At 38.1% G+C, this 576,716-nt stretch overlaps 4 protein-coding genes, 1 non-coding gene and 7 pseudogenes across 14 annotated transcripts; 5 read left to right on the forward strand and 7 right to left on the reverse strand.

The window, feature by feature from the left end:
* Positions 1-18,912: 18,912 nt before the first annotated feature.
* Positions 18,913-303,117, reverse strand: NCOA2 (nuclear receptor coactivator 2). Of its 10 annotated transcripts, XM_045860744.1 has the most exons (25): positions 302,852-303,117; positions 287,855-287,958; positions 200,910-200,966; positions 159,536-159,592; positions 115,290-115,394; positions 112,227-112,399; positions 78,554-78,657; positions 74,520-74,697; positions 71,290-71,478; positions 68,529-68,630; positions 68,095-68,238; positions 64,536-64,683; positions 61,551-62,820; positions 54,687-54,897; positions 52,421-52,627; positions 49,913-50,125; positions 47,304-47,433; positions 40,260-40,425; positions 36,905-37,183; positions 36,044-36,121; positions 34,454-34,688; positions 32,648-32,825; positions 31,891-32,089; positions 29,876-29,965; positions 18,913-22,745 (listed from the first exon to the last, which is right to left on the reverse strand). In XM_045860744.1, exons 5-25 carry the CDS (start codon positions 115,373-115,375, stop codon positions 22,734-22,736), a joined length of 4,392 nt encoding a protein of 1,463 aa, XP_045716700.1. In that variant the 5' UTR covers positions 115,376-115,394; positions 159,536-159,592; positions 200,910-200,966; positions 287,855-287,958; positions 302,852-303,117; the 3' UTR covers positions 18,913-22,733. The 10 variants fall into 10 exon arrangements, with proteins under 10 accessions (XP_045716700.1, XP_045716699.1, XP_045716692.1 ...); XM_045860743.1 differs by lacking the exons at positions 159,536-159,592; positions 287,855-287,958 and adding an exon at positions 255,981-256,014; XM_045860736.1 differs by lacking the exon at positions 159,536-159,592.
* Positions 38,096-39,548, forward strand: LOC123833212 (annotated as a pseudogene).
* Positions 179,928-189,990, forward strand: LOC123833251 (annotated as a pseudogene).
* Positions 258,231-258,686, forward strand: LOC123832899 (annotated as a pseudogene).
* A 10,957-nt stretch (positions 303,118-314,074) lies between the features above and the next one.
* Positions 314,075-315,742, reverse strand: LOC123833252 (annotated as a pseudogene).
* An 82,584-nt stretch (positions 315,743-398,326) lies between these two features.
* Positions 398,327-398,449, forward strand: LOC123833423 (annotated as a pseudogene).
* Positions 398,450-400,323: 1,874 nt separating this feature from the next.
* Positions 400,324-400,839, reverse strand: LOC123833308 (annotated as a pseudogene).
* A 17,694-nt stretch (positions 400,840-418,533) lies between these two features.
* On the reverse strand, positions 418,534-446,971 carry TRAM1 (translocation associated membrane protein 1). Its single transcript, XM_045861374.1, has 11 exons — positions 446,687-446,971; positions 438,522-438,585; positions 436,576-436,697; positions 436,345-436,461; positions 435,013-435,071; positions 433,245-433,329; positions 427,681-427,751; positions 427,470-427,574; positions 426,241-426,384; positions 425,776-425,936; positions 418,534-420,118 (listed from the first exon to the last, which is right to left on the reverse strand). Exons 1-11 carry the CDS (start codon positions 446,807-446,809, stop codon positions 420,045-420,047), a joined length of 1,125 nt encoding a protein of 374 aa, XP_045717330.1. The 5' UTR covers positions 446,810-446,971; the 3' UTR covers positions 418,534-420,044.
* An 8,731-nt stretch (positions 446,972-455,702) lies between these two features.
* LOC123833391 lies at positions 455,703-455,807 on the reverse strand. The gene has a single exon (XR_006788231.1). It is a non-coding gene; the product is annotated as a small nucleolar RNA U13 (small nucleolar RNA).
* Positions 455,808-464,946: 9,139 nt separating this feature from the next.
* On the reverse strand, positions 464,947-491,334 carry LACTB2 (lactamase beta 2). The gene is made up of 7 exons (XM_045861183.1): positions 491,069-491,334; positions 479,727-479,890; positions 476,562-476,688; positions 470,048-470,226; positions 468,004-468,152; positions 466,217-466,298; positions 464,947-465,574 (listed from the first exon to the last, which is right to left on the reverse strand). The coding sequence occupies exons 1-7, from the start codon at positions 491,188-491,190 to the stop codon at positions 465,531-465,533; spliced, it is 867 nt and encodes a 288-aa protein (XP_045717139.1). The 5' UTR covers positions 491,191-491,334; the 3' UTR covers positions 464,947-465,530.
* Positions 491,335-491,608: 274 nt separating this feature from the next.
* Positions 491,609-520,219, forward strand: XKR9 (XK related 9). Its single transcript, XM_045861232.1, has 5 exons — positions 491,609-491,722; positions 494,350-494,483; positions 497,880-498,405; positions 514,771-514,991; positions 518,342-520,219. Exons 3-5 carry the CDS (start codon positions 498,134-498,136, stop codon positions 518,968-518,970), a joined length of 1,122 nt encoding a protein of 373 aa, XP_045717188.1. The 5' UTR covers positions 491,609-491,722; positions 494,350-494,483; positions 497,880-498,133; the 3' UTR covers positions 518,971-520,219.
* Positions 511,817-512,270, reverse strand: LOC123833136 (annotated as a pseudogene).
* Positions 520,220-576,716: the final 56,497 nt, after the last annotated feature.

The raw sequence follows: 576,716 nt of genomic DNA on the forward strand, positions 1-576,716 counted from the left end.
AAAGTAAAAATGGAAGTCCCTGCCCAGCGCTCATCCCTACTCTCCAGAGGTAGTATTGATTAATGGTTTGGTTTCCCCATCCCGTTCTATATTTTTATATATACATAAAGATCTAGTGCTCTTAAATTGTTCATATTCATAGATTTTTTTTAACAAAATGGGATTATACTTCAAACTTTTATACAATTTTCCTCACTATCTCTTAGTTATTATTCTTGTCAGTATATTAAGGTTAACATTATTTCTAATAATGGCTGCATGGTACAGAAATCCATCTTATGGGTGGACCCTAGGTTTTACAGCCTCCTCTTGAAAGTTGTTTAAGTTGTTGCCAGCTTGTAAACACTTCAAGCAGCTTATGGGAACATTGTTATATAGATACTTATTTGCGCACTGTGGTTGTAGAATGAATAGCTAGATGTGAATCTGCTGGAGCAACAGGTATCAGCACTGAACGTTTTGATAAGTAGTTCAAGCCATCCCGATATGTACCTCTAACACCCGGGAGTGCAAATGCCGTTTCTCCACGTCCTCACCTAACACTGACTAGTGTCCATCCTTTAAAGCTGCCTTTCACGTGAGAAGTGAGATCATATTCTAATACGCCTTTCAGTCATTTACCCAACAAAGTTCCTGAACACTTAGGTATTGATTGCTGGACACCAAGCCAGACACTGGGGATCCAACTGTGAGCAAAGCAGCCCTGTCCTGCCCTGGGCCCCATAACAGTCTTATGAGGAAGATAAATATTTGTGGGAATACTTGATGAATGTGTGACTATGCACTGTGGTGGGGACAGTGAAAGGGAACAGGGCCATGTCCTGACCTAAGCGGGGAGGACAGGGAGGTTCCCTTGCCCTGAAGGATTTGAAAGGTCTGTCTGAAATTAACTAGTTGATGAGCACAAGTGTTGTCCCGGTCCAGAGGCCCCGTGACCTGGAGGGAGCACTCCTGAGTCACAGCACAGAAGGGTGCTGGGTGTAGGAGAGACAGCTGGGGAGGCGGGAGAACCAGCAGAGGCCAGCGTGTGCAAGGGACAGCTGTGAAGATGTAATTAAGCAGACTTACGTTCCTGCAAGTCTTTCCTGAGGGAGTGCTAGGAAGTTTTTGATGAGAATAGGAAGCTACTGCAGCCATCCAGTATACTTCATTCCTAAATAATTTCAGCGTGCCCTTCATTAACTCAAGGTTGGTATTTGTTTTTTTAATATATTTTATTGATTATGCTATTACAGTTGTCCCATTTCCCTCGCTTCATTCCCCTCCACCCTGCACACCCCCTCCCACCCACATGTCCCCACTTTAGTTCATGTCCATGTGTCATAAGTTCTTTGGTTTCTACATTTCCCATACTATTCTTGCCTTCCCCCTGTCTATTTTCTACCTACCATCTATGCTACTTATTCTCCACAACTTTTCCCCTCTCTCCGTCTCCCAGTCCCCTGTTGCTAACCCTCCATGTGATCTCCATTTCTGTAATTCTGTTCCTGTTCTAGTTGTTTGCTTAGTTTGTTTTTGTTTTTGTTTTAGGTGTGGTTGTTAATAATTGTGAGTTTTCTGTCATTTTACTATACATGTTTTTTAATCTTCTTTTTCTTAGATAAGTCCCTTTAACACTTCATAAAATAAAGGCTTGGCGATGATGAACTCCTTTAACTTGACCTTATCTGAGAAGCACTTTATCTGTTCTAAATGAAAGCTTTGCTGGATAGAGCAATCTTGGATGTAAGTCCTTGCCTTTCATGACTTGGAATACTTCTTTCCAGCCTCTTCTTGCCTGGAAGGTCTCTTTTGAGAAATCAGCTGACAATCTGATGGGAATTCCTTTGTAGGTGACTGTCCTCTTTTCTCTTGCTGCTTCTAGGATTCTCTCCTTCATTTTCACCTTGACTAATGTAATTATGATGTGCCTTGGTGTGTTCCTCCTTGGGTCCAACTTCTTTGGGACTCTCTGAGCTTCCTGGACTTCCTGGAAGTCTATTTCCTTTGCCAGAATGGGGAAGTTCTCCTTTATTATTTGTTCAAATAAGTTTTCCACTGGTTGCTCTTCTTCTCCTTCTGGTACCCCTATAATTCGGATGTTGGATCGGTTAAAGATGTTCTGGAGGTTCCTAAGCCTCTCCTCATTTTTTTGAATTCTTATTTCTTCATTCTTTTCTGGTTGTATGTTTTTTTCTTCCTTCTGGTCCACTCCATTGATGTGAGACCCAGCTTCCATTCCATCACTATTGGTTCCCTGTGCATTTTCCTTCATTTCACTTATTGTAGCCTCATTTTCTCATCTAATTTGTGATCAAAATCAACCAGTTCTGTGAGCATCCTGATCACAAGTGCTTTGAACTGTGCATCTGATAGGTTGGCTATCTCTCAGTTACTTAAAAGTACTGATTCTGGGGCCCTGGCTGGTGTAGCTCAGTGGATTGAGCACGGGCTGTGAACCAAAGTATCACAGGTTCGATTCCCAGCCAGGGCACATGCCAGGGTTGCAGGCCATGGCCCCCAGCAACCGCACATTCATGTTTCTCTCTCTCTCTCTCTTTCTCCCTCTTTTCCCTCTCTAAAAATAAATAAATCTTAAAAAAAGAAGAAGGAAAAAAAAGTACTGATTCTGGAGCTTTAACTTTTGTTTGAACCATCTTTCCCCTCCCCCCTTTGGTCTGGTCACACCTGTTATGTTAAGGGGTGGAGCCTTAGGTGTTCACCAGGGCGGGGCACCCCAGTCGCTGGGTTGTGATGTTGTATGTAGGGGCGGGGTCCGAGGGGGAACAATGGTGCTTGCTCTGCTCTCCGCTGGACCTCAGTCCCTTCTGCTGCTTCCCCTGAGCAAACTGGGCCCCTCTGGTGCCGATTCCGTGTGGGTGGGCTTGTGCATTCTGTGGGACTTTCCAAGGACCTCTCCTGTGAGGCTAGGAGTCTCTCCCTGTGCCTCAACCCCCATAGGTGTTTTCAATCAGTGCCCCAAGGCTCTATTTCCCAGTGCTGGGATTCTGGGTTGCACGCAGTGCTTTGCTTTACAATCGCCACCTTGCTGAGTCTGCCGATTGCCACCCCTCAGCCGGGGTCTGCCAGCCGTTGCTTGTGCGCCCAGGGTTTGCTCGCTGCGGTCTTGTGTGCCCCAGATTCCTTATGCACCCGGTCCCAATGCTCTCTGCTCTCCATGCTGAACCTGCACCTGATTGCCTAACTGCGCCCCTCCTACTGGTCTGGATGAACGGGTCTATTTTAACTTCTTGGGTGTCTAACTTCCATTTAGATAAATTTCCTGTCAGTTCTGGTTGTCATTCTGTTTCTAAATTGTTGTTGTCCCTATCTTAGTTGTGTGAGGAGGCACAGTGTGTCTACTTATGCCTCCATCTTGGCTAGAAGTGGTCGGTATTTGTTTATTGTTCTTTTGTAAGTTAAAATTTATATATGAGGAAAATGCATACATCTTAATTGAACCATGAGTTTTAACGGTTGCATAAATCTGTGAGTCTGCACTCCCTGTCAAAATAGGGAACATATCGTTCCAGATAGCCTTCCAAGCCCCCTCCAGGTGAATCCCCGTATCTGACTGCCTTGGAGACAACTGCTCTGCCTTTTCCTTCCCTGCAGGTGAGTTTTGCCTGTTCAGTAACGTTGTGTGAGTGGAGCCATACAGAATGAATTGTTCAGCGTACTGTCAGAGCCTTTGCTCTTTGACCATGAAAAATGTTGGTGCACCCTGAGAAAAAGCTTACAGCAAAGAGAACAATCCATATCCCACTGCAGGGGGCAATTATCTGAAGCCCAGCTAGGAGGGTTCAATGGGCCTTGAGGTTCCAGTCTGCTCATGCTCCACCTTCATCCCTTTGCTTTTTCCAGGAGTATATTGGTGGCAGATTCAACATCCTCAACAACATCAGCATTGTTTAGAATGGCAGCCAGCGTGTCCTGGCGATGGATGGTGGGTGGTCTCACCTGGGGTCTCAGAGGCTCTGGTGCTTCCAAGAAGCTGCTCTGAGAACACTGGAAGGTATTTTCACATAGTTTACATCCAGATCTGACTCGGTAATTTGGTATTGGCCTACTTTCAGCATTCTATAATGGCTGCTTTGAACCCATCCCAGGTCATGGGTTTTGGTTATCTTGCTGGGCCAGTGCTTGCAGAAAGGCTGCCTGATGGGGGTAAATGATTGAGTAGTGCATGCCATTTCTCTTAACAACTAGATCACCCTAAACACTACTTACTTTGAAAGCATTAGGGTGTTTTGAGGTTCTTTGACCTTGACAGGGATTCCCGCTGAGGTTACAAAGCCTCACTGTATCTTTTTTTTTTCTTTTTAAGTATATTTCACTCATTATGCTGTTACAGTTGTCCCGGCTTTCCCCCTCTGCCACCCTCTGCCCGGCACCCTTCTTCCCTCTGACAATCTCCCTCGCCCCCTTAGTTCATGTCCATGGGTCATGCATATAAATTCTTTGGCTTCTCCATTTTTTTATACTCTTTTTAACCTCCTCCTATCTATTTTGTGCCTACCAATAATGCTTCTTATTCCCTTTACCTTTTCCCCCATTCTCCTCCTTCCCCCTCCCAACTGTTAACTCTCCAAATTATCTCCATGTCTATGATTTTGCTCCTGTTCTAGTTGTTTGCTTTGTCTTTGATTGTTTGATTCCATTGTTGATAGTTGTGAGTTTGTTGTCATTTTAATGTTCATAGTTTTGATCTTTTTCTGAGATAAGTTCTTTAACATTTCATGTATAATGGCTTAGTGATGATGAACTCCTTTAGTTTTACCTTGTCTGGGAAGCACTTTACCTGCCCTTCCATTCTAAATGATAGTTTTGCTAGATAGAGTAATCTTGGATGTAGGTCCTTGCCTTTCATCACTTTGAATACTTCTTGCCAGTCCCTTCTAGCCTACAAAGTTTCTTTTGAGAAATCAGCTGACAGTCTTATGGGAACTCCTTTGTAGGTAATTCTGTTTTTCTCTTGCTGCTTTTAAGATTCTCTCTTTATCTTTAACCTTTGGCATTTTAATTATGATGTGCCTTGTTGTGTTCCTCTTTGCATCCAACTTGTCTGGGACTCTCTGTGCTTCCAGGTCTTGTATTTCTATTTCCTTTGCCAAATTAAGGAAGTTCTCTTTCATTATTTTTTTCAAATAAATTTTCAATATTTTGCTCTTCCTCTTGTCATTCTGGCACCCCTATGATTTGGATGTTAGCATGTTTGTGGATGTCCCAGAGGCTTCTTATACTCTTCTCATTTTTTTTTTGAATTCTTCTTTCTTCATTCTGTTGTGGTTGAATGTTTATTTCTTCTTTATATTCCAAATTGTTGATTTGAATCCCAGCTTCCTTCCCTTCACTATTGGTTCCCTGTAGATTTTTTTTTTAATTTCACTTAGTGTAACCTTCATTTCTTCCCTTATGTCTTTGCCATACTCAATGATTTCTCTGAGCATTCTTATCACCAGTGTTTTGAACTCTGCATCTGATAAGTTGGCTATCTCCATTTTGCTCAGGTGTTTCTGGGTTTTCTGTTCTGTTCTTTCACTGGGGCCATATTTCTTTATCTCCTCAATTTGGCAGCCTCCCTGTGTTTGTCTGTGTGTATTAGGTAGAGCTGCTATGACTCCTTGTCTTAGTGCACTAGTTAAGTTGTAGGGGGCAGAACCTTAGGTATTTGCAAGGGAGAGGCAACCCACTTCACCGCTTTGTGGTGCTTTGTGGGGGGAAGAGGTTGGAGAGGGGACAATGCCACTGCCCGGCCTCTGGAGACTTGCCCAGCACTGGCCCCATTTCCAGTTTTTGCACCTATTTTCTATATGCCAACTGGCGCCCTTCTAGGGGCCGCCCTGGCAATGATTCCCAGTGTGGGTGGGTTTGTGTATGTTCTAGGACAGTGCAGACCCTTTAAGTGGGCTCTCCTGAGAAACTGGCAGTTTCTTCCACCAGCCCCACTGGTTTTTACAGCCAGAAGTTGTGAGGCTTTATTTTTCTGGCACTGGAACCCTAGGCTGTGCGGTCTGGCCTGGTACTGGGATCACTTGCTCCCAAACCATCCTTCCCAATTTTTATCCACCACAGGTGAATGTGGGACTGCCCGTTCTGCCGCCTCTCCACCCTGACTCCTCATTTCCGCCCATCCTACCCATCTGGATGCATGTGGCTTTTTCAAATCGTTGGTTGTCAGACTTTCACAGTTTGATTTTCTGGCCGTTCTGGGCTGTTTTTTTAAAAGATTTTATTTATTTATTTTTAGAGAGGGAAGGGAGGGAGATAGAGAGAGAAACATCAATGTGCGGTTGCTGGGGGTCACGGCCTGCAACCCATACATGTATCCTGGCTTGGAATCTAACCTGCGACACTCTCAGTGGTTTTTGTTTTGAGGTTAGTTGTGATTCTTCTTGTGGTTGTGTGAGGAGGTGAAGTGTGTCTACCTACACCTCCATCCTGACTGGAAGTTGGCTATTTCTAAAGTACCCAGACCTCATATATGAGCTCAGTACATATCCTCCGTATATATACTGCCTCTCTTCTCTAGCTAGTTGGCAGGCTTTAGGGAAGGCAATCAGTTCTGCCATCTGGGCTGTAAGGAATCTTATTCTAAGAGTAACTTGAGATCCACTATGGCCTAGTCAGCATGCCCATTTCTCATTTCTGTCTATAGATCTGACCAATCAACAATCAGGGTCAAGTATGGGCCATCCAAAGGCATTTCTAGTAAGTGTGCACGGACTGGGGATGATTCTTGCACAAATGTCAGGAAAAGTGCATTTTCCCTTCTTTTGATTTGGAAGGAGCACAGCAGAGTTCAAAGAATGATGGATAGAAATGTGTATAAGAGAAACCTATGATATTTCATAGGAACATAATGTTATTTCTAGCTGGCTCAGCTAGAAATGTTGTGCATTTTATTAAGTGACAAAGGCTGCATAGCTTGGGGGACCATTGGGTTCAAGGAAGATACTAAAACTTATGAGTTCTTGAGGAGTCACCTCTAGTCTGCAAAATGTGCACTCAGGCTCGTGTTCCCCGGGGGGTGGGCTGTCACCAAGGATCAGTTTGGTCCTAAAGAAGAAACAGATTTAGAGAAGTTAGCAACCCTCCTCCATCTGCAATACCTTGTGAGACATAGAAATCACTTTTCAGCAGCGGGTCTGGGGCATTCTCAGAAGGCCTGTAGTCAGTCAACCAGAGGGAAGTGCTTGCCTGAGTTGAGTCATGCTGTATATAATGAACCTCTTGCTGAAAAAAATTTACATTTTTTGGACAGTATTTTTTGGTGCTAAAAGTCAGAAGATAGGTGGGGGTTTTCTAATCTTTAGAGCTTAGCAAAAACTCATCCTACAGAAAGCTTCGAGGTCCTGATTAAGAAGTTGTAAAAAGCAAAAAACCACAGTGGCACATTTCTGAGACATAACGCTGCACATATGCTGGCTTTTGCCAAGGCCGGGTGAACAGGCACTGGTGATGGAATTGAAGAGAACAGGCTCTAAGGAAGGCGCAACATGGAGTGCGGGGTATAATTACTTTAATACTTGCTCTGAGATGGTGAATAAATCTGTAAGCTCCATTCACTGAGTTACTTAATAGTCAGGATAAGAGCATTATAGATAGTAGTGCAAGGTGAAATGAGTCTTTTGTCTACTAGGCCTTTTCCTATGGCCCCTAGCTCTTCCTTTCCCTCTCTCTTCAAGGGTGTTATGCAAGCCTGGGTGAAGTTGGGACGGGTCAGTCTGAACCTCGATGTGTTCACCCCCAGCAATCCTGAAAATGATGGCAAATCTTTGGCTCATTAGGACTCTGGTACCTCCCAGAGATCTTCACATTGTGCCAGATACATGTATTTGTATCCACATTAGCAATGGTCTGATTACGAATAGGAACCACCTCAGGAATTTCATGGAAACGACCTTTGTAGGAGATCTTAATCTGGCCATGCCATTTCCACAAGAAATCTCTCTCCTCATTATGTTTAGGCTGGTGTGATCTCACAGTGGAAGAGCATGTTTTTAGTAAAGACTCAGAATAGCCGCAGCTAGGACGCTGAGGATGTACTTAGGCTGTTGGAGACACGCCCACGCCTTGGCTTTTCACGGACTCCAGCGGAGCGGGATGAGCTCGGCGGCCGCTGGTTGTTTTTTAAAGCTGGCGTCTGCATCTCTAAGGAAACAGTGACGTGGCCCCGAATTGTTCATGATCATTCTGCTTGTGAGTTTTAAGGAAAACTTTGAAGTCAGGTGTTACCTTCTCCCTTGGAACCCTCTTACTATCTCTAGAGTTTTCCTTGCCCAAAGTGGGACAGTTGGTATTCCAGCATCCTTTTTGTTCGTTGTAGCATCAAGTACCCTTAGCAAAGGGCGCTTTTGGGGGAGGCGTAAGGAGTGTCTGCGGTCACTCAGTTTAATATCATAAGTGATTAACTCGTTTAGGGTCTAATTCTATTTTTGTTCTTGATCCATCTGAATGTGTTTGGGCAGATGTTGTAATATACTATCAGGGGAGTTATTTCCTGTTCTGGCCTTTGAATACCAATTCCCTGGTTTCTGGCTTGAGGCCATTTGTAAAAGTTGAGGATAGCATGGCAAAAGCATCTGTTTATAGATCTACCTCAGATGGTAGTTGAAGGTAATTGCTAAAATCTTCAATGAATTCACCAAAAATAAATAAATAAATAAATAAAAGAATATTTAGTCAATCTTATCTCAAACTATTGCTTTTGGTAAGGATTGTACCACACTTCCTGCTTTTTTCAGCCCCTGTTCTGCTCAGTGAACCCCACGAAGGTGTGGATTGTTCCCCAGATCCTCCCACTGGGCTCTCTCAAGCTAGGGACCTGTTAATACATGTGCTCGCTGATGTAGGTAAGGGAGGTGGCGATCATTGCTTCCTTGCAGCATCTTAAATTTTAAGGTTGCTCATGTTAGTTAGTCATAAAGGCTGACCATTACATACTAAAGTAAGCAATTAGTCTACGGCTATACCACCCTGAATGTGCCCGATCTCATCTAAATTAAGCAATTAAATTTGCCATCCTTCCCTTTTGCTCCTGGTTTTATTTTTTGGGGGGGATCATATTGACAGTTCCTCAAAATGAAAATTGAAAGGTCCTTAAATGGGAAGCTCCACAATTGGTAAATCATTTCATATGCACAAGAATTTGAATTATAATGAGACTATACGCAGCACACAGGTGTTCGGTCTGCTGGAGGCCCGGGTCTGGGCTGGGCTGGCCCCCGGAAGTGGAACACGAGTCAGCTGAGTTGTGCGTGCGCCCCTGAGTTCAGGCCCAGCCAGGGGCTGCCAGTCTCTGACCCTGTGGTGTCTGACCCCTAGTAAACCTAACGACTGCAGCCCTGGTGATTGGAGGTTTTGGAGATCTTTTCCTCCCAGACCCATTCTTAGGGACAGAAAGATAGGGTGGAGAAATATAGACTTTGAAAGGTTTTTTGGTGGTTAGCCAAGGCAAACTTCGCCTGCTGAGAAACACCAGCATGGCAACACCTTACCTGCCAAGCCTCGCCTCATGCCCCCGCGGGGCTCCTGCTCGTTGACCATCCTTTGCTCTTTCCCCTCTTTTAGCCAGTGACACACAGCAAGATAGGAAAAGCTAAAGGAAGTTTAGATGGAAAACAATTTCACTGAGAATTTTTAGAAATAGAGGTTTAATCAGGAACACGGAGATTTCAGTGGGTGACATCTGGTTTTCCTGAGAAAAATCAGGGATATCAAAGAAATTGGAGTTCAGACCTAGTGTGCCATTCACCTCTCTGTCATGGGCCAGGAGCTTCAAGTGGAGAAATGCCAGGTGGCTCATGAGGTACTAAAATTAAGGGTCCTGGTGCATGATGGGGGGGTCACAGCTAAGTCTCCCGAAACTTCTAAATTCTGGAAAGCCTCCTCCTCAAACAAAACAACTTGTGAGTACAGCCCACATACAATTCTGAGATGGCTTCTCATTAGGGAACTTGAGTGTACAATTTTTGTTTCTAATAGTTGAGTTTGGAAGTTCCTAGGGTGGGCTGTCAGAAGGTGGAAGTACTCTTTGATTGGCTGATTTCTCAAGGCCATGCTTGATGTAAACAAGATGAGGTTCTGACTGAAAAAAGAATACTCAAAGCACAAAACATCGCACAGTTGTAAGTGAGTTGTTCTGGTTCTATTTTACACAAGTAATGGGGGTTATTATTCACAATTGTAGCACTCAAAGCTATATAGACAATATAGCCATAAATGCTTTTAATATTTATTTTCTTATTTTTTAATGTTGAGGAAGAAACTGAATAGATCATTTCTAAAGGAGCTTCCAGATGGAATAAAAAAATTTTATTTATTTTTATAGAGAAGGGAAGGGAGGGAGAAAGAGAGGGAAACACTCATTGGTTGCCTCTTGCATGCCCCCAACTGGGGACTGAACCAGCAAACCAGGCCCTTGTCCTGGCCAGGAATTGAACTGGTGACCTTTTGGTTCATAGGTCGGCGTTCAGTATATTTGGCCACATCAGCCAGGCCCTGCTTATAATATTTAAATAGAATAGAAAATAAACAAAATAAGAGAAAGAACAACTAAAGGAAATTGGGAGGAAAGGATTCATAAAAAATAAAAACCAAACTTGATGTATCGAAAACTAAAATATGCCCTAAGTGGGTAGCTCAGTTGTGTAGAGCATCATGTCCCTAAATGCTAAGGTTGCAGGTTAGATCCCTGATCAGGGCACAGGCAAGAATCAACCAGCAAGTGCATCAATAAGGGGAACAACAAACTGATGCTTCCCTCTCTCTTCCTTTCTCTAAAAGCAATGAAAAAATTATATATATGCACACACACACATATATAAAGAAAAGCTAAAAATAATGGCATTGATTAATAAAACCTTAGCTGCTTCTTCGGAAAGATCATTAAAATAGACAAACTTCTGGCAAGCAGGACCAAGGCAGGGTGGGGAATGAACAGTAATGGTGATAAGAAAGAAAACGTGACCATAGATAAGGATTAAAATAACTATTGGAGACATCTTTGTAAACCTTTATGTTCAGTAAAAACACATAAAGATAGAGAAATCTAAAAGCCAGTCTCACATATCAGCAGGGGTAAAAATTGCAAATAAAGTGAGACACTGAAATCTAATAATATATTAAAAATTTGTCATACAGGATTCTCCTTTGGTATTCCCAGATTTCAGCCCAGGAAGGATTAATGGCTGTGGGAATTGCCCTACAACTGTAAACAGAACAGGACAAAGTACACGAATCAACAGTCTGGCATCGTTGGGCAACAGGCAGTGCGGGACTGATCCCCAAAAAGGGAATGAATAAGTGTTACAACACTTGAGCATTTTACCGTATTGAGGCAGTTCCCCTGATGTAGAACAGGAAAGGGGATCCCAAATCAGGAAGAGGGATCCCAAACCAAGCCCAGTGTTGAAGAGTTGAAGATACACACACGAGACAGGCCATTAAGCTGGTGTAGCTGCTGAACCAGAACACGTGGCCCTGGCAACGAGGGTGACGCCCTGCCCACGCAGGGAATTCTAGGGGAGCCTTTCAAAGGAGAGCCTGGAACCCTTGCTCTCTTGGATTCTCTCCTCGTTCTCAATCAACTGATCAACCCGGGCTGGAATTCCTGGGACCCGGGCCTTGGGAACCTCAAGGCCTCTCCCTGAGCGCTCCAGGGCTGGCCTAGAGCAAAGCAAACTCTGGTAAGAGGGGAGGGGAGGCAGAGCGCAACCGGAGAGACAGGCCCTGCACCTCCCCCCTGCCCCCCCCCCCCCACTTGCCGGTGGCGCATACCTCCAGTCTGGGCCTGGCAGGCCCGGGGCGCATGCCCTTCCTGATGGGAGGTCACAGGGGCCTGTTGGTGATGGCTCCAGCACAGCAGGGGAGCATACCTGCTGCCCACGCATTGCCCACGCATTGCCTACGCATTCCTCCAGCGGGAGTCTGGCTACTGGCGGTTCCTGCCACCGCTACCGATCTGTGGGTAGACCGGCCGCTGGGAGCTTAGGCCCACACGGCTGGAAGCCAGCTCCCTGGAGGCAGGGTCCCACACTGGGATCCGTGTCTGACGGGACTGTAGCCTTTGGGGGTCTGTGACCCAGTGCAGGGCAGCCCACGGCCCTGGACGGCTTCCTCTCTCCGGCCCGGAGACTGAAAGCAGCACGAGCTGGGCAAGTTCCTCCAAACGGGCTTCCCTTGCATGATCAATCGTCTGGAGGATCTGGCGGCTCACCCCAGCCCCTGAGAGAGAGCTGCTGCGAGATGATGGAGACCCCGAAACCCAGGATTGCCTACCGCAGAGAGGGCAGAGACCTGTTTGCGGGGCTGGCTTAAGCTCCAAAAGGACAGAAAAGCAATAATGGGAACTTCTGGGTTTGATTTTGGACTTCAATCTTCCTGGGGGTCACTGGTTTACAGTGCTTTGCGTGCTTTACAAATGAGGTTGGCTCGGAATGTTTCCAGCCCACTCAAATTGGGTTTCTTGTTAATAAAAACCTGTTTCCTTCCTCACAAATCTTTGTAGTATGTGTACACAGTGACAAGTGGCCTGACCCCATGCAGTCCAGTCACAACAGGACAACTGTAATAGGGAAAGTGAGATAGATACAGGGCTAAGCAGTTTACAGCCACCGGAGCAAATCTCCAAATTCTTTTCTTCCCTAACCAAGGACACTTAAGGGTAAATAGTTTACACTCCTCCTCCCCTAACCAGAGGGTAAATAGCTTCTAGATACCAGAAATCCAATTAGTATCATTTGTGCCAACCACACCCCTAGGGTGGATGAACGGAATTTCATTATGATGTATCAGCATAAAACTGATGAATATTCTATTGACACCTGCTCCCAAGACCTCCCCTAAATTCCCAGCCTTTAAAACTCTAAAGACAAATGCCCCAGGGTGTGCTCTGCCTCCCAAAGAATTCCGTACCTTTCCCTCTCCCTCTTCTTTCCCTGCAGGTGTACATCTCCTAAACTTTAAGCGACCTAAGGAGACTTGCAACCAGGTGAGCAATGGGCAGTGGCAGCTCACCCCAGGTTAAGCCCTTGAACTCCTCTCCATGACCCCTTTTCTCTGACTTCCTGATGAGCGAGCGAGCAGCAGCCCCGCCTTGGCTCACTCCTGTCAGTGTTACTTTTAATTCCCAGTGAACCAAAGCAGCTTCACTTATGCACTCTGTCCTAAGCCCTTCCTTTTGACACTGTCCTCAGCTTTAATAAACATACTCTCAAAATCACCTGGACTCGTATTGTAAAGTCTTTCCTGCACAAAGTCAAGAACCCACAAACTAAGGCTGGCCCTAGGCAGACACGCCAGGGGCCCAGTCACTTTCTGGTAACACACAGGCCAGCGATGTGGTTGGAATTTGTGGGGCAGGATACTAGTGAGGAGGGATCTGGAAATTGGCAAAGGGTCCTCCTTGAATCTGTTACTGAGTACTGGCCAGTGCATGTATGAGCAGAAACGACATGAAGCCAGAGAAAGAACTGCTAGAAAGCAGTAGGTGACAATTCTAGGATTATACAGAACTGAGAATACTTTACATTCCAGCCAGAGCATCAGTGTTTGTGGACCAGTTCTCCAAGCCCCGATCCCACAGGGCAATGCGCGGAGGGTCAGAGGGCTCCAGAGCACATGGCAGGCTGTATCAAGGGGGTGTAGGGTACTGGAGTCTTATAATGGGCAGTGATTATGCCTCCGCTTTGCTATTATTTTCAAAGACAGTTTGCCGTCCTAATGTACTTGAAAACATAGTCCAGAGCAGTGGGTAGTCTGCTTTGCTGGCAAGATGTGCAGAGAGACCAATGGAGAGCTGTCCCCCAACACCATTTCGGGAGACTGCTGCTTCAAAGGAGCATGTGAGGTCTTCTCTGGTCTCCAGTGGAGGGATAAAATGATTGAAAGAAAGAGTAAGTCCACATACTTAGGTAGCATCTGTCCAAGAACTTACTTCAGTAACTTAAAAAAAAAAACACATTTATTTATTTTTAGAGAGAGGGGAAGGGAGGGAGAGGGAGAGAGAAACATCAATGTGTGATTACCTCACACACACCCCCTAGTGGGGACTTGGCCCACAACCCAGGCATGTGCCCTGACTGGGAATTGAACCAGTGACCCTTTGGTTCCCAGGCTGGTGCTGTTCAATCCACTGAGCCTCACCAGCCAGGGTCCTACTTTACTAATATTTTTAAAATGTCCTTTTAAAAATTTGCAATCTTTCCTATAAGGTAGGTAAGGAAAATAAACTGTGTTCTCACAGTTTATGACTTTCTTGATTTTCTTATTTCTGATTAGTTGCCTGTTCTGTTTCCTCAGTGCTTGCATCCTGCTTTTATCTTCTTAAAAATATCTATTTTAATAAGAAAATGTATATAATGTCTTCACTTCTGAACACAGTTCTCTTCTCCCTTCTAGTCTAATACTCCATTTCTACATCTGCTTAGTACTGGACACTCTTAATTTGGCCTTAGTTCAGCATTTGTTTTGGGGAATTCAAGACATGCTAATTTTTCTTAGACTAAGTACGTAAGAAAATTTGAAATTGTACCATTTTTCTGGTTTTCATTAGTTTTTAGAGTTTCATTAGTTTTAGGAGTATCCATTACTCCTATGTACAACATAGTTTACCTTTGAAGAGCAGGCTTCCCCCTCCTCCAGCACAGCCATAACAAGGAGCCACCTTTGCTTAAAATTCTGCTTATCAGTCTGAGACCAATCAGAAGAGAGAAACCATACAGTAATTTGAACCAGGAAGGCTTAATATAAAGAATGGTTACCTACAGCAGGGATAGGCTGGTAAGAAGTAAAGCAAACTCAGAACACAGGAAGAATGAACAGAGCATATCACAAAATACTGTATCTATTAGCCACCCTGACCCAATGGGCCGGGAGGCAGATTTGTTGAAAGCTCAGCTGTGACTACTGAATGGCAGGTTGCTGTGGTGCCACACTGGTGGGACTTGCCAGAACGCAGCCCTCTAGTGTGCTGGAGAGAGCTGCTCCCAGGGAGATGTCTCAGTGGGACAGCAGACACACTCTGCTACTAAACCACCTGCTGGAGCTGCTGGCTACTGAGGGGTGCTGGTTGCCGTGCAGGCGGCAGGCGGCTTTGGGGAGCCACGCACCCTGCAGGATCCTGCTGAGATAGCACCTGAACCAGAGAGTGAGACTCCTCCCTCCTGTAATGTCTCTCCAGCGCCCTCTGCTGACAAAACTTCAGTGCCAGCTGACAACTTAAAGGACTGGAGATTCGTTTTCCTAAAACACTCTGAATGAATTTGGGGCTGAGAGAAAAGTCAATAACCAACATAAAGTCCATCTGGTAAAGAATCCAGGACTTTCACTCTTGAAAACCTAGGCTTGGTTTCCTGGTTTTAAAATGGTGGTTTTGGAGTAACGTAAACTTGAAATTCCTTTTAATTCTAATATTCCAGTTATTTTTAAATCAAATAAGTGCTGAACTCCTCATCCACTCTTCCCTTTTATTGCTTTAGTTGTGCTGTTTCAAGAGTATTTGTCAGTATTTGGAAAGAGTATAGTAAAATTTTGTTCACTCAGTTCATTTGTTCAAGCCTATTAGAAATTGTTCTAAAAAGTGGGTGCGTGCATGTGGTGTTAAACATGGTTGGCCTATTGCCATTTGTGGCTCACCTTATGGGTCCCGAATGAAGTAAAGTGCCAGTCTGTTCAGGCTGCTGTGAAAGAATACCGTATCTTTATTTCTCAGTTCTGGAGGCTGAGAAGTCCAAGGTCAAGTGCAGCAGATTTGATGTTGCACTAGGAAGAATGCACTTCCTAGTTCTTAAGACAGTGGTCTTCTCCCGTGCCCTCACATGGTGCCGGGGGCAGCAAGGGAGCTCTCTGGGTCTCTTAAAAGGGCACAAACCCCATTCATGAATGTGCTGCTCTTATGACGTAATGACCCACAAATGCCCACCTCCAAATACCATCACACTGCAGGTTAGGTTTTAACCTATACATTTTAGGGAGGCACAGACATTCAGTTTTTAACCCAAAGTAAAACTAAGTCTTCCCAGGTGTTCCCATTATGTTCCTTTAAGGATCCATACTTTGTCTCCAAATTCCTTGCCTTGGCCTGTAAGGTCTGGCATGATCTGGCGTGATCTGGCCCCTGACTACTTCTTAGGCTTCATCTGGCCCTGTCACTGGCCCTCTGCAGCCCGGACACCACACTGGTTTGTTTCACCACCTTCGTGCTGTTCCTCCTACCGAAGCATTCTCACCCCCACCCCGACTCTTACATGTCACACTGCCCTCAGTTTCTGATCTCTGATCAAATGTGTAAGGGATAAATTAATCAAAAGCTCTTATAACTTTATATATCTATGTGCCTAATAACAATGGCCCAAGATGCATAAGCAAAGATGATATAGTTAAAGATGAGCCAAATACACAACCCTCACTGGAGACCTTAACACCTGTTATCAACAGAAAACTAGATAAAAAATTAGTAGTTACTCATTACATACATATATGCTGTTTCTAAGGTTGAAAAAATAAAAGGGTGAATAAATGTTAAAAAAGGGTTACCAGAGTTAAATGGGGCAGTATATAATGAAAGGGTCAGTTTGCCTTGGAGAAATGTATATGCTCCTAATAACAGCATTTTTGAATACCATAAGCAAAAATTGCCAGGACTAAGAGGAAAAAAACCCAAAGCCATAATTGGAGATTTTACTTAATAAGAGAAGTAGGCAAAATGTGTGGGTTGCTGCTAAAAGCAGTAAACAGATACATTTATAAGCTTGAAATGCACGTATTAGAAAAAAATTAAGGTTGAAAGTTGATGAACTATTGATATAATCATCAAGAAGTTAGGAGAGCCCTGGCTGGTGCAGCTCAGTGGACTGAGCACAGGCTTGCGAACCAAAGGGTCGCTGGTTTGATTCCCGGTCAGGGCACATACCTGGGTTGCTGGCCAGGTCCCCAGTTAGGGGAATGTTGAGGGGCAACCACACATTGATGTTCCTCTCCCTCTCTTTCTCCTTCCCTTCCCCTCTCTAAAAAATAAATAAAATCTTAAAAACAATAGAAGAAAAAAGCCACCAAAATAAGTATGAAGTAGTGTCATAGGTTCGATTTCCAGCCAGGGTACATGCCTGGGGTTGCAGGCCAAAACCCCCAGCAACCGCACATTGATGTTTCTCTCTCTATCTCCCTCCCTTCCCTCTCTAAAAATGAAGTAAGCATAAACTAGGAAATAAAAAAAGGTTCAAACATGCGGTAAGTGGGAAAGTACAGGGGACAGCTAAAGGATGCTCAAAACATCTTGTTTGCTGTCTTTGATCCCTTTTGACTTTGTTGGTAGAATACTATTTTTATGAATTTATCCTTTTCTTAATAACTTTTAAAGAATGTGTTCAGCTTTCCAACAATGTAAACATATTCTTCTCATTTTACATGTCATTGCTTATAACCCTGATGCATTTGGCATTTGTTAATATTTGCTGAGACAGGAAGTTAAAGTGGTATTTTCTCCAAATGTGGCCAATCATCTCAACACCATATTTTGGAATAGATTCCTACCGATTAGAAATGCCATCTTTTATCATACATAAACTTACCTACATACAGGCTCTACTCTGTTCTGATATATTACCCATTTCTGTATAAGTATTTTACAATACTAATCAATAGAAGTCCCATAATTTTTTTGCCTCCTTCACAATTTCTGTTACGGTACATTGTATCTTCCAAGTACACTTTACTTTTTGGGTTGATTGGGATTGTAATGATGCAGAGGAAGGAGTTGATGGTTTTATAATAGTAGGTTTTTCTTTTCTAGGTTCGTCTAGGTTCTAGACGTCTAGGAACGTCTCCAATTTTTTCCAAGTTCTGTCTTTTGGCAAAACTTTATAGTTTTCAAATACACAAAGGTCTTTCACACTCTGTGTTAGGTGCAATGCTATTTTGTAAGCACTGTATTGCTTTGTTATTGTAAATGGAGATTTAAAAAAAATTGTGTTTAAGTGTGGACAGAGGTATAGATTTTTTGAATACTCTATCCATTTGAGCTTTTTTATTCATTCCAGGAGCCAATCAATTGATCCATATTCATTTGGTTTTCCCTAAAGACGGTCAAATTGGCTGAAAACGTCTTACCTCTTCCATTCCAGTCTGACACCCCATTTCTTAGCATTGGTAACGGGCTTCCTCGTTTTGTTCTAATTTATACTTCTAAGTAGGATGCATCACAGTGGGATTGCATCTTATCTGATAACTCAAACAATTTCAGGACATTTACTTTTCCTAGAGGTTTCATTTATTTTTTTGAAATTTCCTCATAAATGGGGACTGAAATTTATCCTGTGTAAATGTGTCAAATGGCGTCTATTAAGTTCATCACATTCTTTTTCCTTCCTCTAACTCGTTAATGTAGTTAATAGCACTGGCAGGGTTTTCTAATCACTCATGGTATTTTTGGTATCTTTTAGAAATATAATTCCAGATTGTATTTACTAGTATTTCATATAGTTTATTACCTGGGTTTTAGGTAGCATCTCCACATGGTTTACCAACTATTAAACAAGTCAGTCTATTAAAACTATCCTGAATATCATAATGTGTGAGGTATAAGCTTTTAAGGCAGCTGGGAATCCACATTATTCTCAGAGATGTTCTTAGAGAAACAGGATAAGAGGTAACACAGGCTTGTAAGAGGAGCAGTAACATTACTTAGGGCTCAGTGGACGGACCTAGATTTGGCCTGTGTTTGCCATTAAGTGGTTGGATAATCTTAAACAAACAAAACTCACCCCTCTTGGCTTAAAATTACAAATTTATAAAACGGGTTACTGGGAGAACCAAATGTTAACATGTCGACTCCTGCATAGATGTAAGACATTATTAAATTAGAAGTCAGGTATTTTAAATTTAAATGCACTTAAGGTACAATATAGACACATTACAGTCTCCAAAGCCATGTAAAACCCGAAGGCATTAAAATTTATTAAATGATGCAATAACAACAGAATTCTTTATTTACAATAGCATTATTTAACATCAAATAAGCAAAGAGCATCAGCAAAGCAATATTAACTTGCATAAATGTATTTAAAATTTCTCTGAATATATCTACCTTTGCATAAACTGCTCACACTAGAAATACAAACATCGATGCAGGTGAACAAAGTGATGTTCAGAGTCAACTCCATTTTGAAAATAAATCACAACCTGAAACACTGTAAGCTTTCTCCTGAAGAACCATAGTTAATATATTGCTTAATTTTACCCTTGTATAATCTTTTCATATACACACATCTCAGATGCAACTCAATGAGGAACTGTACAAATAAACCCACAAATGACAAAGGAAAAATAATGACAGTTAAATGTTTGAAGAAATGTATCATCATCACTATTTAACAACATAAAGGTTAAGTGATGATGTACTTATTCAAAAATTGTACACAATTCACTATACAAATATAATACATTGGACAGCTATGTAGGAATATACAAGACTTAAAAACAGATCTAAGGCATTATGCTAGATTTTAGCATATTGAGGTTCTTGCACATAGCTTTTACCTGTAGTAAGAAACTTAAAAGAGTTTGTTTTAGTCTATAAAGAAACACCAGGGAGAAAAGTCTAATTAAAATTGAAGCCACTACAGTAATTTTCTTTTGTGCAGAGAATGCTTTGCTCTTAGGCAGCATACTACCATACAAATACTAGAAAATTTTAAATTCACACCAACAATTAATGGCTTAAGTTGCATTTCAAAACTGATTGTGTATCTTTGGGTTCTACAGTGGGTGTGCGCCGCACATCTCATGTGTTCAGCCCCTATGAACTCCATTGTTAAGCACAGATTAAAAACTGCATTATATAAACTGCAAAAACATCGCTTCCGATCATTACAGGCCACAGGAGACACGTGTGGGCGGGGGCATCGGAATCTTTGAGTCAAACGAATTCATTGTAGTAAAAGAGCTCACTTCACTTTTTCAACTTACCACATTACACGGACACTTAAATGAGTCTCACAGCCAAGTGAACATATGTATACTTTTCACATTATTCGCTTTTTCACATTTAATAATATAAGTAAAACACTGATTCTTTGTCTTATCAAAGAAAAACTGAGGACTCAGTCTAACAAATTTACTGTGTACAGCTTGAGAAATACTGATAACGAAGGGGATTGATTTGGCTTTTGGTTCTACAGTGATCAATATGATCAGAGGATTCCTTCACTTACTTTTCTTCTCTTAATTAGATGTAAAGCAAAATCTATTCCCTGATCTGAGCCATAAGAGAATCTATCATCTCTTTTCCTTCAAAACAGCCATGACCATGAATTATTCGAAATGACCAGCATCACAGGTTTGCAGATTTGCCTGACTGGGGTCAACATTAAGACACAGTGGGCAGATGGATAAATAGTAAAAGAGACACAGATATTTTTTTGGACAGTGTTCTAGCGAAAGGGGACTAAAAACTCAAGACAAAACAAACCCAGCTTTCTCCTTTGTGCTGTGTAAAGTTACAGTCATTCTAAGTCACGTATTTGTAAGAAGCAACTGAAAACTGGTCACACTGGATCGTGCAGGCCAGAGAGCCTCGTCACACTGATGCGGTCATGGAGTTCGGGCGACATCGCTCGTCTTCTCCACCGCAGTGGGGCAACCCAGTGGTTCGGTGGAGGAAAGTAGAGCCTTTCGAAGGAGGCACGTGAGTTGGCGGCCACCGCCCTGTAGTGAGACCCCTCCCAAGTGGAAAAAAGTATCGAAATGCAAATTTCCAGGAAACTTCTTTCACATGGAGCAACACCGTCAGACTGTCTACTTACCGTTTATCTTTGGGCTATATCTCTCTAATCCATAATTTGTACATATAGGGAGAGATATAAATATAAATAGGGGTAGTTTATCCACTTTTCACCCTGCCACAAATAAACAATCAAATTTCAAGGAAAAAAACCTCTCTGTTCCTAAAAAGCCTGGCTAATGAGATATAAAATGCTTTGCTTTTTAGACATCAAAAAGACATCATTCTGAAATTTAGGTAAGAAAGTATGCGTCTTAGGGATTGGGGAGAAATAGCTCTAAAAAGGTAATCAGTTTCTTGATATTGCACTTGTCTGAAACTGACACCAATTAAGAAAAGATTATTCCCCTACCAGAGTGGGCAAGAAAAACAACCATAAAAGTGGCCTGCTAGTAACACATAGTCTTTCTAAGGTTCATTAAGAAAGAATATAAACATATAAAAATCAAGAACTGGTTCCTACAGCGGCTGCATATCATCAGATTAGATAAATGATTTATGAGCAGAATCACAAGGTTTAGAAAATAAAAAGTCTTAAGTCTACAAATTAGGTCTAATCAAGGCATTGATATCCTTTACAAAACACCTTTAGGAGACAATGCTATGAAGATATCTAATTTAATACTGAAGTACCTCATTTTTGAGTCAACTCCACAATATGTATACCTCACAAAAATTATACAATTAAAACACTTAAGTTTTCAACTTAAATTATTGCTTGTTTACATAGAAATTGGATTTTATGTACCTTACAAAACTTCGTATTAGTCAGCACTGCTAAAAACACGAAATAAAAAACACATGGCGGAGGTTAAATCTGTCGTGATATCTGCTGTCGATTCTGAACACACCACGATTTTCTGTGTCATAGGCCTGTGTCGCTGGGAACGGAACCAACGGAACGAACGTGCTTCCAAAGCAGGGGCCCTCGGGTGATTGCCATCAAGTCCTAACTTTGCTCCTCTCCTTGCCAGTAAATGCATTTTTTCTGAAATTTAAGTTAGCAATTGCTAAGTGGCTGGCAAAATATTTAAGGAAATGAAGGGTTTACCTGGTTTCTGTTGCTTTTATTGTTGCTATTGTTTTTTAAATGAATGGAAATGGGGAGGGGGGGAGGGGGAAGGGAAGAGTCAGGATCAGGGAAAAAAGAGGAGATGCTAATTCAAATTGTCTGATCAACCTAAAGGAAACTTAATTTGGAAAATGAAAAAAATTTCTTCTTGATTCATACTGTACCAATTTATATGAACTAGTTTGGTTTCAACAACAACAAAAACAGTACTTGTTAATGTTAACAGCCCTCTCACAGGCTCCTTTTCACCTGTCAGTAACTGGAAACTTCATTGACTTGGCCTTGAGAGCTTTCTGCAGATGCCACTCTGACTTCACCGGTCTTCACGTCTTGGGTGCCTGTCCACACAGCGCTGTCCTTGGTGTCCGCCCTGCTTTTGTCCCAATTGCAGGGTTGAGCATAAAACACCTGTAGTTTGATTTTTTTTTAAAAAGTCCTTTTCTTTCCCCCAGATGAAATCTGTATCTTCTGTACTAGACTGATTAGCCAGGGAAAACAAAGCAAGAAACCAGTGTCTGGAACCAAACAGGAACAGAACAAGAGCGTGGTTGTTTTCCTTAAATACGTACATTTAAATACATTCAATCTGACATGGGTATGAAATTTGCCTGTCAACATTTACTTCGCAGGAGAGATCTAAGTTGCACTAAGGTGAATGCAGTGAACAGACTGAGCAACTGTCTGGATGCAAGCTCCAGGCTGTCTCGGGCAGAGGCGGCTCCCCTGCCACAGCCGCTCCCCGGGGAGCCAGGCCCAGGCCCAGTGCTGAGCCCGTTCGGGCGGAACTGGCCTGCAGGTCAGTGGGGTCAAGACAAGTAGATGCAGCTCTCCAGACTGGTACGTGTTTTGAGCAAGTGAGCCCGGTCAGCTGAAGAAAGAAGTAACCAGTTACCTTCAGTGTCAGCAGTATTTCTGCAGAAAAACAGAGAGAAAGTTGTGAAAGATCTCTCAGTTTCTGGTAAAACCATCATAGAGAGCCCATCACAAAAACATCAAAATACTTGGCTGTTTTAAATAATGCCAGCCACAAAGGCTGCCTCTGAGTGAGTGACACTTGATTTTGATGCAAACAGATAGCACACCCCTAACTGAACACAAACAATGTTTGAGGCTCGCAGATCCCACACACTGTTCTGAAGGACACACTGCAGTGGGTTCCAAAGATTACTGAGGCCCCCAGTAGCTGAACTGCCCCTGCCTTTTGACAGCATCTGACCCAGAGAAGGGGCCACCACTTCAACATCTGCTGGTGCACTTCCTCTAACAGGTCCCTCTTGACCCTCCCTTACCGAGATACTCCCAAGGATCATGGGTGTATTCTTCCTGGCCTTCCTGAGCTAAATCACCCAGGGTTTGTTTGTTTTTTAATTTAAGGGAGGGAGAAAAACATCAATGTCTGCTTGCCACTCATGCGCCCCCTACGGGGGACCTGGCCTGCAACCCAGGCATGTGCCCTCACTGGGAAGCAAACCAATGACCCTTTGGTTCGCAGACTGGCACTCAATCCACTGAGCCACACTAGCCAGGGCTAAATTACCCAGGGTTTTTACTAAACTGGTGTTCTTGCTAGTTTCTGGCTGGTATGCACTGACAGTTTGAATACTGACTGGATACAAAGGGTTTTTTCTTTCTGTAGTGAGCAAGAATCGTGGAGGTGTTTCTGTGGTCGGTGTAAATATGCATGCCAATGCTTTTTCTTTGGCTATTGCCTATCTATCCCCCCAAAAGTTTTTATTCACTTAGCAAATATTAATTTAGCATCTACTCTGTGCCAGGTGGTGGGGATGTAATCATAGCATGGCATTTCCAGTTACAGCTATCAAAACATGCTGCATAGGCCCGGGAGACGACTGAACACCAGTGCGCACTGAGTCGTGTGAGGAGAAATAGCCTTGCTGTGGGAGCATATAACAACTGCTTCTGGGATTTAGATACTTACACAAGGGCTTTTAGCATCAGGTCCATTAAAGATTATCCAGTTTAAGTAAGATTAGGGAGGAAGTCAGCCCAAAACAGTGGGTTTCACCACAGTACCTTGAAAAGAGATCTGGGGAAACTATCGTCAGATTACGAATTCTAGTGGTCAGAGGTGGAGCTACATTCCTGGTTGGCTGGACAACTCTCCTTCCCAAGCTGAAAAAATTAACTTAGGTGACGAGACCTCTGATTATTTCCTGTTAGAGAAGAACATTTAATGGACTTTTCCCTGTACTATATTTATTCCTAATTTGTGTCACTTAAATGATTCTACATGGAAATACTCCCAGGCTCTGACTGAAATATGAAATCAGTCAAATTCCAGTTAGTCCAGAAGCACATTTTATTTATTTTTTAATACTTTATAAAATATATTTTACTGATTATGCTATTACAGTTGTCCCAATTCCCCCCGTCTTGCTCCCCTTCGCCTGGTATACCCTTTCATTCCAGCACCCCCTTAGTTCATGTCCATGAGTCATATATGTAAGTTCTTTGGCTTCTCCATTTCCTATTCTTAATGTTCCCGTCTATTCTGCTCCTACCAATTACACTTCTTCATCCCTGCACCTTTCCCTTCCAAACCCCTGCACCATTCTCTTCCAAACCCCTCCCATCTGATAATCCTCCAAATGATCTCTATATCTATGATTCTGCTCCTGTTCTGGTTGTTTGCTTACTTTAATTTTTATTTTATTTTTTAAAAATATTTTATTTATTTATTTTTAGAGAGGGAAGGGAGGGAGAAAGAGAGAGAGAAACATCAATGTGTGGTTGCTGGGGGTCATGGCCTGCAACCCAGGCATGTACCCTGACTGGGAATCGAACTATTTTTTATTTTATATTACTTATTTTTAGAGAGGGGGAAGGAAGGAGAGAAACATCAATGTGTGGTTGCCTTTCATGCACTACCCGCCCCCACCCCGCCCCGGGACCTGGCCTGCAATCCAGGCACGTGCCCTGCCGGGAACTGAACCGGTGACCCTTTGGTTCTCAGGCCAGCTCTCAAACCACCAAGCCACAGCAGCCAGGGCAGTTTGTTTGTTTGTTTTAGATTCAGTTGTTGACAGTCGTGAATTTGTTGTCATTTTAATGTCCATAGTTTTGATTTTATTCTTTTTCTTAGATAAGTTCCTTTAACATTTCATGTAATAATGGCTTGGTGACAAATTCCTTTAGCTTTACCTTGTCTGGGAAGCACTTTATCTTCCCTTCAATTCTAAATTATAGTTTTGCTGGGTAAAGTAATCTTGGTTGTAAGTCCTTGATTTTCATCACTTTGAATATTTCTTGCTAGTCCCTTCTAGGCTACAGAGTTTCTTTTGAGAAATCAGCTGACAGTCTGATGGGAACTCCTTTGTAGGTAACTCTGCTTTTCTCTTGCTGCTTTTAAGATTCTCTCTTTATCTTTAACCTTTGGCATTTTACTATGATGTTTCTTGACGTGGGTCTCTTTGCATCCATCTTGTTTGGGGCTCTTTGTGCTTCCTGGACTTGTACGTCTATTTCTATCATCAACTAAACAAAGTTTTCTTTCATAATTTTTTCAAATAAATTTTCAATATCTTGCTCTTCCTCTTCTCCTTCTGGCGCCCCTATGATTCAGATGTTGGTACATTTGGAGATGTCCCAGAGGCTTCTTATACTCTTCTCGTTTTTTTTTGAATTCTTCTTTCTTCATTCTGTTGTGGCTGAATGTTTATTTCTTCCTAATGTTCCAAATTGTTGATATGAATTCTGGCTTCCTCCCCACTTCACTGTTGGTTCCCTGTATGTTTCTCTCTACTTGACTCAGTGTTAACCTTCATTTCTTCCTTTATGTTGCTGCCGTTCTCAACGAGTTCTGAGCATCCTGATCACCAGTGCTCTGAATTCTGCATCTGATAGGCTGGTTATCTCCATTTCATTTAGTTCTTTTTCTGGAGTTTTGTTCTGTTCTTTCATTTGAGCCCTATTTCTTGGTCTCCTCAAGCTGGCAGCCTCCCTGTGTTTGCTTCTGTGTATTAGGTAGAGCTACTGTGACTTCCTGTCTTAATAGTGTGGCCTATTGTAGAAAAGGCACCTGTATATTGTGTGGACAGAGCCTTATGTAATCACCAGGGTGGGGCAATCCGCTTCACTGCTTTGTGGCTCTGTGTGGAGGGAGGGCTCGGAGAGGGGACAGTGCTGCTGCCTGGCTTCTGGAGGTTTGCCCAGCACTCATCCCGTTTCCAGTCACTTTGCCCAATGCACATATGCAACTGGCACCCTTCCAGCTGTTGTTCTGGTGTTGAGTCCCAGAGTGGGTGTGTGTTTGCTGTGTTCTAAGACCACATGGACCCTTTAAGAAGAGTCTCCTGAAAATCCGGCAGTTTCCTCCACTCCCCTAGTCTCCACTAATTTTTACAGCCAGAAACTATGGGGATTTATCTTCCCAGTGCTGGAATCCTGTGTTGTGCAGTCTGGCCTAGGGCTGGGCTCCCTTGCTCCCAAGGCATCCCTCTCAATTTTTACCCACACAGGTGAACGTGGGACTGTCCATTCTGCAGCCTCTGCCTCTCTCCATGCCACATCGCATCTCCTTGCCTCTCCACCCATCTCTGCATTTTCACTTCTGCTACCCATCTAGATGAATGTGCCTTCCTTAATCCGTGGTTGCCAGACTTCCACACAGTTCAATTTTCTGACAGTTCTGGGTGTTACTTGTTCTGAGGTTTAGTTGTAATTCTCCCTGTGGTTGTGCAAGGAGGTGAAGCGTGTCTACCTATGCCTCCAGCTTGATCAGAAGTCTGGAGGAACATTTTAATCGAGAAGTGTATACACCCTTAGAAACTTTAAGGCAGTATTCTTTAACATGGACAGATATCAATAAGCATATCTGAGCCAGAATCAGGTCAGTGACAAAATGCTGAGTGTGGCTTGTGTCACTGGGGCAACATTCATGGCGTCCCAGCTGCTCCATGGAATGTGAAGTCATTAACCTTTTTGTACCTAATACGTCTTAGGGCTGTTGTGACGATTAAACAAAATGATGTACACAATGTGTTTAAATAGTTCCTGGGACATACTAAGTGCTCAGTAAATGTTACCATCATCAGCATCACCAACTCAAAGTTGATCCTAGTGTCCACAACATTAGTAAATACAAGTAATTACAATTATACTTTATACAAGAGCCATGAGGCCGAGCAATAAACTCAATTTTAGTATGTTTAAATATTTAAATATAAAGGAATGCTGTAACTCCTATAATGGAAAGAATCTTTTGGTTAAATAAAATACCTGCTTTTATCTACATAGTTTTTTGGTAAGTAAGTCCACAGTTGCAATTAACAGTGAATCATAGTAGGTTCTAGCTCAACAAATAGAACCCAATTACCTATACAGATTCTGAAAAGAGGTCCTTGATTGGCAACAGTGCAGAGCACATCAGAGCGACACGGCGGATGAGGTGCCTGAAGCCCTCTGTGCTCATGTCAGTAGTACAGGGACACGTGCAGCGTGGTGACCCATTATTGCTCATGGATTAGAGGGGATATACTGTCCATACATTCTCTGAATGAAATAAGAGTGTCTGCAACAGACTGTTCCCTGGCCTTAACACCCAGCATAAACAGAGCGCAGACAGATAAGCTAGATTCAAGAGGGGACTGGAAAAAAACCAGAGAAAGTGAGAGGAGTATGAATGGCTGGGGACAGATGATGACCAGAGAACTCTCACCATGGTTCCTGAAAGGTACCTTTGATGAAGACATCCTGTGTTACTGAGGTTGCTTTTCTGTGATCTTAACAATAATCATTCCATTCCAGTTTTACCGGGCACCCATCAGGCAGTTGGACATGCATGAAGGTAAACACCTTGGTTCTCGGGGCGCACCCTGCCTGATGTTCACCTCTCTACCACACCCAGCACCAGCTTTGTGGATTGTTGAGTCTGGGAGGTCCCTGCCTCTCCCTGCCTTCCTTTGGTGCTGCTCAGGGTGGTCCTCCTCTCCTGTGGTATAGTCCACCACTCACTAGCTGGGTGACCTTGGATAGATGACTTAATCCTGAGATTCACTCTTCTCGTCTAAAAATGTTGGGAGAAGTTGGGGGAGGGGAGTGTAAGGGGGCTAAATGGCAATAGAAAAAAATTACAGTAAAAATGTTGGGAGGCCCAGTGTTAGAGACCATAGGCACATCCCCGTCTTCTTTTAGAGGTTCTTCCCTCCCAAGATTAAGCACCCAATGCCTAAGGCCAACGGCTCTTCTACGGGAGCTGAATCATGTGTCTTTCTCTTCCCTTTGGGATCCATAAAAGGAGAGAAGGGAATGGCACCAAAGAAGTAAATATCTGTTCCTTTTCAGCCTTCTCCAATGCTGCCTGTATAAAACCCTTAGGAAAACCTTACAAGGCTGCACTGTCCTGTTGGCAGGACAGTAGAGTGCAGGGGCAAAGAGTGCACCCTGAGCTCAGCCTGCCTGGTCCACTCCTTGCTAGCACAGGACCACGGAGGCAGGGCTTTAAACCCCCAAACGGTACTTCTGCCACACACTTGTGCTGCAGTTTAAATGAGGTAATTTAAATAAAGCCTAGCAGAGAATTAGGGTTGTAGTAAATGCTCAATATACATTGGTGATTTTGTAATTTTTAAAAAAGTCTGTGACCACCCAAGTGTTCTGCTTTCCATGTGGCAAGTCTTTTCCTTTCGATGGTAACATAGCAGCAGGAGGATATAAGGCAAGTGAACTTCTGGGCCAGTGGAAGACAGGAGGGAAAGACCGGGCTGCTGGCCCGGCCCACGAGTAACTCTGAGGGTCCTACCCCACCAAGTGGCTTTCCCAGGGTGCCTGCTTGGCTGGGGCCCTGGTCTGTGCTGGCACACAGCCACACTGAAAGGTGAGGGAGGTCTGGCAGATTCAGAGAGGGAAATTCGATCTGGTCCCCAAACACATCCCCTCCTCCACAGAGAGACGATGTGCTCACAGGTTCAGCTTCCTGGTGCTTTGGGGTTCAACTGGGCTGTCCAACTGTGGAAGCCTCATCATCACTAGTGTTAACATTCCTCTGGGATGTGCCCCCAGGTTCCAAGCTTCTACTTTCTGCACAAAAGCCGTCGCTGGGCCATACGGCCATTACCTGTGGAGACGCTATGGAGGGGAGACCAGGACCAGCATGTGGGGAGGCACCAGCTCCCCTCCAGGGGTCTTGAAACCTCAGGTGAGGGCACATTTAGAGTCTAAACATATGGTCAGTATATAACACATTCCATTTTCTGTTTGACGTTAACCATGTAGATGTGCTGTGCACCTGCATACAGACAGATAACATCTACCAGACTCCTAACCACAGGCTTCTCTGCCGGGTGTGACTGTGCTTCTCTGAACAAGAAACGCTACACAGAGAAAGTTCACACTCTGTTATCAAAATTGATGCTACTGCTCTTTAAACTTGAATGGCAATCTCAACAAAACCATCCAAGATTCACTTTTTTTGTAGGACATTCAACACCAATCCTACATTTTCTCCACTGAGAGACAACTTCTAACATACAGAGTTATCTAGCGCTCATGTATCTACGGTTTTAGGGCCCCACAGCCTCAGGTGTCACAGAGCTTTCCTGCAACGGAGCTCCTGCTGGGCACACAACCTGGCTGGGCTCGAAGTACTAATTATTCTACTATTTCAAGATTTGGTTGAACCAGGTAACATTACTCTCCTTTGAACAAGTGTCTAAGGTAACGAGGAAAGAATATATAAGATTGTTACCTAAAGAAAATGGAATATAGACAAATACTTAAAAAGCAAAAGTAATTTAAATGGTTTGCCCTAACATGACAAATTCATTGCCACTTTATGTTTTGTTTTGCTATAATATCACTCCAGGACATAATTAGTGTTCTTAATTTATACAACACAATCAGCTCAATTAAAATCAGCTTAAACAAATAATTATTCACACAAAACCACTTTTAAGTAGATAAAATTAGAAGATATTTTTAAAAAATCACTGGCATTATAACTATCTTCAAGCTATCTGCCAATTTTGGTCTATAAAATATTCATGCTCACTTAACCCTGTTCACACGTCTCCACTGTTTCTTACCCGTGATGCGTCTGCCTCCTGCTTAATCATATCCATTCCAGGCAGCTGGTTTGGGAAAAGGCTGCCTCCCCTCAGAGCAGGATCATTAACCTGAGGGTCACAGGAAAGGACAGGAGCTATTTTTAGTGGGAAGTCCAAAAGTGCAGTGGGGAACAACCACCCACCTTCCTCTTGTTGGTTTTTGCCAGTAAAATGCAGAGAAAGATGACCCCATAAAAATGGCTATATCCCTCTATCTTTTCTCTCATGTATACATTTTGGGAAAAGTAGGGAGAATCATGAAAATAAATATTTGTAATATACTAGCTGTCTTCAAATTAAATTTTATTTGCATTCTATATAGAAAATCCACAGAGACGATCATGCTAGAAACATTTTCATGTCATATAACATGTTCATTTTGGGGGGCTAAAGTAGACCAATGACTCATATTTGGGACTTTGAAATCATCTGAGAGGCTCTTCATATCCCTGTTACTAGGCAAGTTATTGATTAGCAAGAGCAGTGTGAATACCCAAAACTGGGCTGAATTTGTGAAATTTTCCGTGACTAAGTGAATTATTCATTAGCATTTGTACATCTTTTGCAAGTTTCAATATGAATGTACAAATGCTGATAGAGAATTGATTCTGTCATAAGATACACACTGCAGTGTTTTTTTTGGGTTTCCAAAATAATTGATATTTGAAAGGCTGAAATCCATGCAATAGTCATAAAGCAATCTGAACAATTAAAAATGCACCAATTTACAGGTGTGCAGGTTGATTAAGACCAATGTTAGATTAGACCATCTTAACAGCCCTCACTATGCACACTTTTCCTAGAAAGCCAATCAGGAACCACTAGTGGCCTGTTTTTGTTGAAAATTCAACATCAGCACTACATTTTCTCTGTCAAAAAGATAAAAGCCTGCATTATTGCTACTCGTATACATACAACTTTCTTAAACTGCAAAGGACTTTAAGTTTTCTCATACACCACTTCAGATTTTTATTAACCTCTTGTTACATAACAAAATGCTGAGGCACTGCAAAACTCAGTAAATTTTCAGTAAACTGTAGTTAACCAATATCAGAATTAAATAGACCTAAATCAAACTTCCAGTCTTTCACCATTCTCACACCTGTGACCCAACTGTGCTCTCCATGACATATTGTCTATGCTATTCAAACCTTCTTTGCCTCAGTTTCTCAGTATATGAAATAAGATTCAGGGTCCTTGCCACATCTATACTTTGGATGAACTAGTGAGGTGGTAGAATGCCAAGCCTTTGGTGCCCTTTAAAAATAAGATCTATAAACAGAATTTGAAAATTATCAACCAGTAATAATGGTTTCTTTAACCCTGGATCAGCCCAGCATAGATTTTTGAGTCCTACTCTGGCCATCTGAGATATCAGGTGCTCTGAGTCTCTCTCCCACCAGTGGAGCTAGTGTCTACTTAGGGTGGTAGAATTTTTCAACGTTATTCAACATAAAATAGCATCATTAAAAAAAAATTAACCAAAAAAATCACAGCATCCACATCCAAAGTTGATAAAAAGTAGATTTTGGATCATCTGTGTCAATCTCCGTGCATGAATGAAGTCTTGTTTAAAGCTAATTGGATGGTAGATAGTTTGGCCTGTGATTCATCTGGTTTTACAGTTAGGAGAGAAAAAAATCAATTAAACTATAAATCCAAATAAAGCTATTTAAAAAAGCACATTCACCATTCCATGTTTAGAGATTCATATTAGCTGTTGCTAAATTCCTCAAACAAGAGGAAAATTTAAATGACAAGAAAGTTAAGAAATATTTTGAAAGACTCTCAAACAGCCAGGAATCCCTCCATGCATATTTCGTCATTAACAGGTATTCCTGTACAGTGTACTAACACAGGTGGAAAGACAGTCTTCCAAATTGTGGGAGTTAACAGCAGATGCTGAGTACATGGAAAGACACACTTCCTGCAGCAGTACAGAGAAAGTTATGATTGGAGGAAAGTTCTGATTGGAGGCCCCCTGAGGTGCTCACCTGCTCGGGACCCATGGAGGACAGCCCCGACGTAGGCACGGAGGTCACTGAGGTCATGCTGATCTGTCCTGTCATCTGGTTCATGTTGCTCATCCCACCTGTGTTGGTCGCCATGGATACATTGATGTTCATATTATTATTGTACATGCTGGTGTTTGCTTGCTGCCCAAAGTGTGGTGGGGACTGTTGTGAAAACATGCTAGAATGCAATGAAGACATGTAAATGTTAGTGCCCTCGTGCAAACAGGCAGGCAGTTCTGAGCACTTGTTTCCTAGGCTCTGACTTCAGAAGGAATAAAACTAGGCAGAGAAAGCCTGGGGTGGGACAGCCAGCAGGTGCTGGGGTCAGAAACAACAGGGCTCCAAGTGGTCAATGAAGCTGTAGGGACAACCACAGCCCTGTGAAGGTCTGGAAGTCTGTTTCCCACTTTTGTGTCTGCACCGGACAAGCTTACTGTTTGCTTTTGTTATGCATACCGATAAGTATAGCTTCTAGGGCACTGCCTTCCTCAGTAGTTTCTACCGTAAGTTGGTGGGGTGCTACCTTCTTAGGGAAGGTCCTTTTACTACCAAGGAGAAGATTTTATGCTAAGCTTCTTCAAATTCTGGTGACTTCTGCCCTAGAAAAAGTAAGCTGGCTTACTTAGCAGTTTCCTTGATACTGCTTTCTTGTGTAAAGAAGTTAAAAGAGATTCGTGGTCTGCAGAAAGTTCCCTGGTGATCATTTATATCAAAAAGACACAGAAACACAGCACACCTGTTTCCAGCCATGTTCCCCTGTGCCCATCCATTCATGTCAGAGGAGGCCTGATAGGCTGGGTTGGCCTGGGGCTGCTGCAGCATGGGGCTCTGGGTGTGTGCCATTCTGGGTGACATCAGAGGGCTCTGGGGCGCGGTGGCCCCAGTAAAGCCAGGATCAGGTTGCTGACTTATTCCTTAAACAAAAAACAAAACAGAAGTCCAAAGGAGATTGTTAGTTTTACCATAGAGACTCGGGAAAGAAAGAGAATGTTCAAATTAAATACACACAGAAAATTACTTTGAAATACCTGGTCATGTACTGGTTAATTACATATATTTTAAACATTCCAAGCTGGGATAAAATGCATGCAGAAAAAAATCTCCATGTCTTAATTCTCTACAGTAATTACACTAGACACCACATTAACCACTGTGGCTAGAAACAGAGAGGGAAAATACTATTTTCCCCCATATCCCTTTCCAAATCAACAATGATCAAATACATATTTCTCTGCAACCTAGAATAGTCTTAACATTTTTATATATCACCATAAGGACTATTTAAAACTTAAACAGGATTAAAGTTCAACTATATATAAAAAGTCAACACACTCAGTAATTTTTCACTGCATTAATAACGGATTCATTCTCTACGATCAGACATTCACAGTGAGCTCGCCTGCCTTCACAGAGGGCTCTAGGGCCCTGCAGTGCAATCCAAGTTAGCAAGAATAAGAAAAAAATTCAATGCAAGCTTCTTGTTCAGTTTAGAAGCAAATGGCATTTACACTAAAAGAAAAAAAAGACTTTTAGAAGACTTTTCTAAATCATCAAAAAGGAAATAGAGGAAAAAAAAGGAAATAGAGGAAAGGAGCTTGAAAACAAAGAGGCAACTTAGAAAATTTCAGGATGGTGTTAAGGTAAGCAGATTTTTGCCTAGATGTATAAAACATGCATATTTAATTAATACTTAAATTAGCCATACAGAAAAGTTGAAGATCACATGAGAAAAAGCTGTACATTAACTTTCTGTTTCTTTAAAGAAAATAGGAGACATGAATTTAAGCAACACAAAGACTTGATAGTTATTTATAGATAAAGCTGATAAAACATAGGGAAATTCATTCTGAATATTATCATAAGTGCTTACTTTTATCAATATTTTGACTATTAATTAATTGAACATAACATGCACACAAATATCAACATTTATGAGATTACACACTTGTCTCTTTAGGCTGACATTGAGCAACAAATCAATATGAAGAAAACTAAGAGGCCTTCCTTTGTGGTTTCTATATAGCATTTCTCAAGAATTATCTATTCATTAAAGATTTGGTGTAATCTTCAAAGTCTTTATTTTTCAATGTTGTAGAATGTCTCTAATATTTACATTTATACATGTCTTTCAATATTTTGTGTATATCTATTGATTTGTTGAGTCAGACTCAGAGGTTTTCAACTATAAATATATACACATCCACCTATGTTTATAGACACGGACATAAACACACAAATTCATACACGCTCACACACACAGCTGGTGCACTATACACACGCACACTTACTTCGGTCATTCTTAAAGTAAGACCTGCACTCAGAGAAAAGGTGGTACCTGAGCTGAGAGACTGGAAGGTACTGTGCTGGACCTGGGGACTCCTGACAGGCCCCAACTGTCCTCCCAGGTTTCCTATCATTCCCTGGTTAGCCAGAGTCATCTGGGAGCCATGCAAAGAGCTGTGAGAGAGGAGCTGTGACCCAGGACTGGGGGACACTGGGGAGAAAGGACTGGAGAAAGGTGGTGGGGATGTGAGTCCAGTACCGTAGTTTGGAGGAAATGGAAACTGCTGTGCATTTGCTTGGGGGATCCGGGGGTTGCTCATGGCTGCAGGCATACCACTGGGAGCCACCATGCTTGATGTCATGTTCAACCCTTGGCCTCTCATCATCAAAGTTCTTTGCTGAACTTGCTGTTGCTGATGCATTTGTCTCTGTCGGAGATGCTGGTTCAGGATTTCCCTCTGCCTCTGGGCCAGCATCTGTGCATTAATAGGTGCCTGAAATGGGGGCAATCCAGGACAGAAAACATTGAGGGCAGACACAGAGTGAAAAACAGTGTATTAGAAATAGGAGAACAATGGTAGTCTTGTCCAAAATTATTTGGAAAATAAATTTACATGGAAAGAACATTTTAGAGTTGAACAACTAGTGGATGAGAATGAGAGCCTTTAAGTTCCACAGAGAGGATGATTATTCCGAAACACTGCAATGATGCACATGGGTTAAGTTCAATGTTAATACCAATTAAATTGTGGCTTGTGGTGAGAGGACAGTTAATTGCAGGGCTTCACAATAACTCCAGTCCCATCTATAAGAGGAATCTGATATAAACTTTAAGGATGGCAGTTTAGAGTCTCATTCAAGGGGCATTCAAGTCCAAAGGGAATCTAAATCACTGTGCCAAAAGGTGCTTGAAGCATTTCAGAAAAGGCTGAGCAGAGGCAGGAAGAGAGGGGGGCACACAGGGAGGGACAGGTGAAGTGAAGAGACACATCTGCTGTCAGCAAGAGGTATAAGGGTGCTCATGGGCCCTACCAATACACAGCAGATCCTCATCACTCGTGGATTCCTTAACTGTGAACTCGCTCGCTCACTAAAATGTATTTGTATTCCTAATCAATATTCATAGCACCACTGTCATTTGTGGACAAGTGCAGAGCGGTGGAGAATCTGAGACACTTCCTGTGCACATTCCCTCCCGACTCTGCCTTCTTGTTTCCACCCTCATACTGCAAACAATCATCCTTTTTGTGGACTACTTAGTTCCACATTTCTCACATTGTTGTACTTTTGGTTGGCGATTCTCCAGTTTAAAAGGGCTCCTGGGAGCAGTGTTGAAGGGCTGTGTAGTGATCCCAAGCACAAGAGGCTGGATTTGCCTTATAGAGAAAATATGTTAGATGAGTTACAGGTTAATGAACTGGCTGTGAGTTTAATGTTAATGAATCAACTTAAGTAAGTTGTTTTCATATGGAAACACACCCAAGACAGGGTTATATATTGCTAGATTGCTGAAAATGTTATGACCAGAGGCTTGTAGGAGCTTAACCCCTTATTTCTTCTAGAAGCAGTGAGTGGTTCAGTATCTGCTAATTCTGTGCTTGCAGTGACTGTATGGAACACAATACATGTGAATGATGAGAATCACCTGTACCTGGCCATAACAATGCAGTAGTTAGGAGGAACCTTGAAAGTGACGGACTAGATAGATAACTGAATGACATTACAGATCCACTGTTTTCACTTGGATCTTATGGAGTCTAAGTTACTTTATGGGGGACATCAAGCAAAGAGAAATCACAGGAGATGTCAGTTGGATACAGGGAAAGCTGATGGCTAGTCTGCTCCTTACCTGCGTTGGTACTCCAGGCCTCAGAGTCAAGTTCACATTTGAAACATTGCTGATTTGATTCATAAGGGGCTGGCGATTCTAAATGGACAGACATAGGAATCAGTACACTTTTAAATCACAATGTTTCATTTCAAATCATCTTCCTTAAAAAAAAAATCACCCTCCTAACCCACAATCTGCATACTGGTACATACTGAAACCCCATGGTTTGTAGCTGAATTTCCATAAAAGCTAGTTTTGAATGAGGTATCTCACTGCTTATAACTGGGAAATTATTTTGGACTGTTTAGAAACATGCTGTTTGCAAGGGAGGAGAATGCTCAGAAGAGGGGGCCAAGAGGAAGACTAGAAAGAGGCAGGTGCTCATCACTCACAATAATGAAAGGAGACTTGAAAGCCTGCAACATTATTACTTGCTGTAGTCTGTCCAGGCTTGTTGCTAATAGTGACTGTTTTTGTCCTGAGACAGGACTCACGACAGGAGCAACCAGTATCCTGAGTGCTAGCTTTGGGCTAGAAACTGTGCTAGGTCCTTTAAACGTGTACATATCGCCCCTGTTCTGTACAATAAGCTCATTTTACAGAATGAAAATTAAGGCGCAGAGAGCTTAAGATTAGATCATTAGTAAATAATGGAGTTAGAATATAAAAGGATAGTTACTTGGTACTGGAGTAGGGTTAGTAGAGGAGAAAAAAAAAAAGAAGTAGAAAGGAGTATGAAAATTGTGGGATCACCTTGGAGAAGTTTTCACTCACTTAGAAAGCATGGAATGAGATTTAATCTACACAATTTTTGCACCATCTGGCATTGGTCTTCCCTCCCCTTCCCCTACCTCCAGGTACCCACAGAGAACAACGTACCTGCTGTGCTTGGAGGCGATGCTGCAGTTGAAGTCTCAGCTGATTAGGCTGGTTCTGCACCAGGCCTGTGGGCCTGAGGCCAGGTCTGGGCTGCATGCGGAGTGTGGCATAACTAGGCCGCTGCCCCATGCTGTGGAAGTTGGGGTCTTGCATGGGAGAGTAGCTTCCCTGGGCCATTTGTGCCTGAGACGCATACTGTTGTGGGAAAACAGGTGCCTTCTGCTCCAGCATCATGTTAGAATCCTGACTCGAGAACTGGTCTGGATCTACTGCTTGGCTCTGAAGAAAAAGCCCCCAAGGAACAAAGAAATAAAACACTAAAAACAGCAGAGGAAATATAAGGCTGGCCTCTCTCACTGTCAGAGAGTTGAAGCTTTTCATACTGTACTACTACATAAAGGCACTTTTAGTTTGACTTCACCTTTCTTCCTAGGAAAGCCTCTTTCTTCAATAAATCCAGTTTTGTGAGGAAGGAAGCAGGGGTTGCGCCTGACTCCCAAGGGAAGGGACACAGGGGCCAGGACTACGAATGCCACCTACTCAGTCCACCAGACACTGACCTGGACTTTAAACACACATGTTTAATGTTGTGTGTGTGTGTGACAAATTACTCATACTTGTATAATTCATTTAAATGAAACAACTACCTTGTTATGTATCTGGAATCAGCAGTGTCGGGGTTCCCACCACAATTATTCCCATTTTGCAGATAACAAAACTGAGACTCGGAGAAGTGAAGCAAATTGCAACCAGCCTACCTGGCTAGTGAGTAGTGGGTTCCAAACCAGTCTGCGACTTAGGATCACCAGTATGATACACTGCTTTTATTTAACTGTTTCCTGGGGCTGTCAGAACTTCCTACACACCCCACATTCTGTCACTATCTTATCACCTACTAGACAAATTTCATGTGTTTTGGCATTCTTGACTTCTAAAGGCTCCCCTATCTGGGTCATAATGGGGTAGGGGTAGAAAACCCAGAACTTCTACAAGGGGGAATAGCTCAGACCCATGTGACCTTAAACATCTAAGTGTGAAGTGGAAAAGTGTACCTGGCTAATTCTCCTCCTCCGTCTACTTCTAGGAGTACAAAACCCCGGATCTATTAGAGGGAAGGCCCCAACAGCACAAACATCTAGGAGGTTTTCTTTAGTGTAATAACATCCTAGGCTTCTTCAAACCAGCCTAGCCATGTTGGAGCAGGGGACTGGAGACACCCAGGATTCAGGTCAGTGTGGCTCTGAGGTTGGCCCATGAAGGCTGGGCCCATTATCCCCTCCCCATGACAGTTTTAAAAAATGTGGATGGAGTCTACGTGGGGGAAACCATTCGTTGTTTAATTATTGCTCTAACTAAATTCACAAAACTATCTCAGAACTTCACTTCCCTCGACTCCACCTAATAACCACATTCCCATAATTCAGTTTAATATGATATAAGGACGGATTTGATGAGACAAAACAGAATACAAATAAATGAAAAAAAAAAAAAAAAGAAGACTAAAAATATTCAACAATGAAATGACGCCAGTTTTGATAAAAACAAGGCACCCAGCAACCCCAAGGATCACATTTTTAAATGTCACTTAGATAAAACTCAAGGACAATGACACTGAATGTAAAATTCTAACTACCACCCAAAAGCACAGTAAACCAGCCACACAGGAAATATATTAACTCCATTTTCCTTTCTTGATTTATTTCAGGTTATATCAGGTAGCCTTAACTCATTTCTTTCCATTATGCTGTTCTCAGTATGAATTGACGAGTTTTAATTAACTCCCACTATGTCTGCCAAACGGTGGGGATTATGACAAGACTATCTTTAATGCTTCAGAGAAGTCTCCAATGACTCTGCATCATCATCATCACAGACCCTCCCTCACAACACGTCAGACGTGCAAGAAGTTGACTGGACACTGGGAGGCACTTTTTAGTCATAAGAAACGAAGATGACTCATGCCGAGAACGGAAGATAGGAGCATGACTGTGACAGTTTTTTCTAGGTTACTCCTTATACAGCAAACCAGCAAGGCTGCTTCACACCAGTTTAGCTGGGTGGCCAAATTCAGAAAGCACTATGTTATTTCATGAGACTGTGTTAGGTTATTTCTTGTATTACTGATCTAAATAGCAGAGAATTACTTTAAGTAACTAACTAATGACCAGAAGGAAGGGAGCTAAATAAGTAGTACATTAAGATTGGTTAACTTCTTTATATTCCCATGTACGCTTAATTATCCCCAAAACCACTGTGGGCAAAGGTCAAAATGATATTTGAGTGTTTCCTTTCCATACTGACAGCACTCTCGCAAACCTGGTGAACGTCCCTAAAACCCGCAGGACTTCCTATAAGGAGCGTGGCAAGCATCAGCCCCACAAAGTGACGTGGTGCAAGAAGGACAAGGATGCTCTGTACGTGCAGGGAAAGTGGGGTTAGGACAGGAAGCAGAGTGGCTGTGGTGGGCAGACTAAGCGATTTTTCTGGGGAAAAAAAAAAAAGGCTAAAAGTAAAGAAGATTGTGCTGAGGCATGAATGCGTTGGGCGCAACTGCAGATCTAAGAGAATGCTGGCTGTTAAGAGATGCGAGCATTCTGAACTGGGAGGAGATAAGAAGAGAAAGGGCCAAGTGATCCAGTTCTAAGCTTCATATTTTGTTTTATTATGTGACAATAAAATCTTGAGGATACGTTAAAAAATTGATTTTTGAATGACAGTAAAATGACTTCTGCTAAAGTATGTGCAAAGTATTCTTTTAGAACAAATAACTTCCCATCACTAGCCCACAAATATAAGATTAATACAGTGATCGCAGATACTGGATTTGTGTTTTTGTTTTTTTTTAATCCTCACTCGAGGATATATTTATTGATTTTAGAGTAAGAAAAAGAGAAACGTTGATCAGTTACTTCTAGTATGTGCCCTGACCAGGAATTGAACCTGCAACCTTTGGTGTATGGGATGATGCACCAACCAATGGAGCCACCTGGCCAGAGCACAGATACTGGTTTTTTTGATGACAGCATTCTGGGTCACTGGGGCAGCAATGTTCCATTCTGGGTCTCTCTGCTTCTTGCATGTCCCTTTTTGTCATTATTAGGTGAGCTGGACCTAAGTTTCTGCCTTTCAGCTCAATAACCCAAATTCTATGTAAAGCTCATTTTCATTCTTGGGCCAGAGTTTATGTGGGAGTAACAAGGAGAGGGAGACAAAGAAAATAAAGCTAGCCTGGTATTAGGTAAAAAGAAAAATTCTAAAAAGCAGACTGCAGATTATCTGTCAGCAAAAGGAAACAGAAAACAAACACCCTTGTGCCCCTGAGAATCGTGGCTATACCAACTCCGCCTGTGCGTACCTGGCTGACCAGTTCGGGTATTCCCAAGGCTCTATCGATCTCCTCTAGGCCATCGAAGTTCCGCAAGGCCAAGTAGAGCTGGTCCAGGAGAGCTCCTTCATCACTGGGAGACTCTGCCGCAGGATGTGGACACAGCAAGTCGTCCGGAGAGCTGCCAAACGGCTGCCTGTAGAGAGACAGACTTCACCTTGGGCCCATGGGAGGGCTCATCGGTTGGAGAACAATTTTTTTTCCTTAAAGGACAAAAGTATCGGTTGACTTCTGGGGTCTTTGTAGAAAAATACTGTACCAGCCAGAACAGAACAAAATAACAACCCAAAATAATATACAGAGAGCATCTGAGATCTTGCTCCCTGGCACATGTTGTCAGTTTGTCTCAAATAAACTCTTAAGAAAAACGTAGATAGACTCTAATAGAGACTTATGTGAGTCCAGGGCCCACGTGATTAGCATATTTCCAAAGATCAACACTGACCCCTTAAGCACATATATATTTATTTTGCACTCAAGTAATCAAGGGACTTTCCTGAAGTTTTGTAGGAGACTAATTGAATAGTCGTATTTCGCACGAGGTATGCTGATCACCCCTCACCCAGGGGAGACTAGAGCTTAACAGGCATAAAAGCTATATGAAGTTTTTGAACTCAGCTGTCACTAGACTAAACTTGACTGGACTAATAGGGCATTTTTAGTCACGTATGCTAGACTTGTGAACATTTATGAACGCCCTCAAGAAGTGTAGTGGTTAACCTTCCTGAGTTAGATGAGAAAAGCCAATCATGAATATGCAAATTATGTTCATTATTCTATAAGGTAATAGGTGATAAAACCATAATACTAAACTCCAAATTCTATGGTATATAAAACTCCTATAATTTAAATTAACTGACAAATTGGGAGAGATTTTTAAAAAGAGCTTCTGAATGACTTTAATACCAAAAGTGAAATGATACTTATATTTTGCCAAAATAGTCTAATATTTACCCACAGAGTAGTATAATATATGACTTTTTGGAGGAAATAAATTTACAGGTAAGTAACTTCATTCTTAAGTGAAAACAGACTCATCAAAGGATGAAGTTGCCTGCTTAACCCAGTTTAATATGCCATATTTTCTGAAGATAGCTTAATATGCCACGTTGGCCTACAATCCTGAAATGCTGATTATAAAAGCCTACAATTTCAAACAGTTATAACAACACAGTACAGTAAAAGATAATCTAGACTCTCCATTTATCCCTAGTTACTTGTAAAGAAAAATCACCCAATTAAGTGTCCTTTGATGACACCCTTACCCACTGTCCCTGGCCCCAAGCCTGCAGTCCCACTGCCTCTGAGGCGTTGTAACCAGGCAGTGCAGCCAGAAGCACGAGCCATGTGGGCACACTAAGGGATTCCACCAATACTCTCATGGGCTCTGTTCTCATTCTGGGACTCTTTCTACACCTGCCTCCTCTCTCTACCATTGCCTTGGTTCTCAGTAAACAGCAGGCACTGAACTAGTTCCTCCACTGCCCTGCCACACCCTCCCAAAATTCAAGTGTGATCAGATCACTCCACCATTGCTACTTAGGGAGTAAGAGGCAGGAGCAGACACAGAAAAGTGGCAACAAGGAGAAAACCACAGAACTGCATGTTGTCACTAAAGCAAAGGCAGGAGGAAATGCCCCAAAGAGGAATGACCAACATTTGGATGTCGTAAATTTCATGCAAAAAGAGCTCAAGCCAGCCAAGAGTGGATGTCATCTGCATATCAGGTTCTCTTAGGCTGAGACCCCATTCCCCAAAGATGATATTCAAGTAGTTTCTTTGTGTAGCTTTATTTTAAATTTTCAACATCTGTTTCTTCAGAAGCTTCATTTCTACACAACCATGACTCTGCCTCCAACCTCTCCGCTGGTGACAAGTTCAGGTGAAATGTACTTTTGTTTAACTCCGGCAAGGCTGCACAGGTTCTGCATGAACCCAGACTCCCCAGTCTTGCATCTAGTGAGTCAGAAGGGGAGAAGCTTTCTTCTATCTTTGCAAGCAACTGTACCCTAGTAAAGACACATTCAAATGCTTAAAGAAAAAAACCTGATGCAAATATTAACTTGCATTTAAACAATTTCCTACATAATAAAGCAACCCATTTCTGTTATATGTTTTTCATTTCTTTTTTTTTTTAATCAAAGAAAAGCAAACTAGTATCTCTGGGTCCACTTCTACTCAAGGTGGGACTCTCAAGGTGCTCTCCTGCTTATAGTCCTGGTCCGATTCTCCTGATAAGGTGCTGTCAGGTTCCTTTTCACTAAACACACTTCAATGAGCAGACTCAAGAGTTCTTACTTCAGCTCCCCTGAGGAAAATGTCTAAGTTCCAGGGCCCGAGTGGTGGTGGTGGAATTCAAAAACACACACACACTTTGGTAAAGCCTGAGCTTTCTAAACTTAGTGCCTACAACTTCCCTGTGAGCCCCAGCTATCCCGGGCAAATGATTTTTTCCCACACCAGCATAACACAGCATAACACAGTACCTTTCCCTCCACACTTCTCACTCTCCTCTCCACCTAAGATCCCCACCAGGGCTGGATGTACTCCTCAACAGCCACTCTGGACCACCCCCACTCACCTCCCAACTTTAGCACCATCTACTGTGCTATGCTCTATCGGTATTGGCATCTATGCTAAAAACATCAACCTTAGACTGTGCCTAGTGAGGACATCTGAAATCTCTTTGTTGGTCCAGTACTTGAACTGCATAGGTTCAGTAAGTTTTCAGTTGATTATAATAAAAACTTCCTGATCTAGACAGGAAATCATACCTTATACACAGAAAAATACATCACCCTGTGGCTTAATTTTCTAAATTTGGGCGTACTGCATCAGTCATATCACTTCCCTTAAAGACACAGTATGCTCGGCTTATAGAACAAATATTGATCCAGGCTTCCAATCTGAACTTTATAAATGGTTGCCAACGTAACATAGAAAGTATTTTCCTACAGTTTGGTCAGTAATGCAGTTACAATCCAGATGGTGACTGACAGACATGTAATATTAAGACAAAGGTAAAATTCAGAGGAATAAAGGGAGGAACAAGGCCAATATCAACAGAAATCCCATTTCTTAATATTTTCATTTTATTTATGGTCTAGTAAGGACATCACAGATGGTGATAAGGAGAATAGGGTCAATTCTGAGCTCCTGTTTGAGAACCATTACCCTCACTTTTCACATGTATTTTCAAAATCTTGCAAAAAAGTAGCAGCTACTACATAATGAGAAAGTCATCCCAAGAAACTTTACTCTCAGATACATTTCAAATAAGAGCAAACCAAATTAACTCCAAAATTTTGAACTTAATGTGAAAGCAAGTCTTTCATAAAGGGCAGCTACTATATTTTAAGAGAAAAAATCACTTTGATAAATCAAACAGAAATCTTCAAACAAATCATCTATACATTCTGGACTATATTTTAAACCTTCCTCTTACATACTGGATGAGCGAAGGAAAGAAACCACAATGGAAGTATGGAAAGTGGAAATTCAACTGCAAATCAATGAGTATGGGAATATGTAACAGATTTAAGGGCTAAACCACTGCCTTTTTGAAATGTGTGCAAAAACTAATGCTTGGTTCCTAAAACATTAAAAAATCTATTCCTAAACAGATAGGCTGTAAAAGTATAAAATATTAATGGTGACATGTATGAAGGGGATTTTTTAAAAAGCACTGCTTTTTTCTTTTGGAAAAAAAAAAAGATGTTGTTAGAACCTCTGTTACCCATCACTTCTGAAGTTTTAGGACAATAAGATTAGCGTTGATTTGGTCATAAATTTTCTCCAAACCAAATTATGTAAAGTAAAAGAAGTGGGACAAGTGGCTGGAAAAAGTGAAATAACTTTTGAAGCAGTGCAAATGGTTTGTTTTGTTCACAGTTCTTAGACAGAGACAGCCGACAGTAACCCAGGAAGCTGCAGCGCAGGCTGTGCTGAGTCACAGAGCCGGCAGAGCACACCCGATAGCTTCTTCTGTCCAGACTCAGTAAAATCTGGAATTCTTCCTTTTTAAAACAAACAAACAAAAAACCAGAACTCTCATCTGTTTGGGCAACAGTGATGATCCTAGCTTTGGCCTTAGTTTTCTCTAGAAACTCATCTTTCACATTTTATTCAAAAACAAATGATCAAGTGTTAGATTTACTTATTATTCTAATTTTATTATGTACACATTTCTATGGAAATGGGCGAGTTTTTAATATGTCAAATAAAATAAAGCATAATGCCCCCTGACACCGTGAAATGAGACTGAAAGAGCTGAAGGGAGCTTGAGAAAGCCCAGCCCCCACGTGGGAGTCCCCAGGAAACCCAGAGGAGGCTCCACTGCCCTTGGGAGTGGAGAGCCAGAATGCCATGCCTGACCGTGGTTCTCCCTGTCTGCTCTTCCAGCCTCATTTCTACTCAAGGTGCAATGGGAGGACCAGCGGTGCTCCTGGGTCCCACACAGATGTGCCTTTAAATGAGACCCCAGAGGTGGTTCACGGGCACAGTGGGATTGGAAAACGCTTGTTGCTCCCTCTAAGCAAATGGAATACAGCTGGTGAGTATCCTTCTTTATCTCCCCTACAGCAGTTGTTAAGTAGTTCCCCTAAATCTTTTCTTTCCGTGAAAGAACCACCTCTCTACTTCTCTCATCAATCCTATTGCTGGGCTCATGCTCATCCTCTATTTTTTTTTTTAAACATCATCAAATCCTCTGAATCCTTTATTATTCCTTTAACGCACAGGAAAATGGGCACCACACCACTTCTCTGAGCTGTGCAAACCCAATGGTAACAAAAGCATTAAATCCCAGAGTGGGACTTACTCATATATTTGTATTTTTTAAAAAAGATTTTATTTAGTTTTAGAGGAAAGGGAGGGAGAAAGAAAGGGAGAGGAACATAAATGTGTGGCTGTCTCTGGCATGCACCCCCCACCAGGGACCTGGCCCGCAACCCAGGCATGTGCCCTGCCTGACCAGGAATCAAACCAGCAACCCTTTGGTTCATAGGCTGGAACTCAATCCACTGAGCCACACCAGCCAGGGAAGAAATTTTTATTTTTTTAAAAGATTTTTTAAAAAAGATTTTGTTTCTTTCTTTTTAGAGAGGAGAAAGGAGGGAGAGAAACATCAGCATGTGGTTGCCTCTCATGTGACCCCCACTGGGGACCCAGCCAGCAACCCAGGCATGTGCCCTGACTGGCAGTCGAACTGGGGATGCCTGGGTTCACAGCCTGCACTCAATCCACCGAGCCAGCACAGCACAGAAAGTTTTATTTTTAAGCAGCTCTAAAAATGCATTCTTCTTTTGGGAAAGTTCAGAAACCTGTTGACTTTCACCATTTATGAATCTGATAAGAGTGTTATTGTGTATAGTTTTAGACTAGAATAATCCCAGAAGGATAAAGACCTTCAGTCTGCAGTAAGGTCTTCACTGAGCCTCCAACCCAATTCTTTATATGTGAGCCCCAAGGCCAAATTTCTCCAGTGTAAGTTTACTTCCTGGAAAACAAGGCCTGCATCCTGTGAGTTCCCACGCTACCTATTGCCCAGGCTCCCAGCTATCACCCGGCCCTGGGGCTCTTTGCCTACCAGCCAGCTGCTCAGGGCCAGCACTCAGACCCCCAGGTCCCCGGGGCAACTCCTGCTTCCAGTGCTGTGCTAAAAACAGTGAGACTACACACACAACACAATTGTGATGTTGCCTTTGCAGGGAATAATACAAAACAAAACAAACAAGTACCAGTGAGCTAAAACCTGAGCATCCCCTGAGCCATGGGTAACAGGTGTGTTTTTTTATCTATAAAGCACAGCAAAGTCAAAGAGCTGCCCTGAGACGGGCTAAGCCAAGGGACTGTGGACTAGACCCAAGTAAGTAGAGATCCCAGCCCTGGCACAGACCACCGCAAATTCTCTCTCAAGAAAAATGTCCTCAATTTCAACCCCAGATGTTTCAGTGACTGAGATCAGCTATGAAAGATTATCAATGTACTCTAAGAAACAGATCAATCACTGGATTCAGAATGTCAAGAAATCCAGATATTGAAATTACTGAGTAAAAAAACTTAGAAAATGATTAATATAATGTTTAAAGATATAAACCTAAAATCACAGAAATAAGCTAATAAAAAGAGCCTATGAAAAGAACCAGGCAAATAAAATCTTAGACATGAATAACATATACCAAATACCAAGTAGTATAAATAAATAAATTCACACTTACACACACTGTAGAAAACCTACAATGCAGCAAATGCAAAGAATTACTCAAAAGCAATTAGAAAGAAAAGATCACTGACAAGGAAATGAAAATGATTAGACTGACAATCAAAACCAATTAAAATTCAATAAACTTGATCATACCTCACAACCTTTAAAAACAACAAAAAAATCTGTTTCAATGGCTTAATGCACAAAGTCTGAATTCTTCAGTTTGGTATTTAAGGTCCTCTATAAACCTATTCTACTGGTGATCTACTCTTCCAGCCAAATCTGATAGTGCCTTTTATTTTTTACAACGTGGCAAAATACATGAAATAGAAAGCTAGGTGATTTTCTGTTGCCATAAACACACTGTGCTGCTTCTGGAACATCTAGCCCTCTGACCATGCTGCTTTTGCCAGGTGGACTGGCTTCCTGCCGTCCCTGCCTCCAGAAATGACTCCTTTTCACGGCCTTGAAGCCTTTCCCGGTCACCCGAGTTGACAATCTCTTGAAATACAGTTTATTTCTCTTATGGCATATATCATGCACACTAACTCATATTAGCATTATTAGTGTACATATTTTATTTTCTAACTGTACCATAACTTCTTTAAAGGCACGCTCTAGGTCTGAATTCTGGGTTTCTCCCTCCCCTACATGCCCTGCCCAGCAGATGATACAGCCTTAATGCACGAAAAGTGGTCAGGCACCAACTATTAAAAGGAAAAGACTGACTCCTGGCACCAGTATGCATAAAGTGACTTAGAACTCAGGACGCACTGCTCTGCTGGATCTCCTGGGGGCTCAGCACTCACCTGCTTTGGCTGGCAAAGGAGGCCTGTTCTATGGGCAGGATGCTTTCAGGCCATGGGGCGGTCTGGTTTGGAGGAGCTTGTTGTTGGCTATACTGGGGTCCCCCCATGTTCATCTCTAATTCAGATGGCCCTAAAAAAGGAGAAGACAAAATCCAAAAATCTTACAAGTTGTAATTAGGGAACTATCTATTTCTGCTCTGTAATACAGAGTTGATTATGTGGGCTTTTTAAAGAAAATGAAATAATAATCAGTTGAAAATAATAAGATAATTTTTGTTCTGATACAGAAATAAAGGCAATAAATATCAAAGCTCATTACAGACTATCTAGAGCAGCAGTTCCAAACTTCTTTTTGCACTTAGGACCCTTTCTATTCTGTCAAAATAGATTTGTTTGTGTGGAGTACATCTTACTGATATTTATCAATTGGAAATTAAAACTGGCAAACAGAAAAATAATTATTAATTCATTTAAAAATCATCATAATCCACTATATGTTAACACAATTTTTTTGAATGAAAGAGCATCTTTTACTGGCATTAATTTACATTTTTGAAAATCATTTTAATGACTGGATCGAGAGAAGAGAGCCAGAATCTCCTAACTGCTTCCACGTTTCATGTACTGGTGAGAGAATGATAGTGAGAAAGAAAAACACTGTCTTAGTATTGTAATGAAAATAGTTCTGGCCTAGCCAGACCCCTTTCAAAAGGGTGCTGGGGTCCTGAGCCATCTTTTTGGGAGGTGCTGGTCTGTGCATGCTCCTGAACTCACTGTAATTCCATGAGTTCTTCCACCTAAAGAGGGCAGAGTAGAGAGGAGGCTCAGACAGCTCAGACATGCTCATTCTTAATAGTTCTTTATAGAGGTGTAAGGCTAATTGATGAGATGAGTTTTACATATTTTCTTTTTTTAAAAAATCTTCACCCAAAGACATGCTTACTGATTTTAGAGAGAGAGGACAGGAGGGAGAGAGAGGGAGAGAAACACTGATCAGTTGCTTCTCCCACGTGCCCCAACTGGAGACCAAACCCGCAACCTAGGCATGTGCCCTGACTGGGGAATGAACTTGCGATCTTTTGGTTTAAGGGTAGATGCTCCAGCCAACTGAGCTACACTGGCCAGGGCAATATGAATTTTTAAATAATTTCATTGTTAACATTATCTGTAGACCTGTCTTCCATTATAATAGATTTCCTGTTGAGTTCCTGGCTTTTTTTTTTTTTTTTAGTTTATTAAAAATTGGAGAAATTCAGCTATATGGCACAGCTCATAGAGCTATATTTCAAGTTCAAAAGCCAGGTGAGGTGCTCTTCAGTGAAGAAAGACTAAGAATAAATTAAATTTCTGGATATAAGGTATATATGATGATGATTTTAAAAAGAAGGGATATTTTTAAAATTTCCCATTTAATATTGCATGGAATTCTGGTCATTCCAGCAATTTTCATGCAAGCCTCACATGATATGAATTTGTTTAAGAACCACTCATTAGCTCGAAGTATGTTCTCTGTAGAAGGTGATAGGAATGTCATCTTTCAGAAACAATGAACCCAAATGCACTGAGCAATTAAGTAGCTAGCAAGAAAATGATGCCAGAGGTGGGACGAGAATTCTGAAATATCTCCTCAAAACAATAGTGGTGCCCTTCTGCTAATGATTTAGCTCTTATGGACCAATATCTAAGTATATGAAAAAGTACATGAATATTAACTTATCTGAATTATGCTAATGTATAAGATAAGAGGAAGGTTAATACGTCAATGATTAAGAAAATAATCTTGAGTATGAGCTGCACAGACCATTACTTTTTTTAAAATAATGACTTTACTGAGATAGAATTCACATACGATGCAATGTACTCAGTTAAAATGTGTGACTCAGAGGACTCAGTGTGAGTTGCGAAAGTGCAGAGTTGTACGACAACCACAACAATCACTCTCAGAACATTCCTATTCTCCCCAAAGGAGCCCAAAGGGGGACTGTTACGACTCACTCCCACTCCCCTCCACCCCAGACCCTCAGTCCGAGGTGAATACTAATCTGCTTTCTTTCTCTACAGATTTGCCTATTCTGGACGTTTCATATAAATGGGGTCACACAATGTACCAGACCTTTAATTTTAAATAACATGTGAACTGTATCCAAACAGAATTCTATTGATTCTCACAATTCTTGAGATGTTCTATAAGACCTTGCACCTTCAGAGAGGACCCGGGAGAGTCTGGTTTAATACCGTAGAGTTGTGGCCCAGAAATCTGCGCTGGAAGGTCCTGAGATGACTCCGATATTCACCCAGAGTCAGCAACCACCGCTCTATCACTGAAACACTTTTTCAAAATATAACACTTCTAGTGTGACGCTCTAATTCGCTCCCCCAAAAGATGAAATTAGGTAATTTAATAAAATAAAACATCATAAAGGTAGTTGGTTCTGTTAGGTAACTGAAAGATTCTATATAGAGTTCCAGCAAAATCCCATGTGTGACAGCTTGACACGGGGCAATTAACTAAACTGCAAATTGCAAATTGCTTGTCTTGAAGAAACTCATGGAGCTGTTACTCTAACAAAGCACAAAAGGTAAAAGCCACGAGCACTGAAGTGCCTTACCTAGATTCATGACCTGAGACGGAAGCATCTGCCTCTGGCTAGGCTGGCTGCTGGGTCTCATGGGGATGCTGGTGGTGGGATTCCGAATCATACCTCCTTGGATTGGCCGGTTCATGGCACTGGTGGTAGCAGCACAGGTGACTCTCACAGAACTCTGTGGTGCCCATTCCCCAGATGGCACAGTGGGCCGAGCAGCATTACCACTAATCATCCCTGAAGGCAAACCAAAGAAATGAGAGTTGCAGGAACTGGAAACATCTCAGCACGGATGAACACCAGATGATCTTCCTTACTCTGAACGAGATAATCAGTCTGCAGCAGTTATCCAATAGCTAAGGCCCTCACTGGGACAGACGTGAGCCCCTGGCTCAGAATTAAGAATTGGCAATTACTATGAAGGTTTTTTTTTTTTTTTAAATTACATGGACTTGTCACTCTTTATAGTTCGGAAAAGCTGTTAAAATTGTTCCCATATGTACTTAGAAACAGGTGCTGTGGCGTGTGGATAACCCCAACTTCCTTCCTCAGGAAGTGAATCACATTAGCTGATACACACGTCAGTGCTTTACTTTCCAAAGAGGAGGAGAGGCTAAGAGGAACAAGGTAAAACATTGATAATCAAACCAAAATCACAGAGAATATCCCATGAAACCTATACCTATCCCTTTCAGAGTTTTATCAGTTGTTAAGCTTCAAAATTATACAGGGGAGCCTCTAAAGCACAGGGAAATTACCAGGTCTTTTTACTACAGTTCTTTGTAAGCCAAGGCCAGAGAACTCCTACTACTTCAATATGCCTGAACCACTGTACTCCTGATTATAGATCTAGAATGGGTTAAGACGGGTTTGACAAATCCTTTTATGCTTGAGATATCAGTAGCTATTTTACCACACATAATAATAAGAGCACAACGCTGGCAAGCAGGATCAAGAGTTTACTCTCTCTGGGCTGGTCCCCAGGATGCTGGCAATGGCCAAGGATTTGCTAAGACTTTATATTCTAAAGGTTCCAGAAAAACCCCAAGTGAGGACCCTTCATTTTGAATTGTTTTATGACAGATGTATAAAAGTTTGCTTTCAAATAGATGGTTTGCTGGATTTCATTTACTTTAATTATAATAAACAACTAAAAATAGGGTAGATTTAAGAAATGGAGAAACCATGTATTATGGGTGGTTTTTCACTGGTGAAATGAGAATGTACTTTGTTAGGGTGATTAAGAGTGACAGACATTTAGTTAGGTTGAAAAAATTAGAACAATATTATGGTAATACGTATTTTAAAAACCATTCCAAGATGAGAATTAAACTCTACAAAGATATTATGGGAAAAAAGGCATTTTAGCTTTCCAAAAATCTATTATGTAAATAGCATGACAAGATTATAGAAAGTCTAGAAAGCAGAAGGAAAAATCATCCATAATTCAACAATATTAATGCAATATAACTGGGGTAGTCTCTTTTGGTCTTTTTTACTTTTTCAGCGAAGCACAGGCATTTCAATCTTTTCCCTTTAAATCGAACTCTTATTTTCAGTTAATTATCTAAATGGCAAATATTTACAGGAATTACTAAGCTAAAAACACAAATCCCCAAAATTAAACACCCATCAATATAAGTTCTTTTGATAGTATCTATTCTTTCAATGCCTTTGTCTTTAGAACCTCATTTCAACAAAGGAAGAAAGCTGTAAATTGTGAGCAGTTCTTCATGAGGAAGTCAGTATGCTTGCTATGTCTATGATAAACAGATAGTGTAGGTGAAATGAGAATGTACGCAGTGCTTACATCAACCAGTGCTGCTGCAATGACTTCCAGCCTGAATCGTATGAAAATTTCGGAATATGGCAGCTGCTATCATAGTGACTACCACTTAGGAATGTGCTCTGGTGACCTGGCAGACACCTCAAGATACAGCAGGTCAAGGTCCCAACCAGAGAGATCACAGGCAACTCCAAAACGAAGTCCTGGGCCAGTAACGATCAGACCAGGCATACTATTGTTCAAAGTTTTAAATTTTTAATTAATATTTTTCTGAAGGAGAATTGTATTGTTTACAAGTATGAAAGGTTGGTTGAATTGTAAACTGTCCTTCTGAAAAATTTCCAAACACAAATAATCAATTAATAGGAAGTTTGGGGATTATCAGCAGATTATCACAAACAGCTAACAAGCACCAAATTATTTTACACATACCACCACAACGTTTTGAACAGTAACTGGAACAGAAGTAAAATAAGCCTATGCTGTAACAGGATTAATGATTTGCAACCTCGTGAAAGTACTGATCACAGAATAAAATGGTCAGTTTATTTAAGGTTTTCCAGTGCTTCATTCACCACTCTCATGGTGAAAATCTGTATACTTTTCCTATGTTTAGATGTTAGCTTCTAACATGAAAAATTTCACTTGAAGAATTCTACTAGTTTGTTGAAGAATTCTACTAGTTTGATGTGGATAAATACATCATTAAGTAACCCAGTAAAGTAACAGTGTATTTGAGCCCTTACCTGTGCTACTGTTTCCTAAATTTCCTTGGTTTCCCATCATCCCTTGGTTACCCATCATTCCTGGCTGAGGTATCACTGAGTAGGGACTACTGTTTCTGATTGGTGGGAAGGGTCCAGCACCAGTTGGGCTTTGCAATGTGATGTCAAGTGGTAAATTCTGGTTTGGCAATAACCTGCCCAGTTGCCCTGGTCGTGGGTTATTAAAAGCTAAGGAGAGAACAAATGAAAATTAAAGGTTAATATTAGATAACAGAAAAGAACTATAACAGAATTAGTGTTTAGGGAAAATGTTATCTGTAAAATAACAAAGATATGCACATCAGGGACCAACTGCCTACATAAAAGATAAATTCACAGACAAAAGATGTAGCATGAAAATCTCATAATCTAATCCACAGGTAACTAATTTTAATTACATTCTTGTGGGGAAAAAAAAGAAAAAGAACACCTATCACTTACCATATATTTTTCTCCTCCTAATTTCTAATATTCAATTATATTTGCCAAGTAAACTACTAATATGTTCTTTTTCATGTTATATTATTCAAATTTAGGAGTACTGCTTTATCACAATTATGAAGCTATAAACATCTCCTGTATATAGCGCCAAACCCAGAAACATGGGGTCTTGACTGGACTTTCCTAGGAGTACCATTAGGTCAAAAGTATCTAATTTCATCGAAAGTGAAAATCTTCGAATGTGGACTTTGCTACATGAAGTAATTAGTAAAGCTTTAGGACCGCTATCTTTAATCTTCTAAATATAGCCTTTTAGAATTCCAGATACATGTAGATTTGAAATGACTCTTACAGTTAGTTCCTAAGAACGTATTGTGCAACAGGCAATACACCAGTGCACCGTGCTATTTACACAGACAACCAGTAATTTGACAGAAATGCTATGTAACTTTACAAGTGCAAAGATACTATGAATTACAATTTATAGCATCAGTTTATTAAATAATACCAAATACTTTACTTTCTCTGAATTACATAAACATAGTATGAATAGAACATTTGAAAGGAAAGGTTCTTAATAATCAATAGCAGAAATAAAACATGCAGAAGAATTAGGGCATGGAATTTAAATTATATACATGCTTATTCATGACTTCCTCAGGTGTAGTTGTGTGGTTACCATTCAGCAATATGAATAGTATTAGGGGGTAAAGATGGAGGAAAAACTGTAAGTTCACATGGAGTTTGTCCTTCTTTCATTCCATTGGTTAAGAAGCATTCACTTTCTAATGTGTGTCTTACTCACTTCACAGCTCTTTGACATTGTCATCTCCCACAGTCTGTAAGAAACTCTCCACTGTCTGAGAAATAGGCGGGTTTAAGAGATAACAGCAATACCTCTACTTTGTTTTACCATTTTTGGAATAAGGAATCACTTGAGGAAAGGCCTAATAAATAGAGGTATCCTGTGATTTGGCGATAATTGTCATTTCTGGTTTAAGAACCAATGTTAAGTTTTGGGCCAAACTGTACTGGAAGAGGGAAAAAAAATCATTCTGTTCACCAATGGAACTCTAAGGAGGTTGTCTATCTTTCTATAAATTATGCCCCAGAACAGGAATAATATTCTCTTCCATTCAAACTATTGGGCAACTTTAGGCAACTATCAAATGTTCATAGTGAAGGAAGATTTCATCTTAAACTTATTTAAATAAAGTTTAAAATAAAAATAAATAATATGTACTTTATACGATAATCTAAGGTCTTCAAACTTTATATCAAATTAACCAAACTTAAAATGCACTTAGAACATATTTATAAAATTCCATGTAAAATTGATATTTATATGAGGATTCCTAAGAGATAGGACAAGATATTTTAATGTGTGTAGTCCTTTCACATGATTAAATATTGAGAATTTTTAGTAATATGTTATTCCTAAAAAGTCAGCAGAACTTTCTAATTTTTTTATAATTTCAGCATTCAGTTATTAAAACATATGAAAACCTACTTTAAACTCCATTTCTGAAGGCAGTAACTGACATGCAGGGAAATATGACAGTCATCTAAAGAACGGTATCTATGTAGGTCAGCCAGTCTTGGTCCACGTTGATTAAATTAACTACAAGAGAATGCCGGGAAGCTGTGTTCACACGAATCCACTTTGAATACTGTTTTGAAGGACAAGGACAGTAGATGGTGCTATCTGACCATTAAAAACCTCGAAGGGACTTGGCTGCATCAGATTTTACTAATCCCCCTTTCTGATGGTGATTATATGGCATAACCATCAATATCTCATACTCACTGCTCTGTGAAATTCGCAATGCTGTTTTCTGGGCTCCAACAGGTGTGACTGGGCTGTTTTCAGTTGTGAGTTGCATGAGGTCATTGATGATGGCTTGCTTGTCGACTGATCCAGCAGGGGCGCCAGGCCTCGTGTCTGGGAAAAGCTGTGGTAATTGACTATTCTGCAAATCATCCAAAATCTCCTCCAAGTTGTCCAGCTCACTGCCAGGCTGCAGTTAACAACAGAAGAGTTTATCCAGTCCTACTCTAAGAGTGGGCAACCACAGGCCCCATTGCAATCACAGACCTAGCTGGTATAAGACACCACAGCCAAATAAAAGATGCAGATACATGCCCACATTGGGCCCAACAGTTAACAGATCTTTTTAAAAATTAAATTGACAAAGAGCACATAATTTAATCTCTTGGTCCTCAACTTCCACATCTATAAAAAAGAGAGATGACTGAATTAGAAAGAAAACTCTCTTCCAGCATTGTGATTCACTGGCAATTTATAAATACCCCCTTATGCTAATAAGTTAATTATTCATGAATATGTATATTTCTAATTAACCAAAGACCTACAGTCCAGATCTAAGTTTTGTGATTAATTTTCCCTAAGAAATGACAACAACAGCAAATGCTGGTAGAAAATATGATCCAAATTTACACTATATCAGTACTTAGTAAATGGTGATGCCCTTTTAGGACTTTTTTTTTTTTAAGAGCAGGGGGTAAAATGCAAAATCATGAACAGCTAAGCATTGCCTTTTCAATGTGACTGGTGGTTTCTCCTGCTTGTACTTTCAGTTTCAAATAACACTGGCTTCCTCAGTCACGCACCAGCTTAGGTGACAAAGTGCAGGGAAGCAGGGCGAAACAGGCTACCCCCAGACCAGCACCTACCAACCTAACTTCATAGAAGCCATAAAAATGTTTTTTAAAGGACCTCTCCTTTATGAAAATAATTTCATTTTCAATTACCAACATTAAAATAATAAGGTAAACATCACCTCCATGTTATGTCTACTGCTTTTCTTCCAGAAAGCCTAACTGATTTTCATAGTCTTTTAGGTAGAAAGGACCCACGTGCCAAGTATTTAAAGTCAGTACCAACAACTCAAGGAAATGGGTAAGTTAAACGCTAAGGTTACTTTCTAGTGAAGAAAGTGGCGAGAATGATTTTCTTGATGTGTAGGTGGGAAAACGTAAGTTAGGCAATTTCCCCAAAGTCACTGCATAGACTTTGAACCCTTGGCTGTGACTAACCCTTTTGTCTACACTGGCAACTCAAATGAATTTTTTTACATCTAATATGACGTATAGTTAAGCAGAAGGGCATACAGTTTTATCCTATATACAATTCCTACTCCCCAAGTAGAGGATGGATTTGGTAACGTTTTTGCAACTTATGGCAAATGGAAAGGGATCCATTTTTCAGGGAATTCCTAATGGGTTGTTAGAGCAATTACAAGGACATTTTCTAGTTAGTTTAGCCAGCATTTCTAACAAAACACAGAAGCATCAAATGTGGGGGAGGCACATCTTAGGTGAGGGTTAGGTCCCAAAGTTAACATGCTACAGCATAGACAAACACAGACAAGGTGATCCTTGAAACTCCTTGGGAAGGCATCTCACCAGACATCCCCTCCAAGGGCACAGAGCCAGCTTCTCCTCCAGAGAGGAAACACGTTACTGCTACTTTGGCTGAGACTTAAATAATGTAGTTTATGTAGGGGCCATGCTGCACTCAGAAGCCTGTAGCTACATTTTCACACCATTAGGGGCACAAGAGAACCAAAACCCAGTGAACTGTCATGCCCCGCTGGATCAGTCCACTAGGGCACATATTCAGCGGGTTGAGTGGCGGGCAAAACTGCTCACACTACTTAAATAACCATTTAATAGACACCTCTTCTTCCTTTCTGAATAAGTACAGATGACTCTGTGTAAATTAAATGCACATGTAGAGCAAGGCCACTGCAAATCTATCCTTACGATGTTTTGCTAAATATATAAGGTATAGAGATCAGTATAAACATAATTATTGTCTGGAATACAATAACAGCCACTCAGTCAACATGATGAATTCTTTAAACTATATTTATCTGTAATCTAAAAAAATTTTCCCAGGATCAAGCAAAACTTCTCACAGAAATTCCTACAATTTCTATTAATTTCTTAAGAATGGTTCATAAAGATGTGTGATAGCCTTATAGCTGTGTCATGAAAAAACTACGGAGATTAGAAATAGGTTCTAATAAACTGTGGTGTGTGGCTGTCCTAGGAAACCAAGGTTCCTCACTACAATGCTGCCTTGTGCAGAGTGTTTTAGAAAGTGGCCCTTGGAGCTCTGTGTGTGTGTGCGTGAAGGAGGTGGCTGTTGCAAGTGTGAGTTGCTTTTTGAGAAAGCTTTACAGATTGCCTTCGATGAGAAGCATCCAGAATAAATTGGTTCATATAAACAATCATAAAAACAGATCATGTATTCCTCAATGGATGCTCTTCTATTGGCCCTCCCTCAACCCAAGACATGTTTTAAAGAAAGTTCTTACACTACCAGTTATCAACAGTCTGGGTCTGGATTCCTGCACTTCATTTTTACCTTTACTGTTTCCATGACACTAAAATTATAGTAATTGAAGCCATCCATCTCAAACAGGAAATATCAGAGTTTCAAAAAGTTCTAGTGACAGAATTCAAGAATACTGTAATCTTAAATTTGTAATCTCTCCTTATGTCTAATACTGTATGAGTCTAAAATCAGTCTAATGTTAAATATATATGCTGCCCTTAGCATATATATATGTGCTATATACACATATATAAACGGTTCAGCACAAATAATACCCCGTTTTCTTTATTACAAACTCATAGGTATGCAATTCTGTAACATAACAATATCACACTCAACAAGCATACCATATGACATTTTAGGTGAAATGTTCAAATTAAAACTATAAATTATTACACCTATATTATTACCTTACCAACCACATTCAAGCAGGCCTTACCTCTGCTGGACCCTGTATATAACTAATGTTACATATGTATACACTCACACACAACGTTAAAATATATTTGGTGTTTTAAATCAATTAATTTTTGCATTTCAAATAGTTAGAAATGTAAAAATCCATCCTTTTCCTTGGTTGACTTTTATTTTAAAAAGCACATATGAAAACTGATTTTCAAATTTTAACCTTTTCCATTTTAAGAGCTGATCAAATTCAACTGTGGATCAGTCTAATTCTGACAAGTAACTAAACACTAATTTGTCTTAAGAACACCATGCAGGAACTTCTTCATGTAGATTCAAAAGGAATAGGTTGTGTAGAGACCTGTAACTAATGGCAATATCTTGTCAATTTTTAGAGAACATATTTAATATTAATCTAATTGTTTTAAGTTTACTTTAAATGTTTCTCTTCAAGGAGATAAAGTTCAGAATATCTGTACTCCTTTGGTTGTTTAGTAATAAAATTGGACAAACGTCTTTTTTTCTGTAGTCAGTAATCTCTGGAAGGGAGGGATTCGATCACATTAAGTTTCTGATCAAACATTTTCTCCCCTAAATCTTTGTAAGCTTTAATTCTCATCCAAAGTTCTTCTAGTCAGTCCCTCTCTGCTTTGTTAGGCATGATTTCTTCCCCAGACACAAAGATTGATGCCTTTCTTTAAAAGGCTTTGCCAAGATACTTCAAAGTTTTGCTTAGGCATCTATTTGAATGCTCAAATTAGCCACATCAATTCAAATAGTTAGTTTAAACTATTTCAGGCAGAAAATGAGTCACAAAGATTTTTATACAAGTTCTACAAAATGAAAATTGAACTTGATTTCTTTAATTTTGCACTTTTCTGGTTTTATGAATTTTTCATGTGTCAAATAACTTGTTCTCTGAAGCAAATATAAATAGCACATGCCTTTTATATCGTAAGTATTCTAATAAATGACTAAACATCTTTTCAAAAATTTAAATAAAAAGTGTAATTTTACCATATTTACCTAACATAAAATCATTAAAACATGGTAATATAATTTACCACATTTGGAGGGAAATACTATCAGTATAAGTTAAGATACAGTTTGCCGTTTTAATGGAACCAAATAACAAAAAGAAATTCTTCTTAGACTATTTCTAAACCCTCATCCTAAGTAGCCCAGTAGCACTAAAAGAATATAATTTCCACTCGGAGGAGCATCAACAGGCCCTATTGTGTAAATAAGTATGTAACTTCGAAGTTAATAAACATATTGGAAATTTTGCTGTCATTACTTCCTGTTGGTTATGAATGCCATAGAAACAAATGCTTAAATACTCTAACCAGTAAAGATGCTATTTTAGGTATAATAGCATCATTGGAATACTTCCTGTCCTTAATAAGTTAGTGATAGGTTAAACACACACTTGGTTAATGGCTTTTCTCGGAGTCAAAATAACAAGACAGTAACTGTGCACTTCAGGCTTGCTAACAGTTTATCTCACTAAATAAAAAACTTGTAGTCCTTTGAAACCAAAGAAAAGTTTTCAATAAATGTGTATAGCAGTTGTAGGAGATACAATTAATCTGTATTTGGAATTAGTGAAGGAGAGCAGGAAGAGAGAGAATCACTGTTTTTTTCTTTAAGTCATTTTAACTTTGATCCAAATTTAAGTAATGCATACTTCCTGTGGTAGCTTTTCAAGTTGCAATGTTTTTGATGTTATTTTGTTGGTAGTTTTAAATGGGAAGGTATGGAGGGTGAGACCAAGACTAGGTTTCATTAAAAAAAAAAATACTCTTACCTGTGCATTTATGTACATTGCTTTTTGGTCTATCAAAATGCTGACAGTTTTGTGTTGATAACACTCTGGGCTTTATGTTCCCTAGGTGGGACACTTTCGGTCAGAAAAATGTTTCTCCTAAACAACAATTAGAAACTGCAAGGGCTTTAAAGACACTTCTCTTTGTCAGTTTTTTGTCTGAAGTTAGTATAATCATATATCTAAATATAGAAATGCCAAACAGTGTCCATCTTCCCTGGCCCTCTAAGTCCCTAGGGCCTCAGGCCTGGGATGGAAACAAAAGTGTTTCTGGAGGGAGGGGCCAGCCACTTAGCCACTAAGCTTAGGTAGACCTCATGAGTCACCATCTTGAGTGACAGTATCTGTGCCTGCTACGCTGAACTGCCACTAGCTCTGTATATTCTAATGTAGAAAACCTCAAAAGATTAAAACACTTAGGAGTTGTCAGTATGGTTTTACAGTACACTTTAGCCAAGATATTGCTATGAACTTCCTGCTTAGTCCTTGGTTTCCCCATCTAATAATTTTACAGCATTACAGAATAGTTTTTATCAAGAATTCTGCACAAACATCTAAGTTTAAGGGTTAATACCAAAGATGTTTATATAATTAGGCTGCTTCCCTTGTGAAGAACACAAAGGCTTGAAAATCGTATCTGCCTTACAGGAATGGTAGCAGAAAGAAATAAAGGAAGTCAAGTGCTTAGAAACCTAGACAGGGCCCAGCTACAAGCATGGGTGGCCTCAGCTTTCCTGATCACTGCTTTCCATCCTAGACCTGCCTCTGGGTCAGCATCTGCTGACTCAGCAGAGTTTAAGGCCATACATACACAGCAAGGGGTGCTGCCCTCTCCTCTCCCCATCCACACCTAGTTCCTGAAGACAGTGACACATGCAACATCCACTTACAAAACAAGTTTCAAGGACAAATTAGTGAACCATTTAAAGTAGAAAGGCCCATGCAGCTCCTTCTCTTTTTAACCAATTATGTCTTAAAAGACTTGAAGTACAGGGCAGAGCTCAGGCATTGGAGGGAGAGAGGAGAGAGCAGGGTGAGGTCTTGGGTCATTAACACAGTCAGTGACAGATTCCCCAGGAAACACCTTATGCCAAGCCATTGTGTTAGTAATAACTCATTTTTTTAAATAAAGAGAATATTAAATGGTTTACATTTTCCTTGTGATGTCATTATCCCTTAGAGTATTATCAAGAATGATTTTGAATATCATGTTAATTGTCCTGGGTTTTTCCAGGGAATTAAATCTTCAGATAAGAACAATAGATAGTTTTGCATTTACATATGATGGCTCAGATATACTAATGCTAAGTCAAAGTTTAACATTCCTTCCTACTATCCATTTCTCCTTACATACTTTTTATACCAATGGTCTAAGAAATTCTTTAGCGTGAATCAGAAGTTTTGGCTGAGAAAAGAGTTACAATGATCTTCATTAGGTTTGAAAAACCAGTCAAACTCTGATCTTAAACACCGAGAAAGGTAAATAAGAGATAATTTAATTCAGTCTGTACTGACAAGGCCCAGTTTCGAGGAAACAATTATCTCCAACTTAGGCACCTTCAACCAACAGGGTTCAAACTACAGCTGGCCTGTGGGCTGGCCCTGGCACTGCCTGTTTTCATATGGCCAGTGGACTAAGAATGGATTGCAATGTACACTAGTTGAAAAGAATATTTTGCAACACATGAAAGTTGTATAAAACTTAAATATCAGTGCCTAGAGCACAGCGCACACCATCTGTTCTCAATGTCCATGGCTGCATCTGCACTGCAACAGTGGGACTGAAGAGCTGCGGCACAGAGGGCACTGCCTGCAAGGCCTAACGTATTTACCATTCGGCCTTTTCCAAACAAGAACAATAACAACAGTCAACCCTGCCCTGTAATAATGCACACCTTACTAGAGAGAGTATTTGGAACACATAGCTTCAGTGAGAACGAACTCTGTTTTAATCAAGTAAGAACAACAAGAGACGACTTATTCTTATCTAATCACCTGAGGATTCAAAATGCCCCTGTGGAGAAAATCCTTGATGGATATGGGTTAGTAGACTTGGGAGAACACATTATAAAACTTACTTGGTCACTAGGCTCAAAGCTCGTCTCCTCCTTCTCAGTTTTCATAGCTATTAACTTTGTGTTACTGGCAGGGTCTGTCTTACTGTCCAGCCGCTCAAGTTTGGGGGTTATTTCTGGTAAACCAATATCTTTAGTATCATCTTTATCTAGCAAGTAGCGAAGTAGTGCATTCTCTTTCTTCTTGGGGCTCACTGGCTCTTGTTTAACAGTCACTTCTGAACCAGGAGCTGTGCTGTTGGCCTCCTGGCTCAGCTCTTTGCCTGTGGCCTCTGCTGTCAGCTTGGCCAAGTCCACAGGAGAACTGCTGTCCTGCAGGAGTCTGTGCAAAATCTTATGCTTCTCCTTGAGCGAGGTCCCATGTGTCGACCCAGAACCAGGCAAACTGCTCACGGAGTCCTTGTTTGTGTCCGACAAAGAGCTAGACAGGGGTGAGGGCTCCATCTGGTCAGATTTGGTGGTCAACAACTGGAGGAGTTTGGTCTGTCCTTTGCTGTCATGCAGTCTATTCTGTCCGTCAGATCGCTCACTGCTCACGCCCTGGGGTACGCTGGAATCATTTGTTTCCTTTTGCTCTCCAGGATGGCAGCTGCTCTCTGTTTGTCCAGTTGTACCTTCAGAGGGCTCCCCATACAGTCCAAAACAGTCTTTGGAGTCTAAGCTTCCCATCTTGCTGAGTGGGGGAGGATTCATATTAACTGGGGAGTTTTGCAAATTGCCCATTTTTAGGTCCGGTGAAGCCAATGATGACCCTAATGAGACCCCGTGCCCCTCACTGAGGGCCTGAAGTGCGTTGAGGGAACTGTTGGTGTAGCTATGGCTATTTCCTGTGCTGCTGCAAACTCCCACAGGGGAATGCAAGCTTCCTGCAGGGGAAAACTGACTGGGTGGGATTCGGGGGCTTCCGGCCACCCCAGGGCTCATGCGATGTCTCGGTGAAAGTACGGAGCTGGGCTGGCCTGGATTCATGCCAGGGCTGCTCTGTGAGGGACTGTTCATTCTGAGTGCATAGTTACTACCCTGAGGAGTGGTTGCTTGCATGCTTGACACATGGTTCAGTCCCCCAGAACCACTAAACCTGACCATGGGCATGCTCATTTGCTCCTTTGGGCCGTTTATGGGAAAATTTATATTGCTACCAAGGGTCATGTCCTGACCTGGGTTCGCACTGCACATGGCCTGATGGGCAGGGCTGCTAGAGCTAATTGGATTCAATGGCTTCCCCATCGCTGGTCCAGTCATATCCGTATTCATTAGACACACATTCTGCTCTCTGTATAATGAGGAAAAAAATATAAAGATAAAAGGCAAAACACTTAGCAAGTTGTTATTAATTTTTAAAAAAATGAAACGGCCTCTTTTCTTTAAAAAAGAACAGGCTACACTTAAAAGAAAGATATACTTTAATGAAACAATCTGCAATTATGGGCAAGACTGAACATGTATAGTTTTGGACCAAGAGGGATGTTTTTCAGTCAACTCATTAAGATGTCTGCGGTTTTATGGAGAGGGTGTGTTTAAATTTGACTACTGCCATACTGAAATTATAGTTATTAGACAAGACATTAGAGGGGTTCCAATTAATTATATATCTTTCTCATTAAATGGTATATTATCATGAATAACTAGAGCTTGAACTGTCCAAAAGAAATGACCCAGACGAGTATAGCTGCCTTCAATTATTTCCCAGAGATTACAATTCCTAACAACAGACACATCTGGGAGCCTGGAGAGCTCTGATGTGTATGACTTGGCTCAAGACAAACAGCAAACTTAGGGGGGAAAACTTGCCCCTACCTATTAGGAATGCTGCAAGTTCCAGGACCAATGAAGTTACCAAAATTGTTTAGAAGTAGATCACTTTAACAGATCTCTACTCCCAGGTCCCCTGCACGTCAAAGCAAGAGTCTCCAGAACAGACAACGTGGGAGGCAACTTGAAGAGTGACCTTAGTTTGTGATGATTCCCAACTCTTGGACAACTCCAATCTATCCTCTTACTCATGACTAAAAGCAGGTTTTCTGAGCTCGATGACTTTCCAAGCCCTATGAGCCTTCATTTACAGCCTTGGCAGTGACTTGTGAGTTACTAAATGTGTTCACAAACCCAAACAAAACAGGTTTCACAAATTGTCAAACATCAGTTTTCAGTTAGGGGGAGAAATCTGGCACATCTGTAATCACTTTCAAATTGTTTCAGTCTGAGGTCAGATTTATTAACCACTGGCAAAGAGTGCTGCCTGATTATTTTAATTCCAAAATAAGAAAGTAAATAATTGAGAAATTTATAAAAGGAGATACTTTACCCAGAACAACTTTATATATCTTTTGATAGTACCTCATAAAGTTTTATACAGCATGTATATAAATATTTTTATAACTTGAAATGCAACCATTTTCCTAAATTTATGCTCTAAAACAATATGGTTCATGACATTTATTCTAAAAATCAACATTTAGTTTTGCTTTAATTTCTTATGGAAATGTTTATTACCCTTCAATTTAAAGTCTCACATCAAGAAGTTGAGAATAAAACTTAATGGTAAATAAATTCTGAGAATAGAATCAAAAACATTCCTTCAAAGTATATATATTTGAAAGTTTTAGATTTAAACACATAGGAGCAGAAGTCATGCTCAAGGCTTCAGTATTCCGGCCCTTCTGGTGTCACCACCGAGAAGTGGTCGATTTCCCTTCTCTGAGGTACAGGCAATCACGCCAGAGCAAAGTTAGTGCTAGCCTGTGTTCTTCCTGCTGGTTTTAAAAATGCACTAGTACTCAGGCTGGAACTCAAAGCATAGCCCTGCTTAGCTGGTATCATGAGTTGTCTTTGAACCAACAGTTAACAGCAATTTATTTTTATATTTCACTTGCCTCAGTTGACCAACAGAAATGTCTAACAATTTGATAAGCTCTAGGATGATTTGTTGCTTTTGCAAAATCTGCTTTAACTGGGGAAGGGATGATGATTTCTCAGAACTAAGCTTACCTGTGAAGCATATGTAAAGACATGACAAGCTGAGGCTCATTAGTAGTCTGAGAACGGATGAGTCTGCTCTTCGTTTGTGCAGCAACGAGAGTGCCGTCGGACAAGGAGAAACGGTAGATCTGACTGAAAGCCAATCCCTGTCTCAGCACTGCCAGTGAGCGAGGAAACAGAGTGCATGTTTAGGAAAAACACTGGGGTGCGGAGGGACAAGACATAATCCTAGAAATAAACTCTGGTATATTTAATATTTTCCAACCAGTGGTTAGAATTGAAAGTAGCATTTCATGACATCAAAACGTTACACATTTTACTTATTTTTCACTTAGAATTATAATAAACACAATATATTGTTTTTTTTAAAATAAAGTTTAGACCCTGAAAGTGTGTTCTTTTTAAAATCTACTGTACCATGGTAAAACAGAGCATAGACAAACAACTTATTAGCTCAAAACAAGTTTTACAATGATTTGTTTAAAATGTTAGAAAACAATACATAAACATGGTACCCTGAAAGTGTGCAATCTGCCTTTGGTTTCCCTTTAAACTAATACAAATATTACTGTAAAGTTGATAACAATAAATGCATTCTCTGAATATTCATCACTGTTATGTACTGTTCAATCCATCATCTCACACTACTACTCCCCAATTCTGTTTCTCAGTGTATAAGAAGCATTATTTCTGTGGTTGAAACTACAGGAAGTAAAAGGTAAACAACCAGAAAAATCTTTTCAGAGGGAAAAAAGGCCAAATAGAAAACTGTAACAATAAAAGTACAAATCTTAGTGACATGGAATTGGTTTAATGTCTTGATAAAGAATCAGGTATGTCAGCCCTGGCTGGCATAGCTCAGTGGATTGAGCGTGGGCTGCGAACCAAAGTGTCGCATGTTCGATTCCCAGTCAGGGCACAGGCCTGGGTTGCAGGCCACGGCCCCCAGCAACCGCACATTGATGTTTCTCTCTCTCTCTCTCTCTCTCTCTCTCTCTCTCTCTCTTTCTCCCTTCTTTCCCTCTCTAAAAATAAATAAATAAAAACATAAAAAAAAAAGAATCAGGTATGTCCATTTTCAAGACACTAGCAGAAAATATAGCACAGATCAACTAAGTTAAAACAATTTCTCTTAAAATAAAATTTTGTGATTTATCTTTTAAAACAGCTATTTTAAAACTAATACTGAATTAAAAAAATTTCAATTGAGAAAAAGTAGCCATATGAATAAAATTACCTCATAAACCATTTAAGATGACTACCATGTTTTTACCAAATAATCCTCAGCACAAATTTTGTGGGTTGAATAGCTAGCCCCAAAATGACTAAGCACATTCACCATTTCACAAGGATCGACAGAGACTGATGAAGGCTGACTGACGCATGGTATACATTCTGGTTTCTTGGTAAAATCTCACTTTGAGCACTTTACCTAAAGAAACTCCCTCTGCAGCTGGTTACTTGCAGTATTTAAGCGTTATGTTGTGGCCTCAGCCTTGGAATGAGTTACTCTGAAGCGGCAGCACTAGAAATGAACTACTGTCCATACGTATATCTTGTGTTCTGCAGTAAGTATGTTCCTAAAAGGTAGCATAAATACCATGTTTATAATAGATTCATGTTTCCAATGGCTTATAATTTCAGGATTTTATCTGACCTTGGATGTGATCCTTTAAGATTTTCCATTTCCATTTGATCTACATCAAAAACGTTTACTAAGTAGACCTGTGTAAGTGTGCACGTGACACATTCAGGAAGCCCTTCATTTAAACAAGACGCTCTAGTAGACTTTTTAAAAAGATTTTATTTATTTATTTTTAGAGAGGGAAGGGAGGGAGAAAGAGAGAGAGAGAGAGAAACATCAATGTGCGGTTGCTGGGGGTTATGGCCTGCAACCCAGGCATGTACCCTGACTGGGAATTGAACCTATGACACTTTGGTTCCCAGCCCGTGCGCAATCCACTGAGCTACGCCAGCCAGGGCCCTCTAGTAGATTTTTATTCAATGCAAATGATCACCCTCGATCTTATCTACTTTGTACATTTAGATGAAATGCATTTCATGTATTTCAGAATTTCCTTTCAGTGGGTTCCATCTAATGAAACCTAGCATAGTGCCTGGTCCATCTGTCTAAACCCTTCTGTAAGGCATCAGGAAGCCACAGAATTAAATGTACGGCATTGCTACACAGGGCCCACTGCCATGTTTACTTATGGTGATCTCTTACTTTTTATTGTTACTATTCCTTTCATTTTAAACCAGATCTGGTGAAACGGTGTTTATTCCTATCAAATATAGCCTTTTTATTTCCTCTTTTTCTTTGCAACTTTATGTGCTTATTTTGAAAGAAATAACAATAAATAAGATAAAATGGATGAATAAGAGGAGGAAAAACTAAGGGAGAGGAGAGAGGTCATTTGCTATGATGTACACTTTGCATCAGCAATCTTAAAAGCATAACATTTAAGCATACTAACATTACTGGTAAAATGCCAAGGTCACAGATGCACGTTGAACAAAGATGACAAACTAAAACACAATTTTCAATAATGAGTTACAATTTTTCTCTGCAAAAATGCAGACAATTTGCCAAATTGAGTTAGAGGCACACTGGCCCCTCCCAGGCAGCCTGGCTGCCCTGGCTGCAAGAAGGATCAAGTTCTCCCTCCCATCTTAGTACTCAGTAAGTGCTAAGAAAAGGATTTTTTTCTTTGTTATCATCAATTTAACAAAAACCCAGACTGCACTTGAGGAAAAGTGATGCTGTGGAAGACCTCTGGAGGCAGCACAGCAGAGCGATTGGCAGGACGGGCCAGAGATGAACATCCAGCGCTTACACCCACTAACTGCTCAGGAGCAGTCATTTCCCTGTATCAGCCTTCCTGTCTAGAGTCACAGCGCCTGCTTCGCAGTGGGCAGGAGGACCAATGAGATAAGGGAAAGGCAAACAATGCCAGACAAGACCAGGTGTGCAATAAGGGTGGCCATTAGTACTGAAATATGATGCTGAAGCCTTGGGTTTAGTTCCAGCTGTCCTATTAATTAATTGTATGACCTCAGACATGTCACTTTATCTCTTTGGCCCTTTCAGAAACATCTGGGCAGCCTTCAGTGGTCATCTGGAGGGAGGGCTTGGAACCCCACTGTCACCTCAATCGAAAGTTCACAAATTTCATGTCATTCCTCTTTTCAGATTTTCCTTATGATTCAGATAATATTTCTTTTGATATTAGATGGTACCTTATTGCCTAATACATCTAGAAGCCTTAGAATCAAAGACAATGACCTCTTTTCCTTTCCCTTAGCCTGTGAAATTATCATGTCTAAGTCTATTTCTCTCATCACAGTCTTCTGTCCTATGGCTTCTCCTGTGAAATCTTCCTTCAGATGGCAAGGTCTTCTGGGCAAGGTGATGCAGATACACAGGAAACCAAAGAATAACCAGACCCAAGTCTGCTGAGGTGAACTTCTGGACTCACTGTTTCAGAGAAACAGTGAACTGCTTCCCACAGGAAGCAGTAATCTAGCCAAATCAAGTTCAAGAAAAATATCCTTTGGAGATGCTTACCTTCATGATGATGCCTCTTGGCATAGGACAAAGACTCCCCCTCATGCTGTGCATGGAACTTCTGAATGCACCTTCTCACCAGGTCCTCCCAGCCCGGCTTCATGGCCGCCCGCATGGTGCTCGTGTCCAGTGATGTGATCTTGCCTAGCAAATAACAGCAAGCATTATACCTACATACTCATCTATTATGTATGGAAATAATTAAATTTTTAAAAGATAAAAAAGCTTATTTATTTAGAAGAGTACATGGATCAAAATGGCAGGCAGTGAAAACAATTGTCCCTCCCTGTCCCGTCCTCCAGCTCCTCAGTGCTTTTACCCAGCAGGCACCAGTCCCAGCATCTTTAGCCTTCTAAGCACACTGCTTGCATTGACAAATATGTAAGCATTTTAAAATGATTTCTTTGGTCTTCTTTGCAACAAAGAAAATTTACCTTGGAGATCTTGGCGAGTAGTAAAACTTTCTGATGAGGGAAGAACCGGTCTTTCCTTCATGGGGACTCTCCTTGCCACACAAATCAAGCAGGACTGCAAATCTTCAATTGCAGATACTTAGGGTTATCACATTAGGCTTTTTTAGTGATCCAAGCAAAGTCAAGTATAAATCAATAAGGGAGAGAGTGACAAACACCGTGTACCTCTGCTTTTCACTGGCTTTATTCTCTCTTCCACTCAAGTGGGAAGCAGCTGGGGAGAGGGAGGGGACCTGCTGTGTAGGATGAGTGGGGCTGGGGGTGGGGGGAGCTGAGGATAAACTGCTGAAGACACATGACACATGTGATAAAAGAATATCTACCATACCAGCATTAGCAACCTGAAAGCAGCCACCCAATGATGGAGAAGAATGGAATCCTTTTTTATTAAATGGCTGATAGTAACAACCAGTTGAATTCATAATGAAGTAGACAAATAATGAAAACCAAAATCTGATATACTGCTTTGTGAAGGATTTGCCTATTGAGTTTCAGGTTTACCATGATACTGGAAAACTATACATACCTTCTACCAAACAATGTAAGTATCCCTATGATAGCAATATGCCATTTAAAACAAAGAATATAACCTAAATCTAGACAGGCATCTCAAAATTAAACGTAATCCTCATTTTCAACATAGTAAACACTAAGTTTTTGATTACTTATTATGAGATGGGTATCTATCTAGCTGTTTTTATAGGCTACCAATTCATTTAGTCTTATTAATAACTCTAGGAGGTAGGTACTAGCATTATCTCCATTTAACAGAGGAGAAAAGCAAAGCATAAAGTTTACATAACTCACTCAACATCACACATAACTTTGGTGAAGCCGGGTTTTGAACCTGAGCACATCATGGCTCAGAAGCTCCACTCATATGCTATACTGAGAGCTAACATCCAGAATCAGATTTTAAATGTCCAACAATGTTAACACCGAAACAAATATTAGCTCAGCTATATCTTTTCTATACTACCTTAGGATATTATCATAGATGGATCAATTAGTAGTACTTACTCTACTGCATAAAAGTGAGTAAAAATTAGTTGACATTCAATACCTATGTACAAACTTAATTTTGAAAAAGTATGTATCACCTATGATAGCTCTTACTTCCTTTCTAATACAATTCAAATTAAAAATTACATATTTTTTTTAAAAAAAGAACTAAATAACTAGTACTTAATGCCAATCATGGTTCAGGCACAGTCATGTAATCCTTATCACATGCTCATACTGTTACTGTTGACTTAATATGAACTTAACTCATGTTCACAGAGGTCAAGGAGCTTGTCCAGAGTTGGAGTCTGTGGTGGCTGAATTAGGGACTGGCCTGCCTGATTGTAAAGCCCATGCTGTTTCTCTTCACTGATGGTCCTCAGTTCTTCCCCTTCTGCTAGCATGCAGAATGGACCATTCAGCACTGTCTCATATTACACAGTGATGTAATATGGCTTCGGCTGTGAATGGCTTGCTTGGGAGGGTGTAGGGGTAGACACTACATCAGCTTCTCTTTAAGGGGAAAAGCCTAAGAGCTTATAGTCTGCAACCCCCTCCATTCCACTCCCATGTCTATCCTCTCTTAAGTATCATTCTGTTATACCAGACTGTGGACCCAGCAACCATAGATAAATTATATGGAATTCATTAACCTCTTAGAAGTATAGTCAACCTTTGAACAACATGGGTTTCAACTGCATGGGTCTAACTTATACATGGATTATTTTCAATAAATCCATATAGTACTATAAATTTATTTTTTCTTCCTTATGATTCTCTTAATAACATTTTCTTTTCTCTAGCTCACTTTATTGCAAGAATACCGTATACATGTAATATACAAAATATATGCTAACTATTATCAGTAAGGCTTCCAGTCAACACTAGGCTATTCGTTAAGCTTTGGGGAAGTCAAAAGTTAAACAAGGACTTTTGACAATACAGGGGTTGGCCACCCCTAACCCCTGAGTTGTTCAAGGGTCCACTATATATGAAAAAATGCTGTTTGTACCGTGTTAATTTTTTTTTTAAAAGATTTTATTTATTTATTTTTGGGGGAGGGAAGGAAGGGGGAGAGAGAGAGAGAGAGAGGGAGAGAGAGAGAGAGAAACATCAATGTGCGGTTGCTGGGGGTTATGGCCTGCAACCCAGGAATGTACCCTAGCTGGGAATCGAACCTGGGACACTTTGGTTCCCAGCCCGTGCTCAATCCACTGAGCTACGCCAGCCAGGGCTCCGTGTTAATTTTTTTTAGGGCTGTGGCTCATAGCTTGCAGCAGATGATCACAGGAGCTTAGTGAGGTTCCCCAAGAGGTGCACCCACTAACAAGGCTGCTCTAATAGGGTAGCCACTAGCTACATGTGGCTATTTAAATGTAAACTTAATAAAATAGAAAATTCAGTTTCCCAATTGCATTACTGGCATTTCAAATGCTCAACAGCCATAGTGTAGCTGGTGGCCGCTGCACTGGACATTGATGACATATAACAATGCCTTAACTGCAGAAAATTCTATTGAATAGAGTTGTTCTAAAGACTTAAAAATTAAATTTATCATAAAAATTCTTAAGAAGATGAAAAAACAACGAAACAAAACAAAACAAAACAAAATGACTCTACATTTTTCTTTGTGTGACCACTAATTTTAGATTAAGTGTGAAAGAAGCAGTTCAAGAAAAAACACATGGATATATAAAATATCCTAGAGATTTTGCCCTACCTTCTCCTTCTTCTTTAATGGACTTTGGTTGAGAGACAGCAAAGCACTGCATAGTTTCGTATTTCTGAGGTGCTTCCTGGTTATCGTGACCTTCCTCTTCGGAATCGGGTAAAGGTTTTACCAGCATCCGACAATTGAACGTATGGCTGTTCCGCCTGGGAGGTTCGCCAGACCAAGAGCCCCCGTTCACTGAGCAAGGCAAGGCAATCCAACGTTATAAAAAAACATTAGACTCACTACAAACACATTATCAAAATGAAATAGAGAGCATATGCTTATTTTATTTTTATATACTGAACCAACTACTAGAGGGGAAATAATTCTTGGGTTAATCTTTCAACAACCTGGGAAAATTCTAGGGATTTTCAAAATGTCCTTTCACTCTTCACTCTGACCCCCTTCCCCTCAAATTCAGACCTTGACTGTTTATTACTAGCATACTATAGTTCTCTATTTGGGGGCTTTTCTAACTTTGATTTCTTGGAAATTTAGTTAAATCTACTTGCATTCAGTTTTAAATGTTAGCCCCTACTAAAAAATCTGTAAATGGCACCAATGAGGGGTGTCAAACTCATTCTCACCAGGCAAGGAGGGGTGGGGGCAGCCCATCAGCCTCACAGTGGCCTTCAAAGGGGTGGAATGTAATTTCAGGACTGTATAAATGTAACTACTCCTTAACAGTTAAGCGAGAGCTCAGCGAAGCCGCTGGGTAGAAACCAGGTGGAGGCCAGGATTCGGCCCACAGGCCTTATGTTTGCCACCTGTGAACTATAGCATGCATTAAATTCTTTAAAATGGTTTGGACTTGATGTGGTCAGGAATATGAAGGCCATACACACTGATAAGTCAAAATCTCACTAAGAACCTCCATCTTCTCCATCTAAGCCACAGGTGGCAAACACAAGGTCTGTGGGCCGAATCCGGCCCTCCACCTTGTTTCTACCCAGTGGCAGCACTGAGCTCTCGCTTAACTGTTAAGGAGTAGTTACATTTATGCAGTCCTGAAATTACATCCGGCCCTTTGAAGGCAACTGTGAGGCTGATGTGGCCCCCGGGGAAAATGAGTTTGACACCCCTGATCTAAGTAGATCTTTCACACTGCCTCTCATTTTCAATGCCCAATCCCACATGGTTATCTTTGCTCCTACTGCCCTAACATGTCAGGCTGCCTCCCTCCCAATGTGCTCCTGCCCTAAGGTTAAGTCCTCTACATACTGAAACAACTGCTGTAGGTGCCCCACACTGCCTCCTCTTACAAATCTTCCTGTACAAAATTTTCATAGAAATTTTAGTGTATATTTGGTAACAGGGCTGTTGCTAAATTACTCTCTTGTCATCTTTTTTTTGTTTGTTTGTTTCAGGCATAGTTCTTCAATAACACTGAAAAATCCCTGAGGATACACTGCTCATGTCATTTATTTCTTTCCAAGTGAAGAAGTACTTCACATCTCTTCTATTTTAGTATCAATACCTAGAGTAATTAATTTTGAGAATTAAAAAGTATTTATGTATCACTAGGTCAACTTCATCAGAGAAAATGGTCCAAACAAATGTTCATCACAGAAAGAGCTGGAATCAGAACCATGCCTAATTCTCATTTTGGCATTCTTCTCTTTACTGTTCATTATGTTTTATCTAAAAAATAGGAGGACCATTAGGTCAATGAAAGAGGGGATCAGAACCAGGTCAGTCCCAGACAAGTTAATGTACTCTCAGGAGTCACTAATTAGAAAGTACCTAATGGGACAGCTGGGTGTTACAGGTATTATGGCAAATGTAATGTTAACCACACTGCTAGTGGGCTGGTAGAGGAATTAAAAAGGGAACAAATGCCAGAGAGAAAAAGGCAGTATCAAGTTAATAGTAATTACCACTTTATAATTACACAAGGAACCAGAGCTAACTTTACATGTTGATACAGACTATTGGGAAGTTAATTTTATCACCAGCATTCTTACAAGCTTATTTACATAATGAGGACTACACAGAGTAATCAAAGGAAAAAGAATTCTTACTAACCCAGGTTCACAAGTAATTTAAAAGTATAAAAAAGCGCAATATAAAGTAAGGCAAAGAACTCGTTAGACAAGTGAATTAATAATAGTGAATTAATAAGTATAGGTCCTTTGAGGAAGTCATAAAATTACTGAAAAAATCTGAATACCAGTTACTTGAAATAAGAAATCACATTTTCTTGTTTATTTACTAGAGAATATAATAGAAAGATTTCACACAAGTATTCAGATGTTCTGTATTACTGTTGCAGTCACTTTGAATAAAGTGTTATCATATCAGAGAAGGCCAGCTGTAATGGAATTTAAAAAGACCTGTTCCTACTTAGTGTGGTAGCTCTAAGGCCAGCTAACAAAAACAGTCTTAAGAAAAAGAACAGAAATACTTGCTAACTCAAGACTTGACCTTATTCTCACTTAAAATGTGCACTTCTTTTTCTCTGTGACAATGTTCTTAGCATCATCAGTTTAAGTGAGAATATTAAAAAAAGAACCACTTAGTAAGTGGGAACAGACATACTCTATAGCAGCAAATAAGGTGGGACTATGCTGCGAATAACCCATTAAAACATGGCCCTTAAGAATCCACGTGGGACCGCACCTCCAGCGTGAGATGAGGAAGTTAGGAATCTGGGACAAGGAGGGCAGCTAAGGAGGCAGCACCTAATGAAATCACTGCAGAGCCACTGAGTCTATGAAATAAAAGAGGCCACTTAGGGCTCTGGGGCTGAGGGCATCTGAGTCCTCTACACGCCGTTTGTTCCTTACCATCTTATTTTTAAGATGTTGTATATGCCCATGCACACACTCTTTTTTTCACCAGTTGGACTCAACATAAGTTGAATCTCAAACTTCTCATGACCTTCTACTTCTTAGTCATGGAGTAAAAGGACAAAACAGAATTGCCAGCACTGGATAGAGTGGGAGGCAGTTTGACAGCTTCTTAAGTAACAACAAAACAAACCCCATGAAAACAGTTGCCATGAGTGCGTTCCATCTGAATTATTTTCATGTATTTTAAATATAGAACCAAAATGAGCAATCAAGATCAATGCCTACAGATGTCCTTTTCTCCGTTACTTCTAAGCTTAATATTAACACAGTAACTCCGTATCCCCACTGACATAATATAGTTCTATCTTACCCCTCCAACCAAGACAACGTGGACAGCTGGGGAAGCAGGGGTAGTGAGGAGAGAACCAGCAGACAATTCTTTACCTATGGACTTTGGCAGCAGGTTTTTGACAAATTCAGTGTGGTCCCCAACATGCAGGATGCTATATACACTTTTGTTCATCAGCTCCTCTTGGTTATACCTTAGGTATTGTGTCACATTCTCTGAAACAAACACAACGTTGCCTTCCAGGTTCACTACAAAGAAGAACCCATCAAGGGCCTAAGGGAAAAGACACAAATTGTGTTAGAAAGCAACATAAAATCATATGCGGTTATTAATGGAATGATCCCTTTAAGGAAAACATAATGCACACATGGACAGAGAAGCTCTCTCGCTTCTAGTTTTCAGGAACAATGAACACATTTTATGTTGGTGAAATTACTCCATTTTAGTTGGTGGGGGGTAGCCCAGATCAGGGTTTCTTGTCATGAACTGAATGACAAATGCTAAGTCTGTTAATTTATCGGGAAATAATTATTGCCAAGTAAACGTGTACAGGCATTTATCAGTATTTTCAAAATGAGACTGATGTACTCTGTAGGGCCAAGAACGGCTTTTATGTCGTCAACCCCACGCTGTTGTACAGTCTCTTGTGTAACACAGTGGAAGGGGTCACTGATGATTTTCCCTCGGTTTAAGGACCAATGAAAGAATCCTCTCTGCCCTCTAATTTTACTACCTTTAAGCTTCTTGGGTTTAAATGAAAAGAACTGCAGATGATCTCAGACCTTTAAAGAAACATCAGTTCTGTACTGTTTGGAGTGTATGGGGAAAGAGTCTGAGAAGTCTGAAGCGACACACACAACTAGTCTTCACTGGGACCTCAGGCATAGATGTGGCCAGCACTGCCCTGACACTTGAGGTTTTGAAAGGGACCCAAGGTTTTGGTTTATAGCAGTGAGAACCGAAAAGTTAACTGTGCCTTTCTACAGTACTTGTTCTCCAGATGGTTGGGATACAGGTTCCCGAATCACCTAAATAACAGCAGCATTTTTCCTGTAATGGGTACATAGCCTCATTATGTACCCATTCCTCATTTAGGAATCTAGGATCATTTCAGGAAATAAAGTTAATAAAGATAGCTATTAGCATGCTTCTGGCACCTTAAACACATTGTGTCATTTTACTACTTACAACTCTGGAAGGGATTTACAGAGGAGGAAGAAAGTGAGGCTCAAAGACACCAAGTGATTTGTCCAAGCTCTTACAACCGGTCAGTGGCAGAGCTGGAAGCAAATGAAGGTGTGCCTGTCTCCACAGCTCATGCTCCAGATGACTGTGCAGTGAGCGTTCTGGCGCAGTCTTTACCCCGGTCCCTGTCCCAGCATGTTTGCCTCCATGATGCAAAAGGCTAGGAGTTTGGTGAGTTTCTCCCAGTTACCCCTCCTTTCCCTTTCTGATCCTTGCCGTCAGAGCTCTGTCAGGTGAGTGATCAGGACTAGTAAAGGCTTGATACTGATCAGGCATACCTGGAAAGATGGCCACGTGGTCTACCCTGTGTAGACCACACTTTCTCCATGCTGTGTATTTATGACTGTTTTTATCATGAATAGTACATGTATATACTGGTATAACATGCATGAATGGGGCATCAAGTGTTTATTTTTCCCTAGTTTTGTTTTTTCCCTGTTATTATTTAACAGGCTCCTATTTTGTGAGCTTTCTTTGAGCATAGTCCAACTTTAATTCAATGTTCATCACAAGAGCTCTCTCAAATTAGAACTGACTATAAGGTACCAATGAAAAGCTCCCACATCTACAAAAAACAATACTATTTGGTTTTAGTTTTTCATAAATATTTTGTCAGGTTCTAACAATGGTATAAACCATATGCTGGGCAAAGCAAAACTATATGTAAATTGCCTTCTGAAATAACTTTGCCCCAATCCTTGAAAACCTTGTGTGAGTGTGTGTATGGCCTGTGTGTCTCTGTGGGGCAACAGGAAGTCAGTTGATTACCTATGTACCAAGTGTCCTTTTAAGCTCACTGCTTTAGATACATATTAATCAGGGATTTTCATCATTATATTACGTGTAGTTCACTTTTGAAAGTACACATAGCTTCCTACTGCTTTTGTACCCTGGTAAAAAGACTGATTTGTGGCTTAATATAACTGAAAGATGAAATTGTTTCATCTTATAAAACTGTGTTTTTTTAAAAGCTCATTACAATATGCTGATGAAAAAAGCTGACATTTGGTTTTGTTGCTTAGCAACCACTATGCTATGATGTAAGCATGAGTGTGCATCTGTGCCTAGGAACAGCTCAATGGCAACACGTTTTCTCTGTTTAAATTATTACATGTCAACAGAAATAAAGATTGAAACTCAAACCTGAAGTCACCAGATTTAAGCATCACCTCTCTAAAAGATTTGGCACTGACATCCAGCCACACTGGGACTTGCTCAATACAGTGAATTCTCAGAAGGCTATTTTGAAACAGCAAAAATGTTGGTTTGATTTTATGAGATAAGGCCCACTGACATCTAGCAATCTGATTTCTACATTTAATGAACTTGCTCTCAAAGGGTTTGAGTCACAGTCCTGTGGTTACTGTAAGCATTTCTTTTTAGAAGCCTTGGAAGTCTTCCCAGGAGTGTCTACCCTACTTTAATCCCCACCCCCCCATATAAAGAATAAACAGACATATGAAAATTCCCTAATTGTAACAACTTAGATTACTATAATTTTCTAATCAATTTTTTTTGTAATTCAAGATGGTTTTCACAAAAGTGAGCTCCTTTCTTTCATCTAATTCTAAATAGTCCAGTTCGCTAGTTTTCTTATCTGCTTCTAAGAACCAAGCGGGAAGCAGCACTCTCTGGCCTTCCACTGCCTTGTTGACTTTGGACAATAAGGTTAAGTGTGTTTATGCTTTTTCCCTGAAAATTGTAGTTGGATTATTTCAAGCCAGTGAATCATGAGAAATAAGCAAAGACCAACATGGGTCATTTAGAGTCTTTTGACAGCAGGTACAGCCCAGGGAACGAACTTTGTCATTTCTAAATACAAACACTATATCAATCATTCATATATCTATATCTATATCTATATCTATATCTATATAAATATGCCTATGTGTATATCTATATATATAGAGAGAAAAAGTGTGTGTCCCCACCACCTTCTAGTTATATGGTAGGTATTCACAGAATTAAATTTTCTAAAAGTAAGAATCATCTTATGAACCAAATAAAAAAAGGTGTGATTCTTGGTTACCTTTGCTTTAAAAATCCTAATTTCTTATGTAGCTATTGCAAAGCTTCTGGCCATGCGGCACTTTTCAATCTCATCATATCATTAGCAGAGTAAATTATCCTGAGAACTGACATAATTTATGTCTCAGGGCTCATCTCCTTCTTGTTATATATTCACTGATACTTTCTCTTCATCTTACCATAGCCTACATCTTGAATTTTAATTTTGGAATAGGTAGAGCACAGTAGTTAGTGTTTATTACTGCAGTAGTTAATATAATAGGAAAGCTGGACTTCACAAATTCTAGACAGCAGTGTGGTCATAAAACTTCTTTAAGTTAATAAGGAACAGGCAGTGAACATCAACCATTGAATTTGTGATGTTTATCTTGAAAGTTTTGCCTATTACTTCAATTTTCATCTTTACGAGATAAACTAGCTTGAAGTTGCCTAAATAAAAAGCATAAACTTCCTTTTGGTCCTCAAATTTTAACCTGTATATATAAGTCATATGTATATAACATATATAAAATCTAAGAATTCAGGGGAATTTCAAACTAAACTATATCAGAATTTAAGAGGACTTGTGAATATGATTTTCCAAAATGAAAGCTCAGCTGGCGGTTAAACCCTCTCAATTTATATTCTAATCTAGTTAATTTCATTCTATATCATTCATTTGAAATATATATATGCTGGACTCAGGAACCAGAAGATAGATACATGTTAATAAACCCAAGAGGTAAGCAGTACTTCAATTTTAGGAGTGAAAATTAACTGTGGATTATCCTTAAATTACATTTGCCTGAAAACGAGTGTAACCATGTGAAGATCGACAGCACTATAAACTACAGAACCCCAATGGGGGTGGTTCTACCTCAAGCATCATAGGCCCCAGCGCATCCTTGTCGATGACACCCTGCCCCGTGGATGATACGTCTGACTTCTGCACTTCATCTATGTTGGCAGCTGCTGCTTTCTCTGCAACAAACATAAGTGTGCATTACATGGCAGTGCTATTTCAGGGACAGAGTGACACAGAAACATTTTTATTGTAATGATTTTAAACCTTGAATGGGATCAGATACGACTAGAAAAGTTAGACAACATCCCCACTGCCACTAAATGGGAGAAACTGCTGGAAGCAGGAGCCAGAACTCTAACTTTTCACCTCCAGAAACTGGCTCCGCTCCCTCTCAGGCTGCTGATGAGTTTAGTGGCTTTATGCTAGTCCCTGACAATCATTTTTTCTAGATTATGCAATTGCTATGTACTGTGGCACAATTGGTTTCTACTCAAGAGATTCCCCAAAGTAGGAGACAGAGGGTCTGCAGTTCTGAACTCAGTAGTGTAGTTAGATACATTTGCGCACAACTGAAGAAGGAACAGAGGCACCTAAACTGCCATGGCTGCTTGCACGTGACACTCTATAGTGACCACCCTGACTCCCGTCCTGTTCCACCTCTTGCCACATTCACATTTAAAGTAACCAGAAAGATTTGGTCCCTGTCTTGTTGAAGGTGCTTAACAACCAGGGCAGAGAGGCAGCCTATCAGGATCCCAGAGAATTTCAACGACCGCCCTTTCATCTGGTACAAAGGTGCACAACATGTGGTCCTGGATTAAAATGTGTGAGGCAGCTTTCAGGCCCACCTGACCTGGGAAAATATTCTATCATGGAAAATTCTTGAAGAAATAGATGTGTACTTGTCAATATACATGTAAACTGGTTATATCAAGAACACCAAAACCCGTTAAAAGTGCATAACAAATACATATCAACAAGTTGTTAGAAAACACAGAAACCATGTTCCAATTTTTTTGTGCGTGAATAAATTATATCCTTGCTTACACTGCATGTTATCACTGTAATTAAATGCAAATAAAGAAAAGTCAATTTAGTACTCAGAATCAACCTGCTTTCACAATCTTGGTAAATTTTGCTGCCTCTTTTACTTTTTTGTAAAAGACTTTACACAGTATTTTGGAAACCTGTAAAGCTTAATTTGTACCTGAGAACCTAGAAAATAAAATTAGGAAAATTATGCAGGTGCTCCAAAATTTGCCAATCCTGTGATGAGAACTTCTGCTTGTGTCTTTGCCAGTGGAAAAAGGATGAGCTGCAGAGTTCAAGCTAAGCTCAGGAAGTATGTCACAGCAAGTCACCTCAACTTTTTAAGGCCTAGTACCTGCCCTCTATGCACATAAACTGCAACAGGAATAAATGGGACAATATGTAAAACACACTTAAAAATTATAAAGTAGTTAACAAGTGTAACTTGCTATTAGCATATGTGTAGTTATTAGCTCTTCTTTCCTGAGTTCCAAATCTAGAGTTTATCATAAGCAGACTGTATCAGCTTTTTCAGTTACACCACTACATTCCTGATTCATCTCCTCAATTCTAAGTAGTTGTGACCAGCTATAAATACAGATATATCTCCTCTGGTAGCCTTTATAACTCAGTATGGTATGGATTTGCCAGCCCTCAGTTTGTGTTTTCTTCTTGCTGCTGTCTTGACCTACTCTTGACTGTTAGGTCCCTCAACACTTGTCTTATCAGCTGGCCAATCTCTCAGCCTCAACTGAGGCATGAAATATCTCAGGCTCTCCAGAAAATTACTGCATATGGCACCCCCATCCCCATTACACTGCTAGATATATCCCAAATGCATATTGGGGCACACCTTTTTTTTGTCAGTTCAGTCAGTAATGCTGTAGATTTCTCTTCAGTTTCTGCTCACTTTCCTGCCCACCAGTCTAGGGACAGGACTGTCACCACCACCTGCCGCTTTGTTCAATGTTCATTTATATTATCCGTGGTTTCAGTCACCCATAGTCATCCATGGTCTGAAAGTATTAAATGAAAAAATTCCACCTGGCAGGTGTGGCTCAGTGGATTGAGCACAGGCCTGCAAACCAATGGGTCGCATGTTTGATTCCCAGGCAGGGCACTTGCCTGGGTTGTGGTCCAGGTTCCCAATAGGGGACATGCCAGAAGCAACCACACATTGATGTTTCTCTCCCTCTCTTTCTCCTTCCCTTCCTCTTTCTCAAACAGAATCTTTAAAATAAAAAAAAAGAAAAATTTGGGGACTTCCAGCCAAGATGGAGGCATAGGTAGACACATTGTGCCTCCTCGCACAACCAAGAGAGAGACAACAAAAATTTAGAAACAGAATAACAACCAGAACTGACAGAAAATTGGTCTGAATGGAAGTCAGACAACTAAGAAGTTAAAATAGACATGTTCATCCAGACCGGTAGGAGGGGCAGAGTCGGGCAGCCAGGTGCGAAGAGCAGAGAGCTTTGGGACTGCGCACATAAGGCATCTGAGGCGCAGAAGACCACAGCGGGTGGACCCTGAGCACGCAAGCAGCAGCTGGCAGACCCAGTGAGGCAGCGATTGTGAAGCAAGGCACTGCACACAACCCAGGATCCCAGCACTGGGAAATAGAGCCTTGGGGCACTGATTGAAAACACCTGTGGGGGTTGAGGCAGCAGTGGGAGAAACTCCCAGCCTCACAGGAGAGGTCGTTAGAAAGTCCCATGGGGTGCACAAGCCCACCCACACAGGAATTGGCACCAGAGGGGCCCAGTTTGCTTGGGGGAAGCAGCGGAAGGGACTGAGGTCCCACAGAGAGCAGAGCAAGCGCCACTGTTCCCCCTTGGACCCCGCCCCCACATACAACATCACAACCCAGTGACTGGGGTGCCCTGCCCTGGTAAACACCTAAGGCTCTGCCCCTCAATGTAACAGGCGTGACCAGACCAAAGGGCTGGGGGCGCGGGGAGATGGCTCAAACAGAATTACAAGCCCCGCAGCCAGTTTTTTTAAGCGACTGAGAGATAGCCAACCTATCAGATGCACAGTTCAAAGCACTGGTGATCAGGATGCTCACAGAACTGGTTGATTTTGATCACAAATTAGATGAACAACTGCAGGCTACAATAAGTGAAATGAAGAAAAATGCACAGGAAACCAGTAGTGATGGAATGAAAGCTGGGTCTCACATCAATGGAGTGGACCAGAAGGAAGAAAAAAACATACAACCAGAAAAGAATGAAGAAATAAGAATTCAAAAAAATGAGGAGAGGCTTAGGAACGTCCAGGGCATCTTTAAACATTGCAACATCCGAATTATAGGGGTACCAGAAGGAGAAGAGCAACCAGTGGAAAACTTATTTGAACAAATAATAAAGGAGAACTTCCCTATTCTGGCAAAGGAATTAGACTTCCAGGAAGTCCAGGAAGCTCAGAGAGTCCCAAAGAAGTTGGACCCAAGGAGCAACACACCAAGGCACATCATAATTACATTAGCCAAGGTAAAAATGAAGGAGAGAATCCTAGAAGCAGCAAGAGAAAAGGCGACAGTAACCTACAAAGGAGTTCCTATCAGACTGTCAGCTGATTTCTCAAAAGAGACCTTACAGGCAAGAAGGGGCTGGAAAGAAGTATTCCAAGTCATGAAAGGCAAGGACCTACATCCAAGATTGCTCTGCCCAGCAAAGCTTTCATTTAGCATGGAAGGGCAGATAAAGTGCTTTTCAGATAAGGTCAAGTTAAAGGAGTTCATCATCACCAAGCCCTTATTTTACGAAATGTTAAAGGGACTTATCTAAGAAAAAGAAAATAAAAAAAATGTATAGTAAAAGGACAGCAAACACAATTATTAACAACCACACCTAAAATAAAAACAAAAACCAACTAAGCAAACAACTAGAACAGGAACAGAACCACGGAGATAGAGATCACATGGAGGGTTAGCAACAGGGGAGTGGGAGGAGGGGAGAGGGGGAAAAGTTGTAGAGAATAAGTAGCATAAATGGTAGGTAGAAAATAGACAGGGAGAGGGCAAGAACAGTATGGGAAATGTAGAAGCCAAAGAACTCATGACACATGGACATGAACTAATGGGGGGGAATGTGGGTGGGAGAGGGTGTGCAGGGTGAAGGGGAATGGGGGGGGAAATGGGACAACTATAATAGCACAATCAATAAAATATATTAAAAAAAGGAAAAATTCCAGAAATAAACAACTGGTAAGTTTTAAGTGAGTGCCTTTTTGAGTGGTGTGATGAGATCTCACACTGTCACCCCTCCCTCCCCCCAACCCCGGTGAATCATTCCTTTGCCCAGTGTCTCTACTGCTGTAGGCGCTACTACCCACTAATCACTTCATAGTCACCTCTGTTATCAGATCGACTATTGCAACATAGTGGTGCTTATGTTCCCGTCACCCTGATTTGATTAAAGCACAAGAGTAGTTATACTAGTAATTCAAAAATGCCAAAGACAAGCCATAAAGTGCTTCTTTTAAGTGGAAAGGGGAATATAGCACAATAAGATATTTTGAGAGACCACATTCATATAACTTTTATTATAGCATACTGTTACAACTGTTCTATTTCATCATTAGTTATTATAGGGTTTGGTACTATCCAAGATTTCAGGCATCCACGGGAGGTCTTGGAACATGTGCCCTAAGGATAAGGAGGGGATTACTATAATTTAACAGCCCTATATTTCAGAGCGCTCCACAGACTTCAGACCTAAGGACCCCTGATACTAAATATTAACTCTCGAAACCCATATAATGGATACTATGTATTTATGTGGCCCTATCATATGTTTTGTCTCTGGTGTGTGGTAGTCAGCATACAGGAGAATGTGCTATAGCATCCAGTAGAATGAGTGATTCACAGCCCTTGTTTGGCCTAACCACTTGCAGAAGTATCTTGTTCTCGTCAGTGACATCTTTCAGCAGTGGGAGTGATTCTCAAAGGGGATGGGATGTGCATGAGAAGACCTCCCCAGAGAGGGGCCAGCAGAATTTGCAGATCGGAGAGGCTTTTGCATGAGATGCTGACCCATCTTCCCAGGAAGCAATCTTGTTCTCCTGCCTTCTGCAGTAAGCAGCTCAGCCCATGAAATAGCTCACCATCCCTACCAGAAGGTAAGTTTCATGAAGAGGAGACTGTTTTGTATCCTCAGTGGCAGCACTGTCCTCTAAAAGCCTTTATTTGGCAGCTGACTGATAGACTAGATCCACCACTGGCACGTATTCCCAGAAATGTAGAAGTAACTGGCATCAAGGGTGGGTAAAAAAAGGGACTGACTTCCCCTTTAGGTCCACCAGGCCTCAGGGTGCGGGAGGGACAGAACACCTGGGCAGGGCCAATAATACAGAGGGAGGACTTCCTGAGGAGAGCCTGTCTTAAATAACAAATTATCTGGTAAGAGTCGGCATCTCACGATCTCTCAGGGCCCCAGCTCTTCTGTCCTTCCACTGTCACAATGGGTGCTTTTATTCTTTTTAAAGAATTGACTTAATTTTAAAACTCAAAATTACAAAACCTAATTGTGCAGGTTCCTAAACACTGATAAACTTTCATGCTGGGGTATTTTAAGCATTCTTGCAACATGTTCAGACATGGAATTTTAGACTTTTATAGACAATATGTAGAATGAGGACCATACCTGTACAGCATTTTCTTTTATTTTGTGAAATCTACAAATCCAATATAATTTAGAGTAAGAGCCTAAAATTTAAAACGGGAGATGATTTAGATCTGACAAAACATGTGTTTGGGTTCTACTGGAAAGCCTGGATAAAATCACCATCGTGGACAATTATTTATAATAATCCTTTTTTTCTCTTTACAATATTCAGCTGATAAATACCCCCTCCCCCCTTTTTAAAGAATGTTGAAGGGAGGGAGAAAGAGGGAAAGAAATATCAACTGGTTGCCTCTCGTACACATCCCATCTGGGACTGAACCCATAACCCAGGCATGTGCCCTGACTGGGAATTGAACTGGGGATCTTTCGCTTTGTGAGATGATACCCAACCAAGTCACACCTGATAGGGCTCAGCTCATAAATCTTGAAAAGGAAAAAAGAAGCAGCTAATAAGATGTGCACTTGAAACCTATATAATCTTATTAACCAATGTCATCCCAATAAATTTAATTAAAAAAAATAAAAATGTAATACAATTCTATTTTAAATAAAAATAAAAATTGAGATGACAATGAAAGAATAATTCAATAAATTAATAATATGGTATTTTTAAAAAAGATTTTATTTATTTTTAGAGAGAGAAGAAGGGAAAGAGAAAGAGAGGGAGAGAAACATCAATGTGTGGTTGCCTCTCACATGTCTCCTACTGGGGGCCTGGCCTGCAACCCAGGCATGTGCCCTGACTGGGAATCGAACCGGCGACCTTTTGGTTTGTAGGCCAATGCTCAATCCACTGAGCCACACCAGCCAGGAATAATATGGAATTTTTTAAAAAGGTCAGAGAGAATGAAGGCCACCACGAGGAAATCAACCAGTAGCATCGGATTCATTCAGTGTTTCTGCCTGTGGCCTCTGCTTGTGTCTTGGGTGCCCTGCTATGTGAGCAAATGGAATGAATAATTCTTGACAACTGAGAGATTACATTTAGCTGGGAGGGCAAAACAATTACAACTGAACCAAACGAGAATAATTTGGGACTAAACTGGGAGAAATTAAGTTCACAGAGAGATAAAAATGGTCGGACATAACTGAAACTATCTCACTTACACTGTAACTGAGTTGGATTCCGCAGGATATGTAAGGACAAGGCAAAATCAACAGCCTGACAGGGAAACTGTGGGAGCAGACCCCACAGGAAAATCTCATCCTGGCCTCTGAAAAGCAATGCTAAAGAAGACTAGCAAAAAGTTTGTCTAAGCTGAAATTTTAGAAATTCCTGACTTTTTGAAAAGTAAAACCGATTTTCATAAAATCAATTTAAAATTATGTTACTAGAACATGTGATTTGCAAGAAAAATCTCTGAATGTTTGCAAGAGAACTTTGAAAAATGTTGCAATATTTACACAATTATCATCCATATACATTAAGAGAATGGGAAGTTTCACTACTCATACAGTGAGTAAATAACAGACAAAGGGTAAAGAATTTAGGGCTTTTCGCTCCTGTCTCACTGTTTGGATATATGTATTTTCTACCTAATTTGTCGTCTTTTATTCAATTGTGTATTACATTTTGGCTTTGACTATTTCTCAATATTAAAAAGAAAAAAATCAATAATATGAGGTGAAAGAAAACACCCAGAAATAAGGCTTTATCAATGTAATTGAATTCTAATTAAAATGGCCGTGAATTTATGTTATTTGGGTACTTTTCATGAAGTAATTACTAGCTCTGTTCAATGTTCAGTTGAGCCTTGATATTACATAGGAGGAAGAAAAGGACTCTTTTGAAATATATTATGTTAATGGTACATGCACTGGTATTTAAAACATTTTTTTTCCTTTTATTGATTCTAGAGAGAGGGGACGGGGAAAGAAAGAGAGAGGGAGAGAAACATCGACGTTAGAGACAAACATAGATCAGCTGCCTCTAGAATGTGCACCAACTGGTGACTGAACCTGCAACCCAGGCGTGTGTCCTGGCTAGGAATCAAACCTGTGACCTTTCGGTTTGCAGGATGATGCCCAACCGAGGCACACCAACCAGGGTATCTTTTTTTAAATTAAAATTTTTCAATTATGGTTTACCTTCAACATTATTTTGTATTAGTTTCAAGTGTACAGCACACTGGGTTAGATAATCATATACTTTACAAAGTGTTCTTTCCACAGTATTTCCAGTACCCACCTGGCACTATACATAGGTATTGTAATATTATTGACTACATTCCCTACTCTGTACTTTACATCCTGTGACTATTTTGTAACTACCAATTGATACTTCTTAACCCCTTCACCTCTTTCTCCCAGTCCCCTAACACCCCTCCCTTATACTGGTACCTTGACAGAGCATTTCAGTTAAGAGTATACTATTTTTATGTACCAGATATAAATAAGCTTAAATCCTTAGATATATTTATACTTCTGTAAGCAGAACATTACTATACTAAAACACATTATTTAATATTTTTAATTTAGGCAGTTTTCTCAGCAGTCACAAATTATATTTACTTTTCTATATTTTGCATCCACTAACCATAAAACCATATTCTGTTATAAATATATCCTTCAGTAAACTCATCTGTAAAAGGATTGCCCCAGAGTTTCCTAACATCAAAACCTTAGGGAATCTCATTATTGCAGATGGAACACTCACACTGGAGAGAGAGAGATGATAAAATGTCATTTTTAGAGCCTCTAAAAAGATGTCTCCTCTGTGCCTTGACTTCCATTTTTTCCTTCTGTACTTTCACCACTATTCTTTTTAGATAAAGAATATGACCTAAGAGAATAACAATGAAAATAATTCTATCTTTCTTCCTCACTCTTCAAAAGATAAAAAATATCATAAAATAGCTATGATCTTTTTACTAGCACAGTTTTACAAATGCAAAGCCCTGATTAGAGAGACCAGCCCGGATGCCTCTATAATCTTTCTCAGAGCGTCCCCTCCTTTTCTCCTGGGTGGCTGCTTGGACAGCAATCCCAGCCGATGCCCTCCGACATTTGCCTGCACTCCAGAAATCCAATACCAATTAATTACATTTCCAGCTTCAAAGCAACGAACAGAACCCCATCTCTTCAGGGATCGTGTTAAGATGAGTCATACCACAAAGGGGAGAAAAATCACTAATGTTATAGTCCATACACTTTTCTTTATAAGTAATTATTATTTGTGTTTTCCTCAGAACAAAAGGAAAAGGTGAAAAGCGAAGCATTTGATCTCTAGAAATAGAAATGATTTTAAAATACAAAGAAAAGTGGTATTTTTGAAGCAGCTGGATGAAATTGCTCTTTATCATCAGCAGCTACAGGCAAACATTTGAAAGTAAAATTTAAGCTTACTGGTGAGAACAGCAACAAATAAGAAGGCAAAAAAAATTGTTATCTTTAAAAAAGTGCAATTAGCTATTTTAAAATTATGAAGTGGTGTTTTTTTAAAAAGATCTTCACACGTTCTTCTAAAACACTGTTTATTGATTTTTGATAACTTATTGAATCTTGTAATGTTAGGAAGTCTTGTCTATTTGTTTATTAGGAAACTGCACTGAAAACATACACTCAAAGGTCACTCCCACAAAACATTGACCAAAACAGAGTCCAGGCTCCTCACAGCTATGGCAGTGGTGGCTCAGGGGACAGCCACACAACTGTTTTCACACCAGAAGCAGTACTGGAAAACCCAAAATGCCACTGAATGTCTGTTAGAGGGACAGGGCAATGCGGCCTTTATGGAAGAGGCTTAACTATTTTGTTCTTGATTTTCTTTTTAAATCATCTCAAAGGGCTGTGGAAAACTTGTGGAAATTAGCCTACCTTTTAAAATTTGTAACTCAAGCAAGTAGCAATTATTAAAAATATATCAACTGAAAGATAATCCACAAGGTATTCACACGTTTACAGAAAAATTTCAGCATTGCCCTTGTTTAAATGTCCCTGACATGTTAGGAGTTTAAAGTTATTTTTAGGTTTGGTCAAGCATGAGGAGAGTTGCTATTACTGAAGCAGCATTATTTAAAGTATAGAGTCTTTGACAAAAATGGAAATCTGATACTTTATGCAGGTTTTATAATTAATTTCACTGCTTCGAAATGAGTAAAATCACTCACCAAGAAATCTATCAATTTTTCACTAGACTGACGTCAAACACAAGTCTAATCACCTCAACAACAAATTTTAGGACTCTAATGGGACTACATTCACAATTTTCATCTTTTCTTGCATTTAGGGCCTGGGTGATTCCAGGTGAAGTGACTGTCAAACCTGACAGTGGTGAGACCCATGCGGAAGAAAGAAGTCACTGAAACAATGACAGGCAGTTTCTGGCCAAGCAGTGTAGTTTAAATACTACAGGAAAAGTTGTGCAGCATCTCAAAGGTTCTAGAAGGTAAAACCAGAGAATTATGCATCTGCACCCAACTAAAATTAGAAAAGCTGCCATATGGCTCTGTGAAGCCAGCAGCGCATTCTTATTCATTAGGAAGCATTCTGCTAACATAAAAACACAAGGCCCTTCCTGTGCTCTCCAAATGTGTTTATCTTTTCAACATTAATGCACTATATATCATCAGGCTGCTGAAATCTCCTGCCGTGCATATTAAAAACGCGCAGCTGCACTTTCTTTAGTGGTGGGAGGAACCTAAACCCCAAGTTGTTTCCCTCTCTTTCTAACATTGAACTTGTTTCCCTTCAGTATGAAGAAACTGCAAAATGAACCAATTTCAAGGCTACCTCCATGCAGCAAAAGCACCCCCTGCCCCACCCCATCTCGACTTCTGAGAGAGCAACATGCTTGGTTTCGTTTTCATCAGTGGTGAATGAAGCACGGTCACTTACACTGAATCAACAGTCAGCCACACCACAAGTTTGAAGTGTGCAGGCCCTACTTGTAAAATGAATGTAATACTACACTTATCAAGAGCAAAGGAGTAACCAGAACAGACTCTGGTGTAAGTGGCTAGAAAATGCTTTTCTTTATAAGAACCTCTGTCATTATTTGTAAGTACCCCACTTCACATATTACTATCAATACTGAATGCACTGATAGGTAAAATAATGGCTAGTGTTATGAAGTAAGCCAGAACCTCTTTCTTTTACATAATCTAAATATGCCTTTGCTGTAGGAGCTTAAATTTAAAGATAGATCACAGAAGGAAAAAAAATCAAACATACACTACACCACACAGACGGTGAAGGAACCCTGTTTTAAATCCAGAAGTGCTGCAAATTAGTCAACTGAAGGTGACAAGTATATGCCATCGAACTTATGACAGCATTCATTCGTTCCCAGTGTGGTAATGGCGTGTCTCTACTTGAGTCTTCCAGCAATAGAATATTGAGAGATGAGGGCAAAATAAAAGATGAAAACTGCTTATTTAGAGTTAACTCTACTTCACTGTGCTCTGCTATCTAAGGCTTTAGGAGTTACCCGCATGAAGAAATGGAGGGATCACAATTTATTTAGAGGGCTAAAAGCTGAGACTGAGACTAGGTAAAGGTAGTAGAAATATAAAAATAAAAAATAAAAATCAACTGGTGTGAAAGAAATGAGAAGTGAGGTGGAGTTCTAATTCAGCACTAATTCAGAATATTTCAGAGCAGCCTATCAAAAACCCAAACTATAAAAAATGTTTTATCTCCTTCAAATACATAATTCAAGTAAGAACAACAAAATTACACCATGGAACACTTAATGAAGATTCGGACAAATAGGTTAAAATTTGGAAATCCTATAAAAAGGTGTTTCTAAGACTTGGATCTAAGCAGTGTAAATATGGTATCTCCCAAATCATTCTTTTGTGCATTGGCACAGCAAACGTCGTCTCCCCGTGTTCCTACCTTACACCCCAAGCATCTTCTTCGGCTGTACCATTTGCCCAGACACTCTTCCACCCATCATTTTTGAAGACTCCACATTGTTCCAGAGGCTCATTACAATCGAGTCAGGTGTCTCTCTTGTTCCTGCAATGGCCAGCACCTGTTCCCGCCGCAACAGTACATGCACCATAGTGTTATGAAATGACTGATCTGTTTTCACATCTGTCCCTCTCACTGCATTGCTGGCTCCTTGGCTACAAGAGAGGTCTTTTTATTCACTGGAGCATAGTGGGTCAATGTTTAATGCTGTACAGTTCCATAGCTGGAGCTGCAATTCAGTACGGCCAGGACCTAAAAATCACCAATGCCTCTTTAGAGAAACATGTTCTGAAGTGCTTTCCTATATACTTAACACAATGGAGGTTTATTTTAAGACTGTTGGAATCAAAGTTAGAAAAGGGATGAGAAAAAAGATTAGATTATGTGCTAAGGACATCAGGATAATTCCTACGGTGATCAGGCCAATGGGGACAGCATTTGGGGAGAAAGTCACCAATGCTGTTTCTACACCTGAGAGATAAAGAAAAACAGAAACAGACCTTTATTAATCCAGATTATCATCTAGGAAATTACATTCTGCTTCATAAAAAAACCAGTTTGGGCATCATGAGAGTTTTTATCTGACTCTGGGATTTTCCCAGCCACTCTTAGCTCTTAAAAACATCAACCAACCAAGGAAGAGTTTTACAAACCTCCCATTTGCCTGGGGACCCAGTATAAAAATCATGAGATTTTTTGTTCCTCCACACTGCAGGCTGGGAGCAGCCCCAGCTTCTAAAGGTAAGGTCCTAACTGAGTGGGGAGAGCCTTCTAGAAAGCGAGATTAAGCCAGTGGAAGGGCAGAAATGCCCACAGAGGCTGTCAAGGCTCTTGTCTTACTCAGCTCCATGCGCCCAGTGACTAACATAAAGCTTACCACCACAGAGATGTCCAGTAGAGCCCAGGAGAAAAAGGGATGGGGATGCGGAAGAAGGAAAGGAAGTAGGGCTGACCTGACCATGAATCCCCACTGCCTTTGGAGGATTCCCAAGGTTTTAATCTCAAGTCCCCACTTTACCTTCGCAGTGGATATTCAAGGGATGCATCCCAGAGGACTGAAAACCACTCTTGGACCTGGCCTTCATTTGCCCTTTGGAGCTATCTGTCCATGCCCAGGAGTCAGTCCTCCGTGCTCCCACACCCTTTCCACAGACATGCAGCTTGCTTCTGGGTTCACTTTATGTTCCACTTGTGAGACCTACTGGTTTTTCTCACCTCATGTTTTTCTCCCATCTGAATATGTTTTCCTTCTAGGTTTCTCTACAGATAGGACTTGATGCCTGTGCCTCCTGAACAGATTCCTAGAGCTGCCTGCACAGACACTTTTCTTCCCTGCCACCCCCCACCACTGTGACTAATAATACCGCAGGGAGGCCAGAGTCCCCATTTCATTCTGCCTACTACCATCTATTCCCAGTTCTCTCACTTGTAGCCTTTGCTTGAGCAATCATGGGAGACCCTCACATGCAGGCTTTTTAAAAAGCAGGTGTTCCCAATTTAACTTACCTGCTGCAAATAGCCAATAATAGAACACAGAATCATACAATTTAGAGATCTGAAACATTAAATTATGCTAAATCATATCATCTTAGTAGGGAAAGCAAAGCATCAATAACAACGTGAGAACTTTGCATAAATTAAGTAGTACCAGGGCTCTTGTCAACCACAGAAAGCTGGGGTGAGGGGTCGGGGAAGAGGGCAGGGAGAGGAATGGGACTGAAGGAAGGGCATACTATCAAGGGGTCAAAGCTTTAGCATTCCTGAGAACAAAGGAAGTGAATGAAACTTAAGGGCAGTCAGTGCCCAAGGCATGTAGCACTCACTCCCAGGGTTACGGCGCATATGGGGCCCACTTCCAGAGGAAGGCTCCAAAAATTCCTATAATCTGCAACCATCCGAATCTCCTATAGGCAAAAATATCTATTAGCTAAAAATGATGTTTTTCTAGATCAATTCAGCAAGTTTATTACTAAGGCATAAATAAAAACCAGGTAATTCCTACGTGAATGTCCAGGAACAAAAAGAAGTGACTATTAAGTGTAGGTCTAGTCTTAAGCCCATTTCTGGCACTTGGAGCAATTCTACAGGCAAAGTGTACTCTTTCTTGTGACCCTGAAACCACCATTATTGGTTCTTTGGTTAGTCCTTATCTGTATGTTTGTTTATGGTCCGAGTGGTCAAAAAAAAGTTTTAGTTTTATTAAACCTATTAGAAACTATGTGTGGGAATAAGGCCACTTAATAGTTAAATAAATACACTCAACATAAATATAAAACCTAAAAAAAATTTATATATTTTTCTCAGAGAAATCTAGCTTCAGGAAAAGGAAGGAGAGAAAAGTGTATAATCCTGGGTCTAGAAGAACTTCACCGTCAGAAGATCTATATTCTCCAAAACAGAACCTTTGTGGGAACAACTATACAAAGTATCATTTTTATATCATACAGAAACAGAAGTTTAATCTATTCAAATGCTTGAAATGGTTTTGATTTAAATTCATATTTTTACACAGAGAAGTGGGGGTACCTGTCCCTACCAACTAATGTCAAAACGCCCCTGGTCTTTATGAACTTAGGCTGCACCAAGACAGCAGCCCTCAGGGCTGACCATGTCAGGCAAGGTGCAGAGAGGGGCAGAGCTGTTATGGATGATTATCTTGTGCGCTAAGATAATCAAGGCCCTCTTACAGGAAATAGCTATCATCTTAGGATGGTATCCTAAAGTGTCAATGTGAAATAAAGTGTGGTAAAATAAAGGATCTGACTTGTTTTGAAGGCCAAATAATATGTGCCTCCACAGAATTTTTTAAAAGCAAAGTATACCTGATTTGTATTTATAGATTTCAAAACACATTCCCAAATTTTGTCTGACTGCAAAGAATGATTACTATTTAGAGTAAGTTTGGGTGAAAAGAAAAGAAAGATTAGGAGGCATTTGGGAAATAATCCCAAAGTAGGTTTTCCTAACTTTCTAAAATATTACCAGTAAGTTCCTTTATAATTATCACAGTATCCTTAAATTCAAAAGACATTCTGGAAAAAGAGTTCCTGTCAAATGTCCATTCAATAGTTACTATGTTTCAAAACAATACTAGGAATAGATTTAAATACATCTTTAAAGTTTAAAGTGCCCCTTTAACACATTGTTTGCGGGTAGTTTTTATCGCGCCGCGCTCTACTACCAGTCAATGTAAAACGTATAAATACGTTTCCCACATACAATGTGTTAATACCTGACGGCATAAAATCTGTCTAACCTAAGCAGGAGTGGCAGTGCATCAGAACCAACCATGCACACGATTTAAAGCAGGCAATGAAAAGAAAACCAGGGTCAGCTTCGCTCAGGAACTGACATACAGGCCTGTACAGGTAGCAGGAGCCCAACGAAGTGAGGGCCTTAGAAACTACATGGCCAGCTCATTTCCAAGCCCAGCAAATGTGTGGGCAAGAGATGACCTTCAAAGTGAAATTAACAAAGAACAGCACTTAGAAAGACCTCCACATTTGATAACTTGACTATTTTTTCTACAACAGGATGCTATCCTTTCTCTATATATGGTCCTGCAATTCTCCAGTGAGTTTTGTAAGGTTAGGAGAAAAATATCGTGACACCTCTAGTAATTTTAATTCTCCTGGATTTTATATGTTATGTGTGCTCAAATACAAAGACTACTTAAATAGTCAAATCCACTTGCATGAAATTTTTATTTAAAATCTAACTTTTTTCCTCCAGTAAAGGTTATGAAAAAGTTTAAGCCACAACTGAAAGACAGGCAGACAGTGTGTGCCACAGCTAGCCGATGGATAAATTGAAAAGAAAAATACTCAGGACATTAATTATGATCATCCACATAGGCCAAAGACTATTATCAAAATTAACTATCTAATTATAAGTATGAAAAAGACATAATAGTAACTGAGTTACTCCCTGTGAAATTAACTGGCTTAAATTAGCTTAAGTTAGTTTTGTTTTACATACAGTAGCCATAAGAGATGTTTCCCTGCCATTCTACAACCCTTCAAATAATGAAATAAAATATTCATAAAATTTATTCTTCCTATTTTCAATTTTAATCACCTTACTGAAGCTTCCAAATGCTAGATGACTTAGTATTATGCTGTCATCAAGACTTCAGGAAACTTCTACCCAAGGCCTTTTTGAAACAGGTTTAGCTTTATCACAGATGGTTGGTTTGAATTCCAGAAACCTGTTTTTGGAATTCTGCCTGCCAGGTGATTGCTCAGAGGTGAGGCAGATAAAGTGGCTGGAGATGACAGATATGACAGCTGGGCAGGTCCAGTTTTAAGAGGCATAACAAGAGCAGAGGTAGCCTTTCCCCTGTAGACATAAAGCCTGAACTAGAAGATGCTGCTGTTACTCACGCCATATGTAATTCACCTGTCTCTCAAATGTACTGTCTTGGATTTGCTTTCTCAAAATGTACTCTTTGTTATTTTTTATTGCATCAATGGACAGTGGCTTTCCAGACACCAGAATAGTGGCAGTTACTAGCTCTGTGTTGCCAAGGAAAATATTTGGCTGCGTATAGAGTTTCCTGAGAGCAAGTTAGTACATGACCTCAATCTTTTCCAGGCTTATCATAATGCTGTATGACTGTGCTGATTCAGCAAAGCAATCCATAATCGCTTGCAAAATGCCCCTGCCTCCCAGGGATGTCAGGAGGCTTAATAAGATAATGCATGTGAAGCACTCTGAGCACCACAGAAGAAAGGTGCTAAATAATATTATTATTCTACATTTATAATTACAAGCAGTCTTACAAAGAATCCAATAAACCTGTTCACAAATTATAAATAACAGGTATTTTAAGTAATTTAATATAAATAATTACACGACAAAGGGCTTCCTGTCAAAAGAGTGGCATAGGAAAACACATCTCACCTCCTCGCACAACCACATCAAAACTACAACCAAAATATAGAACCACCATCACTCAGAACCATCAGAAATTGAGTTGAATGAAGTCTGACAACCACGGAATTAAAGAAACCACATACAGACGCTAGGAGGGGCAGAGAAGCAGAACAGGTTGCTCCCACATCCACGTGTGGTAGATAAAAATTCGGGAGGGATACCTTGGGGGTGAGGAGTATCAGCCCCACACCAGACCCCCAGCTCGGGATTCCAATGGCAGGAAGATAAGTTCCCATAATTTCTGGCTGCAAAAATGAGCAGGGATTGAGTTGGTGGAAGACAATGCTGGAGTCCCAAGCAGTTCCCCTTGAAGAACCCACACATGGACTTACTCAGATTCACTCTCTCTGAGGTCCAGCACTGGGGTAGCAGCTTGAGGTCAGTTTACTCTCAGACAGAAAGGTGGGCAGAGGCCACTGTCCCTTTTCTGAGCCCACTTCCCACAGAGCCAGAAGGCCAGGTGCCATATCTGAGACTGTATCAACTTGGCTAACACCGTTTGCCCTGCCCTGGAGATCCTCTGAGGCTCTGTTCTACCCGACCTATTAACCATGACTTTTCCAAATGAATGGCTGGTCTTGGGCTCATGCTTCACAACTTCCTAAATCCTATCAAACAAGCAACAGCCAGCCTCAGAGAGCCCCCAGCCCCCGTACCTCTTGCTAAGTGGCCCAAGGCCCAGCACTAGCAGCAGCCAGCCTAGATTCACTGTTTGGCTTCTCTTGGGAATCTCCAATCCCAGCACAAGTAGCAGCCATCTCAGACTGTTTTATATCCCAGACTGGAGACGGATATGGAGGAATGGGTGAAGAGGTGAGGGGATTAAGAAGTACAAATAAGTAGTTAGAGAATAGCCATGGAGATGTAAAGTATAGCATAGGAAATGGAGTAGCCAAAGAACTTGTAGGCATGACTCCTGGACATGAACAATGGTGTGGGGATTGCCTGAGGGAGTAGGAGGGGGGAGGGGGCCAAAGGGGGACCAATTGGGACAACTGTAATAGCATAATCAACAAAATATAATAAAAAATAAATAATTGTGCAACAAAGAAAGCTGTGAAATCATTCATATTTAAAAAGTAGAATGGACAGACTTTGTAAGGCTAAGTCACAATGAAAATAAATAGAACAAGACAAGAATCTACTAAAAGAAAATTACAATTACATCCATTGTGATAAAACCAACTGAACCAGAAATTTATAAGAGGATATTTTGTTGAAGTTATCGTGAGAGACTGCTATTAATGAATTTAATTTCATATCATTTCCATGGTTTATCTACCAATAAATTTTCATTTTTTAAAAGTCAAAGCCAGTCATACAGTAATAAAATTTCTTTTCTTCAGTTATCAATGGTAACAGTGAAAACAGAAATTTTAACTCTCATTGGGAAAACCATCAGCACTTTACCAAATGTAAATTCATTTCTTTTTTAAATACTAAAATAATGATGCATTTTCTGGAGGAGGGGCAACAACGTCTGTCTCCTAGATGGGAAATACTTGCTTCTCGTCCCCCTGTGGGCACCAGTCCAAGCAGGGAACACAGTGCATGGAAGTCTGCTTCCACTGGGGTGTCTCCACAACGGCAGGCTAGGCTGAGGTGACATCACTGGCTTCTTGGATGTCACTACCTTTACTGGCAGTGACTGGGGCCTTTTTGGTTCCTTCTAGGGAATCTTCCTGGAATCTGAGGGGGGCCAATCTTTGAACCCTCTGCCCCTCCACAACACTGCTCTAATAATACTCACTACATCATAGGGAAACCAGTGGATTCCATCTGAATTGCCTCAGGATTCCCTCAACACTATCAAGTCCTTAAGGTAGAAACTGTACTTTTCATCTTTGCATTTTCATCCTCTGCTGAAGCTTCTGACCCAAGGAGAGGCTCCACAGAAGTGAGCTGAAATGACCCGCACTCTGGAGGACACAATGGAAAGAAGTCCTCAAGTGGTGGGGCAGGCTGGGAAGGACCAGCATCCAGCACACAGATATGACAAGGGAACTTCCTACCTAGTTTTCATTTGTAATTACTCTCAAAAAAGTAGTATTTTATGTTTTTAAAGGGAACATAAACATGATATAAGATGGTAAGGATGCAAAGATAAAAAAGACAAGCCTCACCCTGTAGAATATGGTGAAAATACTCTATCAAGTACTAACACGGGATTAGTGGATTATCTTTGAAAATGATGTGGATTTATGCAATAAAGGACAAACAAAATTTATGAATTTGTAAATATAAAGTTTTAAATTTATCTAGCTGGTAGACTGAGCTTATTTGGAGAGTTAACTTCAGGAAACAACAGTGATCCAGATGCTGAATGGAGACTCTAATTATCTAAGACCCCACTAGAAACGCTTTCATCAGAGACTGAACATGGCAAGAGCTGATTACTTAACTCAAAATACACTTCCATCAAAACACCAGGAACAATGCATGCTCCTCAGGACACTAACAGGGCTTAATTAGTTCTCTGAAGTGTAGCAGCTCAAAAGAATTTTAGAAAATAAAAACGTGAAGGTTAATGATCTTTTATATTACCCTCTGAGGATAAACCCAATTGCCAGGGAATCACACTTACAGGTCTCAAATTCAGGCTGAAAGCGTACTCTCTCCAGGAATAAAAATAATTTGTCAACTTTTCAGAGTTAAATGCACTGGTGAACTTAAACGAGAAGAACCACGTGACCACAAGGGTATCTACAAGGTGTGCTATGTATCTGTCCTTTCTAAGTATGAGTTCCTGAGTCAGGAGCAGAGCTAACACACAAGTGTGTAGATCTTTTCTCTCAGTTATCCTAATATAAAAATCAGGAGCTCAATTTTAAAACCTCTAAAGAGGAGTTTTTAGTATAGTATGTGGAAAGGAACCAAGGGGCTCAACAGATTAGTACATAGAAAAGAATTATAGAGAAGTATCATAATCAACTTATAAGAAGGAACATCAAAGAAATTTGGAAAGATGAACATTCAAAGTGACCATATTGTGAAAGACAAAACCTGGGGAGGGGTATGGATTACTTTTGGGAGGATATCCTAGGTAAGGGAGCTAAGGGGTGCACCTGACAGGAAAAATTGAGAAAAATTGAAAAATTTCCAGAGCTTTGCTATGACCCTGCGTAAGAATATTTAATATTGCAGGTCTTTACAAATCCTGATACTGCATCCATAATCTTTCAGGTTCATTAATGACCACCTACCATTCTCTTACCGCAAGGGTCAATTTGGAAAAAAGTAAACGGTTTATAATTTTAAAATACAGCTTTATTGTGTACTACAGGCAAAGAACAGGCAGTGAGTATATTTTTATAATTCTGAGTACTGCAAATTATGGGACCGAGAAGATGGATATCAAAGGTAAAATTGCTATTGCTTTGAAGTTACTAAATAGGAACTAAAAACTTAAATGTCCACCTAGTTAGTCAGGTCATGTACCTGCACTTTGGCACAGACATAAGGCCAGTCAAGAGAGACAGAGGAGATTCCTACCCATATCTCCAACTGCACAGATGGCCTCATGTCCATTAGAATATCTCCTCCAAAATACAGATGAGCCATTCTATTCGTCAGGTAACTGAAGATCCACTATTGATCTACCTGGTCTTTGTCTCTTTCAACAGAATCTGAGGAAAGAGAGAAAAGGAGAGAGAGTGGAGACAGACAGACAGACAGATACAAGGAGGACATGAATGGAAGTGAGGGGAACCCACAAGTACCTCCTGTGGGGTCGAGAGAGATAAATTCAGGCGTTTCTAAAGACTGAAGATAAAATTGGGAATATAAACAAAGATTGAGATTGGGCTCATTTATATTTCTAAAAACATCTGGAACCCAATTTATTATGAGTTTTAAAGACTTCCTGAAAATTTGTGATTTTTCTGTTATTTTTATTTTATCCATGTCACAGACTAAATAATCCAGAATTAAATGTTTCCTTTGGAGACAAGAACTGCACCTAAAAGTCTGAATTCTGTGCTGCCATGGACCAGGGAGAAGAAAAATCCCAGTAGAAATAAAGGGAGTGGTTAAAGGAAGACAGTGGAACGGGCAACAGGTGAACAATGAAGAAAAAGAAAGACAACCTTGGCCCAGAGTCTGAGGCTTATTCTGCCAGCCACAGACCAGAGTAACACCTGGCTTCCAGACTCTCATGCACCATGCCTGAACTTCCCCATCACCTACAGGCCTTCCTCCCGGAAGTCTGCTCCTGTCCTAAGAGTCTTGACTGTGTTGCTTGGCAGGTGGAGGCCAGGAGGGGGAAGGGTCCAGGACAGGAAGGAAGGAAGAGGAACCCATGCCCCAGGCCTCTCTGGGAAATCCAGAACAGAGCTTTCCAGGAAATATACACGGATGTGCTGATTGATGAGCTTCTACAACACCCTTCACCCTGTAAGCAACTCGGTTAGTGGTTTCCACCTTTTAGGTTAAGAGGGCTCCTTTCAATATCAGTAAAGTCCATGGGGCCTCAGAGAACAGTATCTATACCTAAAATAACATATAACAGAAAGCAAAGTTTATAATATATTTAGTAACACTTCTAAAAAAATTGGTACCTTATTTATCACTATAGCTTCGTCATATTTTTGAAACACAGCTGTACATACCCCTCGTATTAAGAACTATTCTAACCAAAGTGTCACAGGTTCGATTCCCAGTCAGGGTACTTGCCTGGGTTGCAGGCCATGACCCCTAGCAACCGCACATTGATGTTTCTCTCTTTCTCTCTCTCCCTTCCCTCTCTAAAAATAAATAAATCTTAAAAAAAAAAAAAGAACTATTCTAGTTAGGAGCATTATCGATTACAAATAGCTTGTGGATCCAGTCCAGGGATCTAATTATCAAAATTGCACTGTTTTGATGGAAAATATCCCCCATTTCAAACAGTTAACTTACAAATAAATCTCAGGGAAAAAATGTTTTTTAAAGCTAAAGGTTCTCTGTGCTTCTTTCTTACAAAAGCATGGCAGTAGTTAATTTAATCACACTAGATATACATCCATCTAGTCAAAGAGACAAAAAACAATTAGCTTCTTTCACCTTGGGCAATTTCAGTTCTCTAACAATATTCCAAATAAAGTGTACTATATGTTATTTTTTTTCTAATCTGACATAATCTGCAAATTGAAGACAGTCTACCAAAATAAAAAAAAGCATTGAAGAAGGTGAGTTTAATTTAGGGATGGTAAAGAATAATTATGTCAATTCCAATAGAGCTTGCTTTTTCTCCCTTTCCTTTCCCCCCATATCAGCTGTAATAAAACAAATATAACATTTGGAATCTTACAGAATCAGGGTATGCATATGCCTACCTTATGTGGACAGGCTTAAGTGGGGCTTAGCACTCTGTCGAAAAGATACTGGTCCCCAAAATGGCCAGGGAATCCTGTAATGTCCCTCATTTGGCCTTAATAGGCATGAAAAGGCACTTCAGGACGGAAGGTGTGAAAAGCAGCACCACGCTGAGTATTCACATTATTTCTTTCACTTTACTTTTCTTCCATAAGACAAAATACCTTATTCTCAAAATTGGTGGGCCCAAAAGGACTCCAAATCTATTACAGGTAACCAAGGCTCTCACACTGTAAAGTCAGAATTTAAGTCTATTTCAACAAGCAATTTTTCTTGGCTAGGTGCAATCAATATATTTTTTCCTATGTGATCATGTTGAATTCAGCTTTTCTTTTGGTCAAAATGACAGAAATGAGAAAAATAATGCAAAAGTGCCCTTTCCAACAGCCATGGAAATCTAACATTTTAAGTTTAAGTATGTGCGATGCAATATATCCATTTTCCAAAATTCCATTTTCCATATTTCCTTTTCAGAACACAGGTTAGAACACACACTACATAGGTTCAATACTGTTGTGTGAAACACGGCACTCAGATGCCACCCCTGTCCTTGACTTCTGATCTACAAAAAACACGGGGATGGTCACAGGGATTGTTGGTGAAGTCTCTTTTGCCCCGATATATTTCCTGAAATCAGAGAGAACACCTTCACCAGGCCAGAACCATTGTTTATGTGGGTGTTACATTGCCCAACAGGATGGACAGATAGATAGCATGACGACATATTCACTCTCACAGAACACGTCCTCTCTGCTCACACCAGTGTACAAAACCAGTGTTCTGAAACAAGCTTGGGATCCAGGGTGCTGGCTAAACACCAAGACGCCTTTTTGGCCCAGACAGCAACTTTCTATTTTCTCGAGATATTTTATCATTTCTTTTTCCTGACAGGAAAAGCTGAGCTGTCTTGAAAAGCGTACATTATCCTCTGAAATAGGGATTTGCAAAGAAATATTCTTCCTGGTACTTCAACCACTGTGTCTGTGTTCTTAAACTGGGCTTGTACACCTGCTCACCCCATTCTTGAGGAACAGCTCCTCCCAAATGGCAGACTGAGTAAGAGTAAACAGCTGGGGACACTGGCTTGGAGCTAGGTGATCTGGATTTGAATTGTTGAGTTCCACCACCTTCTCGAGGTGTGATTCTAGATGAGTCACTTAATCCGGAGGTTCCTCAACTGTAAAATGGAGTCAATAACTGAACCTGCCCTGCAGGGCTGCTGCAAGGGTGAAATGAAGTGATGTAGGTAAATGTAAGCACTCAAGGAGTAAGCTCTACTATGGAAACTGACCCTTCTGCTTTGTCCTGGTGTGTGTATCCATCTTTCCCAGTCAGTGTATAAGAAGGGATCTATGTATGTAGGGCCTGAAGTTTACATAATCAGAGAGAGGGGACACTCTTTGAAAATACAAAATGAAGTGTAATTCTCGCTCTTATTGATATAGAATGAGAAAAGAAACAGAAGCAAAACTCTAGAACTTTAAGGGGGATTAAATTTTCTTCTTCTGAGATTTCTTTAGGTAATTATCTGAAATGCTTATGAAATACTTCCTGATCAAAAGGCAGCCTCCCTATCTAGACCATTCTGTGACTGCCAGCACTCACAAGGGGCAGTGCAAGTTACAGGTGCTGACTCGGGAGCTTCACTGGCTTAGTAGTAACCTGCGCTGCAACTATACAATACCAGTTCACAACTTACATCCTTCACTTTTTTAGGTCACTCATCTGGCTTACAGAAAAATGTGAATGCTCTGAATCCAGAGCAACAATATTTAGGTTTTCATGTGTATGAGGAATTTTTTCACTGCTCAGCAACACCCTAGTATCTTTTTCTTTTCATCCTTTGATACTGAGATAACTAGAAGAAGACAATAAAAAGACAATATTGGGAGATGTTCATCAGTAATTAAAACAGCTGGGCTAGAAATGCATAGGTGTGCATGACACACAGGAACCTGGGGGACAGGCAGCTATTTGTTTCACAGCTCTTGACTATAGTCTCCACAAGATTTAAGATACTTAACGAAATCACATCAAATCCCAAATCATCAAAATCTCTTCTGTGAATAATATACATTAAAACTACCCCTAATGGCCCCAGACAGTGTAGCTCAGTTGGTTGGAGCATTGTCCCATAATCTGAAAGGCTGCAGGTTTGATTCCCAGTCAGGGCACATGCCCCGGTTGTGGGTTTGGTCTCCGGTTGGGGCATTTGTGAGAGGCAACCAATCAATGCCTATGTCTCTATGTTTCTATGTCTCTCTCTCTCTTCCCCTCTCTCCCTCCCTTCTCCTCTCTCTAAAATCAATAAGCATGTCCTTGGGCGAGGATTTAAAAAAAAAAACTACCCCAGTAATTATTATAAATCTTTCTTTTGGTTTTGAGTGTGTTGCTTTTGGAATTTCTCTGTAGATCAACGTTTTCTCTCATAATAAACAAAGGCAAATTTGAAGACATGACCAACATCCTCAGAGGTAGGTCATGGAACACAGTGGAAAAATCAATGGACTCAGAATCACCGGCATACTGGGGTCTGAATTCTAGTTTGAGGCTTACTAGTTTAAGCCGTACTACTGTTTCTGCATATCAGTTTCCTTACCTGAGAAAAAGGCAGTAGTATCAACCCCGAAGGAGCCTGCACTCAAAGGAAATGCAGGAATGGAGCAAAGAACAGAATAAGATGCAAGGGATAAGAAGGCAGCTGAAAACATTATGTATGGATATATTTTTATGATATTCTTTTAGCATTGCTAAAAAATACAGTAGCTTTGGATACAAGGAATCCTGATTCTTAATATCAGACTTTATCTATCTAAACATTATCAAGATGATAGACTTCAATATATTCTTGGAGGCAGAAAAATGTTTTATTTCCTACTTCCTCTGCTATCCCAGTTTGCTTTATATCTATATCATCTAAATACCAGCTTTATCATGTATGAAATGAAGGCACAGGCCAAGCTGGACAGCCACAGGCTTCCCTATGATGAGAGCTCCCAAATCAAGGAGCAGGATATATGTATGCTGAGGACAAGCAATTGTAAAAGGTTTTAATGATTTCTTTATTATGAGTCCCTGGATGGTGGGGACAGTTTTGCTTCTCTGCATGTCTCTGATGACTCACAATGTGGCATCTACAGAGCATCTGGTAAAAGTGTCCCGAATATAAGTGTGAATTAATGAGAAATCATCATGTTTAAGTATAATTATGGCATTGTCCTTGGTTATTTCCAGACTCTACCATTGCAATTTATTTCATGTGGTGCTATTTCAATATGACATAGTAGTTAATGATGGTTCTTAAATGCCTTCTATCTTTTATCCCCATTATTCTATTCAAACCTTAAAAACACTATTATCTTTGTTGCTTTCATATTTCCTTTACATCCTTAGTTTTGTCCATTATTTATATGAACTTATAAGTATCTCATGTGTGCAAGACATTAAGGAAGAAATATAAAAATCATTAAGCTATGGTTCTTCCACCAGAGTTTATATGTTAGTAAAAAGGTTTTTTATAAACATTTAAACTATTCTATTACAAACCAAAATGAAATATACATTTTATTTAACAATGACACAAAAGCTTTGCAGCTATAGGTTAAGAGTAATTAAAGCTTCCAGTTTTGCCTAATAGAATGACTAGACACACAGAAGCAGGAGACAACCCCCCAAAATATGCTGAAACCAGATGGGGGAGGGCCCCGAATGCCCTGTGAAGACATTTTAATTTAGTCTGGAGGCAGGAGACCCTCAGTGAGAGTTCTGAGAACAGCAGTTACATATCTAATACATTTTCAGGAAATTAATGTTTGTAGCAATGGGGATGGGCTATAGAAGGTAGATAAGCACAGATGATTTAAGGGGAGAAAGATCACTTAAATCAGGATGCTAGGAATAAGGATGGGAAAAAGGGGTGGGAGGTACCACAGAACATGGCGAGGAAATGACAGAGCTGACTGGTTGGCTGAACATGTTGAAGAGGAGCAGAGGAAGGTTGGTGTATGTGGGACTGAGGCTTCCAGCCTAGGCAAGGTCATGGTGATGTGCACAGACTGAGTACAGAAAACAGGACTAACCACTGTTTAAGGAGGGAGAGCAGAAAAAAGTTCAGTTTGAGAGAAGGGAAACCCTGTGGAGATACCTAACAGGTAGCTGGAAAACTGGATGGGGAGCAAACTCTAAATTGCAAACTCAGGGGAGTGGTAACTGGTGAAGGTCCTTGCTGAGGATCTGTGCAATAAAAAGGTGGAAAGGTCAAGGGCAGGGGCTTACTGTCCACAGTAATGAAAACAGATGTGACAGCTGAAGGTTGAAAGAGTTAAAACCAATTAAGGAAGGAATGTAGGTGGAGACAAAAAGAAGGCTCAGAGTACATGAGGAGAGAAGGCAATGAATGAGCATGAATAGTGTACTGACCAAAAGCAAAAGTGTTTTGAGGAAGACTGGTCAACAGTTCAGAGCTACCAGAGAAGGTAAGCAGGTTGAGGAGGAGGAAGAGGGCCTGCCAGGGTGGTCAAGAGGAAGTCACTGCAGGTATTCCATGGAACAAGGTCAGTGACGAGAAGGCGACCAGGCCAGATTTTAGTAATTAAACAATAAATGGAAAGAGGAAAGATGGAACAGTGTGGTGAGAAGAAAACCATCACCAGATGGTTCTAGAACCTCAGCTCCTTCTTGGTCCCAGCCAACATCCCAATGTCCCCCTATTCACTCTCCTGTTAGCTATAAGGCTAATCACACCCACTGACAGACAACTAGGCAACAGTTTTCTAGAAGAAACTTTCTTTGATAGCTCATTCTATCAGCATTTTTGATATGTATGTACAATGTATATAAAATATGCATATTCATTTATGACGTGCATGCATGCACCACTGTTAGTGTGTGTATTGAATATTTTTAAAGCTCAATGTTATGGGCCCTAGCTTATCTTTCATTTCTAGCTGAAACACCATAAGCACCTTCCATGAAACCCAGGCAAGAACAGACACTTTACAGAGCAGACCAGCCTTACTCTGCAGATACATTTTACTCCCCTATACACTCATCCATGGCCTGTCTTCCCTACCACTAACTCCAAGCTCCCCAATGGCAGCAGCACGTTCTTTATGTGCTACCGGATCCCAGGACTCAGCATTTCCTGACTAACAAAATGATTCAACACTACCTACCCCTAACCATGTCTCGCTGTTGAGAGTTGGGAGGGTTAATTTTCACTTGCTGTGCTATCTTATTACTATGATAATAATGACGACAAGCACCACAGGTTCTTGTGACATTTCATCTGTCCCTTGGTAAACACAAAAGGAGGTATATGGAGACCACTTTGGAGACAAAATAATTGAAGATTTCTAAATAAGAAAATGGGTTACTTTAAGCCATAGAAAATTTCAGTCTGTCAAAATATTTTAAAATAGGATTTTAAAAAGTCACATGATAGCATTTTCACAGTATAATGAATCCTCGAAAACTTAAACACAGAAGTAGCACATGATCCAGTAATACCACTTCTAGGTACAGATCCCTCCCAGATGGAAGCAAGGACTTGAACAGACATTTGTACACCAATAATCATTGGTGTATATATAACAGCATTATTCACAATAGTCAAAAGGTGGAAACAACCTAAGTGTCCACTGATAGATAAATGAGTAAACAAAGCATGGCAATATACATGCAATAGAATACCATTCAGCCTTAAAAAGAACAGAAATAACAGATAAACATTACATCATGGATGAACCTTGAGGGCATTGTGGTAAGTAAAATAAGCCACTCACAGAAAGCAAATACTGTATGATTCCACTTCAATGAGGTACTTAAAACAGTCAAATTCATAGAAACGGAAAGTAGAATAGTGGTTGTCAGGGGCCAAGGGGAGAAGAGGTGAGTGATTATTATTTGATAGATCAAGAGTTTTTGTCGGAATGATGAAGAAATTCTAGAGATGCACAGTGATGACAGTTGTACAACAGTGTGAAGGCACTTAGTGCCACCAAACTTTGTACACTTAGAAATGGTAAATTTTATGTTATATATATTTTAGCACAATAAAAAAGGTCAAGTTAAAATAAATTCTCAGGGTAAAGTTAATTGGTATCCAGAGTCTTTAATCAATAAGTACTATAAGCAGAACTGTAATTCTTATATTCTGTGAATTATTTTTCACTGTCACATTCTTAGGAAACAAAACAGGATTCAAGATCTGATATGCTGATTAGGCCATGTCTAGAGTAAAAGCTGAACTAACAATTATAATAAGGACCAAAACTGCAGAAGGCCAGTTTGCACTGAACTTTGCACTCATGGCAAAACACAAGCTGCGAAGGGGTCCCCACTGCTTACCAACAACGCTGAGATGAGGACCACCACCATCATTGTTTTCCTGGAACTATTATTACTTTAAAAACATCAGGACTATTATTACTTTAAAAACATCAGGGGTGACAGAAGAGATGAGATGTTTACAGAAATTGACCCCTATACTTATTATCAGAGATAAATGACTCAGTAATTAGGAAAAGGTGACCATTTTCTAAGAAGAAATAAACTAAAACATTTCAGAGTGAACAACACAGTAATAAGAGGAGGAAAAAACTGGTAAATGACATACGTGAGTGCCTCTATTTGCCCACCCCCAAACTACAGAAAAACAGATAACCAGCACAATCTATGAAGGTAGTACTTCTTCCTTCCCTGTAACCTACATAACAAAGTCTAATGTAATAAAGGGCTTCAGGGAAATAAGCATTCTTTAGGGGAGCTTGAGAAACAGCTGAAATGAGGCCAGATGTCTAGAAGGGAGATCTTAATGCCATTGTGACTTACTCTCATTTTCCTACTGACTTCAGATTTGCCTCAAGGGATCTTCCTGCCCCTCCCTACCTCCTCCCCATACTTTCAGCTTAGCATCACACTGGTGCCTTCAACTATCAAACAATACATGACATTAAGATATCTGACTTTAGAAGGAATTCAATACTGCCACATATAGTATTAGATACTCTTTTCAAGATATCTCCTTGAAAAAGATGTTCAACATCATTAATCATCAGGGAAATGTAATGAGATATCACCTGACACCTGTCAGGATAGCCACTATCAAAACACCAGAAAGTAACAAGTGTTGGTGAGTATGTGGAAAAACGGGTACCCTTTGTGTTAGGATTGTAAAAATAGTACAGACACAGTTCCTTACAAAGTGGAAAAAAAATTCAAACTAAAAAAATTAAAAATAGAACTGCCATATGATACAGCAATCCTATTTCTGGTGTATTTATCCAAAAGTACTGAAAACAAAATCACAAAGAGACATTTGTGTACCTACATTCACTGTAGCATTTTTTACAATAGCCGACATGTAGGAACTACCTTCATGTCCATTGATGAAGGAGTGGATAAACAAAATGTGGAATGTACAAACAATGGAATATTATTCAGCATTTAAAAAGAAAATCTTGTCAAATGCTAAACATAAATGAAAGTTGAAAACATTATGCTAAGTTAAATAAGCCAATCACAAAAAGGCAAATGCATGATTCCACTTATATGAAGTATCTAAAGTATTCACAAATTTGTGCCAACACAAGTTTGGAAATACACATTTTCATTTTTATTGCTATTCACTCATAAAACTGTTAGAAAAATAATAAAATGTTGAAACCAATTATCTGTTAACTGATACCCCTATATCCATATATATGGCACTGAAATGGCTTTAAATAAAAGTGGCAAATGTTTTTCAAATAATAACATTTATTTAAAATTATTATTTTACAAAAAACAGTGAAAGGTGTGCCTATGTTGGGGTAACAGAAGACATATTACTTTAAACAGGGTAGTAGAAATGCATTATTTATGAAACTCCCCTGAATGTTTCAGTAACTTGACACTTCAATTTGACTTTTTAAAAATAAATTAAATGTTTAATTTTTCTAAATTTACTTTTAAATTATAGTCAACATACATATTTTATGAGTTTCAGGTATACAACTTGGTGATTAGACCTATTCAGCGATCACCCTGGTAAGCCTAGTAACCATCTGTCACTATATGTAGTCATGACAGCATTACTGACTGCATTCCCTATGCTGTACATTATATCCCCTTGACTTGTACCTGGCAGTTTGTATTTAATCCCCTTCACCTTTTTTGCCCATATGCCAAACCCTGCCCCCTTTGGCAACCATCAGTTTGTTCTCTGCATCTCTTAGTTTGTTTCTGTTTTGTTTATTCATTTAAAAAAATTAGATTCCACATGTGAATGAAATCATGTTATTTGACTTTCTCTGACTTATTTCATTTAGCATAAAAACCCTCTAGTTCCATCCATGTTGTCAGAAATAGTACGATTTCACTATATTTTATTGCTAATATCCCTGCGTGTGTGTGTGTGTGTGTGTGTGTGTGTGTGCGCGCGCCAACTTTTCCTAACCTATTCATCTATCAATGGATACCTAATGTGCTTTCATTATCTTGGCTACTAAAAAAACATAATTCTGTAATAAATACCCAGAAGTGAGATTCCTGGGCCATATGATAATTCTATTTTTTTTTTTGAGGAATGTCCATACTGTTTTGCATAGTGTCTGCATGAATTTACAATCCCAGCACAAGGGTGCTCTTTTCTCCACATCTTCTCCAACACTTATTCTTTCTTGTCTTTTTGATAATAGCCATGACAGGTGTGAGGTGGGTTTCACTTGCATTTCCCTGATGATTAGTGATGTTGGGCATCTTTACATGTACCTTGGCCATTGGTATGTCCTCTTTGGAGAAGTATCTATTCAATGCTCTGACCATTCTTTAATCAGGTTGTATGAGTCAATTATATTTTTTAAGAGCTCAGGGATCACTGTGTATTTGCCATAGAAATTTTTAAGGTCCCTGATTAAAAATGTGAAATTGAACACAGTAAACCAAAGTAGATTATTTGTATTTTTTTATACAAACAGAAGTGACATCAGGCCCCCAATTAGGAAAAAGGTAATTTACTATTTGACAGCTGTTTGCAAGGTATAGAAGCCTAAAGTTTTAAACATTTATCAGCATCATCCCAAATAGGATGAAACATCAGACTTCAGTATCAAAAAGCGGGTGGCATGGTTCAAGTGCTGACTCTGTGTACACTTTCTTTGGCGGCTACCAAACCCATGTCTCACACAGGCTATACACAAGAGAATGCTTCTTTCCTTAAAAGGCTGGCACCTCTCCTCCAAATTCCCATCCTTTAGGCCATTTAAAAATACCCTTTCTTCTCTCCCTTTATTTATAAAGTATATGGAAACTTGAGGAGCAGCTGTTGACAGAGTAGACTTGAGTGAAAGAGCTCGTCACGCCTGGCTAACCTGCCTGAGCTTTGGACACTAGGACGTTCCCTAAATATGAGCCTGGTGCTCCCACTTGAGTTTTCTTTGATGTAGTGCATCATGCAATCCAGCTTAACTTCTAGGACAATTATGATTTTATTCAGGCTGACACCTGTGACTAAAATAAAAATTAAGTTTGGATAATGTAAAGACCATGGTTGGACTTGACTTATACTGAGTGACGGGGGATTAGTTGGGTGGGCAGGCACACAGGGCTCAGGCTGGACTCATGCCTTGTTCTTGAACCCTGGTGGCTATTGACTGCTGAGAGAAGCCACACTGGCCCACATAGAGGTGTCGATGGGGTGGCATGCAGAGGTATGCAAAGCGCTGGCACTAGAAAAGTCTTACTTGTTCCAAATGACCCTGAAAGGGAGGACATTCATAACTACCTCCCCATTCCTGCCCTTTCCATCTGAAGGAAGGGCTCACTGTCTTAAGATCTTAGTATAAAGGAAGAAGAAAAAGTCACCTTTCTGCTCAAAATGGGAAGGATATGTATTGTATACTTACTAAACATTCACTGTGACAGGCACTTGCTGAGTGTGTTCATGCGCAACCTTGATGTTATGATTGCTACATTTTGTATGAGGAAACTGAGTCTCAGAGAAAGAAAATAATCTGCCCTGGTTCGAAACGACCTTCTGTTCCATTTGGTTCTAAAGTCCTGCTCTTTTTAAAAAGCCAATTTATTAAACAAGCAATTTTCTGAAAATACTAGACAAGTTGAAAACTTAAAAGTATATCTGTTTTTTTCATTTGGTTTCTGTTTCTCTTTTCAAAACATATAATTTTTCAAATTAACAGGAACATTATTAGAAGAATAAGACATGACAGGGTGTTTATTGTTGCTGCTTCTTGGGTGGTTGTGGTATGCAGCCATGTGATTAAACCCACAGTGAAAGTATGGCAGAGGCCCAGCATGACACATCTAAACGTGTTTGATGGTTTGAACGGGGAATTACCAAGGCTCTGCAAAACTTTAAAACCTCGTGCAAGACTTTGATAGTAAAAAACTATATATATGTACGTATAACTGTTTTAAAATGTAAAGTGCTACCTAACATGCAATGGTCACAAAATTGGATATTCCAGTGTTCTCAGTGTTCATAAAATTGAATCATTCAAAATTTTAGAAAACTGAAACAAGAAACAGTGATTTCTCCACTGCAATGATATCAGCAACTAGAAATTCAGCAACTTCAAACCACTAGAAAACTTTAACCAATTATTTCTACTAAGAGCTCTAGGAATATTATTTTACCCATTTGCTGATACCCAAAAGTAAAAATACAAAATTGAGATTAACTGAGTTTTTGGTAATTAATGAATCTCAAAGGGAAAAGGAGGAGAGAGATGAAGGGAGACTGAGACAGGCATTCAGTAGAAACTTCTTAAATTGTGAATGTTATATAATCTTGATGGAAAAGCCAGGAACTAAAGACTGATTTTCAGGGTGGGCTGACATCAAAAACTGTGTTGTGTATGCTATGTGTATATTTCTTAGAAGTTCTTAAAAGACAGACTGTTTGTAAAATTGTTTTATATAAAGTTTAGCTTAATAGTATGAAAATGGAAAAGGCTATGATGATAATATACAAGCAGGTAGCTAGGATTTTATAATAGATCAGGTAGTCTCAGGCTCATATACCTATATAGACAAAGACATTACTGTCCTAAAATCTGCCTCTTTTGAATATTACATAAAAGGTAGACAAAAAAAAATATGAACTCTAAGAGGATGAATTCAAAAACAGATTACGAGAGATAATAATCTCCCTAGCCCTGAAGGAAAGCAGTGTGTGAATACTTCAAGAGCATATATTGGCCCTGAGCACCCAGACACTGTTCATACATGCCTAATACAGATTTATTTTGGCACCACAAAGTCCCAGTGTGTTTTTTCAAATATTATTTTTTTAAGGCAAAAATATCAAAGAAGGGAGGCAGAAAATAATCTCAAAAAGCAAGCCCAGGAAGAGAGCTGTCATGTTCTGTGTTTCAACTTCACAAAAGAATTCTGAGTAGAGGTGTGAGGCTTTCAAATCTCTTGTCATTCAGGATATGAAATTCTAATCTAGTGGCACGGCCAGTCAAGGCTCAGACTTCATCAAATATGCTGACGAGCTGGAACAGGAGGAGGTTCACTTCCTTACTTCTTGTTTCCATCTTCAGCTGGCACCTCACTTGCAGATCATGACAGTCATTTGGCTGCGCAAGCTACGAAATTCCAAGATGGGCAGAAGCATGCGCATCGAATCGAGTTCTACCAGGTGAAAAGTTACATCACCCTGCTGTACCTCAGTCTCCTGTCTTCAGGGAATTGTTGAATTTGATATAAAGCCTATTTATAACCCCCTGCAATGATACTTGCATTCATCTTGCACTGTGACATCATTTAGTCATCAATAATTTAAACCTAAAAAATGGATTAAAGGGACCCTGAAGGGACGTCTCACACATGGAAAACAGAAACAAACTGAAATCTCCAAAATATCAATTCAGTCCTCTTACCTTGTTCTTTGATCTGACGAATTTGCTTCACAGTTTCTTTCAAGATTGCACATTTGTCAGGTTTGAAGTTAAAGTTGTCTATATCGTTAAAATTTGCAAATATCAGCTCTGCAAGTTCTTCAATATATTTGTTTTCCTGTTCACGATTGCGTTTTTCAGTGCTCCTCTTGGGGCTAAAAAGAAGAAACATGTTTTTATTCTGAATTTTAAAAAGAACTATTATGACAAAGATAAGCCTGTTAAACAAATTCTAATACAAAGATAACCAACAAAAGTTACTTATGTAAACACAGAAATAGTTTGGGGAAAAAACACCTGAATTTGCTCTAAATGTTGCATGTTTTTAAAAAAAGATTAAACTTATCCCAGTTTATTTATTTATTTTATCCCAGTTTATAATTATACATTTCACTTGTGTGATCATTTTTCCAATGTGCCTAATGTTTCCCACTGACTAGGATTGGGGCAACTTTCTTGGCCCCAGTGCCTAGTACAATGCTTGGCTATGGAATGTACAGTTGAGTAAATAAAGGAATGTTTAGAAAAGTTAAAGGATGTTATGGTTATAAAAATTTTGAAGTTTATTTAAGGTTAGTAAAAGAAGGAAGGGAAGTTAACCTAGTTAAAAGAAGAATAAATAAATTTCAATGGTTTTTGGTAAAGCATAAAAATAATGGAAATAAATCTATATAATTTCATAGACTTTTTTAGGATGCTAGTAATTCAACCAAAGAGCCTTTTTAGATAAGTACTGCTAGAAACAAAAGTGAAACTGACCCAGGATATTTGTTAACTGTCCAAGATGAATGACATGCAAAATATAAACAAACGGTCCAAGTTCAACTGAAGTTTTAAAAAGTTAATGGAAAGAAAGAAAAAAAACATTGGCCAAGATCTCCTCATTTTAATTCGATCAACAGCAAACTCAAGAGTTCCTTTTGATAATAACAGTGGGCCTTTTCCCCCTCAAGTGGAGGGCCCACTAAAAGACATTCAAACAATACAACGTATAAGCAATGAAAGTTGGCTAATGTAGCAGCTTTCTGTATTTTTCACAAATTGGCAATATTTTTGTGTAACAGCAATTTATAAAATCTTGTAACTTATAATACATTCCCATATATAAATATTAGCTTTATTTTCACCAACTAATAAACCTAAGATGGACTACAATTTTTCCATCTTACAGTGGTTACATGATTTGTCCAAAATCACCCGGTGAGTTACTGGTAGAACAAAGACTAGAATTTGGTTTTCCTAAGTCTCTCATGTTTATTTCTAGATTCTACTTGATTAAGAATAGGGAAAGGCCTGGCTGGCGTAGCTCAGTGGATTGAGCGCGGGCTGGGAACCAAAGTGTCCCAGGTTCGATTCCCAGCCAGGGTATATGCCTGGGTTGCAGGCCATAACCCCCAGCAACCGCACATTGATGTTTCTCTCTCTCTCTCTCTCCCTCCCTTCCCTCTCTAAAAATAAGTAAATAAAATCTTCAAAAAAAAAGACTAGGGAAAGGGATGAAGTGGCTTGAATTCATGAAGGAGCCAACTTCCCCTTCTGGACCCCTTACACACACTTCCACCTCCCTCCATCACTCCCCTCCACCACACCCAAGATAAATAAATGACAGGTAGACAAAGGGGGAGCTGTGTTACAAAGCTGGGAGAGCACCAGGGAGAGGGCTAGAGATGCCCGCCCCACCACTGCTCCAGCACAGTGCTGGTTAAGAGAACACCCCTGGGCTGGAACCCTCTCCAGGTTACCAAACTGCCTCCTGGAGGAGGGCTCCTAAGCACTAAAGGCGGTTTGACAGACAGAAGGTTGTGGTTAGCCAGAAGTATTAGGGAATCTAGAGGCAACACACAGGAGCTGGGATGTGGACAGTGGTGACTTAACAGGCTTATTTTGCTTGGCACCTAGAAGGAGAAAAGGAAATATAAAACACTAGCTCTTTGCTCTTTCTCTTTCTCTTCCTCCTTTAATGACTACTTGCAGTCCTCTTCCCTACCATTCCTGGTCTCATTGTTTTACTGGCCATTTAATAGAAGTTGTTTTTATTCAAATTTTAAAGTCATTTGCATGATTTTTTAAATCATCAAAAGAGTGAAGTTTCTCTTCTACCTTTGTTCCCTATTTTTCTTGTTCCTATCCCCCAATATGGATAACAACACTTACCTGTTTCTAATTATCCTAAAATAATACAAAAGTAGATTCTTATTTTCTTCCCTTTTTATATAAATGACAGTACTTAATAAACATTTTCTGAACTGTTTTTCTCTCTAACAATATTCTTAAGAGGTTTTTTAATATCAATCCATAAACAGGGTCCACATTCTTTTCAACAGTAACCTGTGTTGTATTCCAGGTTATGGATGTTTAAATAGTTTGAATAGCTCCCTACAAGCTTTTAAGTTTTTCCTAATCTTTTGAGATTATGCACAATGCTGTAATAAGTAACCCCAAACATACATCATTTTGCCCATGTGAGAGCATATTGTCGGAAAATTCCTAGAAGAGGAACACTGCTAGTTCAGAGAATATGTATTTATAACTTTACAAGATCCTGTTCAATTACCTTGTGTGGAGGCTATAGCAACTTAGATTTCTACCCATAACATATGGCATGGGACTTGCTTTAAAATTATTTGCTTTACTCACTGAAGAGCTATAATCTTTGTCATCAACTCAAAAGCAAGTGTATTTAACATTTCATGCCTTACTCATTAAAAAAAAGAAAAAAATAACAACAAAATCTTTATGACATTCTGTGATAGAACAGAAAAAAAATGTGAAAAACCCAAGATTAAAGAATAAACAGGTTTTAAAAGCCAAGTACACAGAGGATATCAGAAAAATAGGTTTCCTCTTCTTTAATGAATAATAGGATCAGTAAATGATTATCATCTCCAAAACCGTCAGCTAAATAATACATATTCAATTAACTGTCAGGGAGAAAAAACAATCACAACATTTAAATCAGGTGTAAAATCAATGCTACAATATCAAAGAAGCATGCATGTGGCTTTCACGGGCAATAATCATTCTGTTTTGAAGCAAGACTCTAACCTGGGTCCGAGCTGGTCAGGACATTCCTTGCGCTTTCTTGACTCTGCCCTGGACGGGTCAGAGGTGTTTTCTCCCATCCCACTCATCTTGAACACATATCAGCAACTAAAACAGAAAACACAGGGGAAAAGTGAAAAGAGCTGATGATCAAGTGTCTGATCAATTTACCAACAATGAAAAAACTTTGACTTCAATCAGAAATTTGACAACAGTTTTGACAGATGTGCATATATAACTTCTAACAAAAGGATGCATTTTTTTTCCACCTTGCTAAAAGTTAAGCAAATGTAAAGGTTACCATTAAAAACAAAAACAAAAACAAGCCTACCTCACGGGAACCATACTCTTTAACCAGGAGTTGTATTTCATCAGCACCATGAACCACAATCTGCTAGCTCTGGGTTTCTGCTACCAGCCTCCAGTTTCAGGAGCAATCTTTCACCATGTGGAAACTACAGGTGTTGTAAGGGGCCCCTCCCAGTCTCTGTTTTGGGTTAGCCAATGTGAAGTCTGTGCTGCAACTGCTCAGCCACTACAGACAGCCCCGGGAAGAAGCAGTGCCGCGGCACTAAGTCAAATGTTTCCAAATCTGAACAGGGAGATATGACACCCCTCTCCTAAACCTGCACAAGGCCTCCCTAAGCAACGGCCCTCCAACAGGAAGTCCCTGCCGCCCCACTCCTTCCTGAATGCTCACAGAGGGCAACTCACTTAACTGAGTACACCTCCCAGCCATGGTTTACTCTCTCATGTCCCTGACTCCCTCCCTCCAGGGATTCACCCAAGGGCTTCAAATGCACTAAAAAAAAAAAAAATCAGGTAACATCATTGACCCTAACCAAGGGAGACAACTACTGGCTCCTGCTGGCTCAATTCCTCCCAGAGGAAAACAAAAGGGCAGATAATAAGAGAATCAGCAAAGTCATCATTAGCAGAACCCAAATAATATTTAAATATGCAAAGACCAAGAGCAATAGAAGTGGAGTTCTCAACAAACTAAGCAAAGGGACTAACAAAGATTGTGAGGACAGGGAAGATAGTTGTTATTCAAGGTGCCCAATAACTGCTTAGCCCTCCAAAATAAAATAAATAAATAAATGGAACCTCAAAAAGCTTTAAACAGTTTTGAAAGTATTTTCTAGAGTTCTTCTATGCTATTTTCCCCTTCCTTCTGTCCCCCAGGTTGCTAAAATCACCTTCACTGTCCTTTACTTTCTATAGTGGCTCTTCTTTCTTTCCAGATTGGAAAAATCAGAGGGAAGGGCAAGAGAGTAGGTCAAGGATTTGAGGAAGATGCTAGACAGCCAAAGATTCATCAAGAGCAAGGACAAAGAGGAAGGTGGGCTAGGAAAATACCTCCTGAGAGTGACCATTGCATTGCTGTCACCTACCCATCAAACGGACCAGCTGCTCCCCTCCACGCAAGCTGGGATGCTCAGTCTTACTACACTCTTTCCTTCCGGCCTCAACTCCAACCCAAGGAGGCAGAGGAATTAGGGTTCTTTTTTTTTAGGAGTCACGTGTAAGTAAGAGGAAGAAACACTGTAGCAGCTGAGGGAGGCTGCACCAATTGCACATTGTAGTCACGGGTCACACAGAAGGGACAGTATCTAAAAATTAAAGCCTGAGCTTCCTGCTGCTCGGAGCAATGTAACATAGTTCCAAGGTCCCATGCTGTCGTCACAATTTTGGGCTGATAATAAGTATAATATGTATTTAGTTACTGATCATTTAGCATTTACTATGGACCAAGAAAAACCAGACTGTGAGAACCAAGAAGAGCAGAGAAGTAAATGGCCAGCATTCATGTCCAAGGCCACCACTTGGTGGGACCTTAAGAAGCTGTCTCTCCTGCCTTAATGACCACTTCTATCAAATGAGGGTAGTCAGTAGCATAGGGCCGGTGAGAGGACTAGCAAATGCCAGAACTGGGACTGATACTTAGGCTGACACACTCCTGCTCTTCACTGAAATGCATGGCAAAGGGTCTCTCATCAAATAAGGCATTCTTCCTCTAATCACAGTCACAGGTCAGGTGAGGGAAGCAGCAAGACCTGGACTGCACGAGCATCCTCACTTGACTCTCCCCCTCACCTGAACATCATTCATTCACCCAGTCTGCCTGCCTGCCGGCCATGGTATGCCAGGCTTATTGTTGCAAGGAGCATGAGGAGGATGTCACTCTCAAGAAGAAAACAAGGAGAGGGGGAGATAAATTCTTATATAGAAAACGTAAGGGAAAGTAGGTGAATGTGTTATACAATGGTATGCACTCCTCTGTACTGTGACATTCAGGAAAGGAGAACGTTTTGCCTGCCGGCATGGAAGAGGTACTGCACTGGGTCTGAGAAGGCACATGAGTTACAAAGAGGGCAGGGAAGCCAGGTGCTGCTGGAGGCATCAAAGCCCAGAGGGCAAAGCAAAAGCCTGGACTGGACACCAGACCCTTCCCAAATGATGTGCTACAAACACTCATTTTCTATATTTTTCTTGGAACCATTATTATCAAGGTTTCAACCATGAGCATGTAAGAAAAAAATATTACTCAACCAATCTAAGAAAGCTTTTGACAACAACAAAAAAATTCCAGGGACTTTTCAGTGTGGAAGTAGCCGTCTACAAATCATAAGAATTTAAGTAAAATTTTATGACGAAACTATAACCCTCAGTATACAACAAAGTGCCCCATATAATAGGTGTTATGTGATAAGTTTGTTAATAAAAATGGCTATTGCCCCTGCCAAAGTCTCGCCATATCTTAAGAAGTATAGTACCATCAGGAAAATCAGAAAGCTTTTCAATAGACAATTAAAATAAGTGACTGTTTTACTTAAGTTGTATGTTCTCAGTTTTGGGATTTAATATTAGTATTGGCATCATCCACCTTTAAATTCTCCCAATATAGATACCAATAACTGTAACTCTGCATGGAGGGATGGTACTGATGTGTTTCAACAACGGGACTAGAAGATACAGACTGAAGCAAGGAGCTAACGTTTTCTGGTCTATGTGCAGTAAAACCATTTCAGCAGACTGCTTATATTTTATTTGTATCTACTGAAGGCTGGATCACAAACCACTATATTCATAGCTGTAAAACATCATTAGTTTCCTTTGGAAGTGCTAAGTTTTCCCTTTTTTACATGATACCTTAAATACATTCCCTCAAAAATCTAAAAATTTCAGCTTTATAAACATGCTTGCTTCATTATTTTTCTGTGTCTGCTCCATATGTCCCCTTTCTGAGCAATTTTTCTGGGCTGTGTATGCCCAGAACCAGTTGCCAACCAACCTTGAAACCACCAATGGAAAAAAAAAACCAAAAACGGGAGTGGGGGCAGTCTGTAGTTACTGGCCAAGGACAGGCGGATGCACCCTGCCAGCCACGGCCATCAGGCTGGGGATGCCCGCTGATCCCCAACACTGCTCCTCAACAAAGTGAAAAAACCAACAGGCTCTCAGGCAGAATAAAAAGGGAGTGAATTCAGGGTTGGAGCAGGGAAAGGAGGAGGGAAAGTAAGATGACAGCAGGTGGCTGCCAGCTCCTGCAGTCTCTTGCCCGCCACAGGGCCAAAAGTAGATGTGCTCCTGAAGCAGAATTCATGGCCTGTTCTTCAGTGGACAAGCCAAATGATGAACAGTGAACCTCAGTAATGAGGTGCTCTAATAGAACTGTGCTGCTCTGATCTAGATGACTCTGACTGATATTCTTCAAGCCCTATGTGACTCTGCTGGCAGTAATGTTAGTGTTTCACCCCAGAATGTGTGGTTGGGGGCTAGGTGAGTTAATTTTTTTTTCCCACTCAAGTAACACAAATGAAAGCCAGAGATAGGTAGATAGGGTAATACATCACCTAAGTAAACAGAACTATGACTTCTAACGTGCAGGTGCACACAGAAAAATCATCTAAAATAAAAGAAACTATATGGATGGGTGTGTTTCAATACATTTTTGTAGATCAAAGTGAAGTAATACTTTCCAACAAAAAGGTAGGAAGTAAAAAAGTACTGAAGGGTGGCTTTGAAGATTTACAAATTTCATTTTGTAAGCAGGCCTAAACTAAGAGTTTCTTAAATTTTCTGCATTCACAGGAAATTAAAATTCTTGAGTGTTTCACTCTCAATTCTGAAACTGTTCAATGTAAATCAGAAAAACTGAAAATGACACAAGCAAACTCTTGGGTCATAACTGATGGTAATTACAGTCATCGAGAACAGTTTCTCCCAGATGTTGGGGAGATGTGAAAGGACAAGACTGGAAAAGATTCTGTTTGTCCCTTCTTGTTATCTACAACAATAGCCCTGCTTTCACTGTGGCAGCACAGCTTCCCCCTCCCACCCCAATGCCCCCAGACCTTAAACAGTTACAGCACAAAAATAACAGGTGTTTTTTTTTTAAGTAACAATATTCTGGGAGGGATGAACAATGCCAGTTAAATCCTTAGCATAATGACAGAAAAGGAAAATAAAATGTTAAACTTCAACACACACACACACACACACAGTATTCTCGCATGGAATTCATCAATGTAGCCTATAAACTAACAAAGCTGCTGCTTACAATACAGCCACATACCATTAAAGCTAGTTAATCCTCCAGAATGGATATAAACAATAATATGGATATTATCTATTATCAGTGCTGGCCATCTTCCAAACAAGGCCTATAAAACCGTCAGATTTATCATACGCTGAACAAATTCAGTAAAAGAATTGGGACAGTAATGTTGCTGAAATGCAAACATAGCAGGCAGTCAAACATCAGGTCCTTATTGCTGGTTCCAAGAAATATTTTTACAAAGTTAGGCCCTCTCTGAAATTCCTTACTTTGAGCTGAAATTTATAATGACATACAAAGTGCTGTTGAAACAACTTCTCTAATCAACACCTACTAGAGGAGGAGCTGCCTGATAAATCATTCAGTTTTTGATATGAGACCAGAAAGGCCTCTACAGCTTCCAAGGCCTTCCAGGTACTCCCTGCCCTCTCTTTACAAGAGATGGTGCATGGCATTGTGGTGTCATCTGCAGTCTGATTCTTCACAAACTTTGTAAGACTAAGAAATGCTCAAGTAATATTAAAAGTGAACATAAATCTCTGCTTAGACACGTTCTCATCCCTATTCCATTAAATTCATTATGAAAGGACACTCTCTCAGAGCCCTCCACAACTCAGAAGCCCACAGTTAAAGACACACTATTTCTTTATCAGAAGTGAAAACATTTGTTCATTCTAAACTCAAAACAGTTTCTACCCTCAAAGTATACTATGTTGCAGAAGGGATCCCTTCATGTTACAAAAGCAAAATTTCTAGGCCAGACCCTGATAAGCATGAGAAACCACAGTAGTATCTAATGCTTAAATATACAAAATCTGCTTTTAGGATAGAGAGGCCTGAGAAAGGTAGAAAACAGAGTGGGCCAACCTTGAAAGTCAGTAATACGATACAGCAGTAGAGACATCAAATTGACAGGGAAGGGAAATATTCTTTCCAAACACTGTCAACTGGACAAAATTACCCAAAGCAAACGCTATTTTGGTAAGACATCAGCTTTTGGCAAAAGCTAAATGAACATTCTGTGCAGTAAATATGCATATTTTGCAAGAATACACTGTTGATTCATACAATCAAGCAAACCAAGAAGCATCACATTTGCAAATACAACATAAGTAGACCTACGAGGATTTACTCAATGCCAGGATGACAGCATGCAGAAAAAAAAAACCAACAAAAAAAATCAAACATTTTATTTCCACTGGCCAAAAAAGGCATGCATTTCACACAGTGATAAAAGATGCTATACAATATTTCAAAAATAAATTTTAACTAGTAAAATAGTATATTATTTCCTCCAAATATTAATTTTTACTAGATTATAAGAATTCTTTAACTTCATCTTTACAGAACACTAGATTGCTTCTTGCTTTTCATACAATAAAGCTTTAATTTACCTCACATACTACAGTCTGTATTTACAGATTCAGACTCACTAAACTGCACACTGATTCAATGATAGCAGTTGCAAAGTTCTGAGACTCCCTTCACGTAAACCCAGAATAAAAGGCATCTTACTTAGAAACCTTCTCAGTTTAATTTCACAACTTTTGAGCTCCTATATGTATACCTGACTTTTTAAAACTACATGCAATAAGCCAAACACACAGCACTATTACTAGAATACTATTTTTCAATAACACATCAGCAACAGCTTACTGTTGAAAGGGGATTAAAGAAAATAATATATCCTACAACTACACCCACTCTGCTCCGAGTGAAATGGCTTCAGCACCCACTTCTTCTCTAAGTCTCTCTTACTCCTAGAAACAGTAATAACAGTGTATAAACAAATGTTTACGCTAAAAATTCCTTCCTTTTCAATATGTACCACTCTTAGACTTGCTTTTGTATAATGGCCTTAAAGTGGTGTATTAGACAGTGACTCAAAGACATATTCCATTTTCTGACTGAAAGCCAATAATACTCATGAATTTTTTAGCTAGAAGACACTTCAAGATGCCATGGGGAAGACTGTAATAAACACATTAGGCTGCAAATGGGCAGCAGTCGCTCTGGAACACATGCTGCAATAGTCAAATAAATGCTAAATTCATGCTCGCTGGCTACACAAATATTTTGCTGTAACGTTTCCATCATTTACATCTCTCTTAAAGAAGGAAAGATCCTCTCAAGCCTTCTTCTGCAGAATTCGGTGCAGAATACTTAAAGTAGTGGGGAGCTGATGTAAACTATCATTACCAGCTGGGGGGAATGTCTGGTCTGACATATCAGGGACACAAGATGGTTTCTACTTTCTGAATTCTCACCAGCTCCGTTCCTTAATATAGCCACTCACTGGGCTGCTTGTATATCCATCGACATCACCGGTGCTGATTCGGCCAGGAATGGCAAGACTAGGTTTTACTAAGGCCCCAAATGAGAAAACGTCCAGGGAAGAAGCTGCATTCCTTGCATAATGCAAACATTCCCCTCCCCGTCAAACCATGTGTACTTAGTCCCTATTAGTATTTGGGAAACCAGTTTTCACTTCCAGCTTAGTATTCTGGAAAGAAGTCATCACACTAAGAATTACAATGTACAATTGTACTTGTGTTTGAGATTCATAGCTTGTCCAGATTAAAAACCAATTATCTTTCATTATTATGAAATCCATTCTAAATGTCTTTAAAAGATTAAAGAAAACGTTCTTATCTATGAGGAAAACTTACTGAAATGGCAAAGACAAGACAGTCTATATTTGCATACAAGTATTTCTATTATTTCAGTTGTAAGACGTTTTTAAATAAATGAGTGTCCTCTGCTATGTGCTGCTGTTTGATTTGTTCATGCTAACATTTATTGAGTACTGTACTTATGAGTTAAGCACTCTGCATATATTTTCTTGCTTAAAAACCCTCATTTTAATGTTTCTTATGTGCGTGCCATGTGCACGCGCGTGCACGCGCGCGCACACACACACACACACACACACACACACACACATCTCTTACAGATTATCTAACCTCTCGGACCTATTTCCATAAGTAATTTGCCCATGTCACACAGATAGAAAAACGATGGGATAGGAGTCAAAATCAGGTGTAATCATAATAGCTATCACTTAGAGAGTGCTAACCGTCTTGGCAGGCATTCTCTACACACTTTACACACATGAACTCCTTTAGTTCCTGCAACAGCCTATTATTCTCACCATTTCACAGATGAGGAAACTGAGGTACAGGAGAGGTAAAGCAATCTGACCAAGGCCACACAGTTAGGAAATTTTAGAGCTCACGAGAATCCAATCAATTCCTCAATTCTTAACCATTGCAACATAAGCATTGAGGAGCCTATACCTTCTTAAAATTTATGTTTAAATACAGCTGGTATACAGTATTATATTAGTTTCAGGTGTACAATATAGTAACTCAACATTTACGTACCTTGCACCTCACTGAGTCTAGTGGTCACTTGTCACTGGGCAAACTTACCAAGGTATTATTGAATATTAACCCCCTCCTTGAAGGGTATGTGCGTGTATGTAACGGATTGTAAAGGCTGGGGTGGAGAGAAACACCAAATTGTCGTCCCACTTATTTATGCATTCTTTGGGTGCATCTTGTATGTGCCCTGACCAGAGATCAAACCTGCAACCTTGGGTGACACTCTAACCAACTGAGCACTCAGCCAGGGCCTAAAGCAGTAAATTTTAATTTAATTTTATGAACAATGAATACATTAATTCCAACACAATTTTCTTTTTGCTAAAAATGTAGTAGTATCAATGTAAAGTACAAAACACTTCTTTCCGTAAAAAATGCACATACTTTAGAACCATTCATCTATTCAATCAATAAATAATACACGGGCAACATTGCAGACATAGGAGATACGGCCTTAACAAAAGACCTAAGTCCCTGTTCTCCGGAAGCTCACATTCTAGTGCACAAAGGAAACCATGCCTCAGCTTATAAACAGTTATTTCCTGAAGAGAAATGAAGTATTATTGTTATTACTGAATTATCATTAAGTTATTGAAATAACAAAACCAGCTAGGAATTGTCTCTAGTGTACTAAGAATTCTGAATTTCATTCAAAATAGTAAAAGCCTTTTTTTCCAATAGAATCAGAAGTAGTAATTGGTTAATTTCCAAAGTTAGTTATCAAGAGCAGTTCTAGAAAATGATACCTATTACTTTAATCATTTCACTTTAACTTTAAACATAAAAATATACATAAGCATCAGTGTCCATTGAAGCTTCACATTGTCTTTCTTGCATAAATCTTATCTGTCATTAAGGCATCGTCTACTTTGGCCAATTTTTATTTAAAATAGAGCTAGACACTTAAATTCTTATAAGAGCTTATGAAGTAATGAGTTTTATTATGTTTCCCCAATCTTAGATAGATCTGCTGCATATAATTATTTGGGAGCAATTTTTGTCCCTTTGACTGAGTTTTTAAAGCATTTTACCTTAGCTTTTATAGAAACATATGTGTGCTTTCAAACTCAATACTTAGTTATACAACATTTAATTAAATTATGCAATTACAATAACAGGTATAACTGGCATAAACCAGTTTGGAAGAGAAGCTGGTTCTTGGTAAGTATGCAAAGCCACTTGTGGAGCAGAAGTGTGGGGTGTCTGCAGTGGCCCACCAGCTCAGGGCAGTAAACAGCAGCATCAGTCCTGTGATTGACAGAGGGGAACATGGGCAGGTGGTTGTTCCAGCCTATCGGTCCCAATGGAGGCTGACAAGAAAAGCAGGATTTACATAGAACTAACCTGGATTCAGAGATCATTCAATCATTTGCCAAATATTAAATATCTATTAGGTGCCATGCATGGTTCTAGGTATTGAGGGATACAGCAATGAACAAAACAGATTAACTCTTTTGTCTGTGACTCACATTCTGAAGAGAAAGGAGAAACAGTAAAACAAACAAACATTATCTCAGATAGTGATGAGTGCTGTAAAGAAAAATAAGGTACAGTTAGGATACAGTACAAGGTAGATGGGGGCGAGGGGTACTATTTTAAATAGGTGATCAGGAAAGTCCTTTTTTGATAGAGTGACATCTGAGCAGAGACCTTTCAAACAGAACTCTCAGGATTCATAACATAATTTATTATGCAACCATTAAAATAAAATTCATGAAAAGCTATGCATTGTAGTGACTAAGAGCACATCCCCCAGCGTGAATTTTGGTTTGGAACCCCAGGAATACCACATATTAGTTGGGTTAATTATGTTAATTGGTCTCTTTGGACCTAAGTTTCTTCATTTGTAAAACTGCAGAAATAATAATGCATACGTTTCTAAGTTTGTTGAGAGTATGAAATCTAAGGAGCACAGAACAGAGACTGACACCTATCCAGGGCTTATTTAATAAATGTCAGACATTACTGTATATTGAATGTAATATAGCATGTACATGTTTGTGAAATAATGTAAGCTGAATACAGTTGGAGAGAAAAATTAATATATAGGAAAAATATCAGAAGAAAATTCACCAAAACATCAGTAGTTAAATTTTTTAAATGGTCATTATGAATGTAATTTAATTTTTGTATGTTCCAAATTTCCTTTCATTAACACATCATACTGTTCTGCATTTACAAAGAGAAAGAAAGGAAGGGGGAAGGGGAGAGGGATGCAGGGAGGAGGGAAGGGGCAGAGGGGGAGGGAGAGAGGAAGGAAGGCAGGCTTGGTCATTTTGAACTCATTATTACATCCTCTTTTCCCTAACTTTAAGAAACTTCTCATGTTTTTTTCTCTGATGTGACTCTTTTACAGCAAGTGAGAGAAAAAAAACTATGTAAAGCACAAATACCTTCCAGCAAAGGTTAGTAAAATTGCTCTCCTTCCTTAGGAAAACCTCATCCTTCAAGTTCAGCTGAAAAGCCATCCTCTTTATGAAGGCTTCCAAGATTCCACTAAGAGGAAGTAAAGGTTCCCTTCTACTTGATCCCCAGCCACGGTACATAAAATAAAAATAACACTTCTTTCTCCTGTATCCTTAGAGCATTCTCTTGGCACCCGCTGTCCTCATGAGCCAGCCTTGCCCAGGCCCTAGATTGGCGCACACTGGTGTCTCCCCCTCCAGTTTCTGGGTGCCACAGATGAGGCTTAAGATACTCATTTTCCCCTCCCTTTTCTTATTCATGCTTATTTAACTCTGAACTTTCTTATGAGTTCTTTATTCCTACACAAACAGAAAAACAAAGTAGGGGCAAAACTTTTAAGTGTGTCCCAGGGAAAAAGTGTAAGACCCAAATTAAATGCTTGTGGTCCTAGAAGAAATAAGGGATATATTATGGCTCCTTTTGGAAATTTAACATTATATTTCCTTAATAGGGTAAAACCTGTATGACGAGCATTATTCTGAAATACTCCTTTTAAAAAAAATGTCCTTTCTCTGTTCTTTGCCACTCTTCTACAGAAGTGGAAAATGAGCAAGGAGGAAAACTTGGTTTGGTGGGAGAGCTCTAATTCATTTTTTTTTTTTATGATACAAACACCTACAAGCTTTCTTTTGGTCAGATTATTACAATAACTCCCAGCAGTATTTGCTCTGAGGCAATGTTTGCCATTAAGACTTTAAAAAGGCAGCTCTGGGTGAACAGAGGCCCCTCCCCTGCCCGCCCCCCCAATCCAATTTGGTCTTACAAAAATAAGCCAACTTCACTATTTTTATTTGCAAATAACATACCTACAGAATGATTTACTGGAATTTAGAACGCTATTTGTAAGATTTTGAAAGAATCTAAAAATTACCTTGGTATATGAAAATATGAGCCAAGACACTTTTTCAAAAGTTGCGTTTTGGTAATTATCAAAATCAACCCTCCTGACTGTAGTTTATGAGAGATATTTCAGCTTCAGTTCCAAACTTGGGACACACAAACAGCTTTCAAAAGAAGTACAATCATGCTGCTATTGCGGCGGTTGTACACAGGAGCCCAGTGCTCCAGCTTTGGGATCTGGGGCCAGGACCAGACTTGAACTTTGTGAAGAGCAAAGAGTTGCCCTGGAGACCTGTAAATGGAGGGTTTTCTCCCCTTTTACAGCTCCAGGGGGAGAATTACTGGATTTTGTGGAACTAAAATATAACAACTCAAAAATGGTAGCTTCTAACTAGCCCTTGGGTAATTAATACAAATTAAGCCCAAATGAGCTTAAAACGCATTATAAATAATTTAATGAAAGAAATAAGGGTAGTCAAGAATAGGCAATGAAAAGATTGAAACAAACTCCTTCTATTGTAGAATTTGCTGTTCTCTACCTTTTTTTAAAAAATTAATCCTAAAACATGTTTATACTGAGAGAGTAAAGATAGCTGTTTTGGAAAAACTACACCTATGGATAAAAATCTGGAAGACTGCTGGCACCTCATTTAACCATAACAGATAAGTAATAAGCATGAAATAAAACTTGAAAGAAAATAATTGCTTGACATCTCAGAAAGAGCTAACTATATTCCTTTTGTCTGGTACTCAAATCAAAAGGATACGAATTCATTAAGCTGAACCATGAATCCTGGTTGCAACTGGGCCAGATGATGTGAAGAAAACTAAGCTATCAGCGATATCACAACACATATATGCTCATAACACAGGCGTGTGATTTCTTTAGTTTGGTGTTTTGTTTTTAAGCCAGTGTTTCAAAACCTAGAGGAATGAGTACTACTAAGGGCAAAAACATATTTTAGCCCTAGAAAATTAAGTTTTATAAGGTTAAGTTACTAATTGGGTCTCCTTTTGGTATCAAATATATAGCCTAAATTAAGCGCAGGCTGTGAACCAAAGTGTTGCAGGTTCGGTTCCCAGTCAGGGCACATGACTGGGTTGCAGGCCACGGCCCCCAGCAACCGCACATTGATGTGTGTGTGTGTGTGTCTCTCTCTCCCTCCCCCTCCCTTCCCTCTCTAAAAAAGTAAATAAATAAATAAATAAAATCTTTAATATATATATTTATATAACCTAAATTAGAGGGTTTTAATTTAAAAATTGATTTGCATTTATTTCCTTCTGATGTTTAACTGCATTGATAATCCCTGAGGACCTGCTGAGGATGAAGTACTGTGTTCAGTGGACATTGCAATATAATCATTGAGTAAGAAACAAAACTTGTCTTGAGAAATCAAAGATTTAGGAGGAGAAACAAGCATGGAGCTAACTGACAAAGAATACTTTATACATGAAAAACATAAAGGACTAATGGGGGAGAAATACTTTTTGTTGTGGGGAGCCTTGGCAAGGATTTTGTGTTTACCAGCCTTGGGTTTTAAAAAATCATTACAATTTTTTTTGAATTTTTAAAATATATAATCTCTATCATATAATTTTCTATTACCATTTAGTTCACTTATCACCCCCCTCCCCCTAGCAATCACCACACAGATTTTATGAATGCCAGAGTTGGGATTTAAAGAATGAGTACAATGTTCAAAGTGAAGCTGGGTGGTGGGTGAGATACTACCTGCAAGGCATGAATAAGGGAGTAGTTAATACAGAGCAAGGCTGGGCTGGACTTGCTGGGTGAGGCGGCATGGCCCTGTGACTTGACCCTGAGGAGCCTGGATCTTTCACTCCTCCTCTAGCCTCCTTTCCTCCCAGCTTGCTGTGAGGCCCTGGTGATGGTGCTGACTGCACCCCACCTAAACCAGGCAGGCACAGAATTCTGCTCTTATGGTGTCATATAGGCACACTCTAGCCCCAGCCAGGGTGACTGAATGAGAAATAAATCTTCTGCGATCTGATGCCTGCTGAGGTTTACAAAACACTTCCCTAAACTTTACAGAGAAATTTCCTTGCCCAATAAATGACCTAAATCAGACTAACTCAAGTTTAATTTTCTTCTCCTCTGACAGAGAAGGAAGGAGAGAGATAGGCAAAGTACATTTTATTCACTGAATTCATTTATTTACCATATATTTAACTAAGTATCTAATTTGTAGAGTTAGACTATAGAAAACTTTAAGTGCTTGAGTCTGTGATAGTTCCTGTTGATATAATAAACCATGGGCTCATAAGGGAGCTCCCATAAGACTGTCAGCTGCTCTCTCAACAGAATCATTTTGGGCTAGAAGGGATTGGAATGAAATACTCAAAGTGATGAGAAGCAAGAACCTACCATTAGGCAGGATAGATAGCAAACAAAGGCAGTGAAGAGGCGGGATACATGACCCACCCACTGACTCAGCTGTCCTTGAAATTCTATGTATCTTTCCCATTATCTGGGAAAGAAAGCCTTTGAAACTGTGCTTTCATCCCAAAGCCTGAAAGGCCAGAAAGGGCCCACAGTGCCTAAGGGAAGAAGCCCATTAATATCTTTGGGTACTCACACCCCATCCTGGAAAGCTAGCGCCAGCTTTACCTGTCAATCAACATGTACCTCTTCACCCCCATTCCATCCCGCCAACTATATAAGTCCTTGAACAAAGGACTTGGGGCTTGGCAGGCTAGGCACTCTTGGCTCTGTGACACTTGGCCTCTAGTCATGTGCGTATTTGCCACCCCAGCCTGTGGCCATCCTTACCCTGCTTCACCCTGAACCTATGCTTTTCAGTCCCTCATCACCACCTTAGCTAGGGCCCTTCTCTTGCATGACAACAGATCACCAATAAACCTTGCTTGCATGCTAACAGACTTGCTGATCTGTAATTCTTTATTATTACACTGGTGAGAAGAATTGAGTTTCTGGGAGTTTCTAAGATAACACTACAAACAAGACTACTTTATGTAGCAAGACTATCATTTAGAACCAAAGGACAGATAAAGGGCTTCTCAGGCAAGAAAAAACTAAAGGAGTATGTAATCACCAAGGCAACAGTATGAGAAATGTTAAAGAACTTGCTTCAAGAAATATTGTAGAAGAGAAAAAATAAAAAGGAACAAAGCTAAAAATGAATAAAATGGCAATAAATACATACCCATCAATTATCACTTTATTGATAGGTATGTGGCTTAAATGCTCCAGTCAAAAGACATAGAGTAGCTGAATGGATAAGAAAGCAAGACCCATATATATCCTATTTTACAAGAGACCTACCTCAGAACAAAATACACACAAAGACTGAAAGTAAAGGGATGGAAAAAGATATTTCATGCAAATGGCAATTTAAACAAACAAACAAAAAAGCTGTGTTAGTAATTCCCTATCTGAAAAAAAAACACAAAAAAACAGATTTTAAAACAAAGGCTATAATACTCCTACTATAGGACAAAGGACACTCGATAATGATAAAAAGAGCAACCCAACAAGAGAATATAACTCATAAACATTTATGTACCCAAACAATATAGGAACACCTGAATATATAAAGCAAATCTTGATGGATGTAAAGGGACAGATTGACAGTAATAGTTATAGCACAAAATTTTAACACACCATTGACATCAATAAATAGATCTTCCAAACAGAAAATCAACAATGAAACGGTGGCCTTAAATGACACACTAGATCTGATGAATTTAATTGATATCTTCACAGCATTTCACCCATAAGCAGCAGAATACACATTCTTTTTAAGCACACATGGAACATTCACGAGCATGGATCAAATGTTAAGATACAAGTTAAGTCTCAATAAATTTAAGAAGACTAAAATCATATCAAGCATATTCTCTGACCATAATGGTATGAAACTAGAAATCAAAGGGGGGTGGGGGGGGGAATACACAAAATCATGGAGACTAAATAACGTGTTACTAAATAATGCATGGGTTAACAATGAGATCAAGGATGAAATCAAAAGTTAACCTTTAAAGCAAATGAAAATGAGAACACAACCCAAAATCTATGAGACACACTGAAAGCAGTCCTAAGAAGGAAATTCAGAATTACAGGCCTACTCATAAAACAAGAAAACTCTCAAATAAATAATCTAACTTAAAGGAATTGGGAAAAAACAACAACGAAGTCCAAAGTCAGTAGAATGAAGGAGATAATAAAGATTGGAGGAGAAATAAACAAAGTCTAAAAATTAATTCAAAAAAATACATAAAACCAAGAGCTGGTTCTTTGAAAAGATAAGATTGACAAATTTTTAACCAGACTCATCAAGAAAAAAAGAAAGAGAATCCAATGAATTCAGTTAGAAATGAAAGAGCAGAAGTAACAACTGACAAAAAAATGCAAAGGATTTCAAGTATTACAAACAACTATATATCAACAAATTGAACAATCTGGAATAAATGCATAAATTCCTGAAAACATACAGTCTGAATCAGGAACAGTCAGAGAACCTGAATAAAGAAATTATAACTAGTAAAATTAAAGCAGCAGTAAAAGAACTCCCAACTATTTAAATAAAAGCTCTGGACCAAACGGCTTCACAGGTGAATTCTACCAACTATTCAAAGAACTAACACTTATTCTATTCCAAAAAAATAAATAAATAAAATTTAAAAAAAAAATTCAAGGAGGAAAAACTCCCAAGCTTATTTGGCAAAGCCAGCATTATCTTAATTCCAAAATCAGATAAAGACATTACCAAGAAAGAAAATAATAGGCCAATATCCATGATGAACATAGATGCTAAAATCTTCTACAGATTATTAGCAAACCAGATCCAGCAACATGATCAAGTGGGATATATTCCAAGGATGCAAGGTTGGTACAATATTCACAAATCAATAAATACAATACACTACATAAACAAAATGAAGGATAAAAACTACATGATCATATCAATAGATACAGAAAAGGCATTTGACAAAATCCAGCACCCATTTATAATAAACCTCTTAATAAAGTGAAAAGAGAAGGAATATACCTCAATGTAATAAAAGCCATATATGACAAATCCACACTTAACATCATACTCAATGAAAAAACTAAAAGCATTTTCCTTATGATCCAGAACAAGACAGGGATGTCTGTGCTCACCTCTCTTATTCAACATAGTGCCAGAATTCCTGGCCACAGCAATCAGACAAGAAAAAGCAATAAAAGACATCCAAATGGGAAAGAAATAAGTAAAATTGTCATTATTCTCAGATGACAAGGTATTGTATACGGAAAAACCTAAAGACTCCACCAAAAAGCTACTAGAGTTAATAAATCAATTTGGCAATGTAGCAGAATACAAAATTAACATTCAGAAATTGGTGGCATTTCTCTACACCAATAATGAATTATCAGCAAGAAAAACTAAAAAAAAAAAAATCCTTTTTACTATTGCAACAAAAAAAATAGTGTACTAGGAATAAATTTAACCAAGTAGTTAAAAGACTTGTACTTAAAAAACTATAAGACATTAAAGAAAAACTGAGGAGAATACAAATAAGTGGACATATATACCATGTTCATGGACTGGAAGAATTAACACCATTAAAATATCCGTATCACCCCAAGCAATATATAGATTCAACCCAATTCCTATTAAAATATCAGTGATATATTTCACAGTTCTAGAATAAATATTCCAAAAATTTATATGGAACCAAAAAAGACCCTAAGTAGCCTCAGCAATCTTAAGAAAGAACAAAGTTGGAGGGATTACAATATCTGACATCAAAATATACTGCAAGACTACTGTAATCAAAACAGACTGGTACTAGCATAAGAACAGACACATAGATCAATGGAACAGAACAGAGAGCCCAGAAATCAACCCATGCTTATATGATCACTTAATATTTGGCAAAAGAGGAAAGAGCATAAAATGGAATAAAGACAGTCTCTTCAATAAATGGGGTTGGGAAAATTGAATAGCTACATCCAAAAAATTAAACTAGACCCCCAACTTACACCATAAACAAGAATAAACTCAAATGGATAAAAGATTTAAATGTAAGGCACAAAACCATAACAATCCTAGAAGAAAGCACAGGCTATAAAATCTCAGACATCTCTTATGGCAATATTTTTGCCGATATATCTCCTAGGGTATGAGAAACAAAGGAAAAAATAAACAAATGGGACCACATCAAGCGAAAAAAATAAACCATCAACAAAATGAAAAGGGAACCCACTGTATGGGAGAACATATTTGCCAATGATACATCAAATAAGGGATTTATTTCCAAAACATATAAAGAACTTGTACTACTCAACACCAGGAAAACAAACAATACAATTAAAAACTGGAAAAAGGACTTGAAACACTTCTCTCAAGAGGACATATGAATGGCCAACAGACATATGAAAAAATGTTCAACATCACTAATCATCAGGGAAATGCAAATTAAAACCACAATGAGATATCACTTCATACCTGCCAGCATGGCTACCATCAATAAATCAACAAACAACAGGTGCTGATGAGGATGTTAAGTAAAGGGAACTCCTGTCCATTGTTGGGGGGAATGCAGACTGGTGCAGCCACTATGGAAAACAGTATGGAGTTTCTTCAAAAAATGAAAAATGGAACTGCCTTTTGACCCAGTAATATATCACACTTCTGGGAATATACCCCCAAAAAACCCCAAAACACCATTCAGAAGAATATGTGCACCTCTATATTCATAGTAGTGTTATTTACAATAGCCGAGATCTGGAAATAGCCCAAGTACCCATTAGTAGATAAGTTGATAAAAAAAAAGCTGTGGTACACTTCACAATGGAATACTACTCAGCTGTAAAAAAGAGGAACATCTTTCCTTTGGGATAGCATGGATGGACCTGGAGATTATTATCTTAAGTGGAATAAGCCAGTCAGAGAAAGACAAATACCCTATGATCTCACTTAGATGTGGAGCCTAATGAACAAAATAAATTGATAAACAAAATAGAATACAGAGACATGGACACATGGAACAGACTGACAGCTGTCAGCGGTGAGAAGGGGTGAAACTGGTGAAAGAAGGTGAAGGGATTAGCCAAAGAACATATATAACAACATACAGATATACAGCACAACGTGGTGATGGCCAGAGGGAAGAGGGTGGGGCAGGAGATGGGTGGAGGCAGGCAAATGGGGTGAAAATGGGGACATCTGTATTAGTATCTACAATGAAAATAAAGGGTAAAAAAACATGGGCTCAATGAAAAGTTTTGAGTCAGAGGTAGTAAAATCACAGTTATGCTAGAAAGATCAAAGATCAGCATGGTAGAATCATAAATGACACTTCTGGCAGCGTAGAGAGGAGCTGAAGACTAGCTAACAGGATATTGCAAAAGGCCACACATGGTGTAATTTCAGTTATTTGAAATATCCAGAATAAGCAAATCCATAGAAACAGAAAGTAGATTAGTGGTTGCCAGGGGCTAAGGGGAAAGGGAAATGGGGAATGACTGCTAATGAGTAAAGGGTTTCTTCTTGGGTTGATGAAAATGTTCTGAAATTAGAGTGAGTTGATGGCCGAGCAACTTGTAAATTAAAAACCACTGTACCCTTTAAAAATGTGAATTTTATATTATGTGAATTATATCTCAATAAAGCTGTTATTAAAAACGAAAAACAGCAAAGAACAACAAAAGTCCCAAAGCTGATGCTGATAACCTGGGAAAATTGTGGAATACATGGATGGCTTCCAAGTATCTAGAAAACACGTTGGCGGTTATGATGAGCAAGGATTGTTCTAACAATAATTTATTCAAAGTGAGTTTTTCTTGTTCTAGTTGCTAGAAGATTAGAGTAAAAGTTTTATTTTTAAGTTGTATTTTTGCTTAATAAAGTAATACATGTTTACAGTGGAAAATTTAGAAATACAAAATGCTAAAGAATAAAATTGCATGTATTTCTACCACCCAGAGAATCACCATTAACTATAAAAAAATTTCTGCTCAGTATTTTAAAATATGTTGTGTGTGTATATACAATTAAACACAAACTGTATAGAGTTAGCGCTGCTTAATGATGGGAACACATTCTGAGAAACATGTCATTAGACAATTTCGTTATTGTGCAAACATCAGAGAGTGCACATACACAAACCTAGATGGGGCAGCCTACCATACACCTAGGTTAGATGGACAGCCTACTGTTCTAGGCTATAAGCCTGTAGAGCAGGTCAGTGCACAAAACGACACAAGATTAAATCAAGAGCAAGAGAAAATGATGTAATTGAGACTCAGTAAACACAAAGATGTGTGGGGTTGCTGCCACCATAACATGGCATACTGTTTTACAGAAAAGTGTTTTTTTATTAGTAGAAAGAGTATGTTCTAAAATAACAATAAAAAGTACAATATAGTAAATACATAAACCAGTACAATGGAAATTTATCATCACTATGAAGTATCATGCACCAGACATAATTGTATGTGCTATACTTTTATATGACTGGCAGTGTAGTAGGTTCGTGACAAAAGCATATGAGTAACATGCTGTATATGATGTTATGATGTCACTAGGTGATAGGAGCTGGAATTTTCCAGCTCCATCACAGTCTTATGGGACCACAGTTGTGTATTTGGCCTCCTGTTGACTGAAATAATTGTTATGCAGTCTATGACTGTAAACCATTTTATAGATGCTTTTTTTGTTTTCTCTTAATGTTATACACTAAAATTTTCCATGATATTAAATGTCTTTATAAACATATATACCGTATTTTTCGGACTATAAGATATACTTTTTGGAGGGGTAGAGGTGGGGGACCACATTTTTTGCTTCAAAATGTTTTCTCCCTATTTTCCTCTTTTAAAACCTAGGTGTGCCTGGGTTCCACACCATAAGACACTCCTAGGTTTTAGAGGAGGAAAATAGGGGAAAACATTTTGAAGCAAAAAAATGTGGTTAAGAAGTACGTTTTATAGTCTGAAAAATATGGTACTTTTAATCCTCACCTTAGGATATTTCACTAATTTTAGAGAAAGAAGAAGAGAGACAGAGAGAAACATTGATCGGTCAACTGTGCCATGCCCCCTGCTCCCCGGATCTGTCCTGACCAGGGACTGAACCAGCAACCTAGGTATGCACCCTGACTGGGAATTGAACCCTCAATCCTTTGGTGTACAGGATGACACCCCAACCAATTGAGCTACCTGGCCAGGGCTAAACATAATTCTTAATGGCTCTATAACATTCTATCATATGAAGACACTATGAAATATTTAATCACTTCTTATAATTATCTTTCTCCCATATTTTACTTCTATAAATAATACTGTGACAAATATCTTTTATATACATACTGGTCCACATTTCTGATGATTAACAATAATCAACAGTTTTAATACAATACAAGAGTCTCAGAAATGTAATCACTAGCCCTGACCAGTGTGGTTCAGTTGGTTGGTCATGGTCCCACAAAGCGAAACACGACTGGTTTGATTCCTGGTGAGGGCACATGCCTGGTTTGTGGGTTTGGTCCCAAAGGGGAACATACAAGAAGCAAACGATCGATGTCTCTCTCTCTTTCTCCCTCCCTTCTGCTTTCTCTAAAAGTAAATAAAAATCTTTGAATATAAATTACTAAACCAAAGGTTGTGATCCTATTTAAGTCAATCTATGAACAGTGTCAAATTATTTTCCAAAAAGGCTGTATTAATTTGTATCACCTCAGCAGGGTATGCAAGTTAGCAACTCACCAGAATTCACAATATTAATAGGCATATGATTTTTAAAAACGTTTTGCTAATATGAAGATTATGGCATATTATTTCATAATTTAAACTGATTACTAATAACTGAGTATCTTTCAAATATTTGTAAGCATTTCATTTTTACTTTGACAAGAGAATGCTGAGTCAGGGACATGGCTTAGAAATAGTATGTTCATGTCTGCTAGGCTTGTGACATAATGCTATTGTGGAACCAAAGGTAAAATGTGGGTGGGTTCTGCTGGTGGTTCCCACCCAAATTTGATGGCTAATGAATCAAATGAAGAGTTTTTAAAAACATGGATTTCCTGGATCTGCCCCAAACCAACTAAACCAGAATCCTTTGCAGAAGGACCCTGGTGGTCAGTGGAAGTCTGCCCAGCACAGACTGGAAAGGAAGAACTACTGGGTTGGATGACAATGGAGAATTGATCAAGGCTCATGGAATAAGATTCTTAGTGTTAGGTAACTGATAACAAGATGAACTTTTTGAAAATCTTAATATCAGCAGCCTAGAAAAAAGGGTCTGAACCAGCATGATGACATCATTTATTCAGTATTTTTGCATCATTAAAATAATGTAAACACCTACAAAACAAGAATAAAACAAAAAAAAATCCAACACTTCAAGTATTCAGATTTGGGTAAAGATGAAACTTCCTTGCATTTGGTTACCACCCAGTCTTGTTTTTTAAAAAATCTTCACCTGAGGACAGGTTCTCTTTCAGTTGATTTTAGACAGAGAGGAAGGGGAGTGGAGAGAGAGGAAGGGGGTTGTACAGAGAGAGAGAGAGAGAAAGAAACACTGATGAGAGAGAAACATCAATTGATTGCCTCCCATATGCGCCCCGACTGCAACCCAGGCAGGTGCTCTGATGGGGAATGCAACCAGCAACACTTAGGCGCATGGAATGAAGCTCCAACCAACTGAGTCACATGGCCAGAGCACTACCCATCATTCTTACTCCTTATGTCTCAAGCTCCTCCCCTACTACAGAACATCATACCTTTCTGAGTCTCCTGACAGGACTTCCTGCAGTCCATTCCAGTAGGAGTGGCTCGTTCTCTCATTACACACATAGGCCTTGTATAACAATGTCATTTCTTTGAAACCCACACAATAGGACACCCTCTATGTTCTGCCCTGAAGTTTACTAACATTCCACTTGACCCTCCACATTTACTAAAAATGTTGACATTGGTTAGTTCTTTGTCTCTATCCCAAGTCTGGTCATCACCCTGAGTTATTTCTATGTGCATGAGCTCATATCTATCTTCACAGGTCCTTGTCCATCTCAACTCCAACAAAATTCACCTCCATTTCACTTCAACCACTGCCTCCAAAGATCACACCTTGAACCTTGTCATCACCAGAACTGTTGCAACTAGAATGCCACATTTTGTCCATAACCTCTCAGGATACCAGCTTTCTTATCGCCTTCATCCTCAATAACTATTCTTAGAACTTAAGTCCCATGCCCCTTTCCCTCAACTCCTTTCCTTCCCTACCTAGCTAGACCCACCACCAGCCCCTAGAATCCTCAGTTATCTTTCACACACCTCTCACACAATTCATTCTGTAAAACTCCCAAGAGTTCTCTACTTTGTGAGTGGGAAGCTGAGCACTGATGGAGAAAATCACACAGTAAAGAGGCAAATGTCCTGGTTGGTGTGGCTCAGTGGGTTGAGCACTGGCCTGCAAACCAAAGGGTCACCAGTTTGATTCCCAGCGAGGGCACACGCCTGGGTTGTGGGCTGGGTCCCCAGTCGGGGGCTTGCCAGAGGCAGCCAATGAGTGTTTCTGTTTCACATGGATGTTTCTCTCCCTCTCTAAAAACTAAAAAAATATAAAAAATTAAAAAATTCTTTTAAAAAGTGGCAGAATGGCCCCACAGACATTTCAAGGTTTCTAAACTTGCCTTAGAGTCTGCCTGTCAATCCTTTTCCTTATTCTCAAGTCAGCTCCATCTGTTTACCCTGACAATTATTTCCAGCTCTTACCACTTCTGCAAAGGACTGTTTGATTTGGTTTCACTCAACTTGATTTCCTCCTAACTTACAGACCTCCACCATTATGTTCTACTTGACTCCTGGTGTCTCAGAGGGTGTGTGATTCTTCTTGTAAATGCCAACCATTCCAACCCCATTTTCTATTTCCCTCCCCACCTTCTTTGAGACTTGGCTACAAAGCTCCTCTTTACCAAATTTTCAATCTCTTCCTCTCTGCTTTAACCTACAAGCATGCTCAGGTGATTTCCATCCATGAAAAACAATGTCCTGAGTATGAATCCTTTTGTAGCAACTATCCAATTTTTACATCTTTCCTTCACATCCAAATCCACCCAAAGACTAGTCTCCGGTCCCTTCCCCCCAACACTTGAGGCCACAGAATTTAGATTTCAGGTAGAAAGATATTTTTTATTTTAGAAAGACAATATCTGGCAAATATTATATTTCAAAACATCCCCACAGGGACCAAGAGAAGCATTCTACAATCAAATTCAATATTATTTGTGCAGTGAAATGTATGAATATTCACAGTAAGTGGGACAAATGATGATTATAAATCATCTCACATCCATTCAGGTCAGGCTTTACTGCCAAATGACTTCCCATTTTCCTAGTTTGTTGAATTTTGAGATTCAAATAAGGAGCTATAGGCCTATAGTTTATTTCCATTCATTCCCTCCCACCCACACCATGGCCCACAACAATTACATTTCTTCCCCCATCACCCAAGGGGATTTGCCCTCCCTGGTTTTCCATGACATTTGAATGTCAAACCTACAAAAATTCTGGTATACCATCTGCTATGCCACCAAATCTCTCTGCTGTGTTTGTCACTCATGATCACGTTCCCCCAGTGATTCCTCCTTGAATCTCTCAATTCTGAGGTTCCATTCTTTTAGGCCTCTTCTCTGTTTAATTATGCTTTCCCATCTCTTTTACCAGATCTTCTTCTTCAGAGTTATACAGGCCTCCATCTCAACCCAATACCCACCTCGATGTCTTCCTTAAAAAAACATTTTTAAACAGTTTTATTAAGGCATAATTCACAAGCCATAGATTTCACCCGTTTAACCTCTATACTTCAGTAGCTTTAGTCTAATCACAGAAATGTGCAGCCATCACCACCTCCAATTCCACATTTCCTTACCCAAAGGAAACCCCATACCTATAATGTAATCACACCCCTTGCTCAGGGGGCATGACCACTCTCTGTCTCTAAAGGTTTGCCTAATCTGGATATTTCCTATAAATGGAACCATATACATATGTAGTCATTTGTGTCTTACTTGTTTCAATTAGAATAACAATTTCAAGGTGCAGCAATATTGTAGCATGTGTCAGTATTTCCTTCCTTTTCTATGACCAAATATGCCAATGTATGGACATACCAAATTTCTTCTATTTACTCACCAGCTGATGAAAACTTGGGCTGTTTCTACTTTTTGTTGTTAGGAATAACACTCTATGGATATCTGTGTACAAGTCCTTGCATAGATGTATACTTTTAATTCTTTAAAATATATACCTAGGAATTAAATTGGTGAGTCATATGGCAACTCTATTTAACTTTTTACAAACTACCAAACTATGGCAGGTGGAGTCTATCTGATAGAACATTTTATTTTCCCACTAACATTGTCCCAGGGTTCCAACTTCTCTATAGCCTCATCCATACTTGTTATTTTCTTTTTTAATTCTAACAATCCTAATGGGTATAAAATGGCATCTTATTGTTACTTTGATTTGTATTTCTCTAATAACTAATGATGATGCTGGGCATCTTTCCATGTGTTTATTTGGCCATTACATATCTTCTTTGGAGAAATATCTATTCAGATCTTTGTCTATTTTAAAATTATGTTCTGCAGTGAATCTTAGAACCACTTTGGAGGTATGAACTGCTCTGAGAATCCAATCAAAGCTAAAAAGTAAAACCACATATGTACAAAGTAAACCATACAATTCTCTTAAAAAATCACTAACCCACTGAGGCGATCATTTGAGGACCCTCCAGATTAAGCACTTGTTCTATGCCGTAAGTTCTTACCTATGGCTGTATATTTAAAGATCAGCTGGGGAGCTTTTTAAAAATACAAACATCACCATGTGATCCAGCAATTCCACCTCTACGTATAGACTGAAAAGAATTGAAAGCAGGGACTTAAATAGATACATGCACATCCGTATTCACAGCAGCATTATTCAGACTCACATATAAATTAAACTTTATCATAGTGTGTATGTGTAGAAAAAAACATAATATGTATAGGGTTTGGTAGTATCCATAGTAACAGGTATCCACTGGGGGTCTTGGAACATACCCCCACAGATAAGGGGGGTGCAATACATCATGGATGAGCCTCAGTAACAGCATGTCAAACTAAAAGAAGTTAAACACAAAAAGCTACATATTATGGCTACACTTATATAAGGTACCTAGAACGGTATATTTTACAGAGCCATAAAGTAGAATCAAGGTTACCTGGGGCTGGAAAGAAGGGAAAACAGGAGTTTTTAATGGGTTAAGAGTTTCTGTTTGAAACACAAATATGTCCTGGGGCAGCGGGGGTGGGGTGGGGGCAGGAGATGAACAACACTGTGAATGTGCTTCATGTTACAAACTGTACACTTAAAAATAGTTAAAATGGCAACCTTTATGTTATGTATACTTTACCATAATTTTTTAAAAAATACATGTTGACAAAAAAAACAACCAAACAAAAACAGATAACCCGGACACCACTGCAGGTCCATTAAATCTGAAATTTTTGGTGTGGTTTGATCATCATTATTTTACTTAGGAGCTTTCTGGGTAATTAAAAAATATGAACAGGGCAAGAACTCTGCTTTATACTCTTCCTGGTGGTATCTTTTACTTCCATGGTTTCCCAAATCTTTCTTTCCAGCCTTCACCTCTCAAAGTTTCCACTTCAAAAATTCAGCCAGGGGTTAGTTCACAGAATTGAGCTCATCCACTCCTTCTCTGCACCCTAAAACTGCCTCACCTGAAAGAGCACCCATCCACTGAACATCATCTGCATCCTTTGATACGCTCCCCATCAAATAATCAATAATGTGACGTTGCCTCTTAAAAGATATCAAGTCTCCCCTCGTCACCATGATAATTACTACTGCTATTGGTTCAGGTCTTCATCATCTCTTACCTAGATTAGCTAACATGAGTTTCCTTATTTCCAGATAATTTCCCTGCTTAAAACTTTCAGTAGTCTCCACTCCCTCCAAGGGGAAGTCTATGCTGCCTCAACTGTCACCTAAGCTCCTATGATGTAGCCCTCACCCATTTCTCTAGGCTCATCTCAAACCCTACTGTCTACCCTGGCGATGGACAGTACACACGGTTCCTCATCTACCACATACTACTTCTCACCTGTTTCCTGTGCTTGTTATACATGGAACAAACCATGCACCTCCCCCTTTTGGCTAACTTCTACTCATCTTTTAAGACTCAGCTCAGATGACCCTCTCCCCTGAATTAAACTCCCTTCCTCTGCCCTTTAATAGCCTACATATAACTCTACTATTTACTATGTATGTCATAATGATTTATGCTTTTTTCCCCTACCAAGCTGTAAGCTCCTCCAGGAGCACAAGCTCAGTGTGTTTCACCTTATTCCCATGCCCTTAACAGAATGCCTGACACACAGCACTTAATGTTCACTGAATAAATTGCTTTATAAACTGCTATGGAGTTTGAAATGATTTCACCAAAATAGGTAATGGCATTGAACATTTACTATGCTATACCTGTATTATTTTATTTGATCCTCACAAAAACCCTGTGGAATCATTATTATCATTATTTCCTGAAGTACAAAGAAAAATCAACTAACATGTCCAAGGTCAAGCACAGCTGACAGGTGGTGAAGTGAGATTCGAATCCAAGCAGTCAACTCTGGATCCTGCACCCTCCCTCCACCACACTTTCTCTACCTGTTGAAGATACAGGTCTTCTCACCTGTGTATGTCTCATCTCCTGCAGTAGATATTTCCATCTAGTTTTTATCTCTGATTTTTAAAAAGTTACAATCTCAACATACAATTTTGTAGCTTATAAAATTTAAGAAAGCTTTAGCATGTTACTATATAGTCTTCATAAACAGCATAACTAGTCACATGGATAAAGGTAGAATCTCGCAGCGAGATTGAAAAAAATCAATTGTTTTAAGTTCTAAAATAGGCAAAACCAAGATGATGGTCATTTAGGTGATGATAACCAGAGATTTTAGTTGCCTGCCAGCTTAAAATAAAGAAACCAAAAGACTTGATACTACAAATAACATAAAAATGTAGTTGTATATTGCAAGAACAAAAGCAAAATTAAAAATCTGTAATTTAGACAGAAACATGAGGTTACATGTTGTAGAAAGAAATAACAGCAGGGTGGAGGGTAGTGAAGGGGGGGAAATGGGACAACTGTAATAACATAATCAATCAAATATATTAAAAAAAGAAATAACAGGTGCATAGAGAATTTAGTCAATGAACAGATACTATTTAAATAAGCAGGAATATGAGAAAGAGAGTTGAACAGTACTTGGGGAGACGGAATATACATAGTTGGGAAAACACAGTAAATGTGTTGAAGGGATATCTCACAGAGAAGAGATGTCTTAGGTGTTGGGTAATTACTGTGTTCGACACAATACTAGCCAGTGTATTATTTAATTCTCAGCTCTACAAAGCAGATACTGTCCCCAGTTTTACAAAGAAAAAATCAGGTTCGAATAAGTTAACAGATTTTCCCAAAGTCTCAAAGCTAATAAGTCATGGCACTTAAGCTTCAAACCAAACTGACTGCAAATCCCATATTCTTTCTACAATTTTACACACTCTCTCATATAAGCCATTAAATAATTTCTTCAAAATACAGAACAGGAAGTGTGCCAGTGATGGTACAAGGAAACAGTTTAGGCAAACTTTATTAGAAAACATGAACTTATCTTCCATGTTGTAGAATGCCCATCCCTGGGGATCTTCAGCTCTGACAGCACGAGAAGGATGAATAGCCTACACTGGAACTGCCAGATATGGCTGCAGTACCACATGTTGGCCTCATGTGAACTGAATGTTCAACAGAGGATAGGAACAAATCAGATTTTTTGTTTTCTCCTCTCAGCATTACCAAGGGAAGTATGAACCTTTCCCTGAATTTTCTTTGAGTTCTCATGTCACTGTAATATGCTTATTTGTGCCTCTGTTCCTTTCCAACCCTCAGGCTGGTCCCCCAACCTCCAGGTATCAACAATAAATACAGTGCATTACTCGTCTGAACCACAAAATTAGACTGAACTTGGGCCCCCAATAGCTCAACTGTGCCCTCAGTGAGCTACATAGCTGCAACCCAGATCCTCTATACCAGTGAAACAACTGAATTTTTGTGTTTTTTTTTTAAATGTCTGGCAATACTTGGGTCAATCTGTCTTACTTTGGTACATTCTGCTCACAATAACCCTTGTATAAGAAACAACTTCCCACTTAAATCTGTTACCTTGTCTCTCCCCGCTACTTAATCCTAGGTGTCCTGGTAACATTTCCAACCAAGTACATTAGAGAATTATGCCCAAGAATCTGATTCCAACTGTCTTGAAGTTACCTGGTAGTTGAAATAACCTGGAGGTGACAGAAGGGGAAGTGGAATGTAGGGGTCATTGTCAGAATTCTGTTTCGACCCTGGCAGAGGTAAATGTGTAAAACTCAACATTGGTTAACTCTGATCAACATATATCCCAGCTTATTATCTAAATGAAAGACTAAACTCCACAAACAACCAAGTCGAAAAGGCAGAGAATTTAAATTGGTCTTCTAATTTTAGATGTGAAGAAAGGCAAGACCTAGAATCCTGTACATCTTCTCAGTGAATGTCTCCTAGTACTTGGCTCTACTGCATCCTATTCTGTACTGAACAATCCACACTCACAGCTTTTCCTAAGGACCCTCAATGGGCTTTGATCCAGCTCTGCACATACAAGACATCATGACAGTACAGGACACACTGCTCCCATGGCATCAGCTGTAGGTATTCAATCTACAGGCTGCCCAGTAGTCTACTGAAGTGGCCTGGTACAAAAGTTCTGTCCAGACAAAGATGATGGTGATGGGCTGAGTCCAGCAGATTTTCAGTCTGTGAAATGTGTAAGACAGAGCTATTCTGTGGGCAGAAAGAGAAGCTGAAAAGATACACTGAAAGAAATTACAAGGTATACAGAGAGAACCTTTGTCACCATACTCAACAAATACATGGGGGTTCTCAACTTTTCCTCACAGGGAAATCATAATCCATACTAAATTCCTCCAGGTTTCAATACTTAGGCAATCAAATAGATATGGAAACTTTTGAAGTGAGGCAACTTGCAGTCCATGAGCTACAACTCTACTCCTTCCCACCAAGGACAAAAGCCCTACCAAGAATGTCAGCCCTATTAACTGCATCACCTACAGTGGCCCTGAGTCACAGAAAGCCTGCCTCCTCTCTTGCTTTTACCATTGACAAGCTGTACAACCTTAGGAAAGGTACTTAACCTTTCAGAGACTCGGTTTCCATGTCTGTATAATTCAGAAATAATATTCACTTGTATGAAAATTAAATGAGAAAGGTACACAGCCTGATATAAGACATTGCCTCATGCACATAGGTTAGCTGCATTCATTAATATTGCCATGATTATCTGAACACTTGGCTTCTTGTAGGTATTCCACATACACCACCCCTTATTTGGATAAGGTGATGCTCTGCCCTCTTTTTTCAGCTCTGAGGCTGTAAAACAAGTGTGCTTTTTGCAGTATATGAGGTCAGTCCAGAAAAAGTCCAACTGTTAATAATATGAGAACAGTTTGCATGGCATCAATGTAACCTGGCAGCCAAGGAGAGTGGACTGGAATGCACATGTGTGAACAATGACAACTTCACTGTACCGGTCAGTGCGGGCAGTAGGCATCACTGAGTGAGCATGTGTACTGTGTGGCCATCACATTCAAAATGACTGAGCAAGTAAAGCAATAACTCTGCATGAAATTTTGTTTTAAGCTTTACCATTCCTCTGCAGAAACTATTTGGATAATTCAGAAAGCCATAGCTATGGGCAACTGGTGATTGACAGTTGCATTATGACAATGTGCCCACCCACTTATGCATCACATCTCGTGTAGAGTTTCTTTTGCAAAACATCAAATCACCCAGGTGACTCAGCCCCTCTACAGCCCAGATTTGGTGCCCTGTGACTTCTGGCTTTCCCAAAACTAAAATCACCTTCAAAAGGGAAGAGATTTCAGACTGGCAATGAGATTCAGGAAAATACGACAGGGCAGCTGATGGTGATAGGAGAACTGTGTGAGGTCCCAAGGTGCATGCTTTGAAGGGGACTAAAGTGTCATTGTCCTGTGCACAATGTTTGTTGTATCTTCTTCAATAAATGTCTCTACTTTTCATAGTGCATGGCTGGGTACTTTCTGGATAGACCTCATATTTAGAGCCACGTTTTCTACATTTTTGTGTTCTTTATTGGTGTCCCCATTTCAAATGGTCTCCCAGCACAGTGCTGAAGAGCTACCCAGTGTTTCTACGCACAGGGAGCTACCATGTGCCTTTTGGAGAAAATACATGTGCGTAAAATGAGCTTCCTTTAGGCAGGAGTTCTAGCACTACTGGCCGCAAGATCAATATTAATAAATCAACAATACATATGAGATAAGGGATCTTTAAATAGAAACACGCTTAAGATAAGGTTATATATTGAGTTGTGACCAAAGGTTTGAAGGAACCTAACTCTGTATTTTCCCTAGAAATAACAGTTCAATACTTTCGAATTCAGGGTCAGCCATGACCTAATTCCTGCAAATAAGAAGGATAAACTATTGTTAATTAAAGGTAGAATATGGAAGTAGTTGAGAATGTTTGGGGCATGAAGAGAGAAGGGTAGAGACCGATCATGAAAAGGCCTTTTTTGTACTACCAAGGAATGTGGACTCCAAAATGTTTCTAATCTGATCACTGATGGATGCTAATTAGGAGACTGAGGGCTTGGGAAGGCTCTATACTGTCCTGCCCCTTAATGTATCCCTTGTGTCTTGCACAGACGTATCATCTGTAAGGAAGACTACTGCCTCACACTGTCCCCCTTCACATGCTGGCGCCTGAGCTCTGAGCAGCGCTGACAACAGAGAATCCTGAGAGCCACCAGTTGTCCAGTAGCCACAATGACAGTCACAATAAACAGGTGAAATTAATTTGGTAATGTACAGAGTGAGGAAAAAGTAGGTTTACAGTTGTTTTGTATAGAAAATGATACAATAACAAATAATAATAGAAGAATAAACTCTGTTTCACTTACAACTATAAACCTACTTTTGCCCCGCACTGTGTTTGTACTCAATGTGCATTAGCCACATCTCAAATGATCAAAAGCTTGTAAGGCTATAGCTGCCACAGAATCCCTCTGATGGATCTGAGCAAAGCAAATTGAAAACCTTCTGGAAAGAATTCACCATTCAGGAAACCATTAAGAACATTCATGATTCACAGAAATAGATCAGAATATCAGCATTAACAGGAGGTTAGAAGAAGTTGATTCCAACACTCGTGGGATTCCAACACTACTCTGAGGGAGTTCAAGGCTTCAGTGGAGGGAGTAACTGCAGATGCGGTGGAAGCAGCACGAGCACTAGAGTTAGAAGTGGGGCCTGAAGATGGGACTGAATGGCTGCAGTCCCGTGATCAAACTTTAACAGATGAGGAGGTGCTCATTACTGAAGACCAAAGAAAGGGCTTTCTGGATATGGAATCGACTCCTGGAGAAGATTGCAGAGAAGACTGTGGAAATGACAACAAAGGACTTAGAATATTACTAAAACTTAGTTGATAAAGCAATGGCAGGGTTTGAGAGGATAGACTCCAATTTTGAAAGTTCTCCCGTGGGTAAAATGCTATCAATCAGCAGCCCATGCTAAAGAGAAATCGTTTATGAAAGGAAGAGCCATCTGCTGCAAACTTCACCGTTGTCTTATTTTAAGAAATTGCCGCAGCCATCTCAGCCTTCAGCAACCAGACCCTGATCAGTCGGTACCATCATCAATAAGGCAAAGGACTCCACCAGCAAAAAGATTAGAAGGCTCAGATGATAGCATTTTTTCACAAAATATTTAAAATTAAAGTATGTACATTTTTTTAGACATATGCTACTGCACACTTAATAGACTGCAGTATAGTGTAAATCTAAGTTTTACATGCACCAGGAAATCAAACTGCTTTATTGAAACATTCGCTTTATTGCGGTGGTCAGGAACCGAGCCCACAATATCTCCAAGTATGTCTGTATATTTCTCAACTTGACTGGCTCTTAAAAGGAAACAATTTATTCAACATCAAGATGATAGTGTTTGATGTTTCTGACAAAAGTCTTTAAAAATATGCTTGTCATACTGTGTTAGGGAATATTACATTACAAGCTATACAACCCTACATGTAAACTGTGAGCTTGGTGAAAGGAGTCACGGCCACGCTTCTGCAACTAAAATCCACACTGGAAAATGCCACGTCTTACCTCTTTAAGGACGACAACACTGGAGAGAGAAACGGGCAAGTCAAGTGTTTTTAAACTTTCCTCAGCACTTCTGAGTGAAACTTTTTGAAGTAAACCCTCTAGGAGGTACTTGGGGACAGTTTGCTAGCTGTTGCACAGACTTTTGCTTGGTGAATTTTATATCCCCTTGGCTTCCAAAGAATTACACTTTGTTTAAAATACACCACAATACATTAATCCTGTCTAAATCTACCCAAACTTTTCTCCTCCACAAACAAAAAAAGTTCCCATGTACATATTTCATTGAGTTTCACAACACTGAATACTAAGATCACTCTGAATTCCATCTTTTCTTACCCTATCTTTTTCACAAATTAAAAGTCATTCCAAACAGAAAACCCCCTCAGCCTGACAAGATCAGACCTGGTTATAATATTTGCGGTTAAGTATCATGGCAGGAATTCTCAAGTGCAACAGGATTTGCAGGCGAGTCATCTGGCTTGTTTAAACACTGCCCGGATGTCAAAACTCATGTCTTTTGACTCTAATAATAAGACTGGGATTCTCCCATACTGCCAACCTCCAAAGTAAAGGTATTTTAGAAAATGCAATATATAAGTATTTTAAAATCTAAGGGACTGCTCTTTGATGTCTTAGGAGAAAAACAACATGATCAGGAACAAAAACTACTCTAGTTTTAAGAGACTGTAAATAAAATGAACTTATTTCTGTTATACAAAGGATATAACAAACTAGCACAGATGGATCTAGTTAAAACTACCATTCAAACCTGCTCATGTGAAGAGTTATTCACAAAGATATCGTGAATGTATACTCTGATTGACCAAACAAGTTTTACTAAAAATCCCTTTTAATGATTTAAAATTCCTTATAAAATACAGTAAATCTTCACTTAACATCATCAATGGTTCTTGGAAACTTCAACATTAAATGAAATGGCCTATAATGAAACCAATTTGACCACAGGCTAATTGATATAAACAAGAGTTAAATTCCTAAGGTATATTTCTGGTCACAAAAACATCATCAAAATTCTAAAGATCCAAAACACTTCTAATATTAAATGCTGAAATAAATGTGAGCTAATACATATTTAAGAAAGACTCATGAAAAAAAAAAAGATAACTATTTTCTACTCCACTGATTCCAGTTGCAGGTTGTGGGTGGCCAGAATCTGTCCCAGCACTCAGGGATCAAGGCAGGGCTCACACTGGACAGGACTCCCTTTCATCACAGAGCCACTCACACCCACACTCACTCACTCAGACGAGGACAATGTAACCATGTCACCTGACCTCGTGTACACATCTTCTGGGTGTGGGCTGAATCTGGAGTCCCCAGAGAAAACCCACCCAACTGTGGGGAGAACATACAAACTCATACAAACAGTGGCCCCAGCCAGAAATTGATTTTTTTTCCCTTCATCAATGTTTTAACAAAGTAACATAGAAGGAAACAATGTTATTTGAGAAGCTGCTGTACAGGATAATTACATTATCCTGTAATAGGTTGAGGTTGGGTTCCAGTGCCAGTTATAAGGTATCATGTTGGTTTAAATATCTTATTTGCCTTTGTTTTCTCATTTCAGAGAGTGTCTTGTAATAATAGTAGCTGCTCAATAAAACCACTCTGAATTTATTCCAAAGTCCATGGATCACTTCAAAGACTTTAAATAAAGCATAAAATAAAATTTAAAAGAAAAACAAAGAAGCCCAAATAATCTGACTATAAAATTTTTATTATACAAAAATTTAACATACGATGCTAGTGACTTTTGGGCTTAAACCAATATGTAACCCTGTCTTACAGCCAATTTACAAGAAAGTGGGAGAGTCCTAGAATTAAACAGAAAAATCCCAAAATAGTCAGAACCACAGTTAACTATTTATTTAAACAAATTGTCTTTTATGTAGATAAACTAAAGTACCAGTGGTCTTTTAAAAATTCCACTATAATAGGATTAATGATTTATTAAACTATATTATGCTGATATGGTTTATGAATATTGAAAGAAAATTACCTGTATTTAGTATAATTAAAAATTATGTTTGAACTACTCTCACCATGTTTTATTGTTAAAGATAAAAGAATTCTTTGTAAACTGCCTATACAGTGCAGAATAGCTTGATAGATTTCTTTCCTCCTCCAGTGTTAATTTCACAAGGGAGATGTGAATAGTATAGTTTTGAAATATGTGATTTGGAAACATACACTCCAAATTGGGCGTATCTGGTCTAGAAGTTAAAAATTAAAAATATGTTAGTGAATTCATTCCTCAGGTACATATTATGTAATAGTTAACCCTTTTCAGATAAAGCTTATGATTATCTTTCACCAATCTCTTATTTTTAAGTATTACACCTTTCAAGGTTAAGAGAAAGGTGCAGGCTGCTAGGAGAATTAACAGCATTAGCATAAGCAAAAGTGGACAAGCACAGCCTAAAGAGTAACTGGATGTTTTTAGCTTTCTGAATATAGTAGCATAAGGATGTAACAAACCAGAGAAAGTTAGGTACTATATATATAACAAGAATAATCATTCATTAGAGGTCTCAGCCAAAAAAGAAAGCTTCGTTTATTATTTAACTAAAAATTAAATAAATTCAAATTCACTGAAAAACTCTGTTTAAGCTTGGATTTTAAAAGGATGTTAAAAAAATAGAAATATAAAGCTTATATATACACGATTAAGGATTGCATTAGATTTTTCTTCTGAGTTTTAGAAAATGCTTACCAAAAATATTTCCTAAAACAAGTATGAGACTGTATTTGGCGACATAGAAAAACCGCAAGAAACCTTAAATAAACACAAAAGAAAGGACAAGGCAAGAGTCAATTGGGATCTCATTGTATCTATTTGTTTCTGAGGACATTATCATTGCCTGATTGTCATGCTCGGTTCTCCCTTTGACAGCATGCACATCCAATCCACAAGCACACAAATCCCAAGAGCATTACCAAATACCAAGTCAGAGCACTTGTGAAACACACCTTGTAATTGTCCACAGCCTCTGCGTTCAAACCAGAGCTCAGCAGCTTGTCTTTATCTTCACCAGTGATGTAAATAAAAGTACCATATATTACTCTTCCAAAAAACAAACAAACAAAAAAAACACCCCACAATTAGCAATAAATTTATTACCTCAGAGATAAATCTTCTCTATTAACCCAAACCAACATTCTGCCTTAATGGAAACCTAAGCACATGCTGAGCCCCCTCCCGCTTATCTCCTCCATCATTTGTTTCTAACCATAGCTGACAAACCATAGCCTCACAAATCCTTTTTTAGCTGCTGATCAGACAGATCCTCCTTTGACAATCCAGCATGGTGGAACATTCGAAAATTCTTCCTGCTTCTATTCTATTGCTTGCTCTAAAAATGAGTTTCCTTTTCATTGAGATAATAGCCTTTTCTGCAGTCACATGACACAGAAGCTACATTAGCAGAGCTTTATGATAACAGACTGAGTAAGCCCCGGCCCCCTCCTGTTATTAAGGGGATGTGTCTTTCCCTCTCCCTCTCCTTCCCTCCTTCTCTCTCTCTCCCACTCCCTCCCTCCCTCAGTCACACACACGTGCATAATGCACACATGCAATCACATAACCAAATCTAAAATTATTCACCCTTCTTGGAATTATCATAATAAATAAAAAAGTATCACCCTAAAATGAGAACGCTAACACTTTCTAGATCTGCTGCTAAAAATAATAGTTAAAAACAAACATTCTGATGCACAGTCTCCCTCCTTTCAGGAGGGTGCAGCACACAGGCCATAAACACCCCCCTGAGCAGTAATGTGAAGTGGGAGAGTTAGAAGGGAATGGGTACTGCCTTGTTCCCTGGGGCTTCTCCCACCCCCAACCTGTGATGTAAATCTGGCATAACAAACACTTTGGAGACATTATGGCTACCCTCATATTGGAAATTAGCTCCTTGTATAGAAAATGTATATTAAGTACACCTTTTAAAGTAATTTATAATTCTCAAGCAGAAAGAAATTCCCATGGCCAAACAATCTTAAATAATAATAAAAATCAAAAGTTCCTTTCGGTCTAGTCAATCTAATCCATTTCTGATAAACAATCAATTCTCAAAACACATATGTGGAAATACCAGCACAGTGCCTGACACAGTGGTTGCTCCATATTTTTTAAGTAACAGGTTGAAGTACAGGCAAAGAGGAGGAGATTACAATGCCTGCTTCGTTTTCAATTATGGTTTGTTTCATATTAAAGTGTCATAAATCTATCAATCAAGCAGCTTTGGAAAGGAGTTTAAGCATAAGATGTGCCGAGAGGTTGAAAAAAGGAGAAAAAGATGGGGAAGGAGATGCCCCCTCAAAAAACCACATTGAAGCACAACATACCATCAGAACACCATACATTATGAGATAAAAGAAAGAAGTAACAGATGAAGCTACATCTTACATTTCTTATTTATAATTATTGCCTTGGTTTTCTCATCTCAAAAATGGAAAACACAGTAAGATATTTTAATATTTTTCTTTTACTTTTAATTGTGGTAAAATACACATAACATAAAAGTTGCCATCTGAACCATCTTAAAGTGTACAGCTTAGCACTCATAATTATATTGACAGTTTTGCAACAATTCTCCTGAAATTTTTCATCTTGCAAAACTGAAACTCTCCACCCCTTAAACAACTTCCATTCCCCCTCCCCCCAGCCCTGGCAATTGCCATCTACTTTGTTTCTATGAATGTAACTACTTAGTACCTTATATAAATGGAATCACACAATAGTGTTATTTTTGTGTGTCGATATTTTAAACAATTATTTTAATACCTACAGATCAAGACAAAGAATTTCATCTAACAAAATAATTTTACATGAACTGAATTATTCATAAGTAAAGCAAGCCAACATTATATTCTTTAATACAGAAAAAAAAAACAGGAATTGTTATAGGTACAACTACACACAGGGATTTATTATCATGAGTTATCTATATGGAAAATGGTAGTTTCTCAGAACTCAAAGAATTTGACAATTCTAATTCCAAAACTCCTAGTTTATTCGAATTATATTAACCACTCAATATAGAAGTAGCTTTGGTAGGATGGAGTGGGTGTTTACTAATTATCTTTACATCACTGAAAGGAACTGTGACTACTCTGGAAAACTACCCCAACAGCTAACAGAGCCTGAAATGATTAGAGAGGTGTCAATGAGCATAAGCTTCCATGAGGACCTGAGCAAAGAAATTCAACTAGAAAATAAAATGTTTCAGATGCTAAAAACAAAACAAAATGAAACAAAAACAAACCTTTAAAGCACAATCAAGAATTTTTAAGATAACTAAACTATTTGTTAAAATTGTAATGATTTTAACAGCCATCCAAATATTTTCATTATGCACTTAAAATTTAAAGTCAATAATCAGCCAGGGAATCACATGAAATTAATGTAACCTAGGAAGTAAATGTCATATGAGAGAAAACTTTTTAAAAGAATAACCTAAAAGCTGCAGAGGGCAGTTTTGTGAACTCTATCTACCTAAGTTTGTCTTGTTTCTGCTCAAAACATCATCAAATATTTGGCTATCTAATCGATCATTGATTTCTATAGAGGTAAGGTAAGGACATTGAAATTAACACCATGTGTGTCCCTTATTAACCACAATGGAGTTTTTACAATTTATTCTCAGCCAAATCACAGGGCAGCAAGAAAATGCTGTGAATTCCCTGATCGAATCAATCTCAGTAAGAAAACCATCTCCTGCCAAACACACCTAAGAAAAATGTTTCCATCCAGATTCTGTGCTAACACTTCTAGACCTATTGCTATTAGCAAGACTGTCCCTCAACTGTATTTTCTGCTGGCAAGCACAAACAGGTACAGTTGTCTAATGCCCCTCATGAGTACAGAGGGTGGCTCACAGCAGACTTCATTATGAGGAATTTTCAACTAGCATCATCTTCATCAGGGTGGTAGTGTTTACAAGGGAATTAGAATAGATAATTTGTAAAGTTGTTTCTAGCTTTAATGTTTTCTGATGGTGGAGTATATATCTCCACCCAGAATGTATCCGGTCATGCAACAGGGAAAACAGAGACATTTAGTGAAGATACAAGATACAAGGACATTACACATAGAATAATGACACCTCGGTCCCCTTCAAAGTAGGCACCTTGGTACCTCACACAGTTCTCCCAATAGCCATCAGCTTCCTCATCATATTTTCCTAATTCCCATCAACAGTCTGAAATTTCTTCCCTTTCAAAGGTGATTTTAGTTTTGGGAAAAGCCAGAAGTTGCAGGGTGCCAAATCTGGACTGTAGGGGGGCTGAGTCACCTGGGTGATTGGATGTTTCACCAAGAAACTCTGTGTGAGACATGAGTGGGCACTCATGATGAAGTTGCCAATCACCAGCTGCCCATAGCTGTAGTCTTCTGAATCATCTGAACAGTTTCCAAGGAGGAATGTTTAAGCTTAATGCAAAATTTGATGCAAATTCATCACTCTACTCACCCAGTCACTTTGAATGCGACGGCCACATAGTACGCATGCTCACTCAACGAGGTCTACTGCCTTCACTGACTAGATACAATGAAGTTGTTGTTGTTCATATATGTGCATTCCAGTCCACCCTCCTTGGCTGCCAGGTTACATTGATGTCACACAAACCATTCTTGTTATATTAACAATGGCTGGACATTTCCCATTCAGATCACCCCCCCCCCACACTTCATTTCTTAAAACAAGGATCCAGTAATGTTTTAGTTTATATAAATTGGGGTGGAATTTACATTTAGTACAATAAACATTTTTAAGAGTTGTGAGAAATTAAAGTACCTATGTAATCCACACTCCTACTGATAGGTTGTATATGCTGACCAGCCATGGGACGCTGTCTTGTGTCCATTCTCAAGTTGTCGCCACTTCCTTATCCCCAAAAGCCACTATTCTTACTTTCTATTATCACAGATTAGTTTTGCTTCTTGTAAGATCAAACAAATGGAATCATGAGTACTCTTTATGCTTCTTTCAGCATAAAGATTTTTTGAGGTTCATTGTGTTATTGCATACATCAATAGTTTGTCCCTTTTTAATGCTAAGGGTATTCCACTGTATGGCTATGCCATAGTTATTTTATCTATTCTGTCAATGGACATTTGGGTTGTTTCCAACTGGGGGTTTGTGGTAAAGAGAATTCTGTGATGCTCTGCAAGACCCTCACACACCGGTGTATACACCCTCATAGTTCACCCCAGTGATTAGGTTGTTATTTGGTACAATTAACTTAAGATAGGGAGATTACTGAGGTGGACCTAGCCTAATTATAATTAGTTTTCTCCAGCTGTCACTATATAAAGCCAGAAATGGGAAGCACAAGAAGGATTCAATATGCTATCGGTGATGTGAGATGGAGGGTATACATGACAAGGAATGTGGGTGATGTCTAGGAACTGGGAGTGGTGCTCAGCTAACGCCCAGCAAGGCAACAGGACCTCAGTCCTGCAGCTGCAAGAATTTCTGATCTACAAGAATGGTGAGCTACACTCAGACATAGTTTGTGCAATCTGTTAACAACAACAATGAAAAACTAATACAGGATTATTATGCACAGGATGCTATAGTACACACATACATGTCTTCTTGTGTGCATGCACTCATGTCTTTTAATAGACATAAGCTTTCACTGCCCAGGAGTAGAATTGCTGGCTCATAGATAAGTATGTTTTTATAAGAAACTGTCAAACTGTTTTCCAAAGTGGCTTTGCCGTCTACCCTACCACCAGCCACACATCAGAACTTGGGTGTCCCACATTCTCACCAACATTTGGTGTTGTCAGTCTTCTCAATTTTAGCTGAAACTCTAAATCTGTAAGCAGCCTTCTCTGTATATGGGGGTAACCCTCATTTATCTCCTTTTCTGTAGAGTTTTTAAATAACACTTTTAGCCAATATCACCACATTAAGCCCTGTTCTGTATTCTCTGTACGTGTCTCACAGGGGTTAGGTTCCTCTGCACAGGAGCACAGACACTGAAGGGCAGGGATCGTGCCTGTTATGCCTTTAAATCCTCAGCATTATCTATTCTGGTGCTGCTTCTATAGATAATGTGGTCAAATTTATGTACTGACACTCCTTTTTCCCTAAAAGTTTAATAATGTAGCAACATGAAAAATTCTTTTGAAGAAGCTGTTTTACCAGGGAGGAAAGAGCATGATCTTGAAGTTCGCCTTAGTTTAAATCCATATATTAGATATACGATTCTTGAACAAGTTATTTAATCTCTCTGGATCTTAGGCTCCTTGGCTGTGTGGAAGAGGGATGCCTATTCTGCTTTTTTATTGTTAAGATTCTATAAATCATATGGAAAGCAACTAGTCTGGCCCCTGGTATAGGACATTTTTGATGATTGCTCTTTGTTTGATATGATGTTCAACAAAAAGAAGAGGGAAACAATATCTACCTAATACAACTTTAAGGAAAGAATTGAAAAGAATATATACAATGATCAGAGTTGGTTAAGTGGATGAGGCCATATGTGATTTTCATTCTAATTTCCAAACTTTTAGTAATGTTGTTTTCATAATTTTAAAATATGGCAAAATGTCATACTTCTGAAGCTGGGTAAAGGGTACATGGGGGCTTTACTATTTACTATACTATTCTAAGTTTCTGTAATACTAACTTCAAAAAATAAATTGAGTGCACTGTACCATAAAATGGTAAATCTTTAATCTGTAATGATTTCTTGATAAACTATAACCATATACTTTATTTATTCATATTAATAAAAATGAGATAAACCCTGAAGATGTCACATTTAATAAGTTGTAGAATGTGAACAAACCTTAAGTTATACCATTAATTCATAACCCACTGGCATTATAATTCTACCTAAAATCAGATTTTTTAAACCTGAAAAATATCATAGAATAGTTTAACAATTTAAATATATTTTTAATGCAATGAGGAATATGTTTCATAAACAGTAAGATGAGAAAATGAAAAATAACACTGCCTATTTGAATTGGCTGTTTTCATTAGGCATACAGGGCCACAGAATTATGTCACTTGACCTCTGACCTCCTCTCTCAAGAGGTGAGCCAGGGATAGAGGAAAGTCCTATCTGTGCATGTACTTCCTGTGGATGTCATCCTACTAATGTTTCATTCTTTTGTATGTAGAAAATGAGCCTTAGAGAAGACCCAACTGTGCTAAGCTAGCAGTGAGTGCTATTTTGTTGGGTTATTTCCAATAAAAAAGGCTTATGCAAATAGCAGTACATAGTCATCTATAATATCACTGCAGATTATTCCCACACAAAAGAAAGTTGGGGAGAAGGACTGTAGAGTGCAATCACTTCTAAACACAACTCTGGCAAGTTTCCACCACTTCATGACATGGAATAATATACAAATAGCATATTACAGTTCCATCTCAGCATCTGTACTTCAAGGGTTTCAGAGACTTTACTGAATCAGATTCTTCCCAATGAGTGCACATATAAACCCCTTTAAAGTAAGTCATCTTTAAAGGTGCAGTTATTTGAAGTCACTAGAGTGCCACTAGGTTCCAGCTGAAATTCTTAAGTGATCTGTTCACCAGAATTAATGAGAACTCTAGTGACCTGTCAGGGTTTAAACCTTTTATACCTCAGGCTTCCGAAAAATGCCTAAGGCTCAGGGAGCAGATTGTATACTGCATGAAGTTTCATGAACTAATCCAGTCCTCTGAGATTATTCCCAAAAAGTCTCTGACAGGATCCCTGACCATTCAGAGCTGTAAAATATTTATATTGGGGTCATATAAAATGTGAGCGCCATCTCTGAAGTCATTCACTTCAAATTCCCGGACTTGTTCAAATACCTAACTATTGAATCATTTACACATTAATTAAAGAGAAGACTTCCCAAACTGTTATTAAGAGGTCATAAGGAAGCAATGGCAGAGAGTAGACCACATTGCTTCTTTAAGACGTTCAAGAGTATCAAGGTGCCAGGGATAAAACAGAAGAGCTACAACACAGCCTTTAAAGGTTATGGCTCGTGGTCGGACATACCTTGTCGTCCATAACTCGGTGGATTAGCCAGATTTGCTCTTCTGACTCTGCCACCCTCTGGATCCCCTATGTATTGACATCTCCAACATGAGGCAAAAGGAAGTGACAACCACACACATAGACAGAAGAGCCTGGCTCACTGTTCTCATTGTACCATAAAGGGACACTATTCAGGTAATTGATAATGAGACTCTCAAGATCTTCCTTGACAGTCTGTTTTACCTAGGATCTGATAAAAAGTTTTCATTTATTGACCAACTTGGCAATATAAATAGAATCACCGAGGTTAGACAAAAAGCTTTTCTTTGAGGAGATGTTATCTTCTGAGGCAAATCATTAATTATTCATCTATTCCAAATTTCCACAGGCCCAAGAGGCACTTGTGACAAAAGGTGCTAAGGAGCATGTATTTTATGCTTTCTCTATAAGACTGCATCTCTCACAGCACATCACATTACCATGGCTTAGCACCCTGAGCCAATTCTGACTCAACTCAAAGGTCACTTGTTAAATGCTTCTGAATAAGGTGGTGGTTTCCTTCACTTTCCCCTCACCTCAGCTCCTTCTTTTTCTGCTTTTTCTTTATTCTCTCCTTCCTTTCAAAACATTGTTAAGGTTATTTATCCGGGTTTGGATGAGAGCAGTAACAATTGTAATCATTAGGTGAAAGAGGGAAAATATGATTAGGTGGAAAAAAGGAAAAAGAAATATTTCTTTAAAGCCCCAAAAGCCACAGCAAGTTTATTTTTAAAGGAAAACCACTTTTGATATGTGACCCGATGTCTTTCACTTCTCTTTTGCTTTTTTTTTTAGCCTTAAATTAATCCATTTCATTCAACAAATATTTGTTCAGTACCAATGAAGTGTAAGGCACTAAGTCAGGCACTCAGAGTACAAAAATGAACAGGACAAAATCCCTCTCCTCCAAAGATCCATAATCAAGGAGAGAAAACAGAGAAGCAGGCAAAACTTGAAAACTGTGATCAGAAACGCCATCCCAAGGTCTGGGCTGTTACAAGAGCAAAGAGGGAGAATGCTATCTTTGAAAGGGAAGAGCCATGAGAGTCTTCCAAGGCTTGTCTTGTGGGACAAGCAGGACCACGTGTGTGAGGAAGGGGAGAAACAGGTGCATAAACAGGCAAGCATGGGAGGAGCACACTTCTCACTCGGGCACCAAGGAGACCCCTATGTCTTGAGCAAAAGGGTACCTAAAAAAAGGGGGTGGGAAAAGCAGCTGGAGAGGTGGGTGTGAGCCGGGCTAGGATGAACTTTGTCTGCAGAGCTAAGAAGGCTGAAGTTCAACCCACAGGCAGTGGGGAATCTGTAAGTTCTGAGCAGCTGAAAAACATAATTTTTTTAAAAAAGGAAGTTTACCATAATGATGGACTTCAAAAAATACTACTACTTAGGGAGAGTAGTTAGGAAGTTATAGCAATAGTTAGTATCAGTGAGAAATGATGAGACTACCTGTAAGCTACGATACCTAACCTTTAAAAGTCTAATACAACCTACCAACTAACACTCACACATAATGCTCAAACGATTTCTAACAAGGGTACCAAGACTATTCAATGGGGTCTTTACATTTTTCCAACCCTAGGGAAATGGGATATCCACATGTAAAAAAAATGATGTTGGACTCTTACCTTATAGTTATAAAAATTAACTCAAAGTAGATAAAAGACATAGTGCACGAACTAAACCTATAAGAAAACATATGAGGATAGCTTCATGACACTGGATTTAATAATGATTTCTTGGATATGACACTAAGCACACACGTAAGAAAAGAAAAAATAGGTTAAGTTAAACTTCATCAAAATTAAACACTTTTGCACATCAAAAGATATTGTCAACAGAATGAAAAGGTGACCTATAGAACATGAATAATATTTGCAAATCATATAGCATTTGATAAGGGACTCACATCCAGGAATATAGACTTTCTACTAGACAAAAACAAAAAACAACTCGATTTAAAAAATGAGAAAGGACTTGAATAGGACACTAGTCTCAAGAAGATATACAAATGGCCAATAAGCACATGAAAACATACTTATCACCATTAGTTATTACGGAAATGCAAATCAAAACCATAATAAGATACCACTTCCCATCCATTAGGATGGAAACTCTCAAAAAAACTAGAAAATCAGTATTGGCAAGGATGTGGAGAAAATGGAACCCTTGGGCACTGTTGGTGATATGGAAAATGGCATAGATGCTGTGGGAAACTGTACAGTGATTCCTCAAAAAATCCCTTTAAATGTAGAATTACCATGTGAATTCCACTTCTGAGTATGTACCCAAAAATAATGAAAGCAGGAACAAATACTTGTACACTTATGTTCATAACAGCTTTATTTACAATAGCCAAAAAATATCCAGGTCCATCGACAATGAATGGGTAAACAAAATGTCACACACACACACACACACACACACAAATATTATTCAGCTGCAAAAAGGAAGGAAATTTTGACACATGCCACAAGATGGATGGACAAGGAAGTTACAAAAAGATCAGACCCTCTTACATGAGCTTTCTAGAGCTGTCAAATTCATAAGAGTCAGAAAGTAAAATGGTGCCCATCTTCCTGCAGACTGTGAATACCAGAGACAAAAGGAGCCAAATCCCTTTGCATTCTGTAGAAAGCTGCACAATCCAGCTCTTAAAATCAAGTTTAGTGAAGAATCTGGGAACTGACAATTATGGGAAATAATTTGCTTGGCTTGATCTGAGAAGAAACTAAAAGTTTTTCAGCTTTCCCATCCCACCCTTAGTCAAGACCCTGCCAGCTGACACTCACTGCTCTAGTCAGACACAGGGTGATGCAAGACATCAGTCTCACAGAGAGGCCAGGGGACCCACTCACTCTCGGTCAGTGATCCTCAAACTCCGCTGCATGTTAGATCACTGAGCAGCAGTAACATTAAAAAGTTACACAGCACTGACAAAAAAGAAAAAGAAAGTACAAGGTGGTTGCCAGGGAAAGGGGAGGAGGAATGGGAAATTGTTTAATGGGTACAGACTTTCATCAATTGGGCAAGACATAAAAGTTCTGGAGATGGACATTGGTGATGCATATTGGATCTGGAGATGGATATGGTTGTACAACAATGTGAATATACTTAATGCCACATAATTAAAATAATAGTTCTGTTATGTATACTTTGCCACACTTTTTAAAAAGTCTAGCATATCTATAATTTAGTTCATCAGCTGACAAAACAAGGAAGATTTATTTTAATTCATAAATGGAAATAAAACAAAATAGAAATGGTTAGACCAATAATTATGTCTGACCTCCAAGAAGGGATTCCCAAGGACAACACCCATATGTCCTTTCCTGTAGGAATGAGATGCCTGATCTATTCTATAATGATTACATCATCCAAGTCTGGTACAGCCACCTGCTGTGTGTCCAAGGTTCTAAGTGATTCATTTAAATTATCAGTAACCAACAAGCAGAATTACTCCAAAATTTAGAAGTATTTTCTGCCAAACTTACAAAACTGAAGATAAAATCAGGTGTCAACTAAGCAAGACAAGATCAATAAAAGGTAGAGAACAATTTACTTATTTCGGAAGTGAGAGAACTTAGAATAATTTAGATATCTAACATCTTCCTTAATCAAGCAGTGAAAAGTATCCAAAGGTCACTCTATATAACCAAGCTAACAGATGATTTGTAATTTCTTTCTGCTTCACTGTGGAATAAAGTAATTGATATATACTAATCCAAAAACAACAATACTGAGTACAAAATGAGGCTTTGAGTCTCTCCAGGCCAAACCCTTATCATGGAATCCATGAAGTCTGGCAAATACACACACTGTGGTTCCCCCTTCTCCCTTGCACAGCAGACATTGCTCATTAATCACTTCTGAGCCTGTGTGTGGCCTCTCAATTCTTCTCAACACAGCATTCCAGGCAATCACTATAATCAACTGGAGTTGGCACCAGAGATGCAGTCAGCCTCCCATCCCAGCACCAGGGTGAAGTGGGAAAGAGATCTGGGGTGGCCATGAATCATACAGAGAAGGTCCAGTAGAAACTGCTAATGGAGAGAAGATGTCAACACAACACCACAGCTCTGCACAGTAGCTCATGTGAATGGAAACGGAATTTGTTGATTTGAGCAGCGATCTCTCTTTTCTTAAGCCCGTTTTAGACATTATAAAGATCCAGTCAAGCCCCCAGTGATATCATTAACTCTGTGGTTTTTTGAAGATAGAATTTTTACCTTTGATGAAGAATCAAGGAGCACAATTAGGGCTATGTTCTTGGAGTTTTGTTAGAAAAATGATCTGCTAGTAAAGAAAACCTTGTGCAGTGGGAGGGGAAGGTTTCCAGATTGGCCAGCTACTCACCACCTGTTCCTCCAATTTTGCAGCTTCCTCGTGGGTTCTACTTCAACTACATTCCCAACCATTCCTAGAAACCAGCTGGCAGAATATGGGGACAGAGAAATGGAGGCCAATTTCCAAGTGACTCTTTCAAAGATAAGATCTAAACCAGCCTGCCATTGCTACTGAGTGGGTCTTGACCAGCATGGGAGACAAAGGGCTGCTTTTTCACTGCTGTATGTTATCCAAGACAGGTGAAATCACGAAGAGGTGGTTTTACTGTTTTCGGTGTTTTATTATATTTTCCCCTTAAACATGGCCAATTTTATTATAACGGAACCCCATTCTTTACAAGCAAGGCATCCCACTCAGATTACATCAAGTTAAAGCTATTTGATAGACTAAAGAGAGAAAAAAAGCATTAAAAACACATTATTTTTAATCAAATACATTTAGTGCTTACCCCATACCAGGTACTGGTTCAAGCTTTGTATTGATTATTGTATGTATTTCCTCACAATAATCCTATGGGGTTGGTATTATTATTTTCCCCAATTTACAGAAAACTGAGGCAGACAGAGGTCAAATAAAGCTAGGAAGTAAAAAGACCAGAATCTGAATTCATGGAGTCTGGTTCCAGTCTGTGTTCTTAACCACTACACTGTCGCCAAAAAGAAGGCAGGCACTCCTGCCTAATGACCAACACACACAGAGGCATGAGGCCAGCAAGGTGTTCTGCACATGGTATTTCACTAGTTCCTCCAAACACATGTGACATTGGTTTAATTATCCCTTTTTAGGAATGAAAAAACTGAGGCTTGGTCAGATTACTTAAGGTTACACCATAGAAAGATTACAAAACACCAGTTATTTACTGAGTTCAAAGTATGTGCCAGCCACTTGGACAATGTCTCTTTAATCCTCTCAATAATCATATAACATAGGCACTAATTTATCCCCATTTACAACTAAGGAAAATGAAGCTTAGAGAAAGTTTTGGTAGTTTAAAGTCAAATTAGAACAACAATCCAAACTCACACCAGCTGAGTCCCAAATCTCTATATTTCCCCTTCTGATGCTGCTATAAATTCAACTTCATACATTAGTTACAATATGCAAGGCACCATTAGGGGTACAAAGATGATTCTGCCCCATTAAATTAGTTTATAGTATAAAGAGGGAGAAAGGACTGCTATGTGAATCACTATAATTTCCATATATTTATTCACCAACTATTCACTGTGACAGCCCAAACTGCTCCCTTCCCTTTCAAATATGCTATACAGTCATTGGCCGTCCAAAGAACCACAGATAAAGCATATTCTCTCACAATTTCCTTCAAGCCTTGTACACCTTTTTTTTAAACATTGTACGTTGGCTTCAATGACACTACATGATCATGCTTTTCTTCCTACCCCTCTGCACAGTGTTGGGTCCACATTTCCACGCCATCAAGCCAAAGCAAAAACAAAAACAAAAACAAAATCAAAACCCAACAACAGTAGAACTATGGGCATTACTTGAACAGCATCCTTGCTTTTGACATCCTTCCTTTTTCTTCTCTATATAAGCCACTCCTATAGATATGATCTTCCTGATGAAGTTTCAATGATCATATTTGTTTAAATGGACCCAATGTACACTCTAGCCTGACAATATCATCCAGCTCCGGTGCTCAGCTTTCAACCTCTCATAGACATCTCCCCCTAGATGTGTCCAAAATGAACTCCTCACCTTTCTGAAGAAACTCCTCTTCCTATATTTGCTGCTTCTCATTTTCTGTCACCAAGTAAATTTTCTTTAACTCTTCTTTCTCTCTCAGTCTTCAAACACACCAATATGCAAGATATCTAGATTCTAATTTTGCAGTCTCTCTTGATCATCTCACCCTCTTTCCCAACCCCTTTGTAATTACCAGGATTTCCTTATCCCTTTAGTAGCCTCCCCCAGGAACTTCTCCCATGTCAGTTTTCTCCCTTATTCATCTTATCCTGTGATCAGAATCAAATTCTATCCAGTGTCACAGTTCCTTCATGTTCAACATGAGGAAGTTACCATAGAGCACAGAGTTGAGGATTAAGTGAGATAATTATAATGACCATCTATCAGCTCTTAACACATAATAGGAACTCAATAAATGTCAGTTCTCTAGTCCTCTTCTCCATAAACTCAAGGAGAGATTGGCCTGTCCAATCTGCCTAGTTTTCAAAGTTTGTCCACCAAGTATTTCCCTAGCTCTATGGACTCAATTCTGGCCAAACTGGAGTCCAGTGTCCTCAACTTGGTGTGGCACTTTCATGCTGGCACATCACTGCCCAAGCAGTCCATTCCTTTCACTTTGAATGACCCCCACCCCCCACCATTCCCTGCCTATCGAAATCTTTCTGGTTCTCCAAGGTGTATCATCTCAGTAGCCACCTCCTCATGAAGTCTTCTCTAAGTCCTTCTTAAGAGAGACCTTTATCTTCTCAGCCCCCAGAAACCATAAAACTAATCTGATAGCACCTTTTGGTCAATTTACAAACATTAACCACTTGATGTGTGCCAAGCAATGTATCAGAAGTAAGGACACAAATGTAAAAATCTATTATATTCTTTCTATATCATAGACAGTAAGACTATGTACTTATTTCACACTAAGTTAATTATAAACCTGAAATTGGTCCAGAACCAGCACTATGATTATAAGCTCTTTCATATCAGAGCCTGTGCATTACTCATCTTTGTATTTTCTATAGCACTTATTATAACACTTTAAACAACATAAACTTAAAATGGTAAATTTGTTGGCAACCAGAATAATTTTGTTATGCCAGTGACATTTTTTTCAAGAGACTTTTAAGTGGTTCCAAAGCAAAAAGTTGAGAGAAATTACTATTATTTGTAAAATTTCAGATGAAGAAATAAGTTTTAAATAGAAATTAGATGCATAAAATTCCTCTTTGATTTACATATAAAACTAGGTTTCAAATTTAGAGTTTCAGACACTGATGCCCAAATTTCAGAGTCTAAAAAAGATGTCAAAGCAATGAATACATAAGAATAAGACACTCAACAAAACCCTCAATCCTTATACTAACTTTTGTTAAAAATGCCTATGCTTTGTTATTGAGGAAAGATCACCCACTTCTGAATAAAGAACAAATTCACTGTACTGGGTTCTCCATTTAGGTGTTAAACACGAGGCTTATTAGTCAGAGGGTAAGCAAAAAAAAAAAAAAAAAGGACAGAGGCAACTACTCTAATTCACTCCTTCATATCCAATACCTATACCAAGAAATAGTTATAACCACAGCCTTCCTTAACAAACTTATTAAAACAAAGTCAAATAAAGGTCAATTTTCCAGTACCTTAGATACTGTCAATATATGACTACGCAGAGAGTAGAAATAATCTTAACAGTTCGAAAGAATTATTTCTTGGCCCTAATACTTTCAAAGACTTTGAAGTCTGTATCAACAAGGTAGAGTTTAACTGGAATTCAAGGCCTACCTATGTTTGGTACTGAGCTAGGCACCATGCCTATTTATTTGCTTTGAACAGAATAATGAAGACAAATCAACTGTTCAAATACTCAACTTACAGTATTAAGTGTCACATATACAATTATATGGTCAACTAAAAAAATTACTAAATAGCATACTAACATTCACTTCCTACTTTTAAGATAGTAAAGGCTGTCAATTTGTTTTTCTTAAAAGCATAACCAATATCACTTGCTTTGATAGCAAATATATTCCTTTAAAAAAAGCCCTTTAAATGAAGTCCCCAGCTAAAAAATAATCAAACTAAAAATATTTACAAAGAGCTTACCAAAAAAAGAGAAGTATCACTGTAATAATTGAAACATGAACTTGTGAATGAGTAAAACAGACATTTTCTAAGATGCCACACTATCTGGATCTAACAGGCCATGAAAAAGATAAAATGGTACATTACATAGAGGGTAAACCTCCAAAGCTCACGTACATGACATTATCTTTTAATAGAAAACATGAAGAGGTGACAAAATCCTGAGAAGAAAGGTTAGGGTGTGGCAAATACTGCAGCAAAACTTCAGTCTTAGTTTAGTAATACGTGTAAAGTGAAATTTAAACAGCTTCAGTACACATAGCAAATATTATGATATAATTATAGTAAAAGAAATTAGCAAGCACCTCACACTTTAGTATTTTCTAAATAGCAAAGCTTCAGATTACACTAATTTTAAGAACAGCTAATATTTATTGAGTGCTCAGTAATTGCTAAGCCTAGTGTTAAATACTTTATACAAATTGTCCCATTTAATAACAACTGTAGGAAGCAGGTACTTCTATTATCCCAACCAAACAGAAAGTGTCAAAGCCAGGACTCATACTTAGAATCTGACTTTATTCTTTAATGACTACATTAATGTATACTGTATTAATATATGGTTCTTTAACATGGCAATAGACACTATATTAACTTCCATGTAATTTAATAATCAAGCACACATACTCTCTACTGTTAGGAAGTAAGCACATAGGTAGCTTAAGCTTATACATGTCAAAGCACTTTACACAGAGGAGAGGGGAGATGCAATGTAGTGATAATTGGTTGCTGACATAAACCAGGGTGATTCTGCTGTAGTTCCAAAATCATAGCCAAGGATGCAGGCATGGCAGGGACTGATGAGAAGGTGCACAGGCACCATGACCATCCTGCCAGGCAAACTCAGTGTCCCGATATGCTAAATATGGAACTTTAAAAAAATCATTGTGTATGATTTTATTTATTTACTTATTTACTTTTTTATTTAAATTTACTTTTAGAGACAGGGGGAGGCAGGGAGAAAGAGAAGGAGAGAAACATTGATACATGATGGGTTGCCTCTCACACGCCCCCAGTGAGGACCTGGCCTGCAACCCAGGCATGTGCCTTGACTAGAAATCACACCTAGGACCTTTCAGTTTACAGACCAGCAGTCAATCCACTGAGTTACACCAGCCAGGGCAATTTTATTTATTTTTTAATTGAACTTATTGTGGTGACTCTGGTTAATAAAAGTATATAGATTTCAGGGGTACAATTCTACAATGCATCATTTGTGTATTATATTTTGTCTTCACTACCCCAAGTCTGTTAGGGTCCACCCTTCCTGGTCTCAGGAAGCTGTAACCCCCCACAACTTAGGCTGAGTGAGAGACCTCCGAACCCAAGCCACTAAGGAGACAAAACTTATTTCCCTGGCATGAATGCTGCCTGTTCTGTGCCAGGCCTCCAATGCTTGATCAGTTAGCCAATGACGGGTAAGATTTCCCAAGGAAGGGAATTGCCTAAGACAGGCATGATCATGTGGAGGCCTCAGGGAAGAACTTGGGGGGCTGTGGAAATGAAGGGGTGATTGACATTGACCCCTGCCCCCTCGGCTTTGTCAAAGCCTGTGTCCTTGTTCTTAGTTGTGAGAAATCCAAGTCTTCCAGCTGCCTTTGTCTCCTCTGCCCGACTCAGGCCTGCAGAAATGACAGGGGCGGTGCAGTCCAGACCAGAGTCGGCAGACTCCCAGGGTTAATCAGGCCTGGGACATAGAATATGCAAGATCCTGTGAAATCTGCTTGCTGGAGGATGCTATTGAATCAGAATATGAAGGCACGGGCAGGAAACGAAACTAGCCTTTTAGGTCCTGTAGTCTTTTTAAGTGATAAAACACAAAATCTCAGCCCAGAATCCCAGCAGGAATTCTGTCAGCCTCTCTGAAAATTACCTACTTGTTTGATCTTCCCTGCCAGACTGTAATCCACAAACTATATCTGTATTCTTTTGGTTTGCAAGCGGGCACTCAGTGCACTGAGCCACATCAGGCAGGGCTGTATCTGTATTCTTAATAAAACCCTGCTCAGGCGGCGACTCAGGGCACTCTCCACCAGAGAATGTGGCCATTTCATACCTATTTCCCCACAAGACTCAATTGTCCGTGTGTATGTTTTTCTCGTGTTTCAACGAGCATCTGTAGCGACGGATACTGCTGGCCAGTATCCATCTCACAAGTCAGGTTTCCTTCCCTCATCATTCATTTCCCCTGACCCACTCCTACATCCTCCCACCCCATTCCGTTCCCTCTGGTAATCACCATACTGCTGTCTGTGTGGTTTTATCTTTTTCATTTTTTCAATTTTTTGCCTAATCCCTTCACCCTTTTCACCCAGTCAGCCCCCGCTACCACTTCCTCTCTGATAGTTGTCAGTGTATTCTCTATGAATCTGCTTCTATTTTGTTTATTTTTTTCATTAGATACTACATATAAGTGAAATCATGTGGTATCTGTCTTTCTCTGACTGGCTTAATTCATGTAGCACAGTATTAGGTTGGCCAAAAAGTCTGTTTAGTTTTTTCTGTAAAACAAAAGATATATTTTTCATTTCACCAATAACTTTGTTTACCAATGAAACAGTAGCATACTGTTTTCATTACTATGGCCTTATAGTATAGTCTGATATCAGGTAATGCGATTCCTTCAACTTTGTTCTTTCTCAAGATTGCTGTGGCTATTCGGGGTCTTTTGTGGTTCCATATAAGTTTTGGAACATTTGTTCTAGTTCTGTGAAATATGCTGTTGGTATCTTATAGAAATTGTGTTGGGTCTATAGACTGTTTTGGGACATTTTAATGATATTAATTCTTACTATCCATGAATATGCCATATCACTTCACTTTTAATTGTTTACAAAGGAGGACCCCAAAAAAGCTGGAATTTATTTGCAAAAATTGTGTATTTTAATCTTATATGATTAAACTTCAGTCACCTTCAAAATACTCTCTACTTGATGCAATACCTCTAATCAAGACATTTTTCCCCCACTGCTCAAAACAGTTTTTAAACTCGATGATTTTGATGCCTTTTAGTGATTCTGCTGTTTTTTGTTTCACCTTTTGAACATCAGCAAAATGTTTCCCTTTGAGCACTTTTTTCATCTGGGGAAACAAACATAAACTTGCTCAAGGCAAGATCAGGTGAAAAGGGAGGATAGAGCACCAGGGTCATGCCAATTTTGGTCAAAACTGCTCAACGCTCAGCATGGTGTGGGCAGATGCACTAGTAAATCACCCATCATGAAATGGGCAAATGCACTGAAAGAATCTTCAAAACTATTTCAATGAAGCCAAACACAGCCTCTCACAAAAACACCAGCTGGTACATTGATACAGATGATTGGTGTACTACAAGGACCTGCCTTCCAGAAGATAATTCCAGTTTTGGGGGGGGTATCCCCCCTCATATATGAGTTTGGGGAGGGAGGAGGACCAGAGGCTAGTGGACACCAGTGCTATCTGGCTAAAAAACAGTTGGTGGCAAATGTGGCAAAAGGGAAAAAGGCCTGATATGGGTGCCTTAATTTAGCCTTTATCTTTAAGGATGTGAGGTAGTGAGCAAGCAGTATGCTCATTCTCTTGTATAGGGTATGATAATTTTTAGACAAAAGAAATGAGCCATGTGCAGGCCTCTTATTTTTATAGTACTATTTAAGATATGTCTATAGTTTCTACCACTAGATTTAGCATTTTTATTTTGTTTTTAAAAACTCAAATGTTACTTAGATTCTTATATTTTAATTAAGTTTGTCAACCACATACAAGTCTACCAAGAATTACCTCAAGTTCCCAAATTTTTTAATGATTCATTAAAATAATACAAAAATAAATATACATGTCTACACAGAAGTCAAAATGAACAACTTTCCCAACTGAATCAAAATATATTTTTGTTTATATTTTAAATGGAATGTAGCATACTAAACATTCCTTTATCTCAAAATAAATGTTCCTAAAATACACGTAAAATGTTTTCACTTACCAAAATACTCTCTTCCTATTGAATCACATAATATTGGGGAAATATGCATCCATGTAAAAAGTAAAATCACACTGATGGACAGAGCTGAAAACCTGGAGAGATCTGAGCACATGCCTAAAAAGTGCACTTTAAACTGGGGAGTGTGTTAGCTATCAGCTGACCCCCATTGCTTTAGGTCTGTCTCTTCTCAAAATCAAAGGCAATGAAAAGTGATCACAGCAGGAAAACTATGGTGCCTCAATATTGGACCCCTCTCCACCCTGGACAAGTTGTCCCATGCAGCAGAGTAATTATGATATCCCCTTCTTCCCTAACAGAGCCCATTACTTAAGATCATCATTGCATAATCATGACATGGAAAGTATACTTTAAAGGTCATTATAAGAAAACTAAGAGAAAATTAAAAATATTTTGTTGATGTATGACATATATAAGAAGCTAATGTGTTACCTGTCAAGAAATTTTAAGTGCTAACATAGCTGCAACACCCACCACAGGTCTTCTTAGGTTCAACTAAACATTCAGACTTACAAAAACTATCTTAGGTAACAACCAGCACCACCTTCCTGAGAAGGATCCAGGCAGGAACACAGCGTGCCTTCAGGGAACCAAGGATAGGCACACTGCTGGGGAAGCACTTTTCCTAAGCATTTGTTCAGCTTCAGGCCACAATGGGCTGATGGAAGAGTTGCCTCCGTAGAAGTTTCCCACTCCATGAAAGTCAGTACTGCAAACCCTCCGAGATCCCACTAAGGAAATGCTCATTTATACTTCATTTACCCTCCTATTCCAGATGCAGTTTACCTACCAGGGGTCATTTTTACCACCTGTAATGTTGCCTAGAATCATTTAAAAAATATATATTTTATTGACTATGCTCTTACAGTTGTCCCATTTTCTCTCCCTTTATTCCCCTCTGTCCTGCACCCTCCGCACTTCTCCTACATTAGTTCATGTTCATGGGGTTGTACATATAAGTTCTTTGGCTTCTCCATTCTTATACTATTCTTAACCTCCCCCCTGTCTATTTTGTAGTAACTATGTATGCTTCATATTCCCTGTACCTTTTCCCCTATTCTGCCCCTTCCCCCTCCTGCGATCCCCATTTCTGTGATTCTGTTCCTGTTCCAGTTGTTTGATTAGTTTTTGGCTTTTTTGGCTTAGTTGTTGATAGCTGTAACTTTGTTGTCATTTTACTGTTCATATTTTTTATCTTCTTTTTCTTAGGTAAGTCCCTTTAACATTTCATATAATAAGGGCTTGGTGATGATGAACTCTTTTAACTTGACCTCATCAGGCAAGCACTTTATCTGCCTTTCCATTTTAAATGGTAGCTTTGCTGGATAGAGTAATCTTGAATATAGGTCCTTGCCTTTTTCGACTTTGAATACTTCTGCCCAGTCCCTTCTTGCCTGCAAAGTTTCTTTTGAGAAATCAGCTGAGAATCTTATGGGAACTCCTTTGTAGGTAACTGTCCTGTTTCCTCTTGCTGCTTTTAAGAATCTCTCCTTATCTTTAATCTTGGGTAATGTAATTATGATGTGCCTTGGTGTTTGCTTTCTTGAGACCAAATTCTTTGGGACTCTCTGAGTTTCTAGGATGTCCTAGAAGTCTATTTCCTTCACTAGATTGGGGAAGTTCCTCCTCATTATTTTTTCAAATAAGTTTTCAATTTCTTGCTCCTCCTCTTCTCCTTCTGGCACCTCTATGATTCAGATTTTGGAATGTTTGAAGATGTCCTGGAGGTTCCTAAGCCTCTCCTCATTTTTTTGAATTCTTGTTCCTTCATGCCATTCTGGTTGAATGTTTATTTCTTCCTTCTGCCCCAAATTGTTGATTGAATCTTGGTTTCCTTCTCTTCACTGTTGGTTCTCTGCACATTTCTCTTCATTTCACTTTTCATAGCCTTTACCTTTTTCTCCATTTTGGGACCATACTCATTCTTTTCTGTGAACATCCTGATTACCATGGTTTTGAAATCTGCATCTGACTGGTTGACTACCTCTTCATTGTTTGATTCTGTTTTTGGAGCTTTGATCTGTTCTTTCAATAAAGCCATATTTTTTTTTGTCTTGGCTCACCTGTTATGTTGTAAGGGGCAGAGCCTTAAGTATTCACCAGGGCAGAGCAACCCACATTGCTATATTGTGGGGCTGTATGTGGGGGAGGGGTCAGAGAGGGAACCACACCACTTGCTCTGCTGTCTGCCGGTTTTCAGTCACTTTCCCTGCTACCCCAAGTACATTGGGCCTTCTAGTGCTGATTCCCAGGTGGGTGGGTTTGTGTACGTTCCAGGACCCTGTGGACCTCTCCAGTGAACTCTTCAGCAAGACTGGGAGTTTCTCCCGCCACCTCAACCGCCACAGATTTTCACTGACCAAGGTTTTTAAGGCTTTATTTCCCTGTGCTGGAACCCTCGGTTGTAAGGTCTGTCTCGCTCCCCAGTTCTTCCTGTTTATCAGCACACAAATGTGGGACCACTTGGTCTGCTAGCTGCAGCCTCACCTGGTCCTCCAGCTGCCACCTTGCCAAGTATCCTCTTCACCCTGGCTACCCATCTCTGCCCCTCATATCCATCTGAGTGAATGTTTCTTCTTTAACTCATTGGTTGTTGGACTTCCATTCCGTTTGATTTTCTGGCAGCTCTGGTTATTTTTTGTTTTTAAATTTGTTGTTATCTTTCTTTTGGTTGTACAAGGAGGCAAAGTGTATCTACCTATGCCTCCATCTTGGCCGGAAGTACCAAAAATCATAGGTGATATATAGTCTTATTGGACTACCAAAGAAATAGTTACAGAGTTAACAGAAGGTTAAAAATGCCAACCTACACAGAATATAGACAATGATCAGTAGATTTATTGGGGTGATCTCTATGTTAGGTATATGAAAGCCTAATCACTATGTTGTGCACCTGAAACTAATAAAATATTGCATGTCAACTGTAATTTTAAATGCCACCTGAAGTAAATGATATATATCAATAACTATAAATCAGTATGAAAACATCCCTAACAGAAAAATGAGCAAAATATATTAACAGGCAATTCAGAAGAACCAAAATGGCTGATGTGTAAACTCAATAGTAATCAGAGAATGCATATTAAAATTAAAATAAAATACTATTTCACATCATTAAAACTGTCAATATTTTAAGTCTTAGGTGATTTAAGGATCATATATCCTGCAACCTAGCAATTACCATACATTCTCAAAGTGCCATGCACAAAAACATTTGTTCCTGGAATGCTTATATGTGCAAAAAAATTATAAATAACGTAAATGCTATCAAAAATTTAATGGACAAAGTGTAATATGTTCATATAATGGAATACTGCACATCTGACTGACCTGCAAATACATGGATATTATCTCAAAAAGAACATACTACAGGAAAAAGGCCAAGTTGCAGAACAGTATGAACAATATAACACTATTTAATTAAACTGTAAAACACAGAAAATGATACCAAATATAATAAACACTAAATACAAAGAAAAAGCAAAAAATAAAACTAAAAAGCATAGGTACAAGAAACAAATTCAGAATAGCAGTTACCTCTGGGGGAAAAACAGAGAAAGATAATGGCACAAATAATCAAATCAAAGGGGGTTGAAAACTATTACAATTTTTATTTGTTAAAGAAGAACAAACATTTAAAATCAAGATTAGGAGAATGCCATACTTGGGCAGTCCTTGACAGAACACACTACAGGATGATGGTTTTCAGATAATTTTACAACTACTGTTCTATTCATAATTCTGTTTTGTTATATAGAATTTTTCTTTTCTAAAACAATTAGTAACCAGGTTCTGACAGGTCTAGTTGTTGAAGCCAGCACCCCTCAGTCCAATGGACATTCCAGGCCGGACCCTGTCCTAGACCAAGTCTTTACCTCTCACTGTTCTTTTTGCCTCTAGTCTATTTCTCTTCATTTGTTCCCCAAAAACACCCTGTGTACCAAGACCACATCAATCAACATCAAGTGTCACTTTGGTTATATCACTCATCAGATCCTGGAATTTAAATCTTTAATGGCAGCTATTGCCTAGAAAATGAAAGGCAAACACTTTAACCTAGCATTTAAAGTCCTCAAAGCCTGGCTCAAAGCTGTATGTCTAGTGGTATCTTCTATCCCTTTACAAGAAGGATCTCTCTGGCTAATGCTCTGTTCAAAGTCCTGCACGGGCTCTGCTCCTTTTTCTTCCTCTTTGTTCAAGCTGTGACTCCTGCCCAGAATGCCACCTCTCCAATACCCCTCTCTCCAGGTATCCAAATCTTAGCTGTCTTCCAAGCCTTTGTCACAAGCCTTATGCCCCCATAAATCCCTCCCTAACCAATTTACTCTATTTTAGACTCATTCATTTGTTTATTCGTTCATTCATACATTCATTCATTCAAAGACTTATTAGATACAGGCAAGTGGCAGAAGACACAGTTTTGGGGACACACATAGGGTGCCTATGTATATTATACACAAATTTTAAACATTTTTGGTCTTTCTGTTAATATGTATGTGAACCTCAGCTACTCTATAAACTTCTTAAAGATGAGGAGCTCATTTTATCCCACAGAACAACTACTAGTACTTTGTAGTGGTCAGGGTTCAATAAATATTTTCTGGTTAAATGAATTTTTAAATGATATGGTTATGGGATCTAATTTTTTTAAAGTACTTTTTAAAGATTTTATTTATTTATTTTTACAGAGAGGGAAGGGCAGGGGAAAGAGAGAAAGAGAAACAGCAATGTGTGGTTGCCTGTCACATGCCCCATGCTGGGGACCTGGCTGGCAACCCAGGCATGTGCCCTGACTGGGAATCAAACCTATGACCCTTTGGTTTGGATCTAATTTTTTTTTAATTTGTATTGATTGACTGATTTTGAGAAAAAGAGAGGAAGAGGGAGGAAGTGGAGGATAGAGAAAGAGAGAGAAAGAGAGACATCAATTTGTCATCCTATTTATTTATGCACTCATTGGTTTATTCTTGTACATGCCCTGACCAGGGATCGAACCCCCAACCCTGGCATATTGGAACAATGCTCTAACCAACTGAGCTACTAGACCAGGGTATGTGATCTAATAAAAAATAATTAATGTTCATCTTTGGAGCTTTGAATAATTACATTTTCTTGTGATGCACATATCTGTATAACGAGAACAATGGACTTGGAGTCAGAAGGTCTGTGCTTGAACTTGGGCTCCACTACTTACCACCTCTGGCCATATCATTCTTTCTCTCAATAATTTTCATAAAATAAAAATATTCACACATATCTGAGGAGACTATCATAACTGTTAGGAGAAATAAGTAAATTAGGAAAAGATCTATGTTATTATGCTAGAAAAATGTCACTACTCATTCTTTAGTCCAACTGATAACTGCTAGGCTACTCTTATTGATGCCAATATCCTCACTTTCTAAAAGAGTTTATAAAGGTCCATTGCCTCTCTGCTGGGTGATAGAAAAGATGTCTTTGACTAATTTATGAAAGAAAGGAGAACTGACAAAAATAACCAATTAAAATATTTTCAATGTTAAGTAATAATCTCTTAAAGCCATAAAATTATTCTTTTTTAGAAATGGCTTAATCGTTCTATTTATCACACAAAATATAAACAGTAGGTTATATATATATTAGATATATATATATGTATCTCCTAAGTGGCAATGAAAATGATATTTGGAACAGAGAGATTATAAACTTACTCATTAGAATAAATATCTCAGTAAAGTTTTTATTTCCTTTTATATAAAATCATTCTATATTTGACTTCCTGTTTGAAGTAGAACATATGGGAATTCATTAATGAATGACTAGCTGGCATACCTGGTTTTAGAAGAATTATTAACCTCTTTTATAAATCCCTGATGTTCCTGCTAGGTAGAGTTACCCCTATGAGAAGCTGCTCCTGAAATCACTTTCTACAGTTTGGAGTCTATCCTGTGATCTTCTGGATTCCATTCTGTAAACCACTGTTTGTTCTCTGTCTTCAATGTCTTAATAGACAAGAGCCATCCCTCCCACTCAGCAGTGCCAGAGATTTCTCACTGCAGTTCCATTTCAACGACCTGGGAAGCTCACTGAGACCCACCCTAAAAGCTAATTTCCAGTAGACCAATTTGCCTAGAATGTACCCTCTAAATTTAATGATGTTCTGTCTGGCCATTGTTACATGATGTTGCAACAAAGAGAAGTTTGTACATTTACCATATAGTTTGTAGGTAAAATCTTATGTTAGGAACAATTTAACTATTTATTCCTCTATCTTTTCTTTCCAGGTCACATTTTCTATACCACAGTGAAAAATCTAGGTAACTACTATATAATATTGGATATTATGGGCTCTGATGCCAGGTCTGTTCAAAGCCAGCTGCACTGGTTACTAGGTGTGTTACCTTAGAAACCTATTTCACCTCTTCACACTTCAGCTTCCACCACCAGCACCTCAAAGGGATGTAATATTAAATGAGTTTGTGTACATAAAACAGAATAACACCTGATATGAATTCCGTACTTTTAATGGGAAGTAACACCAGTTACTAGAGGAAAAACGATAAGTATAGTTCACTGCTTAAACAATGAGATTGAGCAAGTATCTTTCTGGTGAGAAGACCCTTTTAAGCTTATAAAAGTATAAATACAACATTATCAGCTATCTCCTCCACTTTTCTGTGTGTTTTTAAAATAACTCTATTCCCTTCTATCACTTTGATAAGGAAAATGTTCATTAGAAAAAAATGTACAATATTGGGAAAAGTGAAAAAAGAAGGGAAACACATATTTCCACTACCTAAATATTTAACATTGTAATGTATTTATTTACAGGACTAGTTGAACAAAGCACATTTTTAAAAAATCACTGGGATAAAATTGAATCTCATCATTTCTACCTAATAGCATCATGGAAGTATTTTTCCAAAGGCTTTGAATATATAATTTTTAATAGCACCATAAAATTCCAAGTGGAGTCCATATATTTCAAAACAAACATGGACAGAACTTTTTGTAACACCCGCAATCATGTCACTGACTCCAATGTCATTAACACCTAAGTGTCACTAACACTTAAGCACACTTGCCATAAAAGGATGGTAATCAGCATCCACATTTATGCATGTGCTGATTCTTTTCCATAGTATGAATATTGGCATAATTCTAGTATTTGGTATAGCCAAAACAAAAACTGCATCATCAAACTTATACATGCAAGAAGAGAAAAATACTAAACAAAGTTGTGGCTTCAACCTAAACGCTAACTTTCATAAGAATTATTTCCAATTTTTCACTGGAAACAAAGACAAAGCAAAGAACAACTTTAATCAACATACAGCATATAAATATTTACATTACTGATTTAAAGCAAATCAATCTAAATTTATCCACAACAGCCCTGGCTGGTGTGGCTCTGTGGATTGAGCGCCGGCCTGCAAACCAAAGGGCCGCTGGTTCTATTCCCAGTCAGTGCCCATGCCTGGATTGCCAGCCAGGTCCCCAGTAGGGGGCATGTGAGAGGCAACCACATACTGATATTTCTCTTTCTCTCTTTCTCCCTCCCTTCAACTCTTTCTAAAAATAAATAAATAAAATAAAAATAAAAGATTTTATTTATTTATTTTTAGAGAGGGGAAGGGAGGGAGGAAGAGAGAGAGAGAGAAACATCAATGTGCGGTTGCTGGGGGCCATGGCCTGCAACCCAGGTATGTGGACTGACTGGGAATTGAACCTGCGACAGACACTGGTTCGCAGCCTGCGCTCAATCCACTGAGCTCCACCAGCCAGGGCAAATAAATAAAATCTTAAAAAAAAAAATGAATTTATCCACAATAAAAATTCATAGGTGTTGCCTATGTTGAAACTTTAATATTCAATCCAATAGCTTAAGAGTGTCTTGGTTATAAGAGAGGTTTTAAAAATACACATATTCACTAAAATCCTAATTACTAATTTTGCCAGACTCAACATACAGCACTTTACTTTGTGTGATTTACATATATTGTGGAATGATTACCACAATGAGATTGGTTAACATCCATTATCTCATATAGATAAAATAAAAAGAACAAAATTTCTCCTTGTGATGAGAACTCTAAGGGTCTACGCGCTCTCTTAAAAACTTTCCTACATATCATATGACATACAGGCATGCTACACATTATATCCCTAGTACTTTTTTTGTACACTACATCCCCATGCCTTATTTATTTTACAACTGGAAGTTTGTACCTCTTGACCTTTTCCACCTATGACATCTACCCAGCCCCAACCTCCTCCCCTCTGGCAATTACCAATCTGTTTTATGTATATACACCACTTCAAATGACTAACAGAAACCAGTGAAAATTTCATTTACAGAAACCAGTGTAAATGTTTCATTTACAGAAACAATTAGGGAAGCACCACGGTTTGGTAATAAGAGCCACTGAACTGGGAAGTTGAGAACCTGGATTCATGACCCAGCACATCCTTTAAGTAACTATGCAAGAGCCAGAAAATTGTTTACTAACTATAGGCCTTAACTTTAAAGGATTTAAATGATTCCCAGGGCCTCTTCCAGCTCTAAAATAAATATGGCAAGAAATAAAAATGACTGTAGTACCATCTACTGACATGCAAATTATTTACTACCATAGGACAGATGACTCTTAATTAGTAATGGAAATCATATCCTAGTACCTGGAATTATGTTCAGTGCTGTCCCATACATTCTGCATTTCTTTACTATATAAATGTATTGCTTTTCTTTAAAAGTAAACAAAATAAACATTAAAAATTCTTCTTTAATCTTTTCTGCCACCTTGGCTCCCTACTCCTTCTACCAATAATGTAAAATGGAAATTAAATATTTGATGTTACTCTTATTGAAGAAAACTTACATTTACATTTCTGATGCACAAGGAAGCCTATTTTGAAATATGCCTACTCAACAGACATTAATAAAGTCTGTTCAAGTAAATATGCTTGCATAGTTAATCAAAAGGAATGCCCTATGTGATCATGCTTGAATTCATTTATTGTGATCAAATACCTATGAACAATTAGTTTAAAGATAAAGACAATGATGATGAATTACGTACCCCACACTTATTAAAATAGAGTACTGCTTGGTAGGATTTTTCAAAGCAGATTAACTTATCAAATAAATATCTATGAATGTGCTTTAATTGGACATTGATTTAATTAATGCTTTGTTTATAATATGCAGTAAAAGGGAAAATATATATTGAAAATATATTTTGTCACATTAAAAAAGCAACAAAGGCATTTGCTTTTTTTTTTAATAAAGAAGTTTCTTAAAGCAAAGAGGAGCCCTCTTTTTGCTGTCTTTCAAATAGTAAACATCCACTTCTGGTCTTGATTAAATACAAGATACAGTATAGTAAATGACAGATTTGCCATGAAAAATTTTTTTTGTTAATAGAAAATAGTAAGTTCAAAGAAGTGAGAGAAAAGTTAAGCATCAGAGTACTGTCAAGGAGACTGAGATTATTAACATTAATTTTTTACATGTTTCAACTGACTAAATGTACTTATAATTGGGACTCTGGTTGCAAATCGAAAGGGCTATGCTTATGTGAGGATTGTGTAATAAGCAGTCATTATGTTCTTTCTTTTGTGCTTGTCTAATGGGAAAACTGAGAAGCTCTTTCCCCTTTTTGAATTAAATGCTTTTAATAAAGAAAGATTTTAGGGAAACAAATATTCAACTTCTTAAGCTGTAAATTACTAAAAGCTGCTCTCACTGGACTAGAGCATGGAGAAACTAGAGTGATTTAAATGTTTTCCAGAGCTCACACATTAGTGCTTTCAGCATCAAAAAGTAAAACCAGAATCATGTCAGCACTCTGTTTGGCCAAGCTTTAGACAAAGCGGGAATGACAGGAGAGTGCGGCCAGATCTTCGCCACTACTGACATGGACAGAAACATCGCAGCACACCGCAGTGACTATTTGTTTCTGACCATGTGTGTCTGCACACCGCTCAAAAGGCCTGTATTCGCAAACATGGCTTCTACCTAGTACCCTATCAGGCCTTCCCCCAACTCCTGCATCTCACTGCCTAATGAAGGAAGGTCCTAACGAAAAACCCTTTCACTTTCCAGAGAAAATTCTTTCCACAGGAAAAATTGTATAGAGATTCAATTAATTGGATAAGGACATTGGAAAATTGTATGGATTCTATGCACATGTATAACTACCAAAAGAAAATATTAAAAAGTACAAATTCTGAGTCCACTGAATTCCAAATTATGGAAGTTGACCTATAAATACTTGAAAAGTAGAGTTTTGAAAGGACACACAGTTTTTGAACTTCAGAATGTTTTTGAACTTCAGAATGTTCAAACTTGACCGAATCTATGGGATCTCTGAAACATCAAGCTTTTTCACTTTTCTTCTCCCATCTTTAAATTGCCTATAAACTTTCATCAGCAGTATTCTGCTGCAGGTACAGACATGGCTAAAATGCATTGATTCATCCTAAAAGGAGGGATGTTTACAGAAATTAAGCCAGATTCAATCAAAGCAAAACACATGCTTCAACATGAAAGCCCTGCCCCCTCCTCCAAAACATCCTTGTAGCGTCTAATTTAGCTTCATGTCTTTTCCACTCCTCCCTTAATTTCTCTCTGTCATCTTGGTTTATATTACCATGTGCTTTTCCTTTGATAACAGCAATTTTCAAAGGCTGAAGAATTCCCCTCCACACCATAGATTTAATACAGCAGTCTGATAACGGATTGGTCTAAGAGCAAAGAATCCCTTTGCTCCACCTCCTAACATCTGTCACAAGAGTCAGATTACAAATCAACTCAAATGAGGGGATCAAGGGGTGCATAAATGAAGAGGAACACAAGGAAAAGGAAAAACTAGTGGTTAGTGGCTAGGTCATCTATAGAAACTATAATATAATTTCTATTCTTTATTTGATAGAAGCATACAAAGGAACATCGTGTTAGAAATAACATTAAACTGAATATTTAATGTTTAAAAAAAGGACTAAGTAATACCCTGAATAAAAATCCTGTTTGAAAATATAAAATAATCCTTTTATTAAATCTACAGAGATTTAAACACATATGGATGTTTTCAAAGAAAACGGTCTTTTCATCCTCAGTTTTTATAATCATTTCTAACATCATCAGAAATATTACAGAGAAATACATTAATCACAAACTGACTCATACAATGTATGTAGCTACACATGCATTTTACTAGACAAATAATTTTACCTTTGATATTTTATATTTTAAAAACTGGCCTGTAAACTGCTTTTAATAATTATTTGTCAATCTTCTAAGTTTAGTGCAGTGGGAAAAAGTAATCAGTAACTGCTTATGGACTGCCAAACTATATTTCTAATTTTAAATGATGGTAAAAGTAGCCTAAGGCGATTAGCAAACATTTCAGAAATTTCACAGTCTAAATGGTTTTAACTTACAACTTTATGCAAAGAAAATGAAGGAAGGAAGGAAAGAAGGGAAAATTGGAAAGGGAGGGAGGAAGGGAGACACATCAAGCAAACATTTAAGTAAAGTAACAATAGCAACTTGTATGATGATGAAATTTTTAGGTTGAATGTACTTGACAGTTCTCTAGCATGTACAAGTACCCGAAAGGCAATTCAGATTCAACTTTACCCCATTAAAACAGTGAAGTTCCCAAAGTGTACAGGGTGTAACCTGATCATAATTGCTGTGAAGGGTTAGAGTTGACTAAATCTTGATGCTAAATCTTGCCATCTGTAGGTGCTTTACACATCCCCAGTTTTAGGGTTTTTTTTCAGTAGGGTCAAAAGTTTACAGTATATTTTTCCACTCATTATCAATCACAAAATTTTTTTACCGTATGTCACCTTAGAACAATACTCTGAACAATTTTGGTACTACCCAATCGCAAGTTTATGCAACAACATGAACACTATTTCCAAATCCATTTCACATGGCTATTATAGAGAGTTTTTAATAATTAAGCAAGTGATATTTATTTCTGTATTTAGCAAAACTACTGAATTTCCCCAAAATAATTCTCCCAAAGATACTACTTTTAGACTAAAAACTCCTTCACAAAACCACTGACAGCTTATAACCCAACAATTCACATTGAAAAGAAAAGCATTCATACACAAGATGTCCATTTCATTGTCACCAAGTGAACTCTACTATTATTCACACTGCTTACTAATCCCACTCATTTCACCTTAACTGTTCACAACAGAAACATGGATGCATCATCTCCCATGACTGGGATTCCAGACTGGAGAACCATCACAGAGAGTGAGACGGAGGAGTTTTACACTACAATTAAACATATTAAAATGTTTGCATACAAAAAGTCCTTTCACCCAGGCAGTTAAGTTGGTCTGTTAGCAAGCAACCTAAAATTTAAATATAGGTACAAACATGCCATTTTCTCAAATTCTCTCATTTTACAGTTTTATTTTTCTCATTCACAGTTATCAAACTTTACTTGCCAAACTCTATCCTTAATTATTCACAGAAATTGCCAGTAAATTAAAATCATCACCATAAATTCAGTAGGAGTCATGGGAAAGCACATAAGGGTGAAGACAGTCCTTAAAAACAAAGAAAGCACTAAAATAACTTACAGTTCAGCTCATAAAATAACTGTACACTTAAAAATACTATATGAATCATGTAAATCTGAATTTTAGTTTCAATATATAAGAATTTAACATTTAAAAGAACCCCTCTGAGTCCTATTTAAAAATGAGTAATCTGGCAGTAAAATGATCAAATCCTACAAATTGTTTATGTAGGAATCTGATATATTAAAATACAAGGTAAATCAATGTAATATTACTGCAATTTAAAAACCTCCCAGCTAATTGAAGAGGAACAAGGTAAGCAAAAAAAAAATATGAAAGAAATTTTGAATTAATGTTTCTAATTAGCAGGAGCTTTTCACATAGACTTAAAAGCAAATTTTCTTTTCCTGATTAATTAGAACATCGCACAAAGAACTAGACTCTAATTGGTAATTCTTTCAGATAACTAGGAAGGGGCAGATGTGACTGACAAACAGCAGAAGACATATTCTCCGACGAAAATAACTGCAATAAAAATCCTGTTATAGCTTTATGGTGGTTATAGATATATAGATAGATGGTGGTCCCTGTGCTTAAAAAGAACATTTTTTAAAATTACAAAGGCTGTGTTGTTGGTGGTGTAGCAGAAATATTTTGGCCAAAAAATAAGCTTACTCTGCTCAAAATAATACAAAACTTTGCAAAGAGCTTTTGGTCAACTTAGATAGAAGGTCAAATAGTGACTGAAAAGACTGTTAAAGGTATCTAGAATTGCTCTTCTTTCTATTAATGATTCCCTAATTATCCAACACATTTCAACGTTTGCCATGAATTTAAATAGGAGAATTTTACAATACACTAGGAGAATACCAGTTCCTTCCTCCAAGATATAAAGAGGGACATCACTAATATGAAATGGATATGCCTAAATTAAATGAAGAGAAAATGAAGGAAAAATTTGGGACAGGACCCATAACAGCACTGCAATTAAAAAGATAAGGGAAGGAAAGTCTCAGGAAAGAGAAATAAATCCTCCAGCCTCTTAAGATGAGGGACTTGCTTTTGTAGGCGAAAAAAAGTTTAACATTAAACGGTAGCAAAATTGAAGGGATTTCAGAAGCAAATTCAAAAATACTGCAGCAGTCTCCTGAGTGCCAAATTTTAAGTATATGTACACCAACTAGTTTCAAAACAATTCTCTGAAATGCTAATACACAGACCATTTAAAAGCATGGACATCAACTACATACACAAAGCATCTTAAAATTTCTCATAATTTTTCATTCTTTACTAGCCACACATTCTACCTTACATTTTGCTGTCCCATTTTACAAATAAAATAATTTTATAATCAATTATTTAAAAACAGTAATAAAATGGTTAATCCATATTGTAACATGAACCTGGATTCCAAAGGAGACAAAGCCTGGGCTTTTGTAGGGTCTGTAATGATTCCTCCCTCTCTGAACATCCAATTATTACCTCCCTACCAATTCACATTAGAATCACCCAAAGCTCCTCCTCCCCATCACCTCCACCCCCTCAGTTCACACAGTCATCCCTCAGTTCACATTGTTATCTCACCTAAGTTAGTTCAATAGCCTAAATCTGTCCCAGCCTTCAGCCTTGCCCTCCTCTAATCCACTCATCCCAGGGCAGGATATTCATTCTAAAATACAAATTTCATCATTTCATTTCCAGGCATCAAATTCTTCAATGGATCCTCATGGTACTCGATTAAAGTAAAAATGCCTTAGCAAGTACAAGACTCTTAGGTGATCTTGCCCCACTAACCTCTGTAATCTTGATCTCCGACTACTTCTGTTGCAGGTATAAGGAACTAATTTAGTTAATTACTCTCTCTCACCACTGGACCTTTTTACATGCTGCCCTCTCCGCTTGGAACTGCCCCTTCCGCCCCTGTGCATGTTCCCCTTGGCCACAGAACTGTTTATCCTCTATCTTTGTATGCACCATCATCTCCAAGATAATATTAGCTCCAAGGGAGCAAAATGTGTGTTTTCTCACAGCTAGTGGATCCAGCACAATGAATGGCATAGAACGGAACACTCAACACACACCTATGGCTTTGATAAGAAAATGCTAATTAATGGCATACCTGAATAATTCCCCTGAGTAAGCATAACTTTTCTACGCTCTGGGCTTCAAAAAAATTGGGCGAAGAAACACAAGACCCACAAACCATAGTCTTAGCTGCCTATCACCAAGAGGCCAGCAATACTCACTGTCAGGTCATAGGGGTGGTTCCCAGTGGAACTGACACCTGCCCTTCCACAAAGCCCCTCATGTACCCAGGAACTAGCCAAATGCTTGTTCTACCCCAGGACCCTGGACAGGACTGGTTCAGAAGTAGACAGGTAATAAAAGGTGGATCAATGAGTCAGTCCTGTGGGTTTTGTTGGAGCTGTCAGTAAAGTGCTCTCTTTAAAAAAGGGCAGCACTGGCTGTTAAAAAGATGTAAGTCAGAGCTTCTCAGGACCTTCTTGGCTATCACATAAGTTCTAACTGAAAAAAGAAGCCAATGCAGAGAAAAGTGGAGACAAAAGAAAGAGAAAAGGTTCCAGTGACACCATTAAATCCTCTCACCCAGATGTGCCCAGAGACAGCTGTAGCCTTAAACTCCCACTTGTATGAGAAGTAAATTCCAGTTTTGCTCATACTGGTTCTCACCGGGTTTCTTTTGGGCAGTCAAGAGTCCACAGCCACAGGTCAGGAACCATCCGCCTGTGTCAGCCTGTAACTAGGCATCAAAATTCATTTGTTTTCTAGGCAATCAATATGAAAACAAAAAACAACCGAAGGATTAGGTCAGGTTATGTAGAATTCTTCCTCATTTCACGCAAGATGTAGTTGTACTGAGTTTTATACTCAATCTACCAACTATTTCCCTATGGGTGAAAGAAGGGTGGGGACAGTTTTTCTGAATAAAGTGTACATGAAATGCTACAAAATTGAGAATTCATCCAAGTTATACTTATTTTGTTGGGAAGATACTGAAATGAAGACATTTGCTTTATCCTTCAGTGACTTTCAGAGTATAGTGGAATGAACAACGTGACAAAGAAAAATCAGAAAATCAAGTTTGAATGCTAGTATTCACACTATGTAGCCCACCAGAATCTTCTCCCTAAAGCATGGCTTTGCACAACACTGTTGGTAGCTTCCCATTACATATGCGAGTGCTTGTGGGCTGTGTGGAAAGAATGCCACATCAGACACAGTTATCTGCAGAAGTTAAGAAGGGGAGTGAAGGAGTATGTATATATCAGTCACCCTGGTTATCGAAGCATCTAAGGAAGATGTTAAGCATCATCATGAGCTAGTCATTAACATTTAAGAAAAATATATTTAAAATTCCAGGCATGAAAGACCTTTCTGTAGCTGTAGTAACTTAAATCCTTGTTTATTCAAGGAGTATAAGCAGCTGTTAATATAGAAAACATTATGCTGTGGCTTCTAGTAGCTCAGGGAAAAGGTAAGTTAACTGCAAGTGGCTAGGGAATATTCCCAGAAAGGCCTCTATACTAGGAAACTCTTCACCCCACTGACTTTTCTTGGATGGGTAGCAAAAGTAACCACACTAAACAGAATCAGAGGCCTCAGAGAAAAGAGAAACGTGGCCTCTGTCCCAGTGTCCTGCCTTAACACCATGGCCAAAGCTCAGGACTGAGTGGCTTGACATGGGGCTATGTGCCACAGCTACTCATAGTATCTGTCTTAAAAAAGCATTAGCCTTTAGAATTTCTGGTTCTTACACCTGCAAAATAAAGATTATACAATAAAACTACTATCGATCAGAATGTTTGTGAGATGACAAGTTATGTTACTCCACTACCACTACCAAATTTGGTTCACTAATCAAAGCTCTTTTAAAACTGTGTGACCATAATCTCCTATTTTAGTAAATGTAACATTCCACAGATAATTTTATCTTTATTATTTAAGATCACACAATCCTTAGAACTATCATTCTGAATATTTGATACCAATATGAAATGATGGAACTTTATAGAAAGTAGGTTTCTGAAAGTACTTCAGAATGTGTACTAATCCCATCCAATGATTAAGTGTGTACACACATGTGTTATGTTCCAACTTCATTTCAGGAACTACCATTTAACATCAATACAAAGGTAAAAAATTACTTAATTCAGCATCTCAGTATGGGGATCATGTTAATCCAATTTCCTTATATCCAACTGGGGGCATACAGATTGAAAATAAAGATTAATGAAGGAATTATTACCACGCACATATTGATTACTACAGAAACACTTGTCCAAAAAGGACTACATGGGTGACAGGATAACTACTCTGGATTCCACCTTTACTACTAAGTAGTTAATGAAATTAGGCAGGTCACTGAATTTGTTTTCTTCCCAATTATGTAAAACTTCCCTCTCACAAATTCCTGGTTTCTTTCAATATCACTACTAATAGTGTCAGCTGGTAGTTCTGGGCCTACTATAATAATAAACCCAAGTGATGGGATTTGCCTTTGGTGTATATTGACTATCCAGAGCGATCCAATACCCCGGATTTGTGATGCACTCACTGTGTGCAAGCATGCGTGCTTGTTTGTACGTGAGCAATGATTACTGGGTTGGTACTCAGGAAAGTAGCTCTGCCTCTACCCTCTGGCAATTTAAGTTAAGACAGTTAATACACAAAATGAATGAGTAACAGCAGGAGAAAGAAAGAAGAGTACAGTATATGGCCTGGGCAATAGGTGTAGCTTAGCTGCGTTGCTGACCTGAAATTTCCAGAAATGTAATTCAACCTGGACTAGGAACAGGAATTGGAGATGAGGACGAGAAAGAAACAGATGACAAAAAGGAGAAGAATGAGGAACATAAAAGCTAATTTTTAAAAACAATGTTCTAAATGATAGGCATTGTTCTAAGTACTTTATGTGAATTATCTCAGTATAAGAAAACCACATACTAGAAAAAGAACAGATGTCACAGGAAAGTAGGGAAGTGGAATTTGAAGTGGAAGAATAGATTAGACTCACACTGGTATCAAGAATAAAGGGGCTATTAGGTGGGCTAATTTAGATATTCAATAGAACTGGACATTTTCTATTCTTTCTCTCCAATGTTACTGCAACTTCTTGTAGAAAGACATTGTTCTTATAATATCCTTGTATTTTAATAATTTTTATATTAATCTATTTATAAGTTTATCAATTTATAAGTGATCAAGCTTAATCACTGTTTATACCTCTTCAACTAGAGGTGTTTGTTCTTCAGTTAGAGAATATACCAGATACAATTTCTTAAACTCTAGTAGGTAAATTAAAATTGTTAAGAATTTTCTAAAAAAAAAAAAAAATTTCTTAGTGCTTGGTATAAACCCATGCATTATGGGTTACTCCCTACCATTTAGAAGGGAAATTCACAATCTAGTTGGAATAGGTTTGGAATATGGCAGGCACTGGTAACAGCCCCCATTCTTAAGACACTGAGCTAAGAATGTAACCAGCAGTTATTTTTCTGTCTTTGTGGCACTTGAAGCTCATCAACAACAACAAAAAAAATCCCTTATTTCTGTGTTTCATTTCTAGCTATTCCTGTTTTAATGACCTAGAACACACAACAGGGTTGTACATCGCATAGCAATATAACCACAAGGTCTAGAGTGTCAAGAAATGGACAGTAGTGGGCACAGTACACGCTTTCCACATTGTACACCTACTACAATGCATTCTTTTGTATTTGTTAATACACTACTGTGTACTCCCATTTATGTAATTTAATGCTTATCTGCCATTTCTCTTACTACCTTGTGAGATGTGAGTGGAACAAAGACCTCACATGTTGCTTCTGTATACCTTAAATATCTCTGCTTTACTGTGTGCACAGTAACTGCACCCAAATGAATGCAGACTAAAAAACAAACAAACAAACCAAAAAAACAAAAAAAACAAAAAAAAAACTGTCAGCTGACTGGAGAATGAACAAGAAAATCAAGACTTTCACCTAATCAAGATGTGCCATTTGCATCACTAGCGGAAGCCCTATGTTGTACTAGAAAGAGAAGAGATTCAGGAAATACATAGTCCCAGGTTCAAATTTAATAGCTGCCCACCTCTCTGTATGACTGACTATTCTCTATGAGCCTCAGTGTTTTCATCTATAAGATGGGGATAATTTCTCTCTCCCAAGCTGATATTAAGAATTTGATGAAATAAAATGTATATTAAGGACAAGCAGAATATAGGTATGTAAAATGAACTTCCTTCTTAAATATCCTTTATATTTTGATTCATAAAAATATTTCCACTCTTGATTTTAAAAGAATATCAAGAGCAGGCGGAGGGCTGGTGGAGGCAGAGGTGGAGGGGCAACAGTGGCTCGGCCCCTGGGGCCAGGGCACCAATTCCCACCTCTCTCCTCTTTGCCGATCCAAAGCCTGCCAGACTTTTACCTTCCCTGGGGCCCCTGCCTGACCAGCCTCCCCTCCTTTGGGACTGAGTTATCTGGTGTCCCAGAACCAATGCAGGAGCCCTCCTCATTCTTCTATGCATAAGACTCCTCTGCCTTTGGTACCACTTGGGCCAGCCACCAAAGAGTTGAGCCCACCACGCCTCTGACCCCCTGAGCTGCAGTTGCATGATGTCTTCATTGCGACCAAGATGACCTGTGCCTTCCACTGCTCTCACCTGGAGCTTTTGTTCCACGTGTAGATCTCCAGGACCAGGGTACAGACATTTGTCTTCCCTGACAGCTCAGGTTTGAGACTGGGGCCCCACCTCGTGGTCACCAACTGCTCTGTGAGGCACAGCCACCCAGCCCTGTCCTACAAGATGTCCGCTGAATTTGGTGCCTTCTTGGCCAGCAGGCTGAGGTTCTGCCACGTGAACAATAACAACTAAGTAAACATGAGGGCACTGCTGAAGCTGCTAAAAGCCTTCCCATAGATCCTTCATGTCTACATAGCCCAGCCCAGCCTGAACCAACCACATCCACACTTCTGAGCCACAGCCCCACAATCACACGAGGCTGGTATAGTTCTGGATCACCACCAGGGGTGCTGGCTTCAACATCAACCAAAATCTGGCTTTGAAGATGGCCCGATGGGCCACCAGCTCTGCTTTGTGGACATATTTACACACATCTGGCTCCCTGATGACTGTACTGTGGGCTACATAATTGAGTGCAAGCTGGATGGCCACCTGTAGCTGCTGGGGGCTGTCCAGTTCCTGGAGCAGGTCACCCTAAGCTACCCAACTTTGAGGGGAAGCTCAATGTCATTAAGTTACAGAACCCCTTCTCTCCTGAGAAGGACCCCTCCACATTTTACTCCCTACACTGCCTCCTCTACCCAGAAACTCCCTGGTGCCCCAGCTGGTGGCCTAATGAACCCTAAACTGCTGCACAAACTGTTGGCCTTTGGTTGTCCCTCACCTCCCAAGGCAGCTGTGAAGGTCTTCGGCAAATGCCCTGGGGTGGGTAAGCCCTGGAAGGGTCCCAAGTAGTGGTTAAGCCTAGTATTGGACGGTGACTGGTGGTGAAGGCATCCCAGACCCCTACAAGGTGGATTGGACAGCCCACGGACCAGGTGAAGGCCAGAGGCTCCAGGGTTTGGCCCCATTGGGCCCTGGGTGGCTGAACTGAACAGAGTGGAGGCTACTGTGTTCAGGAGTCCTAATTGTGCAGAGAATTACATGAGCCCCTGGTTGGGGTGTGGCCCCCACCCTCAGCTCAGGTCTCTCGGTCATTCCCCTGGGGTCAAGCACTAGGACACCCACTCCTGGATTCTGTGGCTAGATCCTCAACCACTGAGAGGACCCAGGTGAAAAAGTGGCCAAATGCAGGATATGTGGCTGATACTATTGTTACTGACCAGTCTCCAGCTCCTTGTTTCCCATCCCTTGCTAATAGAACCCAATTTTGTTTGGAGTATTAGACTGCTACAAACAGTATCAGCCTGACATCAGATGATGGATCACAATGGGTTCCGGCCAAGCTTGATGATTCTTTTGCTCAATTTCTCAGCTTCCTGTGCTGTTAGTAGCTACCATGTGTCCCAGCTCTGCCTACAGTTAGAGCTCCATCTGTTAATGTGAACTAAGCAAAGCCAATAGAGGATTCTGGGGAACATTTTGCAGCCCCATACTCTGTCTTCCTGCTGTGAATGTGGGTGTGATGTCTGGATTTGGGGCAGCCATCTTGCTGCCATGAAGGAAAGGCCAAGGCAATCATTCACATCTGCTTTGTCTAACATCTGGTTCTCTAAGAAAATTAAACCCTTATTTGTTCAAGCCAACAAACAAACAAACAAACACCATCAAGCCATTACTAGAGGATATATAAAACAAACTCTGTAAGAGATTTAATGACCATGGGTTACAATATGACGAACTCAAAAGTTTTAGAGCTAGATTTAACCAGTGATGTAAGAAATAGCATGATTAAAAGCTGAAAGCATTATTTCAAAGTATTAGTTAAACGATAACTTTGTATAATATATGCTTTTATTTATATATATGCTTTAAAATCTTTTTTTTTTAAAGAAAAAAGGGAAATGGCAGCTACAAATGAAGTAAATTTGAGGTGATAAGTAACTAAAACCTCTTTTGGTATTTTCGGTACATAACATTAATTATATCACCAAAAAGTCGTAAGCAACTAAATCACTGTGTACTGATCCTACTGACCAGCTATAATTCCCTTTCCACCTATACGTTAAAAAGTGGAAAAAAAAAATCTGAGAGGGAGAGTGGCCTAACTTTTCAATATTGTGTAAAATGTAAATGCAGTGCCTATTCATTTAGATCATGACTATCTGAACTAAAATATAGTCAACATGGAATAAACTTTACTTCAATATAAATTAAGCCTTCTTAAAAGTAATTGAAAGGATTCTCAGTCACTCTCAGAAATATAAAAATATAATTTTTTTCTAAATAAAAACTGGTATTTGCTTTTGAATTAAACATTTTCTTTGTGTGAAAGTACCATAGGATTTCTCATTATGGGAATTCCAGGAAATTTGTTTTAAAGATTTTTTTAATTGAGTAAAACTTCGTAAAGTTATTTTTAAAAGGAGGAACATGAAACAAAAGTGGGTAAGCCCCCTTCTTTTCCATCCTTCACAACAGCATAAACAATGTTAATGGAACATCTAAACATAAATCCCATTGAATGAATTATCCATGTAACCTCATGTGAAGCCAGAAACAGCTTACCATCATTTCTGTGACCTTCATTTTCTTTTATTAATTAATCAGTCAGGCAGTCACTTCTGATATGATACACAACTGAGCAAGTTAATGGGCTTTCAGTTTTGCTGGTAGCCACAACAAGAAGGGCCCACAGATTGTCACTAGGAGGGAGGGGGCAGCAAGCTCAATAGTGAGCCTTGTCAGATGCTTCCCCACACTTGGAAGGTTAGCTTGAAACTTTATTTTGGTATTATTAAATTTAAGGGGGGAGGCTTTGATGGTCTGGTTTTGGGAGAATAAACTTTGACAGGCAAAATGCTACCAATGACAGACTGGGTCTGAATCCCAATTGTGCCTCTAACTAGCAAATTAAATGAGGTGCAAATCACTGGGCAAGTTGCTGAACCTCTCAGTGTTCTCCCTGGCCCACTTCTAAAATGAGGTCACATTATAGCAGCTACTTAATAAGGGTCTTTTTTTTTGAGAGTTATGTGTATTACTATGATAAAAGCTTAGAACACTACCTGGTGAGGACAATATACATGCTAGCAATTATAAATGATCTTTCCCTTCCAAGAACTTTCTGTCCCACTTGTACTGTGATTGAAATAGGATCTGTTGTTAATACTTGTTTCTACATTTATGTCTCTGTATTCAAACCACACTGATGATTGGCCTATAACTATGAAATTCAATCAATGTAAGTAAATAATACATGTAATTAAATAGCTTACTTAAACATACAGTGGTGAGGAAAGTAGGTTTACAGCTGTATGTGAAAGAGTTTATTTTTACAAGAATAAACTCTTTCACATACAGTTTATACTCTTCAATTGTATAATTGTATTATACAATTATAATAAACTATTTATTATAATTGTATTTCTTATTTCTTTACTACTACAAACCTACTTTTGCCAAGCCCTGTATATGTCTTAATTCATGTTTATGCCCTATTTTCCAACTATCTGGGATCTCATCATGATTATCAATCTTTGGTAACACAGTAATGTTATTTTAAATGAAACAAATGTATATATTTAATGACATATTGACACAGAAAAGTTCTAAGTACACATATGGGTAGCTGTAATGTTAAAAATGTTCTGTGAGTAAGACAAAAAAAAAAAACATTAACTGACATGTTGCTCTATATAATGAAAAAAATTTAATGACACAGGATGCTTCTAACTCAATTTCCTTCACATCCTTGATTTACATCTTTTGAGCACTTTCTTCTGACAAAGCTCATTTCGTACTATCTGACAGGATCAGTTAATCAAAAGTTTCCTTTTCTGAGTTCAGGATCATTTTCCCCTCTTAACTAGGAAGAAGGCAGCACAAAATGTCTTGGCAACTGTTACAAGACCCAATTAAAAGCAGATGAGTTGAAAGACACAAAAGTTCTATTTCACTATATACATTATGGCCCCGTATACAAAATTTGAATGCTTTGAAAATAAAAACTGGTTTATTCTCGACTTCAAATCAAAGAGAATTTAGATACCATCAGAACTCACTTCACATTCTGACACAAAGAATTTATTCAGAGTTTGAATTGATGCAACACATGTAAAAGCCAAGAACCATGCCTTGCCAAAAGTAATAGTAAATGTTTGTTTTTCCTTTTCTTTCTCTACCCCTCAAGCTAACCTACATTTATCTCTGCTTCAAAGCACTGTGAAAACTTTAACTACCTCATGAAACCTCATTGTGGTATACGAACAAATGATCAAGTATGTTACTTTCTCAAATCAGCTCTTGAAACTTAGCAGGTAATAGGATCTTTAATCAACAGAGACCTCAGTAAATATAATGATTTAATTAAAAGGAACACCGAAGTAGAAATAGGACAATAAGCCAAAGATATCACATTTATCAGAATAAATAAACAAATGCCTCTTGTTTTCTATCCTAAAATGAGAAAGGCTCAAGAAGTGCATGGCTCCTGATGGGGCAGTCCGAGACCCCAGCGGGACTGGAGGACAGCCACCTCAGCAGAATGTCTGCGGGGACTGTGGCAAGCGCTACAGGCAGCATTTGGCTCTGGGGTTGAAAGGCTTTAGTGAGGAGCCACTGTGGTGTGAAAGGAGAAAGGTTCTTGTTATTTTAAATTTTTTTCTTTTAAAAAATAAGAAAAAAAATAAGACAAAAAAATAGATAAATATAGTGAGCACATATTATGGTTTAAAGCAATATACATTGGTATTTAGGAGCTGTTAAAATAAAAATAAATTTAAAAGACAACAGCACTATTTTACAAAAGGCCATCATTTTATATCTTCAAAAGATACTTTAAAGAGAACGTCTGAATCTGACCTTGACACATAATATAAACATGTCAGTGAACAAGTTCAAAGAAGTAATAACTTATGTGTTAGACAATAAAGATTTTATGAAACTTAGTGGATATTTTGAACCAGTAGCAACATTAAACTCCTAACTTTTACATTAGAGAAAATGTAAATGTCCCAAGCATCTAGTTTCAAAGAAAATCTAAAATCTAGATTCCACTAGGTTAATAAAACAAAACATGTTATTGCATATTGATAAGACTCATGAAACCAGCCTAATCTGTTTCATTTAAGTCAGAGAAAATTTACATTCTATTCTATCCAAATATAATAAATAGCATGAGTAACCACCATATTGTTCTCAAAATACATTAGTTCAAAACTAGCTTCTATTTCCACATTATCTTATAACCTAGGACACAGAGGTTATTTTCTGGACTGTGATAAAGCTACCACATAAAAGGAAGAATTACAAATTTAGATCAAATAGTTTTTTTTTTTTTTAATGACAAAGAATGTAAAGAAACTGAAAGATCAACTGTTTCCTTTGGCCCCTGCTCTGTCTGTTCTAATTTAAGCCACCAGTTCAATAATTATGACACAGTTGTTTCTTTTAGAGTTTAGGTAAAGACAAAAGTCTCAGTACTCATCGAGGTACTGGCAGGTCTTTTACAAACTTCCCCACACCTCTTTCCACTGAAGTTCAGGCTGGCCTATCACTCTCCTGCGTTTTCAGTCCTTTTTACTTCTCAAGGAGGTATAATAAAACTCTGCTCCAAATCTCTGCTATGGATAGGTAACAGATTTTCAGTCCTTTGGCTGAAAGGAAATTTCAAACGTATGATTTCTCCTTATGAAATTTATGTCACTGGCACCAAAAGGCCGAAACTGTTGGCTTAAAGAAAACAAAGTTCTCAAATTAATGAACTCCAAATCAATTCAGTATTTTTTTAATATCTCAAAAAGTAGTGAAGGCAAATAATTCTACAGACTATGGCACCAAAAAAAATCAGCTTTGCACGGGGACATGTACTTAAGAGATCCTCCAAAATTGGACTACATACATTTATAGTATATGGTTAAATTTCATTTGGCCATTATTAAATGCTACATACTTCTTACTCCCTGTTTGCTCTTTTTGATAGGAAAGTAGAAGTATAGCTGTGACTAGGCCAAAAAACACATTTCCATTGATTGTAGACACCCATGAATCATTCATGAAGCAGCAAACTGTGCTTAGACAACGTAATGCATGGAATTAGGTTCAAGTCAGAATTTGCAAAATTTACTGTTAATGTCTCTGCTTTTCTCCCATTTTTCTGTGTCTCAAGTGAGCAATAGAAGTCGCAAGGGAAACATCTACACCCTAATGCCAAAGAATGGCAGAAAAAAAAGAAAACCTACTTAATTAATTTTATAGATATGAACAATTTTACAAATAACTGCGTAATTTATCCCTTACAACTACATGTTGTAAAACTACTGGAGACTGACATAAATGATCTGAACTTCAAAAACAAACTCTGAGCTGTTTAATGGAAGCAGCCTGATTTTATTTGCTGTTTTAACTTTAAGGGGATTCTAGCAAGGTCAACAGACTCAAATTCAACACCTGCCTAGAAAATAACATTTATCTGTCACTTTCCTTCCAAAGTGAAAGTGAATGGGCATAGTGAAAAACCCTACTAACTGACTCCAAATCAAATGCCATATACAGGGTCCAGCACAAATAACACCCCATTTTTATTACAAAATCTTTTATTATAATATCATAAGCATGTAATTCTGTAACAACAATATCACACTCAAGCACACAATATGACATTTTAGGCAAAATGTTCAAATTAAAACTATAAATTATTACACCCATATTATTACCCTAGCAACCACACACAAGCAGACCTTACTTCTGCCAGACCTTGTATTTCTGAAGTTACTATGATAGCACTTTTGTGAAATTCTGCTTAGCAGAGACCTTCTCCTTAATGCTAACAACTCTAATATCCAGATGAGTAGAAGATACAAATTTTAATTGAAATCTAAAGGCCACTAACAAGAAAGCAGAAGAACACAAATTTTCCTAACCTTCAAATCATTCCTCCCACTCCCATGCACACGTACATCTGTCCCACAGAGCAGAAAAGCAGCGCTGAGAAATCAGAGCCAATCTGCCGAAGAGTCTGACTGCAGGGCTACCTCCTCTAAGACATGCTAACTCAAAAAATCTATACAAGATAATAGACTGGTAATACTTTTCATTTTAATTATTTCCAAAGAGTATCAGCTATGCCAAAAGAGAAATCACACTTAGAAACTTTTAATTAAAGAAACAAATGGTGCTCCACAGTAAAATAGTTCTCAACTGAAACTCAACACTTACAATCCAAGAAGCATCCTTATGATTTTATTTTAAAATGTTTTTTATTGCTGTCTGAAATTCTAAATTTTGCTGTTCTGGGTTTGGATTGACCAGAAAACTCAGGTTCTCTCACATTTCTGGTATCTGTTTCAGCATTGCGCTATGCTTACTAACATCACTTTGCTCATCTGTACCTTTGGAGACAGCAAGGCCACCATTCCAAATGCAGATGGCCTGGATTCTGTGACTGCCTGAACCTCACTAAGCACAACAAACCTATGCCATGAGGTGTGTACTTTACTCTGAAAACATTATTAACACCATACAAGCAAACATTTACTTATAACAGACAGGTTTTGTTGTTGTAGGAACAGATGTATAGTTCAGAAATCAATGCTTAGTTTTTTTCTTTAAAAATTAGAAAGCCTAAATTCGATGTAAAAACATTCAACAAAGAAATAACAGAGTAAAACTTCATTGATACTCCTTCTAGTTTAATAATTCTTGGTAATTACTCGGTATATTTCCCACAACCTTTAGAATAGGCTAAAACAATATAATTAATAAATATTTCCAAAAGGAAGGAAAGTCAGAGAAGAAGGGGTAACCTGAAGGTGAAGGGAAGGAAGAAAGAGAGAAAGGAGGGTTAATGGTGCCGAATGTATTCAGTTTTATGTTAAAAACTAAGCCAATCTGTTTACACTAATGTATGTGTTTAAAAGGGAGGAAAGTGGAATAGCAGAAGTGCTTTTAACACTGTCCTATCATACAAAGAGTTTCCAACTGATGGCTTTGGGTCAGTAACATCCATTGGAAGATAATTTCAACAGACTGGGAAGTTTCTTTTGTTCTGAGCTCAGCAGTCCATCTATACACTAAGAGCAGAGTAGTCTGCCCAGAGGGACTAGGATAAGGATTCTAGTTTAAATAGTTAAATAACTGAGGGCATTTTGTCAACTGTCAAATATTTGTTATTTCCCCCAATCACAGCCTATCGTGCTGACGTTTGAAATAAATTACAAGAGAAGTAGCAATACGATTAAAATGTCACCAGATTTTGCCTAAAGCAAAAGATACATATTTAAATATTCTAAATTTTTATTTAGATTAACACTGATTTTCTTTTTTTTTTAAGATTTTATTTATTTATTTTTAGAGAGGGAAGGGAGGGAGAGAGAGAGAGAGAGAGAAATATCAATGTGCGGTTGCTGGGGGCCGTGGCCTGCAACCCAGGCATGTGCCCTGACTGGGAATCGAACCTGCGATGCTTTGGTTCACGGCCTGTGCTCAATTCACTAAGCTATGCCAGCCAGGGTTAGATTAACACTGATTTTTCAGTGGACAGTGCTTAAAGCCTCAGATCTGTAGCTCCAATCCAGCTGCCCTCCATCATATGCATCGACACACCTGTCAGTTAAATCAGGTTATCTATCTAATCACAAAATCTCCTCACATCTGTGAGCAAGGGAATTCTAAATACAACAAATACTCATGTCAAATGTGCCTTCGACCATGTCATACCCAATATGGACACAAATTTTTTGTCTTAATATGATTAATATAATTTTTGATATTTAGTATATAATAGGAAATATATAATTTTTTGTATTTAGTATCACAAGTATATTATGTTATTTTGTACTTTGGAGAACTTCTCTCTGCATCTGTGAATGTTGAAGAGTTGGTCTCTACCTAGTATGTATAAACAATTCTTCCCCTACCCTATCTTCCTACCCCAAATTTTCCAGTATACGGAAAATGAACTTATAAATAAATCCAAAGTATATATGAATCCATGGTGAGTTCAGTTTTCCATAGTGAAGGGAAAAATCACATTTCAAGGATATATTGTCAAGCAGATTTACCGAACACTTGCTTCTGTTTTGACTATCAATGCTAAGAAAAGTTTATTGGCTAACTTTAAAAATGCTTAAAATGTGAGACTGAAATGGAAATACTGATGTAGGTATAGATTAAGAAGCATGGTCTGGTCTGTTAAATAAAATTTTTCTTTTTAATTCAAACCACAGAAGTCCCTTCCCATATACTCAAATCTGGAATTCACATTTACACTCATAGATATAATCCTTTCAGAAAGTGTAAGGAAGTATAATTAATCATATTTTCAAATCAGAATTTTAAGGTGTATTCAACAAAGCTGTCTTCAAGAACACTTTGTCCACAGTGTTATACCATTAAGACTCAAAACATTTTTATGTAGTATGTCCTCTTCAGCCTTGAAAATATACTACATGTGAGAAGCTGAAGTTCTTTTTGAGCCAACTTTGCTCTACATCAAAGCAATGTCACTTTATTCTAAAATAATTTTTAAAATTTCCCAAGATATAAATTACTACACATTCCAAGATAAGGGCTCTTAAGTAATTCTACAGTCACTGTATTTTGCACAATCTGTTTTCTGTAGGAAAAGTCTAGCAAAGCACAGATGTCACTGTAACCTAAAATTTCTAATATTGCAAGTGATAAAGAATACTGATTTATGGAGTGCCACATTTACAGGAGAAAAAGGAAGAAAGCTGATTCATGGTATGCTGTGTTTACAATGGAAAAAAAATCCAGTGGCTTTCCCCATGGGCCTGCCCCTCAAAAAGTGAGTATGACATCAAAATGCAGAGTGGAAGTTTAAATTGGGTAGATCATCATTAAATTTTAAATGAGTCCTCATGTTTCATAACTTGAAATAAAGGGTAAAAAGATGAAAACTGCTAATGAAATAAGCAAAATTAATGTCTGACTTTTAAGTTAACTTTGAAGCCCTCAAATATGAATATGATGTTCCTACATGACATTTATTGCCACACAAAAAAAATGCTTATATTCAGGGCCATTTAGGTGGAAAATGGAGCTCAGGGGTTAAGATCAAAGTCTTTACAGTGGCAAACCGCCACTTACTTGATATGACCTTGGAAAAGTCACTTAACCTCTCTAAACTTCAATTTCCTTATCTGTTAACTCTAAAGAGAGCTGAAAAACACTTCCGTAATACCTGGCACACAGTAAGCGAGCAGTAAGTTACACTTGCTGCTATTCATATTCTCTGCAAACTGTACTCGGAAAGTAGGTGTGAATGAGAAATGGCTGTATAATTCCAAAATTTTACTTAAAAAAATAACCATAAAGGTCAGATTTAGTTCTTTCTATAAATGATAAAATCGTGGTGGCAGAGGGAGAGAGACAATGACTAAAGAAAGCAAGAGAACAAAAAACAAAACAGAAGAAAACAAGAGACAAGAGCCCAATATCCTGGATGACTTAGAGGAAACTGCCAAGGGCACAAGGAAAAGCATGGTCAGCTCTCTCCTATAGCTATCTTTGATAAGGCACTCAAACATTAATATAAAGGACAGAAAAATTCCCCAAAGTAGAAACAGAAAACCAAAAAGTTATCATTTATATCCAATAACATGTAGCAGTAATATTTTAACTTATTTGCTTTTCAGAGATTAAAACTGGACAATTTTCAAACCCACTCTGTTCCTTTTAAAGTTATCACAAAACATACCTAATATGATAGCCTAATTTAGTAAAAAGTTGAGAAGCTTCTATACCTGCTTCGAGTTTGTCCCTTACTTCACCATAAGAACCTTCATGGGTAATGACAAAATAAATACAAAATTTAAAGTATTACCCTCTGAAATCTACCCTGATTAAGCATATTGAGTACATAAAATATGCAACAAGGTAATTTGTCTTAACATTTAAGAGCTAAATACTTTAAGTATCTGACACAAATTAATTTCATATTTAGAAGTAAGTGTAAGAAACTATTTCTGGTTAGTATTTATAGATGCAGAGTTCAGTGACTCTGAATATGAATAAATTCTTAATATTTATTACCCCATAATTACTTTAACAAATATTTATTCAGTCTTTCCTATATACTAGGCACTATCCTAAGGGTTAGGGATACATTTTTAACTATACAAAAATGGTCTCACTGTTCAAGGAGCTTATATCTTAGTAGGGGAGACTATAAATAATAAAATGCTGTGACAAAAATAAACCAGGGTTGTGTGATAAGGAGTGATTGGGAAACTATTTCAGGCTGGTTGGACTACAAAGGCCTGCTCATCAAATTTAAAACATCTTAACTTCATAAAACTAAAATTTGCTGCCAAAATCTATAGCAGTTATCCTTTTATTTACATATAAATATAATATAAACATTTTGCCAGGCTATGAATTGTATATGTAATCTTCCCAAATGTATACAAAGTAAGCACCAATAAATAGATATGGTAATTTTACTTTCAAATGTTGTTCTAACATATTCATAGACTTTTCACAAGAGAAATGTAGATATTATTTTTATAACAAATGTTTTTAATATTCACATTCATTTTATTTATATATTATCTCCTAAACTATAAATAGAACAATTTTTAACTGTTTGATTTTGCTTAAAAAAATCACAATATTCCAAAACAAAGGCTTAATTTTAACTCACCTGTGTCTGTATACAGTGCAGAAGATCTATAAATTTGTGGCCAAACCCAAGAGAAATCTGTAATATAAACAAACAAACAAACATAAATAAAAAATGCAGAATCCTGTTAAGACTCATTAGAGTAGATGTGATTTTTACAACCAACATACTCGTATAAGTAATACTCATTAATGCAAGATGGAGACGTAGGTAGATACACTGCGCTTCCTCACACAACCAAAAGGACAACAATAAAAAAATAACAACAAAAAACTAGAATTGCCAGAAAATCGAACTCTATGGAAGTCGGACAACTAAGGAGTTAAAGAAGAAACATTCAACCAGAAGAAATTGGTAGACAGGGGCAGGCAGGGGAATACCGGGGAGAAAAAAAATGGGACAACTGTAATAGCATAATCAATAAAATATATTAAAAAAAGTAATACTCATTAATAATATCTTTCCATTAAACTGCATGGTAAAAATCAAGATGTAGACTTGCTGCATTACTTGTACCGGATAACATAAAATATGTAAGGTCATAGTTCATTGTAAATTATGAGGCATGTGCCCTACAAAGTTTGAGAGCCTGCCGTAACACTATACTTCCTTGTAGCTGTTTGACTCAATAGTAGCACTGAGTAGATGCAGAGGAGACTAGCACTAGCCCAGGGCTCAGTACACTGTAACACGACATGCAATAAATGTTTGCTGACTACAAAAGTAAGTAAACATCACATGGCCGTGTTCATTTGTGCTAATTTATAGTTTACCTACAATGAAAAGGCTTGAAATTTCTGAAATAAAACTATCATAATTGCTTAAAGAAAGAAGTTCTAAACTGATTGAATAATTTATCTTTAAAAAATCTTGAGTAAAATGATGTAAAAATGATGCTATATAACACATTCCTAACAATTTGCAAGAGCAGACGTAGGTAAAAAAAAAAAAAAAAAAAGGAAGAACGTTTTCAGTACTGAGGGTAACTGCTCACCAAGATTCATCTGGGTGTGTACCTTTGAGAAAAAAGAGTTTAATAACAATGAAGGACTCTGGCATTTCCTAAGATCCACACAAGACTCACTTCCACTCACAAAAGTTTGTTTTCAAGATGTATAGTGAGGAATACGAACACAAAAAATTGTGCTGAGTATATTTTACGTATATTAATGTTCACTATTTCTGTGTATTTTATGGACCTAAGAAAAACGGTTTGATTGCTACAAGTAATATTATGTCTTTTTTAACCTATGTGCTACTAGATTTAACAGTTGAAAGAAATGTTTTTTACAACTGAGCAACTAGATTTTTTTTATTGTCAGGTGACACCAATCAGTAATAAATGATACTTCAATTATCAAACTTAGAACAGTATTAACTCTCTTAAGAACGCTTCACTCTGTAGAATAAATAGAACCTAATAGTAGAAAAAAGCTAATGCTAATTTAATATCCAAATTACCATTTTTCTAGGGCACTGGAAACATCTGATTTCATAATCTAAGAGGTCTAGAAATGGGGAAGAGAAAAAATTGCATTTTGATTTTTACCAGGACCTGATCAGCCTGGAGCTCATGGTAAGTAATGAAATGCAGCTAGGGTACTAGAGATGATTCATGAAAAACAAAAGAAAATCTGCATGCAAATAAGAAGTTATCACAGTAAGTAAAACGAATGGATTCTCCTCAAGTGGCAGTCAGTCAGCAGTGTGCAATAAAGTGTTATGTAATAGGAGTCATCAATTCTTTCCAGTACTGCTGGGATAAATGTATCCACTATGCTGGCCTACTTAAGCCTATTATAATTCTATACCAACAACTAATTTGCTCAAGGACATCACACTATGCAATATTCCAGAGTTAAAATTTGTGATATTAAAAATAATGATATTAAACTATTACTACTTGATATATACTATTGAATGACTTTTTCTTAATGTACTAATATGAGGAAAAACTACCAAATATTCATGCTAAAGAAATACAGGGTCCAGCACAAACAATGCTCCTTTTTATTACAAAATCACAAGCATGCAATTCTGTAACATAACAATATCACACTCATGCACACCATATGACATTTTAGGTGAAATGTTCAAATTAAAACTATAAATTATTACATGCAAATTATTACCCTACTAACCACACTCAAGCAGGCATTACTTCTGCTGGACCCTATATACAGAAGAAACATGAAAATAAAAGAGATATGAAGCTGTGGATAATTTCCACAATATAATATCTTGGTGTAATATTTTAAACAACAGGAATTAATAAAATAATTCAACATAGAACTATTACAAATATTTTAAAATTACTAAGGGAAATAATAGCCATTAAAGCAGTAGCAACAGCTCTATAATAAATTAACATCCCCCAGCCCATCAGTCCTGACAGTTTTCACAAAGCTCCTCCTGAATGTGTTTCAAGGGAGGGACAGGGGTCAGCCCTGGGCCTGGCGATTCACAGAAGGAAAGGCAGACAGATGTGTGTTATCTTTCCTCCTCTAACTACTGCTACTATTTCCACTGTATGAACTAAAAAGATATATACCTCCTCTCTGCAAAGTCACTGTCAGGAGGCAGCATTGAACAGTTCAAAGAACCTAAGGTTAAGCATCATCAGAAAGAACAGGTTTTAAATTCTGGCTTTATCATATAAACACTGCTGCTATTAATATAGTATCATAAGCAGCAGCTTAGGTAAGTAACATAGGAAATGTTACTGTAGGCTTATCTATAAAATGAGGATAATAATGTCCTCTTTGCAGTACCTTGAAAGTATCAAATGAGATAATTACATATAGAACCTGATACATAGTAGGCTTTATAATTATGATCCTGCCAAGTATGATTCTATTAAATGCTGCTAGATAAAACAGGCAACTCAGTAAAGTGATAAAAAATAGAAGCTTCAGGCCTATCGACCCCAAGTAGAACTGATTTTTCTCTGAGATGTTCCTTTATCTGCCCATAACCACACAGAGACACACAAAAATAGGGGAAAATTTTGAACCAGTCCTACTTTAAAACTGCATCAAAAGTTGAAAGATATTACCCAGTTTCAAGACTTACTATAAAGTTACAATCATCAAAACAATGGGGCTTGGGCAAAATAATAAACAGCAGAAGAGAACAGAGTCTAGAAACAGGACTACAAATTTATATAAATTCATATTCAACAAGGATGGCAAGTTAATTCACTAGGGAAGACAGTCTTCAATATATGGTACACAAAACTTGTGATATAATACAAAAGGGCGTTGGAGATATCTCAAACTTTACCTTGCACTCAAAATGGATAGGACCATAGATCTAAAAGTGAAGAACTAAAACTGCCAAGCTTGTAGAAGTACCTGAAGAAAAATTATTGTGGATTAGGCAAAACTTTTTTTGATATTACACTGCATGTATAAGAGAGAAAAATAAAAAGAACCATAAAACAAAAAAACAATAAATTGACTCCATTAAAATTAAAATGTTAACTCTTCAAAAGATAATTTTAAAAATAAAAACACAAGTCACAGATTGGGAGAAAATACTGGCAAAATAATTACCTGATAAAGTACATGTGTCCAGAATATACAAAGAACTGATAAAGGAATGTCTATTTAGAATATGCAAAAGATCCTTATAACTCAATGATAAAATAATTAAACTTTTTAGAAATCAGCAAAATATTTGAAGATATTTTATATATATATAGAAGATATACAATGGGGAAAGTACACAAACTACTAAACACCATTCATCATTAAGAAAATAGAAATTAAAACCAAAACAAAATATCCCAGACATTCAGTAAAATATCTAAAGTGAGGAGAAGGATATGAAGAAACTAGACCCTTCACATCACATCCCTCACTGGCAGGAAAGTATAACAGTACAGCCATTTTGGAAAACGGCTTGGAAGTTTCCATCCCATAACCTGGCAATTCCACACTAAGGTGTGTTTTCATTTCTCTGGAGATAGATGATCCGACCCACACCAAGAATTGTAATGAATGTTCCTAGCCAGGGTTTTGCTCAGAACAGCCCCAAACTGGAAATAATTCAAATGCCTATCAATCAAAGAATGTATTTTTTTAGAATGCAGTATACTCATATAGTGGAATAGCACCCAACAACAAAAAAATGGATTGCTGACATATCCAACAACATGAATGAACCATAAAATTACTGTGCTAAATAAAAGAAGCTAGACACCAAGATTACAGATCACATGACTCCATTTATTTAATTTCTAGAAAAAGTAAAACCACACTGATAGCAAGACTGGTGGTGTCCTGAGTTAGAGAACAAAAGTGGGGACTGACTGAAATGGACATGTAAGAACTATTCTAAAACTGGATCATAGAGATGCTAAAGAAAGATGGATAAGCAACATCAGACATACACGACTATATCAATTTACTAGAACTCTCCTTACATACAGTTAAGATGGGTGCAAATATGGTTGCACCTTATAGTATACAAATCATACTAATACCTCGATTTTTTAAATGCTAAAAAATGTTTAAATGAGATTTAAAATGTACCTCTGTGTTCCTGCTCTTTCTTCCTATGTGGTAGCTAAGATTACTATGTGAGTAAAGGGATCTAAGCAATAAACATAGTTCTAAGAGCAAGTGGTTTTGCCCAGTGCAGCATTAACTAGCAAGGTTGTACAAAGAACTCATTACTTTGAGGCAAAAAGTCAGAACTGAGCCTGTATCATACGTAAAAAAGATCGCTGGCAGCATTAAAACTATAAGTTGACGATTTTTTTTAAAAGTAGGGGGATTAGAAGGAGATGTGCTCAATATTTTATTTTATTTTTTAATTTTTGAAAATGAATGGTTGGGAACAGAGCCATAGGAAGCAGAGTAAGCTGGGGCAAAAATGAAGCAACACCTGTAACAGTGGCTAAATGAGTACTTCATGACTAGTGGAATAAGAGGAGGGACATATATTGCTGTTTAGGTTTAATGCCACCATCACCAATAACAACATCAGTAGCTATCATTAACTGAATGCTTATTTTGTGAGAGCAGTGGGTAGAGGGCTTTGTATGTGTTAACTAATTTGATCCTCCTAACAGCCCCATGAGGTAGGCACTGCTAATATCATCTCCATTTTGTAGATACAGAAACTTAACTAATAAGTGAAGTGATGTGTCCAAGATCACAGAGCCAACACAGTGGCAAAGCTTGGACTCTAACCCTGAGTCTGATGGCAGAGTCCATGCATGCCCTTACCCACCAGGCTGCTATGGAAGTTCACTGTTTTGATAATGCTATCCTTGTTACCAATATTATTTGAAAAAGAGGATAGCAAAAAATGTCAACAACCTGAAAATTGCCTTCTTGAGGTTTTGGGTATGGTCTGAGCAAAAAGAGCAAAGAATATTCCCCACATCATCAGCATCGGCTAACACTGTTATTGAATCTTAACAATATTTTTTTGCTAACCCAAATGTAGCCTCACAATTTTCTTGAAGTTGCTACCAATCAAAGGATGTATCACCAATATATCAATATATTTCATTTGAAATGAAATGAAAATGTATTTGTCAACCAGAATAATGAATGTGCTACTGGAAAGACATGACTAACCAAAGGGGAGCCCCCTGCAACTGCCACACTTCATGCACCAATGAAATCCAGTTACTGGTCGTCTTGTTCTACAGCCAGCACCACCTCAGTCACCCAGTCAGCCAGATAGGCTGGTAGCAATGAAGAGGACATGGGGGAAGGAAGAAAAAGCTATAAGTACCGTTCAAATTACTTGAGATCTCCCACAGTTCCAGCCAAGCATATCAGAATATACACCCACCACAAGCACACACCCATAACATATGATTAACAAAATCATTTACTTTTCAACTTTTTGCTCAAAAGGACAAACACTCCCAAACTGAACATAAAATACACCTTTCACTCAGCATGTTTCAAGTCATGTAACATTATAAAGAAAGTTATGCTTTCAAAACTTAACTCTGAAAATTATTTCAAATTATTGAACAGGACATTACATTTTTATTTGATAAATTTTACAGAATATTAAAATGCCCTAGTAGATAGTTTTCATATATTTTAATAAAATGTAGTAGTAAAATACCAATGTGATATTTCAAAAGTCTTAATAATGTACGTAACATGTAAAGAATATGTATAACCTATGCAAGGTAAAATTCTTCCTCAAGTATAAAGCTGATGGTACCCCAAATAACATCTGGACCACAAACTGATTAACTTCTCCATATACTTCAGACAAACTTATGTTTTCTTTCTTTGTTTACAGGGCTCTGCCACCACTTTAGACAATGACTTTTAACTAATGAAACTTTTTAACAAGTAATTTCTTACCCCAAAGCCTTTTTTAAGAGGGTAAGTAGCGTTATGTCGAGACCCCTTAAAATGACATGCCTGCCTGAACATTAGCCCTAATAACTTATGTATAAGCATTAATGAACTAACCTTTTAATTATTCTTTCCAACTATTCATTCTCCCTATTACATATACATAATTTAATTCACTCAGAGAAATCTTCACAGATTTGTTGAGTGCTGGATCTCCTAGGCATACAGAAGATGCTCAGTCATTTTTAGGATAAATAAAAGCTTACTCATATCTTGCCATATCTGTCAGAGAAATCTTCAGTTTTCTAAAACTGGTGCTTAAAATTAATTGAAAGTCAATCTTAAGATATTCTATTGTTATTTTAATTCAATTTAACAAAATGCTTCAAAAAGTACAATTAATGTTAAGTTAAACAAGTAGAACTTTAGATTTATAACTTAATATAGTAACTTTTCATCTATACAAAATATAAAAACATTCCTAAGCCGTAATTAAAATACATAAAAAATGGGGGGGGGTGGAAATGGGAGGGAGGTGGGGAGGGCTGGGTGGGTGGGCTGGGAGTAAAAGATAGAAAACTACTTGAACAACAATTAAAATAAAAATTTTAAAAAATACATAAAAAAGGATTTGCCATCAGTTTAAAATTTCCTAAGCCCTAGACAGGTACACATATACCAGATTCATCAAATCTGCAGATCTCATATGACCATTCCTTTCAGTTTGGTCTTTCGCCTGCCATGGTCAGAACAAATACAATAAAGCAACTGTCATAATACAGTAACTCTCCAAAGAACAGTATTCTTGCTCAGACACAGACCTAGAAGAAAAATTAATCTCATATATGTAATTGCATGTCCAAGGCTCAAATCTGGAAGAAGACTAAAGCTATTAAACTTGGAGTCACTAACCTGAAAATAGCATTTAAATCCATAGAAATAGTTAGGATCTCTTAGGGAGAAGTAATAAAGAGCTAGGAATCTGGAACTAAGCCCTAAGGAACTCCTACATTTAAAAATTATGTAGAAAAGGAAATGGCCAGGAAGAATAAGAAGAAATGACATAAGAGGTGGGAGTAGGGCCAGCAAACACAAGTATTAGAGAATCTGGGAGAAGAGGGTGATCAATTGTGCTCAATGCTAAGAAAATTAAACAGTTTGTACTTGACTGACAAGCAGAAATTGCTGATGACATTCCTAAGAGTAGTTTTATTGGAATAATAAAGATATGAATTAGACTAGAGAAAGCTGAAGTACCTTAAGTAAATAGAAAATAAGGATTTGGACACCCATCTTTGATTAACAGCATAACCTGCTGCTGCACTAGTCAGTTTTTTGCCCCTTTATTTTTATTGTTCACACTATTACTGATGTCCTCACTCCCCCAACCCCCCCAACACCTTTGCCTGCCTTAACCCAGTCCCCACTCCTCCCTTTTCCCTCCAGCCATCACCACACTGTTGTCTGTGCTTATGGATTATGCATATATGTTCTGTGACTAATCCCTTCACAGTCTTTCTTCCAGTTTCACTCTCCCCTTCCCCTCTGACAGCTGTCAGTCTGTTCTATGTGTCCATGCCTGTCTCTAATTTGTTCGTCAGTTTGTTTTGTTCTATTAGATTCCACATATGAGATCTGTCCAGAAGGTATCCACCCATGTAATATGAAAAATAGAGACATTTACTAAAGAAGATATACAAGACACAAGACACATTGTACATAGGCAATGATGTCTCGGTCACCTTAAAAGTAGGCACCTGGGAGCTCACACAGTTCTCTCACTCACCATCAGCTGTCCCATTACATTTTCCTGAAACTCATCAACAGTCTGAAATCTCTTCCCTTTCAAAGGTGATTTTTAGTTTCAGGAAAAGCCAGGAATTGCAGGGTGCCAAATCTGGGCTGTAGCGGGGCTGAGTCACCTGGGCAATTTTATGTTTCACCAAAAAACTCAGCACAAGACCTGATACATGCATGGGCAGGTGCGTTGCTGAGGTGAAGCTGCCAATCACCAGTTGACCACAGCTACGGCCTTCTGAATCATCTAATAGTTTTCACAGAGGAATGTTGAAACTTGGTGCAAAATTTGATGCAGATTTGTTGCTCTACTTGCTCATTTTGAATGCGATGGCCACAGAGTACATGTGCAATGGTGTCTACCATGCCCCCACACTGACTAGTAGAGTGAAGTCATCAGTGTTCATGTGTGAGTATTCAGGTCCACTCTCCTTCGCTGCCAATTTACATTATTAAAGTTGCATAAACTGTTCTTGTTATATTAACAATGGCTGGATTTTTTTCTGGACAGACCTCACTGTAAGATCATATGGTATTTATCTTTCTATCTTATTTCATTTAGCATAGTAATCTCCAGGTTCATCCAAGCTATTGCAAGATAAAAAGTTCCTTTTTTTTTTTTTAAAGCTACATAGTTCCTGTTGAGTAAATGTACCACTGTTTTTTTAAAGCACTCATCTGTTGATGAGCACTTGGGCTGTTTCCAGATCTTGGCTATTGTAAATAATGCTGCTATGAACATAAGAGTGCATATATATTCTTTTTGAATTGATGTTTCAGGATTCATATGGTGTATTCCCAGAATCAGGATTGGTGGGTCAAAAGGCAGTTCCATTTTCTTATTTTTTGAGGCAACTCCATACTGTTTTCCAGTGGCTGCACCAGTCTGCATTCCCATCAACAGTGCACTATTTTTCCCTTTTCTCCACATCTCGCCTCTATTTATTGTTTGTTGATTTATTGTTGATAGCCGTTCTAGTAGGTGTGAGGTGATATCTCATTGTGGTTTTAATTTGCATCTCTCTGATGATTAGTGATATTGAGCATTTTTTCATATGTCTATTGGTCATTTGTATGTCTTTCGAGAAGTGTCTATTCAAATCCCTTGCCCAGTTTTTAACTGGATTGTTTGTCTTCCTGGTGTTGAATTGTGTAACTTCTTGATGTATTTTGGACTTAACCCCTTACCAGATGTATCATTGGCAAATATGTTCTCCCATATCTTGGGTTCCCTTTTCACTTTGTTGATGGTTTCTTTTGCTGTGCAGAAGCTTTTTAGTTTGATGTAGTTCCATTTGTTTATTTTTTCCCTTTATTTCCTTTGCCTTAGGAGACATGTCAGCAAAAATAATGCTACGAGAGATGTCTTGACATTTTATTGCCTTTGCTTTCTTCCAGGATTTTTATGGTTTTATAAGTTACATTTAAGTCTTTTACCCAGTTTGAGTTTATTCTTGTGTATGGTATAATTTGGTGGTCTAGAACTAGTGGTTTTTATTTTTATTTTTTAAAAGATTTTATTTATCTATTTTTAGAGAGAGGGGAAGGGAGGGCAAGAGAGAGGGAGAGAAAAATCAATGTGCAAGAGAAAAACATCGATTGGTTGCCTCTCACATGTCCCTAAACTGGGACTTGGCCCACCACCCAGGCATGTGGCCCTGACCTGACACAGTGACGTTTAGGCTTGTGGGATGATGCCCAATACACCTGGCCACACCTAGGGCCAGTGGTTTTTAAACAACACTCCTGAGCAAGTGCTGGGGCTTTAACTAGGGTGTTCAATGAAAAAATTCACACAATAATAGTCTACAACAGAATTTCTAGGGAGGAAAGTAAAAATAACTCACTAAGAAAAATTAATCTTTCTAACACAGGAATAAAAGACTTCCCCACCAGACTGGAACATGCCAACCTGGCAAACGATCAGCCCTCCCTTTCAAATAAAAGACCCTATAATACTATGAGTAGAATTTTAATTGTTTTTCTCTCCATAAAGTAGGAGATCTTTGCCCTAAATGTTTCCCTTTATTCTCTTTGGAATGAGATTAGTTACTGAAATCTGTTGTATACACCAAAATAGTAGGAAATCTCCATATATTTATTAGTTTCTTTTTTACAATAAACCAATCTGAAAGGAAATGTCCACCTTTCTTAAAATATATACCCTGCAAATACTAACAGTAGAACAGGAAAATATCAACTTGGGGGGAGAAGAGGACTATGAACTCCTCTCAGAAACTCACCTTCTCCTTAGATTTTTCTTCCTTATATACAATGCTGCAATGACCCCTCTGACTGATAGGAAATGACCCTAGAACCCTTCCCTCAACACCGCAGATGAGCTGTGTAACACTTACCTTGAGAGTATGAGGTGGCAAAAGGGAGTGAACCAAAAGTAATAGTAGAACTAAATATCTGTCTATACAGGACAGGGCAGCCCTGAATCCCCAATATTCAGCAGTGCTGTCAAAAACCAGCCTCACAGGGACCAGTGCAAACCTCTGGCCCATCACAGCTCCCTTCCGAGTTTGTTTCCTCTCTGAGGACAGGCCTCTTCCCCAGAAGACTGCACTGTCAATTCTCACTCCCTACAGGCAGGCACCATCTGCCAACCGTAATGACACATGAAGATAATCATTATTTCAACATAATAAAAAGAGAGCATTCTTTTTTTAAGTGTCCATAGTAAAAGAGAGGAGAGTGTCCTATTAAAAATGAAGATTTTTATGCAATCCTGTTTTGTAATCAAGAGAAGGTAACAAAACTTGTCTAAAGTCAAAGAGCATGTGATGGAATGGGATATCAAACCCACGTCTGCCTGACTCCAGTCCCTATGTTCTTACTACTAATACTAGCAAGCACCGCGACAATGGCATTTTTTAAAAATTGAGAACAGCTCACACATGCATATAATATGTGTTCATTGCTGTAATTTTATATGATGTGATTAACTGTGGCAATGTTTGCAGAGTTTTAGAAAAAATATGGTATTCCAAAAATGAGAACTAGACTGCTAGGAAAAAAGCTTTGCAACTTCCTACACTGGAAAATGCACAGCGTGGTTAGTACCTAGCCAAATTTGTACTGTCTGTATCATTTCACTGAGTCAACCCATGGATCTAAGTGTCATTCAGAGAAATAGTATCAAAAAAGATACTTCATCAGAAGTTTGATTCATTGTATGGGCCTGTGTATAGTTTCCAATTTTGTTAAAAATTCTAAGTCCAACATTCCATTTTACTACCTGTCTAGGTTCCAACAAAAACACTAAGGAATATTTGAAAAAAAAAAATGGATCATAACTATGGTAACAGTACCATTTTGAATAAAAATTTACATCTCGAAGAAACTTGCAAATAATCTTTTAAAAATATTTTATTTATTTATTTTTAGAGAGAGAGAAAGGGAGGGGGAAAGAGAGGAGAAGAAGCATCGATGTGTGAGAGAAACATCAATCAGTTGCCTCTTTCACTCCCCAAATCGGGGACCTGGCCACATAACCCAGGCATAGGCCTGACCAGAAACGCAACAGCAACCTTTTGGTTCATGGGAGAATGCCCAACCCCCTGAGCCACACCAGCCAGGGCAGAAATAACCTATTCTTAACCACTCAGTTTTACAAATGGGAAACTGAGGCTCGGTGAGATTAGTAACTCTACTGACAGTGACAATATTCCCATTCAACCTCTGATCAATGGAGTTTCTCTGAGCCCAGAAACAAATATTACCCCCTAAAACCTGGCCTCACCATCATGTCTTTAACCACAACAGAAATCATCACCAAGTATGTGTCAACCTTCCCATCACAGAAGGTATTATGTGATGGGAAAGGCACGACAGAGGCCTGTAACTTAGTTGTAAACCTACATTTTATAAAGTTTCTAACAATACAACATACAAATAAAAATTGATAGATCTGGAGATGAGCATGCTAACATCCTCTACAGAATAACAAGGAGAGCTACATTTTGTTAAACATCAGATGTTGGTTTTCTGCTACAAATTTTACATGCATTGCTTTTAATATTTCCCATTAACAGGCATCTATCAATTCTGTTTTGCAGATGAGGAAACTGAAAGTCAGAGAAACTATGTGATATGCTCAAGTTAAAGCAAGAGGATGAAGTACAAGTGGGATCTGGGTCTTTCTGAATCCAAGACCTTCACTCCTCTCCTGCTTTTTCCATCCCAAGCCTTCTGCCAGGTTCCACCTCTTTGCTTTCTTGCTCCACCCACCCCCATCTCCCCCCAGAAAAAAAAATTTCATATCAAAAAGATGCTTTCTAACATCCAGCTATTAACAAAACAGTCACAAGCAACAATTTACCTAAAGATGCACCAAATGAATTCCCCTAAAAACTTTCACCAAGATTTTTCAATTACTGTTTTGTTACACATACATAAGCAAAATAAGTGAAAGAAATGCTACAATATTATAGGATACAAGATGGATGTCAAGAAAAAAAAGTAAAAGGCTGTGACAAAAGTTAGGACTTTATCTAAGAAATTGCATTAAAAAATATATAACAATTCTAAAACTTAAGGTAGGAGACAGCTAGGAAAACAACCTGATGTGGATGAATTTTTCCTCAAATTGGGAATACCAAGACCAAGAATGTATATAAATGTCCATGAAATTTTCTAATATTATTTTTATGTATAACAATCTAAACTTACCATATGAATATGCTAAATCATATGGATGACCATTTTATAACCGGTAACTTACTTATATTTAATTTCAGGACCTGCATTTGTGCTTACAATTGGATTAGAGACTAGTATTATTTTAATGTCTTAAGGGACATAGATTTTTATAGGTTTCAGAAAAAAACATCGGGAGGGGGCATGTGAAATACCTTCACATAGCCAGTAGTAATATATGAACTCAGTGGAACCTGAGCTCAGCAAACTGTAAACAGCAACAATGTTATGTTATAGCCAGATGACATTGTATGATGCTATTAATTTACATCTTATTTAGTAGTTTTGTTTATATTGTTAGTAAATCTGGTTATGTTTTATAGGGCCTAATGAAACGAAAATCTTTCCGCATTGAAAAAGTAACCTTGTAACATACACCAAAATGGCTGTTTTTCATAAGGGCCATTATTCACCAGCTCTTTTCTTCTATTATTTACATAATAAATATGGCTATAAAAATGTGGATTAAAAAATCATGCACAGCTTTTGTTTTTAAAAAGTTCTGCTGACAAATGAAAACAATGCCCTTCCAGTGTTTCCAAAAACGTGCCTCTGAGTGTAGCTCAAGAACAGAGTTTTCCAGAGTTTAACCTGAGAAAAAAATGCAATGTTTTATTTTTTTATAAAGCTAAATTTTATTAAACTTGAGGATTCTCCTTTATTATTAGATTAAACTTCTTATTTTGTAGGATTACACTTTCCTTTTAATTTCCAAAATGGATGTGATAGTAGATGGTCACTTTTTTTCTTGTAATGACCTGATGAATTCACAATTTGGTAATCCTATGTCAGCTCCCTAGCTTCGGGGGGAAAATTCTTAATAATAGTACATGAAATAAAAATCCCTAGGTACCACTGGTTTACTTGTTATGAAATGGTGCATATACATATACATATATAGATATGCTGATCTAGGTATTCCTCTCTGGCATTATGGGGAAAATTTATTCTGAGCATGAACCCCCAATCAAGAAGTTATTGTTTCTAACCCCAAAAACCTAATCACCACCACCCAGGAGACAACAAGGGATGAGCTATCATCTGGTCCCTAGATACTCACGAGTAGAGTATTTTGTAGTACAACCTAGAATAAAATCACAGCCTAAAAAGTTTAATAATGATGATGACAAATACTACATAGAGAACAGAAATCCTAAAACACTAATGACAGCAATAAACTCTTTGCCACTCCTGCCATTGAGAAATAAAGTATTATATAATTGCACTCCCCCTAAAACTGGGGTTGCCTTGTTAATTAGTTAGACCAATGGACTGTGACAGATGTAATATTCTGGGACTTCTGTGCCTTTAAGATTCAGGCTAAGACTCTGCAATCCTTGGCAGTACAGTCCTGAGCTGCTAATTATGCCTGACTGCCTTGAAGCCACACCATACTACGAGGAAGCCCAATCTAGCCATGCGGACAAGACACATGAAAAAGACAGTGAGATGCCCAGCAGTCCCCAGCTGTTCTAACCTCTAAGAGTTCTTGGTAGCCCCAGCTGAAACCACAGACATCCCCACTATGCCCTATCCAAATTCCTAACCAAAAGAATTATGATATAATAAGTTGTTTTAAGCAATTACCAGAGTAAAAACTAATCGCTTTTCATAAACAGTAATAAAGACTTTAAAGCAATACGAGAGAAATGCCTTGAGCTGTAAACCAGAATGACATCAGACACAAGAGGATTATGATGCATGAAGATAAATATAAACCCGTTCATTCATCAAACAAATATTTATAACACTAGGATGTGTAAACAGATATAGATGAGCTCGGAATACAGTTTCTTAAAAAGTCCTCACTTCAGAAAGTATTGTATATTATAGTGTCTTCTTGTGTATTTTAATGTTTCACAAAAATAATCAACAATTGAGATCAAATCAAAACAGAGACCAATCTCAGAGTGACCCAGGGTTGAAGTTCCTCTTTGATAACAATTTTCAACCTTTTCCATATTGTGGCACACATGTACTGATTACTAAGATTCTGTGGCACACCAAAAAATAAATTTTTTTGCTAATCTGACAAAAATTGGTATAATTTTGATTCATTCATACCAGATGGCTATTGTTGTGTTGGCTGTCGTCATTTTTTAAATTTGACAATCTAAGGGAAAAGCGGTCAGTGCCCCTGACTAAATAGTCAGGTATTACACATTTAAAAAATTCTTGGCGTCACACCAGTGTGCCGCAGCAGACTGGTTGAAAGTCATTGCTCTAAGAGAAGACTGAGCCCAAGCCCCACAAAAGGTCATTTGTAGTTTGTAGTATCAAAACATGCTTTAGTTAACTATAGTATACAATAAAATATTTGGGTTCTCATTTCAGACTATAAATTCAAGACATGCATAACTAATCCTTTTTATTTCTTCTTCATAAAGTATCAGGTTAAAGAACCATTTAAAGACAGAGGCAGCAAAGGGGGGGAAAGTGGGACAACTGTAATAGCATGAACAATTCAATAAAACGAGAGAGCGAGAACACCGTTTAAAGATATTATTACAAATGTGCCAGGTAGGCCTTTTACTGCAGTCAAGATTCTGGGACCCAGTTGGGCAAAGCAAGTAAGGTCAGTAGTTAAGCTGTTGTTTTAACAAGATTTATTTCAGTCTAGGTGTGCTCCAGTTTAAACAAACACACTATTTCAGTGACTAAAATAATTTTAAATGCTTCTTTTATTAAAGCATAGACAATTTAACCTTTCATAATATTATTCTCAGGGTTCTAAAATTATTCACATTTTTTTCTATGTGCAGTATTTCTCTATTCAAATTTCACATGAGGCCGAAAAGAACACAAGTAGAGAAAATTATTCTACCAGGTGTTTTTAAATAAAAACAAAGTTTCATCTCACACTGTAAAGAATACAGCAATAAATACGTGTGTTCATTGTAAAAGAATACAATGGTAAATAAGTAAATCAGCACCTAGTACAATGCTTCTGTAGAAGGTAATTAGCAAATGTGTGTTGACTGATGATAATACATTTATTTCCCAGTTGCAAGGATTTTAGTGTGGCCAATTAAGTAATTTTATTTCTGTCTCAGTAACTACCTGAAGCACAGAAAAAAGGATAACATGTTCAAAAACAGTCATAAAGAAGCAAAACTTGTTTTCTCTTCAAAACATTAAATGAGGTATATGAATAAATCTTATGTGTTCTAAATATCACAATAATAAAGGTGACAGTATAACAGTAAACTAAATTATAAACATCCTTGCATTTATCTTTTTCTCGTGATTTTAACTACATGGTAACTTGTCAAAATTTCTTTTTAAAAACATTACACAAAAGAAAAGTCTTATCACTACAATGTCATTTGTTAATACTTTATCTAAAATATAGTATAAAAGTCAAAACAGTTCTGAACAAGAACATAATTGGAAACTTTAAAATGATAATGCTAACATTCCATTATAAAAAGTAACAATATCTGGGAGAAAGATACTCAAGAAGATTTGACTGAACAGGTAGCTCATTGTTCCTCTCTTCTAGACGGGTCTAGAAGCCAGCATGGCATGAGATGGAGCATCAGGAGACCTGGCTGGCTGCCCGGATCTCCCTGTGAGACTCAAGGCCAACCATTTACCATCTTTTGGCCTCAGTTTCCTCAGTGACAAAAAGAGTGTGGCACGATTATCTCCAAATTCCACTTTAGCTCTAAAAAATTCTACCGTCCTCAATTAAAGGGCTATTAGTCTAAAAAACTGGGTTTGAAGACACCACAATCTTCATTTGCTTAATTAAAGCACATTTCCCTAATCTTACAGTAAATGCTTTACAACTTTCAAACACCTACAAATAGATTACTTTTCTCTTTTATCTTTACAAGGATTCTGTGATATAGACTAAGTTTACAGTTACTACATGTACTAAGCAAACGTCAAATGAAGGCTCTGTGAGGGAGATTATGTGACTTGATTAAAGTCATTCAGCCAACACACACACAAGCACACACACACCACTAGAAACCAGATGTGACTCCCAGCTTAGTGCTCAAATTTGTAGGGGGGGGGGGGGAACCACCACACTTTTAAATCCATAAGAATGACAAATAAATTACAGACCAGTTAGAAAGAAAAAAATGTACAGTGTTATTTTTAAAGGTCTATACTGTTTCTTTACATTGAGATGTCATGTGTTAAATTTCCTATTATTTTCAAAGTTTCTGAAATAAGAAAATCTCAGTTGCTTAAACATGTTATAAAAATATTACCATATATCAATATTTTCTAAATTAATGTATATTCCTTAACAAAAAAGAGGCCCATGGTAAAATAAGTTTTAGAATGTTTGTAGATTAATGATCCATATATACTTTTTAGTATAACATTTAGTTTATAGCATTCCATAAATTTGTGGATCAATATAATTTCAGACTTTTAAAAAATATCAATTGACATTCTAAAGCACTTTTGTTCCAGTGAACCCATCTTGAAAAATACTTCTGTACATTTTAAAAATATAATCATTTGCTAAATAACATACAAAATTACAATATAATTTTAAATAAGGAAAAATTATAATTTTCCTTACTTTCCAAGCATACATGTTTTCATATTTTTCAAAATGGCGAAGTCTCTTACAACTTATACATTTCCTTTGACAGTGTGTCTTTATTTTTTTTTCTGAAAACTAGCTAATCTAATATTATACTTTATAATTAACAGCAAGTTGGAGTAAAGAGCTATAGTATAAAATCTTCTCATAACCTTAAAGTGTACTCTGAGGGACACAAATGACATCATATTAAAAGGTTTTTTTTTTAAAATATGGTCAAAATAAATCAAATACCCAGAACTGATACTGAAGAATATGAAAGAAACCACAATTCAAATGAAGTATATACTTTGAATATGTACTAGCAATGATAGGAAATTGGGGGCAATGTTCATTATAGAAATAACATTTGAACCAATCTTAAACTATTACAGGGATCTGTGCCTACAATTGGAAGCCAACATTTACAGGTAAAGGGTAAGTCAAATTACTTAATCCTTGATTCCCAGTTAACACAATAGTAACATGGAAGTAACCAGAAGTTTGGTTTTTGCCTATTTATAAAATAGTAAACTCTGAGGCAAAGGCTAATTAGCTAATCTAAATTTATTTTGTGCTCATGATTTGATAACACTAGATGAATTCATTGAAATCCCAAAGGAATGAGACATTTCTAATCCTTCCCCAGACAATTATGAGTTCCCTAATACAAATTAAACCAAACACACTTTCATTATACTTCCGTCTAATAATGTTTAGCAAGTCCAAAAATACTTTCAAATGCTTTTGAAAATGTACGGCAGCTTAGAAACTTGAGCTGTTTTTAGTAATGGTATTTTAAAAATGGTATAACTTACCACTGCAAGCAAAGAGGTATGACTTGTCACTGGTAATAGTGGTAACATGGGAGACTATAAAGAGCTATTTTGAGAAAAAGGAGACTGTGGCTTCTGGTCTCAAACCTCACCCTTCCCTTCACATATATGAAATTTAATGCTTATGTAATTCACAAATCAAATTTCTGTTTAAAAATGAAAGCAATTACAGCAGAATAGTTATATATCTGTTTTTCTTTGTTTTTTCAGTAGTTTTTTTTAAGATTTTTAATTTTATTTTTTATTTTTTTTTTTAGAGAGGGAAGGGAGGGAGATAGAGAGGGAGAGAGAGAGAGAGAGAGAGAAACATCAATGTGTGGTTGCTGGGGGTTATGGCCTGCAACCCAGGCATGTACCCTGACTGGGAATCGAACCTGCGACACTTATATATCTGTTTTTAAAGATACATAGGAAAAAAGTTACAAATAGAAGCACTGTGCACACATGAATTTGTTTTTCCCCAAGTTTTTAAAAAATTGATTTTGCTGGGATAACACCAGTTAATAACATTATGTAAATTTCAAGTATACAACTTCATGATACAACATCTGTATACTCTATCATGTGTTCACCACCACAGGTTTAGTCTCCTTCTATCACCATGTATCTGATCCCCTTTCTAGAAGATTTTAGATACTTCATTTCTTCCTAATCCTTAAATGTTTATGCAAATCTTCCCTCTCTCTCTTATATTCATTTTAGAATTTAGAAGGTCATAACCAGGCCATACACAGCTCACAGATGCAGGGTAAACTGCAAATCCACTTCCTTGTCCACAAATACACGAACAAGTCATATTTTAAAATAAAGCACAGAATACCACAAAAAGGTATCAAAGTATAGTATGCTTCACCAACCTATAGTTATCCTATTTTAAGCTATGGAGTAAAAGCAACCTTTGTGAAAATGAGTTTAACTCCAAGTGCTGGATTAAAGAATAATACAAGTCTAACACCACTTAAAAAATATTAAGAAACAGCATTTTTTGGAAGGTCACATGAAAGAGATGAAACTACACAAACTCCGTGGCAGAATATACTTCTATGAGGGAAATAACCAAGACCAGAGCCCTGAAACGCTGATATTCACCTTCAGCTCCTTCCATGTAAAACACTGTGAAGTGAGAGTCTTGAATTGCCCTTTAAATATGGAACTAAACATCATTTATTTCTTAAATATAAGAGAGAACTTTTAAAAAGTATATAATGAAAAAGGCTGAGATTTAAGGGTTCTGAAATTGTTTTTTCATCAATAGTTCAGCTCCTTCAGAGGGGAGTATTAAAACTGTATTGTATGTGTGAGGAAGAGCACTGCACAATGACGTGCCTCGTACCTTTCAGAATTTCACCATTTCCCACTCACGTGTTCTGTTCAGTCAACCTATAAATATGTAGTCCTGGTCTATAAGTAATGCCTCCTGGGGACGTTTCCTTCAAGTTACCACTCTTTTCATTCAAAAGGAGGGCAGAAATGACACTACTTACCCTGCACACCAGAGCGTTTTCATTTACTGAAATGCCCTAAGTCTCTACCATGTTCAATAAACACTGGTAGGTAAATAAATTTTGGATTGGTAAGGAAGGCAGCACATTGTACCTCCCAATGTGACACTGATTTTAAGGGTTGATTATCTAGCTTCTTGATAATGCAAAAGTCCAGTCCTTCTGTCTGTGATGTCTTCCGCTTTTATTCTGGCTGTTTCTTTGGGCACTCAATACAATACCTCTAAGAAAAAGAGTGTTGAGAAAATGAGGTAAAATTCCGATCCATGCATTTCATTCCCATTAAAAGCACTTAAAAACAAAACAAACAGAATAACCTCTTGGAGACCTAAAAGAAAACAGACTAAAACACTGAGAGCGGTTGTGTAAGGATGGCGCCATTGTGGGTAAATTCTTTCATGTCCACACCTTCTAAATTATAACCATATTATCAAGTTATATTTAACACAAAACAATGAAAGATTGTTAATAAAGTTAAAACTAGTGATTTCAAATATTTTAACTATCCTGGGTTTATTTTCTAAGACAAAAGGGAAGTTGTCTATATTGCTTGATAATGTGAACAGATACAAAAATGTCTCAGAATTTCTATTTCCTTTTTCATTGTCTGTGTGAAGAAAGGGAAAGGAATAAAGGGAATGAAAGTCACGAGTACACACTCACAAACCAAAACCACAAGAAAAATCATCTAAAACCAGACTATATGAGGCAGGAGGAAAGCAAGATTCTCTGCTTAAGAAGTGATTTTGCAACACTAATAGGGTAAAGCCACATTCCTGCCACAAGCCTCATGCTTTCAAGCAGGCCACACAGCTGGCGGTCTTGAAAGCCTTCCAGCTAGGAACTAAGATAGTAAGAGAAATCAGTAGGTCTCCGGACTGGACTGAGCTCTAATCTGATTCTGATGAAACACTGTCCTGCTGGGGTATAATATTATGGCAGCCAGAAACTCGGTTAAATAGATGATTATAACTTTTATAGAAAAATCCTAAAGAAACAATGCTTTAAATGTGGGCCTCTTTAGTTAATAACAAACTGTCCTAAGTATATTAAAAAGTATATTAACATGCTTTCTAGGGAGAGTCACCCACATAATAACTAACAGGTAGACCGCAGCCCCACCTTCAGAAATAATCCAGATGGACACCTAGAGAAACTAGGTTGGTGTGAATATTAAAAGTCTAGTTTACTCTCAAAGTCAAAGCACAATGTGATTCAAAAAAAAGTCTTACTAGATTTGGAGACTGAACTTGGTTTTCAAGGGCTTCATGGTTGTTTAATGAGCTATTTTAAAGGCATTATTTTCACCAAGCCCTGGGAGCGTCACCTGTGAAACTACCTTGACCAACTCCAAGAAGCCAGGCCTACACTGGCTTCCTACACAAGTCTCCAACACTTTATAACAATCCCCAAATAACACTCTAAAACAGTATTCTGGTTTTGTTTTCAGAACCTTCAAGAAATTACTCATCCCGAAGAGATCTGAGTAAAGTACCTGTAGAGCTGACTGTGCTACACCCATTTTTTTCCTCACAGAGGAAGCAGTCTTACTAATAAGACATTCTTCACCAAACAGGAAGCAAAACAGCATTCTTTCCTATGACGTTTGAAGTTTTCTGTTGTTTTACCAGCCTTTTTCCTAACTAGAATATACTTCATAAATTTGATTCCTAGATAAGTTTCCCTCCTTTGAGGAGGTGGTGAAATAACCAAGTGAACAAATCCATCTACAAACTGCCAATTATTTACTTTATCACATCACCTAAATACAGCACTGAAAAAATCATGTTTTACATTAAATCTGGTACACTGATAAGCTGTACCAGCTCAGTATTTTTGGCATGGTTCTTACTAAAATTTGCTTCTGTCAAAAAAGCCATTATGCCTCTAGATCTTAGTCAAGACTATTAATATGAGTTCATTTCCATTATAAAGATTTACTGATATATCGGAGATAAACAGTAGTGATTATTATAACACATGACACGAATTAATGTTATAAGCTTCCTTTTCACTTACAAAGCAGTATTCATTCAAAGTACAGAAAACTAAATTTCTATAAGCAAGACACCAATTATTATACTATCATAAGCAATGCTGTAAGAGCAATGTAAGCATTTACTAGCTCCAATATTTGGATTTAAGTACAGTTTTTCCTTCTGTGTCCTTATTCCTGAAACTTATTAAGACAGTAGAATCCATATAAGTTTTGAAATCCAACAGGCAATATTTAAATACTGACTTCTGCCCTGTCTTGTGTGGCTCAATGGACTGAGTGCTGGCCTTGGAACCAAAGGGTCACTGGTTCGATTCCCAGTCAGGGCACATGCCTGGGGTCAGGCCAGGACCCCCATAAGGGTGTGCAAGAGGCAACCACACACACTGATGTTTCTTCTTCCTCTCTCTCTCCCTTCCCTTCTCTCTAAAAACAAATAAGCAAAATCTTTAAAAACAAATAAATGACTATTGACTTCTGCCATTTACTATTTGTATGATCCTAGACAAGTTAATTAATCTCTCTCTCTGCCTTAGTTCTTTCCTCTGTAAAATGGAAATGATGTTTTATATATTGATACCATGTTGAGATTTTAAGAGAGTAATATATTTTAAAAAACATACAAAACACATATAGAAGGATCTGGCACATAATAGGCACTTGATAATTTTAGCAATTACTATAATCATTATTGATGTTGCAGAGATCAACCAACTAACCCCTCCTAATAGTCACAGAAGTAAAGTAAGTGTTCAGCACCCTCAGAAATATTTCAAATAATTTGTTGTTTTAAAGAAATTTTTAGACTTGTACTTCTCAGTTCCAAAAAGTCCAGAGGGCATCTCTGTCTTTAAGCTGTGTCACAGACTCTTCTATTAGGTACTTTCTTGACATTAGTGAGAGGCAAGCATATATTCTATCACTACTTCAAACACAAGGGCTGCCAATTCTTGAGTCAGATTTAACTAATACATAAATACTCAGACTATGTAAACACTTTGGGAGTCTGTGTCAAATTTTTCAGCAGCTAGTCAGTGAAGATTTACTAAGTCCACAGTGTATCCAACTAGTATACTGGAAACTTGGCACACACATCAATGATCAAACATAATCTCTGCCCTCAAAGAGTTTCCCATCTAAAGGATAAATGGTGATGAGAGGAAACTTCATTTGGGGTGGTAAACACACAATACAATATACAGCTGAGGTATTATAGAGTTGTACACCTGAAACCTATATAATTGTATAAATCAATGTCGGCCCAATAAATTCAATTTTAAAAAATAGGAATTGAGTAAATTTGTGCATTGAAAATAGTAAAAAATAAAGGAAACAAACAAAAATAAAATTAAAGAAAAATGTAGGAAAATCTAATATTTCTTAGTAGAATGTAACAATTGGCTAAAGATGATCATACAGAATGGGCAACTGATATTATTAATTAGAACAACTTCTTTAAGTCAGTCAGTTTTGCTATATTTTAAAATAGGAGAGAATATGAGTGACTAACAGATGAGAGGCAGTTAATGAACATAAAGTAGGATCTGGACATTGAATATAGCAACAGTAAGAAAGCATATCAATGTAGGATAAAACATAAGTAAAATTATCTGGGTAAGAAAAGAATAAAATTAGCTAACTTTGAAAAGGTTATTGATGTTAGGGTTAATAGTAGCTTAGTCTGGAAATTTAACAAAATTTAAAAATGAATTTTTTGATGCATTAAGTCCTGTGCTAAGTATTGAACCTGGCAGGAGTGAGGAGGGCAGAGGAAATCGTTGCCTAGGGATACTTAATTTATTACCAAGAACAAATTTCTATAAAATAAGTGGTAAATCAGATCGCTGATTATATGGTTATAATGTTGTCTCACTCAATACTGCCTAACAAACTATCTTTCCTTCCTATCATTTGGTATGAACGAGTTTAACCTTCAGATTTTCTACAAAAAAATAAAATAAAATAAAAACCAAAAAGAGCTAAAATTGAAAGAATAATATATATACATACATACAACTATTCAAATATTATGTGGCAAATTAACAGTATTATGAAGATCAGAGCAAGCCTGATCTTCAGTGAGGCGAACAAGCTTGCTTCCCTGATCTAGCCAGGGTGCCACTTCTCAGGCCCCGACCCTCACTACTCCATGACTGGTCCCACATACCACTGTAACCAGCTCTGCAATATCATATCAATACATATTGCTATCTAACACAAAGAGGATATGCTGAGAATCATTTTGTCAATTTGTGTCCAAAATCCAGTGCAAACTTTCTTTCACTTATTCCCTATGAATTTACCGAGCACCACATGCCAGAGGTTGTTAATATTAATTATCCTCACCCTTATAGGATGTTCTCTATAGATTCACAATCACCAAAAGACAACTAATACCCTTCTCACTCATTCCAAGAAGATTTTGCTGTCCCTGGAACTTGTTCTACAGAGATGTTAGATCTGCTTCCAAACTTGGCCTCGTATCTGGAACAGCTCTTTCAAATGAAGTCAGTTCTCTCTTTAATGAAGTTATTAGTCACTCTGTTCTTTTCAGATTTTCCCTTTTAAGATTATAAAATAAACAAATGTTCATTTGGAAAATAGAGAAAAGTATAAGGGAGAGAAAAATAATGTTCACCCCACTTATGACGTACCTTGTTAACAGTTTAGCTAACATTCTCATTTAGTTTATTTCTTTCAGCTCTTCTTTTCTATTCCTATCTTTAACATGATTAAAAATAATTCTATATAACAATTTACTACTTTGTCACTTACCCTTACCACTATTGTTTTGCTACTGTTAAGAATATGTCATCATTTACTTAACCATTTATCTTCCCTGTTAATCAGTACCATTTCCATAGAAACTATAATGGAAATCTTTGTATATAAGTCATCATCTGGACATATACAACTACTTCCTTGAAACAACGTCAGGAGCGGCCCTCCTAGATCAAAACATATGATCGATTCATTGTAAGGCTCCTCCTAATATATGAAGTCAAAGTGATTTTCAGAAAATACCAATTCATACCACAAACCAGCAGTTCATGGAAATGCTGTTTAATCACAACCTAATTAACAAAGGGCAGACTCATTTATTCATTCATTTTAACAATTTGATAGGTAGAAAGTGGCATTTTACTCCAGTTTTCACTTATATTTTTTATTTAAGAATTTTTAAATTTCAGAATCTAATTTATTTTCCACGGAGGCTAAAATGAAACTTAGCTCCCCCCCAGAATCTTTGACACAGGTAGCCCATTGGTCTAGCATTCTGGTCTTCCTGGCCAAAGCTTAGTCACCTCCACCTCATCACCTCAGAGACAGAGGCCATGACCAGCAGCATTCTAAGCAGTAGGCTGCTCTCTCTGGAACACATCTACTCTTGTAGTGGCAGAGGCAACTCAAATGGAGCCACCAGAAAACTAGCCCGTGCTACTCTCTACCTCCCCATATTGGCAAGACAGGCCAAAAGCACTGGGTTAAGGCTTAAGAATTCCACAGAAACTCAAGCTGTTCCTAATAATACTTTCCTCAATTCTTCCTGATATCTGTGATATAGTTCAATTAAGTTTATTGTCAAAGCTGCTTAGTACTTGTAACACAAACTATGAATCTGTGTATATATGTGTCTAAATTACATGTGTTCTTACCCTTAATAATTAAGCTACCACCAGATATGTCTATGTTTATATGTGTATAAAGCACACAGGCTCTTACTCTTATTATTTATTTTTCCCACATAATGTGAAAGGATACAGGCATTTCACTGTTATCAGTTCAAAATACTAATAGCACTAAAATTACTCCAATACATGGAAAACTGACCAATCTGCTCTTAACGTAGAGAAGGAGAGAGACTGAACACACAAGTCCTGTGATTCCTAGAATTATAGAAAAAACTTAAAGTAACTTGAGTTGCATATCTTTTATAAAATTGTCTGTAACATGGAAGGCTCACACAAGGAAAAATAATAGCAAGTTTTATATTTCTTATATTGCTTATTTATATAAGATGAATCACCAAGATTGTTGGATTCAGAGATCCAATGTTGAAGATTTTAAGCCCAAAAGCTAGTGAAGTGCCCTTGTCCCTTACACTGATCCACTCCTGAACACATGTAGCTCCGAGCTATTTTCCCAACCTTCATGATCTTCCAGACGCATAAAAGTTGGAATAGGAGAAAGGTGATGAGATATTTAGTTTATTAGTAATAGTCCATAAATGTAACACCGATATACAAAAGGCAGAAGTAGCCTTAAAAAAAAAAGGCCTCAGCTACCTTCTTATGGTTCTAATAGCTTTTTTAGTGGGTTTCTCTAGAGACAGCATGCTTGGACAGGACAATCAATAACTCACTCAGTCCTAACCCAATAGCCCTTTACCAGCAACTAACTCTCTCCACTGCCTTTGGTTAAGCTTTCCTGTTCTAACTTCAAAACTTCCCATTTCTATTATAAGATACATATATTCCTGAAGTTTGCACAAGAATAGCAATACATTCTCTGCTTTGTGTCATTTCTTTTCTTACAACACAAACACACAAGAACAGTCTTCAAATGAACAACAAACTTGCTGTCTATTCATTTACATTTTGAACACTGGTATTAGTTCAGTAACATACCTGAAATATATTGAGTAAAGTATGCCTGGTAAAAGAATAATGAATAGAAAACAAGACGGTAGTATGTGTCCTCAATCCATTCAAATATTGTACAAAAGATACCTCAAAGCTTTGTAAGTACCAAACTGCTTTAACTGATTATACTTCAAAGATTTATTTTAAATAATTCTTCAACCCATTCTCTGTAATAAAAAATATATACATGGCATCGATCACAACATTAACTGACAAAGTTAATTCAATGAAAAGCCAACAAGTTACACAAAGCAGCAATATAATGTGACAGTATGACTGTGTTCACAACTAACCAAAACACTCAAGCCAAAACAAACCTACTAAACTTTGGAAAGAAGGTTACATGGATTGCTAAAGTCATTCTTAATCTTAACTAGAGAAAGCAATCATACAGTAGATAATATGATTAAATACTGATGTATTACCAGAGTTTAAAAAATACAATGAAGATAGATGATTGATAGATAGATAGATAGACAGACAGAGAGAATTTTTTTAAAGCTGCATTACCTACCAAGTGCTTCCAATAGTCCCTAGTCCTTTAGGAGACAGCATTTGAATGAACTGACTACACACATCCCAGAGACTCAACCCACATTTCCTGATTTCTATGACAAGGATTGTCATTAACCAACCAAGATCACTAGGAATGCAGTACCAGTGTGGCCACACTTCAACAAACCTTTCATCTACTTGAGCAAAACAAAAACATTGTGAAACTGGTATGGCAAGTCATACAACTTAGCACTATGATACATTAGTTTCAGATGAGACCGCCTGACTAATCAGCGTACCTGAGACTCATACAGGAAAAATGAACACATGTAGCTCACATGAACTTGGAAAAGCAAGAACTAATCAATTCAAACCATTTTTAATAGAATAACTTCATGTAGTGTAAGTTATATAAGCTATACAATGAATAAAATGCTAGATAAAACGCTATAGATTATATGTAATTGCTATATTTTGATGCAAAAAAAGACCTTGAATTTTCAGTTATAAAGGTCTTTACTAACTTCCTCTTCAAGACAATTTTATGTTTGTGACATTCCTTGATACAATTTTCCTTATTCTCTCGTCTCCTTTGTAGATTTGTAGATATCATTTGTAAACTTGATTCCTTGAATAAAGATCTTTACCATCTTAAATTCCTTTAAAAATTTCCATAAATAAAATTCTAAATAAAACAAGTGGTTTCTAGAATACTGCACTTGTCCTTATAGGAAAACTTTATCAATTATCACTAATTAAACAAGCAATTAAGGCTCACTTATAAAAGCAGGGATGGGGAAAACAGCAATATTCAAAATCATGCATATAACTATTAATCTCCATAAAGAAGAATATGCTGTTTACATTAAATGTTTTTATTCTAAACCATAACTTTTATTTGTATTTTATATCAAACTAGATACCCTACCAATATAATTAAAGTTAAAAAGAGAAAAAAATAGTGGGGCTGACAATATCAACTTTGATGAAGATTTAGAATGGTCTGAACCGCCATACACTGCTGGTGGGAGCACACACTTTTACAATACAAACAATCAAAAAACTGATTGGTAGTACCTATGAAAGCTCAACATGCATTATTCCTAAAGTCCAGCAATTTTAATATTGGGTATACATCTAAGAAAAGTGAGAACTAAAAAATTGCATTCAACTGAAAACAAGTATAAGAATTTTCACAGCATCTTTATTCATACTAGCCCAAACTGGAAGTGACCCAACTGTCCGTCAACTAGATTAATAAACAAATGTAATATATTCATACCATGGGGTACTACACAGCACCAAGAAAGAAGAATCTAACACCATAAACTATAATATAGATGAATCTCACAGATATATAATGCCAGGCAAAAAAAGCCTGACACAAAATCATACATTCTATATGATTCAATTTTTACAAAGTTTGAGAATAGGCCAAACTAATCAATGGGGGATGGTGAGATCAGAATAGTGGTTATCTTTAGGGGGGTCATTAATGGGAAGGGGCACACAAGACAGCCTTCTAGGGGGCTGAGACTTTTCTATGTATTGATGTGGGTATTTACAATGGTGTATACATATTTACATACATACAAACACTCATCTGAGTCAAATTCTATCTTACTTGCTTCCTGAGCTCCAAAAAGTTATTTAAGCTCTGTATACCTGACTTGTTTCCTCCACAGGATGAAGATAACACTTTTGATACAGGGGTAGTATTAAGATTGTGAAACATTCAAAAAATAGTAATTTATATTATTACTTGGTTTCTTATCTACATCAAACAAACATGGTGAAAAGCTTCATGAATGCCAATAGCAAAAAGCAATAGTGAGAGTCATAGAAAAAAATCAAACACAAGAAATTAAATTTGGAGAAGCCTGAAGCCATATAGTATAAAAGCAAAAAAGCTGAACACAAAATTCATGTGTTGTCACAAGACAAGGATAAATTATATTACGTGGTATTAAAAGCCATAAATGTATAGAATATACTTAAGAAATATTTCCAGGTGAAGTGCTTAGATAAAATTAAAAAGCAATTCTGACACCTCTGATTTTGTTAACCTCAATTTTCTGGAAAAGGCAGTCATGCAAAGCAACAAGATAAGAAATTAAGACAGTAATTTTTCTCTCCTAAATAAAGATTTTCAATCGGCTAATATTTTTTAAAGCCTCTCATACTGTTTCTACTTAAAAACAGCACAGGAAATGGTTCTAACACTAAGGATTTCTTCACATCCTGAATTGCCCATAGCAGTACAACTTTTAATTATATGCATAAAAGCAAACTCCATGTTTAAATTACAATTTTAGCACAGGTATTATATTTTTAATGTTATTTCCTGGCTTTCTCTTATAATAAATGCTCAAAGTAAAATTACGACAAATTATTTCTGTTTATAGAAATAACATCAACAAACAACAAGCGTTGAAGAGGTTGTGGAGAAAAGAGGACCCTAGTGCACTCTTGGTGGGACTGCAGACTGGTACAACCACTATGGAAAGCAGTTATGAAACTTCCTCAGAAAACTAAAAGTGGATCTGCCTTTTGACCCCGCAATTCCACTGCTGGGACTCTATCCTAAGAACCCTGAAACACCAATTCAAAAGAACCTTTGCACCCCAGTGTTCATAGCAGCACAATTTACAACAGCTAAGTGCTGGAAGCAACCTAGGTGCCCATCAGTAAACGAATGGATCAAAAAACTGTGGTACATTTACACAATGGAATTTATGCAACAGAAGGAAAGAACGAGCTCCTACCCTTTGCAGCAGCATGGATGGAGCTGGAAAGCAGCATGCTACGTGAAACAAGCCAGGCAGTGAAAGACAAATACCATATGATCTCACCTTTAACAGGAACCTAAACAACAAAACAAAGAAACAAGCAAAATATAGTCAAAGACACTGAAATAGAGGACAGGCTGACAGTGACCAGAGGGGAGAGGGGAGGGAATTTCAGGGAAGAATGGGAAGGGTTTACAGGAACAAATATAAAGGACACATGGACAAAAACTGGGGTGGGGGGGTGGAGATGGGAGGGAGGTAGGGAGGGATGGGTGGGTGGACTGGAATAGGAGTAAAAGACAGAAAACTGTACTTGAACAATGATTAAAATAAAATTTAAAAAAGAGAAATAACATAAAGCTTTTTTACTAAAACAAAAATAAATCTGTTACTGACCCATGTAATGCCAGAATGCTAAATTAAAGTAAAAATCTTAAAATAACCTTAGTAATCACAAAATGTCATTTCAATTTCTGAATTTTTGCTATAGCTTATACAGGTCTTTGAATTTATTCTAATTCATAATTCTAGTTTACTCAAATATAAAATGTTACTAAGAACTTTAAACTAATTTGAAAAATTACCACAACTGTATTGGCTGTATGTAGAGATGTTTTCAGTTCACTAAAAAATTTATAGCTAAAAGTAACTGAGATATTTCTTCTTCAGTTCACTAAAAAATTTATAGCTGAAAGTAACTGAGATACTTCTTCCTTAAACTAAAATGCTTAAAATTACTGTTGTGTATTATTTTGTGTCAATTTTTTAAAGCATAACACTTTGATGTTATTTTTATGTCTACATTTTTTTCTGGTATTAAACTGCATACTACCAGAGAAACCAAAGTAAAAATCAGACTTTAAGTTTATTTTAAGCTAAGTTTTAGCTTTAAATGTTTACATTAATTTTCTAAAGAAAAATCTCATATTTAGTGAGGCAGCAATCAAATATATTATTTAAAAAATCATTACGATGTTATGGTCCCAGCAAAAGCAGTATGAAACACTGGGTTTTTACACATAAATTACAGTTTTAAACAATAACTCGTGCATTATAGCATGACATGAACAGAGATACTGACAAGTTAGAATGCAATGTCCCCTGAAAGTCAACAGGACTCACTTTTATATTCATGTTACATAAATCCTTTTATTATTAAGGTTTCAAAAAACAATACTTATAGAAAGCTGTCACTATGTGATGATGGAAGCCATTTTAAAATGTATAAATCAACTATTTATTTTACTAAAAACACAATATATTGTAAACAATAACTAGCATTAAAAGGGGCTGGAAATTAAGCTGACACAGTTGCTTGTAGCTAAAACTGGACAAATACTCTAATTTTTTTTCAGTACGTAAGAATTAAAAAACAAAAAAAGCTAGTCAATTTTTTCAGTTACAAAACACAACTACATTTGTGTTTGAGCAAAGAATATCTGTGCCAAGTTTAGCCTACTGTGAATTAAAATAGCTTGATTTGTAAGCAGGTTTAAAACTATGCTTAATAAGTAAAAGAAAACCGCCTACTCACACTATATTACAATATGATCCTGAATCTATTTCAAGAATGCTGGTCTGACTAAAACTTCTTCCCAACTTATTCTTAATTCTAGATATAAAAATGAATCTTTTTTTTTTGTAAAAGTTGACAGAAATTTCTGCCAAATTCCATTTTGACTATGTTAGTCATAAGTTCCGTTGTTACTACTGTTTTAAAGAGGAGCAGGGGGAGCATTTGTGTCTGTGTGTGTTTTTTAAAGAAACCTTGTAGTGAGTGTTAAGGTATATGATATACAATAAACTTAAATAGATTTTAACAGCAAATTTTGGTGCTTGTATCAATTTTTTTTTCATTTTAAATGACTCACAGTGACCAATGCTTGCTCTGGTGTTCTGAATACTCTAAGTCTACTTAGTCCTCAAAGATCAAACTCCAAGGGTCCATAGTTCAGAGAAACACATGCTTTACAAAACCTGGAATGTGGCTGCTCAATACAGACTGAAGTGAAAAGCACTGAAATCCTCGCATTTTGGAAGTGGGGCATCAATCATGTATATTCATAGCGTCCAGTGCCTACATTTTACAGTTACTGCTTCAAGAGTCACCAGAGCAGGCCTGAAAGGTAAATATTATTACCTTCATTTTACAAAGAAACGAAGAAAAATTAAATAAACTTGCCTAGGTTCTCACTGCTAGTGGCAAAGCACTAATTAAAACCTAAGGTTTTGTATCCAAATTCCACTTTCTTCATGCTCTAGTTTTATCCATGTCAATATGATTGCAGCAGCATTTACCTAAGAGCTGATGAGACTAGTCTTCCCCAACTGCTTCCAGGACTTGTTCAAAGATTAGAATGATGAATTAAAAGACTGAAAACCACATTGAATGAAGTGAGGAATAAATAATTAGAAACATTCACTATCACAACTATGGGTATCTCAGGGTACTGGTGACACACTAGTCCCAGACCTGCATCAGCTCTGCCCTGCTATCTATCCTCTGTATTGGGCTGAGAGGTGAGGCTTCTTGCTCAGTAACAGCAATCCTTTCCTTTTTCCAAAACCACAGGGAATAACATGCTCAGTAAAGATCTTATTTACACATGATTAGACAATGTGAATATCCACGTGCAGTAAAAAGTTTACACGTAGCCCTGGCTGGTATTTCTCAGTGGGTTGAGCACCAGCCTGCAAATTGAAAGGTCACTGATTCGATTCTCAGTCAGGGTGAATGCTGGGGTTGCAGCCCAGGTCCCCAATCGCGCGGGTGTGAGAGGCAACCGATCAATATTTCTCTCCCTCTCTTTCTCCCTCCCTTCCCCTTTCTCTAAAATAAATAAAATCTTTAAAAAAAAGTTTACACAAAATTTCACAGCACTTTTCTTATAGGGTTTGCAGTTCACCAGTGTGCTAAGCCATGGTAGGTTTGAGAACCACGGGTGTAGGCAACTGTGGGACACAGCCAACACCGTCAGTTCATTGGTGGAGACCATCACCCACAATTGTCAATTAGTCCTAAAAGTCACCTAGACCCCTCCATTGGCCTGCTAAAGCCAAGGTTCCACCCCTGGCCATTTCACAACAAACCCCTTCCTGACCAATATAGCATTCTTACTTTCCAAGAGTAGGTAATGCTGGTCAGTTACACCATCATGCAGTAAATGCTTTGCACATAAACATGCTTATTAATTGTGAATTTCATGTCTTCCTTCCTTTCACCATTTCCTCTAATTTGTACTAGTCTCTCTTTTTGATTTTGCTTTACTACCCTAACCAAGGTCTTAACTGTTGAATAACCTTTTCACTAACTAGTCTCTTGTCTATAAAATCCATTCTGTGCAAACTAATCTTTTAAGATAGATTTTAACATGTCAGACTCTGCTCAGACTCTTTCAGTGGCTCTATACTGTGAACTGAATCAATTTTTAACACTTTTGGCTAACTTTTAAGCCTTAATTTGTATCCTCCCTATTTATTTATCAACTTTATTTCCTACTCAGATGGACACCAAAACCCAAACCAGGCTTCTAATTAAACAAACAAATCAGATCAAGTCAACCCTCCTGCTTCCTAACTCTGCATTTGTCAGCTTGATCTGATGGTGTAAACACATGTCATTACCACTTTAAAGACATTAGTTCCCATTGCTTCCACAACTAAGATCAAACTCTTTTAACAAGCCATTCAAAATTCTCCATGATCTGGCTCCAAACAACTATCTTTGCTGTCTTCTTACTACAAGCCACATGCATCCTGTGCTCTGACAGCAAGCTCACTGCCTTCCTAGCAGAGATCACCCTGGCCTTCCCTGTATCTACCTGTGTCCTAGTGTTCACCTTGGATCCATATCCCCATTATCTCTGTTAACATACTTCCCATCTTTCAAGGTTCTGATCCTACTTCAAGATCCTTCCTTGACCTCACATTTGAGAATTGCCATATTTTGCTGTGTATAATTCTCATCCACAGTTTTGTGCACGTTATATATACATGGGAGTATTATGCCCATGTATAATGGGCATCCTCATTTTTCCTTCAAAAGTTTGGGTAAGAAAGTGCACATTATACGTGGCAAAATATGGTAGACCTCGCTAGTCTGTTTCTCCACAAAACTTTCTTCATTCTGCTTCTCAGACTCTGTTCTGTATGTTAGTTTTATTAGTCCATACATCTTACTTTCACTTTTAGAACATGAACCTCTTTAAGGGCAGGTGGTTCTAACTTGACCTTTAAGTTACCTTAATAGTAATAACCTGTAGCTCTGGCTGGCGTAGCTCAGTGGCTTGAGTGTGTTCTGCAAACCAAAGTGTTGCAGGTTCGATTCCCAGTCAGGATACATGCCTGGGTTGCAGGCCATGACCCCCAGCAACTGCACATTGATGTTTCTCTCTCTCTCTCTCTCTCTCTCTCTCTCTATATATATATATATATATATATATCTCCCTCCCTTCCCTCTCTAAAAATAAATAAATAAAGTTTAAAAAAAATAACCTGTAGCACAGTACCTTCCTTGAAATACCCATCACTGAGCTACACCAGCCAGGGTTTACACAACTCTTTTTGCTTTGCAAAACTGAAACATCATACCCATTAAACAACTCCATTCCCCCCTCCTCATTATTCCCTGCTGCTGGAAACCACCATGCTACTTTCTGCCTCTATAAATTTAACTACTCTAGGTTCCTCACATGACTGCAATCACACAGTATTTGTTTTTCTGTGTCTCGCTTACTTAGCTTAGCATACTGTCCTCAAGGTTTCTCCACATTGTAGCATGTTAGAATTTCCTTCCTTTTTAAGGCTGAATATTACATTGTATGTATAGATCACATTTTTTAATCTATTCATCTATCAATAGACAACGAGTTGCTTCCACATTTTGGCTACAATGAGCAATGCTGCTATGAAGTTCATCATGAGTGTACAATTGAAGGGTTTGTTTTAAGATGACTCAAAAGTCTTTCTGGAGGAGGCTATGTGGAGGGAGGTTAAGGGCACAAAGGGCAAGAAAGTCATCTGAAAATGAGAGACAAGTGTCCCTTACCAATACTGATGGAGACAGGTTTGTAGGTGTAAAGATGCCATGGACCAGGAACTACTCACAAAACAAACCACTGCTTAGTGCCAACATAAACTCACTCATATTTTTTAACACCTGGTTGGGACCAAATATTGAAAACTTTAAGAATGCCCATGTACACACACATACACACATTGGCACACCAGCAATGCTGAGAAGAATCACTAATCACTCTCAGATAATTATATCCCTGCTACTGCTCGACCTAGAATATATTAGTCAAGGTGTCCTTGAGAAAAGCAGCCCCCTTAGCAAAGGCACGTGTGACGTTCAATCTGGGGCTCATTTTCCATCAAGAAACAGTACTGTTTCTCTCTTCTTCCATCGCCCTCGCTTCTCCCACTAATTTGAACGCAGCTCTTCTTCTTGTCCCCAGATCTATCTCTAGGATGGACAAGTACAATTCATTCTAGAGACAGGAAAGTTTCTACTTAGAATGAGAATTTGTGAATGGCTGCTCACAAAGCTGGACCAGGGTCACTCACAATCAATAGCTGTCACACTGCCTGCCTCCCAAACATCTAGAAGAGTGAGATGGTGAGAGGTAATTCCTGCCAATATGTCCCTCCTGATGTCCCTTGTCCGGTCAAGGAAAGCATGGGAGAAAGGGGTCTGACAAAAAGATTCTGGATTCAACTTTGAAAGAAAGGTCTCTCTGGATAGGTGCAGAGTATACTAAGAGCACAAATTCTAGGGGTAGACCACTGAGATCCAAGTTGTGGCTCTTCCCACAGTAGGTGTGGGACAATCTGCAAAATAGGGGTAATATCATACCTTCTTCAGAGTGTTGCTATCAGGTTTCAAGTAAATGAGTTAATATTAATGAAGCACTTAGAACCATGCTTGTCCCATGGCAAGCACTATACGAGTGTCTGTATAACATACAAACAGGTAGTTTAAGTTCTACAAAAAATGACCAATCCTGCAAAGGCACAATGAAATCCTGGTACCTCAACCAACTTCTAAATGTGTATTCTTCAATATCCACACACATAACCACAAATGAAATTATCCATAAATAAAGTCAGTGAAATTGTACTGTAATGATGCATGCCCAGAAAAAAAGTACCTTTATTGATTTAATTACTAACAGATATTTTAACAAAGATAAGAAAACATAATACTTGGAAGTGTTTCTATTTGGTACTAAAATTTATTGCTTGGTAGCTTCATATTTGTTTATATTCTTTTAATTAGTGAATTCTAATTTCTGGTGAAGCAGAGAATGGGGAGCAAGCTACACGACTGTCCGCAACACAGGCAGAGACATATAGAAGGGACAAAAGAAAGACCACTGGCCAAATTTTCCAATGCTCAAATGCATTCCATTTAATTATACATGTTCAGTGGCATGTTGTCTTCTCAATGCATTTTGTGCAGAAGTTACATTTCTATTATACAAAATTCAATATGGATCTCATTCTCTTCTATGGCAGTAACTTCCAAACTACAACTGATTTAAAAAACGCCTGAAGTTCCTTTCTCTTAAAAAAAAAAAATTTTGTTTTTTGGAATGATGCTGGTATTTGAAGTAAGTTTTGTATTACCTTAACTGTTACAGAACTAAGTAATATACCTACTACTTCACATGAAACAATCACAGAAGTAGTTATTCAACTCACCAAATTTTTCTAAATGATGTATGTTTTAACAAATAAAGCTTAAGTTAAAGTTTTAACTTAATTTAAAGAACTTTTAAATTAAGTTCTTTATAGTTTTAAAATTCAAAATATCTGGATTTTTTTACATTAACCACATTAATGAAGTCAATATCAGGATTTTGGAAATCAACATAATAATAGACAAAACAGAACAAAAAACTCTCAAACAGTCCCCTAGGGCTTATAGAAAAATCAGTGTTCTTAATAATTAGCTTTTATAAGTCAATTTTTAAAATATACTTTTCAGAAAATTTTAAATAATTCTATATTATCTCCTTTAAATTTTTTAGCTTTAAAATTTTTAACATTATAACATTTATTATTTTTAATGAAGTATAGTTGACATATAATATTTAATTAGTTTCAGATGTCCAACATAGTGATTCAATGTTTATGTACCTTACAATATGATCACCACACTGAGTCTAGTAACCATCTATCACCATGCAAAGTAATTATGCCATATTGTTGACTATTTTCCCTATGCTATACATTACATTCCCATGGCTTATTTATTTTTATAACTGGAAGTTTGTGCCTCTTAGTCCCATTCACCTTTTTCATCCCATGGCCCCCACTCCCCTGCCCTTCCCTAACTTGAAAATACTGCTTTGTGTTCTTCCTAATGTTTATACCAATCCAAATAAAATTACTTTCATGTTCAGACACTTTTATGATTAATACTGCATTATCATTACTTTGGAGGAAACTCAAATAAATTAGCTCCTATGATTTATATCTACAAATGTATTTTTCATTTGATCATCCTAATACTAAGCCAATGTGAATGCCACAGATTCTCATGTGCTGAATTACTGCCAAGCTTCTAACATTCTGGAATGCATTAGATACTGCAGGTGTGCCAGAACACACATTCTAGTACTAATACAATATTATTTCATTCTGTTTGTTTTTAAAAAAAAAATACAGATTTCTCTGTAATGCACAACTTACATAAACACACATACATACCACATAGTTAAAAATCTCTTCTGAAATATTTTTAGCTAAGCAGCAAAATTTACTTAACGTAGATTCCTTACATATTTGCTATTTAACACATACAAAATATACGTAATGTCACTGAATAAAGTACATGAAGATAGTATTTCAGAAATAACAGCCTATAAGCCAATAACCATTAACTTATATTCTATTTCACTACAGGCACTAAGCAGAAAAAATAAATATTTAATATCCTCCTATGGTCAATAAATTTGAATTACTTCAGTATTCACTGCAAATACATTTAAATGTATTAAAGGAAATGCCTATACTTATAACCCAATAAGTCAGTAAACCATTTTCAAGGGACAAAATCACTAGTGGAATTGAAGTTCATTCAATGCCTCTGATCAACTATTCCTTTAAAATTTATTTTTCTGTAAAAGAAATCGGTGCAAAATTTCTACTTATGCCCTTTCTGGTCCTTAAGTTTCATTCTGCCATACAAGACATCCTTCCTAGAATGTCAAAAGTGGCTAAAATAATGGATGAATCTTTCTGTACTATTAACATCTCAAAGGCGATACAAAAATTGAAGTGACCCACAATGATTTATACTGGCATGGTTAAAATGAGTGACCAATGTAAACTTCTGAGGACAAAAGACCCGTCTCTTCACTTTCATTATGGGTGAGCCATACTTGTGCCTTTCATTCTAATTCAGAATTAAGAAAAAGTGACAGAGAAGACATCCAACATGAGTTCCACAAGACCAAATAATCTTCCTCGAAAAACATGCTTTAAAAATTCGTTTTAGGTTGACTGTTTATGACCTGTAACACTCTCTCATATGAACAGTATTACAAATCATTATACGGTTGACTCAGACCAGCAACAAAAGCCTTTTAAATCCATATATTCTATTTGTATAGTACTATAGCAGCAATTTCAACTTTTTCATTTCATGGTACACATAAACTAACTACTAAAATTCCACAACACATGAAAAAGATATTTTTGGTAGATCGGACAAAAAATTAGGTATAATTTTGATTGGTTTACAAAAATAATAGTAATTACCTATCCTTTTTGCACCAAAGTGACTTTTTCAAAAAAGACTTTATGTATTTATTTTGAGAGAGGGAAAGGGAGAGAGAAACATTGATGTGAAAGAGAAGCATCAATCAGTTGCCTCTTGCACTTGCCCTGACCAGAGACCAAGCTGCCAGGCATGTGTTCTGACCAGAAATTGAACTGGCAACCTTTCGCTTTGAAGGACAATGCTCAACCCAGTGAGCCACACTGGTGAGGGCCCAAAGTGACTTTTTAAAAACTCAGGTGCCTATACTTGTATATAAGGATTTCTGGTACCAAGAATTAACCAATAAGACATAAAGTTTCTATGCAACATGACCAACTCTATTATATGACTTATATATATTTATATACTTATATACTTATATACTTATGGTTCAAGACAGGGCATTCATATCATACAGCTATTATTGTGTTGGCTGTTGTCATTTTTAAGTTGACAATCTAAGAGAAAAGAGGTCAGTGCCCCTGACTATACAGTCAGCTTTGCATGTTTTAAAAATCCTTGTGGCACACTGGTTGAAAATCGCTGTACCAGAGTACGGTATTTACAATTCTGTAAAAGGTAACCAGCATGAGTGAAACCATTTCACTGAGAAAACTCAGAATCCCCACAACGTGCATCAGGAACTCATCCTACCTCCACCTTGCTAAAGAGGGATAGAGAATATGTCCCTGCCCCCTTTCCTGGACAGTAAGAGACTTTCATGTCTCCCACTGAGTGGGACAGGGGTTCCCAGGGGGCCAGTGGGAAGGCAGTTGGCGATGTAGGAAATGTTCTAGGAAAGATGATCGGGGAGGAAAAGTGGGGAAGGTGTGAGAGTGGATGAAGACCAGGATAAAACTAAAAGTTTGAGGGCAGGTTCTGAGCTTGAAAGAAAACAGCCCTGGGTAAGGAACAGTGAGTGCCAGCAGAGCTAACCAGTGGGCCATTCTCAACCAAGGGCTAGCCTACGGCTTTTCAATTCCTCTCACCTGCTACCTCTACGCAGAACTTCACTCCTCCTCTGGCTGGCTACAAAGCAGAACATCACCTCTCTTATGTGTCCATAACAACAAACCCTCTAGATGTCTGAGGAGTTGTACTACTAATAACAACAGGAGAGTTAATGGGTCCTCTTATGCATTGATTAATGGTGACTCTTTTATGGAGAAAATGCAACTCCATTCCAGGAGCTGGGACAAGCTGTGGAGTGGAGGATAAAGAACGGCTTCTTTCTGGCCCAGGGCAAGGATAAAGTGGGACTGAGGCAAGGAAAGGCTCCCAAAGAGAAAGACAGAACAGGGGAGAGAACTCCCAAACTGTACTAAGTCTTAGAAACAAATCAAAATTATATAAATCAAGGCCTTTCATTAACAAAAGTTCAACCATTCAAAAAACAAGACATAGTTCTAAATAGCATTATAAACACTTTAACTGTCTCAAAAAGACAGTTAATTTATTTAATGTAAAATGTGTCTCAAGTGGAGGAGTTAATGTTAACATACGCTTTTCAACTGCTGATGACAAAGCTGTAGTTTTGTAGTAAATTATAGTGGCCATGATAATATAAAAGTAGTTTACTCTCCAAGTTCCCCAATCACACCTGGAAATATTTAAGCCTGTCATGCCATGCATGTTAATAGTTAAGAAGCAGGGACTGTAGATTAACCACATCTGAAAAGTTAAATTATCATTTCATACAACTCCAAAGGATCACAAATAACACAATATGGCTACTACCCCAGGGGTAAAAAGGCAATGTGTGACATATGGAAATGCTGGGATAATAATCACTCCAAAGACCTTCACAGGCAGATCTTTCAAAGAATTTGTAAACATGCCATGCATAGTTTATACATTTTGCTCTGCTCAGAAGTTGTCTTCAAATTTAGAAATTAAATTTTCAGCCAGATAAAATTTCAAAGCACTTTTTAAAGAATCACACTTAGTGTAATTTTCCCCCCAGAGGACGAATGGCATATGCACCAACTACTGCTCCAACGTGTATGTACTATCTTCTCTTCTTCTGGGGGCATGGGTCGCGGGGGCGGTCATTAAGCACAAAAACAATTAACAGCAGCAGTGTGATAGCAACTAAACCCTGAATACATATAAATAATATCAGGACCCATTCCATGTACCTTGGAAAAATGCTACTAAAATGAATTCCTTAAAATTTAGATTTGTGTCAGCTGTAAACTCTGAAATGCAGCACAAACATTAATTCTGCTTTGCAAAGAATCTCAATGCCAACTTTCTTTGCCTAGTGTTTTCTCCAAGTCATATATATATATTTACTATTATTATTAAAGACTTGAAAGAGATCTATTCTAACACCCTCAAAACTTTTCAACCAAGGCAGTAAGAGTCCAGGTGACTTGCCTAAGGTCAAACAGTGCCAAAGGGTAGAGCAAAAGATGACTTCAAGTTCACGTGGACAGCTGGCAGAGCTGAGGATAGACAGCAGTTAGACCCAGGCCCCACGCTCACCATCTTTTCCCCACACAAACTGCAACTCTCCATTCCCACGGTTCACACCCAAACACAAAGAACTACAGTGCTGGCTGTGCTATGAAATGACACTTGTTGCCTGTACTGAGGGGACTCCGAATCTAGGATGTTATACATATACGTACACTACTCTAATCAAGAAATAATTGACTTAACTGTGTTCATAAACAAAACTTATATGGTTTCTTATGACATTCTGAAATGTATAGAAATCTACACAAGGCCACCTTTGTTTAATAATAAAATGTTTCATAGAACATTTTCACCTACATCTCCTTCAAAGCTTCAAAGACCCTGCTTTTCTGGCCCTCGCTCTCCCCAGGCCACTACACCTGCCATTCTGACGTGGTGGATGGCTTTGAAATAACTGTGTACAGCCACTGGGCCTCAGTAGCCAAGTGCTTGCTAAACATTCATTATTTCTCCTAACAGCCCTATTTACAGAGATAAGGAAACAGACTCAGATTAAGGTTTGTGTCTGCACTGAGCACAGTATATTTATACTGCTAAAACTTAAATTTCTGATTATTGTTGAAATCACTATCCATCCGAACATGAGCTGCCTTTTGCCTTTAAAAAACTAAACAGTATCATAAGAAATTTTTTTTACAAAGTAGGAACCTTTGTTTATCATATATATCTATGTTGAAGAGGTCTACTGGACTAGAAGCTGTAAGCGGGCAGCTTCTGGATCTTCATCATTCACACTGGTTGCCAGCCCAGTGCCCGGATCACGTTAAGAACTCAGCAAATACCGTGGAAGGCCAGGAAGTGGGAAGGAGTGAAAGCTATAGAACCAGGACTGGGTGAGCAAGTCTGTCTGTCTCTGTACTCAAACTGTTAGGTTAATATAATTCCTATATACATCTGTCCATTGTATTCCCAAATCTTTTATTATGTTGGATTGTTTAAGTTAAATTTGCTGACAGGTTAATGGACAGCTTAATTGTGATTGTCCAACTATACAAGCAGGTGATTTTAATATTTGCCATACCATTCCTATAAAATATACTGGCAGATTCACATTTCATGTGCCTAATTAAAATGGTTTTCTTTAATGTGGACAAAATTTAATCTCTTCTTTTTGATCACTTTCATTCTATAGATAAAGGGACAAAGATAGTGGAATTTACTTCTTACATGTATAAATCCATATTGAATTCACATGCATTAACTTTTGTCTTAAAATTTACAAGATTATTTTGAGTTGTTGAAATCTTTCACTTATAAGAAATTGGGAGAGGGAGAGAGAATCTAGCCCTGCTAAAGCATGAGTCCAGAGTGTCTACTACGATGCCTCTGGGCAACCTTCAAGCAGAAGCTTTATTGTGCCATGAAGGCAGCACCCGCCACTCCAGGACTGTGACGTACACTTGCAGCCACATCTCTGGAAAGGCTATGTTTAGTGCTTCTACATGGTTGGTTCACACTAAGGCAGTTCAACTTCTTAGGAAGAGAGTGTAAGAAGTTTCACTGAAGGAAACTATAAACAGCTGTAACCCTTTCAGTATTTTCTTCCTTTTTTCACTTATTATTTTAAATTGGTACTTCCTGACTGTGCTAACTGCTGATAGAAAAAGCTAAAACAAAACAAAACAAAAACAAAAACAAAACAAAAAACAGTTCCTACCCACTACGAGTTTATAGTCTATTTACTACAATCTATTAGGCAAGTACACAGAAGGCTATAATACTAAATGAGATTGAGTGCTCTAGAAAGAACAAGAAAAGCATTTTGTGGGTTACTGAACCCAGCAAAAACTGTTAAGAAATTGCCCTTGGTAAGCTTCCTTTCACCGACAGAGATGAGGGAAAGGGCATTCCTTAAAGAGCAAACAGTTGAGCAGAAGAAACTCAAGAAAGCAGAGTAGACAGAACACTGGAGCTGGAATGCAGTATGGGTAAGGTGGTAAGGGAGAGGCAAACAAGACAGGTACATTTGGGCATTACTATGGAGGACTGAAAAAGCTAAGGAGTTTGTACATACTTGCAAAGGCTGTGGGAAGAACAAAGCAACTCAGGGCCTTTAAAGAGTAGTCTGATTACCAGGCTTGAGCAAGTTTAATCTTATTTCAGTGTGGAAGGTAAACTGGACTCAGTCAACAAGGCAGGGAGCTGTCACAACAGCCCAGGCACAAAGAGCTGAGGGTCTGAGTATAGGTGGTGATGGAGGGAATGCGAAGGGCTGTCACGTGTACAGTGAGCCATGTAAAGGCAGGCTGCACAGAGTATAGGAGACAAGCATATGTAGAAGGTAACAGAGAAGAGTCAAAATGACTGATGTGTTGAGCCTGGGTGAGTGACAGTGCCAATTAACAGAAACCAGGAAACTGGAGGAAAAACTGGTTTGGGTGGAGGGAAATGAGGAGTTTCACTTTGGTTGTGCTGAATGGAAGGTGTAAACAAGCTACCTGGAGAGGAATGTCAAGTAAGCAGTGTAGAGCATAGAAGAAAGGTTAGTTAGGGTAATAAATTTGGGACCTATCGAAATAAAGTTGATCGGTAAAACCTTGGATTGGATAAGATAACTAATTAGAAGTGCATAGAAGAGAGGAAAAATATTTGAAAATGCCTACCTGGAGGGAATGAGGGTAAGGGTAGAAAAACTTGCAATGGATGCACAGTACTGACCAGAGGCAGAAAAGAACTAAACTCATGCTCTGCCCAACAGCAGTTAATCAGGAGTGTGTTATATGTGAGCATTACATTGGATGTACAATAATGACTGAAGAGTAAAGTCCATACTTTAAAAATATGATGTCAAGAAAATCAAGCAAAAAAAAAAAAAACAGCAGCAAAAAGAACTAAGGAGAGCATAATTATAGCTGTAGGTATGGCAGACTTTTAATAATAATAAAAGAATACTAACAACAACTTTATGCCAGTATTTGCAAGCAATGAATAATATTCTAGAAAAATATACATGATCAAAATAGCCTCAGAAAAAACTAAACGCCTATAGTAATCATTAAAATGAATTTTTACCTGAGATCCCCTAACAGCATCAGCAAAACTACATGACTCCTATCACCAGAGGCAAAGTAGAAAAAATACAAAACAATGATTACCAAACTAGGTACTGAAGGGAGACTTCTTTAACCTGATAAAGGGCATCAAGAGGCCCACTACACACTCTGGGTGGTCTCCAGTCATGACAACCCTGCTTCCTGAGTTTTAACATGAAAAGTGACGGCATGTGCAGTCAGGTCAGCATTCCATTAACCCTGAATTCTGTCTAACACTCAGTAACAACTTCATGCCACTTTTCAAATGGAAGAAATATACTCTCAATATCTCAAAATTTTCAAATATTATTGTTATGCATAATCTATGAATATAATTTTTATGATTTTTTCAATTCATATCCCATCTTGCAGTACTAATTTCCACAGATTTACTCTCTATAAAAGGGTTTTTAATTTATCCTAGAGCTGACGCCTCTACAAAATTCCTACAAGCCCTCTTAACCCATCCTCAATTCTAGCATGATGGAATTTGAGGGATTTATCCAAGATATTATTTTAATAACCTCAACTACATCCTCCTCCTCAGTATTAGTAGCTCTAATGAATAACTACTTATAATATACTGCTCTGTGTCCAGACACTTCATTATTTTTAACAGAGCAACATGTAGCATTTATCTGCTGGGTGTGTGTAAACATAGTGTTGTACAATGGCAAAACAATATGCTGTTCCCAGACTTTCCTGAAGAATGCCTCGCATATTAATCATCTTCTTAGCACTAAATCTATAAAGAAGCATCTACAACAGCCACTATGTTTAGTAGTATTATAACAGATCATTCAAATTGCCCTACACTTTAATATGTTCTCATACTTAACAATGGACTACTTTTGAGAGCTTCAAGTTTTCCTAATTTGAAAACATTAGGTTGTTAGATCCCAACAGTTAATGCAAACTAAAATTTTACTTAAAAATTTTTTTTAACAAATTAACTATAGCAATAAGCTTAAAGTCATATCATAGTAACAGTCTATTACCATTAAAGAAACATATTTAGGAAAACCAAGCAACTTGTGTTTGAAGAAACTTAAACCATCTCTTTTAGCATAATGAATGCAAGAAACCTCAGGAATAAAAAAAATCATGATACAGCCATTTCAAAAATGGAAACCCACTGAAAAAAACCAAAGGTTTAGATTTGAGAATTCAGTGATTTAACTAAAGACATAAATGTCTTTAAGTTGACTATGCCACACACTGTCCTTACCTTACAAAAGTCACCAACAATAAGAGTGGCCAACCTTGATAACCTCTTTTATTTAAAACTCTAAGGTAATTATTACGGTCTGACCTACGCAACTGAAGTATACTTGACTATGTATCCTTGTACACTGTCCTCTAATTGATTTCCTGTGTGTTCTCAGTAAGAGCTTTAGGTATGCCTTACAAACAAACTGCCCCTTATGAACTATTAAACATGGTAAATAAAATTTAGCAATAGAACTACTTGAAAAACAGTTTCATTTTTAATCTCCTTAATTACATACAATTCCTGCCAAGACTTTAGCTCTGGATTCCATCATGTTGCTGTAATCAGCAAAAGAAGACCATTTCTCCTCTAAAAAAAGGAATCACTCTCTTTATTTGCACAATCTACCCTTTCCCAAGGGTATGACAAAGGTTTCAGCTGTAATTTCAAATCCATTACAGAGCATCACAAATAATATGAGGATGTGTCCATTTCTTTTTGTCTTAGACAATCAGGGCATGTTTTTAAAAAAAAAAGACTTAGTTTTTTTTTGTAAAAATCATCACCATATAGACATGTGATATTTTCAAACCAAATCATACATCTGATTTAGTAACTATGTATTTTGACGTTTTGATATGTCTATAAGTTATCTCAAAGAAAGAACAAAATTCATATTTAACTACAAATCAGTTGGAAGCCTGGGCCTTCTCATACAGACTCTCTCAAAGGTAGTTGCAGGAGGAAACTCAGATGACCTGTGCATTTACAGGCAGTGGCACATACAATCCTCAAAAGATATGCTTTGTAAATATGTTGTCTAGCACAGAGTAACTGTATTTTATAATACAGGAATCTAGAATATATTTTAAAATGTGACACAGCCCTATTCCAACAGTTTAAGCGCTAAGGACATCTGGCCTCCTCCATCTTTGGTAAATTTAACACTATGTTTCCAAACTCCAATTACAAAATTCCTTGACTGTGGTATCCACCAGAAAACATTGCAATCTCTTAGATAAAAACAATTAGAGTTTAATATTTTAAAAACAAGCATCTACTTAATGTTGAGAGTTTATGAAAAACATGTTTGACTAACAGCAATCTTTAAAAATAATATAACTTAAGAGTGGAAAAAGATCTTTATTCTTCATTTAGCACAGATTTTGAAAATAAAGTTGATAGTTTATTAATCTCAGATATTTCAACAGTTCCAATATAACAAATTTATTTATGGGAAAAGTTAGGCTGATTATAGCCTACTGTAATTAAAGGTGTTTTGGCACAGATGTTGGTCCTCAAATATTTGCTTTGTCAGCTGTCTCATCCACATTGACATCACAGTAATTAGCACACTGTCTATAATATTTTAAAAGCAAATTCAACAAAATTAAGCTATTATATATTGGGAAATGAATACTGATCAAGACTATCAAATGTACTTGCATCTCCATTACTATAAGGCGTCAACCAAACGTGTGGCCCACGTCCACACTCAGTATAAAGAACACGCATTAAACTTCAAAGCCAAAGACAGACTGCATTGACCTAAGCTAATAAAAACACACAAACACCCACCTAAAGGGGAACAGATTCTGACCTTAAACAAACAAAGAGTTTTCCAGCCTGCCTTTCTCACACTAAGACAGATATTTGTCCCTTCAGTTACTTGTTTTGACATTTGAGTCTCTACTTTGTGGAAGGCAGTATTCTAATCATTACAGACAGAAGGAAGAATAAAATGAAAAAGGAGAAAACTACTCTCATGAAACTTATATTCAATAAAAGATGCAAACAGATATCCTGTCACATAGGAATTCCGAAATACGTACTGCCTGAAGCCATGGGCTGAGAAAGCGTCCAAGGGCATGTCAAAAATTCCACAGAGAAGCTATGAGTAATTAGAAATATCTGTTATGGACATTATAAACAGTAAAATACAGACTGTGAACTTATATTTGCCAGCCCCATTCTGAAGAATTTTTACCAAAGTGTGCTGACCTATTCTGCGACTCTGAGTGTGACTGAATGATTATATCCACTTCAGCAGAAATGGAGGAACACAATTATTTAAATGAAACTATTTTTACACAAGAGCTCAGCATTTGCACACTTCTCTGACTAAAAGCACAATTACAATAATCATTTTTACGTGCCTTCTTAGAATTTAGAAAAATTGTGGAGATTGTTTTATAGCCATTGTCTCCCCTTTTAAAAATTGATCTCTTAAATCTCTCAATACATGTCCACGTAGCAAGCAAAACAAAAACAGTACAATAATCCCTCTTATATCAGCACAATACCCTAATAGCTGTGCTCCTAAAAAAATAAAACAAAAATGCCACAGAAGGTTATGTTCCAATGTTTGAAATGTCCAAATGAGAAGACTAAAAACCAGAGATTTTCATATACCACATATTTCAACAGTAAAGCCGTGTTAAATAATTACAAATAAATAGCTTTGTTCCTAAAAGCAAGTGGTTCACAATATTCTGCTAATTAACCTTTTACAACAAGCCAAAGTCACTAAAAGCAAAATGGTTTCCCTGTTAGTTGACAGTGAGACAAAATGATATAAAAATCAACAGCATATCCTAAGAACAAAGGATACACAGAGACTAAAAGTAAAGGGATAAAAATATTTCATGTAAATCAAAATGGAAAAAAAGGCTGGGGTAGCAATACTGATATCTGACAAAAAAGACTCTAAAACAAAGGCTATAGGTTTCCTGGAAAGGCCTTGAACTCATGTGGTGTGTCCTCAGAGATGAGTGGTGTAGAAGCTGGTGTTGCCACTGTATTCCCAGACCAGAGGGCTGTGATTTCACCCAAGAAGGTACCTCCAAGATGAAAGCCCATGTAAACACGGCTCACTTCCTCACATGACCACATCAAAATTACAACTAAACTATAGGACAGCCATCACTCGGAACTGGAAGAAATTGAATTGAATGGAGGTCCTGCAACCACAGAAGTCAAGAAACCACACCAGTCCAGACTGGTAGAAGAGGCATAGACACAGAATGGGTTGGTCTCACACTCACATGTGGCAAATAAAATGCAGGAACGATATTTCAGGGGTTACAGGTCCCAGCCCCACACCAAGCCTCCATATCCCAGGGTTCCAGTACCAGGAAGATCAGGCCCCATGGCTTCTGGCTGTAAAAACCAGTGGAGACTGAGTCAGTAGAAGAAACTACTAGATTCCCAGGCAGTTGCTCTTATAGGGCTCACACAAGGACTTACTCAGACTAACTTCCACTGAGCTCCAGCACCAGGGTAGTAGCTTAAAAGGCACCAATGGCATACAGTGAAGAACTGAAGTGTCTGGCATCAGGGTAACAGTTGGGGGTCAACTTTCTCCAGGACAGAACTACTAGCAGAGGCCACTGCTCCTCCTCAGAGCCTTCCATCCACAGAGTCACCTAGCACAACAGGCACCTTATCTGAAACTCCATCAGTCTGGCTGACGCTGTTTGTCCTTCCCCTGGTGATTCCATTGCCCCACCCAACTTCCAGCTGCCCCAGCGGTTAACTTGTCTTGGAACAGGTTTCTGATCTTCCAAAATCCTCTCAAACAAGCATCAGCTGGCCACAGTGAGCCCCAGTACCTTACTAAGTAACCCCAGGCTGGGCACTAGCAGTAGCTGGCCTTGGTTCACAACCTACTATGGCTAAGATACCTCCTAGCCCAGCACAAGAAGCAGCCAGCTGCAAATCACTTTATAGATTACGCCAAGTGGCCCCAGAGAGAACACAAGCAGGTATCAGAGCGCTGCTGAAGTGAGCCCTGCTCTGTGGTGTGGGCCCCTGCACAGCTGATCCTCCACAGAGGACAGAGGTTGGTAGTCGGTGCTAACAGCCAGTCCCTGCAGCTGACTGGCCTGGGTAAATCCCTCCCATTGAGCTGCCAACAGCAATCAAGGCTCAAATACAAGAGGAGAGTGTACTCAGCCTAAATGGAGGGCACACCTTGAATACCCAGCTTGGATGATAGAGGAGGATGTGCCACTGGACCCCAGAGGACACCTACTACATTAATTCCATGTTACCAAGACAGGGAGTCATAGCAGCTCAACCTAATACACAGAAACACAAGCTGCCAAAATGAGGAGACAAAAAAACATGGCCCAAATGAAACAATAGGTCAGAACTCCAGAAAAAGGGCTAAACAAAATGGAGATAAGCAATCTTTCAGATGCAGAGTTCAGGTTATAAGGATGCTCAATGAACTAAGTGGATACTCAATAGTATAAAAATGACCCAATTAAAAATGGAGACACTAATTGAAATAAAGAACAGTGTCCAGGGAATCAACAGTAAAATGGATGAAGCGGAGAATCAAATCAATGATTTGAAACATAAGGAAGCAAAAAACAACCAATCAGAACAGAAGAAAAAAAATCTCCCCTCGCAAAAAACTGAGGATATTGTAAGCAGCCTCTACAACAACTTCAAGTGTCCCAACATTAGCATCATTTGGGATGGCAGAAGGAGAAGAGATAGAGCAGGAAATTGGACAAAAAACTTCCCTAATTTGGTGAAGGAAATAGACATGCAAGTCCAGGAGGCACAGAGTCTCCCAAACAAGATGGATGCAAGATGCCCACACCCAGACACATCGTGATCAAAATGCCAAAATTAAAGATAAAGAGAGAATCTTAAAAGCAGCAAGAGAAAAGCAGTTAGTTACCTACAAGGACTTTCCATAAGACAGTCAGCTGATTTCTCAAAACAAATTTTGCAGGCTAGAAGGGATTGGCAAGGAATATTCATAGTAATGGAAAGCAAGGACCTACAACCAAGATTATGCTATCCAACAAAGCTATCATTTAGAATCGAAAGGCAGATAAACAGCTTCCCAGACAAGAAAAAACTGAAGGAGTTCATCATCACCAAACCATTATTATATGAAATGTTAAAGGGACTTATTTCACAAAAAGATCAAAACTATGAACAATAAAATGGCAATAAATACATATATCTATCAACAATTAAATCTAAAAAACAAATGAAGCACACAAACAGAATACAATCAGAATCATAGATATGGACAATGGGTTGATTGCATACACCCCTATGTTCATTGCAGCATTACTTACAGTAGTCTACAATAGCCAAGATTTGGAAGCAGCCCAAGTGCTCATCAGTAGATGAACAGATAAAAAAAGCTGTGGTACATTTATACAATGGAATACCACCTTGTCATAAAAAAAGGGTATCTTGCCTTTTGGGGGAACATGGATGGACCTAAAGAGTACTATACTAAGTGAAACACCTGAAGTTGTTGTAGAGGCTGCTTACACTATCCTCATTTCACTTAGTATATCCTCTTCAGGGAAAGACAAATACCATATGATTTCACTTACACATGGAATCTCATGAATAAAATAAAATAATCAAAATAGAAACAGACTCATAGATACAGAATACATACTGACAACTGTCAGAAGGTAGGGCGATTGGGTGGCTGGGTGATAACAGTGAAAGGACTAAGCAAAAAACAACAAACTCATGTACACAGACAACAGTATGGTGATGACCAGAGGGAAAGGGGGATATAGGAGGGTGTAGGAGGTTAGAAGGTTAAGGGGGCATAAATGGTGATAAAAGGAGACTTGACTTTGGGTATTGAATACAACAATGCAATATACAGATGATATATTACAGAACTGTAATATATGAATATATTGCACTTATGCAACCTATATAATTTTAACCAAAGCCACCCCAATAAATTCAATTTAAAAACAGAGATAATAAATAAATAAATAAATAAATAAATAAATAAATAAATAAATAAATAAATAAATAAATAAAGTCGAAGAGTCCTAGGGAATTCTTGGCATCTTTGACACACATCTGACCTTGTCTGGCAAAGTGAGCTCTAGGAACAATGATGTGGTTTACTTGTCTTCGTAAGTCACAGTTTGGGCTACTTATTGTCAACAAAGCAATGTTGAAAGTGATTAGATAGCAAAGATCATGTCATCATACAAAAACAGGTTCATAATTATTCTCATTTAGCCAAATAACCATAAGCTTCTTGCAGAACTAAAATTTTTACATCTTTTATTCATTTGCAAAATTGGGATTTTGACTTTTTTTAAGAAAGTAGCCACAAATATTTTGCAGGAAAAAAAATTGAGAAATAATTCTTTGTAAAACTTGTTTTTATCATCTGTCCCTAAGAAGGAAATCAAATTCCCATGCAATAAAATATTGATAAATCACAAGCAAAATTCTTGTTTCCATTGCCATGTGTATCAGGAATGACAGTTTCATCACATGATCAAAAAGCAAAAAGGAGTAAAAATAATTGTCAAAAAGAAAGAATAAGGAAGAGTACAGTAGATAGAGAACATTTTAAGGGGTCAGGCTTTTTGTTTCTTTTTGACATTTACTACCATGATTTAAGGAGACGAAAAATATGTCTGAGTTTCGTTAGTAAGGATGCGACCAATTTTTATCAAATATGGGAACTGTAAAGATTTGATGAGATCAGGTATATGCCTGGCATACAGTAGGCACTCAGTAAATGTATTCTTTCTGCATTCTAATTATGCCCTTTGCGTTAATATTCAAAACCACTCACAATCTGGGCCTGACTCAAATTCACAAGTTTTATCTACCATCACTCCATACATTTTTCCTTATATCCCAGCAGCCCTGCCCTAATATATAGTTTCTGGCAAGTTCTTTAACTTTCTTACCTATAAAATAGGTACCTGCACTGTGGAATCATCATAAGGATTAAATAAGATTGTGTATTTAAAATACTTGGAATCACGTCCTGTGCATAATAGGCACTCCATAAATGTTAACTAGATATAATTAAAGAAACTGACAGTATAGGAGAAATAACTTCATCTTACATTTCTACAATGCCTTGCCAACTTTTGAGGAACTTCATTTAACCAATCAAATATTTGATGGCCTGACTACAAAGGCTTGTTTTTTGTTTTTGTTTTGTTTTTTGTTTTTTTTTCCACAAAACAGGAAACATCATTAAATCTGGATTAGAGTCATTTTTTTCTTTGTTCTCTTCCTATACTTCACTGTTTCATGTTTTCTTTTTGAGTTATATATGCTTTCTTCCCCTAATATAGTTCTTCTTTGTTTCCCCTACTACCCATACACGAGGTACTTTAATAAATGCTTGCTCAGTGAGCTTCCTGTGCTTAAAATATACTTCTCCCACATTTATGTGGATATTAAATCATACCCTTCAAATTTTATTTTAAATGTCTCTTCTACCAGGACCCAAGATCAAGACACAAAAAAACAGTCGTGTTTCTTTATACCACCAAAATGAACAATCCAAAAAGGAAATTTTACAATAATCCCATTACAACAGTATTCAAAACAAAATACCTAAGAAATTTAACCAATATGGTGAAAGATATGTACACTGAAAACTACAAAACACTACTTAATGAATTAGAAGAAAACCTAAACAAATGGAAAGACATCCCATGTTCATGGACTGAAGACTTCATGTTGTTAAAACTAGATAGAGGTGATGGCTGTACAACATTGTTAACATAAATAATACCTTTTTGTTTAATCAACATTGTGCTTATCATTCTGTACTTATTTCAAACACACATACCCCTGCCCTAGAACTTTCTTTTATGTGTGGATCACTTCATCTTGCCTAGTACTGTACTTCCCCTCTTTCCCAATTCCACCCTTACTATGCCTCTTTCTCTTCCTGGACTAAACTGTATTTTATTGGAATACATTTTGCTGGAATCCTTTAGGAAAGAGAAATGGACACAAAAATTTTATGATACATGTTAAAATTATTCCTACTCTGAATTAACTGTAATAAATGCAGTTAATAGTTTTTACTTATAGTATATCAGAATCCTACACCAAATAAACCAATCTACCTGATATGACCAAGCAAATACTAGTGCTTTTTAACATCTGCAAAATCAAATCAGTGTCAATGATAAATCAAACAGCCTAAAGTAACACACTAATAAGCAGCTAGGGAAATATTTTGAGTTGTTGCTTTCAGCCATATGTTTAGTTTTTAGATAAGTTATTTATCTAAGAATTTAGCACATATTTTTCTAGTACATTTTCATGAAAATTCCCTATTTATACCTTCATATCACCTTTCAAATGATTGAAGTCCCAAGACAAAACAACATGTAAATTAAGTGGTGTCCTACAAGTCTTAACTACGAATTTAATTAGTAGTACAAACAGAACCCTTTTATTTAAAGGGTAGTTAATTACAGAACATGAGGCTTTAAAAGAGGTCAATGGAAGATTTTATGTTCATGGTTATTTCATCCCCCCAAAAGGGTTCCTTGGCAATACACCTGTTTAAAAGGCAAGGTTAACACAAAATCATTCATTTCCATGTTATCAAAGGACTGAAATATTTCCTCTTATTTTTTAAAAAAATTAAGACATAATTAAAACTCTATACCCAAAGCCACCCTTGATAGTAACTGCATTGTTAAATAAAATGACCCTGATCATAATCTCTTATCAGTGTTTAACAATAGCTTCTTCATAACAAAACTATGTCTCTACAGAGAATGCATTTATAATGAAAACTGTAGCTATCTGAAAATGACTGAGTAGAAAATTAAATTATGTTTATAAAATTCTAATTCATTTCACATGTTTATATAAATTCTAGCTCTTCAATGAGAAAAAATTGGACCCTTTTATCTTAACTATCTCATATCATTAGTTCAAAAACAAATACAATATGCTGTTTTCTTCAGCCTTCCCTGAAAATCTATTTTAACAGACCTTAAAAACCAGCCTATTCCATTAATACAGAAATCTGGAATCATCCAATTATATGTAAATACATTTTTCCTAATACAAATACATAAACGTCCACCATTTGCAAATGGAATGTCAACACGTACAAGGTTCAGTAGTTTATCTAAATGGAGAAAATATTTTTAGTCTGCTCAGAGGAATTTTAACAGTGAAGTAGGGGTTAACAGTAATCAGAAACCAAGCCTTCCTTAGGAAGGATCAAGAGGAAATGGTAAGTTTTGGAAAATCCCAAATATTTTAAACATAGGAACATATCCAGTTTTGACAAACTATATGGCCATGGTATAAATGCTTCTATCTTCAGTAGCTGTTAAAACAAGCAATTCTTTACAAGTTTGACAGAGAACAGAATTCATTTCCCCTATACAGCTGCACTGTTTCAAAGTCCCTTAAACATAAGTGTGACAAGATTGATTTTTTTGAGCCCAGACATTTACTGTATTGTCCTAAAGGACCTAATTTAAAAATAAATAAGTGTGTGTGGAGTTGGAGCAGGGGGTAGGGAGGGGGGGAGAAGGAAGGGCAAAGTCAAATAGGAAAACAAGAAAACAGGATAATGAAAACCATGCCTGTACACTAATGCACATGGCATACTGAGATGCTCTTCTTTTAAAACTTTTTTACTTCTGGTGTAGTATGAAATCAAAATCAATGCTCAGAACAATCCATCAAAGAAAAACTGATAAATGAAAAGACAAACTACACCATGGAAGTATTTACAAATAAATATATCTCATAAAAGACTCCTTACCAGAATATGCAGTATAATATAAAGAACTCTCTTATGCCCTGGCTGGCATAGCTTAGTGTATTGAGTGCGGGCTGCAAACCAAAGTGTCACAGGTTCGATTCCCAGTCAGAGTACATCTCTGGGTTGCAGGCCAAGACCCCCAGCAACCACACATTGATATTTCTCTCTCTCTCTCTATCTCCCTCCCTTCCCTCTCTAAAAATAAATAAATAAAATCTTAAAAAAAAAAAAAAAGAACTCTCAAAACTCAACACTAACAAACCAATTTTTTAAAACAGGCAAAAAATTTAAGTCATTTTGGAATGACTTGGTATAGTCATTTTGGAAAATTATTTGGTTTCTTATAGTTTAACAAGCTAAGTTTAAAAGTGAACAAATTTAAACTTACCTCCCAACTAGCAATCCCACTCCTGGATATTTATCTATAAGACATGAAAATTTAAGTTCATACAATCTGTAGCCACAATTTTATAACAACTTTATTAAAAATTGCCAGAACCTGGAAACAACCCAAGCATTCTTTAACTGATGAATGGTTAAATAAACTGTGGTACAACCACACTATGAGATACTACCAGCAATAAGAAAGAATAAAATACTGATACACGCAACAGCCAACTCACAAGGCCATGTGATTCCGTTTACATGACAGTAGAAAAGGTAAAACTATAGAAACAGATCAGTGCCTATGAGGGGCTAAGAGTAATGGCTGGGATTGGCAAAAATGAAACAGTAAAATGTGGGGGGCAGGTAATAGAACTGTTCTATATACAGTGGTTACATAACTATTATTTGTCTGTATACGTTTGATTATGTACCTTTGTCAAAACACAGAACCATACATCTTAAAAATAGATTGTAGTGCATGTTAATTAAAGTCAAGAAAAGGCTGGCCATCATGAGGAGTCAGCTGGAAAAAAACACTCTTTACCTGATTATAAAACTATTTTTCCCATCACTTGAATATAAGCAGAACTGTTGGGCACAACAATGAAAAAGCATAAATAAAGAAGACTCAGAGAACAGCAAAAAATGGTAAAGAGGAAGGTGTTGCTGCATGGGGCTCACTCCAGACAGAAAGACAAGGACTGAAAGTAGATGTGACTAAAGGCTATTACCAGAAAAAAATAAGATGGAGAGAACATTATCTTAGTTGCCAATTCCAGAGCACTAGAAAAAAAGGTTATCAGTTATCACTTAAAACTTTCAAGTTTTACATTTAGGATAATCTGAAAGCAAACTTACAAAACTCATTCCTCAAACAGTACACAGAAAAAGGAGGAGAGGAAGAAGCAGTATAAGCAAAAACCATAAAATACTTGGGAAAAATGTTTTTAGTCAACTTTAGTTTGAAGATAACAGCATTTCTAACTTTTTAAGAAAAATTATAATTTTTTGGAGAGAAAATACAGCAGATTGGAAACAGCAAAATATTTAAGAGTCCAGGGACCTTGGAGAATTAAATCAGATGACACATACTTAAGTCCATAAATGGTGAAGTTTAACCATGCTAATGCTAATAATAGCTGTTTTTTATATACTCTTTGTGAGCTAAAAACAATGAACATGACAATTTCCACGTGAGTATGCTAATTCCACAGGTGATTATTGTCACAGGACTACACATGGAAGAGCTAAACTTGAAACCCAAATTGTCTAATACTAGAACCTAAGGTCTTCTGACCCCTATATTATTCCATCTCCCAAAAATACTTAAACAATTTTATAGCAATGAACTTAAGGAACAAACAAATATCCAATAAACTGCCATAAGGTTCTATGAAGTAAATGGAGCTGTTGTTTGCAGTCTGTGCATCAGCATATGGGATGATCATTCAGTTTGTGTACTCCCATGTGGTGGCAATTGTATATGTTGCACTTCTAGGCAGGTTTCAGTTACAAAGGCTAAATGATGTGGTTATTTAGCAATATCTATGCTGGCCTCACACTTTCTAGTTTCCTTGTATTTTAACATGCTTTATCTCATTTGAGGCAAACAGTCATCCAGCAGGAACATATAATACTTATTGGTACAGACAAGTACATTCACTTCAATCCAATGACTGCTTACAGAGCGCTTATACCATAGGTGAGTTTATAAAACAGGCTGAACACAGTCAAGAACAAGTCCAAAGAAGGAAGTCCTGTTCTACTGAAAACAAGAAATCTCTCCATATAGCCTATTTTATTTTTTCCTGTCTTTGATCATTCAGGGGTGTCCAACCTTTTGGTGTCTCTGGGCCACACTGGAAGAAGAGTTGTCTTGGGTCACATATTAAATAAATACACAAACACTAACGAAAACTGATGAGCAAAAAAAAAAAAAGGTATTAAGTAAATTTACAACTTTGTGTTGGTCTACATTCACAGCCCCATCCTGGGCTGCGTACAGCCCACAGGCTGTGGCTTAGACACCCTCTAATTCAGGACCAGGCTATATAGCATATTATTCTTTTTTTAGCTCATAGAGTATTCTTTCACAGAAAACACCCTCAAATCATGGACTTCTAGAATGTTAACAATGAAAGCTCATGTTTTCCCATGTTACTCTTTTTCAAAATCAGACATAAACATTTTTAAAATGCCTTTCACGAGTTCCACATTGCGATCCACCATCTATGGCAGAATCTCTGCCAAGATGCAGATATTCATGAAAAACCTTACAGGAAAGACCATCCGTCCCAAGGCTGAACTCTAAGATATAAAAGAAAATGTAAAGGCCAAGATCCAGGATAAGGAAGGAATTCCTCTTGATCAGCAAAGACTGATCTTTGATGGAAGATGAATGTACTTTGTTTAAATATAACATTCAAAAGGAGCCCACTCTTCATCTCGTGTTGAGACTTCATGGTAGTACTAAGAAATGGAAGAAGTCTTACATGACTCCTGAGAAGAATAAGCACACGTGAAAGAAGGGTAAGCTGGCTGTCCTGAAATACTACAAAGTGCATGAAAATGGCAAAATCAGTCGCCTGCGTTGGGAGTGCCCTTCAGATGGATGTGGTGCTGGAGTTTTATGACCAGCCAGTTTGACAGACATTATTGTAGCAAATATCGTCTGACCTATTGCTTTAACAAACCCGAAGACAAGTAATTGTATATGGGTTAATAAAACACATGAACTAACATAAAAAAAAAAAAAGAGCTCCACACTAGAGACAACAATGTTCTTTCAACCTTCAGAAACAACTACTAGTGGCAGAGAACATAAAAGGGATTTTTTTTGAAACAGACAACAGTGTGGTGATGGCCAGGGGGGCCAGGGACTGGGTGGAGGTGGGCAAAGGGGAGGAAAATGAAGTCATCTAAAATAGTGTCAACAATAGTTTTTTTAAGTTTTTTTTTTCTTTCAAAATGGAAAGGAAGAAAAGCAAAGTGGAAAAAATGAGTAAATATAACAATGAAAGAGGATAAATAAAAAGACATGGAAAGATATTACCCAGTAAAATGATTAGGTAGAAAGGCTCTTAACAATCACCATTCATTTTAATGAAAGATGGAGGGGGAGAGGCTGGAAGAAGAGGTAAACAAGCAAACACTGAATAAACTACTCCAGTCTGCCCCTAATAAGGGAAAAGGGTTTGAACAACAGCTAAGAAAGCCAGAAGCCATGCACCTCTCTTTCTACCAGCATCTACATTCTCCTTACTGCCAGCCTCAAAAGCCACAAGAAGGATTTTAGGCCCCAGCTGTACCAAAGCCGATGCCAAACATCCCATGAGCCCTCAAACCACCACAGTGCTTGTCTCCTCATCAGGTTCTAGCAGGAAAGTGGTATCTAAAGTGAGGTCTGAGGCCTGGCCGGTATGGCTTAGTTGGTTGGAGCACCACCACGTAACTTAAGGGTTGCGGGTTCAATTCCCAGTCAGGGCACATATCAGGTTGCAGATTTGATCCCCAGTCAGAGAGCATTCAGGAGGCAAGTGATCCATGTTCCTCTCTCCCCCTTCCTCTCTCTCTAAAAGCAATGAAAAAATGTCTTCAGGTGAAGATTAAAAAAAAATGTTTTTCTAAGTAAGGTCTCAGGATTTGAGGTTGCTCTAAAATGGTAAAAGAGCCCTCGCCGGGGTGGCTCAGTGTTTTGAGTGCCAGCCTACAAATCCAAAGGTCACCAGTTTGATTCCCAGTCAGACCATATGCCTAGGTTGTGGGCCAGGCACCCAGCTGAGGGCATGCAAGAGGCAACCAATGGATGTATCTCTCACACATCAATGTTTCTCTCCCTCTTTCTCCTTTCCTTCCCTTCTCTCTAAAAATAAATAAATAAAATCTTTAAAATAGTAAAAGAGTCAGGGGAGGAGGGCATTTAGAACATGGGATTCATAGGGTCTGCATAATTTCTAACAAAAACTATCTCAAATAGTAATATAAAGGATATTAAATGTTTCCATGTGAACTGGCTCAAATATGGCCTTACTCACAACTTAGTAAGAAAGAGCTCAAGACTAAAATATTTAGTCCAATACTCAAGGGCTTTGATGAGGGGAAAAAATGTGTGTACGTGTTTAAAAATGATAGTTGTCAACCTAAAATTTCAAGTGAGTTTTTTCTATCATGAGGTTCTAATTCTTCATTATGTTGGCTTTTTTCCTATGCACTCAGTTCAGGGTTATATTTCCACTGCCTGCATGAGTACATGTCTGTAAATAACATTCAAAAAACAAGCAAGAAAAACACTCTACAAAAGCAAGCAGCCATTTTTTTCCCCTTTAATTACTTGGAAGCTTGGAGTACTTATTAAATGCTTGCTGTTCTTTCCTAGAATTCTGATTTTAGCAAAGATGGGATCTCAGGAGAACTCTGGTGGCTAAAATTCATACACTTTGGCAGAATACTGGTCAAAACTCGGACCTTGTAGCTCTGAGATAAGGACACCCTTAACCCTTACATGCACTAAAAGTTCATAAAGGCAAAAGGTCCATGCAGAATAATAGTGCTCAGTACACTCTCCATCTACACACAACTTCCTGTAACTGATTCGGCACAGGAGAAACCTTCTGTAGTTCTAACAGGTTAGACGAGCTACCCAATCATGTCTGGCTTGACGTACAACTTTCAAAACACCACACCAACTCCTTGGGTGACAAGGAAGATTCTTTTTTAGAAATAAATGCAAGTTACTAGAAGCCCAGGTTTCCCCTCACCGTAGCTACTCCTTTAATACAAACTTCTAAAACCAGTTCATCTCTCTTCTGTAACGCTAACCTTGTTCCAGCTTCCGCACTTCATTAAAAGGTACTGAATACTGTTTTGAAATGAAATAAATTCAAAATAACAGCATTTGTGAGGTTAACATGAAAACTTTTGTGCCAATTTCTGAAGCTCTGTGGGAATAATGGTATTAAGCACTACTATTTTTTTCCCTTGTTCCCCAGGAGGTGGACTACATTTCCAGACATAGTGAAAAGACTACCAACAGAGTAATAGTTACACCAATAACACATATAAATAGGACTGCTGAGAGTATAACATAGATTTGGGAGTCACTGCACAGAAGGACCAATAATCACTGTACTCTAGCTTTTAGTGTAAACCAGTGCACAGGTACAAACAGTCTCAACTTAAATGTTTGATAATCAGTTTCTGAGTATTAAGTAGTACCATTCAAAGTGTTTGAAAATTCTCTCTGTAAAATGATCACAAATGTAAACGGATTTTTAAAGATATTTTTTAAAAAAAGAACTGAAGTGAAAAACTATTATAAATACCCTGCTGAAATAACACAGGTACCAATAAAATATGCCTAAGCCATACCATGATTTAAACATATCACTCCCCAAATTCAATACTTATGACTCAATATTCTCAACTATAAATGATATTTGACCCATACTTTTAGCTCTAAAAACCTATGACTTCATGAATTCTATGTGTTTTTTATAGTTTTATTATGTGCAAAATGCTGTTAAACAGAAGTAGATGCTATAGAAATAAATTCAAAATAGATTCAGCAGTACAAGACACAGGCCTCAGCTCTCAGGAAGATTTCAAATGAAGGCCAGGAAGTGAGACAATTAAGAGTTTAATACTAATGTTTTAACAATGGAAAGTATGACAGCTTATATGCCAAAAGGAAGGCAGAGAGAACAGCAGCAACAATTTCATCAAATGTGAAATAAAGGCTTGCTGGCTTGGTCTGAAGTGTTAAATGAGGCTTAACCTTCTAAGCTGTAAAGCATGCATAGGATTTTGTTGGGCAGAAAGGCTAAGAGTGCTACCAGCAAGGATCAGTCAATACTGGCTAAAGAAGTTTGGCAAAAGTATAAGGCTTGTGTTTATGGCAATGAAGTTATAAATATACTCACTGAACCACAGCTTCAACCAACGGGCAATTACAAGATGTTGAAAAATTAAGGGAGGCATGAAACGTAGTATTTTAGAAAGCTTAATCTGAAAGGGCAGTGAGGGACATATTAGGTGAAAGGCCAAAAAAATAAAATGGTACATTATCAAATAAGGTAGAGAAATACAGGCATTATTTAGATTTTCAAGTCCAAGAAAATCTACTACTGAGGATAAAATAACCTGCTTATCTATATCAATGAAATTTATCAACTCTTTATTTTCCTTATAAAAACAGATTAAGTATGTAATAAAATCTTGTCCTGTATTTCTAAAGTATCAGTAACAAACTATGTGTAAAAATGCCCTTAATGTGGCAAAATCAGGACAGTTGTTATTACTGGTCCTAAACCACTCTCAAAAGGAAATAAATACTGATTCACAGTTTTGACACTAGAATCATTAATTGGTCAATGTAACTAACTCCTCCCAAAATTGAGCAATTTGCTTTGTCACTCCCTGTAGGAGGGCCTAGCTTATATACCCAATAAATATACCACACAAAAATAAAATTAGCATCTGTGATATAATGGCTACTAAACTAAACATGTAAAAATCATGAAACATTTTCCAAAATAACATCCAAGTTCAAAAACACAGGAAAAAAAAGGGTTTGTGATATTCTTTACACTACAATTTCCATTTCCGTCCCATTATGTTTAATCTCTTCATATTTAACAGCATGCCTAAAATAATAAATCTCACTAACATTTTAAATGCTTTGTAATTTTTATTATCAAAACACAGATTTCACTTGAAACTCACAGTCCATTTGACACACTTGTTTATTCTGAAAAAATTCCACATACATTCAATTTTTGTAACTCAAATAGTTTAAACATCTTTGAAAGATATGCATTTAAGGAAGCCAGTACTACAACTGATTCTCTTCTAAAATTAAGATATGCTGATATAAAGTGAATATCAGTCCAGATTAGCCTGGTTTCCTAAATTGGAATTTTGTATTTTCTTAAAGTTTGCTGTTATTGATGGTGCTATAAAAACTGGCTTAAGTATGGTACTAAAATTACTCCCATCATAACAGATCAGAGAAATGTGCTATATCAGAGTTTAGTTTTCCGAATAGTGAATACATGATGCTGAGTAGCATGGACCCAATTGATCAACAGTGAGTTTCACTGCTTGCTCCCTGGAAGCAGGAGACCCCAGCTCATAGCAGAAGGCACAGTATTTTTATCATAATCCTTCAGCTTCTGGAGGATTTTGAACCCTGTTTCTGTCAATGATTAGTCTGAGATATTGCCCACCATTCCAAATGGTGGATATATGTGTACAGGGGATAAACAGGGACTGTTAGTACCTACTCCTTAGGAATATTGTGAGGTTTAACCAAGACAACTTGTGTGAAGTTCTGGACACCCAGTAGGTACTTTCTGTCCCAGGCACAGTATACTTCTTAGCTTGCCTAAGAAATAACACAAGAAGCTACAGAGTGTTAAAGGCAAAATACTGCCTCATTCATCCTTTTTTCAGGATTATAAACTGAATGTTTTAAAAAACACAGAAGAAGGGAGAGCTATGAAGAGAAAACAAATGCAGAATATCATGCCAAAATGTCAGGCTTTCTTTCATGAAGCTCTCTAGAAATTATTTCCCACTTGTGTGAGGCGATTATATCTTAAAGAGTAGTAACTACAATATAAAAACTTGTTCTAGTTCCTTAAGTACCTATTCTACTTCCAAAGAACCTTACTTTTTCTTGATCTACATTTGTTCATACATTTCCACAATGGATTTGTGGCAAGTGAAAGAATAACTTAGGAAGCAGGAGAAATGGCACACTGAATCTTTCTTAGCCCATGTTCTTCCACATGCCATCATTAAATTATGACTGTGTTTCTCAGCCACAAACACTTCACCTGGATGCATCCGAAGAAATGTGTTTCACACTCAAAAAGATCAAATCCTCTGGAGAAAAAAAGACTAAACTTTTACACGAAAAATATGGATTTAAGGTCAATTTATCTGCCTCTTCTCTTTGTATTGCTTATTCTTTGCTTCTAAGAAATAACTACTGTAAAAGGCGAAAGATTTATACGATCTGAACAGAAACCAGAGTATAAGAAATAACTACTGTAGAGAGGGGGGAAATGAAAACGACAAAGTACCCTAAGGGGACAGAAGTTACTATGAGAAGCTCATGGTAAAAAGAAAATACAGGACAACAAACAACTGGAGAAAATTTACCAGGAGTAAATGGTGTGGGGATCACCTTTTTAAAACTATAGTCTAATGATTTAAAAGAGTTTTTAAAAATCTAAATAAACTCACATGACCCTTATTGCACCAGGTAAAAATAAAGTACAACAATGTAAATATACTTGGAACTACTAAACTGTACACTTAAAATGGTTAAGATGGTAAATTTTATGATTTTTTTCACCACATTTAATAAAAAATAAAGTCCAGGATTGCATAGAACAATCTAGGATTCTTATACACTTAAAATGGAGGCATCAAGTGTTTAGGAGTCCTCTTTTAAAACATAGCTTGATTTTTATAGGAAAAAAAAAGAATTTTACTTATAAAGATACTAAGAAAGTAATTCTTAATATGGTAAGTCCTCACCACTGTCAACAAGTTCTGCAGCTTTAAGCCAAAGGATGTATAACCAAACTAACTTTCCCACAGGCTAATTGACAAAAACAGGAGTTAAGTTCCTATGGCATCTCATCTACTTGAGGCTGAACAAATGACGTTATTCTAAGACTGCTGCATTCTGATAAAAGGATAGATATTTTACTATCTTAGCTATCAATGAAAATGTTAACTCTGTGACTACTAATTTGTAGAGTTGGGTTTTTTTGTGTATGTTTTTTAACCACATAAACGCAAATACACTACACTTGGGGAAACACATTAGTCCCAAGAGGACATAAAAATTACTGCAGTTTTTAAAATACATTCATTAGATTGATTTCCTCAAAACCCTGAAAAGGAAATTCCCTCCACTTCTGGCCAACATCACAGGACCTCTTAAAAGAAATATTCTAAAAACTGAAAGTTTTTTCAACTTCATTAGTAGATAATAAAATAGATACCTTTAATATTAACAAGTAAACCCATTTAATTAAAAATAATCAATTTTCACAAATGTATATGTATATACATGCAATTTTTTTAACCCCAAGGTATCAGGGAAAAAATGTTTACTAGGCTAAAAATTACGTTAAAAATTCCATCAGAAAAAGTGGCAATATTAGTGAACTAGATTACTGAGTTAATGAAGATGGAAAATAAAACAAGAAAAAAAAAGAACAGACATAAGGGGTCCATTCATTTTGAAACCCTACAGATTTACAAAAAAAAAAAAAAAATTCCAAGTAAAACATAAAACGGTGTTTCTGGAAACCATATTCTGTTCTAAAACTCTACAAAAGCTCAAAGGTCATCTACCCCAACAAAAATCACCACTGAAGTTTTCTCAGTTACTGGAAAAGAAAAGGAATACTATATTTAACTTAGAAATTAGAATTTAGTATTTTAACATGTGTTCAGAAGTGCCTTGATCAGTTAGAGGTTATGCAGAACTAAGCACACACACACACAGCAGCTCCAGAGGAGCAACTCACAAAAAGAAACCACCCCCCAATCCTCCTCTATTCCAAAGTGCCACAAATGCTCTTTTATGATTTAGCCTACACCATGTGTGTGGTACCAAGGGGGAAGCGAACAGAATTAACTCTTCTTGTGGGTACTACCACCTCTGTCATTCAAAAAAGCATACAAAACCATGGCTATAGCCCTGGACAGGTAGGTCAGTTGGTTGGAGCATCCTCCTGCTACACCAAGACTGGGAGTTCAAAACCCCAGTCAGGGCACATGCAAGGGTCAACCAGGGAAAGTATATAGTCAATGGCGGGGCAGCGCATTGGTGTTTCTCTCTCCTTTCCTCTCTCTCTCTAAGATCAATAAATAGAAATGTCATTAAAAAAACCCAAAAGCATGGCTACAATGAAGCTTATATTTTATGAAATATACAATATGTACAATTCTGTACACAACAAATGTGTAGTTTGATAAGTTTTAACAAACAAGTGACAACAATTAATACACAGAACACTTCCATCCCTCCAGAAAGTTCCTTCATGACCCTTTACAGGCAATTCTCCACCTCATGCCAATCACTCACCTGATTTCTATCACTATGTATAGCTTAGTTTTTCCTGTTCTAAAGCTTCATATAAATGGCAACATATAGTATGTGTCCCACTTCTTTTGTTCAGCACAACATTTTAAAGATCCACCCATGTAGTTGTTACGTTTACCACTAGTTTGTCCTTTTTTATTGCTGAATAGTATCCCATTATTACATGAATGTTACCATCTATTCAACCTGTTGATGGACATTTGGGTTTTTCCTAGTTTGGGAACATTCACATTGTCTTTTTGTGGTCATGTGCTTACATTCCTCTTGGATAAATGGTGAGTAATATGGTAAATATGCTAAACTTCACAAGAAGCTTTCTAAGAAACTGCTGATTTGTTTTCCAAAGTGGTAGTACAGCTGACACTCCTACCAGCAGAGTGAGATCCAGTCTGCTTCACACTCTCCCCTATACTTTGTATTGTCGGGGGTTTTTTTAAACTTAGCTATTCTATTTCATTGTGGTTTTAATTTGCATTTCCCTGATGGTTTATGATATTGAGAATCTTTTCATGTACTGATTGGCCATTTGCATACTTATGTTTTGTGAAGTATCTAGTCTTTTGAACATTTGAAAAATAGGGTTGATTTCTGTAACACTTTTGTTAAGTTGTAACTCAAGTTACATCTCAAGAGTTCTTTATATATTCTTGACACAAGTCCTTTGTATTGTGAATATCTTCTCCCAGTCTGTGGCTTGCCTTTTCATTTTCTTAACAGTTTCTTTAGAAGAGCAGATGGTTTTGGTTTTGATGAAGTCCAATTTATCAATGTTTTTTCTTTTACAATATAGTGCTTTTTGTGCTCTAAAGAAGTAACTTGCCTATCCCAAAGTTAGGAAGATTTTGTCCTGTTTTCTTCTAATGCTTTTATACTTTTAGCTTTTATATTTAGGGCCATGAGCCATTTCAAATGAAATTTGATGCATTTATGAGGAAAAAGTCAAGAGAACAAGGTCCATTTTTTCCCATACCAATATACAATTGTTTCATGCCATTTATTGATCAAAAAGCAACTGGCCATATATAGCCCTGGCTGGCGTAGCTCAGTGGATTGAGCGCGGGCTGCGAACCAAAGTGTCGCAGGTTCGATTCCCAGCCAGGGCACATGCCTGGGCTGCAGGCCATAACCCCCAGCAATCGCACATTGATGTTTCTCTCTCTCTCTCTATCTCCCTCCCTTCCCTCTCTAAAAATAAATAAATAAAATATTTTTTTAAAATGTTGAAAAAAAGCAACTGACCATATATGTATGGGTATATTTGCCAGTTCTTATTCTGTTCAATTGATCTATATGTCTGTCATTATAACAAAAACACACTGTCTTAGTTCTTGAAGCTTTATAATAAACCTTAAAATTAGATAGTGTGAGACCTCCAAGTTTGTGCTCTATTTTCTAAATAAATTCTGGCTCTTCTAGGCCTTTGCATTTCCACATGAATTTTAGTACCAGCTTATCAATTTATATAGTTTTTTCTCTCACAGCTGAGTCAAAAAAAAAAAGGGAGTTTGGCAAACAACATTAAAAATATAATCCCATTTTAGTTCAATCAAATCTATAAATAGCCCTGGCTGGCATAGCTCAGTGGATTGAGCGCAGGCTGAGAACCAAAGTGTTGCAGGTTCGATTCCCAGCCAGGGCACATGCCTGGGTTGCAGGCCATGACCCCCAGCAACCACACATTGATGTCTCTCTCTCCCTCCCTCTCTCTCTCTCCCCCCTCTCTCTCTCTCTCTCTCTCTCCCTCCCTTCCCTCTCTAAAAATAAATAAATAAAATCTTTTTAAAAAATCTATAAGTAAAGGTACATGCAAAAAAGAAATAACACATAATAGCAATATGTAAAAGAAATCTCTCTAAAGGGTAGGATTACAAAACATTACTTTTTTGCTGATCTTTATTTTACAAAATTGACAATTTCATAAGGAAAAAGTTATATATAACTAATAAATATAGCCTATATAAATAACCTAAGTAGGAAAAAAGGGAACTGATACTCAGTCATCCTGTTTCTTCAACCTTAATCGAACATATTACCTGTAAATGCAAAAAAAAAAAAGTGTGAAATAAACTACAAACTACTCAAGAATCAGAATAGTTGCAAGAATGAAGGAAAGACTTTCAATTTTTATCTTATATACTTCTCTAATGTCTGACTGTTTTGTTACATTGACATTTTATGTATTTAAGAAATATTAAAATATTAACCAATAAAAATAAAATGTACGTATGTATGATATTAGCTGGAATGAAGCACTGATGAGAAGATCATCCTAGAGGAAGACTACTCAACTGTGTTTGCCATTTAAATGTTTAAGTTTTAAAAAAAGCCTTTGTTTGGCTAGGAATCTGACTATGGCATCAGGTGAAAACAGTTGCTTCAGAAAATCCCAAACAGATACATCATGTATCCTTGGGAATCAGAAGCAACTAGAAAATGCTATTTCAATAACCCATATAAATAGCTAGAAATTAAAACTGCAGGCAAAAACAACAAGATTCTGTAGGTAAAGGGCCATAATACAATGTGTGTGATCTAAATATATCTGTTAAATGTAAACAACATCTCAGGTGACTGTGCCATGGCTTACTGGTACTCAGCCCAAATGTGGTGATACTGACTCAGAATTAGGGACTTCTGTACACCAAGGCGAACCTGTTAAAGACTGATACACCCAGGGCAGTCAACTTGCTCAGGTGTCAAAGTACCTGGAATTCATACGACTTTCTTAGGAACTCTGTCATTACAGAACATCGTGAAATGTCAATAGTTCTAATTCCACCCTATTAACAAGAAAACTTTAAAAAAATTTCTTTTAATTTCAGTTCTTTGCTCATTTTTTTTAAAGATTCTTTTATTTATTTATCTTTTTAGAGAGGGAAGGGAGGGAGAAAGAGAGAGAGAGAGAGAGAGAGACATTGATGTGCGGTTGCTGGGGGTCATGGCCTGCAACCCAGGCATGTGCCCTGACTAGGAATCGAACCTGGGACACTTTGGTTCACTGCCCACGCTCAATCCACTGAGCTACGCCAGCCAGGGCACAAGAAAACTTTCATTATCAGAGAATAAGACCACATTACATAACATGAAACACAGAACCTTGAATGTTTATGAAAGAGGAAACCCTGGTGAATTCAGCATGAGATTTCCTACTATCATCCATTGCTCTTTTCACTTCCACTTTATCATCGAACAAGTAGTAAGAGTCACCAAAAACTTAAGGAAAAATTATGGAAGAAGAAAATTAAGGTAAGAAAATTTTATCCATTAGCTTATTTGAAAAAATACCCTCCCACTCAATTTGAGCAATGAAATGCCACACTTGATTGGCACGTTGTCTGAGAGCCACTCTTCCACAACATGCAGTAGTGAAGAGGGCATGAATACGGAACCAGGCCAGGAGTAGAGTGTTTCCAAATAAAGAACGCAGTGACTGTTTTACAGTACTCACCAGAAGGCACACTACCACTTCCTGTTTTGGGAAGAAACATCCTCAAATTTAAATAGACCATTAGTTGGTCTCCTTTGGTGAGAGTAACTAATATTGTATCTTTCTAACTTTTCTGAGCACAACCTACAGTAAAAATATATTTTACATCGCTTCTCGGCCTTTTGGCTAAGATCAAGTGTAAAAATGTATTTTACACATGACACACAGGCCACACATAACACACAGAAGCACGTGCACAGTGCCTACACTTAGATTTGTCTTTAAGTTGTGCAGCACACTGTAATTGTTCTATTATATTCCCTAATTCTGTTTTAAGGGGGTTATAACCTAACTGAAGTGATAACCCATTAATGGGGCATGACCTAAACTTTGAAAATCCTATAAGAGAAGCAAGAGAGAAGGACATAAACAGATGTTAACATCTCTGAATTCATTTAGATTATAAAACAAGTACCAATACAACATTATTTTAAGTCTTTGGTTAGATGGTTTATTTTATACTTAACTGCCATAAAAATGGAAGTATATGATAAAGTATATAACCACTATGCTGTACACCTGAAACTAATACAAAATAATATTGAATGTAAGCTATAATTGAAAAATAAAATTTAAACAAATAGACCAATGAAATTCAATTTTCATAGATGAGAACAAAATTTACTAGCCTTAGCCCAAGGTAGCAGTGTTACAGATAAACACAGCACTTACTTACTACTGCTTCCTGTCAAAATCTTACTCTGGTGCATCTTTAAACTTCAGTCAGGGGCTTGGAGCCCATGGTGGGAAAGAGCTGCCAGAGAAAGTCAATCTCAGAGTCACTGGTGATGCATGTGCTCAGCTGGCCTGCTCTTGACCCCTGGAGCATCCTGAAGCTTCAGCTAACTCTGAGGGCACACGCTCAATCATCAATCTAAATTTTGAAAAACATACATTGATTTTCCACAAATGATGATGATGGCTTTTTCTGCAGTAAATGTGCTTATATAATGTCTTTTTTCATACACCAAGACTACAATCAACACCAAGAATAAAAAAGTGCTTTGCACTTTAAGACCTATTAATCAATTAAGTTCCTAATAAGACAAAATCCATACCAAAACCTAACCAAAAAATGACAAAGCACCTCTTATAATTCTTACATTGTGGATACCATGAATTCCTAAAGTCCTAATTATATGGAAACATGTTTTTAAATACCAGACTATCTTTTTAAGGAATACCTTATTTCCCATGTATTAGAAATCTATAATGTTAACTCATTAATATTTCCTGAAATAATGATTTTTAAAAAGGAATACCACCATATAGTAGATTTAATCAAGTATAAATAAGTAAACTTTTAATATTTATTGGTAATATCCAAAATATCCACTATTAAGGATTAAATTTCTTAACATTTCCCATATCTTTAATCAGTGTGGCAATTTTGAGCTATCTTTCTAAGCAAAAGAGGTTAAACAGCTTTTTGTCTAAAAAAAAATCCTCACCACATATTTTCAAATAAAACTGTCGTTTGTGCTATTGCCTGATGAACTGGAAATTTCTGGTGTAGAATTCCAGGCACTGAATTGAAACGAACGCTTCCCATTTCCACAGTACTGCAAGTGGAAATACGCAAATTAGTTCATGGGCAGAATATTAGTTTAGATAAAAAGTAAAAACACATTAATTGAGCACCAAAAATCTGACAGTTCATGCACAAACTCTAAAACAAGACAGTTTCTACCAGTGGAGCTTATAAATCTGAATTAAATGGACAAAAAAAGCAGAGAATTTTAATTCTTGTTTTCCAAGGAAATGGTAGATTTGAGAGTGCTCCAACCTTTAAACTATTAGTGGTACGTGTGACTTTGATTTCCAAAGGCCGATATTGGCCTAACTGTTAGTGCCAAAATCATTGTTTAGGTTTGAGAAGAAGCAGAAAATATTGACCGAAGTTGGAGCCACAAGAGATTAAATAATGGAAGATTTGGGTCAGTAACACAAACTTCTTAACAGATACTGCTTATACTCCGTATCATCAACCTTGAATAAAATAGCCACAAACTGTTCTAAATAAGACCAAAATAATTATCTAGCAATAATTAAGTATGCAGACCTATAAACAGACATGTTATTGTGAAACATTTTAAATATTGTTTTGTATATTACAGAATAAAGTTTTTTTTTAAATGTTGAAAATTTGACAGAAAATTTGGCTCTAGGCTGAGGGAAATAGAATCATGTGCAGAAATGAGAAGGCACATCACTACTTTTGAACACCCTCCCATGCCATTATAATGTGGGAGGATCCACGCACATCTCTACATAGATGGCTGAAATAGGTAGAACCTAAAATGAAATGGTGGGGGTGGGGGCTGTGGGGTGGCGGAGGTCAATCTTTTTCAAGAGAGATGGTTCATGGCTTTTGGTAAAATATCAGGGGATCTGGCAAGTCAAAAAATAATTTCACTGGTATCTTACCATAACCCTCTGAAGTACTATTATTTCAAAAGTGAGAAAATTGATGTTCAACAAATTTAAAAAGATTTCCCAAGACCAACAATTAGTAAAATAACAACAAATGAGAATACAAGTTATTTTGGTTCCTAAGTCCCAGCTCTTTCAGCTGCTATGCTAAAAAAATGACAGCATAAAATGAAGAAACTGTTATTCAATCAACTTGACTAAAAACAGTCTAATAATGATGACTACAGTAATAATAGTTGAACATTTATACAACTCCATGTACCAGGCACTGTAGTCAGTGCCTCTTTGAATCTTCATAACAATAGAACCAAACAGCAGACACCATTATCATGATCCCCACATAGCAAATGGAAGGCAGAGCTGAGTTTCAGTCTAACCCCTCACCACTGTGGGAGCCACCTCAATCAAGTAAGGATGAGCAATTAAAGGAGATGGGTACAAAATATAGGAAGTCTTTCCCCAAATAAAAATTTTTAAAAGACTTTATTTACTTATTTTTAGAGAGGGGGGAAGGGAGGGAGACAGAGAAACATCAATGTGTGGTTGCCTCTTATGCACCCCTTACTGGGGACCTGGCCTACAACCCAGGCTTGTGCCCTAACTGGGAATCAAACCAGCCACCCTTTGCTTCGCTGTCTGGCACTCTATCCACTGAGCCACACCAGCCAGGGCCCAGATAAATTTCTTGATGGCATAATTATTATATGATAATTCCTCCTTTAGCTAAAATGTAATACCATGTAGTCCTAAATTACCAAAAGTAGGTTGAGGAAGAATTTTCTGGTTCCTAAAAGATTAGCATAAATTCAAGCATTATCCCCATCTCCTATCTAGGATATCTTCTATCATCTTCCACTACAATACTTATTTTGATGAATACAAGAGAAATCCTATATTTTAAATGCATTTATTAAACAGATATAGCATATGACAGGGAAGAGAGAGAATCAAAGTTCTTAAAATTCCTTTAAAAAGATTTATCAAGTAGTTTCACACAACTGTTTCAGTTCCCTACCAGAAGTATCCCTTTTCTGTGACAATTATTAGATTAAATAGCATTCTTGGCTTGAGAGAGTCAGCAGACTGCCTATCCTCCACTTATCAGTAGTTCATGTTATCACTGTCATTTTATCTGTTTCTAGCACAATTTTAGTTTATTGAGAACAGTCACTGGGAAGAATGAACTGCATTTACTGCTTATACATAGCACACCCCAAGGAAATAAGTCTTTGTGCCAACAAAAAAGCTTAATGTTACATATTAAAATAAGCAACAAAACGGTAATTTGTCTTTATCCTCTATGGAATCTTTGAGCAACTTTTGATTCTATCCATTGTTTCCTTACAGTGATTTGGTTATTAGCTTGTACAGCTAAAACTTAAAAATGCCCAACAGTTGATTACCAATTGAAATGCTCTTTTCTTACATTAAACTTCCCATCAAAGGATATAAAAGTGTCATGGATTATGACGTTTATAAATAACTCACCAAGGTTTAAAAAAAGGCAATGGATTAGTTCCAAGTGTTTTGAATATGCAAACGTAGTACTTAACACACAGTTCATGCCTTCTATAAATAAGATAGGAAACAAGTGTTAAGCAGGTTCTTAAAGTGAGAAAAAAAATGAACATTATCAGTAACGCCTCAAGTCAACTGCATTCTAACAATAACTGATCATATGTACAAGCTTTAAATTACCTTTTATTCTGTTTTATCTTGCAGAGTCATGCGTTACCACTTACCTCATACACTTCATATAACTTCTTTTTTTAATTACATTTATTGGGGGTGGCATTTGTTAATAACATTATATAAGTTTCAAATGTATAATTCTATAATAGATCATCTGTATATTTCACTAGGTGCTCACTATCCAATGCCTAGTCTCCCGCTATCACCATATAATTGAGTCCTTTTACCATCTGCACGTTCCCCCCATACCCCTGCCACTCTGCTGTCTGTGCCTAGGAGTCTGGTTTTTTTTGTTCATTTCTTGATTTCTTAAAATGAGATCCTGTGCCAGGGTGGGCGTGGCTCAGCTGGTTGGAGCATCATTCAGTAACTGAAAGGTTGTAGGTTCAATCCACCGCACCTCAGGTTGCAGATTCAACCCCCACCCCCATCCAGGGGCAGGTGGGTGAGAGTCCAGTCCTGAAGTGTACCATCCCTGGTCCAATGAAAGCTCCTCTCTAGTATGGATGTCTTTCTCCCCCTTCCTCTCCAAAAGCAATGAAAAAAAAAGTCCTTGAATTAGGACCAGAAAAAAATTTTAACGAGATCCTACTAGGTTTCAGGAACCAGGTTGAAAACCATTTTAATTCTCTCTCTCCCTCAAGCCAAATTCTAATTCATTATGTCTTCCCTCTTCCCCTCTCCCTACTTCAAAGTCCTATGACAATGAATACAGATAAGACTCATTTTCACAAAAATTCATTTTTAAACTAATTTGTTTTCATTCATTCAATGAATTAATTAGCATCTACAATGTTCCAGGTACTGTACTAGGCAAAAAAGATAAGATCCCTGACTTTCAGAGCTTAGACTCTAGTGTGTAAGTTCCCTGTCTACCTCCCCCAGATGTAAGCCTGTTACTGGCATCCCACTATTCCACAGCTCAAGACGTTGTTCCTTCAGTTAGCATTTGTTAATTCATACATGACACATGAAATTCTGTTCTTTATAAAAACGCTTAATAGGAAATGACATGTATTGGGATTTGCTTCAAAATATTTGATGGGGGATAGTCAGTAAAGACACAAAGGAGTTGATTCATAGAAGTTCATTATATTATTCTATCTACTTTTCCATAGTTTTAAGCTTTTCCATATTTTTTAAAACTGTAAAAGACTGTTAGCCAACACCAAAAAATTAATTTCTTGAATTTCAGGAGAGACAGCAAAGGATATTTCAAGGCACTTTACTTAATCTATCAGGGGATCCTGAATCCTAATCTTAACTCAATTATAAATAGTAAGTATCCATTACTTCAAACTTCTCATTTGTTAAACTGAAGTGTTACTAATCTACCTCATTGAAAATATATTAGGACTCTATGGCAGTTATTATAGAGAACCCTACAAATGGACAATGCTAAAGTATATAAGCACTAATACCAGTCATGGAAAAGTGTTTTCAAATTTTCTTTTCTAGCCTAGTAGGTGAAATGGGGTTGTTACTGCAACACCATACAATTACCAACTGTAAAGTAATAATATTCCTTACATTATTCACACTTACAGAGATGATGGCAGACATGTAAAACTGAAGCTGAGACAATAAAATATGTGGAATAGGGATCAAAACTAGATGATTTTAAAAATATAACACATTTTATTTTTACTTGACATTTCCCAAGAACCTCTGAAGCTCTCATTTAGAGTCAACAGCTGGTCAAGATAACATACAATTTAGGATCTCATGGCCATATTTAAATATGCCCATAACCACAAAAAATAATATCTGCAACAGCATTTTAAAAATATAACAAAGGTTATAAAGCATTTAATCTATATTGTCTCATTTATTTTCCACAAAGTTATGTGAGTTAGGTGAGTTAATGAGATTCTTAAAAGCTAAGAATATGACTATGCCTCCAACTCATGGATAGAGAAGCCAGGGCTACTCCTGAAACATCTATATTCAAATTCCTTTCACTTTCCATTATCCCAAGCTGAGGCTGCTGAAGGGGTTGATAATTAAAGATTAAAAACTTAATAGGAAAAAATTAAAACATGAAATAAGCTATCATTAGCCTGATATGCAGTCTAGGTAATAAGCACCAATGAAGATCAGAAAGGGAGAAGATGTAGATGGGCCAAGGCTGTTGGCAAAGGTCTCTGAGAAGCACGAATGTCACATAAGCCAGGAAGAGGACACCAGGCAGAAGGAGAGGTGCAGCTGTCTCTGGAGGACATTTTCACAATCAAGAAAAATCATCAAAATTTTAACTAGACTATAATAATAAATTAATTAGCTAGAATAGATGGTTGTAAAAGCATACAATGAGGTTTACAATTAAAGTATATATTTTGCACAGCAAGGAAAACATCAACAAAATGAAAAGACAACAGAATGAGAGAAAACATTTATGAATCATATACCTGATAAGGGGCTAATATCTAAAAGAACATATAAAGAATTCACACAACATAATAGCAAAAAAAAAAATTCCAATTAAGAAATAGGCAGAACTGACATTTTTCCAAAGACGATATATAAATAGTTACCAGGTACATGAAAAGGAGCTCAGCATTATTAATCATCAAGGAAATGCAAATCAAAAGATTTGAAAAGATATTTTTTCCAAAGAGAACATACAATGGCCAATAGGCACGTGAAAAGATGCTCAACATCACCAATCATTAGGGAAATGAGAATAAAAACCACCAGGAGCCATAAAAGAGATAAGAGATAACAAGTGCTGGCCTGGATGGGGAGAATAGGGAACCCTCCTGCACTGCAGGTAGGGCTGTAAATTGGTGCAGCCACTGTGCAAAACAGTATGGAGAAAATTCCCCCCCAAAATAAAAATACCTGATCCAGCAGTTTCCCTTCTGGGTATACACAAAGAACATGAAATCACTATGCCGAAGAGGCATCTGCCCCCACCCTCCTCCCATATTCATAGCAGCACTATTCACAATAGCCAAGACACAGAATTAACCTAAAGATCCACAGACAGACGAATGGATAAAGAAAATGTAATGTATACGATAATAAAATGGAATATTATTCAGCCCTAAAAAGAAATCCTGCCATTTGCAACAACATGGTTGGAGCTTGAGAGCATCATATTAAGTGAAATAAGTCAGAGAAGAACAAACATGGTATGATCTCACTAAATGCTGAATCTTAAAAAAAAAAAAAGAATTCATTGAAAAAGAGAACAGATTGGTGGTTGGGAGGTGAGAATGGGTAAAGGTGGACAAGAGGTACAAACTTAAGTTATAAGTAAGTCCAGGGGATGTAATATACAATACAGTAATTCTAGTTAATAATACTGTATGTAAATTCGTAAGATACTAAGAGAATAAACCTTAAAAGGTTCTCACCACCAGAAAAAAATAAATTATAACTATGTGAATAGATATTAAGTACACTTATTGTGGTAATTTTACAATTTTTATATATATCAAATCATTATATTGTACACTTTAAACTAATAAACTAATACAATGATGTATGTCAATTAAGTAACAATAAAAATGAAAAAAATTGCCCTGGCTGGCGTAGCTCAGTTGATTGAGCGCGGGCTGGGAACCAAAGTGCCCCAGGTTCGATTCCCAGCCAGGGTACATGCCTGGGTTGCAGGCCGTAACACCCAGCAACCGCACATTGGTGTTTCTCTCTCTCTCTCTCTATCTCCCTCCCATCCCTCTCTAAAAATAAATAAATAAAATCTTTAAAAAAAAAATGAAAAAATTTTAGTGCATATTCTGTTTTGTTTCAACAATAAAACATAAGAAAAGGAACAAAGAGGTCCTGGCCCCAATGTGATGAAATCATGGAAGACCAGGAGACACTAGAAAGCATAGGCACAATATTTGTTGCTCCAAGCCCACCAACAATATCTAGAACACGAAATGCAGCTGTTAGATATTGTCACTGAGGGATTCCAGACGATGCACTAGGGAGGGAAGTCAATACATACATTATCTATTCTGTCTGAATGAAAACTGAAGTTTATTTGTAAAAATTAGTCTGATCCAACTCAGAGCATGGATGTATTTCTTATTCAACATACAAAGGTGGCAAATTGGTGGGTACCAATTGGTAGATTACTAAATGATATCATGTGCTCCAGAAAGGTTATTACGACTGATCTGGAAAAGCAGTTTGTTGCCCAGGAATTTATCTCCTCACCCTAATTCCTTGTAGGATCAGCTATGTTAATAATGCTTTGCAATTTTATAGCACTCTTCCTGCTAAAAGCTCAAACATGAGTTGAGATGGCACGTCTCAAACTACACAGATGGCACTCCACAGTTTCCACAGCTCTGACCGCATAACTCATTTGACTTACTAATAAATGTTCCTGTTTTAAGATTAAAAACTAATAGGAAAAACTAAGGAAAAGGATAGAAAGGCAATAAATTTTCATGCCCAATTCAGTGGCATCTATCTGTAAGGGCAAAGACTAGCAGAGCACCCAGAATACAACAGTTCCTTCCGCTGCTGTGCACACAGGTGTGCGCCTCCAGAAACATCCTGCCAAGCCACCAGGCTGCTGGGAGATGAAGAGAAGGCAAGGCGGTGAAGGAAGTTGATGACGTTTATTCATATATGGTGATCCACAAAATGGTGGCTGCCCCCATGGCTGGCCCACATCACAAATCTAAACCTAAGTCAGCTTGCATTGCCGGAAACACCTGTCAGAGAAACCTAACATACACTAATCACAATCCTCCAAGTCAGCTTTAGCCAGCTTACCTTACTCTAGAAAGTAAGACCTGCTGGCCTTATGAGGAACTCTCTCACCTTCTGGTCAATCATGCCTGTTGCCTCTCTTCTAACCATAAAACTCTCCCCTTGCCCAAAATCACCTGAGAAGAGTGTTCCACTGCTTGTGGGGCACTGTGCTTCCCCAATCCATGGATTGTTTTCTCTTGAATAAAGAACATCAAACGCAGTACTAACCTGTTTTAGTTTCGTCATCTGACAAAGTAATGGTATTTGCTATGTGAATGTGCAACAATCAGGCCTAAAGGAAAAGTTCTCACTAAGAAGGAGCCAGACCTGGAATTATCATCTTCTTCTGTTTTAGTCCTATGACCTGTAATTACTCTTTGAAGGCAGACACATGGTCAGAAGCTTAGCAAGCACTGAAAAAAATATATCCGTCTAAAGTATAACAGCATTACTAAGATTTATAAATCATACTTAAGTTGGGTTCCTTTAAAAACCAGTTTTAAAAGTTACATTCTATATGTAGGGTGGACTACAATCACCCTAGTAATTTCTTTTATCCTATTCACACATACTTCACTCATTAGTAGTAAGAGAAGGCATTTATTTATTTCTCTCTCTTTTTTGGCATTTATTTCACTGAATTTCATGAACAGACCTTCTAAGTGTTCTTCACTGAAAACTATAATTATCTCATCTGTCCCTGTGGATCTGAAAATCCCCATTAGGGAATTTAGCTATATAAAGTTTTCCATCATCTTTGGGTAAATTGGTGTACACTGCATTTGTATACTAACTGTGGGCAAAGAAAACTGAATACAGACATCCCCCATTATGATTTGTGAAACATGAATTATGGAACAGATCAGATCTTTAAAAATTCAGAGAATAGACTTATTCCTATGGAAAACAGAACTCTTACTGATGATCAGATTTAATTAAACTGTACTATGAAGACCACTGAGGTAGAAGACAGCTATAGAGACTTGCCATCCTTGGTGATTCAAGTAGTTTTGTAGCATTACTTATAAGATTACATTCAAGCTCCAGGAAAAACAAACACGTGATTTTGGTGAATTATGTCCAACCATTCCTAGCAAGAGTTTCATTTTTTCTGAGACAATTACTGTATATTAAGCCACATTCTGAACTAGTCAAAAATAACATTCAAGTCTTATGCAGCAATTTTCTCAAAAGGAAAGGGGTTTAAAATTATAATAATCAAAACCAAACAAATGATTCCAACACTGATGTCCCATTAGATATTTCCCTGAAAAATGTAAGTATAATCTCTGCAGCAAATACCATTGTCCCTTTGTAAAACCAACACTTAGATAGGTCAAACAAGCAATCTCCCAGGTTAATGAAATGTGAATTTCACATACTTTATTTTTCTAATATTTTTAATATGGTAATTAAAATTTTGCCACCTTTCAGCAGTTTTTAAAATAACCCCAGAGGTTTCTAAAACTTAAGAGGCTTTAACTTTATTGATTTAAATCACCCTCCTCTCAATCTTCTGCATAAAACAACACTACCAGCTTTGCCTTCAGCTTCTATGGATCCACACAGATATAAAAGCCAGACCAAATGATACACCCAATAATCACTGTCCTCCCTCCCACCCACACCCATTGCAAACCACTGAATTAGACCAGTAGGTGCTAAAATCTTAAGTGATTAGAATAATATTCATTCTGGAATCAGAGTAATAGTACATGCACTCTAAAGCATCAATTTTCAACCTTTTTCACCTGATGGCACACATAAATTTATTACTAAAATCCTAAGGGACACCAAAAGATGTATTTTTTCCCAATCTAACAAAAAAAAAGGACAGATATAGTTTTGATTCATTCACAACAGACAGCTATTGTTGTGCTGGCTGTTGTCATTTTTTTAAATTTGACAATCTGAGGGAAAAGAGGTCAGTGCCCCTGACTAAATGGTCAGGTATACTGCATGTTTTACAAATTCCTGTGGCACACCAGTGTGCCTCTTGCAGCACCAGCTGAAAATCACTGCTCTAAAGAGCTGATAATGACAAAACAGTTTATAATATTTCCTTACAGACTCTCTCATAGAGAGTGTGCATGACCCTCTGCATTTTTGGAACATGTAAGGAAACTGGGGCACAAGGTCACATGTGCTCAAGGGATGGAGGTAGACCACAATCCAGAAGGTGTGACTCTCAGACTGACTTCATAGCATTAAAAAACAAACAAACAAAAAAAAACCCCTGCATTCAAGGAACTCAAAGCTTGCTGGTACATGCTATTAAAATCTTCTAACAGAACATTCCACAAATTGTTAGTAGATACTCTATTTTACAGCCTTTCTGTCCTTCAGTGACATCATCTTATAAGACTAAAAAGAAAAACTAATGACAAGATCTTGAAAGAGTTTATATTTTCATTCTATCCTTAAAATTAAAAAGCCTTTCCATAGGTAAACATGAGGCTGGTGGTACAAAACATAATATATCATTAGTTACATCAATGAGTTTTCTTATCTTCCTGCTACTGAGAAGTTTCTTAATATGGAAGAGTGAGCTCAAATAGTGCACACAGAACGACAATGGATAAGCCTTGCCTGTTAATCTCCACAGTGACTGTCACTAGCCCTCCACTTCTCAGATTACTGGCATTCCTGGCAGGAAGGATTCCATGGCTGGCATGGACTTAGGACCTAGACCAGGGGACCTACAAACCGAGACCCCAACCGTATCTATCAGAGTCACTTAAAGAGTCTTCAAAAAAAGAAAAAACAGAGACACACCAATACTTTTCTAAATCTTCAAGAGACCATGGAATTTCCATTTTGATAAACTAGGTAAACAATTTCTGCCCTCTGAAATTTAGACTACAGGCTTAGAATTTTAAAAAAGAATCATTCATGCTCCTAGCACATGAAAAGTAGCAACTTTTTTTCTTTTTTTGCAGATTTTATTTATTTATCTGTCTATCTATCTATCTATCTATCTATCTATCTATTTATTTATTTAGAGAGAGGAAGGGAGAAAGAGAGGGAGAGAAACATCAAAGTGTAGTTGCTTCTCACACACCCCCAACTGGGGACCTGGCCCCCAACCCAGGCATGTGCCCTGACTGGGAACCGAACCAGTGACCCTTTGGTTCGCAGGCCAGCGCTCAATCTACTGAGCCACACCACCCAAGGCAAAAGCAGCATGTTTTTAACAAAAAGCTGTCTTATCTATAAAATGCTCTTCTAAGGCAGCACCATTCCGGTGCATTCAGAGGGGACTATGTTAATTATTACTCATATCATGAGTGGCTTTCAGGGTTAACCCCCCGCTTGAAATGTTTCTGGTAAAATAAGCAGTCCAAAAATACGTGATGTTATCATATATAACATCATTTAAGAGTTCTACACAATTCTCCAAAGTAAACACATGAACAGTAAAGGAAAATAATAGAAAGGGGGCTACATCTTTCTCTATCTGATGAAAAAATACCTAGAATTTAAAGAAAAATTTTACAAAGATTAACTAATACCCTGCAATTCTCCATAGTGATAAACAGATCCTTTACAAGAGGATTTCTTTAAAATCATCTAATTCATTCAGGATTCATTAAGAATAAAACCTATTTGATCCTCACCACACTGTAAGGCAAACAAATATTATTATCCCCATTCAACAAAAATAGAGATTGGGACACAAATAGTAAATCACTTGCTCAAAGCAGCAGGTCCACCCATAGGCAAATTACACTTAATCATTATTAAATTTACATTTAAATCATTCCAACCTTCCCTGGATAAAAAGAAAATCTATAAATTTTTATCAGAAAGTTCTCCTAAATGTCTAACTAAATTTCATTAGCTATAGTTTAAGAAAGGTCGATCACTTCTAGTCAAGATGGCAGTGTAGGCAGGCATTGCTCAACTCCTCCCACACCACACCAAAATTTCAGTGAAACTACAGGACATCCATCACTCAGAACCACCAGAAATCAACTTGAATAGAAGTCTGACAACTACGGAACTGAAAAAAACACATCCATCCAGACTGTTAGGAGGGGCAGAGATTCAGAACAGGCTGGTCCCACATCCACATGTGGTAGATAAAAATTTGGGAGGACTATCTTGGGAGTGAAGAGTCCCAGCCCCACACCAGGACCCCAGCCCAGGTTGCCAGTGCCAGGAAGATTAAGTCCCCATAACTTCTGGCTGCAAAAACCAGCTAGGATTGAGTTGGTGGAAGAAACTTCTGGAGTCCCAAGCAGTTACCTTTAAAGAACCTACACACAGACTTACTCAGATTCACTCCCTCTCAGCTCCAGCACCAGGTAGCAGCTTGAACGTCACCAGGGCACACAGGGAGGAACTGAAGTGTCTGGCATCAAGGTGGAAGCTAGAGAATGGCTTTCTCTCAGAGAGAAAGGCAGGGAGGAGCCATTGTCCATTTAGTGAACCCACTCCCAACAGAGTCACAGAGAAGGGAGGAAGGTGCCATAACTGAGACTCCATTAATGTGGCTAACACTGTTTGCCCCAACCTCTCTGTTGCTCTGGTGCTCAACCCACTGAGCAACACCAGCCAGGGCTCATTTTTAATCTTTGTGTTCCTGGTGTCTGGTAGATAGGAGCATTCATTAAATTTTTGCTTAATAAACAATAAACAAACCTGGTTACCTGGTTACCAAACCCACCACAGATAAGGTGCAGAAAATCAGACAGGAGAAAAGAGACTTGTTAATTTTTTTTTAAATTTTCAAATAAATGTACATATATGCAAAAAAGTAACAGCCAATGAACAGAGACAGAAAAGGCAAAGTCCAGCAGTTACTAGAGGTTCGTAGTGAGGGGTCTACAATTCAGCTACTTAGCAGAGACAAACAGATCAATAACTTAGAAGAACCTCATGGACTTCAGTGAATTTTAGGACATTTCTAATCAGTTTAGAAAATAGAGAAATACTATCCATTCTACAGTACGTTCTCCTCAATGACTAATTTTAAAACTTGAGTTACTAAAAAATATAAAACCAGAATGGGAAAACTCGGATACATGACACCTCATTTTCCAAGGGTTTTGTATAGTCACTGTTTTACACATATCACTTTTCTTATTTTTATATATCACTTTCCTTACATTATTTTTGTTGCCCCCCTCCCAAAGCCCACCACTTGTACTTAACATCCCTATATTAGTTACATTCAGAAGCCTGAAGTACTTTCCTCCCAGCTGACTCAAACTGTTTACCATATCTGTTTAGGATGTAGCACAGAACCACTGAGGAATGCAACCACCATGCTTTTGTCCCAACCCTTTCCAATATGCTAACATCATTTAAAAAGAAGTACAGTTTATACAGAAAAGCATGAACAAGGAGGTATCTCCTACTATGCCCATAAGACATTTAGGAAAGTTCTGCAAAAAAAATGAAAATCAGGAAGTAAGATTTCTTTAATTTTATTTTAAATATGAATCACCTTAAAATTACCGATATTTGTTAAATTAAAAGTTCTATTTTTCTTTCCATTCTTGATGCCTCTTAATTATTTTCTAAGTATAGGATTTCCTATTTTAAATATTAAAAATAGCCCTGGCCAGTGTGGCTCAGTGGGTTGGGCACCATCCCACAAACTGGAGGTTGCCAGTTTGATTCCAGTCAGGGGACATGCCTGGGTTGTGGGCCAGGTCCCCAACTGGGGGCATGAGAGAAGCAACCAATATGATGTGGTGTTTCTCACATCAATGTTTCTCATCCTCTATCCCCCTTACCCTCTAAAAACAAAATACAATTTTTTAGTATTTTAATAAATAAATAATAAAAATATTAAAAATAATAATGTGTTGTTGTGTTGATTTATTGTGGGAAATGTCTACATCCTTGTCACATCCAGGAAGGTTCAGAGAATGGTTCCCAGCTATTAGCCTAACAATGTTCCACCTCTAAGAATATTACTTTAGTAAGATAAGTTTTCATCTTTCTTTTTCCTGAGACCTAAAACTTACAAGCTGAAAGTTTGTTGGCATAATTCAAATTCTTGTGTTATTTCTTGTTTTCTTTGCATGCTAGTGTTTTTCCCACCGACAACTCTGACACTGAGATATCTAGATCTGTTAAGAATCTAATTACTACTTTTCCACTGGATTAGGTAGGTGAGACTAACCTCTCTGGTGAACACTATACACCTGGTAATGATGTTTACTTTTAGACTCCACTTGTCAAAGTGAAAATGAACTCCAGATACCCACTGTGATTCATAAGGAAAGAGAGGGCTCTACTATACTTTAATAAGGTCCTAAAGTAAGAAAAAGGAAGTTAAGAAGAAACTAAAGAAGCTAGAAATCATTTGGGCATAGGAAAGTCAAAAAGAATAAATGAAGACATTGCAAGGAAGAAGAAATCTTCAAATTCACATTAAGGCGTAGTCAGGTGTTCAGGAAACTCAGTTGCCACACTATGAAAAGACCCAGTAAATATTTTTCTTTATGATGTTATTTAAAAGGCACACTTAAATAAAAGCTTTCTATTTAACCAAGTGGGCTACAAAATGAATGTCTCAATCTCAACTCTTCTCCTGTGCCTAAACAGAAATCTACTGCTTTCTAAGAGGAAAAAACTTCAACAAGTTCTCTGGCAGTAAAGGTTCTCATAGGCAGGTGTTATCTCTGTATTCACATGCTCACAGTATTAGGTAAATCTCCTTACGATGTATTGTAGATGGTATCTGTAGGTACAGTCCTAAAGAGACTTCAGAAAGAGCAAGCCACAAACATGTCCTAAGATGACACTATTTCAAGTTATAAGCTCTCAAAAGTTATGCTTTTCTTCAGCCCTCATCAAATTCATTAATATACTGGGCTGGCCATGGTTTTTTCCATAAAATAGAAGACACATTTTTATCAATTACTTTACTGATTTGGATATTTTGAGTATGTCAGCTATCTCCCGTGTGGTATAATGTTGACTGTTCTCAATATCTTGATTTGACCACCATCAACTTCAACTGGTCTACCCAACCATGGAGGATCATCCAGAGAGAAATCTCCAGCATGAAACTTCGCAAACCACTTTTGACGCATTTGGTCAGTCACAGCACCTTCTCCATACGGTACATAAACCTTTATGTTTCAGTTGTGTTTTTACCTTTCTTGAAATAATACAGCATAATATGCCAAAAATGTTGCTTATTTTCTTCCATCTTCAATATTAAAATGGCCATGCAAAAAGTCACCAATTTTGATTTTTTTTTAATGCATACTGATATGACAGCTGTCAGGATACAATCTAACAAAATTGTTCTAAATGAAGTTAAAGATAACTAAGTGCTACTAGAGTCATCTTAAGGAAAAAAAAAAACACATGCACTTTTTAGCCAACCCAATATTTAACAATTTAATTCCCTAACACTTCTGAAGAAACTTAAGTCTGAACATTGAAAAGATTGCTTGCACAGTAATATGAATGGACTTGACACTACTAAACTACACACTTAAAAACAATTAAGACTGTAAATTTTATATGGATTTGACCACAACTAAAAAATGTTTTAATTAAAAACAACAGACATGCTCTGGCCAGGTAGCTCAATTGGTTGGAGCATCCCAAATACAAAGGCTGCAGGTTCGATCCCAGTCAGGGCACATACAAGAAGCAACCAATGGATGTACAATGGATGGAACAACAAATCAATGTTACTCGCTCTCTGTCTCTCTCTCTGTCTCTAAAAATCCATTTAACTTTTTTTAAATAGACATTTTAAAAAGTCAATGTCTAAAAAAATTAAGCCAAAGAAAAATCAAAACTAGGGGAATTTGCATCATATTAAAAAAGGCTATGGGTCCTGACTGGTATGGCTCAGTAGGTTGGGCATCTTCCCACAAACCCAAAGGTCTCCAGTTTGATTCCAGTCAGGGCATATGCCTGGGTTACAGGCTTTGGATGGGGTCGTGTGAAAGGCAACCAATTGATGTTTCTCTTGGACATCAATGTCTCTCTCCCTTCCCCTCTCTCTAAAAATAAATAAACAGATGGCGGGGGAGGAAGGGCAGACAACTGTATTTGAACAACAATAAAATTTTTTAAAATGGAAAAAAATAAAAATAAAATTTTAAATTTTAAAAAAATTTAAAAAGAGAGTGTCAATGAAAGCAAATGCAATGAGTGAGCTCAATTAGATCCTCATTTGAAAACCAAAGCTGTAACAGACATTTGAGCAACAACTGAGAAAACCGAAATAGAGGGTTGATATTTGATTTAGTTTTCTTAGGTTTCATAGTGGTATTGTGTGTAGTTATACAAAACAATGACTTTGTTTTAATGCAATGTACTTTATGGAAAAAGGATCATCCATAACTTACTTTCAAGTAGTTCATCCAATACACACATGCACATACACATACACGTACACACATGGGACGACAGAAAGGAAAAGCACAATTAGCCCTGAAATGTTGTTATTTAACCACATTACTGACACATCATGACAGCCATGAAAAAGAGACAACACTGCCTAACACAAAGCACCACCCTGCTTTTCCACCTGAGTTGTATACTGTCTCTGCTACTTAATATATAATTAGTTGGTGACAGAAAGTGAAGACATGGACAGGTAAATAGTCTTCTGACTTACTCTGCAAATAAAGTGATCCCACAATAAGGAATTATTGCTTGAGTAGAAATTTGGAGAGATGGTTGAGAATATTTTTATAGGTGTTGTCACAAATATATATTAATGTATGGACTGTAAAGGCTTTGTTCATCAGATAGCTGTAGAATTTCATTATTGTATCTATTGAGATATCAGCCCTTCAAATGACAGTTTCATTCTCTTTTTTATCACTTCTTCAAAGGAAGTATTTAAGTGCCAAACCAGGTATATCTTCTTTGTATTTGGTTTTGTTTTATTACCTTTTCTGAACTCCTGAATTTCCCCAAGGTTTTCTTTACCTTTTTTCTCCTTTCCACTATAAACTGAGATTATTAATCCCTTTTCTTACCACAGTGTCAAAATATTCTGCAGGGAAAAATTTAGTAAGTCTCAGTATGAAAAATGTTCAGTTTACTAAAGCAACAAAGCCAAAAATATAAGCCTTTATTGTTTCTGATTTGAAGGTAAGGGAACTTTCTTCTTTTCCTATCACTTTTTTAAATAAAATCTGTAATTAACGTAAGCAACTTACCAATAGCCTCAAATATTGTTGGACTCCAACTGTCTGTTGTTTTGATCAATTATATACTTTGCTATTAACTGAAATCAATAATATAAACCCCCCAAAAGAGTTTTAAACAATAGCTTCCCAAATTTTAGAATAACTCATTAGTTTTCTCTAGGCAAATCAAAGAACATGTGAACCAACACATGTCTACAGGAGGCCAATGTGGTCCCATTGGTTGGAGCATGACCCCATAATGGAAAGATCGCGGTTCAATTCCCAGTCAGGGCACATACCTAGGTTGCAGGTTCTATCCCTGGTAGAGGTGAGTACAGGAGACAACTAATGGATGTTTCTCTCATCGATGTTTCTCTTTCCCTTTCTCTCTCCCTCTCTCTCTCTAAAAGCAATGGAAAAAGAAAATGTCCTTGGTGAGGATAAAAAAAAAAAAAAGCAGACTAACAGGTACAAAGACTTAGTGAAAGTAGCAATAGGGAGTAATGGCAGAATAATAATTAGTGACAGACCTAATCAGTAATTATTTAGGACTATCATTATGTAGTGAGTGGGGAATTTATGATAAAAGGGTTATGTTGGAAAGATCAGTCTATTGATGACTTACAGAAGGAGAATTTGTTAAATTAGTCCAAAACATAGTTTAAAAACGAAAACCTTTAGCTGTTCTGGTATACTATTTGAAAGTGGGGGGGGGGGGGGATGAATGAAAAAAATACATAAATATGTATTTCATCATTACTTTTTGCTCCAATTTTAGCAAACCAATAAGAAAACAGGTGCAATTTCCTGTTCTGTCCATTTTAATCATACAATAAGCCAATGTACATAATCATTTTAGGCATATTTACAGAACACAATAGGTAAATTTGAATGCCATATTAATCAAAGCATTTTGATTCATGGTGCTCCTCCGTGACGGTAAACTCCAAAGAACACATATCAAAAATTGTAATTTGCACTGCAATGGAAAAAAACTCTAATTTGCTTTTACTAACCAACATATTATAAACTAATCCTCCACATGTTTATCTAAACCTTCAAAATAAAGTCTGTTTAAGTAGCCCATTCGAGTACTGTAAGTTGACTACTCAATTTGATAAGTTGATAACCTAGTAGCACATCCTTAAAAATCTTTCAAGCTACAAGGACATGTACCTGCTAATCTGGATTTATTTTATATATCCTTCATTAATTTATAGATTTCAGTCAAGGCTATTCCCGTGCATCGATATTTTCCATCTGCACAGTCCTAACCTCTTTAGCCTAGATTCAACACAGCACCTCCTTTGAGGGCTACCTCCAATTTCTTTCTGATGCCATTACCCCCTAGACACTCAATCTCTTTCTCAAAGAGAGTAAACAGGCTACGAAAAAATTAGGCAGGCCCTGGTTAATTTGATGGTTAGAGCATCATCCCAATATGACAAAGTTGCAAGTTCAATCCCCAGTCAGGCCATATACAACTATCAACCAATAAACACATAAATAAGTGGAACAACAAATCAATGTTTCTTCTCCTCTTTCTCTCCCTCTCTAAAATCAGCATTTTTTTTTATTTAAGAAAAACTGGACTGAGGCTGCCAGAAACACCTGAATGTCACTGCGAACTTTCTCAAGAAGTGAATGGAAAAGGGGTTGCATAGCCAGGAAAACGCTCTGTGTCCCTTAGTTAGAAAGCTCACCTCACTCCTCTGAGAGCCAAGCCAGGTGAGGGCAAGAAGCTGAGCCTCTGAAAATCACAAGCCCCTGAAGTCCCTCCCTTGCCTTACCTGGTCTTTATCTGTTCTAGGCTGGAGTAGTCCCTTTACTTCTCACTGGAAAAGGGAAAAGAATCCCCCAGTGCTGAGACTTCCAGCCAAGATGGAGGCGTAGGTAGACATACTGTGCCTCCTCACACAACCAAAATAAGGACCACAACAAATTAGAAACAAAATAACCACCAGAACTGACAAAGTTGAACTGTATGGAAGTCCGACAACCAAGGAGTTAATATAGACACATTGATCCAGACCAGTAGGAGGGGCAGAGTCGGCGGCTGGGCAGAGAGGGGTCAAGGCAAATAAATCGGTGACTTGCAGACCCCAGGTGCACAAGGCAGCAGCTGACGGACCCAGGCTCACAAGACAGCAGCGGGTGGATCCTGGGTGCGCAGGCGGCAGCTGGCAGACCCCGGGCACAGGGTGGCAGCGGGCAGACCCAGTGAGGCAGCAATTGTGGAGCAGGGCGCAGCATGCAGCACGCAAGGCAGCTGACCGGGTGGTCCCACATTCAAGCGCAGATAAACCGGGAGAAACAACTGGGAAGCAAGACAGACCTTGCAACCCAGGGTCCCAGCACAAGGAAATAAAGCCACAAAACACCAACTGAAAACACCTGTGGGGGGTTGAAGTGCCAGGAGAGACTCCCAGCCTCACAGGAGAATTCATTGGAGGGACCCACAGGGTCCTAGAACATACGCAAGCCCACACAAGAATCAGCACAAGAAGGGCCCAATTTGCTTGGGGGAAGCAGGGGAAGTGGCTGAAATCCGGCAGAGAGCGGAGCAAGCAGCATTGTTCCCTCTTGGACCCCACCCTCACATACAGTGTCACAACCCAGCAACAGGGTTGACCCACCCTGGTGAATACCTAAGGCTCCGCCCCTCACTACATCACAGGCGTGTCAAGACAAACAAACAAAAAAAAACAAATGGCCCAAACGGAAGAACAGATCAAAGCTCCAGAAAAAATACAACTAAGCGACGAAGAGATAGCCAACCTATCAGATGCACAGTTCAAAGCACTGGTGATCAGAATGCTCAGAGAACTGGTTGACGTTGGTCACAAATTAAATGAAAAAATGAAGGCTATGCTAAGTGAAACGAAGGACAATGCACAGGGGACCAATGGTAATGGGAAGAAAACTGGGACTCAAATCAATGGAGTGGACCAGAAGGAAGAAAGAAACAACCAAAAAGAAAACAATAAAGAAATAAGAATTCAAAAAAATGAGGAAAGGCTTAAGAACCTCCAGGACATCTTTAAACGTTCCAACATTCGAAATATAGGGGTACCAGAAGGGAAAAGGAAAAGCAACAAGTGGAAAAGTTATTTGAACAAATAATAAAGGAGAACTTCCCCAATCTGGCAAAGGAAATAGACTTCCACGAAGTCCCGGAAGCTCAGAGACTCCCAAAGACGTTGGATCCAAGGAGGAACACACCAAGGCACATCATAATTACATTAGCCAAGATAAAAATGAAGGAGAGAATCCTAGAAGCAGCAAGAGATAAGGAGGCAGTTACCTACAAAGGAGTACCCATCAGACTGTCTGCTGATTTCTCAAAAGAGACCTTACAGGCAAGAAGGGGCTGAAAAGAAGTATTCCAAGTCATGAAAGGCAAGGAACTACATCCAAGAATGCTCTATCCAGCAAAGCTTTCATTTAGAATCGAAGGGCAGATAAAGTGCTTCTCAGATAAGGTCAAGTTAAAGGAGTTCACCATCACCAAGCCCTTGTTTTATGAAATGTTAAAGGGACTTATCTAAGAAAAAGATAAAAAAAAAACATGTATAGTAAAATGACAGCAAACTCACAATTATTAACAACCACACCTAAAACAAAAACAAAAACAAACTAAGCAAACAACTAGAACAGGAGTAGAACCACGGAGATGGAGATCACATGGAGGTTTAGCAACAGGGGAGTGGGAGGAGGAGAGGAGGGAAAAGGTACAGAGAATAGGTAGCATAAATGGTAGGTAGAAAATAGGGGGAGGGCAAGAATAGCATGGGAAATGGAGAAGCTAAAGAACTTATGACATATGGACATGAACTAAAGGGGCGGGGAATGTGGGTGGGAGAGGGTTTGCAGGGTAGAGGGGATTGAAGGAGGGGGTAAATGGGACAACTATAATAGCATAATCAATAAAATAAATTAAAAAAAAAAAAAGAATCCTCCAGTGCTCAGTCTGGTAACACAGAGCATGGGGGTAGAAGTGCTGCAGGGCTTCATGGTGCCTGAAGGGAGCAGGCCAGCAGCACCATCATTTTGTTACAGAATTGCAGGTCAGAAGACTACACATGAGAGCCATGGTGGGCAATTCTGAAGCAGACAACCAGTATACAGGTGAGCATCTGGGACCTCTAGCTACTGGGACTTACTTCATGTGCCATCTACCTACCACAGGCTCTCTCTGGCCTCCTTTCCCCTTCCTTCCCCACTAGAGGGTCACTGGCTGCCTCTGGTAACAGTGACAATGAGAAAAGGCAGGGAGCAGCTGAGCGCCTCTTCTAGTGAGCATCATGACCCTTCTGGGAGTCCCACTTGCCCTGTACCTTGTATGCAGGGTCAGGCTAGATGTGTCCGGGCCCAGTGCCTTCCTGCCCAAGCCTCTGCTTGCCTAGAGCCAAAACCCTGGGATTCCCTTCATCACCTGACTCGGTTTTCTCCTGACTGAATGCCTTTTCTCAAAGTGAGAATTATTATTATTATTATAATGAGATCATCAATGATAGTCAGAATGTCGATGTTATTATGTGTGTCCTTTAACCAGAAGGACAGTGCTCTGGCTTTGATTTCTAATGTCCTTCAGTGTGCAGGCACTTTGTTGACTTTTGTCACTATCAGTCGTCACTATCGACACGTGCAGCTCACAGTGAATATCAGGTCATTTTCTTGTGTTATATCTAATAGCTTAAAGCCTTTCATTTATTAGTACAATTCTAAATTATACACACCTCTTGCTTAAAATAAAAAGCAGTGCAGCAAAAATAAAAGATCTTTATGGGACTCCCATTTCCTTCACTAGGCTCCACTTTTATACTTGTTATTTGTTTATTTAGAAAAGACTGGTGGCTCTAGAATCCAATAAAATAACATTTTTTAATGAAATAAGTATTTTTATATCACACTTTTACAGAAAAACCTCGAGGTATTACATAAAACAGCAACAAGAACACCACATATAAAATAATTCTCAGAACAGAATTATGGAAACTGAAAGTACAATAATGTACGACCAGAAACTCCAAAGAGGCAGGCATTCCTAAGGCCTCAGGAATTTGGTTACAATTTTCACCAATCTTAAGTCATCTTAATATTTCCAACTTAACCCATTTTGACTACTTGAATCTAATGAACATTTCCAAGACACCTAACACTACAGAATCTGTAACAATATCCTTCAACAGCAAAGAAATAAAATACGTAAAAGCTAGAGAATGTAATTCTCAATCTTATTAGCCAACAGAGGCTCAGCACCTCAGTCTGCTGGACCACGATGTAGTCCAGCAGCCAACTAACTTCCAACAAATCGGCCAATTACTATACAGTGTCTGTGTTAAGTGATCTGTTTTCAACTTAATGGTTTCCTTAACAAATAGCTAGCTTCTTCACTAAGGGCTGTTAGCAGAGCAAATTTGTTTGGTTAAAGGGGGAAACCATAGATCACTATCCCACATGGCAACAGACATCCCTCCCCATTATCATGACTGTATTCCGTCCACTACCACCCATCCTTCATCTCCAACTTAAAAAAAAAAATTGATAAAGTCAAGGAAGATGAAAGGTAAAGGAGGTAGAAGAAAAAAGTCTGCTGAGATTTATATCCAAATTGAAGCGGTATAAAGTTGTACCATTTTTAATCATTCTATCCCTACTTCAAAGTACTGGGCCAGGCTGGACGGGCTTAGTTTCAATGCACAGCACACCCAACACAGTGTCCACACCAGGCTGCAGGCACACAGTGAAGGCACTCCTGCACAGCAGAATCACCTCAACACCCACGCAGACCGCCCTCCCCCCACAGTATGTCTCCATAACTCTCACAACCAGCTTATGGAATTTCAAGAAAGCTATTATGTTAAATTTAGAGAAATTCATATACTCCCTACACTCAGATTTTTAGTAAGGAATTTCCGTATTCCTTATTTAGGTATCTAAAAATGTATGTAAAGAATTTGCCACCTATGTTCCAACAATACCAGAGGTGATTACCTAATAAACATATTTATAAATGATTCTATTTTTAAAATACTGAGTAGAGCAAAAGTAGATGTACAGTTGTGAATATGCAAAACAATGTATTATTGCATTATTATTTATTAATTATTGTGGTATTTTTCTATATGAACAATTGTAAACCTAATTTTGCCCCACCCTGTACATATACAAGCACATTAAAAAATTCACTACCCATGTAACTATATTTCAGTTTGAATCTAGAGATGCCTAGAAATGACTTACATAAAGATACAGTTTCCTCTAAAACATGCAATTCAGTTTAAGTGACACAATAACCAAAAACTTTTTATTATTAAACATATTAACAACAGAATTAGAAATCTTAAGGTAATACTAAATATCCTTAACAAATGCTACTGTAACACTCAAGACAAGGGCAGTCATTTCATGTTTGACTCCTGAGCTGATTGTATAAGCAGGAGTCATCTCTAGAAAAGACGATCCTCACTTATTGGTACTTCAATGGGCAGAGATCAGTCAGCAACAACAGGGACTTCCAGAACTCATGCACACTCTGCAAGTTAAGCCTTGGAGATGTGGGATTGCATTTCATATAGACAAATTAAATGAGTAATAGAAAATACCATGCATTATATGTTCATCTGTGACAACAGGTCTTCCGCCTCAGCAGCTGGAACACTAAAAGCAGTACATGCTGATCCCCACACGTGCCAAGGTGAAAGAGTTCCCTGAAAGCTCTCCTCTCTCCCTGCAAACAATTGAACAGACAGAAGAATTCCACAAATAGCAGAGCAGAAGTCAGATGACTGAATATATTATCAGCCTTCTTTTGGGACTACAATATCTCAACACTGCCTTACCCATGCTACATGGATTGCAAAAATTCCGCAAAACAGGCATCACACTATCACCATGCAAATAGTTAAACATACTAGAATTAAACATATTTTAAAGAAACAGGAAGCCAAATATCGCTATCAGTGTTTCATTCTTTCTAAACCTATATATCCCCTAGAGTGCTCTCTAATCTATTTTCTACCTATCCCCTACAATCAAATTGTCTTGAGTTTATTTTCTGAGCTTTTTATTTTGAAAAACAATAGACAACCTGAATAGGCTTTTTCAAAATATTACCCAGTTTCCCTTTCCTAGTGGACAATCACTGTTATCTCAACAGAGCTCTAGATAAGACACATCCACACTACTGAAAGGAAGTGTACCCTACTAGCTAACAGGGACACAAGTTAAGGGGGCAGGGCTAAGGGGCGATGTTTGTCTCAGTTCAAATTCCTCTCCATTAGTCTGGCTATGTGACCTTTGGAAAATTATTTGACAGTTCTGTGCCTCCACTTCCTGAACTGTAAAAGAGAAATGATATTGTTATTATGTCACTATGTTACAGTGAGTAACATACAAGACTATACAATCGAGGTGCCTTAACCCTGCATTGGGTTTTTAGTAAGCACACAATAAATGTTACCTGTTTTTACTTCATCCATTATAGTTCTTATTTTGTAAAAATGAAAAGACAAGAAAGAATCTCATAATTTAAGAATTGTTAAACACTGGGCTGATGACTAAAAAGGCTAGAGACTATCTGCAGATCTTTCTTAAGTAACAGCTGTCCAGGTACAGGCCTGCCTTGAGGCAAGGGTTTGGGAGATACCTGCTGACAAAATTTGCAAGGCTGGACCTATGCAAATCTATTCATCCTTTTTATGGATTAAACAATCAGACTGAGAGAGAGCCTTATAAAGGCCTGCAAACTTCAGTTTATCAGATTTGTAAAAGTAAGACATTCTCAGGTTTACCATTCCCTCTAATATTTAAATGATCTCTTTCCCTGCTCACTGGTCAAGATCTCCCCACCCCCAAACTTTTACCCATAGGCACAATGACTTAAAATCCCTTTAAGCTCCATCATCTTCTAAAAAATGGGGATCTTTATTTTATAAGGTTAGAGCAAGAATAAAAGAATCAAACACACCTCAAAAAGCCCATACAGTAGTACCCCCTTATTCACAAGGGGATACATCCCAAGACCCCCAGTAGATGCCTGAAACCATGGATAGTACTAAACTCTATATATACTTTTTTCCTATACATTAAAAGACAAGGTCTAAAACCCCAAAGTGAGATTAAAATTGGCTGTCAGGAACCTATGATAAAGTTTAATTTATAAATTAGTCAATTTCACAGATAGAAGATTCATTCTCACTGTAAATCTTAGGAACCTCAGCATATAATTTTTTTCTTTATTAAATAGAAAACTTTCACCTTTTCACTTGAAAGAAGTACTTAATGGCTTCTCTTTGGTACGCCAGACTTGCCAGCGTCACTACTCTTGCTATTTGGGGCCATTATCAAGTAAACTAAGGGTTACTTGAACACAAGTCCTGCAATATCATGACCGTCAATCTAATAACCTAGATGCCTTCTAAGTGAATGGCCAGCATGGAGACAGACATTGGACAAAGGAATGAGCACGTCCAGGGCATGATGGAATGAGGTGGCATGGAATGTCATAAGGTTCCTTCATGCTACTCAGAAAGGCATACAACTTAAAACTTATAAATTATTTATCTCTGGAATTTTCCATATAATATTTTTCAGACTACAGTTGACAGCAGGAACTGAAACCATGGAAAGGGAAACCGTGGCTATGGTGGGATTACAGTAACTGGTTGTTGGCACTCAGTAATGGCTATTACCATTTATGTTGTTATTGTTGTTACTCTCCCAATATAGACATTTCAGTCAAGAGAAAGAATGAGTTATAGCTAGAAAAACTGACAGCCATAACAGAACATGCGTGAAGGCTGCAGGAGTTTTCCATCCTTTACAAACCTAGGGTGGTAAGGCCGAGAATATGTTAGTCTTAAAACAGCAACAATGCAGGTAATCCTCAGAAATGGAAGGTCCCTTATATGTTTCACTGTCACCTTCAACCAACTAAAGATCACCATCCTGACTACATACATGATTTCAGAGGACATAAACTTGTAATCCTATTTTCAGGGGAAAAAACCCAAACCCTAATCAAAGCTGAGTTTTCTGCCATTATATAATTAAAATCACACCAACCTCCCACCCCCCAATCTTTAGTATCAAAGCAAACAGAAAATTAAGGTGAACATGCCGCTTACCACCTTCTTCCCCACCAAAGATAAAACAAAACAAAACAAAAAAACCCTCACCCACTCTATTTTTCTCATTTAATCACCAGACTTGTAATGAATGGTTTATACTATTTGTTGCTATTTGTTGACCCTGAGAAAGAAGCAAGCTATAAGGACTTCTGGTGGCTACCTAAGCTCAAATTCAAATGAAAACACGCACAAACACACACATACATACTCACAAAGCCTTGTAGCCATTTCTAAACAGGGGCCTCTCACCCAAGCCATGCTTGGGGAAAAAACCTGCACCAAACTGCCTGCCTACAATGGGTTCCTGCCATATAAACCAGCCTTATAAAGGACTTCCTGGAGCTGTAGTTCAACCAATAGGACTGAGGCTTTCTCCTGACCTATCAGAGCTACACAGCTATATCCCTATTAGCATCTTCACCAACCAGTGACAACAGCCCCATTCTGACCAATCAGGACAGTCATTTTTGGACTAATCAAATTTTGAGAATTTGGAGTCCTCATTTGTATAAGAACAGACCAATCAGGGCCCAGAAGCAATGAAGTTTCCTTCTTCATCACACCAGAAATTAGGGCTTTCTAGTGGTGTTGAATTGGCACCAGTGATTACCTTGACATGTCAAAGTAAACTGCCTGGGACCCTCAAATACTCAACAAATAAATAACTGAACAAATGAATAAAACAGTGGTTAAATGAGGCAAGAACTCAAAGGCAAGATCTAAAAAGCCGAAAGTGAGACTTAAGTTGGCCATGTAGAACTCTTAACAGTTCATGATTGGCTGCCTATAAGTGATAAATTCTGCCAGAATTAACCTGCTAATTTCAATTCCCCATGTATCTGTCAATTGATACACAAAATAAAAATTGTTTCTTTCTTTCATAACCTTGAACTAATGTTAGTAACTTATACCTATAAGCAGCTCTCCTCTCTGATTTAAATTAAGGTGCTATATCTAAAAGCCTCAAAAGCAGCTAAGCAAAATACCACCACAGACCCCCTGTTTATTTAATTATCTCTAGAAATTTCCAACTACAGAACCAACTGAAAATTTTTCTAGACCAATGTTTCCACAATTTCATCATGTCATCACAGCCATCGAAAGCCAGAAATGTGATTGCTGATGAATATTTTATAAGGAAAACAAATAAAATCTTTATCTTAAAAGCCAAGAGTATTATGAGCTACCTGCAGATCACAAAGTTCCTTATTCTCAGTTACCTTCACAAGTTTACCTTTGAGTTTTCATAAACAGTTTTGCCTCAGTTTTTACAACAACTAGAAAAACTATATCAGTTTCTACAATATCCACAAAAGTCAGCCCTGGCTGGTGTGGCTCAGTGGATTGAGAACTGACTTGCAAACCTAAAGGTCGCCAGTTCAATTCCTAGTCAGGGTACATGCCTGGGTTGTAGGCCAGGCATTCAAGAGGTATCTCTCATGCATCAGGTTTTCTCTCCCTGTCTGGATCCCTTGCACACAGAGGTTTTTCTACCTCTCTTCCTGTCTCTCTAAAAATAAATGAAAATATTTTAAATAACCACAAAAGTCATATTCTTACCTGTATTTAGAAATTTTAGTATCCAGAATCCTTAAAGTACATTTTCTTTACGTTGTCTAATTTAAGGGTCTGTAACACTAAAATTGCATTTTATGGCTTTTCCAGATATTACTTTTAACAGACTTTAAAGAGTAATAAATAGGAAATAATATTCTTTCTACACTTTGCAATTCATAAACCCTTCTACAAAGCTTTAAAGCAAAAAGAAAATAAATACAAATGCTAAGAACATCTTTTGTGTTTAGAAAATGAGAGGTAAAATCAGCTTGAGATACAAAATACAAAAAACAGAGTTTTGTTCTGTTTTCTTTTAACTTGCTTTCATTATTGGTATGTAAATGTAGTCTGATTATTTCATTAGGGGATAAGATCCTGATTTGCTGCTGGTTTATGATTTACTGCAATAAAAGACCAATACCTTTAAGCAGTGGCTTATTTTCTCTCTCATATTCTCTTAATTTAAAATTGATAGAGCATGTAATAACATAATTACCAAACGAAACTATAAACACAAAATATTGAAAAGCTAGTAATTTCTTAAATAGCAGTTTTGCCATAAAAATAGCTAAGCATTAATTATGTTTTAAAATATAACTTCAACCATGACATAATGTGAAAATATCAAATAAGGACACGCTGTCCATTTCAGAAAACTAATCTCTAGAAAAATTGTTTAAAAAGACCCACCCTCCCCCTTATATTTTTGCTATACAACATCCTAAGGACTATTTAATTAAAAGAGTCATTTTTAAACTCAGTGCAACACAGCCCCCTCCCCTAAGAAATCCAAGCTGTCAACTTATGGGTCACATTTCAACCTGATGTGATTTGAAAACAGCTAAGGTACTGAATCCTTAAATATAGGGTATGTAAGGGAAGCAACTGCTCACAGGTCCTTGATTCTGAGGGTTGGAAAGCTTTAATATGGTATAACTACAGACAAAGCCAACCAAGCAGCATTAATTACCCCTTTATGCACTCTCATACCACAGCCCTAGTCCCCCTCCAAGCCTTACAATTTATATTACCAATAAAATGCTTCTCTAACACTAAGCAAAAGTCATGTAAATTTTATTGAACCAATGAAGGGTTAAAATCAGAGCCAAACTATATAAAAATATTAAATTCATCATTGGTGAGCTCTTTTCTACCCTCTGCTTCAGTGTCTTGACATCTAAAAGTCAAAGAACTCCTCTGGTAAGACTGAAATTCCCAGGAGGAAGAAGGCTCAGATCCAGTCTGAAAGCACACAATGGAATCACAGCTGACGATGCACATCTTTTTCTAGATGTCTCCATATGCTTGAGAGGGTTTTTTTCCCCCTAGCCAGGCATTAGGGGACTTGCTACTCTCTGCCACCAAGAATAGGAGAACATTTCAAAGATTATGGGAGAGAATGAAGTAAAATACTGTGCTGCTCTCAAGCATACAAAAGAGAGAGGAGGAGGCACCTCAGAGTGGCCATCAGTAACTAAATTAACTAATGTTGGGGGGGATTAGATGTTGTCATTTTGAATGTTGTTCAATTTATAATACTCCCTACTTCTAGCAGTTGTTCATTTTATTTCCACCGTTCTTACCATTCTATCACTAAGATAACACCTCAAGGGCTACAGCAAAATGCAATTAGTTTTTGTCTAAATGAATACTCAAAATTATAATGGATTGGAAACTCACATTATAAATTTGAAACAATATATTACAACAGAATACATCTGCAAGGTATGTTACTTTCCCCTGAAACTACAGACCTTTCAATTCTTTCTTAGTAATCCACGATTAATAAAAGCTAGAAAACAGGATATAGATAAAGATAAATATCATGTAGATAAAATACCTCAAAAAAAAAACCTTGCAAGATTTGTTAAATTCATGGGATATTTATCACAAAATGAATGGACTCACTTTCAATTTAATATTATTCATTCTTTTAACTCCTAAAGATTCTGCAAATTTCAGTTGGAAAAAGCTGCTTTGCTGCTGTCAGTGTGCACTAACCTCACCAACAAAGAATAGGAGCACACACACACACACACACACACACACACACACAAAGCAGTGCAACAGCTGCTGTCTTTTTAAAAGACAAGCTATTCCTGCAGAGCAACCTGTGATCATTACATAGAACCAAAGACCTACCCTCCCTATTCTTAAAAGTTAAGAGTTGATAGTCACTAGACTGAAGGCAACCAACAGCTTGAAACCACCAAAGATGTCTCCTAACGTCGCTAAACCAGAAAAGTACCTACACACCGTGCAATTCAGCAGTGTTTAAGAAAAAAACTGAATTTATTTTTAAGAATCCTTTGTGTTGGAGTAATCTGGCAAACATTTTACTCCGATTTCATTTCTTGTACACAAATATTCTTTGATTAGCTTTGCTCCTTAAATACCAACACTTGATATTTCAAACAGTGAGATTTGGTTCCTAATTTCATTTTGTTTACTCAAGAAAGAGTAAGAAAAAACAGAAATGCATACCGTAAAACCATAACTTTATTTTTTAATGCCCTCCCAAATGCCGAACTTTCAAGTGCACTTTGGGAATTGGCGGTCTAATTAAACAAGGAACCAGTGAAGCCATTACAAACAATGATACTTTACACTCCCGATAATCAATTGACATAAAACTACTCATTTTCAAAGTATCCTTTCAAACTTCATTGTCCCTACGCCGGAATAACTGAATGAAAACTGCGGTAGAGGTAAAGAGAGAACTCCTATGACCCTCAGCACGTAAACCAGGTGCTCGGGTCCAGAACAGGATCACTACAATTATTTGCCATTTTAGAAACGGGCCTCGGAGAGTTACTGCCACATCGTAAGTGGTTTTAGACTTCGTCGTGGCTAAGACAACATCTCTTGTGGTACCAGAGAAATATAGTATCTCGTGTACCTCTACGTGTCTCCTAGGGTCAGAGCCCCTGTAAGTGACACTACCCTACAGATGACGGAGCGGGTGACTAGCGATGGACAAGAGTGGGAAGCTCTTGGCGTCTCCATGACTCCCCCGCCCGCGTGCAACTCCGCTCCAACTGGTCCGGGATAACCCCGCCCCCTTCCTTCCTCCAGTCCTCACGATTGGCTTACCCACACCTTCGATTGGCTCCTTGCCCCATCAGTCACACGCAGTGAGATTCGGGTCGGTGGGAGGGGAACGCGTTGGAGGAGGTGGGGTGGGAGTGGGATTAGAGGACGAGGTGGCAGAAGAGGGTGTTCAAGCTCGGTCCCGGGTTTGGGAAAGTTTCCCCTACCAGTGACAGACCCTGAGACGTAAGGCCCAGTCTAGCTCCTAGCCGGTACTAGGCGCCCCGGTCCCCGATTCCCGCCCCTCAGTCCCGCAGGCCCCGGAAACCACTAAGGGGAGGGGAAGGAGGAGGGACCATCTAACCAAGGACCGACCCACCCCCGATCTCGGAAGAGTCGCCTCCGGGACTCCCTGGAGGGACCGGGCAGGGAGCAGCAGCACACAGAGACCACCCTTGGCCCCCTCCCCCGGCAGTCCCCAGAGGCCCGAGAGAGAAGTGTCCACGGGGCGTGACCGTCGCGAGCCGGCCGCGAGGACGCCTCCCGCTTCCCCCCCTGGGGCCCTGAGGGCCTGTCCCTTCAGGGGCGGGGAGAAGGGGAAGAGAAAAGGGGGCGCTGGCGAGCCAACCCGGAACCTCCTGGACCGCCTCCCGCCCCCAGCCCCGGCCCCAACGCGCCTCCAGCACACATGCCCGCACCCAGAAAGTTAAGTCAGGGGCGAGCCCGGCTCGGCGCCGCCGCGGTCCGGCCCCCGCCCCCCGGCTCCCCGCCCCCACCGCGGCCCGGCCTGCTCGGCCCGAGCGCCCCGCCCGCTGCAGCTCCTTCCCGTCCGTCCGCGGCGCCCCTCGCCCCCCGCCCCCGGCGCTGACACGGGCCCGGCCCGCCCGCCGGGCCGCGGCTCCCCTCCGCCCAGCATCTCATCCAGCCTGCCGCCCCTGACATCGCGCTTCACCTTCACACACACCCCCGGCACTTCCCGAGTCCTGCCTTCTTTCGCCCGTTCCTACCATCCGCTGCAGTCGCTCCGCGTTTCCATTAAAGAATGCACCTTCTCAGAATTCACCTTCCCGTCTCTGCCTCGGTCTCCCCGAGGGGGCAGGAGCCTAGATCCTCGCGACCCCGCACTCGGCTGGGCGGCTGGCGCCTAGCTCCTCTGGCGGGGGCCGCGCCCGAGCCCCCGGCCTCCCCGCCGCGCCTCGGCGCTCACCTCTCGCCGGTGCCTCAGGCTGCAGCCTCCGCCCGCCCCGGGCTCCAGGACTCGTCTCCCGAGCTCTCGCACAGCGCTGGAGCGCCTCCTTTCTCTCTCAGGGACTCCGCGTCTCCTCGCCGCTTCCCGCCCTCCCCACCCCCTCCAAGCCCCAACTCCCCAGCTTCGCGGCGCCTCCGGGATGCAACTCCCGTGCCCCGCGCACTCCGGCAGCAGTCCCCGCACACACAACAGCCCTCTCCCCGGCGCACGACTCTGCCCTGCTCCGCGCAGGGAGGGCAGTCGCGGCCGGGGGTGGAGAGGCGGCGCCCCCCACCCGCCGCCCGCCTCGCGCCCGCCCTCGCTGCCCCCAGGGAAGGCGCGGTTACCCGCTCGGTCGGTCACGCCGTCAGGTGCCGGCAGCCGTCGGCGCTGACCTTCGCCGCCGAAGCCGTAGCTGAGGCTGCGGCCGCCATGTTCCCGTGTTAATAACTGCTGCCTGGTTGTTTATTTCAATGGAGATCCTCCCCCAACTCCCTCCTCCTCCTCCTCCTTCTCCGCGTCTCCGCACTTGCGGAGAGAGACACAGACCGCGCGAGCTACGGAGCAGGGGAGGGGGGCTCGGCAGCCAAGCCGTCCCTCCCTCCGCCTCCCTGGCCGTGGCCGCCGCCAAATCTTGTCACTGGGAAAGGGACTGGGCGGTAACTTGCCTCCCGCGTCCCCAGCGAGGGGGCAGAGGTGCACCGAGGGCTCTCCGGGGAGCAGACCCTGGCCGCGGGGTCCGCAGCATCTCCGTGGGCAGAGTCCTCTGAGAAGGCGACCCCGGGGGAGGTGAAGAGTGAGGGGAGAGGGGACAAAATGGGTGACTGTGGCAGAAGGAGGGCGACCTAGGGGTAACTGGAAGTGAAGGGAGAGTAAACAGATGACTCCATGGGAGGGCAAAGGGCACTGCCAAAAAAGAAAGCGAGCGGATGGGATATGCCGGGACTGCGGAGTGGGGGCAGTGGGATCTTGGGGCTGCAGACGGCTGGGAAGATGCCCCCAAACCAAGGTCGCGACGAGACCAAAGCCAGGTTCGCCGGAGAAGCCTCCTGTCTCGACCTCTGGGCCAGCGGCTTGCACCCCTCGGGTGCACCTCACGTGCCCTACATCCGCTGCAGCGCCCTCGAGGCGCCCCTAGGTTCATCGAATCTCCCTCGGTTCCTACGAGGATAGGCGTCTCCTCTTGCAACCCAATCTCAATAGAGGATAGAGGGGCGCGCCTGCGGGCGACGAGCTTCGAGAGGTGCCACCCAGCAACTGCATGCTAAAGGCCAAGCGCACACAGTGTAAAACCTGACCTATTTGAGCATTCTTGTCACTACAAGAATCACAAAAGTTTTTTTATTGGAAAGTCCACTTCCTAGACATCAGAAAGTGATGTTGGGGGGACACAGGACAGTACCACCGAAACTCGAGGAGAACCCTCATTGAAATGTTACTAGGACTAGAATCAGTTTCATGCTTTGGAGAACCCAGTTCTTCCGAACTTAGATATAATTCGGGGGGTGGGGGGACAAGAAGATGATCAACATTCATCTAACAAATTTCCTTATTTTTAGTCTTATCATGAGAAAGGTCACTTGCCATAGACAATAGTATTTACTGAACACTTACTGTGTGCTAAGTTATTTATATACGCTAGATTTTGATCCTCAACCCTTACAAAATAATCACCATTTTTAGCCAAAAAAAAAATGAAGCTTAAAGAAGTAAAGTAATTTGTCTATGGTCATACAGTCGGGAAGCTGGAGAGGACTTGAGCCCCAGCTCTGAAACGCTAGACGCCCACACTTTTAATGGTGTCTGCAACCTCAAATTTGTGGGAATACCACCAATTTTATTTGGGGAAAGAAAAAAACATATGTATGTGTATGTGTGTGCGTTTGACTATGGATAGAAAGTGTTTGGAGACCTACAAGCTGTTAGCACTGGGGAGTATAAGTGAGTATGTAAAGTGATACTTCCAGTTTTATTTCGTATGCTTAACTATATAGTGCTTGAAATGTTTTCACTGACCATGTATTAACTGAGTACACTTTTAAAGGTTATTTTGATTACGTGCCATAACAGAACTATGTTCCCTGAAATCACAGAGTTCTCCAAAAAACTGGGAGAAGAAACAGGAAATGGGGTTTTCTATGCCCTGTCTTCTTCCACTGACACTCGTCCAGGGTGTTCCTACAGTGAGGTAGTTGTCACCTGCATTCTGTCACACCCCGATTTTCTTTCCTGTACTCAGCTCCAACTCTGAGTGGTGATCAAGATTCTCCTTGCTTTTTCTGTCCCTCCCTTTGTTGGCAGAAGTCCAGAGTCCATCGGTCCTCTGAAACAGGTTTCGCACTTTCAAAAACCACCATGATATCTGTGCAAATAAATGACTCTCCGTTGCATTTCCATATTACTCAATAAAACTTAACTACATGCTTAAGATACATGACTGTTTCTACAAAAATAAAACAAACAAAAACATCTGACAGCATGGTATAATGAGTTCCATGTCCAGCTGCTACTCCATTGCCTCAGACCTTGAGGAATCATGTAATTTCTGCTCTCTAGTACAGTCTCTGGGCTCCCTCCGCACTTCCAGCCATTGTTATAGCAGTGTTGTCTTGTACTGCAGTTTATGTATTTGTCTTTCTCTTTCACTAGACTGTAACCTACTCAGAGCCCAGACCATGTCTTGTTCTTCTTTGCACATGCTAGAGCTCCTAAACCAGGTCTCACACAATGTTTGTTGTTTCACCAAATCTGTAAAGTGTAAAGAATAGTGCCTGATCCAATCCCCCTCCCCACCTCACCCTCCGATATCAGGCTTGTAAGATATATTTATAAAGAATGTTTTCAGTATTTTGAAAAAACTTAGATTTCTGCGGGACCTCAGAATAATTCTTTGTGAAAACTAGCCATAATTATTAGTGAATTATCACAGGTGATAATGTAAAATTAAAAGGATAAAAGGGCAGTGAATACATTGACTTGATGCAATCAAAGAAAAAAAAAAGTAAAGATATAGGAACTGGTATAGTGCCAACAGAAGACAACCCAATAAGGAAAAAATGTGGGTACAAATCATAAAGGGGAAGGAAATTATTGAAATTTAGTAGAAACAGAAACTTGACAGACCATGGATGGATGAGGCAAGGTGGCAAACCAGAAAGAAACTTTGGCAGAATCATAAATCAAACATAAATTTGTAAAGAAAAAGAATAATTTATATATTTAACAATATACCTAAGAAAAATCAGACCAATATGAATTCTGTAGGGCAGAGATTCTATTTTATCTGCCTTATCTTCCCTCATTTGATTTCAAGCTTCCCACTTTCTTCATATGTAAACTACAGAAAAATTGAAGATTTAATACAATTTTATATAAATACTTCTAGCATGCACCATAATATATAATGAGAGGTAACACAGTGTGGTAAAAAAAAAAAAAAAGCTATAGAAGATAAGAAAATAAACATGAACCAGACTTTGCTACTTACTATTTGACCTTAGATAGATATCTCAATTTCCTCATCAGTATAATTGTTGTAAGATTCAAACAAAATGGTGTAAATAAATATACTTAGTTACCTATCAAGCTCTTTATACAAATGTAAAGGAATATTATGTTGATTAGATCTGAGCATACATAGTTATCTCTACTGTGTACTCTCAAATTGCAAAAGCAAAACCTATAGTTTATTCTGTTAAAAATTATTGGAGGGGGAATCAGTTAAAATATTTTTTGAGAATTTGATTATTGAACAAAACAACTATTTGACTTTTGTTCTTATTGTTTTCTCTCTCCAAACCCCTTTAATATTATTGCTACCATAAATGTGTCTCATATAAGTCAAGTATATTATGTATATTTTTATTACTAATCAAAGTAGGCATTGTATGCATTATTATTACCATTTTACATATGAGAACACTGACGTTCAGAAAAGTGAATTCATGCAAGATCATAGAGCTGCATTTGCAACATGCCTAACAAAGTATGCTGAGTATTTTCTCCATCACTAAATATCTCTACTGGCCTAAGCATCATGTGTCATTTTATTTTCTCATTCCCTATAACAATTCCAAGAACATAATACATGCTCTATAAATAATTTTTAAATGAATGAATAAATGAATGAGGGTTTCCCTTCACACCATACTGCAAACTCACATGACTTATATTTCCACTTTTATTCTATTATTTTCTCACTCAAAAACAATTTTGCCTATAAAATATAATTCAAATCCTTTATCTTATATCCAAGACCCTCTTCAATATGACCATAAATATTTTTTTTCTAGACATATCTTCTTAAACAATAAAAACAACTAAATACTTAAGACACCCTCACTCATTCCAGGGTGTTCTGGAGTCAGATTGCCATGAGTTTCAATCTCTTATTGTGTGAACTTAGGCAAGTTATTTAGCCTCTCTGCAAATCCTATGCAGTTTAATAAGGCAAGAAAATGAAAAGAAAGGAAATAAGACAATCTTTATTTCATTGATGATGTGCTTGCATACGTTTAAATTCAAATATCTACAAACATTGCCCTGACCAGTATGGCTCAGTTGGATAGAGCACAGTCCCATTCCAAAAGGTTGTGGGTTTGATACATACGAGTAAGTTGCAGGTTCCATCCCCAGTCCAGACGCATACTGGAGGCAACCAATGGATTCTCTCTTGCATCATTGTTTCTTTCTCTCCTCTCCTAACTTTCCTAACTTTCACTAAAAACAATGAAAAAAAAATGTCCTCAGGTGAGAATAAAAAAAATTAGCAAACTATTAAAATGAATGTGAGATAATAGAATACAAGGTTTACACACAAAAGTCAATTATATTTCTATATATAAATAAGAAAACAATTGGAAAGTGAAATTTTAAAAAATATCATGAAAACATAAAAATATCAAATACTTAGGAATATATTTAATGAAAGATGTTCAAGATCTCTACATTGAAAACCAAAAACATTGCTGATAGAAATTCACAAAGACCTAATTAAAAAGAGAGTGGAGTAGACTGCATATTTTTAAGGTGTCAGCACTTCCCAAATTAATCTATAGACTTATTACAATCTCAATCAAAATCCCAGCAGGTCTTTTTATAAAAAAGTGAGATGCTAATTCAAAAAATTTATATGGAAATATATATAAGAAAACAGGTGGGATAACTTTACTGATTTCAATATTCACTTAAATATTGAGCTACAATGACTATTGAGCTACAATAATTAAGACAGTTTGATATTGGTATAAGAATAGACAAATAGATCAATGGAACAAAATAGTCTAGAAATAGAATCCCAAATTTATAGTCAATTAATTTTTTGCGAAGTTGTCAAAGAAATTCCATGGAAAAAGAATAGTCTTGTCAATAAATAGTGCTAGGACAACTAGATATCAGTATGGAGAAGATGAATGTTGACTCCCACTTCACACCATACTCGACAATGAGTTAGAGATGGATCATAGACTTAAACATTAAAGCTAAAACTATAAATCTCCTAGAAGAAAATATGGGATAATAAATATTTTTACGACTTTGGGGTAGGCAAAGATTTTTTTTAAGATGACATGAAAGACATCAGAAAACACAAATAAGTTGGACTTCATTCATATTATAAACTTCTTATCAAAAAACGCCACTATGGAAGTGAAAAGGCAATCCACAGAGTAGTGGAGCATATTTGCAGTGTATATATTTCAGGCAAAGTACCTGTATCCAGAAAAAGTAAAGAACACCTCCAAATTATTATAATAATAAAAAGCAAACCCATAACAAAATGGGCAAAAGACTTGTAAAAATATTTTACAAAAGTTTATGAATGGCCATTAAACATATGAAAAGATGCTCAAAGTCATTAGCCATCAGGGAACTAATGCAAATTAAAATTATGAGATAACACTTACCCTGTAGAATGGCTAAAACTATAAAGGGTGACAATACCTAATATTGGGAAGAATGTGCAACAATTGAAACTTTTATTCATTGCTGGTAGGAGTATATAACCACTTGGAAAGCAGCGTGGCATTTCCTCGTAAAGTTAAGCATAAACTTACCATGACCCAAGCAAGAGCTCTACTCCGAGTATTTACCGGAGAGAATATTGATCTGGGTGATGGTTACATTCTGACAATGCTCCATCAAAATTTATTGAGTTATGCACTTAGGATTTGTTTATGTTTGGTATCTATAAATTATACCTGAAGGAAGTAACATTGGGATTTTTTAATGGAATAGAAGTTCCCTAATATGATGATATGAATATACAAAAAGGCTGCAAGAAATGTCATACTCGGTGGTGAAACATTTACAGCTTCTCCATGAGATTAAGAAAGACAATCTCAATTTGGGAATAGCATGTCCACTATTACCATTTATATGCAACATTATACAGGGGGTTCTAGCTGATAAAATAAAGGAAAAAAATGGTATAAGTATTGCTAAGGAAGAAATACAGCTGTCATTATTTGCAGATTGCATGAACATTTATGTAGAAAATCCCAAAGAATCCACAAACTGTTAGAATTAAATTTAAGATCTCTAGAATGAAAGGTCAATAATACAAAATTCAATTGTGTTTCTATATGTTAGAAACAATTAGAAAGTGACAACTTGAAATGTAAATTGAAAGGCTGGTTGGCAATATCCATTAAAGCTGAGCATGTCTGCTTTATGACCCAATAATCTCACTCCTAAGTGTAAATCCAATAGTGTTCCTTTGTGGAAGAAGGAATATATTACAGTGTTTTTGCTCAAAGGAATACTACATTGAAATGAAAATGAAGAAAATTATAGCTACATGCAATAGCATGAATGAATTATATAAAAATAACCTTGAGCAAAAGGAACCAGATTAAAAAGTACTACCATATGATGTTATTTACATAAAGTTCAAAGACAGGCAAAACTAATCTGTGGTGAGAGATACCAGACAGTTGTTAACTTTTGGGGAGCAAGTGGCACCCAGGAGGGCACAGAGGAAAATTTGGGAATGCTGAGAATTCTACTTCTAATCTGAATGGAGGTTACATGGGTACGTTCGTTTCATAAAATATTTTGTGTACAACTTATGCAAAATATACACTTGATTTGTGTACCTGTGTATATTATGCTTTGATTTTTAAAAGTTACTGTTGTATGCATTTACTGATGTCTCCCTAACTAGTCTGCAGGGATCATATTTCTTAGTATCCTATACAAATTTTAGCAGAGCAGCTTCCTAAAATATTACTTTACATGGCACAAGTGCTCATAGATATGGATGCCAAAATAGTTTGTTTATCTTTAGTATAAATACAAGTAATAGTAAAATAATATATATATTTATGTACTTACAAATAAAATCATTTTAAGGAATATTGACATTTTTCCCACAATTCTCCTTTCTCTTATATTTATCTCAAATAGCTCCAAAATAAAAATCTAGATATCTATTAAAAATAGAATCTAACAAGTTAAGTGAATTATGAGGATCACATCTCACTTGTGCACCCTTGTAAGTAAGAATTTGTATGTGAATACACCAGGTGTTGGTCTCATCTCACTTACCATGAAAGTTCAGGGCAGGTCAGCTGGGGGTCTTCTTAGAAGAAAGAAGTAGGTTCTGGGCCAGAATTTGAACCCATAGTCAGTGTAATTTGGACATGTTTTTGGCTGATTGCATGTTTTTATTGCAATAAAATGTACATAAGCCATTTTAGTCATTTTTTAAGAGAGACATTTATTTATTTTTTGAAGACTTTTATTTATTTATTTTTAGAGGGGAAGGAAGGGAGAAAGAGAGGGAGAGAAACATCAATGTGTTGTTGCCCCTCGCATGCCTCTAGTGGGAACCTGGTCCACAACCCAGGCATGTGTCCTGACTGGGAATCAAACTGGCAACCCTTTGGTTCACAGGCTGGCACTTATTCCACTGAGCCGCACCAGCCAGGGCTATTTGAACCATTTTTAAGGGTGTAGTTCAATGGCATTAAATACACTCATATATATTGCTGTGCAACTGTTACCACTATCTATCTCTGGAACTTTTTCATGGAAATGTTCTGAACATGTTATTAAATGCAGCTAGGACTCAGTTTCCTACCTGAGTCCTTCATTTCTAAGATCCTCTGTAGCTTAGGAACAACGTAGCCAAGAGCAAAAGCACACTCAGAAAGGAAAAAAGACTCCTTTTGTCAAAAGGAAAAATTTTTATAAAGTCCTAGATTTGGAGGAGGACGTTAGTGTTCAGTTAAAGCTAGGACAGAAAAATGTCTTCATGAAAAAGAGGTCATCTGAATAACGGGCCTTTTTCCTTAATAGGAGAATCATCTTGCTTCTTTTCAGATAGGCCTTTGTGAACACAGACCATGTGACAAGTGGCCCTACTCACTACAGAGCACTCATTCTAGCAACATTTCTTGGGCTTTAAAATACAGAATTCTGTTTTTATTCAAAATGTTTACAGGGTCAATCAGTATTATATTTTAGTAAGTCTATTTTGTATGCATGTCAGTTTTGACATCCTTAATTAAATGCCTAGGCTCCTGGCTTGGTTGTGTTGTTTTGTGTTGTTTTGTTTTGTTTTCAGCTTTTCCCCAAGATGATTATGAAATTCCAGAAGTGCAACTACTGGAAAGACTGCAACTGTTCTCTTGTCCCGTTCAAACCATTTTAAATGATTAATGCCCAATTTCTTAAACTGAGTGGTAGGTATATGGATATTCATTATTCTTTATATCTGGCACACATGTTAGTCATACTGTTTCATGTATAGTCAGTATTTAATAAAAGGTTTCAAAAAATTCCTTCTACAATATGTGTTTTACTTAAGCACATTTTTGTTACAAAACAACAAAGCTGATCATTAAATCCTGTCTTTCTTTTAGACACAGTTGTAAAAAGATTTACTTTTGGGTACTTTCTAATACACTCAGCCCCTGATTCACACATGGCCAACCAACCACCTAAGATGAGTAAGGTTCTGACTTGGCTGGAACTCCCTTCTCTTTTCTGCCTCTGCCTAGAACTGTTTCCAGTCCCTAACCCTCCACGTGATAGGCTACACAGCCATTTCTTTCCCTTTCTTAATAGTGATATCACGTACAATATCACCATTTCCTCTCATGTGAGTCCTACCCCTCTCAAAACATTTGGAAGCCCTGCTGCCATTCCTTAGAAAGATACAATACCAAGCACTGTTGAGTTTCAGCACTCCACTCTTTCTCCGTGTACCCACGTTACCCCAAGACCCATTGTTCTAACAATCCCTCCCCAAGTGCAGCAGGCCACTTTCTAGTTTACTCACACGATGGTGATGTCCTATTACTACTGAAGTGCTATTTTGGATGTCACCAGTTTTAGGAGGGCAGCTCTGAGAACCTAAACCCCTTGTAAAACCTTGTTACCATTTAAAAAAAATTTTTTTGCCTCACAACAAAGCAATGAAAAAATAAATTTTAAAATAAATCCATGACAATTTGCCTATACTTTTCACAAAAGACTTCAAAGCCTTTCACACAAACATCTTTTAAAAAGCCCTTTTTTTTTTGCCATAGCTAACAGTTGTAAAGGACTTGTTATATTTACTGCTAAGAAGTATATACTAGCAATCTTTGGACACAGATAATGCACAAATTATTACTAGTTACATTGGATATACTTCTTTCCATTCATTAATTCAGCACAAATTTATTGAGTTCCTATTCTGTAAAAGGCATTATTCTCAGCACTGGAGACCCAGTACTGAACAAAACAGGCAATGCCCTGTCTTAGTGGAATTTACAGAGGATATGGCTCATTCTAGGCACTTAATAAATATTGGTTGAATGAATGATTGAATGTGGCTAGCAAAACCAGTAGAATATAGTAAATATTTATGTTTTATAAAATTCAGTGAAATCAGTGAACAAAGGTGTTGCAGAACATAAATTAGGGGAATTTGTTCCAGCAGTCGAGGTTAAAATATTTCCTTATTATAATGAAGTAGTACAGGGTAGGAGTGTTGGGTGATCACAACCAGAAGCCACGTGCCTCTACAATCCACAGGACCCTCGCTTTGCAGAGGACTGGTTTGGAGAAAAATGCCATCCCACCACTACCTCCATGTCTTTTTACAAATTATTACTTTAATACCAAAGTTTACTTTATTTATAAGTAAATTTGATTTATCATCTTAACTCCAAGAACTCAGTGTCAGTTTTCAGTGACATTATAGCACACGACAAAATTTGACCAAATGTAACAGAGGCTTTAGTCTATAATAATTGGTTTGCATTTGAAATCCCATCTTCATAGATATTTGTAATATATTTAATTTTTATGATATTACCTATGATTGCAATTCCCCAATAGGATTCACACTCACACACACATACACAAGACACAGACAGTGAGAGAGATATATTTTAAGGAGTTATGTGTGCAATAATGGGAGCTGGTTAATACAAAATTTACATGGTGGACCAGCAAGCAGAATCTCCAGAAGGAATTGATGTTGCAGTGTTGAGTCTGAAAGTAGTCTGGAGACAGAATTTCTTCCTTTGAGAAACTCAGTCTTTTCTCTTTGTGCCTTCCACTGATTGGATGTGGGCTACCTACCTCATGGAGGGTAATCTGCTTTACTCAGAATCTACTGATTTAAATGTTAACCACATCTAAAAAATACTTTCATGGCAACATCTACACTAGTGTTTGACCAAACAACTGGACACCATAGCCTAGACAAGTTAACACATAAAATTAACCATCACAGTCCACCGTTTATCAACTTGACATTCATACACTTCTCCTTAAACCATCTTTAATTTCTAAATAAAGAAAATAAAAAAGTCATACTTCCACCTAACATGATACAATTATCCTGCATACAACTCTTTTTTTAAAGAGGATGCAAAGTCCTTGGGTGATATTCACTCTTCTTGATACCTTGTATCTTAAATACTAAATTAAAGTTAACCATACTTAAATACTATGATGTACAGTCAATACCTCTTATGTCATATGATAGAGGGATAAGAGAGGGAAGAAAACAAAGATAGGATAGATAGATAGATAGATGATAGATAGATAGATAGAATCAGATAGATACATAAATACATGTATATATACATGAGTATATTCATAACAAAGTAAGAAAGAAATACTTGTAACAATTATAGTCCTCATCTTTGTAATTGCTGACATAGTTATAGTTTTATTGGAGAAGGAGACAGTTAACATTGTGAAGACAGTTGGGACTTGAGGTTGGGAAGAATATGCTTCTCTCCCCATACATGCCCACTGCCCCAAATAAAAAATAACCAACTATGGGAGAACAGCTGAGACAGCGACTGGGGACAGAGGAATGGGGAAGAAGACATGGAACTCCAGGGCAGCAGAAGAGACCATACATGTGCTGGGAGGTCCCAGAGGCAGTGGATGTAGAGTATCGTGGGCACAAGTCTCTGTACCTTCCACACAGGGCTGTATAAATTAATATAGAGATAAGTTGTTTGCTCTTTTTCCTTTTCTGCCTTTTGCTCCATGCTGCTTGCCACGATCCCAGCTCCTCTTTCCACACAAGGGCAAAAGGAAGGGGCATGATGGATAAGTCATCACCGAATTGCAATCAGACCCACATCCATCAGCTTCTGGATCTTCTGTGCTACTATAGGATTCTCTAAGTGTTTGCCGAGTGCCTGAGGATCCTTCTGTATCTGTTCCAGGATGAACCTCATAGCTGGGTCACTCATGATCTGCTGCACCTCAGAGTCAGCCATGGTCCGTCGCTTCACATCTTCAGGGCTTTGTGTTGGTCGTACGGGGCCATCATACAGCATTGGAAACTATCTGCTGGCTCCTTACAGTTGAAGTCCAGCTCTAGTGCCTTCTGGGAGACATCCATAGCTTTAGTGTAGTCATTCATCTGCCTCTAGAGCAGCTGCTTTCTGTGTATAGCCTTTGATGATGGTTGGCTCTAGTTTGATACATTTTCACAGTCCTTGACCACCAGCTGAAACTCTTAGCAGTTTGGTGTAGCAGGCAATTTGCTATACAATTTGGCATCTCTTGGGTTTCATTTGATGGCTTCTGTACAATGCTTCATGGCTTGGGGATAGCCCCCTTTCCGGAAACATTCATCACCTTTGTTCTTCTCCAGAGCCAGGGAAGTGTTTATGTAAGCCAGTCACTCGTGCTCCTTCAAGATTTCCTTTGCCTGTTGGCATTTCTTGAGGATATCTGGTGTTCGGTGCTCTGCCAGAGACTTACTATAGAAATGGGGGGTATCCTTGTATTTTTCTCCTTTGAAGTAGTAATTGCCAATTTGTGTATAAGCTCTGGCAATTTCTCAATAATCTTCCCAGCTTTCTCCACCCACTTCAATGGCCTTCTCACAAAGCTCTGTAGTATTTACTCTAGTGGCCCTTTTTGAAGTGCACAGCTGCTTGATTGGTCATGTAAGTCATGTTGGTGGTGCCCAGGTCCTTGGCTCTGCCATAGTGCTTCATGGCTGCATCAAAGTCTTTCTTCTTATAGGCACCAATCCCCAACTCTTTTCATTTCAGTGCCTGCTTCTTATTCTCTGGAAGATCCTCTTCCATTGGTTCTGGTTTAGTGTCATTTTGGGAAGGATATGGTGGTGGAGGTGTTACAACTTCCTCCTCCTCATCCATACTGCCCAGATCAAATCCCAGGAGGACACTGAAAATAGTCATGATCTGGGGATCTTGCCGTTTCATGCCCAAGGCCGATGGGTTGTTTCCCAGTTGCTCTATCAGTAGTACATGGTAGGAAGGATCACTGAGCAGCGCCCTTGTCCTCGGCTCACTCTCCAACTTCTGGCACAGATTGCACATATTTAAAGGGTTCATGAATTTCCTCTCTGCCAACCAGTTCTCCATATTCTATAAACACTCTTTGAGCTGAGGATTATTTGCTTCATATTTTAGACCCTTTTCATAGATTTGTTAGGCTTCTTTAAATCAGTTTAAGAACTTGAGCGCTGCTGCTTTTTGCGAATAGCCCTTGCCCCATTCAGGCTTTAAAGTCAACAATTTTGCAACCATTCTCATAGGCCTTCTGGTTGTCTCCTTTCTTGGGTCGTCTCCACTGAGCAATTGCTATAGAGAACATCATTCCGGGAATCTAACTTAATTGCTTTGGAGTAACGCATTGTCAATTCTGACAGCACTCGGAGACTTCTTGCCCTTCTCTTTTAGCTCATTTACCGGCTCCCTAGCATGTCCCAGAACCCAGTTGAACTGACTCCATCCACATGGCATTGCCAACGGCACATGCCCTGTAGCTAGCAGTTACAACTACCTTCTTCCACTAGTCATTTCCCTCAGCAAGCACCTCGACCGGTTGTGGTTCTTTGCCCAGCAGAGTGATCCAAACATTCACTTGTGAAGTATCTAGGCCATTAATAGACCTGCCTGAATTAGATTGTTGTAGTTTTCCATTGACTTAAATCCAGGGTATGGAATAAAAGAAGCTCTGTGGAATCTCCTGAATTCCACACATACTCTTCCATTGTGTAGTGGGTAATCAAGATCAATTTTACTCTAGCCAGTACTCCCTTCTTTGCCAGTTAAGAGGCATGGGAAGAGGTCTAGATCAGCAAAGCATAATGTCATAGGGACAGGAAGCAAAACTTTTGTTAGTGAATCACTGGGGGTAGTAGTGAGTGACTCCATTCCCATGTCCCCCTTTGACTCTTGGATCAATGAATCCTAGCTTTGGGAAAACAACACAGTATGTTGGATGCCAGTTTTGAGCATATACGGCCTCCTGAAGAACCTTGCCCCAGCCCTGCAGGATATTGCCACCTACCTAGTTCTGTAACTGAGTTTTCTGAAGGCCATTCCACTATTCTATCAGGCCAGCTGCTTCAGGATGATGGGGAGGATGGTAAGAGCAGTGAGTTCTTTGAACATGGACCTCTCACCCCACTTCGTGTGCCATAAAGTGAATTCCTTGATCAGAAGCAATGCTCTGTGGAATGCCAAAATGGTGAATAAGATGACCTGGTTTGTGGCTACCAATCCACCTCTTTCTCCAGTGATTTGTCATTGCACTATAGGCTTGTGAACGATGTGGTTACAATGGCAACATAGACTTCCACCATCAAGGTCAACCTGGCTATGGCCACTGCAAAGTGCCCAACTGCCAGCAGCAGAGAACAGTATGGTGCCATTCCTCAGGGTGATCCTTCAGTTACCTGTTGGCAGGCTGATTACATTGGACTACTTCCATCATAGAAGGAGAAGGGTTTGCTCTTCTTGAAAATGGCTGTGCCTTCCCTGCATGCTGTGGTCACACTAAAACTATCATTGTGGACTACTATGCTAAGGAGAACTCTCTTTCTGCAACATTTTGTGAAAGAATATACAAGCACTGAAAAGTAGTTGTAACAGCTTAAATCAATATTTTTTTGTGACCAAAAATCTAGTACTCTCTTAGCAATATAATAGTTTCAATAAACTTGCTCTAAATGAAAAAAAAAGTATTATTCTTAAGTTACTATTGGTTATAAACATACTATCAGCAATGTAGTGTATCTGAAGTACTAAAGTGAGTGCTATATTCAGTCTGCTTTTCATCAGTGTATATAACGGGCTGTCAGTGAAAAGCTGAGAAGTTTTGGATCCCTATGGGCATAATTTCGAGATTTCTTAATAGTATAGTAGAATTTTGTAGACTTTTATAAAGAACGAATACCTAGATTTCTTACTGAGCAAATTCTCCCAGTGCATTTGATTTGATTTGATTTTACTTGATTTGATTTCAGTCTTGGCTTTTTAAAAATTTTTTACTAGATGTTTCGTATCTTAAAATTTTAAATAAGGACATTTTTGCAATTCCTTATGAAGTTTTTATTTGCAGCCTGCTTATTTTTAAAATAATTTTTTAAATGAGCCAAAATGATATATTTTATATAGCATATTTTCAATAAATGGTAAATGCATTTTTGTAATAGTATCTATGTTTAAGTACTGTGCTATTATTACATGTATTTTTTTTAATTTGACATATTTTTCTTCCCTTCAGTATATCGTTAACCTGCGATATTCTTAGCTACATTTTAATGGTTATCCTTTCTTCATGAGACACTCAATCACTTTCTTTTTCTCACTCTTTTTCCTTTCCCTATAAATTGTTTCTATTTTATTCTTGGTCTGTCTTATTGGTCCTTTCTTGAATGATTTAAGCATCATCTATCAAAATGAATTTTTCTATGTTTTACAGTAATATTTAAATAGTTTTTATTTATCATTTCAAGTTATCCTCATTTTTAACCTCAGTTTCAAACTTCCCATTTGATGTTGATATAACTGTGGTGTTCATCTGTACCTCACTTTCTTATAACTTCCAACTAAACACGAATTATTATATTTTAACTTGATTTAGATAAAGTGAAATAAAATAGACTCTATTAATATGCTTGAAATTAGATTTTAACATACTCCTTATTCAGAGAAGCCCCATGTGCTCTCTCACAGGACACGTGATGTTTCACCATATTTGCTGAAGAACTTTTCCTCTTACTAGATGGGAAGCCCCTTGAAAGCAGGGAGTACATGTAAATCTCTAGTGTCTGGTGCAGTGTAGGTTGTTAATGAATGAAAAATAAATAAATGATGAACGAATAAATGAGAACAGTTAGTTGTACAATTTCAGCGGGCTTGTCCAAACAAACCACTTTCCCTTCCAGCTCTAAGTGACAGCAAATGAAATTTCTTTTGCAAAGGTCAAACCTTTTAATTTCCCAACTGGACTTATTTTACAACAAAAATATCCTTAGAAAAATACATTTGTTTTAACCTATTCATCCAAGGCAGAAGCTGTCAACCTTTGTTGAAGATGAGAATCATGTCTTCATCTCAGTGAAAATAAATTAGGAGCCCCCAGGTGCTTCTAAAGAGCAGCTAAGGTTGAGAGCTGCTGTGCTAAGACAGAAGTAACTGGTGGCAAGTTCTAATGAGCAAAGACAAAAGAAAAATTAGACCCTTAATGACTGGGCGGAGAATTCTTTGTTGGGGGACAGGTGTGGGGCATAGGAGAGGGACGCAGCTCTTCCTTCAGGAGGCTGGGGCAGCTAGACAGGGAAGTATTTTTAAAAGCATCTATTGTCTTGAAATATTAAGAGGAAAGATTATTAGTACTTTCTAAAGAGGCAAACTTTGAAAAGAATTTAATATTCAAATTTAAAAATGAGGTCAGAGATTCCAACAAATGCCAATAAAAGGGTCCTTTGAATTTCTTGAACTTTTTACAAAAATATTCCACAGGCTCACGAATACAGCAAATGTATTGGGCATACTGGCTAAGAGAAAAGCATAAAAAGAACAGAAGTTAACAAAGCAGAACTCAAGAAAAAAAAGTGTTTTAAGAAATTAGTAGTCCTGAAATTTGTGCCTCTACTGTGATTATAATGACATAAAAACTGTATCTGAATATGGATGAGAAAAAGAGAGAGATGTTAACCACTTGGCATGTTTAAGTGTATTGAACCTGAAGGCTGACCTTCTAGCTCCTACTTTGCTACTACAGTAGTCCCCCTTCTCCACGGCTTTGCTTTTTCTGGTTTCATTTATGCACAGTTAACTGTGGTCCAAAAATATTATAGAAAAAAATCCAGAAATAAACAATTCAGGAGTTTTAAATTGCGGGCTGTTTTGAGTAACATGATGAAATCTCCTCCCGTGTCCAGCTCCATCTGGGGTAGGACGTGAATCATCCCTTTGTCCTGCTTATACATACTATATGTACATTACAGTGAGGCATTTAAAAAGGGAAAGACCACATTTACATAACTTTTATACAGTATATTGTTATAATTGTTCTACTTTATTAGTAGTAATTGTTATTAAAATCTAACTGTGCCTACTTCCTAAATTAAACTTTATCATACATAGTGATATGTATAGGTGCATAGTGATATGTAAACATAGCTATGTGTAGTGAAAAGTTTATACAGGGTTCGGTACTCTCTGTGGTTTCAGGCATCCGCTAGGGGCCTTGGAATGGGTCCCCTGCAGATAACGGGGACTACTGTAATAACCTGCATTTCCACAGGCAGGTCTCGATTTCCTCACCAGCAAAAATAAGGGAGTCGAAAGCTTGAACTGAATTAGTGCTTCTTGCGAGCTTTCTCTCAAAGAATAAATACATGCACTTCCAGACTCAGCGTGGGGGTGTCCTGCAGCACTCACCGCCATGCGGGTTCTTTCTGAAGTCTCCTGTTGTTAAAAGTCCACATCCTGGTATGTGAGTTATATCTCAACTGTTTTTCCAGAAAGTTCATGTACTTTTTATTCCTTATTATGCTTTTCGTGTTTTTTCTTTTAAATACAGTTGAGCTTGTATATAAAATTTTACATTCTTTTTTCCCCACTAAGATTATATCTTTCACTTTTTATATATGTCAGTAAAAAGCATTACTTTTCTTTTAATAACTGCAAAATATTCATCATATGGCTGTGCTATGCTGTACTAACCATCTCCTAATTTGGGATAGTCATGCTTCAGCGCAGTGTGTTTTCACCACCACGCAGCCTTCATTTCTTCAGCTTGGCACTGTGTAAAGATTCGGATTTCTTTATAGTTTCTAACTGAGTGCTCCGAAGTGCCAAGATTATAAGATGAAAAATTTTTTTCTCTTATTGCTATGGTGTGTTAAATGGTCTCTGGGTGACGTAAGTTGTAATTCATTCTTTCTTGAAATTTCACTGCTAAAGAGGGGCAAAGAAACCAAAGGTAACCGTGTGTCATCAGCCCCGAGGAGTAATGACTCTGTTCCACTTCACATCATAATAAGCTGAGACTCAAAGGAACTGGGAACTTGGGTAATGGGCTAAGGGGTTGTAGTACCAAGGTTTGAATCGGGTGGGACCTCCCCCAGATCTGTCCCGGGCAGTTCTGCTCCACACATGCTGGTCCCGTGGCAGCAGCAGGGGGAGCACACAGATGGCCCTGCACCTCCCTCAGTGACAACCCCAATTACCCATGTTTTCTTAGCAGTGCAATGGTCTCTTCTGAGATTCCCGTCTTATTTTTGGATGAGGGCCTGTAGACACACAGCAGATAATTTGTTTTTCAAAGAATAATGAAATGAAGGATTATTTTAATGCCTAGAGTAGGAATCAGCAAAATTTTTCTGTAACGGGCCAGAAAATGAATAATCTAGCCCAGCTCCCCAACTCTGCCCCTGTGGCAGGAGAGCAGCCACCTGAAGTAAGGGACAAATGAGTGTGCCTGTGGTCCCATAAAATCGGATTTAGAGATGCAGAAATTCAAACTTCATGTAATGTTCATTTCTCACAAAATAGTATTCTTTTTTTTGATTTTTTTTTCATTCATTTGACAATATAGAAACCATTCCTGCCTCATGGGCAGTACACTAAAGGGCTCTTGGGCCATGGTTTACTGACTTCCCCCCAAACCCCACATGGGCCATGAGTTCAAGTGCCAGGCTTGCTGTGGTCTGCAGCCCAGGGTGAGTGGGGGTTGGCATAGATGTGGCTCGCACTCCACTTCTTCCAATTCTAAAGGATTTAGAGGAAATAGAGATCTCAGCCAATAACTATGAGTTCATGTATGTTGAGAGTAGGTCGTGATGTCAGAAACGTATCTCCTACAGACCAAGCAAAAATGGATGCCCTCCAATAGCAGTGATTCAGTTAGCATTCCCCTTTCCTGGGAGGCACCCTTGCTCTAAAGATGGTATGTCTTATTATTTCCACCTATAAATTCTAACCACATCTTTAAGACTCTCACACCCCAACCTCCCAGGACCTTGTAGTTCTCCTCTTTGAAGATAGCTCAGCGGGCTCTTTCAGCTGCTCCCTCCCGAGGCCATGTTTTAGACTTTAAGCTAAAGCTGGCTCCCCTCAAGCCCTTGCACTCACCCCATTCTTCCACCTTCTTACTTTCTTCCAACAATCCTTCGACCACCCCACTGGAACCTATGGTCAATTCTTTCTAGTACTTGTCACTGTCTATCACCAAAATCAAGTCCTCCTTTCCTCCATATCCAACCCAGACTTCAGGGTCAATCCTGATAACTGTCCTCTTTATGTCAGCTCTCTGGGTCTGGATTTTAGCAACTGGGTGGTGTCTGTAACTCAGACAAGAAACCATGAAGAAGATGTGTGGGTAGAAAAGATGATGAGTTAAACCCTATCCCCTCCCCAAGGGTCGTACCATCTTTTAGGGCGCCCATCCCACCAAAGCCAGTCTGGCCTGGTGGTGCCTTCAACACCAGAGGTCCTGTGTGCCAATTTGCCTGAGCTTTTTTCTCCAAGGAATGCCTGCTCCCTAGCCTAAGTCTGGGTCCATAATTCATCTACTCTTCCCAGCATCAGGCCCAAAGCACAGTCACAGAAGAGAATGTGAATGGAGCTGGATTTTCCAGAATTATCTGGACTACTGTTTCCATTTCCCTTAACTCTATCAGGAGTATTTTTTCATGAAAAATCTAGGTGGAGAAAAAAATTAGATACTAGGTATACAGCGAAAACTCTTCTCTCTATAGTTGGAGAATTTGTGCCTTGTGAGCTGAGAAGAGAGATGACCTAATACTTCCTACTGGGAAATAGACAAGTGATTCTCATTCATTATGATTGGTAAGTTGAACTAACATGCTCTTAAAAATACTGAATGTATGTCAGAATAAACAAAATGTATAAATGACATGGCACTATTTTGATGACTAATAAAAAAATTGACACTAAAATAAAACTATAGTAATCTAGGGAAAAAAATAACTGCTTTTAAACAGAGCTGTAAGATTAGCAGATGAAGAGAAGGTACTACATTTTATGTTTGGTTTTTGTAAACCACTTGTATTATACATAAAATTGTACTGAATAATCAATTCAAATTGACTTAGTTATGGGCATTAGTAAATAAGCCAAGAACTGATTAAAAGATGAGCAGAAAATGTGGTCTTGCTTCAAGTTAATGATATGCACTGTGAACTTTCCAATACTTGGCATGAAGATAAAAAAGTTCTCTTATCTACTCATTCAATATTATTTAATTCAGGTTCCTAGAAGGCAGAGTCCATAACTATGCATCCATTGTCTTTTCATTTCTTGTGCCTGGGATTGTGTGTGACATGCAGTGAGCTCAATAAGTATAGCTGGAGTGAACGATGAATGAATACAGGTGGTGATGAGGATGAGACATCACAAAATTCTGAATTGGTTTTTAAACCATTAAAGAAAGTGTAAATTATACTCAGTGTGTCTTATATCCTAATTATTTTAATAGTATTAATCTGATATTGTGTCAAATGGTAAATTCTCAATTTAATATGACACCCTTATTTTCTCACTCAACTGAAAATTACAGTTTATTAACATATTATTAGATGGTAGGTCCAGTGTTAATATTTTTAAAGATGGCCTTGAAGGTAATGAATACCTTCAGCTTTCAGTGGGAAAACCAGAAAGTATTTTATAAAATAGAGAGACTAGTACAACTAGAAGTAAAATGAACATTAACCTGAGATACATGAATCTTTAAATATATGTAAATTACCTTAAAAAGATTAAAATATTATCAAGTATAGAATTATATCTGAGCACAAGTAACAACGTATTCACATGAATGCTTTACTATAATCTAGTGTATAAAGTATAAGACCTTTTCATCTATGAATCTTGCATCTCTACTTAAAAGAAGTTTTCTCTCAGATGTTCTTTTAGCATGAATTTTTTATCGGTCATCAAAATTGTGTCATGTCATTTATACATTTTAGTATTAAAAAACAAGCAAAGAGCTCAACAAACTACTGCTTGAATGATCTAAAGCCCTTGCAATCTGTTTTAATGTTATAAGTCGAATAGTTATTTACTGTAATTTCTACAAACAGGTACACCTTCCCTGGTCCCAGATTCCTGTTATATTTCTCTCAACTTACTGAAGCAAACTGTTTATACTGAAAGTTGACAGCAGAAGGAAGATGTCATCAGAACAGCACTGTGGCCCCAAAACTCATGACATGCATGTGAAGCTCCCTCAGTGTGGTGCCAAACCACGGGCTTGCATTTGCTTCATAGGAGGTCAAACCAGGCAGGCACAACGGGGTGTGTGGCTCCTCCAGGAGGGCTGAGTCAGGTCCTCGTAGTAGGGTATAGACCAATGTCACAAACATGTTACCAGACCAGTTTAAATAAACCTGCCCGTAGTAAGGCTTTTTTACTGCAAGTGGAAAGTCCCAGATCTTTAACATTTTAATTTGATTGTCCTTAATATCTCATTATGATGACATGAAAAGAAGGGACAGTAGTGAGAAAAGTAACATTTCTCATGAAGAGTTGAAAAAAATATGATATTTTTCCTCTCAGAGAATATATTTCCCTCCTCAACATTTTCTTAAGAGTACCTTTGTTCTTGCATGTAGAAAACCTTTTATAAGGAAGCATTACAACATATGTCAAATTTTTAACTTCCAGGTGTTCCACTGTCAGTGATGACAGGAGGCAGGAACTTGGTAGTAGTTTGACAGAAGCGAGGCAGCATAGCAGCTATTCTACAGGACGGATTGATCAGTAAAGTAAGCAATATGCCCCCTCTGGAATCTAACTGTGGGCCGTGTTGAACTAATTTGCTTTTTTAAAAAAAAAAAATCTAGGGTCCTGGTGGGTAGCTCAGTTGGCTAGAGCATTGTCCTGATACACCAAAGTTGGGGGTTCCATGCCCAGCCAGGGCACATACACGAAACAACCAATGAAGGCAAAAATAGGTGGGACAGCAAATCTCTCTCTCTCAAATCAACAAATACATTTCAAAACTCTAGAATAAAAGGTATCAGTTACTGATACCTTTTGGAAGGTAGTGTTTGAAACTGGTATATATACTTTGCATGATTTTCAATCTAATAGAAAAAGAATAAAGATTTATTGAGGTTAATGTCAATATGTCATCATTTTGGATTCTCTGCATTTCAAAACTTCAATTTGCAATTTTAAAATTCCAATGAGCAATTCCACTGCCTTATGCCAAAGCATGCTCATGTGGATCCAGCTAAGCACAATGCACATCTGTGTACCTTTTAGTAATTATTGATGCACAAGTTAAAGATGTTTAGTGGCAATGCTCCGCAGGCTCAGTTCTTCCTTCTATATTTAAAGCCTGATAGAAATATGTGTGTGGCAGCCACGGTATGCGGCTGAGCACCAGCCTCTTGGATTTTTCCTACCAAATGAAGGTTCTTTCTGTCGGGGGCACATGGCTGTTCCACAGGGTGACAAGCCTTTCAATTAAGTAAAGTTTCTTCAATATGTCCCTAAAAGAGAGCAGGAGTGTTGTGTTACAATTCCACTTGATTTATGTATCTTTCTTCCTACTCCCTTTCCTTCCTCCCTTTCATCTTTTCTTTCTTCCTTTTTTATTTTTAAATTTATGCTCCTTTCTGGACCAAAGCCACTTGATTCACAAGTGGGGCAATTTCTCCCAGAGTTGTGATGGTTGTGAAGTCATCCTTTAGACACTCATTTGACATTTTACTCTCTTTTATACAGGGAAAAACTTAAATTTATTAAATATGAATAATGGGAAATATGAGACCATCATAATTAATATTAAGTGAGGAGTATAAAAATAATAAATGTGATGTTTCACATTTTAATCACCAAATTGCAGAACAAAAGGATTAAAGGCTAAGATCATACAGATATCAGCAAAAGATAATTTGTAAACTTAAAGCCTTGCACGCTTTTACTAATTTAATTTTTGTTTGATTAAAAGTCCTTTGCTTTTGTATCTTTTAATGGCACTAAGTTGCAACTCTGAATTGTAATGGGCAACAAGCAAAACAATACATAGAAAACTCTGCTTGCCTTAAGTAGGCTTTCCTAAATTTTCTAACTGACATCACAAATAAAATGAAGTAGAAAGGAGAACCTCTTGCTCCCTTGAGGAAAGTGCTATAAAATCACACTCACTTGAAAATTACTTTTATTCTGATAACTACCTTTACCTTTACAGCAGTCCAATTTTCTTTCTTTCCTTCTTTCTCTCTTTCTTTCTTTCTCTCTTTCTTTCTTTCTTTCTTTCTTTCTTCAGCTTTATCAAGGGATAACTGGCATTCGGGAAATCACATGTGATTAAAGGGTACGACTGGATAAGCTCTGACCTAGTTCAGACAGTGGAGACCACCACCTTGATGAAGACAGCAAACAGGCCTGCCCCCTTCTCAAAGTTTCTTCAAGCCCCTTGGTGATTTCTCTCTCAGCTTCAGCATTACCTTTAATAATCTATAACTAAACCAAAATTATTCCTTTCACTCAATTAAAAAAATTTGTTTTGTTTCCTAACTGGAAGAAAAAGTAATACTGTCAGAGTGAGGAGGATAATGCACAGGTCATTAGAAAGCTCTCTTAATTGAGTCATGATTTTGCAGATTACTTTTCATACTCCGAAGCCTAATGCTAATTGGATTAAAGATTCAGAAATCCAGGAAATGAAGTAAAAGAGGAGCTGTGTTGATTTTAATAAATAAGGTCTTTTTTCCCCCATCTCCTCTGTTAGCTTACTTCTAATTAATAAATGGATTTTCAAAATCTGGCCAAAAATGGAGATCTCCATTGACAAATGGTCAAATAAACTTTCTTTTTTTAAGGTGTGTGTTGGAGTTCTATGTCAATAATAAAATGAAGTGGATTGCTGCATAAACTCTACCTTACAAACTGGCAAGTTTATTCTAATCTATCATTACAACATGTAAAAATTGTGTTTGCATGTAAGTAAAGACTTGACTGAGAACTCTAAAAACTATAGCAGTTTAATTTTGGTCATTTATGGACTTATGTGTATATTTTGTATTTTGTTTTTAATTAAATAAATATTTTGGTAATGTATATATAATAAATAATTTATTCCTATCCCTTTCCAATATACATTATTCTGTTGAACTTGAACGTATGCTTTTGCATTTTGAGAGTGTTTTTGTAAGATGTAATATCTAAAGTAAACTCTATACTTCATTTTATCAACAGCACATTTTTCATTCTCTTGACATCCCCAAATGAAAATGCTGTGCATTGGAACATAAAACAAAAACAGATCCAACTTAGGTGGAATTATAATATATGTAGCACTAATGCCACTTATTGATTACCACAAAGGTGTTTGCTTAAGCTCATTGCAGCTTTTCCACTATGGAGCAGGACACAGAAATAAAGCATTTGTAAAAGGTGGTTATACTAAAATGTTTTCATGTGGTAGATGCGTATTCCATACTTTTATAAAGCAAAGTAGTCTTTCATGACAAATGAAGTACATCTTTGGGCTATGTGTATTTCAACACTTGGAAATGCCTAATTTAAATACCAATAAATCTATGTAGAATACATGGCCCAATATATACTCTATACATTGACTTGTATGTGAACTTTAATTAAAATATATTCCAACTGTTCTATTAGTTCCAAACACTGTTTACATAGTTTTGAAAGATATGGTAGTGAGCAACTTAATTGTACAATTTACTAAAACATTTTTCTTCATATGTTTCTGATTTAAAAGATATAGAGGTATGCTCAAATGTATTCATATACTGAAACACACTTTTTAAAAAGATTTTATGTATTTATTTTTAGAGAGAGGGTAAAGGAGGGAGAAAGAGTGGGAGGGAAACATCAGCATGTTGCCGCCTCTCACATGTCCTCTACTGGGGACCTGGCCGGCAACCCAGGCATGCACCCCAACTGGGAATCAAACCAGTGAACCTTTGGTTCTCAGGCTGGTGCTCAACCCACTGAGCCACACTGGCCAGGGCTGAAACACATTTTTTGAGCACTTGGAACAAAGCACCACACTAGAATAAAGATATATTCAAACAAAGCCGTAAATGGCAAATGGGAGTCTGCCATTAAGGAAAGCATACGTGATTAGAGAGAAAGTAAACCTGGACCGGTGGCTGACAAACATGAGTACAGATGGATGAGGGCCATGTAAGTACTCCGCTTCCACTCCTTGTCAGTGCTGCCACTGATGGAAAGCTGCAAGTCCAACTTCAAGACTAGTTTCAAAGTTGCTAACAATTTTCCTGACAGTTGAGACCAAGGTGAATAGTTTTGGTTTACAAATGACATATTTCTGTGGCTCTGGTACAGTGGGAAGTACAAGACTTTTTTTTTAAGAAGCAGATATGATATATTTGCTCTAGAGTATTTTAGAAGACAGGGTCTTCATTCCAGACCAAAACTATACCAAGCAAAGTTCATACCTTTGAATGCAGAAAATCTTGGGATTCACTCACAGAAGCAAAAGAAATGCTGGACTCTCAAGATGTAAAATTATAATATAAATTCTTTAATGATAGTTTCATATTTTATTTGTATTTCTATCTCCTCTGATGAGTTTAGATTTGGTGAACATGCTTCAGACTGGTAGGTAAGGATGATTCACTGTACTTTTTTTCTTCTGAAATGAAAATCTATGTTTTGGTTAATGTCCCGAATTGGAACAAAAACATTTTATTCTCATCAATTTCATTCAGAGATGTATGTGTTGCTTGGGAATTCTGCTGTTTATATGTTGATTACAAGCTATAATTACATTAGATAGACTGAGAAAGCATGTTATAAACTGGTTTTAAACAATAGCTATATTTTTTATATACTTGTCTTTTGAAAAAGCTGGACCAGATATCTATATTTTAGTTAGTAATATCTCAATTTCCTCAATAAGTAAGTCTGTAAATTGAATTTATAGTTTATTTTGTCTTTCCTCCCATCAAATTATATGAATAAGAAATACTGTGGTCTCATAACTTAATTCTATTTCCAAGAGAAAGAACATGCAAGTCTGTAAAATAATAGTTCACAGTGATTTTGTCAAATGTATTTACTGAGTACCTACAGTATGCAGGGCACTGCAGAGGTGACACAAGTACATTTTGTCTAATGTCCTAGTTTTCAAGAAGAACATACTTTAAGAAGAGAGAAGGAAGAGTTCATTTTAGATGAGCATCCATTTTTCAGCAAAACAAATAAAGACCATGTTTTCCAACTTGTGTATCAAAGATGGCTTTGGTAGATTCATACATGCCAATTTAGGGCTCTGGATTTAGACATTTAACAATGTTAAAAATAAGCTACAAGCCTCAAAAGCTGAGAATGCCCCATGGTGATGGGAGGGTGTGCCTAACACGGACAGGTAGTGTGGGGTCTGATCACAGAGGCTCTACATTCTTTAAGCTGTGGACATCTCTTCAAGGCTTTCAAAGCAGGGGGGCAATTTTCTTGGCACAAGTGATAGGAATGTGAGTTTAGCAGCCATAGCTGAACTAGAAAAGAACCTGAGAAATGTTAAGGAAGCATAATTGTCAAGGCTTGGTCACTGACCGAAGGTGATTGGTGATAGACGTTTTCCAGGTTTCTGGCTTGGGGGAGGGGCATGAGGTTGCCACCCCTTAAAAGCAGGTACCAGGAAGAAAAGCACCTGTGGAAGACAAGAGTCTTGCCTGTTGGATTTGTTGAGTTTGAAGGGTTTTGCCAGACTTGAAGACAAAATATCCATTAGACAGCCCAGTCCTTTGGAAACTCAGGGGAGAAATCTTTGCTAGGATTAAAGATTTCAGATTCATTAAACAAATGAGACTCATTAGCATACATGTTGTCATTAAAATCACAGGAGTGGATGAAATTGCACGGGATACTCAATAAATGTTTATGGGTCTAATGAGTGAATGAATAAGAGGGGAGAGATGAAAAGACAGAGGACTAAGGGGTGGGGGAACTGAAGAGTTCCAGGATAGTAGGGAGGTGCCAGGATAAACTGTGCTACTCCATAAATGTCCCTAGAAGTATCTTTGGTCATAGAACACATAGTTATGTAACTAAAAGAATACCAATAAAAGTAAAATGTATATACAGTAAATTACATTTTATTTGATAAGTGCATAATTGATTAATTGGAGATAGCTAATCTAGCTATTTCAGAAATGGATGAACTGCAGCGGGCTGTGAATCGACACTGTTATGCAGCTCATGAATCCACAGTATTCATGCCATGTGAGCATTAGCCCCGCAATTTGTTCTGTGAGAAAAGAAAAACACAGCACAAAGATTGAAAGACATTGTTAAATGGTTAAGGCCACAAGCTCTAGTGTCCCTCGACCATTTTTTCATTATTGCCCAACACCTGGGAGAATTTGCAGACATATTTTTTCAACCAATCCACTTCCTCCATGAACTTTTAACACCATTGATCTACTATATGTCTGATTATTTACTGTGGCCCCTGAAGGGCCACCAACCATGGTAATGTTTAAGATTTTTTCACCCCTAAGAACCAACATTCACCCACTTTGAGAATACAGGCCATTCCACCTGGCTACAAATCCTAGCTATACTGCCTATTAGCTGTGCTATTTTGTGCAAACTGAACTCTGTGCCTCAGTTTTCTCTCTGCAAAATGGAGAGAACAGTAATACTGTCCTCAGAGGAATACTGTGAAGATTAAAGAAATTTTTACGTGGAAAAGTACCTAGCCAGCCCAGCATAGAAACATTAAGTATTAGTCTTTTACTACTTTATATACATGTTTCTATCCTTCTTTTAACTCTTGGGTCCATTTCTATTTTACCTGTTACACCAGTGGTTGTGAATGGTCACTTTGTATTAAAAACTTTTGCTGCTTATAATTAGAGAACATTTTATTATTAATATTATTCATTATAAATTTTCCTCTCTTTAGTATATAAGAATGACTTAACTTCATACCAACTTCACTGAAGGGTGTTTATTAAAACCACACTTTAAAAGAAAAAAATATATTTTTTCTCAAAAACTAACAACTAGTCTCTAGAGACTCTGATTTTATTTGCATGCCTCATATTTTTAGCCCAAAGATTATTTGTAACCATTATCAAAATTCCAGATAAAAACAGAATTATCTGATAGACTCTTTAATTAATTTTTAAAATTTGTCCAACCATTTAATGTTAGATAACATTACACCTAACCACTGTTCATTGCCTATGTGGAAGTTGGTCAGGGATACAGTGAGCATCTGCCTTTAGAGGTCAGGTGTATTTCAGGGTCACATAGTGTCCCCAGGAAATTTCACAACATGCAACTGTTAGTCCCCTTCAACTACGCGGTGGACACTGAACTGTCAGTTGCCTTGTGTTCATCTCATCTCCGAGCTGTATCTCCAGTTTGCATTAGGGGTAACAAGAGTTTGCCATACCTTTCACTGTTTACCTTAGATTGTTCAACCCTTGTGCATAGCCAATGCTACTGTCAGTATTAACTATCAGTTTTGATAGTGAAGAAGTAGGGACAGAAATTGCTGAACCTAATCAGAACATAAAGCACTGATTGAAATTAATCCACTGAAAACTCATACCCCCGCCATGACGTAACGCACAAGGGCATGCACTGTATAAACATAACCCCCATACAAGGCAGAATGGGAGAAATGAGACAACAACATATGTGTGTTGTCTCATCAGACTGCTTTGGAGCACAAAGGAGGGGAGGACATACCTGGCTGAAAGAATTGGTAAAGGCATCTTAGAAGAAGTGGCGTTTGAAAAATGCCACATAGGATTTTAAAGACACCCATCACAGGGCGGGGAGGAACATTTTAGGATACGATGAAACTTCTTAACTTGGTTTGCAAGGCCTTTGGCCCTTATAAGGGGCATGGTCTGGCCCTGCTGTCTCTGAGTAGCCTTGCCTGAACACACTTCCATCTTCTCTGTTGTCCAACTATGCTGATCTGTCTCACTTTCTGCTACCCTCTCTCCTGGTCTATGATTTCTAAATAATGCAGTTCCCTCTGCCTGGAACACTTCCACCACCTGCTCACGGGGCTAGTTCCTAATTATCCTTTAGAGCAGCTCAAGTGCCACCTCCTCAGGGAAGCCTTCCCTGACCTCCTTGATGAAAGAAAATCTCCAAAATAGGCTCCACACCATTCGTTCACACCCTCACTTGATGACTGTTTACCTCAAGGAAAATGACCCACCTCAGTGGATCATAAGCTCCAGTAAGTGTGAGTGTTTTCAGATTTGTACTGCTTGTGCCTAGCACAATGTCTGATACCAGCAGGTACTTAATAACTAGTTGTTGAATGAATAAAGAAATTAATATGAGCCAAGGAAAACCAAGAGATTAAAAAGCACAAGGTGTTTGGAAACTGGTGAAAAGTCTGGTTTCACTGAAGAAATAATCCTCAAATTTATGTTCTGAGATGATGATAATGAACAAGTTGTATGGAGGTAATTTTTTGGTAAAATTAAGTAATGGCTGTATTTTTCCAATGCATCAAAATTATATTAGTGGATAGATTTCTCTACATAAAATTTTTCTCTGGTATATGTTAAACATTTGAAGGTTGTTAGAGTGTTTGTTTTTCCTGCTAGTAAGCAGTAGTGGTGAGTAAAATTAATAAATATGAGGTAAATAATATTAGAAAAAAGTTAATCATGATTAACTTGACAGCATAATGATTATTGACATATGCTCATGGATATTGTACTGTGATGCATATAACAGTTTATATTTTCTGTAAGTTGTTTCTAGTTCCCCTTCTACTGCAAAGATGTAGAAAGCGTTAGCCAGAATCAAACACTTATAGGAAAAAATATATGTTCATTAATTCACTTATTAGTTGGAAATATAATTTTGTAACTCTGTAGATAAAACATCTGAGTAATTATATGAATTTTTCATTTTCTACCTAATCATTTTAGTTATATACTTCTTTAATAGCTTAATATCACCATGGTAACTTTACATTATATATGGACACTCTGCTTTTGATATATATTAATTATGTGAAAGTAATTTAGGATTTCAAAATCATAATTACAATACTACTTTCTCTTTGTTCAGAGAATTTCACTCCATTTCTGTATTGTTATCAGAGTTATACAGTATCCTATTTTTGAATTCAAGAGTTTCTATTAAGAGTATATTGGAATTCAAAACTCTAGTATATTCTAGGATTCTTTTGTCCATTATATTTTCCTAAAGTATTCACTTTTTCTTCCTCTCTTTTATTTAGTCATTAAATTATTTTATTTTATTTGGCTTTATACTAAAATAACCCAATATATTATCCTGACCTCACCAAAGCTAGACATATGTACAGCATTTACTTAATTGAACCTTTCTGGCTTGTCTTGTTCTATATTTAAGCCTCCATTATGCAATGCTATTTACTTGATTTATTGAGTTTGGCTTACATGTTTTATAAATTGTGACCGTTGGGAAAATTTTAAAGAGATTGACTTGGCCTGATAGGGGAATTTTATATTGAGCACTCATTGCCATTGAAGTTACATTTGTTTAAAAAAAGTATCCATTTTAATAAAGACCTTGATCTAGGAGTAAATAATACTGACTTCTAGAAGCTAGGACAAGGGTTTCTTCCAGTTTCAGAGTTTTTCCCCTGGTATTAAAATTTGTTTAAAATCTCTACTTAAGACTAAGTCTATATGACACCAAACACCAGGGTGAGGGTTGGAAATTCAGCCACTGAGATGTTTCAGAATCTCTGAATAGAGGGCATTATGTAGGCCTTAAATTTAAATGATTTTCTATGTTGCCTCTTTCCATCCAGAAGTTTGGGCTTCTACCTAAGTCCTCTTCTAAGGGCTCATACTCCTTCTCTAAGGCCACCTCTCTGTTAAATACGTAGTGTAGTAGTTACCTCTTTAACAAAGTTTAGTGAGCATTATTTATTAAATGGTTTATCTTTTAATATCCTATAATGAAAAGGACTATTGCAATATAAAATACTGCTTTTGCTTTTACCTGTGGTCTGAATTACTAATTTTGCATGGCTTTTGCTATGCTGAGTAATACATGGAGTGCTACACACTGTGTGCCACACACTGTGCCAAGTGCTAGGAGGTCAAGACTAACACATGCCCTGTCCTTAAGGAGCTCACAAACACGTGATGAGGTAAGGGGGACATACACAAGGTACAGTGGTGACATTCGAGAAGGGGGCAGTGGGCAACACTGCCTGGCTCAGGAAAGGAGGACCAGGGAAACCTTCGGGGAAGAGATGACCCTTGAGCTGAGACATACAAAATGTGGGTCTAATCTGTCAGAGAGGTGGGAAAGAGATTCCAGCAAGCAGCACAGATGGAGACGTGACACCTCATCCTTCATTTATTCACTCAACAAATATTTACAGCAAGTTCTATGTGAATAAAAGACAAGCTCTGCCTCAGGAAGTGCACTGTCTAGGGTGAACAGAAGACCCAGTGAGCAGAAAATGCCAAGATGGTACAGTAAGTGTAATAACAACAGAGAGACTCCCAGGGAGATACAGACCCCAGAGGAAGGGCTTCCAACCCACATTCTTCATCCAGCTGGGTGGAAGGTATCGCTCTACTTAGAGACTGCTGCCCTGCGCTTAGGTACGGCCTCCTAGATCCATCTGAGTGGACTCCATTCATTCTAACACTATAATTTGGTATTCAGAGTTGCCCCTCAGAGTGTCTGCCTTGTGCTGTGTTACTCTTCAGCCCTGACTCCAACTCACTTAGATGCCCCTGGGGTCCCAACATGCTTTGTCCTCAGGACTTCAGAATTAAGACAAGTCAAGAAAGCAATCTTGCCAAACACTCAAGTGGAAGAGTCCCTGAGAGATGAATTAGAAGTGTTGCTTTTTGTTGTTTCCAAACCACCTTACTATAAATATAACATCTCAGATACCTCCTCACACTCACCATTTTAACCAGATCCCCAGGTGACTAATATTCCCATTAAAGCTGAGACCTATGGGTCTAGCTCACACATTCAGGTACCGTTCCATTTAAGCCATCCTAAATACATGGAAGTCTGTTTCTATGGAGAAAGAGAATTTTTACCAATTTTCTTAGGTATCTTAGGCCTCACTTGCATGTATATACACATAAATCCCCCAAGCAACATACTGAAATCTTATTTTTACCCTTGTTCAAACTTTATCAGTGATGAAAATAGTAATCATTCTTGAATATTAACCTTTTGCATATTTTTAAGTGCTTGGTTTCCTTGGCTCATTATTAATTTCAAGAAACCTTTATTTTCATAAAAAGGAAAATTTCTTGGGCTAGAAAGTTTTACTAACTTAAATAGCACATTTTTTAATTGTGAAACAGATTTTCCCTCTTAGTATATATTTTCTTGTAATAATGCTTTGTCAATAGCTCCTGACTTCTGTTTTACATAAAGGGTCCTAGAACGTTGCAGTCCTGACAGACCAATGCTTTTTTTCTTTCGCTGAAGTCTGATGATCAGTATGTCCTGTTCCTTCTGCTGAAGAATGCTTCCAACTTGCCTTGTGGTAAGAACAGCTCTCTTCATACCTGTTCAGAGCTATCGTATGCCCGGAACAGCACTACCAAAGTGGTAAGATGATCAGAGACAGGACTCCAATGTCCCACATTTAATTATCTTAGTGCCCCCCAGGTAAAAACAGTGAGACTGATTCAAGAGGGGGCATTTATGCATGAGCACCCTTGCATGGTCCATTCTATTAAAAAGCCTGAAAATTATTTTTACTAGAAAATACATAGTAAATATAAAATTTTTAAGCTTTCCTCAAAAGACAAACATTTTATAATAGGGATAATATAGTCTTCTGTTCATTTTTTAAGTTAAAGGAATCACTATCTTTAGATAGCAGTAATTTTCTGCATGCTTCTAAGTATTTTTGTAACTTCTTCAAGGATGTGAACATTCTGCCTCAGGCAAGCTGCTCTAAGCAGAGCTCCTTGAGTCTGCCCTGTGCAGGCTCTCTCTGCTTCTTTGGCTTGTGGTTCCTCCTGCCTGGAGGGTCTTGCCCTCTTCTCTCCATTTGTGCATGTGTATGCTCTTCTATCAATGCTCAGTTCAAGTCTGAACACCTCCAAAAATCCCTACTCAATTCACTGAACTCTTGGTAATTCATCCTTTTTCTGGGTTCCATACCTTTCTACTAATTTAGCCCTTAATCTATGCAATTACGGTTTAGGGAAGCTGTTACTTCTGCAGGGCGTAAACTAAATCACTTATCTTATCATTGTGAAAGATGAGGAAGTAAATCTACCTTAGGGGTCCTGGAAGCTTCTTATTTTCCACCAAAGAGGTTTTTTTCCAAGGACAAGATTAAGTTTTTTTAAATGTAAGTTTTTGAATTCTGACTTATTCTCTTATCTTTGATGTAAAGTTCACATTGCTGGATTAATTATTCTAAAGTAAAGTTGTTATCATATTAGACTCATATTGAGAAGACTTCCTTACCTTTTAATTATCAAAATTCCAAAGGCCAAATGCAGGCCTGGCATTGAAGACCACAACTGATCAAAGCCATTTATAATGTCACCACTCACTAATTGTCCATAGAAACTCTTATCCCAGTTGACAAAATCTTTTTCCTGCTTCCTAAATGTAAATGGCGATTTTTTTTTTCTGCCTTTGCTTTTACCCACTCTCTTGGAAATCTACTTTACAGATGATTCTAAGCATTCAAGATCTCATTGCGCTACTTATATGACTCTGTGTCCAGTACGTAACTGAACTGTAAAATCCTTAAAGGCAAAGTCACTTATATTTCCTCATGGACTTTGAGCCCCTTGAGGTCAGGGCCAGAGTTCAGTTATCTATGCATTTCCAAAGTCTAGTACAATTCCTGGCACAGAGTAGGTGCTTTAATAAATGTTTTAAATTAATTAATGAGTGAATAAACTGGTCTAAATAGATACACAGTTCAATATGTGTCCTTTTCTGAGTAGCCTTAATTTGCAAGGAAGAAAAAATGTTACAAAAGTTCATCCTATAGACTGAGGCTGGAGAAAGGGATCTTTGTTGCCAGCCAGCCAACTCTGGGGGTGGAGGGGTCTTTATACTATGGATCACTTTTAACACCACCCTAGCCTGTTGAACAATTGCCCCAACTCACTACACTTGTAGGGCAACTCTGCTCGATTCGTCTATCTGGCATATTGCCTGGCACGGTATTAAGACTGAATGTGTGCTCAATGCATATTTGCATTAAGGGCCAATATTAAATTATTTGCAAATAGTCAAGCAAATTGTTCTTGAGATGGACAGTACTTGTGGTCTATCCATACCATGGAATATTACTCAGTGATACAAAGGAACAAACTGTTGATACACACAACTTGGATGAATCTCAAGCAATCATGCTGAATGACAAAAGTCAATCTAAAAGGTTATATAGTATATGAGTCCACTTATACATAACAAAGAGATCAGCGGTTGCTAGGGGAGAGGGAGCGGAGGAGGGGGATGACTGTGTCTATAAAAGGATAGCACGAGGGCTCTTTGTCATGGAACTGCTTTGTATTTTGACTGGCGGTGGTCACATAAACCTACACATGTGATAAAATTGCACAGAACTAAGTACATAAACACACACAGACTTAAAACTGAGAAAGATTTCTGGATTATATCCATGTTAATTTCCTGGTTGAGAGATTGTACCATAATTATGCAAGAAGTTACCATGGAGGGAAACCAGGCAATAGTTACATGAACTCTCCCTGTATTATTTCTTACAACTATATGAGAATCTACAATTATCTTAAAATAAGAAGTTTTTAAAAACAGCAATTTCTCTGAACCTGGAGCTGTTTTTAAGACTTGATATGATGAAATATATAACAAAGATCTTTAAAATGCTTTATTTGTGTGTGTAAAGCATTAATGCTATTTTTACAACATTAATTCTGAAGGGGAACCTCAGCATTAGATTTTTTTTAACTTTGTTTTTATTGTTGACACTATTGCAGATGTCCTCATTTCCCCACCCCCTTTTGCCCACCTCTACTCCACCCTTGCCCTCCCCCTTCCCTTTGACCATCACCACACGCTTGTCTGCGTCTGTGGTTATACATATATGTTCTTTGGCTAATCCTGTCACCTTCTTTCATCCAGTTCCCTCATTCCCCTCCCTTCTGAAAGCTGTCCATGCCTCTGTTTCTATTTCATCAGTTGATTTTGTTCATTAGAGTCCACATATAAGTGAAATCATATGGTATTTGCCTTTCTCTGACTGGCTTATTTCACTTAGCATAATAATCTCCAGGTGCATCCATGCTGTTGAAAAAGGTAAGAGGTTCTTCCTTTTTATGCCTGCATAGTATTTCATTGTGTAAATATACCACAGCTTTTTTATCCACTCATCTACCCATGTGCACAAGGGCTGCTTCCAGATGTTGGCTATTGTAAATGACACTGCTAGAACATAGGAGTGCACATACACCTTCTGATTGGTGTTTTGGGATTCTTAGGATATATTCACAAAAGTGGGATCACTGGATCAAAAGACAGTTTAGTTCCATTTTTAACTTTTTGAGAAAACTCCATACTGTTTTTGACAATGGCTGCACCAGTCTACATTCCCACCAATAATGCAATAGGGTTATCTTTTCTCCACATCCTTGTCAGAACTTGTTGTTTATTGATTTATAATGGTAGCCATTCTGGTATGTGTGATGTGATATCTCGTTGTGGTTTTAATTTGCATTTCTCTGATGATTAGTGATGTTCAGCATCTTTTCATATGTCTATTGGTCATCTGTATGTCCTCTTTGGAGAAGTGCCTGTTCAGGTCCTTTCCCATTTTTAATAGGATTATTTATTTTCCTGGTGTTGAGTTGTGTAAGTTCTTTATATATAAACAAACATATGTATATTTAACCCCTTATCAGATGTATCATTGGTGAATATGTTCTCCCACACAGTGAGTTGTCTTTTTGTTTTGTTGATGGTTTCTTTTGCTGTGCAGAAGCTTCATAGTTTGATGTAGTCCCATTTGTTTATTTTTTCCTTTGTTTTTCTTGACCTGGGAGATATATTGGCAAAAATATTACTACAAGAGATGTCTGAGATTCTATAGCCTATGTTTTCTTCTAGGATTTTTATGGTTTCATGACTTATGTTTAAGTTTTATCCATTTTGAGTTTATTTTTGTGTGTGGTATAAGTTGGTGGCCTAGATTCATTTTTTTTTTTGCATGTACCTGTCCAATTTTCCCAACTTTCCCAATTTATTGAAGAGATTATCATTACTCCATTGTATGCTCTTTCCTCTTTTGTTGAATATTAATTGAACATAAAGGTGTGGGTTTATTCCTGGTCTCTCTGCTCTGTTGCATTGACCTATAAGCCTGTTCTTATGCCAGTAATTTTTCTGTCATTATTTTTTCCAAATAGGTTTTCATTTTCTTGCTCTCTCTCTTCTTCTTCCAGCATGCCCGTGATGCTAATGTGAGTATGCTTTAAGTTGTCCCACAGGCTCCTTACACTATATATTTTTTGGGGGGTGGGTGGGATTCTTTTTTCTTTTTGCTATTCTAATTGGGTGGTTTTTGCTTTCTTATATTCCAAATCGTTGATTTGATTCTTGGCTTCATCTACTTTACCATTGATTCCCTGTAAATTATCCTTCATTTCTGACTGGTCCTTTTTTATGGCTGCCATGTCCATTTTTATGCTACTGAAGTTCTATCTAAGTTCATTTACTCTTCCTTTAAGTTCCTTGAGCATCCCTTGTCTCCATTTTGTTTAATTCATTTTCTAAAGTTTTGTTCTGTTCTTTTATTTGGGACATGTTCTTTCTCTCCTCATTTTGGCAGCCTCCCTGTGTTTGTTTCTGTGTAACAGGTAGGGCTGCTATGTTCCTGGACTTGGTGGAATGGCCTTACATGGTAGGTATTATGTAGGCTCCAGTGGCACAGCTTCCCCGATCACCCAAGCTGGGCAATCCAGGTGCACCCTCATGCGAGCTGTGTACACTCTCCTGTTATAACTGGGCCTTGACTGCTGTTGGCTCATCAAAGGAAGGGATTTACCCCCAGGCAGATCAGCTGCAAGCAGTGGCTGGGACTACCATGGAGGATCAACTGTATAAGCTCCCATCCCACACAACAGGACTTACTTCAGCAGGGCTCTGGTGTCCACTGAGTTTGCTCCTTGAGTATGTCACTTGTGGAGATGGTTGGGTGGTGCTTCAGTGTAGTCTGGAGCTGTCCATTGGGTGTGCTGTTTCTGGGACCTCCTGGGAGGTGCAGGACAAGGCCACCTTCTGCCTGTGTTCTGCCCAGGGCCACCGGGCATGAGTTACAAAGCGATCTACAAATGGCTACTAGTTGTGCTGGGCTTGGAAGTACCCAGGAGAGACCATGTTGAAAACAAGTCTGGCTGCTGCTAGTGCCAGGACTGGGGCCACTTAGTGAGAGGGATGGGGGGCACTGAGGCCAGATGCTGCTTGTTTGAGACATTTTAGGAAAGTCTGAAGTGTGAGCCAAGATAGACCATTTGAACAGAAGAGCCAGTAGAAACAGCTCAGGTGGGCCCAAAATTGGGTAGGATGGGGTCTCAGGGAATCACCAGGGTAGGGCAAACAGTGTGACCCAGGCTGGTGGAGACTGAGATATGGTGGCAGCCTGCAGGCTATGGGTGGGGGTGGGGGGACCTCTGAAAAGGAACAATGGCCTCTGCCAGTACTTTTGTCTGGCAGAAAGCTGCCCCCACCCCCAACTCTTGCCCTGATGCCAGACAATTCAGTTCGTCCTGTATGTTCCTGTTTTCTTTCAAGCTGCCATCCCAGTGCTGGAGCTCAGAAGGAGTGAAGCCTAGTAAATCCATGTGCCGGCCCTTTAAGAAGAACTGCCTGGGACTCCAGAGCCCTTCGCCTCCCTCAGCCTCCATCCCTGCTGGTATTTATAGCCAGAAGTTATGAGGACTTTTCTTCCTGGCACTAGAACCCTGGGCTAGGGGTCCTGGTATGGGGCTGGGAGCCCTCACTCCTCAGGGAGCCTCCATAGATGAGATATCCTTTCTGATTTTTATTCATCATGCATGCGTGTGGGACCAGCCCATTCCACGTCTCTGCCCCTCCTACCAGCCTCTATGTGGCTTCTTTGTTGATCTCTAGTTGTAGGACTTCCATTCAGCCAGATTTCAGGCAGTTCTGAATAATGGTTGCTCTGCAGTTTAGTTGTAATTTTGATGTGGTTGTGGGAAAGCATTAGATTTTTTAAGTTCAAAATTACACCAAACCTATGGACCTAATCTTGATTCTACCTTTTAATCTTGGAGTTTAGGGTTTTATAAATTTCTTTCACTTATTAGTGTCCACTAGTTTTGCTAACAACTTCAGTAAATGTTTCTACTACTTAAGAAATTTTGTGTGAGACGTTGAATGCTGTATTATGGGTGCATGCTATAAATACTGTTTAAAATTAGATGGCAAAGACTTCCAATTTACATCCTGCCAACTGTTTTACCACACTTTTTTTCTTGCCTGTTTGCCTGCCATGTTATCCTCCATAATGAGTGAGTTACAGTAATTGTAGCTGGAAAAATCATCATGCAAGGGGGAAAAAAAAGCTCAAAACCTGCCTTATTTTTAAATCAGTAAAGCTTCTGTCATTTTTTGGCTGAGTTACAGCTTCACAGCAAAGTCAAAGAACCAGTAGAGTAAATGCCACGTGGGGAAAGGCTCCGTTGAAGCATAAATTAACTGTATTTCATTTGCCCTTAATAAAGAATTTCAGTTTTTCCACAGTTAACTGTATAATCAATTTGCTCCCCTGCTGGTTTGCTAACTTGCTGTTGGCTGTACTTCAATGATATTGAGCCGAGCCTGGAAGCAGAGAAGGAGGAGAAGCTGATCTCACTGTGAAGGAAATACGTGGCTGAGATAGAACGCTGTTTCTCTCGTGGTCACCCGACTCTCTACGACAGTACCCGGTGAATTCAGAGTTTCTGCAATCACATTTGGGTGACTGGATGACGTTAACATTTCAAATCCTCCTCAGTTTTCTGCAGCCTTGGGTTTTCCAACACTTGACTGCTTCTGGAAGACTTTTTGTTTTACTTCTTTTTTTCATCATTTAACTATGCAAGAATTTAGAGTTCTAAGTAAAATATTTGAAGTAAAGTTGCTTCCGTGAGTAATGCAACAGAACTTTATATCAAATGCTGCTGTGTAATCAGCACTTTAATTGTAAAATTATCCTACTGGAAGGGTTGGAGAGAGCACAGAAAAAATACATTCTATCCTAACTGCTGATTTTGTTCTTCCTGCCCTTCCCATGCCTAGAAATTATACCCTATACTATGGGTTTGTTCACTAACTTACTTATAATTCCACATTTTCCCCCCAGCTCTCTGGATTACAAGACACAAGTTAAACATACAAGATAAACAAATATTATCTTTAGTCACAGAATCACCAGACAAAAAGCTCTTCAGAGCGAGCTGTCTCCACCCCTCCACATGCTATTTCTGCTCCTCATTCCTAAAGCGGCATTTCAATTTGAGGACAGGACACTTGGTAGAATTGGGAGAAGCAGGATGCACTGCAGTCAGACAGCGAACAGCCTCTGTCAGCTTCAGGGCTGGGTGCCCAAAGTTGATTTGTACCCCAGACAGCTTGATAATCACATTAACCCCCAAGATGCCTTCCAGAGGGCCATGGGAAAAGGTAGGGTCACAAAACTTCATGGGTTCTTGGTATAGAAGTACACAAAGAAGCTCCCACTCCCAGCAGTGGTTAGTTCCATGGTTTTCCTTATGGTGCTGTCTTGTGCTGTGTAGTTTTGGATTACATTTCTCATTGCGCTCATTCCTGGGTCATCATTACATAATGGTTAGGGATGGGTTTTGTTTTTGTGTTCTTCCCTAAATCTCAGTCTTGTGTCCCTGCCTTTTCCCAGAGAGTCCCCAGAAAGTATTCCAATGAACCAAATGATTTTCTCTATTTCACACAGTTTTTCCAACTGAAGGAAGGGCCCATTTAAATTGATTTTTCTGAAAGAAATAGTTCTTTTTCTGCAAGATATATGAAAAAAGATAAAAATAAATAAAAAGTTAAGAAAAATGCCTTTGCCCCTCTGGAATCCTCAAGGTTTGATGTACACCCTAAACTATGCATAAAATGTAATAAATGTAATTTATATGCAATAAAGCATTCATATTGTCCTGTCATCTGCCCATAAATCTGAGGCTTCTAGGCTTCCTGAAGTTTTTTCAGTGAATGGACCAAGTCAAAAATTAAGTTTAACTGGCTTGAAATCAGGGAAATATAGGAAATTCAAACATACAAGAGTGATGGTAACTCATCTCTGATTTATGGAATTCACAAGAAAATTAATATGAAGATAATTATGATTGCACTTTTCTTTGGTGATTGCTAACAACTATTTTTTTAGAAAAACATACTTAAGAACGCCATGTTTATTGGAAGAAAACAACCTAACACACCATCACTGCAGCGGGCTGTTTTGGTTGAAACGGTCCGAGCCCTCTGCGTGCCAACCCCCTCACCATCTAGACAAGACTAGGGGTGCAGCCCGTCTCACCAAGGCTGAGAACAGCTGGATGGAGGAAAAAACACATTGAAGACAGTTGTTTGACTGCTTTGAGACAAGCCCTGACAAGCCCAGGCAATAATTTGAAAGAAACTTTTCCAAAAACATCATGTCCGAAGGTCCCAATTTAGAAGGCAGTAGGGATCCTGTCCAGTAAAATAATGGCAGCCACGCCCATCGTGCCCAGTCAGATAACCGTCCAAGGGATTTACGGCGTGACTCACTTCAGATCCACCAGGAAGATGTTCTGCCAATGGTTCCTCCAAGACTGAACTCTGCTTTAACCTTCTAATCCTCGTATGAGAGTGAGTCTATATTCCCACTTTCATTTTTCTTTTCTGTATTTGCTAAAATGGGCACCATTCCTTTGCCCTTTGGCCTATTAGCACAGTACTACTGATCTTTCATCACTTTTCATATACTCATTCTGTTCAAATTTCTTGGTAAAGGGAATATACATGGACATATTTATCCTTTCTAACAGACATTTTTTTTTTCATTAAGTTTATAGAGGCTCCGGTAGAGAGGGACAAAATGTATGCTAATGCTCTCCTTCTTTCTTCTTGTCCTCCAGAAAATAAGAGGACTGAGAGAATCATTTATAGAAAGAGAAGAAAGTTTTATTGTTCTTTGTAGGGAAGTTAGGTATGGATATCTTGCTTCTGTGAGAAAGCTGGTAATCTAGAAAGAATGTTGTCAGATGAGTATGTTTGCAGGTAAGAAATTTCTCTCTTTTTTTATATGGCCATGTTGAAAACACACACACACACACACACACACACCATAAACAAATGAAAACAAAGCAGAAATCAGGATGAACAAAGAGAAGGCAAAACTAAAAGAGGTAATAAGACTAAAGTTGGAATTTAGTATATTACACCCCAGGGTTCATCCTGCCCTGTGCTCAGAAGCATTCATTGTGACAATTGGCAAGGACAGAAATCAGAATAATGACTATGAAAGAAATTACATGAAATATATCAGAAGTTTTGAAATGAGAGGAAAACTACCTTTTTTCTTTTCCTTTAATGTTAAACTCACACAGTGACACACACATCACTTTTATTGTATAGCTTAAAAATTTTTTTTAATTAAAGTGTCCCTTGTTCTCACCTTTACATGCTTTTATTTGGAGTGCAGAAAATAATATACTTAATTGCTGTGGTGACACAAAAAAGTAGATTTATCATACAATGAGACATGCTACTTGACATTTAAAGCTAGAAATAGATTTCCCAACAATATCAAGTTATACAATAAGTGCAAACTGAGAATGTACCAATTTTCATGGCCTTTATAAAAAAAAAAATCTCACCTCTGCCCAAGTAATTGTCAGGGGAGGCAAGATGAAACAGAAGCACCTGCTCCCCATTTATTCATTTATTAATTATTTAACAAATATTTGTTAGCACTTACTAAAGTACTGGGTACTATGAGGGACTGTATCAGTTAGGGTCCCAAGAGTAAACAGATGGCACATTTGAATTAGAATAATCCTATGGGAGTTTATTTACAAAAGGGATTAATTTCAAAGGTGTGGGTAAGGAGGGATTGTGTAGGAACCCAAGGCAACATCAGCACAACTATTACCACCCTCAGGTTCTGAAGGGAGAAGGTGAGGGAGGGGGCAAAGGAACCCAGCAGAGGCAGAGGGGGAGAGAGGGAAAGAGAGAGGGAGGGGGGAGAGAGGGGAAGAGAGAGACAGAGACAGAGACAGAGACAGAGAGAGAGAGAGAGAGGGAGAGGGAGTTGGGAAGAGCAGAGAACCTCATAGGACAGGACTTAGGAGAACCAGTATCTGGACCTCATACTCCTTCCCCCTCCGGTCTCCATCCAGGGCTCCCCACCAACTGAATTCAGTTTATTAGAACTTGGGGATTCTCACATCTAACAAGACAAGTCTTAAGTGCCATTAGTCAAGTACAAACCATAGCTACTTTCCAGTTGGGGTGGTATATAAAATGCAATGAAGTGACAATATTGAGTCAAGGTGCTCTAAATAGCTGCTATTTTTCTTCAAAGTTTGCTCCCCCCTACCAAAGTAACTTCAGTTCGTTTCTGTCATAGAATTAGTAGATCCTAACACATTTTGAGGGTTTAAAAAATATCTTCTCATGTTATCTGTAATCCAGTCTTCTTTTCCTGCTTCTTTTTTCTTTAAATATTGTTGATTAAATGCAGCATCTTATCAGAACCCTAAGCACAATTATAGAATGATATATACCTTTGTCATTTTTAGAGACCTTCCTCCTTGCTCTAATGGGGCGATAATATATGCAGTTAGAAAGGAGAGAACAAAACATTGCTTGAAATGCATCCCTCTTTTCAATTCTTCCCCTCACCATAGAAACATACCTACTTGTCTCTTTAGCAGATGTCTATAGATAGACCACACCATTGGTAACTCACCAAATTTTTTTAAAAGATTTTTATATATTTATTTTTAGAGAGTGGGGAAGGCAGGAAGAAAGAGAGGGAAACATTTATGTGTGAGAGAAACATCGACTGGTTGCCTCTTGCATGATTCCCAACTGGGGACCTGACCCACAGCCCAGGCATGTGCCTGACCAGGAATCAAACCCATGGCCCCTCACTTTGTGGGACGACACTCAACCAACTGAGCCACACTGGTCAGGGCCCACATCTTTTTTTAAATAAAATTTATTTTGATTTCAGTGCTACCTACCCTTTAAGGCTGAAACTTGTCTTAGTTCTATAGCACTAATTTCTTCTAAGCCACCATCACACCGTATTAGTTATTTATGTGTGTGTGTCTTCTGTCCTTGCATCTTGGCCTTAAGTTTCTTATAGACTCATGAAATTATTTTATATTACTTTAGATTCCATTCTGTACTACCTAGCGCTATAGGTAGGCAGGGAGGGTACTTAGTTTGATTAACTATATTTGATTATTTGTGTAGATTCATTGTCTCATTAAAATTAACATAACATTTATTTTTCAACTTGCTCAATTAAGATCCTCTATAGGTGGGTTGACCATGTGTCTTGTTTTGCCTGCAACAGTCTCAATTTATGCCTGTATTACTTTAATAAGTATTAATATCTCCCTTTCTTCACTTTTTAAGTGTCCTGGGGGGCACTTCCAATCAAGATGGCAGTGTAGACACACATGGCTCACCTCTTCACATAGCAACAAAATTACAACTAAAATATAGAACAACCATTGTTCAGAACCAAGAGAAATCAAGTTGACAACTACAGAATTAAAGAAAACTACAGATTAAAGAAACCATATCCATTGAGACTGGTAGGAGGGGTGCAAATGCCAAATGGACAGGTCCCACATCCACATGTGGTGGATAAAAATTAGGGAGGGATATCTTGGGAGCAAGGAGTCCCAGCTCCACACCAGGACCCCCAGCCCAGGGTTCCAGTGCCAGGAAGATAAGTCCCCACAACTTCTGGCTGCAAAAACCAGTGGAAATTGAGTCAGTGGAAGAAACTTCTGGAGCTCCAAGCAATTCTGCTTTAAGAACCCACACACGGACTCACCTACTCATACTCACTCCTTGTGGGCTCCGGTGCTGGGGAGATAGCTTGAGGAGCACCAGTGGCATGCAGGGGAAAGCTGAGGTGTCTGGGATCAAGGTATGCACAGGCCATTGTCCCTTTTCTGGGCCCTCCCCGCACAGAGCCGGCAGGCTGGCGGTGTATCTAAGATTCCATTAACCTTATTCCATTCCAAACACTGTTTGATCTGCCTTGGAGATCCCCAGAGATTCTGCCCCACCCAACTCACCGCCTATCCAAGCTGCTTTTCCATATGAACAAATATGCAGCAGCTAGCCTCAGTGAGCCCCAGGCCAGGAACTAGCAGCCTAGATTCAAGGTTTGGATTCACCTGGAAATCTCCAAGCCCAGCACAAGTAGCAGCCATCTCAGATGGCCTTATAACTCAAGCAGGGTGGCCCTGGGCAAAACACAGGTCAGGGCTGATCTTGGCCTGCACCACCCAGGAAACTCCAGGGCCAGTGCACCCAGTGGACAGCTGCAAACCATATCAGAGCACCACCGCCTTGCTCCTGCACAGCTAATCCTTCAGGGAGGGCGGTTTGTGGTAAATAGTTACAGCCAGTCCTTGCAGCTGAGTGGTCTGGGTAAATCCCTCCCATTGATCTGCCAACAGCAACCAAGGCTCAACTACAAGAGGAAGGTGTACTTAGCCCACATGAAGGGTGCACCTCGAGTACCCAGCTTGTGTGATAGGGGAAGCTGTGCCACTGGACCCTGCAGGACACCTGCTGCATTTGGCCACACTACCAAGACACAGAGTCAAAGCAGCTCTACCTAATACATGGAAATAAACACAAGCTGCCAAAATGAGGAGATGAAGAAACATGGCCCATATGAAAGAACAGATTGAAACTCCAGAAACAGCCCAGGATGGTGTGGCTCAGTTGCCTGTTCAACTCCCAGTCTAGGGTACATGACTGGGTTGCAGTCCAGGTCCCCAGAAGGGGTGTGCGAGAGGCAACCACACATTGATGTTCTTCTCCCTCTTTCCTTTCTCCTCTCTAAAAATAAATAAATATATTTTTTAAAAAACCTCCAGGCACTGAGCTAAATGAAATGGAGGTAAGCAATCTATCAGAGGCAGAGTTTAAAACACTGGTTGCAAAGATGCTCAAAGAACTAGGTGAGGACCTTAACAGCATAAAAAAGATCCAGTCAGAAACAAAGGACACTCTAATTGAAATAAAGAACAATTTACAGGGAAACAACAGTAAAGTGGATGAAGCAGAGAATCAAATCAATGATTTGGAACATAAGGGAAAAGAAAACAACCAGTCAGAACAACAAGAAGAAAAGAGAATTAAAAAAAAATGAGGATAGTGTGAAGCAGCCTGTGGGACAACTTTAATCAATCCAACATTCACATCACAGGGTGCCAGAAGGAGAAGAGAAAGAGCAAGAAATTGGAAATCTATTTGAAAAAATAATGAAAGAAAACTTCCCTAATTTGGTGAAGGAAATAGATGTGTGAGCCCAGGAAGCACAGAAAACCCCATGCAAGATGGATGCAAAGAGGCCCACACCAAGACACATCATAATTGAATGCCAAAGGTTAAAGATAAAGAGTTGGGAGAGAGTGAGTGAGAATGGGTGAGGGGTGAGGGTATTAAGAAGTACAAATAGTTACAGAAGAGCCGTGGGGATGTAAAGTACAGTATAGGAAAGGGCATGGTCAAAGAATTTACATGCATGACCTGTGGACATGAACAAGGGTTGGGGGATGGCCTGAGGGAATGAGGGCTGCTGGCTGGAGGGGGGCAAAATGGGAAAAATCAGAACAACTGTAATAACATAATCAATAAAATGTTTTTAAAAGTATATCCTGAAGAAAATATTTGCAATTTATATGCTAGGTAAGGGTCTAGTACCCATAGCATATAAAGAGCTCTTACAATTCAACAATAGAAAGACAAATAACTCAATTTAAAAATGGGCAAAGAACTTGAAGAGAGTTGTCTACAAAGACACATACAAATAGCCAATATGCACATGAAAAGGTGCTCAACACCTCTAATTGTGAGGGAAATGCTAATCAAAACCACAATAAGATACCTTGTCATACCCACAAGAATGAATAAGCACTTAAAAAAGAAAAATAAGTATTGGTGAGAGAATCTGGTACCCTCGAGAGTTGCCAGTGGGAAAACAAAATGGTACCGCTACTGTGGAAAATGGTGTGATGAGACCTCAAAAAGTTAAATGCTAATTCCTGTGTGACCCAGAAATTCCACTCCTAGGTGTATACTCAAGAGAAATGAAAACAGATAGCTGCACAAAAACTTGTACATGGATGGTCAAGTTGCATTATTAATAATAACTGAAAGGTAAAAATAACCCAAATTGTATGGTATGGCCATACAATGTGGTATGTCCATCAAATGTGGTACAGCCATACAATGGAATATTATTCTGCCATGAAAAAGAGTGAAGTACTGATTCATATTATTATACAATAGGGATGGACCTTGAAAACATTATAATGAGTGAAAGAAGCCATCTACAAAAGATTAAAATACTGTGTGATTCCATTTATATGAAATGTCCAGAAAAGGCAGATCCATAGAGACCGGATATGGATGAGTGGTCACTAAGGCCTGAGGGAAGAGAAATGAAGAGTGGCTGCTTGGAGCATTTGGAATCTCATGTAGGGGAGACAAGAATGTTTTGGAATGAGATTGAGGTGAGGATTTCCCAATACTGAATATACTAAAAACCACTGAATCTTACACTCTAAAATTGTGAATTTTATGTTATGTGAAATAGATCTCAACTTTCAGAATAACAAAAAATTTGGTAAAACAACACCATACTCCAATGTGTCCTGGTTTGGACAATTGTCACTCTACCCGTGAGGTAATTTCTCAGGAGTAAATGGAAGAAGGGAAAGAGTACAAAGATTGCAAGGAGCTGGGAGCTAAAGACAACAAAAAGTCTCTTTTCAGGCTCAGTTCTCTAAGAGTCATACAATTAACATTACAGGAGCAAAGGTTTGGTTTTGTATTTTCAATCTGATATTATTCAGAACAAAGGTCAGTGTAAAATTCAAAGATTCACTAGAGGAGTGAGGGTTAATATGCCTTAGTATATGAGTCCCCCTACATAACAAATTTTTAACTTAGAACTTCCAAATGGCTTACTAGCCAAATTTTAATTCTGTAGAAGGCAAGGAGCTTGAGAACTTAAATGCTAAGCATGGCCACAGTGCTGCTGATGAAACTTTTGTGTCAAGAACTACCCCACCCCCCATCCCCACCCCACCAAGCCCCTGCAAAAAAGAAAGACAAAAATAGAGGTTATATGATCTGTTCAGTGTCACTCAGCTGTTTGGAGAAAGTTAGGACTCAAATTTGACTTCTGATCTCACGTGCAGTGCCCTATTGGTTATGATCCATCAATTCATTCATTCAGCACTTTATTTATTCTGCACTTATTCTATAACAGGAGCAACAGGAGCCAGAACCTGAGTCCTAGTAGGTTTTTGCCACACTCAAATAGGCCCAGTGCCAGGGCCAGCAGCAGGGAGACAGCAAGGAAGATGCTCCAGATCCTAAGGGGTTCCCTAGGCCCTCCAGAAATCATCAAGGAAAGGAGCTGCCTCCTTCTTCACATGTGCAGTAGAGATGAAAATAATCCATTCCACACAAAAATAGAATGTGTATTAACCTCATTCTAATGCTTAAAAGATGAACTCACACTCTTGCTTTGGGGAAATGAATTTGAGAGTTAGCAGATTAAAAGCCTAGTCTGTTCATAAGTAAAAAGCTATACTGAGTCTCTTCCCTTCCTTATTTTAAGTCAGATGCTGAGTGTGAGGTTTCCTTATTAAATGAAACCTCCTGAAATCTCAGTGAAATCTCTCAGTGTGTCTGTTCTGCCTCCATTTGCTGCTCACCTCCACACTCCTTTTTCCTGTTCCTTTCACCCTCCCTTTCACTAAGGAGCTTCTCTAGACTAGCAGTCTCAAGTACACACAGAAGTAAACCCTGGATATTTACCCTCAAAGGCATTGCAATCACACTGAGGAGTCAAATAGAGATGCATAAAAAAAATACAGAGAAAATGCTACATAATGTCATGCTTTAAACAACACATGAGGATGTCGAGAAGCAATATGTGATTAAATCCTAAATGAGTGGTATAGGAACAAGTACATCGGTTTAGGAGGACGAGATCACTGTGGGATGAAAAAGACTGAGAACAGTCATGTTGCATTTAAGGTAACTATTATTTTGAAGAACTCTTAGGGATTTTCCACTGACAATTGAAATATGTAGCCCATTGACTGGGGCTTGAAAATAGTTTTGTTTTCTATCATTGTGATCAGATTTGATGCATACTGTGAAAATTTGAATACAGTCTCCTTCCTCACCCCAAACTGGTTAGCCTTTTAGCATGTGTGGTAACAGGATTTGACCTATAATACATTGTGTTTATATAATACCCTATATTTAGCATCAAATAGAAAAGTTTCCCAATAATGAGGTTCTGGAACACAGTCAATTCATAGGAATCACGTCATGCTCATGACAGCTCAGCAGCTCTCTGCTGCTCTGGAGGAGGGAGTGAGTGGCAGGATGCAAAACTAGCAATTGTGCAAAGAGCTAAACTGCTCCCTTCATCAAAATCTGACTGTAAACTTTCCTTAAATGGATGGTAGGGTTGTTGGGCCTTTCTCTGGGGAGAGCCCCTGATCCTCCCACCCCCTCAGTCCTGAAAACCGTTCTATCTCAAAGGCAGTGCTAGACCATCAGCTAAATTATCTCAGAATGTTGGAGTTTGACAATTACTTAACCCTACTTTTTGTTTTCCTTTCTTTTTTTAATTTTTAAAAATTATTTATAGAGAGGGAAGAGGAAGAAAGAGAGGGAGAGAAACATTAATGTATGGTTGCCTCTCACACACCACCCACTGGGAATGTGGCCCACAACCCAGGCATGTGCCCTGACTGGGAATCAAACCAGTGACCTTTTGGTTCATAGCCTGGTGCTCAATCCACTGAGCCACACCAGCCAGGGCTTGTTTTCCTTTCTGAAAAACCAAACCAATCCACAACAAAACAACACAAACAAAATTTACCAGAAAAAAAAAAGAAAAAAACCCCAAACCACTACCATCATTGCCTACTGGCAAAGAAAAATTCCCCAAACAACAATAACAACAAAAATCATTCCATGAGGTAAAATTCCCCCACTGACCTCACTTTGCAAAGATTTTAGGGACTACTCTGTGAGACTGCCATACTGAGAATGTTCTGGCACAGACAAAGAAATGGGAAATTTTCCTGTTTCAGGTGTGCCTTTTAGGAACAGAATTTTCCATACTGGATTAGATCATTTTTCCATCAAGGCCAATATCCTGCTTAGCTGACATGAAGTTAATGATGGTGAAATGCTTTGAAAACATAAATACCACATATATACGAGCAATAATGAGCCTGCATACTAGTCACTTTATGGCCCCAAGCCCTGGTTCATGAAAAGATTTTTTTTGGAAAGAACCTTAAATGTATAGAAAAGACAAAGTATTTACAGGTTAACTTCTTGTTCTTTTCACATTTTACATGTCTTGAGCAAATAAATATATCTTTTTTAAACCTGGAAGTCTTAAGAGTTAAGGGTGTTTCCAGAACCAGCGAAGCATGTGTTTTGTGATATTCTTTACAATGTGGAGGTGTTTCAAGGGTCTGGCTGTGGAGAGCTGAGTTGGGCAGACTGCATGTGACTATGGGGTTCAGTGCCTAGAAATGATTCTTTTTGTTCTTTCTTCCCTCTTACTACACAGGGATTAGGAGGGACAGAAGTTCTACCAACTCCCATTTATCATTATTATGAATAATTTTTAATCCTCACCTGAAGATATGTTTATTGATTTGAGAAAGGGAGAGAAACACTGATTGGTTGCCTCCCATATGCACCCCAATCCGGGAGGAAACCTGCAAAGTTCTGGTGTGTGAGAGGATGCGCTAATCAACTGAGCCACCTGGCCAGGGTGCCAAGTCATATTTTTTAAGTTACATAGCTTTAAATATGTTCAGAAAGAGGAAGACATTTTCTTTCAGATCTGTTTACCTGGTGTTCTTGAACTATGGAAAGAACTTTAAAATAAACAGAAGAGTATAGTGTTTGCTTTTTCACTTTGTGTTGTTTATTAAACAGTTTTTCAAGATCAACAACAACTGAAGAGTATGGGTGAGTCATCATTGAATCACGGTTGCTTTGGTCTCTACAAGGCTAAAAAAAAAAATCACACAACAGTCTTTCATTCTTTTCGTTACTTTTAAAAAGAGATCTCGAATTTCCCATTTTAAAAGTTTCCAGAAAACTTTACCATTTGCTCTTTATTTCATTTGGAACTGTTTAGTTCACCTTGGGAACATATGCTTTTAAAAATTTCAAAACAATTAAGATTCTGATGCTTTTGGAGCTGATATTTTTATTAGGATTTTATCTGAGTGTCTATCTGGATTATATCTACTTTTTTTCTAAGCACTTATAAAATAGCAGCATTTATAAAACACAGAAAAAAGGTTGCCAAAATATACTTGATATTTATATTTAGTTTCTATCTCAGATATCCCAAAGCACTTTGCACACAAATATTTATTCTATGTTGTAGAGAGAGAAATTTAGGGAGCGGAAGAAGATGGCAGCAGTTGAGTTACGCACTCAAAAATGCTGGAGGCGAAATCAAACGTGCCTTCATAGGCCTGGTGTTTAACCTCCCTGGACCTACAAAATGAGGGACTTGGACTAGATATCTTGAAGAAACTAACATTCCATACATCTAACCTTGGAGGAACTTATCAAGAGGAAGAAAGTGAATCACAGCTAAATTTAATTTGTCAACCCTAGAGAGGACAGAGGGCTGGGAGTCAGAGGCGTAAAGGCAGTGGGAAGTGGTGGCCTGTAGAGGAACCTTGTCAGGATCAGGCTTCTCAATGCACCAGCCAAGCACAGAGGACCACTGAGAGAGTAGAATCTGTGTTCTGAGATTGCGTAGATTGAGTAGATGGGGATGTATGCAAAATAAAAGTTCCAATCCATTCAGCAAGAAAAAAACAGTTAGGCCCATTGTTTCCAGCCACACATGCATAGCAGGAATTAGATGCCTAGAATTTTCATAGCTTTGCTAACTTTTAATTTGCCTTTCCACAACCAGGGCACCTTACTAGTAGGTTCATAGCTCCAGTTGTATGTACACATGCCAAGCAATAACCTAAACTCTTCTAGTTTCCAAATTAACTGACACTACCTAATCACACAATAAAAGTGCTTTTCTGGATATAAAAACAATACACGTTTTACTGAAGAACATTAGAAAAAGTTTTAAAAACTAAAAGTAAAATAAAGATCAGCACTGACCCTGACACTCAGAGAATCAGTTATCACTGTAAACATTTCAGTATGTTTCCCTCTGAGTTCTTTCCTCTGGGCATATACACAATTTCTGTTTTCAAAACTGGGGTCACATTGTATGTACAGTTTTAACCCTCCTTATTTAATATTAAAGGTATATCGTGAGCACTTTCCCATCACAAATGCACTTAAATAGTAAGATGGTATTTAATTCTGATGCCAAACATCTGGATGAAAAGTAAAAAGCCAGTCAATTATCTAGATATTTTCAAATACCCAGATGTCTGGCACCATGTCGACGAAACATTAAAATCCTCGACCAAAATTTGCAGCTTTTGCACAGATGTCTGGCATTATGTAGGCAAACTCTCTCTGAACTGACTGGGCCTTCTGGCCACAGAGAGACAGAGCATTTATTATATGCTTTAGGTGAAGTGTGTTGCGAGCTTTAGCTAGTGCACACAGGTAACTTTTTCACTGTTTCATAATAAATCAGCAGCATAGACAATATATGTATTTTAGGAAGCCTTAATCCACTTTGATAAAGTCTGCAATCTATATTTTTAGTCACTTGTTGGCCAGATTTGACTGTTTGTTGACCGCAAGAGCTTAGTATAAAGTTATCCTTTCAGCCAATCTTGATCTTGAGGATTTGCACACTGCGAGGGTTTTGTTTTGTCTTTTTGCAATTATTAAGAAAGTTCTTTCTGGCTGATAATTTTATTAACAGATTGCTCTGAATATTTAAAAGTCATGTTAATATGCCAACATCTCTGACAACAGTCCTGCCTAAAATACATTAAGATTTTTTTCAAAGGATATTTTTATAATTTTCTAATTATCTTGTTCCTGGGAAATAGTTCTTTTAGGTCTGTATAGTATATATAATTTGCCCTTTTTTGACTCCTGAAGGCATCATTTATAAAAGTTCAATGAAGTTCAATATTAGTCACAATTATATTATACCAAATTTCATGTACTTGATTACATATTAATAATTATCTTTGAAATTACCATTCTTTTTATTTTATTTTTTATTTTTAGAGAGGGGAAGGGAGGGAGAAGAGAGGGAGAAAAATATTAATGTGTGGTTGCCTCTCACGCACCCTTTACTGGGGGCCTGGCCTGCAACCCATGCATGTGCCCTGACTGGGAATTGAACCTGTGACCCTTTGGTCTGCAAGCCGGCACTCAATTCACTGAGCCACACCAGCCAGGGCATGAAATTACCATTCTTAACATTCTTTTTCTTAACACTAAAATAGAGTTATCTTTCCTTTGTCATCCTACCTGGTTTTCTTCTTGTTAGTGTTACTTTGATTATGTCCATTATATATCTATTAGGATAATAGTATTTCTACTTCTGTTGCTGAAATAGCAAAAAAAAAAAAGAAAGAAAGAAAGAAAATCTAGCCAAGTTATGCCAAAGGGAGCAATGTAGCTGAATAATTCAATGCGCGAGTCCATTAGTAATGTGAACTAAGTTCTCATTTTGCCTCTTACCCACACAGCACTGTTCAGCTCGTCCGCCTTCTCCTGACTTTGTCGCCAACTTGCTCCATTGCCATAGGCAGGACATTAGCTGGAGCCCTGCCTCGGGGTCTTCATCCTTCACCCACAAAAAAACAAACAAAAAAAAAAAACACTAGACATTCCCACATTAGTGTTTCATAGAGTAATTTTTAAAGGTTCTTTGGCATCATCAATACACAATGTTGTTACTGCTAAGTAACTTGATTTATTTGAAGGAATGGCATTGAAAAACCAGGTGGATATAAGTTTTTGATTTTTACAAAATATGTATAAGGCACGGTGCATTTGGGGACTGACTACTTTGTTTCTTCCAGGGCTCTGGAATCTCCTCACTTTCAGTTTTAGCACCTGGGCTGATGTGTGCTATTTGCTATTATGAATATTTTCTGCAGATTTATTGAGTGTTATGTTATGCTTGGTGCTCTTGCCCAACTGCAATTTACTTATGACTTTATATTCTGGGTGATTTTCTGCGGTCTGTACAGGCCTGAGTAATGCAGTCATTAATGAGGTGATATGCCGCTGCTATTCTGGAGTGACAGTATCTTCATCCAATTGCTATGTTTTATAATGACGGCAAATTTGGGGTAAAAATGAAAAGTTATAGCTACTTAGCTAGTACTTGGGAATCTCCAGAGAGTTGCATGGTTTTTTCATCCAAAGTACCATAGTGCTGGACTGTAAAAGCCAGTACCCTTAGACTTCTGACCTAGTGTTCCCCAGATGTAATTTTGTACTTGGCAATACATGTTATAAAAATGTATAAGCAAAAAGACAGACCTGTGGACACACGTGCAAAAATTATTGAAGGAGATGGTAGGATCAATTCAAGCATTTACTTGGCAACGGATGGTTAAATTCAGTCACTAAATGGTTGCTTTAAGGTTAAGCAATTGTTTGACAGACTTCAACTATTTCGCCTTATTATTGGTGCAGCATATCCTGGTGAGCATATCTTTATACAGCTAAATTTTAGTGGCTATTTTCTGGCATCTGTCAATGATAGGGATGGTCAGATTCCTCCATTTCTCCTACACCTCTCATCCAATCCATTAGCACACCTATAGCACTATCTTCAAATATATTCTGAATCCCACCACCTCTCACCACTTTTACAACTCCCGCCTTGGCCCACATGAGTGTCGTCACCTGCCTGGACTATGGCATTCACCCCCAGGCTGGTCTTCATTTTCCCAACTTTGTTGCCAATGGGATGTCTTGCCCCAACAGATGTCAGAGTGATCTTTTAAAAGTGTAGCCTGAATCATGTCACTTTTTGGTTCCACAGCCTCTGTCAACTTGCCAGAATTCAGAATATGAGCTGAACTACAAGACCCTAAAAGATCTGGGTCCCACGTACCGCCCTGCCTCTCTTCCTCCCCACTCAAGACACACAGGCCTCCTCACTGTTCCTCGCACATCTGGAGCCAGCCTGTGTCTCAGCTGCTGTGCTCACAGCAGCCTGTCCAGCCGAGCATCCTGACTTGTAGAGTCATACCCCTCAGGTGTCTGTTCAATGCTGCCTCCTCAGAGAGACCTTCCAGGACTGTGTTTTGCAAATTAGTTCGCCTGCCCCTTGTCATGCTCAATACCCTTGACCTCTGTTATTTTTCTTCATGGCACTCTTCAATTCATATCAGAAATACTTTTGTTTATAGTTTTTTGTCTCTCTCAGCTACCAGCATATAAGCTGCATGAGACAGGGAATTTGTTCATCTTGTGCATTGGTGTAGACCCACTCTTAAATTGGTCTGACACGTATTATAGGCTCTGTAAATACCTTTTCACTGAAAAAAAATGGCCCTGGGTTGACTAATACAGGACCTTGGTTCTCAGCTAGTGTAGATTATGGTAGGAGACAGCTGGATTAGATCATTACCAGTTGAATACTACGTGACTTGCTTTTTCACTGTGGTGATTGTTTCTGCCAGGTGCCCCAGACATGGGTCCCACTGGCTTACAGCATGACCAGGATTAAATGTGCCATCCTCACATGCCATCTGTGGAAGGGGACCTGTGGATTATTAGGGTCAGTTTTCTTTGCCATCTTGGTTCACCTCACAAATCTTTGAATGTTCTGATTCCATGGTAATTTTCTGGGTTCTTAAAAGTGTTCTCTTCTCACGTTATTGAAAAATGAAAAGCACAAAAGTTGATCTGAAAAGCCTAGCCACCTGAGCAGAAACCTCCTTTCCATGTATACTTGCGGCGAGTCCTGTAACAAGTGTAGGCAAATCCTGCCCGTGTGTCAGGTTTTGTGGCAAGCATTAAGAAAAAGCCAAAAACATAACTGCCTCTACATTCATATAACACTTTTTTAGAGTTTCACAGATATTCTCATTTATCCTATTTGTAGTCCTTGCTCTTAAGAAATGTATAAAGTTTTTATGGTTTAAAAGTACCACAAAATAAGTGGAGACTGACATGGAAGTGTATAGACATGCCCCACATAACGATGTGTCAGTCAACAACGGGCTGCATATGGCACTGTGATCCCATAAATTACGATGCAGCTGAAAACCTTCTGTCACCTGGTGATGCCGTAGCTGCAGTGCCTTGGTAGCTGCCGTGAGGTTGTGACGCAATGCCATACCCATGTGTTCATGGTGATGTTGGTATAAACAAACCTACTACTCTGCTAGTCATATGAAAGTGTAACAGGTACAATTATGTACAGTACCTAATAGTTGATCATGATAATAAACGACTATGCTATTGGTTTATGTATTTACTATACTGTACGTTTTATCATTATATTAGAGTATATGCTTTCAACTTAAAAAAAAACACAAAACGTTATAAAACAGCATTCCCTATCATGCTGGCAGCGGCCTCATACATCTCGTGTTTACCGCTTCACATTCTTTGTGGTTGATTTAATCTCCTGTTGTTCCGTACAGTAACATGCTGCACAGGCTTGCAGCCTGGAGCAGTGGGCTACACCACACAGCCTCGGTGTGTAGCAGGCAACTCCATCTAGGTTTGTGTAAATGCACTCTATGGATTTCACACAAGGACAAAACTACCTAACAATGCATTTCTTGAAAGTATCACCATTATTTAGTGATGGATGATTATTTAAAGGCTAAATTGCTCGGTTGGAATAAATATTATAAATTAAGGAGCAGGCTTGGCCTGGAGTGGACCTATCAGAGAAGGTTCCAGAGAGAAAGAGTTGATCCAGAGTTTTGACTGATTCCTCCACTGAATCATTGCTTACATTAATATAAGACATATATTTCACATTCCCAAAGATCTTAATAACCTAGTAGGAGAATTTAAAAAGTAACATTAAAATAAAGATGAATTAGTACATAATTTAAGAATGATAGAAGCAAAACAGAATGAGACACCAGAGAAAAAAGAGAGAGCTTCCCGTCTGAGTATCTAGGAAAGCTTCCTAGAGAAAGGGACACCGACAATAGTCACTTAGTTGTCAGTGACTAAGTGTCAACTTGGTCAGCATTATCAAAGCATTTCGAATGTGTAGCTAAAACCTAAAGAACTTCCCAGAGAACAATGTATCTTTTAGGTTTACAACCAGCAGTACAACTAAAGTAGGCTGTTTCAGAAAGCTCCTCCAGAAGGGATTCAAATTCTCACACAATCAAGCAAGAAGGGGAAATCATGCTCAAAATGGAAGAAATCACTATGCAAAACTTAACTACTGGTGGCCAGTCAAAGAGCTTTTCTGTGCTCCCCAAATCCAATAAATAATACTATTTGCTCTGATAGGTACAAAACTTAATGCCAAAGAAAATAATCAGAATATTCTATTGCTATGTAAATTAATGCATAAAATGTGTATCAGATAATGTGCTCTTTAAGAATCAGTATTCCTCTGTTTCAAGGTGATCAATCCACTGTAAGAGGGGAAAACTGAATTTGGGTCAAGTCAGATACCCCGACTTGCACAGCTCCCAGGCAGCATCACTGCTGGGGTTTGAAGTCCGGCCCACCTGGCTCCATTTCAACACCATGAGCTGCCATAAAGAAAACAGGTGAGAAATCAGGTGAGGCAGAGACCGGAAGGCAGCCTGTGGTCATCCACATCCACAAGATGAACAGTTATGTTCCCGCCGAATAACCTGCTAGGGGCACAAATAGAAGCTCCCAGCTGTCAATCCAGGGTGTATCACTTGCAACAAACCTCCCTTTGAATCTTCACAGCACTTCCTATTGTTCTTAATAGTTACTTACTTTCCTTTTTGGTTTTCTATCATTACACTGATTTCTACATGAAATTTATAAATTAGCAAAGGAAGCACTTTGAATCAACCCCAAACAAAGCACAAAACAAAGGCCTCTGAGTCAAGAAAGGTTGGGGAGGCAGAAGTTTGTGCTGCTGGGAAGCCTACACTTGTCAGGGCCAGTAGCAGGCTTTGCCGGGCGGCTCAGGGAGCAGACCGCGGCAGGAGGCCAGGCTGCTACCCGGCTCTCCTGAGTTATCCTTCCACTTAATTGTTTTTGAATTTTGAGATCAAATCTACCCATATGTAAATATATCTTAACAAAAGCCCATTTCAAAGCCAAATCTAAGTAATGTTTACATCAGCTACCATTTTGCATTACTCAGGCAGTGTTCTCTTCCATTAATGTTATTAACTGAATGTTGGTTAGTGCTTAGAATGCAAACAAAAATATAACATTTCATGGTTATTGTCCTTGACACATTTCAAAAGCAAGGTTACACTGGATGTGACAACTCAAAGACATTCCAATACAGAACACTACTTCTGCCCTCAGTTTCTCCTGCATCTTTAAAAGGAGGTGCCAAGCTTTATTTCTCATTGACTTATTTGTTGGTTCCTGCTCATAGGACCAGGGCGCAATTGCCCTGGTGTTACTCAAGCAGCAGGAGAAACAAGGCCTGCCAGGCTTGTTCAGGAGGGATAATCGGGGAGACTAAACTGGCAGGCAGAAGGGTGGGACGAGGCCCTGAGAATGGGCTGGGGCAATGGGTTCAGAACTAATGGCACCCCTTTTATGTAGCACCTTGTTGACATAGACCAGGCTGCAGTTCTTTTTAAAAAAAAATACGTGTATTGACTTGAGAGGGAAAGGAAGTAAGAGAGGGAGAGACAGACAGACAGACAGACATTGATGTGAAAGAGAAACATCAATCTGTTGCCTCCCGTACATGCCCTGACCGGGGATCAAACCCACGACCTAGGTATGTGCCCTGATCAGGATTCGAACCCCCAACCTTTTTTGGTGCATGAGGAGGAAGCTCCAACTGACTGAGCCACACTGGCCAGGACCAGGATTTAGCTCCTAGCATTGCCACCCATCTATCTACCTATGCAGCAGTGGTAATTGTACTGACACTTTCTATTTTTTTCTATTATTTTTATTACTTTTTATATATACATAGTATAGATATACTTAAGATAGTTTTCAAGGCCTTAGAATTATTATAATAGTTTCTCTATCTTGTTTTTTCCTGACAGTTCTAATGATTTTAGAATAAAAACTTTAGGTCCTAAGATTTACTTTATTTCTTACTATTTCCTTTCATTTATCATTTCTACTCAAAGTCACAAAAGAACACAGAAAAATCTCATTCAAACACAGTAGGAATGTGACAGTGAGTAGCACTTGGGAAATTCATGCACCCTTCATATGTGAATTATAGTCCTAGGAACCTGGCTACAAGTAGAAATAAAATGTATCAAATATTATTTTCTCCTAGAAACAATACTATAACAGGAGGGGAAAGTTCCTGACCTAGGGCCTTATGCCAACCCTTACCAAAGGCAGGAGTTAATAAACTATAAATGATATATTTTGTTTCATAGCATAAAGCTCTCTGAAGCATACATAAATCAATTAAGTAGTGCTACCAGTAGTTAATAAACATAAATTCCATTTAACATGATGCAGTCTCTTTGACCACATTTTCCTGCCAAATATTAAACCAGAGCAAAACAACTCTGCAGAGCAGGTTTATTGGCTTCAGGGGTCTCGGGATGATTTCCTTGAGGACATCTTGACAAGCACGTTGAAGGAAGGTTTGGTGCAGCAATCTGATGCTGTTGAGGAAAAGAGAAAACGAACTCATTTTTCTTATAGTTTCCTGATTTTCTTATAGTCAATTTTCCTGCCATAAAACCTAGGGATTAGAACTAATCACAGCCTGCCAGTGTGCTTGAGGTTGGGATTAATTTCCTCAAAAGGGGAGAACAACATATGTTCATGTGAGAAACTGCCTGTTTAAGTGTCAGAAGTTACAACGCGGGTGTAATTGGCAGAGGGCTGAATGTGTGAATTGCTCCGAGTACAAATCACCATAAGGATTGCTTGCACGATTTCTTTCCCTCCCTCCATTTCATCACTGAGTGGAAGAGACATTAACTGGGAGGCTTGGGTTTCTAGAGTACCCGTTAAGAAATTCAGGGTAAGAGTGGGCAGACCCTACAACCTTGCCTAAGAATCCTGGACTAGGCCTTGAAGTCATCCTAAAAGTTATCACTTTAGACTATTGTTCTACTGAGAGAAATTGCCAGTTATCTTTTAAGAATCCAACAAGGATTCTCAAGGAAGACTCAGACTGAGGAAAAATTAGATGGATCTCTAATAATTATCTCCAAATCTTGTAATAAAATCCAGAGTTTTATGTCAAGTCAATCTGTGTGACAAGACACAGTGAGCGGTATGATTCATTCTATTTCCTTCAGAGAGAGAAAAAAGGAAAACTATTCATTCAATCTTGTATTATATCAAAATTGATTGAAAAAAGTCACAAATTAGTTCTGTCATTTCTGAAAACATGATTTTTATCAAAGGACTAAAAGCTTTGCTAAATGGTGGGAGACAGGGGAAGAGTCTATTTCAAGTCTCAGGGAAAAGACCATGGCATCAAAATGATTCAACAATCATATACAGATATCAGCATTCAGAATAACTCCCCTATAGCTGTGTATATTTTTTGCAGGATGCTCTTTGTCAGTTTCATTTATCTTAAAAGATCCAGTTATTCCTTCCCTTCTACAACCAACACCAATAAAGCTGTGCTTATCTCTGCTTATTTCCTAATCTAGTAGAACCAAGCAGGCAAGATGGTCAAGTAAGATTTTCCTTTGAAATGGAAACTGTTTACCTAGCATGTTGCAAGGCAGAATACTTATCTCTAGAATCACCTAAAACACACTAGTACATTTCTCTTGTACAGTAAAAGCTGGTAAACTCAATGTCACAAACCAATCTGTCCTGGATAAAGACACTGATGTCATCTAGTTCAGGAGGTAGAAAAAGTGATATTCTCAGATTCTGCAAGTGGAGGACAGCCACAATAAAAAAAAAAAAAAAAGGAAGTGAAGCAAAAAGTGGTGATTAGCTTTCCTTCTTTAGCAAATGCAGCTTTCTTTGGACTGTTTCTTTTCTGCCTTCCTAGCAATGAGTCAATTCCTTCAAAACAAAAAGATGGTTCGTTCAAGAATACCCTTTCCTTTTCTCAGCTCAAGTTTTCTGATCCCCAAACCCACCCATTGTTTGACTTGACAAGTAAGCAATTGAACACAGGAAAATAGTGTAGAAGCTGCAGGTTGAGAAAAAAAGAATGCTGAAAGAAAGAAAACCAGTGTGAATGTTTCTTGAAACCCTGGAATGGCCACCAAAGCAAAGATGTGGGTAAAACCAGCCTTTTCATAGAATGGGCCTCACCCAGATGCAAAACCTGTTTAAATGTCAACACACCTTGAACAAGGAGATAAGTCCTTTAAGCAAAACAGTGAAACTCCTTAAGAGGTACTTAAAAGACTCAAACGGAGAGAACTTTCAGGTGACTTCTTAGGGCCAAGTGGCCCATCATCTCCCTGACAGAAAGAGTTTAGACACCAAGCTATATTAAGGATTGTAGAATAATAATCACCATTTATTGGGCTCTCATTTTGTGCCAGTCAGATCTCGTCTGACTTGCCTCCATTTTACAGACCAGCATGTGACCACCTCCAGGCACGGCATGAGTGACAAAGCTGGAATTTGAATGTAGAATTTCATGCTTTTTCTGCAATACAAAGTGGTTTCCCTCCAAAGAATTCATCTATGAAACTGCTCTGTAAGCAGTACAGTCCTGTAGTACTTTATAGTCAGAGCTTTCCTATTCTGCAAAGTTGGACCACAATGCAAACCAGAGCTGTTTTCTGGAAAGTGCCAGGAGCCTGGGCTTAGCTAACTCACTGCCTGAGCAGACCCGCGCCATGTTGTATATCCCTGTTGAAACCTTATTGTTTTCCTTTGTATCAATAAAAGGGCAATGACAATAGCTCCTTAAAACTGTTTTGAGAAACAAATGAGATGATATATGTTAAGCACTGCTGGCACGTAGTATACTCAATACATGTCTCTTATCCCCTTCATAACCATTCAAACATGGTAACATTGTGTTCTCTGCCTTGGCTAATCCCATTCCTCAACTCTTCGGTCATCTAAGCTGTAAACTTTGAAAGACTCACTCATTGATCCATTCAAAAAATACTTTTGAGTCAACCATAACTGAAAAAATAAATTAATAATAGTAACAAAAACGCCCTAGCTGGTGTAGCTCAGTGGATTGAGCGCAGGCCTGTGAACCAAAGCATCACTGGTTTGATTCCCAGTCAGGGCACATGCCTGGTTTGCAGGCCGTATACCCAGTATGGGGTGTGCTAGAGGCAACCATAAATTGATATTTCACTCCCTCTCTTTCTCCCTCCCTTCCCCATCTCTCTAAAATAAATAAAATCGTTAAAACAATAGTAACAAAAACAGCTTTTTGGAACACTTACCTAATGCTGTACAGTGTTTTGGGGACTGGGAATGGAGAGGCCAAAAAAACAGGTGAAAATAATTTAAATACTCTTTCTATCTCCCAATCTCCCTCACAAATAATATCAAAGTCCTGTCCATTGTGCATTAATATGTTAGAAAATGAGACCTCATCCTACTAGAACACCTTCCATATGTCCCATCCTCATCTTTCCTACTACCACCGCCCAAATGGGGCAATGCATCCTCCTAGACTTGGTTTCAAACTTTAGCAGGCCTCGGAATCTTTCAGAGGACTCGCTAACACCCAGACTGTCGGGATCCACACCCTCAGAGTTTCTGGGTTATGTTAATGTTGCTAGTCCAGGGACCAAACTATGAAAACCACTGACCTAGACTGTTACCTCATTTACTTACTGCTCTCTCCACCAATAACTGCCCCATCTTCTCACCCAGGAGGTCAACAAACTCTGGCCCTTGGGCCAAATCCAGCCCATAGCTTGTTTTGATAAATAAAGATTTATTGGAACACAACCATGTCCATTTGTTCACACACTGTCCATGGATACTTTTGGGCTACAAGGCAGACACCTAAGCACTTGTGACAGAGACCATATGGCCTGTAAACCCTAAAATATCTATGATCTGGCCTTTTACAGAAAAAAAAATGTGCTGACCTCATCCTTACAATGCTTCAAAAATGGGCTTTCCAAAAATAAGGCCCCTCCTGTCAACTCCTAATTTAAAAATATCATCTGGCTCCTCACAGTTTACACAGTTGAATCCCAAGTCTTCTACGATGCAACCAACTGTCTGACCCTAGATTACCAATCCCTTTGTACCCCACTCCAGTGACTTTCAACAGGTGAGCCACAGGAATTTTTAAACCTGCAATACCTGACTAATTTAGTCAAGGACATTGACCTCTTTTCTCTTAGATTTTCAAATTAAAAAACAAAAACAGCCCTGGCTTATGTGGCTCAGTGGACTGAGCACCATCCTGTGAATCAAAAGGTCCCTGGTTTGATTCCCAGTCAGGACACATGTCTGGGTTTTGGGCCAGGTCCCTGGTTGGGGATGTGCAACAAGCAACTGAGTGATGTATCACACTGATGTTTCTCTTCTTTTATCTCCCTCCCTTCCTCTTTCTCTAAAACTAAATAAATGAAATCTTTTTAAAAAATGAGAATAGCCAACACAGCAGCCATCTGATATGAATGCCTTGCCTTGAACCATAAATATATAGGTTATATTAGAGAGTTGCATCTCATTGGTCATGTCCTATAATAGGGTTGTGTCTGATTAGTTAATTCTTAGTACCAGAAATCCTTATATACAAGTATAGGCACCTGATTTTTTAAAAAGTCACATTGGAGCTCAAAGGGTAGGTGATTACTCTTAATTTTTTATAAATTAATAAAAATTGTACCTATTTTTTTGGTCAGGTGCAAAATATACATATTTTTTGGTGTGCCACAGAATTTTAGTAATTAGTTCATGTGTGCCATGAGATGAAAAAGGTGGAAAATCACTGCCCATCCAACAATCTAGCCATCCTGAACTTCTTGGGTTTTCTCTGAACATGCCAAGATCCTCTTCCATTTCCATGTCTTCCTGAAACTGGAAGAGCTGGTGTTTGGACTGCCTGTCACCTACCAGACCCAATAAGCAGAGATAGGGATTAAATCTTTTTTTTTTTTAGAGAGGGAAGGGAGGGAGATAGAGAGAGAGAGAGAGAGAAACATCAATGTGCGGTTGCTGGGGGGTCATGGCCTGCAACCCAGGCATGTACCCTGACTGGGAATCGAACCTGCGACACTTTGGTTCGCAGCCCGTGCTCAATCCACTGAGCTACGCCAGCCAGGGAGATTAAATCTTTATGGGTGCTTTATTCAGATGGCCAGCAATCTGAGAAGAAGGTGGGTTTGTACCTTAAAAGACCATCTTAAATTCCATTTTAAACCAACCCTTTTTATAAGGAGAAGAAAAATGTAGGTAAGGGGTTTAGACTTCAGGGAAAAAGTTAATCAGATAAAAGCTACAACATTCTTTCACCTGTGTCCTGGGCAGGTGGTCTTTATCTGAATTCTGGGCGGTGGTCATCTCACTTTGGAGTACAATGAATGGCTCACATACCATCCTAATTGCTTGCAGTCCTGAGGCACAAAGGTGGAACTGCTTATGGTCTCCAGGAGTCAAGGTGGGTCATATCTTCAGTTCCTGAAACAATAGCTTTTACATACTTTGATTACTAAGCTTATTAGTTATTACCTGAAACTAAAAGTTTGCCAACTTTTGAGTCTCCCATCATTCCTACCTCTTGTCCCTTTATCTACAATATCCTTCTCCCTTTCCTTCACAGGATGAGCAACCACATCATATGTGAGTTTAATTTTTAAGAATTCAAGTATACACTCTACAAAGAAGGAAGAAGAGGACATTACTGCCTATGCCTTCTAGTTAATGAGTTTATGTTTCAGAACCAATGAGAGCTAGGAGGCTTGAAACTACTGCTTCCTCGGTCTGCTCAGATCCCCTGTGCCTCCCTTATGCTGGTGTGAGTGTCACCACAGAGGGTGTAATCCTAGTGTTTAAAGATGTGTTTTTATACAACAGAAGGAGCCAGCTCTTCATCTGGTGCTCAGAGGAAGAGGTAGCAATCTGTTCCAAAGCTGGAGGAAAATCTGGCTGTTGGGCTTCCTAGACACTGGATATCTGGATACTGTATATGTACATGCTGTGCCTTAGGGGTGATTTAAGGGTTCACTTTAAACAACAACATTTAGACTCAGAACCCTAAATAAGACCTGCCTCAATCTTTAAGTTATTTCTTCTCATTTCCTCTGCTCGGAGTTGGTCTTTCTCTTTGATAAATACCTTCTATTCCCTTAGTAATTTGTGCATATCTATGGCATAACATTGAATTACAATTATGTATTTATTTAATGTTCAGGCTCTCTCACCATTAGGCAGCAAGCCATCAAAAGACAAAGTCATATTTTACTTATGCTTAGTCTCTCCCAGTACCTAGCTGAAGTAGAAACATTTAACAAGTGTTTACTGATGAAGCAGATAAGGTCCCACCTCCCACTTTAGACCACTTCCTCTTCTCTGAACTGATCTATGAATTCCCATTGAACTTTCAGTTAATGCCCCTGGTTTAATCTTTAAATGCATTTTAATTCTCCAGGGTTCACTTTCTTTTTTTCAACATGATTTAAGCTTGTTCAGGGCAGAATCCCTATACGCTCACAACAAAATATTTGTGAACTGATTTCTGATTTGAATATGATATGTTAAAAACAGAGATAAACTAAGAAAATTAGTTTTTACTTGGTCAGAGGTTTGTTTATGGCAGCTTGTCTGGAGTTATAAAGACCCTGCTGTAGGGTAAATGTTTGTGAGCCCCTAAAATTCATATGTTGAAACCAAATCCCCAGAGCATTTAGAGGTGGGGCCCTTGGGAGGTGATTAGGCCAAGAGGGTGAAGCCCTCATGAATGGGATTACTGATAACGCCCTTATAAAAGAGGCCCAGAGGGCTCCTTTCGATCTATCACGCAAAGACTCAATGAAAAGAAGGCCTTCTGAGTCCATATTCAAAGGCAAATAAGCCACACCCAGTTTGATATTATTGTTTGTATTGAGTAGGCCAAAAAGTTTGTTTTTTTCTGGATGCTGGCTCTAGTAGTGCTTAGTTGTCTTTAATCAATCAAAACAAGTTTTTTAGATTGTGTTGTGACAGCTGTCATATCAGCATGCATTAAAAAACTAATCAAAATCGGTGAATTTTTGTGTAGCCATTTTAATATTGAATTTGGAAGAAAATAAGCAACATTTTGGCATGCTATGCTGTATTATTTCAAGAAAGGTAAAAATGCAACTGAAACACAAAAAAAGATTTCTGCAGTGTATGGAGAAGGTGCTGTGACTGACCAAATGCGTCAAAGTGGTTTTCGAAGTTTCATGCTGGAGATTTCTCCCTGGACAATGGTCCATGGTTGAGTAGACCAGATGAAGTCAATAGCGATCAAATTGAGACATTGAGGACAACCAATTATACTACATGGGAGATAGCCCAACATACTCAAAGTATCCAATCAAAAAAGTTATTGGTGAAAATTAAAAATGTGTCTTTTATTTTATGGAAAAAACGAAATGGATTTTTTGGCCAACCCAGTAGTAGCCTGATCTGAGTCGCTGGGCTGGAAAGTTGTCTCTTGATGGATGGCTTCTCTCTCACCAGCTGTGCCCAGGGCCGCTCCCTGCCCATTCATCAGAAGTCCAGCTCTCTTCCAGGATCCAGTTTGTTTTTTCTTCATAGCATTTGTTCATAAGGTAAGTGAAAAGTCCTAAATACATATTTGACTGGTGAATGTCAAGATGCCACAGATAACATGCTAAAGGGGGAGGCAGATAAGCTGATTTGACCATGTATTCGATTTTTCTGTCTGTGGCAAAGATCAGTAGGGAGGAAGTAATAGAGAATTGGTTACTTAAAAGTTAACCAAACTTAAGAAAGGCTAGCATGCAAGGTGTCAATTACTCTGGAGCCTTCAAAAGGCTTCTGGGTTTTATTTACCAGAGATGTTCTGCAGACTTCAGTTTCTTAGAATGCTAAGCAATATTTCCTTTTAAAATAACCATAATTTATCACACATTTTTGAAACTTCACTCTTCATAACTCTAAGAAACTTTAGAAAATATTTTTATGATCCCCTCTCTTATATTTCTGGGGAAGTGAAATAAAAAGTTTACTCAATAAAATTGTGCTAAAAAGTGTGAAAGTAAACAAGGAAAGTCCTCGTCTCAGCCCTGGTTGGCGTAGCTCAGTGGATTGAGCGTGGGCTGCGAACCAAAGTGTCGCAGGTTCGATTCCCAGTCAGGGTACATGCCTGGGTTGCAGGCCATGACCCCCAGCAACCACACATTGATGTTTCTCTCTCTCTCTCTCTTTCTCCTTCCCTTCCCTCTCTAAAAATAAATAAATAAATAAGTAAAATCTTTAAAAAAAAAAAAGAAAGTCCTCGTCTCTGAGTGTCGCTGTGTGATGACTGCGCATGTCCGTGGGGGCGTGCGTGCGTGCGTGTGTGTGTGTGTGTGTGTGTGTGTGTGTGTTTGGGGCCTGAACACTCACAGTTGAGTCCACTCAGGGAGAAGAGGGAACCCAGACTTTTGCCTAAAAGCTCAGGGGAAACGGAGGGAAGAGGATTGAGGGCTAAAGTTGGTGGCACGTGTTTCTCCCTCTGTGGACCCCTTTCTTTTCCTTTGTTCCACTCACATAGATCTTCGTTCTCTGTCCCTGATTCTCTCCCATACTTCCTTTCTCGCCTTCACTCTTAAACCACCAAGATTTGAAACAAAAATGGGAGTTTAAAAGTTACTATAAATTATTTTTTAAAAACACTTTATATTTTCTGATGTAGCTTTTCATTTATTCCTGTAATATAATATTCTGTTGATCAGGCTGATTTTAAAAGTTATTCCAGCTTTCTTTGCTTACTAGTTTTAAATGGTCTAAATCAGTGAGTACCCTGAAAATGTGCACTTATTTGACCCAGAAATCTTTCTTCCAGGAATTTGTACTAAGGAAATAATTGAACTGGTATGTAAGCATATTTGTATAAGGCTGTTTATCCTAGAACTGTTCATCATAATGTCAGCCTCATACCCAATCTTTATGTCTAAAATAATGTCGATTAAATAAATTCAGGTATATTCATGCAATAAAGTGTTTTGCAGCCATTAAAATTGATTATGGAGATAAATATTTATTCCCATAGAAGATATTTATGCTGTATAGTTAGTGATAAAAGTGGTTACCAGATGATATATATCATGATTTCTATTTCACATAAATATATGTATACACATGCATGTAAAGAAAAAAACACTTGAAGTAAATATAATAGAAGTTCAATAAATTGTGCAGTGGTTATCTCTGGTGATGTGAATAATTTTTACTTTTTGTTCCCATGTAATTTCTAATTTTTCTATAATTAGAAAAACTGTTACTTCTATAATAAAAATAGTTTCATATGACCTGGCTGGAGTGGCATAGTGGGTTGAGTGCCGGCCTGCAAACCAAAAGGTCACAGGTTTGACTCCCAGTCAGGGCACATGCCTGGCTTGTGGGCCAAGTTCCCCAGTGAGGACTGTGTGAGAGGCAACCACACATTGATGTTTCTCTCCCTTTCTTTCGCCCTCCTATCCCTTCTTTCTAAGAAGTAAATAAATAAAATCTTAAAAAAAAATAGTTTAGCCCTGGCTGGTGTGGCTCAGTGGACTGAGTGCTGGCTGGGAACCGAAAGATGGCTGGTTCAATTCCCAGTCAGGGCACATACTAGGTTGCAGACTGGGTCCCCAGTTGGGGGCATGCTTCTCTCCCTCTCTTTCTCCTTCCCCTCCTCGTTCTCTAAAAAATAAATAAAATTAAAAATAAACAAATAAATAGTTTAATATAACCAACAAAATTTGGTGCTGATTATATGTGATAGTTGACTAATTTGTGTACAAAACTGCACCCATTCTTGTTCTAATCAATTTTATAATCCTGTTCTCTCTCTCTTTCCACCTTTTGTCCTTCTTTTCCCTTCTCAGTAACAGACGTTCTCAGGGACTAGGAAGCCACTGGCAAGTAATATCTCAAGGCTGCTGCAGCCCAAAAGTGCCTGCACTTTTGTAAGAAACAGCATGAGAAATTCACTGCTCAAGAGATGTGCTCTCTGGAGGAAATGTTCCTTAGATGACTAGGGTTTATTTCAATCTGTTTGATTTTAATGGATTTTAGCTCCAAGATGTCTGAGGTTCTAAGAACTTTTGTTCAGTGTAACCTCCTTGCCTGGACATATAGTGGCAGGCAGTGACTCTGCAAAAGTGGACATTTTTAAGGTGGTATGCACATTAGCAAAATAAACCAGAAAGTGGGGCCATTTTCCAAGGCCACAAACTACTTTCCTCTGACCTATTTGTTTTTGCTATGTGTATGTCACCTTGCCCTGAATTATCCTGATAATTCTGCATTTGGCATTGGACTTATTTCCAAAGGAGTGGTCCAGAATTCCTCTCTTGCCCTTTGTCCATGGCAAAGCCTGGGTGCCAGCTTGGAGAGTGGAAACAATTGGCTCCACAGCAGAAGAGAAACCGTCATTCTAGAAGGTGCATGGACCTCTACTGTCTTCTTATATTGCGACTCCAGACGTCAGGTTAAAGGAACAACGAGAAGGATGGCATGTGCTGTTTTTAGCTCCTGTGTTTGGCCCAGGAGGTCTGTCTGGGAGACCACTTGCCCTCTCTGCACTGGTTTCCAATGGACCAAACGAGCCCTGTAATACTGAAGGAGAGCCGCTCAGTTAAAGGCAAAGGGAAGAATGCCACAAATGCAATGTTCACACCGGAGCTTGCGGTGATAGGGGAAGCCAGAATTCTTTCCTAGGTTTTATCTCTGCCTTGCTGTGTGTCCCTGAGCACTGAGGCTACTTCTGTGGCCTCCGCTTTCTCATGCACAGACAGGTAGTAATACTCTGTTCTCTGTGCTGTCATTACGTGGGCACTGTGAGAACAAACTGGCAAGTTAATGAGATTTAAAATAGGAAGAAAATGTTTTTTTGAAACCTTTAAAGTACTCTGAGATTTTCAGGGCCTGATTAATTAGAAGGTATTATTTTGAGAAAAAAAAAATCTGTACAATTCACAGTGTATACATATTGTTTCTTTGAGTGCTGTATTTATCTGATGATTTTTTTTCCCTTTCGGCACAAATATTGAGGAGAAAACAGAGACAAAGTCAAATGATAAGAACAAGTAAGCCTGAAAATGAAAGTGTAGCCAGTCAGGTTAAGCCTCAGACCCATATCCTGACTGCAACCAACGTTAAGACTTTCCTCCGATGGCTCTGGACAGAGCGTTTCACGGGGTGTCTAAGACATCCACCCCGGCACATGCTACCTATCTCACATGGAGAAACAGTGTGATTTTATCTTAGGAAAGTGCTGAGAACACACGTACTGAACGATACTCGGGACTTCTCCCAGAAAATCCCTGGCCTTTGCCTGGGACAGTTGTATCACACAGAGATGTTTGTGGTTCAGATCTACGAGCAATGTAGGATCTGAAGCCAATGCACAGCTTCGGCTCAGCACAACCAAGAACCAGATTTAAAACGTGAGGCATTTTTCTTATTTGCACTTCAGGAAAGAGTTTTCCAAGTTTTGCAGGGTTCCTCTTCTACACCCCCCATAAGCCAAAAAATCAAAGCAATTAACTACCTTCCGAAGAAAACAAATTTGTTTAGTTAATTCAGATTTTTAATGAGTCTCACTCCCTTGTGTGCTTTTCCTTTTTTCTGTTCTAAAAATACATCTAGAAAGAGGGGAAATGGCCAACAAATGTTAACATATTTTCTACTGAACTTCATGTTACAGATATTTAGCTTAGAGTGTGGAATCTGAGGGGAAAAGATTCTTTTCTAAAAATCCTAAAACTCTGTTCACTCTGGAAGAGCAAACGAAACTACTGACAATGATTATCTGTTGTGGAGTGATGGGACACAGGAGGAAAAACTCACTTTTTCAAGTTTTTGATGTTTGCACCAACATTAATTACCCACTCCCAAATTAAAATGCTAATTTAAAAAGTTGACCTATAGGGAAAGAAATTGGAGAAAATTGGAGAAGAATGAGGAGCAGGCTTTTTTTTTTATAATGGGACCATCCTGATGTATTTGCATTTTTACAATATGTATGAATAAATAAATGTATGCTTATAATTAAAAAAAGGAAAAAAAGGGAAAAGTATATATATCTGTATATTCACTACTTTCCAAGTAAGGATGAGCCTCTTAGTATTTCCTTACACACACTCACACATGGTTATCTTTTCCATGTGCCCAAGAATGATGGTTATCTTTTCCATGGCCATGGCATGAAGGGAAAGCTCAAAGTTCATTCTAAATTCCAGGCCAAATGGTGATCACGTGGCTTGTTCTGTACGGACATAGCAGGCTCACACATTCCCTGCAAAAAAGCTGCAGGTAGATGCCACCACTCTACAGATCAAACTGTGCAGAAACCCATTTTAACACTCACTTCAGATATTATTGCATATGACAAAGCATTTGAAAGACCAACCAAATAAACTGTTCCTAGGAAATGTGTCCAATAAGGCACTATTTGAATAATGTTGCTTTTCTTGGGTCACTGGGAAGTGAAAGACATTTAAATACAAAGTCAAGATGAAAACCTACATTTTTAGCCCTGGCTGATGTGGCTCAGTGGATTGAGCGCCAGTGTATAAACCCAAGAGTTGCCAGTTTGATTCCCAGTAAGGGCACATGCCTGAGTTGTGGGCTGGGTCCCCAGTGGGGGATGTGAGAGGCAAGCACATATTGACATTTCTCTCCCTCTCTTTTCCCCTTCCTTCTCCTCTCTCTAAAATAAATAAATAAAATCTAAAAAAAACTCTACACTTTAAGATGGATACTTTTATAGACCCCTCTAGATACTGTAATATTTCTCAACCCTTTTTTTGCAAATAGAAAAACTGCAATTGGCCCTGGCTGGTGTGGCTCAGCAGATTGAGTGCCGGCCTGTGAACCAAAGGGTTGCTCGTTCGATACCCAGTCAGGGCACATGCCTGTGTTGTCGACCAGGTCCCATGTAGGGGATGTACAAGAGGCAACCACACATTGATGTTTCTCTCCCTCTTTTTCCCTCCCTTCTCCTCTGTCTAAAAATAAATAACATCTTTTAAAAAAAGAAAAACCAAAACTGATTGTCTACTTTGCATGGCAGAGAATATGTATGTGGGTCTTATAAATGTGACAGAACTCCAGATGGGCCAGTCTACATCTGTAGAACCATTTATCCACTCATTCATCCATCAGTCATTTCTCTTACTAGGTGTGAGGCTCTGGAGATATAGAGATAAATAAGACCCAGTTGGAGGAGGGGAGGCTGATGTGAGAATCAGAGACCATCAACTGGTGTGATGGGGCAGGGATTGTTGTGTGTAAAGCACAGGTGTTCCCTAGAGTCAGAAAGGAAGAAAAATGGCACCTCTCCAGGAGGGTGGCCATGGAGTTTAAAAAGATCAGGGCGTGTAAAACACTTAGCACAAACTGACATGCAATAAAGGATTGCCAGGTATTAAGTGTTTTAAAGAATGTAGCAGAGTTGTAGAGTATTTGGGGAGCGTCTCAGAAGAATATGCAATTCAGTCTGAAAGTAGGAAAGAGAGGGAGGAAGGAAATGTATTTTAGGGGCCACTTGATAGTTTCTAGAACTTCATTAAGTTCATAAATAACCAATTGATAATTTTAACTCAGAGGAAGGCTAGATTTTCGCATGAACTTGGGTTAAAGCAGGAACACTTCACTTACCACACCAGGAGCGAAGGAGACCCAGGTGTCCCACTCTGGGCACTTTTGACATTTTAGACTGGACAATTGTCCATGTGGGCCATGTGCTCTGTACTATAAGATGCTTGGCTGCATCCCTTGTCTCTACCCACTAGATGCTAGAAGCAGCCCCCTCACTGTGACAACCAAAAATGTGTCCAGCCATTGCCAAATGCCCCTGAGGGGTCAACACCACCCCTGTTAAGAACCACTGCCCTAGACCAAGATCATTCCATTAAATATTTAAAGTTTCATAAGCTATTATGCTGCAAATGGAAAATTAAGGTAGATAGAGAACTAACTTAAATATTTTCCTCTTGTTTCTATTGCTGCTCAATGTATTGTGATGAAAACTCTCTAATTAACACGTCTAGAGACTGGTTAATTCTCATTTTCATATGCCATTTATAACAGGCTCTGAGACACAATCCAGGAAAATGTCCTAGTTTCTAAATACCTTTATTAAGTTAAGTTTTCTTTGCAGAAACTGTAGAATAGGGTTTTTTAGTCATCAAAGCCACCGAGACCTTAGTCTCAATGTTCCTAACTGCAGTTCCCTGATGAGTCCCACTGGCCTGCCGGCATGAGGTCCTGGACTGGCGACCCCTGTCTTTCATCATCTTCCTCTGCACTTGGTGGGAATTGCAAAGGGTGCAGGTGACCCAGAGGCTGCTGGAAGATTTCTGTTTACCCGCCGGGATAATTCCATCCTGCCTCTCACTGTCCTTCTAGCTGCTCAAGCCACTTCTGTAGTAAACGGTGATTTACTGGGGCTTACTTTGTAACAAACATGAAAAATATTAATTATCATTTTTTTAAAGAAAAAAGAAAATCAGAAGAGGTATGTTTACATTTAAAATGTATTATTTTCTTAAATAAACCTTCAGGATAAGGGCTGGGCGTGGGATGATGAGTCAAGGACATCCTTAACCACAGTTTATGACCAGGCTGATTGTGCTGCCGCTGCGTGAAGGGTCCAGGTGTTTTCTCTCTGTAGATGGTTTCTACCATGTTTAACTTTCAAAATGGTATCAAGAGATTTCCTTAAAAACCGTGTATGCCTATGTTAGTATGTATATGTAGGACTGGCACTTTTTCTTCTTTGTAAGTCCAAATTTGAGTATACGCATTTTTCTACAGACTGGATATCTTAACTTATCAATGTATTATACAGGCAGTTATATATCAGTTCATAGTGCTGTAATTCAGTCTTTTAAACAGTTGTATAGTATTCCATTTCATGAACATACCACAATTTATTTAATTAGCTCTTTATTGACAGACATATGGGCTGTTTTCCATATTTCATTACTAGAAATATTATAATGAATATTCTCATTCATATTGTTTGTGACTGTTAATATAAATTCCTAGAAACAGAGTTGCTGGGTCAAAGGATGTTGGCATTTAAATTTTTTAAATCATTAACAGATTATTTCCCACAGAGCCTGTACCAATTTATTTTCTCACTGTGTGAGAGTGATTGCCTCCCCCATATACCTGCTAGCATAATATGTTACAAAACTTTCTGATGGGTTGAACATACCTTATTGTTTTTTTTTAGTTTGCTTTTCTTTAATTAAAAGTGAAGATGAATATATTTGCCTATGTTCAAACAAACATATATGTCTTTTTCTGTGAACAACTTTTTCATGTTTATTCCTTCCTCCTCCCTCTACTTCCTTCCTTCTGCAGTTATTTCTCTGTCTCTGTCTCTCTCCTTTCTAAGGACCTTTGGAAACTAGCCTTTTTTTCATATTTGCTGCGAATATTTTTTCCTGAGCTTGTTTTTGCTTTTCATTTATGGTGACTTTTTACACAGAAATATTTAGTTTATATAGTCAAAATTATTCATATTTTTCTCTATGGCTTTTGTCTTATGCTTAGAAAGTCCTTCTTTATTTTGAGATTATAAAGGAAAAAAAACTCTTCCATGTTTTTTTCTAGTACTGTTATGGTTTTACTTTTCATCTTTAAATCTTTGAACTATCTGGATTTTGTTTTTGAATGAGTGAGGTAGGAATCCAAGCTTTATTGTTTTCCATATGGCTAGCCAATCGTCCCAACACAATTTATTCTCCCTCCAAATAGAACCTTTCTCTATACTAAAGTATCTCAGAAGCCTTAATTCTTTTCCATTTATTTTTATCTCTTCACATACCAATAACAAACTGCTCATAATATATGCTTTTTGTTTATTAATATTTTATTTTTATCTATGTATCAATACCTCCTTCTAACTATATATTATTTTTTATCACTAATCCTGTAGGTATAGTGATAAATGTATAGGGTGTTAGGATACAACCATTTTTGTAGTGGGGACATTTTGACAAGTGTATGCCCTCTGCAAGCATGCTTTTGACAGTCATAAGATTTTGAGAAACCCCAAACTTAAGCCATTAAATGCTCAGCTGTTTTTTATTATCTTTCAAACTCAGAACATTAACTTAACTCTTAACACCCAGTTTATCTTTGTTTATCATCTCATTTCTCAACTCACAGCCTGAAACAAAAGTCAGGTTACTGACTGCAATGGGGATAAGGAGAGTTGTGACAGGAGGGACCAAGTGGTGACTCTGGCAGGACTGAAGCCAGTGAGGTGTCATCCAGGGAGCCACAGCTGCAAAGCACAGGTAGCAAGTGGCCACGGCAGAGGCCCAATACCCCATGCTTATCAATTTCGGGGACCACAGGAACAAAATAGTCAGGTAAAGCAAAGGACTGTTTGATTGTATCAGAAGAAAAATTCCAGCCCTAGCCAGGTAGCTCAGTTGGTTAGAGCGTTGTCCCCATACACCAAGGTTACAGGTTCAATTCCCAGCCGTAGAACATACAAGAATCAAGCAATGGATGCGTAAATAAGTGGAACAACAAATTGATGTTTCTCTCTCTCTCTCTCTCTCTCTCTCTCTCTCCCTCCCCAACCCTTCCTTTCTCTCTCTCTCAAATCAGCAAAAAAAAAAAAATTTTTTTTTAAATCCAAACTTGACAAACAGGATCCTGTACCCAATTCAAACTCAACAGAGCAAGGTTCACCAGGCCCTCAGGCAAGTCCTAGACTTGAATTAATTAAAAAACCCAAGGCATGCTTAAGGAAGGGAAAGGCTGGTTACCTTTAAGGAGGACTGCTATTAAATCACAAATGTATATCACGAATCTTCCTCCACTCTGTCCAAAAAGGACCCAAAAGAACTCCTGTCCTCTCCCCTTTTCCAATGCCTTTTCCAAAGGTCTCTGCCTTCCTTGTCTCGTTAACCTAAGAGGAAAAACCTGTCCTTAACTGCCTCCTCAGCAAATCCTGAAGAAGTTGGTTAGCACCTTACTTTGGAATGTGGGGATTCTTGATGATATTGTTTTGTTTTCAGCAGAAACTCAGGCAGAAAAGGTTCCTTTTAAACATCCTGTTGTATTGTTTGTGTCATCATGCTAGGTTTGTTATGGGATTTAAATGAAAGAAATGCATGAAAAATATTATACTTAGCATGGTGTCAGGTATATAACATGCTAATTAATATTTAAAGAGTGTTTACATGGCATTAATTAGGTAATCTAAGTGCTTTATAAGTAATAACTTATTTAATCTTCAAAATAACTCTATCATCCTCATTTTATAAATTGAAAAAACCAAGGCACAGAGAGGTTACATATCTGGGCAGATATTAAATAGCTGGTAAGTGATGAAGCTGGGATTCAGTTTCAGACAGTCTGGCTCCAGGAGTCGTGCTGTTAACTACTCTGCTATTTCCCATTCCTAATAATAGTTATTGTTATTATCATCATGATGATTATTTGATATGTATGGGATCAGCCTCAAAGCCAAGGAAGTTTCATGAGCAAGCTTCTAGAATGCAGACTTTGACTTCATCAAATTGAAGTGCTATCACTCCCTAGACCAGAGCCAATGTTAGTGTGGTTTTCCCCAAAGACGTATTGACAGAGAGTGAATACACATGGATCTGGTTAATAGACAGCTGTGTTCAGATGACAGCACTGTATCCCAGATATTGATTTCAGCTTTACGGACCCTGAACGATAGTGGGGTATCGCTAAACAGTGAGGATGAGGATTTCTCCTTCACATTTCCCTCACCCTAGGAGGAGACCTGGCATCCATCGGGATTGGCAGGCACTTACTTCATTTTGGCCTGATGTGCAGAAACTTAGAAAGAGCAAGTTTCTTTCCAAAGAAAGACATATAAATTCTGTCAATGCATTAATTATAGTAGAAATAGATCAGTCGTCCTCATGGTGGAGCACAGGACACCTGCCATCAATCATTAGATGTATTTCTTTGACCTGAACAACATCCCACTCACTGTGGCTGACTCCTCTCCTCTTGACTCCCCATGTATCTTTATAATTAATTGATATAACTAGTGTAAGTTGAACATCTTTCTATGTCATTCTAAAATTTTTTTAGAAAGATTTTATTTATCTTTAGAGAGAGGGGAAGGGAAGAAGAGAAACATGGATGTGCCAGAGAAACATTGATTGGTTGCCTCTCACATGCCCCCTACATGGGACCTGGCCCACAATCCAAGCATGTGCCCTGACAGGGAATTGAACCAGCAACCCTATGCTTTTCAGTGTGATTACTATCCCACTGAGCCATACCAGTCAGGGCTGCTTCTAAGTCTTGCAATCTAAAGAACCTAATGCAATCATAATACCCTCATATATGGTGATCTAATCTTTCCCATTTCTGTTTCTTGTCTGAAGGCATTAGCCAGAAATTCCAGAATATGATTCAATAATGGTGGTAATAGCAAGAGTCATTTTCTCCTTCCTGATATTAATGGTAATACCTCTAGAGCATTTTTGGTATGCTCTATCCTTTGAGAATTTGATAAAAGCTAACTCTAGAAAAATGCACAGGCCCACAAAATGTGTTTACAGTTTTAGGAGGTTTGAGGACCAAGGACCCCATGGAAGTTTTTTGTGATCCCATTAAGTATGAGGTTGGCTATTCTTTTAAGATTTTTTTACCATATTAATAAAGATTCCTGATAGTACTAATTTACAAATAAAAATATATACATTTCATAAAATTTATCTTATAATCAATCAATATACTTATATATTTTTCTTTTTAGTCTTATTGATGCTGAATTATATTAATATGCTTACCAGTATCAAACTATCCTTGCATTTCTGGAATAAGCTTTACTTGGATTTGATATTTGATTGTTTTAATATTTTATAAAATTTAATTTGATAGTATTATATTTATGACTTGGCATTTGAATTTACTCAAAGGATTCTAATGCATGCTAGAAATATGTTTTAAAATTTATTTATTTTTAGAGAGGGGAAGGGAAGGAGAAAGGAAGGGAGAGAAACATCAGTGTGTGGTTGCCTCTCAAGTGTCCTCTGCTGGGGACCTGGCTCACAACCCAGGCATGTACCCTGACTGGGAATTGAACCAGCCATCCTTCAGTTCACACAGGCTGGGGATCAATCCACTGAGTCATATTTTTTTAATAAAAAGGGCTAGAAATATTTTTTAATAAAAAGAATTGTAAGGAAAATTACTTATTAGTTAAACCTCAGTTGGCAAGAAAATACTATCAAAGCATCTTTTTTCTAAGCATGCTGGTAAAGATTAAAGAATCACAAGTGAAGAAAATTGTAGAGCTGAAAGGAAGAGCTGATCAAACCCGCTTATTTTACAGATTAGGAAGGCAGTTGCTCAGAGAGGTTAAGTAACTTGTGCAAGATAACACTGCTTAACAGTGACAGGCATTGGTGATATAAGCAAGTTGTTTATCAAGTTGTTGAAGCTAAAAGAGAAAATTGGGAAAGACATCTCATTTCTAGTGGGATATAACTTTAATTCTATAAGAGAGTGGAAAGAGTCACTACATTTGTTTCTGAAACAGTGGAAGTTTCACACAGAAATGATGTGAGCATTTTAATAAAGACATTATTCTCATCTTAGAGGGATTAAAAAAATTATTTGGCTTGATTTTCCCATATCTTTTAGTTCCAAATGTCTCACTTTCTCTGCATGTGTAGAGACATACATACAGTTCTCAGCACACACCAGGGAAGCCTTCCTGCCAAGAACGGGCTACAAGCCTCACCAGTAGGAATGGAAGGAACACAGAACAAAGCAAAGAGGCTTTGAGGACATATATTTCAGAAAGTCGTCAACTTTTAAAACTGTCTGGAACTATACCAACACATATGGAGGACCCAGACAGAGTAGGGGCTTCATTAGCTTGCTGTTTGTGCAAGTTCAAGCTGCCTGTCTATTAAGGCCTCATACAGGGTCTTATGAATTGTGATGAGCTTTGTGCTGAATCCATCCTCCCAACTGTCCCCTCCTTTTAACCTCATTAGCCCAGAGTCTCTGGAGACTTTACAGCATGGACAGCACGATGCCAGGTGCCCAGCCCCGTACCTGACTTCATGTGTGGCAGAGGGCTGACCTTCAAGGGCTGCGGCAAGAGAAAACAGTGAAACATCTGTGGTGTTTGGATACATCAGTGAGAAACTCAGCCAAACTGGGATCTTGGTGTCACATAGCAAAACAATCAGATGACTGATATTTTTTGTCCCAACTGCTGTGTTGAAACTGCCTCATATTCTAATCTGATGGCAGATTTTATTGAAGCCTTGCTACAAAAAGCACTCTTAAAAGAATTAACCATTTAAGTGGCTGTTACATTCATATTTATTTTAAACTCCAAACACTCTGTGCAGCAGATTGAGCAGCTAACATTATTTTAATTTAACAAAAGGTGAAACCGAAGCCCAGAGGACTTGATTGGTTAGCTCCAGGTCTCATAGTTTGTTGTCATAGTTTGTTAGTGGTAGAGGCAGAAATGAACCCTCAGCTTTACCTGCCTGTCTCTCCCACAATACAACTCCCTCATTAGCATTTCTTTTCCACAAATGTATACTTTCTAGAGAGAAAGTTGTACATTAGGGTTTTAAATTTTTAAACACTTCCAAGTACTATGGAATATGGGAGCATTCAGTAAATAAATATTATGTAAATTTTTGATGAGAAATTTTTACATGTAGATTTGGAAGACGTCTTACAAGAATTGAAATCTATTTTTTTAAAGATTTTATTTATTTATTTTTAGAGAGAAGGGAAGGGAGGGAGAAAGACAGGGATAGAAACATCAATGTGTGGTTGCCTCTTGTGCACCCCCTACTGGGGACCTGGCCTGCAACCCAGGCATGTGCCCTGATGGAATTGAACCAGTGACCCTTTGGTTCGCAGGCTGGCACTCAATCCACTGAGCCACACCAGCCAGGGTGAAATCTATTTCTTAAATAATTTAATGGATGTATGAGTGTCTTGATGGAAATATTAATATATTAAAACAAAATCTGTTGCTTAGAATTTAGGACATTATTTTTTAAATTTCATTATGGAAATTTTCAAGCATATACATAAGTAGGCAGAAGGAGATAATAAATCCATCACCTCACTTCAGCAATTATTAACATATGGCCAGTCTTCTCCTCCTACCCCACCCCCTAATCTTCTTATCTCCACCCTCTACTCCCCCACTCCTTCCTTGGATTATTTTAAACCCCAGACATTATAATATTTCATCCATAATATTTCACTATGTATCTCTAAAAGATAAACAAACTTTTAAAAAATTATAATACCATATTACATTTTTAAAAACTTAACAGTAATTTCTTAATATCATCTAACATCCAGTTAGTGTTCCAATTTTTCTGATTGTCCCCCAAAATGTCCTTTACATTGGTTTGTTCAAATCAGGATTTAAATAAAATTCATAAGCAGAATTTGGCTAGTATATCTTTAAATCTCTTTTAACCTATAACATTTCTGTCAAGAGATATTATTAAATAATTGATCCCAGAAGAATTATCTGGTTTTCAAGGGAATAGTTTCATTTATAAATACCATTCCTGATTGATTCTAAGGAAGGAGTCATTGTAAGATGTATTATTATTTTATGTACTACTGAGAAATTTAAAATGCTAACAATTATAACTGCAAGATGCCACCAATTGTAAGATACATTCTAATTTCAGAGATATAAAAATGGGAAAAATATGTCTTAAGATCAATGAACTTTCATATACTTGCATCACAGCTCAGCATAGTTACAATTTTTTTCTCCTCGAAAAAAGTGGTGAGAACTTTCAAGGTCCACTTTCTTACCTATTTTCAAACATGGAATATAGTATTATTAACTATAGTCACCATGCTGTACATTGCATCTTTTTTGCTCATTAATTTTAAACTGGAAATTCACACCTTTTGACCCCCTGTTTTCACTCATTTCATTCTTTGCCCATCCCCATCTCCTGCCTGAGGCTACCACCAGTCTGTTCTCTATATTCGTGAGCTCAGTTTTTCCTTTTTGTTGTTGGTATTTTGTTTGTTTTGGTTTGTTTTTTGGGTTTTTTTTTTAGATTCCACATATAAGTGAGATCATATGGTATTTATCTTTTTCTGTCTGACTTCACTTAGCATAATCCTTCAAAGTGTATCCATGTTTTTATAAATGAAAAATTTCATTCTTTTGTGTGGCCAAATTATATATATATATGATGTATATTCATTAATTATATATATAATTCATATAAATAATATATAGTATTAATTATATATATTACATTTTCTTAATTCATTCACTGATAGACATTTATATTGTTTCTCTGTCTTGGTTACCATAAATGAGGCTGCAATGAACATAGGGGTGCCTTTATCTTTTTTGAATTAGTGTTTTTTCTCCCCTTTTAGATAAATACTCAGAAGTGGGATTACTGGAATACTTGGTAGTTCTATTTTTAATTTTATCTATCTATCTATCTATCTATCTATCTATCTATCTATCTATCTTATCTTCACCCAAGGACATTTTTTCATTGCTTTTAGAGAGAAAAGCAGGGGGGCGGGAGAAAGAGAGAGACACTGATGTGAGAGAGAAACATTGATTGGTTGCCTCCCATACACTCCCCAAATGGGGACTGAACCTGCATCCTTGGTATGTGCCCTGACCGGGAATCAAATAGCAACTTGGTATGTGGTATGATGCTTCAGCCAACTGAGCCACACTGGCCAGGGCCTATTTTTAATTTTTTGAGAAACCTTCATACTATCATCCATAGAAAATGCACCAATTTACATTCCCACCAACAATGTGCAAGGATTTTCTTTTCTCTACATTCTCACCAACACTTATTTTTACATATTATTATTACTTTGTTTTAATAAAAAATTATTTTAAATTATGGTTTATATTCAGTATTATTTGCAAGTGATATTATCTTTAAATTTTTATTTTCTAATTGTTATATAGAAATAACATTGATTTTTTTAAATTTATTTTTTAAAGATTCTATGTATTCATTTTTAGAAAGAGGGGAAGGGAGGGAGAAAAAGAGGGAGAGAAACATCGGTTGGTGGCTTCTCCCACACTCCCAGCTGAGGACCTGCCCCACAACCCAGAGATGTACCCTGACTGGGAATTGAACTGGTGACTTTCTGGTTCTCAAGGAGAGCTATATTCACTGAGCCAAACCAGCCAGGGCAACATTTATTTGTTGTTGTTTTTTATGTTGACCTTGTGTCCTGCAGATTCTTTTATATATTCTGTATATATAATCATATCATCAGTGAATAATGACAGTTTTGTTATTTCTTCCTTTGATATTTTTATAACTTTTTTCTTACCATGTTGCATTGGCTAAGAGCTGTTGTTCAATGGTAATAGACAAAATAATAATAAGCATCCATGTCTCATTCTTGATTTCAGGAGGAAAAACTTTTCAATACTTCTCTATTAACTATAATATTTGTTATGTGTTTTAAATTGATTTTTAATCGAATTAAGAACATACCCTTCTGTTTCTATTGTGCTAAGCTTTTTCATAATGAATGTGTACAGAAGGAAAATTTCCATCTGTCTCCTCCATTCTTAGTCTAGAACATACCCAAACTACTCTGCATTTGTAATGACTTATCAAGACAAAAAAAATTAACTGCTTACACTTTAATAATATATTACATATAGAGAGGAAGGCACAGCGAGAGAGAGAGAGAAACATCAGTTTGTTGTTCCACTTATTCATTTAATGGTTGATTCTTGTATGAGCCCCATCCAGGGATCAAACCTTCAACCTTGACATATTGGGACACCACTCTAACCAGCCAGGGCAGTAGTCAATGTATTTAGTGTGCATGCTGCCTTAAGTATGTCTCAGAAAAATAGAATTATTTGAGAAGGATTTTTTTTGTCAAGATTTTCTTAGATAGGCCCTTCGTACAAGTTAAGACAACCACTTCACTCATGATTGCCATGCAAAGAATCTTGTCTTCAATCAGCTCATTAAGGTAACTTTGTAAAGACAGTGTTTTTATAAAAGGCACTTTGCCAGCTCCCTCAAACATAACTTTGCAAATGGAGAGCAAGAAAAACATGGCAAATCACTTCCATATGGCTCACGGCAATGAGAAATTATTTTGATTAACAACACATTCAGTACAATAAAATAACTTCCAAATCTGCTAGAGAGACACTAACTTATCTGCTACATCTATTTTCTGTTTGATTTTTGATTGTTTTGACTCCAAAAATCCTCCTAAACTCCCAGTTGGTTCAATTTTAAATAATGGCCCCTTCCAAGACAATCACCTGTTCGTATTTGTCAGCCCCATCTAGCAAATAGCAGCTCTTAAACTTACTTTGGAACCAGCTGCTTTAAACATATGCTTCAAAATTTCAAGAGATGGTTTTTACCGACTCATCAGTTGATAAAATCATTAACATTTCATCTGCATATGCAAGTACTAGTTTAAATATCTAAACTATTCTATTTCCTTCCACACCTATCTAAAGAGTAAACCAAGCAAGTTAGTTCACATCATAAATTCTCATCAAAGGGCTTTTAATTAATACATAAAAGACAAAATGGGCACCGTAGCCTTAATGTTTTTATTATCTGGATCCCTTCACTCCTCCTAGACAGAAACTAATCATACCGTTTCTCACTCTTCACAAATTGAAAGGTACGACATAAGCCTAGACAACTTTAAGTAACATGTCCTCACTCATCAAGAGCTATTTTTTCTTTTTCAAATAAAAATCCAACTGTCTTTTACTCTGTGTGTTTTACAGTTTCTCTTGGTATAACTAAACCATCTGCCACCTCTGTCCCTAATGCCTGGAATGAATCAAATCATCTTCCTTGCACACATTGTTAATCTCACAGTAATCCCTACTAATCACTTCATAATCAGCACTCAAAGGGGCTAAAGCTCCTTGATTCTTAATCACGATATTTTAATCATCATTCTTATGAGATGGCAGTTAATAAACTCTGAATCTTGGCTTATTTCTTATCAACTTCCTAATTATTCCCTAGGACAAAGAACAGAAGCTCTCTAAATATGAGAAGCTAGATCTCTCTGGCTAGAACCAGTGGGGGGAACAGGACAGTGCTCCAAGGGTGTTTCTGATGACTAACCATTATTTTCAATTTGGGGGATACTGAAGACAGCTCCTTAGTTTTGCTTTACTTCCTTATTTTTCTTTGTTTTCTTTTATTCCCTTATTCTTTTCCTTAATCTCTTTTTCTCCTGTCTTTCTACCTCAGCAATTTTTTGCATGAGTAATAACTTATATTTTTCTCTCTGCAACCTTAAAAAGCTTTGGTGTCTGGTTTGTATGGCTTTCTCTTTTTAATTCTTTCACAGTTGAGGAAATTCAGCGGTATTCATAGTTTGCTGAGGGCTTATATCATGCATGGGTATTGAATTTGGTCTAATGATTTTTCTGCATCTATCAATATGATCATATGATTTTTCTTCTTTGGAGTGTTGATATGATCAGTTACATCAACTGATTTTTGTCTTTTTTGCATTCTTAAAGTGCAATACTCTTATAACCTTACAACTTATTTCTTTGTTTTCTAATTTTTCCCCTGAAAGAGATGGAAGGAACTCATGACACATTTCAGAAGCTTACTGCCTTCTTAAATAATGGACTATTCCTTTCCCTCCATTCCTTTTTTTTAAATCCTCACCCAAGGTATGTTTATTGATTTTAAAGAGAAGGGAACAGAGAGAGAGAGAAACATCAATTTAAGAGAGAAACATTGTTGTGAAAGAGAAACATCGATCGGTTGTCTCCCTATCCACCCTGGCCATGGATGGAACCTGCAACCCAGGAAAGTGCCCGGAACAAGAATTCAACCTGCAACCTTTTGGTGCACAGGATGACACTCCAACCAGCTGAGCCACTGAGCCAGGACATCTCTTCATTCTTCATTTCTTCACCATCACCAGTTTAAAATTATGTGTTATTTTTTCATCTTACAGTGTCTCCCTTAGCCACTTATAAAGTCAATCTTTTAAAGATTTTATTTATGTATTTATTTATTTGTAGAGACAGAGGAAGGGAGGGAGAAAGAGAGGGAAAGAAACATCAATGTGTGAAATATCAATCAATTGCCTCTCACATGCCCTCATCTGGGGACCTGGTGGGCAACATAGGCATGTGCCCTCACTGGGAATTGAACCAGTGACCTTTTGGTTCTCAGGCCAGTGCTCAATCCACTGAGACACACCAGCCAGGGCTATAAAATCTATCTTTATTCTTAAAATTCATTCACTTATTTCTTTAAAAATATTGTTGAGGACTACTACATGTCAGACACAAAGCAGAAACTCATTTACTGTTTAGTCTGGAGCTCTACATCAACTAAATATCTCTTGCCCAGAATCAAAGTTTAAGTTCTTGACCTTTAAGTAAATAATTAAGTAATGGACATTTTCCCTTGGTTACTTAAATAATAAAAATGATCACTAGAGAGTTGGGAGCTTCTTTCATGATTTATTCCCAAATCCCACCCTGTTGCATATTTATCAATTTATTAAGTACAGATTTGATAACTAAGTATGTTCCAATTATATTTGATGGGAATAGGAATGGGCATACGGAGAGGAATGGAAAAGCTTTGAGGATGGGATGTCTTCTCTCTAAGGTCTTGATTATAAGAGTAATAACCTCCTAATTGGTCTCTGTGCTTTCTGTTTCTCTCTATTCCCATTAATCTTCCTCTAACATAATACCATAAGTTTTAAAAAACTTAATAGTTTGTAGTATGTCCCGAGAGTTGGGCAATTATCACCACAATCAATTTTAGAACGTTTTTTCCATTCCCCCCAAAAAACCGTACCCCTTAAGTATCACCTTCCACTCCTCCCATCTCTCCATCCAGCATTGGGCAGCCACTAATCTCCTTTCTGTCTCTATGAATCTGCCTGTGCTGGACATTTCATAAAAAGGGAATCATATACTATGTAATCTTTTGTGATGGGTCTCTTTCCCTTAGCATGGTATTCTCCACAGTCCTTCCTGTTGGAGCATACAGATACAACACATGGTGTTTATCCACTCTCCAGTTGGTAGACATGTGGATTATTTCTACCTTATGACTATTATGAATATTGCTGTATGCACATTCATTTAAAGGTTTTTGTGTGGATACAGGTTTTCATTTCTCTTAGGCATGTATTCAGGAGTAGAATTTCTGGGTCATATGGTAATTCTGTGTTTAAATTTTCGAGGAATTTCCACACTGCGATGGTGCACTGTTTTCCATTCCCACTTGCAGTCTGTGGAGATTCCAATTTCTGCAGATTCTCACCAACACTTGTGATTCACTGTTTTTTTCCCCTATTATAGCCAAACTAATTGGCATAAAGAGGTATCCCTCGTGGTTTTGATTTGTATTTTCTTATGACTAGGCTGAGCATCTTTTCATGTGCTTATTGGCCATCTGTACATCTCCTTTAGACATATGTCTATTCAGATCCTTTGCCCATTTTTAAATTGGATTTTTTAGGTTGTTTTAAAGATTTTATTTATTTTTATTGTTAGAGAGAGGAGAAGGGAGGAAGAGAGGGAGAGAAACATCAATGTGTGAGAAAAACATTGATTGGCTGCTCACACATACCCCCAACAGGGGACCTAGATGCACCCGAGGCCTGTGCCCGGACCAGGAATTGAACTGGTTGACCTTTCAGTTCGCAGACCAGTGCTCAATCCACTGAGCCACACCAACCAGGGCTAAATTGGATTTTTTAAATATTGCCTAGATATAAGTCCCTTATCACATATATAATCTGTAAATATTTTCTTCTATTCTGTGGTCTGTCTATTCACTTTTTTATGGTGTCCTTTAAAAAACAAGTTTTTAATTATGAGTAAGTTTAATTTATCAATTTTGTTTTTTATTAATGTGATTTGTGTCATATCTAAGAAACCATTGCCAAATCCAAAATAAGAAGATTTACCACTATATACTCTTCTAAGAGTTGATAGTTTTTGTTCCTATCTTTAAGTCTTTGATCCATTTTGAGTTAATTTTTGTATATGGTGTAAGGTAGAGGTCCTACTTCATTCTTTTGCATGTAGATATTCAGTTTGTCCCTGTTTGTTGAAAAAATTATTCTTTCTATTGAATTGTTTTGACAACCTTGTAAAAAGCAATTGACTGCAAATGTGAGGCTTTATGTTAAATTCTGCATTCTAATTTTTTATTCTATTGATATGGTGACATTACTTGATTTTATAGTGTTCAACCAACCTTGCATTCCTGGCATAAATCCCACCTGTCTTGGAGAATAATCTTTTTTTTTTTTAATTTTTAATTTTTTTTATTTTTTTAAATTTTAATCATTGTTCAAGTACAGTTTTCTCCCTTTTACTCCCATTCCAGCCCACCCACCCAACCCTCCCTACCTCCCTCCCATTACCACCCTCCCCCGAGTTTTTGTCCATGTGTCCTTTAAATTTATTCTTGTAAACTGTTCCCATTCTCCCCTGAAATTCCCTCTTCTCTTCCCTCTGGTCACTGTCAGCCTGTCCTCTATTTCAGTGTCTTTGACTATATTTTGCTTGTTTCTTTGTTTTGTTGTTTAGGTTCCTGTTAAAGGTGAGATTATATGGTATTTGTCTTTCACTGCCTGGCTTATTTCGCGTAGCATAATGCTCTCCAGCTCCATCCAAGCTGTTGCAAAGGGTAGAAGCTCCTTCTTTCTTTCTGCTGCATAGAATTCCATTGTGTAAATGTACCATAGTTTTTTGATCCATTCATTTACTGATGGGCATCTAGGTTGCTTCCAGCACCTAGCTATTGTAAATTGTGCTGCTATGAACATCGGGGTGCAAAGGTTCTTTTGTATTGGTGTTTTAGTGTTCTTAGGATAGAGGATAATCTTTTTATATAATGCTGGATTTTGTTTCCTGATTCTCTGCTAAAGATTTTTGCATCTATAATCATAAGGGATATTGGTCTATAATTTTTTTTCATTTTTTTATTGATTTGAGAGAGGGAAACACTGAATTGTTGTTCCATTTATTTATGCACTCATTGGTTGCTTCTTGTATGTGCCCTGACCAGAGATCGGACCCACAACTGTGGCGAATCAGGACAATGCTCTAACCAATTGAGCTACAAGGCCAGGGTAGTCTATTTTTTGTGATGGGTAATCTAATTTTCTTGTGATATCTTTGCCAGGTTTTGTTATCAGGGTGATACTGGCCTCATAGAATGAATTGGGAAGTTGGGAATTTTGGGAAGAATTCATGAATAATTGGCATTAACTCTCCTGTAACTATTTCATAGAATTCACCCAGTGAAGTTGGCATTGATTTTTTAAAAATCTTTCTATTAAAAACCCTTTAGTGATTACTAACTACTAATTACTTAGGCACAACATCCCATACTGTGCCCTCCACCATGTCCCAGTCAGCATTCCCAGTCTTGTGTTCTACTGTTCCCAACTAGTATCCCACTGGCGCCTACTAATCGGCAACCTGTCCACAGGTTATCCTGCTTCTCGCCTTGACTGATGCTTCTCACATACTTGTGTATCTCACTAGTCAGACTGCCACCCCTGCCTAAGACATCTCGAGTCTACTTATACCTGGAAACCATTTCTTGATTCTCCTGTTCAATTAGCGTAGGTTCTCTTGCAATTTTCCAACCAGCTTCCCCTAATAGCCATTATTTTATTTCTATTGATCTCCACAGTAGAGGACTTATTAAAAAGTCTTCATAATAGGCTTCTGTAATTAATTAATTTTAAAAGACACCTTAATGGGAAAAGCGTCATTCCACTTAAATTGGACCCTGTTAGTTTCTTTGGTAATGACACATAACTATCAAATGCCATATGGAATCCACTGTGAACAGTATTTCTCTGCGAGTTCTTTTTTTAATGTCACAATCATTTAAAAGAATTTTTGCTTGAGGTACACATTATGAATGAGTTCTCTGTGTTTCACCATATTTCTGAGGGAAATTTTTCTTAAAAAATTGATTCAGTACTGGGGGAGGTTCTGCATGCCTTTTTGCTGACTTTCCACATCTCAAAATAATGATCTTCACAGTAGGGAATAGCAAAGAATCTCATGGCAGAGTTATAATGGTAATAGTTTTCTAAAAAGCATTTCTCCTAATATCTAAAATGAAGTTTTTCAATATTGTCAAGCTGAGGTATAATTTTTTAAGAAACAGCATTGCTTAGTAAATATAGTATTTTATACGTAATATTGTTTGTCAAGTACATACAAAGATTGCATTTTCTTAATATAGTTTTGAAATGTTTATGAGGGAAAAGGAATTCTACAGAACAAGCTCACAGCCTTCTCTGGTGTGCTGTGTGTGGACGGCACCGCCAGAGTGAGCTCCAGTTTGTGACAGTGCGAGTGCCCTGCTGCCCCTGCTCGTGTACATCTGTTTCCTAAATTTCATTAAGACAAAACTTCTGCTTTAGTGAGTGATGAGTCAAGAAGAAAACTCTTTAAGATGAAATGATCAACAAACACATGGATCTATATATCACGTAAATGTAAATTTTTGGACTACAGCCGTAACTTGAGCTGACTTCAACAAAATTGGCAGCGTGGGCAATTTTATCCCAAGATTAGCCAGGGAGGTACGTTGGTATTGCCCATACTATTGTTATCAATAAAAAATAATAAGAGCTACATTCATTTTTTTTTGTCACTGACTGTGTCTAGGCATGACTCCAGGCACTTGTACTGTCACTAACTCACAACAAACCAGCAAGGAAGGTATTTATATTGGGATTAGTTTCAATTACGAGTAACAGAAACCTAAAATGACAATGGTTTAAACAAGAGAGAATTCTATTTCTCTTGCATGAAAGTCCAGAGATAGGCCGTCTGCGGCCGGTTTCACAGTTGTGCTCCACAAAGTGCTTAGGGATCTGAGTGCCTTCTCCCTCATAATTGGCCACTGGCTGCAGTGCCAACAGAGAGAAAAGGGACGAAGAAAAAGGGGGCAGGGGAAATGTACCAGCTCCCTTAGGAACATTTCTACTACATGATATTTGACTTAGAGCTCACTGTCCAGAATTTAGTCAGATAATCACACTTGGGTGGATTACCCTGTGCCCAGCTAAAAATCTGGGGTTCTAAAACATGAAGAAAGGAATATCAGACATTCGGGGATAACTAGATACCTTCTCTGCCACAATATTATTAACTCTATTTTATAGGTGAGGAATATGAGCCTTGGAACTATTAATTAAAGTCATCTGGTTAATGTTTTAGAGAAGATTGAAATAAAGAACTGCCCATCTGAAACTTTTATGCTTTAGGGGGCAAGAGCAGAAAGGGTGTGTTTTTTTTTGGGGGGGTAGCAGTATTTTTTTAGAAACTTAGTAACATTACCTTAAACATTGTCTCAGTTAGTTCTTGCCATGTAGCAACATGCCAAACTTAAACAATAAGCATTTATTGGATATTCAGCTCAGGAATCTTTAGTTTGAGCAGTTCTGTGGATCTGAGGCCGTCTTGGCTTAGAGGTCAGCTGGGGGCTGATCTAGAATGGACCTGACTGTGACAACTTGACATTGCTCCACATAACCTCTCATCCTCCAGGAGGCCAGGCTGGGCTCATTCTTGTGACATGGCAGAAGTTTAAGAACAGAAACATGCAAGGCTTTTTAAACGTAGATTCAACATTAGCTCAGTCAGGAGGCTATTGCTGTGTCCAGGTGGAACATAATAGCACAGACCAGGAGGATGATGGGAAAGATAAGAAGGGGACATATTCAGGAGATTTGGGTGATAACATCAATAAGCCAGTGTCATGTGCCAGCTATGGGAAATAAAGAAGAGGAAGATGTGGTGTAGTGAATATCTCACCCCTTCCTACACTCATGCTGTTGCCAGGGCCTCACTGTGGGTAGACCTTGGATTTGGCTATGCGGCTTGCCTCAGCCAATGGCATAAACAGAAACATCAATGCGCCATGCCATATCTAGGATTTGAAAGGCCTGGTGTGCTTCTGCTTTGCTCCTGAACCTCAGCCACCATCATGAAAGGAACATGCCTGGACTGGCCTGCTAGGTGAGAGACATGTGGAGCAGAGACAGCCCACGAGCCTCCAGCCAGAAGCAGAGCACCTGCTGCTGCTTCAGGGTAAAACTGGGCCCCGTCCGGGTCAGCCAAAATCCCGATGACTTCTAGATACGTAAGCGATAGTAAATTTTAATGTTTAAACTAGTGAAAATTTGGTGTTGTTTGTTACTTAGCAATAGCTAACTAATACCAGAAGGGTCAAAAATTACTCTTGGGCTTTAAGTTCACAAGACTAAATAAAAGGTGGCATTATTTCCCTCAGTTAATCCATTTCTTATCTCTAAATGCCTTTTTGCTGGGCCCAATTTTCCCAGGTCCTTTTCTGACACATCTATTTCTGTGATGGCCACTTGGTCCCTAGACACAAAGTTAAGCAGGAAGCTAGCTGGGAGGAGGGAAGCAAGGGGGCTATGGGCTGAACTATGTCCTGCCCAGATCCATATGTTCAAACCTCAAGCCCCAGTGTGATTGCATTTGGAGATAAGGCCTATAAGAAGGTAATAAAGGTTAAATGAAGTGATAAGAGTGGGTTCTGATCCAATAGGATTAGTGTTCTTATAAAAGGAGGAGGAGATGCCAGAGAGTTCTTTCCCTCTCTCTTTCTCTTCCCCTTCATCCCACCCACCCACCCAATGCGCACACAAAGAAGAGGTTCTATGAGTACACAGGGAGAAGGTGACCATCAAGAAGCCGAAAGGAGAGGCTTCAGAATAAAACCTACTTTATGGTCCTTTGATTGAAGACTCCACAGCCTCCAGGACTGCGAGAAATACATTTCCGTTGTTTTTAAGACGTTCACTCGGTGGTATTTTGTTATGGCAGCCTGAGCAGATTAACACAGTGGGTGTGAGGCTGTGTGAGAGAGAGGGGAAGGTGGGAGTGAGAGCGGGTGGGAGACGACCATGGGTGGCTCCGTGAGGATGAAGACATGGGCTGGGAGCACGTGGGCACCTGCTCGGCAACACATCCTCAAGGCCACTCAGCTGCTGCTCTGCTGTTTGCTTACTTGAGGTTCACTAAGTGACCCTTTTCCAAAGAGACTATATTTTAGCATAATAAGCAATCTTGAAAAAAATTACAAGTTCATAGGAAAGTCAGGGAATAATAGCAAGAACATCAACTGCTGTGGAACCCACATAATCTGCTCTTCCTCTTATGGGAGGGAGCTGGGGCTGGCGCCACCCGAGGGCAGGCCCCACACCCAGCCAAAGTCCCGCTCATCTCTGAGGAAGGAGAACGCAGCAGGTTGCGGTCAGAGGAGCGTTTTCCTCCTGCTGACGCCATCCAGTCCATTTCTCTTCCCCTTATAGAGGCTGCAGGCTGAAGCTGATTTGCCAGAGAATTTCCACAATGTTGTTATTTGGACTTTGTTTTTAATAATTGCTGTGGATATAGACCATGGTGGGTATAGAGCAAAGGATGGAGGTAGGGTTTACCTCTTAATGTCTCTCTATACCCAAAAGGAGAGATTGCCTAAAACCATCACACGACACATGTTAAAGCCTTGCCTGCTGCCTTTTAATGTGAGGCGTATATCTATTACTTGACAGAGGATATTCTTAACACTGCTTGTTGTTCTCCACTGCCTAACAATGTCATACCAGTAACCACTGGAAAGCTTAAGTGTCAGGCCAGAAGAGGGTCTTTGCCCTAACACAGTTCTGATGGCAGGAATTCCATTTGTGGAGGGAAAGAGAGAGAGAGAGAGAGAGAGAGAGAGAGAGAGAGAGAGAGAGAGCAGGGAGCTGGCTCTGGAGGCTCGTTCCTATAGCCGAGCCATTGGTTGGGCTGGTTTTCATTAAACTTTGACATTTGACTCTGTTGCCTCTTCAGAATAAGGTCTTTTACAATTTCCACCCCCCTTTCCCCGAGTGGTTTCTGACCACCATTGGGTGAAGCAGAATTATTCCAACGGGTATTTGATTTTTCTTTGGAGCCCCCATTTTTAGTAAGCACACAAAAAAACTATTCATCCACATAGCTACCTTGCAGTAAATGTTCTTTGTTAAGTTAAATTCTATAGGCTGGGCATCATAAATATTCAAGTAAAAAAAATTCATTGTACTGCCAGTTCTCAGAATCTGGCACCAAACAGTTCCCTAAGGTTTGTTTAAATAAGAAATGTATTAAAAGAGACATTTTTCAAGTGGCGGTGGCCTTGACCACAGAAGTCACATAGTTGAGTTCTGGTCATTGTAGGCCCAATAAGGAGCCTGTCAGTGAGGCTGTCCTCCAGGGAGCAGTCAATGGACGATTTCCTCAGTTCGGAAGTTCTGCATCTTTTTGCTTCTCTATGGATAGCTTCAGCCTTTTCAGGCTTATCACGTGTCACTACTTGAGGAGAGAGTCAGAAAAACACAGATGGAAATGAAAATAATTTGCTTTAAGGGCTTAAACAGTTCTGTGACATCATGCTATTCAGTGACTTTCAATCAAGTTGATCTTAATTTTCTAGCCACTTGGCTTCTAATGAAATCTCATAAAAGAACTTCAGCATGAAGGATTGCACCAGGCAGAGTTGGGCCAGGATGTTATTTTTCTGCATTGCACACCCATGATCTTGTCAGTCTTCCTTTCCCCCATCTTAGCTGCTATCCTGAGCAAGGGAACATCCCCAAAAGGAGCCACTCACATGTTCATGTCTTTCCACAATGCCCTTTTTACTAGGGAAGACCTCCCCAATAAGCCAATAGAGTCACATACAGGTTACACACAGAGAGGGGGAGCTTACACGATAGAAACGAGCAGAGTGATCATCCAGCATGAAGTACCCAGTCACTGGTAGCGTCCCCAGATGAAGGGACAGGTGTTGGTATCGATCCAGGTGGCTACAGTGGTGGCACACGTCTAGTGAATGGGAAATCCAGCAGAACCCGAGGTACAGTCAAGCTCCAGTATTGGGTGCTCGAAGCTGTGAGTTCTTACATCCTACAAGGGTTGGAGGTCCCACTTACATTACACCCCATTACTTCAGTCTTCACATAGCACTTGACATAACTGTCATGGCTGACAGTGACTCCATATTGGATTATTAAAAGTGTTCAAAAAGCACACTCTGCTCTTGCTCTATACAGCTGCCCACTCTGTGGTGCTTTTTCTCCTGCTCGAACCTCTGTTCATCCCCACCTCTCTGCAAGCCACTGTTCAGGTGTTAATTTAATCATAGAATTTATTATTGTACTTCACACTTTGTTCTGAAGTGTTCATAGATTATAGGATGATTAGCGCTGACAGGGTCATTCATTCATTCATTCATATATTCTTCACATATTTGTGCTTTGTGTCAGGCATTGCTCTAGGCCCTCAGTACTTTCCATTCAAGAATTTTTAGGGAGATTGAAATGCAGAGAAACCATTATAACCCAGTTGAATAAATTCTGTAATGGAAGTGTTAGCAGAGTACAAGGGAAGTGCAGAAGTAGGTTGTCACCCTGCCGGGGAGAAGACTTTGAAGTCTTCCCAAAGCTGGCAGTGGGCAGATCATAATTCAGAAAGCAGATGTGGGAGTGATGCTTCCATTGGAGAACAGCATGTGCAAAGACATGGAGAAGATAATGGACCACTAGTAGCTGAGTATTGCTGCAGAGATATTGTGAGCAGAGACGCCACAGCCAATGGCTTTGAAATGGTGGGAAAACATCTTGAAAGACATGGAATGCCTTGTAAGGCAGTTTAGATTTTAAACTTAGTGACAATGAAAAAAATCATTGAAGGCTGTTTAGTGGATATTTCATGTTGGAACGATCACTCTGGAACTTAGGGGTATGAATGGGATAGGAGGGGGAATCAGTGAGAGTCAAGTGAAAGAAATGTAGAAAGAGGCAAATCTGAGTCCAGGCAACAGATAGTGAAGTTCTGAGCCAGGTTAGTGACTCTGGGCATAAAGAGGAGAGATGTTGAGAACTGAAAGATTAACTGGGTAGGGAGACAGAAAAATCTAAAATAAAACCAGGCTTTTCTGGCTTTTTTTTTTTTTTAATTAGATGGATGGTAGTAATCTGCCCAGTAGGAAATATATACACACACACACACACACACACACACACACACACACAAAAGAGCATTTTTTAGGGTTGAATGAAATGATGAGCTCAGTTGTGTTTAGGTTTGAAATGGAGATAAGGGATGGCAACTGAAGTGGAAGAAGTCTGAGAAGTGAAGGTCAAGGACAGAGTTGTGGGGTTAGTCGACACATTTCAGAATAGCATTAGAACCCTGGCTGGTGTGCCTCAGCAAACTGAGCACCAGCCTGCAAACTAAAAGGTCTCTGGTTCTACTTCCTGTCAGGGCACAGGCCTGGGTTGCACACCCCCCAACTACTGATTGATGTTTCTTTCCCTCCTTTCCCCTCTCTCTGAAAAGAAAGAAAGAAAGAAAGAAAGAAAGAAAGAAAGAAAGAAAGAAAGAAAGAAAGAAAGAAAGAAAGAAAGAAAGAAAGAAAGAAAGAAATATATATATATATATATATATATATCTCACTAGAGATTATCTCCTCAACCATAAATAGATTTTAGGTCCCACCCTAGCTTGTTTAGAAAGTCTGTTTTTAAAAACCTCCTTAGGGGATTCAGATAAGCCACTCAAATTGAGATTCACACAGCAAGACCCTCCCTATTCCAAGGCGTTACTGAGCCTAAGGTCCAGGGTGGGGCTAGGGTGGGGCTAGGGTGGGGTAGAAGGACTTTCCCAAGGTCACAGAGCTCCCTGAAAGCTGAGTGAGGCTCAGATTCCCAATCCACTGTCCTTTTCCCTCTGCTGCACTCAACTTCACAGATTCCTTTGTCTTACCGAGATTTTAAAACCACTGAGAATGGTCTGCACTTCTTTCCTCTGTTTATAACATGCAATCACTTATAATAGTGTAGCTGGCCTGTCTGCTCTCTATCTATGAGTCTGCCTCTATTTTGCTTGTTAGTTCAGTTCGTTAACTTGGTGGGGGAGGGGGTTGGGAGGTGGAAGAATTAAGGGAAAAAAAAAGAACTTTTGGACACAGACAACAGTGTGGTAATTGTCAGGGGTTGGGGGTGGAAGTGGAAGAAGGTATAAGGGGAATAAATGGTAGTGGAAAAAATACAATAGAAGATAAATTATTTTTTCACCCTGGCTGCTGTGGCTCAGTGGACTGAGTGCCAGTTTGCTAACCAAAGTGTCGCTGGTTCAATTCCCAGTCAGGGCACATGCCTGTGTTGCCAGCCATGTCCCTAGCATGTGGTGCTCCAGAGGCAACCACACATTGATGTTTCTCTCCCTCCATCTCTCCCTTCTCCTCTCTAAATATAAATAAATAAACTCTTAAAAAACTATTTTTTAAAAAAGAAAATAATAATAGTATAACTGGATGAGCAGTGGTTCTGACAGATTGAGGAAGAGATGTCTTTCACAAGTTCACGCCACTGGTTTTCTAACAGTTTTTTCTTGTATGGCACCCTCATCAGTAGAGGGAAAACATATTACTCATAAATCAATCTTATTATTCCACTAGCAGTTTTTGTAGAATCTGGTCTTTGACCTAATATTTTTTTATATGGACCATAGAATAAAAACTTCCTCTAGTGCTTGCTTTGGCAGCATATAGACTAAAATTAAAATGATACAGAGAAGATTAGCATGATGGCCCAGAAGATGGCGCTGGTGCAAATATGACACACGAATTCATGAAGCAATTTCATATTTTTTTATAAGTTTTATAAAACTTTTAAAATATTTATTTATTTTTAGAGAGAAGGGAATGGAAGGAGAAAGAGAGGGAGAGAAATATCAACTTGTGGTTGCCTCTCATGAGTCCCCTACTGGGGACCTGGCCTGCATCCCAGGCATGTGCCCAGACTGGTGATCGAACTGGTGACCCTTTGGTTTGAAGGCCCACGCTCAGTCCACTGAGTTACACCAACCAGGGTGCAATTTCATGTTTTTAATGAAAAGGGAACTGACCATATGGGAAAGTGTATTTGCCAATGATACCTTGCATGAGGGTTTGATCTCCAAAATATGTAAAGAACTCATGCAACTCAACATCAGTAAGGCAAATAATCCAATTAAAAATGGGCAAGGGACCTGAACAGACACTTCTCCAAGGAGGATATACAGAGAGCCTATGACATAGAAAAGGATGCTCAGCATCACTAGCCATCAGAGAGATGCAAATTAAAACCACAATGAGATATCACCTCACACCTACCAGAGTGGCTACCATCAATAAATCAACAAACAGCAAGAGCTGGTGAGGATGTGGAAAAAGGGGAACCCTAGTACACTGATGGTGGGAATGCAGACTGGTACAGCCACTATGGAAAACAGTATGGAATTTCCTCAAAAAACTAAAAATGAAACTGCCTTTTGACCCAGTGATTCAACTGCTTGGATCATACCCTAAGAATCCCAAATCACCAGTTCAAAAGAACTTATGCATCCCAATGTTCATAGCAGCACTATTTACAATAGCCAAAATGCTTGAAACATCCTAAGTGCCAATCAATAAATGAGTGGCTCAAAAAACTGTGGTACATCTACACAATGGAATACTATGCCGCAGAAAGAAAGAAGGAACTACTACCTTTTGTGACAGCATGGATGGAACTGGAGAATATTATGCTAAGTGAAATAAGTCAGGCAGTAAAAGACAAATACCATATGATTTCACCTATAAGAGGAACCTAATCAATAAAACAAACAAGTAAGCAAAATAGAACCAAAGGCATGGAAACAAGGAACAGACTGACAGCGACCAGAGGGGAGTGATGAAGGGAAAGAGGGTGGAAAGAAGGGGAAGGGACTAGTCAAGGAACATGGATGAGTGAGCCATGGACATGGACAACAGAGTGGGGAACGACTGTGGAGGGGGAGCTGGGCAGAGGAGAGCGAAGGGGGAAAAATGGGGTCAACTGTAATCAAATAATAATAAAATATTTTTTAAAGAAAAAAAACTTCCTCTATTTTTGTGGGAGATGTTCAGAGGGAGAAAAATAGGCCCAGAATCTACAGGTTTTCTTACAAGAATTTATGGTTGACATAAAATAAAAGATCGCTATGTTTAGGAAAATTGAGATCTTTGGGAAAGCTGACTGTGGGAGGCCGTACTAATGAACACTTCTCTCCTTCAGAGCACGTCCCCCTTGGAATTAGTCGTAATCGTGTGATTTGCTTTAACCGAAGAAACGTTAGCCTGAGCGACGTGTGTCCCTTGTAGATGGAGTTAACGTGTGAAACTTCTCCATTGTTCATGCTTTGTGCCCCTGACCCCACAAACCCTGAAAGTTTGTGTCAAGATGGTGGCATCACAAGATGGGAGGACTTCTGCCAACCTGGACGTGGAGTGACTCTTGTGTCCAGAGACCCTCTGTTGATCAGTGTAGAAAATGTCACGCAAGTAGGAAAAGAAAACCCAAAACCACCATTTCCCCCCTGAGAATAATCTGTTTTCAACCCTAATCAGAAGAAAACTTGTTTGTCCATCTTATAAGGACATTTGAAGTATATTTACTGATAAAGATAACCAACATTCTGCTTTTACTTTTATTAGCATTTATTTTATGCTGAATTTACTCCCAGGTCATAATTTTTGTTTCTTCAGTTTTCTCAGGGATATCTTTTTCTCCTTTGTGACCTCCTCTTCAGGTTTGGGAAGGATCTGCTCTTTCCCAGTAAGATCATCTCACCGTGGCAGGGAGAGCTCCTGGATGCGTTAATCTGCTCATCTTGGGAGCTTTGTTCCCCTGGATGTGTGCAATGACCAGAGAATCTATGTCTAAACCCTTAAGTGCAGCATTACGCTCTGCATTATTAAGCATGTGCAGTAAAAACTCAGCACTCTTTTTGGGCCACCGACTCTGTGCCCAGCACCACTGTTAGGCTGGGGCACGCCTACCAATTCCACCATCGTAACGACAGAATGGCACATGTCACTTCTATAAAGTGACATCCTTCAGATACTTGGTGGCTTTTCGAATGTGCATGCCCTTGATGTCCTGGGCAGTTTCTGTGTGTTCTCAAAGTGAACATGAACATTTGAACCTCTTGATTTGCATGATTTTGTGGGGTTTTCTGGTTCAAATGAACAGCTAACCATTTTCAGAAGTCACCTCAGGCCACTTACGGGAAGAGCAGTAAACCCAAAACCATTGTTTTAAGCCACTCAGATTGGAGGTGATTTATTTACAGCAGCATAATTTAGTTTCATCTGACTAATGGACTGATCAATAGGAAATATGCACAGAAAGCAGGCATCTAATTACACAGAGCCCGAGGTGTCACTAAAGGGAAAGATCTCGGCAGACTAGAGGAACCATAGAAGGCAATTCTGGTGAACTGGAATAACAGGACCTAGACTAGATGGAGTTCAATGGAGAAAATGTCAGGGTTATGCACTTGGAGTTGAAAAGTGAACATATTCAAAGGCAAGGTGCCAGCCACTCAAAGGCAGTTGGCTGGAAAATTGAAACTATAGCTTTAGTGGATAGCCAGTTGACCGGGAGGAATTGCCACAACCCTGCAGTTCTGTTGATTAAAAAAAAAAATGCAAGCAGAGAACTGTGGCAAATGAAAAGCATGTCTATATCATGAGGTAATTGCTACACTGCTCTGCACTGATCAGAGCTGAAACAGAGAGCTGGGGATGGCTCTGGTCTCTATAATTCAATGGGATTCAGAGAATGTGGAGAGTTCAGAGCAAAAGCCCAATAGTCATTCATTGACCAGCAAAGAAGGGCTAAGGGGCTTGGGATGATTTACCCAAGAAGGGAAAGGCTTCAGGATGATTTAAGAAGCATCAGCTTTGGATGTAAACTTCAGGGGAGGCACTTCATGGAGGATGATGGCTGCTTTTTCTCTGTTGCTAAGAGCACCAAAAGAATGGACTTATTAAGCAAAAGAAAGAATTTCCCTACTCTGAGGGTTTATTGACACCGGCTAGGGTTGGAGATTTCTCTCTGGAGGACTTCACGAAGATCAGTGTTCCTTTGAAAGTAGTGGATTCACTGGGTCCTTCCTGAAGCTAAGGGAAGGAAGGATCTCCGTCTCCTTTCTGCCCTGACCGAGGCAGTGGATGGTGTCCACTCTGCGGCACACTCTGTGCACATGCTAACATTTTGCACAACTCCCAGCATCCTTCTGGCGGCTGTATGCCTTTTCTTCCTCTCAAGCAAACATATCAGAAAACAAGGGACCAGTGAAGAAGGGCTAAGGTCAAACTGGCATACCCTCAAATCTTCTTTTAAAAACAAGGTAAATGTTTTTGCAGATGTCAGTGTTTTGGCTGTTGTTTGTAAAAATAGCTTGTGATATGATCATTCAACTTTTAATTGACGTGTAATTATTGAGTGAAGGTGTGTGTGTGTGTGTGTGTGTGTGTGTGTGTGTCTTGGGGAGAGTGAAAAGCTAAATCAGCATGCAGTTACAAGTCAGTGTTATAAATGCTATTATGTGGGCATGGGACAGGCTGTGAGACCAGGGAGAGAGCGGATGAGCCCAACTTGGAGGCTCAGGGAAGGCACCTGCCAGCTGAGATCCACAGTGAGTAGAAGAAAGTTGGTCAATGGAAGAGGAAGGCCAGAGAGCAGGAGGTGCTACATGTGTGCAGGCATGGAGGCTGGAAATGCCCACGGAGGAATGGAGGAATGGAGGAATGGGGAGACATTTGAACACAGCCCTGGGGCCGGATGAACAGATGAGGGCAGGAAGCAAAGCTGGGACGCAGAGGAAAAGACACTCAGGTCCCATCAGGTGGGTTAAGAAGCTTGAATTAGATTCTGAGAGTACAGCGGGGCCGTGGAACTGTTTTTTGTGGGGATAGGGCGTATCAGGTTTGTATTTCAGGGAGATCACTCTGCTGCATTGTAGGCAGTAAATTACAGGGGCTTTGAAATTAACCTGGCCTAGATTTGAATCTATGTTCTGTATTATTAGCTATAAGATTTTTGACAAATTAATTTCTCTAAATCTGTTTCTTCATCTGTAAAACAGACACACTGATGTCCACGTGGCAGGGTGGCTCTGAGGACAAATCTAAGTATTGTATGTAAAAGCCCGCAAAGTGTCTGTTCCCCGGACCTGGGCACAAGGGACCTTGGGTCCCTTCTCCGGGAATTCATAGTCCATTAGCAAGTGATGAATTCACTTGACACAGCACAGAATCAAACCCTTTCTTATTTGAGAGTAATTGTCACATGGGTAGTTTCTATAGCCTCTGAAAACTATAGGAACCAGACTAGATTTTCCTTCTGTCCTTTAATCATCATTGTGGTTCTTTGTAGAACCCTCTCCAATTTTTCAAAATTCCTCTTCAATTGTGGAGACCACAGCTAGATTAGTCACTGTAGAGAATTCATTGTAATTAGATCAACGCTGTGCAGTCATTTGGGCGGCTGGCTGAGCCATGTAAACTCAGTCAGCTGGTCCCTGTCGACAAATGGGTTGTATTCCAGGCGTTCATTATTAAGTTGGTTGTTTGGAACACAGAAAGCCTTTCCCCATAGAAACAGAATTATAGATGGTGGCTTGTTTCCCAGGCCAGTGCACAAAAATCTATTTAATGCACATGCAGCTGAACCAGGGCCTGGCAATAATAGTCCCTCAAGCCCGTGACTTGCCTGAGCCAGTCCCAAGGAGCCCCAAGAACCCCTGAACCCCAGGCATCTGCCCTCCACCAGCTGCAGGAAGTGAGAAGTGGGCTGAGCTTTTCGAGTGAGGATTGTTTGCAGCCTGACTGTGAAGAACACTTACTTCTTGGAACTAGGTCTTTACCTGTAATTGTGCTTCTTATTACATAAGCCAATAATCAAAAGCTACCTTATGATAAATACACCTACAATACACTGGTTACTTTACCTAAATCTACCAAAATTATCTTTAATCCTCACAAAAATCCTGTAGGAAAATTCTTCTCGTTCTTCCTATTTTGCTGGTGTCTGAAAGAGACTGCGTGCTCCCGGGGACAGGCAGGTAGAAGGTGGCTGAAATGATGTGGAAGCCCTGGGCTTCCTGTCTCACAAAGCTGAGAGCTTTTCACTGCACAACACTGCCTCCCAGTGGACTGTGCTCAGCACAGAACTGGCATGGCTAAACCAGCTATGTATAGCAAAGTAACAAGTTCTTCATTCATATATCCAACAAAGAATCTTTGAGTGCTTCCAGTGAGCTAGGCCTCGGGAACGCAAAAATCAAATTAGACTTGGTGCTTTCACACAGTATTGGGGAAAGGAACAAGTCAATCAAGAAGACAAAAGTATGATAAAAATTTTAAAAAATATTGCACAAAACCCGGAAAAGAGACAGATTAATCAGATTAGGGTGGTTGTGATGGTAAACAAGGAAGGCTTCCTGGTGGAGGTGAGATGATTAATGAGTCCTCAGGATGTAATGTACAGCATGGTGACTATAGTTAAGTAATACTATACTGTGTTTTTGAAAGTTGCTAAGAGAGTCTTACAAGTTTTCATCACAAGGAAAATAGTCTTTTAACTATGTATAGTGATGGATGTTAACTAGACTTACTGTGATAATTATTTTACAATATATGCAATTACCAAATCATTATGCTATGCACCTGAAACTAGTATAATGTTATACATCAATTATACCTCAATTTAAAAAAATGACTTGTACCCTGACCAGTGTGGCTCAGTTGGTTGGGTGTCATCCCACAAACCAAAAGATCTATGATTCACTTCTGGGTCTGGGAACATGCCGAAGTTGTGGGTTCAGTCCCCAGTCAGACAACTGATCGATATCTGTCCCTTGCATTGATGTTTCTCTCCCTTTCTTTCTCCCTCCCTTCCCCGCTCTCTAAAAAATACATAAATAAAATCTTTTTAAAATGGTTTGTAAGAGTTCTTAATTCATTATGTGAAAATTTATCTCAAAATATATTTCTTCTGAAGACCTTCCCCAATGCTGACCATTTCTTAAAAATTAGGTTCAATTTTTTGCCTTTAGATCTCTGATTCAGTTAAAATTCGTCCCAGTCAGTACAAGGAGTATTTTGGTGCTTGGTGAACCTGGGCCAGAGGTGGGTTTCCCCACGTGTGACCAGGATGCCAAACAGCTGGGGCCACTGCAGCGGGCTCCAGCTTGTCTGAAGGTGGCGTCCATGTTGGCAGGATGCAGCAGAGAGCAGCATCAGGACCACCTCGGAGCGGCCTGGTGCCCTTCACACCTGCCTTACCTCTGTTAAATTCGAAAGCACCTGGTCGTGCACTCGAGGGTTCTGGGAGCCCTGATTCAGGCCAGGAAACCGCAGTAGGGGAGTGAGCTCAGAAAGAAATAACAAGGCAAACCACACACACACCACAACAAAACAAACAAAACAAAGGTTACAAACAAAATTCAAAAGCACATGAAGAAAACTAAGATTAAGGAAACCAACAAACTAAACAGAAGTTAATTGAACTGCTAATAAGAAACCACGGACAGCCTCCCCACCAATCTCTGTGGAGTCAATTAGTACTAATCTCTTTATGCCTTCATCCCTGTCCAGTCAGTCATTCTGTGGAGCACTCCTGGACCCAGGTCACTCCTCCTGTCCTGCTTTCTAATCTCACTTCTCTATTCTGTCCACTTCTCCCATTCTCTCCAACCCCTGAATCCCTCCCGTTAAACCCTTGGCATCAGCAAAACCCCCATACCCTCTACCTCATTCCTGAATGTTCTCTTCAGCTTCCTGCTAGAAACAAAATGTGGATCTCCCTTGGGGTCACTGCTTCCTCTGCTGTCCTCTTCCCAACCCCCTGCCCCTGGGGCCACTGGGCCTGGGGGTGCCCTTCTTCCCCCTCTTCAATGATCGCAGCACATTCCCAACCAACCTCCTCAAATCCAGCCAGCTTTAATCTCACATCATCAAACCACATCATCCACTCTCTACAAACCCTTACCAGAGCATCATCATCTGACCCCAGGATTGCTCCCTGCACATCTCAACGATTACAATCTCTAGCTCACTATAAGCCTCTCCAACACCATTCCTGTCTTAATTCTTCGTTTTAACACACACACTGGTCATCGCTTTGATACCAGTCCTCTCAGTGTCTTGACCTCTTGGTTTGTCACCCCCTCCCCCCACCTCACTCACTAACCTCAGTGGTCACTCTCTGGACCCTGTCACTATCACTGCAAACCCTCCATAATCTCCAGTCCCGGCACTACACTCCCACTGCCTCTCAGTTCCCTTTTTGCTGGTAACCCTGCCCCACCCTCTTTCCTGCTCCTCACTGCCCTCTGGTCCTCTCTTTGTACCCAAACGAAATTCCATGGTCAGTTATCGTCATCAGTCCCTTACCCAGGCCCTCACTTGCCTTGCCCTTTCTCACTTTATCCCCTCGATTTAATCACACATTGTATATTCTTTTGTGTCCGGCCTCTTTGTTCAGCATTGTGTTTCTGAGGCTTCTCTTTGTTGTTGTGGCAAGAGTTAATTTATAATTGTTATACAGCACCTTGTAGTATAAATATTGCACCATTTATTTCTCCATTGTCTTGTTGGTAGATATTCAGGTTTCCAGCTTTTTGCTATTGCTCTATGCCTGTCCTTGCACCTCTCCTCTGCACACACACTTCTGTTTGGGTGGAACTGCTGAGTCACAGGACATGCATGTATTTCTTCAGCTTTAATAGGTAATGCTAAACAGTTCCACAGCACTTGTGCTAATTCATCACCCCGCCTGCCACATATGAGAGTTCCAGTTGCTAACATCCTTTCTTACATTTGTATTGTTAGTCTTTACATTTTAGCCATTTTGGTGAGATTGTAATTGTGTAACACTGGGATTTTAATGCGCATTTCTCTAATGATTAAGGAGGTAAAGCATCTATATTGTATATATACCATACTTATTGGCCATTTGGTAACATTTTTGCAAAGTCTTGTCCACTTTGCTGCTGGATTGTCTGTATTTTCACACTAATTCCTAGGAGTTTTTTTGTTCACTGATGTATATTCCTAGTGCTTAGAATAGTTCATGATGCAAAGAAGACACACAGGAACTGTTCGTTGAGTCAATGAACACACTACAAATATGCACCCCAGGCCCACTTCCTTGAGCAGCAAAGACAAAACACACAGGAGGCATCAGTGGCTTCCAGGTGGTAACGTCCCTGCTCCCCATTGAATCTCACTGCTCCAGGAGTCCCGCTGAGCTGGAGGATTCCTGGCAAGCGCGCAGCGCAGCCAGCTTTTCCATTCCTTCGAGCTCTGCACCGCCCTTCTCTGTGGTCGCTGTGGGGCCTCTGGCTCAGTGGTGAGACTCGAACTGCTCTCAGCCCATTTTGCCCAGAAGATTGTTTTGCGAAAAGGACTTTCAGCCCCAAAGGTCACTTTAGTTTACAAGCACTCTGAGAATGAAACTCCTTTATACTGAAATCATTGGCTTTTGGCCTGAGTTCCTTGTGAAAGACAGGGCAGAGGCGCGCGTGACTTGGAAAGAAACGGAGTAAGAGCGTGCCCACGGGCCCCATCAAATACTTTGGTGTGTTTATGGCAATCAGTAGAAGAAGGAATGAATGGTAACACACTTCTATCACCTGAATTGAAAGAATTGGGCCCTGCGGGTCAAAACTAGATTCTAACCAACATGACCAACACTGAAGTCACTGGAGAGATTTCTGGCTTCCTCAGCCCTGCTGCAGAGTTTGATGGGGGGTGTAGCATTTTGAAGGGCACTGGCACTTCAATTCAAGGTCAGATTGGGGGTAGTTTGCCCGAGGTGGGGTCGGGGAGTGGGGGGGTCTGGATGAGTTTGGTTGGGGCCAAGGAGTGGCACACAGCAGACTTTGAATCGGGTTCCCCGTTTATTGTTACCCCGTGCCCACACACCTAGCGAATGAAGCCCAACATGGTCTTTAACAAAGAGCAAAACCTCCAAATGCAGTTAGCCTCCATTTCCCCAAAAGATTGCGTCCACACTGACCATTGGCATTTAGAAATAAGTACAAAATGTATTTTACAATCTTGTTACAACCCCTTCCACTTTGGGTCTGCTTCCAGATCCCCAAGTGTGAATGATGCGGGTGCACCGTGTCTAAGACGTCGGGGAGCTGCAGCCTTTTCCAAGAAAAGAGACATTTGCTCCAGACAGAGGGCAAGGTTAACATCAGGGGCCATCCAGACCTATCCTGGTCTCTGCGGTTGGATTGCCCTCGTTCTCCAAAAAGCCAGAGAGCGCTAGGAGTGTGGAGTTGTGGGTGTGAATGGGGAAGTTTACAACAGGCTCAGGATAGCATCCTGTCATCTCCTCCACATCCTCTGCACCCCTACAAACACCCACAGACAGAAACATGTACTGTGCAAACAGCTGGGCCTCGCTTTAGCAGGAATTAAACAGTTCGTTCACTTTTAGAGTTGGCTCTTAATTTTTTTCTTGCGCACTCTCGCTCTCTCTTCCTCAGTCCTTTTCCTGATATCCTAGAAAATGTCCCAGTATAGCCCACATGATTCTACAGGCAATGGTGTTCTGACTGCAGGATAAATTATTGAATAAAATCATGCACGCTAATAAGGAATTATTTTACAAGCTTCTGCCAATAGTAAATACACCAAAGTTATGCTACAAAAAAAGTATTTGTCAGAAAACCAAACAAAGGAAATAGGAAAGAATAAGCAAAGTTCTTTTCTTCCCTGTTCCCTAATTCTCAGCTTTCACAAGGTCATTTGAAAAAGGGCAAGATTCTGGAGACTTGGGCCTGAGCTGAGTGGATTATATATTTTGTGGCTCCCTCTTCCCTATTTACCTTCTTTATTATAGCTTGTGCTCACTTATTATATGAACAATAATGTGACCAAATGGCATTACAGTGGCATGCTAAGTATGTTTTTTCTGGAACAGCTTGTGACAAGATTCTAAAACACAACTTGTAATTCTCCTAGGGTTTTGTGCATGCAGCATTGCTTGGGGAGGTTGAGCCTTACTCTATTTAAAGAGTTTGAAGTTTTCTTCAAAGAAACGGTTGGCTTCATTGCCAGGTTTTAAGACAGTCACAGAGATAATGGGATAACAAGCAAAAACGAAATCCTCATTCAAAACATAGTGCAGGTCACTGTCCCCCCCCAGTCAAACGTGTTTCCCCCTTTTCTTTATGAGAAGGGAAGTGAGTTTGGCTAAGCAAAGACGGGGGTGGGGTGCGTGGGTGTAGGAGAGGAGACCAAAGGATGATGTGGGAGGAATGGATAAAACTTCTATGTCCTAGATGCTTCCAGTTCACCAAACAGAGCCTGTGTCTATGGTGGTGGCTCGAGGTTGGCCCCCACAGACTGGGCTGTACCCCCACAGGCTCTCTCTCTTCCTCGATCTTACCCTCCCTCTCTCCCTCCCGGCTCCTTTGTAGCTGGTGCCATGTTCACTGGACGTTGAGGCTGCGTTTCACTGCTGTAAAAAAAAGCACTCCAGCTTCCATTTGATCCTTTTTGTGCAATTTTCAAGGAATTCAAAAGAGAAGAGGGAGTGGAAAACAAATGTAATGGGTCTTGTTTCTTAACTCCCCTCCAAGAAATTTTATCAGTTGAGACTTCCTCAAATGGTGAGCAGACAGATTTGGCCCAACCGAATTAGATATTGACATGTCTTTGTCAAGTTCTTTGGGCATGATCCCTGGCACACGGGATCCAAATTACTTAAGTTTTGTATTATTTTTCCTATGTTCTTTAATTTTTCAAAGTTTTGAATCAAATTCATGCAGCTTTGAGTAAAACATTGCACCAGCAAGGAAAATAAAAGCACTTCGAAAGTGAAAAAAAAAAGGAACCTGCTGTTTGATTTATATCACTTTATTAATGGGTTAGTCAACATTTACTCAGAACCCACTGGGTACAGAATGTAATAGATGTGAGAAGATTGCAAAAGATATGGGAAGATTTTTTTTTCTGCTAGCAAAAATTCAACTCGTTTAGTCTAATGGAAGACACCAACTAAAGACATAGGAGCACAGCTAAGAATACAAATAATGGGACCCTGGCAAGGTCCACGAGGGACACAGGAGTTTCAATTGCCCGAGAGTGCTGAAGGTCTGGCTCAGTGAGCGCGCCCCCTGAAACAGCTCACGTGGGCATGTCTTGGCCTCTCCCTGTCAGATTCAGTCCAGCAGCAGACCTCACCCTCCTCGTCATGCACGAGTAACCACAGGTAACTGTGGTGACTTTGAAGGGCTGGTTTCCGGCCCCAAATACCCACTTTATCTAACAACACCATCGTGGCCACATGGTGATGTATGCCCTGGGCTTTGTGACTCTGTCAGCTTGGGACCCTTCTCTCGACTTGGAAGAAGCAGATGTGACGCTTGGCTCTGCAGGCACCACTGGGAACTCCCAGGCTCTCTGTGCCCCCCCTCTGATCAGCTTGTGTGAATTTCATGTAAATGAAGCATCCACTCCAGACAAACCTGTGGACTCCACTTTCCAGGAGCCTCCTTATCTGTATTTCCTGCTGGCAGAAATCTGGAAAGCTGGCCAAGAATCTGGCCAAGAACCTGTTTTGACTCTGAAAGCCTGCAGGGTGGTTCCAAGTTCCCTTCTGACTTGTCGCCAGTGTTTCTGAGTCTTTTGGGGACTGTCGGGTTTCACTGCCTGTGCTTCGAGCAGAGTGCTTTGGGGGGTCCCTTCGTGGCTCAGAACAATGTGTCTCAAAACCCCTGCAGGGAGGGACCAATTTTTATCTTAAATCCATCATGTACTGATATTTTTGAAGATTTTACTTATTTATTTTACAGAATGGGGAAGGGAAGGAGAGAAACATCAATGTGATAGAGAAACATCAATTAGTTGCCTCTCTGCACACCCTGACTGGGGACCAAACCTGCAACCCAGGCATGTGCCCTGACCAGGCATCGAACCAGGAACTTTCAGTTTGAGGGACAATGTCCAACCAATTGAGCCACACAGGTCAGGGATATTGTGTACCAATATTTTAAAAAATAAGATAAACTACTAGAAGAAGTAATTTCTTTGTAAATTTTTTAAATTTTTATTGTTTTTTCTGTTAACATTTAGTTCCCTTACACCCTCCTCCCCTCAACCCCTGTCATCCCCACACTGTTGTCCACGTCTGTGAGCCCTTTTTCCTTTTTGCTCAATCCCTCCGCCCCCTTACCTCCTCCCACACCCACCTTAGCTGACATCCTGCTCTCTATCTATGAGTCTGTCTCTATTTTGTTAGTTCAGTTTGTTCTTTAGAATCCACATATAAGTGAAATCATATGGCATTTGTCTTTCTCTGACTGGCTTATTTCACTTAGTATAGTGTTCTCCAGGTCCATTCATGCTGTCGCAAGGGGTAAAAATTTCTTCTTTTTTATGGCTGAGTGGCGGTAGTATTCCACTGTGTAAATGTCCCATAGTTGTTTGATTTACTCATCTGCTCATGGGCACCCAGGCTGCTTCCATATCTTGGCTATCGTAAATAATGCTGCAATGAATGTAGTGTTTTGGGTTTCTTCAGATGTATTCCCAGAAGTAGGATCACTGAGTCAAAAGGCAGGTCCATTTTTTATTTCTTTTACAGATTTATTTATTTACTTTTAGACAGAGGGGAAGGGAGGGAGAAGGAGAGGGAGAGAAACATTAATGTGTGGCTGCTTCTTGCATGCCTCCTACAGGGGACCTGGCCCGAAACCCAGGCATGTACCCTGACTGGGTATTCAACTTGCAACCCTTTGTTTTGCAGGCTGGCACTCAATTCACTGAGCCACACCAGCCAGGGCCATTTTTAATTTTTTGAGGTACCTTCATACTGCTTTTCACAGTGGCTGCACCAGACTGCATTCCCACCAGCAGTGCAGACTGGTTGCCCTTTCTCCACATCCTTGCTAGCTCTTGTTTGTTGATTTATGGATGATGGCCATTCTGACACGTGTGAGGTGATATCTCATTGTGGTTTTAATTTGCATTTCCCTGAGGATTAGTGACGTTGAGCATCTTTTTGTGCATGCATTGGCCATCTGTATGTCCTCTTTGGAGAAGTCCCTCGCCCATTTTTAAAATTGGGTTGTGTGGGGTTTTTTGGTGTTGAGTTTTGTAATTTCTTTATAAATTTTGGATATTAACTCCTTATCAGAGGTATTGGCAAATATATTCTCCAATTCTGTGGGTTGTCCTAAAAACCCTCCAATGACAAATAAAATACAAGCTCAATATTTTTTTAGATTCAACGGACATAAAACTATTGCGTCAAGTTGCCATAAAAGTTCTGAATGCTTGCTCTGTTTCTGTACTTATCTCATTGCAGACTGGATTACAATTTGCAGAAATGAACAGAAACTGGCCCCTGATCCCAGCTTGAGCAGCACTGATTTAAAAGATGATGGGGCTGTGAATTGTTTCTTCCCAAGCAGGAGGCTTTCAACTAACTGTTAGAGAACCAAGAGAGAAGACCCCCTCAACTGATTCCATGTAGCTCTTTGTTCTGAATTAAATCAGAGCTTGAAAACTTGAAAGCAACAATGTTTCTCCCTCAAAGCCACTTGCTGTCTCTCTCTGCCTTTCAGCTGAGATGCAAGCTTTTGTGCCCACTCACAGAAAACTATTCAGTGGGTTGTCTTACCTCTTACTAACCCGCAAGTTTCATTCAACAGTGCTCAATAAATGCAGGGAAGGGGAATAAAATAATACTAAATACATGCACTAGAAAGTTAGCAGGCACTTTACCCATCAGATTTATAAATATTACTGAGAGTGTCTCGGGAAATTGGACTTTAGCCAGAGTCTTCACAGCAGAAAGATTTGCTGGGAAAACCAGAGGGGGAAAAAAAGGTGGACATACTCCTTCAGTACACCTGGCCCCGAATGCACCTGCAGGCCACACTTCTCCATGGAAACCGCCAGGTGAGGATGATAGGAGATATTCTGGTGACAAGGAAAGCAAGCTGGACTTGGAATCCCCAGGTCTGGCACACATGTCCTGGAGACCCTGCCCAGCCTGCCAACCCTCCAACCCCTCCCATGGCACTTTGTCCTGGGTGGGCTGTTCTAACAACCCTCCCTCACCCTTTGGCCTAGAGCTACTCATTCTGAGCTTCTCAGTTTACAGGTAAATGTCTCATGGAGGACTTGGCTCCTCTCCTTCCATCCTTCTCTCTCATAAACACTTTCCCACTCAATTACACTTGTAACAGTCAGATTTTTGTATATGTTACCTGTCTTCACACTTTAAGTCCGGCAAGGGGAGGATCCTGCCTGTATCATCCCTCCCTGTGTATTCTGTGCCTGGGCTTCCTGGGTGGAACCAGGGCATTAGTGGCAGCCTGGCCACAAACATTATTTTTCTCTGCCAATTTTTGCTTGTAGCCTTTTAATTCAGTGAATTGGGTTTGACAGGGTGGAATCATAAAGCAACTTACTTTTGTTTGTTTCACTGGACAACAAATGGGCACTGCTGACCGCTTCCTCCTTGGAGGACTTTTGCTTGGTTTCCATGACCTCTGCTGTCTCTCCTCTTCCCATTCCTTTCTAAGGCTCCCTCAGAGTTTTGTCATTCCTTGACTGCTCCTCACACACAGTTGTCCCTGAGTTATAGTCTCAGTCTCTTTGAAGCCATTGTCCGTTCCTCCTTTCACTGATTGACTGACCGAGTCACTCATGCAGCCAACATTTGGAACTGTGCATGAAACCCCAAAGCAAATTCTCATGATTCAACACTCAGAGTCAAAGTCATGTCCTTGGGGAAGCCACCTCTTAGCTCCCAGGGTTCAGCTCAAAATCAGCCTGTTACCTGAGATACCCTATATTTAAGGTACCTGGTACTTCTCCTGCTCTGGAACTACCCTTGTTGTTAATGATTGTCTGGGGCATCTGCCTCTTGCACTTGACTGGGCCCTTGGAGACAGGGACTGTGTTCTAGTCATTTTTGTATCCCCATAATATCAAGAGTCTGTTAGTGTTTATTAAATAAATTAAAATGCTTCATGAGCTGTTTTATAGTGTATGATTAGTATTTTACAGTTAAAGGTAAACTTATCTTGGTGAAACTCCTTGGGAGAAAGAACACTGAAGATCAAATCAAATGATCCTCTTCCACGGCAGGCTCCGGTGGAGGGGAGGTGTGTGGTAGAGCAGACTGAGGACCAGTGGCCCCATCAGACCGATGTTCAAAGCCTGGCTTTGCTACTTACTAAGTCACTTCATCCCTCTGAGATTGTTTTGTGTGTGTGTGTGTCTGTAAACAGGGCTAAGTTGGGTTCCTACCTCGTCATGGGGTTCTTGTGGAGAAAAAAACCGAGGGAGAAAAGCCCTTAAAATAATCATTGGGACTGAGTTAGCCTTTACGAAATACTAGCAAATTTTACTGGATTTCATACAATCAAATAATTTACTTAAAGAAACCCTTTTGTGTGCAGTAATAAAAAAATGCTGTCATTTATGACTTCATAGATTAAAAGACCCATTCTTATTTTCGGAGATGCGAAGGTATGGGGGAGTACATTTTAGAATCAGTGAAGTACAGTATTATTGTCTTACGGAAAAAAGAGATTGTGGAGGATGAAGAATGGGCTGTGAGAAGGTGTTTGGGGGACTGAGGTAGGAGAGTTTATCCTTTGCTATATCAGGATGTAAACATGCAAATGTCCTTTCCCTATTTCTTCCACTTCAGATGCAAGATGCTAAATGTTGGAGCCCGGCTGTATGCAGGGAAAGACAAAGTCACAGTTAATTAATTAATGTAAGTGATCATCTCAAGAGCAGACACGGGCAGAGCTAAAAGAGAGTCAGGGCAGAGTAGGATCTCACTAATACCTGAGCATCTCTGAAACGAGAATCATTAAGTATAAAATATCCTACATAACCAATAACTTCAGTTTTGTGGGCATTTTAGAAAATACCAAAAATAAATGACTTTCTAATATCTTTAAAGCCAAACTTTCAGATCAATGAAGTTCTGGACCTGTGTTCAGCTTGGTCCCTCCTGTTGCCAATCTGTCTCATCACAGTATAGTAATGTGCAGTATGAACTGTGGGAGTACTATTTGAGATGGAAGTTCAGGTCCTGCATAAACAGCTGAAATATTAAATGCAAAAAACCCCCTTACAACCAAAAGTGTTTCCTTTAGTGGAGATTTTGTGACATTAAGGTTAAAAAAAAAAAGGTAACAAATGTCAAGGGCGGCTGGGTTAATGACGCAGCAAGTACAGCTGCTCGCTATTCTGGAGACTAGAGGGCTGACGTGGATGGAGCATGCGTGGAAAGTTAGGGTGGTGACTGCTGCAGCCCCTATCGGGCACTGAAACCACATCAACGTACTGTAATGGGGGATGATGGGCACTGCCCGCCGAACAAGAGATGCTGGACTGCAATTAGAATGTTGGCACTCATCAAAATACACCAAAGCACGGAGACAGAGCAGTGATTACTTCAGCTTGAAGCTACATTCCGCAAGATGGTTTTGCTTTTTAAATTCTTTGTTTTACTACTCATTAAAAACAACAAAAAAACCCTGAACCACAAGCTATGCACAATTAAGATACTATATAATACATGAATGAGCCTGAGCTTTCCATAATGACCAGCAAATAGAGATGTTTTATAATTTCAATGGACATCACTGTATTTGTCTTCAGAAAGAGGTTTGTTTTTTGCTAAATGGTTGTCTCCTCATCTTATTTCTCTGCACTGCTGTTTCTGCGCCACTGTTTCTGCGCTGATTCAGAGTTGACCCACCATGCCCTGGTATCAACAGAGAAGTGACTTGGAGGTTCGATCTGGGGCTTTCCATTCATTGAAAATATTTGGGCAGTTATGGAAGTTCTCTTTGAAGATAAAGTTGAACCCAGCCTTGCATATTTTAAAAAAATTGTTCAAAGCTTTCTATGTCTATTAAGCTTTAGGTAAATTACCAAGCTTCTAACATATTCCTGGTAGTTTTCTAGGCCTTAATTCTACAGAATTGAATTCACATTTTAACCACCACACTTGATTTTTCATATTCTTAGCATATATAGTCTAGACATTTTCCCCTTCTGACCTGAATTACAAATTATCTTACAGTTTTGTTTTGAATAAAATCAGGAATAGAAAAGTACCATTCTAATTGGTCAGATCACTAGTAACCTAAATTAGTTTGGTAAAATTTCATTTTTAAAAAATTTACCTCTAATTGTTCTCATAAGGAACTTTGTTTCTCATATTTGATGAAGGAAAAAGGGATCCATCCGGAAGTCAGTGAGCAAGCACACAAATGAGTGACAACCTTAGCCTTCAGATTTCAGTCTGTTTCCTGCTTTATCAGCACTTAGGTGCATGTTTCACACACTGTCACACCCAGGCCTTCCAGTCCACTTGCAGAATTGTAATTTCTAGGACACTTGATGAAATCAGTTCTAATTTCTTGATAAACATAATCTTGTTATACATTCCCACTCACCTGATGGAGTTTGATTCTTCCCATTAGGAGTTAAAGCAACTCTAAGCAGCTAAAAATTCTCTGGTTGTACACAGCACCTAAATGAAACTATGGTTTCATGAGCCATGGGTATTGGATTTTTAAAATTATCACTTCTTAGAAACCATACCATTTGCTTTTCTCGAGTGTGAATGATTCAGTTCAGATGCAGATATTTGATTTGTGAATGTCTGTGTTGGGTGAGCATGCCAACGGTCTCCCAATTACTAAATGGCAGGAATGTTGGCTTGAACATCTCATGCCACTTGACCGGTCCACCTGCTCCCGTGCAGTAGCCACAGAACACCGTGCTTGCACTGTAGAGCTTGAGTGCTCGAGAACCTTCTGTATGGAGACTTAGGGAGAAAAGTAGCAACAACTACAATGACTTAATACTTACCAATAGCTATTCCCTATGCTGTCTCCCACAACCTTATGAGCTAAGTAAGTATCAGTATGGAGTTATGCACAACTTAGATGCACTGTCTCTGATCTCAAAACTCCTTTGTGGGATTAGGGCTAATAATTTTCTCAGGAAATTAAGGCACAGACACTAGATTACACAGGGCTGATGATGAAAGGAGGAGTCAGGATTTGAACACTGGTCTGCTAGTCTTACCATGATGTACTTACTAATTGAAATCAACAAAGTTACTTATCATTTGAATTGGGTGAAGTTTGAGTCTTCAAAATAGATGTTTTTTCCCCCTTTGGCCAACATAAACTTAAGTTACATCAGTTATGAACTAGACCTAAGCCTCTGAATTTTTGTTTTCTGATTTTCTTGTTTTCAGGATACCTCAAATGTTTGATTTCAGCCTTTAGCAAACACATAAATAGTCTTTCCACTAACACTAGTTTAGCCAGATGAACTGGGCTGGCCTTTTCCCTTACGGCACTGGATGAAGCTGGTTGCTGTGTGACAGATACCTAGTGCAGTTTTCTGTAAAGCACACCGTGCTTAGGTAGACACAGGACTGGTATGTCCTTTCATTAGGGTTCGTCCTTTCACCTAAGGCCCGGCTATCTTCACTGGGTAGAGCTGAGCCACAAAGGTGTGTTACCTTCTGTAAATGACTAACAGCTTTTAAAAAGTGTTCAGTCAGCAGATTAACAAAGTCCGATTATTGTGAGTTGGACTGTGCCTCTCATTTCATCCTAGCAGAATGGGCTGTATACCCAGGACTTTCCAAGCACCTAGACTCAATGCAACCCCAAGATGCCCTTTAGGCCAGGGCTACTGGTCTTTAACTCTCCCTCCTAACACTTGTGCCTACTTTGAAGTTCACAAACCTGTCCGGTGTTGGTTTTATAGATGATCCTTAACTTAATCACCTATCACACCTAGGGTGGACTTTGGGGAAAAATAACAAGTATTACCTACAATTTCCCCCAGGGTTTGTGTTTTTAAAGCCACACTTAAAAACACAAACAGGTGGTCAACGTCATTGCCATTTCTTAAGAAGTTTCTGTTCTTGTCCATATGTAGACAAGCAGCAGTACTAGTTTTCAGTGAAATCCTTTGGCAGCACCTTGGAGATATAGGTGTAGTTGGCTACTGCTAACAACTGTGCAAATATTTCTCTCCCCTTTCCTCATCTACACAAGCTTTGCTCTAGGATTAGTTCTGAATTTAGGGATTATCGAGGATTACTTAATTTTAGTCAACGTAGCTGTTTGTTCCACTTATGATTGTATTCTAAAATGCAGACATGAAGGCATTCTGCAGAGGGAAGACTAAACCCTACAATGGCAAAGCAGGTAGTTCAAGGTCACTCAGTGACTCTAAGACAGCTGTCCATCATGGTCCTACTCTGATGCTTCCCATGAGGCTTTAATGTTTGACCTGAGGCTGGGCACCAGTGACAGCCTCTGCTGGCTCCTGAGGCAAGTAGACAGACTTTGCTCACAGCACTTGGGAGAAGGAAGTCCAGGGCTTATAATTTACAACTACACTTAAGTGTTTTAATGTCTTATAAAGTTTAACTACATATCAAAGCCTTTTTCTTTTCCTTTCCCTAAACCCATAGCATATGCTGTAGAGCACAAGTGCTGTAAGTAATTCTGCAGAGAGAAGTTTCCGCAATTAAATGAAGTGGAAAACTGCATATTATCTTTCTATTGCCAACATTCTTGGTACATCGGGAAACACGTTCATATAGAAAGGATTGAACAGTCCTGTAGTAAAGAAACACCTTTTTGTTTAACCCCAAAACAGTCCCTGAATTTATTTGGTTACGAACCATTTTCCCACACAGTAGCCTTCTAATCATATTTTACAGAACACACTTTTTGAGAAAGGCTCGTCTAAATGTTTATCAACAGTGCATTCTGTAAACATGGTACATTTAAAAAAGTTAATATTCTAAAATAGTACAAAAACTTGCTAACAATGAAGAAAATACCCAGGATATAGCTTGTAAAAGTAAAAATTTTTATTTTGATTGATCTCTCAATGAATGGTTCAATATTATGCCAGTTTTTAATGGCAAAAATTTGCTTCCAAACTCCATGATGCCACAGAGAGCTACTACTCTCTCCAGGAAGTAGGTACACAGCTGGAAACAGAAAGCACGACTTCAGCAGCATGGCGACTTCCTACACCGCAGACCTGACAGGCCTGCACCTTTTATGCTCAACACGGCACAAAAGTGAGCTGGTGAGAAAAGTGAGAGGTGAGGAACAAGATGGGAACACCAAAAGGAGCAATGTATGTACTGTAAAGAGAACAGCAACAACCAAATACAGCTAGAAGGATTTTACAGGATAATTATAGAAAAGAGAACCAAATGTTTTACTCAAATGTTTCTTAGAGCCTTTCTGTAGAGATACAAATATATATATATATATTTATCCAAAAATATGTTTTATACAGATAAATGTTTCTCAATTAAAGATGGGACCAAAGCTATAGTTATAACATAAAGCACTGTCTTTTTTTAAAGACTATTTATCCACCTGAATTTTCAATTTCTTTAAGGTTAGTGCATTAAATGTTTTCCAAATATAATTACCTGACATTCTTTTTATAGATATAAATCAAGTAGGCATAATTTTAAAAAGGGTTTGCAGGTTAAACAATGTTTTTTTCTAAGATGCTGTGCATACTGAATTTATCGACAAGCCCCATTAAGGATCATTAATAAACATATCAAAAAGGGCTACATTAGATTTTTTTCTTTAAATATTTAATTTTCTGATTTCCTGTTTACAAGGGTTGCAAATGCACAAGAAAGATTTTACTTCACAAGTACTTTTATGTTAATAGAAGATATTTTGATTCAACAAATATGGCAATAAATCTCCACATTGTAACCAATAGTATGTTTTTCCCCCTTAAAAAAATGGGATGTAACACTAACAACCACTACCTATAAACTAAAGCACACTATTATTTTGGCGAATTTACAAATCTTTTTTTCCCTGGTGTAAAGGCTACAAAAACTCCTAAAAATTAGAGAACACTGAAAACATATTAAAGTTTGACATCCAACCTTATATTATTTCCATTTTACCCTGAAAGATAACTTAAAAAATATGACCTAGCTGGAAGAGGCCATCTTGCTAATGTAAAAAAATCAGTGAGAGCAAGAAATTGTATCATTGATAGGTAGAATTTTTGTAAATAGTTATCTTTCCAAATCATTAGAAAAATGTTCAAAGATAAAAAAACAAAGTAAAATATGGTGGTGGTCCCTAAACTGTTTTAAAGGCAAGTAGCTTAGTCTAAGCTAAAATATTTTTTTTACTCACAGTAATTATCCTCCCCTCAACTGCCCTTTAAAAAATGCATGAATGGTACAATAGCAAGAACCAATGAGCACAGACTGCATTTTAAAAACAGAAAAAGAAAAACTCTAGTGCTGAAAGATATAGTGAAAAGCAGATTTCTTTGGGGACATTAATCAATTAGATTATAATTCATTATGAAGATTTTTCTTTTCTATTACGGGGAGAGTCTGCTCCATTTGAAGTTAATGTTCCATTTACACCATTTTCTGAAAAGAGAAAAGAATCAGTGTTACTCTCCTTCATGAAGAAACACAAATATCTTTATACATAAAGTACCTTCAGAAAAGAAAATTTTAAATCCAATATTTACTTTTATGCCCAAAAATGAAATTCATTTACCAGTGCTTTCTTTTTTTAAATAGTTAAAAACATTTTTTTAATTATTATTTTTTAATCCTCACCCTAGGGCATGTTTATTGACGTTAGAAAGAGGGGAAGGGAGGGAGAGAGAGAGGGAGTGAAACATGAATGTGAGAGAAACATCGATCGATTGCCTCTTGCATGATCCCCAACTGGGGGCCAACCCACAACCTAGGCAGGTGCTCTGACCAGGAATCAAACCCTGTGACCTTTCAGTTTATGAAAGGACACTCCAACCAAATGAGCCACACTGGCCAGGGTACCAGTGCTTAATCTTTACTAGCACTGCACCAATCAAAAACCTGATTTAAACACTGAATTGAAAGCAGCAAATTAAAAGAAAAGTAACTATAATGTCATTAGATCTCAAAAGAATAAAAAGGGGAAAAAAACTCTAAGAAGCAATTACAAGAATTTGAACACAGTCTTTAGGCTAGTGTTTTTGAGAGAAATAAAGAACCTTTTACATTTGAGCAAAGTTCTTGGGAATATGTTTCCTTATTACATACTAAAAGTTGGCATCAAGGATGCTAACTCTTATGCTTAAGAGTGTATCATGGCCTTCTTTTTCAAACTATGATGGAATAACTGATGTCACACTAATCCTCTCTCCAAAAATACCTATTAAAGTTGAATACAAAAAAGGGTCTTTAAAGGTGCTTGAAAAAAAAACCAAGGCAGCTATGTGTATTTTTCCCTCAAGGTATTTTCCAACTACTAAATGTGCATGCACAGGGTAAGACTCAGAGAAATCAAGCAGAAAGCAGCTCCTAAGAAAGTACAAATCTCCAGAGATTTGGGGAGCCTCACAATAATAGGAAGACAAAAATCTGAATTCAGGGCCCATGAGGAACAACAGCCCTTATAAGCAGTTCACATCCTAGAACTGAGAGCAAACTTTAAAGAGACCAGTTTTGGTGAGATGAAATGACCTACCCATACTCAATCCAGAACTTGTACAAATTTATCCTGAGCTTCCACACATTTTATACAAAACTTACAAAGAAAAATTAAAAATTAGCAAGCATGCCAGAAAACAAGACCAAATGATTAAAACTATGAGGAAAAAAGTATCAAAAATAGATCCTCAGGAGATTCAGACCTGCAATTGTCTGATAAAAACAATGATTAATAAAAATAAATAAAAAGGATGGGGAATTTCACCAGAGAACTAAAATTTTTAATCCCAGAACTTATAAAATAGAGTAATAAAATATACATTTAATAAATGAGTTTAATAGTAGATTAGGCACAACAGAAGAGATGAGTGAACTAGATTAATTAATACTCAAATCAAAACAGATAAAAAAGGATGAGAAATACAGAAAGTAATTAATCAAGAGGCAGGGTAAAGGGGTTTATTTAACACATACACGGGAGTCCCAGAAGGACAGGAGAAACAGAATGAGGCTGAAGTAGTATTTGAAGAAGTAATGGTCAAGAATTTTTCCAAGTATCAAAAAAGGAACCAAGCCAAGAGTCAGGAAGCCCGACATAACATAGAGCAGGATAAAAACAAAGGCATACCCAGGCACGCCACAGGATAACTGCCAAAAACAAAGACAGTAATTATCAGACTGAGTGAAAAAAATTCAACTCTATGCTGTTTATAAGAGACAATTTATATTTAAGGGCTAGGAAAGGTTTAAAGTAGAAACATATATGAAAAGATACACTATGATAATAGTTTACCACATGACAGATGGTGTAGCTTGAGTAAATTCAGACAAACTAGAGAAAGGACAAATTCCACAGGAATTTATAACAACCCTAAATTTTGCTGAAAATGTAACACATCTTCAAAATATTTAAAGTAAAAATACAAGCTATAAGGAGAAATGGTCAATACCTCTTGCAGTAACTGGTTGAATAAGCAGAACTCCTCCCACCAAATCAGTAAAGAGAAAGACTGAACAACACATTTAACAAACGTGACCCGACATGCAGAGACCATAATATCCAACAAATGCGGATTACCCACCCTTCTGAAGTACAAAACTAATACATGGTGAGCCATAACAAAAGTCTCAACAAAGTCATTCTGAATATGTTTTTTAACCTAAGTAGAATTAAGCTAGAAATCAATAACAAAAGGAAAACTAGAAAATGCTTACATATGGTAAATTTAACAATGCACTTGTATCATGCATAAGCCACGGGTCAAAGAAAGAAATCACAATTGGAATTAGAAAGTATTTTAGCCCTGGCTAGTGTAGCTCAGTGGATTGAGTGCGGGCCTATAAAACAAATGGTTGCTGGTTCGATTCCCAGTCAGGGCACATGTCTGGGTTGCAGGTCTGGTCCCCAGCTGGGGGCACGTGAGAGCAACCGCACATTGATGTTTCTCTCCCTCTCTCCTTCCCTCCCCCTCTATCTACAAATAAATAAATAAAATATTAAAAAAAGAAAGTATTTTAAACTGAATAATAATGAAAAAGACATATCAAAACTTGTGAAATATACCTAAGTAGTGCTAAAAGGGAAAGTCTGTCTTTAACTGCAAGTAATTTACATAAAGTGACGAAAATCAAAGACCTAAAGATCCATCTCAAGAAGGTAAACCCCAATAACAAAATAGCAAATGAAATCCAAAAATGAAAAATAAGAGCAAAAATGAATGGCATGGCTGAGAAAAATCTACAAAGAATGACAGATGTTGGTTCTTGTCTGATGGAAAAGGAGAGAAAGGCATAAATTACTAACATGAAAAAATGAAAATCACTGCTGTCCTACAGGCAGTAGTAATATAACAAGAGGATATTATGAATAATTTTTCATCAATACATTGTAAATTAAAAATAAACAAATTCCTTAAAACACACAACTTACCAAAAGAGATACAGCAATAGAAAATCTAACAATCCTATTATCTATTAGACAATGTGAACCTGCTGTTAGGAACCTTCCTATAAAGAACATCTAGGTGACAGAAGAAGACCTGACTTGGGGTGGTGAACACAGAATACAACACACAGAAGATATATTATAGAATTATACACCTGAAACCTACATCCACATCAAAAGCCCAGACAGTTTTTTTGCAGAGATAAGGTGATCCTAAAATTCATATGGAAATGCAAAGAACCCAGAATAACATGAAAAAGAAAAAAACTGGATAACTCACATTTCCTAATTTCAAAATTTATTATAAAGCTGTGGTAACTGAGACAGTGTGGTGGTACTGGCATAGGAACAGACATACCATTCAACAGATTAGTCTTTTCAACAAATGGTGCAGGGACCAATAGATATCAATATGTGAAACAATGATTGTAAAATGGTACAGCCAGTTTGGAAAACAGTTTAGTAGTTCCTCCCAAATGTTAAATATACATTTACCATATGACCCATCAATTCCGCTCATAGGTATATACCCAAGAGAGTGAAAAACAGGTCATCAAACAAACACCTGTATATGAATGTTTACAGCATTATTCGTACACAACAGCCAAAAAGTGAGAACTCAAATATTCATGAACTAATATATAAACAGAATACCATATCCATACAATGGAATATTATTGGGGTTGCCAAAAAGTCTGTTTAGTTTTTTATGTAAAAAAAAAAAGACACATTTTTCATTCCCACCAATAACTTTTTGATTTAGATATTTTGAGAATGTCAGCTGTCTCCCACTACTGGCTTCTAGTGGGTAAAGGCCAGGGATGCTGCTAAACATCTTCCAATGTGTAAGACAGTCCCCCAGTAAACAATTATTTGGGCAAAATGTCAATAGTACCAAGAAAATTTGCAAACCACTTTTGACATGTTCCATCAATCACAGCACCTTCTCCATACACTGCACAAATGTTTTTTTTTGCATTTGAGTTGGAATTTTACCTTTCTTGAAATAATAAGGCACAATATACTGAAAATGTGCATTTTCTGCTGTCTTTTTAAAAAATTTTTTTAAAGATTTTATTTTTTAGAGAGGGAAAGGGAGAAAGAGAGAGAGAAACATCAATGTGCGGTTGCTGGGGGCTGTGGCCTACAACTCAGGCATGTACCCTGACTGAGAATCAAACCTGCGATGCTTTGGTTCGCAGCCCGCACTCAATCCACTGAGCTACGCCAGCCAGGGTAATCTTCTGTCTTTAATATTAAAATGACTGCACAAAAATTTACCCATTTTGATAAGTTTTTAAAAAAATGCATACTGATATGACAGCTGTCACAATACAATCTAACAAAATTGTTTCCGATGAAGTTCAAGATGTACTAGAGCCATCACATGGCAAAAACTAAACGAACTTTTTGGCCAACCCATTATTTGGCCAAAATAAGGAATGAATTATCAGTACATGCTCAAATGTGAATGAACCTTAAAATCATGCTAACTGAAAGAAACCAGCTTGATGTAAAAGATCATATGTTGTATGATTCCATTTATATGAAAAGTCCAGAAGAGGATCAAGCAATTAAGTGTCATTAAAAAACAAAAACAAAGAAACGATTCCAGTTTGAACTCAAGGGCAGATGGAAAGAGATATAAAGAGGTTTTTTAAAAAAAATATGAGTAAGATTCTTGCAAGCACAAACTATCACTCCCTAGGTCAGTTATTCATTAAAACTGCCCATATACAAGGTCTGTCTGGAAAAAACCTAGCCATTGTTAATATAAGGAGAATGGTTTGTGTGACATTGGTGTAACCTGGCAGCCAAGGAGAGTGGACTGGAATATGCGTGCCTGGAACAATGACTTCACTGTTATGGGGGCAGCAGATGCTGTTGAATGAGCGTGCATACCACATGACCATCAAATTCAAAATAACTGAGTGAGTAGAACAATAAATCTACATCAAATTTTATAATACGTTTGAATATTCCTCCATGGAAACTATTCAGATGATTCAGAAAGCCGCAGCTATGGGCAACTGGTGATCGGCAGCTTCATCAGGACAATGTGCCCGCTCAGGTATTACATCTTGTGCAGAGCTTTTTGGTGAAACATCAAATCACTAGGTGAGACTCAGCCCCACTACAGCCCAGATTTGGCACCCTGCAACTTCTGGCTTTTCCTACAACTAAAACCACCTTTGAAAGGGAAGAGATTTCAGACCATCGATGAGATTCAGGAAAATACGATGGAGCAGCTGATGGCGATTGGGAGAACTGTGTGAGGTGCCAAAGTGCCTACTTTGAAGAGGACTAAAGTGTCATTGTCCTGTGTACAATATTCCTTGTATCTTCTTCTATAAATGTCTCTATTTTTCATATTACATGGCTGGATACCTTCTGGAAGGTCTATAGTGGCTCAAAGTAATCAAGCAGGGAAAGCTTAGGAGAGAAACTGAGTGGACAGCTTTTGAGAGAAATAACTGACACTTAGGGAATCACCAAACTGTAGAATAGGACAAGATTACTTTGCCTCTACTTTTGCTTAAAAGTAGACTAAAACTTTCTTTATAGGATTTTAAATCATAGTAAGATTATAAATAAGACCCAAAACATTTTTAAAACATGTTTTCTACTCCAAGTTTTTCATTGCTTACTGAATACAAACCTGTTCCTTTTCTAGAAGATCTGCCTTTTGTCACTGTTGGTTTCTTCTTCACGGTTGGTGCCTGAAAAGTAGAATGTTCCCTCCACCTCCGAAGCTGAAAATTAATGAACTTCCACATCATGAATGCTTGGGTAATGCAAATGGATGCCAGAACAGCAATTCTGAGAATATAAAAAAACAAACAAAATATTAGGGTGCATCAAAATAGTGCTATTGAACAGTCTATCTTGTTTTGATGGTTTTAGTGCTAAATTCCCAAGATTATGTTAACACATAATTATCTCATTAATAATTAATCCCAGAAATTAAATAAATGCTTTGATATTCAAATTCAGAGATATAAAACAGATATAAAATCAAATCAAATGAGCATTTTCCCTAACCTCCCCATTTTTTAGGCAATTCATATAATAAACTACACACTATACAGCTATACAACATGCAAAAGATGTTAAACTGACCTACCTTACAGCCAACACATTGAAGTTTCCAGTACTGAAATCCAGCTTCTGGTTCTCTGCTCTTGCAAGGCCAAAGCCAACAGTGAGTACTGAGAGAATTAAAGTCAGAAGTCTTCCCAAAACAAACAGAACTGCCCACAGAGAAAATCTGGAAGAAAAATGTCATAAGTCAAATTCATAAAATTGCAACAATAGGAAAACATTCTACTAAGAATCAGATTCTAGTAAGTAAATGTACACCAAAACAGCATTTATTTTTCTGCAAAAAGGATTCTACAAGTAAAATGTGTGGAAGATGCTATGTTTTAGCACACTCTTACAGATAACACGTCAGCCTATTTAAGTTCTAGAAGTAAAGAAAGAAAAGTTCTATTTAAGTTCTAGAAGTAAAGAAAAAAAATTTCTTTCTTCCAGTAAAGAAATGTTTTATTTTTTGTTTAGCTTGTCATTTTTTAAATGTAACTACTATTAAAGATCCTCAGAACTACTGGTATATATAATAATTTTGAAAATTGCTGGACAAAACACAACAAATACTGTGCTGGAAAAAGGACACCAATTATCATTTAAGAGTCTTAGTTCTACTTTTAAAGATTTTACAGTCATACTGCTTCAATTCTGTTTTCAGATCAATTTTCCCACCAAAATATTTTAATATCTTTAAGGTTATATAATCTATTATTTCACTTTCTTCTCAAAGTTCACTTCCCTATTATTCCTTGTCCAAAAGAAAAACATCCATTAAGAAAGACTGGAAAAGTTAGAAAAGTAAACCCTGAAAACCTTCAGAATTGTAAGTTCCAACATAATCTCTCTCTAGCCTAAGAAAGGCTCCATTTTAGAGAATAAAATATCAATCTGAGTTGCTATTAGTTTCATATTATTTAAAGTTGCTACGTGCCCTGGCTGGTGTGGCTCAGTGAACTGAGCACTGGCCTGTGAAATGAAAGGTTGCCAGTTCCATTCCCAGTCAGGGAACATGCTTGGGTTGTGGGCCAGGTCCCCACACCCCAGCTCGGAGGAGTAAAAGAGGCAACCAATCCATGTATCTTTCACACACTGATGTTTCTCTCCCTCTTTTTCTCCCTCTCTTCCTCTCTAAAAAGTAAATAAATACAATCTTTAAAGCCGCCACTAACAACTTATAAAGTAAGATAAGATAACTGCCCATAGCATGGCCCTTGGCAACATTGGCACAGGCTTTAATGAGAAGAGAATAACTAACCAACTTACCCTTTCTGGTATTTTTCATCAGTGAAATAAAACAGGCGAGAAATGTGGAAAAGAAATTCAACAAAATAATGCGGCACCAAAAGAACAAGTCCTAGATGATTCAAGCTGTTAAAAGAACAAATTTAAAATGTAAAAGTTACTTATTAGTTAAGACAGTTTATCATACTACCTTCCCAGTTCATATATTCACCCAAGAAAAATCCCAACTTACTTCAAAAGATAAGCTCCAGCAATGTGAAAGAGGTAAAGACCTATGTAGACAAGTTGCCGAGGAATATCCTCCTGTAAATAGAAAATTGCATTACAGATGAAACATGCTGAAACACTTCTGTTCTCCAGGCGCAGTGTGCTAGGGTGAAAAGCATACTATAGAAGACCTGAAGGCTATTCTGCCGCTGTACCCTACCCAAACTGCTTATCTCAACCAATAACATGGCTTTAACAGGTCATTTTAACTTCATTTGGCTTCAGCTACCTCATCTGTAACATGTGAATAATACTTGGGTTTGCTTGAGTCAGGTGAACTCAAAATCCCTTTCGGTGCTAAGATCTATGGTTCTTTTTATAATAAAATTTACTAAATGCACTATGATAATTTCCTTCTAACATCAAAGTTGCTTTGTTTAGCAGTAGAGATGCTTTTGTTTACCTAAAACAGTATTTACATTTTTTAGCTTATGCTTTTATTTACAGATTTATTGATTTTAGAAAAGAGGGGAGAAAGGAAGGGAGGCGGAGGGGGAGAGAGAGAGAGAGACATACAGACATTGATTTGTTGTTCTACTTATTTATGCATTCATTGTTTGACTCTTGTATGTGCCCTGATGGGGGATTGAACCCACGACCTTGGCTTATCAGGATGATGATCTAACCAAGTGAGCTACCTGGCTAAGACTTAGCTCATGCTGTTAACCCCTTTCATTATCAGTTATAGTTATTAAAATTAAAGGTTAAAATTTTATCTTTTCACTTAGGATGCCATCTAATTATATATTATTCCTCTTCTTAATAACCTTGTAAGTCAAGTACCCGCATTTTAGTTTTTATTCTTTTATTCTTCCATAGTCACTAGCAACCTGGTTATCTTAGAAACAGTGTTGTTTTTTTTAAATGGATCATGAAATCAATTTAGGAGGTCACACTAACCTCTTTTAAAATATGAAATAGAATAGAAAATGCTACAGTGCACAGCAAGCCCACTGTACTGTTCCATGAAAAATTTATTCCAGATCTCTCTCTCTCTCTCTCTCTCTCTCTCACACACACACACACACACACACACAATTATGATGTAAAATCTAGTTTTCATCTTGGGTTGCAGTAAAAAATGTTAGCAAAATACAGTGTTGAACCCAATAAACACTGGTTAATTTATGAAATGCTTGTACCTCGCATTTCTACGCTCTCTGATTTTGGCAGTTTTCCACCTACAGGTATCCCCTGGCTTTTCCAAAGGTCATTTTGCACTACTTCGCTTTTACAAAAGACCACATTAGTATCTGTTTTTATAACAGAAAGAAATCCAAAGAGGGTTGTTCAAGAGGCAACAAGTGAGAAGCGTGTGCAGCATGTCTGGCAGTGAGGCATTAGAGAACAGCAGGTAGCCCCACCACGTCCTTCCCTAGGAACCACAGCCCGGATCTCAGCATCGGGCGGCCATGGCCTTGAACCGTGTCTGTGAGCACCTGTGCTTTATCTTGAGTCATGTTGTGCATCCGTTAGCAAGGCAAATTGCTTCTTTGCTTTACAACATTTCTTTTTATGAAAGGTTTCATAGAAATGCTCTACTTTTGTACAGTGGGGGAAACCTGTATGTATATAGCTTTGTGCCATTTCAGTAGAGAGTTACTTCACTGAATCTTGTAAGAAAAAGTAGGTATTTTATAAGTGTAGTTTTGAAATGGAAAGCACTCCTCTAGTAAGAAGGGTACCAAGATCAAGTGTTAGAAAACATGAGACAGTTGAATAGTCCTACAGACAGAACTATGTTTGGGGACTCTCAGGGAAAATTCCCAAGACATAATACCAAGTACATAGTGGTTCTTCCAACTGGAGAGAGAAGTGTCTCTCTGAATAGTCTATCTTAAGATCCTCTCCACATAATTTTGAAATTTCCAATGAAATACTTCTCCTTACCAAAGGAGAGAGGGAAACCTCTCTCTCTTCTCACAATCATTTCAGAATAGCTAGTTGTAGTGTAATAAAATTTAGAATAGTATATACATGCTTGACACATGATATGCTATATAAGATTTTGTTAGGTAAATAAACTTTTCCTACCAGGAGCAGAAATCAGGTTTTGCTTGTTTATTTAAAGATTAAGAACTTTTTTACACTCAAATGGAAACATATATAATGAAAATGAGTCATTAGAAAAGCTTTTTGCCAACTGCTTATATATTCTTTTTTATTTTCAATCCTTGCCCAAGAACATTTTTTTTTCACTGCTTTTAGAGAGAAAGGGCAGTGGGTGGGGGGCGGGCAGGAGAAACATTGAAGTGTGAGAGAAACACTAACTGACTGCCTCCCACAAGGGCTCAGACTGGGGCTCAAACTTGCAGCTCTTCAGCTGCAAGATGCTACTCCAACCAACTAAGCCACACTGACCAGGGCTGCTAATATATTCTTAATGCTAATGTTCATGTAGTTTACAGAAGAATGAAATCATGGAAAAATGACTTAAAATTCTGATACTCTCTCATTTTCCGAGGAAAATCTGATATAGAACACTAAATCAAACCAGATTCTAAAATTATAAATAATTTCAAGTGACATTTTTGGTTGTTATTCCAACGACTTTTTATTGAAAAGATTGACCATATACTTCAGTGAACTTCTGTATTTTTCTTACAAAAAGCTTTTCTTAAGTATACTGTACTAAAAAAGCTTTACTTTAAACTGAACATGACATATATGCCCAAATATAAGGCAAAGATTTCTCCCTCAAACCATAGATGGAGCCATCTCCTATTGAAGTGTTTTCAAAGCTCGCACATTACAGTAATCCACAAAACCTCAGCCAGCATCATTTCTAAATGCTTACAGAGGTCTAGGGGAAGAGTCAGTAAGAAAATGATGTACTCTGAAAAACTGAATTAGATGATTCAAGAGTGATAAATGCTCTAGTGATGACATAATAACAAGGTTACATATGAAAAGTGCGAATATAATTTTTATGAAGTGTGAGTGGGGAAAACAGTTTTATTTCTAATTTAATATCCTTTATATGATATAGTTTTTGTATGTATAATTAAATGAACTGAATAGTAGAAATAAAACATTTGGCTGCCTCATCCACATTTCCCCAAAACTTCATATATTCAATTTGGTTAAGGAATTACATTTTGAATCTTCTCATGGGCAAAATGGGGGATTGTTTATATTGAAGCATACATATTATATGTGATTAAAATATTCTTCTTAAGAAAAATTGAGTTATTCATGACTAACACACCTTTTGAACTGGTACCAACAGTGTCCCTTTCTTTCTTCATTTCTCTGCAGGATTGGTTCAAAACAATCACTATACTAGTTTCTTTCAGTAAAGAGTTCTTCCAAAAAGAATTTTCAAAGTAAATTTTAAGAAACTGTTTAACACATATGCAGCTGTTACTTTCAAGTTATGTTAATTACTTGAAACAGTTACTTTTGACTGTAATATATACGTGTTAAAAATAGTTTCAGTTAAGTTCTAAGTTATGCAAATTATCCCATAAAAATTAGATTGCATTTCTGGAGAAATGCCATCTGGCAGGAACTGATAAGAAAAGAGCTTGGAGAACTAAGATGAACAATTACTTTGAAAGATCCCTCTCTACTTACATGGTCAGTGAACAAAATATAGACATATGAATTAACAGTGAAACCCAAAGGTATGGTATGGTCCATGGGTGTAAAAGTACATGATAAAGCTTTAAATATTTGAACCATGGTACTAAGACATCAAGACACTATGATATTTTCAGCAGAGCTGTCCCAAGAACTTTTTGCAGTGATGGAAACATTTTCTTCTCTGCTATCCAAAATGGCAGTATAGCCACATGCTGCTAATGAAACTTGTGATAGGCCTAGTGTGACCTAGAAAGTCAATTTTGCTTTTGTTCAATTTTAATTTATTCAAATGTGACTAGTAGCTACTGTTTTAGACAGTGCAGCTCTAGGACATCTATGGTTCACACATATGCTTAGTGAATATGGAAGAGCTACTAGAAATTTTGAGTCTAAGAATTTTATCTTAAGACAGTTCTACATCAGCTGTGGACAGGTGCCTTGCTTAGTTGGAGCATTGTCCCATAAACCAAAAGGTTGCAGATTCAATTTCCAGTCAGGGCACATACCTCAGTTGTGGGTTCGATCCCCAGTTGGGGCGCATATGGGTGGCAACTGATAAATGTTTCTCTCTCTTCCCACCCCTCTCTCTCTAAAATCAACAAACATATCCTCGGGTGAGGATTTAAAAAAAAAAAGACAGTTCTAGATCAAAGGTTTTGTCATTATCCTAATTTTTACAATCAACTTAAAGTAGAAAAAACATTCTACTTTATAAAAGAAATCAACATAAAAAGAACTTTCAAGCCATAGCACGTGAACTTTAATTTGGTGCTGTTTTTCCATCAGAGCAAACATCAATGATGAAAAGACACATATGATACAAACACGAAACATTAATAAGTCAAGAAACTACACTCATGAATTAACTAATTGCAGCACATACAAAAGTGATTGTGGCATTTGAGAAGGCAGAGAGAGACTGGTCATGGGAAGGGTGGTTAACACTTCTACTTGGGAAAACTTCTTAAAATAAAGTAATTAAAAATGTTTTAATTGTGGAAAAATGTAATTATATAACACAGCAAACAGGGAGTTAAATGAATCTCCATGTACCCACAACCCAGCTTCAATAGCTATTAACTCATGAGCAAACTTGCTTTATCCATATCCTCACATATGTATAATTTCATACCGGGGAATTTTAAAATAACCTTTCCCCCTTGAAGGAAAAGTGCTTCATTAATTTATCATAGGGAAAAGGTGTTCGGGGAAAAAATTGATGTGTTAGAATTACAAAATTAGAGGATATTAATGTGAATAAAGCACAAGCGAGAGCAGAAGAAAAAGGGACCCGAGGAGGTGGCACAGATGAGAGACCTTAGAGCACAGGTCAGCAGCTCTAGTTTAGTTTAAAGCAACAGGAGCTAGTACAGACTTTACAGGAGAAAGAGTTACACCAAGTTGCTTTGTGAAATCACGGAAGTCTGACTTCAGAAGTACTGAGGGTGAAGCTAGAAAAAGGAGCACTGCAGTGCTCCAGGAGTTTATTTGTCCAAATAAAACAAACACCTTTCCCCACATGCTAAAAAGGGAATTCTCCACCCATTTCAGGAAAAGCTTCACTGGTGAATATTTAACTATGGTTTACTTTTTCAATACTGAATTTTTCTTTGGGAATTATACACAGAACCATTAGTTGTAGTAAATCTGATTAATACTTATACCAAGAATATGAAAGTAACATTACATTTCTAAATTTATTTTAAATTACTACTAATATAACTTTAAAATGAACAATTGGCATGTCAAATGTAAAAGACCCCCCCAAGTTAAAACAGTAACTAAAGGTTTTTTCCACCCAATAAATACCTAAGGATACCCAGTCTTGGTGGAAAGAGGGGAGCTGGGAGAAGAAGAGGGGAAGGGCTGAGGTTAGTAGGAGGTTAGAGACAGAAAAGGAAAAAACGACAAGATAAATTTAAAAATCACAAAATTCCAGCTTACTTTTTTAGTTTTCTGGAAGTAGAGCTCAGGAAAAGCATGAAACCAGTAAGCCAACTGTAATATGTAGAAAAACTTCACCTGAAATCTGTATAACACAAGAAAGTAAAAAATACATTTCAAAGCCTGATTATTTTTAAAAAATAAAGTTAAAAACAAACACTGAAAATGAGGATATACTAAGCAGTTACTATTGTGTCATCATTTCAGGTGCCCTTATAATAAATACTGTTTACCTTTCAACAACTCTCCCTCAGCCACTTCCCCTGTCTCCCTGAGAGAGTTCCACCATTAGTCAATTCATCTGGATTAAACAGCAGAAGCAAAGACATCATCTGAAGAAACCTGTTAACGTGCAAGCTAGCTGGGAAGAACCAGAGTCCCTCGTCTATTAGTTAATTAATACTGACTTGCATGTCATGTTAGCTTCTGAACACATAAGGGACAGGACTGAGGGAATCAAACTGCAAATGCATAAGGTTTCATCAAAATGGAAGTGGAAAGGCACAAGATGACATAAAAGCAAAGGAGCACAGATTAAAAGTCACCTGAAACTAGGATAATCCCAATTTCAAATATCCCCACTTTTTCCTCAGTGAAATATGATAACTCTACCTAGTTGGAACACTGAGATTTCAAATAAATGGAGGAAAACCAGGATTAAAGAGGAATAAGGCAGAGAAGGGTTCCCCAACAGACATATCCTAATCACTCTGGAATCACTAGTCCCCCCTGAACACTGTACCCCTCCAGTCCTTCTGCCTTCTCTTTACTTTCCCTTCTCCTTCTCCTTCAGAAGTCTAAAACAGAAAACATGAAGCCAATCTAAAACACTTTCCCCCAGGAGTGAGGGAGAAATAGTCCCATATAAATATGATGTTTATAACCCATTTTGTAAAAGTTCACTTAATTAATGTAACTTGGAAGAGTCAGAATAAGTCAGCAGAGTGGATATTACTGCTGGACTTGAAGATATGAAGATACACGTGGTCATGCTATTCCCTTTACATCTTTTCTCTGATGCTCGCATCACCATGCGTTTACTGAATAATGTGTGGTGATAAGCACCTCCAACCTGGCACGATAAAGGACATAAAATAAAAAGAGAGAGTTTCTAGTGCAGTCAAGGCACAGTGTCGGTGGGCATGGGCACAAGATTAAGACATAAATCACACAATTATGGACCAGCCAAAAGGATGTATGGATATCACAAAAAATAGATACCACAATGACAAACTCAGGCAAGCACAAGATAATACAGGCTAAGTACAGAAAAAATGTGGAATAGCTGTAGTAGAGCTGGCCTTGGAGAATGAGTACTTTAGTTGAATGCCTTTACAACCACTAAGCTTCTTACAGCACTATACAAATCCTTGGGGGCTAGAAGATGAAAAAGAAATAGTCCCTACCCTCAAGCTTATAGCGTAAGAGAATGGAAAATGGAAGGAGTGAAGAGACGAAGGCAAAGAAAAAGAGGAAACCTATGGAGAAAATGGAGCAGTGAAGAGGAGAAAGGAGGGAAAAGAAAGCACACAGAGTACTAAACTAGAGATTATTGTTATGATCAGTCTTCTCAAGCTAACAAACATGTTGAAAAGATTGTATTTCTGAAAAAAGCATACAGGAATTTTTTTTTAATGGCAGCAGGTCTGCCAAAGACGTACAACCGTATGAATCTGCCTAAGGTGATGAAAGAGTAAGAATAAATTCTGCTTGAAAATGACATGACCATGATCCTTAACTAAAAAAAAGCCTGCTAGAAATGACTTACGTCATCAGGTTAGGGGGATAAGCCCTCCACAAGATAGTTGGGTCCGAGATGTAGTTTTCCTAAGAAAGAAGATATAAAAATCAGTCTGTTAGTATAATGCAAACTTCTTAGAAAATAAGCCAGTTTTTTCACTTCTTGTACATCAAATTCCAAAGAGTCCCCTAAGTCAAACTTTTTAGTCATTGTCAACTCAGCTGAATGGTTTACTTTAGTGAAGTGAAAATCAATGAGAGGTACAAAGTCAAATAAGACACAATTCCTGGCCTTCTAACTTCTTTCAATCCAGCGGGGTAAAAAGTACATGTATGCAAGCAAGCATGAAACAACCCAAAAAGACATGCTACATAACAGAGCTACACCAGCTGCAAAGACAGATTTTATCTCGGGTCATCAGAGAGGATTTCAGGAAAGAGGAAGCACCGGCCAGGAGACGGAAGACCTAGGTGCTGCCAGGTTTTATAGGATTATGTCCACATACTCACCAAATCTTTTTCTTAGATAACCAGATCTAGTCAGTGAGAATTATTGTGTAAGGAAAAAAAACTCAATTCATCTATCTGTAATAAGAATATTTTCCCAATGAAATGTAACACTTTCATTTTAAAAAAACAATTTATAAGATAGATTTTAAGCTGAAATACACACATATCTCTAAGTATCATTAAAGCAGCAAAGTGGAATGAGCACTGGATTGAAAGGCTGCGTTTTAACCTGTCTCCTACATTAAGTGTTGTACCCTGGAAAGTTTACTTTGCCTATTTTTTCATCTCTAACATGGTGATTAAAAAAATTATGCGTCTCGACAAACTTAAAAATACATGACCTCTGGAGTACTAATATTAATACTAAGGTTGATACAGCCTTCCCCCATCATTAGTTAGAATGAAATACTTAAAATTAGAAAGCCTTACCTGCAAAGTTAATCAACATTTTAAGTTGCTTGAAAAATATCTGAACTCTTTTTAAAAGGGGAAATGACTACAAATGTTACAATTCAAGTAACCTAGCAGAAGTATCACTGATATCTTATCCTTACAGAGATATCTGCAAATCACTATAAGATATAAAAATATTCAATTAACTAAAAATAAGTAAGGCTTTCTGAAACATGAAACATAGTTTAGAATTTCTGCTGTATAAAAACTAACTTAAAAGAGACTTATCAATGAAACTTGCTTTATACTAGCTCATTAGCGGAATTCCTAATTTTAGATCACAAAAAAAGAGGGATTTCTAAGGTTCAGGGTTAGCTTACACTAAAAATAGGACATCCCTTTCTGTTCTGGGTATATAATGTAAATATTTTAAGAGACAAAATTTAAACATACTTACAGATACTAGAATGAATGTGCCCCAAATACAAGAAAATAGGTAGAATGCACTAAGCTGACCAGATTCATTAAACTTGCTGTGTTTTGTTTTGGAGAAGTGCATTCGCCTGTTAATTTTCTAAAAATAAAAACAATCAATGATTAAGATTATAAAATATATTTAATATATGACAATCATAGTATGGAGAGCTAGTATTTTACAAAGTATAGATTTCTAAGATTGTATACTTACATCCAACACATACTCTTGAATTATGGCATGAATAATTATCGCCACTAGCATGTAGAAGAAAATTGTAGCCAAATCTTTGATACCATAGTAATAAAAAGACGCTGATTCAGTAGCTTGTTCTTCTGAAGGCCAAAAAGGACATACACAAAAATATACATGAGATTATAAAAACAGCACTAAGTACAACATAGTTATGGAAACAAACAAAAGATGACTAATCTAATAAGTACTACAGAAACATTACGGTAATTCACTTTCAGACATCTTGAGTCATGGCAACAATGAAAATTGAGGAGACTATGCAAAAATCAAAAGCTTCTGAAATTACTTACAAAGATTTGACACATGTTAGTCACAGCCATTAAAAACCAAAAAACATGGGAGGGATGGCCACACTCAGCAACTTGGGAAGACTGTAAAACTGACATCCCAGGCATAGTGATCAGCCCATTTGCCTGAATTTTTAAAAAACTCTGAAACTTTCTACTTTCTACCTCTACTTTCCAACTACACGCTACATTATGATTCTGAAGGAAAAAGTGATTTAACTTGTATTTGATTGCTTTGATCTACTGGATTGTCCAAAAAGTTCATGTAATTTTTTTCCATATAATGGCTCTAGTAGTGCTTAGCTGTCTTCAACTTCATTTGAAACAATTTTGTTAGATTGTATTGTGATAGCTGTCATATCAGCCTGCATTTAAAAACTTATCAAAACTGGTAAATTTCTGTGCAGTCATTTTAATACTGAAGATGGACGATATGCAATGTTTTTGGCATATTATGCTTTATTAAGAAAGGTAAAAATGCAACTGAAATGCAAAAAAAATTTGTGCAGTGTATGGAAAAGGTGCTGTGATTGATCGAATGTGTCAGAAGTGGTTCACGAAGTTTCTTGGTACTATTGACATTTTGGCCAAATAATCCTTTGCTGTGGTGTTCAGCAGCACCCCTGACCTCTACCCATTAGAAGTCAACAGTGGGAGATAACCAATATACTCAAAATATCCAAATCAAAAAGTTATTGGTGAAAATGAAAAATGTGTCTTTTATTTTACAGAAAAAACTAAACGGACTTTTGACCAACCCAATATATACAACAGAGATAGAGGCAACTGCAACTATACCTGGGAATTGGTAAAAGTGCCTCATTCTTTGGTGTATTCAAATTTCAAAACAACTCTGTGGCTTTCAGTTATCTGATATTTAACTCAATCAAATATTTATAATACTATATAGTGGGACAAAAATCCAACTCAATATTATATAAGTTTACTACCTGAGTGAACTGAATACCCCATTCCATTCCCATGCCAGTTTATTATATTACCGTATTGAACTACAATCAACTTCTAGTAACAACTTGTTTTTCACATAGTATAATTTAGAATACCTTTTGAAATACAACCTAAAAGTGCAGTTTTGGTGCAAATAACATCTAGGACTTACTGACACCCTGTTTAATTAAAATGTTATAGGTAGAGCACAACGAAAAACTGAAAATAAAAAATAGGCTTACAAGGAGTGTTATTATAGATCCAAAACATAACTCATTAGTTGGAAAAACTGAACCTGAACATTGTGCCTTCAGAAACCTTGATGAACACTGATATTTAACAAATGTAAAATATCCATGCTTAGAATTTTCTTATGAAAAGATCAGAGGGAAGAGAAGGCAAAAAAAAGTTCTTTGACGAAATTTTAAGCCTATTTACAAAAATATAAAACAAACATTAAACATATATAAAACTGATTTCCATATAATATATAGGGTGAAGCCAACCAAAAATATTAGATCTTACTATACAAAAGCACCAAAATAATGTTCAGTCTACTCATGAATGAGATTTGTGAAAGTTAATGAAGAACCTAGTGTTTCCACAGACATTTCCGTTTGCCCAAGTGAACTCCACGGAAGCAGAAAATTCTAAAACGAAACTACCTACCTGTTGCAGGGAGGGTAACATTGTACTGGAGAGTAACGAAAATGATAGCAGCTTTTGCTGTTACCTAGAAAGAAAAAAAAAAAATCAATTCGGACCTCCCAGATAGTAGATCGGGGGAAATATTACAACTTCTGTCCCCAAATCTGAGACCCAGGGGCACAAGTGGAATTCCCGATCACCGAGGAACTGAGGGTGGGAATTCACAGAATTCCCCTGAGCTTCTTCAATTTAGATGAGATTGTATAATTCACACCTAACTTTAAGATTTCAAAAGAAACATTCTCTGCAGTTCCATTAAACAGTGATTTGACAGGTAGTTTCTCTAATCTAGACTTGTACAATGAACACAAAGTTCCTATCAAGAAAAAAAAATAATGTAAATTAATAAAAGAAATGAAAGCACAGTTGCCATGACAAAAATGGATCAAAGGCAAGGTCTAAAAAAAAAGTCAACTCTATATCCTTTCAGGCTTTTAAAAATGAATGTATGAATATTTTATAAAACTTGGATTAACTTTTATATACAATTTTATATCTAGTTTTTTTTCCACCTAACACTGTATCATAGTTTTCAATGTAATTAAATATTGCTTTAAAACATGATAGTATGCAGTACTGGTTGCATTGTATTTAATAAAGTTAATATATTAAAAAAACAAAACAAAGGTAGGCTCTGTGGTGTGTGTGTGTGTTACTCTCCCACACACCTGGCATAGCTAAGTGGTCAATAAATATTTAACTGAGCTGACTACTGGTAAAACTAAAGTGGTCAGAACAGAAAAATGGAATGCTAACTTAATATTATAGGTACCAGCACTATGCTAGACAAGAAAATGTAATAAAGATGAATGATATAAACCCTGATGACTAGGAGCTTACTTGGGCCAGGAAGGCAAAATTGTTATAATACTGTAGAATCAGTGCCAATGGGTATTCAAGATAAACGCACATTTTTGGTTTTTGGTTTTTTCCTGGGTGGGGAACTAGGCATGTTCTGGAAAGGCTTCTCAGAGTATGTGGTGAGGGTAAGGGATCTGTCTCGTTGGAAAAGAAAAGTTGACTAGGGGGATGAAGAGGACAGCATAGGTGGCAAAGACAGAAAGTGCAAAAGCCAAGGAGCAATAAACCAAGGCCCGGCATGGGCACACATCAGAAGTGATAGAAGCCTAGAAAAAGCTATCAAGTGCTAGAAAGGGCCTTGTTTGTGAGCTAAGTAGTCTGGATTTTATTTTAGCACGACTGGAAAATTCTGAGGAGAGCAAAGTTCACATGTGCTCTTTGGGAAGGTGGCTGACTGTGGCTTAGTAGGTGGTCTCTCAGGTCCCCTCAGATCTATACTCTACACTGCAACCAGAATCCTCTTGATTGTGTTAACACCTCTCCCCTGCTCTCCCTCCACCTGAACACCCTTCACCGACTTCCAGTTCTTTCTAGGATAAACAAAAATCTCCAATGACCTGGCTGGCGTAGCTCAGTGGATTGAGCGCGGGCTGGGAACCAAAGTGTCCCAGGTTCGATTCCCAGCCAGGGTACATTCCTGGGTTGCAGGCCATAACCCCCAGCAACCGCACATTGATGTTTCTCTCTCTCTTTCTTTCTCTCTCTCTCTCTCTCTCTCCCCCTCCCTCCCTTCTCTCCCTAAAAATAAATAAAATCTTAAAAAAAAAAAAAAATCTCCAATGTGGCCCATACGACAAACAATACATGATCTGACCCCTCCCCTGGGCCTCTAGCCTCATCTCTGACCATTTCCTCCTGCTCCATTGCTCCTTGCATTCCTCCTACCACACGGTCTGCTGTGCACTGCTGTGCACATGCAGCGCTACCTGAAATACTGTTGGGGAACCTTCCCCTTCAGGCCCCAGTTCAACCATGCCTTTTCAAGGAAGCGTGCCCTGTCTCTTAGAGCAGGTCATGCGCTTTGTTAGATTATCTAAGAGTACTGCCTGTCTTTCAAAACTCTTGGTGTGATTATTCTAGCAACTTCTGTCCCACTCATTAGAAAGTAAGCCCCCTAAGAGCAAGGACCATACCTGTTTCTGCTCAACACCATATGCTTAGACAGCAGCATGTGGATTGGCACATATTTAAGTGAAGGATCAACATTACTGAATAAATATTAGATAAAATATAAACAATTAAGTATGCAAGTATAAAATTTTTACAAGAAAGCACTTGAAAGATAATAAAGCCTGAACTAAGGCAGTAGTAGTGGGACAGGGGTGGGACTTTTGAGGCAGAATAAGGCTTGTAAGCAAGAGTCAAGGATTATGTATTGATGCTTAAAGTGAAGAGTAATGTTATTAATAAAAGTGTGGAATACAGAAGGAATAGCAGGTTGAGGGAAAAGAGAAGAAACCAAGTTCTAGATAAACTTAAGATTTTTGTAGGCAGCTAAAGCCTAAGTCTGGAACTCGGCAGGGAGACCCTAGCTTAAAGATTTGGGCATCTCTATTTACAGGTAGTATTTACTTGAAGCTGTGGAAGTACATAAATCATCTACGGGCAGGGTACAGTATTCACAGACAAGTAGTATGTAAAATTGTGGAGCAGGCAGAGAAAAAGCTGGTGGCAGAGTAGAAGTGACCAGAGAGACAGAAAGAGAATGAAGAGAGCTTGATGCCCCAAAAGCCAAGGGGGAAACATTTCAAAAAGGTGTGGTTAATAAAGACTCGTGGCAGGAGAAGACTGCAATGGACTGGACAATTTAAGATGTCATCAGTGGTCACGGCTTGAGTAATTCCAACAAAGTAGTGAGGGCAAAAGCCACATCATAGCAAACTGAAGAACAGAAGAGGAACAGAGTGGTACCTAGCGACAGATGCCAGGTCAAGATTTATAACATTGCGTGGGGGCAACATGAGTGTATGCCTTTCTTGGGCAACTTTTAACAACTCATGAATGGAGAGACACAGTAGAGGTAGATGGCAGGTTGGAAAGATGGATGGGTATTTGCAGGGTGGATGGGGAGAAAGACCAAGTGGGAAAGGAAGCTGACTGATGGCCTGGAGAGAGTATGGATAAGTAGGCAGGAAAAGCAAAGCAATGAGGGGGCTAATATACTAGAGAAAAGGAAAGGGGGCCAAAGGGACCACAGAAGCTTGAAATGGCTGGAGGGCAGGCATATGAGCAGCAGAATGAGAGGTGAAGAGCAGGTAAGTTATGGCTGAGCCTCTGCTATACTAGATTTCAGGATCTGGAAACAAGCCGGGTCTGTGTGATAAAGCCCAGGGTGTGACACTAAACTGAGCTGCTTATACTGTGGTAGATATGATATATTAAGGTCACGTGAATGGCCAGTAATGCTTCTTATTACAATTTGAATTATGGATGCATTGGAGTAGAATGATAATGTGAATTTCCAGGGTAACACTGCTTTCATGCAATTATTTTTAATAAAGATGACTGAATAAATTTCATTTTTAATCTTTATTTAGACTTCATATATATAAATATCAACACATAAACACACACACATATACACATCCTTGTTTCCAGTTTAGTATATGAGGTCCCCACTACATAATTAAGGCAACTTTTTAAGAATCCCTTACAGCCCTGACTGGTGAGGCTCAGCTGGTTGGAATCATCCTGCAAAGCGAAAAGTCACTGGTTCAGTTTCTGGTCAGGGCACATGCCTGGGTTGTAGGCTCCGTCCCTGGTCAGGGTGCATCTGGATTTACGTTTTTCTCACAGCGATAGTTCTCTTTCTTTCTTCCTCCCTTCCCCCCTCTCTAAAATAAATAAGTAAAATCTAAAAAAAAAAAAGTCCCTTACAAATGACAAGTTCAATTTTTCAAAGAAAAATTTAGTATCAAATTCCAAAAGAAAAAAAAATCCAGATTATACTTTTATGCTAGGCTCCCAAATAAAATTTAAAGTCTGGCTTCCAGCTAGTTTAGCATGTGACATTAAGCAGAATGAAAAGAGGAAAAAGAATACAAATTACATATCCCTAAGACGTTTATAGAAAAATTAAACCAGTTACCACATTCCTAGCCATTTCTAGGCCCCCTAAGCCACACACCACAACCAGCAATGGCTTAGTTAAACTAATTTTACAATTAATAGTAAGACAAACTAGTTTGGAATAAAATATACTATAGCTATATGTAATACACTATAAAGCAGAAATTACTGTGTTTATGACAGTTCTGGGTATTTATAGCACTTTTCTCCATTTATAAGAAAAAATGACTTATTCAGATACATCTTGAATAGGTTACCATGAACTCTAATGAACTGTTTAGTTCTATGTTGTATGCAACATCAGGTATATCTTACTTTTTAATTAAGTAGTCACCAATGAGGCCAGTTTTTTGTTTGTTATACAGAGATGTTAATTATTTTGTACTTGTTAAAGGCTGGCGTGTGATTACTACATTGACAGAATGCCTAAAAGATAAAAGCACAATTTGTGAATATAAAATTCCACTTCCCCACTGGTTTATATAAAATTAAGTTGTTTTTCTTTTTTTTTTTAAAGAAAGAAAATGTTGGTATCAAGACAAGTCATGTTTAAAAATAAACAAATCTCCAGAACTATTATGAGGTAGTTGTAACTGTAAATGTTTCCCAAACCTGCATGGCCTGAGATTCCTGAATACCTGGAAAGTAACTCCCCCTTCCAAAAGAAAATAGTCATTCCTATTAACCTGTAACTCCTCTTCTCTAGCCTCAGTTTCAGAAAACTTCCCAAGTATCCTTATATTTTTCAACTTCCCTAACTCAAATATTAAATCATTCATTATAAACCATGATTTGCACTATATGGACGATACTATACTAAAAACATGATTTCAAAATTCATAAGCAATTTTTGATAACATTAAGTTTCCTGGAAATTAAACTCATCCATTTCCTCCAAACAGACTACTACTTTGTCATTCTTTTCAGGATATGCAGGGGGGGCAAAAGTAGGTTTATACCTGTGAATACACAAAACAGTTTATTCTTGTATTATTATTTATTAATTATATTATTTTCCATACAAACAAATGTAAAGCTACCTTTGCCAACCCAGTATAATCTCTTCAGATGCTAATAGCTGGACCCTTCTCTCACATAATACTGCTGTCTTGTATTTCCCTTCTTTGATAAATACCTAAGGATAAGAAGAGGTACTGCTTATGGCATGTCTTCTGTATGCCATTCGACTAGGTAGACATTATACATATTAGCTAATTTTGTTCTCAGAGTAAGCCAATGAGCCCATTTTACAGAAAAGGAAACAAGTTCTGAGAAGTTAAATGACATGCCTTAAGTCACTGCTTTGCCAGTTTCACCATAAAACCTGACATTTCCTCAATATATTCACACAAAAGGCTTAACAGCTCTACTGTAAAAACATCATCTTCTCCATTATTCTAGTACAATTCCTGTTACTCTGTAATTGTGTTAACTTTTGAGATTTAACAGCAACTATTTTAAAAGTCAAATAGCAAAACTATTCTAGTTCATTTTTTCCCATATGTAGTAACACGCTTTCAAGTCCTAAAACGTTAACATATGCTAAGAAAAAATGTACAACTTGCCCAAACTTCCCTCTCCTGTAAACTACTTTAACATTCTCTTTTGAATAGGCTCTAAAAACTTTTTAGATCAGTTTGTCTATTTAGCTTTACAAATTTTACAGATTTACATAAGGGTGAAAATCCATTCACTGCTAAAAAATATCATTAACATGTGAGAGGTGGTGGCACAGGTGGTGAACTTCCCTAGAACTATGATAAGACAATGTGAAATACTTTATATAACAGCAAAGTTATAATATTTAAAAAAAATCCTAACTCAAGGATATGTTTATTGATTTTTAGACAGAGAGGAAGGGACAGAGGGAAAATAGGAAGGGGAGAGGGGGAGAGAGGGGAGAAGAGGGAAGGAAATATTGATCAGTTGCCTCCTGCCCGTGTCCTGACTGGGATGGAACCAGCAACTGTTTGGTGTACAGGATGATGATCCAACCAAATGAGCCACCAGCCAGGGCCAAAGTTATACCATTTATTTTATTTTTTAAACTTTTATTTATAAATTTTTAAAAATCCACACCTGAGGATATTTTTATAGATTTTGAGAGAGAGAGAGAGACAGACAGACAGACAGACAGACAGACATGAATCAGTTGCCTCCTGTATATGTTCCAACCAGGGATCAAACCTGCAACCTTTTGGTGTCCTAGGTGATGCTCCACCAACTGAGCCACCCAGCCAGGGCAAGCTATACCATTTCTAAATGCCAGTATATCTGATTTATATTCCATTACATTCAAAGCACTGTATATCTTACAGTTAGTAATACTTGTAAATTATACTATAAACTATATATATATAGTAGTTTATATTTTTAAACCCTCACTCAAGGATATGCTTATTGGATTTTAGAGGGCGGGGGATCGGAGAGACAGACATCACCAGTGGGAGAGAAACATGGAGCAGTTGCCTGCTGTATGCCACCAGACCAGGGAATGAACCCTCAGCCCTTCTGGTGTTCCAGTCAACTTAGCCATCCAGCCAGGGCCTATATTATATTTTTTAAAGTCAGGAATTCTTACCATATGGAGATGGGTTATGGCAAATGTATACAAAAGTATTGCTTCTAATAACAAAGCAGCCAGTACAAATAGAAAATTCAGAAAGTACAAATGTTGAGCATTGCATTTTTAATAATATCATACATTGATACAGTACTCATATGGTGCCTTCTCACCATACTCTCTGAGCCTTGCATCACTCACTGTGAGAATAGCACAGGTGATGTTATTTCCTTATACAGAGCAAAACTGAGGCTTAGCCTTGTGTCAAGCAGTAGGTAAGCAGCAAGGCCCAGCCTAAAGTGAAGCAAGCAACATACATTAGTTCTCTTCTACCGCATCCACTCCCTCCTTCACAATGGGCTAAATGGCATTAAGTGGACCTAAATGACAGTATCAGGATTTTTTAAAAATCTATATTTAGTGTTAGAATAGCCCATTTTAAGAAAAGCAAAAATAGTTACACAATAACGTTTAAAAACCTACATGAACTACATTTAAAAATTTCACTCCTTGGGTACCGGCAATCTCATTCCACTAGTTTTCAAGAATTCGTAATGTCACTCATTCAACAGGTTATTTTTTAAGCAGTTCCTACACCCAGGCACTGGAAATAGACTAGTAAAAACCAAAAACGTCTGCCCTTACATTTCAGGAGGGGGGTAGGCAGACAGTAAATGAGTAAAATAATTAGCACATTGGGTAGGGCGTGGGGGCTATTGAGAAAAATGAAAAAGGGAAAGAAGATAAGGAATAGGCCTGTGTATTGGGGAGAGAGAAGGAAAACCATAGGATGCTACGCGAAGTTCATACCCACATTCAACAGCTGTTAAGTCATCAAAATACTAGATACGTGGCAAGAGAATTTACACACGCCTGACATTTCCAGGCTTTCCTACTTCAAGAAACAAAAAGAAAATCAATCACTGGACTCCTTGGTACTGCTGTTCAGAACCTCGATTTATGTATCAGATCTTGTTTCTTTACGGAAAAAGCAAGCGTCAGGGCAAAAAGTTCCGATAACTGGCTGGTGATACTACCAGTTTGGAGACAAGAATTTAAACAATCGGTGTGCCTCCGCGTGCCCAACCCACGCGATCCCTTGCTGCCCCACGGGCACCGCCCTTCCAGTGGGCAGCACACGCCGGGCTCCGTTTGTTTCTCGTTCACCCCTAACTGGGTGCTACAGGGACCCCCAACCCGCACTCCAGGCCCGCGCGTTCTGCGGCCCCCCAGGCCTGGCCTCCACTTGGTCCCAGACCTCGCCAGGGAGACGCGCCCAGGGGCCAGGCCGGCCATCACCCCCCCCCCCCAAACCCGCCCACCCGCCCTCAGCCAGCCAGGCAGAGCAGGAGCCGCCCCCGCGTCTCCCGCCCCTCGCCGGCTGCCACGTAACCCTTCGCGGGAAACCAGGAACTGCGCGGCCGGCCGGAGGGGGCGGCGGCGGGAGGGGAGGGCAGCGCGTCCGAAGAGGGGGCGACGCGGCTGCCCCGGGCCAGGCCCGCTGGGCTCCAAGTCCCCAGGCCCGAACCTTAGGGGGACCGGCACCTCCCCCTGGCCCAAGCCAGCGCGGTCCCCGGCCGACGGTGGCCAGCGAAGGGGCCGCCCCGGCGGCTGGGGCGCGGAGTGGGCTCACCTCGAACATGAGCCCCAGCAGGAAGACCATCGCCACACAGGAGACGATGTCCGCGTGATTCTGCACGATGAATTCATGGCTCAGGATCGGGGGGCTCTTGGTGCTCTTCCTGCGAATCGCCATGGTGAAGCCGCCGCCTGCGCCTGCAGGTGCTCAGCCCCAGCTGGTCTCTTCTCGGCAGCTCACCGACCAGCCGCCGCCGCCTCCCGCAGGCTGCTCCTCACAGCCCAGCCGCTGCCGCTCGCTGGGGCTTCACTTCCCATCCCACAGCCAGTACGCAGTCGCCGGGGCCGCCCGGAAAAAAAAAAAAAAAAAAAAAAAGTGAGCCCTCAGCGGGCACGAGCATGCGCAGCAGGGAGACGGCGCTTGCTAGGACCGTGGCCGCCCCCACGAGCCTACAGCGCCGCCTGGGGACCGGAGGCCGTCAGCCCTGGCCTGGGGAGAGGAAGGAGCCTGAGTGGCGCGCGCCCTGCTCCGCGCTAGCCAAAGGGTTGAGGCGCGAGCTTCCTGCGCGAATTTAACAAGCTGAGACCGGGCCGTTGGTGGCCACGTGCTGCAGCGTCCAGGGTCGCAAGCATGCTTACCTGCCCTGCCGGCCATCCTGGGTTTAGGTGTCGGTGTCTGCTTCTGTATTGGTTGTCATTTTTTAATAGTTTATTTTTTTATTCCGTTACTATTTATCCCCCTTACACCATCTTCCACTTCCACCCGCCCCCTCCGATCCTCATTGACACTTTCTTGAAAGCCACAGGCACTTATGAAGATAAAGGGTTAACGGGGGAAAGAAGGGGGAGGGTTATCAAGAAACATTTATAAAGGACTCATGGACAAAGCCAAAGGGAGGTAGGATTGAGGGTGGGAGCTGGAGGGAAAATGAAGACAACTGTACTTGAACAATGATAAAAAAAATAATAGAAAAGGTAATATGAACATACGACTAGAACCTAGCTACACAAGGGTACCGTGACTACTTCTGTGTTCGCATCTGCCTTATAAATTAATTTCAGTATTAACAAATGTATTTTAAACATTCCTGGGGACTTTTTCCTATTCTTGTTAGGCTTGAACTAGTTTTTTTTTATTATTATTATTAAAGAACAATTCATATTCTGTCTCACCCAACCCCATCATCCACTAGGCCTCCTACTGAAGATGGCCAGATCAGTTTGGGTTTATTTGCTTCATAATTATTATTAACAACACTTCTTAGTAATTTAGAGAGTTGATAAAAAAGGTTTTTTGGCCTTGCCTTGAAATGTTGTATAGCTCAGTGGGTTGAGTGCCGGCCTGCCATCCAAAAGGTTGCATGTTCCATTCCCCGTCATGGCACATGCCTGGGTTGTAGACCAGGTCCCCAGTTGGGGGCATGTGAGAGGCAACTGGTCGATGTACTCGGATATCGATGTTTCTCTTCCTTTCTTTCTCCTTCCCTTCCCCTCTCTCTAACAATCAATCAATCAATCAAATCTTAAAAAAAAAAAAGTCTTGTGAATTAGACACCCCCTCCTCCATCTTTCTGCTCAAGCCATTTGTATTCTTTCTCCTGATGAATTGTATCTCCATTTACCCACTTGCCAAATCTAGAAACCAAAGTCATCCTGGACTGATCCCTTTCATCATCTTTCCACATCCAATTTTTTATGAAACCGAGGCCATTGTTTCCACTACCCTCTCCCCAACCCCTACCCCGCCCCAATGCCGCAAGAGGGACTTACCTCTTGCCTACTATATTACAGCTCTGGTGAATCACTCAGTGGTGTAAGAATGTGGGTTTTTGAATCAGAATTCTGCCAGTTATTACCTGTATGATTGTGGACAAGTTACTTAAACTTTATGAGACTCGATGTCCTCATTTTTTTATGTATTATTTATTTTAAAAATTGAGTATCTATGTACTGGGGATATAGAACTGAATGAGGAATACAAATTAACTTATTCTTATGGGCTGTCATTCTAGAGGTGAGGAAAGAGAGTCTTTAAACAAGATTTACAAAGTAAACCATTAAACTGAGATGAGGGTCCCAGAGAAAAATAAAGCAAGGGGAATAGGGACAGTATTGGCAAGGTGCATTTGCCTGAAATCTTGAAGGAGATAATATCATCTATAAAAATATCATTGTAGTACCTACTTTAAAAATTAAATGAGATGATTCAAGGAAACTGCTTAGTAGAGTGTTAGGGCTCTGTAAATATTAGCTATTATTGTTTTCTTCTTTTCTGGTCAAATGATTAGTAATTTTACTCACCTCCAAATTGCCTTCCAATTTTTACATTAGAATGATGCTTCAGATAGGCCCAAAACTTTTTGGTGATTTCCCTTTTTCTTCAAGAAAAGCTAGTATGACTAGCTCAAACCCTGCCTGGATAGGCCCCAATCTCCCAGTCTCCTAGTACCAGCATTATTGACTTCACACACTGTACGCCTTATAGCATGCTCTCTTCCTAAGCTTTGTGAATGTTTTCTCCTCTTCCCCCAGGACACTCCTGCTGTTCCTTTAATCCTCATTCGTTTGTGACCACTTTGAAACCTTCACCAACTACTATGACTATCTCTTATGATTCAATTGTATGTTTTAACAGCTTTATTGAGATATAACATATCACATTGTTCACCTATTTCAGTTGTATAATTTGATAGTTTTTAATATATTACAAAGTTGTGCAGCCATCACCATAATCTAACTTGAGAACATTTTTATTATCCCCAAAAGACTTAGTCTTTGTTCTTGAAATTTATATGCCTGGAATGGAAGACAGACAGTAAACAAGTAATTACCAATGTGATGGGTGTTTTCAAGACTTGCTTGGTAAAGGGTGCAATGGGAGTGTTCTAGGTCACTTGGAAATTAATTGTCCAATTAAAGTTGAGTTTTTAATCTGAAATGGACTCTTTCATACCTCAAAATTTAATTACTTTTTATTTTTTTGTGAGAAAATACCCCCACTGGTCTTTCAGTCACATACACCTACCATACTCTGGTCAGCCATGGGACCTGAGATGACCATTTGTATTTGGCAAGACAGAGGATATGTGGTTGTATAATTAGGCATTGCAGGAAATAGATGACAAGATGGACTTAGAATGGTAAGAGATTTATTGGCAATAACATGTGTGAATTATGGAGGGGAAAGGAGTTCATAGGGAAAGCCTTCAGACTACAGTACAGGTCTGACACCTGTGAAAGGAAGGAAGGACGACTGGGCAGGAAGAGCCTTAGGCCGAGGTGCAGTCTGAGAAAGTTCTGGCCAGCCCAGTGGGGAGCTCCAGCACACTAGGCAGAAAAGGTGGGTCGTTGTACTAGTAATGTGCTCAGTCAGGAACCACATGCTTGCCATCTTCCAGAGGTCGCAGCTTGTCAGGAGGCCCTGTCCTCACAGCTCTCTCTTGGGGTCTGGTAACCACTGCTTACTCTTGCCCCTTGAGGCATGCCATTGTTAATAGCTTCAAGTACTACACTGTCCCTTGTGGTTTGCTTACACCCTGCCCATACCTTTGAAGAGTCCTTTTATGGAAATTTTCCCCAAATTATCCAATTTGAATGTGCCACTTGCTCCTGCTAGGACCCTGACTTGTTACTGAGGTCATTAGTGACCTTGAAGAGTTTTTTCTTTGGAATGGTAGAAATCAATGGCTGATTGGAGTGGGTTCAAGAAAGATTGGGAGGTGGTAAGATGGAGGCTTGAGTATAAGCAGCTCATATGGGGTTATTTTCCTATAAAATGAGGCAGAGAGATAGGCAAGTAGCTGGAGAGGGTTCTAGGGAAGGTTTTTGTCCTTTTGGATGTAATTTATTATGACATGTTTGCATGCAGAGGGAATGAGCCATTAGGGACAGCAATTTCTTCTCCAGGAGATACTTGCAGAAGCCAAGTCCTTAGGTGGGAAAGATGGCATCTGGTGTACAGTGGAGCAACCATGGTAACAAGGACAGGGTTTTATTACTAGTAGGTCAGACTAGCAGAAGATGCTCAGAGGTGGATCTGGCAGTTGAAGGAGGGCTGGCTGGTAATGGATATGAAAATCTGGGTCCTTCTAGGGGCAGGACCATGAACTGACCTGAGTTAATGGTTCTGTGATAGAAGAGAGATCAGTTTCAGAAAGTGGTGAATGCAAAATGAAGAAATGGAAACAGAAAGTGTAAATGCTTTCAGTGTAAATGCTTTCAGGGAGGTTTGAAAGGGAGGAGAGAGCAGGTTGTATGAAGAGAGAGAAATAAGAGATTAAGGTAGGCTTTATGTTTGCTGTTGAATGATCTGACAATTGAGTGTGTTTAGATAGTAGGGAAGAGAGGGAGAAGTTGGAGACACTGGGAAATGGGGAGAGGTGGGAAAAGCGATGGGCTCTGAGGTTTGGGATCCTCTAGAACGTAGGCAGGAGATTAGCTTTAATAGAAGGGGACACCTCGTTTCGCACTGGAAGGAAGGAGGGAGGAGGAAGAATCATTAGGGACAAGGCAATCAAGAAACCGAGAGTGGAGATTCTTCTACACATTGATGAGATTGGGAAGGACTGTGAGCCGGATTCCTGCTTTGAGGTAGTGAGGAGGAGTGACAACAGTGAGGCTAGAGGGAAAGATGCCATGGGAGCAGGGGTTTCAAGGGCAGCATGACACTGTAATGGTTTTCAGTGGAAGGACACCATCAGCCCCAGGCGAGTGAGCTGAAGGGAATCGGAGGTTTGAAGGGAGGCTAGGATATAGGTAGAGCAAACGGTCATGGAAGTGTTTGGTGCAGTGGTGGAGGATGTGGGGTGGTTTATTTACAATGGAATCGATTATACGAGTTACAACTCTTCTAGATGCGAGTGACTGAAAGTTAACAGATTTGGAAGAAAAGCTCCAGGAACTGGGCGCACTGTAGATTACAGGAACTAGAATCAGGCACTTGACCTCATCAGGACTTAATTTTTCCCCCCTGCTTTTGCTTTTATTAACATTTATTTGATGCTGAATTTACTCCTGGGCCACAAGTTTCTGTTTCTTCTGAGATATCCTTTTCTTCTGTTCAATCTCCTCTCCTGGTTTAGGAAGAATCTGCTCTTTTTCAGTAGGATCATCTCTCTCATTGTGGCAGGGAGAGCTCGTGTGTGGGTTAATCCGCCCATGAGCTCTGTAGATTCTACGCTGAGCTTTGTTCACCTGACTGTGCTCAATGACCAGAGAACTTACATCTAAACCCTTAAGCTCACCTTTACTCTGAATTTTTAAGCATGTGTAGCAAAAATTCAGCACACTTTTTGGGCCACTGACTTTGTGTCTAGCCCCACTGTTTGGCCAGGGAGTACCTACTACTTCCATCATTGTAATGACAGAATGGCACACATCTGTTCTGTAAAGTGACATCCTTCAGATACTTGGTGGCTTCAAATACTTGATGGTGTTAGCAGTTTCATGAGTGTTCCTAAAGTGAACAGTGAATCAGTTTCAGAAGTCATCTCAGGCTGCGTATAGGAAGAGGAGGATTCTATTTCTTCATCTCTTTCTCTTTTTTCTTTCCTTATTTCGGTTTGGCTTCATTTTTCCATATTGTAAATGAACCTTATTTACATGGCAGAGAATATGGTCACTTTAAGTCCTATCAGAACAATCACAAGGAAAGACTTAGACCAGGCTGGCTTGGTTGCTTGATCATTTCTGAGTGAACTTTTGTGGCCCACCTTAGTCACATGCTTTTCCTTATGGACAGGGTGAGTCTATTACTAGAAGGTGTGGAGGAAGGGATGCTGGGCAAATAAAAACCATGAACCGACTAGTGGAAAGGTTCTGGTGGTAGAGAAATAGAAAGAGCTGGTTGGATCAGGGGAGGAAAAAACCAATAGTAGCATGAACATGAATGAATGAGAATAATAGATGGGTGGAGTGACTTTCATTTGAGGTGATGGTCAAGGACTCTGATGTATGGTAGGGTGGATATCTGAAATAATCTCAACACACACAGATGGAGGGGGTGTCTTAGTTTGAATTTGTTGTGTTTTCAAGAGGATCCTAAAATGGTGGTGGGTCAGTGGTTCCCGGGGTTGTTGGCACATGCCAGACAGAGCAGCATATATGTGGATACTTCAAAAGGCAGCTGGGTCCTTACATCTGCCAGGAAGGCCACCCAGTACATCACTTTCACCTGAAGGGAATGAGTCATTCTCTTTGTGCATCATTCTGTGAAAAATGCTTTCGTAAGCTGCTTCTATATTTAGAAGGTCTTATGCCTTAGGGAATTTGTGACTGGTTGAACTGAGCTGATGATATCTTGTAGCCATCAAAAAATGGTGTATGGCTCAGTGCCTAGTAGAACCAAGGTGTTGGGGTGGTGGCCAGGGATTCTTTGGAGCTGTTTTCTTGATTGCATCAGCCCAAGACAAAGCTTACAGCACAAATACAAACAACTGAAATGTAGACAATTCTTTGCAGTCCTCTAAACACTGTTGATATATATTATTAATTTTATCCTCATAATAACCTGGAACATAATGTTATCCTTATCTCAAATAAGGAAACAGAGGCTCTCTAAAATAACTTGTTTAGGAATTTACAACTATTACATTTTAACTCCCAAGGTGAAGTATGTGAATTTTATCTTATAAAATTATGGTACGATTTTACTAAAGAATAAATATCTTATTTTGTGGAGTTTAATGGTATAAGGCAAAGTAAAATAGTCCCAGGGAAATATGTAAATATACTTTGTTAATGACAATGACAAAATAACAGCAACTAGTATTTACTTGGTGCCAAGGATCGTACTAAACACTATGAATATTTAATATTCATTATGTTACTGGAAAGGGACCTGGCCCTGAGCAGGTCTGCCCAGGACCGGTTGGTAGTGTGTGGGTTCTTGAATTTGCGTAGGAGAGATTTCACAATGAGTCCAGGTGACTATCAGGATACATTTATTAAACCTGGGGACAGTGAAACAAGGAGGGGCTTAGCACAGAAGGAACAACAGGAGAGCCTGGATTGGGCTGCCCGAGCTCATTGGGAAGTTAGAGAAGAGGGGGCCTTGGGGACAGGTTCAGGGATTAGCCTGTGTGTTGCGACAGGTCAGGCCAGATAGGTTCACTGGATTTGGGCAGACGGAAGAATATTCATGGAGCCATGGGGATGCTTGACATTCCTTTATTCAAGGGTGGGTGATCATGCATGCTGCAAGCTGTGTGTCCCTCTGTGTGTCCCCATGTGTCTCTGCATATCACACTGCAAGTTACCTGGCCCCTTTCTCTCAGAGGGAAGTCCCTAATCCCCTAATATACTAAATACAGACAAAGTTGGCAAAGAGCCAACAGATTATACAACAGAGCTGTGTTCTACCCATGCCAGCCCACTCAAGGCTACGGGAACCATTTATTGGACCCAATCTCAAGGCTATGAGAACACTACATATCAGGCCCATTCTCAAGGTTATGGGGAAACTGCTTTCCTTAGTTGCCCAGGCATCTGGTTGAGGAAGCCAGACTGCCTCCGTTTACCCTAGGCTGGAACAAGTTGCCAGCTACCCACCATCTTACAGTCTAGGAGACTGGTGCCTGTGAGGAAAGAAGAAGGGGGGGGGGTGGTGCGTGGTGAAAAAGGGAATGGTTCAGGCTGCCTCCCAGAGGGAGAGCTAGGTTTGAGTTCTTTGCGTTGAAATTTTTATGTCTTTCTTCCAGTGAGAATCTTAGGGGAGATCTCAGGGTAGGGTTCAGTAGAATATTCATCAGTTCTCCAGCTGTGCCTTTCAGGGTCATGGTCTCCACTGATTGGTCAGCAGCAGAGCAGGGGGTCTTCAGTAATTGTAGGGGATTCTGGCATCACCCAACTGGTTTTGCTGCTTCTCTAGGCTCGGAGCTGAAACACAACTGAGGCCTTGATGTATGTTATCTCCTAGATGTTGTCTCCAGGGAGAAAAGGCTAGGGGAAGGGTTACCCTCGGGGTTGGGTCCTTGTTTTCCCAGTTTTGCCCCCTGCTACACACTCAGGGCCTTCTGCCCTGGTGACCATCTGCACCTGGTTGTAAGTTCCTTGGCCATTATGTTCAGCTATCTGTCTCAGTTTCCCTATTCCACTTGCCAAGAAATTTTCTTAGCGTCTTACTATCCTATCTCAATGACAACTCATTGAATTATTTATTGTCATTTCTTTTCTACAGATGAATACTATTACTAAACTGTTACTACCACCACCAGGAATGGAAATAGGAATAGGCCATGTACAAGGAAATCAATTATTAGTTTAATTTGGGAAATGAAGACTAGGCCAGGGAACAAGAGAGAAGGGATAAGTCCTTGAAACTAAGACAACTGATAGCCTTTGTCCCTGTGAAGCAAGCCACTCGCACCTCCTTAGCAATTTATCACTCCTTTTGAGCACCAGTATTTTCTTGGTCTTCAAATTGAATCTATATTCTCAATTTACAGTGTAAATAATGCCGTGCTAAGTGGAGTGGGGATTAAAAGAAATAGGAGTGACCAAGGGCTAATACAGCTTGGGATATGGGAGAATGGTGGTGATATTTATGCAGATGGTGAGATGGGAAGGGTGGTAACTAGGAATATAAAGTGGTGGAGTGAACAGAAGAGCTTAGTTTTAGATGTGCTGAGTTTCTTCACACTGATGTCTGGACTTTGGGAGATAGCCAAGTGAAAAGTTCCTGCAGAGAGCAAAAGATATAGGCTTGGGTTGTGGTGAATGAGTCAAGTTGAAGTACGTATCTGGAAATTATTCAGCATGGTGTAATGGTTAATACCACTAACATGGACTAGATCTCTGAAGTGGCACATAACAAGAAGAATGTATTCAGTATTTGAGGTGCCCGGAGAATAATTATATCAAAGAATTGAATTCCAAGAAAAGATGTTTTAAGACTAGCTTCCAGGATGCCAAAGCAAAAAGTGAACATGGTGAATTAACTAGCTATTGTTCCATGTAGGGGTTTTGAAACACAGTGAAAGGACTAAAAGGGTACCAAAATCTTAAATATGTACATGGCCTTTATTATCTATCTATCATCTATCTATCTATCTATCTATCTATCATCTACTTCATGTCACATGGGTAACGTGCTGATGTTGTAAATAAGGTTTGGGGGAGGCACATCTCTCACGATAGCATGAACACCCAATCAGCATGTGTATGAATTGCAAAAGGATCAGTATGTATACGGCATTTAATAGCAATGCTTTTCAGAGTGCTTTTCAGACAGTAATTTCCCATGAAGCCTCCATAAAATCTGAATGATGAAACTTTTAGGTTCACAATATTCTTTTACTCTGTAATACAAATAACTGATTTATTTTAGGCTTAAATGCTATTGCAAGAAATATGGCCCAAAGGATAGTATTTTTTTCTTTTGATTTAATTTTTATTGTATTTTTTCCCATTACCACTTAGTCCACTTATACCCATGTCCATGAGTCCTTTCCAAAGGACAGCATTACTGTAAGCTATTTCCTCTGAAGTTGAAATTCACCAAAGACACTAAATGAGACAAGTAATACAATGGGGGAAAGAAAAGGAGAATAATTATATCAAAGAATTGAATTCCAAGAAAAGATGTTTTAAGACTAGCTTCCAGGATGCCAAAGCAAAAAGTGAACATGGTGAATTAACTAGCTATTGTCCCATGTAGGGGTTTTGAAACACAGTTAATTATCACTCTCACAAGGACCCTCCCTAACCTGGAGATTCTGATGAAAGGGTCTTGCTTGGGGTCTGGGAAGCTGTGTATGTTTTAAAAGTTCCCCAGATGATTCTGAGAACTAGTCAAATTTGACAAGCACTAGTCCAAAAAAGGAAACATACCAATTCATAGGACAAAAAAAAGTATTTTTCTAGGTCTGAAATCTGAGATTTTGTTCCATGGACACTGAAGAACATTGAATAATAAAACACAACTGTCCTCAATAGCATAAAAAAGCCCCAGAGATTTTATGTGTGTACCTCATACTGACCTTTGATAAAATAAAAACCAACAACACAATGCTAAATTATAATAGATGTAGGAAAAGAACAAATGGAAAAATTACATTCCTTAGTCCTCTTCAGAAATTTGGATTCAGTAAATCTGGGTAGGGACCAGAAATTTGCATTTGTAATAAGCACTCCAGTTGAGAGTGACAAAAGTGGTCCAAGATCACATTTTTTCTCTGAAGGAGTGAATGGTTAACAATATTTCTTAAAGTTTCAGGTTTAGATATAAAAGCTTGATATATGCCATTTGTGATATGCATTTTTTGCAATTTTTGAAAACAGAAGCAGGAGAATGAAGCGGGATTAATCTAGTTCCACAAAGTAGGCTGGGGAAACTTCTGTGGTATAAAACCAGAGAGCTTCTTCTAGTTAAAAATTTTCTTCAGCCATTGGGAAAATATTGACAGTGTAGGTTGCATTATATGCTGAGAGAATAGTCTCACCTTAAAAGGAAGAAATTGATACTCAATGGATGAAAATCTTACAGAATAATGGGGAAAAACATGGGACAACTAATTAACTGGCAGTCTTTTGGTAGAGATGCTTTTTACTCATAACATGTAAGTACCAAATATAACACAGTATTAATATAATCACACACAAAATAGGCTCATCAACTTGAACTCTGAATTGCTGCAACCTAACTTATATTGGAAACCTTTGATTTATAGCAACACATGTTTTTCCAGATTGGTCTTCAATTTAAGTATATCAAGAAAAAATTTCCTTTCTTCAGAGGTGTATTCTTTGGTTCTTTGTGGTCATTAACCATCCTAAACTTCTTAAAAACCTTAGTAGAAATAAGTGAGGTAATCTGTCATATGTGTTAGCTTTCCTGCAGAATTTATAGTGCGTGACTTGACCAACCATAGAGAAAAAGTGGTGTTGGTTGAGCACTCCGATGGAGGATGAGTCCTCTCTCTACTCTTTATGTTAGTTAGTTACTGAATTCTAAATTCAGTTTAGATCTCAACAGGAGAAATAAGCTCTGATAGATCTTTAATAATCTACCATATTGTGCCTGGAAAACAAAGTTGGGGTCTACTATAGAGCTACTTGCTGGATGCAGTAAACTTGGGTTTAGTTCTCTTTAGATGGTTTTCATACTACAGTGAAACTTGAAAAGTCTCCGGTTCACCTTAATTCTCCAGGCCCTTCAGTCTAGATAATAGGTCAGGATATTTACTCTTAGGGAAAATTTTGTGCTTGAAAACTGTATCCACTGAGGAATATGAACTTAAAGATTCTTATCCTTAAGCCTAAGAGAACATTAAATAAGCATGTACCTCTCATTGTTTCCAGTTCTTGGTAATTTTTCAGGAGAAAATTCCAGTACAAAAGTGCTTGCTCCATTGGACTAAGGAGTTGGAACCTACTCAGTGTGTAACATCAGTATTTTTTTTTGCATTCTTTATTTTTAAGTATGTTTTATTGATTATGCTATTACATTTGTCCCAATTTTTCCCCATTTGCTCTACTGTGCCTGGTACCCCCATTCCCTTCAGCAATCCCCTCCCTGAGTTCATGTCCATGGGCCATGCATACAAGTTCTTTGGCCACTCCATTTCCTATACTGTTCTTTTTTTAAAATTTTATTGTTTTTTAGAGAGAGGAAAGGAGGGAGACAAAGAGGGAGAGAAACATGATGTGTGAGAGAAACAGTGAGAGGTTGCCTCTCTCCCACCCCCAAATGGGGACCTGGCTGGCAACCCAGGTATGTGCCCAGAGTACAAATCGAACTGGCAACCTTCCAGGATGGTGCTCAATCCACTAGCCACACCAGCCAGGGCTCCTATACTGTTCTTAACATCCCCCTGTCTATCTTGTACCTACCAATTTGTACTTCTTAATCCCTGCACCTTTCCCCCCAGCCTGCCCTTTCCCTCTCCCAGCTGGTGTTAACTCTCCAAATGACCCCCATATCTATGATTGTTTCTGTTCTGCTTGCTTATTTAGATGCAGTTGTTAATATTTGTGAATTTGTTGCCATTTTAGTGTTCATAGTTTTGATCTTCTTTTTCTTATATAGTTCCCTTTAACATTTCATATAATAATGGCTTGGTAATAATGGACTCCTTCAGTTTTAGCTTGTCTGGGAAGCACTTTATCAGCTCTTCCATTCTAAACAATAGCTTTGCTGGATAAGAGTAATCTAGGTTGTAGGTCATCACTTTGAATATTTCTTGTCAGTCCATTCTTGCCTGCAAAATTTCTTTTGAGAAGTCAGCGGACAGTCTTATAGGAACTCCTTTGCAGGTGACTGTATGCTTTTCTCTTGCTGCTTGTAAGATTCTCTTTAATTTTTGGCATTTTAATTATGATGTGTCTTGGTGTGGTCCTCTTTGGGTCCAACTTATTTAGGAGTCTCTGTGCTTCCTGGACTTGTATTGTCTATTTCCTTCACCAAATTAGGGAAGTTTTCTTCCATTATTTTTTCAAATGTTTTTAATTTCTTGCTCTTCTTCTCTTTCTGGCACCCCTATGATTTGGATGTTGGTACATTTAAAGCAGTCCCAGAGGTTCCTAAGCCTCTCCTCATTTTTTTGAACTGTTTTCTTCCTGCTGTTCTGATTGAATGCTTTTTCCTTCCTTGTGTTACAAATCATTGATTTGAGTCTCAGCTTAATCTACTCCATTATTGGTTCCTGTAGATTTTTCTTTATTTGACTTAATGCAACCTTCATTTCTGCCTGGGTCTTTTTTTATGCTGTTGCAGTATCCAATGGTTTCTTTGATCTTCCTGATAACCAGCATTTTGAACTCTGCATCTGATAGCTTGCTTATCCGCATTTCATTTGGTTCTTTTTCTGGAGTTTTGTTCTATTCTTTCATTTGGGCCATATTTCTTTGTTTCCTCAATTTGGCAGCCTCCCTGTGTTTGTTTCTGTGTATTAGGTAGAGCTGCTTTGATTAGGTAGTAGTGTGGCCTATTTTAGAAAAGGCACATGTACGTTGTATGGGGTGGGGCCTTCGGTAATCACCCAGGTGGGGCAATCCATTTCACCTTTTGTGGCTCTGTGTGGGGAGGGCTCACAGAGGGGACAATGCCACTGTCTGGCTTCTGGAGATTGCCTGGGAGGCCACTGTCTCCCAGCACTCACACTGCACTTTCTCCTCTTCTCCCCATATGCCACTTATGCCCTTCCAGCTGTGGCCTTGGTGCTGAATCCCAGGGGTGGTGGGTCTGCGTGAGTCCTAGGTCCATTGTGGGCCCTTTAAGGGAAGTTTTTTGAGAATTATGTAGTTTCTTCCACCACCCCAACCCCCACTGGTTTTTACAGCAAGAAGTTATGGGGATTTATCTTCTTGGTGCTGGAACCCTGGGCTGGGTTGTCTGTTCTTGGGCTGAGATTGCTTGGTCCTGGAGTTATCCCTCCCAGTTTTTATCCACCACTTGGGAATGTGGGGTCACCCATTTCACCACCTCTCCACGTCTCTGCCTCTCCTACCCATCTGGATGAATGTGGCTTTTTTAAATCCTTGGTCTTTGGACTTCCGTACAACTCAATTTTCTAATGGTTGTGGGTGATAATTGTTTTGTAGTCTAGGTGAAGTTTTTGCTGCAGTTGTGTGTGGAGGTGAAGCGTGTTTACCTATGCCTCTATCTTGACTGGAAGTCTCCATAATATCAGTATTTTTGACATTAAAGTGTTTCATTTATATCAAACTAATAAAATGCACCTAATTAAATAAATTTACTACTACCAACAGGAAAAAACACTTCCTCTTTGTCTCTTTTTTAAAAAATATATATTTTTTAAGATTTTTATTTATTTATATATTTATTTATTTATTTATTTATTTATTTATTTATTTATTTTTTAGAGAGAGGAAGGGAGGGAGAAAGAGAGAGAGAGAAACATCAATGTGTGGTTGCCTCTCACATGGTCCCCACTGGGGATGTGGCCCACAACCCAGGTATGTACTCTGACTGGGAATTGAACCTGCGATGCTTTGGTTCGCAGCCCACGCTCAATCCACTGATGTCTCTCTTTTTAAGATAAAATTTTTCCTGGGATTAACCACTAAGATGCATATACTTTTATTTATTTGTCAAGTTTAGACTTCATTGACTGCCTATCATAGGTGATGATTTAGCATTCTCAACCTCCCACTTCCTTTCCTGTTATAACACAAATTTTAGTCAAGCGTTTACATTATTGCCAAAGTAAAAACGCAGATGCAGATGGCATTTCATAATTATTTCCTTCATTGAATAGCCTTTGTTTTTTGGAATTAATAACTGCCTCATTTTTTTATTGGAATAATTCTCTATTCACTGATCATTGTTTCAGTTGCTCAGCTAGAGCTGTTTTAGGACCACCATCAGTGCTTCTGCTGTTTTTTGTTTCACTTCTTCCACATTGCCGGTTTCCCTCTGAGGACTTTTTCATTGGGGAAACAAAAAAAAAGTTGCTTGGGGCAAGGTTGGGTGAATAGTGAGAGTAGGGGATGGGAGTCATGCCATTTATGGCCAAAAACTGCTCAACACTCAGCACAGGTGTCAGCAGGTGTGCTCATAAATTATCCATCACGAAATGGGCAAATGCTTTGAAAGTCTTCAGCCTGGCTCCACCTTCATCCTTCTCAGATTGGGTGCCACCCAACATTCCCTTTTGCTTAAGATAGTTGAAACTAAGCTTCTGTCACCTGCAACAAAATATATCCTATTTATTTAGCTCCAGCTCCATATATCTAAGTGCCTAGTAGGTATCTCCCTCTGGATGTTCCTGGTACTCCAGACTCCTATCTGTAATTCAATGCTTCTTTCCTCTTTTCCTCACTCTACTCACCCCATTTCCTGTATTCTTTCATCCTGGTGATCAGGTCAACACATCTACTCAACTGTGTAAGCCAGAAATATTGTTCTACTAGACTTCTCCCTTTCCACCTCATCCCCACCTCTCAAGATCTTATCAGTTTTTAAGTGCTATTCCTTTCCTAAAATATTTCTCTTACATGCTACCCTGTCTTCTACCTTTGAGACCCCTCTGCTTCTTCCCTTTTCCTTCCCTCACCGTATTGAAAAGGCCAAATGTCAGGCTGCTTATCCTGCCCACTGCCTCTGAATGGGATACCCTCCTAATAGTTTCCTGTGACCCTTCTGGTCCCAACTGATTAATTACACCAACCAGGTCCTCTCCAGTGAGGATATCAGAATCTAAGACACACAGAGGACTACTCAGTTGTTGCAAAACAGAAGCTGAAGATGTATATAGAGAAGGCAGAGGTGATGCCAAGAACATAGAAACTGTTGGGTATATAGTAAGTTGGCAAGCAGAAGCTTATGAGTAGCCCAGGCCTACTGGGTATACTGAATGGAGGACAAAGTAATGGCTGCAGTGATAGAAACAAAAAGAGGAAAGATTCATGGACATGGATGGCTGTGTGGTGATTGTGGGCGGTGGGTGGCATAAGGGGACTAAATAGTAATGGAAAAATGAAATAAAAAATAAAAAAAAAAGAGGAATGAAATCGCCATGATGGTTGGGGACAAACTCTTGCCATGAGGAGGCAACAAAATGATTCCTAAATTGTGTGTACTCCAGCCTGTGTGAAGCAGGGTTGGGTGTCAGCATCTTGGTTCCTGTGAGATTTCTGTGTTCCCATGAGATTCCTCTTTAGGACTTCAACCCACAGACACTATATAGGTTAGCCATATTACTTCTTAACCATGTGATGCTCTGCCATAGCTCTGTTTATGTGCATATACTATTCCAACTGGAACAATTCTTCTCATCTCCCAATATCCCTAACTTCTTCACCTGGCTACCACTTACTCATCTTTTAAGATTGAGTTCAGGATCCTTTAAGCAGCTTTCTACAACCCAACCAAGTTAGATACTCTTTCTTTACTCCAAACAAATTTAATAGCACCACATATTGGATATGTATCTCCAAAACTAGAATATAAATTTCTTTTGAGAGCAGAGATGCTGTTTTGTTCCCTTGTGTATCTCCAGTACCTGACCCAGCACCCAGCACAAAGCGGATACTTAATGAATACCATTGTTTTTGTTAAGCTCAGCTGCCTAGATACCTTCAATTACCAATGTTTGATAGTTTACTATTATTACTTCTCTTCCAATATATCCACCTGCAGCTTGAAGTGTGGTATGGTACTTAAAAACAACAACAACGATGTGGAATCATGGCTTTGTGCATGAGATTTCCTCAATTAAGAATGCCCTTCTCACCCTTGCTCCCTAACTCCCTCCAGGAATGGAAGCAGGAAGATCAGAGTTAAGAATTACTGCAGTAGTCTAGGCAAGAGAGGATGATGGCCTCAACTAAGGAGGATTGGTGGAGTAAGAGGTAGTGAGAAATTCAAGGGATGGAATAGTCAGTACTTGATGAAGAATTGGGTATGAGATGAAGGTGGGGATTTAACATAAATGACTATTAGGTTTTCTGGCTTGATCCACTGAATGGTGTTTTTATTCAGAGACAGAAAAGAATAGAGGAGAAGCAAGTTAAGACTTAACTAAACATTCATATAATCAGATTTCTTGTCTAAATTTTGCTGATATGTGCTATATTTAGGGAATGGGAATACTGATTTTTTTCTTTTTTGGTGCTGGTGTTGGGGAGGATATTTATACTTACTGTTTTTAAATGTACCATTTTAACCATTTTAACTGTACCATTCAGTGGTAGTAAGTATATTCACATTGTTGTATGTATAATCATGACAACCATCTATCTCTAAAATTTTTTTCATCCTTCCAAACTCCAACTCCTTAACTACTGAACAATAATTCCCCTTTTCTGTCTTCTTCCAGCCCCTGGCATCCACCCTTCTACTGCCTCTACGAGTTTGATTATTCTGGGTAACTCATAAATGTGGAATCATAAGGTTTTATTTGTCCTTTTGAGACTGGTTTCTATCACTTAAGGTAATGTCTTCAGTTTCATCCACATTGAAGCATGTGTCAATTTCTTTCCTTTGTAAGGCTCAATATTATTCCAGTGTAGTCTATACAACATTTTATTTGTCCATTCATCCTTCAATGGACACTTGGGTTGTTTCCATCTTTTGGCTATTGTTAATAATGCTGCCATGAACCTGGGTGTACAAATATCTGCTCAAGTCCCTGCTTTCAATTCTTTTGGGTATATACCCAGAAATGCAATTACTGGATCATACAGTAACTCTTTAATTTTTTTGAGGAACCACCATAGTGTTTCCATAGAAGCTATACCACTTTACATTTGCACCAGAAATGCACAAGGGTTTCAATTTCTCCATATCTTCCCTAACACTTGGTATTTTCTTTAAAAAAAAATAATAGTCACTTGAATGGGCATGAGGTGGTATTTCATTGTGGTTTGTTTTTTGTTACTTTTAGATTCTATTTTATTTATTTTTAGAGGGTAGGGAAGGGAGTAAGAGAAGGAGAGAAACATCAATGTGTGGCTGCCTCTCATGCACCCCCTATTGTGGACCTAGCCTGCAACTCAGGCATGTGCTCTGACTGGGAATTGAACCAGTAATCCTTTGGTTCACAGGCCAACACTCAGTCCACTGAGCCACACCAGCCAGGGCTCACTGCAGTTTTAATTTGCATTTCCTTAATCACTTATGATGTTGAGCAACTTTTCATGTATTTATTGGCCATTTGTATATCTTCTTTGGAGAAGTTTCTATTGAATACTTTACCCATTTTTGAATTGGGTTGCTTGTTTTTTTGTTGAGTTCACAGTTATTTCATAATAAGGGATGGTTTCAGGAACACAGCAGATCTCTAGGGCATGAGAATAAGAGTTTAGAATAGTATGAAAATGCTAGGGTCTTGGGGAAAGGGGCAAAAAGAGGGGAGATGTCAAAGAAAGTTAAAAAATTTTAAATCTTATTTTTAGGGGAGAGTAAAGAAAGTACACTCTCAGCATTCTGAGCTCATTTTAGTATTGTAGTTTGGCAACCTTATGGGTTAATTTTGTTTATTTATTGATTTTAGAGAGAGAGAGAGAGGAAAGAATAGAGAGACACATCAATTTGTTGTTCCACTCATTTGTGCATTCATTTGTTAATTCTTGTACGTACCCTGAGTGGGGACTGAACCTGCAGCCTTGGTACACTGGGATGACACTCTAACCAGCTGAGCTACCGAGCCAGGGCAACCTTATGGGTTAAATAAGCATTGGTGGGTTACCCTGAAAACCTAGACACTATTTAACAATATTGCTCACATAAAAAATGCCCTGACTTATATAATTCATATATATGCTGATGACTATTTTTATACTAAAATGTAAACTTGGAAAGTAAGTTGTTTGTACCATAGATGACAGAAATAATTATTATATAAGGACTTTAACTGGGAGTATAATATTTTTTAATTATCAAAAGTTGATGTGTATGAATCATTTGTAGAATACCAACGTAAGAAAATAAACATAATAAAGAGTTACAGAACTGATACATAATCATGATATAATTAATACAAACATGAAAACAAAGCTATTATCTGTAGATACAGAAGAGGGTTGCAGAAAAGAAGGATAACATAGAAATCTGTGCTGTTACTGAAGCAGCTAGAGAAGTATTTTGGCCACTGGTAATAGAGAGCCAATCTCAAAGAATAATATCTAGTTTAAATTATATAAATTGTATTATTTTTAAACTAATCATTTTACTTAATGGACTGGATGGAAGTGGATAAACTGTTGGATCCTGAATATTTGGTAAAATATTGTAAGAGCTAGGTTAGATAAAATATTCTACATTATAGCTGTAAAATGTAAGTTATATATTTGAGAAAAAAGATGGCATTATTTTAAATTATATCAAGGGTTATTTTCAATGTTATATACTTATATTCTCTGTAAGTAATAGGTAAGAGAACATACCATTCTCTGAAAACAAAGCAAAACCAAACAATGAAATTTCCGTTAATCTGAAACTAAAGATGAGCTTTCCATTTCTTGTCAGGATCTGTGTTGCTAACTGTGGAAAGAAAATTAAAGAGCCTAAATTTAACAGCAGATAAGCAAATTCACTGGATTTTATCCTCTAGCTAGAAAAAGCATTCATTGCTAAAATAGTTTTGTTGCTCAGTATAAAGCTGGAATTGTGTTTATAATTTGAAAAACATTGCTGAAGCTTCTACAAAAAATTCAAGCTTTGAACCAGTTGATTTTAAGGATTAAGCTTCTATAAAGATTCTTAATTTGACAAATTAACCTAACACTAGCAAACAGTTGTAGAATTACTGCTTTAATAGTTTTGAGTATACTATATCTAGTATTGCTAAAACCTTTAGCTGTTCCCAAATCTTCTACATTTAAAATTCCTTGTGGTCTTGTGGTCTGGGAGAAGAGAAGCTATTTTCCACTACGCGCCTTGGACTGCCATTCTGGTGGGTAAGGACTGGAACCACTAAGCAAGATTCCAGTTCCTGTGGGAGTGTTTGGTTCCCACTTGTGGTCCATTGGCCTTTCAATACTGACTCTTCCTAGTGCCCATCTCTCCAGTGATAATCAAGGGGAGACTCTGATGGGTGTTATTTTTCCTAAAGAAAACTAGTTCATATGTAAAAAAAAATTAAATGCTGGCAATAAAAGAATTAAAATTTGTAAGTATACTTACATATCATTCCTTCTTTTTCTAATTTTTTCAAATGAAGCAAGAGATTATGTTCAGCCATTTTATGTAAAGACTCAGAAATATTCTAAAAAAAGAGAGTAAAAGAAAACATTTCTTTTTTTAAAACAAAGGACAGAGTTAATCCTTTGAAACTTTAAAAAAGTGCAACAAAGATGACAACTTTAACTTAAATTCATTTTGATATAGTAATAGCCAAAACAATTTCAGCTTGTACGTGTTTTACTTTAGGTGCTACATTCTTATTTATATTCCTGTGGATAAAATACAGTGTAAGCTCTGTAAAGATAGTGACAGTATGTTTTGTTCACTACTGAATACCCAGTACTTAGCATAATGCCACACAGTAGGAACTCAGTATTTTATGAATGGATAAATAAATACATGTAAAAATTATTCTAGATAGCTTTGATGATGCTACAGACATTGGCCCTATGGTTTATTTATTAGGTTACATGATAATAACTTCTCATCTTCCTTGGTTATTCTACCTCTTTTATCATTTAGTTTTCAACCTGGATACTCTTCCTTGGAGTTCTCTTAAACATCGATGTTTACAATGTGTTTATCACTGACTCTTTCCTCTTTTTACTCAACCAGCTTGCCACAACAATATCATGCATTAATGATTCCCAAATATGAACCTCCGACCCGAAACTCTCCCTTAAGCTCCAGTACTGTATACTGTCTCCACCACTGTGCTATACTAGATTGCATTGCTGGATCCCTTGCCTAAGATCTTTGAGTGATGGTCATTCCCAGGTTATTGGCTACAGCTCCAATTTGTTAGCTTGGCAATCAAGGCTCCCAAGACCTGATCGTGCCTGCCTATCCTGGTTCATTTCCTGTTCTTAGAATAGAAAAAAACAAACAAACCAATGTCTGATTCTAGTATAATGAGGAAATGAACTCTTTCACAGAATTTACTTTGCCCTTTTGCTAATGGAACTTTTATCTTTTAGTCATTTTAACCCTTCATTAAGACAAAACATACTGAGTATGATCTGACTGTCTTCTGCTATCTGGACCTATAGGATATTAAGGTCCCTTACTAATTTAATTGGCCCCAGGTACCTTTTCATGCTCATCTTTTGTTACTCTCTCATGTTTCTTCTGGCTATATAGGTTGTGGTAGTGAGAGTTTTTAAACCCATTTAATCTAGTACCAAAGCCTACATTCTTAACCTCTAAGCTATACTACCTATACAGCAGTTTTCTAATAAATATTTACTGAAAAACTGAATTACACTAATTGACTGCTATATAGGGCTATCATATAATGATGTGCTCAGAGGCTGCTGAGGTGAGGGGTTCTCTCTGTACACTAAATTTCTGTACTCCTGTTCTTTTCCATGTTCCTTCTCCATTAGTCAGGCACTGCTGCTACTCCTCATTGTTATCATTCACATATCTAGCAGATTGCTTCTTCTCGCTTGCCACAGGCTAGGACACCAGATAGTCAAGATGGCTTGAATAATACATAAGTGATTACAAATCTTGATCATCATGTAGTTGGGAACAGTCTCTCCTACAGAATGAAGTATATGGTTTAATGATGGCTCAGAATGGTTATTTTTGTTTTCCAGGCTAGATATTGTTTAACTTCTGTGTTCTAGAAAGTTGAGGTTGCTGGTTTCAAATCTATATGGGTGGCATTATTTATAAAATTAACAGTGTTTTGGGAGGTGATAAGTTTACTGTATCTATAGCTTAGTAAACAGATTATTCTAATAAAATTGTGGCTATGTACAAAGAAGCTAAACAAAAATTACCTGGTAAATAATTTTTACAAGCTCTGTTACTGTAAATGATTTTTCGGAATTATCACGTAATACTGTAAGAATTTGCTTTTCTCGAATATTTCTGTGAGAAATGTATTCTTGAATTTTAGCTTCAGCATCATGGATTACTGGGCCATGTCCTGAATTAGAACAATTATAAAAATTATTTCAACCAGAGAAAAATAGTAAGTATAACTGAAATTAATTCACTCTAAAAACAATCCATATGATATACTGAAACAGAATACTACATATACAACAAATAAGAATTATTTGGAAAACTATACAGATATGACACAAAACATTAGACAATTATATCAAAATCTATAAAAATATTATTGTGTACATTAAAAAGTATAAAATAAAAATATAGCAATAACAACAGGAATCAGAACAGTAATGATAAGTAATAGTTATAGAGCACCTATTACTTGCTAGGCACTGCTCTAAATGCTATACATTACCTTTATAAGAATCCCAAGAGGTTGGCACTACTATTACCCCTTTTTAGCAGCAGAAACTGAGGAATAAGGAGGGTAAATAATCTGCTCACAGTATCACAGCTCAAGAGTGGAGCTGGGATTCTGACTCAGGAGCTTTTTATGACTCTAGGCTCTTACCACTGTGCTACACTTACTTATAAAAGATTGAAAAAGGGAATGTAAAAGTAGCTTCATGTAAGTGACCAAGACCTATCAAAAATTCACGGGAACCACAGTAGAACTTGAAAAATTTTATGTATAGACTTGCAGCTCAGAAATGTTGACAACCCAAATAAAGTTATATTGAAATTTACATGCTCTTTAACACAGTGAAAATTAATATTACACAAATTTGCCAGAGGCATGTTTAGTTGAGAACAAAATATCCAGAAGCATGCTGACCTATTATCATGTAACAAGCATAGGCTTTGGTTAGAGTACCGACCATCATTTCTTAACTGTGTAGCTGTGACAGTCTCTGAGCTGTTTCTTCAGCTGTTCAATGAGGATACCACTCCTTACTTCATTGGCTTTTTGTGAGGACACAGCTAGCTAGCTGTAAATGTCCCCGCAGGTGCCTGATGGGTAGCAGGCTTTAATATATGGTAGCTATGGCTACAGAACATAATTTACATAGATGCTCCTGCTGTGCTAATAAGCCAGTTCATGGGATTCACTAAAGCTAACACTCTAGCTTTAAAGCTAAGAGCCTTTAGTGGGCAGCCTCTCATTAGCTTTGCTTGAATGTGAGTGCATCAAACACCTATTCTCTTTGCTTTAAAAAGAGCTGTCAGTTTCCATTCTTTTTATGTCATAATATTAATCCAAATGCCCAGGGTATGTTTCCTACCCCCCACAGAAGTAGAAACTCATGAAAGAAAATGAGGGTATTAAAGATACTGTATTTATGGATCTTTCCATAACTCTTTGGTTAGGAACAAGTTAGAAGGACTTCAAAAATTAGTAAACTAGTCTCTTTTCCCTTCTGGGCCCTATTGTTGTGTCCAGGATGTTTCTTAGCTTCCAGGATGGTGGGGTGATTCATATTGCAGAGCAGCGCAGTGATAGTTGAGATACTAACAACAGGTTTCTTTTTCTAGAGAATCAAAATAAATACAGGATTTTACAGTTCATACGGAAGCTACTGATATTTCAATAGTGTGAGTTAAAACAATTAAAGCTCAGAGGTCAAATGTTACCCCTGGTTACACGGCTAGTATGTGGTCCACAAAAGAAATCAAGTTAACAAGACTGAAGACCGCTTATGGAATGAAAAAATTTTCTTGTTTAAATGTAAGTTATTTCACTTGTTTAATAGTTGTTTAGATATTGAAAAAGAATCCTTTTATGTTTACAAGACATTAGATGTTATTAATGTAACTGCTGGCCTTTTAAAAAATTACATGGCTAGACAGGACTTAGGGATGTAATTTAAAGAAGTAGTTTACATGTTTCTCTTGAAGGCCAAAAACACACAACATGCACACACACAAACCAAAATGAACCTTCCTCATTTGACAGAAATGGTTTATCAGATTTAAAAAATTACTCACCTGGATATATAATATTAGCTTTGATTGTCAATAACTTTTTTAGAGAGTTCATATAATCATAGAGGTCTTCAAATACAGCTGTTCCTTCCCCTAGGATGCAATCTCCAGAAAAGAGAGCATTTTCCTCCTCTAAAAGCAGAGCCATATGATCATCAGTGTGGCCAGGTGTGTATATAACTCTGGGCAAAAGAAGAAATAAAAACAATTATAAACTTTTAAGCTTAGGAGAAATCTTGAGAAGCAAATCATTCTCCATCCTTACTTCTGGACAAGACACAAATAAATAATGTCACTGAGTTAAAAAACTCCTTTTTCTCTTGTTGTCCACTGAAAATTATCACCAGAAATTTCTCTTCTTTAACAAAATCATTTTTTCATTCTTTAGTATATATTTAATGCATTTCTCATTTTTTTCTTATTTTATAAGTAATAAATACTGATTACAACAATTTTGGAAAACAGAAAAGTACTTGAGGTAGATACAAATCACCAATCTTTCCACTACTTAGAGATAGTGCTTTCAGTTTTTAAGAACACACATTTTTTTCAATTTTCTTTGCATGTCAGGAAGGACATCTGATAATACACTTTATGGCAAAACTATATTTAAAAAAGCACCTTTATATTTTTTTGGTGGGTAAGCAGAAAGGTATAACTCATATAAAGGGGAATCTGACATTCTGTAGCAAAAGAGCATCCTTTGACTCATCAATCCCACTGCTAGAAATTTACTCCCAAATACACCTTCGCATATACAAAAAATCCACATAAGTTATTCAATACATTATTTGCAATAACAAAACATTAGCAACCACCCAATGCTGATCCACAGGGCATTCTGGATAAATGATGGTATAGCTACCCAGTGAAATACTATACAACCATCAAAAAGAATGAGGAAGATCTCTATGAACTGATATATAGAGTAATTTGTAGGATATACTGTCAAGTGATAAAAAACAAAACACCAAAGAGTATACATAGTGTGCTCTTTCATATATAAAAGATGGGGAATGTAAAACATACATGTATGTATTTTTTATTTTTGCAAAAAAAGAAAAAGAAAGTCAGGAAGGATAAATCAAAAACTAATAAATACAGTTGCCTATAGGGGGTAGGCAAGTGGGGTGTAGGGAACAGAGGGGCAAGCAAGACTTTTCTCATTAGAACTTTTTTAGTAGTTTGAACTTTTAAACTATGCAAATATTTTATATATTCTAAATATAAAATTAGATAGAAATAAAAAAAACCTTAACACTGAATACAGAAAGAGGTAAATCTTACTGTACACTAGATACATAACATAGCCACAGTAAAATAAATTAATTCAAATGTTTTACATATAATACTAATACTGTGCATTCTTAATGGAATATATCTTAAGATCAAAAGAATTGCAAAGATATCTTGAACTTTACTTAGTAGGTTTCATGTTGGCAGAGTTATTAGTGTGTTTCTGAAACTATTTTGTGTTTATTATATGCTAGTTCAAACAAATAAATAAATTGATGTCAAGAACCAAGTTTTTCATTGTGGGATAAGGAAAAAAAATATATATAGAACCAGGGATTTACATTTTGGGGTGTTTCTTATTTGAACTGAAGAATCATGAATTCACAGGTTTTTTTCTAGCTCTGTCTATAAAAAGCCCCAGAAGCGATGATACTCCAGTAGTAATGAGCATGCCTCGCACTCAGTTCTTTGTTTCTGATACCATTTCCCACTCAAAGAAACCCGGGTTTCTTACAGACATGCTGGCTCCGGGTCCTGGGCCGGGGGAGTAAGTCCTGGCACTGAGACATCATCCTGTGTCAGTCAGCAAGAAGGTGTTAATAGATTAGGGGGAATGTGTCAAAAGGACAAAGCAGCACTGAATAAAAGAATATAAGTCTGCAGTAATAACTCAAACAAGAGGCAGGGGGAATCTCTTCTTTAAGAAGAATGTAAAGAATGTAAAGAAGAATGAGAGTGAAGGAAAAAAACAAAAAGAAAGTAGAAGAAATAGAATAATGAAAGTCACAATCATGCCACCTTCAATATATTAATTGATTAAGGCAAGTGTCATTAATATGTGCTAAAATCACTGGATGAAAGGTTGTCGGGAAGTGGGACATTCACAGAAATAAGCTAAAGTTATTTAAGGTGAGTTTAACTTACAGGACCATATTACTAATAAGCAACAATGAATCTCCATTAAAAGGGCATGTAAATGTCATTAGCAACTAAAGGGTCAGTACTGTCACTGGATAACTCTATCAAACATTTAAGTCAGATAATTGTACTACTACTTAATCTATCCCAGAGCATAAAAAAAGGAGAACTTACAAATCCCAAATCTGACTGCACAAAAAGGTTGCACAAAAAAAACTACTGCCTGATCCCACTAATTTGTTATGAAAATCTTAACTAAAATATTAATAAATAGAATCCAAAAGCATATTTTAAAAGATAACATCATGACCAAATAAAGTTTATTCAAAAAATGCCAGGGTGTTTCAGTATTATGAGACCAGTGCAAATCATAATAAAAATATGGAGAAAGCTAGTGGGGTCATCTCCTAGATACTGTAAAGACATGACAAAATTCAGCTTTTGAAGAAAATACATTTCAGTATTTAAAAAAACTGAAATGACTATAACTTAGAAGAGCTTTTCATTTGCCAAAAACCCAATCAAATGCTCAATGCTAAATACTGAAACTGTACAGCCTTTTTAAAGAATCTGCTAAAAATGTAAGAGATACAAGTTTTAAGAGTAATGGGAGCAATTACTATTGAGAGGCATTACCAACTGATTGTAGGAGCTATTGTGCTTTTATGGTTTCCAAGTATATGCTTTACATATTGCAAATGATTACTATATTTAGTAATGGTGAGATATTACAGAGATGTTAGAAATAATCTCTTTTGTCTGATCAAACCTGCTGCAACCAGTTAATGAAAGTATTCCATGTTATATGAAAATAATTTGAGGAAGTGTATCTCCAGCAGCTATAAAAATATGTGGTATGGGTGTCTGCCTTATCTTATGAACAGTCACACACAGAATGTGTTTACAAATGGAACCTCAATCTTTTTTTTTTTAATCTACAAAAACTTACTCGGAGAACTATTCTTTCAGTCTGCAAACTGTCTTGTCCACCAATGTGCTTGCAATGCCTCCTTAATTATTTCCCTCCCACTCCTATGCCAGAACTCAGTAATGGGTTTCCTTGAGATTTTCTAACCTAGGCCAAAAGCAGTAAGATTTCTTAAATTAGGGGATCAGAATTTCCAATCTTCCAGTCACCTGGGTGGCTAATGCTTTAATTTGTATAACAACTGTGTTCTCAGTCACTTCATGGTCCGCAAGTGGAGAAAAGGAAATGACATCAGAGGTGCCTGGCTGAAGATTCATCAGGTGGAGCATTTGTCTAGTTCTGCCACTTCTGTGAACAGTAGACTTTATAAGAATGGCTCTCTTAGAAATTTAGAACAGTCAACAAAAGCTGTCAGATTAACTTTGAGAAATAAACTTAGTTCACTAGAAAATTCCTGAGGGTTACAACCAAATCCCAGATCCCAAACCTTGCTAACTTTCTGAAAAACCTTGCTAACTTTCTGTTTTTTACTAATGGGTTCTTGGTGGGTTTTATGTCTATCTCTATTGTATTTTTTTCTTTTCAAAATTGGAAAGTAGACAAGACCAATTGGACATCAATTATTTGGGTCTTCAGTAAATTTTGCTTAATGAAGAGTCTTCTTGTTAACATTTAAAACAAATACATTTTACTGATGATAAAAATGGAAATTGGAAACCACATCAACAGTAAATGTTTTATTCAGATTGTAGCATAATTAGAATTTACATTTTGAGAAAAGATTATTTACTAAGTCATTTTAAAAAACGTGTCTTTTTTTGGATTCTTTGTGTTAGTTTCTTTTTCAAATCTTAAAATAGATTCCCATACTTAATGAGAATGTGGTAAAACAAAAATGAAATGGAGTTCACATAATATTGAGATCCTTGGCATCAAGTCAATCCATGAAACAAGATAGGATTCAACTGAGGGGGTGGGGTCGTGACAGGAAGCAAGTGCGTGGGTGGCTCTGGGGCACAGATATTTCTAGATCTGCAGGTTGCTCATAGGGTTTGTTTAGTTTGTAACAATTCACTGCCTTGCACACTGGTGATTCATACACTTTGCTGTTTATTTATTTTAAAAGCTTAATGTGTTCTGTTCACGGCAGATGGGTGGTTAACTTCTAAGGGCCAAATAGCCTTAATCTGCACATTAGGTATGGATCTAATATCCATGCTTTTGTGATAACTGATAAACCAGTACTGTGGTTCTCAAACCTCTGAGACAGAAGACTCCATGAACTACCTCCTGTCTCCACCTCTTTTTGTAACTTGGCCTAGGGCTGGTGTGTGATGGGGAACATTCAGTATTGTCAAGAATATTTTCCCAAGAAGTAGTAAAGTAATTGTTTGATTTTCTGTGGTATCATCAGCAAATTATATAAGACACTATCATATTTTGAACAAAAGCACCTAGAAAATTAGTTGGTTTATGAATTAAATTTTAGGAATCACTGGCATAATGGAAAAAAGAGGAGACTGGTTTGAAAGGGAGCATGGATACCCATTACTTCATTTCCTCTCTCATTCACCTGTTAATCTACTTGCCTCTTTGTAGATATTTATTACATGGACTATAAATGTTCACTGCCTTCTATGTGACAGGGACTGAAGATGTGAAGGTGAATCTTGTATCTGCCTATGTCAGAGAATGGCTAGCTTATCATCAAACCTATTTCCTATCTTTTGAGCATGAAGTTAAACTATTTCCCAGTCTCCCTACATTCAGGAGTGGCACATGACTGAGCTGACAGCCAATGCAACACAAGGCCTGGTCCATGAAAACTGCCCACGCAAGATCCCTTCCATGCTCTTTCTCCACCCAGCTGGACTGGTTGTGGTGAGCATGGCCCCTTGAAAGCGACTGAGGATGGTGGAATCCATAAGGATTCTGAAACATTACTTGCAGGAGGGCCACTCATTAACCAGGAACCATTTTTGGACTTGATGTGAATGAGAAGTAAACTCATTTCATATTTGAGCTGTTAGACATTTCTGGGGTGGTTTGCTATAGCAACTGACATTATCTAATGTTGTGAGTCTAGGAAATTGATTATTTTTTAAGGAGTGACTTACCTACACACCAAAAAATATATAATTTAGTAAGTGTTATAATGAAATAATGAAATTATTAATAGTTGGAGGAAGAAGCAGTTCATACACCCACCCAGAAGGGGTTCTTGAAGTAACACGTAAAATAAGGTTTGAAGAATAAGTGGATAATAATTTATCAGGGGGGACAAGTAAGGGAGGAGGGAGGAGGCCTAGTAAAGGGGAGGGTATGAGCAAAGGCATGAACAGAGAGAATGTGCTCAGGACTATTTGGATATGGCTAAATTGTGTTTGCAGGGGGAGTGGTAGGAGCTAAGACCAGAAAACTGGTTTGAGGCCAAGCAGTGGTAAGGAGAATGATCATTATCTTGTATGTACTAAGTTATTCAAGGTTTCAAGTGACAGAGCATACAAAGGATAGATTGGAAAGAGGAGAGCCTGGAGACAGGAATATTACCAAGAAGTAGTGGTAGTGGACATGATGAAAAAAGGACAGCAGTGACAAATATCTTTCAGGTAAAGCTAACCTGATTACATGTGGTGGGCAAGGGGAGGGAAAGTGATAAAGGTGAAGAGTTGTCAGCTTCCATCTTAGAATAAAAACCTAAAATCTTAAGTACTGACAGAAGGAGATATTCTGAAATCAGAAAGCAAGGACAAATCATGGGGGGGAAGAGGAGAATCATAATTAGTTCATTTTAAAAATTAGTGAGTCAGACACACTTTTGAATCCCAAAATAGGTCATGGGGGATTATGAGTCTGGACTAAAATGTATTTAATTTAGGTATAGTTCATCTGTTGGAAGTGAGAACATGAGAAAGCCCTACATTTCCTAGCAGGAAACACTAATATATGTTTTAAATTTTATTTATTTATTTTTAGAGAGGGGGAGGGAGGGAGTATGAGAGGCAGAGAGACATCAATGTGTGGTTGCCTCTTGCACATCCTCACAGGAGACTGGCCCACAACACAGGCATGTGCTCTAGACCTGGAATTGGGCTGGCCATTCTTTGGTTCACAGGCTGGTACTCAATCCCACTGAGCCATACCAGCTAGGGCACTAATCTATATTTTAACTTAAATAATGGTAGTCATATAATTTAAACAAATAATTTTAAAGTTAGATACAAGGAGATGTCTTTCTTTCTCCCCATTTGTCAAGTAACCCATTTTCTTTTCCCAGAGTAACCAATGTTATCAGATTCCTTATATCCTTCTTCCTGAGAGTCTACATTCATACAAGCAAATACGCAGAAATCTTCCTTTTCCTCCCTTTTATAACACATATATAGCCTCCTCCCACTGCCCGCTGCCTTCCCCAGCCAAAGGTCATTTACGTACCTTAGACTGGCACCCTCAGTCTTAACCACATCTCCATCTTTTAGATAAACGTATTGTTGCTCTCCATCTCCTATAATTTCTTCTCTCTGAGGGTTCCGTGGGAGCTTTTTAATGCAATATGTGGTATCTAGTGACAAAACATGTAAAATATTTAAGTCACACTTTACATGCTAATTCAGCCTTTTAAGAGACCAATTTTCACAGAACACTTGTGAGTGGCTGCAAGAAATACTAACATTAAGAGACAACAGAAAATGGGGTGAATTATAGCAGCACATCTCTGGGATGGTAACAATTTCTTCTATCTCAACAAAAGAGCTTTTTACTCTTTCATGCCCTTCCAAGTTTAAATAAAAGCCTGTTTTTTCTAGTCACTCCTATTTATACAACAATTTGAAAGTTCTTCATACTCTCAGTTAGCTCTGATATCAAGGTGGGTGTTAAAGAGGGAGTAATATAGATTGCAGGGACTTCTCTCTGTGTAGGTGCCTGACAATAAAGGAAGTCACGACATCATGGCAGTGGTTAATAGGAAAAGGATGATAACACAAAGCTCTTTCTGGGAATGCTGAAAGGGAGTCCCAGACCCAGGGCTAAGATATTAAAACATTAAAATAAATTTAACCCATACTACCTGTCATCAACACAAAGAAAATCAATTCATTAACCAATCAATAGCTGATTGCAAATTATTTAACCAGTATAGTGAACACAAGCACTATGACATTAAAGGTGCTTAAAATTGTCGTAGTTGGGGAAGTAAAAATTATAAGCAGAAAATAATTAAAGATCTATACTCAGTATCATTTAATGAATACTAAATGGACAATTAAACTAATAAAAGCAAAATGAGTTTAGAGAAAGGAGAAACAATTAGGAAATGATTCATAAATACAATACAACTTAAGGTGAGCTCAGATCCTTGTCATAACTTAAATTATATGTGGGTGCTGGGGATGGAAAGGAATCACTCAGGGGGCACAAAGGGACTCTTTTTGGGTGAGTGTTCTTTATCTTGATTGGACTGGTCACATAGGTGTTTATAAAATGCACACCTAAAATGGGTACATTTTATGTATGTAAATTCTAGCTCAAGAAAGTTGATATATGAAGGAGAAAAAGCAGCCCATGAACATTTTAAGTTTCCAAATTGACCCTCATGCTAAAAGAGCTGAGCGAAGCTAATTAAGGATGCTCAGCATAGTTTTCTTTCTTTCTTTTTCTTTGAAGAAAAAGAGTTTTATTTATTTATTTTTAGAGAGAGAGGGAGAGAAACACATTAATGTGTGGTTGCCTTTTAAATTTTATTTATTTATTTTTAGAGATGGGGAGGGAGAGAGAATGAGAAGGAGAGAGACAGCAATGTGTGGTTGTACACCCTACTGGGACCCAGCCCACAACCCAGGCATGTGCCCCGAGTGGGAATTGAACCAGTGACCCTGTGGTTCACAGGCCGGCACTCGATCCACTGAGCCACACCAGGCAGGGCACTGGCATAGTTTTTTAATTCACAAAATTCAATGGGTAGATAGATAAGAGGAAGAAAGGCGAGGAAAAGTCAAAGTCGGAGAGAATGATTTCCTACGGCATACAGTCCCCCTTGGATTAGAAGAAAGGGGTTAATGGGGTAAGAAAGTTAGGTTGGACAGCTTTTTATAATGAGTGGCCTGGTGATACTGACTATTGTAGTTAAAAATATCTTTCAGCTCCAATTGTAGTCTCAAGGCCTAAAAAGGAGATACTTGAAAATATTAGTTGTGAATGAACATTCTTGACCTCCTTGTCCTTCATGTGCCTGGAACATGTCGAGCACACTCCCCTAGCACATTCTAGTACCCCTTCCTCCAATACCTGTACAGCTCACTCCCTCTCCCTGTCTGCCCTAGGTATAATGGCTACTGCTCTCTTCCACTTTATTCTCTCTTCTTTTTCTTCATCTAGCTTTTTCTTCATAGCACCTATCACCATCTAACCTATTTATTTACCATTTACCTTCCCTACTAGAATGAAAGTCCCATGAGAGCACAGTCTTTGTTTTATTTGTTGCTATGTCCCTTGTGTCAAGATCAGTGCTTGGATATAGCAGCAACTTGAATATTTGTTAAAGAAATGAATGAATGAATGAATGAATGAATGAATCTATGTGTGTGATGGTGGGATGAGAGAATAGGGAGAGAGATGGTAAAGCACTAGTACTGGATAGGTTTCAGGAACAGAGGGTTATTTATACAATGATCTTTCACCAGTATTTAGTATATCAGAGTAACTGCCTTAAAGTTATGGAAGACCTGAGATAATGTTTAGAATGCGGACAGTAACAGTGACTACCTCAAGTACATGGGTAAAGTGTATAGCACAGCATCTGGCACACAGTAAACGCTCAACAGTGGTTAGTTACTATGAAATCTGAGGTAGTAACTGTCACACAGACTAAATTAAAATTGATCTTTATCACTGGGCAAAGGGGAAAAATAAGAGGGAGAAGAAATTTGAAATAGAAAATAGGACTTTTACATTTTTTCCTTTGTTAAAAATGGGCACAGTTTTAACAAAGTTAAAATAAGTAACTTTGTTACTTAAAAGTTTTCTGTTTTTCTTTTTTTTTAAAGATTTTATTTGTTTATTTTTAGAGAGGGAAGGGAGGGAGAAAGAAAGAGAGAGAGAGAGAGAGAAACATCAATGTGCAGTTGCTGGGGGTCATGGCCTGCAACCCAGGCATGTACCCTGACTGAGAATGGAACCTGCGACACTTTGGTTTGCCGCCCGCGCTCAATCCACTGAGCTATGCCAGCCAGGGCAAAAGTTTTCTGTTTTTCTTATATTAATTTCTAAAAGTAGCATTTAAACATGAGGTATACAGCTCTGGCTGGTATGGCTCAGTGGGTTGGGCGTTGTCCTGCAAACCAAAAGGTCACCAGTTTGATTCCCAGTCAGGGCGCACCCTTGGGTTTTGGGCCAGGTCTCAGACTGGGGGCATGCGAGAAGCACCTGAGATTGAAGTTTCTCTCCCTCTCTATCCTTCCCGTCCCCTCTCTCTAAAATTAAATAAACAAAATCTTAAAATAATAAGATATTTAGTAAACGGCTTATTAGCTTATAACAGAAACAAATTATTCTCAAAACAACAGTTTTCCTCAATGAGCTTAATGAATGTATTCTGTTTACCATTCTTAATGTTTTTACAAATATCCCTTATGCCTCCAGTATGATCAGGATGCCAATGAGTCACTATGATTTCCTGGATTGCTGTGTTGAATTCGTTCAAAGCCTGCTTTAAACAGGTCATATATTCTGGAATAGCTGGTTCTCCAGTGTCAATGAGGATCCTCCTGAAAGTTAAATGGAACATAATGACACAATTGGTACAGTTAATATTAGCATATTTCTCACACAGATAATTTATACTTAAGAAACCGCATAAATTGCTTTGCTTTTAAAACCAGATATTACTTCTGCTCAACTACAGTCATCTCACTGTAAGAAAGTTCTTATAGCTAACAGTAAGTCTGAATAAGGAATAGCCATAATATTGCATACTTACCTAGCACTTAAAATAAATATGGCACTGTTGCAAAATCTCACTTTAAAATTGTACTCCTCATAACAACTATTTTAGGTAGGTATTTCATTATTATACGTGTATGCAGAAAACAAGAAAATTGCCCAAGGTTACTCTGCAAATAAATGGTAGAACCAGTATTCAAACCTAGGTATTCTGGTGTCAAAATATATGCTTTTATACATTCTGCCTTCAAGTTCTTTTACAATATCCTCAAATGTCTCAGAGACATGAAAGAGTCTGATTCAATGAAGTCCTAAAGATACCTAGTCTTCTGCACTGCATACAAAACTTATCCCTGAAGCTTTACATTAGCTCCCTTACACATGAAAATGAATGCAGCAGAAAGCATGGAGGAAATGTCAAAGCTAATTAATTTCTTTACTTAAATAACACTGTTAGCTATTATTTTTCCACTTATGGTTCTGAACCTCCGTCTCCTTCTCTATGAAGTTTTCCTGAACTAAAGAAATAAGGTTGTCCTGGCTGGGTGGTTCAGTTGATTGGAGTGTTGTCCCTTACATCAAAAAGGTTGCAGGTTTGATTCCTGGTCAGGGCACATATCTAGGTTGTGGGTTCAATCCCTGGATGGGGTGCAAATGGGAGGCAACCCATTGATGTTTCTTTTTTACATTGATGTCTCTCTCTCTCTCAACTCAATAAACATATCCTTGGGTAAAGATTAAAAAAAAAAGAAAGAAGGGTGACATTTCCTCCTTAAGAATCAGTTGATAAACTTCTTAATTCATGTTTCACAGTAACATCTACCTAATTTAGGCTGCAGGAGAGAAAATTAGTCTTGAGGAAAAGACAGAGTCATTCACACACTTACTAATTCATCAATAACTGTTCCAAATTGTCTACCATGTGCCACAGTTTTCTTGCAAGACAAAAACCTTATTTACATTCAGGTAGAGGGTGGGAAGGGGGAACTGTGAAAATAAACAACAACAGTAACAGTAAAGGGTAACAGAAAGCATTTTGCAGAACATTAAAATGGGAGTAAATGACAGGAAGTAACTAGATGGCTATTTTATATTGGATGGTTTGTTTCCCTAACCTCATTCTGTGAGACCCAACAACAAACTGCCCTCTGACAGGGAAGGAGGCCAGCAGCTTTACAATCCACTGGCTTCTATCTACACTATTAGCTCTGTAGAGCAGTTGCTCTATCTGACAAGTACCCAGTGTTATAACTGTCTGTTCTAGAGACAGGGAAACAATGATTATACTGGCCCAAGGGTGCATTATGAGATCTGTTGACAGTGGAAATGTAAGTAAGAGATGACTTATTTATTTATTTTTAAGAGCAAGTCTTTAAAAAAGATTTTATTTATTTTTAGACAGAGGAGAAGGGAGGGAGAGAAACATTAATATGTGGTTGCCTGATCTCACACACCCCCTACCAAGGACCTGGCCTGCAACCCAGGCATGTGCCCTGACTGGGAATCGAACTGGTGACCCTTTGGTTCGCAGGCCTGTGCTGAATCCACTAAGCCACACCAGCCAGGGCAGGAAGAGATGATTTAAAGAACATTTATGAAGTAAGTACATATCTATCAATAATTACTTTAAAAGTAAATGTTCTAATCAAAAGACATAGGGTGGCTAAATGGATAAAAAAATCAAGACACATACATATTACTGCCTATAAGAGGCTTGGTTTAGATCTAAAGACACCCACAGACTGAAGGTTAGGGGATGGAAAATACATTCCATGCAAATGGAAATAAAAAGAATGCTGGGGTAACAATACTTACATTAGACAAAATAGACTTTAAAACTAAGACTGAAAAAGAGATCGAGAAAGGCCTTACATAATGATAAAGGGATCAAGCCAATAAGAGGACCTAACACGTGTAAATACCTATGTAACCAGTAGAGAAGCAACTAAATACACAAAGCAAATATTAACAGACATAGTAGTCCTGATTGGTGTGGCTCAGTTGTTTGGGCGTTGTCTCACAAAGTGAAAGGTTGCAGGTTCAATTCCCAGTCAGGGCACATGCCTGGGTTGTGGGTTCAGTCCCCAGTAGGGGCCCTTATGAGAGGCAACTGATTGATGTTTCTCTCTCACATTGATGTTTCTTTGCCTCTCTTTCCCCTTCCCTTTCCACTCTCTCCAAAATAAAATAAAAAGTTAAAATTCTGCTGTTTAGAAAATATATATACTTTCATTTGAATAAAATAAAATGTTGCATTATACAAATTAGAATTAATAGATAGACAATGTTCCATCCAAAACAGCAGAATATACATTCTTTTCAAGTGCACATGAAACATTCTCCAGGATAGATTACGTGTTAGATCATAAAGAAAGTCTAAACAAATTTAAGACAATTATATCAAGCATCTTTTGTGACCACAACAATATAAAACTAGAAATCAGTTATAAGAAGAAAACTGAAAAAAGACAAACACTTGGAGGCTAAACAATGTGCAACTAAAAAACCCATGTGTCAAAGAAGAAATCAAAGAGGAAATAAAAAATACGCTGAGACACATACAAATGGAAACACAATGTTCCAAAATATGTGGGATGTAGCAAAAGTAATTCTAAAAGGGAAGTTTACAGTGATATAGGCCTACCTCAAGAAACAAGAAACATCCTAAATAAACAACTTTTCTTTACTTTTAAAGGAACTAGAAAAAGAATAAAACCCAAAGTAAGTAAAAAGAAGAAAGTTATAAAGGTCAGAGTAGAAATAAATGAAATAGAGACTAAAATAAAATAATAAAAAAGATCAAGGAAACTAACAATAAGTTCTTTGGAAAGACAAACAAAATTGATAAACTTTTAGCCAGACTCACCAAGAAAAAGAGAGGCACCAGATAGATAAAATCAGACATGAAAGAGAAATAAAAACAGACACCTCAAAAACACACAGAATCACAGAGATTACTATGAACATTATACAGCAATAAACTCAACAACCTAGAAGAAATTAACAAATTTCTAGAAATAAAAAATGTTCTAAGACTGACTCAGGAAGATATAGAAAATCTCAACAGACCAACTATTAGTAATGAAATTGAGTTCGTAATCTAAAAACTCCCAATAAGTCAAAATCCAGGACTACAAGGTTTTACAGATGAATTCTGCCAAACATTTAAAGAAGAGTTGATATCTATTCTTCCCACATTATTCCAAAATATTGAAGAGAAAGGAATACTTCTAAAGACATTCTGTGAGGCTAGCATTACCCTGATACCCAAACCAGAAAAAGATAATTATCAGCCAAATATCTCTGATGAACTTAGATGCAAAAATCTTCAACAATATATTAGCAAATCAAATTCTACAATACATTAAAAGGATCATACACCATGATCAAGAGGGATTTATTCCAGGGAGGTGAGGTCAGTTCAATATCCACAAATAACCATTATGATACATATTTACAGAATGAAGGATAAAACTCATATGATCTCAACAGATGCAGGAATAGCACTTGATAAAATTCAACAGCCATTTATGATAAAAACTCTCAATGAAGTGGGTATAAAGGAAATATACCTCACCATAATATGAGCCATATGTGACAAATCCACATACTCAATGGTGAAAAACCTCAAGGCTTTTCCTCTAAGATTAGGAACAAGGCACGGATGCCCACTCACTGTTTTTCTTCAACATAGTTTTGGAAGTCCAAGACACTGCAATCAGACAAAAAAAGAAATAAAAGGCATCCAAATGGGAAAGGAAGAAGTAAAACAGTCCCTGTTTGGTGATGACATGATACTATTTATAGGAAACCTTAAAGACTCCACCAAAAAATCATTAGAACTAATAAAGTCAGTAAAGTTGCACAAATTAAGTTGCAGTAAAATTATTACACAGAAATCTGTTGTATTCCTATACAATAACCATGAACTATCAGAAAGAGAAATTAAGTTCTGGCCAAGATGGAGGTATAGGTGGACATGCTTCACCTTCTCGCACAACCATAGGAAGGATCACAGCTAACCTCAAAACAAAAACAACCAGAGCTGCCAGAAAATTAAATTGTGTGGAAGTCTAACAACTAAGAAGGTCAAGAAGAAACATTCATCCAGATGGGCAGGAGGGGCAGAGACGGGGTGCTGGGTTGGAGATGATGCGGTGTGGCAGTGGCTAGATGGTAGCAGTGGCTGGCAGGATGTGTGGCCCCACATTCATGTGTGGTGGATAAAAGTCAGGAGGGACACTTGGGGAAGGAACAATCTCAGCCCCAGGCCATACTGGGCAGCCCAGTGTTCCAACACCAGGATGATAAAGCCTCATAACTTCTGGCTGTAAAAACCAGTGGCGGTTGGAGCAGTGGAAGAAACTGCTGGTCTCTCAGGAGAGTCCATTTAAAAGGCCCCCACCATCCTAGAACTTACTCAAACTGACCCAGCCTGGGAACCTCCACAAGGCAATAGCTAGAGGGGTGCCAGTAGCATTTGGGAAGTGGGTGAAGTGACTGGAAATGGGGTGAGTGCTAAGCAAGCAGCATTGTTCCCTTTCTGACCCCTCCCCCATGTGCACTGTCACATAGTGGTGAAGATGGTTGCCTCCTCTTTGTGAATACCTAAGGTTCTGCCCCTTACAACGTAGCAGGTGCACCAAGGCAGGGAGTCAAAGCAGCTCTACCTAATATACAGAAACAAACACAGGAGGCTGCCAAATTGAAGGGACAAAGAAACACGGTGCAAATGAAAGAACAGATCAAAACCCCAGAAAAAGAACTAAGCGAAACAGAGATAACCAACTATCAGACACAGAGTTAAAAACACTAGTATAAAGATGATCAGAGAACTCACTGAGTATGGCAAACACATAAGGGAAGAAATGAAGGCTATACTAAGTGAAATAAAGAAAAATCTACAGGGAACCAACAGTGAAGGGAAGGAAGCCAGGGTACAAAATGATTAGGAACATAAGGCGAAATAAATAGTCAACCAGTATAGAATAAAGAAACAATTCAAAAAAAATGAGGAGAGAATAAGGAGACTCTGGGACATCTCCAAAAGTACCAACATCTGAATCACAGGGATGCCAGAAGGAGAAGAGGAAGAACAAGAAATTGAAAACTTATTTGAAAAGATAATGAAAGAAAACTTCCCTAATTTGACAAAGGAAATAGACATATAAATCGAGGAAGCACAGAGAGTCCCAAACAAGTTGGATCCAAAGAGGACCACACTAAGACCCACTGTAATTAAAATGCCAAAGGTTAAAGATAAAGAAAGAATCTTACAAGCAGCAAGAGAAAAGCATCCAGTCACCTGAAAAGGAGTTCCCATAAGACTGTCAGCTGATTTCTCAAAAGAAACTTTGCAGACAAAAAGGGACTAGCAAGAAGTATTCAAAGTGACGAAGAGCAAGGACCTACAATCCAGATTACTCTATCCAGCAAAGCTATCATTTAGAATGGAAGGTCAGATTAAGTGCTTCCCAGAAAAGGTAAAACTAAAGGAGTTCATTATCACTAAGCCCTTATTAAATGAAATGTTAAAGGGAGTTATTTAAGAAAAAGAATAAGATAAAAACTATGAACAGTAAAATGACAACAAACTCACAACTATCAACAACTCCATCTATAAAACAAAAACAAACTAAGCAAACAACCAGAACAGGAACAGAATCATAGATATGGAGATCATTTAGAGGGTTATCAGCAGGGAGGGGGAAGGAGGTAATGAGGGAAAAGGTGCATAATTGATAATATAAAAATAGACAAAGGGAGGTTAAGAATAGTATAGGAAATGTAGAAGCCAAAGAACTTATATGCAGGACCCATGGACATGAACTATGGGGCAGGATAGCAGGAGGGAAGGAAGGTACCAGGTGGAGGGGGGCAAAGGGGAAAAATTGGGACAACTGTAATAGCATAATTAATAAAATATACTAAAAAAAATGAGTAGCTCAGAAGACATCACCAAGGTACTTGTCTTTCTGTTGTTTGATATGTTTTTCAAGGTAATATTTCTTACTTTTTTTTTCAGGTTTTAAAACAAGCTCTGGCCAGTTTTATTAAAAAACAATTTTGTATGAAAATAAAAAGAAAGAGAAATTAAGAAAACAATCCCTCTGACAACTGCATCAAAAATAATAAAATACCCAGGAATGAATTTAACCAAAGGGGTATGCCTTGTTCTCTGAAACCGGTAAGGCATTTGTGAGAGAAACTGAAAATGAAACAAATAAATGGGAAGATATGCCATCCTCAGAAATTATAAGAATTAATACTATTAATATGTATACTACCCAAAGCAATCTACAGAGGTAATGCAATCCCTGTCAAAATAACAATGGCATTTTTCATAAAACTAGAACAAATAATCCTAAAATTTGTATGTAACCACAAAAGATACTGTAGAGTCAAAGGAATCTTGAGAAAGAAAACAAAGCTGGAGGTATCATGCTCCCTGATTTGACTGCAAAGCTACAGAAATCAATAGAGTAGGTACTGGCACAAAAACTGACATACAGGTCAACAGAATAGAATACAGATCCCAGAAATAAGTCTGCGATATATGGTCATAATGTACAAACAATGGAGGCAAGAATATACAATAGGAAAAGACAATCTCTTCAGTGAGTGGTATTGGGAAAATTGGACAGCTACATACAGAAGTACGAAACTGGAACGCTTTTTTATACCACATACAAAAATAAACTAAAAATGGATTAGAGGCCCGAAACCATAACATTCATGGAAAACAAACAGGCAGTAAACTCTTTTGACATCAATCTTAGCAATATTTTTTTGGATGTGTGTTATCAGGCAAGATAAACAAACAAACAGGACTACATCAATCTAAAAAGCTTTGTACAGTGAAAGAAACCATCAATAAAATAAAAACCGTCAACAGAATGAAAAGGGAATCTACTGAATGGGGGAACGTCTCACAATGTAACACCTTACATTGACCAACAGAGCAATTTAAACTAACATGTGGTGCTTTCACATATTTATTACCTCTTTGATCCTCAGATCAACTCTAGGGAGGTATTATTATTTATTTTATTTTACAGCGGAAGAAACCAGTCTTCAGAAAGGCTAAATGATTTGCTCCAGGCCTCAGCAACAGGTGGTACTGGGAAGCACTAAATGTTCAGATACAAGGTCCAGTGACTTCTCCATTGAAGACATACTGCCTCTCTGGTAGAAGGGTACACAGCTTAACAAGCACATAGAATCATTCCTTACGTGGCGTAAATGAAACCTCAGCTGTAAATTAGAAAATCAGTGTTCTCAGTTTCCTCCTTAACATACAGCAATTCTCTCAATAATGTCTGTGAACAGTTACTGCAGAGGATTAGAGTGTCATTTCTTTTTTTTTTGTAGAAATTAAAAAAAAATATTTTATTTATTTATTTTTAGAGAGGGAAGAGGGGGGGGAGAGAGAGAGAGAGAGAGAGAGAAACATCAATGTGCGGTTGCTGGGGGTTATGGCCTGCAACCCAGGAATGTACCCTGGCTGGGAATCGAACTTGGGACACTTTGGTCCCCAGCCCGCGCTCAATCCACTGAGCTACGCCAGCCAGGGCTTAGAGTGTCATTTCTATGTGGGCTGGTTAACTTTGTTCTTCATGGCTACAGACCCATTTCAGGAGGTCATTTTGCAAATACAAGTTATACTAATGCAGGGGACAAGAGTGCAGAAGCATCTGTACAGGTCTGTGACAATTTATTCACTAGATCACAGTGCCTGACATATAATAGGCACACAGTAACAGTCTGTTATGTGAATGGAGAAAAAAATTCTTCAACTGATGGAAATTAGTGGAATCAACTTCCTCTTTTAGGTATTTTATTTCAATTTTAGGCTAGTGATTAAATGGATTCTGTCATTTTGCTATCATTCTTACAAACTCATTAGTAATTTTCTGAGTACCTACTATGAACCCAGAATTGTCTGGATGCTATGAGAGAAGGAGAAGTAGTAAAAATAATAGCTAATATTATTGTATGCTTGCCACATGTTAGAATTTGTTAAGTGCTTTTGATAAGATTTTTTGCTTAAATTTCACTGGAACCTCAAAACATCCTTATGAGGTAAGTCGTGTACAAGCCCCATTATATAGATAAGGAATCTGAAGCTTAGAAAATCAACTTTCAAAGTCATAAACCAGGACTGGGATCTAGGTACCACAGTCCAGAGTCTTAACTTTATTCCACTAGATTGCCTTATACTATTAATAGGAAATAGTATATTTTCATTCAAGGTATTTACAGTTTTGTAGTAAATGTTAAAATTGCTATGTTTTAGAAGTCCTTAGGCAGGGAAGAAACCTTGACATACTCTTTGGAAAGTTTCCCTATCATTTGTTCATTCAAATGTTTATTGAATACCTATGTACCAGGCAACATAGTAGATCCCGTTGTGCTTTAGGGAAATTCATTTGGCATCCATGGGCTAATCAGAATAAGGATGGAAGACCAGCTAAAACTGCAGTTATCCAGCAGTCCTGGAATCATAACAAAGATAATGAAGAGAGATTGTGGACAACACTCACTTATTCAGCAAATACTTATTATAATTCCTGTACTATGTACAAGGCTCTGTGCTAGGAGGTGGGGATATAGTAATGAGTAAGGCTTCATTGGGGCTTATTTCATTGTGATTAAAGGTGGGAAAGGCTATTAAGCTTTTTCTTATCCCCACAAAAAAACGATTGTATTATCAAGATAAGGGCCATGAAAAGTATGAGTACTAAGGCAGTGGATTACATTAACCTAACATAGTCTAGGGGGTTAAGGGAGGCTCCCTTGAGGAAATGACGTATTAACCGAACTCTAAAGGATGAAGGAGTTTATCTGGGTAAAGAGGAGATGGATAGTTGGAGAAAGAAAGGCATGGATGAAGGTCCTGAGGCAGAATGGATACAACTCATCTGGCTGGGATGGGAGAGAGGTTTGTGATCAGGTTGACAGACGGGTAGCAGCCAGAATACACAAGGCCTTCTACTTTTCATTAAAAAAATCAACTCTGGCTACATGGGGGAGAATGGATTGAAGAGGGACAAAAGTAGATGAAAAGAAGTCAGTTAGAAGCTATTTTAGAAGCCTAAGCAAGAGTTGTACTGGTGTGGATTGTGTGATATCAGTAGAAATGGGGAGATCTTTTTAATGGCTTGGATGTGTGTGCAAGAAGCAAAGAAAAATGTTAAGGAGTATACTTAAGTATTAGCCTTGATCAAATGTAAGGATGGTTCTGTTTACCAAGATATGAATGATTGACCGGAAGAGGATCACGTTTAGTAGGAAAGCCCATGAGTTCAGTTTGGGAAATACTGAGTTTCAAGTGGTTGTAAGTCATCCAAGTAGAGATTTAAGAAAGCAGTTGACTACCCTGGTCTGAAAATCAAGTTTGGATTTTGTCTGCACTGGAGCTCTAAATTTGGGAGTTATTAACAAACATGTAGTAGGTAGAACCAAGTTAGTAGACAAGATCACCTAGGTAGAGATTATAGCATGAGCACAGAAGACCAGGATTGCATCTTGAGGAAGTCAAACACTTAAAAGATCTGATAAAGAGAACACTTTATAAGGGAGACTGTGAAACAGCAGCCAGAGAGTAAGAGGAAGCCAGGAGAAAGCGATGTTGGCAGAGTTGGTCAACAGTGTCAAAAGATACTAAAATTCAAATAAGATGGGAATGGAAAAATGCCATTAGGTTTAGTGACATGGGAGCCACCTGTGATCTCAGAACTGTTTTGTGCAGTGGAAGAGGTAGATTACAGAACTCTTACTTGGACCCAATCAATATTCATTTCTAGCCACCTGACTTCTATGTGATACAGAATAGTAACATCATCTGTACATGAACTCATTCTGGTTCAACTATATGGACTTATCATATGTATCTCTCGTATACATATGAGTGATTCCACCGGCCATTGCACTCCATGAGTTCATGTGAGTAGTAGTGCAAACACTGTAAGATGGGAGACATGAATCTACTCTTCCCTTGGTCAGTTTCAGGTTCTCACATCCCTTTTACCACAAGCACTTTGCTAACCTGAATGTGATTCTACTGTCAACTTCACTTTTGCCTGCCTGACTTGCAATACTTCAGTTGCTCCATCCTGTTGCCTCTAACTGACTTGCTGGAAAAAAGGCAAATACAGTACTGCACATAAAAACTCAGTATACTACACACATTAAACTGTTTTTAGTGTTCAAGATTACTTTATTAATTTTAACACGTCTTGACTGCACAATTAAATTCTATGCTCAAGGAGATCAATATCTTATTTCTACTTTGTATTATCTAGGTTATACTCAGCACACAAAAATTGCCCTATGCAGCTATTGTACAATAAACCACATCTCTCTCCATTTCTGCATAAAACAGAACGCAGCTTAACAAGAAAAAAAATCTTAGAAAAGAGATACGTTATTCCATCATAAAATAACCTAAATAAGGCCACACAATAGTAACAAACACAAAGTAGTAAGCTCTTCTTTCCCAAGGGCAGTGTGGGGGCTTTTCCGGTTTTCAGCAATTCGGCAGCAAGAAAACCCTGCCCTCTGCTGCCCAGTTAAGAAAAAGACCTCAACTGAGCCGGTTTTGTGAAGAAGTTACACCCAGGGCAAAACGAAAGTGCAAAGTCCGAAGGTGAGCCATGACATTTCCCTAGATTCTTAAAAAACTCCAGGCGATACTCATTTCTCAACCATTTGAACACGCTCACTCCGGCATTCAACATCAAAGTAAATTGGGCTTCAAAAACAAGTTGTTTTGTTTTAAAAAAAATATTTCTCCCCCAGCCCAGTTGGAAGTTAGGTTATTATCGGAACGGTGGTGATTTAAGGGAGCGACACGACCGGGGCCTCTGTGCATGGTTCTACATGGGGCTGCCCCGCCAAGGCAGGAGGACGCAATCCCATCCGAGGCGAGCAGTGATCAAAGCCCCAGCTCCGTGCATTCGGCGGACCAGTATTTTGGTGGCGAGGGGGTTGGGGACGTTTACCTGGGGCCGGTCCCTATCAGATAGGTGTTGGTGCCTTGCAGAGTCATGGGACCCGGGTTACAACCCAGGACGCGCACCACCCGATGGGACAGTCGCTCGACGCGTTGCAGAGTGGCTGCCATCTTCGCCTAAGCCACTGCAGGAGCGTAGCTCAGGCTGTGACCGCAGCACAGAAGCCGCTAGTAGGCCCTTGGCGGAACCAGCAGTCCCCAGACTGGAGGCGGAAAGGGATCCGCCTCCATGCTGGGGGCGGGGCCAGACGTGACCTGTCGCAGATAGAGAGGAGCGGGTGGTGGGGCGGGGAGTGATCAGTTCCTGTGCTGTGGCGGGGGGGGGGCAGGGCCAGAGGTCACGTGACGCCGCACGTGGCTTCGAGAGCGAGGGCGTTCTCCCGCCTGAGGCGTGTGGCGGCCTGAGGCGAAGCGGGGTTCGAGTGCTGCCCCCTTTTCGTAGAGCAAGGTGCCTTCACGGGAGTTTGTTTTGGGGCGGGCGAGAGACGTTTTAACCTGGGAAATCTTGTGATGGAGCAAAGGGCGAGCAGGTTGGGCGTGGATACTGAGTTCTAAATCCTGGGAAGCTGGACTTCTCCGGCTTGTAGGCAGTGGTTTGTGAGTGTGTGACGAGTAACCTGTTTATCTTTCATAATAAACAGCGGTAAGTAGTGTGTACCAAGCGCTTTCCATGTGCTAAGTGCTCTTTACAAATACCTCGTTTAACCCTCACATCAACAAGTCCTCCCTGTGCTACCGGCCTGCCCAGACAGTGTTAGGTCTGCCTTAGATTAGAGAACTAGGTTTAACAGATTAACCATCCCAATGTTAACTACTGCTCCCAATTAAAAAGATTGAGTTACAATTTACCCAAAAGAAATTGTTCCGATCCTATGATCTGTTTCATGGAGTTTTGACTGTTGTATGTAACCACTCCCATTAAACAGGTGGTAGAATATATCCAGTATCCCAGCTCACCTCTTCTCAAAACAAATGAGGAATTAACACACGAGATGCTTGCAGTTATAAAATTTAGTGCAAGCATTTTTAACATTCTTTTTTGCATGTGTTTCTGAAGAAAAAGCTGTTATCAGTTTAATATTACAGATTTCTTAAAAGACACACCTGTATTTTGTGTGACACATTTCCTTGCCTTGTGTAGCAGAGATGTACTTTTAATGGCAAAGTGTTTCAAAAAACTTCACTGAAACAATCATGTAAATTATTCCCTTTGCAAAGCGAAGGTAAATAATATGTCCTTTAAAACATGCGTGGAATAATGGTCGAAGTTCCCTATGTCAGGAATTGTCAACTCACCAATATTTATGTACTTGTGGCCATGGATTAATGGCTGTTCAGGCCACCTTAATAAATCCACCTTTGTCTTCCCTCGTCCTCAGGACTCCCTGCTGGAAAGTCAGCAGAACCTTTGAGAAGAGAGTAGAACAGTAATGTCTGGACCATAGTCCAGCCATTTAGGCTGGCTCATAGGTAGCTCTTTATCCCTTAGCTTTTAATTTTTTTAATTAGAATTTCCTTTGTGCTTACCATTTCGATTTCATTTAATTCACTGCCAAATCTCTTCATTTGGCAGATGAAGAAATGGGCCCAACAAATAATTTAAAAGTTAAGTGATTTGAGTAGAGTCAAACAAGTAGACACTAGCAGAAGAGCAGGAACAAGGGTAGATGGTGAACTTGGTTTAGACAAATTGAAATTGAGGTGGTTGTGGGATATCTTGTAATATCTATAGATAACTGGGTATGTGTGTTGAGCTCAGGAGAGAGATGTAGGCTACAGACACAAAATGTTTTTGTTGATAGGTTTAGCAATGTGACTTGAAGGTTAATTTCCTCTCCAGGAAATAAGACCAAAGATTTTTACATTCTGTTTGGTTACATTTACAGTCACTTATCATTTGCCTGCATCATGTAGAGTATTCTTGTAGGCATGGGGGGTGTAAAAAATGAGAGATATGCCCTGTCTGGAGTGGCTAGTGGACTGAGTGCTGGCCTGCAAACCAAAGCATTACACTTTTGATTCCCAGTCAGGGCACATGCCTGGGTTGTGGGCCCAGTCCCGAGTTGAGGGGCACTGTGAGAGGCAACCACACATTGATGTTTCTATTGCTCTCTTTCTCCTTCCTTTCCCTTCTTTCTAAAAATAAATAAAATCTTTTAAAAAAAGAAAGATAGTCGGCTCTTTCTAGATGCTCATAACCAGAAGGGAGAAACACATGACCTTTTTCCCCCTAATATTTATTTTTCCATTCATTGAGTGCCAGCTAGATTTTTTTAATGTTCACCTGAAAATATGTTCATTGATTTTAGAAAGAGAAAGGAAGAGAGAGAGAGAAACATTGAAGTGAGAGAGAAACATCAATTTGTTGCCTACCCTATGCACCCCTACCAGGGATTGAACCTGCAACCTAGGTATGTGCCCTGATCAGGAACCTAACATGCACCTTTTTGGTTTATAGGACCAATGCTCCAAGCAATTGAGCCACACTGGCCAGGGCATACATGGTCTTATTTTAACATATATTTGGATAAATGCTAGAAGAGAAGCTAAAGTGATGGGATTTGAAGGAGGAAGGGGAGAATCAAATTGATTAGGAAGATCTGGGAAATTTTAAAGGTAATGGGTTTTGAGCAGATTCTTAAAGGATTGATAGAACTTCATCAGATCCCAGGGGTGTCCAGCCTTTTGGTGTCTCTGGGCCACATTGCAAGAAGAAGTTGTCTTGGGCCATGCATTAAATACATTGTGACACATAATCACAAAAAAATTCTCATCTTTAAGTAAATTTACAATTTTGTGTTGGGCTGCATTCATAGCCATCCTGGGCTGCAGGTTGGACACCCCTGGTAGATGGAAGTAGAAGGGCTTTGTAGACAGGCTTGGGAATAGAAGAAATGTACTGGGTGTTTTGGGGAACAGAAACCAACAGTCATATGGCCTTGGGGTATAGGGTTTGAGAAATACACAGTTTGAAAAACGTCGGTCTAAATTAATGATACTTTGTAAATTCTTTGTCAGAGTATTTCAAATTCAAGAATCTCTCTTTAAAACATGACTTGTTCATTTGGGTATGCTGTGAAGCAAATTGTACTTTCTTAAAACTTAATTGATAAGTATGGTAAAAGCTTATAACCTAGTCAGCCTGTAAAAGGACCCATGTTACTCCTTTACCCTGTGTGAGGGTTATAAAAGGTTGTACTGTAGTCACAATGAATCACTCTGCTATCACCTGGTTAGAAAATCCTACGTATGACTAACAGCCCATTTCAGTTTCATTTTAGTCTTCGATCTTAAATGTTTCCAAACCCTTTCATGATACCTGTTCACTGAAGAAAAAAGATTCTCGAGATGAAGATTTTCTGGAAGAGACTCTGAGTTAAGGAAGGCATTTTTTATTTGACAAAGTAAGTCGATATTTTGTGTGTTAAGTCTGGTGAACAAATGAAAGTTTGCTAGTTTTTACTTTTAAAATATCTGCTTTATTACAAAGAGATTATGTACAGTGGGCAGAGGTTATATATTTTGGCTGGCAGCCAGGAAGCCATACAGCTGGGCTCACTTCTGAATGAAATGGGATTGAAACTGTTCTGTTGCGGTAGTGTCACGAGTTCTCTAGGAAATCAAATTTTGTAGGTGGTGTTATTTCTCATAAGATGGTATTGGAATAGTGATCAGCCTAGGGATAGAGATGAAAACACTCCTTCATACAAGTTATACAACTAAGTGGTTACTGAAAGAGCCGCGGGTCCTCTTTATGAGAGCTGCTGTAGTTATTATCACCTTGCTGTGCAGGTTCCTTTCCAGTTGGCATTGTGTCCTGCCTCACTAAATTAGGAATATATAGAAGTTGTCATGTCAGATTAGTCTGTTGAGTCTGATATTCTACCAATAATGCAATTAATAAGTTTCTTAAAAATCATTTTTCCCATCTTATAAATAGTTAGTGTTTTCCATATCCATGCCAGGTAAAGGAAGCTCTCTTTGTGGGAGAATGATTAAGAAATGAACACATGGAGTGCTTAGGTATTATGGTCTGTAATTTTAAGGAAATCATCTACAATTAAAAAAAATTTGCTCATTGGAGATAACTCACGTAAACACCAAACATCTCTAAACCTTAGTTTTCTGATCTGTAAAATGGAGCTGATAATACCTTTCTCATAAGGATTTTTAAGGATTAAATGAAATAATATATGTAAAATACTTCACATGTAGTAAACACTCAGAAATGGTAGCTGCTCTCATTACTATCTGTTCTTCCACTATATGCGCAATGTTTTTTTTTCCTACATAGTAAAGCTTAAGAAATTGCATTTTTTGGAATGATGTTAGAACAGACCTTGGACACAAATTAAACACAACCAATAAAACCATGCTGAGGAATCTCTACCAGTGTTTTGTGGAACATTTGTTACTGGAGGACATACTCAAAATGTAGTACATTACACTTTTGAAATAGGTGTTCCTTCCACCTGGAAAGCTTGTCCATATGATATCCACATGACAGATTTCATTACTCAGATGTCACCTTCTCAGTGAGGCCTGCCCTGACCATTCTAATTAAAATTACAACCCATCATGTGCCTGCCTGTACTCCTAATCTCTCTTAACATGCTGTATGTTTTTTCCATAGCACTTATGTTTGAATATAATATTTAATTTACTTATTTATTTTATTGTTAATTGACTGTCTTCCTCTGCTAAGATTATACAAAGGCAGCGATTTTTGTTCCCTTGTCATTTGTTATATCCCAAGAGCCTAAAATAGCACATGGTGGGTTCCAAGAAACATTTAATTAATTCAGTTAAACAGAACTTTCTGATTAAATTTCATCCTACTAAAATTTATGCTTATGTTGGGCATGATATCTTTCACTTTAAGATAAGAAACCTAATGCAGGGAAATTCATGGCCTGCTAGATTGGAAAAACTTATATTTTAAAATTACTTTTTTTATCCTATTGGCCACAACCTTCTTGACAGGAAGAGTAGTGATTATGAACTTTTGTGTTTTTTTTTCTGTAAGAAGTGTGAAATACCTTTTAATATTGTTCTGAAGACTTTAACAAAATACTTGTAAGTGGTAAAATGGCAAGAACACTGTGTTAGATTGTATGTGATTTTAGCAACACTTTCCCCTCCTAGCTTTTAAAGTAATGTTCTTTATAGAACATAGAGTGTGTTAGTCTACTGAGACTGTCATAACAGAATACCACAGAAAATAGAAATTTATTTTCTCACAGTTCTGGAGACTAGAAATCCAACATCAGGGTGTCTTTCTTGATGTAAGGCTTAAAGGGGAACATTTTATATATAACATTTATTTCCATTCCAGGCACATTGTGTAAAAAATTGGGACAACTGTAATAGCATAATCAATAAAATAGAATTAAAAAATAAAAATTTCTGCAAAAAGCATATGTATATTTGTGCACATTTGTGAATATTTCCCTAGGCTTGATTCCTAGATGGAATTGATGGATCAAAAGCATATTAAATCTTTTCATGGCTATTGTAACTTTGTTAAATATATTTTTAGCAGCCTTGTAATATTTTATTTTATGAATCTACTATTATTTACAAATTCCTTATGTTTACACATTGAGAATGTTTCCAAATTTTTGCCACTATAACTGGTCCTCTGCTAAATATCTTTGTGAGTAGTTAAGCTTTTCAAATTTCATTATTTTTTAAATGTATATAAAAATCCCTTATAAAATGTGTGGGTTGACAGTACACACACACACACACACACACACACACACACATATCTATATATAGAGAGAGACATAGCTCAAGATTTGTTACTAATAACAATATATGATCAAAAGTGTTTGGAGCCCTGGATGCTGTGGCTCAGTTGATTAGAACATTGTCCTGTAGAACAAAAGGCCAGTCGGGCACGTACAGAAGGCAACCGATGTTTTTTTCTCACATCAATGTGTGTCTCTCTCTCCCTTCCTCTAAAAGCGATGAAAAAATGTCCTTGGGGGAGAATAAAAAAGAAAAAAAGTGTTTGGAGACCATTTTTCTATTGCATTCCTTCAGGACCTTGATAGTTATTGAGTTGAAAAATTACAAATGGTACTAATTTATGGTCATATGTGACTTGTCTTAGAAGATGCTTATATTTTAATAGAGGGCAGTGTTTTAACTGGAAGAATCCATTTCTAGTGAGTTTCAGACTCTATTTGGCAAGTAGATGAGAGTTAGTGTAGAGAAGCATATCTGAGAAGAAACTTAGGTTTGGAGGCATTAAGTCCAAGATAAAGGTGCCAGCAGATCCAGTGTCTGGAAAGCACCCACTTCCTGTTTTGCAGAATGTTATCTTCTCATGCAAAGAGCAGAGGGTAAGCTTTTTATTTTTTATTTTTATGAAGACTTTATTTGTTTATTGTTAGAGAGAAGGGAAGAGAGGGGGAAAGAGAGGGAGAGAAACATTGATGTGTGAGAGGTATATCAATCGGTTGTCTCTCGCATGCACCCAGCTGGAGACCTGGCTTGCAACCCAGGCATGTGCCTTGACTGGGATCGAACCAATGACCTTTCGGTTCGCAGGCTGGCACTCAATCCACAGAGTGAGGCAGGGCAGGGTAAGCTTTTTAAAAGGTAAATAGACTGAGAGGAAGTTGTTAGTTTGTTAGTATGCTGCCAAGAATTTTCTTTCCCAGTGTTATTATAAGAATAATATTTAGTGGTAATATATTATTTAAAAAAACAGCTTTGATAAATTCACAGCCTTAGGTTTTTAAATATTATACTCAGGAGTTTTAGAATCATATATATATGTTTTATTTTAGGTTTTGTCATCTGTAATGAAGATCATTGTGGAACAGAAGATTGAATAAAGCCTTGAAACTAAATTAGAGATTTAGAAAAGAAAGCTAAAATTAGTCACTTTGATTTTAGTGTTCCAATTTCATAAGATTTATTCTTCTAAATAGATTTAGGGAGTAGAAGATAAAATTCAGTGTTATACTAAAGGATGCACTGATATTTGTTTGTGTGTGTGTGTTTAAGAGAAGTAGACAACCAAGAGCTATAGAGATTCATAATGAAATATACTAAATTGAATTTTATGATGTCAATTCTTGGCATTATAATCTATATAACTGATTTAATTGTGGACATCTGGTTATCTGTTAGATTTTTCTATGAAGGACAATATGTTTTTGGTGTTTTAACAGTAAGCTTTATGCTCTTTGGAACACTTGTGGTCCAGTGTTTTAGTTATTCTTGGTTCAAGGCCGATTTAAAGAAAGCAGGCCAAGAAAGTCAGCATTGTTTTCTTCTACTTCACTGCTTGCAAGGAGGAATTTTTACAAGGTGAGCTTACACTTTTGATCATAAATGCTATTTTTCTTTTGTCCGAATAGAAATTACCTTTCTGTATAGGTCATCAAATGTACAAAGTTCCCCTATTTGCATGTAGCACAAAGGTTACTTGCTCCTTTTTATTGGTACTTGTATGAGTCATGGCTATACTGCCAGAATTCCAGGTTTATTAGTAGAATGTTTTAGTTTGCCTAATTAAGCTACTTTTTCTACTAACCTTTTATGGGAACCTTTTGTACTCACCTTTTATGGGAAGACATTTCTATGCCTTGTGATCTTTTGTTTTATATTCTAAGCCTGATAGTGCAAATATAGCCTATTACTTGCAACTCTGTTAGAACACTTAATTTTTAACTTACTTATACCATTAATTTGACTAAGTGAAAAATTTACTGCTGTGGAAGCCATGTGGTTAGTGGGTACAGAATCAGGCATAGAACTAAAAACAGCCTTACAAATCATGTTGAAAACCTTATTTTACTAGTGAAAAACTAGAATGTAAATAGGCTCTGATAGTTGCATGATTCTCTGTATATCTAATTTCATATGACCTTTTCATTATTACCTTAAGTGATTTAATTCTTTTAAAAGCAATATAAATGTATATATATTAATATAAATAAAAGAAAAGAGAAAAATTAAAAACATATTATGAGGATAACATACTATTTTGTTACAGTTAGATTTGGAATTTGAACTATTTTAATACCCTACATAAAGGTTAATTTCTGATTCTGTCCTGTTAAAAAACAACATATTCATGGCAATTAGTTAAAAGTATTAAAATTTTTTTCAGGCTTTTACATGGTAATTAATAATAATAATAAATGCCATTAAATTTGTGCAGAGATTTATAGTTTTCAAAGTATTTTCACATACTTTGTCCTTTTAAAGGCAGATTTTTAAGGTTATAACATGTAAGAAAAACAAAATATGCAAGGAGAAAAAAGTATAGGTTTTAAGGAAGCTGGAAAGTACATTGTGTTAATACTGGAAATAAGTTTTGAAACTGTGTGTTCTCAGTAAGATGAAAATGTTTAAAAGGATGGAATAAAAGTTAGTGCTGTTAAACATATATGTGTAATAAGTAAGATTTAATGATTCTGTGTGAGCAATAATGAGAATTATGTAGTTATAATACCTAGACAAGTATAAAATTTACTGTTGCAGAGAGGTTAGAAATATGGTAGATTCTTTGTTATTTGCCATTCTATAAATACAAAATTTTCTTATCTACAGAATGATTTTCATTGGTATTTCAAATAATGACTTGAGGGTACTGTAAGACATTATGTTACAAATGATGAATTGTATTTTGAAAGAAACGCAAAATTGCCTTGATTTTCATTGTTTTTTAACATCCCTACTAATTTTTGATTGAATGTTAGACATTGTATATAAAAAATTATAGTCTTTGGATAATACTATTTTACTTTTCTCTTGTGGTCATTTATAATAAGCATCAGCCTACTCTTGGTTTGCTCCCAGAGTGCAACTGTCTAGGGCACTCAGAGCCTGCTGTGGTCTTGCTCCTTCAACATGTCCTGAATACTACTAGTCCTTAGCTCCCTGGCATCACAAGACTGCCAGAAATTCTGCTTTGTTTTTTCAAGACTTTCTGCTTAGCTTTTAGCCTTTATCTTACAGTTTCAAAATTTGGCAAATGTTTTGGGGGAAAAACTGGCTGTACTTTTGAGATCCTTGTCTTTAGTCCTAAAAGATCTTTAAAACCACTGCTATTTTGTCTGTTTTCTAACAATAGCTCTGTGCCTGAAAAATATCCGGATTTTCAATATCTTGTCCCAAGTAACAGAATCAGCAAGTACCTTCAGGCAACAAGTATCGGCAGAAACATTAGCTTAGTTTCCAGTTTCTTTGGTTGTTTTGGCAGGAGTATTGGTCTGCTCCAATATACTACATACTAAATAGAAGCATAGTCCATTAAGTACAGTCTTAAGTTATTCCAACTCTAAAGTTGAAAAGAACCTTAATTTCTCTCATAATAATATAAAGACCTCAAAACACCTGAAGTCCATGTATTGATACCATGTTGTTGGTATTTTACTTTTTGTGTTTAGTCTCAGTAGATCATATTTTTGTGCCATTACTTCTGTTTTATATACTTAAATTTTATTAAATTTTGATTATACTTAGCCATATATTTTTACTATTCTTTTTATTTTTTTATTGCTTCTTGAATCTCAGACATTCTACTCAGGATCACTTTTCTTCTGCCTCCCTGAGGTTGAGAATTGCATCTATTGGGAGTCTGTTGGTGAAACCATCTCTCAATTTTTGGTTGTCTATAAATGTCATTATTTCATCATCTTTCTTGAGAGATATTTTAGTGGCTATGGAATTCTAGATAAGTACTTGGTTATTTTTTCTCTTTGTTTTACACTGTCTTGTCTTTGGTTTTCATTGTTTCTCTTGAAGTATTAGGTGTCAGTCTTTTAAAAGTATTTTAAAAATTATTTATATATTTATTATTTCAGGTACTCTTTTTTTTTAATTTTATTTTAATCATTGTTCAAGTACAGTTTTCTCTCTTTTACTCCCATTCCAGCCCACCCACCCAGCCCTCCCTACTTCTCTCGCATTACCCCCCACCCCTAGTTTTTGTCCATGTGTCCTTTAAATTTGTTCCTGTAAACCCTACACGTTCCCCCCTGAAATTCCCTCTTCTCTCCCCTCTGGTCACTGTCAGTCTGTCCCCTATTTCAGTGTCTTTGGTTATATTTTGCTTGTTTCTTTGTTTTGTTGTTTAGGTTCCTGTTGAAGGTGAGATCATATGGCATTTGTCTTTCACTGCCTGGCTTATTTCGCGTAGCATAATGCTTTTCAGCTCCATCCAAGCTGTTGCAAAGGGTAGGAGATCCTTCTTTCTTTCTGCTGCATAGAATTCCATTGTGTAAATGTACCATAGTTTTTTGATCCATTCATTCACTGATGGGCATCTAGGTTGCTTCCAGCACCTAGCTATTGTAAATTGTGCTGCTATGAACATCGGGGTGCAAAGGTTCTTTTGTATTGGTGTTTCAGTGTTCTTAGGATAGAGTCCCAGCAGTGGAATTGCAGGGTCAAAAGGCAGATCCATTTTTAGTTTTCTGAGGAAGTTCCATACTGCTTTCCATAGTGGTTGTACCAGTCTGCAGTCCCACCAACAGTGCACTAGGGTCCCCTTTCCTCCACAACCTCTCCAACACTTGTTGTTTGTTGCTTTGTTTATGATGGCCATTCTGACTGGTGTGAAGTGGTATCTCATTGTGGTTTTAATCTGCATCTCTCTGATAGCTAGAGATATCGAACATTGTTTCATGTGTCTTTGGATCTTCTGTATGTCCTCCTTGGAGAAGTGTCTGTTCAAGTCCTTTACCCATTTTTTAATTGGGTTGCTTGTCTTCTTAGAGTGTAGTCATGAAAGTTCTTTATATATTTTGGAGATTAAACGCTTGTCTGAGGTATCACTGGCAAATATGTTTTCCCATACAGTTGGTTCTCTTTTAATTTTGATACTGTTTTCTTTAGCTGTGCAAAAGCTTTTTATTTTGATGAGGTCCCATTTGTTTATTCTTTCCTTTATATCCTTTGCTTTAGGAGACATGTCAGTAAAAAAAGTTTCTGCATGAAATATCTGAGATTTTCCTGCCTACGTTCCTTTCTAGGACTTTAATGGTGTCATGGTTTATATTTAAGTCTTTTATCCACCTTGAATTTATTTTTGTATAAGGTGTAAGTTGGTGCTCGAGTTTCATTTTTTTGCATGTAGCTGTCCAGTTCTCCCAACACCATTTGTTGGAGAGGCTATTTTTATTCCATTTTATGTTGCTGCTTCCTTTGTCAAATATTAATTGACCATAGAGACTTGGGTTTATTTCTGGGCTCTCTGTTCTGTTCCATTGGTCCATGTGCCTGTTTTTATGCCAGTCCCAGGCTGTTTTGATTACAGTGGCCTTGTAGTATAGTTTAGTGTCAGGTATTGTGATCCCTCCTACTTTACTCTTCTTTCTCAAAATTGCAGCAGCTATTCGGGGTCGTTTATTGTTCCATATAAATTGTTGAAGTGTTTGTTCTATGTGAAATAAGCCATTGGTACTTTAATAGGTATTGCATTGCATGTGTAAATTGCTTTGGGTAATATGGACATTTTGATGATAGTAATTCTTTCAATCCATGAACACGGTATATGTTTCCATTTGTTTGTGTCTTCCTTGATTTCTCTCCTCAGTGTTATGTAGTTTTCTGAATACAGGTCTTTTACCTCTTTGGTTGGGTTTACTCCTAGGTATTTTATTTTTCTTTTTGCTATTTCAAATGGGATTTTTTTCTTGATTTCTGCTTCTGCTGTTTCATTGTTGGTGTACAGAAATGCCTTTGATTTCTGGATATTGACTTTGATTCCCGCTGTTTTGCCAAATTCATTTATTAGGTCAAGCAGTTTTTTGGTGGAGTCTATAGGATTTTCTATGTACACTGTCATGTCATCTGCAAACAGTGACAGTTTTGTTTCCTCCTTTCCTATTTGGATTCCTTTTATTTCTTTTTCTTGTCTGATTGTTGTGGCTAAAACTTCCAGTACTATATTGAATAGAAGTGGCGAAAGTGGACATCCTTGTCTTGTTCCTGATCTTAGTGGAAAAGATTTTAATTTTTGCCCATTGAGTATGATGTTGGCTGTAGGTCTCTCATATATGGCCTTTATTATGTTGAGGATGATCCCTCTATTCCCACTTTGCTGAGTGTTTTTATCATAAATGGGTGCCGTACCTTATCAAATGCTTTTTCTGCGTCTATTGATATGATCATGTGGATTTTGTCTTTGCTTTTGTTTATGTGATGTCGTACATTTACTGATTTGCGAATATTGTACCATCCTTGCATCCCTGGAATGAATCCCACTTGGTCATGGTGTATGATCTTCTTAATGTACTGTTGGATGCAGTTTGCCAGTATCTTGTTGAGGATTTTAGTGTCCATGTTCATCAGCGATATTGGCCTGAAGTTTTCTTTCTTTGTTGTGTCTTTATCTGGTTTTGGAATTAGGATGATGTTGGCCTCATAAAAAGAGTTTGGGAGTCTTCCATCTTTTTGGATTTTTTGAAATAGTCTGTGAAGGATAGGGGTTAGTTCTTCCTTAAATGCTTTGTAGAATTCTCCTGTGAGACCATCTAGTCCAGGGCTTTTGTGTGTTGGGAGTTTTTTGATTACTGCTTCAATTTCTTTTGCTGTTATTGGTTTGTTCGGGCTTTCTGCTGCTTTTTTATTGAGTTTTGGAAGATTATATTTTTCTAGAAATTTGTCCATTTCATCTAGGTTTTCAAATTTCTTGGCATACAGTTCTTCGTAGTAATTTCTTACATTCCTTTGTATTTCTGTGGTGTCTGTTGTAATCTCTCCTCTTTCATTTCTGATTGTGTTTATTTGGGTTTTCTCTCTTTTTTTCTTGATGAGTCTGCTTAAAGGCTTGTCAATTTTGTTTATCTTTTCAAAGAACCAGCTGTTGGATTCATTGATCTTTAGAATTGTGCTTTTAGTCTCTATGTCATTTAATTCTGCTCTGATCTTGGTTATTTCCTTCCTTCTGCTTTCTCTGGGCTGCCTTTGTTGTTTTTCCTTAAGTTCTTGTAGATGTAGGGTTAGGTTGTTTGTTTGAAATGTTTCTAACTTTTTTAGGTGGGCCTGTATCACTATGAAGTTCCCTCTCAGGACTGCCTTGGCTGTGTCCCATAAGTTTTGGGTGCCTGTGAGTTCATTTTCATTTGTTTCCAGAAACCTTTTGATTTCTTCCCTAATATCATTCTTGACCCATTCATTGTTTAATAGCATGCTATTTAATCTCCATGATTTTGAGTGTTTTGGGTTTTTTTTTCCTTGGGGTTGGTTTCTAGCTTCAGTCCCTTGTGATCTGAGAAAATGCTTGGTATGATTTCAATTTTTTTGAAATTGTTGAGGCTTGTTTTGTATCCTATCATGTCGTCAATCTTTGAAAATGTTCCACGTACATTTGAAAAAAATGTGTATTTAGCTTCTTTGGGATGGAGGGCTCCGTATATATCAGTAAAGTCCATTTCATCTAGGGTATTGTTCAATGCCACAATATCTTTGTTGATATTTTGTTTGGAAGATCTGTCCATTTTTGATAGTGGGGTGTTAAAATCCCCCACAATAGTTGTGTTGCTGTCAATATCTTTCTTGAAGTCCTCTAAGATTTTCTTTATGTGTTTGGGTGCTCCTATGTTGGGTGCATATATATTTACAATATTTATGTCTTCTTGATGGATTCTTCCCTTGAGTATTATGAAATGACCTTCTGGGTTGTTCTTTATGGTCCTTTTTTGGAAGTCCATTTTGTCAGATATGAGTATTGCTACTCCGACTTTTTTTTCCTGTCCATTTGCTTGGAAAATTTGTTTCCAGCCCTTCACTTTCAGCCTGTGCAGATCTTTTATCCTGAGGTGGGTCTCTTGTAGGCAGCATATGTGTGGGTTATGTTTTCTTATCCAATCAGCTATTCTATGTCTTTTGATTGGAGCATTTAATCCATTTACATTTAAGGTTATTATTGATAGGTACTTATTCATTGCCTTTTATGTATGTGTGTTACTCTTTCACTCTCTTTTTTCCTTTCTTTCTTTCCTTAAAGCAGTCCCTTTAGCATCTCTTGCAGAGCTGGTTTAGTGGAGGTGTATTCTTTTAGACTTCTTTGGTCTGAGAAGCTTCTTATTTGGCCTTCTGTCTTGATTGAGAGCCTTGCTGGGTAAAGTAGTCGTGGTTGCAGGCCTCTGGTTCTCATTACTTGGATTATTTCTTGCCATTCTCTTCTGGCTTGGAGTGTTTCCATTGAGAAGTCAGCTGTTAGCCTTATTGGGGCTCCCTTGTATGTTACTTCCTGTTTCTCCCTCGCTGCCTTTAAGATTCTCTCTTTGTCTTGAAATTTTGCCATTTTAATTATGATGTGTCTTGAGGTGGGTCTCTTTGGGTTCCTCTTGATTGGGACTCTCTGTGTTTCCTGGATTTGTGTGACTTTTTTCTCTCATCAAATTAGGGAAGTTTTCCATCATTACTTTTTCAAATAGGTTTTCTATCCCTTGTTCTTCTTCTTCTCCTTCTGGTATCCCTATTATACGGATATTATTACGTTTCATATTGTCTTGCATTTCTCTTAATCCCTCTTCATTCTTTCTGAGCCTCTTTTCCTTTTCTTGCTCTTTCTGGGTGTTTTCTTCTACTTTGTCCTCTAGCTCGCTGATCCAATCTTCTGCTTCATCGATCCTGCTTTTCATTCCTTCTACTGTTCATCAGTTCAGAAATTGTATTCTTCATTTCCTCTTGGCCTTTGTTGAGAGTTTCTATTTCCTTTTTTATGCTGATGTAGTTTTCAGTGAGTTCATTGTAGCTTCCCTGTAGTTTCTGGTAGCTCATTGTGAGCTCATTGAGCTTCCTGACAATCATTGCTTTGAACTCAATATCTGATAGTTGAATTGCCTCTGTTTCATTTAGCATTCTTTCTGAGGCTTCCTCCTTTCCTTTCATTTGGGGATTATTTCTTTGTCTTTCCATTGTTTGTGAGACTCTTCTTGTTCGCCTCAGCTTCTTATATTGATCTGTTCTGGCTCCCTGGGTTTATGTTGTGAACTTCTTTAGTAGAATAGCAGTGAGTTTCAGTGGTGCTGTTTCCTTGATCTCCCAAGCTCACTTATCTTGGGCTGTCATTTAAGTTGGCTTTGTGTTTGCCTTTGGGTTTTGATTGTTGTTGAGTCTTTCTTTGGTGGTTCCTTCCCACCAGCTGGTTAAATGAGGGTCACTCTGTCCACCACCTCCTGTATTTTGTTGTGCTGGTGAGGGCAGGTTGTGTTGAAGCTGGTTCTTCTGTGTATATAAGGTTTAAAGAATTCTTGTTCAGTTGTTTGTATTGGGTACTGTCTCTACTGTTTAGTTGTATTTCCAGATAGGTCCTGGATTGAGGTTTGTGTGGTTACTACTCCCTCCTTCACCTTCTTCTGTTGTTATCTGTTAGTGGTTCCTTTGTTGTTGGGTTTCCTCTTCCAGTGGGTATCCTGGTGTTCACCTCCTCCACCTATTCTTTTTTGTCTTGTTGCAGCACTCTTCTTAGGGTCTGGTCTTTGGTCTTTCGGTTCTGCCACAATCCTTGGTCCCCTATTTTCAAAAATGCTGAAGTATGTTGGTTGCTTGCCTCTCTACTCCATAGATCAGTCAGGATTTTCTCCCCTGAGCAGAGGGAAGCCGAATCTGCTCCTTCCTACTCTGACGCCATCTTAGCCCCTCCTACAAAAGTATTTTGTTTTTTTATTTTCTCTGGTTGCTCTTACGCTTTCTCTTTCTCTATATATTAGTTATTTTATTTTTACTTAAGTTTTTAAATTTGATTTTTCTCTTTATCTTTGGTATTCTATGTTTAATTATGATATATTGAGGTACAGGTTTTTTTCTCTAGTTTGGGATTTGTTACTCTTCATGATTCTTTGAAACTTGACAGTTCTGCACAATTCTAGCCATTACTTTCTAACATTTCCTTTACTATATTTCTGTTTTTTTGCCTTTTAGGGATGCAAGCAAATGAAAATTAGATCTGTTATTGTATCTAACATGACTTTTATATTTTAGTTATTTAAAATTTTTATTTTTTGATGTACATTCTTTTTGATGTACATCTTTTTCAAACAAAAAATTACTTTTTGATGTAATTTTTTTCATGACTTTCATTACTAGTACTTTCTTTTGTTGTGGTCAAAATGTTATTATATCTAACCATTGAGTTTTAAATTTTAATTATTACAATTTTTATATTTAGAAGCAATATTTAGTTCTTTCAAGTGTGCTGTCACTTTTTATAGTTTCCTGTTCACTGCGATATTTTGGACTTGCCATTTGTATCTTTAAACATAGTAAGCATAGTTGTTTCATTTATAATTTTAACATCTGAAGCCTTTTCAGGTTTGTTACTACTGGCTTTGCTTTTACTACTGGGTACTCATATTGCCTTGTTTTCCTAGTATCAATGATTATGTTCTGGTCATTGCCCTTGAAAAAATTAATTGTGAAGGCTTCACCAAGTCATCTGTAGAGGCTCTGATTTTATTCTTAGGAGATATCTAGAGTTTCTGTAAGATGGGGTCTACACTTAAACTCATGGCTTGAGGTCCTTCCTGATTCAGTCTTGAAAGATTGTATTTTTTTAGAAATATATGTATTTCTTCTAGGTTCAATTTGTTGGCTTATATTGTATTCTTTAACGATCCTTTATATTTCTATGTTGCCAGTTGTGATTTTTCTTTCATTTTAAAAAAAGATTTTATTTATTTATTTTTAGGGAAAAGGAGGGAGAAAGAGCAGGAGAGAAACATCAGTGTGTGGTTGTGTCTTGCGTTTCCCCTACCAAGGACCTGGCCCACAACCCAGGCATGTGGCCTGCTTGGGAATTGAACCAGGGACCCCTTGGTTTGCAGGCAGGCACTCAATCTACTGAGACACACCAGCCAGGGCCATTTTTTATTTTATTTATTTGGACCCTCTTTTTTTTTCTTTATGAATCTCTCTAAAGGTTTGTCAATTTTGTTTATTTTCTTAGTTTCATTGATCTTTTGTTTTTTTTTACTCTTTATTTCATTTATTTCTGCTCTGGTCTTTATTATTTCCTTTCTTCTACTTTGGATTTTTAAAATAATTTTTAAAGATTTTATTTATTATTTTTAGAGAGGGTAAAGGGAGGGAGGAAGAGAGGGAGAGAAACATCGATGTTTGAGAGAAACAGCAATCAGTTGCCTCTCACGTGTGATCCAACTGGACACTGGGCCTATAACCAACTGGACACTGGGCTTATATTCCCTGACTGGGAATATAACCGGTGATCTTTTGCTTTGTGGGACCACACGGAAGCATGTGAGCCATGCTAGTCAGTGCTTACTTTGTATTTTGTTTGTTGTTCTTCTTTTTATAGTTTTTTAAATGTAAAGATAGGTTATTTGGATTTTTTTCTTGTTTCTTGAGGTAGGCCTGTATAACCATGAAAGTCCCTCTTATAGCTGCTTTTGCTGCATCCCAAAGGTTTTGGAGAGTTGTGTTTCATTTTCATTTGTGTTCAGGTATTTGGATTTCCTCTTTGATCTACTGGTTGTTTAGTAGCATGTCGTTTGTTTCCATGCATTTGTGTGTGTTTTTTTTTTCAGTTTATTTCTTGTGAACTTTCTAATTTTATGATATTGAGGTTGAAAAAAATGCTTGATATGATTTCAGTCTTCTTGAATTTATGGAGACTTGTTTTGTGACCTAATATGTGATTAGTCTTAGTTTTAGAGACTAAGATTAAGAGACTTAGAGACTAAGACTTGGAGACTACACATTGAAAACAATGTGTATTCTGCAGTTTTTGGTTAAAATATTCTGTAAATGTCTATTGAGTGAATTTTGTCTGGTGTGACTTTTAAGACCTTTCCTTCCTTATCTTTTGTCTGGATCATCTATCCATTGATATAAGTTGGGTATTAATGTCTCCCACTAGTGTAATACTGAAAATTTCTCCCTCTATGTCTATTAATTGTTTAATTTTTGCTTTATATGTTTATGCCCCTATGTTGGATGGGGTGGCCCAGTATGCACATGTGTGTGGCAGCTTCCTGTTAATTTGGTTGTCTGTGGCTGGAGCAGGGTCTGGGCTGGGCAGCCTGGCACATGTGTGCTGTGGTGCCCTTTTGGTCTCGTTGGAGTGAGCTCAGGACAGGGTGTTGGGGAATGTGCTATGGTGATCTTGCAGGTTGGTCAGAGCACCTGGGTAGAGCTCTTGCCCACATTGCCTAGGCGTAGGGAGAATATAAACAATGGCGTTCACAGGTTTCTCAGATCCTAGAGAACTCTCACAGCTCCCCAACCTTCTCTATGTTTCTGTCTTTCTCCCCCTCTCTTATTTGTTATGTAAAAGCTCTTCAGTTGGCCCTCAGTTGTCTTTTAGGAAGAATTGCTCTAAATGTGTATGTGTACACATTTGGTGTGTTCCTCAGTGGGGTTGAATCCTCCTGTGGTGCCACCTGGGACCCACCTCCTTGTAGTTGTTTACCCACTGTTTTTTTGGGAGTGGGGAGACATGCATTGGAACTTTCTACTCCATCTTGCTGATGACCGTAGGATGCAGATTTCGACATTTCTCTCAGTATTTTAAATATTGCACTCCACTTCTTTCTTTCTTGCATGGTTTCTGAGAAGCTGGATGTGATTCTTACCTTTTCTGTTCTATAGGTAATATTTTTTCTCTCTCTGGCATTTTTCAAGATTTTTTATGCAGTTTTGATATTCTTCAGTTTGAATATGAAATACCTAAATATGGATTTTTTTTTGCATTTATTTTGTGGTGTTCTGTGAGCTTCTTGGATAACTCATTTGGTGTCTGACATTAATTTAGGGAAATTATCAGTTGTTACCATTTCAAACACAGCTTCTGTTGCTTTCCCTTTTTTCTTTTCCTCCTGTTACTCTTTTCCATTACATGTATATTGTACCTTTTGTAGTTGTCACACAGTCCTTGGATAGTCTGTTACTTTTTTTGGTCTTTGTTCTCTTTACTTTTCAGTTTTGCAGGTTTCCATTGAGATATCTTGTAGCTCAGAGATTCTTTCCTCAGCTGTGTACAGTCTAATAAGTCCATCAATGATTCTTCATTTGTTATAGTATTTTTGATCCCTAGAATTTCTTTTTGATTCTTGCTTAGAATTTCCATCTCTCTTACATGAACCATTTGTTTTTGCATGTTGTCTATTTTTTTTCATAATAGTCCTTAGCATATTAATTATAGTTGTTTTACATTCATATTCTCCTACCTCCAACATCCTTGCCATTTCTGAGTCTGGTTCTGATGCTTGCTCTGTCTCTTCAAACTATGATTTGAAGTATGTCTGGTAATTTTTGTTGAAAATCGGCCATGATGTATGCAGGTCCTTAAATAATGTCATTATGCTTAATGTCATTTTGTTATAATGTTGATGAGATACCACCATAGGAATTAACTCTTGTTTATATCAATGGGCCAACTGGAAAATTGGTTTTGACATGTCATTTCACTTCAGTTATAAGAATCTATTAATGAAAGTGAGAATTTATTGTATTGAGTGAAAGGAACTATGGTAAATAGGCCTTGAGTAATATGGTGGTGAAGTGTGGGAGGAATACTACAGTCCTATGATAGGTCTCAGTCTTTTAGTGAGCCTTTACTCCTGGTCTGTAGACATCCCAAATGCCTCTCAGTCCCATCCCTACCAAAGCTGTATTTCACATTGATATTATGGTGAAATACAGCTTCGGTGTATTTCAAAATGGCTACTTTCATTTATGTGTGCTGGATGCCTTTTTCCCCATCTTTATTGTGAGAGTCAGAGCTCCAGGGTCCCTGCTCAAGTTTTTAACTAACAGACTTATCCACACTTTGCTTCCAACAATTCATCAATTATAGTTCAAGTTTATCTAGTTTGGCACTAGTTCTTAAGGGGATTTCTTGAGGTTTTCTCCTTCTGAAATTTATGATTCTTTGTATCCATCTGTATGTATCTCCAATTTTGGGGGAAACAATTTGCCTTGTGCCCTTACTCCTCTGTCAGGTATAAGTTGTTGGTTTTTTTGGTTTAGTTTTTACTTGTTAGGAAGAAATGGCAACTTCTAAATCCCCTTTTATGACAGACTTGAAACTAGAAGTCAAGTCATGTACTCTTGAAGTCATGTATTTGTTACTTATGTTCTTTTTCATCATTGTTTTGGCTATTTTAGAGGGTTTATATTTTCATATAAATATTAGAATCAGTTTACCAGCTATTGTAATTAGCATTGCCTTTTAAATTTCATTTTTCAATTGTTTGCTTCCATGGAATAGAAAAACAATTGATTTCTTTTAATAACATTTTCTCAGACCTGATGGACTCATTATTTATATTAGTTTTTAGTTTTTGATTGTTTTCTTCATACTTTCTGTGTCAATTATCATGTCATTTGCAAATAGTAATAGTTTGATTTTCTCCTTTAAAATATTTATTCTTTTTATTTTTTCACGTTGTTTAATTTCTCTAAGTCTTCCAGTAAAATATTAAATAGAAGTGATGAGAGTGACATTTCTGATTTGTTCTGATCTCAGGAGTAAAGTGTTGAATGTTTTGCCATGAAGTTTGGTGTTACCTGTAGGTTTTTCATCATTTTTCTTATCAAATTAAAGAGATTTCCTCCTCTTTTAATATTCTTGAGATTTTTTTTTGTTATTATGAGTGGATGTTGAATTTTGTCAAATATATCTGTGCTTATTGAGATGATCACATGGTTTTTCATTGATTCATTCTTTCTTTCATTTATTTTTTTAATTTAAAATTTTTCTTCAGTTAAACAATAGTTTTATTGCTTGAGTACAGACATTTTATGCATCCTCAGCAGAGGCTGTGGATGACTTGTATTTCCAGGTGGGAGGGAGGACTCGTTTAGTCTTACAATGTTGAGCCAACAGTGAATATAGCTCTCAATCAGAATCAGATGGAATTTAGCATCCTTAATCTTTCTTTTCCTCTCAAGATGCTTTTGAACAACAACAGCTTTCTTAATTAAATTGTAGAGATCCTCAAGAAGATCTGGAGCAAGTCCTTTGGACTTAAGAATTCTCAAGATTTTATTGCCTATCACAAAACGTACTTGTGCAGTGCCATGCGAGTCTCTAAGAATCACCCCAATTTGTGAGGGAGTCAGGCCCTTGTTGGCCAGTTTGTAGATCTGCTTCTTCATGTCATCAGATGTCAATTTCAGCCAGGTGGGGATGCTGTGGTGGTAGGGCACAGCCACTGGGACTGGTCCTTTCCAGGAACATGCATGTGACCCATGATGGCAGAGGACAGAGAGTCTAGCCTTACTGAATGATTTAATGCTGTTAAAACAACTTTGCATTGCTGGGGTAGACCTTAATTGATGATGATGACGATGATGATGATGATGATTGTTGTTTTTATTTTTAAAGATTTTATTTATTTATTTTTAGAGAGAGGGGAAGGGAGGGAGAAAGAAAGGGGAAGAAACATCAATGTGTGGTTGCCTCTTGAGTGCCCCCAGCTGGGGACCTGGCCTGCAACCCAGGCATGTGCCCTAACTAGGAATTGAACTGGTGACCATTTGGTTCACAGGCCAGAGCTCAGTCCACTGAGCCACACCAGCCAGGGATGATTATTATTTTTTATACATTGCTGAAATCCATTTTTAAATATTTCAATTAAGCATTTTTGTGTCCATGAGGTATATTGTTTTATAATTTTTTCCTGTATATCTCTTATAAGTTTTAGATTAGTTTTATGCTAGCCTGCTAATAGAAATTGGCAAGTATTCCTGCTTTATTTTCTGAAGGAGTTTGTGCAAGACTGGTGTATTTTCTTCCTTAAATGTTTGATAAAATGTATTGGATAATGTTGTGTAGATTTTTGAAAACAAGTTTGATTTCTCTGAAAAATTCAGATTTATTCAGATTTTCTAATGATCTTGTGTCAGTGTTAGTAAATTGTGGTTTTAAGAGATTTTGTCCATTTCATCACACTTTCATTTATTGGTATAAAATTATTTCACTAGTATAGTTTCGATGTTTAGTGATGTCACCTTTAACATTGCTAGTACTGGCTTTTTTTGTTCTCTCCTCCTCTTCTTCTCTTTACCCTTCAGCATCTTGTTTGAGGTTTATCTGTTTCTCTTATCTTTCCAAAGAACCAAATTTTGGCTTTTTAATTTCTCTCTATTGCTTGTCTCTTTTTTATTGCACTGATTTATGCTTTTAGCTTTATTATTTCCTTTTTTCCATGTAATTGGGGTTTACTTTGCTTCTCATTTTCTAGATCATTTCTATGGAACTTACATCATTACTATTACCTCTTTTTTATTTCTAATAAAAGCATTTAAACTATACATTTCTCCCAAACTTATACATTAACTGTAATTGATATGTTATGTTTTTATTACCCATTAGTTAAAAATACTTTTTAGCTTTCCCTGTGATTTCTCTTTTACCCAAATATTAGGCTGTGTTTAAAATTTTTTTCAGATATTTGAAACTTTTGTAAATATTTTAATATTAATTCCTAATTAATTCCATTATGGTCAGATAACATACTCTTAAGATTTTGATTTTGAAATTTATTTAGACTTGTTTTATTGCTTAACATATGGTTCATCTTTATGATGTCATGTATACTTTAAATATATGTGTTCTGCTGCAGTTGTTGGTTGGTTGTAGTAATTTAGAAATGATATTTAGTAAGTGTAGTTGATAGTGTTGTACATAGATTCTATATTCTTATTGTTTTTTTTTGCTTAGTAGTTAGGTATTTTGGGACACCTGAGTAGCCATTTGAAAAAAAGTTATGTAAACTATAATTGAACCTTCATAGGAAGGTCAGACTTAGCTCATGCCCTAGCATATGATCTTGAAAAGAATTTAGCCTGTTCTGTGGTAAGGGTGAAATTTTCAGAAGTATATTGTTAAAAACGTAGAGAGGGGTACTAAGAGAATTTAAAAATTTTGCAGGTTATGTTTTTATCCTCCCAGTGTTTGATGTAACAAAATATGGGTTCCTTTTCTTCTGACCAGCAGAAAATCTGAAAGGATAAACTAGAGGAGTTTTGTTTCCAGAGGAGCACTTCCCTTGCCAGTCCAAATCACAAGGACAAGAAAAGAATTTTTTTTCTGTATGCCATATAAATAGGCAGACCACACAGAGATTGTAGAAATAGACCAGAATGGAAAAGGAAGCAATAGCCAATTTATGAAGCATAAGAAGTGTAAAGGTTAAAAAAAACAGTAAAGGTTTTGATTAACTTTAGAGTTGGAATAATGTAAGATTCCATGTTATAGACTATACTTCTACATAATCAGACACTGGATAAATTTCAAACAAATCAAGTTGCATGGGGAAAGTCTTTCTAACCATAAATCAAATTCCATAAGCTGTAAAAATTATATATTTGACTATTAAAAATGCATGTCAGTAAACAAAAGTGAAACTCCCCTAATGTACAGACCAGAACAAAAGCAATTCTAAAAGAAAAACAATATACAGGGGGCAACTGATCGATGTTTCTCTTTCACGTTGATGTTTGTCTCCCTTTCTCTCTCCCTCCCTCCCTTTCTAAAACCAATAAGCATGTCCTTGGGTGAGGATAATAGAAAAGTTTGTGGAGTATGAATCTCAATAAAGCAACCACGAGAAGAAATTTGTAGTAGAGAAAGTTTGTGGGGAAAATCTGTACTTAAACATATGCTACTTTAAAAAAATAATGTGTATGTAAACATACATGTTATAAAGTATATTTTACTGAAGATAAATGTTCATGTTTACTTTACAGGTATTGGTTTGCCTTGAAAAAGGGTTATTACGTGGCTTTCAAATATAGCAGCAAAACCGATAACTTCATAGAACAACAAATTGATCCACATAAAGAAGCTATAGATAGAATGACTGATTTGAGCATGCTCAGGCTATTTGAAACTTACCTGGAAGGCTGTCCACAACTTGTTCTTCAGCTCTATATCTTTCTGGAACATGGTCAAGCAAACTTCAGTCAGTGTAAGTCTTTCTTAATAACCTTTGTTAGGTGGATGCCACTGAGATCTTGTGTTAACTACATAACTCTTTGGTAGGTTTTAGAATTTTAAAATTGTTTTTATTTATAGAATTATTTATTTTTCAAAAAGAAGTACATGGTTTAAATATTTAAAAATATATAAAGACATGCTCTCTTCCTCCCACTTCATCCCATTCCTTCCTTTGCCCAGAAAGGACACTATTGTCAGTTTTTTTATTCTTCTTCCAGAAAAGTTTTGAAAAAGTCTATATTAATTCTCTCTCTTTGTCTGTTTCTCTGTCTCTCTGTTCCTCCCTCATTCTCTCCCTCTCTCTTCCTCGCTCCTCTTTGACAGAAATAGTAATATAAGATAAAAATGGTCTTTGTTTTTTGCATTTAACAGTATATCTTGGAGATTTATCTATAGCAGTACAGAAAGAGCTCCCTCACTCATTTGTATTACCTGCATAATATTACAAATTATGGATATATCATGATTTATTTAACAAACCCTTTTTATGTTATTTTAGGTTGTTTCTAGTATTTTACTATTGTAAAAATGGTGCAATGAATAATCTTATGCATGAGTCATTTTGCATGCTTGAAATATATCCTTAGGGTAAATTTCCAGAATTGGAATCATTAGGTGAAAGTACAGATGCTATAGAACTCATGAAAGTTGGCCAATAGGTTGCTCTATTATAGCATATCTCCTTATTAGGGTAAGATATTCAATTTTAAAGGACAGTTTGGTATTTCCATTAAAAAGCTTTTTATAAATTTCTTTATTGTTGTTCAATTACAGTTGTCTGCATTTTCTCCCTCCCACTCCCCCACACCCCAGCCAAACCCACCCCCCTCCCTTGCTCCTACCCTGCCCCTTGGTTTTATCTATGTGTCCTTTATAATAATAGTTCCTGAAAACCCTTCCCCCCATTGCCCCCTCCCCCGACTATTGTTAGATTGTTCTTAATTTCAGTGTCTCTGGTTATATTTTGTTTGCTTTTTTCTTTTATTGATTATGTTCCATTAAAAAACTTTTAATAGGTGTTTGAAATGTTAAAAAAACTTTTTTTTTTTGCTAAATGATAGTTTCAGTTTTCACTAATGACTAGAGTTGCATGCAGACTTGGATTCATTTCAGAGGACCAGATTTCCATCTTTCTTCATTTTCCCACTATACTAGACTCACCTGTGAGATCAGTTCATTCCCCTGAATAGTCTTTCTGCTCCTAATTTCCCATAAACCTCTAGATTGTAGCCCCTTCTAATATTATTTTTACTTTGGTTGTTAGAAAGACACTGTAATGAATGTACTGTGAATGAGACCTCTTTTTCCTTGTGATGCAAATAATTTGTGGGTTGCGACTTAGGTGTTCTGTGTCATGTAGTTACTGAAACTAGAAGTTCAACATTTCAGTTTATAGCCTGTCTTATGATAGATTTGCTGATGATTTCAAATAGTTCATAGCATCTAGATCAGCAATGGGATCCAGTGACTGTTATCTTCATATTATGGTTCTACCCTTATTCTTTAGTTTCTCCTTGAAGTAAGAAGTTGAGGTATTAATTAAAAATAGCAAAAAGTGAGAAATAATCTAATTGTATAACAATAGAAGAATTGGTAAATAAATTATTGTACACTGTTACAATAAAAAATTATGTAGCCAGTGGAAATAGTGATAACTTTTAATGACATAGGAGAGTAATTCTAAAATAAAATTCAGGCAAAAAGCAATGTATAAAAGTTTCCATTAGCATACTTTTTAAGATACAAAGAAATTATTATATAGAAAAATGCCTAAAATAAAATATGAAAAATGTTAACTCTGGCTGCTTATGAGTAGTGGGATTATGAATAAGTTTATTTAATCTTCTCTGCACTTTTCTGAATTTCCAATTTTTTTCTCCAAATACCATGTATTATTTTGACAATCAGGAAGAATAACTCAAAGTGTTAAAAAAAAATAAGGCTACATATAGAAGAAATACTTCAGAAGACTGAACATATTCTTTTATCTTTGCTCCTTCCTGAAATTACACTAATAAGGAGAGTAAAGGAATAAAAATAATATAAATCCACAAAAACAAAGAGAGTAGAATAACAGATTGGAAATATCAACAATTTGAATGTGGGAGAAGGGGGGTGGGCAGGGCAGTGGAGAACAATGAGGGAAAAATGGGAACAACTATAATTGAACAACAACAAAAAAATTAAAAAATATCAACAACTGTTTAGAAGATGGAAAGCAGATGAAAAACTTAAGTTATTCAAATCAACTTAACCACTGAAAGGCTAAATTATTTGAATCAACCCTCCCTCTGAAAATATCCACAAGTGTTGGATAAATATTTTCAAAAGCCTGCATAATACAATCTAATATAACAGGCCAAAATATGCATTAAAGTAGGAAGTCAGAAGGGGTGAGTGGGACTCAGAAAGCATTTATACCCTGAGGTTTTTACAGAACCTTGTAAATAGCAGATTTCAGTTTTGATGGCTTCCCAGGGTGTTGAATGGCTGAAAACAAAAGTCAGGGTCCTCACAAGGGAGGACGTCTGATAGAAAATTCTAATCCATAAGGCTGGATTAATTAACTTTTCATGGCCCTTTGTCAAAGTACAGTCACATTGGTCAACATAGGTGTAGCCTGGATATAGTTTTATAAAAGCCTCAGTTTTGACAGTGGGATTAATGACCATACCTTTCTAAAGTAGTAATGAACTTATTCTTCTGTTATTTGTTGGAGAAAAAAATGGGGTAAAGATGTCAAACCTATAGAAATTTGTAAGTTTTTTTAGAACATATTTATTTGATCCATCATCTTAAAGATACTGGGAATTGAGCTTGTTGATACTCAACTCATACTTATGATAAATTCCACCCCCCATGCTGTTTTAGGGAATTAGATATATGCCTAGGGTCAAAGCTCATAACTGTAGTATCTCAGAGAATTTCCAGAGTATGTAGTTTTCACTATACCAGTTCCTCAAAAAAAAGATGTGTTCAAAATTTGTACAATTTATTCAGAATCTTGAAACGCAGTCTAGTGCACTGGTGAAGTACAGTAACTTTGGACTTTGGCAGATTTAGATTCAAATCTCAACTGTCTGCAACTTGCTAGCTATATAACTTGGGTCAAATAATATATATTTTCCAAGCATTCTTCATATATAATGAGAATATTAATATATATCAAAGAATTGGATGAGATGAGTATATGAAGTGCCTGACATGTGTTTCTGGGTGTGTGTAAACACAGATAAAGCATGTATGGCATATAGTAATTTAATATTGCTATTATTTTTGCTATAACAATATCTTTTTAAATTTTTTTCATTTGTTTTATAGATGCAGCCATCATGGTCTCCTGCTGTGCTATTTCTTGGGCGACTGTTGATTATCAAGTAGCTTTAAGAAAATCCTTGCCTGATAAAAATCTCCTTAATGGGCTCTGTCCCAAACTCACATATCTCTTTTATAAGTTGTTTACATTATTATCTTGGATGCTGAGTGTCGTACTTCTTTTTTTCTTAAATGTTAAGATTGCTTTATGTCTGTTGTTATTTCTTTGGTTTTTAGGTATATTGTGGGCATTTAAAAAACAAACTCAGTTTTGTGTTTCCATGATTATGGAGTTCTTATACAGGATTGTTGTTGGATTTATTCTCATTTTTACATTTTTTAATATTAAGGGACAGAATACCAAATGTCCAATGTCTTGTTATTATGTTGTAAGGGTACTTGCAACATTCGGGATATTGATTGTGTTGTGGCTGTGCCCACTTTCAATTTTTAATTCAGACTATTTTATACCTATCAGCATTATTATAGCTCTTACTCTTTTCCTTGGAGTTCTTCTTCTTATTGTTTATTATGGGACTTTGCATCCAAATAGAAGTGCAGAAATGAAACCTGATGAAATTGATGGAAAACCAGCTCAAACAGATTGTAGAATGAAGTATTTCCTAATGGAATAAGCTATTTATTTTCTTATGTTTTGTTTCATTATGTTTTGTTCTTATGTTTTGTTTCATTATGTTTTGTTCTTATGTTTTGTTTCATTGATTAGTAAAGGAAATGTGTATATGTGTGTATTTTTTCTTAGTTTTGCTTTCTTTAACTTGAGATCAGTAATGGCATGTTATTTATGAATGTGAGAGCATATTAATATTTTTATTATTTAAATTAATTTCTCATTTGGTTTTGAAGATCCTAAGAACTTAGATATATTTGCCTATTGTCTGGCAGAGTACCCATTCTGAGCCTGAATTGGAAGACATAGTCTAGCTCCCATAATTAGAAGGCCGGAATTGAGCTTTCTTTCAATGATCTGTCCATTTTCCTGAAGTAAAATGAGGAATTTATTGTGGAGAACTGCAAAGGGAAGTGAGCAGAACACTCATTCTTTTCTTCTGTATTTTCCTTGATTTGGTGCATATATTGAGTTGGAAACAGACTGAGTTGAGGAAAAGGGAAAGGAGGGGAGGAGGAAAAAGACAAAATATAAAATTTACCATTTTTAACCATTTTTCAGTGTATAGTTCAGCATTGATAACTGTATTCACCTTGTTATGCATCTCTGTAACTTTTACATCTTACAAAACTGAGACTCTGTTCCCACTGAACAACAACTTTCCATTTCCCTGCCTTTTTACAACCTGGCAATCACAACTCTATTTTTTGTTGCTATGATTTTGACTACTTTAGATACGCTGTATAAGTGGAATCATACAGAATTTGTCTTTCTCAGAGCCCCATTTCTCTGTTTTACAGATGAGGGACATGAGCCTCAGGAGGAAACAAGCTCCAGGTCTTTATAGTTAGTAGCTAGTTGGGACTGGATCCCAGGTGACCTGCCCATTATTCCAACATCATTTCCAATAAACCATCGTTTAAAAAGGTTAGATAATTTTGGCAATGTTGGGGGTGGAGAAAGGATTACTGCAATACAAATTTTAGTTCCTTTTGCTATAGTTCCATGAAAGCCAGAATCTGAAATTTTCATTTGAAACATCCTTGAGAGCTGTGTGAACTAACCATTTTTAATGACTTCATAAATCTAATATATCCTTTATGGATGAAGCTCCCCATTTCCTTTTTTCCATGGGACTACACTAGTTTTCAGTTATACCTCACTGATTTCTGCCTTTTCATCTTGTGCTTATGTTGTTGTGGTTTTTAAATGGTAGATATATAGCTGCCCAAATAAGAACAAAATAAATTAAGATTAAGAAGATAAAAAAAAGAATTTGTCTTTCTGTGCCTGGCTTATTTCACTTAGCATGATGTTCTCAAGATTCATTTATATTGTGGCATGTGACCAGATTACCATTTTCTTTGAGGCTGAATAATATTATATTGTATGTTTTCTCTATTTTCTCTATTTCACATTTTCTCTATTTATACATTATTGGGTTGCTTCCACCTCCTGGTTATTATGAATAATGATATAATGAACATGGAAGTAGCAATTTGTATAATGGGAAAAATTGTTATAAAACTATATACATATGCTGACCCTGGCTGGCATAGATCAGTGGATTGAGCGTGGGCTGGGAACCAAAGTGTCCCAGGTTCAATTCCCAGCCAGGGTACATTCCTGAGTTGCAGGCCATAACCCCCAGCAACCGCACATTGATGTTTCTCTCTCTCTCTCTCTCTCTCTCTCCCCCCCTCCCCCTCCCTTCCCTCCCTAAAAATAAATAAATAAGATCTTAAAAAAAAACCCCAAAACTATATACATATACTAATGAACTTGAATATTAAATGTCCCACACAAGCCTGGATTGAATAGTCATTCCATTCAACGAACATTTTTCCATTGATTTATAGCCAAGAAACTAATGGGTAGATTCTGCTCAGATGTTTGGCTAGTTAGCAAGCTCTTAAATGAATGTTTAATATCTAATGAATTTACTTTTATTCATGTTATTTTTTCTGTTTCATTCAGTCATATATATGTGTATATATATGCTAATAATGAACTAACAGGGAAATTAAGAAGACAACCCAATTCACAATTGCTTCAGAAAGAATAAAATACCTAGGAATAATTCTCCCCAAGGATGTAGAAGACCTGTACTCAGAAAATTACAAGACACCGAAGAAAGAAATTGAAGATACAGATAAGTGGAAGCACATACAGTGTTCACGGATAGGAAGAGTTAACATCATTAAAATATCCATGCTACCCAAAGCAATCCATAATTCAATGCAATTCCTATCAATATTCCAATGACATATTTCATAGAACTAGAACAAATATTTCAGAAATTTATATGAACCCACAAAAGGCCCTGCATAGCAACAATGATCTTGAGAAAGAAAAACAAAGTTAGAGGAATCAACACTACCTAGTGTCAAACTATACTATAAGGCCATCAAAACAGCATGGTAGTGGCATAAAAACAGACACACAGCTCAATGGAATAGAATAGAGAGCCCAGAAATAAACCCATACCTTTATAGGCAATTAATATTTAACAGAGAAAGTAAGCTTATACAATGGGTCAAAGATAGTTTATTCAATAAATGGTGTTGGAAAAACTGGACAGATAAGTGCAGAAAAGTGAAACTAGACCACTTTCTTACATCACACACAGGAATAGTTTGAAAATGGATTAAAGACTTAAATATTAGACCTGTGACCATAAACATCCTAGAAGAAAAAACATAGGCAGTACAATCTTGGACATTGCTCCTAGCAATATTTTGTCTGATATATCTCCCCAGGTAAAGTGAACAAAAGAAAAAATAAACAATGGGACTACATCAAACTAAAGCATTTTTTACACAGCAAAGGAATCCCTCAGCAAAGGATACAATGAACAAAATAAAAAGACAACCCACGGAATGGGAAAACATATTTGATGATATATCCGATAAGGGGTTAATATCCAAAATTTATAAAGAACTTACAAAGCTCAACACTAAAAAACAATCCAATTAAAAAGATACTTCTCCAACGGACCTGAACAGACACTTCTCCAAAGAGGACATACAAAGGCCAATAGATGTAAGAAAAGATGTTCAACATCACTAATTATCAGAGAAATGCAAATTTAAACCACAATGAGATAAAACCTCACATCTGTCAGAATGGCTATCATCAATAAATCAACAAACAAGCGCTGGTGAGGATGTGGAGAAATTGCACTTTTGGTGGAATGCAGATTGGTGCAACCGCTATGAAAAGCAGTGTGGAGATACTTCAAAAAATTCAAAATGGATTTACTTTTTGATCCAGTGATCCCACTTCTGGGAATATACCTGAAGAAACATAAAACACTAATTCAAAAGAACATAAGCACCCTTATGTTCACTGCAGTGTTGTTTACAATTGTCAAGATATGGAAGTGGCCCAAGTGTCCATCAACTATATGAGTATATAAAACAACTATAGGACATTTATACAATGGAATACTACTTGACTGTAAAAAAGAAAATTTTAACCTTTGTGATAGCATGAATGGACCTGGAGAACATGCTAAGTGAAATAAGCCAGTCAGAGAAATACAAATACCATACGGTTTTACTCATATATTGAATCTAATGAATAAAATGAACAAGCAAAATAGAGACAGACTCAGAGCAGGATGACAGATATGCTGCGAGTAGGAGATGGAGGGATCAAGCAAAAAGGAAAAAACGTTCATGGACGTGGACAACAGTATGGTGATTGTGGTGGGAGGGGCATATAAGGAAGCAAAATGGAAAAATACAATAAAAATTTTTAAAAAGAATATTTTCATAAAAGTAATGAATTAACTTTTATCCATTGTATTTTTTTCTATATCATTCAGTCATAGGTATTTAGCACTTTTAAATCTCCCCAACTAATTGTATGCTTTTTCTATATTATTCTGCACATATTAGAGGCCTTTTGAAGTTTAAGAAAAGCATGGGAATAATTATGAGCAATAGTATCAGAAAGAAAACTCATATGTATTGTCATGTACTAGTCAGGATTCTCCAGAGAAACAGAACAAATTATATATCTATACCTACCTATATCTATATCTTTATATCTACCTATATTATCTATGTATCTAGAGATACATAAGAGGATATTTATTATAGGAATTGGCTCAAGTGGTTATGGAGGCTGAAAAGTCCCACAATCTTCTGTCTGCAAGGGGAGAACCATGGAAACCTATGGTGTAATTCAGTTTAGGTCTGAAGGCCTGGGAATCGTGGGGCTAATGGTGTGTGTTCTCTGAATCTGAAAGCTTGAGAACCAGAAGCACCCATGTCTGAGGACAGGGGAAGATGGATGTCTTAGTGCACACAGACAGAGCTATTTTGCACTTTCTCTGCATTTTTTGTTCTATTTAAGCCCTCAACAGGTTGTACATCACCCATACTTGGGAGGGCATTTGCTTCACTTAGTTTACCAATTCAGATGCTAATCTGAGAAAAAACACTCTCATAGACACATTCAGATATAATGCTTACCAACTATCTGGGTGTCCCTTAGCCCAGTCAGGCTGACACATAAAGTTAAGGCACATACAACCAAATACTTTCATATCTACCTGAAATACAAATAGAAGGCTTTCCTTACTCTAGTGGCTCTCAAATTCTTGGTGTGCATCAGAATTATCAGAAGGATCTATTATATTTCCATCCACAGTTTCCTTTCAGTAAACGTTAGGTGGGGCCTATAATTTCTTTGTCTAAGAAGTCCCTGGATGTTGCCGATGCTGCTGGTCTGCCCATCCTGCTTTGGAATCACTGCTGACTTTCGAAGGCTATTAATAACTATTTTCAAAATAGCCACTAGAGGGCAATGGAACCACAGACAAATTGGATGTGCTGTTTAGTAGGTTTCCTGGTTTATGCTACCAACTACAGTATTGCTATAAGCCACAAGAATACCAAAGCCAAACATTAATTTCTTGTACAATATCTTGAGGCATATTCTTAATTGTAATGTAAATCAAAGCTTGTCCTTAAGATTGTGGGGGTCAGAGACATACAATGAACTCTAACTCAGGCGGATGCCCATTTCATGACCACTATAAATTAAAAGCTGGATTTTTCTAAGTGGGGAGAGACTACATTTTGATAATAGGTTTAGTTTGTTATGGAGAAAATTCTACATTTAAGTGGTGATTATTCTTTTAAGACATGTACCTTTTATTTTGTGAAGGTGAGACCTAAGTACTTTAATAAAATATTAATATGTATTAAACCTCAATCCACAGATCATAAAGATTAACAGAGTTTAGGGAATTTGTAATTCCTTTCTCCTAGATATATTACTTTTATGGTAGAAAGTGACTAGAGAAAAATGAAAATATATAGTTTGCTGGGGTGTTATATTTTCTTTTTGCCTAATAGGTACAGAACTTGAAAGCTACCTTTACTGCTGCTACTATTGCTCTTTAAAAATTTCTTTTTGTTAACTAGTATTTAGACATAAACACCTTTCTGAGTAGTCCCAGTTCTTGGCTGGAACGAGCAATTGCTTTTCACTGTATTGTAGATATTTTGATTTGAAAGCCCAATCAAACCTGAATTTGATTGCCTTGACATTATTACCTGGATGACCTTGATGAGTCATTTAATCTCTCAAAATCTCAGTTGATGTGTCTCTAGAGTGAGAATTACATAATAACAACAACTACCTCTCTAGGCTGTTGTGAAACATCAGTAAGATATTATATGTGACAGTGTTTTATAGATAACTATCCCTGCAATTTTTTATATTCTTTTGCAGTATGCAGTATATTGTAAACTTGGTTTTGATGTCATTATTTTTGTAAAATTGCTTTCATAAATATAAAATAGCAATACTCATATAAAAATTTGAAATTATATGGCAAAGAAATTTAATCCTTTTGCTTATAATACCCTAGTTTTTCATTAGACTCTTGTGTGGTATATATTTTTCCTGATATGTAAAAAATATATCCTACAGAGAACATGTAGAATATGTAGAACTATATTCCATATATTTCTAACTAAATACAACTAGTTAGTAGTGAGATCAGAATTAAGACATAAATTGCAAACAATTTTCTGACCTTTGGAAGTATGCATGAATGTGTGTATGTATATGCACCATATAAGTGCATCATATAAAATTTCATTAAATATTTATAGGTAAGTATTATTTCTCTTATTTTTTCTGGACCATACAACCCCTTGGTAAAAGTTGCTTTAAGATTAATCAATGGTTTTAGTTACTTGTTTTGTGTCCAGTAGTATGTCTTGCTAACTAGATTATAAGCTTACATAAATCAGGGATTGTATTTCTTTGTCCCTCAGAAGACTTTGCATAGAGTTTCCAGGGATTTCCAGTAGCAGCGCAGTACTGTTCTTTTTCTGAAACCCTGGAAAGTGAATAGAGTATATTTTATTCCATAGACCACTGGGGAAATCATCTGATTCATTTCTGGGGCAGTGAATCAATCCATCAATGCTGTCTGTGTGTTCAGCACTGTGCTATGATAAGGCTTTGTAGATACCTGTTGCTTAATTGACTGCTCACCATTCCAGAGAATGATTTGTGTTTTCCTGGTGATCTATGGATGAAAGGGCTTTAAAAAATTGTGATTATAGTAATTTTTTTTGCATCCTCCAAGGATATGAAGATTATTGTGGTAGTCTGTTCTTTTTTTAAAAAACAGACTTATTGAGATATAATTTATATACAAGTCACCTATTTAAAGTGTACATTTCAATGTTTTTTAGTGTATTCACAGGCATGTTCAACCATCACCACAGTCAATTTTAGAACATTTTTATCACTTTCAAAAAAACCCTGTACCTTTATTTATCACTTTTACAATTGTTAATTTGTGTGTCAACTTGGCCACAGTGCCAGATATGGGGCCAAGTATTATCTGGGTGTTTTTATGAAGTTGTTTTTGGATGAGATTAACATTTAGAAAGGAGAACTTTGAGTAAAGCAGAAGTCCTCCATAACATGGGTGGGCCTCACCCAATAGTTAAAGACTTGAATAGAACAAAAGACTTACATCTCCTGAGCAAGGGGGAATTCTGGCCTTTGGACTTGAACTGCAACATCAGCTTCTCATGGGCCTTCAGGCTTCCAGCCCACCCTGCAGATTTTATACTTACCAGCCTCCATAATTGTGTATCAGTTCCTTAAATCTTTTTCTATTTATATACACATCTTACTGGTTCTGTTTCTCTGGAAAACACTAACTAATATAAGCCCCCATCTTCCCTTCTACCACTCCCAGCCCTAGGCAACCACTAATGTACTTTATGTCTCTATAGATTTCTCTATTTGGGCTTTCATATGAATGGGATTATATAGGATTTCATCATTTGTGACTGGCTTCTTTTACTTAAAATAATGTTTTCAAGGTTCATTTATGTTGTAGCATGTCTTAGCACTCATTTCTTTTTATGCTAGAATAATATTCCATTTTATGAATAGACCACTGGTTGTCTGTTAATAGATATTTGGGTTATTTCCACTATTTGGCTATTATGAATAATGCTGCTATAAACATTTGGTACAAGTTTCTGTGTGGACATGTGTTTTCATTTCTCTTGGGTAAATAAATACCTAGGAGTGGAATTGCTGGGACATATGGTAACTCTGCATTTAATCATTTGAAGAACTGCCAAACTGTTTTCCAAAGCAGCTGTATGATTATACATTCCTATCAGTAGTGCAGGAGGGTTCTAATAGCTCCATATCTTCACAAACAGTGTTGTTATCTGATTTTTTGATTCTAGCCACTCTCGTGGGTAAGAAATGGTATCTTATTGTGGTTTTGACTTGTATTTGGGCATCATTTCATATACGCAGTTTTGGCCATCTGAATATGTTATTTGGGGAAATGTCTATTCAGATCCTTTGCTTATTTCTTAATTGGGCTTATTTGTCTTTTTATTACTGACTTGTAAAGGTTATTTGTATATTCAAGTCTCTTATCAAATATAGGATTTGAAAATATTTACTCCCATTCCATGTTTTCTTTTACTTTCTTAATGGTGTTCTTAGAAGCATCAAAGTTTTAAATTTTGATGAAGTGAAATTTATTATTTTTTCTTTTGCTACTCATATTTTTGGCTTCATCTCTAAGAAAACTTTGTTAAATCTAAGGTCATGCATATTTGCCCCTATGTTTTCTCCTAAGAGTTTTATAGTTTTTGTTCTTGCATCTAAGTGTTCAATCCATTTTGAGTTAATTTTTATGTATGGTGTGAAGTAAAAATCCTACCTCATTCTTTTGCATGTGGCTATCAAGTTGTCCCAGTACTATTTGTTGAAAAGATTATTCTTTCCCCACTCACTGGTCTTGGCACTGTTGTTGAAAATCAGTTGACCACAGATGTATGGGGCATTTCTGAACTCTTAATTCTATTCTACTGTTCTATATGTCTATCCTTGTGTCAGTACCATACTGTTGTTACTGTTGCTTTGTAGTAAGCTTTGAAATTGTAAAGTGCTAGTGCTTCTAATTTATTCTTATTTTTCAGGAATGTTTGGCTTTTCTGGGTCGATTGCAATCCTATATAAATTTTAGAATCAGCTTGTCAGTTTCTACAACAAAAAAACTAAGATTCTGATAGGGATTGTGTTGAGTCTGCAGAGTTTTCAGAGTATAAATTTTGCATTTCTTAAATTTTTCTTAGCTATAATATTTTATTCTTTGTGAGACTATTGTTAATGAAATTGTTTTCTTGATTTCATTTTAAGATTGTTTATTGTCATCTATAGGGATAGAACTGATTTTTGCACGCTGCTCTTGTATCCTGCGACTTTGTTAAACTCATTTATTAAGTTTAATAGCTCTTTAGTGGCTCTTTAGGATTTTCTATGCATGTCACCTGCAAATAGAGGTAGTTTTACTCCTTCTGCTCCAACCTGGATGCTTTTTATTTCTTCTTCATGCTTAATTCCTTTGGCTAGAACTTTTAATACAATATTGTATAGAGGTGGTGAGAACAGATATCCTTGTGTTGTTTTTCATCTTTGGGGGAATGCTTTTAGTCTTTTACCATTCATTATGATGTTAATTGTGGTTTTTCATAGATGTCCTTTATCATGTTGAAGGAGTTCCCTTCTATACCTAGTTTGTTTAATGTTTTTATCATGAAGGGTGATGACATTTTTAAATTCTTTTGAGAGGATTATGCGATTTTGGTTCTTTGTTCTATCGATATGATGCATTGCATTACAGTAGTCCTCCTGCTTACCTGTGGTTTTGTTTTCCATGGTTTTAATTATTTGCTGTCAATTGCAGTCCAAAAATATTAAATGGAAAATTTGAGAAATAAACAATTCATAAGTTTTAAATTGCACACCATTCTGAGTAGCATAATGAACTCTAATGCCATCTCTCCCACTGTCTGGCCAGAGATGTGTATCATCCCTTTGCCCAGCATATCCATGCCGCATATGTATACTACCTGCTTGTTGACCACTTAGTAGCTGTCTTGGTCATGAAATCAACTATTGTGGTATCACAGTGCTGTGCTCAAGTAACCTTTATGTTACATAATAATGGCCCCAAAGCTTACATAATCTCTATCAATCTATCTTCCAGTTCACCAATTCTTTCTTCTGCCAGTTTGAATCTACTATTTATCCTTCTAGCAATTTAAAAAAAATTTTGGTTATATCACTTTCAACTCCAGAATTTCTGTTTCCTTTTTTAAATTTCTTTCTTTTACTTATAGTTTCTGTTTGTATAACATTGTCAATATAGCTACCTTTATTTCTTTAAACAGGATTTATTTTTTTAGTTCTGCAAACATATTTATAATGGATACTTTGAAATATTTTTTGTTGTTGTTGTTAAATCAGACATTTGCTTTCCTTCACAGGAAATTTCTGTTGCCTGATTTTATTTTTTCCCAAAGTATGGGTCATGGTTCCCTGTTTCTTTGCATGCTTTAAAGTTTTTGTTGGTAACTGGACATTTTATTTTATTTTTTTTACTTATTCTCTAATACTTCTTTTTTGTTTTTTTAAATATATTTTATTGATTATGCTATTACAGTTGTCCCATTACCTGCCCCCTTCATTCCCCTCCACCCTGCACACCCTCTCCCACCCACATTCTCCCCCTTTAGTTCATGTCCATATGTCATAAGTTCTTTAGCTTCTACATTTCCCATACTGTTCTTGCCCTCCTCCTGTCTATTTTCTACCTACCATCTATGCTACTTATTCTCAGTACCTTTTCCCCCTCTCTCCTCCTCCCACTCCCCTGTTGCTAACCCTCCATGTGATCTCCATTTGTGTTCTGTTCCTGTTCGAGTTGTTTGCTTAGTTTGTTTTTGGTTTTGTTTTAGGTGTGGTTTTTAATAATTGAGTTTGCTGTCATTTTACTATACATGATTTTTATCTTCTTTTTCTTAGATAAGTCCCTTAACATTTCATAAAATAAGGGCTTGGTGATGATGAACTCCTTTAACTTGACCTTATTTGAGAAGCACTTTATCTGCCCTTCCATTCTAAATGGAAGTTTTGCTGGATAGAGCAACATCTTGAGTGTAGGTCCTTGCCTTTCATGACTTGGAATACTTCTTTCCAGCCCCTTCTTGCCTGCAAGGTCTCTTTTGAAAAATCAGCTGACAGTCTGATAGGAACTCCTTTGTAGGCTACTGTCTCCTTATCTCTTGCTGCTTCTAGGATTCTCTCCTTCATTTTTACCTTGGCTAATGTAATTATGATGTGCCTTGGTGTGTTCCTCCTTGGGTCCAACTTCTTTGGGACTCTCTGATCTTGGACTTCCTGAAAGTCTATTTCCTTTGCCAGAATGGGGAAGTTGTTCTTTATTATTTGTTCAAATAAGTTTTCCACTTGTTGCTCTTCCTCTTCTCCTTCTGGTACCCCTATAATTCGGATGTTGGATCGTTTAAAGATGTCCTGGAGGTTCCTAAGCCTCTCCTCATTTTTTTGAATTCTTATTTCTTTTTAAAAATTTTTTTATTTATTTATTTTTAGAGAGGGAAGGGAGGGAGGGGGAGAGAGAGAGAGAGAGAGAGTGAGTCATCAATGTGCGGTTGCTGGGGGCTATGGCCTGCAACCCAGGCATGTGCCCTGACTGGGAATCGGACTTGCAATGCTTTGGTTCGCAGCCCGAGCTCAATCCACTGAGCTACACCAGCCAGGGCAAATTCTTATTTCTTCATTTTTTTCTGATTGTATGTTTTTTTTCTTCCTTCTGGTCCACTCCATTGATGTGAGACCCAGCTTTCATTCCATCACTATTGGTTCCCTGAGCATTTTTCTTCATTTCACTTATTGCAGCCTTCACTTTTTCATCTAATTTGCAACCAATATCAACCAATTCTGTGAGTATCCTGATCACCAGTGCTTTGAACTGTGCATCTGATAGGTTGTCAATCTCTCAGTTGCTTAAAAGTACGGATTCTGGGGCTTTAACTTCTGTTTGAGCCATCTTTCCCCTCCCCGCTTTGGGCTGGTCACACCTGTTATGTATGAGGGGCGGAGCCTTAGGTGTTCACCAGGGCGGGGCACCCCAGTCGCTGGGCTGTGATGTTGCATGGGGGGCGGGGTGTGAGGGGGAAACAATGGCACTTGCTCAGCTCCTTCTGCCCCTACCCCCGAGCAAATTGGGTCCCTCTGGTGCCAATTCCTGTGTGGGTGGGCTTCTGTACCCTGTGAGTCTCTCCCTGCATCTCAAGCCCCACAGGTGTTTTCAATCAGTGCCCCAAGGCTCTATTTCCCAGCGCTGCGATCCGGGGTTGTGCTCAGTGCCTTGCTTCACAATCGCCGCCTCTCTGGGTCTGTCAGTTGCCACGGCTCGGCCAGGGTCTGCCAGCTGCTGCTTGCGCACTCAGGGTCTATCCACTGCGGTCTTGTGTGCCCTGGATGCCTTACATGCCTGATCCTGACGCTCTGTTCTCTTCACCTTGACCCATGCCCAGCTGCCTGACTGCGCCCCTCCTACTGGTCTGTATGAACATGTCTATTTTAACTTCTTGGTTGTCTGACTTCCATACAGTTCAATTTTCTGTCAGTTTTGGTTGCTATTCTGTTCTAAATTGTTGTTGTCCCTATCTTGGTTGTGTGAGGAGACAACTATCAGTTGTTGTTGTCTACCTATGCCTCCATCTTGGCCGGAAGTTGGTAACTGGACATTTTAGATAATATATTGTAGCAACTCTGGACACTAGTCTCCTCATTCTGGAGCTTGTTACTGTTATTTGCTTATTCGTTTAGTGATTGGCTGAATTACTTCAGTGACGCGTCTATTCTCCCAGCCCCTCCTCCCCACTCCCCCAGTGTTAAGCCTCTGGTGTTGCTCCTCAGGAAGGTGCAGCTGTAGGTGTGCTCATGGTCACTTTGGGATGACAGCAGTGCTGTTCAGACTCTCTTCTACTCTTTTTCTGACCTCATGCAGCTGTTAAAATTTCAGTAACTGCTGGCCAGTTAGTCTTCTTCTTCTTCTTTTTTTTTAAACAAAATGCCCCAGGGCATAAATTCTTCTATACAGGAACCCAGACTTTCTGAGATCAGCGTTTGATATTTGTTCTGACCCCAGGAAGGTTCCTTTCAGTTAGTTGTCTTATTCTCAGTTCTCTCCTGCAAACTAACCGGCCTATAGATGAGGCTTTTTCTTTATCAGGTACACAAATCTCCCCCAAACTGTGTTTGACTTCAACCTCCACTGTTCTTGAGAGTTCTCTTAGGTTAAAATTTTCCAAGCTCTTTTGCAAATGAAGACAGTTTTGGGGGAAAGAGGTTAGGAGCTATCTGTTTTATGACATCTTCTCCCATAGGCAAAAATCTCTGAGCCAGGGCTCTCTCTGGAGCTGGGGACAATGTCAAAGTTCTCTCTGGGTGACACACCACAGTGGAGCCTCAGTATCACAGTAAGAGTTGAGGGTTGAAGGTAACCCTCATCTCTTGACTGCACTTGCCTGGGACTTATCCTCAGAAACAGGCTGCGGCAGTTGTATGAGAAACACTGAAGTCCTGCTGACTTCGAGGGACACAGCCCTCTCTCTAGGAAATGGAGAACAGGGAGCGCTGTGTTCCTGGCTGCAGCAGTCTCCAGGGGAGTGTCTGCCTCACTCTGCTGGGTGTGTGGTAGGGAGAGAGGTCTTAATTCAAATACCATAGACTTTCATGTTATAGAAAATTTCTTAGGTTTTCTTGAATACATGTTTCTTTGTTTGCTGTTTATATCATGTTTGCTTAGGACCATTTCCAAAGGCTTTAACTGCTTGTGTTTTAAAACAGTTCTCACCAGTTTCACTAGGGAGTAATTCCATGGAGCTCTTCCTGCTGTCATGCCACTATTCATAACATCTTTTGTCTTGACAACTGTGCACTAAGCTGCCATTCTGAAGATTCATACAATTCAACCCAATAAGAGAGTCTCTTGATTCATTACAGGGATTCAGGGCCCTTCAGATACCCATTTAAATAGAGCTCTTCTTTGTATGAGGCTGCCCAGATAATTTCAAATCAAAGGTGCTCTAGGAGACCCAGTTCTAGTTCAGTTCTTTCTAAACACTTTTCTATGATATAGTGCTAACATTTTTCATCTTTCACAAATAACAGCTGTAGTTAGGCATTCTCCTTTTTAAGTCATTCTTAATGACATAATTTCTTGGGTTTAAGATTAGACTAGATCAACAGCTATCATTTTAAGTTGTTGCTTACTCCTTTGTTTATATTATCACCAAAAGCTAAGCCAGCAGGCTTGGGCAGTACAGATTTAGAGTAATAGCAGAACTCTGCATGTGTGGCCTTATCCTAGTGGCACTTCACACGGGACTGCCGAGCTGGTCTGGAGGCAAATCTCTGATGTGGTCTGTGTTGCTTGCAATTGTTTGGGATGAATTATGCAGAGGTCTGTTTAGCAATCTGTGATAGTCAAGAGATCCTTCAGTTCCCACTGCTAAGTAGTGATGTATAAACAAAAAGAAGCCCCTTTTTAGCTATATTGTACAAGAAAGCATAAAATTTCTATTTCCCACAGAATATACTCAAACATCTTAAATCACACATATCATTCTCTCTGTAAAGGAAGAGATACTTTGCCTACATAGGAGTGAAACTGAGTCAGTCAGTTAAGGACATAACAAGGAAAGACTGAAAATAGAGAAAATTATAATAAATTTGGAAATATTGATGAGACAATTGGCAATATTGGTGAGACAAAATTCTTAGGTTTTATTTTATATATCATGCCGATCACTCAGATCTGATGTTTTTACACCCTTCACTGTGGTTTAGACAATCAAATGTCAAGAAAATTTCTCACTTTTTTCCTTTATTTTTATTGTTGACACTATGGCAGATGTCCCCCCAACCCCCAACACCAACCTTTTCCCCCTCCTCTCTACCCCAGCTCCTCCTTCCCTCTGGCTATCACCACACTGTTGCCTGTGTCCATGGGTTATTTATATATGTTCTTTGGCTGAGCCCTTCACCTTCTTTCATTCAGTCCCCCTCCCTCCTTCCCTCTGACAGCTGTCAGTCTGTTCTATGTGCCCATGACTCTGTTTCTAGAAAATTTCCACTTTTGGCTCTAATATTCAAATACATGCTTTATTTTAATACCTCATTCTCCTCTCTTTTTATGGTCACTACATTTGGGTTATATAGGGAATTCCAAAAGTCTTAAGAGTAAAAAGTGCTTCCAATTTGAGTTTAAGAAATGTCTTGCCAACTGTTTCATTTTGGTAACAAAGAATGTAATTTTATGATGAAATTTTTCATACAACCCAATCCATGCAATATGCAGCTGAATGTGCATTGGCCCAGTTACACTAGGCATTATTAATACGACTTGCTTCTTCAGGAAATAACAGATACTTTAAAATCAGAGTGGAGGACAAGGAAGGGAAGAAAAAGAAGGAAAAAAGAAAAAGGAATAATTCTTCTAAATACAGTTTAGTCATGAATATGTGAAGATGAGTTTTTCCACCACTTTTTATTTTGAGAAATGTTTGAAAATCATCTCTCTGACATCTCATGCATCATTCTTGACCTTGTCATTTTAATTCAATGTAAATAGAAAACAATTTCTTTTTCTTGAAGGAATGGTCATGGCATCTTGTGAAAGCATTTTCAGTCAGTTAAAATTAATAAGCCATTTCTTTCTCTGTTTTGTCTACTGCCATTGTAAAGGAAAGGGACAGCAGTCCATGGAGTTGTTTTACTTATGCTATCAACATGTTCCATGACATCTGGTGGCATTGGTGAGCTCACCTGATGGACCACAAAGGACCCTGATTTATGAACCCGTAATTGGGTTTCCAATAAACATTTGTCAAAATAATACATTAGTTCAAACCAATGCCTTCTTTATTTATTCATATAAAAGAGCACTTAGCTTTCAACAAAGAATTGCCTATCATCAAAAACACTATAAATGAACCAAATTTATGAAGACACAGTTCTAGAGCATGACTGCTCAAAGGCTACAGCTTGTTTTAACTCTTTGGAGGACTAAGTGTTCTAATTTGCTTGTTTTCACCATATTCTTTTATATTTTACATCCAAACAATATAAATTTTAATATTAATTTGCTAAGGTACTTGTTACAGGATCACTCTAGTGACTTCAAAATTTTTAATTACAAGACTAGAATAAAGAGCAGCTGTCATTCTAGAGCTATTTCAAATTCTGTTATGACAACATATTTTTATCCATTTTTATTTAGTTTACTTCTAAGTAAGAACAAAATTACACTGACCTCAAACTCAATTGTAAAATGATAAAGCTTCTGATAAGGAAATTATCTTTGATCTTCATTTTAAGTATTTCAGCTGTTTTCTCATTAACAGATTAGTCTTAGTTTCTATTGGATGTTTACATCAATAAGATACCAATTTATATAGCATGTATGCCTTAGAACCTTCAGTTTGTAGAGTACATTATTACGAAGCAGCTTATAAACATTGTATTAATATTTAATAGTCATTATATTTTTATTGTGGTATAATATACATAATATATAATTTATCATCTTAGGGAGTTTTAAGTATAACATTCAGTGGCATTAAGTACATTTACAATGTTAAACAACCGTCGTCACTGTCCATTTCTAGAACTTTCTCATCATCTCAAACAGAAACTGTATACATTAAACATTAACTCTCCATGCCTCCCTCCCTTCAGCCCCTGGTAACCTCCTTTCTACCTCTTTTATAAATTTGACTATTCTAGGTACCACATATAGTTGAGTCATATAATATTTATTCTTTTGTGTCTGGCTTATTTCACTTATAGTATTTTCAAGGTTCACCCATATTATAGCATGTATCAAAATTTCATTTCTTTTTATGGCTGAGCAATATGCCATTGTATGTGTTTACCACAGCTTGATTATTCATTCATCTGTCAATGGACATTTGGGTTGTTTTGTCTTTTGGCGATTGTGAATAATACTGCCATGCACAAGTATCTGTTTGAGTCTCTGCTTTCAGTTCTTTTGGAGTGGAATTGCTGGATCATATGGTAATTGTGTATTTAACTTTTTGAGGACCGTCACTAACCCCTTTAAAGATTTATTAAAAATGTCATTCCTTCTACTAAGTATTGGAATCCTTGTAAGTCATGATTTTTTTGAAAATGTTTATATATAACCAGGTTAAGTTCAGCTGTTCATATCAATACATATTTAAAAAGCAGTGCCTGTGTTCTCAGTACAGCGATAGCCAGTGAGGTCACAGAGATAAATAAGATAAGGTCCCTGATCTTAAAGGACCCTTAACAGTCTTCAAGTCTTAGGAGAATTCAGTCACTTGCAATAGTCGTAAGTCTGTTGTAAAATTTGGTGAGCTTTATTTACTTGAAAATCAGAAATAAGTTTTTTTAAAAAATACTTATGTTTTCTTTTTCACACAAAATGTAGAAATTACTATGGATATTATGAACCCTATTTTGGTAAAGAAAGGCTGAACCTGCATAACTTTATGGTCAGATCCTGAATAATTTTATGATTGTATTGGTGGTGAAACAATGCCAGGCATTAGACCAGGGGAGTCAGACCAGATCTCAATTCAGCAAGCTTGGTACTTGAGTTTTGGCTAAGAAAGAACTCAGAGACAAAAGTCAAAGTATAAGAAAAACTTTATTTAGAAAGTAACAGAGGTAGAAGAAGTGAGCTGTAGAAGAAATGGAGTCAGGAAACAAGTTACAGAGACAAAAGGGCCCTTGGAGCTTAGGAGAAAGAGAGAGGCAAGGAAAACGGCCTGGGGGAGGGCGGGGGAAAGGCCTGTGTGTGCTCCATAGAGAGAGCCACACTGCGTCTTCCATCTTGAGAGTAGTTATCTGGATCAGGGGAGGATCCCAACAGAATATTCATCAGCTTTCCAGGTGTGTCCTTTCAGGGTTGTGGTCAACTGACTGGTTGGCATCAGGGCAGGGAGTCATTAGTCAATGCAGCTGGGCCTGATGTCAGCCATGCCATTGCTTGTCTGGTTTTGCTGTTTTTTTCTGGGCAAGGAGCTGAAACACAGCTGAGGTCTAGACATTATCCCTAGGGGTTAATGCTTAACAGAGTGATCTGCATGGGAGTCACATGAGGCCACTCTTTGACCCCTTGTTCCTCTTCCAAGGGGGTCTACCGCATGACAAGCAACATGCAGAGGAGTAAGGGTCAGAGGAGGGACAGAACCATATGACCAGTGACATGAAAGGTAAAGGGGTCTAAACTACATGACTGGCAATATCTAGGGGAGGAAAGGTTGCCCTGGGGGCAGAGTCCTTGTTTTCTTAGTTTTGTCTGTTACTAGGCACCTGGTGCTGTCTGCCCTGGTAACATTCTGTATCTGGCCTGTCCTCCTTGCTCTGCTCATGTCTGTCTAACTGCCTACCACAACTGGAGATGTAAAAAGGGATTGTAATTGTAATAGTAATCCTACCATTTACATGATCTGAATAAGAAGGAATCTTAGTCTGAGGTTTGTGAGAAAGAGGTTAGAGAAGGATAATTGTGAGTTGTAAAATGGACTGAGGGATTCCCACTGTATATTGTCTGCTTAGAATTTGAGTGAAAACTTAATATGTGTAGGGGTAGAAGATTACTTCAGAAGAATGGTGATTGATTTTGAAAAAAAATGTTGAGACACAGTGGTTTCTCTTACTTAGTCCACTTGTTCAAGGGACTTACTGGGCCTTTTTGCAAGGTAGAGCAGGGGCCATCCAGCTAAAATTCTGTAAGATAGCCTTTGGGTATTTTGTCAGTTTGCATTCTGCTGCTTTTCAGCATTTCTGCAGATTTGGGTTTGAGGTCAGAATCCCCCTACAGTACTTAATTGAAATACAATTTTAGAATTCATGGTTGGCTGCTCTGGCCCTTGGGAGATCTCAGTAACATTCTCTTTCTACGTATACATCATTTTTATAAGCAATACATATATTTAATTTATAGGTATTTGAACTTTTTAGCCAAATGAAATTTCAGATTAAAAAGTACATCTAGCAATCATTTTTGAAGAAAATAGATTCTTTTTCCCCGTCATCATATAGTAGATAGAAGGCTGGTCAGCTGTCTCTTCCTACTATTTGAAGCACAAATGAAAATGATGGTGCTGCTCCTCTTCAAATTAGTATTCAAGTATGAGGGATGGGGCCTTAAACCCTTGCCTTGTGGTGGGCCTTTTGTGTACACTGGCTGATAACCAGTGAACTGGCTAGAGTAGCCTTCATTCCTAGGTAATATATTGGCATCTGCACCTGAAGTCTGCCACTGATATTTCTCCTGATGAAACTTTAGACTCAGCTTTGTCAGAACCTAATGGTTCATCCTGTCAAAGCTTTACCTTGGCTCTCACTAATGTTGCATTTGTCTCAAGTCTCTGCCATGTACTGCAAATAATGCAGGCTGCCTCCATATATAGCTTCTTCTGTGGGGCTCCTTGATCTTCCTCATAGAAGGCCTCACATCATGACTGTTATTCTGTTACCTTCTCATTGTTTTTTCACCGGTATGTGGAAACCTTTGGGTTACTCCACCAAGTGAGAAATTAAGAATGATAATTAGGCCTTCTTTCTGTCTGACTATCCTTTTCTGCCTTCTTTCCTCTGTTGGAGCTGTACTATATTAGCATAGGGTTGCCTCGAGTCTCAATGGGCAAAGACCTCCTTTGCCCTCAACATTTCTTTCTTTCCTTTTATCTAAAAGTTTCTTCTCTCTGGGACTTTAGCTTAGAGAAGGGAGGCGAGTAAATACTGGTTTCTTTTGCTGCTTCTCTTCCCTCTGTCTTCCTTTCTCTTCTCAAAATTCACTTGCAAAGGAAGAAATAGGCTTTCACATTTCTTACTACCTTATCTGAACCCCTTTTATGTAAAAGTCTATGAGTGAGTCAGCCAGATCTGCCTTTTCATTTGTTAAGCAGGGACATAAAGAAATTTAGAAAATCCTCTCATACAAAACCTGACTTTAAAGACTATTTCCTATCCTTGTTAACTTGAAAATTCAACAAGTGATTAGTATCTTATATTTCTTTCTCTTTATATTAATGCTGCAACAGTTTTAATCTCTTCACTTACATTCTCAAGGAAAATGGATACCTTAGGATGTCTATATGGCATATAAAAGAGGAAAGCCTGTTAACATCCTTCAAAAATATAATGCTTGTTATCTGTGGATCAAGTGACTGTTTTAGTTAATTTGTTTTGCATATGTTGTTAGCCTATAAGTGAAGATAGGGTTAGACTAACTCAGAAGAAAACATAGAAGACTTCTGCTTAAGATGGAGGTGTAGGTAAACATGGCTCACCCTTTGCAAAACCACATCAAAATTACAACTAAACTATAGAACAACCATTATTCAGAGCCATCAGAAATTGAGGTAAGTGAAAATCCTACAATACAGAATTAAAAAATAAACTACAATATCACTGGTAGGAGGGGCAGAGATGTGGAATGGGCTGGTTCCACACCCATGTGTGGCAGATAAAAATTGGGAGGGATATTTCAGGAGCGAAGGGTCCTAGCACCACACCAGAACCCCACAGCCCAGGGTTCCAGTGACAGGAAGAGAAGTCACCATAACTTCTGGCTGTAAAAACCAGTGGGGATTAAGATTGTGGAAGACAGAAACTGCTGGACTCCCTGGCAGATCCTCTTAAATGGCCTGTGCACAGACTTACTCAAACTCACTCCCTGTGAGCTTCAGCATGGGGGCAGCAGATGGAAAGGCATCAGAGTCATATGAGGAGGAACTGAACTGTCTGGCACCAGGGCAAGAGTGGGGGACAACTTTCTCCCAGACGGAAGTGCTGGCAGAGGACACTTCTGTTTTTCAGTCCTCCCCCCACAGAGCTGTGGAGCCAGAAGGTGGGAGCCATATCTGAGACTCCATTAATCTGGCTCACACTGTTTTCCCCACCCTGGTGACTCCTTGAGGCTCTGCCCCACTCACCTTCTGGACCCACCCAAGCTGTTTTTGGTGGATTTCCATATTAATGGTTTGTCTGGACCCATGATTCATATTTTTCTGAATTATCTCAACATGCATCATCTGGCTTTAGTTACCCCCATACCTCTTGTTAAGTTGCCCTAGGCTTGGCCTAGCAGCAGCTGGCCTCGGTTCACAGCTTGGCCTTGCCTGGGTACCTCTAAGCCCAGAACAAGTAGTAGCTATCTGCAGGTTGCTTTGTAGCTTATGCTGTGTGACCCCAGATAGAACACAGGTGATGATTGACCTTGGATGTGCCAACAGTAACCAAGGCTCAACTACAACAGGAGGGTATACACAGCCTTCACAAAAGACCCATCTCAAGTACCCAGCTTGGGTGATAGGGAAGGCTGTGCTACTGGACCTAAAAGACACCTACTACGTTAGGCCACTCTGCCAAGCCTGGGAGACATAGCAGGTCTACCTAATACATAAAAACAAACACAGGGAGGCTACCAAAATGAAGAGACAGAGAAACATGGCCCAGATGAAAAAAACAGAACAAAACTCTAGAAAAAGAACTAAAAATTGGAGACAAGTAAGCTACTAGCCTCAGAGTTTGAAACACTGGTTATAAGGATGCTCATTGAACTCAGTGAGAACTTCAACAGCATAAGAAAGGATGTGAAATCCATAAAAAAAACAACAGAAGTGAAGGATGTACTAATTGAAATAAAGAACAATTTACAGGGAATCAACAGTGGAGTGGATAAAGCTGAGAATCAAATCAGCAATTTGGAATATAAGGAAGCAAAAACCACCCAATCAGATCAGCAAGAAGAAAAAAGAATAAAAAAAATGAACATACTGTAAGGAGCCCCTGGAAAATCTTCAAGCATACCAACATTCACATCATCGGGGTGCTGGAGAGCAAGAGATTGGAAACCTATTAGAAAAAATAATGACAGAAAACTTCCCTAATTTGGTGAAAGAAATAGACATGTAACTCCAGAAAGCACAGAGAGTCCTGAACAAGATGAACCCAAATGGGTCCATCCCAAGACACATCAACATTAAAATGACAAAGGTTAAAGACAGAGAGAATGTTAAAAGCAGCAAGAAAAAAATCAGTTACCTACAATGGAGCCCCCATAAGATTGTCAGCTGATTTCTCAAAAGAAAGTTTGGAGGCTAGAAGGGACTGGCAAGAAGTATTGAAGGTGATGAAAAGCACAGACCTATAACCAAGATTACTCTACCCAGCAAAACTATCATTTAGAATCGAAGGGCAGATAAATAGTTTCCCAGACAAGAAAAAGCTAAAGGAGTTCATCACCACCAAACTATTTTTTAATGAAATGTTAAAGGGACTTATTTAAAACTAGGGACAATAAAATGGCAAAAAACATGTATCTATCAACAATTAAATCTAAAATACAAATAAGCAAGCAGAACAGAAACAGAATCATAGATACAGAGAACATTTTGATGGTTGCTAGGTGGGAGGGGTGCAGGGGGTATTGTCAAAAAAGGTGAAAGGATTAAGAAGTAGAATTGGTAGTTACAGAATAGTCATGGGGATGTAAAGTACAGCATAAGAAATAAAGCAGCCAAAGAACACATATACATGACCCATGGACTTGGACAACTTGGACGTGGGGATTGCCTGAGGGAGTGGGCTGGGGCTAGGTGGAGGAGGGCAAAGGAAAAATTGGGAAAACTGTAATTGCATAACTAATAAAATATAATTCAATAAAGAAGAAAATATGGCCTATATTCATTGATATGTAATGTGGTAGTAACTGAATTGTTTCTTAACTGTGTTCACTAATGATATCTTGTCAATTGTCCATCAGATTGTCCATTCTCATTTGTGAAGCCCTTTCTCCTGTTTCCTGAGATCTGGGTAAATCAGATAGATGGTCTAATACTGTTGTAGCATGAATATTTTAGGACCTGGAGAAAAGATAATTTTGGATATTGACAGATCTTTTCAAGAATCACTTCAAAAATCAATAAAAATTGGTTTATGAAAAATTTTTTTCTAAATGGGTTTTAGATAAAGTAAAACCTACATTATACAATGGAAAGTTAATGCTATAACACAGTGGGAATGCCTCTACTTTTTCACAATTCAAGTCTATTTTCTCTACTAGACTGTAAGCAACTGGAGACCAGGACTGTGTCCTACGCACTTTTGTAACCCCTGACTCTAGCATGATAACTGGAACATGCTATCACATTTGCCATCTGTGTAGATCTTTGTTTATCTCTGAACAGAAAACTTGTGAAACAGAACAAGAAATTACGTATATTTACTTTTAGTGTTCTATGCTTGGGACAATAACTCCATGATGGAGGACCCTGACAATTTGAATTCAACTTATGCCGACCCTGAAATAATTTTGACTGGTCCAATTTAATAATAGGGATAGTTGGGGAGAAACAGATGTCTTGGCAATCTAATCTAGTTTAAAACATCATGAAGTGCTTTGGTTATCATAGCCTCCACAGGTAAACTAGCCAGAAATCCTATAACATTTACGACACTGAAAGGAGTTTGAAAATGTATGCTGAATAAGGTTTTATTTGATGTACTACAAGTCCTCTTGATTGTGATATCTCTTGGTCAAAACATCATACCGAAATACCATGGCAACTTTTTTTATTCATACAAATGTTTGAAAAGAAACAACCTGTGAGAAGATGAGCAACAAAATCAGTCCTTTGATTTCTAATTTATGGGTTGCAAGTCTTTGCTTTTTAGGACTTGAAAATATTTCAACTTTCCCCATTTCTAGCCAGGTATGAAGTAAATGTTTTGGTATGACTGTTTAAAATTTTAATCCAAGGAACAAAAGTATTGTACTCTTGGTTTAAGTGGAATGTTTTGAGAATTATCACTATTTTCTTAAGACTATGCCCATGGGTTTGATAAAAAATCGATGGATTATGAAAATATTACAGTAAAATGTTATTTGTACATGTCAGAGAAATGTGTTTGTGATAAACCTAATACACAGTAATTGTACTATTATAATGCAAGTCTTGTTACTTTGTAAAAAGCCCTAATATTAGGATTATTGAGTATTCAGAAATGTTCCTTGAGTGGTTAAAAACAGATGAGACCAATGGATAAGGTGAGGTAAGCAGTTTATAACTGTGTTTCAGGGATTTTTAGTTTGGGTTGCCCAACTGAAAAAGGGATATTATTTAGCATGTCCAAGGATATAATGGGATGCAGCACAGCAGAGCTCTAGCCTAATTCTTCCAGAAACTATGCATTAGCAGATCGGCTCTGTCAGTGATGTTTTATTATGCCTGGAAGAAGTTAACCAAGTGCACTCTACTGGTCATGGTCATAGAGCAACACAACTTTTTTTCTTCTTGCCATCAGGCTGTCTTGTACCTTGGCTTAGAATTTAGAGCTTAGAACAAGATCCACATCACATCCGGAATGGGATGGTCCTGTTTGCTATAAAGTGGTCTCAACTTGTGCATTTGGGTATTTGTCTTTCACTGCCTGGCTTATTTCCCTTGCATAATACTCTCCAGTCCATCCATGCTGTTGCAAAGGATAGGAGTTCCTTCTTTCTTTCTGCTGCATAGTATTCCATTGTGTAAATATACACAGTTTTTTGATCCACTCATTTACTGATGGGCACTTAGGCTGTTTCTAGTATTTGGCTATTATAAATAATGCTGCTATGAGCATTGGGGTATATAGGTTGCTTTGAATTGGTGTTTCAGGGTTCTTAGGGTATAGTCCCAGCAGTGGAATTGCTGCTTCAAAAGGAAGTTCCATTTTCAGTTTTTGTGAGAAAGGTCCATATTGTTTTCCACAGTGGCTGTACTAGTCTGCATTCCTAACAATGGTACACAAGAGTTCCATTTTCTCTACAATCTTGCCAGCACTTGTTGTTTGTTGATTTGTTTATGATGGCTATTCTGAGAGGTGTGCAGTGGTATTTCATTGTAGTTTTAATTTGCGTCTCTCTGGTGGCTAGTGATGTTGATCATTTTGCCATTCTTGCTGACACCTGTTCTTCCTTTAGTGTTCTTCTAAGTAAATGGCACTGTCATTCAAGCCAGAAACCTAGGAGTCATCCATGATTCTTTCTTCTCCCTCAACCTTCATTCCCTTCCTTCAACCCATCATCAGTAAGACTTTCAAAGTTTATTTCTAAAATATATCTTAATTCTGTTTACGTTTCTCTATCTCTGCTGACATTATCTTAGTCAATCCACTATATATATATTTTTGCATAAACTGCAACAGATGTAATGAACTGGTATTTTTCTTCTTGTTTCATCTCCTTCCAACCCATTTCCACATACCAGTGAGAGTGAATGGTCTTTTAAAAATATAAGTACGTTTATTTTAATCCTCAGCTTTGAACACTTGACTGATTTCCCACTGTGTTTACGTATTTATTTATTTTAATTTAGTTTTATTGTTATTCTATTACAGTTGTCCCAATCCCCCCCACCCTTACCCTTCCCTACCCCACCTATCCCCCTCTCTCATAGTCCCACTGTATTTATAAATAAAATCAGAACATTGTGTCATGGACTATAAGGCCTTACAAGTTCTGCCCTATGATACTTACTTTTCTAATCTCAACATTCTTCTCTTTGATTATTATAATCCATTCACCATGGTCACCTCTTCTAAAAATCATTCCCCATCCAAGCACTCTTATTTCCTGAAACTGTCTTATTTATGTATTTTTCTTACGTATCACCTCCCTTACTTTGTAATTATATTCTGTTTATTTACTAATTTACCTGTTTGTTGACTGTCTTCTTACTTAGACTATAACCCTTATGAGTGTAGAGCTTGGGACTTTTATTTATTGTAATATAACTAACACAAACTGTGAGTGTTTATTACCATATAACTAGTATCTATTAGTTGAATGAGTGAATGAATTTATCTGAAGGTCCTCAGAGATTCTGGAGAAATCTGTGAAATCTGGGTGCAAGTGGTCATACCAGTTGTTAACACTAGACAACATTTGTGCTGGGTTGTTCAGAATATATTTGATGGTCTGGGACATTTGTTTTCACTAAATTGCTATAGGGAAATGTCACTGGGGACTGAATGATCTTAGAGACTGTGTCATTTTGACATACTCTGCTAAGTCATTACTAGAGAGTTGGGTTACACACTAGCCTATTTACAGTGTGGTTACAATTTGGCAAGGCCAAGTCCATGGCTGGCCATCTGTGTTGTAGGTCCTTCTTTTGCCCTGGAATGGTGAGACAAAAGCACTCCTGTCTTTCTAAAGCTGATGAAGAACAGACTTCTTCCCTGGAATAGGGCCGAATGGTAATGTGCCTCTAAGGACTGCACTGAGTAAACCTTTAGAGCAAGGTACAGTCAAAGCTGATTAAAATCACACTATTTCATAACACTGCTTACAGGCAAAGACGTACACCAGGAAGCTGCGAAGAGAGAGAGCTGGCTGCCCGGGGACTGGCTGCCTGGATCGGTTCTCTCACCCCCTTGAGCTGTTTGGTCAGTACTGCATGGAAACAGATTTGCTGGTTTGACTATTACACCTTCAGCTTTCTCTCTGTCTGACTTCCTGATAAGATGCCCATAGACATCTCAGAGTTTTCCACTTGGAGATTGAGAGTTGAGACAACACTCTGTTTCTCTGTTGCTTCCTTAAAAGAAAATATTTAGTGATATCTCAGGAAAGATGAGAAAAAGAATCATATCTCTTAGAAGTCTTCAGTATGTTACTAACATATAGAGTTGCCATTCTTTTTTCTTTTTTTCCTGAGGGACTGGACTATATTTAAGGAAGCTGTCCGCTGGTGTTCTGGTATTCAGTTTTTCCTGAATGGTGATGAAAAGTGTGATGTTCCTAGAATTTAAAAAAGGGTTCAAATTATGACTCTATCATTTAACAATTTGAGGACTTTAGGAAAGTCACTTAACATTTCTGAGCCTCAGTTTCCTTCTGTAAAATAAAAATAACAGCTGCTCTACCTAGCTCATAGGGTTGTTTTAAGAATCAAATAAAATAGTGGATGTGAAGGTGCTTTATATCCTGTGAAGCTCCTCGCAAATGTAAAGTACTATTGTTCTTGCCGAGGTTTTCCCCTCCTTTCTTTAAAGAAAATGTTGACATTCTCCAACCATTAGTTAATCATTTCTCTAGGGCCACAGCTTATTTTTGCAGACAGAACAGGTGTCAGGCTATGTGATGAGATTTGGAGGAAAGCAGAGAAAGAAACCCTAGAGTCTTTTAAGTGACCTTCCAGCCTTCAAAGAGAGGCTGGCTCATAGAAAACCCTCTTCCTTGTCATGTCTCTTCTTAACAAGGCCCCTTTGGAAGTTCAAGCTTCTGATATAGAGCATACAGTTGGATGAATATTGTTAGTGTGTATTAAAGGGGGTTATAGATGCATTAATTTAAAGACTTAACCCATTATTTCATTGTAAAGGGAATCAGAACTATCTCAGCATGTATATTGACCCGATTAAAAGTCAGTTTAATTCATTGTATTGCATAACATTTTAAAATGTTTTTTCTAAGCAACAATATTTTGATTAAGAGCAATTTTATTTTTCTTCTATAAATTTCATCAGGACAATTTTTAGTGGTTTAATTACAAGTTTTATTTATTTATCATAATTGTCATAGAAGAATAATTTTTATCAAAATTATTTTAGATTGGGAAGAGCAGGAATATTTATGGTCATAAGTAATACAAGTAGAAGATGAAGGATTCTTTTCTTTATGTTTGAATCTGCTAATTTCCCCTCAAACTATTATACTACTTATATTTGCCCCAAAACATAAAATATGATTTACCAGTTATATTTTATAACAATTGATTTAATAATAATAAATAACATTTTAAGAAAAGAAAGGAGAATAGGTTAAACTTCTGGCAGTAGGTTAGATAATCATTTTAACTTAATGACTGCCTAGGAAGGTGAAATGAACAATTTCAGTACTCAGCAAAGGTAGGTCCTGAGCAGTGAGGTACTTTAGCAGCAAATGTGACTTGTTTCCTGCCATCCCTGCTCCCTGCTCTGGATTTAAGACTTCACCTACTCTGCACATGCAAACAGAGAAGGTTCCCCTTACCTTCCCAACCTACATGCCCGCACACACACACTGAGAGGACCAAGTTTCTGACAAAGTTTTGGTAGGAAAATTCATAGTTAAAGTATATAAGACATTATCAGAAAAATGGAATTAGAGAGATGGAAGTTTTTAGGATCCTACAGAAATTCTTATAAATAATCTATAAAGTCAATTAAATAAAATAATGAACATAGTACATGAAATAAAAAGTACAGTCAGTAACATTTCAGTTACTATACTCATAATAATGGATACTTTACAATTAGTTTCCATCAATCACTGCTTGCTGTTTAGAAAATTTTCAGGATCACTTTCTCTACAGTTTTACTGAGATGTAAAATAAATCTTTGCCTTATGGGAGATAAACATATACTAAGTCATTATTTCTTTTGTCTCTAATGCCTTGTCTGAATGTCTTTTGGACTTTATGATCCAGAATTGTTGACTCCAGTCTCCAGATTTTGCTGTGGTCCCAGAAGTACAGCACAAACAGGCACCTGAAATTTATCAAGCTTTGGGTAGCCTTTACTTTACATATTTGGCATAACTAAATAGATATTTCCTAAATTATGTCCTCAACTCAAGATTCTATATCCTTGGCTCTGATCACTGTGATTTGCATAAAAACCATTCCACCTGCTTTTATGTGTTAACTCAACTTCCTCCCTCCCTACAGAAGTAGAAGCATAATTCCAAGGCCTAACTTTCCCTTTCCTCAGCTTCCTTTATTTCTGGAGAGGGTTGATGCAAAAATTTCTGTTGTCGCTCTGCCATCCACTATCTTTTCTTTTTCCAATCACTAGTTCCTACTTTTTCTACTTATTTCTAATAGGAGTGACTTATAATTTATGTATTCAGGAACTCAAAGTCTTATGGTTGCTAAAAAGGTGTACAGGAAACTAGAATTTCTGGTGGGAGAAAAATGCCACTGGAAAAAGATTAAGGTCTTTTTATTTAGCATTTTAAAATATTTTCATGTGTCAAGTGGGTTTATGAGATTATCCCCACGAGTGAAGCTTTGAATGGAGATGGGGTGGGGGTGAGGGTGGGGTAGAAAAGGGAATAAGAGCGCCTGAATCTCTGAGGACAGGTGTTCATACAAGAGTTGGGGGTATGCTGAAGGAAGGGCACCAGGAATACTAAGGATAAAATTGTGTCCATTTTCACTATTTGCCTAAAGTAAAAATAAAGCCCTCATTTTTAAAGAACGTGAAATCTAGTTTCTGTAGCAAGAATTTCTTGCTGTGGAATTGTGAATCACTAGAATATATTATCAAAATAATTAGTAGTCTTTAGAGAATTTTTAATGAAAAAATAGATTATAATGTATTTAGGGCTGGATTGCGATAATATTGTGCAGACAGTACTAGAAAAAATGAGCTGTATACAATATAATTCTGTGATAGTGAACAAGAAAATATAAAACAAACCTTTTTTATCTTTATTTTTATTGTTGACACTATTACAGATGTCCTCATTCTCCCCTCCCTGCCGCTGCCACTGCCCCCTTTGCCCACCTCCACTCAGCCCCTGCCCCTTCTTCCCTCTGCCCATCACCACTCAGTTGTCTGTGTCTGTGGGTGTTCTTTGGCTAATCCCTTCATCTTTTTTCATCCAGTCCTCTTGTCCCCTCCCTGTTAAGAGCTGTCAGTCTGCTCCATGTTTCCATGCCCCCAAAACAGACCATTTTTATTTAGGGAAAAAAAAAGCCCATTTTCAGCCATTGTGATTTTTAGAAAAGGAGTATTTGAGTACTTGAATAACTTTATCCTCTATTGTACCTGTTTTTAAATGTTAGCATGCTGCCTGGCATAGCACATAGTAAGTACACAATGCTTGCATATTGTTTTTAGTACAACTATAAGCACAAGATTATTGTTTTCAATCTAGAATTTTTCTGTAGTATAAGCTAAAGCTTGTGTTTGCTTTTTAAATTAGGTTTTATAACTCTGGTTTTTATAATTTTTTAATTCAGGGATGACCCTTTTTATTTATTTCTTTATTTCCTAGCCTAATAATCTTATTCTCATTTTTTTTATTAGCACTGTATTCATTTGTTAGGGCTGCTATAGCAAAATACCACAGACTGGATGACTTAAACAACAGAAGTTTATTTTTCACAGTTTTGGAGGCTAGAAGTTCATGGTCAATGTGTGGACATGTTTGATTTCTTCTGAAACCTGCCTCCTTGCTTTGCAGATGGCCACCTTCTTGCTGTGGCCTCACATGGTCATCCTTTGGTCTGTGTGTTTGTTGTCTGTGTCCTAATCTCTCATTAGAAGAATACCAGTCATATAGTATTAGAGCTCACTCACATGACCTCTTTTTACCTTTACCACCTTTTTAAGGACCCTATCTCCAAATACAGTCTGAGGTACTGGGGGTTGTTAGGCCTTCAACACATGAATTTGGTGGGGGGGAGGGGGCAAAATTTAGCTCCTAACAACGACCTTGAGCAGGATGCCTTTTACTGCATCGGGATTTCAGATACATCTCCTAAAATACAGAGTGGGGCAAAAGTAGGTTTACAGTCATTCATATTGAAAATAATACAATGATTAATACATAATAATATAAGAATAAATTCTGTTTTGTATACTCACTACTTTAAACTTATTTTTGCCCCACCTTGTAGATTTATGCAAAATAAGGACTATATGGATTTGAAAAATCTATGAAGGAGATCATATCCTCTTGCCAACTATATACTAAGGATCTAAAGGACATTAGGCACCAAGTCTGCAAATTGGCAGTTACAAAATCATCACAGGGATGTGAAGTACAGCATAGTGAGTATAGTTAATAATATTGGAATAACTATGTAGGGTACCAGGTGGGTACTAGATTTATTTGGAGGACCACTTCATAAATTATATAAATGTCTCACCAGGGTGTTCTATACCTGAAGCCACTATAAAATGATATTGAATGTCAATTGTAATTGAATAAAAAGTTATATATTCTCTCTTCTGAAATTCTAGAGAGGAACAATGGGAAAACATTAGGAAGGGGAAAAATAGTGTCTGGTGAATATGAATTATTACATGAAGAAAACTGTTCTATAGTCTTCTTGAACTGCAGCATATGGTGTTAGATTTTGGAGGGCTTGATTTAAATGGAAGCACTTCCTGGGAGATGTAACTTAGAAGGAATCATTAGGGTAACAGATACTAATTAGCATTAATAGAGATGATAATAATATCAGAGAGGTCCTGCAAGATTCTGATGCTTTCTCAGTCCTCAAAGTAAGGTTGTTAGAATATTCGGTATAGTTTCAGTGGCAAGAATATTTTATTTTGAGTGGGGTCAAGTTCCACATTCATCATGATTTTCTGGTTTCTTCTTTGTGTGGACTCTTGGAACATGTAGGTCTGATCTTTGAAGTTTTTCCAGAAGTTCTTGTCTCCGTTTAAATTACTTGATGAATGATAAATTGTGATCTGTAGCTCTCCTCACCCCCACCCTGCCCCACTCTCATGCTGATCAGACCCTCTTGCTTTCTTCTTCCCACTGGAGTCCTCAGTTAGACTTGGTTGGTTTTCTCATCCTTACTTCACTGAATGGCCTGCACAGAGATCCTGAAAATGTGTTAGCCTGAATTCTTTTCTGAGTCCCATTGCCTGGGAAATTTATTTCCTCCTTCTATGCCTTCTCTCAATGTTTTCCTAGATATAATAGAATGTTTTAAATTCAGACAATGCTTTCACAGAATCCTAAAATATCTTATCTTGAAAAAAATTATCTTCATGTTTCAGTAAAAGGATATTTTCTTGAAGATTGGCTTAAGTAGCTCCAAGTTCTGGTATTTCTTTCCTGGGACCACCCTGAAAGGGCTGCTTTTGACGAGGGTCCAGTCATGTCTATCTCCCTAATTGCACAGCCACGTCTGTGGATGCCATTGTTATCATTTAGAATTTTAATAGATAAGTCATGAGAAAATCTACTAGACACGTGGAAACTTAAGGATCCTTTGAAAATTGATCATTCACTTGTAGGACCCATGGACATGCTCTATAAAGTATCCAACTTCCTTCCTCTTTTCTCCACCCCTGCAATGACCACACTGGAAAGGAGAATTTACTGCAAAGACATTAAAAATGAACCATACTTCCTTCAGAGAAATCCAGTTTATTCCTTTGGACAATAATTAGGGTATGTAGTAGAATAAATAATTCATTGGGAAAAATTAGAGTCAGAGACCTCAGAAGAGTAGATAAAAGTATGTTGATAAAAGTGAGGTGCTATTACTCAGTGCTTATTTTGGGTCTTTGTTTTCTAAGGGAAAACTGTATTAGCTGTGTGTTGGGCCAAGGCATTTATATAGTAAATTTTCAAATGTTGAATTTTTACTCTGACTTTTCAAGTTTTGAGCAGGTCTCAGTATATCTTCTAAAGTGTGGACTGCAGAAATGAGATGAAATTTGAACTAGTCAGTTTTGTGGTGTGTCAGAAACTTTGTAAAAGGTCTCTTTGACTCTCTTCTATTATTAACAAAATCAAATACTGACTTCTTTTGGTTTGTTTACCATTTTTTCCCATTGTTGAAGGTTCTTCATCTAATATCATAATTAGATGATGCAAATTTTGCCTTTTAAAAGTAGAAGCTATCAGTTAAGCCTAATTTAAGTGAGACAAAATGGCTTAAGTGGGTCTTATATTTAAATTATGAGAAATTTTGAGGCATAAGAACTTGCTTTCTACCTATATAAAATCTTTTATACTCCCTTTAAGCATTGTAATAGCTCTGCCTAGTTGGTTTTGCAGGCTTTCTATTGCTTATGTGTAGATCTTTTTCTGTTATAGCTGATTTGAGAAACTCTTCCAGTAACATTGCTGTACTAGTCTCAAATATCGTGTAGGTAGAAGTGGAGCTTAGCTATTCAATATGTTGATATAAGTAAAGGATTAACTTCTTTTGAAATAAAAATGCTTGTGTTATAACATTAAAATGAATAAATTTATAGTAATATATTTTATCCTATTCAAAGTGTAGTTTAAAAGAAAAAGAATTCCTTCAACCTACTTTTTTGAGGGCCATTAAAAAAATGAGTAGCAAGTAAAACACAACACGGGCTACAGGCTCATAATATGTAGTGTCTCTAATGATCCCCCAACTTTTAAAATTTGTTGGACATAAAAGCGGGGCTAATCTGATTAGTGACTGTGATTGAACAAATCTACTGTAAAAAATGGGCTGGGTTCTGGTTTTTAACACGACACCATGAAAGTCACTTGAGAACTGCTGCTTGGAACATAAAAGTCTCTTTGATGGGATATTTATTCCGTGATTAAAAACTACATATATATATATACATACATGTGTGTATGTGACTTGTGTTGTTTATTTTCACAAATAGTTATAAAATTTAGTTCTTGGAAAACTGATAGGCAGGAAAGAAAAGTAGTATGACACAAACAGGCATCAATCAAGGCTTGAACGTGGACATGGTTAGCAAAAATTAAGACCCACAACTATCCAACACTCTTTTTGACTTCCATACTGCCCTCTGGCTGCCTCCAGACATACGTGGAAAAGAAGAGAACTAATATATGAGAGACTATTGTATGTCAGCATTTTACATATGGTACCTCATTTATTTAGAAGAGTAAGGTGGAATTTTGGAAAGCTTGTGATGTTGAAAAAAATCTGTTGGCTATATTGTGAGACCTTGGAAATATTTCTCAGGCCTCCTACCTAGGCTGTAGCATATTTTTATATGTCACTTTAGCAGTCACAGATACTTCTTTTCAAGCTAAGAAGTTCATTTCTTGGCATCCACATACACCGCAATTAAACATTTTGCAAAATGCCAAAAATCTCTAGCAGTTTAAGCAAAGTCCAGATAAATGTCAGCACTACTTACTAATGTATTTATTGAACAAAGGTCATTTTCAAATTGTTAACATGTATGAAAATATGCCAAAAAAGGAAATGTTTTAAGCAAATAAAATGAAGATTGCTTAATTCGTAATCTTGAATTTAAGCTGAACTTTCTATTTTTATCTTAGTATGTATCTGTTAAAATGTTACATTCTGTGATCCTCCTTTAATATATATTTTTATAAATCCAGTGAACATCTTATTTATAAATAAACTCACTCTATTTTTTTATAATGCTTTTTGCACTAGAATTTATTTATTAATGGTGTCATGAAACAGGAATGCAGACATCACATAAGACACTTTATACTATATGAGATGAGAGTGCATGGCTGAACAAAGTTCGAGTTTTGTTTCAACTTGGCTGCTTGGCATTTTTCTTAGTTTCAATGGCAATTTTTGAAAGAATTAACCAAGTTTGGTATCCTTTTATAAAAATGCTCACCCAAGGATATATTTTTAAAAAATTGATTTTAGAGAGAATGGAAGGGAGAAAGAGAGGAAGGGAGGGAGGAAGAGAGGGAGGGAGGGAGAGGGGGGGAGAGAGAAAGAGAGACAGATGTGAGAGAGAAACATTAATCTGTTGTCTCCTGAACCCTCTTTGGCTGAGGATCAAACCTACAACCTAGGTACGTGTCCTGACTGAGGATCGAACCTGCAGCCTTTTTGTATACGGGACAACACTCCAATCAACCCAGCCACCCAGCCAGGGCAAGTGTGGTACCCTTTTTAAGGATTCAAACAGCATATTGTTTGTTTTGTGGGGGAGTCTTCCATCAGATTAATAAAAAGTTTTAAATGGTTAAAAAAGTAAATTCCAAGTAAACTTGGATTTAGATACATGATTTAACTGTGACATCAATACTTTATACATCTCTTAGTTCACAGTAATAACGTGTGATTGGTCTCCCTTCTGTAGCTTATGAACATATACAGAGGAAGCCAGTAGTGGGGGTCCTGTGTGGAGAGTGGGACAAGGGCTTCCAAGTTTGGTGTGGGAGCTAAGGGTTGAATACCTAGCCATTTACCACATAAGAAGAACTGGTGGGCGGGGGGAAATAGCACTTTGGAAAACAGAGTATATAAATGAGCACAAAAGTTAAATTATCCCTAGTTGTATTATCTTTGTGTCATTAGGAGTCCTGAGAATGAATTCCAACTTCCCATTCTAAGATCTATACATGTATTAATTTTTCTGTTTTACCTGTTATTCCCCCAATAGTTTTCAGTTATCACTTTTTAAAAGAATTAATCTATTGCCAAAGAAATTCAGTCTGTTTTCTGCCAAGAAAGGGAAATTGTCCTGCTGAAAGCCACAATAACTTTTACCAACAAAGTAAGCCGCACATATGGTATTTTTTTGGCATTTATTGTCAGAATGCATGTGTTATGGTTTATCTTTTAAATAAAAAGTAGAATTCGTTATCCATGTGTGAAGTAAATCCTAGCTCCTCTGCTTACAAATGGGAGATCTGTTCTAAATTACTTATTCTTACTCTGACATAATTTCTTATCTGAAGGCAAGAAAATAATAGAGTTTCTGCATAGATTAAATAGGAAGATAAAAGTAAGACACTTAAAACAATTAGCAATGAATAAATGCTGGCCACAACTAATGTTGTTTGTTATTACATACTTTAATTTCCATGAACTTCTGAGGTGGGCACTTTGGACCTAGGACCAGGGCAGGAATAGAATTTTTGAACCAGGGGTTTGACAACATTTAAGCCTCTTGATATTTATTATTGAACCATTTTTCCAAAAGGTTCTACTAATTAGTCTCCAAAATCCTGTGGAAGTTCTAATTTTACATGTACCAACAGCCATTATTTATAATTTCAATCTTTGCTAAGAAATGTTCCATCATATGATGTCTTTAATATTTATTACCTTGATGATTGAGTAGGTTTGTTTTTTGGATTATTTTATTTATTATTTTTATTGAATTTATTGGGGTGACACTGGTTAATAAAATTATATGTTTCAGGTGTACAATTCTATAATACATCATTTATATACTGTATTGTGTATTCATCCCCCCAGTCAAGTCTCCTTCCATCACCACTTATTCCCTCTCTACCCTCTTCCACCTCTTCCCAAGCTCCCTTTCCTCTGGTAATTACCATACTGTTGTTTGTGTCTATGAGGGGCTTTTTTGTGTGTGTAATCCCTTCACATTTTTCATCAAGCCCTGAAAGTTCCTTTTCTTCTGACAGCTGTCAGTCTGTTCTCTGTATCTATAAGTCTGTTTCCATTTTGTTTGTTTATTTTGTTCATTAAGTTCCACAAGTAAATGAAATGATATGGTATTTGTCTTTCTCCAAATGGCTTGTTGCACTTAGTATAATGTTCTCCAATTCCATCCATGTTGTTGCAAAGGGTAAGAGTTCCTTCTTTTTTGTGGCCAAGTAGTATTCCATTTTGTAAAGGTACCACAGCTTTTTTATCCACTCATCTATTGATGGGCCCTTGTGCTGCTTCTACATCTTGGCTATTGTAAATAATGCTGCTATGAACATAAGTGTGCATATATTCTTTCAAATCAGTGTTTCATATTTTTTTTATATATACTCTCAGAAGTGGAATCTGTGGGTCATAAGGCAGTTCCATTTTTAATATTTGGAAGGAATTCCATACTGCTTTCCACAATGGTTGCACCAATCTGTACTCCCACCAATGGACACAAGGGTTCTCTTTTCCCTCATCCTCTTCAACACTGTTATTTGTTGATTTATTGATGATAGCCATTCTGACAGGTGTGAGGTGGTAACCCATTGAGGTTTTAATCTGCATTTCCCTGATGATTAGTGACATTGAGCATTTTTCATGTCTATTGGCCATCTGTATGTCCTCTTTGGAAAAGTGTCTACTCAGGTCTTTTGCCCATTTTGTAAAAACTGAATTATTTTTACTTTTTTGTTGTTGTGTGTGTTGCATTGTATATATCCTTTATACATTTTGGATATTAAGCCCTAAGCTACTGTATTACTGGTGAATATGTTCTCCCATTCAGTGGGTTGTCTTTGTGTTTTGTTGATGGTTTTCCTTTGCTGTGCAAAAACTTTTTAGTTTGATGTAGTCTCTTTTTTTGTTTGTTTGTTTTCTTTGCCTGAGGAGATATACCAGAAAAATTATTGCTATATGATATGTATAAGTTTTACTGCCTATGTTTTCTTCTAGGACTTTTATGGTTTCAAGTCTAACATTTAAGTGCTTAATCCATTTTGAATATAATCTTGTGTGTGGTATAAAGGTGGTCTAGTTTTATTTTTTTACACATATCTGTCCAATTTTCCCAATTCCATTCATTGAATATACTACTTTTACCCCATTATATTTTCTTGACTGTTTTGTCAAATATTAATTGGCCATAAAGATGTAGGTTTATTTCTGGGCTCTCCATTCTGGTCCATTCATTTATTTGTCTGTTTTTATGCTGGTACCATGTTGTTTTGAATACTATAGCCTTGTAGTGTAGTTTGATTCAGGTAGCATAATTCCTCTAGCTTTGTTTTTTTTTTTTTCTCAGGATTGCTCTGTCTATTCAGGGTCTTTTGTAATTTCATATATATTTTTGGAATATTTGTTCTAGGTCTGTGAAATATACTATTTATATCTTGATTGGAATTGCACTGAATTTATATATTGCTTTGGGTAGTATGGATATATATGATGTTAATTCTTCCTATCCATGAAAATGGGATATGCTTTCACTTATTTGTATCTTCTTCAATTTCTTTCTTCAGTGCCTTATAATTGAGGACAGGTTTTTTACATCTTCTGTTAAATTTATTCCTAGGTATTTTATTTTTTCTGAAGCTATTGTCAATGAGATTGTTTTCTTTCTAATAGTTCACTGTTGGTGTATAAAAATGCAACTGATTTCTGGTTGCATTTATTATTTTGTTTTCTGATACTTAACTGAATTCATTTATCAGTTCTAGTAGTTTTTTGGTAGAATCTTTAGGGCTCTCTCTATATGGTATCATGTCATCTACAAATAATGACAGTTTTACTTCTTCATTTTTAATTTGGATGCCTTTTATTTCTTTTTGTCTGAGTGCTGTGTCTAAGATTTCCATTACTATGTCAAGAGTGGTAAAACTGGACATCCCTGTCTTGTTCTGATCCTAGAGAAACACTTGTGGTTTTTGCCCATTGAGTGTGATATTGGCTATCATTTTGTCAAATATGGTCTTTATTACATTGAGGTATATTCCCTCTACTTCTACATTTCTGAGAATTTTTGTTATAAATGAGTGCTGGATTTTATCCAATGCTTTTCTGCATCTATTGATATTATTATGCAATTTTTATTCTTCATTTTGTTTATGTGATATACTACATTTATTGATTTGTGGATATTGTATCAACCTTGCATCCCCAGAATAAATCCCACTTGATCATCATGTATGACCATCATGTATGGATCATGTATGATCCATCATGTATTGATGGATCTGGTTTGCTAATATTTTGTTGAGGGCTTTAACATCTGAATTCAGCAGGGACATTGGCATATAATTTTTTTGTAGTGTCTTCATTTGGTTTTTGAATAAAGATAATACTAGCCTAGTAAAATGAACTTGGGAGTCTTAGCAGCACCTCTTGAATTTTGGGGAATATTTTGAGAAGGATAGATGTTAGTTCTTCTTTGAATGCTTGGTAAAATTCACCTGTGAAGTCATCCAGTCCAGAACTTTTGTTTGTTGGGAGTTTTTTTTACTACTGTTGGGAGTTTTTAAATTTCAATTTCATTAGTTGTAATGGGTCTATTCAGATTTTCTGATTTTACCTGACTCAGTTTGGGAAGATTGTGTGTCTCTAGGAATTTATCCATTTCATCCAGATTGTCCAATGTGTTGACACATAGTTGCTTTTAACATTTTCTTAACAATCCTTTGTATTTTTTTGGTGCCAGTTGTTACTCTTTTTTTTTTCATTTCTGATTTTATTTATTTGGGTCCACTTTTTTTTTTCTTGATGAGTCTGGTTAAAGGTTTGTAATCTTTTTAAAGAACCAACTCTTGGTGTCATTCATCTATGGTATTTTTTTTTTTAGGCTCTATTTTGTTTATGTCTTTTTTGATCTTTGTTATTTCCCTTCTCCTACTCACTTTGGGCTTTGTTGTTCTTTTTCTAGTTTCTTTACGTGTAAAGTTACATTTTTTATTTTAGTTTTTCCATGTTTCTTGAGGTAAGCCTGTAATGCTATGAATTTTCCTCTTAGGACTGCTTTCAGTGTGTCCCATAGATTTCCGGTTGTTGTATTCTCATTTTCATTTGTTCAAAGCTACTTTTGATTTCTTCCTTGATTTCATTGTTAACCAATTCACTGTATAGTAACATGTTATTTAGTCTCCATGTCCTTGTGTGTTTTTCAATTTTTTTATTGTGATTTATTTCTAGTATCATACCATTATGGTTAGAGAAACAGTCACTGAAAGAGCCTTTGATGATGTTTGAGTTGCATGAAGTAGGTTCTCAGTGAGTCACCAGGCAGGGGTGAGTGGTGTTCATTTGGCTAATGTCCCAAGATGTACCAAGTTTTGCTGCCATCTGCTGAGTGCTCCCCCACCTTTGTGCTGGGTGGCATCTCAGGGAGTCAACAGGGTGAAGCCAGCAGAGTTTGTCAAAGCCCAAACAGACCAATATTTGGCTGTGTTAAGGGAGGGCTCTGCACCTTTGGGCTTGTGAAGGGAAAAAAAAGTCTCCCATCTTAGAGCCACACAACCCAGTTTGTCCTAGATTTTTCCAGGGGCCCAATCTCAGAAGGATGGGGCTGCAGGGAGTTGGGAGGATGGGGATAGTGGATGTCCCTTGATGGGGAGGTGCTGGTCAGGCTTGGGAGGATGGTGGCAGGAGAGGCCCCTGCACCAGAGCTAGGGTACAGTCTGTCCCAGATCTGCCCTGACCTGGATGGATCCACAAGGAGTCAGAAGGGAACACTTCTATTAGCCTAGAATGTGGGGTAGGGGATTTTCTGTAAGGGGAGGCACCATTCAGGGTCACAGGAAAATGAGAGGAATGGCCTCCACCCCAAAGTCACACAACTCAGTTACTGACATGCCCTTACTCTGCCCAGACCTCTAGACCCTGGCCCAGGCATCTAACTCTCCTCTACAGTGTGGGAGGACAGGGAGTCCAGAGGGTGGGGCTATTGCATTCCCCCAGGCCGAGACCATATAAAGGGGAGTGCTTCACTGAGGAAAAATGGCATTTGCTGTATGGGAAAGTGACTCAGCACAGGGGTCCTGGTGGCTGTCCCTTCAGCTCTTTCCCCAGAGCCATAAACCCAGTCTTTCCTCATGCAATGCTAATCTGCTCCACCCTACCTTTGCTGGAGCCCAGGATGAGAGGCTGTGAACAGAGATTTTGTTTGTTGGCCCTTTAAGAGTGTGCCTGTGTCTCTAGCAAACTCCTCTCTTCTCTTGGCAGATAGAAGTCCTGGTGATTTTCACAGCCAGATATTACATGGGCACCTCTTCCTGGCTTTGGTGCTCTGGACTGGGAAACCCAGCTTGGGGCTGAGACCCCATGCTTCTCAGGGGGAGCCTTTGTAGCCGAGCTTTGTCTCCAGAAGCTCAGCCACTGCCACTGGGAGCAAGACCCGCCCTTTTTGTGTCTCTGCCCTTCCTGCCAGTCCCAATGTAGCATTTTCTATAACTTCTTGCTTATAAAGACTTTTCTTCAGCTAGTCTTCAGTTGGTTATTCAGTTTGATTTTTCTATATTTTAGTTGTAATTCCAGTTTGGTTCTGGGAGGAGGTGAGTGTAACATCCGCCTTAAGTAGGTTTTTTTAAATGAGTTTATTTGTTTATTTATTACAAGGTCCTTATTTTATGTTTCTCTGAGGTCTTATTGTTTTGCTCATCTAATTTTGAAACCTTTGTTTATTAAAGATATAATATGTGAATATTTCTTTCTTAAAAATATTTGTTTCTTTTGATAAGCACAGAAATTTTAAGTGCTTGTATGTGAAATCTGTTGATCTTTTTCTTTGCGATTTTTTTCCGTTGAAAAGCCACCATCTTAGGATTAACGAAACCTACTGCTGGTTCAGACCAGGTTCTGATTGGTGCAGTAAAGAGAATTGTTTACTCACTAGTTGCAAGGGTTTGGAATCACTTATTTGTGTGAGCTTAAGAAGTCACCTATTCTTATTATATTAAAAGTAATCATCAATATTATAGCTTAAGTTTTCTACTAAATATGAATTTATATTTATATAAACCAGTTAGGTAGTTAGTGTCTGTTAATATAGCACATTACAGTTTATAAAACACTTCTTATATGCATTCCATAATTTTATTTCTCTCCCCACAGCTATTTTATGAAACAAAATAATTATTATATCATTACATATTTAGACCTCAGAAAGGATGTGACTTTTCTAAGGTTATACAACTAGTACATGGAATGGAACCCAGATCCCCCAATTCCAAGTCCATGCTTTGCTTGCTTGTCTTCATGTTTTTTAAAAACTGTACTTGTACCAGGTAACTTTTTAAGAAACTCTCTGGATTTTAAAATTTCAAGTTCTTGCTGCTTCAGACATTGTGCTAGAGAAGATGAAAGGAAACAACATTTGTTGAGCTAATATTTATATTAAAAATATCTCCTTTTAACTCTTGACCTCAGTTAAAGTATCATTTAATTTCTTTTTTATTCTCCATTTAGCAGGAACTATATGTCCCATTAGTAAGGACTATTCATTAATTTATCTCATTTCCATGTTACAAATTTTCTCTCTTTAAAAAAAAATCATCTTTTGGTAAGGCTCTTCGGTTTTACTCCTAGAGCAATTTGTGCTGCATTTGCGGAATTAGTCACACTTCTTTGCCTTTCTTTCCAAAGATAAAACCTATATTTGGTCCTCATAAATGTTTTAACTCAGGATTCTTTTTTTCAAGATTCTTTACATAATCATTATCTCTTTTAATTCTCAAAATAGTATATGAGGTAGAGATTATTGTTATCTTTTCCATTTTACTGGTAATGAATAAATTAGACAGTTACCCAACTTTCCCAAGACCTCACAGCTAGTGAGTTTCGGTGCCATGATCAAGTCCCAGGTATTTTCCTGCTGCATCCTGCTGCCTCCCTGGCAGGGATGCCTGAAATTCTTCTCACCTGTTATGGTCCTAGAAGCAGTTTGTCTTATGTGTCTGAGCAGCTGTAAATGCACTTCTTGGTTCCCATCCCATAAACCTAATTCCTTCTCAGGGTCATTCTGCACAGCTTGACTTACACATAAAAATTAACTTTTAAGAGGTTTACTTTAGCTTGATAGCCATCTATTCACTGATCTAGAAAGCAGGTATCCTGAGTGCAATTTCCTTCCTATAAATGAACGCATTACCCCACTCTCCTGTGACCTCATTCTTATAGAGTATCACATTTGCATCATTGTTCCAGACTAGATGAGGGCATACTGATCTACAGTTCTCAAACCCTCTTGGTCTTCAGATTTCCACAAATAACTGGGTCTGGGGTATTCATGGGACCTGGACATTGACATTTTTTTTTCTTTTTTGGAGAAAAGTAAAAGAGAAACAAAGTACTTGGCAAAGATAGATACAAATAGCTCTTGGAATGGAAGCAAAGATTTGTAGAATAAGATAAAAAAACCCTGAATTCTTCAACATAGAGAAAAGATGATTGAGGAGGAAGTCTCCACTTACAGGACTGATATTAAAAAGGAATTCCACTAAGGAGAGAATGAGCTGAAAGGAGGTTTAGATGTAGCAGAATTTTTCATGTGAAGTATATACACATAAACTTGGAATGCTGTGTAATCACAGGAGTATTTGTGTTAATATTACTAGCTAACCCCTGTTGTTAATCCTTAAAGCCTCTTTCATCTCTTCTTTATAAATGAGATATAGAGAGCTTAATAACCTGCCCAAGGTCACAGAACTGGTAAGCAGAGGAACTGCTAAACATACCCTTACTGGCACTTACCACGTCTGTCATTATGTACTTGTTTATTCTCTGTCCCCTCTACCAGAATGGAAGCATTGGGAGGGGAAGCTGGCGCCTGTCTTTTCGCTGCTATATTCCCAGTGCTTGGCTAAGGGCCTAGTGTTTAGAGTTTGCTCAATAGATAATAATTAGTAAGTGAATAAAATTCATTCTAACTCCCCCCAGGACCTTACTATTAATCGTTCTGCATTAATGTTTCAAAAATTTCTCATTGGTTAGTCATGTCTTCCTTCAGGTACCTATGTACAACTTTGCTAAAGCTTTTATAGATTCAGGGTAGAGGGTTAGCTAATGAATAGAGGATTCCCTGCCCCCATCCCCCAGAGCAATGAGCTTACCTCCATCTGGAGATGGTGGAGAGAACATTTAGAATTTAACCAATTTGAGACAGTTTAATTTCTCAGAATTATAATGTACAGCAGTTGTCCTTTATGATTTTTGTGGATTTCAGGTGAATGAGCAAGTAACAAAGGGTCAGAGTAACGACCTATCCAGACATAGTCCTTGCCCCATGGTACTTACAGTCTACTTACTGGTTTTGAGATTAATGGGATTAATGTTAGATCCTCATTAACTTTTGAATTTAATTATTATACAGGACACACTATTTTCCCAAAACATTTTAAGTATCAGAAATGAAAGGTAAAATATATGTAGATGATATACTCATCTACATATAGGTTTGAGACCTCTACATTGAGGTTTGAGACTTGTCAGATAGTAAAAAAAAAAAACTGGAAGAAATGTGGAGTGTCTTGTGGAAGGTATAGCTCCCAGCACCAAGACCACTCACTGTTTTGAACTCCGAATGTGCATTAGAAACACTGGGGGAGTTTAAAAAAATATGAACATCCAGGTCTACCTCAGACCACTTATGTCAGAATCCTTGGGGCTAGATCTTGGCATCTACATCCTTAAGAATATAATGGGCTTTAAAAAACAAACAAACTATTTTTACTATACATGGGCTTGAATCTCTTCACAGGGCCTTTCCTCTCACTGTGCTTTCTTTTTCCGTGTCTTTGAATGTGCATTTTCCCCAAAGGATATAGGAGTCAGTGTATGGTCTTGTTAGTGTAAAACAGGACTTTCAATCACCTTCTTTGTCTAAATTCAATCTAAAGTATAAAAAATATCATATAGTACTTTAGATGTACAGAGATATAAAGAATAACACATTGGTGTCCACAGGCTCACCCCCAGATCAAAGACATGGTGTATTACTGGTTTCCTAGGTGGAACTCTCTGGGTTGCTCCCCCAAGTACACTCACTCCCCAAAGTTTATTTCTCTATGTCTCTCTTTTTACAATTATATATTATGTATTTCTCAACAACATATAATATTATTTTGATTTAAAAATGTTGAATCTTTTAAAAAATGTTCATATATGTATTCTTCCACAATTTTGTGTTTGCAAGATTTGACTATGTTGATTTATGAAGCTTCAGTTCATTCATTTTCATCACCATATTGTATTTTATTATAATAACTATACCAATACTTATCATTTCTTTGCTCATGGACATTTAGGTTATTTCCATTTATTTTAATATAGTTCAAATTCATATTATCTTTAGAATAATCAGTTCACACTATTAATTTTCACACATATTGCTGCTAATCTACGATTTTCTCATTCTGTTGAAGTTCATGTTCTGAAAATTTTAATGTAAGACCTTATATTTTGTTCCAATTACATTTTATGATTAAATTTTTAAGGTAGATTTTTCACTAAAAAGCCCATCTCGTGAGCCTCATCTAATTTTTCAGCTCATTAAAATATTTTTGGGTTGTAATTTGGTCATCTGGTACTTTCCCTTTCATGTTATTGTTATTCATAAATTTGATAAGAGATCCTTTTATATATCCATGTTAGCCACTGATAAGAATTATGGTGAGGTAGGGTAGGATCTGTTACACAATGAAGCAGAATCTATAATTTATTATGCTATAGTTTTGATTTACTATGAATCAAAGTAAAAACTGATTTGAGTAGCTAAAACACATGCTACTTAAAACCCCCACAAATTCAAGAAAGATCCTGAGGTTGAAAATTGTACTAGTGAGTTGGATGAGCTGATCAGATGAATGGGTGGGACTCTAGGGAAATGGTGTAAAGACAAAATCATGCTGGTGTTTTTCTTGTTAATGTTCATATGATCACATCAATATTTTTGTAATTTTTTTGTGTGCTTGGGATTTAAGGATATTAACATCTGTCAGCCACAAGGAGGAGCTATGGTCTAATAAGGAAGAGGCTTGCTGCTTCTGACTGGGAGTAGCAGCGCAGAGATAATCTTTTAGAAGAGAGGTCATAACTTAGAAAACGATTTTTCTCAAAAATGACATTTACATAAACACTTTAAATGTGTAAGCTAGTCTTTATTTTCAAAGGGAAAAGAAATAAAGCAATTATATATAATTCAAATAAAATCCACTAAGAAAAAAATGAGTTTCTTTTAAAAAAAAATATGTATATGGAACAGACAGACTGGCTAATTCTTTAATTCTTCATCCAGATCTGATCATCCAGCCTTAGAGTGGACAGGGATCTCAGGATCATCCTGATTACCTCATCGCCTTCAGGCATTTAGGTATAAAGGTTTTAAAAATATACTGTGGGCTCAGTAATTATTTATTGAACGAATGAATTAATGACTATAAAAACCTGTAGGTCAGGTAGGTTAATTAAGTAGACCATGGGAAAACAAGTTGTCAGCCAACAGGTTAAGAATCTGGGAAGACAAAACGTAATCACACCAAACCCAAGGTTTTTAGTTCCTTGGACTACAGTTCTTTTACAAAATCATCTTGTGTCTTCTATATTCCCTGCTTAAGTATAGTCTAAATGTAAGTCAACTGTTTGTAGCTATGTTCAAAGATGCAGTCATCTGCCCTGGGGTGTTAACTTCCACCACATATGTGAACTGAGGCTGGCATAGCCCCCTTGTTTTGAGAGGTTGTAGAAAAGATCCCTGCATTCATGGAACTTTAGAATAGATGACCTCAAAGATTCTTTTCAACTCCAGTATTTTGATTTATTTTGTTTAATTCTATTCTATTCTAGTTATTAATTTAAACTAAACTTTTAAAATGAAGATTTTTAAACATGCAGAAAAGCTGGAAGAATTTTAGAGTGATTACCCACTGCATAGATTCTACCATTAACATTTTGCTATATTTTTCCTATCACATATCTATTCATTTCCCTATCCATCTTCTTTTGGTACATTTCAAAGTGAATTATAGACATTAGTATGCCTCCCTTTAACCCCCTCAGCATGTATAATATATTATAGAGTTCAATATGATTTGTTTAGGTTTTTGAAGGGTAAAATTTTCACACAAGAATGCAGGAATCTTACACGAACATTTGTTAAATTTTGACAAATGAATACACCTATGTAACCTAAACTCCTCTCAGATATTGATCACACCATCCCCCTAGAAGTTTTCCTGTGTATTATTGTGCCCATTTTAAAGAGGATGAAGTGGAGGCTCAGAGAAGGCAAAGAAAGAGCACGTGTTGGGTATTTTATGATGTTATTTTGTTAGGTAGGTATTATTACCCTCCATTTTCTTGCAGACAAGGAAACAGACTGCAGAAGACTCAGGGAAGGAGCATTACTGACTACCTGATATTCCTCAGGCATTCTGTTAAGTGCGCTCTTGTCATTGTTAGTTCAATTTCATAGCTTTGTAATAACCCTGTCAGATAGGTACCATTATCCCTACATTACAAATGAGGGACATTAAGTAACTGGCCCAGATTTATACTTCAGTGAACAAAAACAAAACAGAATTGGGAGTCAAAAGCAGTCACATCTTTCCCTGAAGTCCATGTTACCTCAAAGATACGAGGTTCTCTCTCTGATACTCAATTTGTCCAAGGTCGCAGAGTTAGAGTGGAATTCCTGACTCTGGTTGTTACTGACTCTTTCTATTACATTCAGCCTCTGCTCTGAGATTTTAGTTTATTTCCTCATTATGTCCTCTGCAAAGGTAGAGAAAACAGGTCAAGTGTTTGTTCTTTATGAGACAATTTCAGACCCGTGTGATTAAATGACCTTGTATACTCTTTGTTGTGAGACTGAATCCCACCCTATAGAATCCTTTAAGCTTCACTTGTAGATTATGTTTTCAGGCTCTAATTTTTTGCTTATCTTTTTTTATTGTGACAAAATAAAACATGTAACATAAAATTTATCATCTTAACCATTTTAAGTGTACAGCTCAGTAGTGTTAAGTATATTCATCTTATTGTGATACAGATCTCCAGAACTTTTTCATTTTGCAAACCTGAAACTCTATACCCAATAAGCACTAATTCCTCCTTTTCCAGCTGTTGGCAACTACCTTTTTACTTTCTGTTTCTATGAATTTGACCACTTTAAACCCTTCATATAAGTGGAGTCACACAATATTTGTCTCATTGTGACTGGTATACTTCACTTAGCATAATTTCCTCAAGGTTTATCCATGTTGTAGCATGTGATAGGATTTTCTTCCTTTTTAATACTTTTTTTATCCTTTTATAGTTAGTGCCTCCTGTTACTATATATTAAAGAAAATAGCATAGACTGGTCTATTCTGAGGGGCTGTTCCCTGACACAGAAGTCCTGCAGCGTTCTTAAAGAGAAGAGTGTTGCTCTGAAGAATGAAATGTGGGTGAAATAATGGCCTAATCCCATGTTCCTTACACTTGTATGACTTGAAGATGCACTTGGGCAGATTGTGAGATACATTTCATAATCTAAAACCCATATTCTGTGTCCTGAAGGACTGAACTTTGCCTGCACAAGTATACTTACAATATAAAGTAGTATGCTTGCAAGGACTTTCACTAAAATAGAGAATTTTAACCTCTGTTTTGAAGGCCGAATCATAGCTTTGTGCTTGGAAGCTAGGGTTTCTTTCTCCTTCCTTTTTATATACCACATGGAAAATATATTCCCCAAGAGATTAGGACTCAGGAGATTTTAAGACTTGGTCTTTAAATATGTGCTTAGATACAGCATTGCAGTACATCTCTGTCTATTTTTTTCCAAGCATAATAGTCACCATACCTCTTAGAATAATTTGTTAATACTTGCTTAAATATGATGACATTTTTATCCGCAGGATTTTAGCATACCACTTGGACAAAAACTGCTATTTTTGCAAATGGCTTTGTCATCATTTTTTCTCTTTGTTTTTTGAGATACCTTGCTCAGCTTCCAGAGAATTTTATATCTGTCTCTAGTCAACAGAGAAGACAGTCTAATTTTAGCAATGAAAAAGAAAAACTGCCATTTTCTAAGTGTGTGTGCTCTGGGGTAAGGCATAGTCCCCAAATTTCAGGGGTATCTGTCCCTAGGAAGAGAACCACCAGCAGATGGCAATCCCCCTACGTGGAATCTCCTTCCAGGAGATTTGTACTTCCAGACAAATGGCAAGTACCTAAGTAAGCTGAGATCTCAGTGAAGTCACATGCCATTTCAGGGAAACCTGATCGCTTTGGCTGGGTAGGAACCCATTTAACATTATCTCTCAGCTCTTATCTCATCTCTCCATTCCATCTGACAATTCTCCAACTCAGCATTTTGTAGAGTCATCCTAAAAGTCAAGCATGGCTACTAGGGTCGGTGCTTTGACATGGTCCCTGTGTTTGATATGAGGAGCAGATATTTTTATTTAGTTTTATTATCTTCACCCAAGAACCCAAGGGTATGCTTATTGATTTTAGAGAGAGGGGAAGGGAGAGAAAGAGAGAGGGAGAGAAACATCCATGTCAGAGAGAAACATCGATCAGTTGCCTTTCACATGCACCCCAACTGGGGACTGAACCTGCAACTTAGGTATGAGCCCTGACAAGGAATTGAATCTTTGACCTTTCGATTTACCAGACAGGTCTCCAACCAACTGAGCCACACTGGCCATAGTAGGAGCATACACTTTTAACAAGCAACTTATGTTGACTGCTTTCCAAAGTGTACTTGATAGTACACTTTGCTATATATAGTACACTATTTGCTATACTTTGCTCTGTCATCTCTTGGGCTTGGCTAACCCATGTTTTGGGATGCTAAGTCTTGAATTACAGTTAACTTGTGAGAAAACCTGGAGGTAGAATAATATTGTTAATGTTTTATTAAAGTATGAAACATGGAGCTTTCCCCAGGACAAAAAAAAGCTGTAGTTTTAAATTTGGTTGGTTGTTTTAGCTTTCTTCACGTCTTCCTTTATCTTCTGTAGGCTGGGCCTGGTGGTAGGCTTCTGTGATAACTCTGGACGCTTTCCTTACAAAATCTACCTGCAAAGTACTGTAACCTTCCAGAAACTTGTTGAGATACGGAAACCCTTAAGTAATTTGACACCTATGGCTATTTTATTTTATGCATATTTTAAGATTTATTTTCTTATAGGAAAGTTTCTCTGACCTAATACTTTTTTTTTCATTGATGTACTTGTATCAAGATACTTTTGGCTATAACAGAAAACCCATCTCCAACTGGTTTAAATAATAAGGATATGTGTTACTTTCTAGAAGAGTAAATCCTGAGATAAAGCAATCTTGGGGATTGGTGAATTCAATGTGCAAAATGATGTTATTGGACACTGAGAGTCTTTGGTGCTTCCACTTTGTCATTCGTGGATTTGGTTCCATCCTCAGGGTCCTTCTTTTGATCAGCATCATCCAGGAGAAAAGGCCTTCCTCTGTACCTCCAATCCTGGAGAGGCCTGTTCATCCTGCACCAACTACTGGCAAGTGGATAGGGATTAATATGCTTGACTAAGAGTGCTTATTTGGGCTGGAATGAAGATTAAGGGGAAATTCACAGTGTTTACTGCAGTGTTTATGGAACTCATTTGTACCTTGAATCTGTTCTTAAGGTTACTATACACATCTTTAGTCCCTGGGAAAGTGGAGGAACAAAATGTTAAAAGAATAGCCATTTCTAATGCAGGATTAATAGTGAGATTCTTTTTTCTGTAAGTAAAAAAACTTTGGAGTATAAGTTCACAGAGTTTTGGTAAGGTCAGTAACTCAAAAATGTATATCATTTTATACCCTTTACAAAAATTATTGGAGGTATTATTTGTACTGTGAAAACCAGGAATTTGCTTAAATAATTTTAAGACATAAGAGAAAAAACTCAAATTTTTTAAAGAAAAAATGATTTATGAATAATATTCAGTAAGTCTGATGAAATCATAGCACTCTACCTTTTTTCTTTTTGAATTTTCTGGGTCTCAGTTTTTAACTGTGTAAAGGAAGGTCTACGTGATTTCTCAGCTTTTAATAAAGATATAATTAAAAATAAATATTTCTGCTTACTTAGGTATTTTAATAAAATAATAGTTCATCAGCTTTCCATGAACTGTCTATTTAATGTACAAATCAAAATTTGGTTTTGTGGTGTGTCATATTCAGAATTATTTAATCATCTATTAGATACTTTTAGAAATAATTTATTGGCAATAATTTCAAACTTAACAGAAAAATTGCTAGAATAACACAGAAGCTCCTGCATACTCTTCACTTGGCAACCCCATTCAAATTTCCCCGATCACCCCCCTCCCCCACCTCATAGCCTGTGTACAGCACGAGGGTCCAGGATCACACCCTATGAGCAACTGTTTTGTCCTTCTGGGGCTTTTCAATCTGGGACACTTCCTTAGTCTTCCTTTGAGTTTTATATCCTTGATATATTTTAAAGTCACAGGTCAGTCACTTTGTAGAATGTCCTTCAGTTTCAGTTTTTCAAATGTTTCCTCATGACAGGTTATGCAGTTAGGGGCAAAAATGTTACAGAAGTGATGCTGTGTTACCATTGCATTCCGTTTGGATGCAAGATGATATTTATTTGCCCCTTTGCTGGTGGTGTAATCTCAATCACTTGATTAACATAATGTCTTCCAGAAGTCTTCACTGTAAAATTGCTTTTTTTTCTTTGTAATTAAGGAAGTGTTTCTGTGTAGAAATATTTTGGAACTGAAGACCTGTTCCTCACCACATTTTCACCCACTACTTTCAGCATCCATGAGGTATTATACTTGAATTATTTTTTATACCTTAAAATTTTTTATTAAATTTATTGGGGTGACATTGGTTAATAAAATCATATAGGTTTCAAGTATATACTGTATTTTGCCATGTATAATGTGCACCCACATTTTTGATCTGAACTTTTAGGAAAAAAATCTTCATTTTAATTTTTTAATTCAATTTAAAAAGTTCAACAAAACTGATTATTATATTTCAGGGTATTATTTTATGTATGGATATCATTGTTGATTTCTAGAGTTACATTTTTAATGTATAAGCATAAATAAGAGAGTTAAAAACATTTATATAGATATGAAATTAGCACTACCCATGTATAATGCACATCCTTATTTTCCCCTCAAAAATCTGGGCAAAAAGTGCACATTGTACATGCCAAAATACAATAATTCTATAATACATCATCTGTATATTGTAATGTGTGTTCACCACTCCAAGTCAAGTCTCCTTCTGTCACCATTTATTCCCCACCTTACCCTCTCTACCTCCCCCAATCTCCTTGATCTCTGGTAATAACCATACTGTTGTCTGTCTCTATGAGGTGGGGTTTTTTTTGTTTGTTTTGCTAAATCCTTTTACCTTTTTCACCAAGCCCTGAAGTGCCCCTTACCTCTCACAGATTCCAGTGCGTTCTCTGTACCTATGACTCTGTTTCTATTTGTTTGTTTATTTAGTTCATTAAGTTCCAAGTAAGGGAACTCATATAGTATTTGTCTTTCTCTGACTGGCTTATTTCACTTAGCATAACACTCTCCAGGTCCATCCATGCTGTCCCAAAATGCAAGATTTCCTTCCTTTTTAATGACTGAATAGTATTCCATCATGTAAATGTGCCACACATTTTTTATTCACTCATCTACTGGTGGGTCCTTGGGCTGCTCCCAAATCTTGGCTATTGTAAATGACGCTGCACTGCACATAGGGTGGATATATTTTTGTGAATTAGTGTTTCAGTTTTTTTGGATATAGTCCCTGAGATGGAATCTCTGGGTCATAAGGCAGTTCCATTTTTAATTTTTTGAGGTAACTCCACAATGGTGGCACCAGTCTGCATTCCTACCAATAGACACAAGGGTTCTCTTTTCTCCACATCTTCTCCAACACTGGTATTTGTTGATTTATTGATAACCATTCTGACTGGTGTTGGGTGATATCTCACTGAGGTTTTAATTTGCATTTCCCTGATGATTAGTGACGATGAGGAACTTTTCATGTGTCTATCAACCTTCTGTATGTCCTCTTTGGAGAAGGTCCTTTGTTTATTTTTAACAGGATTTTAAAAAAATATATTTTATTGATTATGCTATTACAGTTGTCCCATTTTCACCCTTTATTCCCTTCTGCCATGCACTCCCCTTCCCAACAGCATTCCCCACAATCCTTAGGTCATGTCCATGGGTCATCATATAAGTTCTTTGGCTTCTCCATTTCCTATGCTATTCTTAACCTCCCACTGTCTATTTTCTACTTACCATTTATTCTTTGTATTCCCTGTACCTTTTCCCCTACTATCCCCACTCCACCTCCCCACTAATAACCTTTCATGTGAGCTCCATTTCTGTGATTTTCTTCCTGTTCTAGTTGTTTGCTCAGTTTGTTTTTATTTTTGTTTTTTTAGGTTCAGTTACTGGTAGTTGTGAGTTTGTTGGCATTTTACTGTTCATATTTTTGGTTATCTTCTTTTTCTTAGATAAGTCCCTTTAACATTTCTTATACTAAGGGTTTGGTGATGATGAACTCCTTTAACTTGACCTTATCTGGGAAGCACTTTATCTGTCCTTCCACTCTAAATGATAGGTTTGCTGGATACAGTAATCTTCAATGTAGGTCCTTGCCTTTCATGACTTGGAATACTTCTTTCCAGCCTCTTCTTGCCTGCAAGATTTCTTTTGAGAAATCAGCTGATAGTCTCATGGGAACTCCTTTGTAGGTAACTGTCTCCTTTGCTCATACTGCTTTTAAGATTCTCTCCTTATCTTTAATCTGGGATAATGTAATTATGATGTGCCTTGGTGTATGCTTCTTTGGGTGCAACTTCTTTGGGACTCTCTGAGCTTCCTGGATTTCCTGGAAGTCTATTTCCTTTGCCAGATTGGGGAAGTTCTCCTTCATTATTTGTTCAAATAAGTTTTCAATTACTTGTTCTTCCTCTTCTCCTTCTGGCATCCCTATGATTTGGATGTTTCTTGATGAGTCTGGTTAACATTTTGTCAATTTTGTTTTTCTTTTCATAGAACCCACTCTTGATTTTATTCATCTTTGGTCTTTTTTTTTCTGAGGCATGATTTATTCAATTTAAGAAAATTGCAAACTTTCATATGTGCAAAATTTTTACAGCATTCATTTCACAAAAGAAGTGTTAAAAAGTTTCATAAATTAGGATTTCAGGACTTCCGGCAAGATGGAGGAATAGGTGGACACACCATACCTCCACGCACAACCAAGATTAGAATAACAACAATTTAGAGCTAGAGTAACACCCAGAACTGATAGAGGATTTATCTGAAGGGAAGTCGGACAGCCAAGAAGTTAAAGTAGACCCATTCATCCAGACTGGTAGGAGGGGCGGAGAGAACGAGCCAGGTGGGCGCGGGTTGGCGGTGCGAGGAGGTCAGGGAGAACTTGGCGCGAACTCGGTGCGTAAGCTATCCGGGGCGTGCAGGATCACAGCGGTGGACTCTGAGTGCGCAAGCAGCAGCTGGAGGACCCAGTGAGATGGTGATTGTGGACCAGGGCAGAGCACGCAACCCAGGATCCCAGAGAAGGGACTGAGATCCCAGGAGAGCAGAAATATCGCCATTGTTCCCTCCTGTCCCGCTCCCGCCCCCACATATAACGTCACAATCTAGTGACTGGGGTGCCCAGCCCCGGTGAACACCTAAGGCTCCGCCCCTCACTGTAACAAGTGCTACCAGACCAAAAAAAAAAAAAAAAAAAAGGAGAGACAGGGAGAAACATGTTTCCAACAGAAGAACAGATCAGTCCCCCAGGACTCATCCTTTTGAGCGACCAAGAAATAGCCACTCTATCAGATGCACAGTTCAAAACATTGGTGATCAGAAAGCTCATGGAATTGGTTGATTTTGGGTGCAAATTAGATGAAAAAATGCAGGTTACCATAAAAGAGATGAAGGAAGATACATGGAGGAGAGCCAATAGTGAAGGGAAGGAAACTGGGTCTCAAAACAATACAGTGGACCAGAAGGAAGATAGAAAGAACCAAGCAGGAAAGCATGAAGAAATAAGAATTCAAAAAAAATGAGGAGAAGCTTAGGAGCATCTAGGACACCTTTAAACATTCCAACATCCGAATTATAGGGATACCAGAAGGGGAAGGGGAAAAGCAACAAATTGAGCACATATTTGAACAAATAATAAAGGAGAACTTCCCCAATCTGGCAAAGGAAATAGTCTTCCAAGAAATCCAGGAAGCTCAGAGAGCCCCAAAGAAGTTGGACCCAAGAAGAAACACACCAAGGCACATCATCATTACATTAGCAAAGGTAAAAACGAAGGAGAGAATCCTAGAAGCAGCAAGAGATAAGAGGACAGTAACCTACAAAGGAGTTCCCATCAGACTGTCAGCTGATTTCTCAAAAGAGACCTTACAGGCAAGAAGGGGCTGGAAAGAAATATTCCAAGTCATGAAAAGACAAGGACCTACATCCCAGATTGCTCTATCCAGCAAAGCTCTCATTTAGAATGGAAGGGCAGATAAAGTGCTTCTCAGATAAGGTCAAGTTAAAGGAGTTCATCACCACCAAGCCCTTATTTTATGAAATGCTAAAGGGACTTATCTAAGAAAAGAAGATAAAGAAAAAACATGTATAGTAAAAGGACAGCAAACTCACAATTATTAACAACCACACCTAAAACAAAACCAACAGAAACTAAGCAAACAACTAGAATAGGAACAGAACCACAGAAATGGAGGTCACATGGAGGGTTAGCAACAGGGGGATGGGAGGAGGAGAGAAGGGGAAAAGGTACAGAGAATAAGTAGCACAGAATGTAGGTTGAAAATAGATAGGGGGAGGGTAAGAATAGTACGGGAAATGTAGAAGCTAAAGAACTCATAAGTATGACACATGGACATAAACTAAAGGGAGGGGAATGTGGGTGGGAGAGGGTGTACAGGGTGGAGGGGAGTGAAGGGGGAAATGGGACAACTGTAATAGCATAATCAATGAAATATATTTAAAAAAGTTTCATAAATTAGAAATTACATGAAGTTTTATAAAATAATGTATAGTTTTACCATTTAAAACCCAAATTAGATATATAATATTTTTGTGTAAACTCTATTTTGTTTACTCCTGCTCTGATATTTATTATTTTCTTTTTTCTAATCAGTTTGGGCTGTGTTTATTCTTCTTCTTCTAGTTTCTCCAAATGTAAAGTTAGATAGTTTATTTGAGATTTTTCTTGTTTTTTTTTGAGATAGGGCTATGAAGCTATGAATTTCTCTCTTAGGACTGCTTTCAGTGTGTCCCATAAATTTTGGGCTGTTGTGTTCTTTTCTTTTGTTTCAGGGTACCTTTTGATTTCTTTCTTGATCTCATTGTTAACTCATTCATTGTTTAGTAACATGTTATTTAGTCCATGTCTTTGTGTGTTTCTCAGTTTTTTTTCTTGTGACTGATTTCTAGTTTTATACCATTATTGATAACTCCAATTCTAATTCAGTATCATGAGGTTATTAATTATTGAGAAAACTTGCTCCCATTATCATCAATATATTTAAGTATTTTTAAATACTTTTTATATACCCACCTACTGACCTTGTTATGCACTCCCTGCATCCCTACTCCAACAGCATCTTTATCTGGCTGGTTATTGCCAACTGTAGCCAGGTTGCCCCTGTCACCCAGTTCCAACACCACTGCGGCACCATTACTGAGGTGCTCAGGCTCATTTTTCTGCCCAGTTCCAATATCATCCTCCTGCAAACCACCATTACGGGGTCATTATGATGACTTTTGGATGAAGAAGGAGAGAAGGAATGAAGGAAGAAGAATGAAGACCTGATAAATTATGGATTAAAATTAAAAACAGGGATTTTATCTATAATTAAAGTTAGGATACATGCCTATGGTTTGCTGTTTACTGTTCATTATTTTCTTTTATGTTTCATATTAAAATCTATTTTAACAGATAATTAACACAATCATTCCTTAAAAATAGAAATATACAGACTTAAAACATTATTTAAAAAAGCATAATAAAAATGATTGCATGTAACCACATTTGGCGTACAAAGTCACACATACAAGTACATGTACACGTAATTCAACAGATAAATGCAGACTTCCACTATGAGTATCTCAAAGGTAAGCATAGCAGAGGTAAATTGCTGCTGCTTCTTGTATGGCTTTGGTTACATTACATAAACTCTATGTTCTTTAGTTCTTTCATCTGTAAACTACAATAGTACTTATTTTTCAGAATAATTCTGAGAATTAAGTTAGTTAATAAAGTCCTTAGAATAATGTCTGATCCTTAATAAACTATTGTAATTGTTGCTATATTATTTTATCATTATTCTTATTACTGTACTCCTTTTTTTGCATAAATATTTGTCATTTGAGTAAGTTTTTACAGTTACATCTCTAACTTTATTTTACTTTTTTAAAACACAGCTTTGACTTCAGAGAGAAAGAGGGAGAGAGAGAAAGCAACATTGATTTGTTGCCTCCTATATGTGCACATGTAGGGGGACAAACTATATGTAGACCAAAGCTGTGACTCAGGAATTGAGCCCATGGCCTTTCAGTTTATAGGACAACACTCCAAACAACTGAGCACACTGCCTAGGGCCATTTCTAACTTCTTTAAAGGTAGGTCTAATAAACTTACCATAAACTTTATTTACAATATTTCCTTTTCTTTATGAATAGGTGATTAATCTTCTCATCCTCATGTGCATTCTACTGGCAATTACTTACTTAAGCTATCCCCCTTGCTCCTATAACTCTGCTCTGTTTTCACCCCCTTCTGTTGTTCATAAAGGTCTTACTTGAATTCTGGGGGCCTTGCAGAATCTAGAACTTTAGAACCCTAACAGTTTGTTGTGGGCTCTGGACTTGGCTGTGTGACCTTGTTAAAATTGTTCAATTACCCTGAGTCCCAGGTTTCTTAAACTATAAAATGGAACTAAGTGATGTTACCTCATAGGGCTGTTATGTGGTTTAAATGAGACATTTGATAAAGCACTCAGCACAGTGCTAACAAATTGTTAGCTATTATTAGGATTATGATTATGATCATGATACCAAATTGGAGGAGTTGATTCTGGCCTTCTCTACTTTAATTTTATTCTATCTCTTTGGAGATCTTTCTTCCACTTCTTAAGTATTTGCCCTATGCTGAGAAAAGTGGATACATGCAGCTTCATACATGTCAGGGTATCTGTGAAAAACTAAAGTTTTGCATGTTTTAGAGTGATATGATGAATTTAGTATTATGGAACCCAAGACTGACAACTATTGAGACTCTGTATAATGTCTTTAATAGAATGCCCTCTGAAGCTGGACTACCTGGCTTTGAATCCTAGTTCTTCCACTTACTGGTTGCAGAAACCTGGACAAGTTATTTAACTTCTTGGCACATCAGTTTCTTCACTGGCAAAGTGGGGATGATTATAAAATACATATTTCATAAGGCTATTGTGAAAATTATGTAATTCAAAATATGTCAAAGTATGCAGAGCGGAGCTTAGCCCTTAGTAAGCACTGTGTACATGTGAGCTCTTCAACCATCTATCAGTGATGGCCCTTCCAGGAGCATGGAGGCTTTCTGTGACCACTACCAAACTGTTTATTTCCTCTTGTATAGATGCCCCTTTCCTTTCTGTGTGGGAAGTTGAATGTTTTCAGGATAAATGATACTAAAATTATGTTATATGTATCTTTTGTTTTTTTACTAATTCATTCCAATATGATAAGATCGATTGTGGTGTGGGGGAGACCCGTCCTTTTTAGCCTTTATCCACATGACCAAGCGAGACAGGAGTGGAACCAAAGCGTGTTGCCAGTGTGATTCATTGGAGGATGTCAAGATGTCTGGGAAGCAGTGATGGATGCCCCATATTCCCTCCATGTGACTCGGATGCTTAAAAAGCCATGGAGAGCTACGTCAACCAAAAGTTTTGGCTCAGTTCATTTTGTTTGTGGCATAAAATCCCACATATTCTCTTAAATCACCCTTGCTTTTTTCCTTCTAGCTGACTAGTACACCTAGGTTAGAGGGGTTTTTTTGTTTTTGTTTTTTAAACTTGGAGAAACTAGTGAACAAGATTTTTTTGCATGGGTATATCACAATATTTTGGTATAATATCTATTTTTTTGAAAAGTGCTTTGTTAGTTTGATTTAT

Source organism: Phyllostomus hastatus, unplaced genomic scaffold (genome assembly GCF_019186645.2).
Source record: "Phyllostomus hastatus isolate PE091 unplaced genomic scaffold, TTU_PhHast_1.1 phas_scaffold_21, whole genome shotgun sequence".
In the NCBI taxonomy this organism is placed as follows: domain Eukaryota; kingdom Metazoa; phylum Chordata; class Mammalia; order Chiroptera; family Phyllostomidae; genus Phyllostomus; species Phyllostomus hastatus.

Bases quoted from the DNA above. Each gene is read 5' to 3' on its own strand.
- NCOA2 (XM_045860737.1), bottom strand. From the start codon at position 115,375: ATGAGTGGGATGGGAGAAAACACCTCTGACCCGTCCAGGGCAGAGTCA. The intron at 47,434-49,912 runs GTAAGGCACTTC...CTCCTTTTTTAG, and splicing joins GTCTCAGGTCATGAATCTAG to GGCCATCTGAATTAGAGATG. The intron at 37,184-40,259 runs GTACGCACAGGC...CTTTTTCTTCAG, and splicing joins TACCCGAACTGGTCAGCCAG to AGCCAAGCAGTAGATCCAGA.
- TRAM1 (XM_045861374.1), bottom strand. From the start codon at position 446,809: ATGGCGATTCGCAGGAAGAGCACCAAGAGCCCCCCGATCCTGAGCCAT. The intron at 427,575-427,680 runs GTAAGTTGGGAT...TTCTTTTAACAG, and splicing joins GCTGGAGCTTATCTTTTGAA to CTTGAATCATCTAGGACTTG. The intron at 420,119-425,775 runs GTTTGTATTCAG...TTCTCTTTTCAG, and splicing joins ATCTTCTAGAAAAGGAACAG to AAAATGGTGTAAATGGAACA.
- LACTB2 (XM_045861183.1), bottom strand. From the start codon at position 491,190: ATGGCAGCCACTCTGCAACGCGTCGAGCGACTGTCCCATCGGGTGGTG. The intron at 476,689-479,726 runs GTAAACAGAATA...TTTTGTCACTAG, and splicing joins TTGTAAAAACATTAAGAATG to ATACCACATATTGCATTAAA. The intron at 465,575-466,216 runs GTAAGTATACTT...TTCTTTCCACAG, and splicing joins AGAAAAAGAAGGAATGATAT to TTAGCAACACAGATCCTGAC.
- XKR9 (XM_045861232.1), top strand. From the start codon at position 498,134: ATGAAATATACTAAATTGAATTTTATGATGTCAATTCTTGGCATTATA. The intron at 498,406-514,770 runs GTGAGCTTACAC...TTTACTTTACAG, and splicing joins CAAGGAGGAATTTTTACAAG to GTATTGGTTTGCCTTGAAAA. The intron at 514,992-518,341 runs GTAAGTCTTTCT...TTTGTTTTATAG, and splicing joins TCAAGCAAACTTCAGTCAGT to ATGCAGCCATCATGGTCTCC.